Here is a 571,357-nt window from a genome sequence, read left to right as displayed (position 1 = left end):
TCACTGAGCCATCCCTTCTCCCCTTGCTTGCTGCTGCGTCCTCCCTCCCTCCATTCTCCACCTTTTCCACCATGCCTCCCCCTTACCCTTTTATTCAGACACCTGCCGACATTTTTCCTTAACTTGATGAAGGGCTCAAACTCAAAACTGTCTGATTCTTTGAGGATATAATGGGTGCGTTGGATAGAGGGGAACAGGTTGATGTTATATATTTGGATTTCCAAAAAGCGTTTGATAACATGCCGCACAAGAGACTTGTCAGTAAGTTACAGCAAAGTGGAGTCCGGGGAAGTATATTGGCCTGGTTTGAAAATTGGTTGTCTGACAGGAGGCAGAGAGTCAGGATAAATGGGAGTTTTTCAGGTTGGCAGAGAGTGGTAAGTGGGGTGCCGCAGGGGTCGGTGTTAGGCCCACAACTGTTCATCATTTACACTGATGACTTGGAGGAGGGGACAAAATGTGGTGTAGCCAAGTTTGCGGATGACACCAAATTGAGTGGAAGAGCAAATTGTGATGAGGATGTGGAGAGTCTGCAGAGGGATATAGTTAAGCTGGATGAGTGGGCAAAGGTCTGGCAGATGGAGTACAATGTTAGTAAGTGTGAGGTTATCCATTTTGGCAAGAAAAATAAAAGAGCTGAATATTATTTAAAGGGTGAAAAACTACAGCATGCTGTTGTGCATGTCTAGGATTGTATTCGCTCGAGTTCAGAAGAATGAGAGGAGATCTTATAGAAACATATAGGATTATGAAGGGTATGGATAGGATAGATGTAGGAAGGTTTTTTGAGCTGGCCGGGGAAACTAAAATGAGAGGACACAGTCTCAAGATTCAGGGGAGTAGATTTCGGACAGAGATGAGGAAAAATAGTTTTTCCCAGAGAGTAGTGAATGTTTGGAATTCTCTAACCAGGGAAGTGGTTGAGGCTGCCTCATTAAACATATTTAGAATTCGGTTAGATAAATTTTTACATGATAGAGGATTTAGGGGATATGGGGAGAAGGCAGGTAGGTGGAGTTAGGTCATAAATTAGATCAGCCATGATCATATTGAATGGCGGAGCAGGCTCGATGGGCCATTTTTGGCCTACTCCTGTTCCTACTTCCTATGTTCCTATATAAAGTACACAGTATGACCTGCTGAGTTTCTCCAGCATTTACTCCTTTATTCTTATACTTAATACATTGATTTATGAAGGCCAATATGCCAAAAGCTCTATCAATCTGTGACACCACTTTTAGGGAATTATGTATCTATATTCCCAGATCCCTCTGTCCTACTGCAGAGGATCCCTCTGTGTCCTCATGAAATAGGAGGTATGGTAGCTGCAAACCATCAGATCAGAGGGTGATTAAAACTGCTGAGAAGATCACTGGTGGCTCCCTTCCCTCTAATGACAATATTTACAAGGGGCAGTGCTTAAAGAGGGCTCAGAGAATCACTGAGGATCCTTACCATCCAGTCCACAGTACCTTTGAGACACTACCTTCAAGGAAGAAGTACAGAGGGTGGTAGAGGCAGATTCGCTGATCATGTTCAAAAGAGAGTTAGATAAGACTCTAGTGGGCAAAGGAGTTAAGGGATGGGGATAAGGCTGGAAAGGGGTACTGATGGTAGTGATCAGCCATGATCTGTAAAATGGCGGTGCTGGCTCGACGGGCCGAAGGGCCTACTCCAGCTCCTATTGTCTATTGTCATAAAAACCAGGACTGCTAAACCAGGAAACAGCTTCTTCTATTACAGCAATAGCGACCTATGTTCACATCTACCACTGTCTTTAAGGAGTTTGTACCTTTTCCACTCCTGTCTGGGGTTACTAGATTGATTGGTCAGATGAGAATATTTGGATGGTGTGAGCTTATGGGCTGGAAAGGCATGTTACCATGCTGCATCTCTAAACAACAAAGTCTTCAGCTGCTGGGGTCATTGGTTCCCCTTTACTTCCTATAGAAGCTATGTGACATTTGTGGAGAACGTGCTTGTTTTTAATTTCCATGCTGTAAACTGCTTTGGGACACAAATCTGTAGAAATTGGATCAGGTCACACCACGCTTTTGACAGTAATGTAAAATAAAACTTAATCAGAAACCGGTGACTCACAATCTGTAATTCTCTTTATGCTGAGAGTGAGTCCCAGACACACAGAGCATATGACGTTATTTGAGCCTCTACTTTGTGATTCTCAGCTACTTGTACATGGCGCGCATAGTTCTGAGGTTTGCTCCCACTGAATCTTGCACAATGGGAACTTCCTTTTACACAATGCAGAGGTCTGAGGCCACAGTTGGGCAACTGACTCGGATAGATAACACAGAACAGTGCAGCACAGGAACAGGCCCTTCAGACCATCATGTTTGTGCTGTACATGATCACAAATTAAACAAATCCCTTCTGTTGGCACATGATCCACGTCCCTGCATTCCCTGCATTTTCATGTGCCTGTCTAAATGTCCCTGGAAAATAATGATCCCATCTGCTTCCACCAATCCATCTTATTTTAAGCACCAATCACACTTTGTGTAAAAGTCCTGCCTTGCACATCCCTTTTCAACTTTCCCTCCTCACTTTAAACCTTAAAATCCTGTATTGGACAGTTCCGTTCCTGGAGAAAGATTCCAACTATCACTAAATGTGCCTCTCATAATTTTAGATGCTTCTCAACCTCTGACCCTCCAGAGAAAACAATCCAGGTTTTCCAGCCTCGCCTTATACTAATGCACTCTACGGGCATTGTTTTAGACATAGAGCATGGTAATAGGCTCTTTGGGTCCACAAACCCATGAAACCCCACAAACACACCAATAACCTATAAAAACCCACACATTTTTTGAAGGATGGGAGGAAAATGGAGTCCTTCAATAAACCCATGCAGACACAGAAAGAAGATACAAACTCCTTACAGGTGGCCCCAGATTCAAACCTACGTTGCTGGCACTGTAATTGCTTTGTGCTAACCATGCCACCACATGCTAACTGTGTCACCCTTGGTGAAACTCTTCTGAACCTTCTGCAAAGTCTCCACTCCAATCACTGACTTTCCCCAAACAGTCCTGGTTTTTATGACAATAGACAATAGACAATAGGCCCTTCGGCCCGTCGAGCCAGCACCGCCATTTTACAGATCATGGCTGATCACTACCATCAGTACCCCTTTCCAGCCTTATCCCCATAACCCTTAACTCCTTTGCCCACTAGAGTCTTATCTAACTCTCTTTTGAACATGATCAGCGAATCTGCCTCTACCTCCCTCTGTACTTCTTCCTTGAAGGTAGTGTCTCAAAGGTACTGTGGGCTGGATGGTAAGGATCCTCAGTGATTCTCTGAGCCCTCTTTAGCACTGCCCCTTGTAAATATTGTCATTAGAGGGAAGGGAGCCACCAGTGATCTTCTCAGCAGTTTTAATCACCCTCTGATCTGATGGTTTGCAGCTACCATACCCACACTATGATGCAGCCAGCCAGGACACACTCTATGTGTGTGGCATGATCAATGACCCCTCGCAGGCACAAAGCAAGAGTCAAAAGCTTTATTGATCATAAAACCCAGATATGCCTCTACATGCTGCTGGTTCACGTCCAGGCAGGTATGAGGGAGGAGACTAAGACTCTCAGCCTTTATTAGAGGATAATATGGGGGGGGGGGGGGCTACAGGTGCAGAAGGCAGGCCAGCCTGCCCAGCCCAGTGAGAACATGCCTGGACATGCACACAGTAAGTACTGTGTTTCACCAATAGCAGGTTGATGTGGGGCGATGTCCATCGGCACGAGTCTTGTAGTCCTTACAGTTCAAAAGTTCAGTGCTCTGATGGTTTTATTCAGTGTTGAGATCTCCGAAGTACTGCTGGCTGTATCGTTGGTTCCAGCGGAACAGTGGCTTGTTTGATCTGCTGGGTGTTGCATGGCTGAACTGTGTCTGTGTCTACTGGGTCTGTAGGGGGTGGGGAATTTGTTTGTAACAATGTGGGGGGAGGACACTCCAGTTGAGGGGAACACTCGGGGAGCTGTGATGGAGGAGGGTCATTACTTCGTTTGTCAGGGTGATCCCTGGGCATAATATGAGAAGAGCCCCAGGCACCTTTTTGAAGCTTTGGGGTTCTATGGCAGAGGTAATTCCAGAAGGGGCCACATATGCTCGGGGTCGGGGGTGATGATGCCATGCTCCACCACATCCCAGGATTGCCAGCCGCTTGGTGCTAAACATGCACTTTTTCTTATTATATGTGAGATTGAGGGCCTTTGCTGTGGCCAGGAACCTCTGCAGGTTCTCATTGTGTTCCTTTTGGTCATGGCCACAGATGGTGACATTGTCCAGATATGGATACGAAGCCTGTAGTTCGTTGTCATCCACCATGCAGACCATTTCTCTTTGGAACACCAACACCCCATTTGTGAGGTCGAATGGGACCTGTAGGAAATGGCAGAGTCAGCCATTGGCCTCAAACGCCATGTACAGTCTGTCTTTTGGATAAATCAGGATTTGGTGATTTGATTTGAGGTCTGTGGTATACCCTATACTTGGTGATCTTGTTCACCATATCAGCTATGTGGGGCAAAGAGTAGGCATCTAGTAAGATGAATTGGTTTATGGTCTGACTGTAGTCTATCACCATCCAGTACTTCTCCCATTCTTCACCACCATTACTTGCGGCCTCCAGGTACAGTTACTCGGTTCTATTATGCCCTCCCCCAGCAGCTGCTCCTCCCATTTTAATTAATTCCCTGTCTCAAGATGGCACCACCCATTCTCCCCACCTGGTGGTTGCATGGCCCACTGATTAGGCTTCTGCGTTCTTTTGAGCAGTCTCCATCATTCGGGCCATCTGCACCACTTCCTGTAGGGGCCGATCGCCTTTCTCCAGGAGCTGTTGCCGTATTTTATGGGAGCGGAAATTATGATGAGCTCCTCCTGGTAGGTCGCTGTAGTCACATCATGGCACCCGCAGTCACATCACAGTTCTTGCATGGCTCTCATGATATCGTCGACCGGCTCACCTGGACCCTGGTGTCAGGAGCCAAGCTGGAAGCGTGCATTCATCATGTTCCTCGGGGCTCCGACTGCTGTCGGAGTAGGGCCATTGCCTCTTTGCATCCAGTGCAGTCGTGCATTATTTGGTACACTTGGTGGACCACCACTGCAAAGAGCAGGTTGTACCGATCACCATCAGCTGTGATTTTGTGGTGCCTCAGGTAGGCCTTCAAACAGTGTAGCCACATATCAAACTTTTCGGAGGCCCCTGGTTCCTTTGGATCGATCTCCAGCTTCTCCAGTTGGATTGCCTTGTCAATGGCTCTTTAAAATTTCTGATAAATAAAGTGTGGAGTGATCAATGACCACTTGCAGACACGAAGCAAGAAGTCAAAGGCTTTATTGATCAGAAGACTCAGACATCATGCCTCTACATGCTGCTGGCTCACGTCCAAGGCAGGTATGAGGGAGGAGACTAGGGCTCTCAGCCTTTATTAGGGGATCTTATGGGGAGAGGCTATAGGTATAGAAGGTGGGCCAGCCTGCCCATCCCAGTAAGGACATGCCCGCTGGACCATGTTCCAGCATATTGTGCTCCTGTAGAACGTTGTTATGATGGTGGCTGGTAGCCTTGCCCTCCTCAGGAAGTATAGGCTCTACAGCACCTTTCTGACTAATTGGGAGGTATTGTGGATCCAGTATAGGTTGTCTTTTATATGGGTGTCAAATTTTGTGCTCCATTCTCTCTCTCTACGACGGAGCCATTGATGTGTAGTGAAGTGGTCCTTCGTCCTCCTGAAATACACAGTCATCTCCTTTGTCTTGTCCACATTGAGACTCAAGTTGTTGCTCTTGCACCACTACACAAGCCTATCTGTAAGTTGCTGCTGATGAGGTGTGGTTGTACACCACCGGCCTACTGCAGGGGGCACTCTCTGCACCTGCAGGAGTGTACCACCGGCCTACTGCAGGGGGCACTCTCTGCACCTGCAGGAGTGTACCACCGGCCTACTGCAGGGGGCACGCTCTGCACCTGCAGGAGTGTACCACCGGCCTACTGCAGGGGGCACTCTCTGCACCTGCAGGAGTGTACACCGGCCTACTGCAGCACTCTCTGCACCTGCAGGAGTGTACCACCGGCCTACTGCAGGGGGCACTCTCTGCACCTGCAGGAGTGTACCACCGGCCTACTGCAGGGGGCACTCTCTGCACCTGCAGGAGTGTACGACCGGCCTACTGCAGGGGGCACTCTCTGCACCTGCAGGAGTGTACCACCAGCCTACTGCAGGGGGCACTCTCTGCACCTGCAGGAGTGTACCACCGGCCTACTGCAGGGGGCACTCTCTGCACCTGCAGGAGTGTACCACCGGCCTACTGCAGGGGGCACTCTCTGCACCTGCAGGAGTGTACCACCGGCCTACTGCAGGGGGCACTCTCTGCACCTGCAGGAGTGTACCACCGGCCTACTGCAGGGGGCACTCTCTGTACCTGCAGGAGTGTACCACCGGCCTACTGCAGGGGGCAGCCTTTGTACCTGCAGGAGTGTAAGAGGATAGGACAACACCTGGCCGGCTGTCAATCAGTTGGCCTGAATGGATCAAGCCCCACCTAGTCGGGTGTCAATCACCCTCCGGGATATAAGCCTGCGCCGGCCTCCCGAGGCCTCACTCAGAGTTACTGCAGCCACAGCCAGCCTGGCTCTGTGGAAGTCTTTGTGGATTAAAGCCTGTTGTACAGTCTTTATCTTGGTGTGTGTCTGATTCTGGCTAACAGTGCACCACATGAGGACCACTACCATTGTGTCATCTGTAAACTTGATGATTTTGTTGGAGCTGAATCTGAGATAGCAGCGTGAACAATAGCAAGTTGAGCACACAGCCCTGAGGTACGCCAGTGCTCAGTGTGATTGGGGGTTGAGGTTTTGCTGCCAACCTGGACAGACTGGTCTTTCAATCAAGAAATCCAGTATCCAGTGGCAGAGAGTGGTACTGAATCACAGCGAGGACAGTTTATCCACCAGCCTCTGAGATATGATTGTGTTCAATGCATTTTTTTTTATCAACCAAGCTACTCCACATCCTCGTCTCACCTGCCTGACTTTTTAATAGATGTGCATCATTGGATGTTTACCTGCCAGCTGTGATCCTCCTTCAGCCACGTCTCCGTTAGTTGGACCTGGCAAGTTCTAACTATACTTTCAGTTCATCAACCTTGTTTCATACACACTCAGTTCACGACCCTTCTCAAAATTTGTCTCCTTGTTGCCTGAGTTTAAACTTTTATCCTTTACTAAACTTTCTAACCTATCTTTTATTCTAAAGGATGAGGGACAGTTTTGGTATTGATAAGAACTCTTTGTTTCTCTATTATCAAATTCGATCTTTGGTAAAACGTATGTTTGGTAGAGATATGATTTCACCTGAAATGACTAAATTTGAGACTTTTCTTATGAAGGTACCAGAGAAGGGTTATATTTCATCTATGTATCAAATATTACAGGATGGTATGGATAAAAAGGGTTGGGATAGATCTAAAAGTAAATGGGAAGTGGATACTGGATTTATTTTTCCCGAGGATGATTGGTTAGATATCTGTTATGATAGGGTAACAGATAACATTGCACGTTATGCAATGATTAACTATAATTTTTTTACATCAATTATACTTAACACCTGAAAAATTTTAAAAGTATGGTTTTCTTGAATCAGATTTGTGCTTTTGATGTGGTAATACAGTTGGAACTTTTTTTCATGCTGTTTGGTTATGTATACATATACAATCTTTTTGGAAGAAAATTCAATTGTTTTTAGAATACCTGTATAAGATTAAAATACTTTTAGATCCGACAGTATTTTTATTGGGTAGTTTGCAACCTCTGAAAAGCTTGGGATTAGATAAGTTTCAGCTTGCTTTTGTATATTTAGCTTTATCTGTAACGAAAAAATGTATTGCTAGTATGTGGAAAGATACAAATATGATTGATATTAATAGATGGCATAATAAGATGAGATATTGTTTAATAATGGAAAAAATTATGTATGTTTTGCGTGATAATTATAAATTTTTTATTAATAAGTGGTTGTTATATTCAGAATATTTACATTTCAATTTACATTGATTAGATCTTAATATGTATATTTAATTTTTCTAATATTTTTTATTTTTTCTTTCTTTATGGCTCTCCTCAGGAGAGTTGGCTGAAGAGGGGGGGTTCTTTTCTTTTCTTTTTTTCTATATATAAAAAATAACGTTCATGTTTATGGTTAATTTGTTTTTTGAACGAATAAATAAAGTTTTATTCTAGAGGCTTTAATAATCTTTCTGCACTCTCCTTCCCTTTAATTTTATCCATATTTTTCAAATCTTTTGAACCCAGCCCCAAGCTAGCCAGAATCAACAGAATTTACACAAAGTTGTGATGTCATGCCAGTGTGGTTTTGTACTTTACCCAATTGGTTCAGCATTACCATGGGTTCTTTATTCTTCATTAACAGCAATATATGCGCTGAGTCGCAGATCTTTCTGTTTCAGATTCTCTGCAAGGGCTTTGTGGCAGGAAGAGTCAGGCTGAATTCTTTTTAGACATATGGCACAGTAACAGGCCTTTCCGGCCCGCAAGCCCGTGCTGGCCAAATGCACCAATTAACCTACAAACCCCATATGTTTTTGGAAGGTGGGAAGAAACCAGAGCACTGAGAGGAAGCCCATGCATACATACATACAAACAAACCTCTGATGGATAGGGCCAGTTTCGGACCTAGATCGCTGGTGCTGCAATAGAGTTGCGCTAACTGCTATGCTAACTGTGCCAGCATGTGCTCAAACTTGGGTCAGATTTGGATTGGCTATAGCTCTGCACTTGGTGGTTAAGTTTCAAGGAATAAACACTTTTGTCCCAATTGGGTCCTTGTCTTTCCCAATTCACAGACTTAAAACAATAACCCTGTTTCTCTTTCCACCTGCTGGATGCTGCCTGATCGGCTGAATATTTCGAGGATTTTATGTTTTCATTCCACATTTCTGGTAATTAAAACTATTTTTACATTTTCACGATATAATTAGATGTTGGTGCAGGGTTGATTGATTTCAGAATAATGCCACGATATGAAAATCTTTTTAATGAAAGCACATATTTCCCTTTTGCATAACATGCTCAGACAGTGGATGACATTGCAGCTAAGATTAGCCACTTTGATTTCACATGGATATCATCGACTTCATTAAGGAATTGTGTGATCAGAAATAATCCATATTTTCTGAGTACTTTCTTTTCATGGGGAAGATTGAATCCCACTATTTCCTGATACATGTGTACCCTCCAGATTGAAATGTTTGGGATATTAAATTTAGACACACAACATAGATGTGTGATAACCTTGACTGTTCTAAGATAATATGTTACAGTTCTTGCAGGTCAGGCTGAGAGAAAGGTAAGATTAATTTAAATTCTTTGGCTTGGCTTCGCGGATGAAGATTTATGGAGGGGTATGTCCACGTCTGCTGCAGGCTCGTTGGTGATTGACAAGTCCGATGCGGGACAGGCAGGCACGGTTGCAGCGGTTGCAAGGGAAAATTGGTTGGTTGGGGTTGGGTGTTGGGTTTTTCCTCCTTTGTCTTTTGTCAGTGAGGTGGGCTCTGCGGTCTTCTTCAAAGGAGGTTGCTGCCCGCCAAACTGTGAGGCACGCCTCCACGGTTGGAGGCGATATCAGCCCACTGGCGGTGGTCAATGGGGCAGGCACCAAGAGATTTCTTTAAGCAGTCCTTGTACCTCTTCTTTGGTGCACCTCTGTCTCATTTAAATGGTGCCTTTATAAATCTCAGGACAATCAAAGATGTGGTTTTTGAATATTGGTAAACCAGAAAATCTGGAGATGCTGGGATTGAGTGCAGCACACAAATGTGTGGGAAAAACTCGGCAAAGTCACACAGCATCAACAGGAAGTGAAGGCTGGGCCTTCTTCAAGAGTCATTTTTTTGAAAAGCTCATGATGTTGTAGGGTAAGAAATGAAGCAGCTGTGTTCTGCAAAACAACTCCCACATGTAATCTGATAGTATATTTCAGTCAAATTGGGTGTGAAATAAAGATTGGCAAGACGCTGGTGAAAACTTCCCTGCTGTTCTTTAGAATAACGGAAGGGGATAGGTCACAGTGTTCGAGCAACCGAAAGAAAATAGACACACACGCCGAGAGCACTTCAGTTTATACAAATGTTTATTACAAATTCAAAAGCTGATTTCAAACTACAATATGCTAGCCCTTCCCAACTATACTTATCAACGCCTGGACTGGTCCCAACTGCCGAAGCGAGGCAACGACTGCACACTTGTAGTAGGTTGTGGGGGCGCCGGTAGCAGCTTCTCCAGCTCCCCCGACCGGGACGTTGGCTGGACTCCAGAAGTTCTTCTTCTTGCTGAGAGATGTTGCCACCTCTTGGAGAGTCTCAAACTTCAGCAGCGGGACCATGGCTTATATTACCCAAAAACTGTTTACCCAAGCACCTATTCCCAGCACAGCAAGAAAGATAAGCGAGCAAGCTAGCACGCTAGGCTTCTAACGAATAACATAATTTTCAGCTTATCACTTTGAATACAATGGTTTATTTTGCATCAAGGCTAGGCCTCTGACAGTCTGTGACCAAAACAAGCAGGAAGACTAAATGTTCTTGGTTCACAGATGTCCTTTCATCAGATAACTGCATCTCTGGCCCCTCGGTGGAATTTAGCTTATGTCTGTTGATTCTAAAGAACAAGCAGATTCTTAGCCTTGCAGAAGAAAAGGCTGCAAAAGTAAAAAACATGGTTTAAATCTTCCATTACAGCCACTACCATACTCTCTGATGTAGAAGCAGTTAAATAACATGCAATGAGCAGAGCAACCATAAGGTGAGGCAGGATAGGAAAATAAGGTAAAATTATGAAGGTATGAATAGAGAATATGAACATCTGAAAATGCTTTAGTATCTTGGATAACTTAATGGTTTTGAATGTTCAATGTTCAAGCAATCAGTGAAAATGTTATACATCTAGAAATATATAATCCATCTGATATATAGAACAGTACAGGCCCTTTGGTTCCATGAATCCATGCCTCATGACTTTCTGAACAAGTCTCTCATGGGAGAACTTGTCAAATGCCTCACTAAAATCCATGTCGACCCCATCTACCACCCTACCCTCATCCGTTTCTGTTGTTACCTCCTCAAAAAACTCAAGTAGGCTCATGAAGCATGACCTTCTCTTCAAAAAGCAATGTTGACTATCCTTGAGTAGACTGGACTTCTCCAATGCCCATAGATCCTATCTTTAAAAATCCTCTCCAACAGTTTGCACCCCACTGGCGTAAGACTTGCCGGACTATAATTCCCAGAGTTCTCCCAGGGTATTAGCTTTTTTTAAACAAGGGGACTACATTTGCCATTCTCCAATCCTCTGGCACCTCTCCTGCAACCAAAAAGGACTCAAAGATCATCGCTACTGCCCCAGCTATCTATCTCTTCCCTCACTTCCCACAGCAACCTGGGATACATCGCATCCAGTCCTGGGAACGTATCAATCTTGATGTTTTTAAGACAATCAAACACTTCCTCTTTCTTAATCTCCATGATGTCCAACACACAAGCCTGTACTATTCCGACCTCAGCCTGATCAATGTCCTTTTCTCCTGTGAATGCTGAAGCAAACTATTCATTTAGGACCTCCCCAACCTCCTCTGCCTCCAGGCACATATTGCCTCCTTTATCCTTTAACGGCCCCACCTTCATTCTTGTCATCCTTCTGTTCTACACACACACTGGAGCCTCTTTCAGGTGGCCAGATTACCCCGATGTAAAGCCGCATGTTCTACCCGAATGTGGCTGTTGGGAGACCACCTGAAAGAGCCTGATGCGGCTCAGAGGAGTACTCACCAACCCTCCTCTGGGAGGTATAATCTCCACATCTGAGCAGCTGCCCGAGGCACCTGAATGCAGCCACCTGAAAGCGGCTGCTAGGAGACAGGCTGATGACAATCAGCCAGTGACCAAATCCCCACACCCGACAGACCCCCTCCCCGTGCCTGACAGCCCCTCCCTGCCTGATGACCCCCCACTCTCCCTGAGCCTGACAGACCCCTCCCTGCTGACCCTGCCCCGATGTCCTGCACCAGCCACCCCTGCCCCAACATCCTGCGCCGTCCACCCCTGCCCCGACTTCCCGTACTGACAGGAGCCGGAGTGCACTCTGAGGTGCCTTCAGGTGGACAGCGCAGCGCTGTCAGGGCAGCCACTTGAAAGACCATTCCACAGGGCTGTATGTGCTTCTGCAGGCACATTCTTGGCGGAGAGTGCACCTGAAAGCAGCAAAACTCCATCATTCTACTGGCCAAGGCCTTTTCATGCCCTCTTTGAGCTCTCCTAAGTCCTTTCTTAAGCACCTTCCTGGCTGCCATATACTTCTCCTCAGTCCTTCCTGTTTCCTGCTTCCTATATCTAATATATACTTCCTTCTTCCTCCTGAACAGCTGCCTTACCTTTTTTGTCAACCATGGTTCTCTTTTCCTACCATCTTTTCCCTGTCCCAGTGGGTCAAATCTATCCTGAACTCTGCACAAGTGGTCCCTAAACTTCCTCCACATTAGTTCTGTGCTTTCACCCTTGAACATCTGTTTCCAGTTTACTCTCGCTTGTTCCTGCCTCATCCCATCATAATTAGACCTTCCCCAATTAAACCATATAACCATATAACCACTTACAGCACAGAACAGGCCAGTTCGGCCCTACTAGTCCATGCCGTAACAAATCCCCACCCTCCTAGTCCCACTGACCAGCACCCGGTCCATACCCCTCCAGTCTTCTCCTATCCATGTAACTATCCAGTCTTTCCTTAAATGTAACCAATGATCCCGCCTCGATCACATCTGTCGGAAGTTCATTCCACATCCCTACCACCCTTTGCGTAAAGAAATTTCCCCTCATGTTCCCCTTATAATTTTCCCCCTTCAATCTTAAACCATGTCCTCTAGTTTGAATCTCCCCCTTTTTTAATTGAAAAAGCCTATACACATTTACTCTGTCTGTCCCTTTTAAACTCTTAAACACCTCAATCAAGTCCCCCCTCAATCTTCTACGCTCCAGAGAAAAAAGCCCCAGTCTGCACAACCTTTCCCTATAACTCAAACCTTGAAATCCTGTCAACATTCTCGTGAACCTTCTCTGCACTCTCTCTATTTTATTTATATCTTTCTTATAATTTGGTGACCAAAACTGTACACAGTACTCCAAATTTGGCCTCACCAATGCCTTGTACAATTTCATCATCACCTCCCTACACTTGAATTCAATATTCCGATTTATGAAGGCCAACATTCCAAATGCCTTCTTCACCACACCATCTACCTGAGTATCAGCCTTGAGGGTACTATTTACCATCACTCCTAAATCCCTTTGTTGCTCTGCACATCTTAATAGCCTACCATTTAATGCATATGACCTATTTAGATTTGCCTTTCCAAAATGTAGCACCTCACACTTGTTAAATTCCATCAGCCATTTCTCAGCCCACACCTCCAGCCTTCCTAAATCACCTTTTAATCTATGGTAATCTTCCTCACTGTCCACAACACCACCAATCTTTGTATCATCCGCAAACTTGCTTATCCAATTCTCCACCCCTATTTCCAGATCATTAATATATATAACAAACAATAGTGGACCCAGGACCGATCCCTGAGGAAATCCACTAGTCACCGGCCTCCAATTGGACAAACAATTTTCTACCACTACTCTCTGACACCTCCCATCCAACCATTGCTGAATCCATTTCACTACCTCCTTATTTATACCTAATGCCTCCACCTTTTTTCCTAACCTCCTGTGGGGAACTTTGTGAAAAGCTTTACTAAAGTCTAAACAGACAACATCCACAGCTTTCCCTTCATCAACCTTTTCTGTAACCCCCTCGAAAAACTCAATCAAGTTTGTCAAGCATGATCTACCCCTGACAAACCCATGCTGATTACTCCCTATTAATCCCTGTACCTCCAAATATTTGTAAATACCATCCCTCAGAACACTTTCCATCAACTTGCCCACCACAGATGTCAGACTCACGGGCCTATAATTCCCAGGTTTACATTTGGATCCTTTCTTAAACAGCGGAACCACATGAGCCACCCTCCAATCCTTTGGCACTACCCCCATGGCCAGTGACATCCTAAATATCTCTGTTAATGGCCCCACTAACTGTCCACAAGCCTCCCTGAGTGTCCTTGGGAATATTTTGTCCGGTCCCGGAGATTTATCCACCTTTATCTTTTTCAACACAGCCATCACTACCTCCTCGGTTATCCTTATATACTTCATGACCTCCCCACTATTTTTCTTTACTTCAATTGGTTCAATATCTTTTTCCCTAGTGAATACCGAGGCAAAGAAATCATTCAAAATTTCCCCCATTTCCTCAGACTTCTCACTCAGCCTACCCTCGCGATCTACAAGGGGTCCAATTTTATCCCTCACTAATCTTTTACTTTTAATGTACCTATAGAAACCCTTTGGATTTATTTTTACTCTGTCTGCCAAAGCCTCTTCGTGCCTTTTTTTGGCCTTTCTAATTTCTTTCTTAAGATTCCTTCTACACTCCTTGTAGTCCTCCTTCAAATTCTCAGCTCCCTGCTCTTTATACCTCTTGTACACCTCCCTTTTTCTCCTAACCAAATTTCCAATATCTCTCGGAAACCTAGCCTCCCTATGACTTCCAGCCTTTCCTTTGATCCTCACTGGGACATATCTACTCTGTACCCTCAAAATTTCTTTTTTGAATATCCTCCATTTTTCATTTACATCCTTACCTGAAAATATCCTGTCCCACTTAATACTCCCCAAATCCCTTCTTATTTCTTCGAAATTAGCTCTTCTCCAATCCAGAATCTCAACTTTAGGCCCCTTCTCGCTCTTCCCTAAAACCACCCTAAAACTAACAGAGTTATGATCACTAGACCCAATTTGTTCTCCAACATTAATGTCCGATACCTGACCTAGCTCGTTCCCTAACAGGAGATCCAGTATTACACCGTCCCATTTTCCCATTTTGTCTGTCTTTAACCTTTTCCACAGTTATGCTAAAGCTCAGGGAGTTATGGTCACTCTCACCAAAATGTTCCCCCACCAAGATGTCCACCACCTGACCAGGTTCATTACTCAGAATTAGATCCAGCATGGCCTCTCCTCTCATTGGCTGATCCGCATACTGTGTCAGGAATCTTTCTTGAACACACCTGACAAATTCAGCCCCTTCTGTTCCTCTTGTAGTCATTAGGTGCCAGTCAATATAAGGGAAGTTGAAATCACCCACAACTACAATCCTGTATTTCCCACGCCATTCCAAAATCTGCCTGCTTATCTGCTCTTTGGTGACCTGAGGGCTATTTGGGAGCCTTTAGACTTCTCCCAGCACAATGATTCCTCACTTCCTATTTCTGACTTCCTCCCATACTGTCTCAGTGGACACTTACTCCACAATGTCCTCCCTTTCTATAGCCGTGATACTATCCCTGACCAGTAATGCTACTTCCCCACTAATCTTATTCTTCTTTGCCGTCCTACTCAAGGGTTAAATTAAACATTTAAGTTTGAAACATTCAGATTGGGTGGCACACTTAGCTTAGCAGGTTCAAAACTGGTGCTGTCTATAAGGAGTTTGTACGTCCTCCCTGTGTCTGTGTGGGTTTCCTCTTGGTGCTCTGGTTTCCTCCCACCCTTCAAAAACATATGGGTCTTGAAAGTTAATTGGGGTATTTGGGAGTCATGGGCGCCTGAGAAGGGCTTGTTACCATGTTATACGTCTAAATTTAAATTTGGAAGGCATATGCATTGGAGAAGACTTGTGCAATGAGGAAAAGATGGAGATTAATGGAATTTTGTAGCGTTTGCGCTACAGAGCAAATAACGAGACCGTCAGTCGACAGGTTTGTTCCAAATCTCACTGCTTTATTGTTTGATCATTGAGTGTTTTAAAGGCACTCCCTGTTCCCGCTGCTTGGAACCAGAAGTTGCGTCGCTGACTGGCAGCTATTCATAATTTGCGCTTGCAGACCCTTTCCTTGAGGGAAGGGGAAGATGCCTGATGCCATCTTGATGTAGGCTGCCCCGACTGTGCGCGCACTACAATCGGAGCTGGTTCGCTTGAACACCAAACGCATTGATCACCAAACAACACCCCCCCCCCCCAGAACTGGTGATCTTGCCCCCACCCCCCCACAACCCAAAGTATGCACTTTCTTCTGTTTAGGTGGCCTGCCTTTAAGTTTGGGTGGTTGCACTTCATCTAGCTTTTCCAAGACCACATGTGCCAGCTTTAGTCGGTCAATCATGAACACCTCCTCCTTGCTCCCCCCTCCTCCCCCCCCCCCATGTCCAACATAAATGTAGACCCATTGTTTTTTACTACTCTAAACAGCCCTTGATGTGGCTGCTGCAGTGGTGACCAATGTGCACCCCTTCTCACAAAGACATACTCACAGTTCTTTAATTGTCTGGGAATGGAGGTTGGTGTTCATCCACGTTGGGGGGTTGGGTTCGGTGCCAGGTTACCTAGTCTTTCACAGAGCTTGCTCAGGGCCACCATGGTGTCTGGTTCTTGCCCCCTCGGGGCAGGTAGGAACTTGCCAGGGGGGGAATCTGTTGATTAGTTCGGCTGAAGATGCTTGCAGGGCTTCTTTGGGTGCTGTGCAGATCCCGAGTAGGACCCAGGGAAGCTTATCCACCCAATTTGGGCTTTTCAGCCTGGCAATAAGTGCCTATTTCAAGTGTCTATGGAAGCACTCCACCAGGCTGTTTGATTGCGGGCTATAGGCTGTGGTGTGATGCAGCTGGGTTCCCAACAAGCTGGCTACGGCAGCCCACAGACTTGATGTGAACTGGGCCCCTCTGTCTGATGTGATGTAGACTGGGATGCTGACTAGGGCCCTGGTGCAGGATTCGGTAGTAGTGTCTGTGAGGGGAACTGCCTCCAGCCATCTGATGAAACGGTCCACTATGGTGAAGAGGTACTGTGCTTCCCATGATACTGGCAGTGGCCCTCCAATGTCGATGTAAATATGGTCGAATCTGTGGGTTATGGGTTCAAACTGCTGCGGGGGCGGCTTTAGTATGCCTCTGGACTTTGGCTGTCTGACACTGAGTGCATGTCCTTGCCCAGGTGCTGACTTGTTTTTTGAGACCGTGCCACATGAACTGACTGGATACCATGCGCTAGGCCGTGCATGGAGTCTCCAGGCTGCCGAGATGATAGGGCAGGGATGGCCCATGGCTGTATTGCAAAGGATCGTCTGCTCACCTGAACCCAAGGATATATCCTGCAGCTGCAGGCCTGAGACTGCGGTCCTGTAGCTGTGTGTCTCCTCATTTCCTTGTTGTGCATCTGCTAGCTCCAAGTAGTTGATCCCCTGTGCCAATGCTTGATGGTTGGCCTGGATAGAGCATTGACCATGATGTTATCTTTACTGGAGACGTGCTGGATCGCTGTCGTGAACTCCGATATATACGAAAGGTGCCGCTGCTGCCAGGCTGACAAGGTGTCCGATACCTTGGTGAATGCAAAGGTTAGGGGCTTGTGGTCGATGAAAGCTGTAAACTTTCTGCCTTCCAGAAAATATCTGAAGTGCCGGATTGCCAGGTAGAGTGCCAACAGCTCTCTGACTGTATTTCAACTCTGGTGGTCTTAAATGACCACTAAAGAAGGCCAAGGGCTTCCAGTGACTATTCATGAGTTGTTCCAGTACCCTGCTGACTGCCATGTTTGATGTGTCCACTGTGAGGGCTGTCAAAACATTGGTCCTGGAGTGTACTAGCATGGCAGCATTTGCCAGGGCCTCCTTCAATTGGACGAAAGCTGCTTTGGCCTCTGGTTTCCAAGTGATGTCTTTCTTTTACCCGACCTCAGGTTGAACAGTGGTCGCATGATGCTGGCTGCTGATGGGAGAAGTTTACCATGCCCACAAATTCCTGCAGCCTTTTGACTATGGTAGGCCTGTTGAAATGTCGGATGGCTTCTACCTCGCTCAGTAGAGGAGTTGTGCCATCCTTTGAGATCCTGTGGCCCAGGAAATCAATGGTCTCGCAGCTGAACTGGAACTTGGCTGGGTTAACGGTCAGACCAAACTTGCTCAGTCAGGTATACAGCTGGTGGAATGGGATAAGTACTTCATATGATTCCTGCTGGCGATCAAGATATCATCCAGGTATATGAATAGGAAATGCAGATCCGGGCCCACTGCATTAATTAGGCACTGAAAAGTCTGTGCCACGTTTTTTAGCCTGAAAGGCATCCACAGAAACTCGAATAGGCCAAAGTAGGTGATCAAAGCAGTTTTCTGGATGTTCTTTGGCTGCACCGGGATTTGAGAAGATGCAGGCTGCAAAGTTTGGGAGGGGGTAGTGGTCTGGTGTGGTGGCTTCATTCAGCCATCTGTAGTCCCCACATAGCTGCCAACCCCTGGCTGTCTTCGGCACCATGTGTAGCAGTGAGGTCCAGGGGTTGTCGGACCTGTGGACAATCCCGAGCTCTTCCATGCACCTGAACTCCTCTTTGGCCAGGCAGAGTTTGTCCAGGGGTAGTCTTCTAGGCCTTGCGTGTATGGGTGGCCCTTGAGTGATGATGTAGTGCTGCACTCCATGCTTTGGCATGGTCGAGGTGAACTGTGGTTTGAGTACTGATAGGAATTTGGCAAGGAGCCTACTGTACTCGTCACTAAGAATGTGACTGAGTCCAGGCGCAGTGCAGGTAGTCTGGCTTCCCAAGAGGGAACGTTTAAAAGGCTTTGGCATGGACCAACATTCGATCCTTCAGGGTGAACAGCAAACCATGGGCCCTAAGGAAGTCTGACCCCAGGACAAGTTTGTCCACGATGGCCAACATGAAGTCCCATTTAAATGTGTTGGCACCAAGTTGTAGTTGGACCTTGTGTATGGAACTGTATGGAACTGTTGTTTGCTGCTCTCAAGATGGGTCCACGCTGTCTGATCCTTGTCTCTAGTGTGATGGGTGGGATGACACTGATTTCTGCCCCCGTGCCACGAGGAACTGACACTTGGACCTTTTGTCCCACACATGCAGCAGGCTGTCTGGATGGCCAGCCACCAAAACCATCAGTGGTGGCTGGTCCTGGCATTTACCTGAAACATGCAGGGTGGTTGGCAGTGGCGAGCTTCTGTACCCCATTTCTTTTTTTTTCGAAACTTCATTTATTAATTTTAACGTATGAAGAAAGTAAGTAATTCACGTACAGAAAAAATACAAAATAAAGTAATACAAGTACAAAGTAACATAGTTAATACAATACCAATCTCGGCATCTCCCCCTAACAACTAAAAACTGACTAAAAAAAACCTATTTTTAACCCCTAAAACCCCCCTCCCCACCCCCACGATAAAGAGTGAAGAATTAATACTATTAGTATAATAAAAAAAATATCTTAAAAAAAAGATCGATATATATATAAAAAAACAAAAAAATATTAATTAAGTATTAATTATTAATCCAAAATTTTTTTATGAAATAAGAATATATATGAAAAAACAAAAACAAAAAGAACTTAAATGAAAAAAAAACTAATAATAAAGAATAAAAAAAAGAAAGAAAAAAAGAAAACATATATATAGAAAAAATATATAATAAAAAAAAGTTTTTTTTAAAGAAAAAAAATGATTAATTCAAACTTATTTAAATTGTATATAATCAATAAATGGGGTCCACTTTAATTCATAAAAAGACATCTTATCTTGTGTAGAAAAAGATATTCTTTCCATAACCAAACAAAACTTCATCTCTGAATACCACCTATCTAAAGACAATACATTTTTATTCTTCCAAGTAATCGCTATACATTTCTTGGCCACTGCTGCGCTAAGTAAATAAAAGAGATCTGGTAATTATCTAATTCTAAATCAATCAACGGTTGCATATTCCTTAATAAAAATATACCAGGGTCTAATACAATATGAAGATTATATAGATTATTAAATACAGATTGAATACCTTTCCAAAATTGTTGTAACCGATCACACAACCAAACAGCATGTAAAAAAGTACCAGAGACCTGATCACAACGAAAACAAAGATCTGACTTACTAAAACCAAATTTTTAAAATTTTTCGGGTGTTAAATATAATTGATGTATAAAACTATAATTAATCATCGCCAATCTAGCATTAATCAATTTTCGAACACTATTACGGCAGATTTCAGACCAATCTTCTTCAGTTATTGTTAAACTTAAATCTTTTTCCCATTTCATTTTATCTTTATCCCAATCTATTTTACTTTCACTTTCCAACAAAATACGATACAAACCTGATATATAACCCTTTTTTGGAAATGAGAGCACATATTTCTCAAAATCAGTTTCAGACAGTAAATTCATTTGATGACCGCATACCTGTTTTACAAAAGATCTTAACTGATAATACACAAATATAGAATAACCACTTATATCAAATCTCCTTTGCAATTCTACAAAAGAACAAAAATGACCTTCTAAAAATCAGTCAGATAAATTATGTATTCCTTTCTCCTCCCATTGTTTCAAAATAGTATTAGATACCATGAAAGGAACAAGTTGATTATTATATAATGATAATCTTCCCGACCACTTATTTTTCAATTCCATTTTATGTAATTTACTTGCCCATAAATTCATTAAATGTTTCAATATTGGTACATCATAAGTTCGTAACAAATTTTTATTCCATCGAAATAAAAATTCATTCGAAAATTTTTCAGAAATAAATGCCAATTCTATCTGTGCCCAACTAGGCATATCTTGTGTGGCCATTAATGCGCTAAGAAATCTAAATTGAGCTGCTTCATAATAAAATTGAAAGTTAGGTAGCCGTAACCCTCCAAATTGAAAATCCCACATCAATTTTTTCAATGCCACCCTAGGAAATTTTCCTTTCCACAAAAAATCCCTAATTACTTTATATAAATCCTTAAAAAATCTTTTTTGTAAACAACAAGGAATTGATTGAAATAAATATTGTATACGAGGAAAAATATTCATTTTTATAGTATTAATTCTTCCTAATAAACCCAAAGGTAAATCTTTCCATTTAACTAAATCTGCCTTAATCTTCTTCATTAAAGGAAGATAATTAAGTGAATATAAATTTTGGTAGTCAGTATTAACATTAATTCCCAAATATTTAATTTGTTTCGTCCACTTCAAATTCGTAATATTTCTAAACATTGAATAATCATCTTTACTAATTGATAAAATTTAACTTTTAGTCCAATTAATCTTATAACCTGAAAATTAACCATAAATCTCTAAGGAATCTTGAAGTGCTGGCAGAGAAACATCAGGATCCACCAAATACAGCAAAACGTCATCCGCAAATAAATTTATTTTATAATCCTCATTCAAGACTCTCATACCTTTGATACTATCATTCTGACGTATTAATTGTGCTAGAGGTTCAATAACTAAAGCAAACAAAGCGGGTGATAATGGACATCCTTGTCTAGAAGATCTTGTTAAATTAAAGGATTCTGAAAGCAAACCATTAGTAACAACTCTAGCTTTCGGACCATTATACAGAGCCCTAATCATACCAATAAATGAGAGACTAAACGAAAACTTTTCAAGTACTTGAAATAAAAACTTCCATTCTACTCTATTGAATACCTTTTCTGCATCCAATGAAACCACCATTGGATAATTCTTCTGAGATTTAGATCTATTTATCAAAGTAATTAATTGTAGAATATTATCCGAAGCATACCTATTTTTTATAAAACCTGTTTGATCACGATGTATTATCTTTGGTAAATACTGAGCCAACCTATTAGCCAGAACTTTAGCCACTATTTTATAGTCTACATTTAACAAAGATATAGGATGGTCTGTACCCCATTTCTGATGTTAGAAGCACCATGGGTCCTCTGTGTCCTCTGTTTTCTGTTGGGGTTGCTGGTGCTCCTGTGTCTCACTGGGCCTGGCTAGTTGCGGGACCCTTGTACTGGATAGCTGGCTGAAGGCAGCTTCATTCTCCCTCCTGATTTTCCAGAGGATGCCTGCTCTGGTTGCTACCTTCTGGGGATCGCTGAAGTCTGCGTTTACCAGCATCAGCTGGATGCCGTCAGGCAGTTGTTCAAGAAATGCCTGTTTGAACATGAGACAGGGCTTGTGTCCCTTTGCCAGCATTTCATCCATTAAAGCTGACCGGGTCCTGTTGCCCAGACCATCTAGGTGCTCTTTTGTGTCTGGAAAGACTGAAGATGGTGAGCAATAGTCCTTCCTCTGGTGGGGCATGGATGAAGAATTCTACCCAGCCAGTGGTTTCTTTATCCTAGGAGCTCACCTTGTCGAAGTACTTCGTGGAGTCCGATGTTATTTGTTTCACCTGGAACTGTGCCTCTGCTTGACTGAACCAAGTGTGGGGTTGCAGCGTTTAGAAGGTATGAAGTTTTAACGCAATGGTGTTCACTGCTGCTGTATCCATGATGTGGGTCCAAAATACTTTTTGGACTGTTGGGGTCACCAATGTACTGTTCGTGCAACGGAGCAAATAATGAGACCGGCAGTCGACAGGTTCATTCCAAAACTCGCTGCTTTATTGCTTGCTCACTGAGTGTTTTAAAGGCGCTCCCTGTTCCTGCCGGTGGGAACTGGAAGTCGTGTCGCTGACTGGCAGCTATTCATACTTTGCACGTGCGGGCCCTTTCCTTGAGGAGAATGGGAAGATGCCCGGCGCCATCTTGGTATAGGATACACTGACCGTGGGCGTGTTACAATTGGAGCCAGTTCACCTGAACACCAAGCACGTTGGTCGCCACACTTTGACCTTTTTTTGGGTTCCATATCTGCTTGAGAGGTTGAATAATCCATATGACACTTAGCCATTTGTGCCAAAAGGAAAGAACTCATGTCCTGTGCAATAAAATTCCACATTTCTAGCAAGAATTATAGATGTTGTTTTTAGATGTTTAGTTATTTGTTGATATCCACGTTGCATGTCTTTGTCGAAATGGAATGGAAGATTCTCAAAGTATCTACCATTAATAAAGGTTCTAAAAAAAACTTTAGTGGCAGTTTGCCATAGCTACACATGAATTGTCCTCGCATAGATGTTGCACTGAGCAAACATCATAATACGTTAAGCAACCTTAAGATGATGCCTGATGTTGTGAGTTCTCTGGAGATGCTTTTCATGCCTAATGTCGGACCACAGAAGACTGCCAATGTTATAAAGAGATTCTGTAAGAACTGTTAACAGGAGAAACTGACAGTTATTACCATGATCAAATATTAAAATGTCTGTCTGCTTTTGCATTTGTTGTCTTTTGTGGGCTGCTTTGGCTTTTGAAGTTGGATTTTGATAAGGCCTTGAAATCATAAAGCATGGAGATTTTTTAAGTTGAAAATTTTAAAAAATTAACACAGCAGCAAGCCTCAGCTACACAAGATGTGCCACGTTTAACAAAAAAACATGATTATGTGCTCAAAATGGCTTTCTGTCAGTATTTCTATTTAACTTAAAATGTCTGTCACCCCAAGGTCAAGGATTTAAATGGAGCTTCTGAGTTAAATTATGCACATTTTTTTCTATAAATCACCAGCCCCTCTAAAACACTTGTCTCCAATTTATTATTCAGGGTCAATTATATTGCAATGTTAACGATTGCATACTTAAAGATTCCATCAAGTTCTGGACCTGAATATTCTTCAAAACACTCAGTCTACAGACTTTTTTATTTTAATGATCTATCAGGGTAACAGCAGGCTGTGACTTTTTAAGTAAGACAAATGTCTCACTTAAACTAAGGATCAGTAAGATTGATGTTGCAGATGTTTAAGGCATTGGTTGGACTCCAATTGGGAAGCCTTGCTGTATCAGCCATTGTTTCATAAGCAAGATATTATGTATACTTGCAGAGGTTTTGTCCCATGAAATTTCATCCAACTGAAACGACCTTGAAGTGACCATTTTGTAACATTCATTTGGTTTTGGAATGAATCTAGGATTTCCACCTTTGTCTCAGCTAAGAACATAAGACCATAAGAGATAGCAGCGGAGTAAGGCCATTTGTCCCATTGAGTTTGTTCCACCATAGAGACCATAGAACGTTACAGCACAGAAACAGGTCCCTTCGGCCAAACCATTTTTTTTTGCCTCATCCCTCTGACCTCTCCATACCACTCCCATCCATATACCCGTCCAAATTCTTCTTAAATATCCCCTTTCACCCTTAACCCATGTCCTCTGGTTTGTATCTCACTTACCCTCAGTAGAAAAAGCCTATCTACATTTACTCTGTCTGTCCTCCTCATAATTTTAAATACCTTTATCAAATCTCTCCTCATTGTTCTACGCTCCATGGAATAAAGTCCTAACCTATTTCACCTTTCCTTGTAACTCAGTTTCTGAAGTCTGTGCAACATCCTAGTAAATCTTCTTTGCACTCTTTCTATCTTATTGATATCTTTCCTGTACTTAGATGACCAAAATTGCACGCAATACTATAAATTTGTCTCACCAATGTTTAATACAACTTTAACATAACATCCAACTCCTAATCTCAATTCTTTAATTTATGAAGGCCAATATGCCAAAAGCTATTTTTACAACCCTATCCACCTGTGATGGGAATTATGTATTTGAATTCCCAAATCTTTCTATTCCACCGCATTCCTCGGTGCCCTATCATTTACCGTGTATATTCTTTCTTGGGTTGTTTTGCTAAAATGCAGCACCTCACACTTGTCTGCTTTAAATTCCATCTGCAATTTTTCAGCCCATTTTCCCAGCTGGTCCAGATCCCTCTGGAAGCTTTGAAAACCTTATTTGCTGTCCACATCTCCTCCAACCTTAGTGTCATCTGCAAACTTGCTGTTCCAATTTACCACATTATCATCCAGATCATTGATATAGATGTCAAACAACAATGGTCCCAGTACGATCCCTGAGGCACTCCACTAGTCACAGGCCTCCAGTCTGAGAAACAATCATCCATTCAATCTCTGGCTTCTTCCGTCCAGCCATTGTTGAATACAGCTCACTACTTCTCCATGAATACCTAGTGTATGAACCTTCCTAACATACCTCCCATGTGGGACTTTATCAAAGTCCTTACTAAGGTTCATGTAGACAACAAGCACAACCTTTCTTTCATCAACTTTACTGGTTACCTTCTTGACAAGCTTAGTTAAACACAACCTCCCACACACAAAGCCATGTTGACCATCCCTAATCAAACTATGGCTATCCAAATAATTGTATATCCAAACTTTTAGAACACCTTCCAATAATTTACTTACTACTGATGTCAGTCAGGATCACTGACCTATAATTTCTGTGGATACCTTTGGAATCTTTTTTAAACAATGGAACAATTTGAGCTACCTTCAATCCTCTGACACCACATCTGTGTCTAAGGACATGTTAAATATTTCTGCCACAACCCCTGCAATTTCCATACTAGCCTCCCTCAAGGTCCGAGGTAATATTTTGTCAGGCCCTAGGGATATATCCACCCTTATTTGCTTTAAGACAGCAAGCACCTCCTCCTCTTTAATCTAATACCTTAGTACCTGATAAGGAAGTTGATCCTGCTGGGTCTAAACATCCCCTTTCTGAAATTGGATTCTTGAATTCCTGTCAGGGAGACCTCAAGCAGTCCGGATTGGTATCAGCACTTCCAAGACCATCACACTGTGCACGGCCCCCCCCAGTTCCTGCTGACCCATGACTGTGCAGCTAAACACAGCTCAAACCATATCATCAAGTTTGCTGGTGACATGATTGTGGTGGGGCTCATTAGTAAAAATGAGGAGTCAGCGTATAGAGATGAGGAGCAGTTGCCAACGGACTGGGCCAGAACCAATAAGCTATATGTGAACGTTAATAAAGCAAAAGAGATGGTTGTCGACTTCAGAAGGGCCCGGGGGAACCACACTCCGCTGACCTTCAATATTTTCCTGACAGATACTAACACTCCTTGATTCCATCCTTTAAATTTAGACATTCAGCATGGTAACAGACCTTTCTGGCCCATGTGCCCATGCCCCCCAAGTTACCAATTAACCTATAATCCCCATATGTTTTTGGAAGATGTGAGGAAACAAAGCACCTGAGAGAAACCCACATAGACGTGGGGAGGTTGGACAAACTCCTCATAGACAGTGGTGCATTTGAACGTGGGATGCTGGCGCTGTAACAACATTGTGCTAACCATAATGTTGACCATGCTTCCTTGTTAATATCTGACTGCTGTTAGTCAGTCAATCTTGTTAATCTTGATTGAGAGCCTTGATTTTAATGGAACTAAATTTCACAAAGTATCACTACTGATGCTTTATGTGCTTACTCCCATTGAACAGAGGAAAAAAATATTCCCCAGTGGCTTTTGAGTTAATAGCATTATTGTAGCTCAATGAGGTGATTTTTCTGACTCCTTATGATGCTGATTCAGACTTTGTCAACACTACCCATTCCACAGAGGGTTCTTGTTGTTTTATAGCTATATTGTATGATACAGGGCCTTCTGGCCCATGAACCCATAGACACCAATTAACCTACAAACCCTTCATGTTTTTGAAGGTTGGGAGGAAATTGGAGCAGGGTTGGTGCCCAGGGGGGGAATCCACGGGCATTGCCCCCCCCCAAATGAGGTGCTGTGCTCGCCCGTATGATCACAACCATTGCTCGTCGTCAGATCCATCCCCACCCTTCCCGCGTCCCTAGTATCTCGCTTGCTGAACACGAGAGACTCTCCACCTCCCCCCAGCCACGTCACTAGCATGCTTCAAGTACCAGTGGTGTCGAGTGACGCTTGACACAATAAAACCAGCGCTCTTGTCTCCTAAATCGGACGAGCGGATGGTGTTAAAGTTTGTCGACAGGTAGGTCCCAGCATCCAATACCCCTGCTCCCCCTCCCCGTCAACAGGTAGGTCCTGGCATGGGGAAAACGTACAAAAGGAAAACCTTACAGATGGCGCCGGATTCGAACCGGCGCTAATAATAGTGTTGCACAAACTTTTATACTCACCTTTGCTCTGCTTCCATTTGATATAAGAAAGTAGCCCCGAGTTTGTGAGGAACGTATTGCCATGGCACTATCTATACAGGTCAAACTGGGCGTGGCAGGAGGCTGCAGAAACATTACATTTGTAAGAGTGGACACAATGCAGATACCCCTGGCAGTCAAGTAAAGTTTATTGTCATCTGATTGTACAAGTACAACTCGAAGAAACAGCGTTCCCTGGTCCTTGGTGCAATGCCCACAGACATACAACTGTCGCACACTGCAGCAGAGAGTGGGAGAACAGCACACACACACGATGTGGTTATAGTCAAGATTGCTTTATTGTCCCCTGCCCTTGTTTAAATAGGCCCAGTTTCCCGCTGCTGGGCCTGATTTTCCTGCCCTTCCCCGGTGGAAGTGATGTCAATGGCGTTCCGGCTGCTGATTGATCGGCGTTCCTGCCGTGTGGACTGTTAGCCAGGAAGAAAGGCCATTGGCCTCCGTGGGCTTTGCAAGATCGTTGTGTTCGTCTACCATTTTGTGTATCGGGTCACCTCCTGGGTAGCGGGTTGCTACACATCCATAATTCTGATTTGACTGGGCGTTTTTGTCCAAAGCAAATCCATGGGACTAATAAGAATGGTACAGGCTGAGTACTCGCCAGCTCAAGAGTTCACGTCCAAGCCTCCAGTGGGCCAATAACTTCCATAAATCATCAGAGAATCTGGGAAAATTCTTGGAGTTGAGAGATATTGTCATAGGAAAGCTCGGATTCGGTCAGGTCAGATCAAAGCTCTGCAGTTCCACTACACTGAACTGTGAGCAGCGGTGCACAATTGAAAAACTATCTGGAGGAGAAGCTCTGAGAATTTTTTCATCTTCAGCGACGGCAGAGCTAAATAAACAAGAATGAAGAATTCATGACAGTGATGCTTTAAGATGGACGATGGAACAATCTATGCCCATAAACCCTTGCTAATCTCCAGCTGTGATTGGATGGCAGCGATGTTTGGAGGTCCCTTTGTGGAGGGTTCAACCAAAGAGCAACATCACAGTGCAAACTTTGATACATTACAAAATAAATAAAAATAGTGCAAGAAAGAGTGGCAGAGAGGATCAATGGAGTCTCCCTTCGCCCCCCTCCCCCATCGAAGTGATCTACCGGGACCATTGCCTGAAGAGGGCACACAAAATCAATCAACCGGTGCAGACTCGAAAGGCCAACATGGCCTGTTTTCGCTCCGTAAATGGTTATATGGTTATATGAACACAAATGATGAACAGATGATCATAGAATCCTTGAAAATAAGACCAATAGAAGGCTCTCGAGCCTGCACCACAATTCAATAAGATCACTATAAAACCGTAAGTCCATAAGATATAGGAGCTGAAGTTGGCCACTTGGCCCATCAAGTCTTCTCTACCATCTCATCATAAGCTAATCCATTCTCCCACTCAGCCCCACTCCCCTGCCTTCTTCCCATAAATCTTGATACCTTGACTTGTCAGGTACCTTTCAATCTCTGAACAATCAGGAATAGGGTTACGGTTGATCATGAGAACTCAGTACCCTATTCCTGCTTTTCCTCATCCAACTCAGTTTTGAATATATCTGATGAACTGGCCTCAGCAGCTTCCTGTGGCAGGGAGTTCCACCATTTCACAACCTCTGAATGAAAACATTTCTCAATTCAGCCCTAAACTCTTTAAACTGTGCCCCTTTGTTCTGGAAGCCCCCAGCATCAGGAACATTCCTCCTGCATCTAACCTATTTCATCCTGTCAGATTGTTACATGTTTCAATGAGATCTTCTCTCATTCTAAATAACTAAGGAGAAAGGGACAACTTTCTCACTCAAAGACTGGTAGGCGTGTGGACTGAGTTGTCAGCAGGTACAAATGCAATGTTTAAAAGACAGTCAGGCCAGGTATAGAGAGATCCAGTGACGCGCAGTAAACAACTCGAGAGGTTGAGACTGAGTCACTGATCTATTCACGATGGACAAGGACCTCATCCTGTGCTGTTACCCGGGCTTTCTGGGGAAGGGTCAAGGCGTTAGAGGCTTTATACAAAGTAAAAAAAAAGGGAAGGGCCACAGGTACAATCACAAGAAGGGTAATCAGGAAAATACACCAGTTCAGAACATGCAGTTAAAACAGAACCAAATGGGATTAGATTAAGTTGCTGGTCAGCATGGATGTAGGGCTGAAAGGCCTGTTTTGCACAGTAAAGGTCGATGACTCTATGTTCACAAACAGCAGGAATCAGGCTAATTACACTGGGTGACATTTTTTTTTTCAAAAGATTTGCTTCCTGAAAAAAAATTGATGATTATGATAGACAACTTCAAACTGAGCACAAAGATAATTTCAGATTTGCTGTATCACGTAGGTAAGTGGAGAAACATTACATTAACTTTTATTGAATTTAGCATGTTTAATTGCATAATGATGCTTAGTTCAACTGATGGATTCCAGTTGCCCTAATACCACTTTTCCATAGTCTTACTCTCCTGGTGAAACCTTTTGCCATGTTCGTCACTGACTGCATCCAGTTCAGCAGGGAAGATGTTCAAGTGCAAATGCAGGAAATGAATGACAATGACATGTTGCAATTCATAGTTTTGTATGCAAGTTAAAAGTCATGACAGGAAATCACAGAAATAGGTTATATCTAAAAAAAAGGACTGTACATGTTTGGAATATTTTAAGGTGAATTTTGTGATCAGCAGCCTAAAATCCATAAAATGCAGCCAAAAGTGTTCAGGAAGGAAAATCTTTGTTGTCCAGTGTTACCAACCACTCAATCTCCTCTCAATTATCAAAGAGACAAAAGATGGGGCGGTGGTGGGGGGGGGGGGGGTACGTCACGTGATGCCACAGGATCGGCACGTGGGCTCCTGACTCCCTTGGGAAATTAACTAAAAAAGTTTTAAATTAGCACTGTTTAAAATTTTAAAATAATCTTAATAGACTATTTCCGTTAAGAGGAGGAAAGGTTAAAACAAGAGGACATGAGTTAAGAATTAAGGGGCAGAGGTTTAGAGGTAACATGAGGGGGAACTTCTTTACTCAGAGAGTGGTAGCCGTGTGGAATGATCTTCTGGGAGAAATAGTGGCGGCGGAGTCAATTGTATTATTTAAGAAAAAGTTGGACAGGTATATGGATGAGAAGAAGATGGAGGGTTATGGGCATTGTGCAGGGAGGTGGGGCTAGAAAGGGGTGTTTGGTTCGGTGCGGACTAGAAGGGCCTAATGGCCTGTTTCCGTGCTGTAATTGTTATGTTCTTCTTCTTTGGCTTGGCTTCGCGGACGAAGATTTATGGAGGGGGTAAAAGTCCACGTCAGCTGCAGGCTCGTTTGTGGCTGACAAGTCCGATGCGGGACAGGCAGACACGGTTGCAGCGGCTGCAGGGGAAAATTGGTTGGTTGGGGTTGGGTGTTGGGTTTTTCCTCCTTTGCCTTTTGTCAGTGAGGTGGGCTCTGCGGTCTTCTTCAAAGGAGGTTGCTGCCCGCCAAACTGTGAGGCGCCAAGATGCACGGTTTGAGGCGAGATCAGCCCACTGGCGGTGGTCAATGTGGCAGGCACCAAGAGATTTCTTTAGGCAGTCCTTGTACCTTTTCTTTGGTGCACCTCTGTCACGGTGGCCAGTGGAGAGCTCGCCATATAACACGATCTTGGGAAGGCGATGGTCCTCCATTCTGGAGACGTGATCCACCCAGCGCAGCTGGATCTTCAGCAGTGTGGACTCGATGCTGTCGACCTCTGCCATCTCGAGTACTTCGACGTTAGTGATGAAAGCGCTCCAATGGATGTTGAGGATGGAGCGGAGACAACGCTGGTGGAAGCGTTCTAGGAGCCGTAGGTGATGCCGGTAGAGGACCCATGATTCGGAGCCGAACAGGAGTGTGGGTATGACAACGGCTCTGTATACGCTTATCTTTGTGAGGTTTTTCAGTTGGTTGTTTTTCCAGACTCTTTTGTGTAGTCTTCCAAAGGCGCTATTTGCCTTGGCGAGTCTGTTGTCTATCTCATTGTCGATCCTTGCATCTGATGAAATGGTGCAGCCGAGATAGGTAAACTGGTTGACCGTTTTGAGTTTTGTGTGCCCGATGGAGATGTGGGGGGGCTGGTAGTCATGGTGGGGAGCTGGCTGATGGAGGACCTCAGTTTTCTTCAGGCTGACTTCCAGGCCAAACACTTTGGCAGTTTCCGCAAAGCAGGACGTCAAGCGCTGAAGAGCTGGCTCTGAATGGGCAACTAAAGCGGCATCGTCTGCAAAGAGTAGTTCACGGACAAGTTTCTCTTGTGTTATGTTAATGTGTATTTAAACCCTCCTACCTTACTGTCATAATGCCTCCAAAATAAGAAACTGTACCGACGACTTCTGGAACACGACGGGAAGACAAGAAGAAAACAGAAACGAGGCCTATCTTGATGATGAAGCAGGCCGAGGACTCTGTTCTGTCTCCCAATCTGGCGAGCTTTCAGAAGGGACATCTGTCAGCGCCAATCAGCTGTTAATATGGAGAGAAGGCATCAGTGGAGAACCTGCAAGTGAACTGCATGCGTGATACATCGAAGTTCAAAGCACCACTGGGAGTGCAACAACCTCCCACAGAAAAGTCGGGGACATTAACTTCAGCACCGAAGGAGGAAGAATCGGCCTCAGGAAGAAGCTCTTCAGCTGAAGATGAGTAAGAAGAGGAAGAAGGGATTCAAGAAGAAGAGGTAATAGAAGAAATTAAATTTAATCCTCAAAACAAGGCAGAGGAGTTAATTTGTAATGATAATGAAACAGATTAAAGGAATGAAGGGGGAAATGAGAGAAGGTTTAAAGGAGGTTAAGGCTGAAATTAAAGAGATGAAAGAAGAGACTGATCAAGTATTGGAAGTTGTAAATAAAATAAAGAAATTAGAGAAAATGGAAGAAACAATGACTAGAGTGCAGAATGATGAACAGCATGTTGAAGACAGGGTGACTAATGTGAAAAATACAGCTACTGGTTTAATTACAGTAAATGAAAAGCTTTCTAATAAAATGGATATTTTGGAGAATTTTAGTAGATGAAAAAACATTAAAATAGTGGGCTTTTCAGAAGGGGAAAAAGGTCCATTTGCTATTCGCTTCTTTCAAGATTGAATTCCTAATGTATTGGGAGAAGACAACTTTGAAAACAAGATTGAAATTGAAAGAGCCCATAGGGCCTTGAGGCCTAAGCCTCTCCCTAATCAAAAGCCACAATCTATATTAATAAAATTCCTGTGTTATCAAGACAGAGAAAATATTTGAAGTCTTGCTGTGAAAAGAGTGAAGGAACGACAAGGTCCTTTGTTATGGGAAGAGATGGGATCTTGTTTTTACCCTGATTTGAGTGAAAACCTGTTGAAAAGAAGGAAATAATTTAATTCAGCTAAAAAAATTTGATAAGAAAAAGGTAATAAATTTGTTCTTCGATATCCTGCGACTTTGAAGGTTTTTGGTACGGGACAACAGAACAGGTTCTTTACAAATTTCGTTTAAGTGGAAGAATACACTTGGAGTCTTGATGCAATGAACTATTTCTTTTTTCTTTATTTTAACTTTATAAATGAGATGGAAAAATTTGATGTGCTTTTTATTATTATGTCATTTACTTTTGATTTTTGAATTGTTATTTCAATCTTAATTAATTAGTTGATTAATGTTTATTAATTGATTAAAGCTGACACATTGAATATACCAAGGGAGTTGAGAGGAGTGGGAGGTGTGGATTTCTGCGGGATTATGCGTGTATTTGAGATTTTGGTCACAACCCGTAAAATGGAGGGAGATTTCTTTTTTCTATATCGTTGTAGGTATTAACATTTGTGCACATATTATTCTACATTATTGCTTTTTCCTTTTATCTCCTTTTGGATTGCGAGGGAGGGTGTATGCAGATACATAGGTTTTTGTTGGATCTGGAGGAGACCTGCAGGATGGGGTGAGGGAGAGAGATTGATGAATCATTGCTTTAGATGAGTAAGGTAATTAGGTTTGTAAATTTTAATATTAATGGGCTAAATGGAACAATAAAAAGAAAGAGTGTGTTAACATATAATTAAGAAATTGAGAGTGGATGTAACTTTTCTTCATTAAACACATTTGACTGAAAAAGACCATTTGAAATTAAAAGGAGATTGGGTGGGATATGTAATCCCATCTCCATGTAATTCTAAAGCAAGAGGTTCAGAATATTGTTATAGACCCTGTAGGAAGATATGTATTGATACATTATCAAATATTTTCAGAAATGTTGACTGTTTTGAATTTATATGCTCCAAATATTGATGATGATAAATTTATTCAGGATACTTTCTTAAATTTAGCAGAAGCACATGAAGATATTTTAATAGGAGGGGATTTTAATTTTTGTGTGGATCCATTGTTGGATAGGTCTACTCAGAGAACAACAAGAATGAACGCTGCTAAAGTTACATTGGGTTTGATGAGAGACTTGAATTTGATTGATGTACGGAGAAGAATTGATCCTAGAGAGAAGGATTAATTCTAGAGAGTAGGTTTGATTCTTATTCTAGAATTGATCTATTTTTGGTTTTGGCTCAAATACAAACTAGGATTTTTGAATCAGATTTTAAAATGAGGATTTTATCTGATCATTTGCCTTTGCTAATAACTATGGAAATGTCTGATAAGGAGAAGTCGATATATAGATGGAAATTAAATTCTTCATTGTTAAAAAGGAAAGATTTTTGTGATTTTGTTCAAAATCATATTAGGATATTTTGTGATACAAATTTTAAATTGATAAGTGATAAATTTATCATATGGGATACCTTAAAGGCATATTTATGAGGGAAAGGCTAGAAAAACTGGACTTGTATCCGATGGAGTTTAGAAGGATGAGGGGGGACATGATTGAGGTATACAAAATCATCAGGGGGATAGACAGGGTGAAGTCGGATTACTTGTTCCCAATGATGGGGGAGACGAGGACTAGAGGGCATAGTTTAAGAATACAGGGTAGGCCCTTTAGGACGGAGATGAGAAAACATTTTTTTACCCAGAGAAGTGTGAATCTGTGGAATGCTCTGCCACAGAGGGTGGTAGAGGCAGATTCGCTGATTATGTTCAAAAGAGAGTTAGATAAGACTCTAGTGGACAAAGGAGTTAAGGGTTATGGGGATAAGGCATGAAAGGGGTACTGATAGTAGTGATCAGCCATGATCTGTAAAATGGCGGTGCTGGCTCAATGGACCGAAGGGCCTACTCCAGCTCCTATTGTCTATTGTCTATTGTCTAAAATTAAAAAGGGTTATATGAAAGAAGTAGATCAATTAGAAAAATAAAATTACAGTTTTGGAGAGGACCTTCAAAAATCTGTTTATGAAGATACGCATAGACAATTGATTAATAATAAGTTTCAATATAATACATAACAAACTTATAGGACTGAAAAAAGCCATTATTAGGATGAGGCAAAGGTATTATGAATTAGGTGAGAGATTGTATTAAGTATTAGCCTGGCGATTGAAAGCTGAACAAACCTCAAAAATAATTAATGCAATTAAAAAAAAGATACTAATGTAATTACTTATAAACCTCAAGAAATAAATGAATCTTATAGAAATTTTTAATATGAAATTATATACTTTGGAATCTTTAGGAGATGATGTTAAAATAAATTATTATTTATCACAGATAACATAAAGTTTAGAAAAACAGTCTGAACTTGATCTTCCATTTACTGAGGCAGAAGTATGAGAAGCAATGAGCCATTTAGAAAGTTAAAAATCTCCAGCAGAAGATGGTTTCCCATCTGAATTTTATAAAGAATTTAAGGATTTATTAATTTCTATATTTATGCAAGTACTGGATCAAGCTTCTCAAACTTCTAGCCTTCCAGAATCTTTTTTGATGCCAATAATTACTGTGATTCCTAAAAAAGATAGAGAACCACCGAGACAGAGGTGCACCAAAGAAGAGGTACAAGGACTGCCTAAAGAAATCTCTTGTTGCCTGCCACATTGACCACCGCCAGTGGGCTGATATCGCCTCAAACCGTGCATCTTGGCGCCTCACAGTTCGGCGGGCAGCAACCTCCTTTGAAGAAGACCGCAGAGCCCACCTCACTGACAAAAGACAAAGGAGGAAAAACCCAACACCCAACCCCAACCCACCAATTTTCCCTTGCAACCGTTGTAACTGTGTCTGCCTGTCCCACATCGGACTTGTCAGCCACAAACGAGCCTGCAGCTGACGTGGACATTACCCCTCCATAAATCTTCGTCCACGAAGCCAAGCCAAAGAAAAGATAAAATAGTAGCAAAAGCTTTGGCAAATAGAATGAATAATTTGTTATCTAAATTAATTAACATGGATCAAACAGGATTTGTTAATAAAAGACAATCTTTGGAAAATGTAGCTAGATTACTGAGTATAATTCATCTAGTGCAAAAAAGAGGTGATTTGAGTGTTGCAGTGGCTTTAGATGCAGAGAAGGCATTTGATAGATTAGAATGAAACTTTTTATTTAAGGTAGTGGAAAAGTTTTGATTTGGATTAAATTTTTAAGTTGGATTAGAGCATTATATAATAGTCCTAAAGCTAAAGTAGTAACAAATGGGCAAGTGTTATACCATTTGAGTTAACGAGATCTAGTAGACAATATTTTCCATTGTCACCAGCTTTTTTTGTTTTAGCCATAGAACTACTTGCACAGGTGATTCACTCTGATTTACAAATTAATGGTTTTACAGTAGGTCAGGAGGAACATAAAATTAGTTTATTTGCAGATGATGTTTTAATATATTTGACTGACCCTAAGCCATCTTTATGAAGATTGTATGCTCAATTGGAAGAATATGGAAAAGTTTTGGGATATAAAATAAATTTTGATAAAAGTGTCAAAGGGACACTCTGTTTAAATGGCCAAAAAAAGATATCAAATATTTAGGAATACATACAGATAGTAACTTGAAGAATTTATATAAATTGACTTATTTATCTTTACTTAAAAAGATTGAGGAAGATTTTAAAAATGGATAGATTTACCTATAGCTGTAGTTGGAAGGGTGAATTGTATAAAGATGAACATATTTCCAAGGATGCAATACCCACATTTTTTTCAAGATTTAAATAAACAAATAAGGACAGTTCTTTGGAAACGTAAAATGGCAAAAGTCTCTATAGAAAAGTTATCATAGAAGTACAAATTAGGAGGATTACAGCTTCCCAATTTTAGCAATTATTATCGAGCAGATTTAATGAGATTCTTGGCTTCTTTTTTTAAATAGAAAACCAGCATGGATTAATATAGAATTTAATAAAATAGGAAAAAAGAAAGCAGAAGAATTTATATGTAAATGGGAAATCAAAACTGTTGGTGGCTAATAAAAATACCCCATGGCTGAAGCATTTAATCAATGTTTGGAATAAAAAAAATCAGGATATTGGTGGAGGGTTTTTATCACCTAAAATGCCATTGATTAATCCTCTTTTAGTCTTTTCAAGAGATAATCTGTTTTTAAATGTATGGTATTGTAAAGGAATTGGTAATGTGGAAGACTGTTATGAAAGAGGTCAATTAATGTCATTTGAGCAATTGAGAAACAAATATGCTATACCCATGTAATACTCTTTTTTGTTACTTTCAGTTAAGAGAATATTTGAGAGATAAGTTGGGGTCAACAATGTTCTGTTTAGCTGCACTGAGGTAGAACTTTTTATTAGGAGAGGAATTGTTAAAAAATATATTTCTTTGATATATTCATTATTACAAGCAGGAACTCCTAAATTAGGATTATATAGATCTAGGCAGAGATGGGAAACAGATTTGAATATTACAATAGATCAACAAACATGGAAAAATTTATGTAGGGATTGTCTGACTAATACTATCAATGTAAGATATAGATTTCTTACATTACAAGAATATCATTTTTTACATAAATTATATCTTACACCACAGAAACTGAATAAATTGAAGTCAGATTTATCAGATCAATGTTTTAGATGTGGTGAAGATGTAAGATCTTTTATACATTGTACGTGGTCTTGTCCCAATATGAGACCTTTTTGGTTGACTATAGGTAACTATTTGGAACAAGTTATAGGAATTGTTTTTCTGTTAAAGCCTGATCTGTTTTTATTAGAAAATAGTGAAGGTACAAATCCTAAATTGAACTTATCAATTTATCATTTGAAATTCATTAAATTAGCATTAGCAGTAGCAAGAAAATGTATTGCAATTACATGGAAATCAGATACTATGCTAACGCGGCCTGCTGAAAATCAAAATTGTATTCTTTTGGAAAAAAAATTACTTGTAATTTAAGAAATAAATATTCTATTTTTTTTTACAAATCTGGTGCCTGTACACTCAAATAATGGGATTAAATTTGTATCCTTTTTATCCCTCTAGCCCTGCAGAATTCTCTTCTGCATATTTATGTTAGAACTGATAAATTGTACTACACAACATCACTATGCAATCCAAAGATACTTTTTTAAAACTTTCTCTTTTGCCTCTTATCTCTTTATACCAATAATTTTTTTTTACTACTTTCAATTTGTATATTTTTTTCTTGGTGGGGGAGGTTGGGGTTAGGGTTAGCCCACACCTCAGCCCAACCTTAGTGTTATGCACTAGATCTGCAGCAATGGATATTTACCAAGATAATGGTATTTACAAAACAATAATTTTTATCATTAATTATTAATAATATAACACTTCTTACTTAACTCTAAACTGAACCCCACTATGCGCAAATGTGTGTGTGTGTGTCTGTGAAAACCATAATTGTGAAGAGATGATTTTAAAGTTCAGTCCGTTTTGTTTTGAAACTCAGATTCTTTAAATTGTTGCTCCACAGCAATTATAGGGTAGGTGTGAGGCATCAGACTTCTCAAAACTCATGAATTACTTGTAGAGTAGTATTCAGAGAATTTTTTCTTCATACAAATGATTTCTCTCCCTTGCATGGAGGTTTCAGGACTTGTGTACAATGATTTGACAAACTCAGGGAAGGGTTACATGAAGTGCCCATGCCCTCTCTCTTAAAGACACAGTCAGAAGTGGTCATTCTCTTTTGAAAGCCTGTGTTCTCCTTTGAATTCTGTGTTCTCCTTTGACCAGAAGTAACACGTAACAGTACCTTTCTGGTTACAGAGGATAATGGTGGAATGCTGTTATTCGGGCTGGTTGTCACATCATAAGAAGGATGTGGAGGCTTTGGAAAGAACAGAGAAGAAGTTTGCCAGGATATTTCTTAATTGAGAGGGTATATGTTATGAGGAAAGATTGAACAAACTTGGATTGTTTTCTCTGCAGTGATGGAGGCTGAGGGGAGAAGTGATAGAGATGTATAAAATCACGAGAGCATTGATAGTGTTTCGAACCCAGAGGACCCCAAAACCCAGCAGCATTAGATATTCACCAAGACAAATGGTTACTTAAACAAAAGTTGCTTTTAATGATCTTTCAACATGAAAACAGAATCAAACATTAACTTATCACTATTGACTTAACTAACCTAACTTAACCCCCTTCTAATTCTAAGTGCACGTGTATGTAATGTGTGTGTAAGTTCCAAAAAGTTCTTTGGTTCACAGTCCAATCTCACTTCTCATTCCTCCAAGTTCACTGGTTGCAGGCAATTCTGATACTGTGCACAGAATTTAACATTTATAAAATTCACCAGGCTTTGGTGCTTGAAAGGTAAATGGGTTACCACTCAGGAAGGTTCTAGTTAGTTTTCAGAGAGAGATTTGTTGTACGCTGGACACCCAGCCACTTCAGTGTCTTGCCAAAGAAACTTTCTCCCTCAGGATTCTCTAGATGATAACCTCTTTCTTTCAGGTCACTACAGAGTTCCTTCTTGTTTCTCTTATTCCAAGTTGAGCATTAGACAGCCAGTCCTCTCCTCTTTCATGACCCACAAGGGCTTTGACCAGACTGAATTAAAAACTTACAATCCATCTTCCAAATGGGGCTTTCCACAAGCTTGCCAGCTTGTCCTGTTCCAGTCCCAGCTGCTGTTGCTGGGTGTAACACTGTAGAACTGATCTCTGTGTGTGTGTCTCCCCCCCCCTCTCTCTCTCTCTCTCCCTCTCTCTCTCTCTCTCTCTCTCACTCACTCACACACACACACACACACACACACACACACACACACACACACACACACACACACACACACACAAAGCCTTTTTGACTCTCTCTGCTTGCAAAACAACGTGTCCCTCTTAGAACAGCTCCAGACAATCTGCGGCTCCGACAAGTTCTTTTATCTGTTGCCTTTTGGTAAACAACAATCCATTAGTGAAGTCTCTTTGGCACTCTACAAAGCTCTTGCAAAGGCTGTGGGGCCGATATGTCTAGTAATAGCAGAGCTCCAGTATTTCAAATAAGATCTGTTTTAAAGTGTTTGTATGTGATCTACACTAACAAACCTTTCCCATTTTATCTCCCAAAAACATATCTATATACTCTGTCACAATAGAGTGGACAGTCGGAGTCTTCTCCCCAGGGCAAAAGTGTCACATCTGTTTAAGGTGAAAGGAAGGAAGTTTAAGGGAAATGTGCAGGGCAAATATTTTACACAGAGAGTGGATGGTGATCAGACGCAATAATAGCATTTAATGTCAAATTGAAGGGGATAGAGGGATATTTATCAGGTGCAAGTATCAGAGATATAATTTGATTTGGACATCATATTCAGGACAGACACATGGGCTGAAAGGCCTGTTCCTGTGCTGTACTGTTCCATGTCCTATATTAAAAGAGAGAGAACATTCTGCCTCTGTCAGAAGACCGTGCCTCTAAATGTCACTGCCAGACATCTCAGGATAAATATGAGGCAAGCAAGCAACGAGGAGGGACTCCGCAGTTTGGCAGCATCTATGGAGAGGAGTTAATCAATGTTTTTAGTTGTAAGGACCCTTTTCAAGAATGGGTGCTGCCCTAATCTGCTAAATCCCTAGAGCTCCTCTGCGTTCAAGACTCCAATATCTGCAGTTCTTGTGTTTCCTTAAATATAGGGTGTGAATATATCCTATAATATTATTCAAAGGAGAATTTATTTTGAGATATATACCCTTAGAATGGCTGGTACAAAATCTATTCACCCATTGGTGAAAACATCTTGGTTCCAGATCCAGGTAACAATGAACTATGGACTGGAATTAATGATTAAAACATTCTCTCAGACAGGTTACAAAATAATATCTCGATAAAGGGCTTCTTCTCAAAGTGACAGGTATTCTATTTCTCCCATTGATGCTGTTCAACCCGCTGAGTTCCTCCAGTAGATTCTAAAAATACGCAGAAATGCTGGAGGAACTCAACTGGACTTGCAAAATTGGAGATATAGATATATTACCGATATTTTGGGCCTGAGCCTTTCTTCAAGGAATAAGCAAAGAACAGGAAGGCAATTCCCTTGCTGACATGTCTGTCCATGGTCTCATGCACTACCAGACTGAGACCACCCACAAATTGGGGGAACAACACCTCATCTTCCGCCTGGATGCCCTCCAATCAGATGGCATTCACATCAACTTCTCCGATTTCTGTTAAACTCCCCTTACCTCCTTCCCCCGTCGTCTTTCCATCAGTTCTGTCTGTCTGTCTCTCTCTCTCCCTTTTCCCTCTATCTCCTTTCATAGAGCCAAAATCAATTCTCACTTCTCCTCTTATCATATCCAATTAACACCTTTTGATGGTCTTGACTCCTCCCCCGGCCAGTCTTCAAGTCTTTATTCTGATGCCTTTCTGTTCTTTGCTTGTACCTTGAAGAATGGCTCAGGCCTGAAATGTCAATAATCTATGTTTACCTCCTATGGACGATGCAAGACCAGCTGAGTTCCTCCAGCATTTCTGTGTGTTTTCACAATCACAGCATCTGCAGAGTTTCGTGTTTCACTCCAGCAGACTGTGTTTAGCTTCAGATTTTAGCACCTGCAGTCTCTTGTGTGTCGGTAAAATAATTTCAATGCCATGTCACTTTTCACTGTTTTGTTGGTTGCCCGAGGACTCTGCATATCTGACAATACTGTGCTTCGACTGCTGCCCCTTTCAAACTGAAACTTTCTGCATCAAAGTTGTTGAAATTTCAAGTTTGCTCTGTTACCGTCCCAACAGCACGAAATGCTCAAGTCTCAAGCCACCTCATTTGTTCTTTCTCTGATGTGAGGGCTTGTACACTGGTGAATAATTCATGTGCAAAGAAACGTTGGGAATATACAGGATTAAGAGGGGGAATTAAGGACTTCAAACGAAACTGGGGTAGTTGGAAATATAAATGACATCCATCAAAAGTGAAACTGATGTTTTGAAATCGCCTTCAATAGAGACTGAGTAGAAACAATGATGCCTTTGAGTTAATCAGCTGAAGAAAAATCAGACTTTGCTGAACTAAAGTGGCCTCCATGGGATGAAAAAGATTTTGAAATTCACTGAATCTAACATCAATGTGGGAAAACCAATTAAAAACTCATTTACCCAGTGTTTCAATGGAATAATTCAACTGAAAAGAAGTAAAAAAGATTTTTTACGATGGCACATTATGCCTTCTCACTGAACCTCCGGCTACATTTGACCTCAGAAATAATTCTTTACATTGGGAAGTAATGGGTCTTTTCAATTTGGATCCATAAAGATGGAGACTATCAAAACCAAATGTTGTCAATCTAATCAAGATATTATTGCACTTTGATCTAATTTTATAGAATCACAGGTAGTGATAGATATTGGTGATTCTGACCTCTTGTGAAATGTTGCGTAATAGAGTTAACGTTTATCTTGGTTCCCTAATAGCATAATTGTTCAAGTTCAAGTTTATTATCATTTGATTGTACAAGTACGCCTGACGAAACAGGGTTCTCCAGTCCTCGATGCAAAACGTGCAGAAACACAAGCAGGCATTATACACATAGAGACAAACAATGCGTACACAAACAAGTATACATAAATGAAAACAAATAAAGAAATAGTGTAAATATTAGAACCTGGGACGGTTAGTGTGAGCAGTTCCAATTGTCAAAGTCTTCATTGAACTAAGCTGCAGAAGGCCACTTTCCTAACCCTTAAAGCATCAGCCAATCTCAGCCTGCAAGGATGCTGAAGCTATCAACAGTGATCAGACGAAGGAGAGGGACATTTTCTTTAATACCCTATTGCTTGGCTGCTGGTGGAAGCCTCCTGTGCACCGACAGAAGGTCAATGACGCCATAGACGAATTGCCTGCCAAGGCCTTGGCAAAAAGATAAATTACATGGATTAGTTGCAAGTCAGGCAGCTGATAGTTATAAACCCAAACTGCCAGCAGGAGGGGAGTTAAGTCAAAGAGACTTCAAAAATAAGCCTTTCCTCAAAACATATGAGAATACCATCATTATATTTCTGCAAGATTCCCCTGAACATTTATCAATGTGATTGTATAATGTACAATCATTGTGTGAAACTAGAAGAGTTGTTAAAGAAAACTGGTTAAGACATCTCAACAGAGTTAAACAAGAAAGTCTGCAATTGCTGGGGTCGAGTACTCAGTAGGTCCCACAACATCCATAGGAAGAAAAAGCTAGCCAGCATTTTGGGCCTGGGCCCTTCGTTAGGTAAGGTCAGGTTAAACACTTCAACAATGAAAATGCAACACTGTGATGAGGGAATTGCCTGAAGTATGTAATTGGTGAATCTGGCACATGATAACATACAAGGGCCATCAAGAGGTTTATTTCACTCCACCGAGCTCCCTGCTTTGCAGCAACGAGTTCAAGCAAAATTTGACTCCAATTCACCACGATGGTCAGTTAAAAGCTTGACTAAGTCAATAGAAGATGGAAGAGGTGCAGAAGGGAAAGCTTGGACAGCTTTTGGCATGTCTTGTCAATAGTGGGCTGATGTATGTAAGTCAGGTTAAGTTTTATTGTCATCTGATTGTACAAGAACAACCCGACAGAACAGTGTTCTCTGATCCTCAGTGCAACACATACAGGCACACAACCAGACACTGCAAACATGCAGACAAATGATATATATGCAGGACAAGTATTCGTATAGACAAATAAATAAATAAATATTGTTCCGTAAATACGAGAGTCTCGGATGGTTAGTGAGAGCAGTTCCCTTGGTGGTTTGGCCTTCTCACTACCCATGGGAAGAAGGTTACAATAAGATGTACGATGAGAGGCACAGATAGGGTGGACAGCCAACACCTTTCTTCCAGGGCAGCAATGGCCACTACCAGAGGACATCGGCTTAAGAAGAGTGGAAGTCAATAAATTAACATGAAAAGGGAGGCGTCATCGGAAGGTATTTTGGCACAGAGAATGGAGGGTGTCTGGAATGTGCATCAGTAGAGGCTGGAAAATAGGAACACTCAAAAGACTTAGACACATAAATGAATGTAAGAAAAATAGAGGAATGTGAGGAATCTATAAGGATTATATTGACATGTAGTATATGGGCTGGCACAACATCATGGGCTGAAAGACCTCTTCTGTGCTATGTTCGATCTCAGATAATTGCTGGACTGGAAGTACAGAAAATGGGAGGGGTGGGAAAAGGGAAGGTCATAAGGGAAACAAGGTTGAGCTATATCCTAATTGAAGTGTGCCAAAATCATGTCACTATTGACCATTTGCACAGAGAGGATGGCTGAAGGAGGCTTGTTAGAATACTAGAGCTGAGGATGAGAAGAAATTTAAAGATGCCACATGACTTGAAGTTGAACTGGAGATCATTGAAATAGTTAAATCTAAGGGGAACTCTTACAATACACAAGGGGTTAATCACTGGGGGCTCTGCATACCCCCGAGGAGTTAGCGAAAATATTTTATATGATCTGCTTAAAATACTGTTGACAAGGGTGTCAGTTATCTGATGTAAGTTGGTAGATGTGCCTCTCTCAGGAGAAAGGTTGGTTGAGAGAAGGCGCCGCTTGTGGGAGGCCGCAGATGAATGGTTGCTGTTGGGGTGCTTGGATTCCTTCATTCTTGGATGGTTGAATAGCTGTTTTGCTAATCTCCAGAAGACATCTGTTAACATTTGCTAGCCCATGCAGCCTGAGTATAAACATTTGGTTGTGATGAGGAGTTAATCAGTGTGAGAATTGAAAAGAGAGCAAAGCACAGTGCTGCCATGTCATGCATTGCACCAGAAATGGACAGATTTTTAATTCACCCATCACCCTCAAGTTAACAAAACTCACAGTGACATTTTGGAACACTCTTCAACTGAATCGACAAACTATGGGCTGAAGGATCACATTTACTATCTTCCAGTTGACTGGAGGTTGGCACATAGAGATGCTTTATTCAAGAAGGTCAGCAGGGAGCAGTCAGGTAACACCGGGCAAGTGAGTCTTACATGAGTGGTTGGGAAATTATTTTATAGACAGCATTTATTTATGTTTGGAAACGTAGGAATTAAGGATTATCGGCTTGGATTTGTTTGTGGGAGATCGTGCCTCACCAACTTTATTAATTTTTTTAAAAAAGAGTTTAGATTAAAGACGCTGCCTCGTAACAGGTCCTCTGGACCACGAGCTCAGTTACACTCACGTGACCGATTACAGTTGGACAACAAATTCTTTTGAAAAGGTTTGCTTCCTGAAAGAAATTGGGAATTATATTGGACAACTTCAAGCTGAACACAAATGTAATTTTAGATTTACTGTATCATGTAGGATGTTGGGGAAACTTTAAATGAACTTTTATTGCATTTAGCATGTTTAATCGCATAATGATGCTCACACATTATGTTAGTTCAACTGACCTAAAAATGTTTTCTGCTCATTTTCGTTTGTACTCTGCATCTGATGCCTCTCGTGTCAGTATCCAACAATAGTCAGCCAGCATTGATAGATTCCAGTGGCCCTGATGCCACTTTTCCATGGTTGCAATGTCCTGGTGAAACATTTCACCGTGTTCGTCACTGACGGCACCGAGATCAGCAGCGAAGATGTCCAATTATCGATGACATGTTGCACCTTATGGGTTTGAAAAATCCATACAATACTCTTAAAAGTGTCCAGGAAGCAAAATCTTCATTGTCCAGTGTTATCTTACTAACCCTGTATGACTTTGGATCATGGCAGGAAACTCAGAAATCCATGCGAACATAGGGAGAACAAACAGACTCCTTACAGATGTAACGGACATCGTAACACAGACATTGCCAGATTCGAACCCAGATTGCTGGAGCAATAATAGTGTTACACTAACCATGCCGCCCCACAGTAGAGTTAACTAAGTTCTGGCCTCCACACTATAGGAAGGATTTGATTATTCTTGAGAGGATGCAGAGGAAATTCCTCAGGACATTGCCTGGATTAGACCATTTCAGTTATATGGAGAGGTTAGGTAGTGATGGCTTTTCACTGGAGTGGAGGAACCTAGTTGAAGTAAATCAGTTATTTGGGACTAGGCAGTAAGAATCATTATTTCACACAGTGCATTGTCAAATGCAAGATATGAGAGAGAAAAAATTTAGAGGGGACCTGAGGGGGATTCATTTCATGGATGTTGGTCAGAATCTGGAGCATGCTTCCTGTGGTGTTGAAGGCAAAACTTTCATATCCGGGGAAGCATCTACACATGCACTTGAATCTCCAAGGCATAGAAGGATTGAACATGGTGGACCAAATGGCCTACTTTGGAGTGTGAAGTGTGAGCAATACAAATAAAGGATCATCTAGAAAGTGTGAGTCACATCACCTTGTTCAATAAAAATGATTGCTATTGAAAGTTTTATCAACTGCAAACTTGATGTGGGATATCCATATCCATGTCATTGATGCCCCAGAGGCTAATATGCAATACATGCCTGGAAACCACTTCAGTGAGCATGCATGGCCCTCCCTGTCCCCGGGCCACTCATGTAGAACCATCTTTCACAGTGACTTTGAAGCTTGCTTTTGTATGAGCTTCAGGCCTGACCTCTGATGCTGTTTGCAAGGTTTGTACATTCTGCCTGTGATTTGCATGGGTTGTCTCCAGGAGCTCCAGTTTCCTCCCACATCTCATAGACGAGCAGGTTAGTAGGTTAATTCACAGAGGCGTTTCATTCAGGACAAGCAATATTTGTTTTTTTTCGAGTGATGGTTCTAAAGCCAAAACCGTCCACAACTGCTAGCAATATAAGCTTACAGTTACATGCTGTGTTGTGGCATAGAACATTGAACATGATCAGTAGAAAATTAGCTGTATGGATAAAAAATTGGCTTGCAAGAAGAAAGCAGAGAGTAGTCATGGAAGGAAAGTATTCTGCCTGGAGGTCAGTGACTCGTGAAATGCCGTAGGGATCTGTTCTGGGACCCCTGCTCTTTGTGATTTTTATAAATGACCTGGATGAAGAGGCAGAAGGATGGGTCAGTAACTTTGTGGATGACATGAAGGTTGGAGGAGTTGTGGATGGAGCTGAAGGTTGTCGAAAGTTCAAGACAATATCGACAGGATGTAGAGTTGGGCAGAAAAATGGCAGATGGATTTCAATCTGGATAAGTGTGAGGTGATGCATTTTGGAAGGACTAACCAGAAGGCTGAGTACAGGGTTAATGGTCGGTTACTTAAGAGTGTGGATGAACAGAGGAACCTTGGGGTTCAAATCCATATATCCCTCAAAGTTGCTGCACAGGTTGTTAGGATATTTATGAAGGCCGATGGGATGCTGGGATTCATTAATGGGGGATTGAATTCAGGAGTAGAGAGGTCATGTTACAACTCTACAACCACCCTTCCCTCATCAATTTCTTTTGTTACCTCCTCAAAAAACTCAATTAGGCTTGTGAGGCATGATCTTCTCTTCACAAAGCCAGTATGGCCTTTCCTCTCATTGGCCGGTCCACATACTGTGTCAGGAATCCTTCCTGAACATACCTGACAAATCCAGCCCCATCTATCCCTCTTGCAGTCAGGAGGTGCCTATTAAGGAAGATGAGACACCCATAACTACAACCCTGTATTTCCTGCACCATTCCAAAATCTGCCTGCTTATCTGCTCCTCGAAGTCCTGATGTCTACTTGGGGGCCTATAGACTACTCCCAGCACAATGATAGCTCCCTTCCTATTTCTGACTTCCACCCACACTGACTCAGCAGACACTCCTCTGCACCATCCTCCCTTCCTATAGCCGTGATACTATCCCTGACCAGTAATGCTTTTCCACCTCCTTTTCTACCTCCCATCCTATTCTTTTTCAAACATCTAAACCCAGATACCTTCATCTGTCAGTTCTACCCTGTCTCCAGCCAAGTTTCAGTAACAGCCACAACATTGCAGTTCCACGTACTGATCCATGCTCTAAGTTTATCCCCTTTATTTCTAATACTTCTAGCATTGAAATAGACACATTTCAAACCCTCTAACTGGCTACATTTATATTTTGTCCCCTGCCTGTCCTTCCTCACCAACTCAGAGCACATAGCTTCATGCTTTTGTCCTTATACTCTAATCACTGCACTCACATTCTGCTTCCCACTCCCCTGCCAAACTAGTTTAAACCCTCCCCAACAGCTCTAGCAAACCTGGCCACCAGTATATTGGTCCTCCACCAGTTCAAGTGCAGACCGTCCTTTTGTACAAGTCAGACCTTCTCCAGAAGACATCCCCAATGATCCACAAATCTGAACCCCTGCTCCCTACACCAACTCTTTAGCCATGCATTTTTCTACCACATCTTCCTGTTCCTACCCTCTCTGACATAGGCAGCAATCCAGAGATTACCACCCTTTAGATCCTGCTTTTTAACTATTTTCCTATTTCATATTCCCTCTTCAGGATTTCATCCCTACTCCTATCTATGTCATTGGTCCCCACGTGGACCACAAAGTTTAGCTACTCACCCTCTACATCCAGAATGCTATGAACTTGATCAGAGATATCCTTGACCTTGGCACCTGGGAGGCAATCTACCAACCGGGAGCCTCAATCTCATTCACCAAACCTCCTATCTGCTCTCCTAACCAATGAGTCCCCAATTAGCATAGCTCTCCTATTCTCCCCTGTTCTCTTATGAGCCAAGGGGCCAGTCTCTGTGCCAGAGACATGACCACCATGACCTGCTCCTGGTACATCATTTCCCCCCCCCCAAAAGTATCCAAAACAATATACTTGTTGAGGGGAACGGCCACAGGGGTGTTCAACACCATCTGCCTCTTCCTCTTCCCTCTCACCTCATTACCTATCTCCTGACTTTTAGGGGTGATTGTCTCCTGGAAGCTCTGCTCTATCACTTGACTTTGACATGATCAAAACACAATTGGTGTCACACCATTCTGGTCGACACAGCAAGTGTAATTTTTTTTCCACTGTTCACGATGAAACAATCTGCAACACACCTACAAGCTTCAAAATCCCTTGCTGAGAATTTTGCAGCTATGCTGCCACGATCTGTCCTATCAAAGGTATAAGAAGAACTCACTGACATTTTACCAGATAGCTCCCTCAGAGCTAAGCTTAGTGAAGTGACAACAGAAATATTTTTCGAGTGAACGCTCTTGAGAATAAGACATTATTTCAACTCTTACAGCTCAGGATGCAGTCTTAGGAAACAAATAGTACGGTTGCTGCAGAGAAATGGATTGGAGGTCAATCCAAGGCCTATAAGAACATAAAATATGACAGCACAGGTCAGGCCCTTAGGTCCTCAATGTTGTGGCAACCCATATATTCCTTAAAAAATTTACTAAACCCTCCCTACCCCATAATCCTCTAATTTTCTTTCAACCACGTTTCTGTCTAAGAGTCTCTTAAATGCCCCCAATGTTTCAGCCTCCACCACCATCCCTGACAAGGCATTCCAGGCAACCACAATTCTCTGTGTAAAAAACCTACCCCTGATGCCTCCCTTAAACTTCCCTCCCTTCACTTTGTACTCATGTCCTCTGGTGTTTGCTATTCCTGCCCTTGGATACAGGTGCTGGCTGCCTTCCTTATCTATGCTCCTCATAATCTTGTAGACCTCTATAAAATCTCCTTTCATCCTTCTATGCTTCAAAGAAAAATGTCCCAGCTCTGCTCACCTTGCCTCATAAGACATTTCACAATCCCAGTAACCTCCTGGTAAACCTCCTCTGCACCCTCTTCTTAGCTTCCACAACCTTCCATAATGAGGTGACCAGAACTGAACACAAAACTCACCAGAGATTTGTAGATTTGCAACATGACCTCTTTGTTCTTGAACTTAATCCTCATATTAATGAAGCCCAGGATCCCAGAGAACTTTTTAACTATCCTATGAACCTGTGCGGTGACCTTGAGAGATGTATGGATTTGGGCCCCTGTTCATCCACACTTTTAAGTAACAGACCTTTAACCCTGTACTCAGGCTTCTGGTTTGTCCTTCCAAAATGCATCACCTCACACTTATCCAGCTTGAACTCCATCTGCTACTTTTCCACCCAACTCTGCACCCTGCCTATATCCTCTTGTAATCTTTGACAACTTTCAGCTCCATCCACAACTCCTCCATCCTTTGTGTCATCCACAAACTTATTGACCCATCCTTCCGCCTCTTCATCCATGTCATTTATAAAAATCACAAAGAGAAGGGGTCCCAGGACAGATCCATGAGGTTCTTCACTAATCATTGACCTCTGACTCTCTGCTTTCTATGTGCAATCCTATTTTTAAGTCTCACAGACAAGGTTCCATGGATCCCATGCCTTAAGACTTTCTGAACGAGTCTCTCATGGGGGAACCTTGTCAAATGCCTTGCTAAAATCCATGTAAACTGCATCTACCTCCTTACCCTCATCAATTTCATTTATTACCTTCTCAAAAATCTCAATTATGTTCGTGAGGCATGACTTTCCCTTCACAAAGCCATACTGATTATTCTTGTGTAGACTGTACTTCTCCAAATGTCCATAGATCCTATCTTTCAGAATCTTCTCCAATAGTTTGCACACCACTGGCGTACAAGTCACAGGTCTATAATTCCTAGGATTCTCCCTATTACCTATTTTAAACTACATTTGCCATTCTAACAATCCTCCAGCACCTTCCCTGTGGCCAAAGAGGACTCAAAGATCATAGCCACTGGTCCAGCTATCTCTTCCCTCACTTCCCACAGCCACCTGGGGTATATCGCATCTGGCCCCTGGACTTATCAATCTTGATGTTTTTAAGAAGATCCAACACTTCCTCTTCCTTAATCTCAACACAGCCCAGCACACAAGCGTGTTCTATTCTGTCCTCACCCTGGTCAAGATCCTTTTCTCTTGTGTATACTGAAGCAAAGTATTCATTTAGGACCTCCCCAACCTGCCCTGCACATGTGGCCTCCTTAATCCTTTAGCAGCTTCATTCTTGCATTGTTCTGTTCTATGCATAGAAGGCCTTGGGATTCTCCATCATCCTACAGGTCAAGTCCTTCTCATGCCCCCTTTGAGCTCTCCTAAGTCCTTTCTTAAGCACCTTCCTGGCTTCCATATACTTCTCCTGAGCCTTAATGTAATACCTAATGTATTCTTCCTTCTTCCTCTTGACCAGCTGCCTCACCTGCTTCATCAAGCATGGTTCCCTCAACCTACTGTCTTTTGCTTGTCCCAGTGGGACAAACCTATCCTGAACTCTGCACAAATGGTCCCCAAACTTCCTCCACTTTACTTCTGTGTTTTCTCCTTGAACATCTGTTTCTGATTTACTCTCACTAGTTCCTGTCTCATCCCATCATAATTATTCCTTCCCCAATTAAGCCCTTACCCATTTTGTCTGTTCCCATCAGGAAAGAGATACAGGAGGATCAGAGCCAGCACCACCAGGCTGAGGAATAGCTTCTTTCCATGGGTAGTGAGAATGCTGAACGACCAAAGGAACCGCTCGCACTAACCCTCCGAGACTCTCATATTCAAGAAACAATACTTATATATGAATACTTTCCCTGTATATGTATTATTTGTGTGTATGTATGTTATATCTGGTGGTGCGTCTGCACAATTTGCACCAAGGTCTGTTTCGTCGGATTGTACTTGTACAATCAGATGGCAATAAACTTGACTTCACTTGACTTCGAGGTGACATTAAGATCAGCCAGGGCTGAACCTTTCCTGGGCAATCTGGAGGGCAAAGCGTGTGTGATAGAACAGATTCTATCACCAATGTGTATATGTACAGATTGTTGTGTAGGATGACTGTGATTGGCTGAGAGTGTAGCCACATCTACTGGCAGGTCTTAAAGGATTGCTCCTAGCCAGGTCATTCTGGACTGGTCAACCTACTTGTGATATGCTCCAGTCTTTTAGTTAATAAAAGCCTTGGTTTGGATCAACAAGACTTTGGTTCTTTTGACGTGTTCTACAGTGTGGGTACGCACAGAAAATCTATGGTCAGCTGAATGTGCCACACCTGCAACACAAGATGCGTGTGGCAAAGTTTCAAAGCAATAACAGATCATAAAGCTACCTTGCGAGTCACCAATAATGACATCTCCTTTTCGGACAGACTGAACATCTTCTTGGCATGTTTCGATGAGAAGAATAGGCTGACGCCATAGAAAGCTCCACCTTCCCCTGAAAAAGAGGCCTCTTGCTTAGGTGCGGCAGAGTTTGAAGAGAATCTATTGAAGGTGAACTCACAGAAGGCAGCAGGACCTGACAACATACCTGGTCAGGTACTGAAGGACTATGCTGTCTGGTTGATGGAGGTTATCACGGACATCTTCAATATTTCATTGCAGCAGTCCATCGACTCCGCAGGTTTCAAGGAAGCCACCATCATCCAAGTACCAAAGAGGGCAACAATAAAAGGCCTGAATGACTACTGCTTCTTGACACTGAACTCCATCATTATTAAATATTTCGAGTGTCTGGTGATGGAACATATCAAAGCACACCTCCCAGAAACACTGGACCCTTTAAAATGAGCCTACAGATGGAACTGTTCCACTGATGAAGCCACAGCCTTGTCCCTCCACTCCTGGAGTGTGGCACTTCTTGCACCAGGCTGCTGTTCATTGACTTTCATTCCCCTGAGGCTGGTGGAGATGTGGTTCTCGCTGAGACTCAACACCCCTCTCTGTCACTGGATTCTGGACTTCCTAACGGAAAGACCACAGTCAGTCTGGGTCGGTAGCAGAATGTTGAGCACCATCACCTCTTGTCTATATGGTCAGCCCGCTCCTATTCACGCTGTTAACCGATGACTGCAACCCTAGATCCTGACCCAACAGAGTCATCAAGTTTGTTGATGACACAACAGTAATTGGCCTCATTAGCAACAATGATGAGTCGCACTACAGAGAAGAGATGGAAAATGTTGTGATTTGGTACGAGGGTAACAACCTGAGTCTCAGCCTGGACAAGACAAAGGAGATGATCATGGACTTCATGAAGACCAGGAATGACCACCATTCACTACACATCAACACTCCATAGCGAGAGAGTAGAGAACACCAAGTTCCTCAGAGTCCACTGACAAAGTGCTCTAACCTGGACACACAACATCTCCTCACTTGTCAGGAAGGTACAGCAGCGACCACACTTCCTTAGAAGGCTGAGGTGGATAAGGCTACCTGCCACCATAGAGAGGGTCCAGGCCACCTGCATCACAGTGTGATATGGTTGCTGTAGAACATTGGTCAATCTACAGGACCACAAAAGTAGCAGAGGATCACTGGAGTCTCCCTCCATCCCATCAACGTGATCTACTGGGATCATTGTTTGAAGAGGGCTTGCAAAATCAGGGAGGACCCTTCCACCCCACACACAGCACCTTCCAGTTACTCTTGTCCGGAAAGAGATACAGAAGAATTAGAACCAGAATTACAGAGACTGAAACTGCTGAATGACTGATAAACTGATAAAACAACTCTTCCACTATTTATTAATAATATTTATTTTAAATATATGTATCTGTGCACTCCTCTCGTCTGTATGTGTGTTTGCACTGTTTTGCACTGTATCTGTCCAATTTTATTCTCAAACTTTGCAATAGCAACTGCCTCAACCTCCTCCTCTGACAGCCTGTTCCATACATTCTCCACTCTCAGTGTAAAAAAGTTACTCAGGCTCCGGTTAAATGTCCCCCCACCTTAAATCTATGTCCTCTAGTTTGGGCAAAAGAAACTGCGTTCAACAGAGAGGGAGGAGAATGTTTATCGTTGGCATTTTAATTATTTTTTGCTGAAAGGTCCTGAATTTTGTAAATTTATTCGAGACCAAATGTAGGTTCAGTTGATTGTAAATTTGTTTTGTGGGATGCTTTGAAGGCTTATTTGCGAGGACAAATCATTTCTTTCTTTGGCTTGGCTTCGCGGACGAAGATTTATGGAGGGGGTAAAAAGTCCACGTCAGCTGCAGGCTCGTTTGTGGCTGACAAGTCCGATGCGGGACAGGCAGACACGATTGCAGCGGTTGCAAGGGAAAATTGGTTGGTTGGGGTTGGGTGTTGGGTTTTTCCTCCTTTGCCTTTTGTCAGTGAGGTGGGCTCTGCGGTCTTCTTCAAAGGAGATTGCTGCCCGCCAAACTGTGAGGTGCCAAGATGCACGGTTTGAGGCGTTATCAGCCCACTGGCGGTGGTCAATGTGGCAGGCAGCAAGAGATTTCTTTAGGCAGTCCTTGTACCTTTTCTTTGGTGCACCTCTGTCACGGTGGCCAGTGGAGAGCTCGCCATATAACACGATCTTGGGAAGGCGATGGTCCTCCATTCTGGAGACGTGACCCATCCAGCGCAGCTGGATCTTCAGCAGCGTGGACTCGATGCTGTCGACCTCTGCCATCTCGAGTACTTCGACGTTAGGGGTGTAAGCGCTCCAATGGATGTTGAGGATGGAGCGGAGACAACGCTGGTGGAAGCGTTCTAGGAGCCGTAGGTGGTGCCGGTAGAGGACCCATGATTCGGAGCCGAACAGGAGTGTGGGTATGACAACGGCTCTGTATATGCTTATCTTTGTGAGGTTTTTCAGTTGGTTGTTTTTCCAGACTCTTTTGTGTAGTCTTCCAAAGGCGCTATTTGCCTTGGCGAGTCTGTTGTCTATCTCATTGTCGATCCTTGCATCTGATGAAATGGTGCAGCCGAGATAGGTAAACTGGTTGACCGTTTTGAGTTTTGTGTGCCCGATGGAGATGTGGGGGGGCTGGTAGTCATGGTGGGGAGCTGGCTGATGGAGGACCTCAGTTTTCTTCAGGCTGACTTCCAGGCCAAACATTTTGGCAGTTTCCGCAAAGCAGGACGTCAAGCGCTGAAGAGCTGGCTCTGAATGGGCAACTAAAGCGGCATCATCTGCAAAGAGTAGTTCACGGACAAGTTTCTCTTGTGTCTTGGTGTGAGCTTGCAGGCGCCTCAGATTGAAGAGACTGCCATCCGTGCGGTACCGGATGTAAACAGCGTCTTCATTGTTGGGGTCTTTCATGGCTTGGTTCAGCATCATGCTGAAGAAGATTGAAAAGAGGGTTGGTGCGAGAACACACCTTGCTTCACGCCATTGTTAATGGAGAAGGGTTCAGAGAGCTCATTGCTGTTTCTGACCCGACCTTGTTGGTTTTCGTGCAGTTGGATAATCATGTTGAGGAACTTTGGGGGACATCCGATGCGCTCTAGTATTTGCCAAAGCCCTTTCCTGCTCACGGTGTCGAAGGCTTTGGTGAGGTCAACAAAGGTGATGTAGAGTCCTCTGTTTTGTTCTCTGCACTTTTCTTGGAGCTGTCTGAGGGCAAAGACCATGTCAGTGGTTCCTCTGTTTGCGCGAAAGCCGCACTGTGATTCTGGGAGAATATTCTCGGCGACACTAGGTATTATTCTATTTAGTAGAATCCTAGCGAAGATTTTGCCTGCAATGGAGCGCAACGTGATTCCCCTGTAGTTTGAGCAGTCTGATTTCTCGCCTTTGTTTTTGTACAGGGTGATGATGGTGGCATTACGAAGATCCTGAGGCAGTTTACCTTGGTCCCAACAAAGCTTGAAAAACTCATGCAGTTTGGCATGCAGAGTTTTGCCGCCAGCCTTCCAGACTTCTGGGGGGATTCCATCCATACCTGCTGCTTTGCCACTTTTCAGTTGTTCGATTGCCTTATATGTCTCATCCAGGGTGGGAACCTCATCTAGCTCTAGCCTTAGGGGCTGTTGAGGGAGCTGGAGCAGGGCGGAATCTTGGACTGAGCGGTTGGCACTGAAAAGAGATTGGAAGTGTTCTGACCATCGGTTGAGGATGGAGATCTTGTCGCTGAGGAGGACTTTGCCGTCTGAGCTGCGCAGCGGGCTTTGGACTTGGGGTGAGGGGCCGTATACAGCCTTTAGAGCCTCGTAGAAACCCCTGAAGTCGCCAATGTCCGCGCTGAGCTGTGTTCGTTTGGCGAGGCTAGTCCACCACTCATTTTGGATCTCCCGGAGTTTGCGCTGAAGATGGCTGCATGCGCGACGGAAGGCTTGTTTCTTCTCTGGACAGGACGGCTTTGTAAGGTGAGCCTGGTGGGCAGCTCGCTTCTTTGCCAGCAGCTCCTGGATTTCCTGGCTGTTTTCGTCAAACCAGTCCTTGTTTTTCCTGGAGGAGAAGCCCAGTACCTCTTCAGTGGATTGCAGTATGGTAGTCTTCAACTGATCCCAGAGGGTTTCAGGACAAATCATTAGTTATACGGTTAAAGTTAAGAAATGACAAATAGCCGAGGTGAGTAAATTGGAGAAGGAGACAGAGAGTTTGGAAAAAGATTTACAATATGTTTCTAATGAAGATTTAAAAAAAATACGATTTGTTAATTTGACATTACAATATAATTCGTTACAAATGTATAAATTTGAAAAGCTTTTGCAGAGAACTAGGTAGCAGAATTATAAGTTGGGGAAAAAGCTCATAAAGTACTGGCATGGCAGTTAAAAACTGAATAGGTGTCTTGAACAATAAATGCTATTCAGGCATCATTCAAGAATTACCTATAAACCGCAAGAGATCAACGATGAGTTTCGTACGTTTCATGTGAAATTGTATACTTCTGAGGTAGAGCAAGATGAGGTTAATATTGAAAATTTTTCAACTGATATATTCTACACCTCAATGAGATCACCCCTCATTCTCCTGCACGCCAAGGAATAAAGCCCGGCTCAATGGCCTTTAGATCCCAGGCTTTATATACAATAAATGTTGTTTACCTGGATTTTCGATAACATGCACCATAAAAGTCTTACACAAGGTAAGGATGCGTATATTGGGGGTGATGTATTAGCTTGGATAGAGGACTGGTTAATGAATAGAGAGTTGGAGTGCAGGGGTGTTTTTCTGCATGGCAATTGGTGGTGAGCGGGGTGTTGTGGGGGTCGGTGCTGGGCCTGCAACTGTTCACAGTATACATAAACGATCTGCAAGAGAGGACAGAGTGTTGTGTATCAAAAGCCGCTTTCAGGTGGCCAGAATACCCCAATGTAAAATACCCAAATGCGGCTGTTGGGAGGTCACCTGAAAGCAGAGAACCCTGACCCGAGGAGTACTTACCCAACTCCCCTCAGGTATAGGTGTATTCTTCACTTCTGAGCGCTCCCCCTAGGCACCTGAAAGCAGACAAGATTATGGCCACAGTCGACAGGAGCCGACGTTTGCTCCACAGCGCCTCTGCCCGCTGCGGACCTTCAGCGTTGCCACCTGGATGCCACTTCGCACATACCCGCAGTCGACTCCGGAGCCACATTCTCCTAGCTATTCCTCCTGAAAGCTGATGACACTAATTTGAGTGGAAAAGATAATTGTGCAGAGGATAAGGAGAGTCTGCGGAGAGACATAGATAGGTTAAGTGAGTGGGAAAGGGTGTGGCAGATGGAGGACAATGTTGGCAAATGTGAGATCATCAACCTTGGAAGGAAGAATGGAAGATCAGATAGCTGCCATGTAGAAGGACTTGGGAGTGCTTGTGCATGAATCGCAAAAGGTTAGTTTCAGGTGCAGCAGGCTATCAAGAAGGCATATGGAATGTTGGCCTTCATCGCTAGAGGGATTGAATTTAAGAGCAGGGAGATTATGCTACAACTTTATAAAGTATTGGTGAGACCCCATCTGGAGTAGTCCACGCAGTTCTGGTCTCCTTACTCGAGGAAGGATGTACTGGCTCTGGAGGTGGTGCAGAGCAGGTTCAGCAAGTTGATTCCATGGATGAAGGGGTTGGCCTATGAGGAGATATTGTGTCTTCTGGGACTATACTTGCTGCAATTTATAAAAACAAGAGGGAATCTTATAGAGACAAAAATGATGAAAGGAATAGATTAGAGAGAAGTAGGAGAACCTTAGAACTATAGAACATTACAACACAGAAACAGGCCTCTTCAGCCCTTCTAGTCAGTGCTGAATCATTTTTTTCCTACTCCCACTGACCTGCACTCAGTCCATAGCCCTCCATACCTCTCCCATCCATATACCTGTCAAAATTCTTCTTAAATGTTAAAATTGAGCACACATTTACCACTTCAGCTGGAAGCTCGTTCCACACTCCCACCACTCTCTGTGTGAAGAAGTTACCCCTCATTTTCCCCCTAAACCTTTCCCCTTTCACTCTTAACCCACGTCCTCTGGTTTGTATCTCACCTACCCTCAGTGGAAAAAGCTTATCTACATTTACTCGTCTATCCCCCTCATAATTTTAAATACTTCTATCAAATCTTCCCTCATTCTTCTACACTCCAGGGAATAAAGTCCTAACCTGTTTAACCTTTCCCTGTAGGTAAGTTGTTTCTGTTGGTAGGGGAGACCAGAACATGCCTCAATATTCAGGGTAGTTAATTTAGGACAGAGATGAGAAGGAACTGTTTTTCCCAAGGGATGGTGAATTTGTGGAATTTGCTGCCCATTGAAGCTGTGGAGGTGACCTCACTAGATATATTTAAGACAAGTTTGATAGATTTTTACATAGTAGGGGAATTAAGGAATATGAAGAAAAGGCAGGTAGGTGGAGTTGAGCCTATCAGCCATGATGATAACAGGATCAATGGGTCAAGATGACCCACTCCTGCTCCTATTTCTTATGATCTTTTCCCTACAGCCCTTCTTGAATAGTGGCACAACATTTATCACCAATCCATCTTCTGGTACCTCACCTGTACTTAATGATGACTCAAAACCTCATCCAGTGCATCTGCAGTTTCCTCTCTAACTTCCCATAGTGTCCACAGAGGGAATAGCTTGTCAGGCCCTGGGGATTGATCCATCCTTATTTGCTTTAAGACAGAAAGCCCCTCTTCATCTTTAATCTGTATTTGTTCCTGTTTTCAGTTTGGCTGCCTTATTTCCTTAGACTCTGTGCCAGTTGCCTGAGCAAAAAAACCCATTTAAGGTCTCCCCCATCTCTTCTGGCTCCATACAAAGCTGACTTTTCTGATCTTCAGGGGACCAATTTGTCCGTTACTATCCCTTTCCTCTTGATATAGCTGTAGAAGCCCTGAGGAATTTCCTTCACATTGTCAGCCAAAGCAACCTTGTGTCTTCTTTTATTCCTCCTGATTTCTTTCTTGAGGTTTCCTTGCATTTTTTATACTCCTTAAGTACCTCATTTTCTCCTTGTTGCCTATACCTGTTATACACTTCTCTCTTCATCTGAACCTGATCCCCAATATCCCTTGAAAATGAATGTTCCCTTTGCCTTTTAATTTTTCTTTTAATCCTGAAAAGAATATACATAATTTTTGCCTTTGAAGACTTTCCACTGACCGAACACACCCTTGCCAGAGAACAACATCCCAGTCCACACTTTCTAGATCATTTCTCATTTCCTCAAAATTGGCCTTTCTCCAATTGAGAATCCCAACCTGAGGACCAGACCTATCCTTTTCAATAATTAACTTGAAACTAATGGCATTATGATCACTGGACCCAAAATGTTTCCCTACACATAGTTCTGTCACCTGTCCTGTCTCATTCCCTAATAGGCGATCCAGTATTACACTCTCTCTGATTGGTACCTCAATATATTGATTTAGAAAACTTTCCTGAACATGAACTCCAAGCCATCCAGCCCTATGGGAGTCCCAGTCAACATGTGAAAGTTAAAATCATCTAATATCAGAACTTTATGTTTGCTTCAGTGGTCTGCCATCTCGCTACAGATTTGCTTCTCCAATTCTCACTGGTTTATAATTCAACCCCATAAGTGTGTTCATACCTTACTTGTTCCTCAGCTCCAGCCATTTAGCCTCATTAAATGAGCCCTCTGGCCTGTCCTGTCTGATCTCACTTGTGACATTGTGCCATTCCTCCCCCTTTCTATCCATCCCACTCAATTGCATCTGAAACAACGGAAAACCAAAACATTGAGCTGCCAGCCCTGCCCTTCCTGCAACCAAATTTCACAAATGGCTGCATTGTCATAATTCCATGTGACAATCCACGCTCTAAGTTCACTGTCTTTCCTACAATACTTCTTTTATTACAATAGATGTACCTGAGAACATACCACCACATTCAACCCTTTGATTTCTGACCTTATGTGCAGTCTTCACATCATCTTTTTCTTCCTCCACTCCTCCAACTGCTCCAGGACTCTGGTTCCCAATCACCCTGAAAATCTAGTTTAAACTTAGTGCAACGCCTTTAGAGCACCAGCCATCGGGACTGGGATTTGAATCCTGCTCTGTCTGTGAGGAGTTTGTATGTTCTCCCCATGTCAGTGTGGGCTTTCCCCAGGGGCTCCGATTTCCTCCCATCCTTCTAAACATACCAGCGGTGTGGGTTAATTGGGCGTAAATTAGGTAGCCCAGACTCATTTAAAAAAATTTAACCATATAACCACATAAATGTTTACAGTGCGGAAACAGGCCAGGTCGGCCATTCACTAGAACACCTCCACTAGCTCAGCCCACCCACTCTCTGCCAATAATCCTCCAACCCCCTCACTTCCATATACACATCCAACCTTCTCTTAAATGACGGAAGGGACCCTGCCACAACAATCTCATTTGGAAGGTCATTCCATTCTGCCACCACTTGCTGAGTGAAAAAGTATCCTCTAATATTTCTCCTAAAGTTTTGCCCCCTTACCCTTAACTCATGCCCTCTTATTCCAACCTCCCCTTCCCTCAGGGGAAAGAGTTTGTTTATGTCTAGTCTATCTATTGCTTTCTTAATTTTAAATACCTCTATCAAGTCCTGTCTCAGTTGTCTACGTTCCAATGAATAAAGTCCCAGTCTCCTTAATCTCTCCCTGTAGACCAGATGCTGTAAGCCAGGCAACATCCTTGTAAACCTTCTCTGCACCCTCTCCACCTTATCTATATACTTTCTATAATTTGGAGACCAGAACTGAGCACAGCACTCCCTCCTCTTAACTGCATATGTCCTATTCTGGTTATTTTTACCGAAATGCAACATCTCACACTTGTCTACATTGAATTCCATCTGCCATCTTTCAGCCCACTCTTCCAAACAAACCAAATCCTTCTGTAATCCAAGAAAATTTACCTCACTACTCCCCCTATTTTCATATCATTCACATATTTGCTTACCCAGTTAACCACACCCTCCTCTAAATCATCAATAGAAATGATAAAAAACAAGGGACCCAGCTCCGATCCCTGAGGTACCCCGCTTGTCACAGGCTTCCAACCTGACATATAGTTGTCCACCATGACTCTCTGCTGTCTATCTCCCAGCCACCTCTGAACCCATGTCACAATCTCTCTATTAATTCCTAGTGACTGAACCTTTCTTATTAACCTTCCATGCAGAACCTTATCAAAAGCCTTACTAAAATCCAAATAGATCACATCAACTGATCTACCTTCATCCACCTTTTTTGTCACTTCCTCAAAAAACTCAACAAGGTTCGTCAAACATGACCTTCCTTTTACAAACCCATGCTGGGTGCCCCTAATCAATCCCTGCCTATCCAGATATGCGTATATACTATCTCGAAGAATACCCTCCATAACCTTCCCCACCACCAAAGTCAAACTTACTGGCCTACACCTGTTGCCTTTTTTAAACAATGGAACTATATTTGCAACCCTCCAATCCTGTGGTACCAACCCCTCCTCCAGTGATCTTTGAAAAATCACTGTCAGTGTCCCCACTATTTGTTCCCTGACCTCCCTTAAAGTCCTGGGAAAAAATCCCATCAGGACCAGGAGACTTATCAACCTTAATTGACCCTACAAGCTCCAAAACCCTCGCTTTACTAATCCCTATCCTCTCCATAACTAAGCCCTTTGCCTCTCTTATCTCGTATAGCCCAATGTCCCTTTCCCTTGTGAATACAGATGAGAAAATTTGTTCAATATTTCTCCCATCTCATATGGTTCCTGACATAGTTCACTGGTCCCATCATCCAGTGGATCTATCCTATCTTTAACCCAGGATTCTTTGCTTATATCTGACTAAGGGGATATAAACCCTTAGGATTCATCTTCGCCTTATTAGCTATGGTTCACCTTCGCCCTATTAGCTAAAAATATAAAACCTTCCTGCAAAGATATTAGTTCGCCCCTCCAGTTAGGACCTTCCAGAATGATCTGAAGCTCTCCAAGGTCATTGCTCTTCCAACACCCATCAGGGTTTCTGACTCTACCATCACTTCAGGCAAGAGGTTTTAGTTCTTTCCCACCATCCAGGATGAAAAACATTTCTCATCTCTCCCTGATTCTTCCACAAAAATCCATGTATCTGTTTTTTGTTAAGAAAAGAAAATAGTATTGGGACAAATATGGACTCTGGGTTTGCATATGTACATGAAAAGCTTTGTTTATTAGATTTTGTAAGTCTGTGAAAACTAAAATAAAATCTAAAAGAAAATGAAATGGCACTTTTTATTTACCCAACCTGGCCTCCCCTCTTACTACAGTATTCTCAGAAAATCATCTTAAGACAAGACAAGCTCTTCACACAGCTGAAGTTTACAGTTCTCCCCCTCCCCCTTTGAAAGTCCTCTTGGCATGCTCCTCAGTGGAACCATGTGCTCAATGGAGAGTGATCTGCCTAGGGGTGGCATATTTCTGCAGGAGAGCAGACTGCTGACGTACCGTTTGTCTCTGCTCAAACAGAATGGCTAGCTGGCAATTGCAGCATCCCCATAGCCCTGCTGAGCTGCAAACTGCTCATGGCTTGTATCACCACGTTCAGTAAGCACAGCAATCTGCTCATGCAGCTTCTCTTTACTCCAGAAGGACAACAAGCTGCCCGTTATTGGCTTCAAGTGGCTGCTGTATGGAAGAGTGCTCAGAACAGGGGAATGCTGCACAGGGAATAGAGGTGCAATATACAGACGTGCTGGGGGAAACTCAACAGGCCACGCAGCATCCATAGGAAGTAAAGGATAGCCAACATGTCAGGGCTGGGCCCTTAGTCAGATATAAGCAAAGAATGCAGAATCTAAATAAAAAAATGGGGCAAGGTGCTTCAAATTTTTTTGGGGGGGGCACAGGAGGGGAACAATGTAAAAAAAAAAAGAAGTGGTATTGCACATTAATTAAGGATTCTACTTCTGCAGTAAAGAGAGAGAATATTCCAGGTTTATCAAATAAGGCAATATTAAATATTCAAGATTATTTTATTGTCATGCAATAAAATAGAAAATGTGATATTGCACAAAATTTCCTTTAGTCTACTGTAAGGCAGTCAAAGATTTGCTCTCAGGAGAAATTGCCCAACACCCCTGCAATCAGAGAAACGAAAGAGAGTTCCCCCAGCGACACCGAGTGTCCATCGATTCGCCTCCTCTGCAGCCACGCAGCCTTCATTTCAAACTATTCGCAATGAGCTCCCAGATCAAACCTCTGACATGATCAGGAAGCCTCCAGCACCCTCTCACATCTTGGTTCCAATATCTGGCACATATGGGGTGATCGCTGGCAATATGCCACTGGCCTCCTAACGGACAGAAGGAGTTGAGGAGATATGTGGGCAATTCACCAAAACATGCAAGTGTAACAGGATTATTGTCTTATTATTGACTTCCCTATTGTTAACCTGCTGGAAGATCATCAATTCAGTGAAAGATGTCCTTTAGGTTGCCCGAAACGTTGGGTGGCACAGTTGGCGTAACGGTTAGCGCACACCTTTACAGTGCCAGTGATTTCGACTGGACCAAGGTTCGAATCCCACACTGTCTGTAAGGAGTTTGTATCTTCTCTCCGTGTCTGCGTGGGTTTTTCCTAGGGGCTCTGGTTTCCTCCCACTGTTCAAAATGTACCAAGGGTGTAGGTTAATTGGGTGTAAATTGGGCAGCATGGACTTGTGGGCCAAAATGGCCTGATTCTGGGCTGTATGTCAAAATTTAAATTAAAAAAAAAGTTCCCGATCAGCGAGGTGTCTGTGAGGGAATGCTGCTGACCGGTTGTACAAGTACGTGTTAGTACACCAAGTTCAAAGCCTTGGACCTACTGTTACCGGAAACAAAAAGGTCTGAGATGGGTGGGGGGGGGGGCAGAGGGGAAAGCTTCTTAAACAAAAGGTGAGAGAGTCTAGGACAAGAGAGCACAACTTCAGGATTAAAGGGCGTCTCCTTAGAACAAAGGTGTAGAGAAATTTCTTCAGCCAGAGGGTGGCAAATCTGTGGAAAGGTTTGTTGCCACAGGCAGTTGTGGGGGCCAGGTCATTGGATTTATTTAAGAGAGTTTATGGGGAAAAGGCTGGGGAGTGGGGGTGAGTGGCATGATAGAATGGCAGGGCAGACTTGAAGGGCTGAATGGCCTATTCTGCTCTTGTGCCTTATGGTCTTCTGGTCAAATGAAGGATGTATCACCCCAAGGGTCATTGTGCAATATCGAATAATGATGGGCAAGCAGAACAATGTCCAGAATTTGAATGCAGAGACTAAATGGCAATATGAATATATAAAAGTATGACACAAAGAAATCTTTTCATTGTTTATACTTTGAATTTTTTTATTGTGAATAAAGTTGACTTTCGAAATTAAAAAAAAACTTGCTTAATGTGAAAGGCTCACAGGTGTGTAATTGTTAAAAATACAAGAGAACATTTTGATCTCGTATATAATGTGAGGAAATTTTAGGAGAGACGTCAGGTATATTTTTTTACACATTGCTGGTGGAAGCTGTGCAATAGGGTCATTCAAAAGACTTTTCAATAGGTAGATGGATGCAAGAAAAATAGAGGGAAGAATTAGATTGCTGAGGAGTGGACTTCCATTGGTTGGCAGAACATCATGGACTAAAGGGCCTATACTGTGCTGTAATGTTCTGTGGAAGGGGAAATAATGAATTTGTGGAGTGGGTAGTGGAGGCAGGCACTCTCATAATATGCAAGAAGTATCTAGATGAATGCTTGAAATGGTAGAGCATAAATGTCAATGGACCAAGTGCTGGTCAATTGGATTAGTGCAGTTGGGTAATAATGGTTAGTGCCACGTTGTTACAGAGACCGTGACCTGGGCTCGAATCCAGCACAGTCTGTAAGGATTTAATACATTCTCCCCGTGTCTTCGTGGGTTTCCCGTGAGTACTCTGGTTTCCTCCCTCTTTTGAAAAACGTACGGGGTTATAGGTTAATTGGGGTATTTGGGCGGCACAGGCTTGGGGGTTGGAAGGGACGGTTACCGTGCTGTATGCATAAATTTAATTTAAAATGGAATGGTGGGCTGAAGGGCATTCATCTGTCTTGTATTCCTCTGTGAGTATGAGAAGCAGAAAAACTTAGTTTGCCTCTGTCTGTTGTGTTATGTTTTTGGGAGATAAATTGGGAAAGGGTTGTTAGAGTAGGTCACATACAGACACTTTAAAACAGATCTTATTTAAAATACTGGAGCTCCGCTAATGCTAGACATGTCGGGGCCAACAATCTTTGCAAGAGCTTTGGAGAGTGCCCAAGAGACTTCATTAATAGATTGTTGTTTACCAAAAGGCAACAGATTAAAGAGCTTGTTGGAGCTGCCTTCTGTCTGGAGGGGAGCTTGCTGTTCTAAGAGGGTCATGTGGTTTTACAAGCTGAGAGAGTCAAACAGGCTTTCTCTGAGAGAGAGAGAGAGAGAGAGAGAGAGAGAGAGAGAAGAGAGAGAGAGAGAGAGAGAGAAAGAGAGAGAGAGAGAGAGACGCACGCACGCACACACACACACACATACACACACACGCACACACACACATACACACACACACACACACACACACACACACACACACACACACACACACACACACACACACACACACACACACACACACACACACAGATCACTTCTACAGTGTTACAGCCAGCAACAGCGGCTGGGACTGGAACAGGACAAGCTGGCAAGCTTGTGGAAAACCCCATTTGGAAGACGGGTTGTGAATGCTTAGTTCAGCCTGGTCAAAGTCCTTGTGGTTCTTGCAAGAGGAAAGAACTGGCTGTCTAATGTTTCACTTGGAATAAGGGAAATAGAAAGAAACTCTGTGGTGATCTGAAAAAAAGAGTTTATCATCTGGAGAACCCTGAAGGTGGAAAATTTTGTCAGCAAGGCACTGGATTGGCTGATTAAAAAGGAATCAGTTGTGGATGTCCTGGAACAACAAAGCCCTTTCTGAAAACCAACAAGAACCTTCCTGAGTGATATCCATTTATCTTTCAAGCACCAAAGCCTGGTGAACTTTATAAATGTTGAATTCTATGCACAGTATAAGAATTGTCTGCAACCAATGAACTTGGAGGAATGAGAAGTGAAATTGGACTGTGAAACAAAGAACTTTTCTGAACATACACACACATTACATATACGTGTCCTTAGAATTAGAAGGGGGTTAAGTTAGGTTAGTTAAGTCAATCGTGCTAAGTTAAAGTGTGATTCTATTTTTATGTTTAAAGATAATTAAAAGCAACTTTTGTTTAAGTAACCATTTGTCTTGGTGAATATCTATTGCTGCTGGGTTTATGGGTCCTCTAGGCTCATAACACTGTGTCTTTAATATCCAGACAATGCTGACTGCCAGGATTGTTAATGACCCTCAGCGAAGAAGTGAGGGTCACAGACTCATGGACAATAGCAACATGCATCCGCCTCAGTCCTGATATGAAAGCTTTCAATTTGTGATCCTCATCTGAATGGTGCAGGGCTCCAGAAATGGAAGAATACTCCACGTTGAGAAGGAGAAGTCTGGTAGACGACCCTACATGAAGGTAACCACCGCAGCGGCGCAGTGAGGGCTCAGCTGCCGAAGGATCCACGCGGGCTGCAGACTGTTGTCGACTTGCTGTTGAAGGACCCACACAGGCTGCTAGCGACTTGTGGTCAATGGACCCCCACAGGCTGTGAGCTGCTGGAGACTGACTCATGGGGACCAGATATCGGAACTGGGAGTTGAGAGGGTGCTGAGGACAAGAAGGGCTCCCGAAGGGCCTCGGGCGCTGAAAGGTTCCTGATCATATCGACAATTGGATCTGGAGCTCAGGAAGCCGATTGTTCGGGGAACCAGGTAATGTTTATGATGACTCTTTTGTTTGCCTTACGTGTATGTTACATTCTTTGTATCATTTCATGGCAATCTTGATACTTGAATCATCCGAATTTTCTGTGGTGGTGTGGACCTATGGACCTGCTCCTCCAACAAATGCCCCCACCAGATTACCTTTGCCTGCAGCCCTTGACACCTGAAGCACGTCACTGTGATCGTTGGTTCATCCCAGGAGGTGCCGGTGTCTGAGGTACGAGTCCTGTGGCACCTGCACCTCCTTTCTGATGGCAGCAGCGAGGACAGAACATGTCCTGGGTGGTGTGGATCTCTGGCATCAACATTCCACGTACCATAGATACTCTCGATGATGGGGAGAGTTTTCTCTGTGATGTATAGGATTTTTCACTCAGAAGTATTGATACCCTCCTACGAGGCTGTGGTGCAGCCGGTCAGCACACTTTCCATGACACATCTGCAGAAGTTTGCCAGGGTTTCCGATGTCATTCCAAACCTCCGCAAACTCCTAAGGAAGTAGAGGCGCTGATATATTTTCTTCATGATGAAATTAGTGTGTTGGATCCAGGGAAGATCACCTGAGATAGTAACTCCCAGGAATTTAAAAGTTGCCAACCTTCTCCACCTCTGATCCCCTGATTACTAGATTGTACACCTCTGGTTTTCCTTTTTATAAAGTCTACAATCAAATCCTTGGTCTTGGTGAAATTGAGAGTTTTCAATCTTCCTCCTGTATGCTGACACATTACCCCTTTTTATACAGCCGACTATGGTGGTATCAACAGCAAACTTGCATGGTGTTGTTGTACCTAGCCACACAGTCACAGGTGTACAGGGAGTAGAGCAGGACGCAAAGTACGCAGCCCGGTGGTGCTCTGGTATTGATGGAGATTGAGGAGGAAAGTTTTTGCCAACCTGCATGGACTGGGAGGTGAGGAAATCCAGGATCCAATTGCACAATGAGGTATTGAGGGCCAGGTCTTGGAGTTTGCTGCACCCGGAATGTGCAGTTCTCATCTCCTAACCTGAGAAAGTGTATACAGACGCTCCTCTACTTACGATGATCCGTCTTACGACTTTTCAAAGTTACGGTGGTTGTCATCACTACATTTTATGAGTAAAATTTTTTTTTCCCAGTGTGGACTAAAAGGTATTCAACATTTAATTATGGAATAGGGTTTGTTTTAGATAAATTGGACCAGCTGAAGGTTCTGAGCACGTTTCAGGTAGGCTAGGCTATGATGTTTTGTAGGTGTGGTACAGTATTATTTTTTGACATGATGTTTCCACTTACGATGGGTTTATTGGAGCGTAAACCCCATCTTAAGTCAAGGAGCATCTGCACTGGCTTTGGAGGAGGTGCAGAGGAGATTCACCAGGTCGATTCTAGAGATAAGAGATTGAGTCACCAGGGTCCATACTCACTGGAATAGAGAAAAATGAGAAAAGAATCTTAATGAAATTTATAAAATTATGAAAAGGATAGATAAGATAGTTAAGAAAATTGCTTCCAATGGTAGTTGAAACTAGATCTTGGGATCATAGGCAGAAGGATGCAGGAGGGTAATAGGAGGAACCTGAATCCACAACCACATCAGTCATGATTTTATTAAATGGCAGAGCTGGCTTGGCAGGCCAAATGGCCGACTCCTGCTCTTATTTCCTAAGCTCCTATGAATAAAAATTTAAAAAAAATTCTCCCAGTCTCTCAATAACCATAGCTGTTTGTTCAGCTTCCAACCACTTCTACAGTGTTACCCAGCACAATTGAGTGCAGTGCAAAGTTACTTAGCTGCACCCCTTGGATTTGTGGGTGTTCCCATTATTTTGGACTCAATAACCAACATTCTGAGGAGCTCCTAATCTGATTCCAGCCTTCAAGCTGTGTTGCTACTATGCATGACTCAGAGGTCTAAATTGTCTTTGCCCACAGGATGTTCCTGTCCTTGGACGGAATCATATTCTGATTGATCACAAGCAAGTCTCCTTTATCTTCCGTCACTCGCTCATCATTTCAAACAGCAGGCTTTCCAAGGGCTGCATTGAGAGGTCAGCCCAGCATTGAGATGAAAGGCAGCTTTCTTGAAGCAGTGTGTGGGCCAGAAGATCTAGTTAATGGAGAATCTGCAAAAAATTCCAGTTCAGCATTTGCATTTACCAAGCAATGTGGAAAGTTGCCCAGTTATATCCTATTCAGACAAAAAAAAGCGGGGTAAATCCAATTCTGCTAATTATTTTATTGATGGAATGTGTCCGTGGCAGTGTTGTTGAGCAGCACGCTCAGTAATAAACAGCTTACTGATGCTCAGTTAGGATGTTGTCAGGATCAGTTGGCATGAGACTGCAGAGTGATGGGCTATGAGGGTGGTGAACCCTTGGAATTCGCTGCCCATTGAAGCAGTGGAGGTGACCTCAGTGAATGGACTTAAGACAAGGTTGGATAGATTTTTACCAAGTCGGGGAATTAATGGATATGAGGTAAAGGCAGATGAGTGTATCATCAGATCATCCAGAATATGACTGAATGGTGGAGCAGGCAAGATGGGCAGAATGCCCTACTCTTGCTCCTATTTCTCATGTTCTTAAGGGAGCATTTGACTGAGCTTAGCATCAAAGTGCACTGGTGAACCTAATGTCAATGGGCATCAAAGAACCAATTCTTTAATGGTTGGAGTTAGACCTACAAAAAGAAATTCTGGAATTTATTCAGCTGGTCAGAACATCACTGTACAAATTTGATAGATCTGCATCCTGGCCTCAGCTCCCTTCAGTCGCTTTACCATCTCCTTCCATCCTAAGGTCAGAATGATTGCACAATGACCAATCCCTTGGAAAAGGCAGCACAGAACAAGACCTTGGACTTGATTAAAAGGGGCAAATAGTGCCCCAATGTCCAGGCTTGGAGCACCAAGAGACAATATCAATCCCAATCCTTGACCTTGGTTGAGCATCTCATCATCGATATCCTGATGGTTCCTATTGACCAGAAATTTAACTGGCCACATGACATAAATACTGTGGCTAACAGGAAGGTCAGAGGTTACGTATCCTGCAGTGGATGATTCCACTTCTGTCACTCCATGGCCTTTCCACATCGAAGAGGTACAGGTCAGGACCATGATGGGATGGACATATGCATGATCAGTGCAGGCTGAACACCGCTCAAGGAGTTCAAAACTGCTCAGGGAAAGTCAGCCCACTGAATAGCCACTATGCAAGATTGGAAGAAGCTGCAGAGGGCAACAAATGCATCTCAGAACATATCGCAAACTTCCCTTTCCTCTGTGGACTCCATCTGCATCTCCTACTGCCCAGGAAAGGCAGCCATCGCACTGAAGGGCTCAGCCCACCCTGGAGCCCCAGCTCTTCTTCCTCCTCTCACCAGGGGTAGGGGAAAAAGTTGTGGAATTTTCCACCAAAACTTTCTTTCCCACAGTCATCGGGCTCCTGAATGAACCTCACAACAGTTCTTTCAAGCTGCCCTTGCTTTGATGGCTACATGAATGTTGTAGTTGACCTGTAAGACTGCTCGAGGAAGAACCCTTCACACTGTTCCAGGTGTAATGTGAAAAATACTGAAACTGAAATTCAAAATACGCTTGAAACACTTGGCAGGTCAGGCAGCATCTGTTGATTTTCACCGGAGGAATGTTTCCAGCGCTGTCTGTTTATTTTTGAGTCACTACTATCCTCTTCACCAGGCCCGATGTGAAGAAATTTCTTCTCATCTTTGTCCTGAATGGCTAATTCCTTATTTTGAGACAGTGACCCAAGATCCAGATTCCTTAGTTCAAGGAAATAGCGACTGTACACTTCTCCTATTAGGCCCTTGAGAATTTTGTCTATTTTAACAGGATTATCTTTCAATCCTTTATACATGAACACAGGACAAACAATGTAATCTCTCACTCACTGTCTCTACATGAGTCAGGGAATTTAGTTGCCTCACCCACAGCTCTGCCTGTTCCATAGTACGGCAACTGAAACTCCATGTACTTGTGGTGAATGTCTGCCAAGCTGCCTGTCTCCCCTCTGGCGAGCCTTGCTGTACTAACATTGGCTGTGCATTATCTCTTCTGTTAAGGACACTCCCTTTGGATATAACTGTATATGCATCTATTGTCTTTCATTATTGTACCATGAGTTTCTGCTAATAAAAGCCATGATTATTGTTTGACCACATCGTCTTTGATTCTAGATCACTACACTTGGATTAGCATTTGCGATGAAGCCCAAATTGTTTTGCGTGGATGGCTCAATGAGGCATGGAGTCTTCGCATGGAAATAGCCCACTTAACCTGGTGCAAACATACTGACTACAGGGCACCCACCTGCATTAATCCCACTTTTCAGCACTCGGCCAATAACCTGATGCAAGTACTTGCCAAGACACAAGTTTTGGAGACCTGAGAAGAACAATCCAGCCTTACTGTAGCACCAAGAGAAATGGACTCAGTCAAATAAGAGGTAGCATCTATTGAACAAAATATTCAACCAAAACTCAGATTTCAGATTTATTGACAGATTACGTACATGACATCACATACAACCCTGAGATCCCCTTCTCCTGTGGATGTGGCAGAATTACCACTAATTGGTAGTGCAAAAATAAATTGAACACAGCGTAAGCATGTAAACAAATAAAAGAAATGTAAACAGAAAACAAATGTAAACAAACTGACTGTGCAATACAGAGAAAACAAATGAATCAGTGAATCTCAACCTTTTTCCTTCCACTCACATCCCACTTTAAGTATTCCCTATACCATAGGTGCTCTGCGATTAATAAGGGATTGCTTAAGGTGGGATGTGGGTGGAAAGAAAAAGTTTGAAAACCATTGTTTTAATTGCCCCTAATTGTCTTGTTATGTGCACAGTTTCATAACTCCAAAGGAAATGGGCTGATGACAATTTTTCTCAAGCAAAATATTTCAATAACAATTGGGTCTAGAGCAGTGATTCTCAACCTTCCCTTCCCCCTCACATCCCACCTTAAGTAAGATTGGGTGTCAGAACATTGTGGAGCAGCGCTGTGTCTCTGCTCCCTGCAGGCCCGCATCCTTGGGAGCGCTGCCATTACAGCAGCTCCGGCCACACCTGAAACATTTGTTACCCTTTACTTCCTATGGGTGCTGCGCAACCTGCTGAGCTTCTCCTGTTTACTTGTTCAAAGTTCAAATTTATATTAGAGTACAGACATAACATCACATACAAGCCTGGCAGAATTTCTACACATCGGTAACCATATAACCATATAACAGTTTACAGCATGGAAACAGGCCATATCAGCCCTTCGAGACCACACCGGTTCACTTGAACAACTCCACTAACTGTACTTAAGAAATAGATCAGTAGACAAAAGAGAGCAATGTAAACAAAGAAAGAAATGTAAACACACTGCGCAAATACAGAAAAAAATAATATTCAGTAATAATTAATGTGCAAAGTGAGAGTCCATAAGACTGTAAGGCTAGCCATTGGAGCAGAAATGGGCTCTTCAGCCCATCGAGTTTGCCCCACCATTTAATCATGAGCTGATCCATTTTCCCACAGCCCCAGTACCTGGCCTTCTCCCCATAATCTTTGATGCCCCGGCTAATCAAGAACCTATCAACCTCCATCTTAAATACACTCAATAACATGGTGTCCACAACTGCCGGTGGAAACCATTTCCAGTTTTACCATCTTTGGCTGAAGAAACTCCTATGCATTTCTGTTGTAAGCAGACACCCTTCAACCTGAAGTTGTGCCCTCTTGTCCTACTCTCCCACCATGTGAAACAACCATTTTACTACTCTGTCCATGCCTTTCAATATTTGAAATGTTTCAATGAGATCCCCCTCATTTTCCTAAATTCCAACGAGTGCAGGCCAAGAGCTGTCAAATGCTCCTCATGTGACAACTCTTTCATTCCCTGAATCATCCTTGTGAATGTCCTTTGAACTCACTCCAACCTCAGCACATTTTTTCTTAAATGAGAAGCCCCAACCATTACTCCATAGTGAGGTCTCACCAGTGTCCTTTGAAGCCTCAACATCACATCCCTGCTCTTATATTCTATTCCCCATCAAATGAATGCCAGCCTTCTTCACCGCCATCTCAGCATGTAACTTACCTTCAGGCTAACCTGCTCGAGGACTCTGTAATGGAAGATTTAAACCATGTTTTTTACTTTTGCAGCCTTTGCTTCTGCAGGGCCGAGAACCTGCTTGTTTTTTAGAATCAGCAGACATAAGCTAAATTCCACCGAGGGACCAGAGATGCAGTTATCTGACGAAAGGACATCTGTGTACCAAGAACTTTTAATCTTCCTGCTTGTTTTGGTCACAGACTGTCAGAAGCCTATAGCCTTGTTGCAAAATAAACCATTGTATTCAAAGTGATAAGTTGAAAATTATGTTATTCGTTAGAAGCCTAGTATGCTAGCTTGCTTGCTTATCTTTCTTGCTGCGCTGGGAATAGGTGCTTGGGTAAGCAGTTTTTTGGTAATATAAGCCATGGTCCCACTGCTGAAGTTTGAGACTCTCCGAGAGGTGGCAACATCTCTCAGCAAGAAGAAGAACTTCTAGAGTCCAGCCAACGTCCCGGTCAGGGGAGGTGGAGAAGCTGCTACCGGTGCCCCGACAACCTACTACAAGTGTGCGGTCGTTGCCCCGCTTTTGCAGTTGGGACCAGTCCAGGCGTTGATAAGTATAATTGGGAAGGGCTAGCATATTGTAGTTTGATATCAGTTTTAGAATTTGTATAAAGATTTGTATAAACTGAACTGCTCTCAGTGTGTGTGTCTATTTTTCTTTCGGTTGCTCAAACACTGTGACCAATCTAAAATGAACAAAGTGAGAGGTAGAAGTTTACCCAGGACAGACTCTCAAAACCCTTTGCATCTGAGTATTTTTGATTTTCTCCCTACTTAAAAAAAAAATCATTTTGCCCATTTACACCTTCCAACCTTGTATTTCACTTGACACTTCTCTGCCCCTTCTACAGCCTCCCTGTTCCCTCCACGCTACCCGCTCCTCCACCTACTTTCGTATCATCTGAAATTTGACCACAAAACCATTCATTCCATCATCCAAATCATTAATAAACAACATAAAAAGAAGTGGCCCCAACACTGACCCCTGTGGTACACCACTAGCAACTGGCAGCCAATTAGAAAATGATCCTTGTATACCAACTCTCTGCTTCCTGCCAATCAGCCAATGCTCCAGCTACACTAGTACATTTCCTGTTATACCATTGGCTCTTATCTTGTTAAGTAGCCTCATGTGTGGCACCTTGTCAAAGGCCTTCTGAAAATCCAAATACACAATATCCACTGCATCTGCTTCATCCTGCTGACCTATCACTATTGCAAGGAATTCCAATAGGTTTGTGAAGCAAAACTTTCCTTTTATCCTGTGCTGTGCCTCCAAGTACTCCGTAACCTCATCCTTTACAATCAATTCCAACATTTTCCCAACCACAGACGTCAGGCTAACTGACCTATAATTTCCTATCTGTTGCATCGCTCCCTTCTTGCGATTTTCCAGTCCTCCGGGACCATGCCAGAACCTATTGATTCCTGCAAGGTCATTACCAATGCCTCCACAATCTTACCTCTTTTCGGGCCCGACGGTACAATCCATTTGGTCTGGGAGACTTATCTGTCCTTCGGCCATTCAGCTTTCTGAGCACCTTCTCCCTTGAAATAGTGACTGTACTCACTTCCACTTCCCTGATACCCTTCCACATCTGGCGCACTGCTAATGTCTTCCACAGTGAAGACTGATGCAAAATACTCATTTTAGTTCCTCTGCCATTTTCTTGTCTCGCATTATTATTTCCCCACCGTCATTTTCTGGTGGTCCTATATCTACTCTCACCTTCTATTTTATATACCTGAAGAAGTTTTTTGTATCTTCTCTGTGAGTTTTTATGTTCTTAAATGTGAACAGCCCATTCCTGTTCACACCACTGACCCACAACTGCACCACCAGATCCAGCTCCAGATGACACAACAGTCGTTGGCCTCATCAGCAACAGTGACGAGTCGCTCTGCAGAGAAGAGGTGGTAAATCTTGTGGTATGGTGGAAGAGTATCAACTTGAGTCTCAATGTGGACAAGACGAAGGAGATGACCGTGGACTTCAGGAGGTCCAGGAACAACCTCCACAGCAACAACTCTGTAGTAGAGACAGTGGAGAGCACCAAGTTCCTTGGAGTTCACTTAACTAGTGTACCTATCGTGGACACTCAACCTCTCCTCATTTCTCAGGAAGGCGCAACAATGACTGCACTTCCTGAGAAGACTAAATGGAGTGTAGTGCTATCGATCAACCATATTAGACCGAGAGTTGTGATTAATAGGCTTTAATCACCGTAAGAAATCAGCACGTCTCACATGTTGCTGCCCTGGTTCCAAGGCAGGTACTGAGGGAGGGGTTTGGACATAACAGCCTTTATGGGGATTCTGAGGGGAGGAGTCACAGGCCAGCTCATAGAGTACATTCATACAGACTGTACTAACAGCTGTACAGTAGTTCCATTACATTCACCCTTTTTTTAAAACAGAGTCCAGCGGAGTGAAGTGGATCAATGTTCATTACAGGTTCAGCCTACCCAGTGGTCTCGTCTGTGGCTGTGACCATCACAGGGCTTGCTGTGGCTCAGCTACTGGCTCCTGGGTTTTGTGCGACAAGCTATGTCTCCGGTGGCTGAGGGAGGGTCAATAGGACTGTGGGGTTGCTCGGTATGAGGTTGTGGTTGGGGTGCAGGGTGCAATTAGTGGGACCAGCTGGCCTGTTACCATACCGACAGTCGTAGGGAAAGGGGATGCTGATTGGTTGATCGAGGGGTCCCCTGCATGTGTCAAGTCCCAGACGAAAACCATGTCCTGCCACCCACCCTGCTATTCCACATAAGCCTACTGGAGATTTGTGTGGAGGTGGTGGACCTTTTCAACCAGAGGGTCAGTCTTGTGGCTCCTGGTATACCTCCAGAACAAGACAGGTCCAGGAGTTGTCAGCCAGGACCGGTGTGGTTCCCGACGCTGACTTCCTATGGACAGAAAACAGTCTTTCATGTGGTGTCATATTAGTGGCAGTACAGAGGAGGGACCTGGTAGCATGGAGCGCTTCAGGGAGGACCTCTTGCCACTGGGAGATGGGCAGGCCTTTCGACACTAATCTACAGAAATGGCATCAGAAGTGATGCATGCAGCACTGCTGGAGGAGGGTTGGGGCCTACAAACTTGCCCGTAGTGTTCCTTCTTCCCACAGGCGGAACATGGCATTTCAAGCTGGGCAGCTCTTATAGGGATGTTTCATGTGGCCGCAGAAGTAGCACTTTGGGTGCTTGATAATGGTGGTGGTGACCTGGGACCCCGCATCTCAAGATGGCTGTTCCCATGTTCCCCACATGGCGGCTACGTTTCCAGGGGAGGAGACCTCCGCATTCTGCTGCGCTGTCTTGAGCGCTTTTGCCAGGTCGATGACTTCCTGCAGGCTTTGATCACCCTTTCCTAGGAATCTCTCTCTGATATGATCAGATTGAATCCAGCCACACGTGCATCATGTATCAGTTCCTCTAAGTGGAGAGCCACAGAGACATCTCTGCAGCTGCAGGCTCACCCCAGCTCCCACAAGACATGCATGTATTCATCAACTGACTCACTAGATGCTTGTCTCCAATTGCCCAGAAGGTATGTGGCCTAGATGACATTCATCAGGGTCCGATACTGTCTCTGCAGGAGCTCCATTGTGGCTGAGTAAGTATTACAGTCCCTTATCATCTGAAAACGTGGTGGCTGACCTGAGCGAAGAGTAGGTCCCATTTATCTTCCTCACTCTGCACATCATTATTTCTCTTGAATGTGTTGAGGCAGTGCAACCATTGATTGAATAGGGTTGGAGTCCAATTTATCTGCCCATATTGCCTTGTCCATGGCATGAAATTTATGGTGATTAAGTTGGAGCGCTATTGATCAACCACATTAGACTGAGAGTTGTGATTAATAGGCTTTAATCACCATTAATCATCAACACATCTCATGTTGCTGGCCCAGATCCAAGGCAGGTACTGAGGGAGGGGTTTGGGCATAACAGCCTTTATGGGGATTCTGAGGAGAGGAGTCGCAGGTACAGGGGTTGGGTCAATCCATATACAGAGAATGCTAACAGCTATACAGTGGTTCCACTACATGGGGCAAGGCTTCTGGCCACCATTATGTCAATCTTCTCGAGGAGCTCTATTGATAGCACCCTGGCTAGGTGCATCACATTGTAGTACGGTTGCTGCAGAGAAATGGATTGGAGGTCAATCCATAGAACCAAAGAGGATCAATGGAGTTCCCCCTGCTCCTCCCCATTGATTTGATCTACCAGGATCATTGTCTGAAGAGGATATGTAAAATCATTGAGGATCCCTTCCACCCAACACACAGCACCTTTCAGCTGCTCCTGTCGGGGAAGAGATACAGGAGTATCAGAGCCAGCACCACCAGGCTGAGGAACAGCTTCTTCCCACGGGTAGTGAGAATGGTGAACGACCAAAGGAACTGCTCACAACCATCTGAGATTCTCAAATTCACAGAACAATATTTATTTATTTATATGTAAAATGAAATTCTTGTTCTGCATATCTGTTATTTGTATGTGTGTTATGTCTGGTTGTATATCTGCATGTTTTGCACTGAGGATTGGGATATGCTATTTCATTGGGTTGTATTTGTACAATCAGATGATAATAAATTTGATGACTAAATAGTCTCTGTTATTTCGGATTCTGACAGTGGAGGGGCAGCAATTGTTCTTCAATCTAATGGTACACGTCTTGTGGGACCTATACCTCTTTCCTGATGGTAGAAGCAAGAACAGAGCATGTCCTGGGTGGTGTTGATCTTTGATAATTGTTGCTGCTCCCCAACAGTATCATTCCACATAGATTTTCTCAATGGTGTTGAGAATTTTGCCTGTGATCTACTGGGCTGCATCCATGACTTTTTGTAGGGCTTTCCATTCAGAGGAACTTGTACCCTCATAACAGGTCGCGATGTTGGGAAGTGTACTGTCATGCACTTTGGTACAAGAACTAGACGGGCAGACAATTATTTAGATGGGGAGAAAATTCAAAATTTGGAGGTCCAAAGGGACTTGGGAGTCCTCGTGCAGGATACCTTAAAGGTGAACCTTCAAGTTGTGTCGGCACTGAAGAAGGCGAATGTAATGTTGGCATTCATTTCCAGAGGAATAGCGTACAATAGCAGGGATGTAATGAGGCTCTATAGGGCACTGGTGAGACCTCACTTGGAGTAACGTGTACAGTTTTGAGTGCCTTGTTTAAGAAAAAACGTGGTAGGATTGGAGAGGGTTCAGAGAAGATTTACTAGAATGATAGCAGGAATGAAGGGTTAGCATATGAGGAACATTTGTTGGCTCTGGGACTGTTCTCGGAGTATAGACGGATGAGGGGAACCTTCTAAAGACATTGTGAATGCTGAAAGGCCTGGACACGATATGACAAAGTTGTCTCCCATGGTAGGGGAGTCTAGGACAAAAGGCCACAATTTCAAGATAAAAGGGTGCAAATTTAAAACAGGAATGTGGAGAATTTTCTTTAGCCAGAGGGTCGTGAATCTGTGGAGCTTGTTGCCACAGATGGCTGTGGAAGTGAGGCCAATGGGTGTATTTAAGAGTTGATTCGACAGGGCATCAAGGGGTTATGGGGAGAAGACCAGGAAGTGGGGCTGAGTGATAAGCATCAGCTCATGATTAAATGGCAGATCAGACCCGATGGGCTGATTGGCCTACTTCTGCGCTTATATCTTGTGGCGTTGGGTCTAGGAAAGGTCCTCTGAGATAGCGATTCCCAGGAATCTAAATTTGCTTGCCCTCCCCATTTTCTGATTTCCCATTGTACACCTCTAGTTTTCCCTTCCTAAATCATATAACGATTACAGTACGGAAACAGGCCATATCGGCCCTTTTAGTCTGCAGCGATTTGTGAAACTCCACTAGTCCCACCTACCTTCTCCCTGCCCATAACCCTCCAACCCCCTCACATCCATGTACTCATCCAATCTCCTCTTAAATGACAGAATTGACCCTGCTGCAACTACTTCTTCCGGAAGGTCATTCCACTCAGCCACCACTTTCTGAGGGCAGAAGCTTCCTCTCATGTTACTTTTAAAGTTTTGCTCCCTAACCCTTAACTTATGACCCCTCATTACAATCTCCCCTACCCTCAAGGGGAAGAGCCTATTTCTTTCCTTCCATCCATCCATCCAATAATTTTAAATACCTCTATCAAATCCCCCTTTAACCTTCCCAGTCTACTGAAGCTTTCTCCGTATTCTAGATACTGCAATCCAGGCAACATTTTAGTAAATCTTCTCTGCACCCTCTCTACCTTATTGATATCCTTCCTATAATTTGGAGACCAGAACTGCACACAATACTCCAAACTTGGCCTCACCAATGCATTGAAATGCCTAAAGTTTACAGTTTATTGGTTTTGGTGTCATTGAGTGGGAGGTTGTTGGTGGACCATGAAGCCAAGTTTTCAAACTCCCTCCTGTTTGCTGACTCATTGCCCCTTTTTATACAGCCCACTACTGTGGTATTGATAGCAAATTCGTAAATGGTATTAAGTTAATGAGGCATGTGAGCCATGCAGTCGTAGGTGTAAAGTGAGTAGAGCAGAGGGCTAAGAACACAGCCCTGCAGTGCTAATTGAGATTATGGAGGAGATGTTCTTGCCAGTCCTTGCTGATTGTGGTCTGGAGGTGAGGAAATCCAGGATCTAATTGTACAGTTGGGCATTGAACCCCATGTTTTCAGATTTCAGATTTATTGTCAGAGTACATACATGACATCACATACATCCCTGAGATTCCTTTTCCTGCAGGCGAGGCAGAATTACCACTAATTGGTAGTGCAAAAAAACTGTAGAGAGCATAAACATCAAAACAAATAAAAGAACTGTGAACTGATAACCAATGTAAACAAACTGACTGGTTTTGCAGTTTGCTGATCAGTTTTGAGTGGATACAGTGTTGATTGCCAAACTGTAGTCAATATAGATAGTCCTGAAAGAACCACAGAACATTACAGCACAGAAACAGAACTCTTCAGCCCCTCTAGTCTGTGTTGAACCATTATTTTCCTAGACCCACTGACCTGCACTCAGTCCATAGCCCTTCATACCTCTCCCATCCATGTACCTCTCCAAATTCTTCTTAAATGTTAAAATTGAGCACGTATTTACCACTTCAGCTGGAAGCTTGTTCCACACTCCCACCACTCTCAGTGTGAAGAAGTTCCCCCTCATTTTCCACCTAAACCTTTCCCCTTTCACTCTTAACCCATGTCCTTTGGTTTGTAACTCACTTACCCTCAGTGGAAAAAGCCTATTTACATTTACTCTGTCTGTCCCCCTCATAATTTTAAATACCGCTATCAAATCTCCCCTCATTCTTCTATGCTCCAGGGAATAAAATCCTAACCTGTTTAACCTTTCCCTGTAACTCAGTTCCTGAGGTCCGGGCAACATACTAGTAAATCTTCTCCACACTCTTTCTATCTTATCGATATCCTTCCTGCAGTTGGATGACCAAAACTGCACACAATACTCCAAATGTGGCCTCGCCAATGTCTTGTACAACATTAACATAACATCCCAACTCCTATATTCAATACTTTGATTTATGAAGGCCAATGTATTGCAATCCTACATTAATCCCATTTTTTTATATTCTCCACACTCTCATCAACCCACTGCTGATTTTACCACTCACTTGAGCCAATTTACAGTAGCTAATTCACCTTCCAACCTCCGTCTTTGGGAAGTGGGAGGAAACTGGAACAGCTTCAGGCAAATCACAGGGAGAATGTCCGAACTCCATGCATGCAAGGTCGGGACTGAGCCCAGCGCTGTGGGCTGTTGGTTCTACTAACTGCTCTACTGTGATGATATATGTTGAGTTTAAATGTGATTTTGATTGAAATATATATTTTTTAAAAAACTGTTTAAATTTTAAATTTAGACATACAGCAGAGTGACAGGCCTTTAGGGCCCACAGAGCCTGTGCCGCCCAATTATACCCAATTGACTTACAACCCCCAGTACGTTTTGAAGGGTGGAGGAAACTGTAGCCCCCAGGGAAAATCCGCACAGACACGGAGAGAATGTACAAGCCCCTTACAGATAGCCCGGGATTCGAAACACCAGTCCCGATCGTTGGCACTGTAACAATGTTGCGCTAATCTCTATGCTAACCATGTTGCCCTTGCATTGGTGAAATATTACCCATTTCGTTCTGAGGTTAAAAGGATAAACGTTGTGGTCTGAAATAGAGATATTTTGGATTTAGAGTATAGATATATTGCCCAAATGCAAAATAGTTGGTGAATGTGGGAATGCTGTCGAGTGTCCAAAAATGTCATTGAGGAATTCTTCCAATTGATTATGCATATGTTGGAAACCAGACCAAGTAGTCTCCTCAGAAGCTAGTCATCATGACATCTGATTTGCCAATGAGGAGATACAATAAAATTGAAAGGGTACAGAGGAGATTTACAAGGATGTTGTCGGGACTTGAGCTAAGATACAGGGAAAGGTTAAATAGGTTAGGACTTTATCCCTTGGAGAGTCAGAGAATGAAGGGAGATTTGATAGAGGGATTTAAAATTATGAGAGATATGGATAGAATAAATGCAAGCAGGCCTTTTGCATGGGTGAGACAGGGTGTGACACGGGTTAAGGGTGAAAAGTGAAATGTTTCAAAGGAACATTCAGGGAACTTCTTCACACAGACAGTGGTGAGTGTGGAATGAGTTAAAGTGGTGAATGTGGGCTCAATTTTTTATATTTAAGAAACATTTGGACAGGTACTTGGAGGGTTCTGATCCTGGTGCAGGCCAATCGGACCAGGTAGAGTAATAGTTCGGCACAGACTAAATGGGCTGAAGGACCTGTATCCATTTTACATATAACGGTTATAATGGAAGGAAAAGTTTTAATTATTTAAAATGTTTTAATCATTTAAAAAATTTGTCATCTAGTACAGTAATAGGTCCTTCCAGCCCATGAGGCTGTGCTGCCCAAATAACACCTAATTGACTTACAACCCTGAAAGGTGGGAGAAAAGTGAAGCTCCCTGATGACACAGGGAGAACGTACAACAGATAGCACCAGATTCGGACCAGCGTCACTGGCACTGTAACAGCGTTGCGCTATCTGGTACGCTAACTGTGCTGTCTGTTTTTAAAAAATTCAAGTTGGCAATGGATATCTGGTTGTTACTGAAGCCAAGAGGGCTCAGACCTCACAGGGAGACTCTAGAAGAGGTTTTGAAAGGCTTTGAGAATCGCTGTAACTCCCCAAGCAATGAAACACTCAGACAGAAATTTCTCAGGAGATGTCGGATGAATGTGGAGAAAGTTCACACAGACTTGGCTAACTGAAGTTACTGGCTGCCAAATGTAACTTTGGAGGCCTGAGGAACTCATTGAACCATGGCTAGATTGCGTGTGGAATTTGAGATACAGATCTGATGGAGTGTGTGCTCAGGGCCACAGGCTTTGACAGACTTGATAGGTTGGATGGCGGACAATGCAATTCCATCATGCAGTCAAACCAAAGGACAGAAAAGAAAGAACAGCTTTACTGACTGCTGGTAATCTGGCAAAAAAGCTTGAAAGGGAGAAGGAGAATTGACCAGCTTCTGGGAAGGAATGCTTTAATAGCAGAAAAAATCAATGGCTTTTCTTGACATTGCAAAGGAGAGAATAGCAGGAAAACAATACAAGCAGCAGGTCAAGGACAGGGATTAGAGCGAACAGGATGAAGTGAACAATGCGGAGGAGGCCATGAATCCAATATGTATCTTTGTTATTATTGAAGTTGAAGAGAGAAGGGCTCAGATCAAGATCGACAGCAGTGGAATGTCAAAGTAATTTCTAAGAATTTTTTATGGATGTTTGAAGAGACAAATCAAGGACTCACACTATGCAGCCATACGATGTAGAAACCCTGGGCCAGCGCTTGTGAAATGTCCAAAGAATAGAAAGACATGAAAACGGGGCTCGTAGCCCTCGAAGATAACTGTATGCCAATCCTTGGTCGCCCGTCGAATGGAAATGATAATACTACAGGCAGAGAGCAGTTGTTTAAGGCAAGATCATGCATTGTTGCTCTGAAGGACAAAAGCAAAGCAAAGAAACCACACAAGTGTGATGTGCGCAGAGCAACGAGCACCCTTCACCTTGCTTCGATGGAGGGAGATTTATATTCTTGTTAGATTGGAAATGTGTTGAAATTTAGAGCTGACTGCACATGTTTACATAAATTAATCACTTAAATTGCTTGAACATTAATGCACATTAATCATCGGACTATAACGGAATTTAAAAGGAAGGACACAAGGGCTGTCCCATCTAAGGGTAACACAACAATTGCAAGTTGTTACTGGGTCAGAGAGCAAAGGTGGGACAAAGAAAATAAGAGGAAGCACATCCCAGGAACAGGGAGCAAAACTCAGGGAAGGCCCGACAGGAGCATAGCAAGTGTTGAAGGTCTCTGAAAATATGAAATAATGAAGGCAAAGAGATGGCAGAAAGAGGAAGGAAAACCCCAAAGCATTTAAACTCTACAAAGAATGAGAGTGTAATCAAGGATCATTAGGGACATAAGTGTAAACATCTGCGTGGAGCTGGCAGACAGAAGTGAAGTTTTAACTGAATACTACTGATTTGATTTCACTCAGTTGGAAGACCCAGTAGGTGGAGATTTCAGGGAAGGGAACAGTGGAATTCTTGAGTGTTATCAGTAAAGGGGAGAATGTATTAGATGCCTTTGTGTGTTTAAAGCTGGATAAGTCCCCAGGGCCTGATGAGATGTAACTCAGACTGATATGTAAGGGAGGACATTCCTGGGGCACTGGCAGACATTTTTAATTTTCCCTGGCCCCCAGTGAGGTGGTAGACGGTGGAGTCAGGCTGCAGGATGAGTTGGTAAGGTGGGTTGAATTTAATCGTGATAAGTTTGAATTGATCCATTTTAGGAATGGTAGGGTCTAAGGGAGTATGGAGAACAGAGGGATCATGGTGTGCATGTCCAAGGATCACTGAAGTTGGAAATACAGGGAGACTGCATATCCTGCCTGATGACTGGTGTGTTAAATCTATTTGAACCAATTACGGTACATTTAGTTGACTGTCTAATTGGTGATGGGTGATTAGTGCTACTCCATTTCCTCTACCCATCACCCCACCCCCCTTACCCCACCCCCACTTTCTGTAACTGTAAACTAACTGTTTTCCTCTCTTTCCCAGTGTGGAGCTCGTCGAAAGAACCAAAGACTTGTTGATCCAAACCAAGGCTTTTATTAGCAAAAGACAGGAGCTCTTCACAGGTGGCTGACCAGTCCGGAATGATCCAACCTAGCTAGGGACACAACCCTTTAAGGCCCAGACAGTAGGCGTGGCTAAGCTCTCAGCCAGTCGCTGTAAGCACAGTCATTACATACTCTAGATACTGTAACTATATACATTGGTGATAGGTCTGTACTATCACATTCACCCCTTCTTGGAGAACTGACCCTGGGGTAGAAGGGCTGAAGAGGGAGAAGGGAAGGAAAAAAAATGAGGGAGAGAATGAAAGGAAGGGGTAGGTTAAGGACTGTAGCGGTCAGGGGGTCTGACCATCCGGCGTGACCGCCGTGGTGCCAGGATTGGGGTCGCTGGAGTGGTGTCTCCAGCGGGCTTGTCAGGTGAGACCACTCCTTTGCTCAATTCCCCAGCCGTGTTGTCGGCAGGGTGGCCCGGGTCGTTGGGGTGCTGTTGGTCCTTCTGTTCTGGCATGGGGCCTGGGGAATAAAGAGTTGGGGAAGGGTGGGTTGGGGGGATTGCTGGGTCTACCGCGTCCTGAGCTAGGTCCCGCACCGAAACAGTGTCCTCCCGCCCGTCTGGGAACTCAACGTAGGCGTAATGCGGATTCGCGTGGAGTAGAGTCACTCGGTCACCCAAGGGGTCGTTCTTTGAGTGCCGGATGTGGCGTCGCAAAAGGATGGGGCCAGGGATGGTGCGCCATGTCGGTACAGTGGTTCCTGATTCGGATTTCCTCGGGAAAAGGAACATCCTTTCGTGGGGAGTGGCATTTGTTGTGGTACACAGGAGGGAGCGGATGGAGTGTAAGGCACTAGTGAGAACCTCCTGCCAGTGAGAGGTGTGGAAACATTTAGACCGGAGAGCCAGTGTAACCGCTCTCCAGATGGTGACATTCTCCCTCTCGACCTGGCCGTTACCGCGTGGGTTATAGCTGGTGGTCCTGCTTGAAGCGATACCACACTCCAGAAGGTACTGTTGCAGCTCTGCGCTCATGGATGAGGACCCCCTATCACTGTGGATGGAATTGGGGTACCCGAAAATGGCGAAGATACTGTGAAGGGCCTGTATCACTGAGGTGGCGGTGGTGTCTGGGCAGGGCACAGTGAACGGGAAGCGGGAGTACTCGTCGATGGCCGTAAGGATGTAGTTATTACAGTTGGTCGACGGTAGGGACCCCTTAAAGTCTACGCTAAGACGCTCGAAAGGGCGGGTGGCTTTGATAACGTGGGAGTTCCCCGGACAGAAGAAGTGGGGCTTGCATTCAGTGCACACCGAACAGGCTCGGGTCATGGAGCGAATCTCCTCGACTGTGTAGGGTAGGTTGCGAGCCTTCACAAAGTGGGCAAACCTAGTGACCCCTGGATGACAGAGTGCCTCATGGAGTTTCTGTAGTCTGTCCATCTGTATGCTGGCACACGTCCCCCTGGAGAGCGCGTCAGGCAGGTCGTTGAGCTTACCAGGCCGGTCGTTGAGCTTACCAGGCCGGTACAGGATGTCATAGTTAAAGGTGGAGAGTTCGATTCTCCATCTGGCGATTTTGTCATTTTTTATCTTACCACGCTGGGTGTTGTTGAATATGAAGGAGACCGCGCGTTGATCAGTCAACAGTGTAAAGCGCCTCCCAGTGAGATAATGTCTCCAATGACGCACCGCTTCAACTATGGCCTGGGCCTCCTTCTCAAGTGTCTACTCTCTGGACCCTGGAGCGTTCTGGAGAAGAAGGCTACAGGCCGTCCGGCCTGGTTCAAGGTGGCTGCCAGAGCGAAGTCGGAAGCATCGCTCTCAACTTGAAACGAGATAGACACATCGATCGCGTGCAGCGTTGCAGCGGCGATGTTGGATTTGATTCGATCGAAAGCCGCTCTGGCTTCGGTCGAGAGCGGAAAGGAGGTGGAATTGATAAGAGGACGCGCCTTGTCGGCTTAGTGTGGAACCCTTTGGGCGTAATATGAGAAAAAGCCCAGGCAGCGTTTGAGCGCTTTCTGGGTATGGGGGGGGGGGGTAAGTCCATTAGGGGAGGCATGCGGTCAGGATCTGGCATCACTACCCCGTTCTCCACCACGCAACCTAGAATCGCGAGTCGTGTGGTCCGGAAGACACACTTGTCAAAATTGTAGGTCAGGTTCAGCCGACCGGCAGTTTGAAGAAATTTGTCTAGGTTGGCATTGTGATCCTGCGTGTCGTGGCCGCAGATGGTGACATTGTCCAGATACGGGAATGTAGTGGTTAGCCCGTTCTGGTCCACCATCCGGTCCATTTCCCGCTGGAAGACCGTGACACTATTCGTGACCCCGAATGGTACCCTGAGAAATTGATACAGCTGGCCATTCGCTTCGAAGGCCATGAATGGTCGGTCCTCACAGCGGATCGGGAGCTGGTGGTAGGCTGAACGTAGGTCAATGGAGGAGAATATGCAGTATTGGGCGATCTGGTTCACCACATCCGTGATGCGTGGCAGGGGGTACACATCCAGGAGCGTGAAGCGGTAATGGTCTGGCTATAGTCAACCACCATCCGTAGCTTTTCCCCGTTCTTGACAACCACCACCTGGGCTCTCCAGGGACTTGAACTGGGTTCGATGATGCCCTCATCCAGCAATCTACGCACCTCACTCCTAATGAATTGCCTGTTTTCATAACTATATTGCCGACTTTTGGTGGCCACAGGCTTCCAGCCAGGGGTGAGGTTTGCGAAGAGTGCTGGCGGGGCAATCCGGAGTGTGGAAAGGCCACAGGAATGGCCCCGGGGCACGGGGGCGGGTTGCTCGGGTGCTTCAGGGGTGGGGCAATGGCAGACCGAGAGGGGGGCGTGGGGTCCCCCAAAGTGTAGGGACACTGTTCGAAACTGACACTAAAAGTCTAATCCCAGCAACACTGGGGCGCACAATTGGGGAAGGATGAATAATTTGAAGTGGGTGACCGTTACGCCCTGTACTTCCAGCGTGGTGATGCAATACCCCTTTCTCCCGGTCGAGTGCGACCTAGTCGCTAATGAGATCCTCTGGGTAGTGGGGATAATGTCAAGTCCACAACGGAGGGCCAGATCTGGCCGGATAAAACTGTCAGTTGACCCAGTGTCAAATAAGCAATTGGTGTAGTGTCCATACACTTTAATCAGATCCATTGCTTTAGTGAGGGGATGAGAGCATTGCTGGTTTAGTGTTATAGAAGCAGCCACTGATCCTGTTGACGGGAGTTCCGCGTGTTGACGTCACGCAACGGGATGACGTCATAGACGCAGTCAGTGCTGGAGGAGCAGGTTGGAGGTACTCCCGGAGGTGCTGTTGTGGCGGTGTCGGCGGATGAACGGTAAGTAGTGGGGGTTGTTGCTCGCGGTTGGGTAGGTCGTCGGTCGCGGTGGTCGGGCCCTAGCGGTCGTCAGCGACGGACGCTAGGGCGAGTACCTGGTTGGCCGCGGCGGGTCCCCAGTCGGTCGCGGTGGCTGCAACGGCGGCGGCGTGGGCAGCGGCAGCAGGGGAGCGGGCAGTGGTAGCGGTAGCGTCGGCCCCGGGGGTGGTCGTGGCCGTGGCAATAGCAAGCACTATAGTCAGGACCGAGGCCGGGTCGAGTGTTCCGCACGGGGGCGAGACGTGGGCCAACATCATGGTTGCGAGGGTGGGCTGCCCCTTCCAGTTTCGGCATCTCTGTGGCGTCAGGCGTTGCCGTGCAGGGGAGCCCTCGTTCTCATTGGACGAGAGCTCTGGGGAAGAAGAGTTTGAAGAGTTTGAATAGGATAGTGGCGGTTGGGCTTCACACTGTGTTTGCCGGCAGCCATTTTAGACCTACAGACTGCAGCAAAGTGGCCGTTTTTAAGGCACTTCTGGCACCTGGCTTTTCTTGCTGGGCACTTGGACCTGCTGTGTTTGTCCCTCCCGCAGAAATAACATTTTGGGTTCGCAGGGGGCAGGGTAGCAGCAGCCGACAGGCCGTCAGTATATCGAGGGGTGGTAGGGTAGAAGGGCACTCTACTCACATCAGAACGTGGGGTCCAGTCCCTAGAGAACTCAGTGGACTTTAAGGCTGCATCCTCCATTGTGATTGCAATCCGGGCCACGTCCTCCAGTTTTTCTACCCCTTGTTCGAGCAAGCGCAGTCTCACTTCGTTCGATCGGAGCCCGGCCACCTAGGCATCCCAGACGAGATCATTTGTGATCTCGGCAGCAATTTTGTCCACACAGTTACAGTCCTTGCCCAACGCCTTTACTACTTGTAAATATGCCCCGCTGGACTCGCCGGGCTGTTGCTTCCTCGACGCAAGCACGAGCCGGGCATGAACTCTGTTCATTGGTTGATCGTACAGTTCTTTCAGTACCTTTATGGCTGTGGTGTAAGTGGTCTCATCCTGGATGTTCTCGTAGACTCTCAAGGACACCATAAACAGCAATGCTGTTAGACGCTGGTTATCCTCCTCCACCTCAATGAGCCTTAGGAAGTTTTCAAAGTTCAACAGCCAGAACTTAAAGGCTTTGAAGGCTGTAGCTGACTGTGGGTCGATGTCAAGTTTTTCTGGCCGAGTCAGACGCTCCATCCCTTTTTAAAAAAATTCTTTTTGCTAATAAAATTGTAGAGCTCGTCGAAAGAACCAAAGACTTGTTGATCCAAACCAAGGCTTTTATTAGCAAAAGACAGGAGCTCTTCACAGGTGGCCGACCAGTCCGGAATGATCCGACCTGGCTAGGGACACAACCCTTTAAGGCCCAGACAGTAGGCGTGGCTAAGCTCTCAGCCAATCGCTGTAAGCACAGTCATTACACTCTAGATACTGTAACTATATACATTGGTGATAGGTCTGTACTATCACACCCAGTGCTGACCAAATTAACACCATTTTACTCTATCCACCTTTCTTTTTTTTTAAAATCTTTTTATTAATTTTCCACAGAAAAACAGAATAAAATACAGAAAATGTGATAAAGTAATATACATTTTCCTTGAATATAATAATCAAATACTTTCAAATTAATTCAATGTTTTCATATAATTGACAGGTACATTGAGTAGGGACAAAAAGTTCATGCATAAAACAAAAAAACCATCTGACTCCGATGGAAAAAAACCTCCCCCTAGAAATGAAAACAACTGGCCAATCCATTCTGAGAGTCATTTCTAAATAAATAGAAAAGAGATTCTTCTTCCTGAGTAAACACAACGTACTTGCAAAAAAAAACTGGAATGGGTTCAATTTTGTTTATTAGTCTGAGTTACACGAAAATATTGAATCAATGATCGCCAGGTTCTTTTGAAGTTAAAGGTCATATCAAATGTCCGACTTCTAATTTTTTTCTAAATCTAAGCATGATATAATGGAGGGAAGCCATTGAAGTAAAGTAGGTGGGTTACAATCTTTCCATTTGAGTCATGTAGCTCTCCTTGCCATCAACGTTGAAAAGGTGACTCTCCTTTGGGTTGAAGCAGGTACAAAGCCTGATCCCAATACCGTAATCCTCAAAATAGCTGTGAGTAAGTTTGGCTGTAAATCTTGGTCCAACACTGAAGCTAAAGTTTCAAAAACACCTTGCCAAAAATGATCTAACTTTGTACAGGACCAAAATGTATGAGCCAAAGTGGCCTCTTTCGATTTACACCTATCTCTTACATAAGAAAAAATACGCGCCCATCTGTCCTTAGACGTACGTGCCCTGCGCACTACATGGAACTGAATCAAAGAGTGACGGGCACAAATTTAGAGTTGTTAAAAATCAATTTACATATCTCGGTATTAAAAATTACAAAAAACTTTAACGATTTATACAAATATAATGATCTCCCTTTGAGTGATTCTGCTAAACAAATGTTATCGAAATGGTCACCACTGAAGTTGTCATTAGTAGGTCGAATTAACGCAATTCAAATGATAATCTGACCGAAGTTCTTATATACATTTCAAGCTATCCCAACTTTCATCCCTGAAGTATTCTTTGACAAATTAGATTCTAAAATATCATCTTATATATGGAATAATAAAATTCATAGGTTGGCTAAACCATTATTACAGATATTTCAGGTTTTATTACTGGGCTATTAATGTTTTGGACTTACTTTTCTGAGATGCATGACTGCCCTTTAGGAGTGGAATTGGAGAAGAATTTGGTTAGAGGATATTCTTTAACTTCTCTATCAGGTACTTCTCTCCACTTTGTAAGTTTGGCTGTAAATCTTGGTCCAACACTGAAGCTAAAGTACATAAACAAGATTTTAATCCAATTGTCAGACATACATTAAGGATTTCGTTTCAATTTCGTAGGGTTTTCTAAAAATCTAATTTTGTTCTGTGTAGTAAAATTTATTCCAATTATTTTTAAGACAAGCTTTTGGCCTTTGGAAAGGTACAGGTATAATAACCTTTTCTTGATATGTTTGAAGGAAATTCTTTTATTGAATACTTTATTTAAAATTTAAAATGACAAAACAAACATTTTACAATATTTCAAATTCAATTCAAATATATCGGGGTATATATAAAATAGAAATAAAATAAAATGAGACAGAAGAAACCTCCCACCCTCCATCGTCGTCCCTTCAACCCCCCACAAACGCAAAAGAGAAAGAACAAGACAAGACAACTATATCAGGAGTACTTCACTTTATGGTATCTTCAGACCTATAAGAGAAAGGGAGTATTCGAGATTCTTTTAAATATGGGCACCATATTTTTCTTGAAGGAAGTTATAACCATATACAGCACAGAACAGGCCAGTTTGGCCTTACTAGTCCATGCTGGAACAAATCCCCACCCTCCTAGTCCCACTGACCAGCACCTGGTCCATACCCCTCCAATCCTCTCCTCTCCATGTAATTATCCAGTCTTTCCTTAAATGTAAATAACATCCCTGCTTCAACCACTTCCGCCGGAAGCTTGTTCCACATCCCAGCCACCCTTTGCGTGAAGAAATTTCCCCTCATGTTCCCCTTATAATTTTCCCCCTTCAATCTCAAACCATGGCCTCTGGTTTAAATATTCCCCACTCTTAATTTAAAAAGCCTATCCACGTTGAATCTCTCTGTCCCTTTTAAAATCTTGAATACCTCCATCAAATCCCCCCTCAATCTTTTATGCTCCAGAGAAAAAAGCCCCAGGGTGCTCAACTTTTCTCTGTAACTGAAACCCTGATATCCTGTCAACATTCTTGTGAACCTTCTCTACACTCTCTCTATTTTGTTTATATCCTTCCTATAATTTGGTGACCAAATTAAAGACCAATTCTTTAATGTCATTTGATCAATTAGCTGAAAAGCTTCATTTGCCTAAGATACATCTTCTTAGGTCTTTTCAAATTTTTTCTGCCAAATTTTCCATTTGCCTTTTCAACTAATTTGAATGATTCTCTTCTTCAATTAAACCCTTCCCAAAAAGGACTGAACACTAATATTTATAACAGCTTACTTAATTTATGCCCTATATCCAATGATATAAATAAAGGTGCTTGGGAACTGGAATTTGAGCAGCTACTTACTGATGATTTATGGGAAAGAATTGTTTTGTCTTGTCAATAGCTCCTCCCCCCTACCTTTCATGACCTGATGAAGAGAGAGAATTCAGGTCAGGTCACTAATTTGAGTGCTACTGGTATCATGTAACCCACATGACAGAGTATATAGATATATATATAGATATGTTTTTGGGAGATAAATTTGGAAAGGTTTGTTAGAGTAGGTCACATACAAACACTTTAAAACAGATCTTATTTGAAATAATGGAGCTCTGCCCCATGCTAGACACATCGGGGCCTCACATGTTTTCCAAGAGCTCTGAAGAGTGCTCAAGAGAGTTCACCAATGGATTGTTGTTTACAAAAGGCAACAGATGAAAGAGCTTGTCGGTGCTGCTGCTGTCTGGAAGAGAACTTGCTGCCATGAGAGGATAATGTGGTTTTGCAAGCAGAGAGAGTCGAACAGGCTTTCAAAGAGAGTCAGACAGAGAGAGAGAGACAGAGACAGAGATCACGTTCAGTGTTATATCCAGGAGAAGTAGCTGGGACTGGAACAGAACAAGCTGGCAGACTTGTGGAGAGCTCCATTTTGGAGATGGCCTGGTCAAAGTCCTTGTGGTTCATGGAAGAGGGGAGGACTGGCTGTCTAATGCTTCACTTGGAATAAGTAAAACAAAAAGGAACTCTGTGGTGAACTGAAAGAAAGAGGTTATCATCTCGAGAACTCTGATGGGGCAAGTTTCGTCAGCAAGACACTGAGGTGACTGATGGAAGTACATCAGTTGTGGATATCCTAGAATAACAAATCTCTCTCTGAAAACTGACGAACCTTCCTGAACAGTAACCATTTACTTTCCAAGCACCAAAGCCTGGTGAACTTTATAAGTGTTAAATTCTGTGCACAGTATAAGAATTTCCTGCAACCAGTGAACTTGGAGGAATGAGAGGTGAGATTAGACTGTGAACCAAATAACTTTCTGAACTTACACAAACATTACAAACACGTGCCCTTAGAATTAGAAGGGGGTTAAGTTAGGTTAAGTAAGTCAATAGAGATAAGTTAAAGTTTGATTCTATTTTCTTGTTTAAAGATAATTCAGAGCAACTTTTGTTTAAGTAACTATTTGTCTTCGTGACTATCTATTGCTGCTGGCTTTATGGGTCTTCTGGGCTCGTAACACCCAGTACTACCTACCGCATGGTTGGTTGATCGGCGACTAAATGGGCTCCCCCACCAAGTTCACCTGGTGCAGAGGGTGACTAGACACCCTGCAGGATGAAAAACAAGACCTGTTAAAGGGCGGATGAACCATCCTGCAAACACATGCTGTGAAGCACGGAAAGGGCATCCCTTGAATTAAAGCTTGGTCTGGCCAATCACTGCAACAGAACTTCCCCCAGCCAATATGGAGATCACCATGTCACTGGATCCAGGAGGGGATGTTGAGAGGGTTGGTCTGGATGTGTGCAACCCCCTACTCATCTAAATCCATTCTCTCTCTCTCTCACACACACACACACACACACACACACACACACACACACACACACACGCACACACACACACACACACACACACACACACACACACACACACACACACACACACACACACACACACACACACGCTGTTCCTTTCTGAGGAGTGGGGTATCCTCATATCAAACCCCACAAACTGATTGAAAGGAACCATCATCATCCCATGGGATGGATAGCCAGAAGAAGAAGAAGAAGAAGAAGAAGAAGAAGGAGAGAATGCAGGAATAGTGTACTGAAGTTATATGATCAGCCATGATCGTATTGACTTTAGCCTTGACCTATCCTGAACATACGACATTGACTCACTTGTCAGGAAAGGGCAACAGCGACTGTACTTCCTAAGAAGAATGAGGCATGCAAGGCTACCGGCTACCTTCCTGTTAATTTTCTACAGGTGCTCTATCGAGAGCATCCTGGCTGGCTGCATCACAGTGTAGAACATATAGGGGTCACATGGTTGACGTAGCAGTTAGTGCAACGCCTTTACAGTGCCAGTGATCAGGACCATGGTATGAATCCCACGCTGTCTGTAAGGAGTTTGTACATTTTCCCTGTATCTTCATGAGTTTCGTCCCACTGTTTGAAACACACTGGAGGTGTAGTTAATTGGGTGTAAATTGGGGCTGAAATGGGCTTTTATCATGCTGTAGGTCTAAAAAAATGTAAAAAACACATTGGATTGGAGGTCAATTCACAGGACCATAAGTGCAGCAGAGAAGATCATTGGGGTCGCCCCACCACCACTCCCCGCCCCCCCACCATTGACATGATCTACCAGGATCGTTGTCTGAAGAGGGCTCACAAAATCATTAAAGACCCCTACCACCCTGCGCACAGCATCTTCCAGCTACTCCTGTCGAGAAAGAGATACAGAGCCAGAACCATCAGGCTGAGAACAGCTTCTTCCCACAGGCAGTGAGGCGGCTGAATGACTGAATATACTGCTTATACAAACCCTCTGAAACTCTACTATTTATTTAATAATACTCACTTATTTTTATATATGTGCGGCATATGAATCATGTGTGCCATGTCTGTATGTGGGTTTGCATGTTTTTGCACTGAGGACCGGAGAACGCTGTTTCGTTCAGTTGTACTTATACAATCGGACGACAATAAATTGAACTTGAATGGTGGAGCAGGCACGAAGGGAGCCATGCCCTTCTCCCACTCCAATTGTCCATGCTTCAAACGAGTATTACTCACTACCTAACCAAAGGGTTGAGTACCTCCATCCACATGAGCTGCAGCTGTTTAAAATGGTGGCGTTCTACCGTCTTCTCAAGGGCAATTGAGATCTACTTATTTTGTCAGTTGCACTGATATCATATACTGTAAATAATTAAAAAAAAAGATGTACAGATTATCTTCTCTATCTGTACGAGATTCAGTATTAAATAGCACAGTCTAATGGTAACACAACAGCCATAAATATAAAACATTACGAGATCAGAGGAGGTTGCCAAAATGGAGGACATGCACTTTGGAGGTAGATCAAAGACATAACATGACTCACCAAGATACAAGATACCACAGAGTATGACAAGGATTAATTTATTAAAAGAAAGAGCAAGCTAGTGATGACAGTGGAACACAAAAGAGTGTCACAAAGTGGTTTTAGCATCACGCATCACTTTTTTAACTGTTTTATTTCTTGGTGAAAAATACTGTCGGGATTACTACTGCAGGATCAAAAGAGTGTTATCGTGAGGCTTGAAGGAGACAGATTTTGCATTAAAAGACTCATAGAGCTGTCAAGCATGAAAACAAGCTCTTCGGCTCCACTCTTCCCGAATGACCTGTCTGAGCCCATATCCCTGGAAATCTATTCGACCCAAATATGTCTTAATGTCTTTTAAGTGTCACAATTGTTCCCGACTCTACAGTTTCCTCCGGCAACTCATTCCATCTCTGTGTGAAAGAGCCTTTAAATCTTTCCCCTGTCACTTTAAGCCAATGCTCACTCATTTTGGACACCCATCATCTTATCTATCCCTCTAATGAATTTATGTATCTCTATAAGGACCCACTTATCCTCCTACACGCCAGAGAGAAAAAAAGCCCCAGGCTATCCAGCCTCTCAAAGGGCATTAATTTGTTAGAATGAGGGACTGACAGCCATGCAGCCAAACAAAATACATAGACCACAAGAATATAAATCAAAGGAGGAGAGCTGTGCCATTTGTGGCCCATTGAATCTGGTCAACTCAAATCACAGCTGATATATTTTTATTTTCATCCTCTTTCTCCTGCCTTCGTTCCATAACCTTTTACTCACCTAGGACTTATCAACTTCTGCTTTAAATCTACCCATGACTTTACCTCCACAGCCATCTGTGGCAATGAATTTCACAGATTCAGGATCTGCAGGTGTGACTATGGAAGCCATCTTCCAGGCTGATTGGAGTTACTGAATGGAAATAGAAACAATGAAGGGTACCTGAAAACCATGGCAGGGCCTAAATGACATAACCTGCTGCAAAACCAAATCCGGTGCAGTAGGAAACAGCAAAGCTTCACTCCCAGATGAATTCAGTGACTATTACGCCCAATGTGACCACAAGTACAAGGAAGAATCAACACTTCACAGCCTATGTCCTGTTGATGATACTCTCTTGTCCGTATCCCAGGATGACGTGTAGGCTGCCTTCAGGAGAGAGAATCTGAGGAAAGCATCCGGTCTGAATGGAGTACCCGGCTGCAGTGAACTAGGATTCACTGGTTGTGTGTTGTGCTGCTGGCCGGCTCCGCCCCATTTGCTCACATATAAGCCTGATTTCCTGCCTAAACCCAGAACCCTTCTGAAGACTACTAGTGAGACGTTTCCCATAGTTATAAGCTAATAAAAGCGTTTGTTCTCCCTTCAGTTGTGAGAGAGCTTTTATTCGTACTACACCGGCCATGTATTAAAAACCTCTGTTGACCAACTGGCTAAAGTGTTCACGGATATCGTCAACATCTCACTCTGGAAGGGGTCAGAACCCACCTGTTTCAAACAGGTCTCAATCCTCCTGGTGCCCAAGAAGAGTATAGTGACCTTCCTAAATGATTATCGACGACAAGAAGCATGTCGTGACCTTCCTAAATGACTATCGACCAGTGGCACTCACATCCACAGTGATGAAGTGTTTAGGAAGGCTGGTGTTATAGTTTATCAACTCCTATCTAAGTGGATCTGTTCCCATTTGCCCACTGTAGTAACAGATCTATGGTGGATGCCATCTCACTGGCTCTGCACAAAGCCCTTAAACATCTGGACAGCAAAGATATATACGTCAGGATGCTTTTTTATCGACTACAGTTTGGCATTTAGCACCATCATCCCCTCAAAATCAATCAGAAAACTCCAAGACCTGGGACTCAACACCCCATTGTGTAATTGGATCCTGGATTTCCTCACCTCCAGATCACAATCAAAGAGGATTGGTAAGAACATCTCCATAATCTCCATCAGTACCAAAGCTCCACTTGTAATACACCATAACTGTGTGGGTTGGTACAACAATAACACCATCTACAAATTTGCCGATGATACCATGCTAGTGAGTTTTCAAAAAAGGGGTGATGAGTCAGCATAGAGGAGAGAGATTTAAAACTTGGCTGAATAGTGCACCAACAACAACCTTGCCAAAACCAAGGAACTGATTGTTAACTTCAGGAAGAGAAAATCAATGGTGTACGATCCAGTGATCATTCGAGGATCAGAGGTGGAAAGGGTGAGCAAATTTGAGTTCTTGGGAGTCACAATCTCGAAGGATTGCTCCTGGATGCAACACACTAAAGGCATTGTGAGGAAAGCACATCTCTACTTCCTCAGGAAATAGAAACACAAGGAAATTTCTACAGATGTGTGGTGGAAAGTGGGCTGACCGGCTACATCACAATCTGGTATGCTAAAGGTAGTGGACACAGCCCAGGACATCAAGGCAAAATCCTCTCCACCATCACAAGATCAAGGAATAGAAAAAGGCCATTCGGCCCTTTGAGTCTTCTTCTCAACTCCACCTTGAGCTAAACCATTCTCACACGTAGTTCCAATTTCCAACCTTTCCCCCATATTCCTTGATACCCTAACTAATTAGATACCTATCAGTCACCCCCTTAACTTCCCTAATGATCAGGCCTCCACAGCTGTATGTGGCAACAAATTTCACAAATTTCTCCTCATCTCTGTTTTAAATGGGTACCTTTTAATTGTAAGACTGTGCCCTCTTCTCCTGGATGCACCCACCAAAGGAAGCATCTTATTCACATCTACTCTGTCAATCCTTTCAGCATTCAAAATGTTTCATGACATCCCTCTCATTCTTCAATACTCCAATGAATATAGTCTAAGAGCCGATAAATGTTCCTCATATGTTAGCTCTTCCATTCCAGGAATCATCCTGGTAAATCTCTGTACTCTCTCCATCATTAAATCTCTTCTAAGATAAGGGGCCCAAAACTGCACACAGTCCTCCAAATGAGGTCCCACCAGTGTCCTGTAAAGCCTCATCAACACCTCTTTACTCTGATACACTATTCCCTTTGAAATGAACGCCAACATAGCATTCACTTTCTTTCCTGCCGATCTAACCTTTAGGTTATCCTGCATGAGGACCCCCAAGTCCTTTTGCACTTCCAAATTTTGAATTTTTTCCCCTTCCAAATAACAATCTGCCTGTTTATTTCCTCTTCCAAAATGTACAACCATACATTTCTCAACTTTTTATCTCATCTGCCCCCTCTCCTAAGTTGTCCAAGTCTCTCTGCAACCTTTCAGTTAGGAACATAGGAAGTAGGAACAGGAGTAGGCCAAAAATGGCCCATCGAGCCTGCTCCACCATTCAATATGATCATGGCTGATCTAATTTATGACCTAACTCCACCTACCTGCCTTCTCCCATATCTCCTAATTCCTCTATCATGTAAAAATTTATCTAACCGAATTTTAAACATATTTAATGAGGCAGCCTCAACCACTTACCTGGTTAGAGAATTCCAAACATTCACTACTCACTGGGAAAAACTATTTTTCCTCATCTCTGTCCTAAATCTACTCCCCCAAATCTTGAGACTGTGTCCTCTCGTTTTAGTTTCCCCGGCCAGCTCAAAAAACCTTCCTACATCTATCCTATCCATACCCTTCATAATCCTATATGTTTCTATAAGATCTCCTCTCATTCTTCTGAACTTGAGCGAATACAATCCTAGACGATTTAATCTTTCATCATAAGTCAACCCCTTCATCCCAAGGATCAACCCAGTAAACCTCCTCTGGACCGTCTCCAAAGCCAGTATATCCTTCCTCAAATATAGAGACCAGAACTGGACACAGTACTCCAGGTGCGGTCTCATCAGTACCTTATACAGTTGCAACATTACCTCCCTACTCCTGAATTCAATTCCTCTAGCGATGAAGGCCAACATTCCATTTGCCTTCTTAATAACCTGCTGCACCTGCAACCTAACTTTTTGCGATTCATGCACAAGCACTCCCAAGTCCCTCTGCACAACAGCATGCTGTAGTTTTTCACCCTTTAAATAATATTCAGCTCTTTTATTTTTCTTGCCAAAGTGGATAACCTCACATTTACTAACATTGTACTCCATCTGCCAGACCTTTGCCCACTCATCCAGCTTAACTATATCCCTCTGCAGACTCTCCACATCCTCATTACAATTTGCTCTTCCACTCAATTTGGTGTCATCCGCAAACTTGGCTACACCACATTTTGTCCCCTCCTCCAAGTCATCAATGTAAATGATGAACAGTTATGGGCCTAACACTGACCCCTGCGGCACCCCACTTATCACTCTCTGCCAACCTGAAAAACTCCCATTTATCCCGACTCTCTGCCTCCTGTCAGTCAACCAATTTTCAATCCAGGCCAATATACTTCCCCGGACTCCACTTTCCTGTAACTTACTGAGAAGTCTCTTGTGCGGCACCTTATCAAACGCTTTCTGGAAATCCAAATATACTACATCAACCTGTTCCCCTCTATCCACCGCACCCATTATTTCCTCAAAGAATCCTAACAAGTTTGTCAAACAAGATCTTCCCTTTCTAAAACCATGCTGCGTCTGCCTGATTGAACCCGTACGTTTCTTCAACATTTCCTACTCGACCATGTATCTTGGTGTCATCTGTAAACTTAGCCACAAAACTATTCACTCCATAATCTAAATCATCAATGTACATTGTAAAAAGAAGTGACTCCAACACCAACCCCTGCGGACCACCACTAGTAACCAGCAACTAACCAGCACAGGATCCCTTTATCCTCACCCTTTGCTTCCTGCCTATCAGCCAATGCTCCATCCAATCTAATATCTTTCCTGTGATTCCAAGGGCTCTCGTCTTATTAAGCAGCCTCTTATGTGGCACCTTATCCGAAGGTCTTTTGAAAATCCAAACACACAAACATTCACAGCCTCTCATTTGACCATCCTACTTGAGATTTCCTCAAAAAATTCCAATAGTTGGTCACCCCAATCCAATAACTGCTCTTTTTGGGGCTATTGACCCAGACCTAGAATTTTTCCATACCGGTGAAGTGGGTTGTAGCCCTCTCTACATTGTTGACTAGAAGAGCCATCTTATTCAAATGGAAAGACTCTCGACCTCCAACAGTGTTTCAATGGTTCTCTCATATTATGTCCTGTTTAAGTTTAGAAAAAAGATTAGATATCATGTATTTGATTCATTGGTGAAATTTGAAGAGATGTGGCAACCTTTTAGGTCTTATTTTCATTTGATGTAAATGTTTTTAATGTGATTAGATGTACTCACTGTTCCAGATGAGATATCGTTTTACCTTTGTTTTTCTGATTCACCGTATGAATCAAAAGCTACAAAATATATGTAACCCCCAGGATAAGCTGTTCAGATGGTTTCTTTTTTTAAAAAAAATAGAGTAGGTTAGGTGGGTTTTAATATTTTTGATGTCTTTTCTGTCTTCATCCAGTGCAGTGGAAGGGGGACCAAGTTTATACTGTTTGAAATTTTATCATGATACATATGTGATATTGTATTTTCAGTCACTCCCTTTTCTTCATTGTACTGAATTTATTATATAAACCAATAAAAAAGATTGAAAAAGAAAGGTTGGTCTGTCAGCCAGGATCTTTCCTTTATGAATCCTATCTTTCATGCATCCCGAGGTATTTCATAACCTCATCCTTGAGGATCGACTCCAATAATTTTCCAACTATCAACATCAGACTAATAGGCCTATAATTTCCTTTTATTCTGCCTCCCTCCTTTCTTAAACAGTGGAACTACATTTGTGACCTTCCAGTCCTCCGGAACCTTGCCAGAGTCTATTATTTCTGGAAAATTATTTCCAATTCTTCCACAATCTCTAAAGCCACCTCTTTCAGAACTCATTCATCCATTCAGTTTACCAAACACTAATTCTCTAGTAATCTTGACTGTATTTAATTCTATTCCCTGAGATCTCTGACTATCAGGGATATTGCTATGGTCTTCCTCAGTGAAGACTCAGGCAAAATTTTCATTTAGTTCTTCTGCCATCTCTTTGTGACCCATTATAATTTCTCCAGCATCATTTTCAATTGGTTGTACATCTACCCGTGTCCCTTTTACTCTTTATATATTTAAAAACTCTTAATATCCTTTTGTATGTTATTTGCCATTTTTCTTTCATAATTCATCTTTTCTTTCGTAATGACTTTTTTTGTCACTTTCGGTAAGTTTTTGAAAGTTTCCCAGTCCTGTTTTCCTACTAATTTTTGCTTCCTTGTTATGCCCTCCCTTTTGCTTTTATTTTAGCCTTAACCTCTCTTGTTAGCTACATTTGTGCCATTTTTCCATTCATAATTTTCTTTTTTCTTAGAATGTATTTATCCTGCACTTTCTTTATTTCTTTATGAAATATTATCCAATTCTGTTCTGCCATCCCCACCTATCTAGCTTACTTTCCCAGTCAACTTGGGCCAGTTCCTTTCTCATACCACTGTAATTTCCTTCGTTCCACTGAAATATTGACACACTTGATATTAGCTTTTCCTTTTCAAATTTGAAACTGAACTCAATCATATTTTTACCGCTCACCTCCTTCTCCGGAGGGCTTGTTCAGGGGTTTGACTCCATTTTGGTGGATCGCTCTCCTGCGATCTCCCTCAGGGCTCTGCTCCTGCAGGACTTACTATATTAGTGATTTTTGGGATTGCTCTTCTGCGATTCCCCACTGATTGAATGCTTTTTTGCTCCCGTGCTAAAAACGTGTGCTGCTCCATGCGAGTCAACGGACTCCAACAACAATTCCCTTCACCAACAACCTGGTATAGTGGTTAGCACAGTGACTGGGTTCGAATCTGGTGTTGTCTCCAAGGAGTTTGTACATTCTCCCTGTGCCTGTGTGGGTTTCCTCCAGGTGCTCTGGTTTCCTCCCACCTTTTAAAAACTTACCAGGATGTAGGTCATTTGGGTGTAACTGGGTGGCCCTGGGTGGTCTGTTACCATGCTGTATGTCTAAATTTAAAAAATTTAAAATGTTTCGCTTTCACCCTTAACTCATGTCCTCTCTTTCTTGTGTCACCCGAATTCAGTGGAAAAACCCTGTTTGTATTGACTTGATCAATATTCCTCATAATTTAGTATATCTCTATCAATTCTCCAGAGAATAAAGTCCCCTCGTATTCCAGCTTTCCCTGTAACTTAGCCCCTCAGATTCTGGCAACATCCTTTGTAAATTTACTCTGCAGTCTTTTAATCTTAATATCTTCCCTGTAGGTAGGTGACTAAAACTGCATTCAATACTTCAAGTTAAGCAAGAAAGTCGACAGATGCTGGAGTTGAGTACAATGCACAAACGTGCTCGCGAAACTTAGCAGCATCTAATACCTAAGAGGAGATGAGGAAACTTTTTTTTAAAAACACAACAGTCATGGAAATCTGAAATTGGCTCTGAAAAGGTGAGGGTGCTGGAGTGACAGAACTTTTCAAGATCGAGTCCTTTTATTTTTGAAAATCTATAGAAGTTCTGCCTGCGGGAAATGTTAGATAAAATAAAACTCGAAAATTCACCAGATCAAGGGCATCTGGGGAGAAAGAAAAGAGTTAATGTTTTTGGACAAGCCCATTAAATCCTGAGAAATTGTGGAATTTTTAAAAAATCCATAGTAATGTTGACCATGAAATTACCAAATTGTTGCAAAGACCCATCTGCCACATTATTATCTTTCAAAATTGGCAATTTGCTGTCTTACACTGAACTGGCCTCGATGCAACTTCAGATCTAGTTCAAAGGTAATCAGTTGCCGGCTATAAATGCACACATCAGTAGCAATAATCATAGCTTTAATGAATTAAAAAAAAAGCCATTTCATTATCTTAAAATTAATCATGAATAACAATAAATTATAGCGCACTCTTCCAAAGAGCACCAATGCCCTTTTGTTTGTGGATAACCAGAGTAATTTAAAAGATAATATATATCCTCATGGCAGATGCAGGTGAAATAATGTCAGGAGCAAAACCACTGAAATAATTAGTGTCTCCATCACTCATTTATTGTGCCAAATCGCTTTTCGTGGATTCATGCTAAGCCAGTGCCAGATCTTGTGCAGTGCTTTCCTTGCTTGGGTAGTTCCCATGGTTCCTGAAGCAACCAGTTTTATTTGGCAATGAAAATTGATGGCTAATGTTTATCATTATTGCATCTCGATAACACTTACAGTAAAATGTGTCAAGATGACTCACAGTCATTATCAAACATAGTGCGGCCCCAAACTTAGCTTCTAGCTGATAGTTTGGATGGGTTCTGACCCGCTGGCCTTACCAGCATGTCACCTGCCCTGCCTAATCAAAACACGCCAGCGTGATCAGTTCAGACAAGAGTGGAATGAAAATCTTTACAATCCCACTCTTGTGCTTGCGGTGGGTGCCTTGTGCAAATGAATCAATCTCTTTGGGGAGCCACAGAATTGCTGGAGAAACTCAGCAGGCCCTAAAGTGTCCACAGGAGGCAAAGCCATTTAACCAACGTTTTGGGAGGTACGAGCAACAAGGGCGTGGGGAGGAAGGAAGAAGAGGCAGGGTGAGGAGAGTACAGGCCAACAGGCAAGAGGCCAAATGGATAGGAGGACTGGAGGGAAATGCTGAGAAGTGATCGGGGTGGGGTGGGGGGTATCTCTATGAAGAAAGGAGACAGAGGGGGCTAGGGAAAGAGAGGGAGAAGTAAGGAGAGGGGAGCTGAATGATTGGAGACATAAGGATCAGGGTGGGGCTGCTGCCTAATGGAAACTGGAAAAGTCGATGTTCAAGGCAACTTGAAGAAAGGCTCAGGCCCGAAACAATGGTGATCTATCTTTATCTCCTACGGATGCTTTGCTGTGAGACCTAAGCAAGGTTTTTATCTAGGGATCCAGTGATCAATTAAAATGAACTTGACACTATAATCTTAATGCTGTTAATGCTTTGGAATTGAAATAGGATCATGGTTTTTCTTCCCAGATGTAAATGAAATATACCAGGAACTTCAAGGGAGCATTGCATGTCGCCGTGCCTAAACTTCAAAGTAAGTAGTCAGCTATTCAGGTCTAAGATTAATTAAAAAAAAACTTTTAACCCAGAGGCAAGCATATATCTAGAATTCTCTACTCAGGAGGACTGCAGAGACTCACGAGCTGAGAGGTGAAATAACGTGAAATAAATAAGGATAAGGAAATGATACTTTTTTAGACAATGAGAGAATGCAGGAATATGGAGTTAGTCAAGAAAGTGATGCCAAGATAACATGGAACCAGAGGAAGAGGCACCGTTGAAATAGGCCCTTTGGATCACCAAGTCAGCACTGACCATGATCCAATGACCTGTAACGGAACTACGGAACAGAACTACTTATTAAGTGGAAAAGGTGCGAGGGGATGAAGTGCCAGGTTTTTTTGCTATTTGTTATCTTTCAAGTCACGTTTGTTGTCATTTAATTGCACAAGTACACCCGACGAAGCAGTGTTCTCCAGTACTTAGTGCAAAACACGCAGATGCACAATCAGATATAACACGCATGAAGACAAACAATACATATGCAGGACAAGAATGCATATGTACAAATAAATAAATAATGTTTCAGGACTATGAGAGTCTCAGATGGGGAGTGTGAACAGTTCTTTTGGTCGTTCAGGATTCTCACTGCCTATGGAGATTTCCCTCCTTAAAGTCATTGAGTCTGAATCTGGCAGTAGTATTCAAAGGGTCTAAGGACTGTGATGGGAGCAGCAATAGGCTTCACCCTGCTTGAGGCCACACTTCTTTTCCCTTGAAATGCTCTCTGTTCGGTTAATGCCCAATCTTGGTTGACTGGCAGAACCTGTAGTGTTACAGGCCCAGAGGACCCCAAAACCCAGCAGCAATAGAAATTCATGAAGACAAATGGTTACTTAAACAAAAGTTGCTTTTAATTATCTTTAAACATGAAAACAGGATCAAACTCTAACTTATTACTATTAACTTAACTTAACCCCTTTCTAATTTTAAGTGCATGTGTAGGTAATGTGTGTGTGTGTGTGTAAGTTCAGAAAAGTTATTTGATTCACAGTCCAATCTCACTTCTCATTCCTCCAAGTTCACTGGTATCAGGCAATTCTTATATTGTTCACAGAATTTAACACTTATGAATTTCACCAGGATTTGGTGCTTGAAATGTAAATGGTTACCGCTCAGGAAAGTTCTTGTCGGTTTTCAGAGAGAGCGATTTGTTGCTTGTTGGACACAAACTGATTCTTTCCAGTCAGCCACGTCAGTGTCTTGCCGAAGAAACTTGCCTCATCAGTATTTTCCAGATGATAACCTCTTTCTTTCAGGTCACCATAGAATTCCTTTTCTGTTTCCCTATCTCAGGTGAAACATTATACAGCCAGCCATCTCCTCTTGTATGGACTACAAGGGCTTTGACCAAGCTGAAATAAGAACTCACAACCTGTCTTCAAAATGGGGTTTTTCCACAAGCTTGTCAGCTTGTCCTGTTCCAGTCCCAGCTGCTGCTGCTGAACTGTAGAACTGAATTCTCTCTCTCTCTCTCTCTCTCTCTCTCTCTCTTTCTCTCTCTCACTTAGAGAAAAACCACATTACTTTCTTAGATCAGCAAACTGTATCCAGACAGACTGTGGCACCAGACCCAACCTTCTGAGTTTGTTCAACTGTTGCTTTCCAAAACAATAATCCATTACTCCACAGCTTGTCCAATTAACACCTACTTATGAAGTCCTTGTAGGCCCTCTTCAAAGTTTTTCAAAGGCACCTGAAGCCTGGACTGTCTGGCTTGAGCACAGCTCTGGGATTTTAAATGAGATCTGTATCTTTTTGTGACCTAACTAAAGAAAAACCCAAAATTTATCTCCTTTAAAACATATCTATACACAATATAAAATATAACATAATCTATCACAGCAGGGACATGCTGACTCCCAACAGAAAAAAATTCAGACACAGAACAGTTGGCTTGAACCAAAAGAAAGCAGAGTTGGGATAAATGGGGTATATTTGGTTGGCAATTGGTGGAGAGCAAGGTGCCACAGGGGTTGACGCTGGGCTGCAACTATTTCCAATATCCATTAATGATTTAGAAGAGAGGAATGAGGGTAGTGTATTTAAGTTTTCTGATGACACTAAATTGAGTGGAAAAGCAAATTGTCCAGTGGAGGCAGAGTCTGCAGAGACAATAAATAGATAAATGAAGTGGGTAAAGGTCTAGTAGATGGAGTACAATGTTGGTAATTGCGAGGTCATCCACTTTGGAAGGATAAGTAGTAGATCAGATTATTATTTGTTTGGTGAAAGATTGCAACATGCAGCCCACCAGCCTGTGCCAACCAAATACCCCAATTAGCCTAACTGAAGGGTGAGAGGAAACTGAAGCACCAAGAGAAAACCCACGCAGACACGGGGAGAACATACAAACTCCTTACAGACAGTTCGGGATTTGAATCCCTGTCCCGATTACTGGTGCTGCAACAGGATTGCACTAACTGCCACGCAACCGTGCCATCCCCATTTCTTTACCAGTTTCAAAGTCCTCACTTCTGTCTCCTGATTCTTTTTACATTAGATCATCCTTAAGCAGTAGTTCTCAACCTTTTTCTTTCCACTCACATACCATTTTAAGTATTCCATACGCCATTGGTGCTCGGTGATTAGTAAGGGATTACTTAAGGTGGTGTGTGGGTGGAAAGAAAAAATTTGAAAACCGCAAATTTAGTCGTACCTAATTCACTCATTATGTACACGGTTTCATAACTCAAAAGGAAATGGGCCAATGACCATTTTTCTCAAGCAAAATATTTCAGTAACAATTGGGTAATTGGGTCTAGAGCAGTGGTTCTCAACCTTCCCTTCCCACTCACATCCCACCTTAAGCAATCCCTTACTAATCACAGAACACTGATGGGATAGGGATTACTTAAAGTGGTGTGTGAGTGGAAAAAAAAGGTTGGGAACCACTGTCCCAAAGGTATCTCAGTCGTCATTTTACAGGATAAAAAATTCACAGGTCTGGACTAAGAATGTGGAAATTAGACAAAAAAATCCCCAGGGCAACAGTTAAATAAACAAATGTGAAATTAAAGAGGTAGTACCAGTCATGAAACTATTGGGTTAAGTTTAAAAAAAAATCCCGATCATTAGGGAAACTAACCTCATTTTCCTTATGTAACTCCAGGCCTAGACACCCGAGGAGCTGGCCACGCTCCAGGTCAGTTGGGAATAAGAATAAATGTTGCTCTTGTGGTGCTAATGTGAAAGATTAAATAAAATACCAGATAGTGGCAAATATTGAGATTGCAACAAGTTGGTAGAAAGGGGAAAATTCCATCAGAGATCTGTTTTAAAGTATGACTCCAAATCAAAATTTCAGGGCCTTGTTTCATCTTGTATTCATATGCGTGAGCTTTTAAGACACCACGTGGATGCACTGTTGTGGTGCTCTGTTAGACAGCATCAGACACACACAGGCTTTAATCCACAAAAACCTCCACAGAGCCAGGCTGGCTGTGGCTGCATCAACTCAGTGTGAGGCCTTGGGAGGCCGGTGCAGGCTTATATCACCCGACCGGGTGGGGCTTGATCCATTTATGCCGACTGATTGGCAGTCGGCCGGGTGTAGTCCTGTCCCCTTTACTCTCCTGCAGGTACAGAGGTTGTCCCCTGCAATAGGCTGGTGGTGTACCACCACAGTTCTTTACTTTAAAGTTGTTATGAACAGCACATGAAGCTACAATCTCCATTACAGATCCAGCATACTGTGTGTCTCCTGCTCTGTGTCAGCCCCTGGTGGCAACCAAGTATAATTCATCAGTAAGGCATTGCTAGTTGCACTGCAAACATGATCACTATCATTTTTTTTTTAAATTTTTTATTTTTCACACCATAAATCACAATAGCCATGATATACACTTTTTCTTTTCCACACATTTACAGTGACTTTTTCTCCCTCCCCCCTCCCTCCTCCCAAGCCACCCCCCCACCCCCCCCCCCCTCTCATCCATTTTAGGTATACAATCTAGGTTGCATTAATTCAGTCAGACAATGTTGTCATTCAACAAAAATACACCAGAAATTCTACTGAGTCCATTCTTTTCTTTTCTTCTCCTGCCATCAACTTAGGTAATGTTTGTTCCCGGTAGGTTTTCGCTATTGTATTTAATGTAAGGCTCCCATACTTGTTCGAATATTTCAATATTATTTCTTAAACTATATGTTATTTTTTCTAATGGAATACATTTATTCATTTCTATATACCATTGTTGTATTTTCAAATTATCTTCCAATTTCCAGGTTGACATAATACATTTTTTTGCTACGGCTAGGGCTATCTTGACAAATCTTTTTTGTGCATCTTCCAAGTCAATTCCAAATTCTTTATTTTTTATGTTACTTAGGAGAAAGATCTCTGGATTCTTTGGTATATTGTTTTCTGTTATTTTATTTAATATCTGATTGAGATCATCCCAAAATTTTTCTACTCTCTCACATGTCCAGATTGCATGAATTGTTGTTCCCCTTTCTTTTTTACATCGAAAACATCTATCAGATACTGTTGGGTCCCATTTATTTAACTTTTGCGGTGTAATGTATAGTCTGTGTAACCAATTATATTGTATCATACGCAGCCTCGTATTTATTGTATTTCTCATTGTTCCAGAACATAATTTCTCCCATGTTTCCTTTTTTATCTTTATATTTAAATCTTGTTCCCATTTTTGTTTAGTTTTACCATTTGTTTCCTCATTCTCCTTTTCTTGCAGTTTGATATACATATTTGTTATAAATCTTTTGATTAACATTGTATCTGTAATCACATATTCAAGGTTACTTCCCTCTGGTAAACTCAAATTGCTTCCTAATTTATCTTTCAAGTAGGATTTCAGTTGGTAATATGCCAGCGCTGTATCTCCAGTTATATTGTACTTATCTCTCATTTGTTCAAAGGATAAGAATCTACTTCCTGAAAAACAATTTTCTATTCTTTTAATCCCTTTTTTTTCCCATTTTCTAAAGGAAAGGTTGTCTATTGTAAAAGGGAGTAGCTTATTTTGCGTCAATATTAGTTTTGGTAATTGATAATTTGTTTTATTTCTTTCTACATGAATCTTCTTCCATATATTGAGGAGATGGTGTAATACTGGAGAAGTTCTATGTTGTACCAATTTTTCGTCCCATTTATATAATATGTGTTCAGGTATCTTTTCCCCTATTTTATCTAATTCTAGTCTCGTCCAGTCTGGTTTTTCCCTTGTTTGATAAAAATCTGATAGGTACCTTAATTGTGCGGCTCTATAATAATTTTTGAAGTTTGGCAATTGTAAGCCTCCTTGTTTATACCATTCTGTTAATTTATCTAGTGCTATCCTCGGTTTCCCCCCTCTCCATAAAAATCTCCTTATTATTTTCTTTAACTCTTTGAAGAATTTTTCTGTCAGTTGTATTGGCAATGCCTGAAATAAGTAAAGTATCCTTGGAAAAATGTTCATTTTAATACAGTTTATCCTTCCTATCAGTGTTAGTGGTAGCTCTTTCCAATGCTCTAAATCGTCCTGTAATTTTTTCATTAGTGGATTGTAATTGAGTTTATATAATTGGCCTAGATTTTTGTTTATTTGCACACCAAGGTATCTTATTGCCTGCATTTGCCATCTGAATGGGGATTCCTCCTTAAATTTTGAGAAATCCGCGTTATTCATAGGCATTGCTTCACTTTTATTTACGTTTATCTTGTATCCCGACACTTCTCCATATTCCTTCAATTTCTCATATAGTTCTTTTATTGATAGTTCTGGTTCTGTTAAGTACACTATCACATCATCCGCAAATAGACTGATTTTATATTCCCTGTCTTTTATTTTTATTCCTTTTATATTATTATCTATTCTTATCGATTCTGCTAGTGGTTCTATAGCTAGCGCAAACAATAATGGTGATAGTGGGCATCCCTGCCGCGTTGACCTGCTTAAGTTAAATTGCTTTGATACATGTCCATTTACTGTCACTTTCGCTAACGGTCCCTCATATAATGCTTTAATCCAATTAATATACTTCTCCGGTAAACTGAATTTTTGCAATACTTTGAACAAGTAATTCCATTCTACTCTGTCGAAGGCCTTCTCTGCGTCTAAAGCAACTGCTACTGCCGGTGCTTTATTTCCTTCTACTGCATGAATTAAGTTAATAAATTTACAAATATTGTCTGTTGTGCGTCTTTTTTTGATAAATCCAGTTTGGTCTAAATTTACCATTTTCGGTACCTGTTCTGCTAATCTGTTTGCTAATAGTTTAGCTATTATCTTATAATCTGTGCTTAGCAGAGATATTGGTCTATATGACGCTGGTGAGAGTGGATCTTTCCCTTGTTTTAGTATCACTGTAATTATTGCTGTTTTACATGAATCTGGTAAGTTTTGTGTCTCATCAATCTGGTTGATTACATCCAGGAGGGGCGGTATTATTAGATCTTTAAATGTTTTGTAGAATTCTATTGGGAGTCCATCCTCTCCTGGTGTCTTATTATTTGGTAAATTTTTTATTATCTCTTGTATTTCTACTGTTCCAAATGGTTCTGTTAATTTATTTTGTTCCTCTATTTGTAGTTTTGGTAGTTCAATTTTAGTCAAAAATTCATCTATTTTCCCTTCTTTCCCTTCGTTTTCAGTTCGGTATAATTGTTCATAGAATTCTCTGAAGTTTTCCTTAATTTCTTTTGGATTATATGTAATTTGTTTGTCTTTTTTCCTTGTTGCCAATACCGTTTTCTTAGTTTGCTCTGTCTTAAGCTGCCATGCTAAGATTTTGTGTGTTTTTTCACCTAGTTCATAATATTTCTGTTTTGTCTTCATTATATTCTTCTCCACCTTATATGTTTGTAATGTTTCATATTTTATTTTTTTATCCGCCAATTCTCTTCTTTTGGTTGTATCTTCCTTTATTGCTAATTTTTTTTCTATGTTTATTATTTCCCTTTCCAACTGCTCTGTTTCCTGATTATAGTCCTTCTTCATCTTGGTTGCATAACTTATTATTTGTCCTCTAATGAATGCTTTCATTGCGTCCCATAGTATAAACTTATCTTCCACTGATTCCGTATTTACTTCAAAGTACATTTTTAATTGTTTTTCAATAAATTCTCTAAAATCCTGTCTTTTAAGTAGCATGGGGTTTAATCTCCATCTATACATTCTTGGAGGGATGTCCTCTAGCTCTATTGCCAATAACAGGGGTGAGTGGTCCGATAATAGTCTAGCTTTATATTCTGTTTTCCTAACTCTCCCTTGAATGTGGGCTGATAACAGGAATAGGTCTATTCTTGAGTATGTTTTATGTCTAGTCGAGTAGTATGAGTATTCCTTTTCTTTTGGGTTTTGTTTCCTCCATATGTCCACAAGTTTCATTTCTTGCATTGATTTAATTATAAATTTGGTTACTTTGTTCTTCCTGTTAATTTTTTTCCCCGTTTTATCCATATTTGGATCCAAATTCAGATTGAAATCCCCTCCTATTAGTATGTTCCCTTGCGTATTAGCTACCTTCAAAAAGATATCTTGCATAAACTTTTGATCTTCTTCGTTAGGTGAATATATATTAAGTAGATTCCAAAGCTCCGAATATATCTGACATTTTATCATAACATATCTCCCTGCTGGATCTATTATTTCCTCTTCTATTTTAAATGGCACATTTTTGCTAATTAATATAGCCACTCCTCTTGCTTTTGAATTATACGATGCTGCTGTTACATGTCCTACCCAATCTCTCTTTAATTTCTTGTGCTCCAATTCAGTTAAGTGTGTTTCTTGGACAAATGCTATATCTATTTTTTCCTTTTTCAGTAAATTTAGTAGTTTCTTCCTTTTAATTTGGTTATGTATTCCATTAATATTTAGAGTCATATAGTTCAGCGTAGCCATTTTATATTTTGTTTATTTTCTCTTTCCGTTTTTCCATCATTACCTTTCCTCCTTTTCCATTTCTGTTTTCTTATTTTCAACTCTTTACCAGACAACATTCCTACAACATCCAACATTTTCCTTATTCTCCTATTTCTATCTTCTTTATCCCCAACCTCCCCTTCCCCTCCTGAGTTGTCCTTTATCCCTTGTCGGACAACCACATCTCCCCTCTCCATTTGGATTTGCGAATCCACTCGCAAGCGTCAACTGATTTTGCAGTGACCGCTCTTTTCCCCCACCCAGCCCCCCCCAGAAAAGATTTCACTTTTTATATGACACAAAGGTCACTCTTTTAATTCCCTCCTTATTCTCTCTATTCCATTACCTTCCCTATTAATTCTTGTCTATACTATCTATGTTTTCCTCTAATTACAGATACTTTCACGTATGCCCATTGTCTCTATTCACTCTTATACGTCTTTACGCGCATACATATCAATCGTGGTCATTTTTACCCTCATTACCCGTCTTCATCCCTCAGTCTATTTTTGTCTTTACCCACATACATATCAATCGTGATCATTTTTGCTCTCATTACCCGTCTTCATCCCTCAGTCTATTTTTGTAATTGTTCTGCAAATTTTCGTGCTTCTTCTGGATCCGAGAACAGTCTGTTTTGTTGTCCTGGAATAAATATTTTCAATACCGCAGGATGCTTCAGTGTAAATTTATATCCTTTCTTCCATAGAATCGCTTTTGCTGTGTTGAACTCTTTTCTCTTCTTTAGGAGTTCAAAGCTTATATCTGGATAAATGAAGATTTTTTGCCCTTTATACTCCAGTGGTTTGTTGCCCTCTCTTACTTTTTCCATTGTCTTCTCCAGTACCTTTTCTCTTGTAGTATATCTTAGGAATTTTACTACAATAGATCTTGGTTTTTGTTGTGGTTGTGGTTTTGGGGCCAATGCTCTATGTGCCCTTTCTATTTCCATTTCTTGCTGTAGTTCTGGACATCCTAGGGCCTTAGGGATCCATTCTTTTATAAACTCCCTCATATTCTTGCCTTCTTCATCTTCCCTAAGGCCCACTATCTTTATGTTATTTCTTCTGTTATAATTTTCCATTATATCTATTTTTTGGGCTAGTAATTCTTGTGTCTCTTTAGTTTTTTTATTAGATTCCTCCAATTTCTTTTTTAAGTCTTCTACCTCCATTTCTGCTGCTACTGCCCGTTCTTCCATCTTGTCCATTTTTTTCCCCATTTCTGTTAAGGTCATATCCATTTTATTTATTTTCTTTTCTGTGTTGTTTATTCTTTTTCTTAAATCATTGAATTCCTGTGTTTGCCATTCTTTAAATGACTCCATGTATCCTCTAACAAGAGCAAGTATATCCTTTACCTTGCCTTTCCCTTTATCTATTTCACTGTATTCTTCCTCTTCTTCTTCCTCTGGGTTGGCCATCTGTTGTTTCTTTGATGCCCTTTCCTCCTCTTCTTTCTTGTTTCCATTGTCTTCTGTGGTCTCTTCTTGCTGCAGGTGTTCTGCAGCTGTCGTTGCCGGCTGTGGAGATCGACTCCCCAGCTGGTCCCCCCTCCCGTCGGTGTGTTTTTTTTCATTCGCGTCGCGCATGTGCGAAGTATCGCGCATGCGCGGTTGCGCACTTTTACTCGGCTCTGTGAGCCATTGTTGTAGTTCTTTTTCTACCGACCTGAGGTAGTGGGGCCCTCTCTCCACAGCGGGCCTCTTCGGACAGGTAAGGCCTTCACCTTTTTCCTCCGTTGTCTTCTCTTCCTCTCTTCTTTCCGTTGATTTTGATTTTTTTCCTTTTGTCTCCATCTTCTTTCCACCTTTATACTCACTTTTCTTTAACTTGTATTTCTGTGCCTTTGTATTTTCTCTTGTTTTTCCCGACTTTTCTGGAGAGGGCTGGAGTTCACCGTCCGGCCACTACTCCATCACGTGACTCCTCCTCAACATGATCACTATCATTACATCTCCCTTCCTTAAAACAAAAGTAGTTTACTTTTAACTAACATGCTTTCTTGGTCTATCTCTGCAATTTTAACTTTAACACCAGGAACTTTAACACCATCTTGTCCATGATATACTTAAGTGTATATCATGGCTATTGTGATTTATGGTGTGAAAAATAAAAAATTTAAAAAAAAAGAGGGAATTAGATCTATTTCTTCAGTATAAGGGTATTAAAGGTTACAGAGAGAAGGCGGGGACGGGGTACTGAACTTTAAGATCAGCCATGATCTCGTTGAACAAGCCTCCTTGTTTATACCATTCTGTTAATTTATCTAGTGCTATCCTCGGTTTCCTCCCTCTCCATAAAAATTTCCTTATTATTTTCTTTAACTCTTTGAAGAATTTTTCTGTCAGTTGTATTGGCAATGCCTGAAATAAGTATAATATCCTTGGAAAAATGTTCATTTTAATACAGTTTATCCTTCCTATCAGTGTTAGTGGTAGATCTTTCCAATGCTCTAAATCGTCCTGTAATTTTTTCATTAGTGGATTGTAATTGAGTTTATATAATTGGCCTAGATTTTTGTTTATTTGTACACCTAGGTATCTTATTGCCTGCATTTGCCATCTGAATGGAGATTCCTTCTTAAATTTTGAGAAATCCGCATTATTCATAGGCATTGCTTCAATTTTATTTATGTTTATCTTGTAACCCGACACTTCTCCATATTCCTTCAATTTCTTATATAATTCTTTCATTGATAGTTCTGGTTCTGTTAAGTACACTATAACATCATCCGCAAATAGACTGATTTTATATTCCCTGTCTTTTATTTTTATTCCTTTTATATTATTATCTATTCTTATCAATTCTGCTAGTGGTTCTATAGCTCGCGTAAACAATAAAGGTGATAGTGGGCATCCCTGCCGCATTGACCTGCTTAAGTTAAATTGCTTTGATACATGTCCATTTACTGTCACTTTCGCTAACGGTCCCTTATATAATGCTTTAATCCAATTAATATACTTCTCCGGTAAACTGAATTTTTGCAATACTTTGAACAAGTAATTCCATTCTACTCTGTCGAAAGCCTTCTCTGCGTCTAAAGCAACTGCTACTGTAGGTGCTTTATTTCCTTCTACTGCATGAATTAAGTTAATAAATTTACAAATATTGTCTGTTGTGCGTCTTTTTTTGATAAATCCAGTTTGGTTTAAATTTACCATTTTCGGTACCTGTTCTGCTAATCTGTTTGCTAATAGTTTAGCTATTATCTTATAATCTGTGTTTAGCAAAGATATTGGTCTATATGACGCTGGTGAGAGTGGATCTTTCCCTTGTTTTAGTATTACTGTAATTATTGCTGTTTTACATGAATCTGGTAAGTTTTGTGTCTCATCAATCTGGTTGATTACATCCAGGAGGGGCGGTATTAATAAGTCTTTAAATGTTTTGTAGAATTCTATTGGAAATCCATCCTCTCCTGGTGTCTTATTATTTGGTAATTTTTTTATTATCTCTTGTATTTCTACTGTTCCAAATGGTTCTGTTAATTTATTTTGTTCCTCTATTTGTAGTTTTGGTAGTTCAATTTTAGTCAAAAATTCATCTATTTTCCCTTCTTTCCCTTCGTTTTCAGTTCGGTATAATTGTTCATAGAATTCTCTAAAGTTTTCCTTAATTTCTTTTGGATTATATGTAATTTGTTTGTCTTTTTTCCTTGATGCCAATACCATTTTCTTAGCTTGTTCTGTCTTAAGCTGCCATGCTAGGATTTTGTGCGTTTTTTCACCTAGTTCATAATATTTCTGTTTTGTCTTCATTATATTCTTCTCTACCTTATATGTTTGTAATGTTTCATATTTTATTTTTTTATCCGCCAATTCTCTTCTTTTGGTTGTATCTTCCTTTATTGCTAATTTTTTTTCTATGTTTATTATTTCCCTTTCCAACTGCTCTGTTTCCTGATTATAGTCCTTCTTCATCTTGGTTGCATAACTTATTATTTGTCCTCTAATGAATGCTTTCATTGCGTCCCATAGTATAAACTTATCTTCCACTGATTCCGTATTTACTTCAAAGTACATTTTTAATTGTTTTTCAATAAATTCTCTAAAATCCTGTCTTTTAAGTAGCATGGGGTTTAATCTCCATCTATACATTCTTGGAGGGATGTCCTCTAGCTTTACTGTCAGTATTAAGGGTGAATGGTCCGATAGCATTCTCGCTTTATATTCTGTTTTTCTTACTCTATCCTGCATACTGGCTGATAACAAAAATAGGTCTATTCTTGAGTATGTTTTATGTCTAGCCGAGTAGTATGAGTATTCCTTTTCTTTTGGGTTTTGTTTCCTCCATATATCCAAAAGCTTCATTTCTTGCATAGATTTAATTATAAATTTGGTTACTTTGTTCTTCCTGCTAATTTTTTTCCCCGTTTTATCCATATTTGGATCCAAATTCAGGTTGAAATCCCCTCCTATTAGTATGTTCCCTTGCGTATTAGCTACCTTCAAAAAGATATCTTGCATAAACTTTTGATCTTCTTCGTTATGTGAATATATATTAAGTAGATTCCAAAACTCCGAATATATCTGACATTTTATCATAACATATCTCCCTGCTGGATCTATTATTTCCTCTTCTATTTTAAATGGCACATTTTTACTAATTAATATAGCCACTCCTCTTGCTTTTGAATTATACGATGCTGCTGTTACGTGTCCTACCCAATCTCTCTTTAATTTCTTGTGCTCCAATTCAGTTAAGTGTGTTTCTTGGACAAATGCTATATCAATTTTTTCCTTTTTCAGTAAATTTAGTAGTTTCTTCCTTTTAATTTGGTTATGTATTCCATTAATATTTAAAGTCATATAGTTCAGCGTAGCCATTTTATATTTTGTTTATCTTCTCTTTCCGTTTTTCCATCATTACCTTTCCTCCTTTTCCATTTCTGTTTTCTTATTTTCAACTCTTTATAAGACAACATTCCTACAACATCCAACATTTTCCTTATTCTCCTATTTATATCTTCTTTATCCCCAATCTCCCCTTCCCCTCCTGAGTTGTCCTTTATCCCTTGTCGGACAACCACATCTCCCCTCTCCATTTGGATTTGCGAATCCACTCGCAAGCGTCAACTGATTTTGCAGTGACCGCTATTTCCCCCCACCCAGCAACCCCCAGAAAAGATTTCACTTTTCATATGTCACAAAGGACACTCTTTTAATTCCCTCCTTATTCTCTCTAATCCATTACCTTCCTTATTAATTCTTGTCTATACTATCTATATTTTCCTCTAAGTACAGATACATTCACATATGCACATTGTCTCTATTCACTCTTATACCTCTTTACCCGCATACATATCAATCGTGATAATTTTTACCCTCATTACCCGTCTTCATCCCTCAGTCTATTTTTGTCTTTACCCACATACATATCAATCGTGATCATTTTTACTCTCATTACCCGTCTTCATCCCTCAGTCTATTTTTGTAATTGTTCTGCAAATTTTCGTGCTTCTTCTGGATCCGAGAATAGTCTGTTTTGTTGTCCTGGAATAAATATTTTCAATACCGCTGGATGCTTTAGTATAAATTTATACCCTTTCTTCCATAAAATCGCCTTTGCTGTATTGAACTCTTTTCTCTTCTTTAGGAGTTCAAAACTTATATCTGGATATTGAAGATTTTTTGCCCTTTATACTCCAGTGGTTTGTTGCCCTCTCTTACTTTTTCCATTGTCTTCTCCAGTACCTTTTCTCTTGTAGTATATCTTAGGAATATTACTAAAATAGATCTTGGTTTTTGTTGTGGTTGTGGTTTAGAGGCCAATGCTCTATGTGCCCTTTCTATTTCCATTTCTTGCTGTAGTTCTGGACATCCTAGGGTCTTAGGGATCCAATCTTTTATAAACTCCCTCATATTCTTGCCTTCTTCATCTTCCTTAAGGCCCACTATCTTTATGTTATTTCTTCTGTTATAATTTTCCATTATATCTATTTTTTGAGCTAGTAGTTCTTGTGTCTCTTTAGTTTTTTTATTAGATTCCTCCAATTTCTTTTTTAAGTCTTCTACCTCCATTTCTGCTGCTACTGCCCGCTCTTCCATCTTGTCCATTTTCTTTCCCATTTCTGTTAAGGTCATATCTATTTTATTCACTTTCTCTTCTGTGTTGTTTATTCTTCTTCTTAAATCATTAAATTCCTGTGTTTGCCATTCTTTAAATGACTCCATGTATCCTCTAACAAGAGAAAGTATATCCTTTACCTTGCCTTTCCCTTCTTCTATTTCACTGTACTCTTCCTCTTCTTCTTCCTCTGGGTTGGCCATCTGTTGTTTCTTTGTTGCCCTTTTCTTCTCTTCTTTCTTGTTTTCATTGTCTTCTGTGGTCTCTTCTTGCTGCAGGTGTTCTGCAGCTGTCGTTGCCGGCTGTGGAGATCGACTCCCCAGCTGGTCCCCCCTCCCGTCGGTGTGTTTTTTTTCATGCGCGGTTGCGCACTTTTACTCGGCTCTGTGAGCCATTTTTGTAGTCCTATTTCTACCGACCTGAGGAAGCGGGCTTCTCTCTCCACAGCAGGCCTCTTCGGACAGGTAAGGCCTTCTCCTTCTTCCTCCGTTGTCTTCTCTTCCTCTCTTCTTACCGTTGATTTTGATTTTTCTTTTTTTGTCGCCATCTTCTTTCCACCTTTATACTCACTTTTCTTTAACTTTTATTTCTGTGCCTTTGTATTTTCTCTTGTTTTTCCCGACTTTTCTGGAGAGGGCTGGAGTTCACCGTCCGGCCACTACTCCATCATGTGACTCCTCCGGTGCATATTTAATGAACCTGCCTCTACTGCCCTCTGTGGCAATGAATTCCACAGATTCACCACCCTCTGGGTAAAGAAATTCCTCCTCATCTCGGTCCTAAATGGTTTGCCTATTATCCTCAAACCATGGCCCCGGGTTCTGGACTCCCCCACCATTGGAAACATTCCTTCCGCATCCACTCTGTCCAGTCCTGCCAGAATTTTATAGGTCTCTATGAGATCCCCTCTCAATCTTCTAAACTCCAGCGAGTACAATCCCAATTTGCGCAATCTTTCCTCATAAGTCATTCCTGGCATTCCAGGTATCAGCCTGGTGAATCGCCTCTGCACTCCCTCCATTGCAAGAACATCCTTCCTTAGATAAGGTGACCAAAACTGCACACAATACTCCAGGTGAGGTCTCACCAAGGCCCTGTACAGCTGCAGTAAGGTATCCTTGTTCCTATACTCAAACCCTCTTGATATGAAGGCCAACATACCATTTGCCTTTTTGAGCTTCCTGACCCCCCTCTTCCGTGCACACAACCCCTCCTAGCTTAGCGTCATCTGCAAATTTGGAGATATTACATCCAATCCCCTCATCCAAATCATTAATGTAAATTGTGAACAGCTAGGGTCCCAGTACAGATCCCTGTGGCACCCCACTGGTCACCGCCTGCCACTCAGAAAATGAGCCATTTATCCCAACTCTCTGTCTTCTACCTGCCAGCCAGTTCTCAATCCACATCAATACTTTGCCCCCAATCCCATGAGCCTTGATTTTGGAAGCCAGTCGTTTATGCGGGACCTTATCAAAGGCCTTTTGGAAGTCCCCACATCCACTGGCTCTCCCCCATCTATTTTACCTGTCACCATCTCAAAGAATTCCAATAGATTTGTCAAGCACGATTTACCTTTTGTAAATCCATGTTGACTCCATCTGATCCCTTCTCTGCTAATCATATGCTCTGCTATTACATCCTTAATAATGGATTCCATCATTTTGCCCACTACTGATGTAAGGCTCACCGGCCTATAATTCCCCACTTTTTCTCTACCCCCCTTTTTAAATAGTGGGGTAACATTAGCTACCCTCCAATCCATGGGTACTGATCCTGAGTCTATCGAGTTCTGGAAAATAATTCTTAAAGCATCTGCTATCTGAATGGCCACTTCCTTAAGTACCCTAGGATGTAGATTATCAGGCCCTTGGGATTTATCTGCCTTCAATCCCATCAATTTCCCCAAGACCATGTCCTTAGAGATACTGATTTCTTTCAGTTCCTCCCTTGCATTAGTCTCTATGTTTCCCAACATCCTTGGGAAGTTATTTGTATCCTCTCTTGTAAAAACAGAACTAAAGTAAGAATTTAATTGGTCTGCCATTTCCTTATTCCCCATTATATATTCCCCTGATTCCGAATGCAAGGGACCTACTCTGGATTTCACCAATCTTTTCCTCTTAACATATTTATAAAAGCTTTTGCCATCGGTTTTTATATTTGCCGCAAGCTTACTTTCGTAATTTATTTTTGCTCTCTTGGTTAATCCCTTTGTCCTCCTTTGGTGCATCTTGAACTGCTCCCAGTCTTCGGTTGTGGTACTTTTTTTGGCCAATTGATATGCTCTCTCTTTGGACCTAATGCTGTCTCTAATTTCCCTTGTTATCCACGGTTGAGTCACCTTTTTTGGTTTATTTTTATGCCAAACCGGTGTAAATGATTTTTGCAATTTCTCCATTAGATCTGTGAATGCTTTCCATTGTCTATCCACCGTTAACTCCCCCATAAACACCACCCAATCAATCTTACTCAACTCCCGTCTCATACCATCATAATTCCCTTTATTTAAATTCAGGACCTTAGTCTCGGTTTTAATTTCATCACTCTCCATGTCAAGTGAGAATTCGATCATATTGTGATCGCTGCTACCCAAAGGGCCTTGTACAACAAGATTGTTGATTAGCCCCTTATCATTGCATAATACCCAATCTAAAATGCCCTGCTCCCGAGTTGGTTCCTCGACATATTGGTCTATGTAACCGTCCCGTAAACATTCAAGGAATTCCTCCTCCTCACTATTTTTACTAATTTGGCTAGTCCAATCCATATGCAAATTAAAGCCTCCCATGATGACAGCTGTTCCCTTATTGCACGCTTTTCTAATTTCTCTTTTAATGCCTTCCCTCACCTCTACACTACTATTTGGAGGTCTATATACCACCCCCACTAACATTTTCTGCCCCTTGCTATTCCTCAGTTCTACCCATATAGATTCCGCATCTTCCGAGTTGATATCCTTTCTGTCAATGGTGTCGGTCCCTTCTCTCACCATCAATACTACCCCACCCCCTTTTCTTTCTTGCCGATCCCTCCTAAATATCGTATACCCCGGGATGTTAAGTTCCCAGGCTTGCCCACCCTGCAGCCATGTTTCTGTTTAGAAAAATAAGTTAAACAACCCTGCCAGTTTAAACGGCATCTAAACCCAGCAATAAGCGAACAGGCAACAGTCAACACGGTTGCTCTCAAGCTGCCAACCTTCTGTATGAATCAACTACACGTGTGGATATGTTTATCAAGACATCAAAAAATTTCAACCTGAACAACACGTGGCGGTGAGCAGGAGGTTTGAGATAGTGGAGTTGTTCTAGTGAACCGGTGCGGACTTGAAAGGCCGACATGGCCTGTTTCCGCTCCGTATATGGTTATATGGTTAATCCCAATCAAATCATATTTGTTTATCTCAATTTCCACAGCTAATTCATCTACCTTGTTCCAAATGCTTCTTGCATTAAGATATAAAGCCTTCAGATTTGCTTTTTTCACCCTCCTTGCTCTTTCTGATTTTTTACTTTCGCTGCCTAACCTAACTTTTCCTGTTTTATCTTTTCTGTCCTTTGCCCTATCATACAGGTTCCCACCCCCCTGCCAAATTAGTTTAAACCGCACCCAACGGCTGTACCAAACCTAGCTGCCAATATATTGACCCCTTTTGGGTTTAGGTGTAACCCATCCTTCTTGTAGAGGTCATACCTTCCCCAAAAGAGATCCCAATGATCCAAGAAGCCAAAACCCTGTCCTTTACACCAGCCCCTCAGCCACACATTCATTTTTCTTAACCTTCCATTTTTGTCCTCAGTTGCACTTGGCACAGGTAGCAAACCAGAGATCACCACCCTGGCTGTCCTATTTCTTAGTTTCTGTCCTAGTTCTCTGTAATCCCTTTTCAATACTTTCTCCTTCTTTTTATCTATGTCATTGGTACCCACATGTCCGCCTTCCCCTTTTAGAATACCCTGGACCCGATTTGAGATATCCCGCACCCTTGCACCAGGGAGGCAGCACACCATGCGGGCATACCTATCTGGCTCACAGAATCTCCTGTCTGTATTTCTGACAATGGAGTCCCCAATGACCACTGCATTCCTCTTTACCTTTTGGTCCACCATGCCAGGCTCAGTGCCAGCGACCTGGTCACTGCTGCCAGGTCTATAATACACCCCTATAAGTGTGACTACCCATTTCCCATCCCTCATTTCCATCCATACAGCCTCCCTGGACGAGCCCTCTTATCTATCCTACCTAACCCCCGCTGTAATATTTTCTCTGACAAGCAATGCTACACCACCCCCTCTTGTCCCTCCAATTGTATCACAACTAAAGCAACGAAATCCAGGAATATTTAGCTGCCCATCACATCCCTCCTGCAACTATGTTTCACTAATCGCTACCACATCATACTGCCGAGTGTCTATCCACGCCCTCAGCTAGTCCACCATCCTTACTATGCTCCTAGCATTAAAGTATATGCATTTCAGAGATTTCCCACTACTTATTCTCTGTTTGCCCTTATATTTACAAACAATGCTATATGTTCTTTTTCTATCATCTCCCCTCCATCTTCATACAGAACATCTTCCTTCTCTAACACCAGCCTATACACTGCCAAACTTTGTCTACAAGCTTTCTCAGTTTGCACTCTAACCTTCTCCTTCCACTTGGTTCCCTCCCCCCAACCATTCTAGTTTAAAGTAATTGTCCCTGCCAGGTTCCTGGTCCCCTGGGATTCAAATGCAAACCATCTGTTCTGTATAGGTCCCACCTCCCCCAAAAAAAGGTCCCAATGATCCAGAAACTTGAATCCCTGCCCCTTGCTCCACCCCTTCAGCCACACATTCATCCTCCACCTCATTCTGTTCCTGCTCTCACTGTCATGTGGCCCAAGCAGTAATCCCGAGATTACCCCCTTCTTTTCAGCTCTCTACCTTACTCCCTTTACTCACTTATCAGGACCTCTTCACTCCAAGATAGTGACTCCCACCTTCTCCATCTCTCATTCCCCAATTTTCACTGCATCGCACACTGTGGTGCGCTGTTAGCCAGAATCAGACACACACAATGGTAAAGACTGCACAACAGGCTTTAATCCACAAAGACTTCCACAGAGCCAGGCTGGTTGTAGCAGCAGCAACTCTGAGTGAGGCCTTGGGAGGCCAGCACAAGCTTATAGCCCGGAGGGTGATTTGACACCCAACCGGATGGGGCTTGATCCATTCAGGTCAACTGATTGACAGCCGGCCAGGTGTTGTCCTGTCCCCTTACACTCCTGCAGGTACAGAGGTTACGCCCTGCAGAAGGCCGGTGGTGTACCACCACATTCACCCCCTTCTTTAAAATTGTCCTGGGGAGGGGGTCAGTAACAAGGAATCGTACCCACTATACAAAATACAATATTAACAGATTGAGACTATCCGGTGGCCGCTGGGGTCTCTGTGACTGTCGTAGGACTGGCTCCTGGTCACTGGTTGGAGGGGAAGTGGGGGGGCTAGTGGCAGGGGTCTGTGTGACTGGTGTGGTGCCACGCGGAGGGGTGGCCGAGGGGGCCAGGGTCGACATGTGAGAATCGTATTGGATGGGTGGGGGGGCAGGTTCGTTTCCCCAGGGCTGAAGCGGGCCCCTGTTGGTCAAGGAGGTCCTGCGCACCCCATAGCTGCCTGGGGACGTGGATGTATTCCCGGTTGGCGGCGTCCAGGGCTGAAGGATGCCATAGAGTGGTGGATGCTCCTGGTGGCGCCAGGTCCCTGGTTGAGACGGTGTCCTCCCTGCCACTGCCGAACCTAACGTAGGTGTAGTTGTGGTCGCATGTAGGAGGAAGACCTGCTCGACCAGGGGTACGGCCTTGTGTGTCCATACGTGCTTACACAGGAGCACCAGTCCCAGGGACATGAGCCATGCTGGGAGGGACATTCCAGTCGCCGACTTCCTGGGGAATGAGAACAGATGTTCATGAGGGGTCTCATTGGTAGCCGTACATAGCAGCGACCAAATGGCATAGAGCACCTTGGGCAGGGCATCCTGCCGGTACTCAATGGCCCACCCTTTCGATTTGAGAGCCAGGAAGACTGCCTTCCAGACCACCCCGTTGTCACGTTCCACTTGCCCATTGCCTCTCGGGTTATAACTCATCGTGCGGCTAGTCGCGATGCCCCTCACCGTCAGGTACTGGCGCAGCTCGTCACTTATGAAACTAGACCCCTGGTCGCTGTGGAAGAAAGCAGGGTAGCCAAACATGGTGAAGATCTGCTCCAGGGCCCTGATGACCGTGGCCTTGGAGGTGTCCGGGCAAGGGATAGCGAAAGGGAAGTGTGAGTACTCGTCCACTACAGTGAGAAAGTAGACGTTTTGGTTCATGGAAGGCAGGGCCCCTTTGAAATCCATGTCAAGACGCTCGAAAGGCCGAGTGGCCTTTACAACATGGGCCTGGGGCGGGTCTAGGTCATGTTCCTGATGTCCCTGATTGTATACGGCAGGTTCCGGGACTTAATGAAGTGGAACAATCTGGTGACACTCGGATGGCAGAGGGGCTCGTGGAGTGCCTGCAGCCTGTCGTCGTGCATAGACGCGCAGGTCCAAGAGAGGGCCTCGGGGGAGTCGTTAAACTTTCCAGGGCGGTACTGGATGTTGTAGCTGTAGGTTGCCAGCTCGACTATCGAGCGCAGGATCTTGTCGTTCTTGATCTTGCTCTTGTGGATAGTGTTAAACATGAACTCCACGGGCCGCTGGTCAGTGAGGAGAGTGAATCTCCTGCCAGCCAGGTAGTGTCACCAGTGACGGACCGCTTCCACAATCACATGGGCCCCCTTTTCAATGGCAGAATGCCCTAGCTCAGAGCCATGGAGGGTTCTAGAGAAGAAGGCGACGGGGCTCCCCCCTTGGTTGAGGGTAGCAGTGAGGGCTACCTCAGAGGCATCACTTTCCACCTGGAAGAGGGAGTCCTCATCCACGGCCTGCATCGTGGCATTTGCGATGTTCTGCCTGATGCTGATGAAGGCTGCTTGCGCCTCAGGTGGGAAGGGAAAAGTTGTAGCTTGGACCAGTGGGTGGACTTTGTCCGAGAAGCGAGGGACCCACTGCGAGTAATAGGAAAATAGGCCAAGGCACCAGCGGAGGGCCTTTAGCATGGGGGGGAAGAGGTAGCTCCATTAATGGGCGCATCCTTTCTGGATCTGGGACGATGACCCCATGGGCCACAATGTACCCCACGATGGTGAGGCAGGTGATGCTAAACACACACTTCTCCTTATCGTAAGTGAGGTTCAGCTCCCCGGCCATCTGGAGGAATTTCTCTAGGTTGAAATCATGGTCCTGCTGGTCATGGCCACAGATAGTGACATTATCCAGAAGCAGGAACATCACCTTTAGCTTGTGCCGGTCTACCATGTGATCCATCTCCCGGTGGAAGATGGAGACCCTGTTCATGACCCCAAAGGGAACTCGGCAGAGCTGGTACAGGCTCCCTTCTGCCTTGAAGTTGGTGTAGGGCTTGTCCTTCGGGTGGATGGTAATTTGGTGATACGCTGACTTCAGGTCAATCGTGAAGAAAACCCGGTAGCGGGCTATCTCTTTGACCATGTCAGCTATCCTCGGCAGGGGGTAGGCGTCCAGTTGGGTGTACCAATTTATGATCTGGCTGTAATCCATGACCCACTGCAGTAGGCCGGTGGTGTACCACCACACACACCTCCGGTTTTCCTTTCTTGAAGTCAATGATCAGCTCCTTGGTTTTGGTGACATTGAGTGCAAGGTTTTTGTTGGTGCACCATTTAGCCAAGTTTTCTATCTCCCTCCTGTATGCTCACTCATCGCCCCTTTTTATACTACCTGCAACCGTGACAGTGTCAGTGAATTCATGAATGGTGTTGTTGTTCCAAGCCACATAGGAATAGGTGTGAGTAGAGCGGGGGACTAAGAACGCAGCCCTGTGGTGCTATGGTACTGATGGAGATTGTTCTTGCCAATCCTCACTGATTGAGGTCTGGAGGTGAGGAAATCCAGGATCCAATTACACAGTGGGGTGTTGGGTCCCAGGTCTGGGAGTTTGCAAATCAATTTTGTGGGGATGATCTAGCCATGAAGAAGGAATTCTAGGGAGGGAAATTGAAAGCAGGAACCCACAGACCAGTTAGCATAATATCTATAATAAGGAACTATTGTTAAAGATGTGATGGCAGAGGATATTTTAAAATCAAGGTTAGCAAGCAAAGTCAAAATCGTTTTGTGAAAATGTGACATATGCTAAGAATAAAGAAGAATACTGTATGAAGACTTCCAGAGGCATTTGATTAATTATCACACCAAAGGTTATTGTGAAAAATAAAAACATGCGTGGGAGGTAACATTTTGTCATGGGTGGAAGATTGGCAGGATGTAGAGCAGGCATTAAATTGTCTTCTGGAAGACAAGATGGAACAATTAGTGTGCCTTCACGCTCAATGCGAGGCCCTCAACATTTTACAATGTATGTTAATGATTTGGCTGATGGGCCACTTGCTAAAATTGCCACCGCATGGATGTTTGGCTAAAAAGAGATGCATAGATAGACGAAATGAGTAGACGGAGATCTGGCAAATGAGGGAAAATCTGAAATCACCCACTTGGGCAGGAGAAGTAATAGAAAGCCTATCTAAATGTGAGAGGTTGCAAAACTCTGTGATCTGGATATCCAAAAAATGTCCTTTTATCCTGAGGAGATGCATATAAAAGTAAAGAGATTATGATTCAGTTATATAAGACATTAATGAGACATCCTCTCAACTGCAAGGTAAAATATTGGTCTCCTTATATGGATGGGTTTAAATATATTGGAAGTAGTTAAGAGATTTTCCAAATTCCCATTATATTCCTCCAAGAAATATTTCTTAATTTCATCCTTGAATTGCTTAATTCTAATTATGCCTTTTTCTCTTATTTTGGGCACTGCCACCAGAAAGAATAGGTACTCTCGAACCAATCCTTTAAATGTCTTAATCACCTCAATTAGATCAGCATTTTTTTCTCCTTTTCAAGATATATGAATTCACCTCAATCTTTGCAAAATTATTAGTGTGACCAGAATAAAACTTGAGGAAGTGAACCAAGAAAACGTGCTGACCCATCTCACTGGTAAATGTTAATATTTAATATATTGCTGCACCATGTTGACCATCAGATGCTATGCAATTTCAGTAGTGGTGTGTCCTCCTAAAAATCTATGAGATTGACTCAGCTGCAAGCCTGTGTTTTGCTGGTTAAGTACTTGCTAAAATTATTAATGCTTTACTTGTGGACTGCTCTGTAGCTGTGAACAAAGTGCATCATGACAGTCAGGTCTGAAATGATAGTGATCATGTTTGCAGTGCAACTAGCAATGCCTTACTGTTTGATTATACTTGGCTGTCACCAGGGGCTGACACAGAGCAAGAGACACACAGTATGCTGGATCTGTAATGGAGGCTTGCAGCTTCATGTGCTGTTCATAACAATTTTAAAGTGAAGAACCTTTTCTTTCATCCATGTGTTGTCTTAAGAACTCACACATATGAATACAAAATGAAACATGGTGTTAGAAGTGAGATGAAGGTAAAATCTAAAGTCAGCAACTGATTAGTGAAGAGAAGCTAACACAGTGAAAATTGGAAGGATGACATCCACCAGCGAAACTTCAGCTGACAGGTAATGTGGCTGAAAATTGGAACAGATTTAAACAGCATTTTGGATTGTATTTAATGGCAGTTGGAGCTGACAAGAAAAGTGATAAAATGAAAGTGTCCGTTTTCTTACGTTGTGGGTGATGAAACCCTGGAGGTGTATAATAACTTCACATTTGCTGCTGAAGGAGACAAAATGAAACTGGAAAAAAATAATGGAACAGTTTGAGGCATACTGCATACCTAAGCATAATGTGACATTTGAGAGACACAGATTTTTCACATGTGCACAGAAAATGGAAGAAAGTATTGAACAGTATGTGACTGAATTGAGAAACAGAAGCAAAACATGTGAATTTAGTAGAATAACCAACTCGCTGATAAAAGACAGATTTGTGTGTCGTATTCCAGATGATAGTCTTCAAGAAAGACTGCTAAGAGAGCAAAATCTAGATCTGGAAAAAGCCATAGCACTTTGTAGGGCCACAGAAACTGTAAAAATGCAGGCAAAAGAGCTGTTCAGTGAAACTAGCTGCACCGTGGATTCAGTGAGCAAGTGCAGACGTAAACCATTTAACAAAAAGCACACCGAAGTGGAAAGAGAGGCGTGGCCATTGAACAAAACTGAAAGGGACAATCGAAAGCCATGTTGTCGATGAGGTACACAACACTTAGCAAAAAAGTGTCCAGCAGATGGTAAAACATGCTGTATGTGCAACAAAAGCAACCATTATGCCTGTTGCTGTAGGAACCAAGTGTAACAAAGCAAAGTTCATACAGTAGATGAAAGGGAGATAGAGGAATTCTATGTAGATGTTGTGACTGAAAACAAGAAAGAAAACAGAGACTGGGTGTTGAGATTAAAATTGAATGACATATACATTTCAGTTAAATTGGCTACTGGGGGACAAATTAATGTAATATCAGAGAGTGATTTTAAGAAGATTAGACCCAGACAAAAAAAGTATGGAACAAAAGTGAAGGTGACGGAATATTCAAGTACTGATATACCAGTGCAAGGAGACTGCATGGTCAGAGTGAAACACAAGGACAAAGAGCACATGCTAGCATTCCTCGTGGTACCTTTAACAGCCTGTGAGAAACTGAACCTGGTAAAAAGAGTCCTCATTGTGGAAAGTGAAGGAGAGACAGTCTATGATGAACTCATGAAAGAGTACAATGACCTATTTCTTTTTTTTTTTTTTTTTTTTTTTTTTTTTTTTTTTTTTTTTTTAAATTTTTTATTTTTCACACCATAAATCACAATAGCCATGATATACACTTTTTCTTTTCCACACATTTACAGTGACTTTTTCTCCCTCCCCCCTCCCTCCTCCCAAGCCACCCCCCCATCCCTCCCCCCTCTCATCCATTTTAGTTATACAATCTAGGTTGCATTAATTCAGTTAGACAATGTTGTCATTCAACAAAAATACACCAGAAATTCTACTGAGTCCATTTTTTTCTTCTCTTCTCCTTCCATCAACTTAGGTAATGTTTGTTCCCGGTAGGTTTTCGCTATTGTATTTAATGTAAGGCTCCCATACTTGTTCGAATATTTCGATATTATTTCTTAAACTATATGTTATTTTTTCTAATGGAATACATTTATTCATTTCTATATACCATTGTTGTATTTTCAAATTATCTTCCAATTTCCAGGTTGACATAATACATTTTTTTGCTACAGCTAGGGCTATCTTAACAAATCTTTTTTGTGCATCCTCCAAGTCAATTCCAAATTCTTTATTTTTTATGTTACTTAGGAGAAAGATCTCTGGATTCTTTGGTATATTGTTTTCTGTTATTTTATTTAATATCTGATTGAGATCATCCCAAAATTTTTCTACTCTCTCACATGTCCAGATTGCATGAATTGTTGTTCCCCTTTCTTTTTTACATCGAAAACATCTATCAGATACTGTTGGGTCCCATTTATTTAACTTTTGCGGTGTAATGTATAGTCTGTGTAACCAATTATATTGTATCATACGCAGCCTCGTATTTATTGTATTTCTCATCGTTCCAGAGCATAACTTCTCCCATGTTTCCTTTTTTATCTTTATATTTAAATCTTGTTCCCATTTTTGTTTAGTTTTACCATTTGTTTCCTCATTTTCCTTTTCTTGCAGTTTAATATACATATTTTTTATAAATCTTTTGATTAACATTGTATCTGTAATCACATATTCAAGGTTACTTCCCTCTGGTAAACTCAAGTTGCTTCCTAATTTATCTTTCAAGTAGGATCTCAGTTGGTAATATGCCAGCGCTGTATCTCCCGTTATATTGTACTTATCTCTCATTTGTTCAAAGGATAAGAATCTACTTCCTGAAAAACAATTTTCTATTCTTTTAATCCCTTTTTTTTCCCATTTTCTAAAGGCAAGGTTGTCTATTGTAAAAGGGAGTAGCTTATTTTGCGTCAATATTAGTTTTGGTATTTGGTAATTTATTTTATTTCTTTCTACATGTATCTTCTTCCATATATTGAGGAGATGGTGTAATACTGGAGAAGTTCTATGTTGTACCAATTTTTCGTCCCATTTATATAATATGTGTTCAGGTATCTTTTCCCCTATTTTATCTAATTCTAGTCTCGTCCAGTCTGGTTTTTCCCTTGTTTGATAAAAATCTGATAGGTACCTTAATTGTGCGGCTCTATAATAATTTTTGAAGTTTGGCAATTGTAAGCCTCCTTGTTTATACCATTCTGTTAATTTGTCTAGTGCTATCCTCGGTTTCCCCCCTCTCCATAAAAATCTCCTTATTATTTTCTTTAACTCTTTGAAGAATTTTTCTGTCAGTTGTATTGGCAATGCCTGAAATAAGTATAGTATCCTTGGAAAAATGTTCATTTTAATACAGTTTATCCTTCCTATCAGTGTTAGTGGTAGCTCTTTCCAATGCTCTAAATCATCCTGTAGTTTTTTCATTAGTGGATTGTAATTGAGTTTATATAATTGGCCTAGATTTTTGTTTATTTGCACACCTAGGTATCTTATTGCCTGCGTTTGCCATCTGAATGGGGATTCCTCCTTAAATTTTGAGAAATCCGCGTTATTCATAGGCATTGCTTCACTTTTATTTACGTTTATCTTGTATCCCGACACTTCTCCATATTCCTTCAATTTCTTATATAGTTCTTTTATTGATAGTTCTGGTTCTGTTAAGTACACTATCACATCATCCGCAAACAGACTGATTTTATATTCCCTGTCTTTTATTTTTATTCCTTTTATATTATTATCTCTTCTTATCGATTCTGCTAGTGGTTCTATAGCTAGCGCAAACAATAATGGTGATAGTGGGCATCCCTGCCGCGTTGACCTGCTTAAGTTAAATTGCTTTGATACATGTCCATTTACTGTCACTTTCGCTAACGGTCCCTTATATAATGCTTTAATCCAATTAATATACTTCTCCGGTAAACTGAATTTTTGCAATACTTTGAACAAGTAATTCCATTCTACTCTGTCGAAGGCCTTCTCTGCGTCTAAAGCAACTGCTACTGCCGGTGCTTTATTTCCTTCTACTGCATGAATTAAGTTAATAAATTTACAAATATTGTCTGTTGTGCGTCTTTTTTTGATAAATCCAGTTTGGTCTAAATTTACCATTTTCGGTACCTGTTCTGCTAATCTGTTCGCTAATAGTTTAGCTATTATCTTATAATCTGTGTTTAGCAAAGATATTGGTCTATATGACGCTGGTGAGAGTGGATCTTTCCCTTGTTTTAGTATCACTGTAATTATTGCTGTTTTACATGAATCTGGTAAGTTTTGTGTCTCATCAATCTGGTTGATTACATCCAGGAGGGGCGGTATTATTAGGTCTTTAAATGTTTTGTAGAATTCTATTGGGAGTCCATCCTCTCCTGGTGTCTTATTATTTGGTAAATTTTTTATTATCTCTTGTATTTCTACTGTTCCAAATGGTTCTGTTAATTTATTTTGTTCCTCTATTTGTAGTTTTGGTAGTTCAATTTTAGTCAAAAATTCATCTATTTTCCCTTCTTTCCCTTCGTTTTCGGTTCGGTATAATTGTTCATAGAATTCTCTGAAGTTTTCCTTAATTTCTTTTGGATTATATGTAATTTGTTTGTCTTTTTTCCTTGTTGCCAATACCGTTTTCTTAGTTTGCTCTGTCTTAAGCTGCCATGCTAGGATTTTGTGTGTTTTTTCCCCTAGTTCATAATATTTCTGTTTTGTCTTCATTATATTCTTCTCCACCTTATATGTTTGTAATGTTTCATATTTTATTTTTTTATCCGCCAATTCTCTTCTTTTGGTTGTATCTTCCTTTATTGCTAATTTTTTTTCTATGTTTATTATTTCCCTTTCCAACTGCTCTGTTTCCTGATTATAGTCCTTCTTCATCTTGGTTGCATAACTTATTATTTGCCCTCTAATGAATGCTTTCATTGCGTCCCATAGTATAAACTTATCTTCCACTGATTCCGTATTTACTTCAAAGTACATTTTTAATTGTTTTTCAATAAATTCTCTAAAATCCTGTCTTTTAAGTAGCATGGGGTTTAATCTCCATCTATACATTCTTGGAGGGATGTCTTCTAGCTCTATTGCCAATAACAGGGGTGAGTGGTCCGATAATAGTCTAGCTTTATATTCCGTTTTCCTAACTCTCCCTTGTATGTGGGCTGATAACAGGAATAGGTCTATCCTTGAGTATGTTTTATGTCTAGTCGAGTAGTATGAGTATTCCTTTTCTTTTGGGTTTTGTTTCCTCCATATGTCCACAAGTTTCATTTCTTGCATTGATTTAATTATAAATTTGGTTACTTTGTTCTTCCTGTTAATTTTTTTCCCCGTTTTATCCATATTTGGATCCAAATTCAGATTGAAATCCCCTCCTATTAGTATGTTCCCTTGCGTATTAGCTACCTTCAAAAAGATATCTTGCATAAACTTTTGATCTTCTTCGTTAGGTGAATATATATTAAGTAGATTCCAAAGCTCTGAATATATCTGACATTTTATCATAACATATCTCCCTGCTGGATCTATTATTTCCTCTTCTATTTTAAATGGCACATTTTTGCTAATTAATATAGCCACTCCTCTTGCTTTTGAATTATACGATGCTGCTGTTACATGTCCTACCCAATCTCTCTTTAATTTCTTGTGCTCCAATTCAGTTAAATGTGTTTCTTGGACAAATGCTATATCTATTTTTTCCTTTTTCAGTAAATTTAGTAGTTTCTTCCTTTTAATTTGGTTATGTATTCCATTAATATTTAGAGTCATATAGTTCAGCGTAGCCATTTTATATTTTGTTTATCTTCTCTTTCCGTTTTTCCATCATTACCTTTCCTCCTTTTCCATTTCTGTTTTCTTATTTTCAACTCTTTACCAGACAACATTCCTACAACATCCAACATTTTCCTTATTCTCCTATTTCTATCTTCTTTATCCCCAATCTCCCCTTCCCCTCCTGAGTTGCCCTTTATCCCTTGTCGGACAACCACATCTCCCCTCTCCATTTGGATTTGCGAATCCACTCGCAAGCGTCAACTGATTTTGCAGTGACCGCTCTTTTCCCCCCACCCAGCCCCCCCCAGAAAAGATTTCGTTTTTTATATGTCACAAAGGTCACTCTTTTAGTTCCCTCCTTATTCTCTCTATTCCATTACCTTCCCTTATTAATTCTTGTCTATACTTTCTATGTTTTCCTCTAATTACAGATACTTTCACATATGCCCGTTGTCTCTATTCACTCTTATACCTCTTTACCCGCATACATATCAATCGTGGTCATTTTTACCCTCCTTACCCGTCTTCATCCCTCAGTCTATTTTTGTCTTTACCCACATACATATCAATCGTGATAATTTTTGCTCTCATTACCCGTCTTCATCCCTCAGTCTATTTTTGTAATTGTTCTGCAAATTTTCGTGCTTCTTCTGGATCCGAGAATAGTCTGTTTTGTTGTCCTGGAATAAATATTTTCAATACCGCAGGATGCTTCAGTGTAAATTTATATCCTTTCTTCCATAAAATCGCTTTTGCTGCATTGAACTCTTTTCTCTTCTTTAGGAGTTCAAAGCTTATATCTGGATAAATGAAGATTTTTTGCCCTTTATACTCCAGTGGTTTGTTGCCCTCTCTTACTTTTTCCATTGTCTTCTCCAGCACCTTTTCTCTTGTAGTATATCTTAGGAATTTTACTACAATAGATCTTGGTTTTTGTTGTGGTTGTGGTTTAGGGGCCAATGCTCTATGTGCCCTTTCTATTTCCATTTCTTGCTGTAGTTCTGGACATCCTAGGGCCTTAGGGATCCATTCTTTTATAAACTCCCTCATATTCTTGCCTTCTACATCTTCCTTAAGGCCCACTATCTTTATGTTATTTCTTCTGTTATAATTTTCCATTATATCTATTTTTTGGGCTAGTAATTCTTGTGTCTCTTTAGTTTTTTTATTAGATTCCTCCAATTTCTTTTTTAAGTCTTCTACCTCCATTTCTGCTGCTATTGCCCGTTCTTCCATCTTGTCCATTTTTTTCCCCATTTCTGTTAAGGTCATATCCATTTTATTTATTTTCTTTTCTGTGTTGTTTATTCTTCTTCTTAAATCATTGAATTCCTGTGTTTGCCATTCTTTAAATGACTCCATGTATCCTCTAACAAGAGCAAGTACCTCCTTTACCTTGCCTATCTTTTCTTCTTCTATTTCCCTGTACTCTTCCTCTTCCTCTTCTTCTTCCTCTAGGTTGACCATCTGTTGTTTCTTTGCTGCCCTTTCCTCCTCTTCTTTCTTGTTTCCATTGTCTTCTGTGGTGTCTTCTTGCTGCAGGTGTTCTGCAGCTGTCGTTGCCGGCTGTGGAGATCGACTCCCCAGCTGGTCCCCCCTCCCGTCGGTGTGTTTTTTTGTATGCGCATCGCGCATGCGCGAGGAGTCGCGCATGCGCGGTTGCGCACTTTTACTCGGCTCTGTGAGCCATTGTTGTAGTTCTCTTTCTACCGACCTGAGGTAGTGGGGTCTTCTCTCCGCAGCGGGCCTCTTCGGACAGGTAAGGCCTTCACCTTTTTCCTCCGTTGTCTTCTCTTCCTCTCTTCTTTCCGTTGATTTTGATTTTTCTCCTTTTGTCTCCATCTTCTTTCCACCTTTATATTCACTTTTCTTTAACTTGTATTTCTGTGCCTTTGTATTTTCTCTCGTTTTTCCCGACTTTTCTGGAGAGGGCTGGAGTTCACCGTCCGGCCACTACTCCATCACGTGACTCCCTACAATGACCTATTTCAATGTCTAGGCTGCCTTCCAGGAGAACACTCGATCAGAGTGGATAAACATGTCCTATCAATAATACGTCCATGCAGAAAAGTTCCATTCGCGCTTCAAAAGCAACTAAAGGCAGAGTTGGACAGGATGGAAAGCCTGAACATGATTCAAAAGATAGATGAGCCAATGGACTGGGTGAGTTCACTCATTGTTGTGGACAAAAAGAATGGAAAGCTTAGAATTTGTTTGGATCCAAGAGATCTAAACGGAGCAATAAAAAGAGAACGCTTTAAACTTCCAAAGTGTAAAGAAATCATGTCACAGTTTGCAAATGCAAAGTTTTTCAGCAAGTTAGATGCATCATCAGGATTTTGGCAGTTGAAATTAGATGAAGCAAGTTTAAGACTGTGCATGTTCAATAGTCCATTTTGCAGATACAGATTCCGAAGGTGACCATTCAGCATTACCTCAGCTCCTGAAGTGTATCACAAAGCTATCCATATGGTCTATGAGAACTTGGACAGAGTTGATACCTCAATGGATGACATCATAGTTTGGGGAACCACGAGAATGGAGCTTGATGAGAGACTAAGGAAAGTGATGGAAACAACAAGGAAAGCAAAGCTGAAGCTGAATAGAGAGAAATGCCAGCTTGGAGTGATAGAACTAACATTGTAGGAGATATTACTGGCAGTGAGGGCATCAGACCAGATCGCAGAAAGGTGTCCACCATTGGGAACATGCCAAGGCCACAATGCAAAAAGGACATACACAGGTTTCATAGAATGGTCAACTATATGGGTAAATTCATATCCAACCTCTCAGAAAAGATGGCTCCATTGAGAAGACTAACAGAAAAGAACATTGAATGGGAGTGGAACCAAGTGTATACTCAGTTCAGTATAATTGTTCATAGAATTCTCTGAAATTTTCCTTAATTTCTTTTGGATTATATGTAATTTGTTTGTCTTTTTTACTTGTTGCCAATACCATTTTCTTAGTTTGCTCTGTCTTAAGCTGCCATGCTAAGATTTTGTGTGTTTTTTCACCTAGTTAATAATATTTCTGTTTTGTCTTCATTATATTCTTCTCCACCTTATATGTTTGTAATGTTTCATATTTTATTTTTTTATCCGCCAATTCTCTTCTTTTGGTTGTATCTTCCTTTATTGCTAATTTTTTTTCTATGTTTACTATTTCCCTTTCCAACTGCTCTGTTTCCTGATTATAGTCCTTCTTCATCTTGGTTGCATAACTTATTATTTGTCCTCTAATGAATGCTTTCATTGCGTCCCATAGTATAAACTTATCTTCCACTGATTCCGTATTTACTTCAAAGTACATTTTTAATTGTTTTTCAATAAATTCTCTAAAATCCTGTCTTTTAAGTAGCATGGGGTTTAATCTCCATCTATACATTCTTGGAGGGATGTCCTCTAGCTCTATTGCCAATAACAGGGGTGAGTGGTCCGATAATAGTCTAGCTTTATATTCTGTTTTCCTAACTCTCCCTTGAATGTGGGCTGATAACAGGAATAGGTCTATTCTTGAGTATGTTTTATGTCTAGTCGAGTAGTATGAGTATTCCTTTTCTTTTGGGTTTTGTTTCCTCCATATATCCAAAAGCTTCATTTCTTGCATTGATTTAATTATAAATTTGGTTACTTTGTTCTTCCTGTTAATTTTTTTCCCCGTTTTATCCATATTTGGATCCAAATTCAGATTGAAATCCCCTCCTATTAGTATGTTCCCTTGCGTATTAGCTACCTTCAAAAAGATATCTTGCATAAACTTTTGATCTTCTTCGTTAGGTGAATATATATTAAGTAGATTCCAAAGCTCCGAATATATCTGACATTTTATCATAACATATCTCCCTGCTGGATCTATTATTTCCTCTTCTATTTTAAATGGCACATTTTTGCTAATTAATATAGCCACTCCTCTTGCTTTTGAATTATACGATGCTGCTGTTACATGTCCTACCCAATCTCTCTTTAATTTCTTGTGCTCCAATTCAGTTAAGTGTGTTTCTTGGACAAATGCTATATGTATTTTTTCCTTTTTCAGTAAATTTAGTAGTTTCTTCCTTTTAATTTGGTTATGTATTCCATTAATATTTAAAGTCATATAGTTCAGCGTAGCCATTTTATATTTTGTTTATCTTCTCTTTCCGTTTTTCCATCATTACCTTTCCTCCTTTTCCATTTCTGTTTTCTTATTTTCAACTCTTTACCAGACAACATTCCTACAACATCCAACATTTTCCTTATTCTCCTATTTCTATCTTCTTTATCCCCAATCTCCCCTTCCCCTCCTGAGTTGTCCTTTATCCCTTGTCGGACAACCACATCTCCCCTCTCCATTTGGATTTGCGAATCCACTCGCAAGCGTCAACTGATTTTGCAGTGACCGCTCTTTTCCCCCACCCAGCCCCCCCCAGAAAAGATTTCACTTTTCATATGTCACAAAGGTCACTCTTTTAATTCCCTCCTTATTCTCTCTATTCCATTACCTTCCCTTATTAATTCTTGTCTATACTATCTATGTTTTCCTCTAATTACAGATACTTTCACATATGCCCATTGTCTCTATTCACTCTTATACCTCTTTACCCGCATACATATCAATCGTGGTCATTTTTACCCTCATTACCCGTCTTCATCCCTCAGTCTATTTTTGTCTTTACCCACATACATATCAATCGTGATCATTTTTACTCTCATTACCCGTCTTCATCCCTCAGTCTATTTTTGTAATTGTTCTGCAAATTTTCGTGCTTCTTCTGGATCCGAGAACAGTCTGTTTTGTTGTCCTGGAATAAATATTCCAGGACACTGAAGCAGGATGCTTCAGTGTAAATTTGTACCCTTTCTTCCATAAAATCGCCTTTGCTGTATTGAACTCTTTTCTCTTCTTTAGGAGTTCAAAACTTATATCTGGATAAATGAAGATTTTTTGCCCTTTATACTCCAGTGGTTTGTTGCCCTCTCTTACTTTTTCCATTGTCTTCTCCAGTACCTTTTCTCTTGTAGTATATCTTAGGAATTTTACTACAATAGATCTTGGTTTTTGTTGTGGTTGTGGTTTAGAGGCCAATGCTCTATGTGCCCTTTCTATTTCCATTTCTTGCTGTAGTTCTGGACATCCTAGGGTCTTAGGGATCCACTCTTTAATAAACTCCCTCATATTCTTGCCTTCTTCATCTTCCTTAAGGCCCACTATCTTTATGTTATTTCTTCTGTTATAATTTTCCATTATATCTATTTTTTGAGCTAGTAGTTCTTGTGTCTCTTTAGTTTTTTTATTAGATTCCTCCAATTTCTTTTTTAAGTCTTCTACCTCCATTTCTGCTGCTATTGCCCCTTCTTCCATCTTGTCCATTTTTTTCCCCATTTCTGTTAAGGTCATATCTATTTTATTCACTTTCTCTTCTGTGTTGTTTATTCTTCTTCTTAAATCATTGAATTCCTGTGTTTGCCATTCTTTAAATGACTCCATGTATCCTCTAACAAGAGCAAGTATATCCTTTACCTTGCCTTTCCCTTTATCTATTTCACTGTATTCTTCCTCTTCTTCTTCCTCTGGGTTGGCCATCTGTTGTTTCTTTGATGCCCTTTCCTCCTCTTCTTTCTTGTTTCCATTGTCTTCTGTGGTCTCTTCTTGCTGCAGGTGTTCTGCAGCTGTCGTTGCCGGCTGTGGAGATCGACTCCCCAGCTGGTCCCCCCTCCCGTCGGTGTGTTTTTTTTCATTCGCGTCGCGCATGTGCGAAGTATCGCGCATGCGCGGTTGCGCACTTTTACTCGGCTCTGTGAGCCATTGTTGTAGTTCTTTTTCTACCGACCTGAGGTAGTGGGGCCCTCTCTCCACAGCGGGCCTCTTCGGACAGGTAAGGCCTTCACCTTTTTCCTCCGTTGTCTTCTCTTCCTCTCTTCTTTCCGTTGATTTTGATTTTTTTCCTTTTGTCTCCATCTTCTTTCCACCTTTATACTCACTTTTCTTTAACTTGTATTTCTGTGCCTTTGTATTTTCTCTTGTTTTCCCGACTTTTCTGGAGAGGGCTGGAGTTCACCGTCCGGCCACTACTCCATCACGTGACTCCTCCGGTGCATTGTTTCCTAAAGGTAGAATCTCATGTGGATGGGGTGGTGAAGGAGGCTTTTAGTATGCTGGCCTTTATAAATCAAAGCATAGAATACAGGAGCTGGGAGGTGATGTTGAGACTGTTCAAGGTGTTGGTGAGGCCAAATTTGGAATACTGTGTACAGTTCAGGTCACTGAATTATAGGAAGGATATTAACAAGGAAGAGAGAATGCAGAGAAGATTTACTAAAATGTTACCTGGGTTTCAGAATCTAGATTACAAAGAAAAATTGAGCAGATTAGGTCTTTATTCCTTGGAGCATAGAAGGTTGAGGGGGGATTTGATAAAGATTATGAGGGGGATAGATAGAGTTGATATGGATAAGCTTTTTCCCTTGAGATTTGGAGAGATTGAAACAAGAGATCATGTGTTAAGAGTTAAGGGGCAAAAGTTTAGAAGTAACTTTTTCACTCAGAGTGTGGTGGCTGAGTGGAATGAGCTTCCAGGAGAAGTAGTGGAAGCAGGGTCCATTTTGTTATTTAAGGAAAAATTGGATAGTTATATAGATGGGAGGGGAATGGAGGGTTATGGGCAGGGCGCAGGAAGGTGGGACTAGAGGAGAGGACTTGGTGCAGTGCAGACTAGAAGGGCCGAGATGGCCTGTTTCAGTGCTGTCATTGTTATATGGTTACATGGTTTTATATGGAATGCTGCTGTCTGAGTGCAGCAGCAATTATCAAGGATCCACACACCCCAGCACCCACTCTGTTCTCACTACTTTCATCAAGAAAAGAGGTGCCACAAGACTCACACCACCAGGTTCAGGAACAGCTGCTATCCCTCCACCATCAGTCTCCCCAACAACAAACTCAATCAGGACTCAGTTGTTTCCATTTGTTTATTTGTTTACATGTGTACATTGTGCCCATTTTTTTTACACTACTAATTCTGCCTGGCCTGCAGAGAAAAAAATCTCAGTGTTTCATTCTGAATTATGAAATTTAAGGATTCTTACTTTTTCACTTCATTGAATTTTTTCTCTCTGTATTGCACAGTCAGTTTGTTTACATTTCTTTATTCATGTACATTGAGTACAGTTTTTTTTGCACTACCAATAAGTGGTAATTCTGTCCTGCCTGCAATAAAAAGAATCTCAGGGCATGTACAATACGTACTCTGACTTAAATCTGAAATCAACAGGCTAAAGGCAGTTTTTTTCCCCCTACAGTCATCAGGCTCTAGAATGAAGTCCATCATAGACCTATCATGCTTGATGCTAGTTGATCTTTCTTTTCATTGAGATCCTACACTCTGTAAATTATGCTCTTTACATGGCTGTCTGAAGGTTAGAACTAACCTGTTAATCTGCTCACAGAAGAATCCTTCTGTATTGCTCTAATGTGACAAACAAACTTAAAGAGAGGAATTGACAGAGTGGCCAGTCAGCACGTTTTCTCCAGGGCAGCAATGGCTGATACCAGAGGACGTCTGTTCAAGGTGAGTGGAGGAAAGTTGAGGGGAAACGACAGAGATCATTTTTTTTTTTACACACACACATAGTGGTGGGTGCCTGGAATGCATTGCTGGGGTTAGTGATGGAGGCTGGGACAATAGGGACACTTAAAGACTCCTTGATGGGCATATACATGTAAGAAAAATGGTTATGGGCTGTGAGGAAGGGAAGATTGATGTGGAATAGGTCAGCACAATATTATTGGCTGAAGGGCTGTAATTTTCAAAGTAACACTTAAAAACCTTAATTGCTACTGCACCTACACATTGACACTCCATAACTGAGGTACAATCGCACCAAGTTCGCTTTAAAGATCAACACACAGAAAGAAATGTTTAGCTTTTATGAATGATTATGCATCTCAGCTTTATCCACATTATATCCCATCTGGAATTTTCTTGACAACAACTTCTTATCCATTCTCCTTTGCAGCCTCTTTATATGCTCCTCTCTACTTACAACCCCACCTAGTGATGTTGGAAAATGACATTTAATCCTCTCAGACAGATGGTCGCCGTTCATTGAATAACTGGGTCCCTCACACTCATGCCTGTGGTATCTCACTTGACACAGCCTGCCAACCTGCGAAGCAACCAAACACTGGAACAGTCTGCACCCAGCATGGTGCCCAAATTAAACCAAATCTTGAAAATTTTTATTAAATTTACTGTCAACGTCTACCCTCCTTGTCGTCTTTGAAGAATTCTGATTCTCCACCCCTTATCGCTTTAACACCAAGTTCAAGTTGACTGTCATCTGATGTACATATTCAACCCAATGAAGCAGCATCACTCTGGACCATGGTGCCTACACCAAAACACACAATACCCAGTACACAACAATCACTTAAACAATCAAAACAGAGACATTGGCAAATCTGGAGTGGAATCCTGGTGCAGCAGGATTCCCTTCATTTCCCTTTGCTTCAGATGCAGCAGCAGGTAATTTAGTTTATTTTCCAAGAAAAATTGTTGGGAGCGCAGGCCTGGATGGATTCATTTTGAGTTTTACACAAATGCCGACAGGTTTAGCACGCTTCTGTATCCTTGCACTCCGTTTCTGACAACCTCTTCCCCGAAGCCATTTTTCCTCCGGCATCTTGTCCCTGGAATTAACTGGGGAAAAAAAACTGTCTGGCCTCTACTTCCTCAGGAGTTTGCGGAGGTTTCATATGACACCAGAAGCCCTGGCAAATTTCTACCAATGTGTGGTGAAAAGTGTGCTGACTGATGGCATCATGGACTGGTATGGGGGATACAAATATCCTGAGTGAAAAGCCCTCCAAAAGGTAATGGATACAGTCCAGGACATCACAGGAAAAACCCTGCCTACTATCGAGAACAACTATGGGGAACACTGCTGTCGGAGAGCAGCAGCAATCATCAAGGATCCACATCACCCAGCATGCGCTCTGTTCTTGCTGCTGCCATCAGGAAAGAGGTCTTGGTGCCACAAGACCCACACCACCAGGTACAAAAGCAGCTGCTGCCTCACCACCAACTCCCCAACAACAAAATCAGTCAGGGATTCATTTAAGGACTTCTGGTTTTGCACTTTATTGATTATTTTTATTCTCTCTTTATTGCAGAGTATGTTTGTTTAATTTTGTTATCTGTTTATATGTATGCATTGTGGAAAGTCTTCTTGAATACAGTTTGTTTTTGCACTACCAATATGTAGTGATTCTGCCTCGCCTGCAGGAAAAAGAATCTCAGTGTTGTATGTGACGTCCTGTATGTACTCTGACAATAAATCTGTAATCTGAATGCTTTGCTAGATGTGGTGGTGGAGGCTGGAACAGTAGAGACATTCAAAAGTTCCTTGGACAGGCACATTGATGTAAGAACAAAGAGCATTATGGGTGTGAGGGAGGCAAAGGTTAGATTGCAATGGAGAAGGTTTACATAGGTGGATTGGGTCAAATGTCCTTGGGCACAAGTGAGGTGCTGGAGGATTGGAAGGTAGCACATGTTATTCCACTGTTTAAAAAAGGCTCCAAAGTAATCCAGGAAATTAGCAGCCCATGAATCTGATGCCATTAGTAGGTAAATTATTGAAAGGTCTCCTAAGAGATAAGATATACAATTATTCGGATAGCCAGACTGATTACGGATAATCAACATGGCTTTGTGCGAGGTATGTCATGTTTAACCAATCGTATAGCTTTTTGAAGAGGTTACCAGGAACATTGATGAAGGAAAGGCTGTGGATGTTGTCAATATGGACTTTGACAAGGTCCCACATGGGAGGTTAGTCAGAAACTAGATTCAACATTGGCAATGTGGGAGAAGCCAGAGGATAGTGGTGGATGATTTCTTCTCAGACCATTGTTGTTTGTCATCTATATCAAATAACCTGGATGGTAATGTGATAAATTAGATCAGCAAGTGATGCATCATCAATTACTCAAAAGACTGTTGTTGAGAAAGAAATAGGCTTTTAATCACTTAAGAACAAAGGCACATCCATACTGTTTGACTGACCTGCACTGAGGAGGGGGCAGTGGAACAGTCACCTTTATACAAGAGCCTGTGGGGAGTGGACACAGGTACAATCAGCCAATAGGTGTCCCTAAGCAGACAATTATATGCAACAGTGGCTTACCACAGCAAATTGGCAGATGATACCAAGATTGGAGGTGTAGTGGACAGCGATGAAGGCTTTCAAAACTCACAGAGGGATCTGGACTAGATGGAAAAATGGCAGATGGAATACAGACAATGAGGTGTTGCATTTAGGAAGGACAAACCACGGTAAATGGTAGGACACTGCGGAGTGCGGTAGTACAGAGGGATCTGGGAATACAAATACATAATTTTCTTAAATTGGAATCACAGGTAGATAGGGTTGGGTTGTAAAGAGGGTTTTTGGCATATTGACCTTCGTAAATCAAAGTATTGAATATTGGAGTTGGGATGCATAAGACATTGGTGAGGCCAAATTTGGAGTATTGTGTTCAGTTTTGGTCACCTAACTACAGGGAAGATATCAATAAGGTTGAAAGAGTGCAGAGATTGACAAGGATGTTTGTTGCATTACAGGAACTGAGTTACAGGGAAAGGTTAAACAGGTTAGGACTTTATTCCCTGGAACGTAGAATTGATAAGAGGTGAACAAAATTATGAGGGGGATAGACAGAGTAGATGTAGAAAGGCTTTTTCCACTGAGATACAAACCAGAGGACATGGGTTAAGGGTGCCAGGGGAAAAGCTGTGGAAGGTGGGAGTGGAGAATGCGGGCTCAATTTCAACATTGGACAGGTCCATGGATGGGAGCGGTGTGGAGGGCGATGGACTGGATGTCGGTCAGTGGGACCAGGGAGAGTAGACTGGAGGGGCCTGTTTCCTGTGGTGGAATGTTCCATGAGGGGCCTTTCACACATCTCTGCCGTGATTGGGGCCAGGCCTGGGACCAGAGGGGAATGAAGGGGACCAGAGGGGGATGAAGGGGACCAGAGGGGGATGAAGGGGACCAGGTGCACGCCATCTTGGCATCGCGGCAAGATCCGGGGAGGCAGCGCCCCACAGCGGCAGTGACACCGGAAGTGCTCGGCGCCTGGTTACTGCAGAGACGCGGTTGGCGTTTGCGAGCGGGGCTGCCAATGGTTTAAAGGTCGTTTACCCACCCCCCCCTCCCCCCCAGGCCGCTTGTCGCCCCCGGATAGAGAGGGAAATAAAGTTCCGCGTCGATTTAAGCAGAGGGGATCAGCATGGCTGGCGACTTACCCCCGTGTGTCATTGACTGTGGGACAGGGTAAGTCGTTGAGGCTGGCGGACGTTTCGAGCGCGCGCTGCTCTTGGAAGCCCCGCCCGGTTGGGGGAGCTGCCCGTCACAGTGGCTGCCATGGCAACGGCCGGGTCCAGGTGATTGACAGCGCGTTGCTGGACAGCCGGGAAGGGTTGCAAGCCCTGTCGTTGATGTGTACTGTTTTATATATAAATGTGAGCGGGTTAATGGGACGAGAGGAATGCCTTCCGAGTTGCATTTGTTCTTGCGGGCTATTTAAAAAAAAGTTGGTTGCCCTGCGAATCATTCAGCATCAGTAGAGACCGAATCAAGCCACTTTTCCAAAAGTACATTTGGCTCAGTCTTGCAAAATGTTGGATCCCACTGACTTGGATTATTATCCAGCGAGAAGGGTGCATGAAAAATGCATTAGCCATGATTCGAATGGCAGAGCAGCTTTAATGGGCTGAATTCTGTTTGTACATTTTATAGTTATGGTCACAAGCCACAAATGAGATGATTGTGAATGGAGCTTCCTTTTTGATCCAGGCCCCAGCCACTTCATAAATCTAAAATCACTTTGATGATCCATGGGTCTTCATCCTCAATACGCAATGCTTAAAACAAATCATTTGGTCATTTCACATTTCAGTTTGTTCTGTGTAAATGATAATTAATTTATCATTTTACAACTGGGAGTACGTTTTAGAACGATTTCACTGGATGGAAAGTATATTGGGGTGCTTGTAAAAGTGAAAGGTGCAGTGCGAATTTAAATCTCTGCTCTAAAGCAAGTTAAAAAAGATTAAAAACAAATAAGATGCAGTGCTGGAGAAACTCAGCAGATTTTAATTTAAAAAAAAATTAATTTAGACATTCAGCATGTATTTGTTTGCTTCTCTGTCCCTTAACAAGGGACTGTCAACAAGGCATGAGGCAGGGCTGCTGAACCCCTTTCCACCTAAGTGGGTGGATGCATCTACAACATTATCCAAAGCTTGATATTGCAGAGTTAACGAGTCAGAGCTTTGTCATCTCATCACCTCCCTTCTTCACTGCCAGATCTGTGCTCTCGTTCAACTGCAATGAAGCAAGCTGCTAATGCTTCAGTAGCCCTTTAGAAGCACAAGACCTTTGTTGAGCAGGGTTTAGGCTCGGTCTGATAATTGCCTGCTGAGGAAGCAGGGGATCTGCAGAGGGAGTTGATTAGGCAAGGAAGTGGCAGATGGACCACAGAGTGAGGAAGCACTTTGGTAGAAAGAATAAAAGCATAGACTGCTTTCAAAATGGGAGGACAATTTTGGAAAGGGGAGGTCCAAAGGGACTCTGGATTCTTAAAGGTTAACCTGAATGTTGAGTCAATAGTGAGGAACATTAATTTCAAGAGGTCAAGAATATAAAGGCAAATGTGTGATGCTGAGGGTTTATAAGGGCCTTGGTCAGACCATATTTGAGTATTTTGAACAGTTTTAGGCTCCATTTCTCAGAAAGGAGGGGCCCAGAGGAAGTTTATGAGAATGATCCCAGGGGTGAGAGGGTAATGTATGAGGAGCGTTTGATTGTTTTGATCCTGCATGTGCTGGAGTTGAAAGGGCTGGATAGAGTGAACATGAAAAGATGTGGTGGGAGAGTCCAGGACCAGAGGTCACAGGTTCAAAATAAAAGTATGTCCCTTTAGAATAGAGATGAGGAGAAATTTCTTCAACCATCGGGTGATGAGTCTTTCAAATTTCATACCAGAGCTGGCTGTGAAGGTCAAGTCATTGGATATATTTAAAGCAGGTTAATAAGTCCTTGAGTCGTAAGGACATCAAAGGTTATGAGGAGTAGGCAGGAGAATGAAAAATGCATTAGCCATGATTCGAATGGCAGAGCAGCTTTAATGGGCTGAATTCTGTTTGTACATTTTATAGTTATGGTCACAAGCCACAAATGAGATGAGCAGTGACCACTTACAATAACAGTGAGGTAGTCTATCCACCCTGACATTCAATGTTATTACCCTGGACCAGTGGTTCTCAACCTTTTTCTTTCTACTTACATACAACTTTAAATATTCCCTATGCTATAGGTGCTCTGTGATTAGTAAGAGATGGCTTAAGGGGGTATGTGGGTGGAAAGAAAAAGCTTGAAAACCACTGTACCTAATTGTACCAAATTGACTCATTATGTTCACAGTTTCATAATGCCAAAGGAAATGGGCCAATGACAATTTTTCCAAGGAAAGTATTTTAGTAACATTTGGGTCCAGAGAAGTGATTCTCAACCTTCTCTTCCTATTCACATACCACCTTAAGCCATCCCTTACTAATCACAGAGCACCGATGGCATAGGGATTACTTAAAGTGGGATGCGAGTGGAAAGAAAAAGGTTGAGAACCACTGTCCTGGACAAATCCCCCACCATCAACCTCCTGGGGTGTCAACATTAACCAGAAACTCCACTGTACTAGGCTGACAAATGGTGTAACTAAAAGACCAGGTTAGAGGTTGGATATTCAATGGTGAGAGACTTGTTTCTTGGCAGCACGAGGCCCTCTTACCATCTACAAGGCCAAATCGGAATAGTCTCCACTTGCCTGGATGAGTACGTCCAGCCATTCTCAGCTCAATATCACCCTGAACAGAGCAGCTTGTTTGTTTGATGCCTTATACATCATCTTAAATATTAATTCCCACTCTCGCCACCAGCATGCAGCAACTGTAGTATCTTTTCATCCACAAAATGCTTTGTAGCTACTTGTCTTGTCTGCTCTGAAGATTCCTTTAAAAACCCACATCCTGCACCACCAGAAAGGACGTAGGCAATCAGGATGGGTGAATACCAAAATTTGACACTTGTCTGCCACCCTGATTGGGAAATATGTGGTTGGTTCAAAACCCACCAACTCCCTCTCAGCTACAGTGAGGGGGGAATTTTTATTAGTAGACTTGTTATTGCTTAAGTTGGCAGCCCTCCTCATCCTCCTTCTCAAGGTCGATTAGGAATGAAATAATACTGGCCTTGCCAGTGATACCTGATCCCAAAACTTGGACAAATAAATAGTGAATTCAAAGTTGGCTAAATGTGCAATGCAATAATTGCTATTCACATCAAGAAATGAACAATATTAATAGGCCCTTCAATTTAATGCCCTGATTGCTTTTTTTTTTAAACTGTGTATTTCACTGGTTTTCAAACTGCATCCTGAAAATTGTATTCCACCTTAAGTAATTCCTATGCCATAGGTGCTCTGTGATTAGTAAGGGATTGCTCAAGGTGGTACGTGAGTGGAAAGAAAAAGTTTGAAAACCACTGTTTTAATCGTACCTCATTGACTATGTGCACGGTTTCATCACTCCAAAAGAAATGGACCAATGACAATTTTTCTCATGCAAAATATTTCAGTAACGATTGAGTCTACAGCAATGGTTCTCAACCTTTTTTTTCCCACTCGCATCCACTTTAAGCAGTCCCTTACCAATCTCAGAGCACTTATGGCATAGGGATTGCTTAAGGTGGAATGTAAGTTAAGGGGGGGTAGTTTGAAAACTTCTGGGTTATTAGTTCAATTATGATTTCAGAAATCAAATTACAGGTATGCATCACAAAGGAACATAGGAAGTAGGAACAGGAGTAGGCCCATCGAGCCTGCTCCTCCATTCAATACGATCATGGCTGATCTAATTTATGACCTAACTCCACCTACCTGCCTTCTCCCCATATCCCCTAATTCCTCTATCACATATCGTCCATGGTACGTTCTGTGAAATTGGGCGTTGTGCAATATTGAAATTGTGCGAAAACCATATTTTATTACTTAGCAAAGCTATATGAGATATGGTAGTGTACCTGTAAAATGTTTATTTGTAAATAGAGATCAGTATGGGGATCGACATGGGGCTGTGGGGAGAGAGTGGGGGCAGTGGGATCAGTGTGGGGACCAACATAGGGCAGTGGGATCAGTGTGTAGACCGACATGGGGCTGAGGGGAGAGAGCGGGGCAGTGGAATCAGTGCAGTGACCAACATGGGGCTGTGGGGAGAAAGTGGGGCGGTGGGATCAGAGTGGGTATACAATTTCCTCTAGGTAGCGATCGGTTTTTCTAAATTGCTGTGGACTTGCTCGCAGTAATTGAATAATTATGGGACCACGGGCCTATATGAATGGAATGGATGTTAAGCAGGGCATACCTGTACCCATGATGCTCTTCAGGGTCAGTGCAGTTATAATTAGTGTGGTGAAATTGCACTAATACAAATTGGAGTTTTGAAGATCTCAGCCAATTAGCATCACTGGGATAGAAAGAATAGTTGACATTCGAGCTAAAGTCCTTTATTGAGACTAAAGAAATGTAGGCGACGTCACTGTACAGAAGACTGGGTGAGAGGGGTGGGACAAGTCCCCATGTAGGATTGGTAAACCAGGTGGAGGTGACACATGATGGAGAGAGGCAGTAGATTGGCAGATAGCAGGCAAAGGGAGAGGGGAAGAATAACCAAGGTGGAGGAAGATTGGTCATACTGGGTGGATTGGGTGTTTAAAAGGCAAGGACTGCCAGTTCTGAATCTGATTGGTAAAAGGTGAAAATGGTATAAAGAAAGACCAGATAGAACCGAGGTGGTGGGGGTGGGGGGGAGAAGTAAATGAAAGAATGCAGTGGGTAGTGGGGGATGAGAATGGGGGTAAGAGGATGGGTAAGAGCAGCAGAGGTACAGAAGAAGAGAGGAGATCCCATCTACCTAATGGATGCTTTTGCTCTCATTTCACCAATGTTCCTCTCAAATCCATCTGGTCTTTCTTTATAACCCCATTCTCACCTTTATTTTCTTATCGGAGATCAGCACTGGCATCTTTGTCACATACTCTATGAATCGTCTTTCTTTACCTGGTCCCTTGGTATTCCTTGTCTCTCTCTGCCTTTAGGAATTCTGGTACATAATTCACTGAAAATTGAGTCACATGTAGATAGGGTGGTGAAGAAAGCATTTGGTATTGTTACGTGCCCAGAGGACCCCAAAATCAAGACAATTAACCAAGACAAATGGTTTCTTAAACAAAAGTTGCTTTTAATTTTCTTTAAACATAAAAACAGGATCAAACTTTAACATTACTATTAAGTTAATCTAACTTAACCCCCTTCTAATTCTAAGCACATGTGTATGAAATGTTCAGGAAAGTTCTTTGATTCACAGTCCAACCTCACTCCTCCAAGTTCACTGGTATCAGGCAATTCTTATACTGAGCTCAGAATTTAACATTTATGAATTTTCACCAGGCTCTGGTGCTAAAATGTAGATGGTTACCACTCAGGAAGGTTCTTGTTGGTTTCAGAGAGATATTTGTTGCTTGTTGGACACACACAAACTGATTTCCTCCAATTAGTCACTTCAGTGTCTTGCTCCATCATGGGTTTTCCAAATGATAACCTCTTCTTCCAGGTCACCAGAGTTCCTTTTGTTTCCCTTATTTCAGGAGAAACACTCTAGCCAGCTATTTCCTCTTGTAAGGACTACAAGGGTTTTGAACAGGCTTAACTCAGAACTCACAACCTGTCTTTAAAATGGGGTTTTCAACAAGCCTGCCAGATTCCTATGTTGCAGCCTCAAAAGCTATTGTAGAACTGATTTCTCTCTCTCTCTCTCTCTCTCTCTCTCTCTCTCTCTCTCTCTCTCTCCCTCTGAAGAATCCTGTTTGTTTTTTCCTCTCTACTTGTAAAAAGCAAATGACTTCTTACAGGGCTCCATACCCAATCTTTGAAAGATCTTATCATCCTCTGAGCATGAACATTATCCAATTGCACCTTCTTTTGAAGTTCTTTCCAAAGCAGTTCCATTGTCTCTGTAAAATTCAAACAAGAGGAGATGGATTGAGATTGAAGGGGGAAAAGTTTAAGGGAAGGATGAGGGCAAATCTTTTCACTCAGAGGGTGGTGGGAGTGTGGAATGAACTACCGGCTGAAGTGGTAGATGCGGGATCGATTTTATTATTTAAGTAAAAGTTGGATAGGTATATGGACGAGAGCAATGTGGAGGGTTATGGGCCGTGTGTCAATGGGAGAAGGTGTTTGGCATGGACTAGAAGGGCAAAACAGGCCTGTTTCTGTGCCATAATTGTTATATGGTTATATCTGCCAATCTGCTGGCTGTGACTGTCATGGTTCCCATCCAACTGGTTTCCAATCCCATGTCCCACCTCTCCCCTCCCACCTGCTCCTTCTACTGACTTCTCCTACATTTCTCCAGTCTCGATAAAGGACTACGGCTCAAAACGATGACAATTTTTCTCCCATGGATGCTGCTTGACTGCTGAGTTCCTCCATTTGTTCTTTTCTCAATGTAATCCCATAATTATTACTGAGTTTCATAGAGTAGGCATAAAGTAAATTCTAATAGGTCTGTCCTGATGATAAAGATCTGTTTAACCTTAACACTTCAATTTTCCTTATTTGGTTATCTAACTTTACCTTAACCAAATCCATGATATTAAATACATGGTAAGTGTTACTTGCAGGGTAATGTATTTTATTTCATTCTTAGACTCATAAACTATTTCATATTCATGACATCACAAGTGGGAACTTTTCAACATTCAACCTATCTAATACCCTTGTCATCTTAAAGCCCACATCAGTACCATCTCTTTTCTGATATATTCACCATAAATTTTTATTTATTGCACTTTCCCCAGTGTTTCCACATTCTTGTAAAATAAAGCACCAAGAACTCTGCACATGTTTAATGTGATCTCACCATGGTTCTTCTAAAGTTTAACTTTGCTTTTGAACTGTCCATCAGAAGTGGCCATTGTACTCCAGGTAGCAGAGAATAGAGATGAGCACTTTTTTTTTCTCTGTGTCAATGCTGTTTGAATACAGATAGCCCCCGACTTATGACCGTAATTGGGACTGAAGGATTGGGCGTATCTTGGAATGGACACAAGTCAGAATTTTGCTTGCATGCGTGAAGTACAGAAGTCTTAAAACAAACTTTTTAATCAAATGTTGTATTTCATAAGCAGGAACAGGGATACAGGGCATGTAAGAGCCAAAGTGTGTGTACTTACTTTGTTAGTCAGCGTCCCGGGGGCCGTAGGCTGGGCGCGGCTATCTTGATTCCTGTGCACATGCATGAGTCTTCAGTTGGCGCATGCACGGTGTGTTCATGCATTGGAGTTTGGTTGGCGCATACATGAGAGTTAAGCGCCCTGACAATATCGAAATTGTGGCCTTAACTCTTGTGCATGTGCTATCCGAACTCAGTACACGAGCCCACTGTGCATGCGTCAACTGAATACACGCGCATGCGCATAGGAATCAGGTTGTTTCTTCATACTTGCAAAACCTTTTACAGCCGCACATATTTTCTCTTTGTCTCATTCCATCTTTTCAACAATTTTAAATGACAATCTATTGGCAAGGGACAGGTTTTCCTCCTGCTTGCCATCTATCTAGCACCCCTACAGTGCAGTAACTGGGCACTGAATTGCATATATGCGGTTTAAAAAAAAATTGGTTGTGTGCGTGGATGGACGCAAGTCGAGTAAGTCGTAAGTCAGGGAGAACCTGTACAGCAGAACAGTAAAAGTCCCAAAATCCTGATGGCTCGGGGATTGGGTTGGTCTTGATTTTAAGATTTTTTGGATTCTCAGGCAGTACATCTGGGGCACTTAAACAATGTATGTGAGCATTGCGTGCATGCAAGCATACAAAAGTCAAGCATTTATGAGAAGTCTGGATTCTTGGGTGGATCATATTTCAGGTGAGCATTTTTGAAAAGTCTGTATTGTGACATATTATGTAGTGTTTGTATATAGATATGTTTTTGGGAGATAAATTGCAGCAGGTTTTTTAGTGTAGGTCACATACAAACACTTTAAATGGATGTTATTTAAAATATTGGAGCCCTTCTAATGCTAGACACATCAGGGCCAGGAGCCTTTGCAAGAACTTCGGAGAGTGCCCAAGAGACTTCACTAATGGATTGTTGTTTACAAAAAGGCAACAGATGAAAGAACTTGTTGGAGCCGCAGACTGTCAGGAGTGCAACTTGCTGTTCTACGAGAGTCATATGGTTTTGCAAGCAGAGAGAGTAAAACAGGCTTTCTTTCTCAGAGAGAGAGAGAAGTTTAGTTCTGCAGGACAACTCATTTTGGAAGACGGGTTGTGAGAGCTTAGTTCAGCCTGATCAAAGTCCTTGTGGTTCATGCAAGAGAAGAGGACTGGCTGTCTAATGTTTCACTTGAAATAATAGAAACAAAAAGGAACTCTGTGGTGACCTGAAAGAAAGAGGTTATCATCTGGAGAACCCTGAGGTGGCAAATTTCTTAGGCAAGATACTGAAGTGGCTGATTAAAAAGGAATCAGTTGTGGGTGTCCAGTGAACAACAAATCTCTCTCTGAAAACCGACAAGAACCTTCCTGAGTGGTAATCATTTACCTTTCAAGCACCAAAGCATGGTGAACTTCGTACATGTTAAATTTTGTGCACAGAATAAGAATTAACTGCAACCAGTGAACTCGGAGGAATGAGAAGTGAGATTGGACTGTGAATCAAAGAACTTTTCTGAACTTACACACACATTACCTACATGTGCACTTAGAATTAGAAGGGGGTTAAGTTAGGTTAGTTAAGTCAATAGTGATAAGTTAAAGTGTAATTCTGTTTTCATGTTTAAAGGTAATTAAAAGCAACTTTTGTTTAAGTAACCGTTTGTCTTGGTGATTATCTATTGCTGCTGGGTTTTGGGGTCCCCTGGGCTTGTAACAGTATTCTCAGGTGATCGGATTTCTGGTATCTGTATTTTTGGATTTTTGCTGTAGTTTGTATATGTGAACTAAATGTAATGACTTAAAGTTTGCAGACAGCATGAACTTGGCAGGGGGTGGGGAGGAATGCGAGTTGTAAGTCATTGGGGGGAACTTCAACGTGGCTTTGGCAAGCTGAGGCTTTGGGCAAAGTATGGTCGATGTAGTCTAATGTGGGCAAATGTGAGGTTATCCACTTTGATTCTCAAAGCACAAAGATGGATTATCTGAATAGTAACACATTGTTGTGGGGTGGGGGGAAGGAAGAGAAACAAGCACTGGATGCATTTGTACATCAGTTGCTGAAAGCAAGCATTCAGGTGCAGCGAGTAATTTCACTGCAAGAAGATTGACTACACAAGCAAAGATCTCTTACTGCAGCTGTACAGAGGATGGTGAGACCTGTTAAGAATTTCTAGCCACAGACTGTAATGCGTGTCGAAAGAACCAAAGACTTGTTGATCCAAACCAAGGCTGTTATTAACTAAAAGACTGGAGCATATCACAAGTAGGTCAACCAGTCTAGAATGACCTGGTCTGGCTAGGGGCAATCCTTTAAGACCTGGCAGTAGGTGTGGCTACACTCTCAGCCAATCACAGTCATCTACACTACCATCTGTACATATGTACATATACACATTGGTGATAGAATCTGTACTATCACACAGACCTATTTTTAGGGCTATCTAGACTCTATGCAGGATGTCTTTATCTTCAAGGGAATGCATTGAAGTTTATTTGGAATATTCCTGAAGTATAAGGAATGTTGGGTAGGTTAAGGCATATATTGACAGGAGCATAGAAAAATGCAAGGGGCTCCCACAGAATCCTACAAAATATCAACAGTGCTGGATTGATTAGATGCATGGAGAATGTTCCTAATGACTGAAGGGCCAAGAGCCAGTTTACTGCCTTAGGATGTGGGTTAATGTTTGTAGAAATGAGATCAAGGAAAAATTCTGCATCGGGAGGATGGTAAACCTGTGGAGTTCTCTTGCAATGAAGGTGAAGAGACCAATAATGAGTTAAACAAGGATGTCTGCAGATACTGTGGTTGAGTGCAATACACCAATGTGCAGGAGAAACTCAGCAGGTCACTCAGCATCCAAAGGAAGTAAAGTCAACCAATGTTTCAGGTAAAGGCCCTTCCGAGAGATGCTACATCATCTGCTGAGTTTCTCCAGCATCTTGGTGTATTGTACATGACCCCAGCATCTCCAGACTTTGTTGTTTAAAGCCAAGTTTTGGGAGATATCCCCCACCTTCAATCCAATAATTGATTTACTCTTTGCCATATCTGAAATATATGCTTTAGTATGGGGTTGGGGGTATCTGTGTTCTTTGAAGTTAATTTAATGTCCCATTTATACATAAACTCTCCTGCTATCTTTTCACCTACCACATGTTGTCCAATTTGTGCTCAGGAAGTGGCGGGGGTGGAGGGGGGGGGGGCTCCTTCAAAGAGTGAGGCAATAAATCTTGCCTGGGGTGCCCATTAATTAAAAAAAAAATCAGGTAATTAACTTGATGGAATTATTTGAAGAGATAACCAAAATTGTTGATGCTATTTATATAGATTTTAGTATAGAATTCTTCTCCGTGGATTGTTACCTTGTCATGGTGGAGAAGCTTGTGTGGTCCTGAGAGCGATGTCATCCGGAGCTATGCTCCTTGGAAGGTCACCCATGGCGGTAAGGTCGAGGGTGAGGTCGCTGACAAAGAACAATCCAACCAAAACCTCAACGATGGAACAGGCAGACGAGGTTACTTCGAACTCAACAGCTATGAAGACAGACGAAGGCTGCAACAAATCCATCAGCTTCAATCGTCGTGGTTTTCATGCCACTGGGACTAGTTGGTTGATTTGTGAAGTATTGGGTGATGCTACTTGGGGTGCAACATTAAGTACATGCTAAACAAATACACGCATAGGCACTTTTGCTCGGTGGGCCACATTCCAAGATTGGACTCATAAGCCACTTGAAAGCCCATAGGAACAAAGACCATCATCCTCGACCTTAAGGGATAGCCATGACAATGAGGAAAGCATTTCATAAGGTCCCAGTTGGCAGGTTGGTATGGAAGGTTAGGGCACACAGGATAGGAGGCCAACAAACCAAAATGATTAAAAAAAAATTGGCTCAGTGAAAAGTGTCAGAAAGTAATTGTAGAATGCAGTGTTTCAGACTGGATGACCATGACCAGTGGAATGCTTCAGGGTTCAGTATTACACCATTGCTTTTTGTAAATTCAAGTTTATTTGTAATCTGATTGCACAGGTACGATCTCAGGGTTATACATGATGCCATGTATGTACTCTGCTAAGAAATCTGACAAAACAGCGTTCTCCAGTCCTCGATTCAAAACATGCAAACACAACAACTAGTCTACCCAAGATCCGCAGACATAAAGGGTTTGTGTGCATGTCCTGGTGCTCCTGCCCCACTGAACAGGTATCTGTTTATCTTGACTCAGTTTTGTTCCCCGGTTCAGTCCCTTCCTCTCCACCTACATCTGCAAAACTTTACATGCCTCCCACCCCCCCCCCCCAGTCATTTAAACAACTTCCAATTCCCTGAACTCAACTGCCTCATCTTTACCATGGACATCCAATCACTCTTCACCTCCATTCCCAATACTGAAGGCCTCAAAGCCCTTCATTACTTTCTCGACAACAGACCCATCCACTCCCCCTCTACTACCACCACCACCCTCCTCTGGTTGGCAGAATTGTCCTTGCCCTAAATAATTTCTCCTTTAACTCATCCCATGTTCTTCAAATCTAAGGGGTAGCCATGGATACCCACATGGGCCCCAGCTATGCCTGCTTTTTGTTGGCTATGTTGAGCAGTCAATGCTACAAGTCTGTACAGGCAAGGGTCCTCAACTCTTCCACCACTGTATTGATGACTTCTTTGGTGCTGCCTCATGTATGCCTGATGAGCTCATCAACTTTATCGACTTAGCTGCCAACAAATTCACTTGGTCCATCTGTAGTATCACTCTCCCTTTTCTTGATCTCTCAATCCCCATCTCGGGAGACAAACCCACCAACTCCTACAGCTACCTCGACTACTCTTCTTCACACCCTGTCCCTGTAAGGATTCCATTCCTTTCAATTCCTCTGTCTCAGCTGCTCCCAGAATTTGGTCTTCGTTCAAGATCATCAAAGGTCCTCATATCTCAACAACACTTCCCCTCTACCACCCACATATCCTCCATTAACTGCACCTGCTCTTTCTACACCCACATATCCTCCATTAACTGCACCTTCCCTGGTCCCATCTGCCCCCACCCTCAAGGAGAGCCTTCCCCTTGTCCTCGCCTACCATCCCACCAGTCTCCGCATCCAATATATCATCCTCTGCCATTTCTGCCTCATACTACATAATCCCACTGCCAGACACATCTTCCCTTCTCTTCCTCTCTCAATCTTCCAAAGGGATTGTTCTCTCTGTGACTCCCTTGTGCAACCCCCCCCATGACCACAGGAGGAGCTCCACTTGCGCCTACTCCTCCTCACTCACTACCATTTGGGGCCTCAAACAGTCCTTCCAAGTGAAGCAGCACTTTATTTGTGAATCTGCAGGGGTCATCTACTGCATCTGTTGCTCCCGTTGTGATCTCTTCTCCATTGGAGACTCTCCATGCAGACTGAGAGATCACTCAGTTGTGTCTGCTGCAATAGCATGGAATTCCCAATGGCCACCCATTTCAATTCTCTGCCCCATTCCCTTGCTGAAATGTCTGTTCATGATCTTGTGCACGGCCAGACTGAGTCTACTTGCAAATTAGAGGAACATGTCTCTTATTCCTTCTGGGCACCCTCCAACTGGATGACATAATATTGACTTCTCTGGCTTCCCTTAGCCTACCCCCACATCTTTTCCTTGTCTCTTTTACTCCAGTTCTGCCTCTCTTTATCTTCTTTATACCTGTCTCCTTTCACAGAACCAAAACTACCCCTTCTTCCCTTATCAATTCTACTGTCCTCTTATATTTAATTAACCTTTTTTCTCTTAGTCTCCACTCCCCTCCCCTCCATTCTTGTGTTTTCACCATTTTTTTAATACAGGCCTCTTGCCTGTTTTTCATTCCAGTGTTTTTCAAGCTGCCCCCCTAAACTCACATTCCACCTTAAGCAATCCCTATTCCATAGCTGCTCTGTGATTAGTAAGGGATTGCTTAAGGTGGGATATGAGTGGAAAGCTTGAAAACCACTGTTTTAATCATCTCTAATTGGCTTGTTATGTGGACGGTTTCATAACTCTGAAGGAAATGGGCCAATAACAAGTTTTCTCAAGCAAAATATTTCAGTAACAATTGGGTCGAGAGCAGTGGTTCTCAACCTTCCCTTCCCACTCACATACCACCTTAAGCAATTCCTTACCAATCACAGAGCACTTATGGCATAGGGATTGCTTGTGGAATGTGAGTTTGGAGGGTAGTTTGAAAGCCTGATATACACCTTGAGGAGGGGCTTAGGCCCAACACGTTGGTAATATATCTTTAACTCTTAAGGATGCTGCGAGATCTGCTAAATTCTTCCAGCATTTCTGTGTTTTTGCTACATTGAATCATCTGCAGACTGTTTTACTTTATAACACACATACAGATAATTAATACCTACATATATGAAAATAAATAAATCTTGTTTAATAAATCGTCGTGTTTTGGAGGATTAGTGTGAGCAGTTCATTTTGTTGTTCAGCAGTCTTGCTTCCTGTGGAAAGAAGCTATTCCTCAGCCTGGTGGTACAGGCTCTGATATTCTTGTATCTCTTTCCCGCTGGGAGTAGCTGTGTGCTGGTTGGCAGGTGCCCTCAGTGATTTTGTGGGCCCTCTTCAGACAACAATCCCAATAGATCCTGTTGATGTTGACCTCTGATTCAGATCTTTACAGCAACTGTAGCACACTGTGATGTAGCCGGCCAGGATGCTCTCAATGGAGCTCCTGTAAAAAGTTGACATTGTGGTGGTGTCGTGTTGAGAAGAGTATTGGGTTCGATGGGTTCACAGAGAGGTGAGTACGGACACAACTTTTACCATCACGCACAACTTCAATTAAAACTCAGGAGACCAGCAGGGGAGAACATCAAATGGTACTCGATTACACTATTACTTAAACAATGATTATAGACATTCACATTGGATCCAGCTTGGACTCCAATACCAGTAGCTGCCTTTACTTTACACACTCACACACTTGACTACATACTCTACAGGCAGGGACTTTCACCCACACACACCTGGTTCCCTGTACCAATGGGGATGCAGCTCTCTGCAAGTACTGATCTATCGCGTTACTGTAGCTCAGCTTCACTGTAGTGCACACCTTACTCACAACACTTCCAGCAATGTCCGGGCCTTGGACCATGAGACAGAGAGAGAGAATGTGCTGTGCATTGATGTTTTGTACAGTTCTGGTTTGGGCATCTACCCAATGATAACCCTTGGTGATTTAAATTAGCCACAGCAAGTTGTGCACTAATGGGTGGCCAATGTCTAATCTTGATTGACAGGTGATAGGACTTCTGAACAAGTCCGGACAGGGAAGGACACATGACCACCCGCAATCCGCAATATTCTAGACAGACAGGGAGGTCACATATTTCTCTCAAATCCACATATAACAGGTAGCCTTGCCACTTCAGTCTTCTCAGGAAGTGCACCTTCCTGACGAGTGAGGAGATGTGTGTCCAGGATCGGGTACTTGTTAAGAGGACTCCGAGGAACTTGATGTTCTATACTCTCTCCACTACCAAGATATTAATGTGTAGTGGAGGGTGGCTGTTCCTGGTCCTCTTGAAGTCCACTATGATCTCCTTCATCTTGTCCCCGTTGAGACTCCGATTGTTATTATCACAAGATTTTCTACCTCTTCTCTGTAGTGCGACTCATTTTGTTGCTGATGAAGCCAACGACCGACGTGTCATCTGCAAACTTGATTACTCTTTTGGAGCTGGATCTGGCTTTACAGACGTGGGTCAGTAGCATGAACAGAAGTAGGCTGAGTACGTCACCCTGAGGTGCACCAATGCTTAGCAGCTTCTCCACCAGCCTCTGGGGAATTGTATAAAATGTCGAGCTGAAGTCAATGGATAGCAGCCTGGTGTTCAAGGCTTTTTTCTCCAGGTGGGTTAAGACAGAATGGAGGGACAAGACTATAGCATCATCAGTGGAAAAATTCCTTCTACAGTGAATTGAATGGGTCCAGTATCTTTGACAGATGTGTTTTGATGTGTACCGACATCAGATGCTCAATTGATTTCATAATGGAGGAGGTTGGTTATTGGGGCATTAGTTACTGTCACCCTCTAAATGATTTGGATAAGGATGTGTGTGACAAGGTGAGTATGTTTGCTGTTGACACAAAAGTATGTTTGAAGGTGGACAATGAAGGAGGTTACCTGGGTTTGCAATGGGATCTAGATCAGATGGGAAATTGAGCTGAGGAATAGCAGATGCAGTTCAACTCTGAGAAACTTAAGGTGGTACATTTGGGTAAATCGAACCAGGGCAGGGCTTTCTCTGTTAACAACAGTGCCCTAAAAAATGCTAAGGAGCAGAGGAATCTCAGTATGCAGGTAGCTCTTTAAAGATGGCAGAACAGGTAGACAGTAGTGAAGAGAGCATTTGGGACACACCTTCATTGGATGGGACATTGAATACAAGTGTTTGGATTTCAAGTTGAAATTATAGAAGATGTTGGCGAGGCCACACTTGGTTGCCTAGCTATATGAATATTATAAATTTGGAAAGTGTACAGAAAAGGTTTACAAAGTTGTTGCCAGGAGTTGAGTAATGGTGAGACTGGAAAAACTGGATCTAATTTCCTCAGAATGTAGGTTGTTGAGAGGGTATACTATTGAGGTCTGTAAAGTCATATGGGGCACTGATAAGATGAACAGCACCAGTCTGTTTCCTCGAATGGGAGAATTTAAGATGAGAGGACATAACTATAAAGTGAGTGACAAGGATTTAGAAGGGACATGAGGGACAGTTTTCATATGGCCACCATATGAAATAAGCTGACAGACAAAAGTGGTGGAGGCAGTTACATTAGCTTCTACTGAGAAACATTTGGATGACTTCTGGATGGGAGGGGATTGAAGGAACGAAAGATATGGTGCCAGGTTAATGGATAGGTTAGTGGCAAGTTCTCGTGGAGTGTTTTGATGTGGTATGTTCCAAATTTCCTTTCAGTGCTCTGTTTTCTTTGTAATTGGATAATTCTATTAAGGTGTAATTTTCTTGATGTGCTGTTGGGCCTTTGAAACAAAGGGACTTCAGAGATTCTTCAAACAAGCCTCCTCTTTCCTGTCTCACGATGGAGATGCTTTTTGTGAAATCCTCGAGGAAATCCTGTGGTGGGGCTCAGTGTGCCAAGAGGAGACCAAGACAAAATGCTGTAAAATAATAATAAAATTCAGATGGAGATCTGAAGCCTTGACCTAGTTCCATGATTTATGGCTGCATAAAATTCACTTGGAGCAGGGGGTTCAGTGTGATGGCTTAACGAAAATGTGGAAAACATCTCTCCTGGCAGAATTAATTAAAGCCCAACTTTAAAAAAAATTAAAAAAAAAACAGTGGATAACTTTAGAGTTCTTCTAAAGGGCTCAAGAAATGGCTACAATAAAAGCTAAAGCCCAACCTGTTAGGAAAACAGCTGCAACAGAAGTAACTGTAATAGAAGAAACTGGGCCTACCTTGAAAGTTCAGCCTCCGATCTTGATTCCGCTCCAGTCACGTTCAGTACGACCTCCTCGGGTAAGGATCCAATCTCCAGTGCCACCTTCTTGGGGAGCTGAAGAAGATGGCGTGGGAGCACGAAAAAAGAGGGTAGAGGTGACCACTGAGCAATTGCGCATGTGCGGATCTTTGCCCATGCGCACAATGGAAGTGACTTGTATGGAGTCTGCGGGCTTGGCAGCAAGTAGTGTTGCAAGTCAAACGAGGGCTAGACAAAGAGCCACATGCAATTTCAACCACTGGCAACATCAACAGAAGAAGAGGAGGAGGTCAGAATGAAAGAAGAAAGTTATGTGGCACAGTTACAGAGAGGAATCAGAAGAAGAAGTGGGAGCATATTATGTTACTCCTGAACCTTTGGACCAACACATTTTTCACAAAATTTCTGAACAAATTGACTTAAGTGAAAAAATGGATACAAAATTTGCAGAAGAAAGAATAGATTTTACTGCACAATTTGGGGCTATTAAGGAAGAAATGACTGTAATAAGACATATGACAAAATGTATTAAAATGGTTGATAAAATTAGAAGAAGATTTTCAAGATTGTCATATGGAAGTAGAAGTATGTAAAGATACAGTTAATAAGATAGACACTTTTACAGCGTGGGAGATTCAGAAAAAAAGATTTGTTGCAAAAAGTTGATATGTTTGAAAAATCAGAGTTGAAGAAATAATGTTAAAATTGTTGGTCTTCCTGAAGATTTTGAGGGTACTAATCCAGTATAGTTTTTTTCAAAGTTGGCTGCCTGAAATTTTGGGACCTGAAAATTTTCAGAATGGATTGGAACTTGATAGCACAGAGTTCTTAGGAAAAAAAAAACATATCCAGGACAACAGCCACTCTCTATTCTGATTAAATGTTTACATTATCAAGATAGAGAAATTATAACGAAAATGGCAGTTCAAAAAGCCAGGGAACAGCAGAATTCTTTAATGATTCGGAATAGAGTATTTTTTTTTTAGCAGATTTAAGTAATGCTGTTGTTAAGAGAAGAAAAGAATTTAATCCAGCAAAGTCAGTTCTATGGAAGAAAGAATATAAATTTGCTTTTCGAATCCAGCAATCCTTAAAGTTTTCTATGGAGAACATCAAGCACAATGTTTCGCTAATGAATCTGAAACTTTGGAATTTGCTAATTCATTTCCTAACAATAAGCAAAATGGAAAGTAACATTATTCATCTCAGTAAATGTAAATTAATCAAGATAAATTGAGAAAAGAGTTCTTAAAGTCAAAAGCCAACTGAAACTGAAGTTGAAATTGATGACGATCAAATTAACAGAGACCTTGAAGAAGCTTGCCACACTTGACTGACTGCTATTATTTTTGACACACTGTCTGGGGAGGCGGACTTTTTTTCCCCAGTTTCTCCTTCTGAGGCTGTCGATCCGAGATGAGCCAGGGTGGAAATGGGAATCAAGTATTTTTGAAATTGTATTATGGGGGGTACATAGTTTGAATTATGTAACATTTAATGTGAATGGGCTCAATAATACAATTAAAAGAAAGAGTTTTAGCTCATTTAAAAAAAGTTGAAAGCAGATATTACTTTTTTGCAGGAAAATAATTTAACTGAGAAAGAGCATCAAAAGTTAAAGAGAGAATGGATTGGTCAAGTTATACCTTCATCTGTTATGAGCCCAAAGGACCCCAAAATCCAGCAGCAATAGATATTCACCACAACAAATGGTTATTTAAACAAAAGTTATTTTTAATTAACTTTAAACATGAAAATAGAATCAAACTTAACTTATCTCTATACTTAACTAAACCAAATTAACCCCTTTCTAATTTTAAGTGTATGTGTATAATATGTGTGTAAATTTAAGAAAAGTTCTTTGGTTCACAGTTCAATCTCACTTCTCCTTCTTCCAAGTTCTCTGGTTGCAAGAAATTCTTATACTATGCATAGAATTTTACATGTATAAAGTTCATCAGGCTTTGGTGCTCGAAAGGTAAATGTTTACCACTCAGGAAGGTTCTTGTAGGGTTTGCAGAGAGAAATTTGTTGTTCCAGGATGTCCACAACTGAGGTACCACCATTAGTCACCTCAGTGTCTTGCTGATTAAACTTGCCCCATCAGGGTTTTCAAGATGGTAATTTCTTTCTTTCAGGCTATCACAGAGTTCCTTTCTGTACCTTTTATTCTAAGAGAAACATCAGACAGATAGCACTTGCAGCCATCCACTGCTCTGGAACTTTGTTTCCAACCAGCTTTTCCTGGCTTGCATTGTTCAGCTCCTTTCAGTGTCACTGACTGAGAGAGCTTGTTGAGATTGCTTCTCTCTCTCTCTCTCTCTCTCTCTCTCTCTCTCTCTCTCTCTCTCTCTCTCTCTCTCTCTCTCTCTCTCTCTCTCTCTCTCTCTCTCTCTCTCTCTCTCTCTCTCTCTCAGAAAGCCAATGTGACTCTCTCACTTGCAACATTCCTATCTTCAGCAAACGACAGGAGTTTCTCCTTTGGTCAAGCTGTTGTCTTAGATAAACAAAACCCAGGAGTGACCTTTCTGTGAGCACACTGTAGGTACATTTGAACAGCCAGTTTGTCGTCTCCAAACAATGATCTGTTCATTTCATGACATCATTTCAATTAACACCTACTTGTGAAATGTGCATAAAATTCTCCATAGATTTTGCAATGTTCCTGAATATGAATTATTTAGTATTTCAAATATGATCGGTTTTAAAATGTGTGTATGTATGTAACCCTCTAATCTTACCAAATTCCTCCCAATATTTATCCATTACACATCTTTTAATTCTAAAGCAAGAGGAGTAACTATTTTAATTAATAAAAAGTTACCATTTAAATTAGAATCATTTACTGACCCCATGGGATGATTTGTTTTGGTGAATTGTCAAATTTATTCAGAGTCTAGGACTTTTATGAATATCTATGCGCCTAATACGGATGATGAGAAATTTATTCAAGATACTTTAAAAAAAATTTGGTAGAAGCAAATGAAAATACAATAATTGGTGGAGATTTTAATTGCTGTTTAGATCCAATTTTAGAAACAAAAACAAAAACTGCTAAAAGAATTTTGATGTTAATGAAAGACTCGAATTTGATGGACATTAGAAAAAATTGAATCCAAGGGAAAGAAATTATTCATTTTATTCGTATTTATTTGACTCTTATTCTAGGATAGATTTCTTTTTAATTTCTGCTTGTTTGCAAGGAAAAATTGAATATGTACAATGTAAACCTAGAATTGTATCGGATCATTCAGTTATTGATGTCATACTTAAGTTCTGACAAAATTGGTTCAATTTATAGATGGAGATTTAATTCTTCATTATTAAAAAATATAGTTTTGTAATTTTATGAGAAACCAAATATAAAAATATTTAGATATAAATACTAATTTAGTTGATAATAAATTTGTTTTATGAGATGCATTAAAAGCTTATTTAAGAGGTCAAATAACAAGTTATTCAACTAAGAATAAGAAAAATTATCTTGGAGGTAAATAAATTAGAGAAAGAAATAGCAATTTTGGAAAAAAATTTACGAAAAGTTCCATCTGAGAAAAATAAGTTGGAATTAATAATAAAGAAAATGCATTATAATTCAATTCAGACATATAGAATGGAGAAATTAATTGAAAGAACTAAACAGAATTATTATGATCTAGGAGAAAGAACACATAAGGTATTAGCTTGGCGATTGAAAATGGAACAAGTATCAAGACCTATTAATGCTGTGTGACAGAGTATATAGATATGTTTTTGGGAGATAAATTGGGAAAGGTTTGTTAGTGAGGGTCACATACAAACACTTTAAAACAGATCTTATTTGAAATACTGGAGTTCTGCTAATGCTAGACATCGGGCCTCAGAGCCTTTGCCAAAGCTTTGGAGAGTGTCCAAGAGACTTCGCTAATGGATTGTTGTTAACAAAAGGGCAAGAGATGAAAGAGCTTGTTGGAGCCGCATATTGTCTGGAAGGGAATTTGCTGTTCTAAGAGGGTCACGTGGTTTTGCAAGCAGAGAGAGTAAAACAGGCTTTCTCTCTGGGTGAGAGAGACACAGATCAGTTCTACAGTGATACAGTCAGCAACAGCAGCAGTGACTGGAACAGGACAAGCTGGCAAGCTTGTGGAAACCCCATTTGGAAGACGGGTTGTGAGTTCTTAGTTCAGCCTGGTGGCTCATGCAAGAGGAGAGGACTGGCTGTCTAATGTTTCACTAGGAATAAGAGAAACAAGAATGAACTTGTGGTGACCTGAAAAAAAGAGGTCATCATCTGGAGAACCCTGAGGGGGCAAGTTTCTTCGCCAAGACACTGAAGTGGCTGGGGGGGGGGGGCAGTGAACAACAAATCACTCTCTGAAAACCAATGAGAACCTTCCTGAGTGGTAACCATTTATCTTTCAAGCACCAAAGCCTTGTAAACTTTATAAATGTTAAATTCTGTGCACAGTGTAAGAATTGCCTGTAACTAGTGAACTGTAGGAATGAGAAGTGAGATTGGACTGTGAATCAAAGAAGTTTTCTGAACTTGCACGCACATTACATACACGTACGCTTAGAACACTGCTTGTTACAGGCAGCCATCCTCAACGGGATCCTTTAATTTCAACCCTTTGCTTTCTGCTTATCAGCCAATTTTCTATCCAGTCCAATAGCATCCCTGTATTTCCATGGACCTTAATTTTACTTAACAGCCTAACATGTGGCACCTTATCGAAAGCCTTTTCACAATCCAAATATGCAACATCCACAGCCTACCCTTTGTCTATCCTACCTGAGATTTCTTCCCAAAAAAAAACTAATAGGTTGGTCAGACGTGATCTAATGTTTAAAAAAATAACTATGGGGAGCGTGGCAAGATGGCGTAGAGTCTAGACGTTGTAAGGTAAAAACATCATGAGATGGGACCGGAGAAGGAGTCACCCAGTACTAAGGAGTAACAGAATGCAGATGTGACCTTGTCCACTCAAGATAAGCTTTGCACTAACAAGAATGATGTGCAGCAGGCTAACAGAGAAGGGTAGCAACAGTTTATTCATTGGACAATGTCATGGTATGATAATTTACTAAGTACGTATCCTGAGGTATAAAAAAAACACCACTTGCTGATAACGGCAGAATGCGCCTTCTCCAACTAACACTGTTAGTTGCAAGTGTTACAATCCGGCAATAAAGAACAAAGAACTTTGATTTCGACTCAGTCTGGTGTTTGACTCACTCATTCATGAACAAAGCAGACCTAACAACGTGTAATCTTGACCTCTCTGGCCAGACTTTTAAGAACCCGTTTTTAACTCTGTTTTCAGGTTTAAATTTTTTAAAACTTAGTTTAAAGTATCAAGGAATTGTTATGGCTATTAATGGTAAAAAAGATTAAACCTCAAGTACAGAAGAAACTACATTTTTGGAGTTTTGAAGATTTAGAGCCTAAACAGTCTGCCACAACTTCAAGTTTGCTTTCTTTCAAGCCTAAACCACAGAGATTGCCTGTGGGAGCTGAAAAAATGACTACTACTCACCAGGAGAAGGACATTGCTCGAATTACCTGTTCTCAGGAGGAAGGTGCGTGTGCCCCTGATGTGGATCCTGATTCTGGCAGCCTGCCGACTTTAATGGGAACGCAAGAAGACGACTCCATTGCTTGAAATGCCCCAGGAAATACTCCAATCTGAATATTTTGGTCCTTTTTGTGAGGTTTTGAAACAAAAATGGGTTGCAGGGGGAGAACAGCGTCGGCCCCCTGAGGAAGTCGGGGTGCCGTTGCTGGGAGTCCAGACCTGCAGTGAAACTGTTAAATTGCCTGTTGTTGAGATGCAGCAGGAGCTGCAGTTACCTGGTTCTGCCACTACACAAGAGAAAGCAGGGCTGAGCTTTTCTGAATTACTATGTAAACAGCTAAGCCTTATCATTCAGCCGATGCTGAATGAAATGTCTCAGAGGCTCAGTTTGGAACTGGATACAATTAAAATACGTGTGGAAGCATCTTGTAAGGATTTTAAACAATTTCAGGCTGCTTTTTTGAAATGTCAACAACAAGTGGCTTCTAATACAGAAAAAGTGTTGGAGGTGGAAAAATCCGTTAAAGAATTGCGAAAACGTGAGAGGGAGTTAGAGAGGAAAGTAGATTATTTGGAGAATCAAAGTGGAAGGAATAATGTGAAGATTGTTGGTTTGCCAGAAGGTATGGAAGAACAAGATTCTCTTCGTTTTTTTACCGAATGGATTCCACAAATACTGGGGCAGGAATTTTTCTCTGGAGGTCTGGTATTGGAAAAGGCTCATAGAGCCTTAAGAAGAAGACCTTTGCCTGGTCAACCACCGAGACCCATGATAATTCGATGTTTGAATTATTTGGACAGAGAAATGATACTTTGTTTAGCAGTGCAAAATGCGAGACAACGACAGCCCCGTTAATGATTCAGAATAGTAGAGTTTTTTTCTATCCTGATTTGAGTCAAGAGGTTATTCAGCATCGGCGTCGATTTAATCCAGTTAAAGAAGTTTTGTGGCGTAAAGGTTATAAGTCTACTTTTCACTATCCGGCAGCGTTGAAGGTGTTTTGTGGAGACTTACAATCTCGGTTTTTTGAGAATGAACGTGAAGCAATGAGTTTTGCTGACTCGTTGCCAGATGTAAGAGGACAAAGTCGTAGCCCACCATTGTCTCCTAAAGAAAAATCTGGTTGTTCTGGAAATGGAAGAAACGGCAGAAATGGGAGAAATGGGAATGGAATGAGTCTGTTTCCTTGAAATGGGGTCGCCGAGTCTGTAATCTCTTGGATGAATAGAAGAGGTTTTTTATTTTTACTTTCTTTTTATGTGATTATGATATCTTGTTGTTATTCTTTGTTTGGCTGGGGAGGGAGTAACTTGCTCTATGTTCTACTAGTCATCAGCCACTGGTGGGTGATCCACACCCAACTTTTGTTTAGGGATTACTACCTTTTGGTAGTTTTTTTTGGGTTTTTTTTTTCTATTTTCATTTTGTTTAGACTTTAAATTGTGGTTTCTTTTTCTCCTATTGGAGGGGCTATTTATGTTTATCTGAGTCTTCATATATTGATGTTATTAGTTTTTAGTAATATTAGTGGATATGTCAAAGTTGAAGTTTGCTACTTTCAATGTTCGGGGTTTAAACAATCCGATTAAGCGTAAGTGTATTTTTATCAAGTTTGATCTTTGGTAAAATATGTGTTCGGTAGAGATATGATTTTATTTAACACCTGAAAAATTGAAAAAATATGATCTTTAGGAATCAGATTTGTGTTTTAGATGTGGTAACGTTGTTGGAATTTTTTTTCATGCGGTTTGGGACTAGATAAACTTCAATTTGTCTTTGTGTATTTAGCGCTATCTATAGTGAAAAAATGTATTGCTAGTATGTGGAAAGATACAAATATGATTGATATTAATAGATGGCATAATGAGAAAAATATTGTTTAATAATGGAAAAATTTACATATGTTTCACGAATAACTATAGTTTTTTTATTAATAGGTGGTTGTTATATTTAGAATATTTACATTTTGATTTATATTGACTAGATTTTAATATGTATGCTTTACTTTATTTTTTCTTTTTTCTTTATGGCTCTCCTTAGGAGAGTTGGCTGAAACAGAGTGGGGGGGGGTGTTTCTTTCCTTTTTTTCTTTTTTTATATATATAAAATATAATGTTCATGCTTTGTTTATTGTTATATATGTTACTTATTATCTGTAGTTTGAACAAATAAATAAAGTTTAAGAAAAACCTATGCTGACTAAGACCAATTCTGTCATGTATTTCATAACTTCATCCTTGAGGATGGACTCTAATATCTTCCCATCTACCGATGTCAGACTTATAGGTCTATAGTTTCCTTTTTTCAGTTTTACACCTTTTTTTTACAACGGAACCACATTCGCAACCTTCCAATCCCCTGGAACCACACCAGAAGCTATTAATTTCTGGAAGATTATCACCAATGGATCTACAATCTCCATAGTTACCTCTTTCAAAACCCACAGGTGTACCTCGTCCAGTCCGGGAGATTTATCAATCTTTAATCTATTCCGTTTGCCTTGTACAATTTCTCTAGTAATCTTAACTGTATCCAACTCTACTCCCTGAAGCCTTTGTCTATCAGGGATATTACTAATGTCCTCCACAGTGAATACAGATGTAAAATATCGATTTAATTCTTCTGCCATATCTTTGTAACCCATTATAATTTCCCTAGCATAGTTTTTTTTAAATAATTGGTCCTATGCCAACATGTGTCTCTCTTTTATTTTTTATATATTTAAAATAACTCTTAGTATCTTTTTCTATATTGTTTGCCAGTCTCCTTTCATAACTCATCTTTTCTTTCCTTATGACTTTCTTTATTTCTTTCTGTAAGTTTCTAAATGAATCCCAGTCCTCTGATTTCCCACTAGTTTTAGTTTCCTTGTATACCCTCCCCTTTGCTTTTATCTTGGGCTTAAATTCTTTTGTTAGCCCATTGACACTATCTTTTCTTTGAATAATTTCCTTTTCCTAGGAATATATCTATCCTGCATGCATTTTATTATTTGTAAAAATATCTTCCAATTCTGCTTTATTCCTCCGACTAGTTTGCTTTTCCAGTCGATTTGAGCCAGTTCCTTTCTCATACCCATCATAGTTTCCTTTATTCCACTGAAAAATTGATACATTTGTGACAGAATATATAGATATGTTTTTGGGAGATAAATTGGGAAAGGTTTGTTAGAGTAGGTCACATACAAACACTTTAAAACAGATCTTACTTAAAATACTGGAGGCTCTGCCCCATTGCTAGACATGTTGAGGGGGGGGGGGTCAATAGTCTTTGCAAGAGCTTTGGAGAGTGCTTAAGAGAGTTCACTATAGATTGTTGTTTACAAAAGGCAACAGATGAAATATCTTGTTGGAGACACAGATTGTCTGGAAGAGAACCTGTTGTTCTAAGAGGATCATGTGGTTTTGCAAGCAGAGAGAGTCAAACAGGCTTTCTCTCGGTGTGTGTGTGTGTGTGTGTGTGTGTGTGTGTGTGTGTGAGAGAGACACACACACACAGATCACTTCTACAGTCTTACATCCAGCAGAAGCAGCTGGGACTGGAACAGGACAAGCTGGCAAGTTTGTGGAAAGCATTTTGGAAGACTGTCTGGTCAAAGCCCTTGTGTCTCATGCAAGAGGAGAGGACTGGCTGTCTAATGTTTCACTTGGAATAAGAGAAACAAGAAGGAACTCTGTATTGACCTGAAAGAAAGAGGTTATCATCTAGAGACCCCTGAAGGGGGAAAATTTCATCAGCAAGACACTGGATTGGCTGATTAAAAAGGAATCAGTTGTGAATGTCCTGGAACAACAAATCTCTCTCTGAAAACCAATAAGAACCTTCCTGAGTGATGACCATTTACCTTTCAAGCACCAAAACCTGATGAACTTTATAAATGTTAAATTTTGTGCACAGTATAAGAGTTGCCTGCAACCAGTGAACTTGGAGGAATGAGAAGTGAGATTGGACTGTGAACCAAAAAACTTTTTGGAACTTACACACACATTACATACACGTGCACTTAGAATTAGAAAGGGGTTAAGCTACGTTAAGCAAGTCAATAGTGATGAGTTAAAGTTTGATTCTATTTTCTTATTTAAAGATAATTAAAAGCAACTTTTGTTTAAGTTACCATTTGTCTTGGTGAATATCTATTGTTGCTGGGTTTATGGGTCATCTGGGCTCGTAAATTTATGGGGGCTTATCCTCTCAGATTGAAAATTGGAGTTTTTGGGATTTATTAGTTAATTGTTTTTTTTTTACCCCTAAGCTCATTTATAGCTTGTGTGGAAAAATAACAGCATTGTATGTTGATACATTTTTGTGACAACCATCTCCTGCAGATCAAGAGAAAAGAGGAAGTGATGGTTATTTCTAAGGCATTAAAGCTGACTGAAGTCAAGCATTGGATGAGAAAAATGCAAATACAGAGGATTATAGTGAAATATTATATAGGTGAGGAAAAATTTGTCGAGAAAGACTGATAATTTTCCAATTGGAGTTGAGTTGCAATTGGAATCGGAGAAATTGAGGGTGTTGGAGGTAGAGAAACAGAAACAATAGGAGCCAGTCCAAGCTGAAAAGCAAAGAGAACAAGCTGAAAAATGGAGGGATTAGGAGTTAAAAGTAGCTGGAAAACAGAGGGAGGAGGATGAAAGACAAAGAAAATATATCTTGGAAAAGATTGAAAGGGACAGACAGTTTCAATTAGAGAAGTTAAAAATTGAGATGGAGGGAAGCAAGAGAATTGAGGCTGTAACTCCTGGGGAGAGGATTTTGGTTAGGAGAGAGGTAAATCTAGTTCCTCCTTTTGATGAGAGAGATATAGATGCATACTTTCAGCTTTTTGAAAAGTTCGCTAAGAGCTCAAGATGGCCAATAGAAAAATGGCCTCTTATGCTCCAAAGTGCATTGAAAGGAAAGGCACAAATTGCATCCTCTAATTTGACTGCAGAGCAAGTGGCAAATTATGATATGGTTAAACAAGCAGTATTGAAAGCTTATGAGTTGGTTCCAAAAGCATATAGACAGAAATTTAGGAGTCTGGTAAAAACATGGAATCAATCTTACATGGATTTTGCTCTGAATGTTTTGACCATTGGTTCACCTCAAAAGGAATAAATAATGATTTTGACAGATTGAGAGAATTGATATTAATTTAGGAAATTAAAAGGTGTGTTCCAAATGAGATTAAATTATAGCTGGATGAGAGAGACACGGGGATGTGGCGGCAAACAGCTAGATTAGCGGATGAATTTGCCCTAATTCACAAAATTAAATTTCAGAATAGTGAGCCTTTTCAGAGAGTTAATGTGGACCAGACTAATAAGCCTGAAATTAAGTCTGGAGAGAATATTAAAAGAAAAAATGAAGATAAGATGGGAAAGGACAACTTCTGGATTTGTATGTCATTTTTGTAAGAATCCTGGTTATGTTATTGTTAATTGCCTAGTATTGAAAAAGAGATGAGAAAAGGAGGATTTACCAGAAGCATGTATTCAAACAGTTGAATTTTAGGAGAGCAGATGTTCCAAATCTGGTAAGGGTGTCATGGATTTTTTCAAACCTTTTGTGTCAGAGGGCTTGGTTTCAGTAAAGGAGGGAGAATCACAGGTTCCAGTTAAAATTCTTAAAGATACTGGGACTGCTCAGTCACTGTTGTTGGAAAGTGTTTTAACTCTTGACCAAAGGACTGACATGGGGAGACAACTTTGATTAAAGGTGTTGGAGGTGAGGTAGAATCAATATCGCTTCACAACATAGTGCTGAATTCAGAATTAGTTAAAGAACCTGTTGTAGTTGGAGTAATTTTAAAGTTACCCATGCAGGGTGTCTTGTTTTTATTCGGGAATGATTTGGCAGAGGATAAAGTTAGGTCAGGTTTGAGATTAACAAATCAGCCTAATAAGGATGATTTTTAAGGAAAATTGTGAGATAAATCCTGCATGTGCTGTAATAGCGTCTTTGTCGAAAAAAATGATGAGAGCTGAGGAATATCCAGTTGATAGAGACTTGCCCAGTGCTTCTGAAATGTTTTAAAAGAGCAGGGTAATTGTGAGAGAAGGATTTAGCTTTGTCAAGGAAAGAGTTAATTCAACAACAGAAAAATGATGCAGATCTTGTTGACTTCAGGGACAAAGCAGTAAGTGAGCAGGATATTAAAGAAATGGCTTGTGGATATTACTTGAAGGGTGAATTGTTGATGAGAATATGGAGACCTCTTGATATTCCTGCTAATGAAAAGTGGGGGGTGATCCATCAGGTGGTTGTTCCCAGAAATTACTGGAATGAAATTTAAAATCTAGCCCACAGTACACTTTTGGGTGGTCATCTTGATGTAAAGAAAACCATGAATAAGATTGTGAGACAATTTTTCTGGTCTGGTTTGAGGAAGGATGTTGTAAATTGGTGCCAGACATGTCATGTTTGTCAGGTTGTGAGAAACCTAACCAGGGCCTTCTAGTAGCTCCATTACAACCTATTCCTGTTGTTAGGGAACCTTTCACTAGGGTTATTGTGGATTGTGTAGGTCCCTTACTGAAAACTAAGTCTGGGAATCAGTACTTATTAACAATTATGTGTACAGCATCGAGATTTCCAGAGGCTATACCATTAACGAATATTAAAGCCAAAATGGTGATAAAAGCTCTGGAAAGATTTTTCAGTTTTTGGATTACCTAAGGAGATACAGAGTGATCAAGGATCTAACTTTATGTCTGGGTTGTTTCAGCAGTTGATTTATGAGTTGGGAATAAAACAGCTCACTTCATCTGCGTACCACCCTGAAACTGACGAAGCTTTGGAAAGATTTTATTCTACTCTTTAAAAATATGATGAGGATTTATCATCTGGAGAATGGAAAAGATTGGGATGAAGGTATTCATTTATTGTTATTTGCAGCAAGGGAGGCTGGGCAGGATTCATTAGGTTCCAGCCCTTTTGAAATTGTGTTTGGACATCAGGTTAGAGGATCTTTAATGTTGATAAAAGAACAATGGGTTAGTGAGGATGTGCAGTTAAACTTGCTGGATTATGTTTCTGAATTTAAAGATAGGTTACAATAAGTGTGGACTTTGGCTCAAGAGAAAATGAAGCATTAATTTGACAGGAAAGCTCAAGTGAGGAATTTTAAGATAGGAAGTAAAATTTTAATTTTGTTTCCAACACATGACAATGCTTTGAGAGCTATATTTTCTGGACCGTACATAGTTAAGTCAAAACTGAATGATGTTAACCATGTTGTTAACACTCGAGATCAAAGGAATAAAACTCAGGTTTGTCACATAAATATGTTGAAACCTAATCATGAGGATAAAGGTAGTGGACAACAATCTGTATCTGGGGTGTTAGTTTTTGGCAGAGTTGAGGAAGTAATGGATCATAAGATTATGGAAACAATCTTGAGAGTAACCTTAAATAAACCATGGTTCCTGTTTGCCTGTCTAACTCAGCAATTTTGGAAAATTTCGAGGAAAAGTTAGGCCATCTTAAGACAAGAACAGATGCAGTTGAAATAATTAATTTTGAAATATACAAATTTGTTTCCAGATGTGCCAAAAGGGATATCAGTGATTTATCATGAAGTGGATGTGGGAGAGGCAAGTCCTCTAAAACAACACCCATATAGAATGAACATTCAAAAGAGTAAAATCATGCATCAGGAGGTGGAATATATGTTGAGGAATGACATTATTAGATCTACAAACTCAGATTGGAGTTCTCCTTGTATTCTGGTACCAAAACCAAATGGAACTGTTAGGTTCTGTACAGATTACAGGAAAGTTAATTCAGTAACTAAAATAGATGCTTAGATTACTGTATTGATAAAATTGGGAAAGTTAAATGTCTTACTAAGTTGGATTTATTGAAGGGTTACTGGTGTGTGCCTTTAACTGAGAGAGGAAAGAATATTTAAGCTTTTGTAACTCCATACGGTTTATATGAGTATAATGTGTTACCTTTTGGCATGAAAAATGCCCCTGCAACATTCCGAAGGATGATTAATTTGGTAATCCAAGGGTTAACACATATAGATGCTTATATTGATGACTTGGTCACAAAACGTGACACATGTGAAGAACATCTTGGGGAATTGGACAAATTGTTTGCAAGATTATCCAAAGCAAACTTAACTATTAATTTAGCAAAATGTCAATTTGCAAATGCCACTGTAACATACTTGGGTCATGTAGTTGGTCATGGCAAAGTTGCACCTATTCAAGCTAAGGTGAATGCAATTTCTGAGTTTCCTATTCCCAATGGCAAGAAAGCAGTGAGAAGGTTTTTAGGAATGGCAGGATATTATAGGAAATGTTGCAGAGGTTGCTCTTCCTTTAACCAATATTTTGAAGAAAAGGGAGAAATTTGTGTGGACTAAAGTTTGTCAGACAGCTTTGGAAAATTTAAAGGAGCTATTGCCCGATGTTAAAATCTCCTGATTTTGACAGACCATTTTCTTTAGCAGTGGATGCCAGTGAGGGAGCAGCAGGTGCAGTTTTATTACAAAAACATTGACCATCCAGTTGCCTACTTTTCAAAAAAATTCAATGTTCATCAAAGGAACTATTCCACTTTTGAGAAAGAATTGTTATCTATAATATTTGCTCTGCAGAATTTTGATGTACATCTCGGTACCTCTCATGAGCCAATTGTGGTATTTACTGACCACAATTGTCTGGTGTTTTTGAATAAAATGAATAGAAACAGAAGATTGTTAAACTGGAGTTTAATAATACAAGAATGTAATTTGCAATTTAATCATATCAGTGGTACAAATACTATGATAGCTGATTGTTTGTTAAGATGTTAAAATTGATCGTGTATAGAAAAATATATACTCCACATTGGGTTGCTTTATTGTAACGTTATATATTGGGTTAAGTTAGGTTAGTTAAGTCAATAGTGATAAGTTAAAGTGTGATTCTGTTTTCATGTTTAAAGATAATTAAAAACAACTTTTGTTTAAGTAACTATTTGTCTTGGTAAATATTTATTGGTGCTGGGTTTTGGGGTCTTCTGGGCTAGTAACAAATCTGATAAAATTTGTCCTTTGCAAATTTGAAATTGAATTCAATCATGTTATTGTCACTGCTTCCTAGAGGTTCTAAGACTTTTAACTCCCCTACGACCTCTAGTTCATTGCACATGACCCATTCGAAAACTGCGGATCCCCTGGTTGACTTCTCAAAAAGCTGTTTAAAAAAAAAAATCCATCTTTTAGGTTCTCTGCAAAGTCACTCTCCTGTGATCCAGTAAATTCCTGTCCTTCCCAATCGCCTGCCGTGTTAAAATCTCCCAGAATTACTTTGATAGTATTTTTGCGACATGCCCTTTGTATTTCTGTCTGTATCTCATAGTCCACCTCTTGGCTGGTGTTTGGGGGCCTGTATATAACTGCAATGTAATCTTTTTGCCCTTGGCATTTATTAATTCAACCCATACTGATTCTACTGACAGACCCTATGTCCCTTCTTTCTAATGATTTAATGTCATTACTCATCAGAGCCACCCCTCCACCTCTACCCTCCTGCCTTTCTTTCTTATAGACTGTGTATCCTCAGATATTGAGCTCCCAATCGCACGTCTCATTGAGCCATAGCCACAATGTCATACCTTTTTAGTTGAATCTGAGCGACCAGGTAATCTACTTTGTTTCTGATGTTACGCACATTAAACAATAGAGCCCATAAGCCCGTTATTGTTGTCGTTTGTGCTGTTCCTGTTGAACATCTTCCTTCCGTCTGCTCACCTGCCTTTCCTTTACATTGTTATTGACCATCTCTATACTATTAATTTCTAACTCTGTTGTAGCTTCCTGACTCGCTGCTATCCTATTCTCTTTGCTCCTCAATTTGATTTCCCTCCCCCTGCAAAGCTAATTTAAACACTCCCCAACCAGTCTAGCAAATCCTCCTGAGGATATTGGTCCCTTTCCAGTTCAGGTGCAGTCCATCCCTTTTATTAGAGGTCTGATCTTCCACAGAAACAATCCCAATTATCCAGGAATTAAATCCCTTCCCCCTACACCAACTTTTTAGCCATGCATTTATCTGCCATAACTTTCTATTTGTACCCTGTCTAGTGCATGGCACAGGCAGCAATCCAGAGATTACCACCCTCAAGATCCTGTCTATAACTTTCTCCGTAACCAACAAATCCCCTATTGCTAATGCTCTCCTCTTCTCAGCCCTTCCCTTCTGATATGAGGAGTCAATCTCTGTGCCAGAGACTTGACCACCTCAATTTGTCCCTGGAAGATCGAACCTACCAGCAGTATCCAAACCAGCATACATATTGGTGGTAGAAACATCCACTGGGGTATTCTGCATTACTGGTCCCATCTTTTACCTCCCCTGACAGTCACCTATCTATCTGTATCCTGCCTATTTGGGGTGACTACCTCTCTGTAATTCCTCTCTGTGACTGCCTCAGCCTCCTGAATAACCCGCAGTTTATCCATTTCCAGCTCCAGTTGCCGAACTTGGTCAGTAAGGAGCCGGAGCTGAATGCACTTCCTGCAGGTATGGTTGTCTGGGACAAGTATACCTTCCCAGATTCCCACATCCCACAGCTGGAATAATCCATAGCCATAGCTGACTCCATTAGCTTGTAGCATAATACCCTTGACTAGACTTACCCTCTCCCCTTACCTTGGTTGAAGCAGTTGCTCTTCTCACTGAAACCTTTCAAGCCAAAGCCTCAAAGCCCCACTCCTTCACTGGGCCACTCACTCACTGGGCCATTCCTTGGCCCAATCCTCCTTTTATTGGCCCTCGACTAATTAACCCTTATTAGCCAATTAACTCCCTTTTACAGGCTCTTCATCAATTAAGTGATATTTATGTACTTACCTTGCCATCAGTCACTCCACCCCCCTCCTCCACTTGATGTCTCCGACTGCTCCGACTCCTCGCCTGAAGCATCTGTGGTGAAGAGATAGGAACATTCTTTCATTCGACTTGGATCTGTTCTAAAGTTGAGACTTTTTGGATACAAGTTAAATTATTCTTGGAAAAAGTATTAAAAATTAAACTTCCATTTGATCCAATGTTGTTTTTATTAGGCGATACTAAGACGATTGCTTTAAGATTAAGATTGACTATGTATCAAATTGAATTTTTATGTTTAGATTTGGCTGTATCTAAGAAATGTTTGGCTATTACTTGGAAATCTGATTTAACTCTAGGAATGCAAAGATGGCATTCTGAAATGAAATCTTGTATCCCTCTTGAAAAGATAACATAATTTGAGGGATAAATATCATTTTTTTGGTAAAAATATATAGGCCATATTTAAAAATTATTGGTTTGAAGTTTTGAGCTCTCAATCCATTCTGGTGAGGCGTCTTGGTTTCACTGCCGAGTAGTTGAATTATATATCTAATTGATGATCTCTTTCTTTCTTTCTTAGTGGGTAGATATAGGGGAAGGAAAGTTGGGAGGGAGAAGGAGGTTGGGGGGTGTTTGTTATTATCCATTTATATATTTTCTGTTTATGAATTTTAGTTGTTATGGTTTTAAAATTTTTAAAAATAGAATATTTTAAAAATAATTCACTTGATTGGCACTGTAAGTTTAAGGTGGTAAACACTCCATGTTGTAGAGACAGTAATCCTTTTAAGTCCAGAGACCCAGAAAACTACTCAAGGAGCAGGTACGAACTATGGAAAGCCATCTCCTGCGCGAAGAGAAGATTTCAGATGAGAATAGAAACAATGAAGGATACCCAACTGCTGTGGCAGGATCCAAATGGCAACATCTGCTACAAGACCAAATCTAGTGCAGTAGGGGACTGCAAAGCTTCACTCCCAGATTAACTGATGCCTTTTACACCCTATTTGACCAGCAGAACAAGGACAAACTACAGTGCACTCCCATGTCCCCTTATAATCCTTCACAGTCAGAGTGTCTGAGTATGACATGCAGGAGAGTGAATCCAAGGAAAGCATCTGGTCTGGACAGAGTACCCGGTCAAGTTTTGCAAATCTGTGCTGACCAACTGGCAATTTTTTCATGGATATCTTCAGCATCTTACTGTGACAGGTCATTGGATCTACTTGTTTCAAATAGGCCTCAAATGCACTGATGCCCAAGAAGTGTGTGGTAAACCTGCCTAAACGACTATCAACCAGTGGTACTCACACCCACAGTGTTTTGAGAGTCTGGTGCTGAAGAATTTCAGCACCTATCTGAGTCGCTCGAGTTTGCCTGCTGTATTAATAGGTCTACAATAGATGCCATCTCACTGCCTCTACTCAAAATCCTGCAACACCTGTCAACAAAGGATTCCTTGTTTCTGATCACAGTATGACATTCAACACCATCATCCCCTTAAAACTAATTGGCAAACTCCAAGATCTGGGCCCCAATTCCCCACTGTGTAATTGGATTTCCTTACCTCCAGACTCCAATCAGTGCAGATTAGCGAGAATATCACCTCCACAATCTCCATTGGCACTGGAAAACAACAGGGCTGCGAATATAGCTCCCTGCTCTATTCGCTTTACACCAATATCTGTGTGGTTTGGTACAATAACAACACCATTTACACATTTGTTGATAATACCATGATAGTGGCTGTATAAAAAGGGGTGATTAGTCACCATACTGAAGGGAAATTGAAAACTTGGCTGAATGGTTTTCAAACTTTTTTCCCCTCTCACATACCACCTTAAATAATCCCTATGCCATAGGTTCTCTGTGATTAGTAAGGGATTACTTAAGGTGGCATGTGAGTGGAAAGAAAAAAGTTTGAGTGCAAGGTTGTATTTCAGTGGTTTTCAATGTCACCCAAACCAAGGAGCTGATTATAGACTTAAGGAAGCGAAAACTTGAGGTAATCATTAGGGGTTAGAGATGGAGAGGGTGAGCGAATTTAAGTTTCTGGGAGTCACCATCTCAGAGGGCCTTTCCTGGACCCAACAAACTAATGTCAGCACCTCCTATTTCCTCAAGAGTTTGCAGAGGTTCGGTTTGACATTAGAAACGCTAGCAAACTTCTACAAATGTGTAGAGGAGAGAGTGCTGACTAGCTGCAACATGGCCTGGTATGGAGGGACCAATACCTCTGAGCAGAAAGCCCTGCAAAATGTACATTACAGGCAAAACTTTCCCCACCATTGAAAAAATCTACAGAGAAAGCTGCCACTGGAGAGCAGCAGCAATTATCAAGAACCCTCACCACCCAGGATGTTCTCTGTTCTTGCTGCTGCCATCAGGAAAGAGGTCTAGGTGTCTCAAGTCTTGCACCACCTGGTTCAGGAACACTTGCTACTCCTCTACCAACAGATTTGATCAGACACTCATGTAAGGGCTCTTACTTTGCACATTATTTATTACCGAGTAATTATTTTTTCTGTATTTGCACAGTCAGCTTTTTTTAAAAACATTTCTTTCTTTGTTTACATTTCTCTCTTTCGTATAGATATTTTTTCTTGAGTATAGTTACACTACCGATAAGTGGAAATTCTGACCCACAGGAAACAAAGAATCTTGGTAGTATGTGTTGTATTTACTCTGGCAATAAATTTGATCTGTGGTAACTTTGAAATCTTTTGCATCAATCGTGTTTCATATTATAATATAGAACAATATAGTACAGGCCTATATGAACCTACTTGACAATCTAAACGTTCCCTATCTCACACCCATAACTCTATTTTTCTTGCATCTATTTGTTATGACCCCAGAGGACCCCAAAACCCAGCAGCAATAGATATTTACCAAGACAAATAGTTACCTAAACAAAAGTTGCTTTTAATTATCTTTAATCATGAAAACAGAATCAAACTTTAACTTATCAGTATTAACTTACTTAATCTAACTTAACCCCCTTCTAATTCTAAGTGCACATGTAGGTAATGAGTGTGTAAGTTCAGAAAAGTTCTTTGGTTCGTAGTCCAATCTCATTTCTCATTCCTCCAAGTTCACTGGTTGCAGGCAGTTTTTATGCAGAATTTAACATGTATAAAGTTCACCAGGGTTTGGTGCTTGAAAGGTAAATGGTTACCACTCAGGAAGGTTCTTGATGGTTTTCAGAGAGAAATTTGTTGTTCCTTTTTAATCAGCCATTTCAGTGTCTTGCTGACAAAACTTTCCCCTTCAGGGTTCTCCAGATGATAACCTCTTTCTTTCAGGTCACCACAGAGTTCCTTTATGTTTCGCTTATTCCAAGTGAAACATTAGACAGCCAGACCTTTCCTCTTGCATGAACCACAAGGGCTTTGACCAGGTGGTCTTCCATAAGGTTTTAGACAAGCATGCCAGGTTGTCCTGTTCCAGTCTCAGCTACTTCTATTGGGTGTAACACTGTACAAGTGATCTCTGTCTGTCTGTCTTTCTCTCTCTGTGAGAGAAAACCTATTTAACTCTCTCTGCTTGCAAAGCCACCTGACCCTCTTAGAACAGCAATATCTCTTCCAGACAGCAGTGTCTCTGACATGCTCTTTCACCTGTTGCCTTTTGTAAACAACAATCCATTAGTGAAATCTCTTGAGCACTATTCAGTGCTCTTGCAATAGCTCTGAGGCGCCAGTATTGTCTAGCATTAGGCAGAGCTCGAGTATTTCAAATAAGATCTGTTTTAAAGTGTTTGTATGTAACCTACTCTAACAAACCTTTCCCAAAAACATATCTTTACACTCTGTCACAGTATTTGGAATGTCTCTATTGTACTGGCCTTCAGTGCCACCCCCGTCAATGCATTCCAGGCACCCACTACTCTCTCTATGTATATACAAAAAAAATCTTGCCTCGACATCATCCCTGAATTAAACAGATGTCTTCTGGTACTTGCTATTGTCATCTGGGGGAAAAGGGTGGAGCTGTCCACCATGCCTATGCTCCTCAATCTTGTTGACCTCCATTAAGTCACCTCTAATCCTTTGCTCCAAAGATAAAACCCCTAGCCCTGTTAACTTTGCCTGAGAAGACATGTTTTCCAATCCAGGTAACATCTTGGTAAATCTCCTCTGCAGCTTCTCCAAAGTTTCCATATCCTTCCAGTAATAAGGCGACCAGAACTGAACATAATATTCCAAGTGTGACTTAACCAGACAGAATACTAAATTAAACTGGTGTGTGGGTGGGTGTGTTTATATATTAAAAAAAAGTCAGAGGAAGGATTTTATCTCTGAACAATCTAGTTGACTATGATTGTGAAATTAATCTTGTTCCTCTTGTTTAATGACATTAAACTTATTGATTTTTTTTCCCATCTAAATCAAAATATCCACTTGTATCTTGAGATATTGCTGTAATGGAAGTGCCACAGTACAATACCCAGTATCACCATTAGTGTCTGCACATACAATAGATGTAATCATTCAAAGTAGGAGAAGGATTAGGTTAGTTTGCACTTTTGCACTTTTGAGAATTCAATCATGGGTGAACTCTGCATGCCTGCCTAACTCTGAAAATCTTTCACCTTCTGTATCAAACTCTGCAGAAATGTTGGGGGAACTTAGCAGGTCTTGCAGTGTCCATAGGAGGTAAAGGTATCTGACTAACGTTTTGGGGCTGAGCCTTTCTTTACAGTACCTTGAGGAAGGGCTCAGGCCTGACACATTGGTAGTATATTTTTACCTCCGATGGAGACCTGCCCAGTTCCTCCAGCATTTCTGCGTTTCTACTCCAATCACAGTGCCTGCAGACTTTTGTGTTTCTGTCGTATCTGATTATGTACCCACCGTCATTTGGGGAAGAGAGTTCTAAAGATATGAACTCATAAGAACATAAGAAATAAGAGCAGGATTCGGCCATCTGGCCCATTGACCCTGCTCCACCATTTAATAAGATCAAGGCTATTCCGAATCAGAATTTATTGTCATGAACATGTATTGTAGCTCAACATCACATGTCAGTGCCAATCCTGATGTCAGTCTAACTAATCTCATCTGCTTGCATGTGTCTATTCTCTACTTGTTCATGTGTCTATCTAACACATGCATATTCTCAGTATCTAGCTATCCAATGGCACAGCACCCACTTTCCCAGTACTATTACATGTGCCCATTGAACTAGAACTCAAATTTACCATTGGTCTTTCAAACCACACATTCATCTTTATATTGAGCCAAAGATCTATTGCAAGTTCTGTAATGGAAAGAGAATAAGCTTCAAGGATGTCTTTAAAATCTCCTTGTAAAAGATGCAACATTTCCACTGGCTCCTAGGAGTTCTTGCCCATGAGCGCTCAAAGTGGAGAAGGAACATTTGAGATGGCATTGAGTATCAAGCCTTTGAATTTGGAGCACATAGCAGTGGAGCTTAAATTGGGTAAAGAGGAACAACCATCCACTTATTCTGCCATGCATCTCCTGTATGTCATAATGTGTGTTGGTGTCCCATTGATCACCAAGGAGAGTTTGGAGTGGGAGCAGGTCAATGGGACTAACGAAACAGTGGCCAACACAGACTAGAAAGGCCGAATAACCTGTTTTCTATGTCATTCTTGATCCTGCGTGAGAAGTAGACATCTTGACACCTTCCTGTCAGGTTTCAATACAGGTGGTTTCAAAGCCTCAACCTCACCCTCTTTCCTCTTTTTACCATTTTTTGGTTACTGCAATGTGCAACCATGTGAAATGTGCAAGGAACATTGTGGAAAGGTAATTTAGGACGGTTTGCTGCTTTGCAATGTTCTAGACACAGTCTTTTCCTGTCTTTTTTAAAGAGATTATTTTTGCTGTAACAAAAGGGGGACAAAATTTTCCTGTCTAGGCATAAAATTAGCTGAAGGATTGACAAAAAGGTAATGTTTTAAAATAATTAGTAATAGTTCTCTGCTCTGGTCACAAGGAGATTGAACTCCAGAAATTTTAGCTAAATTTATTGTACTTTCTATTAGAAGGAAATCGTTATAACACTCGACAAAATACCAAAGGATTAAGGATCAGGTAAAGATTTTCAATGATATTTTGTTGAGGCCAATTTTCTGATGAGCTTGAACTTTTTTTAAAATCTACTTTTTGAAAGTTTCAAAGCCACTTATGCGGGCACACTGTTTTCATTGAACACTCAGTGAAAGGAGACATTCCCTCCTTACAAATATGATCATGTAAAAGATAAAGTCTAAAGAGCTCTCTCTCTCTCTCTCTCTCTCTCTCTCTCTCTCTCTCTCTCTCTCTCTCTCTCTCTCTCTCTCTCTCACTTCTTCCTTTAGATATACAAAGCTTGGTTATGCAGGTAACACAGAACCACAGTTCATCATTCCTTCATGTAAGTACAATTAATTACTTTTTAAAAATATTTGGATCTGTTTTGCAGTTGTATTCTAGTTTAATGACATAACAATGTAGGTTTTAATCTGGAGGGCAAATATATATATAAGTTTTACCTAAAATGTTTGTGGTATTTGGGTATCCTTCATCCTGTAGAAGCCTGTGCATTGTATAGAACATAGAACATGGAATAATATAGCACTGTACAGGCCCATCGGCCCACGATATTGTTCCGACTTATATATACCTACCAAAATAAAATCTAAACTCTCCCTACCTCGTAAACCTTTTTTTTCTTTCATCCATGTTCCTGTCTAAGAGTCTCTTAAACGCCTCTATTGTTCCAGCCTCCACCACCAGCCCTAGCAATGTATTCCAGGCACCCACAACTCTGCTTTTTAAAAAAAAAAACAACTAACCCCTGATGTCTCTCCTAAACTTTTCTCCCTCCATTTTGTACAGATGCCCTCTGGTGTTTGCTACTCCTGCCTGTCTACTTTATCTATGCCTCTCATAATTTTGTAGACCTCTAATAAGTCACCTCTCATCTTTCTTTGCTCCAGAGAGAAAATCCCTAACTCTGCTAACGTTGCCTTATAAGGCATATTTTAAAATCCACGCAGTAGCCGAGTAAATCTTCTCTGTATTGTCTCCATAGTTTCCACATCCTTCCTGCAATGAGGTGACCAGAATGGAACACAATATTGCACCAGTGATTTATGGAGCTGAAACATTATTTCATAACTCCTGAACTCAATCCCTTGACTAATGATCCCCAGAATACCATTAGCCTTCTTAAATATCCTTTCAATCTGTGCAGCAGCCTTGAGAGATGTATGGGTTTGGACCCCAAAGTCCCTCTGTTTCTCCACATTGTTAAGTCTCCTACCATTAATCATGTACTCTGCCTTCAAGTTTAACCTTCCAAAATGCATCACCTCACACTTATTCAGATTGAACTCCATCTGTCACTTTTCTGCATCGTGTTTATATTCAATCTTCAATGACATCTCCAACCTTCGTATGATCCATACTTGGGCATTTGATTTCACTTTCATAATCTGTTTCCTGATCACTGTGGTTCTCTATTTTTTTTATCTACCTCTTGCCCTAGGACCTGGCCTCTTTAACTTGAAATATAACTTTGCATCAGTAAAATGTTTCAGAAACCATGCTGTGTTGGTACAGGACTGTACCAGAAAATTGCCATAAAATAGGACGTATTGTTCCAAGTAGTTTAAAATTTGTTTATCCCAACTTTTGATTCAGTCTCTTCTCCACTGAAATGGGAATGTTGATTAAGTTAGTGCATGAGACAAGGTTAAAGAACAGTTTCTTCACTCTATCCATCACAATAGCCAGGATCTTCCAGCAACTTTAATTCCACTACCCATTCCCATGCTAAATGTCTGTCTATGGCCTACTTTACTGCTACATTGATGCCATACACAAATTGGAGGAACACCACCTTGCATTCCATCTTCTTAGTATCCATTCAGAGGGCATCCACATCAAATTCTCCAATTTCTGATGACTTCTTTCCCCAATCTCTCTAGCCCCCCTTTCTCTTGCATTCCCTCCCCCACCCTCTCTATCTGCCTCTCACCTACTCCTTTCTTCCTCCAGCCCACCTCCTTCCCTTCCATCCTCCTATAAGGATACACTTCACCTGTACCTCCAAAGAACTCATTTACTGCATCCGGTGCACTATTTCTGGCCATCTCTACATCGGAGAGATCGGACACAGATTAGGAGAGCACTTCGCCCAGCACTTCCTCTCCGTCATCCATAGCCAACCATTTCAATTCTGAGTCACTCTCTCAAGCTCCCATGTCTGTCCATGGCCTTTCACACTACCCCACCCTGACCACCACAGTCAGGAGAAATAAGACCTAATTTTTCATCTGGGCACTCTCCAACCCCAGGGCACGAACATTGAGTTCACTGCATTCCACTAATCAGCTTGCCTTTAACTAGTTATTCCAGTTCCTAATTCCTTTCTCTCTCCACCTAGCCTAGATTCCTCCCCCACTCCTGTGGAGTTTCCCCCCCCACCATCTATCATCTCCCACCCTCACCAACCCTCTTTTTGTTCGGACATCTCTCATGCTCCCCCACACCTTGATGAAGGGCTCCAGCCTGAAAGGTTGGTGATGTATCTTTGCTACATAAAGACACCGTCTGACCAACTGAGCTTCTCCAGCATTTGTGTGTGTGTTTTATTTTACTTTCTGGAGGAGGTGTGACTTTGAGCCCTTCAAAATGTTTGGAGTCTTGATAGACACATAGTTAGGATGCCAGTAATGTTGAAATTCTATGTTTAAATTAATAAAACACTGACCAAACTTTCACAAAGGGGGATGAATATCATGGGCAATAGAATGACAAAGAACAGTAAAATTATCAAATGGGTATTTGTTTATTTCCAGCACTTTTTAAAAATAGAACATAGAACAATACAATACAGGAACAGGCCCTTCAAGCCCACATGACTGTGCCAAACATGATGGGAAAATCAAGTTAAAAATTTGCTGCTTGCATATATGCATCTGTCTATTCCTTGCATGATCTGTCTGTCAAGAAACCTCTTAAATGCTACGATTGTATTTGCTTCCGTCAATACTTCTGGCAGCCCTTCTTCCAGGTACCTACCACTCTGTAAAAAGAAAACTTGCCCTGCACATCTCTTTTAGACTTTTTTCCCCCTTCGCTGTAAATGCTCGTCCTCTAGTTTGTAACGTTTTTACCCTGGGTTGGTGGGGGGGGGGGGGGGGGCGGTTTCTGACTGTCTGGCCTATCAATGCCTTTCATAATTTTATAAACTTTTTCTCAACCTTGACACTCCACATCCTTTCAGTAACGGGGCATCCAGAATTGCACCTAATATTTCAAGTGCAACCTAACCAAAATTTTATATAGTTGCAATGAATGGAAAAGTCAGGAAGTTCTGTTTCCTCACCCAATGAAGACAAGCATGATGTATGTCTTCTTTATCATCCTGTCTACTTGTGCGCCCACTTTCAATGAGCTATGGACCTGAACCCCCAGAACCCTCTGCACGTCGATGCTTTGAAGAATTCTTCCATTACATTTGACTTCCCCAAGTGCAACACTTCACACTTGTCCAGATTAAACTCCATCTGCCATTTTTCTGCCTAGATCTGTAACTGATCTATGTACTTTTGTATTTTTTTGATAACTCTCTATACTGTCCACAGCTCCACCAATCTTATTGTCATCTGTAAGCTTACTAATCCACCAACCTATTTTTTTTCTTCTAGGTCATGTTTAATCATAAACATTGGAGATCCCCACTGCAATCCCTGTACAATACCAGTGGGCATGAGCCTCCAGCCTGAATAACGGTCTTCCAGCACTGCTCTCTGTCTAATATGGACCAGTTAACTTCCAATCCAAACTATCCATTCACCATGGATCCCATGTATCCATACCTTCTGGATCAGCTTTCCATAAGACACTTTGTCAAATGCCTTATTAAAATTTTGGGGGCACGGTTAGTATAGCGGTTAGTGCAATGCTGTTCCAGCACCTCTGACCAGATATGAATCTGGCATTGTCTGTAAGGAGTTTGTACGTTCTCCCTGTATCTGCCTTGGTTTCCTCCGGGTGATCCGATTTCCTCCCACCCTGCAAAATGTACTGGGGTTGAGTCCATTGTGGGTATTTGTGTGGCATGGGATCATGAGCTGGATGTTTAAATTTAAAATTAAAAATCTTTGTATACAGCATCTACCTCCATCAATCACCTCTGTCATCTCCTCAAGAAAAGCCCCTCAGTATGTTATTATCTGCAATTACATTCCACAGTTTCTGAACAGCATTGGTTGAGGAAGGAGACAAATTTGCTTCTTGCCTTTTCTTGTAAATAAATGTACAACTCGTGACTTTACATAAATTATATCTCTTATTTTCCGAGACTCATGAAGTCATACAACGTGATCAGGCTGTTGAGCCTAACTTATTTATGCTGGTCAAGAAAGTGGCAATGGAAATATTGGAAAAGTATAATGGAGGCTGCAGTTTTGATTAAAAATCATTCAAAAATACATTCACCCCCAAAGATTTGTTCTTAACAAAGCTTCTCACTTTGCTTAATTTTCCATATGTTCATCTATATTTTGTTGTACAAGCCCCTGACTCTTCCCTTCCTGTTCCATTAAAATATACCTGTACTGGTATAACTATCTCAATTTCTCAATGACCAATGAAATTTGACTGAATCAAACATCTTTTGCCCTTTCTTCCCCTGCTTTCTAAGTAGAAGTTTCTGCAATAGTTGGCTATTAATAATGTCTCACAAATACTGCACTGCAAAATGGTATACACCAATTAGTGATTTGTCAATAATTTAAATTGTACACCTTCATAAGAACCACAACATGGACAGAAAGTTTTCTTCCACTTAACAGGATTTATTTTATTTGGTTTGGCTGTGAACGTTTTCTGAACTTAATCCATACTGTGTCTGTTTTTTTTAAGATGACGTGGGCCATTCTCGTAAACCACTCTTTATCAGAAGATGAAATATCTGCATACCAGAATAGAGTTATCACTGTTATTATATTTCAATCATTTTTTTTGAAGTTTTTAAGAACATGGTATCAATTAACTTTGCTTCTGATGATGTCAGGGTGGAACAATTTTTTTAGCAGCAGGTTGCCACAGCATTTGACATCAATACCTGAAGTGAAGTGTGTAAACTTCTGTTGGAGGAGTTCAGAACATAGGCTGTCAGAGTAAACACACATGAAGTCACTGTATTGCAGGTTGGGAAAAGCTATTTGACTGAAGGCTCCCAAGATAGTAAAAGAGAATAAATATAATCTCTGTCAGCTTGGACATGTGAGGATATACAGAATGCGTCACCCATTGAATATATTTAGTTTTTAATAACGTGTTCTATAGCGAGCTCTCCACTGGCCACCGAGACAGAGGTGCACCCAAGAAGAGGTACAAGGACTGCTTAAAGAAATCTCTTGGTGCCTGCCCCATTGACCACCGCTGGTGGGCTGATCTCACCTCCAACCGTGCATCTTGGCTCCTCACAGTTCGGCGGGCAGCAACCTCCTTTGAAGAAGACCGCAGAGCCCACCTCACAGACAAAAGACAAAGGAGGAAAAACCCAACACTCAACCCCAACCCACCAATTTTCCCTTGCAACCGCTGCAACCTTGCCTGCCTGTCCTGCATCGGACTTGTCAGTCACCAACGAGCCTGCAGTAGACGTGGACATACCCCTCCATAAATCTTCGTCCGCAAAGCCAAGCCAAAGAAGAAAGAATAACAGGAGTAATTTGAAGGTGGTCCATTGGAAACCAAACATGTAAACAATGGTAAATCATCCTTGACTGCACTATGCTCACTCAATGTAGGAAGAGGGATGTAGGGAAAGTTCCAAGAGAGAGCTGCAGAAATTTCTTGGAAACGAGTTTGGAGTTTTTGGAAAGTTGGAATTGCTGGAGGATAGAGGTTTGGAAGAGGCATTGCAGAAAGGTGATTGTTTCATTCATCTCTATTGGCCTTAAATTGAATGGTGGCAACTCTGATCTCTCCTCTTGTCTTATCTTGAACCTATCCAAGAATCTGAATGTGTTTGAATGCTAATAAATTGTACTCATGGCTTTTCAGCTCCCATTTTACCATTCGCTGGAGAATCATGGAAAATATTGATGTTCCCTGACTGAATTCTCTGTGATTTCCAGCTTCATCTCAACCCTTGTGGCTTACTCACTGAGTTTATTGCCTCCTATTTTCCCCCTGGCTTTCCTTAAGTTTAAATTTTCACAGCCATTTTCTCAGTTTTGTCATTTTGTGCCACAGTTCTACTCCAATTGATTATTTTCTTGAAAAAAAATGTAGATACTGAGGATATGAACTAAAAACATAAGATGCTAGAAACACTCAGCAGGTTAGGCAACATCTGTGGAAAGAGGAATAGGGTTCACCTTTCATTTCCGAGATGAAGGGTCATGAACTTGATTATTTTTCTTGTCTGTTCTTCACCTGCATTCTCTTTCCTACTCTATGACCCTTTCTTTTGCAATGTTTAGTGACTGGATAAAATATACTTGGACAACATTTCCAAATCCCCCACTATTTTCCCAATCCATATGACATTGCTGTAGTTACCTTCGGTGCTCTTGTTCCATTAAACAAGAGTCTCTCATCTTTGCCTCCTAAGTCCAGGCAATGTCATACCTCTGTAAACAACTCATTAGAATTTTCTTGCGTTAGGACCCTAATATCTGGAACCCTATCTTTGTACCCCTCTCTCTTTCCCCTTTTAAAATGCATTTTCAAAATCCTTCTTTCTAGAGCAAGTTTTTCAACATTGGTGTTAATGTCTCTTTCTGTGGCCTCGTATTGAATTTTGTCTGAAACCTGTGGGATTGTTTGAGAGCTTTAGGTGCATTAAAGATGCTTTAATATAAATCAGTTGTCTTCAGTAGAAAGCTAACAGAGAACCAGCAATATATTTATCTCATCACATTCAACATTTTGTGGTTTTGCTGTATGTTACTAAAATGGATTAAGGTCATCCAGAAATGATGTGGAATAATAGATATCTTCACTGAATAAATAATCTTTGCACACAACCCACCCCTCCTCCTCTACTTTCAGCTTGATCAAGAAGTGTAAAGAAATTATAGGGTTTCATTTGTCACAAAGGCCATGCCCATCTTTGCCTTTCCCATTAGACGATGTTCCCTGCTGCCTAGAGCTGAAATTGGATATTTCTGTAGATCTTCCAGCATTTTTAACACTTTCTGACCAAGCAGTTGACTTCCTAGTTTCCCCTCATGAGCATTGTGCCAACTGATGATGCTTTAGATTACCCTGATGTTATATCTGCTTTGTTTAGGGGAAAAAAATCCCCAACCCTGAGTCCACTATCCTTGTGGGGAAAAATATGCTCCCGATCTCCAACCTCTCTCTTACAAAATCATAGAACTTTGTGGCCAATGCACAAAAATCTTTGAGGGTAGGAGGACAAATTGTGAAGGCTTTTATTTACTGATAATGCATAAGGTTTTACAAAAGGGCCCCAATGAAAACACAAACAAGGAAATTACACCGAACCTTGATAAAGCATGGACTAGACTCCAGTTGAGTAATGTGTTCAATTGTGTCCTGCACACTATCAAAATGTTAGCTGGGCTTTGAGAAGGATGTAGACATCTAATGGACTGAGGGAATTTAGTGTGTGGATTGACTAGAGAAGCTGTGGTTGCTCTCCTTGAAGACTCATTTAAGGACTCTTACGTTTGCACTTTATTGATGTTATTTTAATTTTCTTTGTATTGCACAGTTTGTTTACATTTGTTATCTGCTTTTTCTTTACGTGTACAAATTTTTACTTTTACATTACCAGTAAGTGGTAATTTTGCCTCGCCCGCAGGAAAAAGCATCTCACCATTGTGTGTGATGTCACTTATTTAATCTGACAGTAAATCTGAAATCTGAAAATTTAATTTTTTTAGGCATATAGCACGGTAACGGGCTATTTTGGCCCTTGAGTACGTGCCGCCCAATTTACACCTAATTAACCTACATTCCCGGTTAATGGTGGGAAGAAACGGGATCCCCTGGGAAAAACCCAGGGTAAACGTACAAACTCCTTACAGATAGCGCAGGACTCGAACCCCTGTCCCGATTGCTGATGTTGTGGTAACCTCTGTACCAACCGTGCCTCCCATTTGAATTACATGGAATATTACAGCCCAGTCCAGACTCTTCGGCTCACAACAATAAGAACATAAGAAATAGGAGCAGGAGGAGGCCATCTGTCCTGTCAAGCCTGCTCCGTCATTCAATGGCTCATCTGGTGATAGACTCCTCTCCACCTACCTGTCTTATCCCCGTATCCATTAATTCTTCTTTTTCTGTTTAAAATATCTTTATTGAGTTTAATTAAAAAAATACACACATATAGATCTAATACATGTGGTGGAATATAAGAAAAGACAAAAAATTTGAACGTTTTAAATAAAACCTTGATTATAAATTGTGTTCAACCTTTCAGATCAAACCCATTTTATCAAAAATATTGGAAAAGAAAACAAAAAAAAGGTAAAAGAGACCCCCCCCCCAATAATCAAACCCCTCCCTTTAAACAAGGCCAACTTGCATATCGAATAAAAGTAGGAAACAAAGGATGACGTTTGGAGACCTGACTGTTCAGGAGGCATCCAAGCACCTTAATTTGTCAAATTATGGTAATGCTCCATGAATGGGCCCCTTGTTCACCTATACATCTTTGATGTTATGTCTGATTTTTTTTTTCTAAACTTAGGAAGGACATAACCTCCTGTAACCAATGAGTATGGGTTTTCTTTCCATTTCATCAGAATTGTCCACCTAATTATCAATGAGGTAAAAACTAAAATTTGCTTCTGAGATGAAGACGGTAAAACCTTTGGTCTCTTCTTGAGAAAATTAATTCTTACTTGTAAAAATTATCCAACCTTGTCTCAAATATATTGACTGAGTTTGTCTGTACTGCTTCAATGGGCAGTGAGTTCCACAGATTCACCACCCTCTGGGCAAAAGCAGTTTCTCCTCCTCTCCATCCTAAATCTACTACCATTAATCTTGAAGCTATGTCATCTAGTTTTTGGTCTCCCTTACCAATGGAAACAACTTGCCTACCTCTATCTAATCCTTGCCTACTTCACATTCATAACCCTCTATTTTTCTTGCATCCAAGTGCCTATCGGAGTCCTTTAAATGTTCTTGTTGTAACAACCTCCACCACCACCCCTGGCTTTGCATTTCAGGCACAACCAAACTCCAAGTTAAAGAACTTGTCTCTAACATCTTCCGTAAACTTTTCTCCACTCACCTGAAATCGATTTCCTACGATATTTAGTATTGATGCTCTGAGAAAAAGATACTGGTGTCCACCTTATCTATGCTCCTCATTATCTTGTATACTTTTCTTAAACTACTTCTTATCCTTCATTCCTCAAAAGAAAAAGGCCTTGCTTCATAAAGGTATGTTTCTCCAATCCAGACAACAGCCTGGTAAATCTCCCCTGCACTCTCTCTAAAGCATCTTCATGCTTCTTGTAATGAGGCAACCAGAACTGAACACAGTGCTCCAACCAGAGTTTTCTAGAGCTTCAGCATTACCTTATGAACTCAATCTCCGAAATAATGAAGGCCAGCACACCATGCACTTAGCCAACCGATCAACTTCTGTGGCAACCTATGGACCTGGATCTCAAGATCTCCCTGTTCCTCCACACTGTTAAGAAACCTGGCATTATAGGTATTAGTCAACTTAATAGTTTATTTTATGTAGCAAGAAATTGTGATCTGAAATACTCTTCTTCCAAGGATACTGGAAGTGGTTTCAATAATATCAAAAGCGAATTCGAAGGTTGTAGGGATGGGGTTGTGAGAGATGGGAAAACTGATCTAAAATTATGAACATGAAGGAAACTAAAATTCATACATCAGTTAATGGCTGTAACCAGTACAAACAGGATGAGCTTGGGGATTAGGATGCAGGAAAGCAGAGTCAGCACGATTAACATAAGAATCTTCTACTCTTTGTGACAAGAGCCACCATAAGACTAAGATAAGGAGTGGTAAGGAACAATAGAATGTAGGAAGTTGAGGTAGTCTGAACGAGATAAGGGTCTCCAAGCCCCAGATAGAATTAGCAAGGCTTCCATAAATAATTAGAAAACCTTAGACAGTATTAGCCAGTTCTACATATATAATTAGTAAGCCATACACAGATTTATCAAGTTATACATATTAAATTAGTTAACCCTAGACAGGATTAGCGAACTCTGCATATCAAGAGACTGTAGTTCCGAGAATCAGGAAGGTGTGAATAAGGACAATAACATGAAGGGACACCGACAGGATACCCCCTGGTCCTCCAAGTATACTGAAATTGCTCGTAGGCAGGCAGGATTGCCTAATGCCAAACCTCTCCAGCAGGAGGCAGAAGAATGTAAGGGGGAGGGTATTCCTATACTGAAATCAACTGTATAAAAGTTGGGTGAGCCCCAGTGTATGTGTGTATTCCCAGGGTAAGGGGAAGCACCCAACTTTGCATTGTTGTAAAATAAATGTTCTTTGTTCTCAATTTTTGTCTCGAGCAATTTCTTTAAAGGTACTTCTATTTCTAACAGGGTCAAAGTATGAGGCAAATTGATTAGGTCCTGGCACAAATGGCATCTGTCTGCTTATATAATTGCCATTATTTTCATTTGATTTTTTTAAAGTTTGTGAGTGTTTAATTACAATTTAAATTTATTTACAGATTTTACAGCTGGACTTTCCATTAATCTTGAACATGCAATTTTGACATAGAATATATTGTCAACAATGGGCTTTTAATGCCCCAAGATCTTTTTGGTGAAAGCCTATCTTTGCATTTTATTCCCCTGAACTAAACATGTAATTATTGGCTTCCAGCAGTTGAGTGCATGAGTTGCCTTAAACAATTAGATTTTATAAGAGATTGTCAAATTACCACTATCGTAATACTGTTTAAGTGGAGGTAATTGATTGCTTTCAGGTTCTTATTAACCTGCTGCATGTTGGATCTCACCAGGTATAGGTATCAAAGAGTCAGCCAAGATAGGTGACCACGCACAGCGAAGATTGGTGCGGGGAGTGGATGACCTCGACTTTTATATAGGTGATGAAGCTGTAGATAAACCTACCTATGCAACGAAGGTAATTAAAACATGTTGTTTTCCTTGCTGCCGTAACAATCAGGAGACAAATTAAATCTCCTGCTTTTTTAAAAAAGTTGTAAACCAGAATGTTGTTATAGCATCAGAAAATCCTTTTTGTTTGAGTGAAAATTTGTTTTGTTACTTATCAATCTGGTTTGGGAGGGAAGTATTGCAAAACCTGGCCTGTTTTTATTTCCCAATTAGGAAAGAAAGTGGTTTGCTGTGTCTCTGATCTCTTAATAAGTGAAGGTAGCACGCTGAAAACCATTTGGGAGGATTGAGTGTGTGTCCGTATTATAATGTGGTTCATAGGCTGCTAGCCTTATGATTTCTGCTTGTCCCGATATTTTTTTTACAATAACCACATTTTATTCAGTAGATTGCAAGTTCATTTGACTGAATAAACACTTCTTGTACTCTGATCGCTTTAAGAGTGAGATAAGTAACAATCGCAATCATCCTGGGCACTGGAGCAAAAGTCAACTATTGGCATACTAATAGTATTGGGATAAAGACATATGTGGGAGAAACTCAGCTGGTCAAACAGTGTACGTGATGCAGCAAAGATGAAGATATATTACCAATGTTTCAGGCTTGAGCCCTTCAAGGTTTTTAAAAAAAAATGCCAGCAGGCGCCTGAGCAAAATGGTAAGGGGGAAGAGCACGGTCCCAAAGGCACGAGGTAAGAGGTGGATAAGGTAGGAAACTCCAACGCATTGTTTGTCCGTAATTTCTGCCACCTACAACAGGATCCCATCACCAAGCACATCCATCTCTGCCTTCTGTAGGGACAGCTCCCTCCATGACTCCCTCATTCAATCAACCCTTCCCACCAATTTCTCCCCCCCCCTCAATCTACAACTCCTCCCTCACCAATGTTCAAGGCCTCAAGTAGTCCTTTAGAGTGAAGCAACACTTCACTTTTGTATCCATGGGAGTTATCGACTGCATCTGATGCTCCCTTTGTGGCCTTCTCTATGTCGGAGAGACTGGCACAGACTGGGAGATCGCTTCACTGAGCACCTCCACTCTGGAGGTGACAGGGATCTCCCAAACTTCAACCATTTCAATTTTACACTCCACTCTGATGCTCACATCTGTCCATGGCCTTGTATACTATCCCACCAAAACTACCTGTAAGTTGGAGGACCAATATTTTGATTTTCCATCTGTGCACTCCAACCGGATGCCATTAACATTAACTTCTCTGGTTTCTGTGAGCCTACTCTCTGTTCTTCCTCCCTTCCTTTTCCCTTTGTCTTCTTTCCTCCAGCTCTCCACCCTTTCCTTCTTCATTCACAGAGCATCTATCCTCCCCCTTCTTGCTGGTGTATCCTCCCTCCTTTATCCACCATATTACCTCCTTCCTTTGGGAGTGTGCTTCTCCCCTTTGCCCCTCCACCCACTATTTTGTTTGGGTGTCTGCCGACATTTTTTAATATTGAAGGGCTCAAGCCCCAAACATTATGTATCTTATTCTTTGCTACATAAAGTACACTGTTTGATCAGCTGAGTTTCTCCAGTATTGTGTCTTTACTTCAACAATGGTCTACAAGTTTTTATGTTTTACTTCAAGGTGGTGAAGAAGGTGTTTATTGGGATATATGACTTCCCTACCATGGGGGTCACAGAAATCCATGGTTTTGTCTTTATTTGTTTTGGGCTTAATTTTTCTTGCTCCACGATCCTTTGAAATTATTTCTCAAGGACTATGGGCATCCACAAAATATACTGCCTTGCACGTATTATTGGAGAGGTTTATTTGTTGTTTACTGTAAGTTTATGTGGACATCCTTGTATTTTGCTGCAGTTTTTCTCTCTCACAGATTGCCAGATGCACTTTTACAAATCACTTTTTTTGCACAAGGATGACTGTGAATATTTATCATCTATCTTGTCTGCAGACACTCTGATTGTAGTTAATACCTGGAAAAACTCAGCAAGTCCCACAGGAGGCATCCATAGGAGGCAAAGATATATTTCAGGCCTGTACAAAGGGCTTGACGAAGGGACCAGGCCCGAAATGCTGGTTATATATCTTTGCCTCCTATTGGATACTGTGGGACCTGTTGAGTTTCTCTGGCACTTTTATGTATTATGCATTTATTTTCTCTTCTAATTTAATTCATTTAGTTTATTATAGCTTTTTTTTGAGTACCTGTTTGGCTGTATTTCGTTGAAAAAGTATATGACAATAAACTTATTATCTTTATCTATCTGATGTAAGGTACTTTTTTCAATTTCCTTTGTTTGGAAGGGTAACTTGCACAGTCCTGAGATCTGTTCTCCTGTCTTTGTGCAGAACTGACTCTATATACTCCTTTATGTAAACTGTATGTCAGGTCTCACCAGAGAATTCTTAATTGTATTCTAAATATTGCAGAAACAATCTGAATTTTATCCTGCTGCTTTTAATTTCATCCAAGCCATTATTTGAGATCCTGAAATCAATGCATAGCTAAAACACAGTACAAATTCTGGCAATTCTAAAGCCTGTTATTTTAAAACTCTTAAGTCTTGGTAATTGAAAGGTGCAAGTTTTGGAACATGGTCCAAAAGCAGGTCAAAATCTGATTAGATAATGAGTTTAAAAATCTTCGTGATTGAAGGAAGAATCTTCCAAACTCTTTCAAATGAATAACTGATGTGAATAAGTTATCTTTGGCTCTGTAGCTGCATTGACTCAGTTTCCTCTGTGTATATTCATATCAAGATGGAGGATTTGTCAAGTTTTTCCTTGAGACCCTTCCTTATCTATTTGGAAACACTATGGGTAATAAGTTGAAGACAAAGAAGCAGAAGGAAAGGCCCCTTGGAACTTCCTGAGTGATGTTACGATTTTCCCCCTTGTTATATGAAGAATGTCTTTCATGGAAGTGAAGGGGAATTATATGTACAACATTGGATAATCTATCTTCTTTTGTGGTGTTTTACTCTCTGGAATGAACATTTAACAATTTCATTACCAAAATTCCCATTCCAATGTCATGTTGCCCATTTGTAAGAAATCTACAGAACATTACAGATGTGCATTATAATTATTTTATTTGGCTGGTATAGCATGGTACATAGTGGGTTGAAGAGAATCAATTTTGCTTCTGTTCAATGTTTTGTACACTTCAAGAAATGAGACAGAAAAGTTGCTGAAGAAAAACTCCCCCTAATAATGATAATAATCCACCTATTACCTCCTGACATAGAGCAAGTGACAAAACTGTACCTGACCTTGGATTTCTTTTCAAATTTCTAGTGGCCCATTCGACATGGCATAGTTGAAGACTGGGATCTCATGGAGAAATTTATGGAACATGTGATATTCAAATATCTGAGGGCAGAACCGGAAGATCATCATTTTTTAATGGTAGTGATACAGTTGAAATATTAGCAGGCAATTATAATTTTTCCTTTCCAATTGCTAGTGTCCTGTGCACATGCTGCATAATATTTAGCCAAGGAATAGTTCAAGAAATGATCTAAGTGGACAAATCAATACTAGAACAAATTACACCATCTAAAGCAAGTTGGCCATTGTCATCACTCTTATAACCATATAGGAACATAGGAACATAGGAAGTAGGAACAGGAGTAGGCCAAAAATGGCCCATCGAGCCTGCTCCGCCATTCAATACGATCATGGCTGATCTAATTTATGATCTAACTCCATCTACCTGCCTTCTCCCCATATCCCCTAATTCCTCTATCATGTAAAAATTTATCTAACCGAATTTTAAATATGTTTCATGAGGCAGCCTCAACCACTTCCCTGGTTAGAGAATTCCAAACATTCACTACTCTCTGGGAAAAACTATTTTTCCTCATCTCTGTCCTAAATCTACTCCCCCGAATCTTGAGACTGTGTCCTCTCGTTTTAGTTTCCCCGGCCAGCTCAAAAAACCTTCCTACATCTATCCTATCCACACCCTTCATAATCCTATATGTTTCGATAAGATCTCCTCTCATTCTTCTGAACTCGAGCGAATACAATAATATAACCATTTACGGAGTGGAAACAGGCCATGTTGGCCTTTCGAGTCCGCACCGGTTCACTAGAACAACTCCACTAGCTCAAACCTCCCGCTCTCTGCCAATAACCCTCCAACCCCCTCACCTCCATGTACACATCCAACCTTCTCTTAAATGAGAGAAGGGACCCTGCCGCAACTATCTCATTCAGAAGATCGTTCCGTTCTGCCACCACTGAGTGAAAAAGCCACCTTTGATATTTCTCATAAAGTGTTGCCCCCTTACCCTTAAGTACTCATCGAATGTTGATGTCAATGTCAGAGCTGGCCTATTATTGCTCATTGTATTTGTCTGCTGAACTGAATGGCCTGCTTGACCATTTCAGAGCCAACTGTATTGATGGATCTGGAAACAAGTGAATTTCAGACTGTATAAAGGTGACAGGTTTATTTTCCTTTGGGCATTAATGACCCAGATAGATTTTTAAAAATCAACTTGCTTCATGGTTAGGATTGCTAATACCATGTTTTCTGTTCCAGATTTATTTAACTATTTGAATTTAAATTTCCTAGTTGCTGTGTCATTGTATTTGAACATCTCCAGATCACTGGTTCAGTTTGAATACCAGTCTTGCAACTTGACTACAAAATTTATATACTGTTGTTGTAATTTGATGCAATTATGTGTATTCCCTTCTCCTCTACACATTCAGCATCAATATTTATGTTGCAATCTGTCCGTATAAAATGATCAAAGGGTGAAAGGGGAGAAATTTAGGGGGAACTTCTTAATGCAGAGAGTGGTGAGAGTGTGCAATGTGCTGCCAGCTGAAGTGGTGAATGCAGGCTTAATCTTGAAATGCAAGACCAATTTGGAAAGGTACATGGACAGGAGGGGTATTGGGGGCTATCATCTGGGTGCAGCTCAGTGGATGAGGTAGAATAATAGTTTGGTAAGGACTCGGTGGACAGGTTGGCACATTTCAATGCTGCAATGTTCTATGGATACAGATGGTTTAGTCCTGGGATCCCCACATTTTTAGAAAAATGTTATATTTTTTTCCTTCAGTTGTAGGTAATTTTCTCCAGGGTAACACATCTTTGGATTTCCGCATTCCAGTGTGCATTGCCCAAGTGAGATTCAGATTTCCAGGTATCCACTATGCACTTCCTGGCCACTGCCAATTAGAAATTGGATTTGGAATTTGGACAGTTTCATCTTACTTAAGTCTTATGTCCATCCTATTTCCCAATAGGAACAGCTCTGGGTCCTGTGGGAATTCTTTATCTATAACATTTTTTTTTTCTAGGGCAAGGCCTACTTCCATCCATAAGGATCTCACTTGGTACATGTCCAGGTTGTGTGCACAAAGATTCTTGCCGCAATGCCACATCTGAAGCATTATTCAATATTTGCAGTGTCAAATAGAGCTGGTGGGGAAAGTTATACGACACCAGCCATACCGTGCATAATCATGGTCATGCTGTTCTGTTATAGGTCTGACCAGCACCGCTCATCAATTGTTGTTCCTAAGCCTGACTCACACCTTTGCCTTGATTTGTGAAGGCCCAGTTTAGGTCCTTCCACTTGGAGTAAGAAATACATCACCGAGATGAACTTCCCTGTGTTTTCTCTTTGAATCAGGGTCTCTAGGTCACTGCACATCAGTAAGGTAATTGATGGACCTAATTTGTCCCTCAAAAAGATCTTATCTGAAGGTAGCAGAGGAATATTTTATTTGACAACCCATATTTATTTCTGAGTTGCTCAAATGACATTAGTTGCCGCCACTCATAACAATCCTTGATACACCTGACCTCCTTTGGCACCAGATGTCCAGGATCTTGTTCACTGTCAATGTGACTAATCTATTTGGAGTCCAGGGTGTTTTTGGAGCCAGCCACACTTTAGACTCTAGACCCTACATGTTGATTAATTTTGTTCCATATAGAAATTGCATGCTTTAATATGGGGCTTTCTTTTTTTTAACCAGATAATACTTTAGTGTCCCACTTGTAAATAAAGTCTCCTGCTACCTTTTCACCCACTGTGTGCAGACTAATTTGTGCCCAGGATGTACACCTCCCCCTTCAAATAGCATATACTTCGACTGGGCTGCCCAATAATATTTCTTAAAGTCTGGTCACCTTAAGCTGTGCAGACTAAAGTCCCAGGTTAGTTTTTCCATAGAGACCCTGGCTGCCTTGCCATTCCACAAAAACCTTCTAACATGTGAATGTAAGTTCTGAAAGAGTTCCCGAGGCCATGGGCAAAGTCTCGAAGAGGTTTTGAAACCTTGGTAACACATTCATTTTAATACAGTTGACCCTGCCCACCAGTGTGATAGGCAGGGCCATCCACCTATTTAAGTCCTCCTCGATTCTCCCGAGCAAGGGGGTATAGTCAGCTTATATAAATTATTTAGGCTAACGTCCACCCTAACTCCTAGATATTTGATCCTGTTTTGTGGCCACTTCAAATGAATATTTTCTTGATATTGATGATAATCCCCCTTAGTAAATGGTATGACTTAGCTCTTATCCCAATTGGTCATATCCATAGTCTTCCAAGGTTGAATGTAGCTTGGCCAGCAAGTTTACTGGGTCTGTCAGATGTATCACCACATCATCAGCAAATAGAACATTTTTGTGTTCCTCCTGGCCTACCCTAAATCTCTTGATGTCTGTATTCTGGTGAATAGCCTCGGCAATGGCTCCACAGTTAGTAAGAATAGAGCTGGAGATATTGGACACCCTTGTCTACTGACTCTTGATAGAGGGAAGACTTAAGAAATTTTCCCATTGGTCACAACTTTACCCTTGGGCACGTGGTACAATGCCCTTATCCAATTTATAAAAGTTGGCCCTAGCCCCAGTTTTTCCAGTACCTTGAATAAGAAGCCCCACTCCAATCTGTCAAATGCCTTTTCTGCATCCAGGGCTACAGCTACGCTTCTTTCATCCCTTGACTGTGCCAGATGCAATATACTCAGCATCCTGCTTATATTGTCTGCCACCTGCCTATTTTTTTTTGCATAAAGCCCACCTGATCCTTATTTATTAATTTCAGCAAATGTTTTTGCCAATCTATTTGCCAGGGCTTGGGCAAATATTTTATAATCTGTATTTAATAGTGAGATTGGTCTGTAAGATGACGGTTTCAATGGATCCCGGTCTTTTTTGAGAATTACTGTAATAATTGTGAGGGTATGGGTCTCAATCACCTAGTCTACCACCTCTAAAAAGAGTATCAATAAATCTTTAAATTCTTCAGGCAGGAACCCATCCTCCCCCAGAGATTTGTTAGTCTGAAGTGAACTCAATGCCTCTGTGAAGTGGAGATCTAACCCTTCCTGTTCTTCCAGGTTTAAAGTTGGTAGTTCCAATTTGACAGGGACTCATTAATTTTTACCTAATCCCTGCCTTGCCAATTTTGTCTTATATAGATTTTTTGTAAAATTGGTTAAAAGTCTCATAATTTGTATGAGATTCTGTCATTCCCGGTTTGTATTGCATTGATCATAATTGAGGCTTCTTCTGGGCTCAAATGCCAAGAGAGGACTTTATTGGCTCTTTCACCCAATCGTAATATTTTTGTTTTGACAGTTTGAATCATATTGTATTTCAGTTTTTGTTTGTTATAGCCCTATATTGTTCTTCAGAGCTGGATTTTTGAAAGTCCCTCTCTAAACAGGTAATTTCCTCTTCCAATTTTTCCACCTCCCTCATGTATTCCTTTTTGACTGCTTTAGTGTATCCAATTATTTGACCTCTCAAATATGCCTTGAGAGTGTCCCAGATGAGAAATTTATCCAGAGTAGAGGTGCACTTGGTCTCACAAAACGTGTCTATCTGCATTCTTAAAAAGCTACAAAACTTCAGCATCTTTAACAGCAATATATTAAGTTGCCATCTATACACCATCTCTTGCTTATCTGGTATTTCTATAGTTAATGTCAAAGGTGAATGGTCAGACTAAAGCCTCGCTGCATACTTGGTCTCCATCATCCTACTTTCTATATATGCTGAAGCCAGAAATAAATCTATCCTAGAGTATGAATCATGTTGCCTCGAGTAGAAGGAATAATCCCCCTCCCTTGGATGTTTTTGTCTCCATACATTTATCAAATTCAGCTCCTTCATAAAGTCACTGGTAGCCCTTGCTGCCTTTGTCTTTGCTATTTTTTTATTTTTTTGTTGACTTGTCCAGTTCAGGATCCTGACAAAAGTTGAAACTTTCCCAACCCTCCCCCCCCCCCCCCCCGTCCACCCCAGCCAAAATATTTTCTCTTCCCTCTGCCAGTTTCAAGAAGGTATCTTGTATGAACTTTTCATCATCAAGATTGGGGCATATACATTCACTAAGATCCAGGACTCTGAATATATCTGACAGTGCACCATTACAAATCTCCTTGCTTTGTCTGTGACCACACTGTCCACTCTTACTGGAACACTTTTTCAAATCAAGATTACCAAACGAGGAGGCTATTACCTGACCCACCTTTTTAACTTTTGAGGTTCCCACTCTGTTAAATGTGTTTCTTGGAGGAAGGTCGTATCCACCACCATTTACTTTGTATGCCAAGACTCTTTTCCTCTTCACTCACCCGTTCAGAACATTTACATTGAAACTTATATATTTGAAATTTTTAGCCATTGCCCCAGAGACTCTTCCCAAGTCCATATTTCCACTGTACCCCGACCACGCCATGTTCAGTGTCCATCCAATTCTTTTCTTTCAGCCAGGCACTCCAGTCCACTAAGTCTGCAACAAATCCCATTAAGGAAAATAATAAAAGAGAAAAGGAACAACATAACATGACAATAAACTATTGAATTTTCAAATATTCCCCATCTATATCTCACTCCCTTTAATCCTCCCTCCCCCCCCCCCCATGACTTCAATCTCCATGTCATCACCACAGGCTGTGCATTTTGCACCCATCTATCTCCCACACCTCTCCCCCCTCAATAACCCCCTGAATCATTTTCCTTTTTTATGAATTCTCCCATCAATGTATTTATGCAACAAACAGTTAACCCACAATTATTATTATCATGTAGCTATTACTTGCAGTATATTCTTATCTACAGCAAAACATTGACATTAACCATTTGGCACATTTCTTACAAACTGGCAACTGTTTTTAAAAACTGTCGGGCCTCTTTGACCTCAGACAGGAACTTTCTTTCGCCCCCTGGCAGTATAATCTTTCGAGTTGCCAGGTATCTGAGTACACTTTTGTATCCTTTCTGTTTGGCCATTCTTTGTATTGGCTCAAATTATTTTCTTTGTTTTAGGAGGGCCACACTTGAGTCTGGATAGAATAACATCTTATTCCCCTCCAGCTCCATTGGCTCCCCCCTCGCTTTTGCCCTGACTGCCACCGCACTTAAAATTTTCTCTTGGTCCTGTTGATGCAGAAACTTTATCAGCACCGAGTGTGGCCTTTGACTGGGGCCTGGGCGTGGGAAGGAGGACCAATGGGCCCTCTCTCTACCTTCACTTAATAAAACATTACGAGATCCCTCCCTTCTTTACTTTCTGGAAACCCCACAATTTTTATAGTGTTCTTCAGAGTGTCTATTCTCTGTCAGGCATGTCCCCTTTCTGCCTCCCACATGGTAACTTCCCTCTCCAATTTATTTATTCTGTCCTCATTATCCCCAGTTCTTTCTTCCACTTCAGTCACCCTTCCTGTCAGTCCGTTCAGGGCATTTTCCCATTTGTCCATTTTATTGTACGCTTCCCTGTTTTTCTCCCTTAAATCTCTGGCCAGTCTCTTCTCTATTCTTCCCATGGTCTTTAAATTGTCTTGTAGTGAAGGCTCCGTGCTCTCTCCCCCACTTGCTGAAGCCATCTTGCTTCCCTCGTGCCTCAAGGTTCTTTCTTGCTCTCTCCTCCTGCCACTGGCTGAAACCTCATTGCTTCCCGCCTCGCTGGATTTCCTGCTGGGACTGTCTGTGACACAGGGTTGAGTTCTCCCGCATCCTCACTCAAGCCTCTTGTTCCGCCTGTTGCGTTCCACTCCTGGGCACTATTTTCTCACTGTCCTTGAGTGGGAGAGGGGAACGACACACCCTCCCCAAGGTTCGGACCTCTCTGCGGGCTACTTTTGGTACTTGTACTTTCTTTTTAAACTGTTTTTGGCTTTCCTGGTCTGGGAGCTCTAGGGGTTGATGTCCTGCTACTCCCTCCTCATCACGTGACCTCTCCGAAGATTGAACTTTGGGAAGGGGGATTGTGGCGTGATTGTGTAGGTTGGAGACATGAAAATACACCTCTCCTGGCAGAATTAATTAAAAAACTGACTTAAAATACTTTTCATATTTTATTAAACTTAAAATCTTTAGGAATTTATTCACAAATTGATATACTATTGCTTCAAGGAAAAGGGAAATTCAAATGACTAAGAAAGCAGTTGCTAAAGAGGTTAGTATAGCTGAAGAAGTTGGGCCTGCCTTAATGAGAGGCTTGGGCTCTCGTTCCTCCTCCCCAAGAGTGACTAGTGCTGGAGCCGGTGAAGATGGTGCTGTGACAGCATCAGCATCGAGTTCACGCTGCTGAAGATCCAGCTGCGCTGGGTGGGTCACGTCTCCAGAATGGAGGACCATCGCCTTCCCAAGATCGTGTTCTATGGCGAGCTCTCCACTGGCCACCGTGACAGAGGTGCACCAAAGAAGAGGTACAAGGACTGCCTAAAGAAATCTCTTGGTGCCTGCCCCATTGACCACCGCCAGTGGGCTGATATCGCCTCAAACCGTGCATCTTGGCGCCTCACAGTTCGGCGGGCAGCAACCTCCTTTGAAGAAGACCGCAGAGCCTACCTCACTGACAAAAGGCAAAGGAGGAAAAACCCAACACCCAACCCCAACCCACCAATTATCCCCTGCAATCGCTGCAACCGTGTCTGCCTGTCCCGCATCGGACTCGTCAGCCACAAACGAGCATGCAGCTGACGTGGACTTTTACCCCCTCCATAAATCTTTGTCCGCGAAGCCAAGCCAAACACAAAGAAAGACTATTGAACTTCAGATGTCACAGGAACGACTGCGCATCCGCATAATGGAAAAAGCTGATTCCCTGTGGGGAACAGCTGAATTGATTAAAGCTGCTGTCAGTAGCGTGGCGAGCCGGAAACCGATATTGAATCAGGAGCATCTAGAATTTACTCCCAATGGACCAAAAGGATGAAGATCAAGTCAAAGAGAAGGAAGGGAAAGGATATGAAGAATTGAAGGGAGCAGGTCCAGTATATAAAAAAGATGAAGCCCAACTGATTCAAGGGATTGAAGCTGTACAATTCAGATATCCTGAAGCCAGAACCCAAGGTATGGAAGCTCAAGAACAAACTTCTATAATTATCAACCAAGTGGAGTTAATGTGTAAACATATTGATCTGTAATTTGTAACTGTCAGAAGTGGTGTTAAAGCACAATATGAATCTATCAAGGGTTAAATGGAAAAAATATTAAAGAAGAAATGGCAAAATATACTAAAGCTGTTGATAAAGTTGAAATTCAAGTTCAGAAAATTGAAGATGATATCCAAGACTATTGTTATGAAGTGGAATACAGTTAATAAAATGAAAGGTTGGGCTATGGCTTGGGATGTGCCAAGGCAAGAACTTTTACAAAAGATTGATGTACTGGAAAATCAGTTGCAGGAATAATGTGAAGATTGTTGGATTGGTTGAAGATTTTGAAGGCTCTAATTTTTTCAAAAATGGATTCCAGAAGTTCTGGGTCCTGAGAAATTTCCAAATGGACTTGAATTGGATAGAGTTCATAGGGCTAATAGAAAAAAAGCCATTCCCAAGACAAGTGCCATGCTTGGTTTTGATTATGTTATCAAGGGCAGATAAATCCCTGGGGCTGGATAGATTGCATCCAAGAGTGCTTAAGGAAGTAGCCCAGGAAATAGTGGATGCATTCGTGATAATTTTTCAAAACTCTTTAGATACTGGATTAGTTCCTGAGGATTGGAGGGTACGCAATGTAACCCCACTTTTTAAGAAGGGAGGGAAAGAGAAATTCGGAAACTACAGACCGGTTAGCCTGATGTCGGTAGTGGGGAAAATGTTATTAATTATTATTATTAATCAGTTATTAAAGATGTGATTGCAGCACATTTGGAGAGTAGTGATATCATCGGACAGAGTCAGCATGGTTTTGTGAAGGGAAAATCACGTCTGACAAATCTACTAAAATTTTTTTGAGGATGTAACCAGTAGAGTGAATAAGGGAGAACCAGTGGATGTGGTATATCTGACTTTAAAAAGGCATTTGATAAGGTTCCGCACAGGAGACTAGTGTACAAACTTAAAACACGGAGTAGGAGGGATGGTATTGAGGTGGATAGGGAATTGGTTGACAGACAGGAAGGAAAGAGTAGGAATAAATGGGTTCTTTTCAGAATGGCAGCCAGTGACTAGTGGGGTACTGCAAGGCTCAGTACTGGGGGCCACAGTTATTTACAATATATATATATATCACTGACTTAGATGTGGGAATAGAAAACAGCATCTTGAAATTTGCAGACAACATGAAATTAGGTAGCAGGGTTAGCTGTGTAGAGAATTCAAGGACAGTGCAGGGTGACTTGGACACGTTAGGCGAGTGGGCCAATAAGTGGCAGATGCAATATAATGTGGATACATGTGAGGTTATCCACTTTGGAGATAAGAACAGGAAAGAGGATTATGATCTAAATGATATCTGTTTAGGAAAAGGGGAAATGCAGCAAAACTTGGGTGTCTCTGTGCATCAGTCATTGAAAGTGGGCATGCAGGTATGACAGGCAGTGAGGAAGGTGAATGGTGTGCTGGCATTCATAGCAAGAGGATTATAGTACAGTAGGGAGGTCCTACTGCAGCTGTACTGGGCCTTGGTGAGACTACACTTGGAATGCTGTGTTCAGTTTTGGTCTCCTTATCTGAAGAAGGACATCCTCACCATGGAGGGGGCGCAGAGAAGGTTCACTAGATCAGTACCAGGAATGGAAGGACTTGCATATGAAGGTTGAATTGACTAGGTGGCTTGTATTTGCTGGAATTTAGAAGATTGAAGGGGGATCTTATAGAAGCATATAAAATTCTTAAAGGATTAGACAAACTAGATGCAGGAAGGTTGTTTTTGATGCTGGTAAAAACCAAGACCAGGGGTCACGGTTTAAGGATAAGGGGGAAGTCTTTTGGGACTGAGATAAGAAAAACAATTTTCTCTCAGAGAGTGGTGAATCTGTGGAATTTTTTGCCACAGGAAATAGTTGAGGTCAGTTCCTTATCAATATTTAAGTGGACGTTAGATTCTGACCTTGAGGGTATAGGGAGAAGGCAGGAACCGGGTACTGATCAACCATGATCATAATGAATAGCGGTGTAGGCTTGAAGGGCCAAATGGCCTACTCTTATACCTATTTTTCTATGTTTCTATATTAAGAGTGGCTGTATAAAATGCCCAAAAATATCAAGGTCCATTAACAGTGGCAAATAATAAGGTATTTTTCTATGCGGATTTAAGCATGTCTATAGTGAAAAGAAGAAAGGAGTTTAATCCTGTGAAATCAGTTCTCTGGGGGAAAAAAGAATATGAATTTTCTTCTCAGTATCCAGCTACACTTAAAGCATTTTCTGGTGAAAACCTATCATGGTTTTTTACAAATGAAGAAGCAGCTTTGGAATTTGCGAATTCTCTTCCATATATTAAACAGGATCAACAAATGGATGTGCAGGGTTCAGTTACCCAGCAAGCTTTGGCAGACCGATCTGAGACCTTGCAAGTAGCAGAACAAGTGTCGAAGCAGCAAGAATTGGTCGATATTGATGATGAGCAAGGAAATAAAGACTTTGAAGAAGCTATTTATAGTTCTAAGTGAACTGTTTAATTAGAGTAATGCATATTCTGTCCAGGAGGGTGGATGTTTTTATTTTCTCCTTCTGTAACCATGTGCCACTTCCCATATAATAGAGGGAAGTAGTGCTGGTCTTTTTTTCATCAGTACTTTTATTTTCAGGGTTGTTTCCAGTTTTTTTTTCTTTTTAATCATTCCTGATTGGAAATGTCCAATGTAATTGAAGATTTTTATGGAGCTGGGGTTCCAATGGGGGGGGGGGGTCGGGGGGGGATGAGAGTTCTTTTGATTTTTGGATTTAAGGTATTAAATTTTGTTATTTTTAATGTAAATGAGCTTAATAATAAAATTAAGAGAAAAAGTTTTAGCTTGTATTAAAAAAAAGAAAATTGATATTGCTTTTTTATAAACAAGGGACATTTAATAGAGAAAGAGCATCAAAAATTAAAAAGAGATTGGGTAGGCCAAGAGGCAGCTTCATTGTTTAAGAGGGACTCTGAAAGCCCATCCTGTTGGTGACCCCGAGCTCCATTATTATTGTTAGTATTGAGATTTTGTTTTTTTCTTGGACATTCTCCAATTTTCTTTTTTTTTGATATATTTTGAGGGGGAGGATGGGTGGAGGGGGGAAGGTAGGGAGGATGGGTTGGGATTATTTATTTACCACATGTATACATTTTACTATTGTATTGAATATGTGTGCATTGATATGGTTTTAAAATTCTTAAATAAAATCCTAAAAAAAGATTGAACTTTAGGAATGTCTTTCCAGAATTGTGCCAAAGGTGTAATCGTTCGGGTAATCCACACTCACAAAACACAAAGATATATCTGTGCATAGTTGGGGTAAAGTTTAGATTCGAGTAAGATGTTATATTATTAGTAATTATTCATAAATATATTGCTTTTTTTAAAAAAAACAACATTGTCGGTAAATTTCTACTGCTGCTGGTTTCCTAAACAATTGGGAACTCGTCAGGGATCTAATCAAAATTGGATCTTATTGGTTGATTTTAGATTTGATTGGTTAAATTCCTTTTTGAAAGCCAATTAAAAGGCTTGCATGAGTGGAAAAACAGCAGCAATGGATATTGATGAGTGTTTGGGATTATCAATCTCTGCAGATTTTCAGAGGGCAAAAAATAATGAGTTGGTGACTATTGCCCAAAAGTTGGAGTTCCGGAGAGTTTTAGATGAACACTATATAAAAGAGGGGAAGTTTGGAGAGGAGGAGTTAAAATAATTTCCTGAGAGTAAATCCCTTGAGCAGCAGCTACAGTTGGAACAGATTGAGCTATAAAATTGTAGATTTGAGTTTGAGAGAGAACAAAAGCAGCTTGAGCTACGTGCACTGGAGATAGGGTTAGAAAAAAGTAGATTTGAGGGAAGTCATGTGATGGAGTAGTGGCCGGTCAGGTTGAACCAGCCCTCTCCAGAAAAAAAGGTTATAAAAGGTAGAGCTCAACGAAGATAAAACTAAGGAAACAGAAGATAAAGTTACAGAGAAGAATAAGAAGATAGCACCCAAGAAAGAGATAGAAAAAACACCAGAGAAGAAAGAAGGCCTTAGCTGTACACAGGAGCAGGGAACTAAGGTGATGAAGAGCAGTCGATCTCCGAGGCTGGTGAGTGCCCTGCAAAGTCACGACCCCCTGACCGGTGGCCTGCAAAAATGGCTCTCGGAGCCAAACAAAAGTGCGCAGTGTGCAATCAAAAAATAAAGCGAACACTGACGGGAGGGGGGCTCAGCTGAGGAGCGGGCAGCTGCAACACGACCAGCTGAGGGACGCCCGACATCAGGGTGCTCAGCTGGAAGGTCATAACAGCGGCGAAGAGAGGATTGAGGGTGAATGGCAACAGGACGAGCAACAGAAGGAGGCCCAACAGAGAGATGACACATGACTGGAGGCCCAACAGCAAGCATCAGGAAAAGCAGAAGAGACAAAGATACAAAGAAGAGAAGAAGAAGACAAAAACACAGACACAGATACAGAAGGAGAGGAAGAAGAAGATCAAGACCTTCACAGAGAAATAGAAGGTAAAACAGATGGACAAAATATAGATAAAGCTTTTTTTGAAGAGCAAATGAGATCATTAAAAGAATGGTTATCGTTAGAATTTAATGCAATTAAAATAAAAATGAAAAGAGCAGAAGATAAAATGCAAAGTCTCGAACGAGTCATGACAGAAATAGGGAAAAGAGTAGACAATGTGGAGGAACGGGAAACTGCTGTAGAAATGGAAGTAAATGGTTTAAGAGAAAAATTGGAAGTGACAAAAAAAATTAAAGAGACACAAGAGTTGTTATCTCAGAAAATTGATATGTTGGAAAACTACAGTAGGAGAAACAAAATAAAAATAATGGGCCTGAAGGAGGATGAAGAAGGCCCAGACATGAAGGAATTTATAAAAGAGTGGATCCCGAAGGTGTTGAGAATGACAGAATTGCATGAAGAAATGGAAATAGAAAGGGCACACAGAGCATTAGTATCGAAGCCGCTGACAGATCAAAGACCGAGATCCATCTTAGTAACATTTTTAAGATGTTTTCTTTCTTTGGCTTGGCTTCGCGGACGAAGATTTATGGAGGGGGGTAAAAGTCCACGTCAGCTGCAGGCTCGTTTGTGGCTGACAAGTCTGATGCAAGACAGGCAGACACGGTTGCAGCGGCTGCAGGGGAAAATTGGTTGGTTGGGGTTGGGGTTGGGTGTTGGGTTTTTCCTCCTTTGCCTTTTGTCAGTGAGGTGGGCTCTGCGGTCTTCTTCAAAGGAGGTTGCTGCCCGCCAAACTGTGAGGCGCCAAGATGCACGGTTTGAGGCGATATCAGCCCACTGCCGGTGGTCAATGTGGCAGGCACCAAGAGATTTCTTTAGGCAGTCCTTGTACCTCTTCTTTGGTGCACCTCTGTCTCGGTGGCCAGTGGAGAGCTCGCCATATAACACGATCTTGGGAAGGCGATGGTCCTCCATTCCGGAGACATGACCCACCCAACAAGAGAAAATATACTGGAGGGGGCAAGAAATAAAGTTAGAGAAGATAATAAGCCATTGGAATATAAGGGACAAAAAATATTTTTTTACCAAACATAAGCTTTGAACTCTTAAAGAAGAGGAAGGAATTTAATACGGCAAAAATTATTTTATGGGAAAAAGATTACAAATTCATATTAAGACATCCAGCCGTACTGACAGTATTTATACCTGGGGAACAAAACAGGCTATTCTCGGATCCGGAGAAAGCACAAGAATTTGCAGAATGTTTGCAGGACAGAACAAGAGATGAAGAGATGTTACAAGAAAGAAGACTGGCAATAAAGTGTATATAAAACTGTAATATTATAAAGTAAAAATAATGTATATGTAAAGAACTATAGATGGAAAAGAGAAGGGAAGGAAGGAAGAAGGGGAGGAAAAGAAGAAAAGAGAGAGCTTTGCTTTATGTATATTAAAAAATATGTTTTCTGGAGGGGGCTGGGTGGAGAGAATAACCGTCACTGCGAAATCAGTTGACGCTTGCGAGCAAGATCGCAAACCAAATGGAAAGGGGAATTGTGGTTGCCCAGCAAGGGAAAAGGGACAACTCAGAAAGGGGGGGGGGGTTCATTTTGGGTTAAGGTATTATTGGGTGTGGGGATTGTCAGAGTATGTAATGTTTTAAATGTGTTGTCATACATTGAGTTTAAAAAGGGAAACGTAAAAGACGAAAATGGGGAAAAAGGGGGATAGAGGTAGCAAGGAGGCTGTAAAGAGGTGTAAACAAGATATAAGATGGCCACATTGAACTATATGACCATAAACATTAATGGAATACATAACCAAATTAAAAGTAAGAGGGTACTAAATTTACTGAAAAAAAGAAAAAATAGATATATCAATTGTGCAGGAAACACATCTAACTGAAGTGGAACATAACAAATTGAAGAGAGATTAGGTAGGACACATAGCGGCAGCATCCTATAATTCAAAAGCTAGAGGTGTAGCCATATTAGTTAACAAAAATGTACCAATCAAGATAGAGGAGGAAATAACAGATCCAGTAGGGAGGTATGTAATGATAAAGTGTCAGATATACTCAGAATTTTGGAATTTGCTCAATATATGTGCGCCTAACGAGGAGGATCAAAAGTTTATGCAGGATTTTTTTTGAACATTGCAGACACATAAGGAAATATATTGATAGGAGGGGTTTTTAACCTCAATTTGGATCCAATGTTGGATAAAACTGCTCAAAAGATGAGGAAAAAGAATAATGTAGCCAAATTTATGGTTAAAACAATGCAGGAAATGAAACTTATGGATATATGGAGGAGGCAGCACCCAAAAGAAAAGAAATATTCATACTACTTGAGTAGGCATAGAACATACTCAAGGAGAGATATGTTTTTGTTGTCGGCACATATTCAAGGGAGAGTCAGGAAAATGAGTATAAAGCTAGACTACTTTCAGATCATTCACCATTACTATTGGCAATAGAACTGGAGGACATCCCACCAATAACATATAGATGGAGGTTAAATCCCATGCTACTTAAAAGACAGGAATTTAGAGATTTTATTGAATTTCAAATTAAAACATATTTTGAAATAAACAGAATCGGTTAAAAATAAATTTAAACTATGGGATGCAATGAAAGGTTTCATTAGAGGGCAGGTAATAAGTTATGTAACTAAGATAAAAAAGGACTACAATCGGGAAATAGAGCAGCTGGAAAGGAAGATAGTAAGTACAGAAAAGGAACTTGTGAAAAGGGACGATATAAAGAAAAAGAAAGAATTGGCAGACAAAAAAAATAAAATACGAAACATTACAAAAGTATAAGGTGGAGAAGAACATAATGAAAACAAAGCAAAAGTATTATGAATTGGGAGAAAAAACACAAAATATTGGCCTGGCAACTTAAAACAGAACAAGCTAAAAAAAAAAAACCATATTGGCATCAAGGAGAAAGGACAAATAAATCACATATAACCCAACAGAGATTAATGGAAACTTTAAGGAATTTTATGAACAATTATACCAAACTGAGAATGAGGGGAAAGATGATAAAATAGAAGAGTTTTTAGCTAAAATTGAATTGATGAAATTGCAAGAAGAAGAACAAAACAAACTGATAAAACCATTTGAAATAGAGGAAGTACAGGATATTAAAAAAAAAGCTGCTGAACAATAAAACACCAGGAGAGGATGGATTTCCAATAGAATTCTGAAACATTTAAAGAGTTATTAATTCCTCCTCTCCTGGAAGAGATGAACCAGATAGAAGAAACACAAAACTTGCCAGATTCATGCAAAACAGCAATAATTACAGTAATACCAAAGATGGGGAAGGATCCACTAACACCAGCATCATATACACCAATATCTCTACTTAACTCAGATTATAAGATAATAGCGAAATTATTAGCAAACAGATTGGCCAAATGTGTACCGAAAATAGTAAAACAAGATCAAACTGGATTTATTAAGAAAAGACGAACAGCGGACAACGTCTGTAAACTTATTAATTTAATTCATGTAGCTCAAGGAAGTAAAAAAACCAATGGTGGCTGTAGCCTTGGATGCAGATAAAGCTTTGACAGGGTAGAGTGGAACTACTTATTTAAAGTATTATGGAAGTTCAATCTGCCAAAATATATCTTCTTTCTTTGGCTTGGCTTCGCGGACGAAGATTTATGGAGGGGTAAATGTCCACATCAGCTGCAGGCTCGTTTGTGGCTGACAAGTCCGATGCGGGACAGGCAGACACGGTTGCTGCGGTTGCAAGGGAAAATTGGTTAGTTGGGGTTGGGTGTTAGGTTTTTCCTCCTTTGTCTTTTGTCAGTGAGGTGGGCTCTGCGGTCTTCTTCAAAGGAGGTTGCTGCCCGCCGAACTGTGAGGCGCCAAGATGCACGGTTTGAGGCGATATCAGCCCACTGGCGGTGGTCAATGTGGCAGGCACCAAGAGATTTCTTTAGGCAGTCCTTGTACCTTTTCTTTGGTGCACCTCTGTCACGGTGGCCAGTGGAGAGCTCACCATATAACACGATCTTGGGAAGGCGATGGTCCTCCATTCTGGAGACGTGACCCACCCAGCGCAGGACTCGATGCTGTCGGCCTCTGCCATCTCGAGTACTTCGATGTTAGGGATGAAGTCACTCCAATGAATGTTGAGGATGGAGCGGAGACAACACTGGTGGAAGCGTTCTAGGAGCCGTAGGTGATGCCGGTAGAGGACCCATGATTCGGAGCTGAACAGGAGTGTGGGTAAGACAACGGCTCTGTATATGCTAATCTTTGTGAGGCTTTTCAGTTGGTTGTTTTTCCAGACTCTTTTGTGTAGTCTTCCAAAGGTGCTATTTGCCTTGGCGAGTCTGTTGTCTATCTCTTTGTTGATCCTTGCATCCGATGAAATGGTGCAGCCGAGATAGGTAAACTGGTTGACCGTTTTGAGTTTTGTGTGCCCGATGGAGATGTGGGGGGGCTGGTAGTCATGGTGGGGAGCTGGCTGATGGAGGACCTCAGTTTTCTTGAAAAAGAGCTGGCTCTGAATGGGCAACTAAAGCGGCATCGTCTGCAAAGAGTAGTTCACGGACAAGTTGCTCTTGTGTCTTGGTGTGAGCTTGCAGGCGCCTCAGATTGAAGAGACTGCCATCCGTGCGGTATCGGATGTGAACAGCGTCTTCATTGTTGAGGTCTTTCATGGCTTGTTTCAGCATCATGCTGAAGAAGATTGAAAAGAGGGTTGGTGCGAGAACGCAGCCTGGCTTCACACCATTATTAATGGAGAAGGGTTCAGAGAGCTCATTGCTGGATCTGACCCGGCCTTGTTGGTTTTCGTGCAGTTGGATAACCATCTTGAGGAACTTTGGGGGGCATCTGAGGTGCTCTAGTATTTGCCAAAGCTCTTTCCTACTCACGGTGTCGAAGGCTTTGGTGAGGTCAACAAAGGTGATGTAGAGTCCTTTGTTTTGTTCTCTGCCCTTTTCTTGGAGCTGTCTGAGGGCAAAGATCATGTCAGTAGTTCCTCTGTTTGCGTGAAACCCGCACTGTGATTATGGGAGAACATTTTCGGCGACACTAGGAATTATTCTATTTAGGAGAATCCTAGCGAAGATTTTGCTTGCAATGGAGAGCAACGTGATTCCCCTGTAGTTTGAGCAGTCTGATTTCTCGCCTTTGTTTTTGTACAGGGTGATGATGATGGCATCACGAAGGACCTGAGGCAGCTTTCCTTGGTCCCAGCAGAGCTTGAAAAACTCATGCAGTTTGGCATGCAGAGTTTTCCCGCCAGCCTTCCAGACCTCTGGGGGGATTCCATCCATACCTGCTGCTTTGCCACTTTTCAGTTGTTCAATTGCCTTGTATGTCTCTTCCCGGGTGAGGACCTCATCCAGCTCTAGCCTTAAGGGCTGTTGAGGGAGCTGGAGCAGGGCGGATTCTTGGACTGAGCGGTTGGCACTGAAAAGAGATTGGAAGTGCTCTGACCATCAGTTCAGGATGGAGATCTTGTCGCTGAGGAGGACTTTGCCGTCTGAGCTGCGCAGAGGGCTTTGGACTTGGGGTGAGGGGCCGTACACAGCCTTTAGAGCCTCGTAAAAACCCCTGAAGTCGCCAATGTCTGCGCTGAGCTGGGTTCGTTTGGTGAGGCTAGTCCACCACTCATGTCAAAATATATATTAATTGGATTAAAGCATTATATAATGGACCGTTGGTAAAGGTAGTAGTAAATGGATATGTATCGAACCAATTCACCTAGATCAACTAGGCAGAGATGTCCATCACTGTTCGCCTTAGCAATAGAACCATTGGCAGAGCTGATAAGAATAGAAAATAAAAGGGATAAAAATAAAGGAGAAGGAGTATAAAATCATTTTATTTGCAGATGACATCATAGTAAACCTAACAGAACCAGAGATATCAATAAAAGAACTACATAAGAAATTGAAGGATTATGGAGAAATTTTGGGGTATAAGGTCAACGCAAATAAAAGGGAAGTGATGTCAATGAGTAATGCAGATTATACAGAATTTAAAAAAGAATCATCATTTGAATGGCAAAAACAAGCAATCCGATACCTAGGTATCAGGTTAGACAATAACTTAAGCCACTTGTACAAACTAAATTATCAGCCATTAATAAAGAAATTACAGCTAGACAAGGTTGACAGCCACCGACCTGAACCTCGGTCTGCCCTCATCGCACATGAACTCCTCAGACTCGACATCAACATAGCCGCTCTCAGCGAAGTCTGCCTTGCAGATGTAGGCAGCCTCCAAGAACACGGCACGGGCTACACACTCTACTGGTCTAGCAAGCCTCAGACTGAACGATGCCTATCTGGTGTTGGCTTCATAGTCAAGAACTCCATTGCCTCCAAACTCGAAAACCTCCCGACAGGCCACTCTGACCGGATCATGTTCATGTGACTCCCCCTTCAAAACAAGCGATGCATCACTCTCATCAATGTCTACTCCAACCCTTCAGTCGGAACCAGCAGAAAAGGACAAGTTCTACACTGATCTGCGCAACCTCATCCAACGTACCCCTACAGCCGACAAGGTTGTCATCCTTGGCGACTTCAACGCTCGCGTCGGCAAAGACTCAGAAACCTGGCCAGGAATCCTTGGCAAGCATGGTGTTGGAAAGTGCAATGACAATGGGCGCCTTCTGTTGGAGCTCTGCGCAGAACAGCGGCTTGTTATTACTATCACCCTATTCCAGCAGAGAGACAGCCTGAAGACTACCTGGATGCATCCCCGATCCAAACACTGGCACCTCTTGGACTACGTTCTGGTGCGAGGAAGAGAAAAACGAGATGTGCTCCACACCAGGGTCATGCCCAGCGTGGAATGCCACACTGACCACCGGCTTGTTCGCTGCAAGCTCAACCTTCACTTCAAGCCAAAATTCAAGAACAATGGAGCCCCCAGAAAGAGGTTCAATGTTGGAAACTTGCAGTCAGACGAAGTGAGAGGAAACTTCCAGGCAAACCTCCAAGCAAAGCTCGAGGATGCAAACTGCCTCATGGACACATCTCCTGAAACCCTCTAGGATCAGCTGAAAACAGCCATACTGCAATCCACTGAAGAGGTACTGGGATTCTCCGCAAGGAAAAACAAGGACTGGTTTGATGAAAACAACCAGGAAATCCAGGAGCTGCTGGCAAAGAAGCAATCTGCCCACCAGGCTCACCTTGCAAAGCCTTCCTGGCCAGAGAAAAAAATGAGCCTTCCGTCTCGCATGCAGCCATCTTCAGCGCAAATTCCGGGAGATCCAAAATGAGTGGTGGACTAGCCTCTCCAAACGAACCCAGCTTAGCGCGGACATTGGGGACTTCAGGGGTTTTTAATGAGACACTAAAGGCTGTGTACGGCCCCTCACCCCAAGTCCAAAGCCCTCTGCGCAGCTCAGACAGCGAAGTCCTCCTCAGCAACAAGATCTCCATCCTCAATCAATGGTCAGAACACTTCCAATCTCTCTTCAGTGCCAACCACTCAGACCAAGAATCTGCCCAGCTCCAGCTCCATCAACAGCCCTTGAGTCTAGAGCTGGATGAGGTCCTTACCCGGGAAGAGACATATAAGGCAATTGAACAACTGAAAAGTGGCAAAGCAGCAGGTATGGATGGAATTCCCCCCAGAGGTCTGGAAGGCTGGAGGTAGTTTACTACTTCCCAGTAGTAAACTCTGCATACCAAACTGCATGAGTTTTTCATGCTCTGCTGGGACCAAGGAAAGCTGCCTCAGGACCTTCGTGATGCCAACGTCTTCACCCTGTAGAAAAACAAAGGCGAGAAATCAGACTGCTCAAACTACAGGGGAAACACGCTGCTCTCCATTGCAGGCAAAATCTTCGCTAGGATTCTCCTTAATAGACTAATACCTAGTGTCGCCGAAAATGTCCTCCCAGAATCACAGTGTAGCTTTCGCGCAAACAGAGGAATTACTCACATGGTCTTTACCCTCAGACAGCTCCACGAAAAGTGCAGAGAACAAAACAAAGGACTCTACATCTCCTTTGTTGACCTCACCAAAGCCTTCGACACCATGAGCTGGAAAGGGCTTTGGCAAATACTAGAGCACCTCGGATGCCCCCCAAAGTTCCTCAAGATGGTTATCCAACTGCACGAAAACCAACAAGATCGGGTCAGATACAGCAATGAGCTCACCGAACCCTTCTCCATTGAAAACGGCATGAAGCAAGGCTGCGTCCTCGCACCAACCCTCTTTACTATCTTCTTCAGCACGATGCTGAAACAAGCCATGAAGGACCTCAACAATGAAGACGCTGTTTACATCCGGTACCGCACGGATGGCAGTCTGTTCAATCTGAGGCACCTGAAAGCTCATACCAAGACACAAGAGCAACTTGTCCATGAACTACTCTTTGCAGACGATGCCGCTTTAGTTGCCCATTCAGAGCCAGCTATCCGGTGCATGACGTCCTGTTTTGCAGAAACTGCCAAAATGTTTGGCCTGGAAGTCAGCCTGAAGAAAACGGAGGTCCTCCATCAGCCAGCTCCCCACCATGACTACCAGCCTCCCCACATCTCCATTGGGCACACAGAACTCAAAACGGTCAACCAGTTTACCTACCTCAGCTGCACCATTTCATCGGATGCAAGGATTGACAAAGAGATAGACAACAGACTCGCCAAAGCAAATAGCGCCTTTGGAAGACTACACAAAAGAGTCTGGAAAAATAAACCGCCTGAAGAAATACACAAAGATCAGCATGTACAGAGCCGTTGTCATACCCACGCTCCTGTTCGGCTCTGAATCATGGGTCCTCTACCGACATCACCTACGGCTTCTAGAACGCTTCCATCAGCGCTGTCTCCACTCCATTCTCAACATTGATTGGAGTGACTTCATCACCAACATCGAAGTTCTCGAACTGGCAGAGTCTGCAGGCATCGAATCCACGCTGCTGAAGCCCCAACTGCGCTGGGTGGATCACGTCTCCAGAATGGAGGACCATCGCCTTCCCAAGATCGTGTTATATGGCGAGCTCTCCACTGGCCACCGAGACAGAGGTGCAGCAAAGAAGATGTACAAGGACTGCTTAAAGAAATCTCTTGGTGCCTGGCACATTGACCACCGCCAGTGGGCTGATATCGCCTCCACCCGTGCATCTTGGTGCCTCACAGTTCAGCAGGCAGCAACCTTCTTTGAAGAAGACTGCAGAGCCCACCTCACTGACAAAATACAAAGGAGGAAAATCCCAACACACAACCCCAACCAACCAATTTTCCCTTGCAACCGCTGCAACCGTGCCTTTCTGTCCCACATCGGACTTGTCAGTGACCAACGAGCCTACAGCAGACGTGGACATACCCCTCCTTAAATCTTCGTCCGCGAAGCCAAGCCAAAGAAAAGAACAGGAAGACTTAGAACATTGGAAAGAATTACCACTAACATTGATAGGGAGGGTGAACTGCATTAAAATGAATGTGTTCCCAAGGATACAATACTTATTTCAAATGTTACCAATTCCCTCAACAGAGAAATTCTTTGTTGAACTAAAGAGAATAATAAGGAAATTCTTGTGGAAAGGGAGGAAAACGAGGGTAGCGTTAGATAAATTAGCAGAGAGGTATAACCAATGTGGTTTGTAGTTACAAAACTTCAGAAACTATTATAGAGCCGCACAATTAAGGTATTTATCAGATTTTTTACCAGACGAAATAAAAACCAGACTGAACTAAGATAGAACTAGATAAAATAGGAGAGAAGGTACCAGAACATATACTGCATAAGTGGGATGAAAAGCTGGTGAAATATAATAGCTCACCAGTATTGCATCATTTACTTAATATGTGGAACGCTTCCACCAGCGTTGTCTCCGCTCCATCCTCAACATCCATTGGAGCGCTCACACCCCTAACGTCGAGGTACTCGAGATGGCAGAGGTCGACAGCATCGAGTCCACGCTGCTGAAGATCCAGCTGCGCTGGATGGGTCACGTCTCCAGAATGGAGGACCATCGCCTTCCCAAGATCGTATTATATGGCGAGCTCTCCACTGGCCACCGTGACAGAGGTGCACCAAAGAAAAGGTACAAGGACTGCCTAAAGAAATCTCTTGGTGCCTGCCACATTGACCACCGCCAGTGGGCTGATAACGCCTCAAACCGTGCATCTTGGCGCCTCACAGTTTGGCGGGCAGCAGCCTCCTTTGAAGAAGACCGCAGAGCCCACCTCACTGACAAAAGGCAAAGGAGGAAAAACCCAACACCCAACCCCAACCAACCAATTTTCCCTTGCAACCGCTGCAATCGTGTCTGCCTGTCCCGCATCGGACTGGTCAGCCACAAACGAGCCTGCAGCTGACGTGGACTTTTTTACCCCCTCCATAAATCTTCGTCCGCGAAGCCAAGCCAAAGAAAGAAAGAAAAAAGAAAAAGAAAAAAAAAAAGGAAGAAGAATCATGTAGAAAGCAAAAAAAAATGAATGACCAAATACCAAAATTGTTATTGATGCAAAATCCACTAATCCCTTTTACAATAGATAACCTTTCCTTTAGAGCAGGGGTGTCAAACTCAAATTTACGGAGGGCCAAAATTAAAAACTTGGACTAAGTCGAGGGCCGAACTAAATATTTATTGATAATTTTCAACAACATTTGCATGCTTTCTCTTCTTTCAACATATGTAATGTTAAACTTTAGGATATAACTTTAGGAGGATAATGTTACAGGTCAGGAGTAGGTAGCTCAAGTTCACCCTTTGCTTGACCTGAGGGAAACATATTTGGTCCCTGTGGAGATGTAGTCAGCATTCACAGGCTGTGTCCATTTTGGCCTGCATCAGGACTCAGCATTTCCTGCTCACTCCTCAGGCTCTAGGCCTCTATTCACCCTCGACCCACCATCCCTCTACCTGACCAGTCCTTTACCCAACCTCTACTCACCCCTCACTCCTCTTGCTCTGCCTCTACCCACCCCATCCTATACACGCCCCTCTACTGCCTCTCCCCTCAACCTGTTCCTCCCTCTACCCGTCTCTCACCCTCTAATCACCCCTCCCCTACTTGCCCTGCCCCTCCCCTTTTACCTCTTCCCTATCCACCCCTCCTTCTACTCATCCCTCCCTCTAATTGCCCCTCGCACCACCATAACTTCCCCTGCCCATTACTCCTCACTTACACCCTCTGCCCACCCCTGCTTACCCACCCACTCAGGCCCAGCACGCTGCCGATCAGCCTTTGTGGACAGCCACCATCTCTCTCTTCACATGCAGGGCCGAACCAGCTGTCCCTTGTGTCCGTCGCGCCGACAGGCAATCGCAGGTGCTCGCCCATCCGCCGCACCGCTCGACAGGTGGGAGAAGTGACTGGTTGTGCGGGGAGCCTTCCAACTGGCTTGCCGGCTGACGACATCGACAGACTTCTCGTGTTACAATTTCTCGTGTTACAATGGGGAAGGATGTGCAATGAAGGGGGAGGATGGTGGGGGTGAAATTACCAAAAAACAGCATCGGCTCTCGCTGCAGGGCGGGCCACCTCTAATACATTTTTGAAATGATCTTGCGGGCCAAATATAATTATATCTGGGGCCAAATTTGGCCCATGGGCCAGAGTTTGACATGTGTGCTTTAGAGTATGGGAGAGAAAAGGAATCAAGAGTATATAGAATTTTTTGGGGGAAATAATTTATTAACATTTGAACAGTTGAAGTTCAAATATGGAATAACTCACGGTACAATGTTTGCATATTATCAACTGAAAGCTTATTTAAAGGAAAAATTGGGCAACAGATTGAGATTACCAGAAGGAAGCAGCTTTGAATATGTAATTACATATACCATAATAATTAAAAGATTTATAAAAAATATGTACATAAAGCAGTAAGGTAAGGAAAATGATGAAACAAGCTATAAACCCAAACAAAAGTGGGAAAAAGGACTTAAATATAAAAATAGAGAATGAAACATGGGAAAAGTTATGTTCTGGAACTATGTAGAATACAATAAACACAAGGTTATGCATGATGCAGTATAATTGGTTACACAGGTTATATATCACTCCTCAAAAATTAAAAGAATGGGATCCAACAATATCAGATAGATGTTTCCGCTGTAAAAATGAAATGGGAACATTTAAGGATAAATTGGTTACATTTAAGGAAAGACTGGATAGTTACATGGAGAGGAGAGGACTGGAGGGGTATGGACCGGGTGCTGGTCAGTGGGACTAGGAGGGTGGGAATTTGTTACGGCATGGACTAGTAGGGCCGAACTGGCCTGTTCTGTGCTGTAAGTGGTTATATGGTTATAATACATGCAATTTGGGCATGTACAAAAGTGAATATGTTTTGGAAATAAATAAGTCAGATACTAAATAAAATCACAAATAATAACATACCAAAAAACCTAGAGATCTTTCTTTTAAGTAACATAAGAAGTAAAGAATTACGCCTCAAATTGGATAAAGTGCAAAAAAGACTCATTATGATAGCCTTAGCAGCAGCAAAAAAATGTATAATGTCAACTTGGAAAATGGAAGAGAATCTGAGAATACAGCAATGGTACATGGAAATGAATAAATATTCCACTGAAATAATAACATATAATTAAAAAAATAAAGTTACATTGTTCAAACAAATTTGGGAACCATACATGAGAGAACTTGCCTCAGAACTTCAGCCCCTAAAATGATAAGAAGATAAAACAATTTGATTTAGTGTGTAAAAGTAGATGACACATATTACTTGTTTGTTTTTCCCTTGTGGGAACACATTGTTTTATTGTTTTGTATATGTTGAATATTTATAGGTTTTGGAGGGGGATGGGAAGGGGTGAGGGAGGGAGGGGGAAAAAGGGGATGAAATGACACTATATTTAACGCAAAACGTTTGTACATATTTTGGTTGATATGGTTCATAGTGTAAGAAATATAAAAAAAAGTAGATTTGAGATGAAGGAAGCAGAGGGGAAAAGGTGATTTGAGGCCGAGGAAGCAGAGAAAGAAAGGCAGTTTGAGTTGGAAAAATGCATACTTGAAAAGGAAGAAGCAGAAAGACAACGATTGTTTGAGAAAGAGAAGAGAAAAGAAGGAGAGATCCACCTTCTGGTCCTAGTGAGAGATTTATGACCAGAAGGGAGGTTAGCTTAGTTCCTCCATTTGATGAGGCTGAGATTGATAAATATGTCCAGCATTTTGAGAAAGTTTCTAAGAGTTTAAAGTGGCCAAAAGACAATGTTATGAAGTGTAATTAAAGGGAAAGCCCAGAAGGGTTACTCTGCCATTCCAACCTAACAAGCTGAGTTTGTAAAGCAAGCTGTGCTTACAGCTTATGAGTTAGTCCAGAATCTTATGGACAAGATATCAGCAATTTGAGATAATCGGTGGACCAGTCGTATATAGATTTTGCATATGATATAACGGTGTTCTTTGACTGATGGTGCACATCGAAACGTAAATGCTGATTATAACAGACTGAGAGAGCGCGATCTGCATGCTGTGCACTGCTGGCTGGTGCATGTGTATGAGGGGGAAGCCTAGCAGCAGCAGCTGTGCTGGACCGGGATTAGTGGTGACTGTGCTGGATCGGGCAGGTGGGGTGTGGGTGAGGTGCTATTTTAAATCAACCCCCTTTTGACCCCCCGGCATTTATCGACTCTGTGGACGGTCCCATCAACCCCTTTGGAGACCTCTAGTTTAGAGCATATAGATGCTTTGGTTAAGGGGAATGACACCTTGGAAGCACATATCATTGAGTTAAAGAAATTGTTTGACAAACTTTCAAAAGCCAGCCTTATTGTTAATTTATATAAAAGTGAATTTGGCCATGTGACTTATCTTGGTTATTTTGTTGGTCAAGGCAAGTTGGTGCCTGTCCAGGTGAAAGTTCAGTTTATGTTCCCACAGGTAAGAAAGTTATTCAAAGGTGTTTTGGAATTGTAGGGTATTATAGAAAGTTCTATAAAAAATTTTTCCTCTATCGCCCTTCCTTTGACTAATCTGAAGAAGGGTGAAATATGTTTGGACAGAACTTTGTCAGGAAGCATTTGATAAACTGAAAGCCATTTTATGTCACCAACTTGTGCTTAAGCCATTTTCTTTAGCAGTAGATGCTGGTGATTAAGCTGCAGGAGCAGTGCTATTACAAAAGAACAATTGTGATGACATTAATCATCCAATGGCTTACTTATCCAAGAAATTATATGAACACCAAAAGAATTATTCTACCAGAGAAAGAATTAATGTCCCTTCTACTGGCTTTGCAGCATTTCAATGAGCCTTCTTGCCTGCGACCCATAAGGATGGTGCCGGGGAAAAACTCAAACTGTATCGCGCATGCACGAGGAGTTGAACACGTGCAGTGCAGAAGAAAAAAAAGTTGGAAAAAAATGCAAAGTCTCTTAAAGGGGCAGTCCGGCATTTCAACATCTGAATAAGAAGGGGCTACATCTCCAGTGGAAGAGGCTTCAGAAGAATACGAGAGTGAAGAAGAAATTGTCAAGTTCAGAAGAGGAGCAGGCTAGAGGCAAGAAAAGATTTTTAAGAAGGAAATTGAGACAAAAATAGGTGAATTTCAAATAAAAATTAATTTGCCTTTGGAAAATATTTTTAAATCATCTGAAGAATTGAAGCAAGTTGAAACAGTCTTGATAATTAATTAAAGGTGATAAATAATGTTTCATAGAGACTCAATAAGTTGGAAAGTAATCAAGATGTTTGAGAGGAGGTGCAAGATATTGAGGAGAGATCGAATATATCTGAAGATACGACAACTCGTTTGATTTCGATGAATGAAGAGCTGATGGAGAAAGTTGATATTCTGGAAAATAATAGTAGAAGAAATAATGTTAAAATAGTGGGATTGTCTGAAGGTAAAGAAGGAGAAGATGTGATTTGTTTTTTTTTCAAGAATGGATACCCAAGATGTTTGGAAAGGAACATTTTGAAGATAAGATTTTAATTGAAAGAGCTGAGACCAAAGCCTGGTGCAAGTCAAAGACCTTGATCTATCCTGGTTAGATTTTTGAACTAACAGGATAGAGAGAGGCTTCTAGGTTTGACGATGAAAGTAAATCCGAAGGGTTTTACAAATATGTGTATAGCAAAAGGAGAGTGAAGGATAGAATTGGTCCACCAGAGAATCAGAGTGCAGAGCCAAATGAGATGGGGGAGATATTGAATGAGTTCTTCTCATTGGTATTCACTAGGGAGAAGGATATGGAATTGTGTAGGATGTGAGGCAAAAGAGATAATTATGGAAAACATAGGGATTAGGAAAGAGGGGGTGTTGGAACTTTTGAGGCATGTAAAAGTGGATGTCTCCGAATCCCGACGGGATTTTCCCCAGGATATTGAGGGAGGAAATAGCGGAGGCTCTGACAGTGATTTTTCAACAGTCACTGGAGGGGGCATGGTGTCACTGGATTACCATATCGCAAATGTGATTCCTCTGTTTAAAAAGGCCTCCAGTGTGGGCCCAGCAATTATCAGCCAGTAAGTTTGATGTTGGTGGTTGGTAAACTAATGGAAAGTATTCTTATAGATAATATGTATAAGTATCTTGAGGGGCAGGGACTGATCAAGGACACCCAACATGGGTTTGTGAGGGAAAGGCTATGTTTGACCAATCTTGTTAATTTTTTGAGGAAGTGACTAGGAAGGTTGATGAGGTTAGAGCACTAGATGTAGTCTATATGGATTTCAGTAAGGCCTTTGATAAGGTTCCTCATGCAAGGTTGGTGAGGAAGGTTCAGGCACTAGGGATTAATATTGAGATAGTCAGATGGGTCCAACGGTGGCTAGAAGATAGGGACCAGAGAGTCATGATGGATAACTGTCTGTCAGGATGGAGGCCAGTGACGAATGGTCTGCCTCAGGGATTGGTATTGGGTCCCTTGTTGTTCATCATTTACATTAATGATTTGGATGATGGAGTGGTAAATTGGCTGAGTAAATATGCGGACGATACAAAAATTGGGGGAGTTGTGGATAGTGAAGATGGTTTTCGTGGACTGCAGAAGGATTTGGACTGCTTAGAAGAGTGAGGTGAAAGGTGGCAGATGGAGTTTAATGTGGATAAGTGTGGAGTGCTTCATTTTGGGAAGAATAATTACAACAGGACATATGCAGTTTAGGGGAGGGCATTGAGGAATGCAGAGGAACAGAGAGATCTTGGAATAATGGTTCATTGTTCTTTGAAAGTGGATTCTCATGTAGATAGGGTGGTGAAGAAAGCTTTTGGTATGCTGGCCTTTATAAATCAAAGCATAGAGTATAGGAGCTGGGAGGTGATTTTGAGACTGTTCAAGGCATTGGTGAGGCCAAATTTGGAATATTGTGTGCGGTTCTGGTCCACAAATTATAGGAAGGATATCAATAAGGTAGAGAGGGTGCAGAGAAGATTTACTAAAATGTTGCCTGAATTGAAGTATCTAGAATAGAAAGAAAGATTGTGTAGACTGGGTCTTTATTCATTGGAGTGTAGAAGGTTGAGGGGGGATTTGATAGAGGTATTTAAAATTATGAGGGGGATAGACAGAGTAAATGTGAATAGGTTCTTCCCCTTGAGGGTAGGTGAGATTGGAATGAGGGGTTATGTTAAAAGTTAGGAGGCAAAAGTTTAAAAGTAACATGAGAGGAAGCTTCTTCATTTAGAGAGTAGTGGCTGAGTGGAATGACCTTCCGGAAGAGGTGGTTGCAGCAGGGGCAATTTTGTCATTGAAGAGAAGGTTTGATGAGTGCATCGATGTGAGGGAATTGGAGGGTTATGGACAAGGAGCAGGTAGATGGGTCTAGTGGAGTTCACTTAAATCGGTGCAGACTAGAGGGGCTGAGATGGCCTGTTTCCGAACTGCAATCGTTATATGGTTATATGACGAGAATAGCAAAAGAATATGGACCTTTGACCTATGAAGGGGATAAGATTTTTTTTAATCCAGATGAGTAAAATTTTATTAAAGAAAATGAGAGAATTTAAACCAGTTAAGAAAGTCTTATATGATAAAGGTTATAGATTTAAGTTGCATTATCCTGGTACTTTGAAAATATTTGTACCAGGTCAACAGAATATGTTTTTTACAAATTATGTTCAAGCTGAAGAATATGTTCAGAGTTTGTCTAAAATTCAAGTAACAGAAGATACGGATCTGTTGCAATGAATTTAATGTATAGGGAGAGGGGGTTTAACCCTCCCCTTTCTTCTCTTTTATGGATGAAGAATTCTTATATTAAATGGAATTGTTAGTTAAATTAAGTTTTATTTCCCTGCAGGGGTCGGGGGATGTGCTAGCTTGATTTCTGGTGGCTGCATGTGTTTTCGTGGCTTGATAATGACCTACAAAATGGAGGGAGGTATTGTTGGTTGTTTGAGTACTAGGGGAGGGATTTTTGTTTTTTTTTCTTTTTATTTCTTTTTTTAGTAATTAAGTATATTATATTTAGCTTGAATAATTTCAGTGTTTTAGACTGCAGATGATGATGTTCAGAAGGACCAAATTATTTTATGGGAATTCTTCCTGGAGTGATGAAAAGGAATTTATAAATAAGGAAAATGAATAAAGCAATTAAGGTTATGAGTTTTAATGTTAATGGATTTAATGAAACAATAAAAAGAAATAAAATTCTTCTTATATTAAGAAATTGGGAGTTGATTTTTTTTTAAACAAGAGACTCATTTAACTGAAAAGAACATAAAATTATAAAGGGATTGGGTAGATCAAGTAGTTTTTTTCTTCATTTAATTCTAAGGCTAGAGGAATAGTGATTTTATTTAAGAAATATTTACCAGTTAAGGTTCAAAATGTGATTATGGACTCAGCAGGTAGATATATAATAGTAAATTGTCAAATATTTTCAGAGGAATGGACTTTATGCAAGATACTTTATTGAATTTGACAGACGTTCACGAAAATATTTTAGTAGGAGGTGATTTCAACTTTTGTTTGGATCCCTTGTTAATTAGATCATCAAATACAACAGACAAATCTAAGGCAGCTAAAGCTATGTTACATTTAATGAAGAATTTAAATTTAATCGATATATGGAGAAGGAAACATCCTCGAGATAGAGATTATTCTTTTTATTCTAATAGATTTGACATATTCTAGAATTGATTTTTTTTCTACTCTCAGCTCAAAATCAATCAACAGTTTTGAATATTGAGTATAAGGCAAGAATAATATCTGATCAATGTCCATTGTTGATTGAATTAGAATTTACTGAATAACAGCAGTCAGTATATAGGTGGAGATTAAATTCTTTATTATTAAAAAGGAAGATTTTTGTGCCTTTGTAAGACAACATATGGAATTGTTTAGTGATACAAATTTGCATTCAGTAGAAGATAAGTTTATTATTTGGGATGCGTTAAAAGCTGATTTACGAGGACAGATTATGTTTTACTTCAAAAATGAAAAAGCATTATATGAAAGATATAGATAAAATAGAAAATGAAATAACAGTATTGGAAAAAGAAATTCAAAAATTATCATCAGAAAATGAATATAGATGATTAATTAATAAGAAATTACAATATAATACAATGTTGACTTATAGAATAGAGAAAATGATGACATGGTTTTAAAAGATCCTTCAAACTTAGAACAGTTAATTGTTGATGGAATGGTTAAAATATTTATTTCAATAGCATATTTGAGTGTTAAGGCTGTGTGTTGTCGGGAGTGCCAGATGTGGGAGGTCCTGGAGTCTTCCAGACTCCCGGATGTCCATATCTGCACTAGGTGTGTCGAGTTGCAGATTGTCAGGGACCGTGTTAGGGAACTAGAGCTGCAGCTCGATGACCTCAGGCTGGTTAGGGAAACAGAGGTAGTCATAGACAGGAGTTACAGCCAGGTGGTCACGCCAGGGCCACGGGAGGATGAAAGGTGGGTAACTGTTAGGAGAGGGACAAAAGAACGTAAGGTGCCAGAGACGAGCCCTGTGAATGTAACCCTCAGCAATAAGTACGCCTCTTTGAGCACTGTTGAGGGGGACATCAAGGTTGGGGGGAGTGACAGTGGCTGTGCCTCCGGCACGAGGTCGGCCCCTGTAGCTCAGAAAGGGAGGGAAAGGAAGAGGAGGGCAATTGTGGTAGGAGACTCCATAGTTAAGAGGACGGATAGGGGATTCTGCGGACGCAGCAAGGAGAATCGGATGGTGGTTTGCCTCCCTGGTGCCAGGGTCCGAGATGTTGCTGCTCGTGTCCCAGATATCCTAAAGTGGGAGGGACAGGAGCCAGAGGTCGTGGTACATGTAGGTACCAATGACATAGGGAGAATTAGAGAAGAGGTCCTAAAAAGTGAGTACAGGCAGTTAGGTAGGGAGTTAAAAAGAAGGACCGCAAAGGGGGTAATCTCTGGATTACTCCCTGTGCCACGTGACAGTGTGAATAGAAATAGAATGAGGTGGAGGATTAACACGTGGCTGAAGGGGTGGAGTAAGGGGCAGGGTTTTAAGTTTCTGGATAACTGGGACCTTTTTTGGGGGAGATGTGACCTGTATAGTAAGGACGGGTTACACTTAAATCCCAGGGGGACCAGAATCCTGGCAGAGGTATTTGCTAGGGCTACTCAGGATCCTTTAAACTAGAATGGTTGGGGGAGGGAACAAAATAGTACAGAGCAGTAAGGAGAAGGTTAGAATGAAAACAATGAAAGTTTGTAGTAAGTATTTGAATATGGATGGGCAGGTGATAGAGAAGGGAAATGCTCTGGAAGAAGATGAAGGGCAATTGTCAGGAAAAGTAAATAATGTTGTTCTTAAAGATGAGGGAAAACAGGGATTAAAAAATGGGAAATCCCTGAAATTCATATATTTTAATGCCAGGAGTATTGTAAAAAAGGTGGATGAGCTGAAGGTGTGGATTGATACTTGGAAGTATGATGTGGTAGCGATTAGTGAGACATGGTTGCAGGAGGGATGTGATTGGCAACTGAATATCCCTGGGTTTCGTTGTTTTAGGTGTGATAGAGTCGGAGGGGCAAGAGGAGGTGGGGTTGCATTGCTTGTCAGGGAAAATATTACAGCGGTGCCTAGGAAGGATAGATTAGAGGGCACATCCACGGAGGCTATTTGGGTGGAACTGAGGAGTAGGAAAGGAGAGGTTACACTTGTAGGGGTGTATTATAGACCACCCGGAGGGGACCGAGGCCTAGAGGAGCAAATCTGTAGGGAGATAGTAGATATTTGTGATAAGCACAGGGTTGTAATTATGGGAGATTTTAATTTTCCACATATAGATTGGGAAACACATTCTGTGAAAGGAATGGATGGGTTAGAGTTTGTGAAATGTGTGCAAGATAGTTTTTTACAACAATATGTAGAAGTGCCGACCAGAGAAGGAGCAGTGTTAGATCTACTGTTGGCAAATGGGATGGGTCAAGTGACGGAGGTTAGTGTTGGCGAGCACTTCGGGTCCAGTGATCATAATGCCATCAGCTTCAATGTCATTATGGAAAGAGAGAAATCAGGGCCAAGGATTGAGGTTTTTGATTGGGGAAAAGCTAGATTTGAGGAGATGCGAAAGGACTTGCAGGGTGTGCATTGGGACAATTTGTTTTATGGGCAGGATGTAGTAGAGAGATGGAAGTCTTTTAAAGATCAGATTTTGAGAGTGCAAAAGCTTTATGTTCCTGTTAGGTTAAAAGGAGGGGCAAAAGGTTTGAGAGAGCCGTGGTTTTCAAGGAATATTGGAAACTTGGTTCGAAGAAAAAGGGAGGCGTACATTAGATATAAGAAGCATGGAGTTAAGGAGATGTTTGAAAGATACATTGAATGTAAGAGGAATCTTAAGAGAGGAATTAGGAAAGCTAAAAGAAGGTACGAGAAAACTATGGCAAGCAGGGTGAAAACAAATCCAAAAGAGTTCTACAAATATGTTAATGGTAAGAGGAAAGCTAGAGACAAAATTGGTCCCTTAGAAAATCAGAGTGGAAAACTGTGTGTGGAACCTAGAGAAATGGGGGAGATATTGAACAGTTTCTTTTCTTCGGTATTCACTAAGGAGAAGGATATTGGGAGATGTGGGATAAAAAAAGCAAATTGGGTAAATATGGGGAATATAGAGATTACAAAAGGTGTAGTTTTAAGGCTTTTGAAGAATATAAAGGTGGATAAGTCTCCAGGACCAGACGGGATCTTCCCCAGGACATTGAGAGAAGTGAAGGAGGAAATAGCAGAGGCTCTGGCGGTAATTTTTCGAATGTCATTAGATATGGGGATAGTGCCGGAGGATTGGCGCATTGCGCATGTGGTTCCGTTATTTAAAAAGGGTTCAAGGAGGAAGCCTGGCAACTATCGGCCTGTAAGTTTGACGTCTGTGGTAGGTAAATTAATGGAGAAAATTCTTAGAGATAGTACTTATAAACATCTGGATAGACAGGGTCTGATCAGGAGTACTCAACATGGATTTGTGGGAGGAAGGTCATGTTTGACCAATCTGATTGAATTTTTTGAAGAGGTGACTAGGAATGTGGATGAGGGTAGCGCAGTGGATGTTGTCTATATGGACTTCAGTAAGGCCTTCGATAAGGTACCACATGGAAGGTTAGTTAGGAAGGTGCAGTCTTTAGGTATAAATTTTGAGATAGTCAAATGGATTGAACATTGGCTGAAAGGGAGAGGCCAGAGAGTGGTAGTGGATAATTGTCTGTCAGGTTGGAGGCCGGTGACCAGTGGTGTGCCTCAAGGATCTGTATTGGGCCCATTGTTGTTCGTTATATACATGAATGATCTAGATGATGGGGTGGTGAATTGGATTAGTAAATATGCAGACGATACTAAGATAGGTGGAATAGTGGATAATGAAGAAGGTTTTCTAGGATTGCAGAGGGATTTGGGCTGCTTAGAAAAGTGGGCTGAAAAATGGCAGATGGAATTTAATGCTGATAAGTGTGAGGTGCTTCATTTTGGTAAGAAGAATCAGAATAGGACATATGTGGTAAATGGGAGAGCATTGAGGAATACAGAAGAGCAGAAAGATTTAGGAGTGACGGTACATCGTTCCCTGAAGGTAGAAACTCACGTGAATAGGGTGGTGAAGAAGGCTTTTAGTATGCTGGCCTTTATCAATCATTGCATGGAATATAGGAGTTGGGAGGTGATGTTGAGATTGTATAAGACGTTGGTGCGGCCTAATTTGGAGTTCTGTGTGCAGTTCTGGTCGCCTAATTATAGGAAGGATATAAACAGAGTGGAGAGAGTGCAGAGAAGGTTTACCAGAATGTTGCCTGGGTTTAAGCATCTGGAGTATGGGGAGAGATTGGACAGATTGGGTCTTTATTCTTTGGAGCGTAGAAGGTTGAGAGGGGATTTGATAGAAGTATTTAAGATTATGAAAGGGATAGACAGAGTGGATGTGGATAGACTATTTCCGTTAAGAGGAGGAAAGATTAAAACAAGAGGACATGAGTTAAGAATTAAGGGGCAGAGGTTTAGAGGTAACATGAGGGGGAACTTCTTTACTCAGAGAGTGGTAGCTGTGTGGAATGATCTTCCGGGAGAAATAGTGGCGGCGGAGTCAATTGTATTATTTAAGAAAAGGTTGGACAGGTATATGGATGAGAGGAAGATGGAGGGTTATGGGCATTGTGCAGGGAGGTGGGATTAGAAAGGGGTGTTTGGTTCGGTGCGGACTAGAAGGGCCTAATGGCCTGTTTCCGTGCTGTAATTGTTATTATTATTATTATTATTATTATATTTGATGTTACAAGAAAAGGCACCTAAATTAGGTTTGTTTAAGTCATAAGAAAGATGGGAGCAAGATTTAAATATAACAATAGATCAATAAATATGTCAAGATTTATGTAAAGCAGATTTATGTAATATAGTTAATGTAAGATATCGATGACTTCATTATTTTTTACATCAGTTATAATATTACACCTCAGAAATAGAATAGATGGAAATCAAATGTATCAGATCAATGTTTTAGATGTGGAGAAGATAATGGAACTTTTATTCATTCCACATGGTCTTGTTTAAAAGTTAAATCTTTTTGGATTTTCATTAGTAAGTTTTTACAACAGGTTACAGGTATTGTTCTTCTGTTAAATCCTGAATTACTATTGATGGAAAATTTTGAGAATATAACTCTTAAATTATCTTTATCAGATTTTCAATTGAAATTTGTTAAATTATCTTTGGTGATAGCAAGGAAATGTTTTGCTGTTACTTGGAAATCAGATGCTTCGTTGACATTAGGAAGATGACATACAGAGATTCAAAGTTGTATTCCATTAGAAAAAAAATAGATATAATTTGATGGGTAAATATTCTGTATTTTTACAGATTTGAAGCTCTTATGTTTGAACAATGGGATTAAAATTATAAATAATTCCTTCGAGTCCTCCAGACCGGTGAAGTCTTCCCTTAAAATAAAATAAATAACGTGTTTTTTTTAGAAGAATTTTTTTTGGATCTTTGAGCGTCTTCTGAAGCAATCCAATTTAAAATATAATTATGTTTACTATATATTTTAGCAATTAGTTTTTTAGTAGGGGTAGTAGGGAGGGATTAGTTGGTCTTTTTCTTTTGTAGTTTTTTCTTTCATTTTTTCCTTTATATAAATCAACATGTATTTATAAGTTTTGTAACAATGAGATATATGATTTTACTAATTGTTATATATGTGTTGAAACTTAATAAAATATTCAAAAAAAAAGGAAGAGATGAGAGCTGAGGCAGTTCAGCTAGGATCATATTGAGTGTGGAGGGGGTTGGGTTGGAGTCAGTTGTCTTCTCCTCCTTCTACATTCTTGTGTTCTGTCTTACTGAAACTAATGTATTCCCCTCTCTCCCATATCTGATAAAGACTCCCAGACTGTCTAATGTTTGCTGGTTCTCCTTCCTCACATGCTGCCTAACTTCCCATGTGTTTCTTATTTTCTTTTCTGTTTTGGTTTGAAATACTGTACATTTTGGCGTACAAGTCAACTGGCAAATAAGTCGACCCCCTTTCAACCTCATTTTAATGGCTTTATCGTATATTGGGTTTATAAGCCGACCCCCCTCCCAAAAAATTCACATTGACTGAACTGTTGGGCGTTGGTTGAAATTTGTTGATATCATGAAGGATCCAGCAAAATGACGAAAGTATGAAGCAAGTTTTAAGTTAAAAGAAAGAAATGGCCAATAAAACCACAACTGCGCTGCTGCAAAAAAAAACTGATGTATATGAGAAGTTGATAAGAGATTGGAAAGAGAAAGAAGAGACTCTTAAGAAAAATACCAAAAAGCCAATGTTCGATGAGAAGGGGAATCACTCATTGGCCAGAGTTGGAAAATCACTTTGCAGAATGGGTATGTGAACAGAAGCAAAATTGCTACATCGTCACCTGAAATAAAATAAGAGCATTTGCAATGAGGTGGGCAAAGTCACACCAAGAACTCAGTAAAGATTTTGAAGCTACCATTCCATGAATCGGAAAAATTTGTTATTACGACAAAAAACAAAAATTACTCAGAAACTATCAAAAGATCTTGACCATAAAGTTGTAAGTTTTCACCAGTTCATTGTACGTAACCAGTAGAAACTGCAGCTTGCATTGGAAAATATCGGAAACATGGACGAAGACCTCATGAATTTAGACATGAATAGAACCAAGGAATGTAAAGGTGTGAAAACTCCAAAACAGAAGTATGAGCCATAAAAGGACCAGGTTTATGGTGTTCTGGTGGTGCATGGCCGATGGGATGAATCTTCAAGCTCAAACTTAAACCTAAAATAAAATTCCCAGCAGGTATTTTTGTACATTTTCATGAAAAAGGATGGATGGATAAAAATGGTGTAAAACTATGGATAGAGAATGTGTGGAACAGGCAGCTAGGCTGGTTATGCAAAGAACAGAGTTTGCTGCTCTGGGATATATTTTAACATAACATAACAATTACAGCACGGAAACAGGCCATTAGGCCCTTCTAGTCCGCACCGAACCAAACACCCCTTTCTAGTCCCACCTCCCTGCACAATGCCCATAACCCTCCATCTTCTTCTCATCCATATACCTGTCCAACCTTTTCTTAAATAATACAATTGACTCCGCCGCCACTATTTCTCCCGGAAGATCATTCCACACAGCTACCACTCTCTGAGTAAAGAAGTTCCCCCTCATGTTACCTCTAAACCTCTGCCCCTTAATTCTTAACTCATGCCCTCTTGTTTTAATCTTTCCTCCTCTTAACGGAAATAGTCTATCCACATCCATTCTGTCTATCCCTTTCATAATCTTAAATACTTCTATCAAATCCCCTCTCAACCTTCTACGCTCCAAAGAATAAAGACCCAATCTGTCCAATCTCTCCCCATACTCCAGATGCTTAAACCCAGGCAACATTCTGGTAAACCTTCTCTGCACTCTCTCCACTCTGTTTATATCCTTCCTATAATTAGGCGACCAGAACTGCACACAGAACTCCAAATTAGGCCGCACCAACGTCTTATACAATCTCAACATCACCTCCCAACTCCTATATTCCATGCAATGATTGATAAAGGCCAGCATACTAAAAGCCTTCTTCACCACCCTATTCACGTGAGTTTCTACCTTCAGGCCACCCTATTCACGTGAGTTTCTACCTTCAGCCACTTAATTGAGAACACTAAAAGTAGATTAGCACTACATAATACTTACATGGCGGTTATCCCGGGTGGTTTGATGTCTCTATTGCAACCTCTCGATGTCTGCTTGAACAAGCCATATAAAGACCATGTGCATGAAGAATGCAATACATGGATGACAAATGAAGAAAAATCATTTACAAAAGGTGGGGCAATGCATGCTGCATCACTGGATATGCTGTGTAACTTTGTGCTCAAGAGACTGTGATAAAATCCTTGATAAAAATAAATGCGATATCTCTTGCACAATTGATGGTACAGAAGGTGATTTATTGTGGGACACTGAGAGCAAAGCTGAAGCCACCACATCAGATACAGACTGGGACCTGAACAGTGAGAGTATGGACGTACTTGCTGCGATCTTAGCCTCAGACAATTAGAGTAGAGGATTCTAAATGGTTTTTTTATGATAAAATTTACAATGAAAATTTGTCGTAGTTGGGTTTTTCAAGGGTTGGCTTGTATGTCAAATTGGTATACAGCGATGTTTTGAGTTAAATTTAAGGTCTGTAAAGCATATCTGGTGTATGTTGACCCCCATTTTTTGGGACATTTTTGAGGGTTTCAATACCAAAATATACAGTAAATCATTTGCTTTGACTTCAGATATATCAATCTCTCTGACTTCAGTTTGCATAAATATATTTGATAAGCACTGACTAATTTGGCACTAAAAAAAAAAATTATTTCATGCATAAAATACAATTGGCCTGAATTATTATGCCTGTTTTGAGCTCGTTTGAGGTGCAAATGCATAGTGGATGAAGATGAGGCAAATTGATATTATGCTCAATTAATGTTTTTCTCGCTCTTCCTCCTAATCTGGGAATTGAATGCGTGGGTTGATGAATGTAGCTGGGTCAGAGATCAAGGAACTGATTTATGGTGCGTTAAAGAGAAAGACAATAAAGAAATATTGTGAGAAAAAGAGCAAAACTTGCAGGAAAAAAAATCTAAAGCAATACAAAAAATTGCTGATGGTGTAAATGACTAAGTTTTTCCAGCAGTAAATCATATGATAGATGGTTCTGTGGTGTTTGGACATGTACAAGTTGTTCCAGTTATCAATATGGACTAAATTGTTATAATTTTTCTCTATATCTAGTGAAGAAAGTTTTTTTCCCCAAAAGCAAATTGCCCATTTTTTTTTTAACCAGTTACTTAGTGACATCAAAGTGCACTGATACGCCTTTTTTATATATCAGATTCCATGGCAGTAAGTCTATTTAAACTTTAAAAGATAAAACAATCTTTTTCAGGATCTTGTCGTTGAAATTTAATTATTTCCAAGGAACATCTGTTCCTGATGCACCGGAAAAAGCATTAAACGGGAAATCGATCATCAGAATCAGTGGAAAGTTTAATTTTTTTTTAAATATAATTTTTTTCTTGTTAAGCAGTAGAACGATTAACTTAATATACTTTTTAACCCTCATGCCAAATTGATTAATTGGATGAATCGTTGAAATTCAGAAGTTGAATCTATACATCAATGCTCTTTATATTCCTGTCATTTACTCTTAATGTCCCAAAATTACCTTGCATTTCTGGATTAACTTGCATCTGCCATTGATCTGCCCAGCTTTCCAGATGACCCATGTCCTGCTATATCTTTAAACAACCTTCCTATGGCCACCAATTTTCATGTCATCTGCAAACTAGTTAATCATATCTTCTGTCGTTTCATCCATATCACTTGTGTACTGGAAGCAGGAAGGATCTCTGCATTGACCTCTGTGGTACATCACTTATTCAAACTTTCCAGTAAGGAAAAACCCAAGCTCCCACTGCCTTCCACCTCCTATCAACAAGCCAAATCTGGATCCAGTTTGCCAACATGCCTTGGATCCCTAGTGCCTTAACCCTCTGGACCAGTATACAATATTGCATCTCCACAAAAGCATTGCCAAAGTTTGTATTGACAACATCCAATGCTCTGTCTTCTTGATGTCCAAGTCTGCCTCCTCGGGCTTGGAAAGCACAAAAGAAATTGAATAATTAAATTTTGGAGTTACTGTTTTCTTTTGTGTTGGAAAGATCCTGCAAGATTCTTTAGAAACATGGGGACCATATCTGAATTCAGAAGGAACTTCAGATTGGTAGAGACTGGTGGTGGTGGTAGGTCACTGTTGAGATTGATGGGATCACCAAATAATTGGGATCAACGAGTGGTTAGTATTCATGGCTACTGCTGGTGGTGGATTAGATTCCAGCATCAAGCAGACCTGGGAGAGCAGAGTGGAGACACTTCATTGCTCCAAAGGGTTCAACCTGCGGTCTTAATGCTGGTGACTCTTTAAAGTAATGGGGGGACACTCTCTGTTGAGAAGGAAAAGCATGGGAGATGACCCTAAAGGACCGAGACCACAGTAGCGGACCAGCAAGGGACTCAGCGGCTGAGGTGCGCATTTTGAGGTTGGGGAACCCATACAGGCTGTGAGAGACTAGCTCATGGGAGCCAGGTAACAGAGCGAGGATATAAAGGGTGCTGAAGGCAAGAAAGGCTCCCGAAGAGCCTAGAGCACTCTGTTGGAGTTTTGAGTCTGCAGCTCGGGTTGGTGATGAGTCTGTGTGGCTGCAGGAATCCACAGACAACCAGTGACTGAAGGAACTCGCTTTTGCTTTTCTTCTATTGTTAGGGGTACTGGGCAATGCTCATGGTGCCCTTTGCTTGATGGCTGGCAGAAGTTCCTCTATGTGACACTTAATGATACTGAGGATAAAGAACTATGTGGAGTCATCATAGAACTATAGAACATTTCAATACAGACGACAGGCCATTCGGCCTTTATAGTCTGTCCCGTGCTATTATTCTGCCTAATTCCACTGTCCTGCACCCAGTCCATATCCCTCCATACCCCTCCCATCCATGTATTTGTCCAAATTTATTTTAGATGTTAAAATGGAGCCTGCATTCACAACTTTAACTGGCAGCTAGTTCCATACTCTCACTGCTCTCTGTGAAGTTCCCCTGAAACTTCTCTTTCACCTTTAAACTATGCCATCTGGTTTGTATCTCACCCGACCTTTGGAAATGCCTATTTGCATTTACTCTGTGTATAATAACCATCATAATTTTGTACACCTATTTTTGTCGCGGTTCATGCAACGCTGTTACAGCGCCAGTGACCGGGGGTTGAAACCAGCACTGTCTATTAAAAATTTGTACCTTATCCCCGTGTTCAGACGCTCCAAGTTTCCTTCCACCATTCAAAAAAATACCAGATGTGTAGGTCAATTGGATCTAATTAGGTGGCATGAACACGTGGTCCGAAAGGACCTGTTACCGTGCTGTAGTCTTTTAAAAAAAAAATTTTCAGAGATGAAGGCAATCATTTCTTCATTTGAAGATATTAGCTTTGGATATAAAGTTATTTTTTGTTTTGCAGACAGAACCACCTCTCAACACACCAGAGAACCGAGAATACCTCGCAGAAATCATGTTTGAATCCTTTAACGTCCCAGGACTTTACATTGCGGTCCAGGTAAAAAGCTTGCAACTAGTATAGATTCTTCGTAAATGGCAGTCGCTATCCGAGACCAAATTTTTGGCGTTATTGTCACTGGGAGAGCAGGAAGTTGATTGTGATCCATGTTCCAATTTATCACCTTTTGATGGTTAGAAACCGCAGTATTGGCAGAAGCTTGGAAGCAGCTTGCTTGCCAGATCTCTTGGCGGGGTATAGTGCTTGCATTTTATGGTGATTGAGGGGGAGCCACAATGAAAAATAAGTTTTGGGAAGAAACTAAAATAGCCAGAATCAGAATTTATTGTCGTGAACAAGTCATGAAATTCAGTGTTTTCGGCAGCGTCGTAGTGCAAACCTTCATATTATAACCATCTTACAACATTACTATAAAAAAATAGTAGTGCCTGAAAATTAAGGCAGTGTCTTTGGTTCATTGTTCATTCAGGAATCTGATGGCAGCGGGGAAGAAGCTGTCCTTGTGCCGCTGGGTGCTCGTCTTTAGGCTCCTGTACCTTTTTTCCCCAATGGTAGCAAAGTGAAGAGGGCATGGCCTGGGTGGTGGGAGTCCTTGAGGATAGAGGCTATTTTTTTTAAGGCACTGCCTCATGAAGATGTCCCTGATGGAGTGAAGTCTGGTACCTGTGACATTGCAGGCTGAGTTAATAACCCTCCGGAGTTTATTCTTGTCCTGAGAGTTGGTGCCTCCATACCAGGCAGTGATGTAACCAGCCAAAATGCTTTCCACAGTAGGCCTGCAGATATTTACAAGAGTCTTCAGTGTCATCCTGAATCTCCAGGGCAGATTCTCAGAGATGTTGACGCCCAGGAATTTGAGATTCTTGACTTTCTCCACTACTGAGCCCTCGATGAGGACTGGGTCGTGTTCCCCTGACTTCCTCCTGAAGTCTACAATCATTCTGCTTGGTTTTGCTGACGCTGAGCACAAGGTTGTTGTCGTTACACCATTCAACGAGCTGATCTATCTCCTTCCTGGACCCTTCCTCCTTGCTGTTTGTTATTCTGTAGTCAACTGTGGTGACATCGGCAAACTTGTTGGTGGCATTGGAATTGTGCCTGGCCACACAGTTAGGATAGGTGTATGAGTAGAGCAGTGGGATAAGCACACATCCTTGGGGTGTGTCTGTATTGATAATCAGCGAAGAGGAGACGTTGTTTCCAATTCGTACTGACTATGGTCTTTCAATGAGATAAAGTCGAGGATCCAGTTACGGAGGGGGTGGGGGGTACAGAGGCCTAGAATTTGTAGCTTCTTGACCAGCTCTGAGGGAATGATGGTATTGAAGGCCAAGCTATAGTTGATGAAGAGCAGCTGTATGTATGAATTGCTGTTTTCGAGGTGATCTAGAGCTGAAAGGGAAACCAGCAGTATAGTTGACATAAATAGTATTTTACTTTCTGGACAAGTGTTCTCTTCTTTTTTAACCAAGGTAAATGAGAGATGGCGATGGGGAAGGGAGGAAGGAACACACAATCAGAGCTGGTAACAATGGAGAGATACATTTTAAGTAGAATTTTCCCTTGCACTGCTTCGTCAAGCCTGGCTCGTGCAGATGGGATGTCAGGCTTCCATCTCTGCCAATTAAAATGGGTCAGAAGTTGAGGTTAATAAATCTCGGCAGGCTAAATTGGATTTTTGAAGCAGGCAAATTCACAACATCAACCTGTCCTGAATTTAACGTGTGACACACATTCATCAGTGTCAGTGAAACACATCCATGAAACCCATTGAATTAGATGATCCAATAAAATATTCCTGCTCTTCAATCAGGCAAGATTATTTTTTTTTAAAAATAATCGTGGACCTGGCTTGGCTCAGAGAATCAGAAAGAGCAATTTTCATGCATCTTATGAGCATACATTTGAAATTGGAATTGGACTGACGAGGGAAAGGACCAATTTATAAGTGTGATTTGGCCTTGCTCCTGTAATATGAAATGGGTCTGCTCCCCATTTCAACAAGAACTTGGCAGATCTAATCATTTGTGTGAATTTGACCTGATGCCCAAAACTCTCATGGAAACATAAAAAAATGGAACAGGGGGAGGAGATTTTGCTCTTCGGACCTACTCCACCATTCAATATGATAGAACAGATCATCAATTTTACTAACCGCTGCCTGCCATGATCCCTCCTATTATAAAATATACATATCCCTTTCTTAATATGATGAATCATTTGGCTTCCATTGCTTTCTTTGGAATTCTACAAGTTCACCACTCGGGGCTGTCATGATAATGAATATGTATGAGATGTACCGGAAGTCACGTGGTATGAGAGAGAGATACGAACACAAGCAGGAGAACAAAGGAAACGGGAGAATAAAGCCACTAAGAAGTTTACCTGATTAAACTTGTGTTTAATGTTTTATTAACTTCACATTTCGGGCCACAAATGTGACATTGGCGACGAGGATGAAAGAAGCTTGAAGAAAATTAAAGACTAAACAAGATTACAGAGGTTTACAGACAACTTCAAGGTGATAAGAATTTTCTCTTTGGCTTAGTACTTTTGGGGCTGGAATATTTCCTCATGCCTGGTGCAAACGGTGACTTTCTAACACATAGTGGAATTGCTCATTTTGACCCAACAGGTGATGCAAACACTGTAAGTGTGAAGTGGAATGCATGGCTGGAAGAATTTGAATCCTACGCCGACAGTCGTGGCCTATTTCTAGATACCGGTACGGTTAAACAAAAAGCGCAGAGAAGGGCGTTACTTCTTTTCACTGCAGGACCCTCAGTTCGGGAAACATTTAAGACACTTTTGAATACTGGAAGAAAGGATGAGTACCGGACAGCGGTAGATGCATTAAATGCACACTATGTAGTGACACCGAATGCTAGATTTCAACGTCATTTGTTTCAGAGAACGAGACAAGAAGATGGCCAGACAATTGCTCAGTACGTGACGAGACTACGCCAGCTAGCTGTTGGATGCAATTACATGCCAGCTGATTTGGACAACCAATTATTGGATCAAGTCGTACAGCACTGCAGATCAGATAAACTCAGAAGACGTCTACTGGAAAGAGGGAGTGAGTTGGAACTCACCGATGCTTTAACCATTGCTGCTGCATTAGAGGCTGTTGAAGGGCAATTTCATACCATGACCCTGAAAGACAACTCAAGCCAGCAAATTAAGAGGCTCTCACATCGCCATAATCAGCCAAAATATACGTCGACACAGGACGTGGAGTGTTATTGATGTGGAAACCGAGGTCACTTTGGAAAAGAACCATATTGCCCGGCCAAAGGCAAAGTTTGCAGAAAGTGTGGAGGTAAGGACCACTTTGCAAAGAAGTGCAAAAGCAAGTCCAATGCAGACCAGAAGAGGAAGAGTACAACTTCCAAAGGCAAAGCCTGGGGGAAAGGAAAGTATCCTGGAAAGAAAGATACCATTCGCCAGATAGACGGTGACGATGATGATACCCAGGAGGAACAGAGTTGTTACCAATTTACGTTGAGTGAAGTACGTCATGAGAAAGTCCCAGTGATCATTGGTGGAGTGACAGTTCAGGTCATTGTAGACTCAGGCAGTGACAGTAATGTGATTGATCGACATTTATGGGAAAAGTTGAAAAAGAAAAAGATCATCTGTACCTCAAAGAAGTGTTCCAAGAAACTGTATCCATACACAGCAACCAAACCATTGCAGACCATTGGATGTTTTACTGCAACTGTTGAAGCTGGAGATAAGTACACCGAAGCAGAGTTTATGGTCATAGAAGTGAGGGGAGAACCATTGTTGAGTAGAAGCACAGCGCAAGACCTGGCAATACTTCATATTGGAGCTTGTATCAATTCAATTCAGACATACGAGGATATGAAGCAAGAATTCCCCGCAGTCTTCAAAAGAGTAGGAAAGCTGAAAGGTCGACAATTGAAGCTAGCGGTAGATGATACGGTCAAACCCAAGGCACAACCAATGCGCCGAACTCCGTTTGGACTTCGTGGGAAAGTCAAAGCCAAAATTAAAGAATTGATCGAACAAGACATTATTGAACCGGTGGAACATTCGACACAATGGGTCAGTCCCGTAGTGATTGTGCCCAAACCAAAGGGTGACATAAGACTATGTGTTGACATGAGAATGGCCAATGAAGCTATAATTAGAGAACGACACCCTATACCAACAGTGGAAGAAACACTTCAAGAACTAAATACCAGCAAGGTATTCTCAAAAATTGATCTGAAGTGGGTCTATCATCAATTAGAGCTGGATCCAGGTTCCTGAGATGTAACTACATTTGTGACTCACTGTGGATTGTATCGTTACAAGAGACTATCATTTGGAATTAATGCAGCTTCGGAGATCTACCAGTATGAAATCCATCGAGTGATTCAAGGCATTCCTGGAGTTGCCAACATTTCTGACGACATCATAGTCCATGCACCAACGAAGGAAGAGCATGACAAACGGTTGAGGTGTGTACTATCTAGACTACAGGAAGCAGGCCTTATCGTGAATGGAAACAAGTGCCAGTTCGGTGTGTCAGAAATGGACTTCATGGGACACAGACTTACACGGAAAGGACTAAACCCTGCAGAGGCCAATGTGAAAGCTATTGAAGAGGCACGTGCACCTCAGAACGCAACAGAGGTGAGGAGTTTCCTAGGATTGGTCAATTTTTGTGCAAAGTTCATTCCTAATTTCGCTACAGTGGCAGAACCACTAAGGAAACTAACCAGGAAAGGTGTACCATTTCATTTTGGATCTGAGGAGAAGAAAGCGTTCACAGCGCTGAAGCAAAGCCTGACAGATGCAAAAACTCTTGGATATTACGATCCGGCGGCATCAACCAAAGTCATAGCGGATGCCAGCCTGGTTGGTTTAGGAGCCGTGTTGGTCCAGATGCATGATGGAGGACCACGAATCATTGCCTATGCCAGAAGATCATTATCTGATGTGGAAAGAAGATACTCTCAGACAGAGAAAGAAGCACTTGGACTTGTATGGGCCTGTGAGAGGTTCCATGCATATTTATACGGCATTGAATTTGAACTCATCACAGATCATAAGCCATTAGAGGTGATCTATGCACCTAGATCAAAACCATGTGCCAGAATAGAGAGATGGGTACTCAGACTACAACCCTACAAATATAAAGTAATCCACATAGCAGGGAAAGCAAACATTGCAGATCCGCTGTCCAGATTGGTGAAGGATGGTGGTCCACAATCCAAGTCAGAATTGGGAACAGAAACAGAGAGCTTTGTACGCTTCGTAGCTATTCAGGCGACACCGAAAGCTGTGACTACGAAGGAAGTCGAGAGAGAATCCGAACATGATCCAGAACTCATGGAAGTAAGAGAATGCATACAGAGTGGACAATGGGACAAGTGTACTCACAAGGCTTACATTCCCATTAGAGACGAACTTTGTTGCATCGGACAGTGTGTATTAAGAGGTTGCAGATTGGTGATACCACAAAGATTGAGACCGAAGATCGTATCCTTAGCGCATGAAGGACACCTAGGTATTGTTGGTACCAAGCAAAACCTCAGAACGAAGGTATGGTGGCCAGGTTGTGATAAAGACGCAGAGAAATTTGTTAAAACTTGTCACGGATGTCAAATCACAAGTAGGAGTAATCCGCCAGAACCGATCCGGAGTACGCAACTTCTGACAGGACCACGGATCGACGTAGCTGTTGATTTTCTTGGACCTTTACCGACGGGTGAATCAATTATGGTAGTGATAGATTACTACAGCAGATACTATGAGTACGTGGTGTTGAAGTCCACAACCACTGAAAAAACAATACAAGCGTTAGCAGAGATATTCGCAAGATATGGATTACCTGTTACATTATACTCTGACAATGGTCCACAATTCATTTCAGAGACATTTGCGGAATACATGAGGACCACAGGTATCCACCATCATAAAGTAACTCTGAAATGGCCGCAAGCCAATGGAGAAATAGAGAGACAAAATGAGTCCATTGAAAAACGATTGAGAATTGCACACGCAGAAGGACAAAATTGGCGAGAAGCATTGCTATCTTATGTGGCTGTCTATCGAGCAACGCCTCATGCAACCACTGGAAAAAGTCCTGCAGAAGCATTTTTTGGGAGAAAAATCCGCACAAAAATGCCAGAAATAAAGGAAATCCGAGACGACCAGGAGATGAGGGACCACGATGCTGAAAAGAAAGGTGCAGCAAAGCTGTACACAGATTCGAAACGTGGAGCCAAGTACTCAGACATCATGCCAGGAGATAATGTTCTAGTGAGGCATGAAACTGGTGGTAAGCTAGACACACCTTATTACCATCAACCCTATACTGACATATCCAGAAGTGGCAGTATGGTGACAGTCAAGTCTCCGACTGGAGTCTTGAATAAGAGGAATGTATCAAGTGTAAAAAGGTACCAGTCCAGAGATACATCGAGCGAAGAGGTTGAAAGGCCAATACGAGATGCTGAAACTTAGAGACCTGATGATGTTCCAGAGGCAGTTACCAGCACTCCTGATGAAGTGACTAGAGCGCCAGAAACACCCGAAGCCGTGGCAAGCAGTATTTCCGACGCTGAGAGTGAACAACCGAGAAGCGACAACAATATCGCAGACAGGCCGAAACGAAACCGGAAAGTGCCCAAACGATACGAAGTCTTTGTGCCATAGTTTTAATAAGAACTTTGGGACAGTATTTTAATCTTATATCATACAGTGCATGTATGAGTGCTGTAGGAAGTAAATTTTATGTAGTTGAGTTATAGTATTACCATTAGTTTCGATGTTTGTATGTTTCCGAGGGATATTAGTAAATGAAGGTAAAGTTTATTTCTGATTAAAGGAGGGATGTCATGATAATGAATATGTATGAGATGTACCGGAAATCACGTGGTATGAGGGAGAGATAAGAGCACGAGCAAGAGAACAAAGGAAACAGGAGAATAAAGCCACTAAGAAGTTTACCTGATTAAACTTGTGTTTAATGTTTTATTAACTTCACATTTCGGGCCACAAATGTGACAGGGGCGTAACAATTTTTTTTCCGATCTTGGTTCCTATCCACAGCCCTCAGGCACTTGCCTCTGCTTGGCTGGATTTGCCATTACCCTTAACCTCCTTTGACTTCCCCCATTTCTTCCATATCCAGGGTGTAGCCATAGATACATGTATGGGCCCCAGCAGTGCTTGCTTTTTTTGTTGGATACATGCAACAGTCCCTATTCAGGTACCACACCCAACTCTTTCTCTGTTACACTGATAATTGCATTGGTGCTAGCTCCTGTGTAGAATTTGGTAATTTCATTAACTTCACTGACAACTTGCACCCTCGAGTAATAGTTGAGATTTTTGGACCAATTTTTTCGGGTCAAATTTGGTGGGGTGGAGGGGGGGGAGGGGAGGGTCAACATTTACATGGTTTATACTTTTAACTGCAGTAAGTACCTGTGTTGTTCAAGGCGTCGGGAACCTGGATGGCTGGGGCCGGGTGGTAAGTCCGTGTTCAGGGTGTCGGGAGCTCTGGGGGTGAGGGTCTGCAGGTGGGTGTCAGGAGCTTTGGTAGGCGGGTGGCCGGGATGAGGATCCGCATTCGGGGTGCCGGGAGCTCTGGTGAGCAAGTGACCGGGGCAAGGATCCGCGGTCTTGGCATCGGGAGCTCGGGCAGGCGGTTGGGATGTTAGGAGATTGGATGGGGGTGGGCAGCCGAGATGAGAGGTCATGGTCAGGGCGTCGGGAGCTCAGATGGGTGGGTGGTTGGGGCTAAAACAGGGGAGTTGACTTTTACATGGATCATATGGAAAACAAGCAATTATTTTTGGCCCAGAAAATTTGGTGGGGTGGGGAGGGGGGTGGTTACACAACTATAAATAGTATTTATGACTCTTCTCACCATTTCCTTGATCTCCTTGTCTCTATCACAGAAGACATCACAGACACAATACAAACCCACTGACTTTTGCAGCTACCTGGATTATATATTTTTCCCATCCTGTCACTTATAAGGACGCCATTTCTTTTCTCCTAATTCTTCTGCCTCTGCAACATGTTCCCAGGGTGAGGTCTTCCACTCCAGGGCATCCAAAATGTCTTCTTTCTTTAATAAATGTAGATTTCCCCCTTGTTGTCATTGATGAAGCCTGTATCCATGTCTCTTCTCTTTCATGTACTTCTGGCCTATTTTTACCTCCCTTCAGGCTGAACAAGAGAGCCTACCTGATCCTCTTCTGGATCTGATGCATTATCCTCTGCCAACTTCAGCGTGATCCCACTACTAGCCATCTTTCCCTCTCTACCCCATCCATTTTTCACAGGCATAAGTCTCTCTGAGATGCCCTGGTCAGCTGTAATTGCAGAAAGTGCAAAACTTCTCTACATCTCCCCCTCACCTCCACCCTAGGGTTACAAATGGACATTCAAGGTAAGCAGAACTTTACATACACTTCTTCCAACCTAACCTACTGCATTCGGTTTACTCAGTGCGGCCAAATACTGATCAGGTGGCTGCTTCGGTGAACACCTTTGTGGTTCTAAACTTGTGCATCCTGTAGCCAATCGTTTTAACTCCCCCAACCATTCCCTCACAGATATATCTATTCTGGCCATGTCTCATTTTCCTATATTTGGTTTGTATCTTTCTCACCCTTTCCTAACCATGAACCTACCCAAATGTCTTCTTTTATGCCACTTCTACAATCTCATCTGGCAGCTCGCTCCAGATGAGTGAAAATATTACCCATCCTCTTAAGAGTCTCCCCTCTCACCTTAACCTTGTGCATCTAGTTCTAGAATCCTCTATTCTGGCAGAAAAAGACTGTGAGCATTCACTTTATCCATGGCTTTTATGATTATATAAACCTCTATCAGATTAGTCCTTGGCCTCTGATGCTCTCCTAGGGAATCTAACCTCTCCTAGAACTCAGGCCCTCTTGTCCCAGCAACATCCTGGTGAATTTCCTTTGCACCTTTTCCAATTTATGGATGTTTTTTGTACAGCTAAGAACTAGAACTGCACACAGTGCACATTGCATTAGGACAGCATTGATCTTACCAAGGCATTGCACAGCTGAACCATGAGTTCCCAACTTTTGTATTCAATACCCCACCCAATGAAGGCATACGTGACAAATTCCTTTGTCACCATTTATCCACCTTAGTTGCCATTTTCAGGGAACTTTGCATCTATACCTCCAGATCTTTCTGTTCCACAACAATGTTTTATTTTCCAAGGGTCAGAGTTATCATTGAACTACTTTTTTCAAGATTGTTATACAATTTTGTGCAGCACAGTGGAATTAGAAAATATATTTTGTCATGAACTAACAACCCTTTTAATTATTTTTGGGACTAAAGGGACTTTGTTAGCACTAACACAGGAACAGCAATGGAAAATTCATCAGACAATGGTTAATTCAAAATAAGTGTTTTTTATTAAACTATTAATAATATAACATTTTTTACTTATCTCTAAGCTTACTTAACTCTGAACTTAACCCACTAGTGCAAATGTAAGTAAGTGTGTGTGTAATTAAAGTCCCACTCTGAAAAGTCAGTTTTTAAAAGTTCAGCATCATTTTAGTTTTGCTTGAAGGTCTTAAATTCTCAGTTCAGAAATAATTATAAAGCACTTTTAAACATTACATCTTCAAGCCTCGTTACTCACAATGTGCTATTTTCTTCCACAATGAATTCACAAACCCAGGCAAGGGTTAAACGAATGTTGTTATCTTCCTCCAGGATGAAGTCACAAACCAGACAAGGGTTAAATGAAGTGGCCACACAAATATAGACCTATAGAAATCTGTTCTTTTTTTCCAAAGTCTCAGCAAAATAGTCTTCCTTATTTCAAAAGCCACTGATTCTCTGTTCCCCTTTACCCAGGAGTAGCACACAACAGCACCAATTCTGGTTACTGTCACTCAACCCTGTTTTTTATTACAAGGTTTCAACCTCTGTCTCTTAGAGGGCTTGACTTCTGTATTCTCTAAACTGTACTCTTCCTGAATTCAGTAATATAATTCTCCAAATCATGTGACCGTTGCACCATCACTGAGATAATTTCCAATTCTTGGAAACCACATGACCATCAGTTTTATTTCTATCAAAATCCTGTTCCTTTTTCAAAGCCATTCTATATCCATAACAAACTCTGACTTCATCTCTGTTCAAGAGGCTTAAGTGGCTTTGATTAAAAACAGATGGCTTCCTTCAGCAGTTCTTGAATAATTAAGACCCACTTGAAATCCATTAGGTCTGTCTGTCCAAGGCACTGCGACTCCGAGAATGAGCACTCTTCTCTGAGTACAATGGTGTATCTGTAAATGTTATGTGACCTGTGTGTGACCCTGTACCAGCCCTCACCAACTTATTAAACCATATCTAGATAAAATATAGTTTTAACATTTTACTAAGGATTAACATCAATCCATTACAATTTCTACTAAAGTGCTATTTGAAGAGATGGAGTGTGTTGTAAATATTGAGATTAAGTGCACATTTAATTGGATGAACATTGGCATAAACATTTTGGGATTCATTTTAAATTGCAGGCTGTGCTGGCCTTAGCTGCATCCTGGACCTCACGTCAGGTGGGAGAACGCACACTAACTGGCATAGTGATAGACAGTGGCGATGGAGTGACCCATTGTATTCCCGTGGTGAGTACGTTGGTTGAACGCACCTAAATATTTATCACGCATGCGGTAAAAGAATGAAGATTTTGTTCAGTTAGGCATTTATACTGATTCTGGACTTTAGGTCATACTTACAATAGATAATTAAATAACTGTTGAGCCAAATTATGCTGGCATATATCACTTTGGAATGTGAATGTAATTATTGGCATTCAATTCAGCTACTGAAGCTGAAGTTGGTTCTACATTTGCATGCACAGACTGTTAACTGGGATTAACTGACAGATATTTAGTGCTGGATGGGTGTGATACATTGTTGTGGGACACCAAATGAAGTCCAACAGTAAGGCCTAGAACTCCTTTGATGTCATTAGGGATTCTAGCCTTGCAGATCAGCAAATTTGTTTTAAATCATTTTGCTTTCATTTTTATGGACAGCTTTTACCAGAGGCATCTTGAAAATGGGAAATAACTACAATCATACCAACCTATAAAGTACTTTATGGATGGTTACTGTTTCATCCCAAAAGATTGACTGTCCATAAAGTGATTTATGCATTGCCAGGGCTATAGTAATGGTCCTTTTCTCAGATGCCTGGGGAAAGCACTGACTTCCTATTTCGACTGCTGAAGTCCTTATGATGCTAATAATTGCACAGTGGTACCGAGTGGAAAATTCCAGAATACTGGAGGAAATAGATATCCAACTTAGTTTCTGGAGTGGGGTGGGAACCTTGGAGTTGATTGATTGGTTTACCATGATTTTTTGGGTGGAGGACAGGAATGTATTGTAAACTTGCCAAGTTGTGGCATTGCAATACCTAATAGCCTGAAACTTGCTATTAAATATAACTTCAAAGTTATGGACACAATTATTATTAAATAGATAAATGAGCAGCCATTTCCAATGACCCAGTATGGTGGTGTTATTAGTGGAAATTGGTGAGTAGCTGTTAAAATGGGCTTCATGCTGAAATATGATAATCTCAGTGAAAGATGACAGAAAATATGCAGTTTTGTCCATTAATTTCACTGGTACTTTTTTCTATCAAATTTTAGGTTATTGTTGGAGAATTAAATAAAATTATAACACTGTTTTCCCATTCTGCCCCTCATTTTTCTTTCAATTTAGTCTGTCTTTTTCCTTTTTTTTGTTTTCTGTGCATGACTTGGCACTGCATTTCTAAGTTTGGAATCTGTAACCCCTTTCTCACTGCCAACCCTTCTAGGAAACGGAAAAATTTGCAGAGGCTGATCCCAGGAACCTTTCACACCTGGCCACTATTTCCAGATAATTCTGCAACTTGGGATTTTAAGGTGTGTCCCGACTCCAGCAGAGACAATTTGAGAGCAGGTTGTGCTTTCACACCACCAGAAGGCGATTGATGAGTTAACTTGGCTGGGCTCTGACACTTGCTCTCTCCATGTATCAGAGCCCAATTGAAATCTATTTGCCCTGCTCGGTTATGTCATTTTACATCATGCAATTCGTGCGTTTTGCCTCTCAATATTGGTGGGTTAACTCAGCTGTAATTGGCAGAGTGCACCAAAGAAGAGGTACAAGGACTGCCTAAAGAAATCTCTTGGTGCCTGCCACATTGACCACTGACAGTGGGCAGATATCGCCTCAAACCGTGCATCTTGGCGCCTCACAGTTCGGCGGGCAGCAACCTCCTTTGAAGAAGACTGCAGAGTCCACCTCTCTGACAAAAGACAAAGGAGGAAAAACCCAACACCCAAACCCAACCCACCAATTTTCCCCTGCAACCGCTGCAACCGTGTCTGCCTGTCCCGCATCAGACTTGTCAGCCACAAACGAGGCTGCAGCTGACGTGGACATTTACCCCCTCCATAAATCTTCGTCCGCGAAGCCAAGCCAAAGAAAAATTGGCAGTGTGAAAGAGACTTGTGTGTTCATCAATCTGTTTGGTTAAGGAAGCAGTGTCACTTGCTCATGTTTACAGATCACGTTTCCCGTGCAAAAATCCATGGAAGTCGCAAATCTTTAAGGGAACGATTAGCTGGTAATTTCAAGCTCCGGGCTCCATTGTTCACTGGCATTTGAGATAATAAAAGGAAGTTGAACTGATGCGCTGTTCTGAAATGAAACCAAAAATATAAGAAACACTCAGCAGGTTAGATGGCAACAGTGGAAAATAAAACAGAGAGAAACAAGAAAAATCATTTGATGTTTAAGTCAAGTCATCTTTATTTATTGTTCATGCCATGTTCGAACGGTAAAGATGAGTTAGCGTTTCTTCAGAACCACGGAGCATATTTACATAAACATAAGTTAGAATAAAAGTTAAACATATTGAAATATTAAGATGTATACATGGTACCCAATCCACATACAGTACAACTCCGATTATCCAAAATGGTTGGGGCTGGGCCTATGTTGGATAAACATTTTTTCGGAGAACTGGTGATTTGTAAAAACAGCCCAGTAGCAGCAGTAAACCACTTGTTTAAATAACAACAAACAACAAGGGAAGACTTTTTAATCATTAAAATAATGTTTAATTCTCACCAAAAACTGCTGGCTGCTGCTGACCACCGACACCTCTCCACCAAGGCCCTGCCCTGGTGCCCAAGGCCCCTGCTCTTCTATGAGAGGCTGCTCCCCTTGATGGTGCCTGGACAAGGGATTCTTCTGACTGCTTGTGGCTGGGAGACAGTGGCACACAGTTTGAGAGGGAGAGTCGGAGATGGGGGAAGGTAAAGATGAAATGGAAAGAGAGAGGGGAGGGAGTTACCTGAAACGAGGACAATTGTTCTAATTTCATTCAACCTGTGAGGTAATTTCAGCTCTGAAAAAATTTTGGATAAATGACAATTTCTGATTTGTTTCAGATATCCTCATATATCCAAAATTTTAATTTTTTTCAGATAAATTATGATTTCAGAGAATCTGATTTTTGGATAATTGGAATTATAGTATAATATGTTCTGGAGTTTAGGAATCTGATGGCTTGGGAGAAAAAACTGTTGCCCAATCTGGACGTAAGGATCCGAATGCTGCGGTACCTCCTCCCAGATGGCAGAAGGGAGAACAATTTACATGAGGGGTGTGTGGAGTCCTTCACAATGTTTCTTGTCTTTTGCCTGCATTGAGTATTGTAAGTTGCCTGCATGAGCCCCAAATTATCTTTTCCGCTGATTTCACTATCTTCTGCAGGGTCTTGCAGTCTGAGGTGCTTCCAAACCAGGCAGTGATGCAGTTGCACAGGATGGTTTCTATATTATCCGCTGTAGAATGTAGTGAGGGTGGAGGGTGGGAGACGAACTTTCCTCAGCCTTTGCAGGAAGTAGAAGCGCTGCTGGGCTTTCTTGGCTATGGAGCTGGTGTTAAGGGACAAGGTAAGATTCTCCGCCAAGTGCATCCAAAGAACTCTATGCTCTTGATGACCTCAACAGTGGAGCTGTCAATGGTCAGCGGCATGTGATCCCCCTGGGCCCTTATGAAGTCGACAGCTATTTCTTTTGTTTTATTAACGTTCAGATATAGGTTGGTGGCTCTGCACCAGTCCTTTAAGCAACTGCACCTCATCTCTGACTCATCATTCTTACTGATCAGGCCCACCATGGCCATGTCGTCAGCAAACTTGATGATGTGGTTCGAGCTGTGTTTAGCCAATATTGAAGATCATTCGTTCGTGTACTAATTAACCATTTCTCTTTCCATAGATACTGCCCAGCCAGCAGTTTCTGTTTTTGTTTCATATTTCTAGCTTCTGCCTTTAAAAAAGTATTTAAACCCTATCTTATCATGGAATATGCGGTGTTTTTCCCACATTCAACCCTTCCTTTACATTTCCTTCTCAGAACCTGCCAGTTGATCATGTTATCTAACCTGATAACCATTTCAGCATTCGGTTTCCTTAACATCCCTGTCAAACCCCTTGCACCACCCTTGTTATTGTCAGAAACACATTGTAAATTAAAGTTGCTACGTGCCAATGCTCCTGCCCATATACACGTTGAACAATGCACTACCACCACTGAAGCTTTTGAAGTCAATGTAATGCTGTAAAATTCTGGGAATAAATATTTACTGAGCAAGCGAAACATTTTGTTTTGATTGAAGGAAGATTTGCTAATTTGTAAATGTGTACCCTTCCGGCCCAAGAGGAGGAAACCCACACAGGCGTGGGGAGGATGTGCAAACTCCTTATAGACAGCAGAGGATTTGAACCCCGGTCACTGGCCCCGTAACAATTTTGTGCTAACTTTGGCACCCATGCTTCACTGACCATGCCATCTATTTTAAGATTGCGAAGAAAGCATCACGTGCCCAATTGGGCCATTGTCCATTTCGAGAAGTAGGCCTGACGGACTGCTGTTGGACCAATAGTTCTCAAGTACATTCCTGCCAATTATGCAATTAGTTTACATCTTGTGCAGCTTATTTATTGGATATACATTTGCTTGTGAGTTCTTGAATATTTCATAACACAAGAGATAGATAGCAAAAGGAGTTGGCCATCTGGCCTGCAGTTCAACAAAATCATAGTGAAACTTGGGCAGAGATTTCTACAGATTCACTCTTCTCTGGGAAAATCAGATCATGGCAAATGTTGAGGCCAAGGTCCCTAATTCTAATTTCACCTTTCAATGGAAACCACTTTCCTGTCTCTATCTTGATTTTTCCTATCATAATTTGTATTTTTCTATATCTCCTCTTGTTCTTCGGAATTCCAGTGAATATAGTCCAAAGCGACTCAATCTCACCTCATATCTCTGGTGAACCTCTTCTGCACCACTTCCAAAGCCAGTTTATTCTTTATCAAAAGAAAACCAGAAACAGAGTAAATGTAGAAAGGTGTTTCCCATGGTGGGAGAGGCTAGGACAAGAGGGCACATGTTCAGGATTGAAGGGCATCACTTATAACAGAGATGTGGATGTATTTCTTTAGCTAGAGGGTGGTGAATCTGTAGAATTTATAGCCAAAGGCTGTAGTAGAGGCCAAGTCATTGGGTGTATTTAAGGCAGAAATTGCTAGGTTCTTGATTAGCCAGGGCATCAAATATTGAGGAGAAGACAGCGGGGTTGAGTGGGAAAATGGATCTGCTCATGATTAAGTGGCAGGGCAGACTTGAACTGAATAACCAATTTCTGGTCCTAAGTCTTATGGTCCTATTATGGCCTTATAGAACTGCACGCACTACTCCAGGGGTGCCTCATCGGTACCCTGTATAGTTGCAGCAGAATCTCCCTGCCCTTAAATTCAATCTCAACTCCTAGGCTAATACCCTAATCTCCAGAATTAATCTGGTAAAGGTAAAAAGATTACATTATCATCACATAATACTACGTTTAGAAAGTAACATACATGAAATTCTACTGTAAGGCAGACAGACAGTCGCCACTTTGTCCAGTGCCCAGTTCCACCACTTCCAAAGCCAGTACTGTATGTTTCTGATTATCTGTAAGTTAGCAGCTAAAATGCTTGGCAGCAACTTAACATCACAATCTGAAAAAAAAAGTTGAATTTTTTTCACCTGCCATGCTCAAGTGGGACTCTGATGTGCTGTTAGCGCAATTTTGAATTCAATGGAGCTCTCGTATATTCAAGTGTACTCATGCTTGAAAAGCCTTCCCTTGTTCTTTGTTGTTGTTTTATGCTGATGCTACTGGGCTAGGATCCAAGCGGTGACCTCGGACAAGATTGACGACGGTGGTGGGGAGGTGTTGGAGATCCGAGCGGGGACCTCAGAATCTTGGCCTCATCAGTTTCTTGTACAATTGCAACAGAACCCCCATGCCCTTAAATTTAATCCCTCTAGCACTGAAGATCAGTATTTCATGTGCCTTAATGATTTACCTGTTGCACCTGCAAGCCAACCTTTTACATTTTGTGCACAAGTGCTCCCAAGTCCATCTGCATATTGCAATTATTCACTATTTAAATAATAATCAAATCTTCTAGATTTTCTTCCAAAATGGATGACCTTGCATTTATCAACAGTATATCCCCTGCCAAACCTTTGTCAACTCACCTTATGCATCTATATATATCTGCAGACTCTCCACATCCTCTGCAAAATTTGCCTTTCCACTTAATTTAGAGTCATCAGAAAAGTTGGATCCACTTGATTAATTCTTTTTCATTGCACTCAACCAAGATGTTTATAATTCTATGCCACTTTTGAAGATGTTGAGAAAATAAAGTTTTAGCTAGAGAGAGTCCCTTGGACAAAGTAATGTTCCTTACTTTAATATCCTGGTTTATAGTGCAAGTGAATAGCATTTGCTCTTCAATAACAAATAGCCAATGTGGATTGTTTTCAGGGCTACATAGCTGTAGACATCAACATATCACTTTGGTCACCTCACTCTAGGAAGGATAGAAGGTACAGACTCAGGAGAGTGGAGACACAGTGCACCTCTGAGGTGATGCTGGTTCCATACAGGCTTTAAATGGCCTGTTATAAGAATTGACAGTGTTTGTAAGTAAAATTCTGCAACTATGGAGGTCTGTGCCGAAGATGGCAGCGCCTGTGCTCGGCAGCAACCATGACAGACATCTACAACACTCGATGCAGGTGAAAGGCAATAAACATTATGAAGGACTTCACACACCCCTTTCCTTTCTGCCATCTGGTAGGAGGTGCCATAGCACTTGGGACATTGCGTCCAGATTGGGCAACAGTTTTTTTTCCCCCTAAGACATCAGGTTCCTGAATTTCCAGAACATATATGGATAGTGTACCGTGGACCTTTACTGTATACATCTTAATATTTTAAAATATGTTTAACTTCTAACTTGTATTTATGTAAATATACTCCATGGTCCTGGAGAAATGCTATCTCGTCTTTACTGTGCGAGCATGGTATGAATGATAAATCAAGGCGACTTGACATCTATTTAAAGTGAGTGGAAGAAAGTTTAGGGGAGAAGTCAGAGATAGGTATTTTACACAGGGGGCCTGGAATGTATAGTGGTGGTGGTGGTGGAGGCTGGTACAATAGGGACCTTTAAAAGACTCGGATAGGCACATGGATGTTAGAAAAATATAGATTAATTGGCTGTAAGGTTGGTATCTTAGATTTATGGTGGAATGGGTTTATATAGGTTCACACAACATTATAGGCCAAAGGGCCTGAACTGTACTATTCTATGAATTGAATTCCAGAGTTAAATCAATAAGGTGAAAAAAATCACTACTCCTATTGTAAGACATCAAGTTACTGAATGTTGTATCAAGGAGCAGTGGCAAAACTGCAAACCAAAGCTGTCAAAGGGAAAGCACAATGGTGGGGATTATACCTTGCACCAAATGGCATTTGTAGTTGCTGGAGATTAATTCTGGGATGTTACTCCAGGAGTTCATCATTCTTCATCTATGTTATCTGTGACTTTCCTTCCATTACAAAAAGTGTAGATGTAGTAATGAGACTGGATGTGGCAATACCGAATTGATGTTCAGGCATGGGTTGATAAATCACAAGTTCTTCATGGGCATCCCCATGAAGATGGTCTGTTCATCTTCCTTTGAATAATCAATGACATTGCCATAACTAAGTACTCCACTTCAACGTTGTCGGGATCACCATTGACTAGAAATTCAACAGAATCAACTCTATCAATATTGTGGCTACAAGAACAAGTCAGAGGCTGGGTATCCTGTATCAAGCGATGTTCCTGCAACTGAGTTACAGGGAAAAACTAGGACTTTATTTCCTAGAGTGTAAAAGAATGAGGGGAGATTTGATAGAGGTATTTAAAATTATGAGGGGGTTAAAAAGAGTAAATGGAGATAGACTTTTTCCACTGAGGGAAGGTGAGATACAAACCAGAGGACATGGGTTAAGGGTGAAAGAGAAAAAGTGTAGAGGGAACTTCGTGCAGAGAGTGGTGGGAGTGTGAAACAAGCTGCCAGATGAAGTGGTGACTGCGGGCTCATTTTTTAACATTTAAGAGGAACTTGGACAGATATATGGATGGGAGAAGTATCGAGCGTTATGGATTGGGTACAGGTCAGTGGGACTAGGCAAAAAAAAATGGTTTGGCACCAATTAGAAAGGCCGAGAGATCTATATCTGTGCTATAATTTTCTATGGTTCTACACCATCTGCAAGGCACAAGTTAGAACCCATGACCTGTACTAGTATTGAGAAGGGCTCGAGTATTAAGTGCCAGGGGACACTCCTAGAGAAATAGGGCGCGAGTACAGATCCTTTGGCCCACTGAGTCCACATCTACCATCATGCACTTATTCTCCCCACAGTGCCTTCAGCTCGCACTCTCCCCCAGATTCTAGCACTCATCTACATATGAAGGGCAATTTACAGATGCTATTTACTCTCCCAATGCACACACGTTTGAGATATGTGAGGAAACCAGAGCACCCATGCATCTGGTTGGAGAACAAGTAAATGCCACCCATATGGTCGTGGAGGTCAGGATTGGTTTGCTGGAGTTCTGAGGCAGAAGTTTTACTAAGCTGGTGCTCCAAATAGTACCCTTCTGTATCATTCAGTCCTGGAACTCCCCACCCTATGGCATTGAGTGAAAAATCTCACGAGGACTGCACATAAAGTCAACAGTTTGTGACCAGCATCTCGAGGACAAATTGGGGATTCTGATCAATCTTAGCCTGGTTAGTTCATACCCTGCAAAATAAGTCAATAAAATTGCATCTTATCGGGTATTGTTAATATTCCTCCTGCTTGCAGCAAACAAAAGTGGATTTTCCCTCCAGGGGGCAAATTAAAATATCAATTTATTCCTTTGCAATGCAAAATGATGGTGTAGAAATGCAGATCCTTAGTGAATGTTTGCACCTTGGGAAATCAACTTGTAAATATATGGTTTTGATTTGTTTTTAAGTGAGGCTTGTCTGTTGTATCCCATTGTTTGGTTAAGATGATTTATTTGGGGTTTTGTAAGAGAATAAAAAAATTAGGATGCTAATCAGAACATTTTATGACAGAGAATGAACATTTTGAGTGGGTTTTCAAACAGTGCAAAAGTAAAAATGTTGGAATGGTTTCTAATTTATTGAATTGTGGGATAAATTATCTCTGGCCAACGCAGGATTTATTCACTGCTCAAATTGGCCTCAAAGATGGTGGTAAATGGTGTTCTGCAGACCTTGTGACACAATACACCCCCCACTCCCCATATTGCTAGGTCAAGATTCCAGGATTTTGTTCAAGTGACAATAAAGGATTTTTCCAAGTTATGATCTTGTGTATGCCTTGCAGGGTCATTTGTAAATGGTGGATTATCTGTGTCTGCTATCCTCATTCACAGTTATTTGGATGTAGGAGGAGTTGTTGAGGGAAGACTTAGGAAAAGATGGATGAAGTGTCAGTTGAAGTTAGTGTCCACTTCTCTTAGTCCATGCACATTTATCATGTGTCCATGGATATCTTCTTGCCAAAGAAAAAAAGAACAGACAGAATTGTAACCTGACCAAGGGCCCAGGCCTAAAATGTGGATTTATTCACTGCACAAATTGGCCTCAAAGATGGTGGTAAATGGTGTTCTGCAGACCTTGTGACACAATACACCCCCCACTCCCCATATTGCTAGGTCAAGATTCCAGGATTTTGTTCAAGCGACAATAAAGGATGTGTCCATGGATATCTTCTTGCCAAAGAAAAAAAGAACAGACAGAATTGTAACCTGACCTAGGGCCCAAGCCCAAAATGTGGGTCACCCTTTACTTCTGATGGATGCTGCGTGACCTGCTGGGTTTCTCCAGCATATTTATGTATTGCAGATGGAAGTATAAAACGCTGAAGAATAAAAGTTAAGTGTGTTAAAAATTGCCAACTTTGTAGAAATACTTCATGACTGGTCAGCAAGTATCAGTGATGTGTAGCAGTATTGGGTGAGAATTAATGGAAACTGAACGTAGAAAGTCAGTGTATCTAAAGCATTCATTCACAGGATAGAGTGTGCTGTAAAGCTGTTTTAAAGTATTTACCAATGAGTAGAACACTTCTGCAGCCTTAAATTCATCTTCACTTAGTTCAATTGCAGGAAATAAAATGCCAAAAATAATTAAGTGACTCTTTTAGGAAAATTAGTTGTTGGGTAGGTGGAACAGTGAACAAATATAGCAAAGAAAGAACAAATCACTGAAATTCTAATCAATGTGTAAATTGGGAGGGGGAAGGGAATCTTATCATGAAAAGTAAAGGAGAACTTCTACCTCTGCAATCAAACAAAGAGGGGAGAAGAAATATCAGACGGTTGTGTTATTACAAACATTCAGCTTTATGGAAAGGAAATGCTATGAGGCCTTGGTTTGTTGCACAGTATTTGCTGCAATGCAGTTTGAGTTCTAGTTTATTATTGCATGTATTAATATGCAGTCATTGAGGTTGCTTGCAAGCTCTCCAGCTGACATCTACAAGACAGGCAAAACCACAGAGGGAGAGAGATCAGTTGTTATGGAGTAAAGGCAACGTAATTTTATTATTTTGTCTTGTTTTGTCTTGTAACAGTAGGAAAGAGATTGGTTGAATCTGGTGGTACGTGATTTCATACTCTTGAATCTTCCTCCTGATGGGAGTGGCCAGGGTGAGATGAGTCTGTTAATATATTGGCTGATTTTCTGAGGCAGTGGGAATTTTGGGTGGAATCGATCGAGGGTTGCGCATTTGTGATGACCTGAGCCACGTTCACAACAAGCCACCATCACGTCAACCTTCTACAGGAGTTCTATCGAGATCATCCTGGCCAGCTGCGTCACAGTCTGATCACTGCAGAGCAATGGATCAGAGGTCAATCCACAGGACCACAGGAGTGTCAGAGAGGATCACTAGGATCTTCCCCCCCCCCCCACCCTTCTCCCCACTGATGTGATCTACAGGGATCGTTGACTGAAGGGGGCCAGCAAAATCATTGAGAATCAACCCCCTTTCACCCAGTACACTGCATCTGTCAGTTGCTCCCATCGGGAAAGAGATACAGGACCAACAGACTGAGAAACAACTTCTTCCCACGGGCAGTGAGAATGCTTACGACCAAGGGAACTACTCAAATTATCCACCTGAGACTCTCATATTGATGAAACAATATTTATTTATATAGTTGAATACTTGTCCTGCATGTGTATTGTCTGTCTGTATGTGTGTTATGTTTGGTTGTGTATCTGCGTCTTTTGCACCGAGGACTGTTTTGTCAGGTTGTACTTGTGCAATCAGATGATACTAAACTTGTCTCTAAGTTTCTTATGGTCTTGGGTGAAGCAATTCTCATATCACACAGTAATGCACCCTGATAGGATCCTTTCAGTGGTGCATTGTCAAAATTGTTAAGTGATGCTGACGACGGGCCAACTGAGAAAACAGAGGCGCTGGTGCACTTTCTCGACCATTGTATTGATGTGGGTGTATGAGGACAAGTCACTGGAGATGTTTAACCAATGGACTACAAGAGCTGACTACTATCTCCACATTAGCACCATTAATGCAGATGGGGAGTGAGCTCTGCTCCTTTTTTGGAAGTTAACAACAATTTCTTGGTTCTCGCTGTCATTGAGGAGAATGTATTTCTTAAGACTTGATAGAACAGCTTAACTCTGAAATGAGAAGGGATAGATAGGAGCAAAAGTGGATCATTTAATTCATTGATCCTGGTTCATCATTCAACAATTTCATGGGTAATCTGTCTCACACGCCAATCTCCTATACTATTGTTGTATCCCTATATTCCTTTGGTAATCTTATTAATTTCTGTTTTGAATTCAATCAGCGACTAAGCCTCCATGCCGTCGGTAGTACAGAATTCCAAATATTCACCACTGTTTGAAGAGAGGAATTTCTCCTTGTCTAAGGAAGAGACTGTTAAGAGATTCTACCTTGAGATCGAAAGGATAACCTAGGATACTGAAAGTTCTAATTCTAGTCTCTTGCTGCTAAGCAATTTGTATGTTTCATGGGCCATCCCTCATTTGAATGAACTCCAGGTCTTAGACCTTGCCAAGTTGATTTCTCCTCCTAACAGACCTGCCATCTCAGGAGCCAGACTGGTAATTTTTTTGTTTTTGTTGCTCCACTGACCTTCCTGTATCATCAAAAGTAATTGTTTTTATTGAGATAAAAAGGACCTAAATTGCATACAATTGCCCAGATAATTGTAACAATTTAAGAAATTCTCAGCCTGCGCATGAGGCAATTTGTCTTGTCAAAGTAGTTACTTAGATATGCTTTGTGTTAGGACACACTTTAGACTTTCATTGAATAAAATTTATTTTTTATGTGGAGTCTAATAGCACATAGCACCGAGAAAGTTCATGAGGAATAAAGTTTGCATTTTGCATTTTTTATTGCTTGATTCAATACTCTCTCTCAGAATAGTAATATTAGATTATTCATAAATAGGCAGACTATTTTCTAAATTGGGAGAAAATTGAAAACACCCAAATACAAAGGGGCCTGGGAATCCTTGTGCAGGATACCCTGAAGATATATCTGCAGGTTGAGTCTGGTGAAGAACACAAAAGCAATGCTGGCATTCATTGCAAGAGGAATAGAATACAAGAGCAGGGTGAGGCTTTACAAGGCACTGGAGAGACCTCATTTGAATACAAGAGCAGGGTGAGGCTTTACAAGGCACTGGAGAGACCTCATTTGAATACAAGAGCAGGGTGAGGCTTTACAAGGCACTGGAGAGACCTCATTTGAATACAAGAGCAGGGTGAGGCTTTACAAGGCACTGGAGAGACCTCATTTGAATACAAGAGCAGGGTGAGGCTTTACAAGGCACTGGAGAGACCTCATTTGGAGTATTATGAGCAATTTTGGGCTCCTTATTTAAGAAAGGATGTGCTGACAATGGAGAGGTTTCAGAGGAAGTTCACAAGGATGATTCTGGGAATGAAAGGATTATGATATGAGGCGTGCTTGACAGCTCTTGGCTTGCGCTCGTTGGAATTTAGGAGAATGAGAGGGGGGATCTCATTGTAATATTTTGAATGTTGAAAGACATGGTAGGGTACATGTAGAGAGGCTGTTTCCCATGGTGGGAGAGTCTAGGATTGAAGGGTGTCCACTTAGAATAGAGATACAGAGGAATTTCTTTCACCAGAGAGTGGTAAATCTGTGGAATTTGTTGTAGAGGCCAAGTCATTGGGTGTATTAAAGGCAGAGATTGATAGGTTCTTCGTTAACAAGGGCGTTGAAGGTTATGGGGAGATGGCTGGGCAGTGGGGAGAGGGAAAATGTATCAGTTCATGATTGAATGACAGGGCAGACTCGATGGGCTGAATAGCCTATTTCTGCACCTGTGTCTTGTGGTCTTAGTGAAATATTTGGCTAGCATTCTGAGAAAAAAAAAGGAAAATTTGAAATTTTGCAGGCACCTGAGAGAGAAGTCTGTTTTGACACTTCTAATAATGAAGGCTTGATTTACCAAATACTTTCAAGATGAAACTTGGTAACCCAGCTCAGTCACTTTTGCATTTGAAGGAATGTTTAATACAATATGGATGTCTTTCTGGATATAAAGTTAATTGTGAAAAAAGTGAAATATTACCGGTAAGTGAAGGAGATTATTCAGTTTATAAGAATATTATTAATTTGAAGTGGACTGATCGAATTAAATATCTGGGTATAATTTTGAATGTTAATTATCAATCTTTATATAAATTAAATTTTGCTCCATTAATAAAAAAATTAAAACTGATTTGATTAAATGGAAAGATTTACCTATTAATTTAATTAAGATGAATATCTTTCCACGTATACAATATTTGTTTCAATCTATTCCGTATTTACTTGATAAAATTTTTTTTCGAGATTGAAATAAAATGGTTAGGCAGTTTTTAAGGAGGGGTAAATTTTCGAGAGTAGCTTTGAATAAATTAACTTGGAAATATGAGTTAGGGGGACTACGTTTACCACATTTTCAAAATTATTATGAGGCAGCCCAACTTAAATTTATTAGTTCATTGATGGATTTGATACGGCCTCCTAGTTGGGCTAAAATTGAGATGGCAAGTATTTCTGAATTTGAAATACATCAATTTTTGTTTAGGTAGAATATAAATTTGTTACAACAATATAATGTGCCTATACTAAAATATTTAATGAAGTTATGGATAAAGAAAAATAAAATGATAGGTTTTAGGGGTAAATTATTGGTTTTGACTCCGTTGTTTAATGATCAACTTATTTCTTTTTCAATACATAATCAAAGTTTATTGCATTGGAGATTTAAAGGTGTGAAAAATTTGAGAGATTGTTTTAAAGAAGACAAGTTTTTGTCTTTCAATCAGATGAGTGAAGATTTTGGTATTGATAAGAATTCTTTATTTCTTTATTATCAAATTCGATCTTTGGTAAAATGTATGTTTGGTAGAGATTTTACCTAAAATGACTAAATTTGAGACTTTTCTTATGAAGGTATCAGAGAAGGGTTATATTTCATCTATGTATCAAATATTACAGGATGGTATGGATAAAAAGGGTTGGGATAGATCTAAAAGTAAATGGGAAGCGGATATTAGTTTTATTTTTTCTGAAGAGGATTGGCTAGATATCTGTTATGATAATATAACTAGATTGATAAATGCACATTATGCAATGATTAATTACAATTTTTTACATCAATTATATTTGACACCTGAAAAATTAAAAAAATATGGTTTTAATGAATCAGATTTGTGTTTTAAATGTGGTGATAGGGTTGGAACTTTTTTTCATGCTGTTTGGTTATGTATACATATACAATCTTTTTGGAAGAAAATTCAATCGTTTTTAGAATATCTGTATAAGATTAAAATAGTTTTAGATCCAACAGTATTTTTATTGGGTAGTTTGCAACCTCTGAAAGGCTGGGGATTAGATAAATTTCAACTTGCTTTTGTATATTTAGCTTTATCCGTAGTGAAAAAATGTATTGCTAGTATGTGGAAAGATACAAATATGATTGATATTAATAGATGGCATAATGAGATGAAATATTGTTTAATAATGGAAAAAATTACGTATGTTTTGCATGATAATTATAATTTTTTAATTAATAAGTGGCTGTTATACTCGGAATATTTACATTTCAATTTATATTGATTAGATTTTAATATGTATATTTAATTCTTTTTTTAATGTTCTTTTTTTTATGGCTCTCCTTAAGAGAGTTGGCTGAAGGGGGGGGTTCTTTTCTTTTTTTTCTATATATATAAAAAAAACATTCTTGTTCATGTTTAATTGCTGTATATGTCATATATTATTTGTTTTTTGAACGAATAAATAAAGTTTTTTAAAAAAAGGTGAAACTTGGTCTTAGTTTCAGTAGAGTTCCTGAACATGAAGTGTGCATTGCTCAAATGTATTCCCTGATAATTCAGATTTGAACTCATTTTGTTGTTGGCTTTCAGAGCTCTGTAGCTCTGCTCTTTTAAAAAAAAACCCATTGCGGCTGAGGTAGATAGGTTCTTGGTTAGGAAGGGAATCAAGGGTCACGGGGAGAAGGTAGAAGAATGGGATTGAAAAGAACAATACATCAGCCAAGATAGAATGGCTGGGTGGACTCGATGGGCTAAATGGCCCAAGTCCAATTTTAAATTTAAATTTAGACCTACAGGACGATAACAGGCCCTTCGGCCCACTAGCCTGTGCCCGTACATCTTGAAAGGAAACCAAAGCACCCAGAGGTAACCCACATAGACACGGGTAGAATATACAAATTCCTCACAGAGAGCGCCAGATTCAAAGCAGCATCACACTAATTGCTGCTCTAACCCTGCCACCCACTAACTGTGCCGTCTTGTGGTCTAAAACCCACGGTAGGCATTCCTTTAATTCCATGTTTGCATTGTTAATACTGAAAAATCAACTGAGTTACAGTTTGTTTGTACACCTCTAATGGATTCTATTTAAAGTTAATTATATGGCTTAAAAAGAAAAATCTAATTCAGCATCTCAAACAAGAACAGTGTGAGTTGATTTGGAAATGTGCATGAACACCTGTCCATGTGCAGTTTAACAATTGCTTCTGAGTCCAACCATTGGGACCTTTACTGAAAACTCCTTGCAAGCTGGCTAATTTCCAGCAGTACCCTTGTGCACATTTGAGATCTTTATCATGCACCTTGAATAAAACAGATAGAAAAGCGGTAGCGGCCTTTTTGCTCAGTTATTTTAATTTCCCTTGGCATAATTTGCCGAAAACTGATGTAACTTGCCAAAATATTGGAAGATTTTTGATGGAAGTAACAGGCATGTGAATTGGGTTTCTACGGAGTTAGAAATAGTGTGTTAGAACCTAGCCGTGCTCACAAGATGTGTCACACCATTGGAGTGAACTGATCTCAACAAGAGTAATTATGTGTTGACATATGCAAATAACAGGCCACAAAAGTACCAAGCAGTGATCACCTCTACAAGGGCAATGGTCTTGAGAAACCTGCAAAATGCTGGAGGAACTCTGTGGGTCAAGGCAGCATTCATGGGAAGTAAAAGATAGTTGATGTTTCAGGCTGAAACCCTCATTAGGAATAACAAGAAGCAGGCAGGTGCCTGAATGAAAGGGGAGAGGAGGAGGAGGAACACAGGATGGCAGGTGAAAGATGAATACAGGTGGGAGGGAGAAGTGGGGGGAAAAATTTCTAAGAAGCTAGGTGATGATTGAAAGAAGATGGAGCAAGATGCACTCTGATAGGAGGAAGGGAGGGAAGGGACAGTGATTTCCCCCTTGTTTTCTCATCCCAACACCCCCCTTCCTCCAGTTTTTCCCCATCTCCCTACTGATAAGATAAGGGGTAGTTTCAAACAAAAAAAGGGGAATCTCAAGCGGAGCGGCCAGTGTGTGAGTTGGCTCGATGTAGGAGTGGGACAGAGGCTTTGGCAAGCAGAGGCTTTGACGAGCAGAGGCTGAGGATGAGCTTGTTTCCGGCCAGCTAAGACCTTTGTATTTAAACTAGGAATACATAATGGAGACTGCAGCTAGGGAAGTGGAATCCTCTGCCTCCTGAATAATCCGGAGTTCATCCAGCTGCAGCTCCTGGGAGACTGAGTTAGGGAACTGGAGCTGGATGAACTCCAGATCATTTGGGAGACAGAGGCAGTGATAGAAAGGAGCTTCAGGGAGACAGTCAGCCCAAAAAGTCAAGAGGCAGGTGACTGTCAGGAGAGGGAAGGAGAATAGGCAGACAGAGCAGAGGACCCCTCAACAATAAGTATACTGTTGTGGGGGGGGGGGGAGAGAACAATCTACCAGGGACAAGTTGTAGTGATTACATCTCTGGCACAAAGACTGGCCCCTCGGCTCAGAAGGTAAGAGGGGAGAAGAGGAGAGCTATGGTGATGTGGACTCGTTGGTTAGGCAAATAGATAGGAAGTTCTTCTAAAGAGATCGAGACTCCCGGATGGTATGTCGCCTCTCAGGTACCAGGGTCAGGGATGACTTGGATTGAGTTTACAGCATTCTGGAGGGGGAGGGGGAGCAACCTGATGTCGTGTTCCACGTGGGGACCAACAACCTAGACAGGAGTAGTGAAGAGGGAATAAAGGGAGTTAGGAAAGAGGGTGAAAAGCAGGACCTCCCAGGATTGTTGCCTGTGCCATGCGCCAGAAAGGGTAGGAATAGGAAGTTGTGGCAGATGAATGGATGGCTGAAGAGTTGGTGCAGGGTACAGATTTGTGGATCACTAGGATCACTTCTGGGGAAGGTCTGACCTGTACAAAAAGGATGGGCTGGACTAGAACTAGAAAGGACCAATATCCTGGCGGGTAGGTTTGTTCAGGGTGGGGGGGTTAAACTAGATTGGCAGGGCAGTGGGAACCAGAATAAGTGTGCAGAGAACAGGATAGGAGGTCAAAAGCATGATGCTATGTGTTCTAATTTTATGAGGAAGGTCGGGCAGGGGACAAAGTAGTCAATTAGAGAGTTTGAAATGTGTCTATTTCAATGCTAGGAGGATTAGGAAAAAAGGGGATGAACTTAGAGTATGGATCAGTACGTGAACTATGATGTTGTGGCCATTACAGAGATTTGGCTCGAGGATGTGCAGGATTGGCTGATGCCTGTACTGGGGTTTAGGTGTTTTAAAAGGAATAGGATGGGAGGTAAGAGAGGGGAGAGTAGCATTACTGGTCAGGGATAGTATCATGGGTATTAAAAAGTAAGGACGAGGCTGAGGGAATGTCTACTGAGACGGTATGGGTGGAAGTTAGAAATTAGAAGGGAGCAATCACTTTACTGGGAGTAGTCAATAGGCCCCTAAATAGCCCTTGGGAGACCAAGGAGCAGATATTCAGGCAGATCTTGGAATGGTGCAGGAAATACAGGATTGTAGTTATGGGTGATTTCAACTTCTCTAATATTGACTGGCACCCACTGACTGCAAGAGGGATAGATGGGGCTGAATTTGTCTGTTGTGTTCAAGAAAGATTCCTGCCTGATACAGTATGTGGACCAGCCAACGAGAGGAGAGGCCATGCTGGATCTAATGCTGGGTAATGAACCTGGTCAGGTGGTGGACCTCTCGGTGGGTGAGCACTTTGGTGAGAATGACCACAACTCCCTGAGCTTTAGCATAGCTATCGATAAGGATAAAAGCAGACAAAATGGGAAAGTGTTTAATTGGAGAAGGGCTAATTACGATGGGATGAGGCAGGAACTAGCGACAGTAAATTAGAAACAGAGGTTCAAAGGTGAAACCACAGAACTAATGTGGAAGAAGTTTAAGAACCACTTGTTCTGGGTTCAAAACTAATTTGTCCCAATGAGACAAGGAAGAGATGGTTGGAAAAGGGTTACTGTGGTTGAAAAAGCAGCTGAGGCAGTTGGTCAAGAGGAAGAAGGAAGCATATATTAGATATAGGAAGCAGGAAAAAGGAAAGGTTCATGAGAAATGTATGGTAGCCAGGAAGGAGCTAAGAAACAATTTAGGAGAGCTCGAAGGGGGCATAAGAAGGCCTTGGCACGTAGGATTAAAGAGAACACCAAAGTTTTCTATGCATACGTGAAGAACAGAAAGATGGTGAGAATGAAGGTGGGGCTGCTAAAGGATAAAGAAGGCAGCATATGCCTGGAGGCGGAGGGGGTTTGGGAGGTCATAAATGAATACTTTGCTTCAGTTTTCACAAGAGAAAAGGACCTGGATCAGGGGGAGGTCAGAATAGAACAGACTTGTGTGCTGGACAGTGTTGAGATTAAGGAAGAGGAAGTGTTGGATTCTCTTAAAATATTAAGATTAATAACTCCCCGATGCCAGATGCAATTTACCATAGGTTGCTGTGGGAAGTGAGTGAGGAGATGGCTATGGTCTTTGAGACCTCTTTGGCTGCAGGGGTGCTGCCAGAAGATTGGAGAATGGGAAATGTAGTCCCCTTGTTTATAAAATGTAATAGGGAGAATCCTGGGAATGATAGACCTGTGAGTCTTGCGTCAGTGGTGTGCAAACTATTGGAGAGGATTCTTTAAAATGGGATCTATGAACATTTGGAGAAGTATAGTCCACTCAGGGACATTCAGCATGGCTTTGTGAAGGGAAGGTCATGTCTCATGAGACTATAATTGAGTTTTTGAGGAGGTAACAAAGGAAATTGATGAGGGCAGGGCGATAGATATGGTCTATATGGATTTTAGTAAGGCATTTGACAAGATCCCCATGAGAGATCTTGAAGAAAGCAGAGGGTAGTAATGGAAGGAAAGTATTCTGGCTGGAGGTCAGTGACTAGTTGAGTTCTGGAAGGATCTGTTCTGGGACTCATGCTCTTGGTGATCTTTATAAGTGATCTAGACGAAGAAGCAGAAGGATGGGTCAGTACGTTGCGGATGATACAAAGGTTAGAGGAGCTGTGGGTGGAGGTGAAGGTTGTTGTAGGCTACAAAAGGATATAGTGAGGAAGCAGAGTGATCTTTATAAGTGATCTAGACGAAGAAGCAGAAGGATGGGTCAGTACGTTGCGGATGATACAAAGGTTAGAGGAGCTGTGGGTGGAGGTGAAGGTTGTTGTAGGCTACAAAAGGATATAGTGAGGAAGCAGAGTTGATCAGAAAAGTGTTATTTGTGTTATTTATAAATTGCACGTGATAATGCTACCAATTTTCTCACACTATATAAATTGTGTGCTATAGCTTTACCACCCTGTTTAAAAATTGTCTGCTATTGCCATTTATTGCTGGCACTTTCCCACGGTCCCTAATAAAGGTTTATATAGGTCTACACAACAACAACAGGGGCTGAAGGGCTCATACTGTGCTGTACATAAAGCTTAATTATGTTATATTAGGCAAGATTAATTTTGTTCAAATATAAGATCATAATACATTGATCAGGATTTAGGGCAGGTCCATGCGTCATGAGGTCACCGGTAGAAGGTAGAACAGTCCTAATCCCAGGGATGGCTCCTTGCAAGTGTGAAAGCGTGGAGTGTTCCAGGTAGGAGTGGTCTAGTGTGAAAAGCCAAACCCCCATTTCTATCCCAAGGCACTGATTTAAGTGTAATAGGGGCTATTGATAGGGTGGACCGACAGCACCTTTTTTCCAGGGCCGGAATAGTAATCAACAGAGGATATATGTTCAAAGTTAAGGGAGCGAAGGTTTGGGGAAACATCAGGGGTAAGTTTTTTTTTATACAGAGAGTGGTGAGTGCCTGGAATGTCTTGCCAGGGATGATGGTGGAGGTCGAAACATTGGGGGCATTTAAGACATTCTTTGGCTGGAACCTGGATGAAAGAAAAACAGAGGGTTTCGAGGTAGGGAGGGTTTAGTATTTTTTTTTAAGGAATATTTGGGTTGGCACAACATCGAGGGTTGAGGGGCCTGTACAAACCAGAAGGCTGAGTACAGGGTTAATGGTCTATAGTGTTCTATGTTCTCTGGCTTTATTCGTTCTTTCCTTCTCTTTCCACTCCCCTACCTCCTCTACCTCCTTGTCACCCACACCTTCCTTCAGCTCCCCACCCCTTCCCTTCCCTTCCTCCTATCAGCCTCTTCCTCCTATCACCTAGCTTCTTCACCCCAACCCACCTGTAGGTTTTTGCCTTCCATGGATGGTGCCTGATCACCTGAGTTCCTCCAGCATTTTGTGTGTTTCTCCCATTTTCCAGCATTTGCAGTCTCTCTTGTTGACTTACCTTGATCCTCACTGTCAACCGGATGGTGGTTTGCCTCCCTGGTGCCAGGGTCCGAGATGTTGCTGCTCATGTCCCAGATATCCTAAAGTGGGAGGGACAGGAGCCAGAGGTCGTGGTACATGTAGGTACCAATGACATAGGGAGAATTAGAGAAGAGGTCCTAAAAAGTGAGTACAGGCAGATAGGTAGGGAGTTAAAAAGAAGGACCGCAAAGGGGGTAATCTCTGGATTACTCCCTGTGCCACGTGACAGTGTGAATAGAAATAGAATGAGGTGGAGGATTAACACGTGGCTGAAGGGGTGGAGTAAGGGGCAGGGTTTTAAGTTTCTGGATAACTGGGACCTTTTTTGGGGGAGATGTGACCTGTACAGTAAGGACGGGTTACACTTAAATCCCAGGGGGACCAGAATCCTGGCAGAGGTATTTGCTAGGGCTACTCAGGATCCTTTAAACTAGAATGGTTGGGGGGAGGGAACAAAATAGTACAGAGCAGTAAGGAGAAGGTTAGAATGCAAACAATGAAAGTTTGTAGTAAGTATTTGAATATGGATGGGCAGGTGATAGAGAAGGGAAATGCTCTGGAAGAAGATGAAGGGCAATTGGCAGGAAAAGTAAATAATGTTGTTCTTAAAGATGAGGGAAAACAGGGATTAAAAAATGGGAAATCCCTGAAATTCATATATTTTAATGCCAGGAGTATTGTAAAAAAGGTGGATGAGCTGAAGGTGTGGATTGATACTTGGAAGTATGATGTGGTAGCGATTAGTGAGACATGGTTGCAGGAGGGATGTGATTGGCAACTGAATATCCCTGGGTTTCGTTGTTTTAGGTGTGATAGAGTCGGAGGGGCAAGAGGAGGTGGGGTTGCATTGCTTGTCAGGGAAAATATTACAGCGGTGCCTAGGAAGGATAGATTAGAGGGCACATCCACGGAGGCTATTTGGGTGGAACTGAGGAGTAGGAAAGGAGAGGTTACACTTGTAGGGGTGTATTATAGACCACCCGGAGGGGACCGAGACCTAGAGGAGCAAATCTGTAGGGAGATAGTAGATATTTGTGATAAGCACAGGGTTGTAATTATGGGAGATTTTAATTTTCCACATATAGATTGGGAAACACATTCTGTGAAAGGAATGGATGGGTTAGAGTTTGTGAAATGTGTGCAAGATAGTTTTTTACAACAATATGTAGAGGTGCCGACCAGAGAAGGAGCAGTGTTAGATCTACTGTTGGCAAATGGGATGGGTCAAGTGACGGAGGTTAGTGTTGGCGAGCACTTCGGGTCCAGTGATCATAATGCCATCAGCTTCAATGTCATTATGGAAAGAGAGAAATCAGGGCCAAGGATTGAGGTTTTTGATTGGGGAAAAGCTAGATTTGAGGAGATGCGAAAGGACTTGCAGGGTGTGCATTGGGACAATTTGTTTTATGGGCAGGATGTAGTAGAGAGATGGAAGTCTTTTAAAGATCAGATTTTGAGAGTGCAAAAGCTTTATGTTCCTGTTAGGTTAAAAGGAGGGGCAAAAGGTTTGAGAGAGCCGTGGTTTTCAAGGAATATTGGAAACTTGGTTCGAAGTAAAAGGGAGGCGTACATTAGATATAAGAAGCATGGAGTTAAGGAGATGTTTGAAAGATACATTGAATGTAAGAGGAATCTTAAGAGAGGAATTAGGAAAGCTAAAAGAAGGTACGAGAAAACTATGGCAAGCAGGGTGAAAACTAATCCAAAAGAGTTCTACAAATATGTTAATGGTAAGAGGAAAGCTAGAGACAAAATTGGTCCCTTAGAAAATCAGAGTGGAAAACTGTGTGTGGAACCTAGAGAAATGGGGGAGATATTGAACAGTTTCTTTTCTTCGGTATTCACTAAGGAGAAGGATATTGGGAGATGTGGGATAAAAAAAGCAAATTGGGTAAATATGGGGAATATAGAGATTACAAAAGGTGTAGTTTTAAGGCTTTTGAAGAATATAAAGGTGGATAAGTCTCCGGGACCAGACGGGATCTTCCCCAGGACATTGAGAGAAGTGAAGGAGGAAATAGCAGAGGCTCTGGCGGTAATTTTTCAAATGTCATTAGATATGGGGATAGTGCCGGAGGATTGGCGCATTGCGCATGTGGTTCTGTTATTTAAAAAGGGTTCAAGGAGGAAGCCTGGCAACTATCGGCCTGTAAGTTTGACGTCTGTGGTAGGTAAATTAATGGAGAAAATTCTTAGAGATAGTACTTATAAACATCTGGATAGACAGGGTCTGATCAGGAGCACTCAACATGGATTTGTGGGAGGAAGGTCATGTTTGACCAATCTGATTGAATTTTTTGAAGAGGTGACTAGGAATGTGGATGAGGGTAGCACAGTGGATGTTGTCTATATGGACTTCAGTAAGGCCTTCGATAAGGTACCACATGGAAGGTTAGTTAGGAAGGTGCAGTCTTTAGGTATAAATTTTGAGATAGTTAAATGGATTGAACATTGGCTGAAAGGGAGAGGCCAGAAGTGGTAGTGGATAATTGTCTGTCAGGTTGGAGGCCGGTGACCAGTGGTGTGCCTCAAGGATCTGTATTGGGCCCATTGTTGTTCGTTATATACATTAATGATCTAGATGATGGGGTGGTGAATTGGATTAGTAAATATGCAGACGATACTAAGATAGGTGGAATAGTGGATAATGAAGAAGGTTTTCAAGGATTGCAGAGGGATTTGGGCTGCTTAGAAAAGTGGGCTGAAAAATGGCAGATGGAATTTAATGCTGATAAGTGTGAGGTGCTTCATTTTGGTAAGAAGAATCAGAATAGGACATATGTGGTAAATGGGAGAGCATTGAGGAATACAGAAGAGCAGAAAGATTTAGGAGTGACGGTACATCGTTCCCTGAAGGTAGAAACTCACGTGAATAGGGTGGTGAAGAAGGCTTTTAGTATGCTGGCCTTTATCAATCATTGCATGGAATATAGGAGTTGGGAGGTGATGTTGAGATTGTATAAGACGTTGGTGCGGCCTCATTTGGAGGTCTGTGTGCAGTTCTGGTCGCCTAATTATAGGAAGGATATAAACAGAGTGGAGAGAGTGCAGAGAAGGTTTACCAGAATGTTGCCTGGGTTTAAGCATCTGGAGTATGGGGAGAGATTGGACAGATTGGGTCTTTATTTTTTGGAGCGTAGAAGGTTGAGAGGGGATTTGATAGAAGTATTTAAGATTATGAAAGGGATAGACAGAATGGATGTGGATAGACTATTTCCGTTAAGAGGAGGAAAGTTTAAAACAAGAGGACATGAGTTAAGAATTAAGGGGCAGAGGTTTAGCGGTAACATGAGGGGGAACTTCTTTACTCAGAGAGTGGTAGCTGTGTGGAATGATCTTCCGGGAGAAATAGTGGCGGCGGAGTCAATTGTATTATTTAAGAAAAGGTTGGACAGGTATATGGATGAGAAGAAGATGGAGGGTTATGGGCATTGTGCAGGGAGGTGGGATTAGAAAGGGGTGTTTGGTTCGGTGCGGACTAGAAGGGCCTAATGGCCTGTTTCCGTGCTGTAATATGTTATGTTATCTTGGTGTTACCATTGATCAGTAACTTGACTGGACCAGTCACATTAATACTGCAGCTACAAGTGTAGCTCAGAGGGTGGATATTCTATGGTGTGACTCTGATCCCCTGCAGCCTTTTCACCCTCTGCAAGGCATGGGAGACTTTCCATTTACCTGAGTGAAAGCAGATCTAATAGCACTTAAGAAGTTTGACACCATTCATTGAAGTCTGTAATGGGTTTACTGACCTTGACTGGCAAGATGAGCGGTTTCATTTATTTTGCTTCATGTTTTTAGTTTATTGCACTTAAAAGTTTTTAAATTAAATTAATATTGGTCTTTGTTATTGCACATGCACACAATTTATTAACAATTTAATTAAAAATATATTTTCTTTTCTACAAATATTAACAATGGAGGAGCTCTTTCGGCCCTTCAGTTCCATGCCAGCATCAAATGAGCAATATTATTATTTCCATTCTCCCCCTCTTTATTTCCCGGTACTGCAACATTTTCTTTCACATGCACCCTTCAATTATCCTTTGACTCTTTTGCCGTCAACATTAAGGTACAAGTTACAGTAGCTAATTAACATACCAGCGTATCTATAACATGTTGAGAAAGGAGGGAGCACTTGAGAATCTCAAGTAGTCACAGAGAGTACATACAAATTCCACACAGCTTTAAATTCTTTTTGAGATTTTTAAAATGTCTATGCAAAAAGGTCAGTGCACATGTATTTGGTGGTAGCAAACTATGGCACATAACTTTTAGCCATATAACAATTACAAGCCAACTTGGCCCATCTAGTCCATGCCGAACACTCTCCCACCTAACCCCACTGACCTACACTCAACCCGTAACCCTCCATTCCTTTCCCGTCCTTGTTCATATCCAACTTCTCCTTAAATGCTAATATTGAGCCCGCCTCTGCCTCTTCGCCTGGAAGCTTCTTCCACACACCCATCACCCTCTGAGTAAAGAAGTCCCCACCTTCATGTTTCCTCTAAACTTTTGCCCCCTAACTCAATTCATGTCCACTCATTTGTATCTCCCGCATTCTTAAAGGAAAAAGCCTCTCTACGTCAACTCTGTTTATACCCCTAATAATTTTAAATACCTCAATCAAATCCCCTCTCAACCTTCTACACTTCAAAGAATAAAGACCTAAGTTATTTAACCTTTCCCTATAACTTAGACCCTGTTACCCCGGCAACATTCCAATAAATCTCTGCACTCTCTCCAATTTGTTGATATCTTTCCTATACTTCGGTGACCGTAACTGTAAACAATACTCCAAGTTTGACCTCACCAATGCCTTGTACAATTTTAACATAAAATCCCAGCTCCTTTACTCAATGCTCTGATTTACAAAGGCCAACATACCATAAGTATTCTCAACCACCCTATCCACATGTGACTTCACCTTCAGGGAACTATGTACCATTATTCCTAGATCCCTCTGTTCCATTGCATTCTTTAATGCCTGACAATTCACCATGTATGTTCTATTTTGATTAGCTCTACCAAAATGTAACACCTCACACTTATCTGCATTAAACTCCATCTGTCATCTTTCAGCCCACTCTTCTAACTGGCCTAAATCCCTCTGCAAGCTTTGGAGCTCTTCATTATCCTCAGCTCTTCCTATCTTAGTATCATCCACTTACTTGCTTATCCAATTTACCACCCCATCATCTAGATCATTAATATATTTGACAAGTAGTAATGGACCCAATACTGAACCCTGAAGTACACCACAAGTCACCACCTTTCAATCTGACAAACATTTATCTACCACTACTCTCTGGCATCTCCCATTCAACCATTTTACTACTTCAATATTAATACCTAATGATTTAACCTTCCTAACTAACCTTTCCTGAGGAACCTTATCAAAGGCCTTACTAAAGTCCATATGTACAACATCTACTGCCGTACCCTCATCAACTTTCCTAGTAACCTCCTCAAAATATTTGATAAGGTTTGTCAAACATGATCTTCCCTTCACAAATCAGAATCAGAATTTATTGACACATATAAGTCATGAAATTCGATGTTTTGTGGCAGCCTCACAGTGCAAGCATTATAACCATCTTACAACAATAATATATATTAAAAAAATAAATATAGTAGAACATAAAAAGTAAGGTGGTGTCTTTGTTCAATGATCATTCAGGAATCTGATGGCAGCGAGGAAGAAGCTGTCTATGTGCCACTGAGTGCTTGTCTTTTGACTCCTGTATCTCCTTCCCGAAGGTAGCAGAGTGAACAGGTGTGGTCTGGGGGTGTTGGGGGTCTTTGAGGATAGAGGCTGCTTTTTTAAGACACTGCCTCTTGTAGATGTCTTCGATGGAGTGAAGTCTGGAGCCCGTGATGTCGCAGGCCGAGTTAACAACCCTCTGGAGTTTTTTCTTGCCCTGAGATACCAATCAGTCATGACGAGATCTAGCTCGAGAGCTGAGTAGCTTGCCTTTGTGTTCCTTTAACATTTTTGACTCTCAAGATATTGATGCTACATATAAATTGCAACATGTAATTTGCATAAGATTATGTCAAAATCGCAGTGGATAATGCAGTATGTCCTTAGGAATCCATTTTCAAGCTGGTCAGAAGTATCCTAAACGTTGCATTGCAGGGGTTTGCACCAGGGAACACTGATCATTTTTTAAAAAAAATTATATTTTTGTTTTTTTTTTCCATAAATATACATTGTAAACTCTCCAATATCAAAGTGTGTGTTTATATATATAAAACTTTTTCTTATAATGAACAAACAAACAAAACAATCCTTCCCCCTTCCCTCCCCCCCCTCCCACAATATAGATCCACACAAACCGTCAGGGCTCACGTTTATGTTGACCATAAAAAATTCGATAGCGGAAGTCACTTGCATTTATGCTACAGCAGTATCTATTATTGTAATTTTTATTATAGTCGTTATAATTATAATTGGGCCCCTATGTGATCCAAATATGGCTGCCTTATCTTGATAAATATGTCATATTTATTCTTTAAGTTGTATGTAATTTTTTTCCATATGTACGCAACTATTCATCTCAGTAGTCCATCGTCCTATATGTAGAGGGGAGTCGGATTTCCAAGTAATTGCAATACATTACTTAGCTACTGTTAAGGCTATTTTAACAAATGAATTTGGAATTTAGTTAGTTTATTTCTTATTTCAATGAAGTTGCCCAAAAGATAAACCTCTGGGTTGCCCATGATGGCCACCCCTGTTAACCTTGATAACATTTCAGTAATAGCTTTCCAGAAAGGTCTCATCTTCACACACGATCACGTAGCATGTAAGAACGTTTCAATTTATGTCCCACACCTAAAACACATTTCTGATATTTCAGATTTTGATTTATGCAACTTCTGTGGTGTGAGATATAATTGGCGTAGGAAATAATATTGCACTAATCATATCTTGCATTTATAATTGATGTCATGCTGTCCAAACACCAATCAGGCCAGCATCTTGCCATTATTACAAAGGCTAGATCCGACTCCCATCTCTCTCTCTTTCTCTCGATCTCTATAAACCTGGTTTTGCACTTTCATTTTGGAGAGCATAATATATCTTAGTTATAAATTTAGGTGTGTCCCCCAGCCAAATCGCTCATTCTATTTCACTACTTGGCACATCATGTATAGGTAAGTGCCGCTTAATGTTCACGATACGTTCTGTGAAATTGGGTGTTATGCAATGTGGACGTTGTGCGAACACTGCATTACTATATATACTTAGCAAAGCTTTATGGGATACTGAACTTACACTAAATTAAACTCTTTAATTTTATTTTCACTTTTAAAAATTTTTATGTAATCTCTTTCTTAGCCGATATCACACACAATTCAACAAAGAGAATCAGGATCATCCACGTCACTGTCCTCAACTTCCTCATAGTCTTCCACTGGAAGAGTTTCAGGTGGAATAACCTCCATTGATGAACTGTCACTCTGGCTGAGACACTTCTTGGGGAGGTGTCTGCTTCTTCAGGATTATGTCCAGTGCTGTTTACTTTGTGACAGATTATGTTATATTTTATATTGTATGTTTTAAAGGAGATGAATTGTGGCAGGTTTTTTTTAGTTTAGATTACACACTTCCAAACCGATCTCATTTAAAATGCCAGAGCTCTGCTCAAGCCAGATAATTCAGGCTCCAAGTGCCTTTGAAATAACTTTGAAGAATGCCTACAAGTAGGTGCTAATTGAACATGCTGTGGAGTAATGGATTATTGTTTTGGAAAGCAACAGATGAACAAACTCAGAAGATGAGGCCCGGAGCCACAGTCTGTCTGAGGGCAGTTGGCTGTTCTAAAAGGGTCATGTGGTTTTCTCAGAGAGAAGAGAGAGAATTCAGTTCTACAGTTCAGCAGCAGCAACTAGGACTGGAACAGGACAAGCTGGCAAGCTTGTGGAAAAACCCCATTTTGAAGATGGGTTGTGAGTTCTTAGTTCAGCCTATTTAAAGCCCTTGTGGTCCATACAAGAGGAGATGGCTGGTTGTATAATGTCTCACTCAAAATGAGGGAAACAGAAAAGGACCTGAAAGAAAGAGGTTATCATCTGGAAAACCCTCATGGGGCAAGTTTTTTCAGCAAGACATTGAAGTGGTTGATCTGAAGGAATCAGTTGTGGGTGTCCAATGAGCAACAAATCTCTCTGAAAACCAACAAGAATCTTCCTGAGCGGTAACCATTTACCTTTCAAACATTCCTTCATAAATGTTAAATTCTGTGCACAGTGTAAGAATTGCCTGATACCAGTGAACTTGGAGGAGTGAGAAGTGAGATTGGACTGTAAATCAAAGAACTTTTCTGAACTTACACACACATTACTTACATGTGCACTTAGAATTAGAAGGAATTTAAGTTAATAGTAATAAGTTAAAGTTTGATCCTGTTTACATGTTTAAAGATAATTAATAGTAAATTTTGTTTAAGTAACCATTTGTCTTGGTGAATTTCTATTGCTACTGGGATTTGGGGTCCTCTGGGCCCATAACAGCTTTTTCTTTTCTTCATACATTTCTTTATATGCAGCAAGTAATGCATAAGCATTCCTATCTATCAGTGAAAAGCATTCAATGTTTGGGTCCATCTCTTAGCACTCTTCAGCAAGCTATTAAGGTCTGCAAAGAATTTGGCTAACCCCTTAATGGTGAACCTCTTCAGCACCTGTTCTTCTTTTCCTTCTGCAGTTTCCTTTTCCCTTGCCTCTTTTTCAACTATTCGTTCTTACTCTAGCTCCAGCGACTCTTCATTTGTTAGTTCCTCAGGAACTATCTCTAGGAGTTCTTCAATGTCCTCATCATCTCTGTCTAGGTTCAGGTGGTTATTTACCATGTCAACCACAGCTCTATTAATCATTGCAATCTCATCATCTTTTTCAAATTCCTTAAGGTCATGCACAAACTGCTTTGGTATTTTTTTCCATATGCCATTCATGTAGTCTTTGGTCACATCATCCTGGGCCTAAGCAAGGTTCTTTATGTAGTGGAAAATGTGGTACTCCATCCAGAATTGCATCAGTGTCTTGCCAGTGTCATCAGCTGCAGCAAAAGCCTGAGCAAAGGACCTCCTCAGGTAGTAGGCCTTGAATGCTGCAATAACCCTTTGGTCCATTGGGTGGATTAAAGAGGTGGTGTTTGGTGGGAGGAACAGTACTTTGATGTTGCACTAAACTTGATATCATCACTTGGACTTGCCTTTTCTTTAAGCATCTGGAACAAACTTCGTGCCTTAGTCGTGATCGTCAAAGAGCTGAGAGGGACTCGCTTTTTGTGTTTGGTCCTCAAACCACGACATTAGTTATTTCTCCATATCTGATATAAGTCCCTCTGGCATTTTCGTTAGCTTTGTAGCTTTCAGTGGAGCTGACCCTTTAACTGCTTGAAGAATTTTTTTCTTTGTTTTTGAGGATTGTCGTGATTGTCAGTGTGACATGGCTAAATTGTGACCAATAGCATTCACTATTTTTCTGCCTTTGTTGTTTAATAACCTTTTGTTTCACTTCCCAATCGATACTTCTCCTTTGCCTCTTGCTGCTGCTCTCATTAGCACTGGTTTTGCTGCGTTTGGGAACCATGATAGAAAGTACAGTACAGTACCTACTGTTTCGAGCCCTGTAATGATTATAATATTTTGGGAAATTTGGTAAGATTTAGAGTAGGTTACATACATATACACATTTTTAAGCAGATCTTATTTGAAAGACGGAAGAATTCACATTGCAGGATCTCTGTTATTTTACATGGCTCATAAAATGCTTGACCATTGTCTTGCTGGAGACAGGCTGTCTATAAGTATCCTTCTGCAAAGTGCTCACAGAAAGGTCACACCTGGGTTTTGTTTATACTTAAGATAACAACTAGCAGAAGGAAGAACTCCTGTTGTTTGCTGGAGAAGGTGGCATTCTCCATAATTTCTGTAAAGTCACTGAATATGAATTCTTCAGTATTTCAAATAAGATCTGTTTTAAAGTGTATGTGTATGTATGTAACCTAATTTTACCAATTTATCTCCCAAAAACATTGCCAAATATTTCATCACACTACATATTTTGGTGTAACCGCGATCTGTGCGGGAAGCTATTGCATACATCAGGTTATGTCTGCTACGTCCCATTCTCCGATCAGGATTTCTGAACTCTGTTATAACCTAATGGGACCATGGACATATATGCAGTCAGATGTTGCCTGAACAGACATTAAGCAGCACATACTTGTATTACAAAGCTAACCATGTTCATCATGTTTTAAAGATCACGAGGTGTTGAAATTTAAACCTTACTTGTTTCATTTACAGGAAATGTATTGAAAATAATGTTTCATTGGGATGTAATGATATTCTTGGCCTATAGGAGGAGTTAGTGCCTCAAGGCAATATTGTCAATGGGTAAAACAAAAAGAGAAAATGCTGGGGACACCCGTCAAATCATGTAGGCATCTGTGGAAGATCCTTCATCAGGACTGGGCAAAGAAGTAACAAGTTCATTTCAAGCTTCAGAGAGAGAAAATAAATATCTCTGATAGCGTAGCAGCCAGAAATAGTTTGTGATAGTACAGATCTATCACCAATGTATATAGTGTATATAGTTACAGTATCTAGACTGTGCTTACAGCGATTGGCTGAGAGCTTAGCCACGCCTACTGTCTGGGCCTTAAAGGGTTGTGTCCCTAGCCAGGTCGGATCATTCCAGACTGGTCGGCCACCTGTGAAGAACTCCTGTCTTTTGCTAATAAAAGCCTTGGTTTGGATCAACAAGTCTTTGATTCTTTCGACGAGCTCTACACAGGTGACATGTGATTAGTAAAGTTTTCAGGTTGTAGATCGAAGCACCCCTGTGTGCTGTGTTGATTTAATACTCTAAATTAGTAATCCTCAAGATACAAAAGTGTAGGAATCTACTGCATTTCCTAGAACCCTACCTCTCTTTGCAGGCATTGATTTTAAAACTTTTTCAAATAATCTCGCTTTAAAAAAAATCATGGATTTTAAAATATTTTTAGGAGCTACATGAGTTCACTTTAGTTTTTAAGTGGAATAAAAGGCAAATGACTGATGCCAAATTTTGAGCTTGTATATTTATTGTTCAATGGAAAATGTATAAATCACCTAGAGAAAAAAACCCAAGAAGTTTAAAATATTGTTTTAATAATTATTTTAGAGTATTTCATTAATCACCAAAAGAATGTTGGTGATTCCAATTTTATCTTTAACTTTGAAGATTTCAATATGGGAGATATAACCATAACTGGTAGAACCATGGGGAACATTGAGGAAGAAAGGGGCCATGGTGCTCAGGTTGATAGAACCCTGAAAGTGGTGGCACCAGTGGAGAGGATGGTGAAGAAGTCATATGGAATGCTTGAATGTAGAATGCCAGGGTATAGAATGTAAAATTATTGCCATGTAATAAAAGAGAAATGTAATATTGCATGGAATTGTCTTTAGTCTGCCACAAGAAAGTTTCAGTAGTAGCACTGACTGACACCACTTGCTGAAGAGAAAGAGAAGCAAAATAGAGTCCCCCGAGTCACCGAGTGTCTGTGGATTCTTCTCCAACACTCCTGCAGCCTGAGGCTCCAGTTCAGTTCAAACTATCGGTATCCCGAGGCCAGATCCAAACCTCCGGCACGGTGAGGAGCCCTTAACTCCCACGAGCTAGCCTCCAGCCTGATGTGAGATCCTCAATTTCAAATCACCAGAAGGGCACCACTAATAGGGAAAACACTCCCGTTGAGAAGGAGAAACATAGAAAAATAGGTATAGGAGCCGGCCATTTGGCCCTTCAAGCCTACACCACCATTCATTATGATCATGTCTAATCAGTACCTGGTTCCTGCCTTCTCCTTATACTCTCTGATCCCCAAATCTAACCTCCTCTTAAATATTGATAAGGAACCAGCCTCAGCTACTTCCTGTGGCAAAGAATTCCACAGATTTACCACTCTCTGAGAGAAGAATTTTTTTTCTCATCTCAGTTCTAAAAGACTTGCCCCTTATCCTTAAACCGTGACCCCCCTGGTCTTGGTTTTTCCCAGCACTGGAAACATCCTTCCTGCATCTAATCTGTCTAATCCTTTAATTTTATATGTTTCTATAAGATCCCCCCTCAATCTTCTTAATTCCAGCAAATACAAGCTTAGTTGATCCAACATTTCTTCATATGCAAATCCTTCCATTCCTGGTATTAATTTAATGAACCTTCTCTGCACCCCCCTCCATGGCGAGGATGTCCTTCAGATAAGGAGACCAAAACTGAACACAGTATTCTAAGTGTGGTCTCACCAAGGCCCTGTACAGCTGCAGTAGGACCTCTCTGCTCCTGTACTCAAATCCTCTTGGTACGAATGCCCTCATACCATTCGCCTTCCTCACTGCCTGTCATACCTGAATGCCCTCAGGATGGTGTCTATGGTGGAGAGCCAGCTAAGGGCTCTATGGATGTAAGCGGGGAGCCGTTGGTGATTTGCAGACAAGGAACCCACACTGGCTATGGGCTGGTGGTGACTTGAGGTCAAAGAACTCACCCCAGGCTATGGGATGCTGGAGACTGGCTCATGAGGATCAGGCAATGCAATCAGTATTCAAGAGGATGATGAAGGCAAGGAGGGCTCCGGAAGGGCACCGGGTGCTGCTGAAGACTTCCTCATCATGTTGGAGATTCAGGTATGCTGTTGCTTTGAACTGAACTCGAGACTTGTGCGGCTGCAGAGTATACGGGAGCGCTGGATGTGAATCCATGGTCTTGAGGGGACTTGCTTTTGTTTCTGTTTCTCTAACTGCAGAGACTACTGGGCAATGCTTATGATGAATATTTGTCTGCTTACGGCAGACTAAAAGCAATTTTGTGTAATGTTACAATTCTGTTTTATTACATAACAATAAATGGTATCTATCTATAAAGGCCAATCTATCCTGGACTCACAATAGTTCCTTATTAGTCAAGAAGGTGCAGCAGCGCCTAAGCTTCCTAAGGAAGTTAAGGATGGTAAGGTTTCTGGCCCCCATCTTGACAACCTTTTGTCAAGCTCAATTGTAAGTATCCTGTCTGGCTTCAAAGCATCTGACCAGAAGTCAATACGGAGATATCATCAAAATGGCTAAGAAGATCAAACGCTGGGGTCTCCCTTTGACGATATTTATTGGGAATGTTGCTTAAATAGAACTCAAAGAATTATAGAAGATCCATTCCATCCAGCACCCAGCATTGTTGGCCCAAAACTATCCAGCACCCAGCACTGTTGGCCCACAACCATCAAGGAGCATCAAAATCAGGGCTGTCAGGCTGGGGAGTGGCTTCTTCCTGCCGACTGTGAGATAGATGAACAGTATCCTGTAGCCAAGTTAATTATCCTAAAATATTTATGAATATTTATTTTAAATTATACCTTGATAGGCTGGGTTCATTTCCTTGAAATGGAGGAGTGTGAGGGGAGGCCCTGACAGAGGTAAATAAAATGATGAGGGCTATTCACAGTGTACAACAGTGGTTCTCGACCTTTGTTTTCCATTTGCGTGCCACCTTAATTAATCCCTTACTGACCCCAGAGTCCCAATGGCAATGATTGCCATAGAAGCTCTGCAGTTAATAAGGGATTACGTAAGGTGGTATGCAAGTGTGGAGAAAAAAAAAGGTTGAGAATCGCTGGTGTAGATTGTAAGAAATGTCTCCTCATGGCATTATGCTTATCTGAGGAAGATTTTTATTTCACTCAGAAGGCGATTGTCATCTTAAACTTCACCCAGATGCTGGTGGAGCCTGATACTCTCATGGTATTTAAGAAATATCTGTGCAAGCACTTCAATTACCCATTGTTAGTAAAAAGGGTTTGAAATTGAAGGTAGAGGTATGATGGGCTGAAGGGTCTGTTTCTGTGTTTTATGACAATGGCTGCTGATTTGGCATAATGTTATGTACCAAATTTAGCTACAATATTGACGTTTTTATTTCAAAACGAATTTCTCTGATGTTCTTTATATTTTCTTCCCCCCCCACCCAACCCACCCTCCCAAATCACAACAGGCTGAAGGTTATGTCATTGGAAGTTGCATTAAACACATCCCTGTTGCAGGTAGAGATATTACCTTCTTCATTCAACAGCTCTTGAGGGAAAGGGAAATAGGAATACCACCCGAACAATCCCTGGAGACTGCCAAGGCCATTAAGGTAGGAATCCAGAACAAATGCTCTGTTTCATTTTTGTTGCTCTTGGGACCATTGCCTGCACCACACTGCCAATGCCTTACACAAACCTCCACTATCTTCCCACATGAGCATGGGATATTTTTAATTTTAATGATACGGAATGGTAGGAGGCCATTCTGCTCACGAAGCCCATGCTGCCAATTCAACCCAGTTAATCTATGTTTTTGAAGGGTGGAAGGAAATCAGAGAAAAATAAAATCATTGCACACAGTGCTGGATTTGAACCAGGGTTGTTGGCCCTGTAATAGTGCTGCCATGTTTACAGATGCAAACCTACCTTTACATTGCATCCCATTCAGGCCCCGAACACTCCATCCATGATGTGGTCTTCTCTAAATCAGAGGGACTAGGCAACAAATTGATTGCTTTATTAACTATATCTAGTCAATTAACGTACAAATAAATAATGGTAAAGTTGCAGGAAAGGGATTCCATGAAACAGACGGCACGTTCAAGCAGAGAAAACACCAGTCTGTAAAGGTGGAGGTTCTTCGCCCTTACATCCAAAGACGTACCTTCCTGAATGCAGCATGGCCATCTCTGAGGCGCCGATTCCAAGGATAATCGACAGAGCGCAATGTACAGCCGCTTGCAGCTTGATGCCATCAGCCTGCGACCCATCTCCCCATCACCCCTCTCCCTCCAAGGCAGGGGCGATGGGCGGGAGCAGGAGCCATCAGTGGGGATCGTTGAGAAAGCGGGAGCTGGCGGGACAGCGGAAGCCATCAGAGCCGGTGGGAGCCATTGGGGGTAGCTGGTGCAGGCTGAGACAGCCACACCGGGCTGCTTTGGCCTTCGGGGCCGCTTCTGCTGCTCAAAATGCAGCAGAGCAATGGCCGTCTACCCTACCCATAATCCCCCACTCAGCTGAAACTGTTCTGCGAACCACAGAGTGGTTCCAGCTGCATGAGGGACTTTGGGTAGGGGAAGTGGCCATTGCTCTGCTGTGTTTTTATGACAAGTGGCACTACGAGGTGCCTCTGGATATGAGTGTGATGCTGGAGCTGCCTTTTAGGGCTACTGTGTGAAAGGTAAGTTTTATGTTTTAAATCTGCTCTTAAATCCTCCAGGTGGAGGCCTGACTTGAAATGGCCTATTATCTATCTACCTTAGGAGGGGAAATACTGATTAGGATTGCAGCATAATTAATGTGCAGCACAATTTATACATGTGAAATTGTGCCTCATGAGGTGACAAAATCATTTATGAGGGCAGTGTCTCCATAGATTTTAGGAAGGCCTTTGACAAAATATTTTATGGTATGCTGGTCTGGAAGGAGAAATCATACGAGGGGTTTTTATATGCAAAACCCACGTTGTCACCTGCTCATGTTTCAAAAAAAGGCGGATTTACCATTTATGCTGAAGTCTGCAAAGGCAGATCACAGATTCCTTTTATGTAGCATGATGGCTTCCCAGGGCAAAAGGGAGCAGGATGTATTACACAGCACCAACCGTTGTGCCACAGCCCCACTGCCTGATAGCTCCGCCGCCATGCTCCCTTCTTCCTCCATTTCCCTCCTTCTCCATTCCCCTCCTTCCCTACCCCCTCCCTCTCTCATTCCCCCTTCCTCTTATTCCATCTCTCCACCCCCCTATCAGCCCCACACTGATCCCGCCATCCCGCTGCCTGATATCCCAGTCAGGAGCAGGGTGGCGTGAGGGAGCGAGCGCAACCTGACAGCTCCACCGGCCACTCTGTGACAGCACAGTGGGCCGACGGGGCTGTCAGCGCGATGTCAATCATCTTCCTGTTTGGAGCTGCTTTTAGTAGCAGTCCTTTTATGCAGGAGGTGGATTGACTTCACTCCACCTCTGACACTACCACCCTTGGTGAAGACAACCTGGATCACGTTGGACCTGCCACTCCTCCTTTGGACCTTTTATGCAGGTAAGTGGAGCAGTTTAAAGGCAGAGGAAACCTGTCTTTACAATTAGCTAGATTTCACTCCAATGGCCACCAAGACAGAGGTGCACCAAAGAAGAGGTACAAGGACTGCTTAAAGAAATCTCTTGGTGCCTGCCACATTGACCATCGCCAGTGGGCTGATATCGCCTCCAACCGTGCAACTTGGCGCCTCACAGTTCGGCGGGCAGCAATCTCCTTTGAAGAAGACCTCAGAGCCCACCTCACTGACAAAAGGAGGAAAAACCCAACACCTAACCCCAACCAACCAATTTTTCCTTGCAACCGCTGCAACTGTGCCTGCCTGTCCCGCATCAGACTTGTCAGTCACCAACGAGCCTGCAGCAGACGTGGACATGCCCCTCCATAAATCTTCATCCGCGAAGCCAAGCCAAAGAAAGAAAGAAGAAAAAGAACTATAAAAGGGTCTATCGTAAAAACACAATGCTGGAGAAACTCAGCAGATCAAACAGTATCCTTTATCTAGCAAAGATGATACATAACCAATGTTTTGGGCTTGAGCCCTTCATCATATCTTGAGGTGGTAGTGGAAGGATTTTCTTTCTGATTGGAAGCTTATGACTCCAGGGATTGGTACTGGCTCCACTGTTGTTGGATGATTACATAGACCAATGATTTGGCTTCATTGGTGACCTTGTAGAGGTTTATAAAACTATGGGAGGCATAGGTAAGGTGGAACGTCACAATCATTTTTCCTCAGAGTAGGGGAGCCTAAAATTAGAAGACTGTAGCTATGCGCTACTCGAAGGAAAACACACACACACGTAGTGCAGTCAGGTTAAGCTCTGCACTTTATTAGGGGCTCAGGCCCGACTTTTATACTCACTGCGTTCCCACTGTTTCCCCCTTTTACTTAGGTCATGACCCGCATAACAAAAGTGGGTTTCCCACACACGGGTGCCTTCTTGCATAACAATGCCCTTCTTCGCTGCGCGCTGTCCCTGACTGTTGGGTGTGCAGCAAGACCAGTGCCATTTTGGGGTCACTTGCCTTTAAGATGACCTTGCCATTCACCTTGTTGGGTCCACTGCTGCTGCGTGGGCTGCTGGCCTTTGGTTGCACTCGCCACCCGGAGCGCCAGCTTGATCGACCACATGACCCACCCCCCCAGAACCAGCGGTGTTGTCCTTGGTGCCCCAAGGCAGAGTCGGTGGCCTGCCTCTCTGGTGTGGTGCTGGTGTCTCGACTGGGCACACAGGGTCCAGGTGTGCCGGCTGTAGCCTGTCCATTGTGAAGATCTCCGTCTTGCCTCTGACCTCCATTTTGAACTTGGCTCTGTTGTTATGGACCTGGAACGGCCTCTTCAGCAGTGGACAATGTGGACCCTTGCGAATAAAAAGATACTCAGTCTTTGGGTATGTTTGTCCTTACATGTCCATGCCTGGAAGATGGAGTAGGAGCCAGATTGCCGACTCTTTCCCTCAGCCTATGGAGGAAAGCTGCTGAGTCGTCCTGCTGTCGGCCTGGGGATGGTATGAATTCCTTCCAGACCAGCAGTGGAGCTCCGTAGATGAGTTCGGCCGAAGAGATGTTGAGGTCCTCCTTGGGTGCCGTGTGGATCCCCAACAGTGCTCATGGTAGCTTGTCTACCCAGTTAGGTCCTTGGGGTCTGGACATGAGCACAGCCATGAGGTGCCTGTGGAAGTGCTCCACCAACCCATTTGACTGTGGGTTGTAGTCTGTGGTGCAGCTAGGCACCCGACAGGCTGGCAAGGTTGGACCACAGGCTGGAGGTGTACTGGGACCCTCTGTCTGATGTGATGTGGGGCGGTAACCTGAACCGTGCCACCCAGGATGAGGGCTCTGGCACATGTGGTGTGGACGTGTCTGCCAGCGGGACTGTTCTGGCCACCTGGTGAAGCAGTCGACCATTGTGAACAGATAGCAGAAATCCTGGGATACTGATAAGGGTCCTACTTTGTCCACATGGATGTGGTCGAATCTTCGTTCCACGGGCTTGAAGTGCTGAGGTGGCGTCTTGGTACCCTTCTGCACCTTGGTTGTTTGGTACTGGATGCACGCCTTTGACAACCCCCTGACCTGTTTCCGCAATTCATGCCACACGTATTTGCTGGCCATCAGCTGGACCGTGATCCTGATGGATGGGTGAGCCAGTCCATGGATGGAATCGAAAACCTGCTGTCTCCAAGCCGCTGGGACAATAGATCTGACCTATGCAATAGCCATGTCATACAGGAGGGTGGTGTTATATGTGCTAACTGGAATGACCTGAAGCTGCAATCTGATATGGCAATTCTGTATTGCGGCACCTCCTTGTCTTTCTGTTGTGCCTTTGCCAGTGCCAGAAAGTTCACTCCCCTTGATAGTGCGTGGATACTTTGTCTGGACAGTGTGTCAGCCACCATGTTGTCCTTGCTGGAGATGTGCCTTACATTTGTGGTGTTCTCCGAGATGTAAGACAGGTGTCGTTGCTGGTGGGCTGATCAGGGGTCTGAGATCTTAGTCAGTGTGAAAGTCGGGGGCTTGTGGTCTGTGAAAGCCGTGAAAGACTTGCCCTCCAATAATTACCTGAAGTAGCGGATGGCTAAGTACAGCGCCAGTAGCTCTTTGTCAAAAGCACTGTACTTCAGTTCTGGAGGTTGCAGATGTTTGCTGAAGAAAGCCAGCGGCCGCCAACTTCCTTTGATCTGCTGCTCCAGAACTCCGCTGATCTCCGTTCCTGAGGCATCCACTGTCAGGGCCATTGGAGCATCTGCCCTGGGGTGTGCCAGAAGAGCGGTGCCTGCCAGGGCTTTCTTGGCCCTCGCGAAGGCGTCCGCTGACTCCTTGTCCCATGTGATGTCCTTCGCCTTGCCTGCCATCTGGGCAAACAAGGGCCACATGACCCAAGCAGCTGAGGGGATGAACCTATGGGAGAAGTTGATTATCCCCACAAACTCCTGTAGTCCCTTGGTCGTGATGGGCCTAGGAAACTTCTGGATGACCTCCACTTTGCTGGGTAGTGGTGTGTCTCCTTCCCTGGTTATCCTGTGGCCCAGGAAGTCGATGGCCTCCAACCCGAACTGGCATTTGGCTGGATTGATCTTCAGACCGAATTTTCTCAGTCGGGTGTGCATGGGTCTGGCTGTGGGGTTTAATGGCGAGTCTCACGGCCACCGAGCTCTTTTTTCTGTTTCCATAGAACATCTGCTCGTGCTACGACTTTCCAGCAGTTGCTGAAGTCAGCGTCTGCCAGGAGCAGTTGGACGTCTTTAGGCAATTGCTCCAAGAATGCCTACTTGAACATGATGCAGGGCTTGTGTTTGCTCAGGAGGGCCAACATCTTGTTCATGAGAGCTGACAGGGGCCTGTCCCCAAGCCCATCCAGGTGGAACAGACATGCCCCTCTCACTCTGTGAGATCACAAAGGTCTGGATAAGCAAGTCCTTGAAGGCAGTGTTTCCGCCTTCCCATGGGGGTTCCTGAATGAAGTTTTCCTCCTTGCTTGTTGTGTCCTGATCCAGGGTGCTCACCACGTGGTAGTACCGGGTGAACTCTGTTGTGATTTGCCGGATCTGGAACTGTGCCTCAGCCTGGTCAAACCACATGCATGGCTGTGTCCAGAGGTTGGCAGCTTCAGAACGACTGCATGGACTGCTGCCGGTTCACTCATTGCTGGGTTTGGAAGCTGTCTAAACCTTCGAGGTCACCAATTGTAGCTGCGTGCTACTTGAAAGAAAACATACACCTAGTGTTGTCAGGTTAAGGTCTGTGTTTTATTAGGGGCTCAGCCCTGATTTTTATACTTGCTATGTTCCCGCCATTTCCCTCTTTTACTCACCTTGAAACCTGCATAACAAATGGTTACATCAGGCTATGGACGGGTACCTTGTTGCATCACAATCCCTTCTTCCCTGCATGCTATCCTTGGCTGTTGGCTGCGCAGCAAGGCCAGTGCCATTTTGGGGTCGCTGGCTTTAAACGTCCCTTTTCATCCGCCCGCCTGTTTGCTTGTTGGGGCCAGTGCCGCTGTGCGGGCTGCTGGCCTTTAGTTGCACTTGTCGCCTGGAGCGCCGGCTTAAGGTTTAAGGTGAGAGGGGACCCAAGGGTGAGGTTTTCCACAAAGAGGGTGGTGCATACATGGAATGAGGTGCCTGAGGTAGTATATATGGGTACAATTGTAAAATATTAGAGAGACATTTGCAAGGTTCATGGATAGAATAGGTTTCAAGGAATTTGGATTAAATGCAGGCAAATGGGATTAGCTCAGTGTGGTGAATGTCTGCCAAGCTGCCTGTCTCCTCTCTGGCGAGCCTTGCTGTACTAACATTGACTGTGCATTATCTCTACTGTTAAGGACACTCCCCTTGGGTATAACTGTATATGCACCTATTGTCTTTCATTATTGTACCATGAGTTTCTGCTAATAAAAGCCATGATTATTGTTTGACCACATCGTCTTTGTCTACTTCATCAACTGGCGCCTCAATTTTATTAGCAGAAACTCATGGTACAATAATGAAAGACAATGGGTACATACACAGTTATATCCAAGGGGAGTGTCCTTAACAGTAGACATAATGCACAGCCAATGTTAGTACAGCAAGCCTCCCAGAGGGGAGACAGGCAGCTTGACAGAAATTCACCATAGTCTCCCCCACCCCACCACCCCCGACAGAGGTTGCTGGAGACGGAGCCCTTAACTTACGACAGGGCAGTCACTCTAGCCAAAACACTGAGAAGTGTCATGCAGTCCAGTGAAATGCTGGAAACATCCAGGAGTGCTGGAACCCCGAAGGAAAGAAAATGGCAAACTCCTGAAAAAATGCTACTTCTGTGATAAGAGCTGGCACCCCAAACAGAAGTGCCCAGCTCGATTTGCTACCTGCAGCTATTGTGGGAAACTCGGCCACTTCGCTAAAGCATGTAAGGCGAAAAGTACCACTGATAAGAAGAAAAAGAGCTGCAGGAATGGAAGACAACTGTGAAAAGGGGGAAATCTTCAGACGAGCAGGCTGAATCAACTTCAAATGACGGCGAGGTGAGATCCCCTGTGATAGCTCAATTGACTCCAAAGCTTGGGGGATGTTACGGACTGAAACGGTCGACTAGGAAGGGGGAGGTGAACGGTGAGACTCTTGATTGTCTAATAGATTCGAGGAGTACTGACAGCTACATCCACGAGAGAGTTGCCAGAGCCTTAAATTTGTGGAGATATCCAGCAAACCAAAAGATATCAATGGCTTTTAGTGAACTTACAAAAACTGTACAGGACAAGTGTAAAGTTGCTTTAAATTTGCAGGAACATTGCCTTGCTGATGTGTGGCTCTTTATTATGCCGGAGCTCTGCACCCCTGTGTTACTGGGGTTAGATATTCAATCTCAGATGAACACTACCCACACTTACCATCCCCTGTGCTAGTTACTGCGGTCTGTCCACATTAAAGATCAAAGCTCCTTCCCTTTTCAGTGATTTATCCCCTGAGTGTCGGCCGATTGCCACTAAGAGCTGTTCTTACTGCAAAGAGGATCATGAGTTTATCAAAGCTGAGACCCAGAGACTGCTTAAAGAGGGAGTAATTGAACCCATTAAGAGTCCATGGCGGGCCCAAGTGGTAGTCGCGAAAAATCACACTAAGAAATGACTGGCTATTGACTACGGCCAGACAATCAACTGTTACACAAACCTGGATGCCTACTCCCTGCCACGCATCAATGAAATGATTAATCAGATGGCGCAATACAAAATGTACTCCACTATTGATCTCAAAGCAGCTTATCAACAAATCCCCATTAAGAAAAGGGAACGACCCTAAATGGCTTTTGAGGCTGATGGGAGGTTATACCAGTTTAAAAGGGTACCTTTTGGGGTCACTAATGGTGTGTAAGTGTTTCAGAGGGAAATGGATAAGATTGTTAGGACGTATGAGTTACAGGGTATGTTTCCCTATCTGGATAATGTCACTATATGTGGGAAAACACAGGCTGAGCATGACAACAACTTAAAGAAATTTTTAGCAACAGCTAAAGAACTCAACCTTACATTTAACGAGGGCAAATGTGTGTTCAACGCAAAAGAGCTACCCATTCTGGGCTCATTGTCCGCAAGGGCAAAATCCACCCCGACCCGGAAAGAATGGCCCCCCCCTTAAGAAGTTACCACCCCCAAACTCAGCAAAAGCCCTTAAAAGGTGTATGCAATTCTTTTTCTACTACTGCAAATGGGTTCGGGACTACGCCACGAAGGCATGCCCTCTGTTTGACACTAAATCTTTTCCTCTCTCTCCAATGGCCTTGAAGGCTTTCAATAGAATTAAAGCTGATATTGCCAATGCTGCACTCTCGTCCATTGACAAGGATGTCCCATTCCAAGTGGAAACTGATGCCTCAGATTGTGCCTTGGCAGGAACCCTTAATCAAAAGGGCAGACCTGTGGCATTCTTCTCCCGCACGTTACGTGGTCTTGAACTTAAACATCCTGCCATTGAAAAAGAAGCCCAGGCTATTATTGAAGCTGTTCGCTACTGGAGACACTTTCTAGCCGGCAGAATATTTACTCTTGTCACTGATTAGAAATCTGTAGCCTACGTTCAGTACTAAACACAAAAGTAAAATCAAGAATGATAAGATGGCACGCTGGTGAATAGAACTCTCAACTTATAATTATGAGATCCTGTACAGACCGGGCAGGTTAAATGATCCCTCTGACGCGTTGTCACGATCTGTTGCTGGTGCTCAGCTGAAGGGGCTAAAAGAGATCCATAGCACAGCAGACTGTGCCACCCAGGAGTCACGAGATTCTTCCACTATATAAGGGCTAACAACCTTCCTTACTCTCTGGAAGTCAGGAAACTGACTAAAAGCTGTCCTGTTTGGGCAGAATGAAAACCGCAATTCTTCAAAGCTCCGAAGGCCACTCTCATCAAGGCAACCTGACCTTTTGAGAGGATTAGCTTAAATTTTAAAGGGCCGTTACCTTCCAGCCACAAAAATGTATATTTCCTTACTATAATTGACAAATATTCCAGGTTTCCCTTTGCGATGCCCTGCCCTGACGTCTTGTCAGCGTCTGTAATTAAGTCACTTGACAGAATTTTCAGCATTTTTGGTTTTCCCAATTACATTCATACCGATAGAGGCTCAGCATTCATGAGCGCTGAACTGCGGCGAGCCCTGCTACGAAAGGGGATTGCCACCAGCCATACGATGAGCTAAAACCCGCAGGGAAATGGGCAGGTTGAAAGGGCTAATGCTACAGTCTGGAAGACTGTTAATCTTGCTTTAAAAATACATGGTTACCCTGTTATCCGGTGACAGGAGGTGGCTGCCTGAGTGAGGCACTACATTCTATTCGGTCTTTATTGTGTACTGCAATAAATCAAACACCTCATGAATGTATGTTTGCCTTTCCTAAGAACTGTGATGGACTGGCCAGCCTGTTTATCTGAACCTGGAACCATGCTGCTGAAGAGCCACGCTCGGGCATGTAGAACAGACCCCCTAGTCCAACCAGTTCAGCTACTGCCTACTAACCCCAACTATGCTCATATTAAATTCCCAGACGGGAGTACTGACACTGTACACCTAAGAGATCTGGCCTTGCCTGGTTCACCCCTTCCTCGCACCCCTACTCAGAGTGAGCCTGAGAGGTTGGACTCACCCCCCCCAGCTTGTGACCCCAAGTAAGCTTTCAGATGGCCATGCTGAGGCTCCACTGCCTCACGCTGGTGATTCTGGAACGGGTCCAGAAACACTACAGACCCAGGACCTGTACCAGTTCCCAAGGTTGCAAAGAAGCCACCTGTTTTGAGACGAAGCACCAGAATTCGTAAACAACCTGATAGGCCAACATATTCATAAAACATCTCATTATATTTCGATTGCTTGGTAGATACTCGCTTATTTTGGCTGTTAGAGTATTCTCAAGGCCAAACATAGTATCCATGTATCACCTGCTTCAGTCTTTCCTAGCAGCTGTCCTTTTGATTTTAACCCTTCTTCTGCCGGGGGGAGATGGTAGTGAATGTTTGCCAAGCTGCCTGTCTCCCCTCTGGTGAGCCTTGCTGTACTAACATTGGCTGTGCATTATCTCTACTGTTAAGGATACTCCCCTTGGTTATAACTGTATATGCACCTATTGTCTTTCATTATTGTACCATGAGTTACTGCTAATAAAAGCCATGATTATTGTTTGACCACATCGTCTTTGTCTGCACCATCAACTGGCACTTCACTCAGGAAGGCATCTTGGTCAGCAGTGACCAATTGGTCCAAAGAGCCTGTATAACTTTGTGTGGATTCCAGACATGTCAGGGAGATATTAAATGAATAAGCCTCACCTGTATTTGCCAAGGAGAAAATATTTGGAATATAGTGAGGTTGGAAGAGGTATATGGATAATCTTAAGTAAGACAGTATTATGAAAGAGGGGCTATTGGATATTATGTGATGTGTAAAGGTGGATAAATCCCAGGGGCAGCTGAGATCTATTCCAGGCTCATCTGGGAAGGAAAGGAGGAAATAACTGGCAGTGATTTTTTAAATCTTTATCAACCACAGGTCTGGTACCAGGAGACTGAAGGACTCCTCATGTTGTTCCTTAATTTAAGAAAGCCAGCTAGGATTAGCCAGATAATTATAGGCCAGTAAACCTTGCATCAGAGAGAAATTCCAAGGGGAGTGGATTTGTGTACATTTGGAAAAGTGGGGGATAGTTAGGAATAGCCAATAATAAATCCTGGCCCATAATTTGGTTGAGTTTTTGGAAGAGCTAACTGAGAAGGTTGATAAAGGCAGGGCAGAACATAATGTCTACATAGACTTCAGTAATATATTTGACGTGGTTCCATGTGGTTGGCTGGTCAAGAAGGTTAAGCTACATGGAATCCAGTAGGCTTTCTAATTGGATCCAAATTTGTCTTGGGGATGAGAGTCAGAGAGTGAGCTTTTCTAATTTGAAGTCTGACCAGTGGTATTCTGAGGGAATTGTTGCTAGTACCGTAGAAACCGATCCGCTCCAATCTCGTTCTTCCTCTCACACTTGCATCGACACCTCTGTTGCCCACCAACAATGACCATTTAAATTGTTAGCCTGCACACCTTTGGGATGTGAAAGGAAAGCTGAACACCTGGGAAACCTCACATTGTCACAAGGAGAAGAGGCAAACTCCAGAAGTCATGATTGATGCGGGCTGCGTCAGCTATGAAATCAGTAACTCAAATCGTTGTTACAATGTGCTACCCATATGGTCAAAAGGTCTTGATCAGATTTTTGTGTTGTTAAGTTACACTTTCTGATGTCATCTTGTTTTTTTTTAGGAGGGATATTGTTATATTTGCCCAGATATAGTTAAGGAATTTACCAAGTACGATATGGATCCTGGGAAATGGATTAAGCCATACATAGGCATCAACGCTATTAGCAAGCGGAAGTTTGCTGTGGATGTGGGCTACGAGAGGTTTCTGGGCCCGGAAATTTTCTTCCATCCTGAGGTGAAAGTATCTACCATATCCTGATTCTTTCTCTTGTGCTCTACATTTTATTTTTTGCAGTTATTTAGTGGGTCTAACCTGTAAACAATTGGAGGTGAAATAGCAGATCAAATTCAATTGTGTAGTATGTTGTTTTACTTTCAATGACCATTTTTATTTTAATGATTTGGAGAATGGCTTTAAACCTATTGGTGTTTAATTTCACACCCTTTACCTTCTTCCTTATGGGAAGAGGAAGAAGGGAAGGTGTCCGGGGTGGAATGGGGGAAACACAATAGCCTGCAGACGTTATGATTGTAGTAAAAACACTGGTCTATTCAGCATCTGTAGGAGACAAAGATATATTGCTGATGTTTTGGGCTGAGCCCTTCTTCAAGGAAAAATTAGAAAAGGTAGAAGCAGGATAGATCAGAAAGTCTCAGAATTCAAACAATGGGGGAAGAATCCAGACCAACAAAAGGTGTTAATTGGATGTGATAAGGGACTAAATGGGTTCTTCAATATATTAGCTTCATGGAGGAGAACTGGCTGATAATGATGGAGGTCAAGGGATGCCTATCAGGGTCAACAGAAGACAATTGTGTGGGTGAATAACTGCATCCAAGTTTTCTGCAGCAGAGCTTTGGAGTTAATTGAATCCTTTTGTTGCAAACTTCAGCTTGATCCTGTTTTTGCCCCATAATATGCTGAAACTAAACTGATAATACAGTTTACTAGGGCATTGGACCATAGCAAAGCCAGTAGTTCATCTACTTAACCATTCATAGTTGAGCATGGCCTATTCACATTTTATTATTATTTCACATTTAATTCGTAGCATCCCACAGTGATGCTCTTAATAATCTTTCTGTATTAATGACAGATGCTATTACTTGATTGGGAAGCTTATCTTGTCTAAGGGCATTTGAACAAGATGAGAATTCAAATTTTCTTTTCTTTCTACAGTTTGCAAATCCAGATTTTATGCAACCAATTTCAGATGTTGTTGATGAAGTAATACAAAATTGTCCGATTGATGTAAGGCGGCCATTATACAAGGTAATAAAATTCCTGGAACAAAGCATGCCATAGACCAAACAAAACATTTGCTTCTTCGTTGCTTCTCAGTCTACTCTAAGCTATGAGACAGCTTTAAGGACCAGAAGTTTGTTCATTGTGCAGCTCTCATTAAATTCATCCTTTGTAAATGGGTCCTTGTGTAGGTGGGTGGTAGGTGCTTTGGGGTTGGTGGGAGGGGAGAAGGGAGTTGACTGAATGTGAGAAGAATAAAAATGGGATTGGTGAGGGTGCATCTTTGATGTTTGATGTGGAGACAGTGGTCTGTAAGGGCCTGTTTCAATGGTGTATAATTTCATGACATAAGAACATAAGAAATAGAAGCAGGAGTCGGCCATCCAGCTCGTCGAGCCTGCACCGCCATTCAATGAGTCCATGGCTGATCTGATAATAGGCTCATGTCCACCTACCTGCCTTTTCTGCATATCCCTTAATATCCTTACCATGTAAAAATCTATCCAACCTTGTCTTAAATATATTTACTGAGGTAAATATATTTACTTTACCTCTTCCATCTACAGCTCATGGCATTGACAGGGCCAGGTGCCGTTGTTTTGTTCTAATTGGTCTTCATCTACGTTCCTGGTCTGTGCAAGTCTCCACCCCAAATTTAGCTCTGATCCTAAACCCTTTATGCTTTCACCTAGAGCAGTGGTTTTCAAACTTTTTCTTTCCACTCACATACCATTTTAAGTAATCTCTATGCCATGGGTGCTATAATTAGTAAGGGATTGCTTAAGTTGGTATGTGAGTGGGAAGGGAAGGTTGAGAACCACTGCTCCAGACCCAATTGTTACTGAAATATTTTGCTTGAGAAAAATAGTCATTTGCCCATTTCCTTTGGAGTTATGAAACTGTGCACATAACAGGTCATTGAGGTACGATTAAAACAGTGATTTTCAAACTTTTTCTTCCCACTCACAAACCACCTTAAAGGGATTACTTTGTGAGTGGAAAGAAAAAGTTTGAAAACCACTAATTTAGTGCATCTCTGATTTGTTCAACCTTGCATTAAGAAGTTACATAAATTAAAGGGTAGTCTATCAGAGTTTTTTTCACAGGGTAAAAATGTCAAATTATAGATGAGGTGCATTTAAGGTGAGAATGGGAAAGTATAAAGGAGATGTGCGTAACAAGTTGTTTACACAGAGGTTGGTTGTGCTTGAAACGGGCTGCCAAAGGTAATGGTGGAAGTAGATATGATAATAGCATTTAAAAGTGTTCTAGATAGATACATAAATATTGCAGGGATGCAAAGGCATATGGATCATATGCAAGCAGCAGTAATTTTGGCACAGAGGCTTGATTGGGCCTGCTCTGTAATTTTTATGTTCTAATCCTTCTCAAGGTAAAGCCTTTAATCCTGTTCTGTATTTATTATCGTTTATCTTGTACAGATAGTCCTCAACTTACGATGGTCCGACTTACGATTTTTCAAAGTTATGATGGTAGAATCTGTCCTGTACTTAGAATTTTGGCCAGGCTAGACTATGATGTTCAGTGTTTCCACACAGCCATGTATCAGTCCCCACACTGATCCCACTGCCCTGCTCTTTCCCCACAGCCCAGTGTCAGTCTTCACACTGATCCCACTGCCCTGTTCTCTCCCCATAGCCCCATCTCAGTCCCCACACTGATCCCACTAACCCGCTCTCTCCCCATAGCCCCGTCAGTCCCCACACTGATCCCACTGCCCTGCTCTTTCCCCATAGCTCCGTGTCAGTCCCTACACTGATCCCACTGCCCTGCTCTTTCCCCATAGCCCCATGTCAGTCCCTACACTAATCCCACTACCCTGCTCTTTCCCCATAGCCCCGTGTCAGTCCCTACACTAATCCCACTTCCCTGCTCTCTCCCCAGAGCCCCGTGTCAGTCCCCACAATAATCCCACTACCCTTTTATGACATACAATTTATCGACACGATGGGAGTGCCAGAACATAATCCCATCATAAGTTGAGGACTGCCTGTATTTATGTACCCAGTTTTAAGCTTCACTCAGGGGAAACATCTTATGTTAATCGAGTTAACCAGGACTCCCTGGTTTATATCAAAAGCTCTACTATATTAAGCTGATGCTTCCCAGCGATAAGAACTTGGCTGCATTCTTTAAATAACATAATTGCTGATGCTATGCAATTTTCTCAATTCCATTTTCTCTGATTCCCTTAATATTTTGCTTTGTTTTCCTCTATTTACTTTTTCAGGTTTGTGGTGTAAGAGCTAGGTGGCACTGTTGCACTTTTAATCACACCCTTAACTGATGCTTTTTTTAAATTGTTTATAGTTTGACTTTTCTTTTCAGCAATGCTGTTTTAAAAAAAACCAGATACAATAGGAGTTGCAGGGACCATCAGGAATATAGTGGATAACATATTTAGAAAATAAATGCAGTGGACTCGTGCATTAGAACCATAGAACATTACATCTCAGAATGGATCCTTTGGCCCAGCTAGTACCGAACTAATTCTTCTGCTTAGTCCCACTGACCTGCACCCAATACATATCCCTCTGTACCCCTCCCATCCATGTACCTGTTCAAATATTTCTTAAATGTTAAAATTGAGCCTGCATTTACCACTTCAGCTGGCAACTCATTCCACTGATATCTGTGTGAAGAAGTTTCCAAACTTTTCCCCCTTTCACCCTTAACTCATGGTCTCTGGTTTGTATCTCTCTTACCAGTAGTGGAAAAAACAATTTACTATGTCTATATCCCTCATAATTATGTATACCTCTATCAAATCTTCCCTCATTCTTCTATGCTGCAGGGAATGGAGTCCAGTGAAAAATGGGGTGGATTGATTAACATAGCGGTTAGTGCAACATTATGTCTGTCAGGAGTACGTATGTTCTTCCCATGTCTGCTTGGGTTTCCTCCCACTCTTCAAAAAATATGTACAGGGGTTATAGGTTATTTGGGGAATTTAGGTGGCAAGGGCTCGTGGGCCTGATACTGCGCTGCATGTCTAACTTAAAAAAAAGTCTGAACCTGTTTAACTTTTACTTGTAACTTAGTTGCTTAAGTCCCAGCAATATCCTAGTAAATCTTCAATTTTATTGATATCTGTCCTGTGGTGATCCACATGTCTAACTTAAAAAAAAGTCTGAACCTGTTTAACTTTTACTTGTAACTTAGTTGCTCAAGTCCAGCAATATCCTAGTAAATCTTCAATTTTATTGATATCTGTCCTGTGGTGATCTGCATGTCTAACTTAAAAAAAAGTCTGAACCTGTTTAACTTTTACTTGTAACTTAGTTGCTTAAGTCCCAGCAATATCCTAGTAAATCTTCAATTTTATTGATATCTGTCCTGTGGTGATCCGCATGTCTAACTTAAAAAAAAGTCTGAACCTGTTTAACTTTTACTTGTAACTTAGTTGCTTAAGTCCCAGCAATATCCTAGTAAATCTTCAATTTTATTGATATCTGTCCTGTGGTGATCCGCATGTCTAACTTAAAAAAAAGTCTGAACCTGTTTAACTTTTACTTGTAACTTAGTTGCTTAAGTCCCAGCAATATCCTAGTAAATCTTCAATTTTATTGATATCTGTCCTGTGGTGAGGTGTTCAAAACTACACACAATACTCCAAATTTGGCTTTACCAATGTCTTGTAGAACTTTACCATAACATCCCAACTCCTATACTCAATGGTTAGAAATAATATAAATGGTAGCACAAAAAAAAAGACTATAATTGTGTCTGCCAGTTGAGGAAGAGCTTTGCAACCTACTGGGATCCTTCTACACAAAACCCATTGGTCTGCAAGCCTGGGCTCTTCAACTGTGTTTCCAAGTAGTATGTAAGTGTGAAGAGGGGTTCCTTCTCTCACTGTTTCAAGTACAGGAAGTGTCATCAGCTGGACGATCTTAAGCAACAGATTTTAGAGGCTGAGGAACAGCTAATGGCACTTGGTCAATTAGGGAAGCTGAGTGTTTCATGGTTAACTTGTTTCGGGAGGCAAGTGATCTAAAGATGGACTGTGTGGTTGACAGTGAGGAGAAAATCATTAGTTTGCAGGATATTAGTGGATCACCAGAAATGGAACAGATTCCAGTGGGTTGTAGAGGTAATGAATTTGGGTAGGAGCATTCTGGCATGGGAATGCAAAATGGGGGATATTTAGTCACATGGAGGGATTATAGAATCTTTGAGGGGTTTACAGCTCTTGAAAGATAGCCAGATAGGTTTAAAAGGTGATGAAGAAGGCAGACTGGATGCTCTACTTATTGGTGTAGAATAGGGTATTTTGTTGTTTTCCAATTATATTTAAGTCTGATTCCATCTTTGTCTTGACCTGTGTGGACCCTATGCCCTTTCAAGTTGCCATGTAAAATGGTGTTAACCGGACAATTTGCTCAGTTAGCACCCAGTTACATAGCAATTTGGAAGGGTCCAACCGGGTCAATCCAGTCAGAACCCAACTGGGTCCTTGACCTACCTCAGAGGTGATCAGGGAACCCAGTAAAACTGATCTAGGTGTCCTGGTCTGGCAGTTTGAAATGGGGAAATGGCCGACCTGGTTACTCTGGTGACCTTGCATCACAGGGAAAGTGGGGAAAGAGGGGCGAGAGAAACTGCTGCCACATGGGAGAGAGTGGTCACTGCGCAGTGGGAGGGGAGAATGGGGGGCTGCGATCGGGAGGATAGTGGGGGGGGGGCATGATGTGCCGGTGCTGTGATGCTGCTCTGCCAGTGCCAGAGCGGTTCCAACGACAAGGGGGAATTATGGGTAAGGAAGATGGCCATTGCACCCATACTCCCGCATTGAGCCGTCACCGTGAACTGGAGCTGTATGTCATGGCAGCAACCAACGCCCCCCTCCCCATTCATGGCAGTAGCATGTCACTGGGGGCGGAGTGTGGCGACTGATGGGAGTGCGGGGACTGACGGCCGATAGTTCCCGTGAGTGCATGACGTGTTACTCACTGTGACATTGTGGGGGTGGGATCCTCCTTAAATCGCTAGGTTGGCGATTTAAAGGTAGGTCTGCCTGCAATTTCAAAGGTACATCCTGAACCCATGACTCAGTAATCACACCTGGGTCCCAGGTGGGCTACCTGGGTGCTGCAATTTGAAAGCACTTCCTGTTTTGGGGCTTTCGTTTGATGCAGAAGATAGATAGTTGATATAAATTTTTTTTTTGTGTTCCCCTTTCAAACAACTGTTTCCAAGTCGCTGCATCTTGGTAAGTTCATTGTGGCCCCCGAATGGGGAATTCTTCAACCAGAAATAGGTGACTATATGGAATTTGCTACCACGAGATGGTTGGAATTAATTGTATGGATGTAGTTAAAGTAAATTGAATGTACAGGATGGAGAAGAATAAAATTTCATGCTTATGACAGGGTCTAAGATGGGTAGATGTTTACTGGAGCACTAAGTGCTCTGTCTTGATTGATATCATTCCAATTGTACACTATTTGCATTATGTTAATGTGAATGGGCATGTCATGTAGCTTGTGTTGAACTTAGTCACATGAAATCTTTAAATATTTCTTAACAGAATATAGTTCTTTCCGGGGGGTCGACAATGTTTAGAGATTTTGGACGTCGTTTGCAAAGAGATCTAAGGAGAGTAGTGGACGCAAGGTTAAAAATGAGTGAGCAGATTAGTGCGGGTCGAATAAAGGTATGATATTTTCTCATTCTGTACCTTCTAAACTTAGTTAATTTACAAAATACAGTCATAAAAATAATTCCCTAAATAAATGCACATCAATTTATTTAAAGAAGGGACTCTATGTTATGAATCTGTAACTTAAAGCAATATATTTTCTCATTTTTAAATCCTTACTGTTGGTTAGTAAAGGTGAATTTGGATTGTCCTCATGTTTGTGGGTTATTTAGAAAAGTATGGCCCTTGGTTTAATTTTTCATTTTAAGGCATTCAGATATGTCGAGCATCCAAGGTTGTGATTAAAAATAAAAAGTGACCAATTTGCGTTGCACTCTCAGTATTTTCACTTGCCTCCACTTCACTCATCGTACTTAGTACTTTAGCATTTATCCACAAATTAATCACCGTTGTTTTTATATGCTTGGATAAGTGGTTGTTGAAAAAGGAACAATTTAATCTGTTTGTGGATTCATCTTCAATGTTTCCCTCTGCAAGTGAAAGAGGCACCTCATAAAAGTTTATCTTCGTTATGTATATTCTCTTTAGCTGTGGCATCAGCTGCTGGATACAGTCTTCTGAACTGAAATGATCATAATTTTACATTTTCTTGTGCTGTTCAGAAACATGCCTTGTTAAATTGGGGGTTATGGAAAGCAGTTCCAATGGAACTTCAGTTTAAAAAAAAATGTTCAAAATGTCATCATGCTAATTAAATTAATGCATTGCATAAAACATTATTAAACTGCAGCAAGTTCTGAAGTGCAACCAAATATATTTCTGTGTCTACACTTCGCAAGACTGATTGTCAATTTTTAATTTATTCAATAAGCCCAAGCCAATTGAGGTTCAGGCGATTACACATCACATGCAGCGATATGCAGTTTGGTTTGGTGGATCCATGCTGGCATCAACGGTGAGTCGACAGTGCAGTTTTGAATGAAGCTTCTCAGAGAATCTCACAGTTTGAATGGGAATGTGCATGCTTAGTACTTCAGTTTTCTGGATATGGGTGCCACAGACAAGGTCAGCATTTATTGCCCATCCAAAGGAGTTGGAACATATAAATTTATTTTTTAAAAAACATTTTAGACATACAGCATGGTAACAGACTTACCCAGCCCACAAGCCCATGACATCCAAACACCCCACTTAACCCATACGTTTTTGAAAGGTGGGAGAAAACCAGAGCATCTGGAGGAAACCCAAGCAGACATGGGAAGAAGTCCTTCCAGCCAGATTTGAACCCGGGTCGCTGGCACTGCAATAGAGTTGCACTAACCACTACACTAACTGTGCCGCTCATAGAGCTTTAGAGCACAGAACAGGACCTTCAGCCCATGATGTTGTGCCGACCTATAAAAGCCTACACTACATCAGTCAAATTTTTCACAACCTCTCACCCATAACCCTCTATTTTTCTTACATCCCTGTGCCTGTCGAGCACAGACTCGATAGGTTGAATGTCTTAAGAATGATGGAGTTAATGAGAATTGCTGTACTAGGAGCCAGCACAGACTCGATAGGTTGAATGTCTTAAGAGTGATGGAGATAATGAGAATTGCTGTACTAGGAGCCAGCACAGACTCGATAGGTTGAATGTCTTAAGAGTGATGGAGTTAATGCGAATTGCTGTACTAGGAGCCAGCACAGACTCGATAGGTTGAATGTTTTAAGAATGATGGAGTTAATGAGAATTGCTGTACTAGGAGCCAGCACAGACTCGATAGGTTGAATGTCTTAAGAATGATGGAGTTAATGAGAATTGCTGTACTAGGAGCCAGCACAGACTCGATAGGTTGAATGTCTTAAGAATGATGGAGTTAATGAGAATTGATGTACTAGGAGCCAGCACAGACTCGATAGGTTGAATGTCTTAAGAATGATGGAGTTAATGAGAATTGCTGTACTAGGAGCCAGCACAGACTCGATAGGTTGAATGTCTTAAGAATGATGGAGTTAATGCGAATTGCTGTACTAGGAGCCAGCACAGACTCGATAGGTTGAATGTCTTAAGAGTGATGGAGTTAATGAGAATTGCTGTACTAGGAGCCAGCACAGACTCGATAGGTTGAATGTCTTAAGAATGATGGAGTTAATGCGAATTGCTGTACTAGGAGCCAGCACAGACTCGATAGGTTGAATGTCTTAAGAATGATGGAGTTAATGAGAATTGCTGTACTAGGAGCCAGCACAGACTCGATAGGTTGAATGTCTTAAGAATGATGGAGTTAATGCGAATTGCTGTACTAGGAGCCAGCACAGACTCGATAGGTTGAATGTCTTAAGAGTGATGGAGTTAATGAGAATTGCTGTACTAGGAGCCAGCACAGACTCGATAGGTTGAATGTCTTAAGAATGATGGAGTTAATGCGAATTGCTGTACTAGGAGCCAGCACAGACTCGATAGGTTGAATGTTTTAAGAATGATGGAGTTAATGAGAATTGCTGTACTAGGAGCCAGCACAGACTCGATAGGTTGAATGTCTTAAGAGTGATGAGGTTAATGAGAATTGCTGTACTAGGAGCCAGCACAGACTCGATAGGTTGAATGTCTTAAGAGTGATGGAGTTAATGAGAATTGCTGTACTAGGAGCCAGCACAGACTCGATAGGTTGAATGTCTTAAGAATGATGGAGTTAATGAGAATTGCTGTACTAGGAGCCAGCACAGACTCGATAGGTTGAATGTCTTAAGAATGATGGAGTTAAAGAGAATTGCTGTACTAGGAGCCAGCACAGACTTGATAGGTTGAATGTCTTAGGAATGATGGAGTTAATGAGAATTGCTGTACTAGGAGCCAGCACAGACTTGATAGGTTGAATGTCTTAAGAGTGTTGGAGTTAATGAGAATTGCTGTACTAGGAGCCAGCACAGACTCGATAGGTTGAATGTCTTAAGAATTCTTTGATTTTATGTTTGTGAAATTTGAGTGTGATGACACTGGGAATAACCAGTTTTAAAAAAAATTTGTATTCTTTTAAAACTTAATGATAATTCACAATACTTTCTCCCCCTTTCTTTTCCTCTCAACAGCCGGAATTTTACCAAGTATGCCATACAAAAAAAGATTATGAAGAATTTGGGCCCAGTATCTGTCGCCACAATCCAGTTTTTGGTGTCATGTCATAATAGCAGCCACGACTATTTCCAGCATCGGAATTAAAGGGGCTGCCACAAAACTGGATAGACATTAAAATGTTATTTTTGTTCTGCTGAATTGAAATCATATAACCATATAACCATTTAATTTACGGAGCGGAAACCTTAGGCATTTGTTTCTGGAATGCTTATGCTATAGAGATGGGCACTGTCTAGACTCATTTCCATTAAGCTCACTGTGTGCCAGCTATTTATGTTCCGGTAACTATTCCACTTACTTAATCTTATTAGGCAAAGTGCTATGGATCCAAGGTATAGTTTTTGTAAAGCAATGCTGGCGGCATAAATCCTCCTTCTCCACTGATATGCTTCAATAAAAGGGATTTGTTTCCTTTTATAAATATCAAAGAATATAATGCAGATCATGTGACAGAGCTGGGTTTATATTTCATAAATTTTTGTATTCTAAGACTGAAGCTGTTTCCTAGCACAATACTGATTAGTCTATTGATGCAGACATGTACAAGTTGAGCATTTTGGACTTGGAGATGTGAAGCTTCTCAGCATCGATGGTTTATTTAAAACAAAATTCTCTTGGGACTTGATTTTGTTGTTGGAATAAACTTACCCTTAAATTATCAGTTTCCAGTTAGTTATACCATAAATGTTTGTGGTGCTTGTAGTCATTCATTACCAATATTTCACAGTTGTTTGAGCTGGGGTATTGAAAGAATTGTTAATTATTTTGACAGGTGAAAGGATATTGAAAAAAATATTAATTATTTTGATAGTTGGATGAAATGCTACCTTGCACCAGTCTAATAAAAATACTTCATATCTCAATTCTCCAGTAGTTTGTTATTTTGTCTTTCATCAGATCATGTTTTAATAGATATTTACGATCCTCCACTGTTTATCTAAAAAAAAGATTTGTATTAAAGTATCCAAATGCGCAGCATGAGAATCTGTTAATAACCATGAAATTAAATCCAGTAATTTAAATGATTAGTTCAGTATCCAACTTTTTTCCCAAAATCTAAAGTTTTTCACTTTTTATTAGTTTTGAGATTACTGTAAGTTTAAAATATTGTGCTGTTCTACTCCCAAGGTGAAGTTTGGATCTGTGAAAAATGGATATCTTGATTCTTTTTACTGGCTTGACTTCACGGACTTCTGTGGTCAGAATCACGCATCTGGATTTTACAGTGCAAGAAAGTTCATTAAACTGCATCATACTTTAATAATTAGCAAATGGCTTCCGACTAGGTAAGAGGTTATCTAACCAAGTTCAACTTCAAGTTTTAATGATACTCTGCATAGACTTCTGGTTTGCAAATTGCTGCTACCATTCCATGATGCAGCCAGGTAGGACACTTAACTGTTCTTCTGTAAAAGGTTATTCAGATGGGGATTGGTAGCCTTACCCTCCTCAGCCTCCTTAGGAAGGGTAGGTACTGCTGTGCCTTCCTGACGAACAAAGGAGTGTTGTGAGTCCAGGATAAGTTGTCCCTTGCGCGCGCACCAAGGAACTTTGTGCTTTCAGCTCTTTGCACGATGGAACCGTTGATGTGCAGATGGACCTTCACCCTTCTGAAATCCATAATCATCTTCTTTGCCTTGTCCACATTGTGACTCGGGTTCTTGCACCATTTTCCAAGCCTTTCATCCTCCATTAATACAACTCATTACAACTTGAGCCCAATGTCAACTAAAATCCAACTTCACAATCAATTTCATTTCTTCCGGTATATCCAAGGATGTGAATTGGTTTTGGCTGGACCACCTTCTTCCCTAAAGCACTACAATATGTTTTGAAAGGGTTTAGATTGCATTGAGATACAAAGAAACTGAGAGTGGAAGGAATCAATTTACAAAAATCAACTTGTTGAAACGCAATTAGTTTCCAGATTTCAATTTTCTTTTCCAGTACGGAGATTGCAATGTAATTTAGTGAAAATATGCATCCTTGAGTGTGTTGACTTCCAGTGTCCCTATCAATTAAGCGTCAAAGATTCACAGATGTCCACTGAGAATGTATCTTGAAAAATAATCTTTTTGAATGATGACTATCAGAATAATTTGGGGAATAAACTTGCAAATTGTTTAGCAGTCCTTTTCTTTCTCCACTTTCCTTTGCCTGAAGTATTTTCCTATTGATGTTGTTGGATTATCTTGCCATGCAGATCGACCACTTTCGGTGCACATCATTCCATAGGGACTGCTGACATGTGGTCTCCCCTGATATGAAGTATGGAGAGCATACTGAATAATTTAGGCTTCCCTCCTTATCCCCTTCACTTTCAATTCTAAATTTATATGAAGCCTTTGCAATATTCAGGTGATTGATTTCACCCCTATCAAAAATACAGTCGAGGAGTTGGATCTTTTGCTGTTTGTGCCAATTTCTTTCTGAACGTGTTGTAGCAGCAGATGATCCACAGGAGATTTTAATGAACTGGGACCCTAAAGGCTTCCAAGATTGATAACCTGCCCTTTCATAAAGCTATTAATGAAGAACACTGTCCAACAATTCATAACAGCTTTAACATTCATCCTGGTAAATCTATTACAATCATCTGCACCTTGTTAACACTTTCTGGTACACATTAAGTAAAAATGGCATTAATTCCAGAAGTGTGCTATGCACAATTTTGTACTCCAATTTCCATGCAAAGGTTTGACACCTCAACTTTGGTCTTCTCATCTCATGTTAAGGCACAGACCAGCCTTCCAATAATTTTTGCTCTGGGCTGTGAATTAAACCATGAACCTCCATACAAACATCTTAGAGGATGCATGAATATTCTGGTAGCCATTCTCTCACCTTGGAGCAATGCTGCTCTCCATTTGGTTCCCCTCATTTATTTTGTATATTTCCATCTGCTCACAAAACCAGGGAATATTTGATTAGATTTGCTGCTCAGCTTTGATTTTTTTATTTGTTGGCAATGACCACTTTAAGTTTGTGCTTGATTTGAGGCTGTTTATTCCTCGCCCCACACTTCCCCCAGTAACAGTTTACAGTGGCTCTCAACCTTTTTCTTTCCACTCACATAACACTTTAAGTATTCCCTATGCCATAGGTGCTCTGTGATTAGTAAGGGATTGCTTAAGGTGGGATGAAGGGGGGGAAAGAAAAGGTTTGAAAACCACTGTTTTAATCATCCCTCATTGACTCATTATGTGCACCGTTTCAGAACTCCAAAGGAAATGGGGCAATGACAATTTTTCTCAAGCAAAATATTTCTGTAACAACTGGCTCTAGAGCAATGATGCTCAACCTTCCCTTCCCACCCTCATATCACCTTAAGCAATCCCTTACTATTCCCAGAGCACTGATGGCATAGGGATTACTTAAAGTGGGATGTGAGTGGAAAGAAAAAGGTTGAGAACTACTGTTCTATTACTTCTAAGAAGAAAAACAGTTATGAGTCCTAATCAATCCTCTCTGCCAGGTTACCAAGGTCTGGCTGACAGTTTTCTTTATCTTACATGATCTTCTCTGCAGGAAAGTTTTATTTTTAAATAATTATTTATTTTAACCTTTTGTTTTTCCTCTCCCTTTAAATCTATTATTTAATACTTTATAAAAAGAAGCACCCCTTCTGCCGAACATGGCCATGCGTGTTCCTCAGAACCTGGCTCGGCCGTTTGGTTGTGATTTGTCCTTTTCTCTTTCTGTTCACTGTTCAAGTTCATTGTCACATGCAGCCAGATTTTAAGTTTAAATTTGGAGATCTAGCACAGTAACAGTCCCTTCTAGACCAAAGCCCGTGACACCCAAATGCACCAATCAACCTACAAACCCCATGTTTTTGGAGAGGAAGCTGTGATAGAGTTTGTTTGGTGAGCAGACTATTGGATATTTCACACATAGTACAAGTACGATCAATTAGTATGGAGCAAAGACCACCACATTTTACTATTTTAGAGTTCATTTAGAAGCCTGATAACAGTGGGAAAAATTGTCCTTAGAACTGGTGATGTGTTACCTCACACGTGAATCATCAGTCAGAAATTTTTAGACCAACAGCACGGTAACAGGCCCTTCAGCCCATGAGCCTGTGCCCCCTAAATACTGTATTTTGCAAATTCTTCTTTTTTTTTCTTTGGTTTGGCTTCGTGGATGAAGATTTATGGAGGGGGTAAATGTCCACGTCAGCTGCAGGCTCGTTTGTGGCTGACAAGACCGATGCGGGACAGGCAGACACGGTTGCAGCGGTTGCAGGGGAAAATTGGTTGGTTGGGGTTGGGTGTTGGGTTTTTCCTCCTTTGTCTTTTGTCAGTGAGGTGTGCTCTGCGGTCTTCTTCAAAGGAGGTTGCTGCCCGCCGAACTGTGAGGCACCAAGATGTACAGTTTGAGGCGATATCATCCCACTGGCGGTGGTCAATGTGGCAGGCACCAAGAGATTTCTTTAGGCAGTCCTTGTACCTCTTCTTTGGTGCACCTCTGTCACGGTGGCCAGTGGAGAGCTCGCCATATAACACGATCTTGGGAAGGCGATGGTCCTCCATTCTGGAGACGTGACCCACCCAGCGCAGCTGGATCTTCAGCAGCGTGGACTCGATGCTGTCGGCCTCTGCCATCTCGAGTACTTCGATGTTAGGGATGAAGGCGCTCCAATGAATGTTGAGGATGGAGTGGAGACAATGCTGGTGGAAGCGTTCTAGGAGCCATAGGTGATGCCGGTAGAGGACCCATGATTCGGAGCCGAACAGGAGTGTGGGTATGACAACGGCTCTGTATACGCTTATCTTTGTGAGGTTTTTCAGTTGGTTGTTTTTCCAGATTCTTTTGTGTAGTCTTCCAAAGGCGCTATTTGCCTTGGCGAGTCTGTTGTCTATCTCGTTGTCGATCCTTGCATCTGATGAAATGGTGCAGCTGAGATAGGTAAACTGGTTGACCGTTTTGAGTTTTGTGTGCCCGATGGAGATGTGGGGGGGCTGGTAGTCATGGTGGGGAGCTGGCTGATGGAGGACCTCAGTTTTCTTCAGGCTGACTTCCAGGCCAAACATTTTGGCAGTTTCCGCAAAACAGGACGTCAAGCACTGAAGAGCTGGCTCTGAATGGGCAACTAAAGCGGCATCGTCTGCAAAGAGTAGTTCACGGACAAGTTTCTCTTGTGTCTTGGTGTGAGCTTGCAGGCGCCTCAGATTGAAGAGACTGCCATCCATGCGGTACCGGATGTACACAGCGTCTTCATTGTTGAGGTCTTTCATGGCTTGGTTCAACATCATGCTGAAGAAGATTGTAAAGAGGGTTGGTGCGAGAACACAGCCTTGCTTCACGCCATTGTTAATGGAGAAGGGTTCAGAGAGCTCATTGCTGTATCTGACCCGACCTTGTTGGTTTGATGCATATCAACTTTGTTTATTATCTGACTGAACATGTACAACCAGACGAAACAATGTTTCTCTGGACTGTGGTGCACACACATACACGATACACAGTACATAATAATTATATAACTATATTTATTTTTAATTATACCTTTATGTGTATAAGTATTTTGGAATTATTCAGTTACCGGATATTGTTTATCAATATCTCAGCCTGCGGGATGAAACTATTTCCCAGCCCGGTAGTCCTGATTTTGATGCTGCTTCCCTCCTTCCAGATGGTAGTGGGTCAAAGCTACGGTGCGCTGGATGGAAAGGGTCTTTTATAATTCTTAGAGTCCTATTTAAGCCACACTCCTGATGAATGTCATCAATGGAGGAAAGGGAGACTCTAGTGATCTCCACAGCTATTTTAATGATCCTATGTATTGACTTCTGGTGTGATGCTTTGCAGCTACCATATCACTCAATGATGCAGTCACTTCAATTGAGCTCCTGTAAAATGTTATCCAGGTGGGGGCTGGTAGCCAAACCCTTCTCAACCTTCTTAGGAGGTGTAGGCACTTCTGCACCTTCCTGACTAATGAGGAGCTGTAAAACAAGGAAGACTGCAGATGCTGTGATTGTAGTTAATACTCAGTGGTGCTGGCAAAACTCAGCAGTGTCTATAGGAGTGAGAAATATTCTCACAGAATTCGCTTGGAAGAGAGGAGAAATACTTTTTCAGGATAAACATCCTTCAAAGAGATTTTGCAGTGGAGCAGCTGAGTTCTCTAGCACTTTTATATCTGAATATCTTTGCTTCCTATTGTTACGAGTCCAGAGGACCCCAAAACCCTGAAGCAATAGATATTCACCAAGACAAATGGTTACTTAAACAAAAGTTGCTTTTAATTATCTTTAAACATGAAAACAGAATCACACTTTAACTTATCACTATTGACTTAACTAATCTAACTTAATCCCCTTCTAATTCTAAGCGCACATGTATGTAATGTGTGTGTAAGTTCAGAAAAATTCTTCGATTCACAGTCCAATCTCACTTCTCATTCCTTCAAGTTCACTAGTTGCAGGCAATTCTTATACTGTGCACAGAATTTAACATTTATAAAGTTCACCAGGCTTTGGTGCTTGAAAGGTAAATGGTTACCTCTCAGGAAGGTTCTTTGAAAGTTCTTTCATCTATTGCATTTTGTAAACAACAGACCATTAATGAAGTCTCTTGGGCACTCTCCAAAGCTTTTGTAAAGGCTCTTGGAGCTGGTGTATCTAGCATGAGCAGAGCTCCAGTATTTTAAATAAGATCTGTTTTAAAGTGTTTGTATGAGACCTGTACTAAAAAAACCTGCTCCAATTTATCTCCCCAAAACATCTATATATAATACAAACACAACATAATCTGTCACACTAAGGACGCTACGGGACCTGCTGGGTTCTTCCAGCACTTTTGTGCTTCAACGAGGAGGTGTTGTTGGTCCAGGATATGTTGTCCTTTATATGCACACCAAGAAACTATGCACTCCACTCTCTCCACGACGGAACCATTGAAGTCCACAATCAACACCTTTGTCTTTTTCACATTGAGACTCTGGTTTATTGTTCTCACTCTGTTTTGCAAGCCTTCCAGGCTTCTCTGTGTAAGTGAACTCATCACTGATGCCAATGAACAACTGTTATATCATCTGCAAACTTGATGATTCTTTTAGAACGGAATCGGGCAGTGCAGTTGTGAATCAGCGTCATGAACAGAGGAGGGCTGAGCACACAGGCCTGAGGTGCACCAGTGTTCAGTGTGACTGGGCTTGAGCTCACTGCCAACCTAGATAGATTGTGGTCTTTGGGTCAAGAAGTCCAGAATCCAGTTGCAGAGAGGGTATTTTTAAAAATTAATTTTATACACAGAGCACAGAAAATGTCCCATCCAGCTCACGAGCCCGTGCAGCCCAAATACCCCAATTAACCTACAACCCCTGTACTTGTTTTTTCAAACTTTATTTAAAAATAAAAAAAAACCATAACATACAATCCAATAATCATCAAAAATTGATTTTACCAAGATAAATCACAAACCCACCCTCCCATCCCTTTAGGGGAGCCAAAAATATAAATTATATATAAAAAAATTATAAATGTTGAGAACAATTCAAAGTATATCTAAATTTATATATTTCAAACACGGAGAACATATGGTAACAAAAAGGGAATAATTATCATGTAAATTATAAGTAATTTTTTCCATAACAATATAAGCTTTCAATTCATTGTGCCAACGTAGAATATTAATCTCTGTATTGTCATTCCAAGTACTCGCAACGCATTTACGCGCTACTGATAACACCAAACGTACAAAAGCAATTTGAATTTTATCCAAACCTAATCCCCTCAACGAAATCAAATTACCCAACAAAAAAATCATTGGGTCTAATGGTCATGTAAAGTTATACCATTTTTCCAAAACTACCTTAATTCCTTGCCAAAATGGTTGAACTTTAACACAAGTCCAAAAGTTTCAAATACATGAATCACATCTAAAACATAAATCTGAATGACTAAACCCATATTTTTTCAGTTTCTCTGAAGTCAAATATAATTGATGTAAAAAATTATAATTAACCATTCCATATCTTACATTTGTCAATTTGATTACATTGTCCTGACACATATCCGCCCAATCATCTTCAGGAAATCACTCTCCCATTTAAGTTTAGATTTTTCCCAATCCGGTTTATCCATATTATCTTGTAACAAATTATACATAACCAAAATATAACCCTTCTTTGGTACAGAGGAAATCAAAGACTCAAATCTCGACAAAGTAGGTAAATTCATCTCTCTACCATAATTATCCTTTACCAAGGCTCTAAGTTGGTAATACACAAACAAAGAATTTACAGATATATCAAATCTCTCTCTTAATTGATTAAAAGAAAGAAATTGTCCCTCTTCAAAACAATCCTGATTTGTCTTTATACCCTTAAAATCCCAACTCTTTAAGTAATTATTAAACATTGAAAAAGGAATAAGCTGATTATTATACAATGGAGTTAAAATTGATAATTTATCTTTTGATCCCAAAACCCTATTTTTTAAAATCCAGATCTTTAACAAATGTTTCAATATCGACATATTATATTCCTGTAACAAATTCCAACAAAATATAAATTCATGTACCTTAACCTCAGAAATACACGCCATTTCCACCTTAAACCAGCTAGGAGGATAATCTAAATCCATCAACCTGCTAATAAACTTCAACTGGGCCGCTTCATAATAATCTTGAAAATGTGGTAACTGAAGTCCACCTAACGCATATTTCCATGTAAGCTTATACAATGCCACTTGAGCTAATTTACCTTTCCATAAAAACTCCTGCACTACCTTATTTAAATCCTGAAAAAAACCTTTTCAAAGTAAACAAGGTATTAACTGAAACAAATATTGAATTCAGGGAAAAATATTCATTTTAATACAATTGACCCTACCAATCAAAGTTAACGGAAGATCTTTCCACTTAATCAAATCTGCTTTAATCCATTTTAATATAGGCACATAATTTAACTGATACAATGACTGATAATTAATGTCTACAAGCATACCTAAATATTTAATTTTATTTGTTCACCTTAATTTTGTAATATTTTTAAATTCTGAATAATCTATTCCAACTGGTAAAATTTCACTTTTATTCCAATTAACTTTATATCCTGACAATTGTCCAAATTTCGACAAACACTCTTTTAACTGCTTCAACGACTGTTCTGGTTCCATCAAATATATCAATACATCATCTGGAAATAAATTAATCTTATATTATTCATTCATAACCTTCATCCCTCTAATTTCATAATTTTGCCTAATAGTCTGAGCTAATGGTTCAATAGCCAATGCAAATAAGGCTGGGGACAATGGGCAGCCCTGCCAAGTTGAACGAGTCAACCTAAATGGTAAAGAAATCTGACCATTTGTCACCATCCTAGCAATCGGGTTCATATATAAAGCTTTAACCCAACCAATAAAAAAGGGCCAAATTTAAACTTTTCTAACACCTTAAATAAAAAAATACCACACAACCCTATCAAAAGCCTTTTCTGCATCTAGTGCAACCACCATAGGATGGTTAGGCTGCTCTCGGTATGCGTTGACCAAAGTAATTAATTGAAGAATATTATCAGATGCATTTCTATTCTTAATAAAACCTGTTTGATCAGTATGTATCAGCTTAGGTAAGTACATAGCAAGTCTATTAGCTAGTACCTTGGCTATAATTTTCTTTGGCTTGGCTTCGCGGACGAAGATTCATGGAGGGGGTAAAAAGTCCACGTCAGCTGCAGGCTCGTTTGTGGCTGACAAGTCCGATGCGGGACAGGCAGACACGATTGCAGCGGTTGCAAGGGAAAATTGGTTGGTTGGGGTTGGGTGTTGGGTTTTTCCTCCTTTGCCTTTTGTCAGTGAGGTGGGCTCTGCGGTCTTCTTCGAAGGAGGTTGCTGCCCGCCAAACTGTGAGGCGCCAGGATGCACAGTTTGAGGCGTTATCAGCCCACTGGCGGTGGTCAATGTGGCAGGCACCAAGAGATTTCTTTAGGCAGTCCTTGTACCTTTTCTTTGGTGTACCTCTGTCACGGTGGCCAGTGGAGAGCTCGCCATATAACACGATCTTGGGAAGGCGATGGTCCTCCATTCTGGAGACGTGACCCATCCAGCGCAGCTGGATCTTCAGCAGCGTGGACTCGATGCTGTCGACCTCTGCCATCTCGAGTACTTCGACGTTAGGGGTGTAAGCGCTCCAATGGATTTTGAGGATGGAGCGGAGACAACGCTGGTGGAAGCGTTCTAGGAGCCGTAGGTGGTGCCGGTAGAGGACCCATGATTCGGAGCCGAACAGGAGTGTGGGTATGACAACGGCTCTGTATACGCTTATCTTTGTGAGGCTTTTCAGTTGGTTGTTTTTCCAGACTCTTTTGTGTAGTCTTCCAAAGGCGCTATTTGCCTTGGCGAGTCTGTTGTCTATCTCATTGTCGATCCTTGCATCTGATGAAATGGTGCAGCCGAGATAGGTAAACTGGTTGACCGTTTTGAGTTTTGTGTGCCCGATGGAGATGTGGGGGGGCTGGTAGTCATGGTGGGGAGCTGGCTGATGGAGGACCTCAGTTTTCTTCAGGCTGACTTCCAGGCCAAACATTTTGGCAGTTTCCGCAAAGCAGGACGTCAAGCGCTGAAGAGCTGGCAAGAAAAGTGCAGAGAACAAAACAAAGGACTCTACATCACCTTTGTTGACCTCACCAAAGCCTTCGACACCGTGAGCAGGAAAGGGCTTTGGCAAATACTAGAGCGCATCGGATGTCCCCCAAAGTTCCTCAACATGATTATCCAACTGCACGAAAACCAACAAGGTCGGGTCAGATACAGAAATGAGCTCTCTGAACCCTTCTCCATTAACAATGGCGTGAAGCAAGGCTGTGTTCTGGCACCAACCCTCTTTTCAATCTTCTTCAGCATGATGCTGAACCAAGCCATGAAAGACCCCAACAATGAAGACGCTGTTTACATCCGGTACCGCACGGATGGCAGTCTCTTCAATCTGAGGCGCCTGCAAGCTCAAACCAAGACACAAGAGAAACTTGTCCGTGAACTACTCTTTGCAGATGATGCCGCTTTAGTTGCCCATTCAGAGCCAGCTCTTCAGCTATAATTTTATAATCTACATTTAATAAAGAAATAGGTCTACATGAAGACACTTTTAATGGATCTCTATTTTTTTTTGGAATAACAGTTATTAAAGTACTTGAACAAGATTCTGGCAGCTTCTGTTCTTCAGTAACTTGTTTTAACACATGTCCAAATACACTAGATAAATCATCATAAAAAAATTTATAAAATTCCACAGGAAATCCATTGTCCCCTGGGAACTTTTCATTTGGCATTTCCTGTATAGCTTCCTTAATTTCAAAATCTGTAAATGAAGATTCAAATTCCTGAATATCTTTCTCATCTAACCTCAATTTAGATAAATAAGATCCAATAGAACTATTATCCTGCTTCCCCTCAGAAGTATATAATTTTTGATAGAATGAATAAAACTGGTCATTAATTTCCTGAGGCTTATAGGTAATTATTGAATTCTTTTTAATGGCATTATTAGTCCGAGATGCCTGTTCAGCTTTCAATTGCTGAGCAAGTACCTTATGAGTTCTTTCTCCCAACTCATAATAACGTTGTTTAGTTCAATTAATTAAACGCTCAAACTGATAAGTTTGTAAAGTATTATAGTGTAATTTCCATTTTGCTAATGCAGCTTTTTTGTCTTCAGTCACTCAGCAATTTGATTTTCCAACATTAAACTTTCTGCCATAAATTGTTTCTTAATTTTTGTAGAATAACTAATAACCTGTCCCCTCAAATAAGCTTTTAATGCATCCCATATTACAAAATGACTATCCACAGAATTCTCAGTCAAGAATAAAGAGATATGCTCTTCAACAAAAGTAACAAACTCTGCTTTTTTTCAGTAACATTGCACTAAACCTCCATCTATATGACAAATGTACCACTTCTGAACTTTCACAAGAAAAAAAATAATAATGAATGGTCTGATAAACTCTACTTTTATATTCAGCTTGCAATACTCTACCTGTCATGATAATGAATATGTATGAGATGTACCGGAAGTCACGTGGTATGAGAGAGAGATAAGAGCACAAGCAGGAGAACAAAGGAAACTGGAAAATAAAGCCACTGAGAAGTTTACCTGATAAAAGTTGTGTTTAATGTTTTATTAACTTCACATTTCGGGCCACAAATGTGACATTGGCGACGAGGATGAAAGAAGCTTGAAGAAAATTAAAGACTAAACAAGATTACAGAGGATTACAGACAACTTCAAGGTGATAAGAATTTTCTCTTTGACTCAGTACTTTTGGGGCTGGAATATTTCCTCATGGCTGGTGCAAACGGTGACTTTCTAACACATAGTGGAATTGCTCATTTTGACCCGACTGGTGATGCAAGCACTGTAAGTGTGAAGTGGAAGGCATGGCTGGAAGAATTTGAATCCTACGCCGACAGTCGTGGCCTATTTCTAGATACCGGTAGAGTTGAACAAAAAGCGCAGAGAAGGGCGTTACTTCTTTTCACTGCTGGACCCGCAGTTCGGGAAACATTTAAGACACTTTTGAATACTGGAAGAAAGGATGAGTACCGGAAAGCGGTAGATGCATTAAATGCACACTATGTGGTGACACCGAATGCTACATTTCAACGCCATTTGTTTTGGAGAACGAGACAAGAAGATGGCCAGACAATTGCGCAGTACGTGACGAGACTACGCCAGCTAGCTGTTGGATGAAATTACATGCCAGCTGATTTGGACAACCAATTATTGGATCAAGTCGTACAGCACTGCAGATCAGATAAACTCAGAAGACGTCTACTGGAAAGAGGGAGTGAGTTGGAACTCACCGATGCTTTAACCATTGCTGCTGCATTAGAGGCTGTTGAAGGGCAATTTCATACCATGACCCTGAAAGACAACTCAAGCCAGCACATTAAGAGGCTCTCACATCGCCATAACCAGCCAAGATATACACCGACACATGACGTGGAGTGTTATAGATGTGGAAACTGAGGTCACTTTGGAAAAGACCCATATTGCCCGGCCAAAGGCAAAGTTTGCAGAAAGTGTGGAGGTAAGGACCACTTTGCAAAGAGGTGCAAAAGCAAGTCCAATGCAGACCAGAAGAGGAAGAGTACAACTTCCAAAGGCAAAGCCTGGGGGAAAGGAAAGTATCCTGGAAAGAAAGATACCATTCGCCAGATAGACGGTGATGATGATGATACCCAGGAGGGACAGAGTTGTTACCAATTTACGTTGAATGAAGTACATCATGAGAAGGTCCCAGTGATCATTGGTGGAGTGACAGTGCAGGTCATTGTAGACTCAGGCAGTGACAGTAATGTGATTGATCGACATTTATGGGAGAAGTTGAAAAGGAAAAAGATAATCTGTACCTCAAAGAAGTGTTCCAAGAAACTGTATCCATACACAGCAACCAAGCCATTGCAGACCATTGGATGTTTTACTGCAACTGTTGAAGCTGGAGATAAGTACACCGAAGCAGAGTTTATGGTCATAGAAGAGAGGGGAGAACCATTGCTGAGTAGAAGCACAGTGCAAGACCTGGCAATACTTCATATTGGAGCTTGTGTCAATTCAATTCAGTCATATGAGGATATGAAGCATGAATTCCCCGCAGTCTTCAAAGGAGTAAACTTCTTCAGCGCAAACTCCGGGAGACCCAAAATGAGTGGTGGACTAGCCTCGCCAAACGAACCCAGCTCAGCGCGGACATTGGCGACTTCAGGGGTTTCTACGAGGCTCTAAAGGCTGTGTATGGCCCCTCACCCCAAGTCCAAAGCCCGCTGCGCAGCTCAGACGGCAAAGTCCTCCTCAGCGACAAGATCTACATCCTCAACCAATGGTCAGAACACTTCCAATCTCTTTTCAGTGCCAACCGCTCAGTCCAAGATTCCGCCCTGCTCCAGCTCCCTCAACAGCCCCTAAGGCTAGAGCTGGATGAGGTTCCCACCCTGGATGAGACATATAAGGCAATCGAACAACTGAAAAGTGGCAAAGCAGCAGGTATGGATGGAATCCCCCCAGAAGTCTGGAAGGCTGGCGGCAAAACTCTACATGCCAAACTGCATGAGTTTTTCAAGCTTTGTTGGGACCAAGGTAAACTGCCACAGGATCTTCGTGATGCCACCATCATCACCCTGTACAAAAACAAAGGCGAGAAATCAGACTGCTCAAACTACAGGGGAATCACGTTGCTCTCCATTGCAGGCAAAATCTTCGCTAGGATTCTACTAAATAGAATAATACCTAGTGTCGCCGAGAATATTCTCCCAGAATCGCAGTGCGGCTTTCGCGCAAACAGAGGAACTACTGACATGGTCTTTGCCCTCAGACAGCTCCAAGAAAAGTGCAGAGAACAAAACAAAGGACTCTACATCACCTTTGTTGACCTCACCAAAGCCTTCGACACCGTGAGCAGGAAAGGGCTTTGGCAAATACTAGAGCGCATCGGATGTCCCCCAAAGTTCCTCAACATGATTATCCAACTGCACGAAAACCAACAAGGTCGGGTCAGATACAGCAATGAGCTCTCTGAACCCTTCTCCATTAACAATGGCGTGAAGCAAGGCTGTGTTCTGGCACCAACCCTCTTTTCAATCTTCTTCAGCATGATGCTGAACCAAGCCATGAAAGACCCCAACAATGAAGACGCTGTTTACATCCGGTACCGCACGGATGGCAGTCTCTTCAATCTGAGGCGCCTGCAAGCTCACACCAAGACACAAGAGAAACTTGTCCGTGAACTACTCTTTGCAGACGGTGCCGCTTTAGTTGCCCATTCAGAGCCAGCTCTTCAGCGCTTGACGTCCTGCTTTGCGGAAACTGCCAAAATGTTTGGCCTGGAAGTCAGCCTGAAGAAAACTGAGGTCCTCCATCAGCCAGCTCCCCACCATGATTACCAGCCCCCCCACATCTCCATCGGGCACACAAAACTCAAAACGGTCAACCAGTTTACCTATCTCGGCTGCACCATTTCATCAGATGCAAGGATCGACAATGAGATAGACAACAGACTCGCCAAGGCAAATAGCGCCTTTGGAAGACTACACAAAAGAGTCTGGAAAAACAACCAACTGAAAAACCTCACAAAGATAAGCGTATACAGAGCCGTTGTCATACCCACACTCCTGTTCGGCTCCGAATCATGGGTCCTCTACCGGCACCACCTACGGCTCCTAGAACGCTTCCACCAGCGTTGTCTCCGCTCCATCCTCAACATCCATTGGAGCGACTTCATCTCTAACATTGAAGTACTTGAGATGGCAGAGGCCGACAGCATCGAGTCCACGCTGCTGAAGATCCAGCTGCGCTGGATGGGTCACGTCTCCAGAATGGAGGACCATCGCCTTCCCAAGATCGTGTTATATGGCGAGCTCTCCACTGGCCACCGTGACAGAGGTGCACCAAAGAAAAGGTACAAGGACTGCCTCAAGAAATCTCTTGGTGCCTGCCACATTGACCACCGCCACTGGGCTGATAACGCCTCAAACCGTGCATCTTGGCGCCTCACAGTTTGGCGGGCAGCAACCTCCTTTGAAGAAGACCGCAGAGCCCACCTCACTGACAAAAGGCAAAGGAGGAAAAACCCAACACCCAACCCCAACCAACCAATTTTCCCCTGCAACCGCTGCAATCGTGTCTGCCTGTCCCGCATCAGACTTGTCAGCCACAAACGAGCCTGCAGCTGACGTGGACTTTTTACCCCCTCCATAAATCTTCGTCCGCGAAGCCAAGCCAAAGAAAGAAAAGGAAAGCTGAAAGGTCGACAATTGAAGCTAGCGGTAGATGATACGGTCAAACCTAAGGCACAACCAATGCGCCGAACTCCGTTTGGACTTCGTGGGAAAGTCGAAGCCAAAATTAAAGAATTGATCGAACAAGACATTATTGAACCGGTGGAACATTCGACACAATGGGTCAGTCCCGTAGTGATTGTGCCCAAACCAAAGGGTGACATAAGACTATGTGTTGACATGAGAATGGCCAATGAAGCTATAATTAGAGAACGACACCCTATACCAACAGTGGAGGAAATACTTCAAGAACTAACTACCAGCAAGGTATTCTCAAAAATTGATCTGAAATGGGGCTATCATCAATTAGAGCTGGATCCAGGTTCCCGAGATGTAACAACCTTTGTGACTCACTGTGGATTGTATTGTTACAAGAGACTATCATTTGGAATTAATGCAGCTTCGGAGATCTACCAGTATGAAATCCATCGAGTGATTCAAGGCATTCCTGGAGTTGCCAACATTTCTGACGACATCATAGTCCATGCACCAACGAAGGAAGAGCATGACAAACGGTTGAGGCGTGTACTATCTAGACTACAGGAGGCAGGCCTTACCGTGAATGGAAACAAGTGCCAGTTCGGTGTGTCAGAAATGGACTTCATGGGACACAGACTTACACGGGAAGGACTAAACCTTGCAGAGGCCAAGGTGAAAGCTATTGCAGATGCACGTGCACCTCAGAACGCAACAGAGCTGAGGAGTTTCCTGGGATTAGTCAATTTTTGTGCAAAGTTCATTCCTAATTTCACTACAGTGGCAGAACCACTAAGGAAACTAACCAGGAAAGGTGTACCATTTCATTTTGGATCTGAGCAGAAGAAAGCATTCACAACGCTGAAGCAAAGCCTGACAGATGCAAAAACTCTTGGATATTACGATCTGGCGGCATCAACCAAAGTCATAGCGGATGCCAGCCCGGTTGGTTTAGGAGCCGTGTTGGTCCAGATGCATGATGGAGGACCAAGAATCATTGCCTATGCCAGCAGATCGTTATCAAATGTGGAAAGAAGATACTCTCAGACAGAGAAAGAAGCACTCGGACTTGTATGGGCCTGTGAGAGGTTCCATGCATATTTATACGGCATTGAATTTGAACTCATCACAGATCATAAGCCATTAGAGGTGATCTATGCACCTAGATCCAAACCATGTGCCAGAATAGAGAGATGGGTACTCAGACTACAACCCTACAAATATAAAGTAATCCACATTGCAGGGAAAGCAAACATTGCTGATCCGCTGTCCAGATTGGTGAAGGATGGTGGTCCACAATCCAAGTCAGAATTGGGAACTGAAACAGAGAGCTTTGTACGCTTCGTAGCTATTCAGGCGACACCGAAAGCTGTGACTACGAAGGAAGTCGAGAGAGAATCTGAACGTGATCCAGAACTCAAGGAAGTAAGAGAATGCATACAGAGTGGACAATGGGACAAGTGTACTCACAAGGCTTACATTCCCATTAGAGACGAACTTTGTTGCATCGGACAGTGTGTATTAAGAGGTTGCAGATTGGTGATACCACAAAGGTTGAGACCGAAGATCGTATCCTTAGCGCATGAAGGACACCTAGGTATTGTTGGTATCAAGCAAAACCTCAGAACGAAGGTATGGTGGCCAGGTTGTGATAAAGACGCAGAGAAATTTGTTAAAACTTGTCACGGATGTCAAATCACAAGTAGGAGTAATCCGCCAGAACCGATCCGGAGTACGCAACTTCCGACAGGACCACGGATCGACGTAGCTGTTGATTTTCTTGGACCTTTACCGACGGGTGAATCAATTATGGTAGTGATAGATTACTACAGCAGATACTATGAGTACGTGGTGTTGAAGTCCACAACCACTGAAAAAACAATACAAGCGTTAGCAGAGATATTTGCAAGATATGGATTACCTGTTACATTATACTCTGACAATGGTCCACAATTCATTTCAGAGACATTTGCGGAATACATGAGGACCACAGGTATCCACCATCATAAAGTAACTCCGAAATGGCCGCAAGCCAACGGAGAAGTAGAGAGACAAAATCAGTCCATTGAAAAACGATTGAGGATTGCACACGCAGAAGGACAAAATTGGCGAGAAGCATTGCTATCTTATGTGGCTGTCTATCGAGCAACACCTCATGCAACCACTGGAAAAAGTCCTGCAGAAGCATTTTTTGGGAGAAAAATCCGCACAAAAATGCCAGAAATAAAGGAAATCCGAGACGACCAGAAGATGAGGGACCACGATGCTGAAAAGAAAGGTGCAGCAAAGCTGTACACAGATTCGAAACGTGGAGCCAAGTACTCAGACATCATGCCAGGAGATAATGTTCTAGTGAGGCATGAAACTGGTGGTAAGCTAGACACACCTTATTACCATCAACCCTATACTGTCGTATCCAGAAGTGGCAGTATGGTGACAGTCAAGTCTCCGACTGGAGTCCTGTATAAGAGAAATGTATCAGGTGTAAAAAGGTACCAGTCCAGAGATATATCGAGCGAAGAGGTTGAAAGGCCAATACGAGATGCTGAAACTGAGAGACCTGATGATGTTCCAGAGGCAGTTACCAGCACTCCTGATGAAGTGACTAGAGCGCCAGAAACACCCGAAGCCGTGGCGAGCAGTATTTCCGACGCTGAGAGTGAACAACCGAGAAGTGACGACAATATCGCAGGCAGGCCAAAACGAAACCGGAAAGCGCCCAAACGATACGAAGACTTTGTGCCATTGTTTTAATAAGAACTTTGGGACAGTATTTTAATCTTATATCATAAAGTGCATGTATGAGTGCTGTAGGAAATAAATCTTATGTAGTTGAGTTATAGTATTACCATTAGTTACGATATTTGTATGTTTCCGAGGGATATTGGTATGTGAAGGTAAAGTTTATTTCTGATTAAAGGAGGGATGTCATGATAATGAATATGTATGAGATGTACCGGAAATCACGTGGTATGAGAGAGAGATAAGAGCACAAGCAGGAGAACAAAGGAAACTGGAAAATGAAGCCACAGAAGTTTACCTGATAAAACTTGTGTTTAATGTTTTATTAACTTCACATTTCGGGCCACAAATGTGACACTACCCTATAGATGTTCTGATACCAAACAAAATCAATCCTAGAAAACAAATCATGTCATGAAGAATAAAAAGAAAAATCTTTCTCTGTAGGATTAACCTTTCTGCAAATACAAAGTGAAAGAGGGTATTGGCTTATATAAAAAAAATGAAAATTGATATTGCCTTTTTACAAGAAACACATTTGACCGAAAAGGTACATTTGAAATTGAAAAGAGATTGGGTTGGACATGTGTTTTTTTTCTTCTTTTAATTCTAAGGCAAGAAGGGTGGTGATTTTGATTCATAAAAACTTTTCATTTGAATTGGAATCTTCAGAGGGAAATGTAGGTAGAGTTTTACGGGTGAATATTAAGATCTTTACTGAATCTTGGACTTTGCTTAATCTTTATGCACCTAATATAGACAATGAACGGTTTATTTCAGAAGCTTTTTTTATTGTTAACTCAAGCTAATGGAAATATTTTAGTTGGGGGAGATTTCAATTATGTTTTGGAACCTTTATTGGACAGACACCTGAAGAGAATAAGGAAATCAAAGACAGCAATACAGATCAAAGAGTTGATGAAAGATTTAAATCTGGTAGAACCCCTGCACTTTTTGAAGGGGTGTTGAATCCCAATGAGGGCAGTTTATCCACCAGCATCTAAGGTTTGATCATGTTGAATGACAAACTGAATGAACAACAGTCTGGCATATGGGAGATTGTTCTCAAGGTGGATCAGAATGGAATGGAAGGTCAAGGCCATGGACTGGTTCACATGGCAAGCAAACTAGAACGGGTTCAGTGTCACCAGAGTATGCGATATGATGTGTTCTATTACCAGTTGCTCAAAAGACTTCATGACTGTAGAGGTCAGTGCCCCGGGGCGGTGGTCATTTAGTCTAGTTATCATTGCTCTTTTGAGAGAGATGATGGTGGGCTGCTGCAGTGAGATGTTGAAGATGTCTTTTAGGAGCTCTGCCTGCTGGGCCACATAGTCCTTCAGAACCTGACCAGGTATGTTGTATAGTCCTGCTGCTTTGTGTAGGTTCACCCTGGATGAGGTCCTCCTCACAGCGCAGCCATGCAGGGAAGATGAGGCTATCTTTGATGTCACATTGTGTAGAAGGTATTCAACCCATTGGGAAGCAAGGCATCTTCGTCACTCACTCGCAGGGTTGACTTCTAGTCAGCTATAGTTTGAATACCCTGCCACGTGCGCCTTGTGTTGCCGGCATCACACAGATGTCTGTGTATTCTCTGTGTACCTTTGCTTTCCTGATTGCAGGGGGAGTTCAGCCCTTGCTGATCTTAAATGCCATCTTGTCATCTGACCTGAAGGCACCATCATTAGCTCTGAGCAATGCAAGCACCTCCATGTCTAGTCATATATGGTGGTAAACACAAAAGTCTGAAGACACCATGATTGAAGCAAAAATATAGTGCTGGAAAAACTCAGCAGATCAAACCGTGCCCTTTAAGTAACAACATAAAGTACACTGCCACACTGACATGTTTGTCCAAGACCTCATGTACCGACGAACCTAGACGACCTGTAAATTGGAGGAGCAACACCTAATTTTCCATCTGGGCACTCTCCAACCGAATGGCATTAACATCGACATCTCCAATTTCTGCTAGACCACTCCCCACTCTCTCTCTCTCTCTTCCCCATCTCTCTGACTCCTTTCCTCCGGCTCTCCACCTGCTTCCCTCTCTTCCCCCTCCTAGCTGGGGTGCCCTCCCTCCCTTCTCCACTATTACCTCCTGTCTGTGGGCCTGTGCTCCACCCTCTGCCCCACCCCCCCACCATTTTGTATGGGTGTCTGCCTACATTTTGCTCATACCTTGATAAGGGACTCAAGCCCAAAACATTGGTTCTGTATCTTTATCTTTGTACATAAAGTGCACTGTTTGGCCTGCTGAGTTTCTGCAGCATTGTGTTTTTCCATACTTATGTGGCATTAGATATGTAAAGTTCAGTGGTCTTTTTTTATTCTGGAAGATTCTCATTAAAGTAAGTGACTACAAGATGGGCAAATTGAAATTTAATGTACACTTCAGCAATAGAACAGATACAGTATGAATTCTAGTCCTTATAGTTGGAGAGGGATTAGGTTGGGTTCATTTCAGTATAAGATTATGGTGCTCTGACAGTGAATGACCAATGGGAGCAGAAGCAATACAGAAGTGCAGAATTCAGAATCATTACACCAAAAGAAAGGTGCAGCTCTCCTCATTTACAAGAGATGAAAATTAAATCAGATCAAGTAAGTCACATCTCAAAACACTGCAATGACGAGAAGATTTAGATGAAGAGTGTGCAATTCATGGAAGATAAATACGTTGCATTCCCTGGATGATTTGAATTTGCTACAGTTGGATGTGTTTTGATTTAAATCTAATGTTAACCCATCTCCTTTCAATAGTCATTAAACAAGAAGGTCTGCAGATGCTTTGGAGAAACTCAGCAGGTCTCGCAGCATCCACAGGAAGTAAAGAGTAACAAATGTTTTGGACCTGTGTCAGGATTAAGAAAAAACAGGCAGGTGCCTGAATAAAAGAGTGGGGGTGGGGGAGAGGAGAGGAGGGAGGAAGGGACAAGGTGGAGGAGCAGAGGAGGGAGGAAGGAACAGGGGGAGGAGAGAGGAGGGAGGAAGGGATGGGGATGAGCAGAGGAGGGAGGAAGGGATAGGAGGAAAGAGCAGAGGAGGGAGGGTCAAGGGGAGGAGTAGAGGAGGGAGGAAGGGTCAAGGGGGAGGAGCAGAGGAGGGAGGAAGGGTCAAGGGGAGGAGCATAGGAGGGAGGAAGAGACAGGGGAGGAAGGAAGGGACAGTGGAGGAAGGGTCAAGGGAAAGAGCAGAGGAGGGAGAAAGGCAGGGGAGGAAGGGTCAAGGGGAGGAGTAGAGGAGGGAGGAAGGGTCAAGGGGAGGAGCAGAGAAGGGAGGAAGGGTCAAGGGGAGCAGCAGAGTAGGGAGGAAGGGACAGGGGAGCAGAGGAGGGAGGAAGGGGAGGAGGGAGTAAGGGGAGGAGGGAGTAAGGGACAGGGGAGGAGCAGAGGAGGGAGGTACAGGGAGGAGCAGAGGAGGGAGGAAGGGACAGGGGAGGAGCAGAGGCTAACAGGTAAAGGACATAGGAACTTCAGAGGATCTGAGGGATTTTTTTAACACAGAAAATTGTTGTTATTTAGATGGTATGTCTAGAGAAGGTGGTAGAATCAGATACAATCACAACATTTAAGAGGCATTTATTTAGCACTAATGCCACAGTGAAGAGCACATCAATGACTCTACTTCCTCAGGAGTTTATGGCAGTTTGGCATGACATTGAAAACCTTGGCAAACTTCTACAGATGTGTACGGGAAAGTGTGCTGACTGGCTGCATCACAGCCTGGGATGGGGGCACCAATAACTGAGTGGAAACCCCTGCAAAAGGTAATGGATGCAGCCCAGTACATCATGGGTAAAACTCTCCACACCGTCAAGAAAATTGACGGGGAACATGGAGAGCAGCAACAATCATTGAGGATCCACACCACCCAGGACACGGTATGTTGTTGCTGCTACGATTAGGAAAGAGGTATAGGTGCCACAAGACTCACTCCACCAGGTTCGGGAACAGCTGCTACTCTCCACCATTAGACTCCTCAACAACAAAGTCAATCAGGGACTCATTTAAGGACTCTTTCTTTTCACATTATTTACTACTGAATATTATTTTTTCTGAATTGCTTGTTTGTTTACATTTTCTTTGTTTGCATTTCTCTCTTTTATATTTGTATTTTTTTTAATGAGTACAGTGTACAGTTACCATTAAGTAGAAATTCTGCCTTTCCCACAGGAAAATGAATCTCAGGGTTGTATGTGATGTACTCTGACAATAAACTTTGAATTCTTTTAATATTGCTGGATGTCGTAGATTAAAATTATATCCTTTCTTCAATAGTATCTGCTTTGTCCAGTTAAATTCTTTCCATTTCTTTAAGAGCTCAAAGCTGATGTCTGGAGAGAAAAATATTTTTTGTCCTTTATATTCCAGAGGCTGCTTATTTTCTTTTACTTTATCTTTTGCCCACTCTAATATTTTTTTCTCTTGTTGTGTGTCTTAGTAGTTTTATTATTATGGAACGTGGTTTTTGGTTTGAATAAGGCTTTGGTGCCGATGTTTTATGAGCTCTTTCAATTTCTATTTTATCTCGTAGTTCTTCTGCTTCCAAGACTTGTGGGATCCATCTTTTTATGAACCCCTTTATATCCGATCCTTCTACGCCTTCTTGTACGCCTACTATTTTTATATTGTTTCGTTTGTTATAATTCTCTAACACATCAATTTTTTTAATTAACTGATCTTGTATCTCTTTAATTTTGTTGTCTCTATCTTTCAGCTTTTCTTTTAGTTCATTCATTTCTAATTCTACAGCTGTCTGACTTTCTTCCACTTCATCTGTTCTTTTTCTTATATCTGCAATGGCCAGCTCTAGTTTTTGCATTCTATCTTCAGCTTTTTCCATTTTTATTTTTATTGTATTAAATTCTGTTGTTAAAATCTCCTTTAATATCTTCATTTGCTCATTAAAATATTCTCTATCTATTAACTGTTTATCTTTTTTACTTTCCACTTTTCCATGTAAGTCTTCTTTTTCTTCTCACTCTATTTCCTTCTCGTCTTCTGTTCACCTCTTCTTGCCGCAATGTCATCTGCCCGGTTTTTTCTGCCAATTCAATTTTGTCCTGTTAATTCAGTGTCCTTTTTGTTATGCGCGGTTGTCCATCTTTTTGTGAGCCATTTTTGTAGTTCGTTCCAAGGAGGGACATTGTCCAGCTGGGCTTCCAAAGGCTTCGGAGATCGAGCGTGCTTTTTTTAAGGTAAGGCCTATCTCTTTTCTTTCTGCTGTTTTCCTGTCTTCTTCTTTATCTGTCTCTCTGGTCTTTTCCTTTTTTGGTGCCATCTCTTGGGTTTTCTTGGTTTCTTTATCTTTCAGGCATTTTATGTTTTTATGTCCAGCTTTGTTTTTTCTTTTCTCTGCAGAGGGCTATTCTTCTCTGGGCACTACTCCATCGGTAAATATGGAATAACACAAAATACAATATTTACATATTGCCAATTAAAAACTTATCTAAAAGATATATTGGGAAATAGCTTGAGATTACCAGAAAGTAGCAATTATGAATATTTAATCACAGACACAATGAGAATTAAAACATTTATTACAAACATGTACACCAAATTACAATATAAAGAAGATGAAATAAAGTATAAACCAAAACAAAGTTGGGAAAAAGATTTAAACACAGAAATAAAGAACGAAACATGGGAACAATGAGGAACACGATAAATTGTAGATTTTGTATGAATCAATATAACTGGCTACACACATTATCCATTACTCCTCAGAAATTAAAAGAGTAGGGGGCGTGGCAAGATGGCATAGGGAGCGGACGTGCATTCCCGGTCTCCCCCAGGCAGTTATATAAATACCCGTTTTAAGAATATTTCTTTTCTGTTAAAGTCTTTGTTTTGTTTATCAATTGTTTTTAGTTTAAAATGGCAACAAAGATTAAGGAAAATAGAGTTCAAATACAGAACAAAACTACACTCTCCGACTTTGGAAGAAACTCGGCCTACTTGCCCAGACAGAACCACGGAGTCAAGGCTGGAATTTTCTTAAGAACGGAGCTCATTAATTGGACTGTCGGATAAGCTGGCCTTGGACACCCCTCTGAAAGATGGTGATGAATATTGATTTGAAATGTTTTATGAAGATAAATTGCAGTAATTGGCATTGGTTGGCCGTGAGTTATAAAAATCCAGATAACATTAAAGTTTATTAGTGATTTTTTTTGGATGGAATATCGGAAGGATGAATTTATTATCTATAAATACAGAACAAAATTACATTCTTTGACTTTGGAAGAAATTTGACCTATTTGCCCAGACAGAGCCGGAGTTGGTGCTGGAATTTTCTCAAGAACAGAACTTATTAAAGTTGATTTCGGACTCCTTTTTGAAAGATGGCGACGAATGTTGATTTGAAATATTTGAAATATTTTCTGAAGATAAACATATATATGGAACTCCTTGACCTACAATAAGGTTTATCAGTGATTTTTTTTTGGATGGAATATTGGAAGAGTGAATTTATTATCTGTGAGTATGCATACATTGCAAACAGATTTTAATAGTTTTGGAAAGGTTTTTTTTAAACTAAACAACAAGATCAGTTTAATATTGAGAAAATTGGAAAAAACGGTAACTTTATTATTAAATTTGGACATTCAGTAGAAAGAAACTATGAACAAGATTGATGATTTATAAAATTAAAGTCGAAGGAGCAATGTCCAAGAAGAGTTAAACATTTTGAATAAGTTTTTCTTGAAAATAAACAATAATTTCAACTTAACATTGAGAAGATTGACAAAGTGGAAAATTTGGTATTAAATTGGGAAACACAGAAGAAAGAACTTATGAAAAACATTGATGCTTTAGAAGATCAAGACCGAAGGAATTATGTTCAAGAAAATTTTAAAAGATTTGAAAAAAACTTTTTTTGAAAGTAAGCTACAAATTCAACTTGAGACTGAGAAGAATGGAAGATTTGGTGTTGAACTGGGATGTTCAGAGGTGTTTTAATTCAGTGGATGAAATTCAGGAAGACTTGAAAAAAAATTAAAAAATAACTTTTATTGATTGTAAACAATGTTTAACTCAGTGTTGGGAGGGTGGAAAGGGTGCAAAATTTAATATCAAGTTTGGATTTTCAAAAAAAAGAGTTTATGATGGAGTTTATGAATTGATGGACCGGGGTTTTATGGATATAAGATATGATGATTTTTCGGTTTATACGTGTATTTTGTCTGCCTGGGGGGGGGGGGGAGGGGGTGGTACTTCTCTCCCAAAAGTCATATGCCACTTGTGGTTTATACCACACCCATTTGGGTTTTTGGGAATTAACCACCACAAGGTGGTTTCCTAAGGGGTTAGGGGAGGTGGTGGGGGGGGGGGGGGGGTGAAAATTTGAAAATTATTTAGTATCTGTTATGTAATATTATACTAAGTCAATTTGAAATGAATGTATGGAGATACTATAAATAAATTTCGAACAAAAAAAAAAGAAATTAAAAGAGTAGAACCCAACAGCCTCAGATAGATGTTTTCATTGCAAAAAAAGAGATTGGAACAACATTACATGCAATTTGGACATGCTCAAAAATAAAAACTTTCTGGGAAGATCTAAACCTAATATTAAACAAAATCACAAAAAATAATATACCAAAAGATCAAAAAATTTTTCTGTTAAATAATATAAAAGACAAAAAGTTAGAACTAAAATTAGAGAAAGCCCAAATAAAAGTTATTATGATAGCAATAGCAGTAGCCAAAAAATGTATTATGACAACCTGGAAATTGGAAAAAATACAACAATGGTACAGAAATAAACAAGTGTATTCCATTAGAAAAAAATTACATACCATCTGAAAGAGAAGTGTACATTATTTGAACAAATTTGGGAACCGTACATAAAATATGTCGGAGAATGCTGACCACAAACCTCCATCTCTTAAAACAACATAATTATGAGCAGAATAAGATTTAAATATGTGAAGGTAGACGATACAAATTTTGTTTTCCTTTTTTTGGTTATTTCTTTGTTTTAAGTGTTTTATCATTTTTTGATTTTTGATGAGGGTGGGGAAGGGGAGAGAGGAAGTGGGGGAAAAGAAAAAATATCACTATGTATATTTTGTGGATCACTTGGGGATGTTGTTATTGATATGTCTCAGTGCAAAAATAAAAAAAACCTTTGAATTCTGTTGAAACAAGTGTTACGAGCCCAAAGGACCCCAAAACCCAGCAGCAATAGACAATCACCAAGACAAGTAGTTACTTAAACAAAAGTTGTTTTTAATTATCTTTAAACATGGAAACAGAATCAAACTTTAACATCTCTAACTAACCCAACTAACCCAACTTAACTAACCCAACTTAACCCCCCTTCGAAGCACATATGTATGTGATGTGTGTGCAAATTTAAGAAAAGTTCTTTGGTTCACAGTTCAATCTCACTTCTCCTTCCAATTTCACTGGTTGCAGGCAATTCTTATTCTGTGCACAGAATTTAACATGTATAAAGTTCACCAGGCTTTGGTGCTTGAAATGTAAATGTTTACTGCTCAGGAAGGTTCTTGTAGGTTTGCAGAGAGAGTTGTTCTAGGATTTCCACAACTGAGGTACCACCATTAGTCACCTCAATGTCTTGCTGATGAAACTTGCCCCATCAGGGTTCTCCAGATGATAACCTCTTTGTTTCAGGCTACCACAGAGTTCATTTCTGTCCCTTTTATTCCAAGAGAAATATCAGGCAGATAGCACTTCCAGCCATCCACCACTCTGGAACTTCTGTTTCAGTTCCAACAATCTTCTCCTGGCTGACACTGTTTCAGCCGTCTCTCTCTCTCTCTTCATCTCAGATTCCAACTGCCAGCCACATGTCCTTCTCTCTCTCACTTGCAAAACTCCTAACCTTCTCCAGCAAACAACAGGAGTTCGTCTTTTGCTCCCATCTGTTGTTTTAGGTAAACAAACCTCTCATTGATCTTTGAGTGAGCACTTTGCAGAGAGGTCAGAAATGTCCAACACAGATGACCCGTCTTCAGTCCATTCATTTCATGACACCATTTCAATTAACATCTACTTGTGAAATGTGCATAGCATTCTCCATAGTTTCCGTAAAGACACTGAATATGAATTCTTCAGTATTTTAAATAAGATCTGTTTTAAAGTGTATGTATGTAACCTACTCCAATTTTAACAATTTATCTCCCAAAAACATTCCATCACACAAGGTTTACTCTGCATTCTCTGTGTATCCCTTATCTGATAAAGTTCTGATAAAAAAGACATTTAATTTCAGACATAATCTGCTTGAAATAAATAGGTAAACTAAGCTTTCGGAACAGACAGATGTAAATCTCAGCTCCATACACTTAATGCTCCTAATGATGGAGCAAAAAATGGAGAAAGCCCAGTAAAGGTTGAGGGGATCAGGTGCTGAGAAGTGGAACCTGAATGTTTGCACTATCCAATCAAGGGACAGTGCAGAAATGTAGCTAGTGCATGTGATATTGTAATAAACCTTTGAACTTGCATGCACATTATTGTTCATTGTTGGTCCAATAAAATTATTTGTAATGTAATGAGATATTTCTAAATAAAATATAATGAGTCTGTAAATCTACACCTCTAATATGACATGTACAATAATTCTGTCAAAGTCTAGCCATTATTGAAATTGATTTTCCTTCTCCTGTGCAGTAATCCCACATATTTTTACTATCTTGGCATAATACTCACCTTTGCTCAACAAATGATCATTGGGTAGAGTTTCTGACAGGTTCCCCTGGAGCAGTGCGGATTGCCATAAATTCTACCAATCAATGTTAAGGAATGAGAATTTCATTTACAGATTTCTTACAGATTTGGGTCCATTCCAGCTCGCCACCTGTGCTAAATTACTCCCTCACTATATCCCTGCAACTTATTCTCCCTTGTGGTCTTTTATTTCTCTCTTTTGATTCTTCTGTCAGTGACCTATTGAAGCAATAACGAGACAACTAACCCAGGGTTCTCAAAGAAAACTGGAGCATTGGAAAGAAACGCATACATTAAAAAGTCCATAAAACATTAATACTCCCTGTTCTCCCTTTCTTCATCATTTCTGTCTTCTTTCCTCCAGCTCCCTACCCTCTTCTCTCTCCAATTGCAGAACTCCCTCACCCCCCTCCCCCCTCCATTCACAGAACACCCCTTCCCCCAACCATTTTCTTCAGCCCATGATGGTGTCCAGACCTACATAAACCTACTCCACAACAATCAGTCTCTGTCCATCAATGTAGTTAGTAAATGATGCACCATCAATGACTCAAAAGACTGAAATTGAGCAAAACTAATAGGCTTTTATTTACAATAGAATGAAGGCCACGACCCTGCTGGTCGACAGTCCCAAACTGAGGAGGGGGGTGTGGAACAGTCACCTTTATTCAGGAGCCAGTGGGAGGGCCACAGGTACAGAAGGCTAATGGGTGTGCCCAGACAGGTAAATATATACATACATTGGTTTACCACATTATATCCTGTCTCTTCAGATACCTTCCAATAACTTGCTCACTACGGATGTCAGGTTCAACAGTGTATAATTACCCAGATTATTCTTGGAATCTGTTTTAAATCATGGATTGACATAAACTTTCCTCCAATCCTCTGGCACATCACCCATTTTACGTACTTTGCTTCCATACTCACCTTCCTCAAGGTTTGGACCCTGCCTTTTATCTGCCTTTATTTGCTTCCAGACACCACCTCTTCAGTAATCTTTTTACAGTCCATGACCTCTCTGCTGTTTTGCTTCACTTTGATAGGCTCTGATTGACCAGGTTGATTCCAGAGATGAGGGGGTTAACCTATGAGGAGCAATTGAGTTGTCTGGGTCTGTATTCACTGGAATTTAGAAGAATGAGAGGGGATTTTTCGAAATGTGTAAAATTACAAATGCCATGGATAAGATAGAGGTAGGTAAGTTGTTTCCATTGGTTGTGGGGAGGGGGGGGGGAGGGTGGAGACTAGAACTAGTGGACATTGTCTCAAGGTCCAGGGTAGTAGATTTAGGATGGAGATGAGGAGGACCTTCTTTTCCCAGAGGGGGTGAAACTGTAGAATTCATTGCCCAATGGAGCAGAGGAAGTTACTTCAGTGAATATATTTAAGACTAGGTTGAAAAGATTTTTACATAGTAAGGGATATGGGGAAAATGCAGGTAGGTGGAAATGAGCCTATCATCAGATCAGCCACGTTCTCATTGAATGGAATAGCAGGCTCGACAGGCCGGATGGCCGACTCCTGCTCCTATTTCTTATATTCTAATGACAGCTCCTTTGTTTTGCCAACTTGAGGGAGAGGGTGTTATTCCTGTAACCACGCCACTTGATTTTTCAATCTCCTTCGCCTTGCTGTTTGAGATCTGGCCCACCATGGTGGTGTCATCTACAAACCTGTAGATGGAGTTCGAGCACTGATTGTTCACACAGTCATAAGTGTATAGGGAATATATTAAGGGGCTGAGTACACCACATTGGGGGAGTGATCAGTGTTCAGGATTATCATGGAGGAGGTATCCACTATTACTCTTTGGGCCAATGTTCTATGGTTCTCAAGATCTGAGTAAGTCTTAAAAGAGCATGGTGGGGGGTGGGGGTGAGACAGGGGCATCATGTGGGATTGGTGAAACACGATGGACAGAGGCAGATTGGCAGGTGCCAGACAGAGAGATAGGCAAAAAAAAAAATCAAGGGGGTTGGTGGTGGGGGGGTGGGGGGGTGTCAGGTGAAGGAAGCTCCAGTACAGGTGTAGCCATGTTTGGAGGATGGTGTTCATATCGTAAAGTTTATGAAGATTTGTTTCAAATTCTGTAGGTAGCTTACTGAGTTTTCATTGAAAAAAATTTATTCACTATGTCGAATACAAAAGAATTGCGAAAGAACTGCAAGTTTGTGTAAAGTTGAATGGCTTAACAAAATAGTAAAAATTGCTACAACGAGGTCATGAACGTTCGGCTGTAAGAAATATTTTTGTGTGATTGGAGACTGGAGTTATCTGTTTGTATTGTTGCGATTGGAAAGTTGCTGGAGAGTTTGCTAGAGGAAAGAAGAGGGATGATATTTGGAAACGTTTTGAAGCGTCATTTGGCAAGTAAATCGCATTTGGATGGTGTACAAAAGCTCAGGCAACAAAACCCGTCATTACCCATCACACACTTTGAAAAAGATAACTCATCTGACCCTGTGGCTACACCTGTCACAAGAAATTGATAAACATCACATACAAGGTAGCTTTACAAGTCTTAAGTGATGACTTTGTAGAACCGGCTACTCTGTGCAAGATTTTGCAAAAGAGTGGCCTGACCGCAATTGATTCACTTCATTTTGCACGAGGCAAAATTAACAAGATAAAGCAAAATCTGGGAGATAATGTTTTGTGGACTGACAAAGTTAAAGTTTGGCTAAGCCATCAACATGAAGAAAATGTCACAGTAGATACAAGTTCGCTGTTGACATTTATAAATTGTCTATGTGTTCATTTAGAAGAAAGGTTTCCTGAAGGTGAGGTACAAGAATGGTCAACTTTTGATTTCTCTGCAAATGCAGATTGTGACTTCACATTTGGGGATAAACAAGTGTGACAGAATATTTAGAGGTGGTTTGGGAGGATTTGTTAGAGCAGCTTGCAACACACATTTTAAAACACAGAATATTTGCAGGACTTTTGCAGAATGCTTTTTGCAGGAGGCAACAAAGTATTGACAACAGTTTGCCTGAGAGAGCATGTGATCTTTGCAGGCAGAGGAGAACTATTTTGCTCTCAGAGAGGGAGGGTTTGAAACAGAGAGAGGAGTGACAGAAATTATTTCCAGAAGGACAAAGCTGGCAAACCTTGGAAGGCTGTCTGGTCAAAGGAGAAGATTGGTGATCTGAAAGGTGACCTGAAAGAAAGAGGATTATCTGGAGAAATCTGAAGGGGGCAAGTTTCGACAGCAACACTGATTGAGAAGGAATCAGTTGCGGATGTCCTGGAAAAGGAATCTCTCTCTGAAAACCAGCAAGAACCCTCCTGAGTGGCAACCATTTGCCTATTAAGCAGCAAAGACTGGTGAACTTCATTAATGCTAACTTCTGTGCAAAGTACAAGAATTGCCTGCAACCAGTGAAATTGGACTATGATCCAAATGTGGAACTGATTAATAAAGGTTAGTACGGAGCAGGATAATAGGCCTGAAATAAAGTCTGGAGAAAAAGTTAAAAGAAAACATGAAGGAAAGGTAGGAAAGAACAGAACTTCTGCATTTGTATGTCATTTTTGTAAGAAACCTGATCATGTGATTGCGAATTGTCTAGTCTTGAAAAAGAAAAGAGAAAAACAGGTTTTTACCAGAAGCATGTATTCAAACAGTGGAATTTAAGGAGAGCAGAGGTGCCAAACCCGGTAAGGAGGTCATGGATGTTTTCAAGCCCTTTGTGTCAGAGGGCTTTATCTCAATAAAGGAGGGAGAACCACAGGTTCCAGTTAAAATTCTTAGAGATACTGGGGCTGCTCAGTCATTGTTGTTGGGAAGTGTTTTAACTGTGGATCAAAGGACTGACACAGGGGAGACAACTTTGATTAAAGGTGTTGGAGGTGAGGTAGAGACAATATCACTTCACAAGGTTGTGCTGAATTCAGAATTAGTCAATGGACCTGTTGTAGTAGGAGTAATTCCAAAGTTACCCATGCAGAGTGTCTCATTTTTGTTGGGGAATGATTTGGGAGAGGATAATGTTGGGTCAGTTTGAGGATCAACAAATCAGCCTAGTAAGGATGTGGTTAGAGAGGATGGTGAGATATATCCTGCATATGCGGGTAAGTAGATCTGTGACTAAGAAAATGATGACAGCTGAAGAAAATCCATTTAATTAAGATTTTCCCAGTACTTGTGACGTTCTTTTGAAAGAACGAGGTCATTGTGAGAGTGAGGATTTCTCTTTGTCAAGGAAAGAGTTAATTCGGCAACGGACTTAAGGGAGAAAGTAGTAACTGAACAGGAGACTAAAGAAATGGCTTGTGGATATGACTTGGAGGGTGAATTGTTAATGAAGCCTTATTTAGAGAATAAGGGTAGTGGAGAACAATCTGTATCAGAGGTGTCGGCTGTTGACAGAGTTGAGGAGATGGTGGATCATCAGATTATGGAAACAGAATTTTGTGCAGGTCACCTTAAAGAAACCAGGGTTCCTGTGCGCCTGTCTAACGCAGCAATTTTGGAAAATTTGGAGGAAAAGTTAGGCCATCTTAAGTCACAAGAGCAGATGCAGTTGAAAGAATTACTTTTAACATACACAAATTTGTTCCCTGATGTTCCAAAAAGGACATCAGTGATTTACCATGATGTAGATGTTGGAGAAGCAAATCCCATAAAACAACACCCATATAGAATAAACATTCAAAAGAGTAAAATCATGCATCAGGAGGTGGAATATATGTTGAGGAATGACATTATTAGATCTACAAACTCAGATTGGAGTTCTCCTTGTATTCTGGTACCAAAACCAAATGGAACTCTTAGGTTCTGTATGGATTATAGGAAGGTTAATTCAGTAACTAAAATAGTTGCTTATCCTATTCCAAGAATAGATGACTGTATTGATAAAATTGGCAAAGCTAAATGTCTTACTAAGTTGGATTTGTTGAAGGGTTACTGGTGTGTGCCTTTAACTGAGTGAGGAAAGAATATTTCAGCTTTTGTAACTCCATGTGGTTTATACTAATATAATGTTACCTTTTTGCATGAAAAATCCCCTAACAACTTTCCAGAGGATGATTAATTTGGTAATCCAAGGGTTAACTCATACAGATGCTTATATTGATGACTTGGTCACAAAGAGTGACACATGGGAAGAACATCTAAGGCAATTGGACAAATTGTTTGCAAGATTATCTAAAGCAAACTTAATTTTTAATTTAGCAAAGAGTCAATTTGCAAATGCCACGGTAACATACTTGGGTTATGCAGTTGGCCATGGCAAATTTGCACCTATTCAAGCTAAGGTGAATGCAATTTCTGAATTTCCTATTCCCAATGGCAAGAAAGCAGTGAGAAGGTTTTTAGGAATGGCAGGATATTATAGGAAATTTTGCTGAGCTTGCTCTTCCTTTAACCAATCTTTTGAAGAAAGGGGAGAAATTTGTGTGGACTAAAGATTGTCAGACAGCTTTAGAAAATTTAAAGGAGATGCTATGCTATTGCCCTGTGTTTAAAATCTCCTGATTTTGACAGACCATTTTCTTTAGCAGTGGACACCAGTGAGGGAGCAGCAGGTGCAGCTTTATTGCAAAAACATAATGAAATTGACCATACAGTTGCCTACTTTTCAAAAAGATTAAATGTTCATCAAAGGAACTATTCCACTATTGAAAAAGAACTGTTAGCTGTCATATTTGCTCTGCAGAATTTTGACGTGTATCTTGGTACCTCTCATAAACCTATTGTTAAATTCACTGACCACAATCTTCTGGTGTTTTTCAATAAAATGAAGAATAAAAACAGAAGATTGTTAATCTGGAGTTTGATATTACAAGAATATGATCTGCAAATTAACCATATCAGGGGTGTAAATAACGTGATTGCCAATTGTCAAGGTGTTAAAATTGATCATTTATAAAAATACTCTTGAAATTGAATTACTGTATTATAACATGTTATATATTGTGTATTGTTATCTCTTTATTAATTTTAAGACAGTTTAGTTAAAACTAATTTTAACTTGAGTTAAAATTCCCTTTAAAGGGGGAAGGTGTGATAGAGTATTTAGAGGTGGTTTGGGAGGAATTGTTAGAGCAGCTTGCACACACACATTTTAAAACACAGAATATTTGCAGGACTTTTGCAGGATGTTTTTTGCAGGAGGCAACAAAGTATGGACAGCAGCTTGCCTGGGAGAGCATGTGATCTTTGCAGGCAGAGAAGAACTATTTTGCTCTCAGAGAGGGACGGTGTGAAACAGAGAGAGGAGTGACAGAAATTATTTCCAGAAGGACAAAGCTGGCAAACTTTGGAAGGCTGTCTGGTCAAAGGAGAAGATTGGTGATCTGAAAGGTGACCTGAAAGAAAGGATTATCTGGAGAACCCTGAAGGGGGAAAGTTTTGACAGCAAGATTGATTGAGAAGGATTCAGTTGCGGATGTACTGGAAAAAGAATCTCTCTCTGAAAACCAGCAAGAACCCTCCTGAGTGGCAACCATTTGCCTGTTAAGCACCAAAGACTGGTGAACTTCGTTAATGCTAACTTCTGTGGAAAGTACAAGAATTGCCTGCAACCAGTGAGATTGGACTGTGATCCAAAGAACTTTTCTAATCTTAAATATACATTACACACACCTGCGCTTAGTATTAGAGGGGGGAGTTAAGTAGTTAAGTAATAACACAACATAACATAACAATTTACAGCTCGGAAACAGGCCATTAGGCCCTTCTAGTCCGCACCGAACCAAACACCCCTCTCTAGTCCCACCTCCCTGCACAATGCCCATAACCCTCCATCTTCTTCTCATCCATATACCTGTCCAACCTTTTCTTAAATAATACAATTGATTCCGCCGCCACTATTTCTCCCGGAAGCTCATTCCACACGTCTACCACTCTCTGAGTAAAGAAGTTCCCCCTCATGTTACATCTAAACCTCTGCCCCTTAATTCTTAACTCATGTCCTCTTGTTTTAATCTTTCCTCCTCTTAACGGAAATAGTCTATCCACATCTACTCTGTCTATCCCTTTCATAATCTTAAATACTTCTATCAAATCCCCTCTCAACCTTCTACGCTCCAAAGAATAAAGACCTAATCTATCCAATCTCTCCCTATACTCTAGATGCTTAAACCCAGGTAACATTCTGGTAAACCTTCTCTGCACTCTCTCCACTCTGTTTATATCCTTCCTATAATTAGGCAACCAGAACTGCACACAGAACTCCAAATTAGGCCGCACCAACGTCTTATACAGTCTCAACATCACCTCCCAACTCCTATATTCCATGCAATGATTGATAAAGGCCAGCATACTAAAAGCCTTCTTCACCACCCTATTCACGTGAGTTTCTACCTTCAGGGAACGATGTACCGTTACTCCTAAATCTTTCTGCTCTTCTGTATTCATCAATGCTCTCCCATTTACCACGTATTTCCTGTTCTGATTCTTCTTACCAAAATGAAGCACCTCACACTTATCAGCATTAAATTCCATCTGCCATTTTTCAGCCCACTTTTCTAAAGTTTAATTCTGTTTTCTTGTTCAATTATAATTAAAAACTACTTTTGTTTAAGTAACCCTGTGTTTTGGTGCATATGTATTCCTGCTGCTTTTTGGGGTTATCTGGACTCCGTAACACAATTTAATGCCTTATGTCTAAAATATCATAATTTTCTAGATGAAAATGCTGTATTAGTTAAACAGTTTAATGATTTAAAATTCTCTGTACAAAAAAAAAAGAAATCCTAACTGATTTCAAACTTAGCTCAAATGGTGGCATTTGTACTTTAAAATTAACAGTTTTGCAACCTGGCAAAGTTGATGGACTTTGGGGGAAATTTTCCTTCATCTAGTGAGGACTGTGAACCTACTGAATCAACGTAAAAACAAGATGAGAAACAGTTGGATATGCAAATAAGAATCAAAAGCTATCAATTGGATGGAAGTTCTATTAATCTAGATAAGTGGGTCTCAACCCTTTTTCTTTCCACTCACATATCACTTCAAGTATTCCCTATGCCATAGGTGCTCTGTGATTAGTAACGTTGTATGTGGGTAGAAAGAAAAAGTTTGAAAACCACTGTTTTAATCGTATTATGTGCACCATTTCAGAACTCTAAAGGAAATGGGCCAATGACAATTGTTTGCAAGGAAAATATTTCAGTAACAGTTGGGTCTAGAGCAGTGATTCTCAACCTTCCCTTCCCACCCACATCCCACCTTAAGCAATCCCTTACTAATCACAGAGCACCGATGGCGTCGGGATTACTTAGAGTGGAATGTGAGTGGAAAGAAAAAGGTTGAGAACCAATGGGTCGAGTTAGTTTCAAAAGAATGGGTAAGTACCAAAGACAGAAGAGAGAAAAAAAATAACGGAGTGACTTAAATATGTATGTTATTCTGTTGTTGTTTTGGGCAGTTTTATGTCAAATATTTTGTAAACCTACATAAATGTGTGAAGATTTTCACATTAAGCATTGGATATTTTGTCACTAGCTTTGTAATTGAATGAATTTTGATTTAATAATTTCCAGCAACTTTAATGATAAGAATTTGTGTGTGTGTGGTGTGATTGATATTTAATTTATTTACTCATTCCTTCACATACAAATAAGAAACACTGATTGATGTTTTATTTAATGGAACAACAAACTGAACAAAGTAGTTCAAAGTATATAATAAAATCTTAACTAAATTCATTACTTCGTAGAATGCAATCATACTTGTATTAAAACATGCCAATACAGTTTTATTCGCTGTGAGAGATAGGCTGTGCCAAAATGATCTTGAAACAATATCAAGTTTACATTTGCACAAACATTCAGGGTGCACACACTTGCGTCAAAAGGAAAACATTGACACAACTTTTAAGATTTGACGACTAAAAATTAGAGGGAACATTGCCCTGGAGGTCTTTATTTGGTCCAATTCAGAAAACTGCTTCTAAAAATAAATACTGTGAAATGTCATGTTGAAGCTTTCATTATTTCCTAAAAATTAACCCTCACAACAAGTTCTAATCTGATCTGTCATTTGATTAGATTGCAATTAGGATGTGGTGAGTTTTTAAGGTATTTCATGTCGAGAAGGTTGCCAAAGAAAGGGTGTAGAGAAAACAAACAAGCCTGATGTTGTAAGTGCGGAACTCAGATACTGAGAGAGTCCAGAAAAATAGAACAGCTCATTCAAGAAAGGTGTAAAGGGGAGATCAGACGATATTAAATGTCTGAATGGAGTAAGTTGGAAGAAATGATAAGAGTTGTGAAACACGAAGGTCTGCAGATGCTGTGATGGAGGTAAAAACGCAAAATGGCTGGAGGATCCCAGCAGGCCTTGCAACTGCATTAAGTTCCTCCACCACTTTTGTGATTTTACTACAATCACAGTGCCTGGAGACTTTCGTATTTCACTCCAGATTGTTGGTGGATGTCAGCATAACAGGATCACTATCCGGCACTATGGCTGTTATGTCTATGCCCCATTTTTCCAGGCCACACTGGAGGGACGAGTTCTGCTGCCATTTTTCCAGCAATATCAATCTGCTGCAAAGCCTCACTGGCTGCCTTGTTGAAAAGTCCGAGCACCTCTTGGTGAAGCTTACTGCCACACAGAGGATGTCGTGTTCAAGAATAGGTTCGACGGATTTAAAGAGAATCAAGGCTGGACACGGTCTTCATTTACACACAGGAGAATTCACAAAAAGGCACATACTCACTGAGACTAACCCAGTATAATGCACAAATAACTAACCATTGGGTGCAAATAAATCACTGCTAAACATTCTCAACTCCAGATTGGGAATGCAAGGGTTAAAAACACAATGCTCATCCACCCATAGGCACAGCACTCTAATGAACAGTAAATTAATTACAACAATCAAGGAGAGTATATCAAATGAACCTGGTGTGACATTACAGGCACAAAACCTCACTCCATAGAGGACATCTACATGGGGAAGTGTCTTAAAAAAGCAGCCTCTATTCTCAAGGACCTCCACCACCCATCTACACCCTCTTCACTCTGCTACCATCGGGAAAAAAGTACAGGAGGCTAAAGATGAGCACTCATCAGCTCAAGGACAGCTACTTCCCCGGCTGCCATCAGATTCCTGAATAATCAATGAACCAAAGACCCTGCCTTACTTTTTGTGTACTACTATTTTAATTTTATTTATAGTAATGTCGTAAGAAGGCTATACTATGAATGTTTGCACTTTGATGCTGCCGCCAAACACTGAATTTCATGACTTGCTCATGACAGTAAATTCTGATTCTGAATCTGAATCCTGCATCAACCACTGCTCAGAATCTGGGACGGAACCATTGCAATTGGCCCTCTGTTGCTCCCCCATGGCTGGCAGTCTTAAGGCAGTCCTAAAAGAGAATGAGAAGGCTCCACCTGTAGCTTTTCAATGCAGGGCCTGTTCATGTGAACTGCTTAGACCAATCGCTTGTCAATTTCACATTTGGGCATATCTAACAATTGATAAACACCCAGAGGACCAATCACACATCTGTCTCACAGGTGGGTAGAACTAACCCATAATTGGCCAGTGAGATCACTTCCAATCTCAGGCTCTCTGGAGAGGTCACATGACCCTCCACAATCAACACTACAGAGAGTGACCCGACAGGTTGGACAAGAAGCTGACCAGAAGTAAGGATAGTTTCCATGTGCCTGCAGCTGGGAGGGTCACCTGACTAGCCGGGCAAGAGGCAGGTCCAAAATCATTTCTCCATGTCAATCAAAGTCAGACATACTCACAGGCTGAATTTTTGTAGTACTTTGAATAAATAATTCCATTCTACTCTGTTAAAGGCTTTCTCTGCGTCTAAAGCAACAGCCACTGTTGGCGTCTTATTTCCTTGTACTGCATGGATTAAGTTAATGAACTTACAAACATTGTCCGTTGTTTGTCTTTTCTTAATAAATCCAGTTTGATCTAGTTTTACTGTTTTTGGTACACAGTCGGCCAATCTGTTTGCTAATAGTTTTGCTATTATCTTATAATCTGAGTTAAGTAGAGATATTGGTCTATATGATGCTGGTGTTAGTGGATCTTTCCCCGCCTTTGGTATTACTGTAATTATTGCAGTTTTACATGAATCTGGCAAGTTTTGTGTTTCTTCTATCTGGTTCATTACTTCCAGGAGAGTAAGAATTAGTAACTCTTTAAATGTTTTATAGAATTCTATTAGGAGTCCATCCTCCCCAGGCGTTTTATTGTTCGGTAGCTTTTTTAATATATCTTGTATTTCCTCTATTTCAAATGGTTTCATCAATTTGTTTTGCTCCTCTTCTTGCAATTTCGGTAGTTCAATTTTAGCTAGAAACTCATCTTTTTTGTCTTCTTTCGGTATAATTGGTCGTAGAATTCCTTAATGTTTTCATTGATCTCTGTTGGGTTATATGTAATTTGTTTGTCCTTTTTCCTTGATGCCAATAACGTTCTTTTAGCTTGTTCTGTTTTAAGTTGCCAAGCTAGTATTTTGTGCGTTTTTTTCTCCTAGCTCGTAATACTTCTGCTTTATTTTCATTATGTTCTTCTCCACCTTATACGTTTGTAGTGTTTTGTATTTTTTTTGTCCGCCAATTCTCTTCTTTTTGTTGTATCTTCCCTTGTTGCTAGTTCTTTTTCTGTATTTCCCTTTCCAGCTGTTCAATTTCCCGATTGTAGTCCTTTTTCATCTTAGTTACATAACTTATTATCTGCCCTCTGATGAAGGCTTTCATTGCATCCCATAATTTAAATTAAATTATCAGCCATTAATGAAGAAATTACAAGATGACTTAGAACATTGGAAAGATTTACCACTAACACTGATAGGAAGGGTAAATTGCATTAAAATGAATATCTTCTCAAGGATACAATACCTATTTCAATCGTTACCAATTCCCTTAACAGAGAAATTCTTTGAGCTAAAGAAAATAATAAGGAAATTCTTATGGAAAGGGGGAAACCGAGGATAGCGCTAGATAAATTAACAGAATGGTACAAACAATGTGGTTTGCAGCTACCAAACTTTAAGAATTATTATAAAGCAGCACAATTAAGATATCTATCAGATTTTTATCAAACAAGGGAAAAACCAGATTGGACCAGGATAGAGCTAGATAAAATAGGGGAGAAGGTACCAGAACATATACTTTATAAATGGGATGAAAAACTGGTGCAATATAAAAGTTCACCAGTATTGCATCATCTGCTCAACATTTGGAAGAAGATTCATGTAGAAAGGAAAAAAAAACAAATTACCAACTACCAAAATTATTATTGACACAAAATCAACTAATCCCTTTCACAATAGATAACCTTTCCTTTAGAGAATGGGAGAGAAAAGGGATTAAAAGAATAGAAAATTGTTTTTTTTGGGAAATAATTTATTATCATTTGAACAAATGAAGTACAAATATGGAATAACTCATGGTACAATGTTTGCATACCACCAACTGAAAACCTACTTGAAGGAGAAATTGGGAAGCAGGCTGAAGTTACCAGAAGGAAGCAGTTTTGAATATGTGCCACATAAAAGATTTATAACAAACATGTACATCAAGCTGCAAGAGAAAGAAAATGATGAAATAAGCTATAAACCCAAACAAAAGTGGGAACAAGATCTAAACATAAAGATAAAAAATGAAAAAATGAAAAATGGGAAAAGCTATACTCCGGAACTATGAGAAATGTAATAAACATGAGGTTACGCATGATACAATATAATTGGTTACACAGGCTATATATCAAGCCCCAAAAGTTAAATAAATGGGACCCAACAGTATCAGACAGAGGTTTTCGCTGTAAGAAGGAAACAGGAACAACAGTACATGCAATTTGGGCATGTGAGAAAGTGGAAAAGTTTTGGGAAGATCTAAATCAGGTATTAAATAAAATCACAAAAAGCAACATACCAAAAAATCCAGAGATCTTTCTTCTAAGTCATATAAGAAGTAAAGAATTTGGACGCGATTTGGATGAAGCACAAAAAAGATTTATTATGATAGCCTTAGTTGTAGCAAAAAAATGTATAATGTCAACTTGGAAATCAGAAGAGAGCCTGAGAATACAGCAATGGTACATAGAAATGAATAAATGTATTCCATTGGAAAAAATAACATATAATTTAAAAAATAAAGTCACATTATTTGAACAAATTTAGGAACCGTACATGGAGAATGAGAAGAAGACGAAATGAACTGACCCAGTGTATAAAAGTAGATGACACAATTTTCTTGTTTATTTTCATTGTGTAATGACATTGTTTAATAGGTTTATTGTATTGTATATGTTGAACGTTTAATGGGTTTGAAGGGGGGTGGGAAGGGATGGGGCAAAGAGGAGAAAATGACACTGTGTATATTCAAGAGGGAAATGTTTGTGTGTATTTAGGTTAATATGGTTCAAAGTGTGAAAAATAAAAATTAAAAAAAACTTAATTCTGTCATGGACAGACTGGAGAGTACAAAGTTCAATGACGTTCATGTAAAGGACTACCTATCCTGGACTCACAATGCCTCCACATTAGTCAGAATTGCACAGCAGCTCCTACACTTACTAAGGAAGCTGAGGAGGGCAAGGCTACCAGCCCCCATCTTGACAACCTTTTGCAGGAACACAATTGATAGTGTCCTGTCTGGATGCATAATTGTGTGGTACGGTAGCTGCAAAGCGTCAGACTAGAAACCTATAAAGAGAATCATTAAAACAGCTGAGAGGATCACTGGGGTGTCCCTTTCCTCTATAGACATTTACTGGTGTCTATAGAGGAAAAGGACATTATGTTAACCCACTGTCAAAAATAAGGTACGGCAGCTGCAGACTTCCTTGTTTAACTCCGAGAAGCCACTTGGCCCAGAAGGTTTGGAAAGAGAAACTAGCAGATATGGGGTACTTGTGGCTGATGTCAATGACGGTTGAAGTCAGATAATTGAAAAAATTAAGTTTAGAAACATTTTCTACTTCATTAGTGTTCGGTAATATGTTTTATAATGTCGACATGTCTGTCCATGGTCTCATGCACTGCTAGACTGAGACAATCTGCGAATTGGAAGGGCATCTCATATTCCCTCTGGGCACCCTCCAACTGGATAGCATTAACATCGACCTCCAGTTTCCATTAGCACCCCCGCCATCTATTTCTCCTTCCCTTCACCTCTCTCTCTCTTTCTCTCTCTCTCTCATTTCTCTTTTTTCCTTTTTCCTCTGACTCCTTTTCTCCAACACTGCATCCACAGAGTCACCCCGCTCCCAAACCAATTTGTGCCTGTCATCCGACCTACATCCGATTATCACCTTTTGTCTGTTAGACTGTACTCCTCCCCTTTCTTTCCTGCTCCCAGCCTTTTAATTCAGCCGCCTCCTTGCTCTTTACTCATACCTTGAAGAAGGGCTCAGGCCCGAAACATCAGTAATATAGCTTTACTTCTATGGATGCTGAGAGTCCTGCAGAGTTTCTCCAGAATTTCTTTATTTTTAAAATAATTTTAAGTTACCTTTGATGAAATTTGAACAAATGTGACAGTAGAGATATAAACAAGTAATGTCTTGAAACTTCAGTACTTAATTGTGGAGTTTTGCAGGGATCTCTTCTGGGACCATGGCTTTGTGATTTTCCTAAATGACCTAGAAGTGGCCAACCTTTTAATTTTGAATTTAGACATACAGCACGGTTACAGGCCATTTTGGCACACAAGTCCATTCTGGGGGATGTAAATTAATTGGGCGGCACGGACTCATGGGCCAAAATGGCCTGTTACCATGCTGTATGAGTAAATTAAAAATTAAAAGGTTGGCCACCCCTCGACCTAGATGTAGAAGTGGAAGGATGGGTCAGTAAGTTTGAGGATGATACAAAGGTTGGAGGTGTTGTGGATGGAGCTGAAGGTTGTCGTAGGTTACAAGAGGATATAGACAGGATGCAGAGTTGGGTGGAAAGGTGGCAGATAGAGTTCAATCTGGATAAGTGTGAGGTGATGCATTTTGAAAGGTCTAACCTGAAGGCAGAGTACAGGGTTAATGGTCAGACACTTGACAGTGTGGAAGAACTGAGGGACCTTGGGGTCCAAATTCATACAGTGCATCTCTCAATGTTGCTACACAGGTTGATAGGATAGTTAGGAATGCCTATGGGACGGTGGTCTTCATTAGTCAAGGGATTGAGTTCGAGTTGTGAGGTCATGTTGCAACTCTACAAATCTCTGGTGAGACCATACTTCGAATATTGTGTTCAGTTCTGGTCATCTCATTATAGGAAGGATGTGGAAGCTATGGAGAGGATGTTGCCTGGATTTGAAAATAAGTCTTATGAGGCAAGATTAGCAGAGCTGGGACTCTTTCCTTTGGAGTATAGAAGGATGAGAGGTGACTAAATCGAGGTCTACAAGATTCTGAGGAGGATAGATAAGGTGGGCAGCCAGCACCTTTTTCCCAGGGCAGGAATTGCAAACACCAGAGGACATCTGTACAAAGTGAAAGGAGGGAAGTTTAGGGGAGACATCAGGGTTAAGTTTTTTACACTGAGAGTTGTGGGTGCCTGGAATGTCTTGCCAGGGATAGTGGTGGAGGCTGGAACATTAGGGGAATTTAAGAGACTCTTAGACAGGCGCATGGATGAAAGAAAAATAGAGGATTATGAGGTAGGGAGGGTTTAGTTTTTTTTGGTAGGTTGCCACAATATAGAGGGCCAAAGGGCCTGTATTGTGCTGTGATGTTCTACGTTCTACGAATTCTACTGTCTAATTGTTATCAGATATTCATACTGGTGTATAAGTTGCATCAGTTTGTAATTTGCTGTTGTTTTATTGCACAAGTAAGAATTGCCAATTGTTTGCAGGTGAAAATAATGGACAAGGTTCTGGGATCAGTCACTGGGGCAAGGTGCGTCTGCTTTATACACGGAAATTACGAGGTATTACTTGGAACCTAAAACACAGGTGGGGAACAGGTGGGAATCCTTCCTGATTCTGCTGATGGCGACTTGTTTTTCCAAGATTATGTATTTCAAATTGGTTCAAAGTTTCCGTTTATCCTCATGTAATCTACATTAAAATGTAATACACATGAAATATGTAATACACATGAAATATTTGCTGTACTGCTTCAGTTTTGAATTGTGCTGCAGTGATTGCTATAATCATCTTTGCCACCAGGTGATGCTTTCACACAGTTTGAATGAAGAGAAGGTGCCAATTGAATAACGAAAAATATAACATTTCAAACTAATTTCAACTGATTTCTCTGATACTTAATTTATTTTTGTTCTACTTAAAATCCATGCAAATTTATTTTTTCATGCCTTACATTTAGAACCACGGAACAGTATGCACAGAGACAGGCCCTTCAGCCCATCTAGTTTATTGTGCCTAGTCCCACTGATCTATATCTGGACCATTCCCTCACCCCAACCCATCCTTCTATCTATCCAATTTTTTTTTTCAAACTTTATTTAAAATTTTCAAGAAAAAAAAGTCCATAATATAAAAATGAAAAACTACAACTAATCCATCCCCCCTTCACCCACCTTCAGCAAACTCCGCAAGGGAAGCAAACAAAAAACATCATAAAAGAAACACATACAACAATTTAAGATATTACTAAACTCATACATTTCAAATATGGCGACCACATCTTAATAAAAAAGTCATAATTATCATGCAAATTATGTGATTTTCTCCATATAAATACTCATTATGCCAACGAGTTACATTTACCTCAGCCTCATCTTTGCATGAAGTCGCGACACATTTATGTGCTACAGCCAATGCTAGACGAAGAAAAGCTGTCTGTAACTTGTCCAACCCCAAATCAGTAAATGGGACAGTACAACCCAACAAATTTTTTTTTGTATCTAATAAAAATTGGATCTTAAATAATTTTTGAAGAAATCCCCTAATTTTTTGCCAAAATGGTTGAACCTTATTACAAAGCCAAACTGAGTGTAAAAATGTTCCTACACATAATCTACATCTAAAACACAGTTCTGAATTACTAAATCCATATTTTTTCAATTTCTCAGGGGTCAGATACAACTGATGCAAAAAATTATAATTATCCATACTATATCTTACATTAAGTAATTTAGTCACATCCTCAAAACACATCATCTCCCAATCGGCCTGATTAATATCACAAATTAAGTAATTTTCCCATTTAATCCTAGATTTATATAAATTTATTTTATCCATAGTATCTTGCAACAACGCATACATCTCAGAAATAAAACCCTATTTGATGGATGATAAATCAAAAACTCAAATTTCGTTAACTTAGGAATTTTCATTTCTCTTCCAAAATTATCTTTCACTAATGCTCTAATTTGGTAGTACACAAATAAAGAATTCACTGAAATTCCAAATTTCTCTCTAAGTTGATTAAACGATAAAAATTTACCCTCTTCAAAACAATCCTGCAACAACTTTATTCCTTTAATCTGCCATTCAGCTAAATAGGAATCAATTTATTTTGATATATTGGAGCCTGAAGTGATATTTTACCTTTTGTACCTATCAATGTTCCTTTTAGTCCAAATCTCTAAGAAATGTTTTAAAATTGGTACATTATATCTCTGTAATAAAACGGAATTCCACTTAAATATGAAATGGTGTGAGTAAGATTCTGAAATACCAGCCAATTCTACCCAAGCCCAAATAGAAGGATGCAAAACATCCAACATGCGATTAATAAATCTTAATTGAGCTGCTTCATAATAATTTTGAAAATAAGGCAATTGTAAACTTCCCAAGGCATATTTCCAATTCAATTTATGTATCGCTACTCTAGCTAACTTGCCCTTCCATAAAAATTCTTGTACTACTTTATTTAAGTCCTGAAAAAAAGATTTCGCAAGTAGACAAGGAATTGACTGAAAAAGATTCTGAATATGCAGAAAAATGTTCATCTTAATATAATTTACTCAACCTACTAACGACAAAGGTAAATCCTTCCACTTAATCAAATCAGCCTTAATCTTTCTCATTAACAGTACATAATTTAAATTATACAGTGATTGAATATTTACATCAGAGAGAGAGAGAAGTAAAAGGACAAAAAAAGAGAGAGAAAAAAAGAAAAAAAGTTTGCTAGATGTTTAGCCGCACTAGTGACTTCCTCCTTCTGTGGGACCACCAGAGGGCAGGCATGTCTGAGCTCTGCGAGCTCTCCTGTTTTTGAGGGGAAGCAGTCCTGGGGTGTTGGGGGGCATGAGAGGGAGCAGTCTGAGTCAGGAGGAAGTGGGGTTCGAAGCCTCCCAGAGGACAAACTCCTGGAAAGGAGAGCCGGGTGGCTTGGCGTCCAGTATTGTGCTCCCATGTGGGGTGGTCTGGTTCGTGGGATGGGCTGTGGCAGGCAGGGCCGACTCAGGATCCCCAGCCCTCACCAGGTCTGGGATAGGCACAAGGGGTACCTCACAATCACACATTGCGGGTTGGCATGTATGAGGTGTACCGCTTCCACCAGTGGATCCATCTTATGGCCCCTCATGTGTCTCTGTAGCAGGATCAGCCCTGGGGTTGCCAACCAAGGAGGAATGGAGGCATCATTCATGTGGGGTGGTGTTAGTCACAGTGCACAGGAACAATTGGATGGCATGAAGCGCTTCGGGCAAAACGTCCTGCCAGTGGGACACTGGCATGTTTTTGGACCTAAGGGCCAGTAGCACCGCCTTCCAGATGCTGGCATTCTCCATTTCCACCTGGTCATTAACCCTGGGGTTATAGCTGGTGATCCTGCTTCTGGCCAGAGAGTACCGTCACAGTTCCTCACTCATGAATGAGGTCCCCCGATTGCTGTGGATGTACTTGGGGTACCCGAACTGGGTGAAGATACTGCACAGTGCCTTGATGACCTTCGCCGAGGTCATAACCGGGCAGGGAATAGCAAAGGGGAACCAGAAGAACAGTAGGCATTCCTATTTGTAGTGGGTAGGGGGCTCTTGAAATCGATGCTGAGCTGTTCAACAGGGCGTGTGGCCTAGATAAGGTGTTCTTTCTTGGGCCGGTAGAACTGCGGCATACATTCAGCACAGATGTGGCAGTGTCTGGACATGGACCATATGTCCTCAATGGAGTACGGAAGGTTCCGAGTCTTGGCGAAATGGTATAACCTTGTGACTCCGGGGTGGCACAAACTGTTGTGGAGGGTCTGGAGATGGTCAAGATGTGTGCTGGCGCACGTCTCCAGGGATAGGGCGTCTAGGGGATCATTGCGTTTACCTGGTCGGTATAAGATGTCGTAATTATAGGTGAAGAGCTCGATCCTCCACCTAAGAATCCTGACATTCTTGATTTTACCCCGCTGTTTAGCACTGAACATGAAGGCCATGACCCTCTGGTCTGTCAGCAAGGTGAAACATTTACCCGCCAGGTAATGTCGCCAGTGGCGCACCGCCTCAATGATCACTTGGGCCTCCATCTCGACTGAGGAGTGACGTACCTCAGGACCGTGCAGGATGTGGGAGAAAAAAAACTACTGGCCTGCCTGCCTGGTCAAGAGTGGTGGCCAGTGCGAAATCAGAGGCATCGCTCTCCACCTGAAATGGGATGGGCTCGTCCAGGGCATCGTGGCCTTTGCGATGTCTCCTCAGATCTGGTAGAATGCAACTTGGGCTTCCGCTGATAACGAGAAAGTTGTGGACTTAATCAAGGGGTGGGCTTTATCGGCGTAATTGGGCACTCATTGTTCATAATAGGAAGACAGCCCAAGGCACTTTTTCAGTGCCTTTAGGGTGTTTGGGACTGGGAGCTCCATAAGAGGTCACATGCAGTCGGGGTCCGGGGCTATGACACTATGTGCCACGACACAACCGAGAAGGGCCAGACAATCTGTGTTGAATACACACTTGTCCTTACTATACGTCAAGTTGAGGGACCTGGCCGTACGTAAGAACTTAACAAGGTTCGTGTCATAGTCCCGTTGGTCGTGGCCACAGATGGTGACATTGTTGAGATATGGGAACGTCGCCGTCAGCTTGTGATCCTCCACCATCCGATCCGTGAGCCTCTGAAAAGCAGACACCAAATTGCACCCGCAGGAAGTGAAAAAGTCTGCCATCGGCCTCAAAACCTGTATAGAGCCAGTCACTCGGGCGAAGGGGGAGTTGATGATAGGCCGACATTGAGGTCATTGGTCGAGAAGACTCTGTATTGTGAGACCTTATTGACCAAGTCGGCGATCCAGGGTAGGGGGTATGTGTCCAACTGGGTGAAGTGGTTGATGGTTTAACTACAATCAATCACCATCCGGGGCTTGCCTGCCCCTCTGACTATGAGGACCTGCGCCCTTCAGGGGCTTGAACGAGGGGCTATGATCCCCTCCACCAAGAGTCGCTGAACCTCGGCCTGGATGAACACCATATCCTCAGTGCTGTAGCGTCTGCTCTTGGTGGCAATTGGTTTACAGTCTGGGGTGAGGTTTGTTAATAGTGACAGAGGGGCCACCCGCAAGGGGTTGAGGCTGCAGAATGTTGCTGAAGGCTGGGTGCTCGATTGGGGGGGGGGTCGGGTTATAAGCTATGGGTTATAAATGGTGAGCGGGGGTTGGAGGCCCCCCAAACGTCATCATCACACTCCTGAATTGACTCTGGAAGTTGAGGCCCATGAGGATCGGTGCATAGAGATGGGGCATGACCAACAATAAAAAGTCATTATAAGACTCCCTCCCCCACCGTCAGCGACGCCACACAGTACTCCTGGATACAAGTCTGCTGGTCTTTCGCTGCCATCAATACAGACCCGGTCATCGGCCAAATGGGGATCGAGAGTCTACAGGCCACCCCAGGGTGGATAAAACTTTCAGTACTGCCACTGTTGAAGAGGCAGCTCGATTTGTGCCCATTCACCTTGATCTGCATCATGGAGTTCGTGATCAGGTGAGGGCTGGCTTGGTCCAAGGTGATCGATGCCAGGATAGGTGCGTCATCTTCGTTGTCGGTGTGGAGGCCTGATGCCCAAGATGGTGGCTTCCATGTTGACCACGCTGCCAATGCCAATGAAGAAGGTGGAAGTGGTGTCGTTGGAGACAGAAATGATGTCACTGGTGAGGGTTGTTGCTGCACAGAGGATGGCGACGAGAGTGTGTAAAATGGCGCTCGCCTTACCATGCACGTGGCTGGCACCAGAAGCTCCTTGGCCATACATGCCACGCTGCTCAGAGATGGGGCTCTGGACCTGCAGACACATCGGTAATGGCCTTTTTTCCCACGGCCCGAGCAGGTAGCTCCTTTCGCGGGGCAGAGACGTCGCGGATGTCTTGCCTGCCAACAGAAGTTGCACCTCAACAATCCCGGTGCTACTGCAGTCGCAGTTGGGTCGGCCATCCCCGATGCTGACTCCCAGGAGGCGGGCCTCGTGGTGGCGCGTACTGGGTAGGCCAGCTTCTGCTCACGATCAACTCCGCATGGCGCTGGGCCGAGTCTAAGGTTCTGGCCAGTTGGATCGTCCATTTCAGCGGGAGTTGATCCTCCTCTAGGAGACATTGTCGGATATAATCCAACTTCAACCCTGACACGCAAACGACCCAGACCAGGTCTTCCACGCACTGGGCCCCTGGCACCAAAACTGTGGGATTCCCCAAACAGTCTTTTCCCAGTGTGATCAGGGCTCAAACAAACTCTTCCATTGACTCACCAGGCTGCTGTTTTCTGGACACCAGGAGGTAACGGGAGTAGACCTCATTGATCTTGGGCCCATAGTTCAGCCATCGCTCTGTGTAGGTCATGTACCTTTTGATGACCTGGAAAGGCCTCTGGCCGACTCTTGCCTGTAGGACCTTTAGCCTCTTTTTGTCCGAATCAACCAGTCCAGCAGCGGACTCCAGGAAGTTGTTAAAGTAGTTGACCCACTGCTCGAAGAGTTCTAATGCACTTGGGACTTGGGGATCCACTTCTAGCCGATCGGGGCGCAGCAACTTCTCCATTACCGGAGACGTTAAAATTTCTGTGCAATAAATTGTTGGGCACTATCAGCAGCCCCAATAATTGCAATGACCAAGACTTGAGGGGAACGATAGGCTTATTGCACAGAAGACTTGAGCTATCCCGGATCCAAACTAGGGAAGTGCAGGGAAGGGAAAGGTGGCCCGACCTTTATGGCCTGGGTCTCAGGGGGAGGAGTCCAGCTAAGAGTCCAGGGGGTGGGCCAGCCCAAGCCAATTAGTATATACAATCCATACCATTACAGTATCTGTATTCCCAGATCACTCTCTTTTAGCATATTCCATAATACCCTACCATTCTCTGTGTATGTCCTTTCTTGGTTTGTCCTTCCAAAATGCAACACCTCACACTTACTTGCATTAAATTCCATCTGCCATTTTTCAGCCCATTTTTCCAGCTGGTCCAAATCCCCCTGCAAGCTTTAAAAATCTTCTTCCAATCTTACAATACCTCCAATCTTAGTATCATCTGCAAACCTGCTGATTCAATTTACCACATTATCATCCAGATCATTGATATAGATGACAAACAACAATGGTCCCAGCACTGATCCCTGAGGCACACCAGACAGGCCTCCAGTCTGAGAAGCAAGCATCCACCACTACTCTCTGGCTTCTTTCATCCAGCCATTGTCGAATCTAGTTCACTACTTCACCTTGAATACCTAGTGTATGATCCATGTGGGAAAAATGTCCTCTAGTTTTAGAATACCCTAGTCTGCAAGAAAAGCATGATAACCCACCCTTCCTGATTTTACAAATCTCTATAATGTCAGCCCTTGCCCTCGGCAGGGAATAGCAACCTATCGAGTCTCTCCTCATAACTTGAATCCTTCAGTTCCAGCAACACCCTTGTGAATAATTTCTGTTCCTTCTTTAGTATAACCATATCCCCCTGTGGTATGTCAATGAGAACTCCTCACATTAATTCTTGTGTGGTTTCACCAAGAATTTGAGCAGTTTTAAGATTCATTTCCTCTGTAATATAGAGAGACATGGTGATTAAGAAGGCACATGGCAATGCCCTGTCCTGTCTATGTGTTCTCTTTCAGGGAATTATTTATTGCACTCCTAGGTTTACAACACTTCCCAGGTCTTTGTCATTGTCTCCTGCCCTGGTTTAACATTCCTGTAACTCCAGTCCTTCTGCCAGCAATATAGTTAAACTTTTACCATCCTCTGAAATAGCACAGCAAATTGTTTAGAGGAATTAGACACGGCTGATAAATGCCAGCCTTGCCAACAATGCTCACATCCCAAGAAAGCATCTACAAAGAGGCAAAAGATTTTCAGAAAATTAATCAAGGACTAGAAATGCCTTATGTAATTAAATTAACCATCTTTAAGCAATTACTGATTTCAAGAGCAGAAAGTTACTTTCTAAGTAAGTTAGGAAGAATGTCTTGGTGCCTCAGTGATTAATGCTGATTCGTTCTAACCTTTTAGCATGTTATTCATAATTTGCAAAGACTAATCATCTCAATAATTGTCACGTTCAAATATGATTATAGATCATTAACTAAAGCTCTTCTGAATGATTTAATAATGAGAAATCTTCAACTGTGCATAAAATTATATATTTTTGTCTTTCTACCTGGTTTTAAGTAAATTTCAGTCAAGTGATGCTTATAAGAACATAAGAAATAGGAGCAGGAGTTGGCCATCCGTCCCGTTGAGTCTGCTCCGCCATTCAATGAGATCAATGCTAATCTGATAATGGGCTTGTCTCCACCAACCTGCCTTTTCCCCAGATTCCTTAATTCCCCTACTATGTTAAAATCTATCCATCCTTGTCTTAAATGTCTTTACTGAAGCCGCCTTTACTGTTTCAATGGACAGTGAATTCCATAGATTCACCACCCTCTGGGAAAAGCAGTTCCTCCTCATCTCCATCTTAAATACGAATCATGAGGCTATATCCCCTAGTTCTAGACTCCCCCAGTGATGGAAACAACTTGCCGACCTATGTTCCCTTCATTCTATGATCTCTTGGTTTTCCATTGTCTATCCGATCTACAAAATAAAATAAATTTTTAAAGTCTGTTCAAGATTTTCAGTCAAGATGCTTTATCTATACTGGAGTCCAAGAGGCAGCAGGACCAGCAACAGATTTGGGATTGGCTGAGGGTGAGGGAGGGGAGTAGTGAGGGAGCCATTTCCAGTGGGGACGGCTGTCTCGTGAGAGAAAGGTGATTAGGTCAAAGTGTGGACTTCAGTCAATGCTGGGCTTTCAGTGAGGAAGGGGAGTAGTGATCACATGAGGGTTTTCTTTTTTCTTTTGCCCTGAGTAGAAGGGACTAGGGATAAAAGATCTCAAAGTTCAAGCAGTGATATGATTATTCTGCAGTATGTGAGAGACATCTGCAGTGGAGAGGAGATAGTCGCCCAACTCTTTGTGGAATGCGTATTTGCTAAGAGTGCGTGGAGAAAGATACAAGGGGTTCTTGTCACGTTTCGTCCCCAGAGGCAGCATGAAAGAGGACTCTCTGATTTATAGGCTGTTCCTGGGGATGCACACAAAATCAGACATTCAGAATGCTGGAAAACCATCAACTCGGTTAAAGACTCCCTTTGGTCTGCCCGCAACCTAGTGGTCTTCCAGCGCACTGAGATGTCAGGGAGGGAATGTTGCTGACTGGCACTTTCCAGGCTGTGACATATGTGCTGAAGGACACCCTGAGGCTTGTCTCAGACTGAGGGGAAGCCCCTCAAACAACAAAAGGGGGAGTAACAACAAGGGGGCACTGAGAACAAATGTAACAAAGTCCATTTATGGAAATGAATGGATCTGACAGTAAGGATATGAAAAGACTGAATGGTTTTCTTTCTTGTAAATAACACTGAACAACAACGATTATGATTCTTGAACACTTTTGGGTGCATTTTATGGATTTTGTGCTGATGAAAATCACCTTAAAAATCTCGATCATGTACAGTTTTTAAAGATACAACCTGTTTCATCTTGTATTCATAAGTATGAGTTCTTAAACAACACATGGATGAAGGAAAAGGTTCTTTACTTTAAAGTTGTAGGAAACAGCACATGAGGCATGCCTTGAGGTTGCAAGCTTCCATTACAGCTCTAACTTAGTGTGTCAGCCCCTGCTGGCAGCCAAGTATAGTCAAATGGGAGCTAAAATCCTTAAGGCATTGCTAGTTGCACTGCAAACATGATCACTATCATTACATCTCCCTTCCTCAAAACAAAAGTAGCTTACTTTTAACCAACATGCTTTCTTTGTATATCTCTGCAATTTTAACTTTAACACTAGGAAGTTACATTTTCATGATTATCAACATTGTTAACATTTTTAAAATTTGTTTTGTGTGTTCACATTTACATACACCAAAACTTGAAGAGTGAATAAGATAGCACTACTTCATTCTAGAACAGGAGTCTTTAAATTTGCTTAATGAGTCTCTTAGGAGGATTCACGTGTCTTGATGACCTCCTGATTGATTGTCCTTGTATCTGAGTTGTTGCCTCAGATGTTGTCTTCTGAGCTGTGTATTCAGGTTGTTCAACAGTATCCATCTACTGTGGCCAGTCCTATTTGAAGATCTTGACGATTTCTTTACAGAACAGCACCTTCATCTGTCTGAATGGTGCATGATCTTGGTTGGACTTCACTAAGGACAATTCCCTTCTGAGTCCATAAGTTTGTTTTGTCTTTTAGACTTACTTGGTCACCAGTGTAGAGTTCAGGTAGGTTTTTTGTTCCTCAATCAAAGTAATATTTTTGCTTTTCTTTCTGTTGTTCTCCCCCTCTTTTGTTTTTAGGAGGTTCTCCTGAATGGGTAAGTTTGATCTTAGCCTACATCCCATAAGGAGTTGTGTTGGTGACATACCACACTCATGCGGCATTGTGCGGTTTACTAGCATGCTCTGGTAGAAGTCCATTCACTCTCTTTTGCCTTTTTCATCAGTCTTTTCACTGTACTGATTTTTCCACTAGAATATTGGACTGTGGAAAATGAGGACTTGATGTGGTGTGTTCAAAGTCCCACTCTTTGGCAAACTGTCAGAACTTTAAATTGCAAAACTGGGGTCCATTGTCTGTGAAAACCTCACTTGCCATGCCATGTCTGGAGATTATGGCTTTCATACCTGTTATTACAGCATCTGCAGTGGTGATGTTCAGTCTACACATCTCTGGATACAGGGAGTAATAGTCTGTGACTACAAGATAGTCCTTCCCTTCACATTCAAATAGGTCAGCGCCTACCTTCTGGTAAGGTCTGAATGGTGCTGGGTGTGGCTTTAGTGGTTCTGCAGGATTGCTTGCTTGATATTGCCGGCATATTGTACAGTTTGATACTTCATTTGTTATATCATTGATGATTCTTGGCCAGTACATCAGGTCTGATGCTCTTTTCTTACACTTTTTGATTCCAAGATCCATGGATCATTTTTAGCATCTCTTTTCTCAGACTCTTTGGGATAACGGCTTTGCTTCCTTTATAGATGATGTCTTCAACCACTGATAGTTCCGCCCTGCACCTCCAGTACTCTGCAATGTCAGGTGAGTAGTCCTGCCTCATGTTGGGCCATTCATCCAAGATGTTTTTTCTCAGTTGTCTCGGTGTTTCATCTTTATTTGTCTCTGACTTTATGAGCTCCAATTTTGCATCTTCATCCATTTTGGTGTTTGTGAGCTCTCTCATGTCAACAGCTCTGGACAATGTGTCTGTTGTGTACGTTAGCTTACCCGGAGTGGATGCTACATTTAGTGTATATCATTGCAGTCTTATCATTCTTTGTATTCTAAGTGGAGATTCATTTAATAGCTTTTGGAACAATGCAATCGAGGGCTTATGTTCAGTCTCTACACTGATTGCTTGTCCTGACACAAACTGATGAAATCTTTCACAGGCGTATGTGATGCTGAGCAGCTCTTTTTCAATTTGAGTGTATCGTGTCTCCACGTCTGTCATTGAGCGTGATGCATACTCAATGGGTTGCCAACATCATTTTTTTACAGAAGAACTACACAGAGTCCACTATGTGATGTGCCTGATGATATCTTGATGGGTCTTGTTGGGTCATAAAACCTCAGAACTGATTCCTCTGTGAACAGTTTCTTCAGTTCATTCCATGACTTTTCATGTCCATAATTCCACCCCCATTCAATGTTCTTTTCTGTTCGTCTTGTCAATGGAGCCATCTTTTCTGAGAGGTGTATATGAATCTACCCAGATAGTTGACCATTCCATTAAACCTCTGCACTTCCTTTTTGCATTGTGGCCTTGGCAAGTTCCCAATGGCGGACACCTTTCTGGGATCTGGTCTGATGCCCTCACTGCCAGTAATATCTCCTACAATGTTAGTTCTGACACCCCGAGCTGGCATTTCTCTCTATTCAGCTTCAGGTTTGCTTTCCTTGTTGCTTCCAGCACTTTCCTTAGTCTCTCATCAAGCTCCATTCTCGTGGTTCCCCAAACTATGATATCATCCACTGAGGTATCAACTCTGTCCAGGTGCTCATAGAGCATATGGATATTTTTGTGATACACTTCAGAAGCTGAGGCAATTCTGAATGGCCACCTTAGGAATCTGTATTTACCAAATGGAATATTGAATGTCCACAGTCTTGAACTTGTTTCATCCAATTTCAACTGCCAAAATCCTGATGATGCATCTAACTTACTGAAAAACTGCATTTGCAAACTGTGACATGATTTCTTCATGCATCGGAAATTTAAAGTGTTCTCTTTTTATTGCTCTGTTTAGATCTCTTGGATCCAGGCAAATTCTAAGCTTTCCATTCTTTTTGTCCACAACAACGAGTGAACTCACCTACTCCGTTGGCTCATCTATCTTCTGAATCATGTTCAGGCTTTCCATCCTGTCCAATTCTGCCTTTAGTTGCTTTTGAAGTGCGAATGGAACTTTTCTGCATGGACATATTATTGGTGGGACATGTTTATCCACTTTGATCATGTGTTCTCCTGGAAGGCAGCCTAGATGCTGAAATAGGTCATTGTACTCTTTCATGAGTTCATCATAGACTGTCTCTCCTTCGCTTTCCACCATGAGGACTCTTTTTACCAGGTTCAGTTTCTCACAGGCTGTTAAACCTTGTACATCCTTTGGTACCACGATGAATGCTAGCATGTGCTCTTTGTCCTTGTGTTTCACTTTGACCATGCACTGGTATATCAGTACCTGAATATCCTGTCACCTTCAAATTTGTTCCATACATCTTTGGTCTGGGTCTAATCTTCTTAAAATCAGTCTCTGATATTACATTAATTTGTGCTCCAGTATCCAATTTAACTGAAATGTATGTGTCATTCAATTTTAATCTCAACATCTAGTCTCTGTTTTCTTTCTTGTTTTCAGTTACAATGTCTACATAGAATTCCTCTCTCTCCCTTTCATCTACTGCATGAACTTTGCTTTGTTACACTTGGTTCCTACAGCAATGGGCAAAATGATTGCTTTTGTTGCACATACAGCATGTTTTACCATCTGCTGGACACTTTTTTGGTAGGTGTTGTGCACCACATCGACAACATGGTTTTCGATTGTCCCTTTCAGTTTTGTTCATTGGCCATGCCTCTCTTTCCACTTTGGCGCTCTTTTTGTTAAACGGTTTATTTTCGTTCTTGCTCACTGCATCCACGTTGCAGCTAGTTTCACTGAACAGTTCTTTTGCCTGTGTTTTTACAGTTTCTGTAGCCTTACAGAGTGCTATGGCTTCTTCCAGGTCTAGATTTTGCTCTTTCCCTTGGATAATTATTTGGAATACCACATACAATTCTGTCTTTTATCAGCGAGTTGGTCAATACACCAAATTCACACGTTTTGCTTCTGTTTCTCAATTCAGTCACATACTGATCAATACTTTCTTCTATTTTTTGTGCAAATCAAAAATCTGTGCCGCTCAAACATCATGTTACGTTTAGGTATGCTGTATGCCTCAAACGGTTTCATTATTTTTTTCCAGTTTCATTTTGTCTCCTTCAGCAGTAAATGTGAAGTTATTATACACCTCCAGGGCTTCATCACCCATGACATGTAAGAAAACTGATGCTTTCACTTTATCACTTTTCTCGTCAGCTCCTACAGCCTCTGAATACAATCCAAAATGCTGTTTAAATCTGTTCCAATTTTCAGCCACATTACCTGTTGTAAAGCTCGTCGAAAGAATCAAAGACTTGTTGATCCAAACCAAGGCTTTTATTAGCAAAAGACAGGAGCTCTTCACAGTTGGCCGACCAGTCTGGAATGATCCGACCTGGCTAGGGACACAACCCTTTAAGGCCCAGACAGTTGGCGTGGCTAAGCTCTCAGCCAATCGCTGTAAGCACAGTCTAGATACTGTAACTATATACACTATATACATTGGTGATAGATCTGTACTATCACATCTGTCAACTGAAGTTTCATTGGTGGATGTAATCCTTCCATTGTTCACTTTGTTAGCTTCTCTTCACTGATCAGTTGCTGACTTTAGATTTTCCTTTTAAAGTATTTCCTTTTAATTTCCTTCATCTCACTTCTGACACCATGTTTCATTTTGTATTGATAGATGTGTGTTATTAGACAACACATTGATGAAGGAAAAGGTTTTTTACTTTAAAGTTGTTGTAAACAGCATGTCATGAGGCTGCAAGCCTCCATTACAGATCTTGCATACTGTGTCTCCTGCTCTCTGTTCTATAATCCTTAAGGGATTGCTAGTTGCATTGCAACCATGATCACTATCATTACACAACCTATTGTTTTGATTTCCTGTCATATTTTAAGTCTACTTCAAGCATTCAAAACCATGAGGTGCAACATGTCATTAAAAATTCATTTTCTGCATTTGCACTTGGACTTCTTCCCTCCTGATCTTGGTGCAGTCAGTGATGAAGATGGTGAAAGGTTTCACCAGGACATTGCAACCACGGAAAAGCAATATCGGGACGATTGGAATCCATTAACACTGGCCGACTATTGTTGGACACTGACACGAGAGGCATCAAAGATGCTGAGTATAAATAAAAAATAGTGGCAATACATTTTTAAGTCAGTTGAATTAATGCAATGTCAAGTAAAGTCAAGTCATGTTTATTGTCATCTAATTGTATAAGTATAACCCGACAAAACTTCGTTCTCTGGTCCTCGGTACAAAACACACAGACACACAACCAGACATATCACCCCTAAAGACAAACAATGCATATGTAGGATAAGTATTCATCTATAAAAATAAATAAATATTGTTTCATGAATATGAGTCTTGGATGGTTAGTGTGAGCAGATCCTTTGGATTTTCAGCCCTGCTCATAAGAAGAAGGTGTGTCCTCAGCCTGGTGGCGCTGGCTCTGATTCTCCTGCATCTCTTCCCTGATGGGAGCAGCTGAAAGATGCTGTGTGCAGGGTGGAAGGGGTCCTCAATCATTTTGCACACCCTCTTCAGTCAACAATCCCAGTAGATCGTGTCAATGGGGGTGAAGGAAACTCCATTAATCCCTTCCTTTGCTCTTATGGTCCTGTGGATTGACATCTGATCCATTTCTCCGCAGCAACTGTACCCACTCTGATACAACTGGCCAGGACACCCCCAATAGAGCTCCTGCAGAAAGCTTGCAGGACAGTGGCCACCAGCCTTGTCTTCTTAGTAAAAACAGTCACTGTTGCACTCCCTGATAAGGGAGGAGATGTTGTAGGACCATGATTGGTCACTAGTTAAGTGAAGTCCAAGGAACTTTGTGCTCTCCACTCTCTCTATTACAGAGCTGTTGATGTGGTTATTCCTTGTCCTCCTGAAGTCCACGATCATCTCCTTCACCTTGTCCATGTTGAGACTCAGGTTGTTACTCTTGCACCATTTCACGAGATTGTCCACCTCCTCTCTTCAGTGCGACTCATCATTGTTGCTGATGAGGCAGACTATTGTTGTGTCATTGGAGCTGGATCTGGTGATGCAGTTATGGGTCAGTAGCATGAACAGGAGTGGGCTGAGCATATAACCCAGAGGTGCACCTGTGCTCAGCGTGATGGTGCCTGACGTTTTGCTACCGATCTAGATAGATTGTGGTCTTTCCGTTAGGAAGTCCAGAATCCAGTATCAGAAAGGGGTGTTGAGTCCCAGCAAGGACAGCTTCTTCACCAGCCTCTGGGGAATGATCCTATTAAACACTGAGCTGAAGACAGTGAACAGCAGCCTGGCATATAAGGCATTGTTCTCCAGGTGGGTCAGGACATAGTGAAAGGTATCATTTGTGGAACAGTTTCTTCTATAGGCGAATTGAAATGGGTTCAGTGTCTTTTGTGACAGAATTGGTGGGGTATGAAGGGGAGGTGTGGCGATGCTTGTCAGGGAAGATATTACAGTGGTTGCTGAGGCAAGATAGACTGGAGGACTCATCGCGGGAGGCTCTGTGGGTTGAACTAAAAATAAGAAAGGTGAGGCTACAAATATAGGGTTATATTATAGGATGCCAAAAGAGGATAGGGAATTGGAAGAGCGAATGTCCAGGGAAATAGCTGAGATGTGTAGTAGAAATAGGGTTGTGATAGTTGGAGATTTCAATTTTCTTAACATTGATTGGGAAACACAATCAGTGAGAGGGCAGGATGGCTTAGACTTTGTACAGTGTGTTCAGGATTACTTTTTACAGCAGTCTGTTGAGGTCCTACTAGAGGGGAGGCAGTGTTAGATTTATTGTTAGGGAACGGAATAGGGCAGGTAATGGAAGTGTGCGTTGGTGAGAACTTTGGATGCAGCGATCATGGGTCCATTAGCTTCAACTTAAGTATGGAAAAGGATAGGTCAGGTCTGAGGTTGAAGGTGTTCGAGTGGGGGAAGGCCAGATTTGAAGAAATGAGAAGGGATTTGCAGAAAATTGTATGGGCTGATCTGTTTTCAGGAAAGGATGTAGTGGAGATTTGAAGGGTATTTAAAGAAGAGATATTGAGAATACAGGATCTTTACGTGGCAGTCAGATCGAAAGGTAAGGTCAAAAGTTCAAGAGAATCGTGGTTTTCTGGAAAAATTAGCAAGTTGGTTTGGGATAAAGGGGGGGGCATATACTAAATTTAAGAAGCAAAAAATGGATAAGATGTATGATTATTACATAGATTGCAGAAAATACCTTAAGAAGGAAATTAGAAAGGCAAAAAGAAGGTATGAGATGTCAGTAGCTGATCAGTTAAAAGTGAATCTTAAGGGTTTTTACAGATATGTGAATAGTAAAACGAAGGTTAAGGACCGCTGGAAAATGAGAGTGGTGAACTGTGCGAGGAACCGTATCAGATTGGAGAGATATTAAATGATTTTTTTCTCATCTGTGTTCACGAAGGAAAAGGACATTGGACTATGTGAGATAAGTGAGGCAAATGGCTTGGCTATGGAAAGGAGAGGGTTTTGGAGCTTCTAGGGTAAGTAAAAGGGGATAAGTCTCCTGGTCCTGATGGGATTTTCCCCAGGACATTAAGGGAGGTCAGGGAGCAAATAGTGGAGGCACTATCAGTGATTTTTCAATGATCACTGGAGGAGGATGTGGTGCCGTGGGATTGGAGGGTTGCTAATGTAGTTCCGTTGTTTAAAAAAGGCACGAGGTGTCGGCCCAGTAATTATAAGCCTGTAAGCTTGACTTCGGTGGAAGGGAAAGTTATGAAGGGTATTCTTAGAGATGGTGTGTATAAATATCTGGATAGGCAGGGATTGATCAGGAGCACCCAGCATGGGTTTGTGAAGGGGAAGTCATGTTTGACGAACCTTGTTGAGTTTTTCGAAGAAGTGACAAGAAAGGTGATGTCGTCTATCTTGATTTTAGCAAAGTTTTTGATAAGGTTCCACATGAAAGGTTAATAAGGAAGGTTCAGTCACTAGGGATTAATAGAGAAATAGTAAGATGGGTTCAGAGGTGGCTGGAGGAGAGACAGCAGAGGGGGTCATGGTGGACAACTGTCTGTCAGGGTGGAAGCCTGTGACAAGTGGCGTGCCTCAAGGATCGGCGCTAGGTCCCCTGTTGTTCATAATTTATATTAATGATTTGGATGATGGGGTGGTTAACTGGGTAAGTAAATATGCAGATGATATGAAAATAGGGGGAGTGGTGGATAGCGAGGAAGGTTTTCAGGGATTATAAAGGGATTTGGATTGTCTGGAAAATTGGGCTGAAAGATGGCAGATGGAATTTAATGTGGAGAAGTGTGAGGTGTTTCATTTCGGAAAAGATAATCAAAATAGGACATTTGTAGTAAATGGGAAGACATTGGGGAATGCACAAGAAATAAGAGATCTTGGATTAATGGTGCAGCATTCCTTGAAGGTGGATTCCCATATAGACAGGGTGGTTAAGAAGGTATTTGGTATGTTAGCCTTCATAAATCATAGCATAGAGTATAGGAGCTGGGAAGTGATGCTGCGACTGTTTAAGGCATTGGTGAGGCCAGGTTTGGAGTATTGTGTTCAGTTCTGGTCTCCAAATTATAGGAAGGATATAGATAAGGTGGAGAGGGTGCAGAGAAGATTTACAAGGATGTTGCCTGGCTTAAAATACCTAGAGTACAGAGAAAGATTGAAGAGGTTAGGACTTTATTCATTGGAACGCAGACAGTTGAGAGAGGATTTGATAGAGGTGTTTAAAATTATGAAGGGAATAGATAGATTAGATGCAAGTAGACTCTTCCCCCTGAGAGCAGGGGAGGTTGAAACAAGAGGACACAAGTTGAGGGTAAGGGAGCAAAATTTTAGGAGAAATATTAGAGGATGCTTCTTCACTCAGAGAATGGTGGCTGAATGGAATAATCTTCCGGAGGAAATAGTTGAGGCAGAGTCAATTCTTTCATTTAAGAGGAGGCTGGATATATACATAGATAAGAGGGGGTTGGAGGATTATGGGCGGAGAATAGGTGGGGGATCTAGTGGAGTTGCTTGAGTGAACCGGCATGGACCTGAAGTGCCGAGATGGCCATAAACTGTTATATGGTTATATGTATTTCATAATGGTGTCGGTCAGTGTCACAGGGCAATACTCATTGAGGCCTGTTATTTGTCACCCTCTTGGGTACCGGGATGATGGTGGCTGTCTTGAACCCTGCAGGAATGGTGGACTGCTACAGTGAGGTATTGATGACCTTCGCCTGTGAAGTCCTTCAGTACATATTTAAAGAGATATTCCACTGACATAGCGTTAATTCAAGACATTCGCCTCTCTGACACAGAACATATAGAGTTAAAAAGAAGTTGGGTTGGACATGTTTACTATTCTTCATTTACCACAAAAGCAAGGGGAGTAGCTATATTCGTTAAAAAATGTGAGGTTTAAACTAATAACAACCAAAAAAGACAATAATGACAGAATTCTTTTAGTTAATTATGAATTGAATATGACAGGGTCACATTGATTAATGTATATGGCCCCAACCATGACACTCCTGCTTTTATTTTAATGATTTGATATTAAAACTTATGACAACTTTGGATCACTGTCTGGTTGATGGTGACTTCCATTTAGTTCCAGACCCAGCAATGGATCGATCTACACCAAGATCTTTTAATTGATCAAGGGCAGCCTTGGTCCTGGATCAGGGCATGAGGCATTTGGGATTATATGATATTTGCCAACAAGTTAATCCAAAGGTAAAGGATCTATGCTTCTTTTCAAACATCCATGGCTCCTATTCTAGAATAGAATGTTTTTAATATCCCAAAGTATGCTATCCAGGGTTATTGAATGCTCCTATCTATACTGTAATGGAGATAAATATTGGGATAATTTGCTAAAATTAGAGTAGGTTACATACATACACACATTTTAAAACAGATCTTATTTGAAATACTGAAGAATTCATATTCAGTAACATTACAGAAACTATGGAGAATGCTATGCACATTCCACAAGTAGGTGCTAATTGAAATGATGTCATCAAATGAATCGACTGAAGACAGATCGTCTGTATTGAACATTTTTACAAGGCTTCTGACCTTTCTGGAAAATGCTCACTCAAAGGTCAATAAGAAGTTTTGTTCATCTAAGACAACAGATGGGAGTAAAAGACTAACTCCTATTGTTTGCTGGAGAAGGTTGGGGGGGGGGGTTTGCAAATGAGGGAGTTACATTGGCTTTCTAGCAGTTGGAAGATGAAGAGAGAGAGAGAGAGAGAGAGAGAGAGAGAGAGAGAGAGAGAGAGAGAGACTGGACAGTTACAGATGAAGTAAGCAGGAGAAGCTTGTTGGAACTGAAACAGAAAGCTCCAGTGCAGTAGATAGCTGGAAGTGCTATCTGTCTGATGTTTCTCTTGGAATAAGTGAAATAGAAAGGAAGTCTGTGGTAACCTGAAAGAAAGAGGTTATCATCTGGAGAACCCTGATGGGGCAAGTTTCATCAGCGAGACATTGAAGTGACTAATGGTGGTACCTCAGTTGTGGAAATCTTGGAACAACAAATCTCTCTCTGCAAACCTCCAAAGGACCTTACTGAACAGTAAACATTTACTTTTCAAGCACCAAAGCTTGGTGAACTTTATACATGTTAAATTCTGTGCACAGAATAAGAATTGCCTGCAACCAGTGAACTTGGAAGAATGAGAAGTGAAATTGAACTGTAAACCAAATAACTTTTCTTAAATTTACACACGCACCATACACATGCACTTAGAATTAGAAAGGGGTTAAGGTTAGTTAATAGTTATCTCTATTAAAGTTTGATTCTGTTTTCATGTTTAAATATAATTAAAAACAACTTTTGTTTAAGTTACCATTTGTCTTGGTGAATGTCTATTGCTTCTGGGTTTTGGGGTCCTTTGGACTCATAACAATACTTTCTGATCATAATCCAATAAAGATGACTTGGAGGATGGATATTGCACAATCATCATCTTATAGTGGGAGATTTAAAACATATAGAAACGTTGAAACATAGAAGATAGGAGCAGGAGTAGGTCATTCGACCCTTCGAGCCTGCTCCGCCATTCAACGAGATCATGGCTGATCTTAAAGTTCAGTACCCCGTCCTCGCCTTCTCTTCGTAACCTTTAATACCCTTATACTGAAGAAATAGATCTAATTCCCTCTTAAATATATTTAATGAACCTGCCTCTACTGCCCTCTGTGGCAATGAATTCCACAGATTCACTACCCTCTGGATAAAGAAATTCCTCCTCATCTCGGTCCTAAATGGTTTGCCTATTATCCTTGAACCATGGCCCCGGGTTCTGGGCTCCCCCACCATTGGAAACATCCCTTTCGCATCCATTCTGTCCAGTCCTGCCAGAATTTTATATGTCTCTATGAGATCCCCTCTCAATCTTCTAAACTCCAGCGAGTACAATCCCAATTTGCGCAATCTTTCCTCATAAGTCATTCCTGCCATTCCAGGTATCAGCCTGGTGAATCGCCTCTGCATTCCCTCCATTGCAAGAACATCCTTCCTTAGATCAGGTGACCAAAACTGCACACAATACTCCAGGTGGGGTCTCACCAAGGCCCTGTACTGGTGCAGTAAGGTATCCTTGTTCCTAGACTCAAACCCTCTTGATATGAAGGCCAACATACCATTTGTCTTTTTAACCGCCTGCTGTACCTGCATGGTCGCCTTCAGAGACTGGTGTACAAGTACCCCTAGGTCTCTCTGCACTTCCCCATCTCTTAATCTATTGCCATTCAAATAGTAATCTGCCCTCCAGTTTGTATTACCAAAGTGGATAACCTCATATTTATCCACATTGTAGTGCATTTGCCATTGATACCAAATTTCTCAGATTTATAAACAACCACATTGATTTATTTATGGAAACCAATGCAAATTCTTCTTCCCATGCTAACATATGGAAGGCTTTAAAAGCATACATGAGAGGACAAATCCTTTCATATAACATGCATAAGATAAGAGAAAAAAAGGAAAACTCTTGTGTCTGTAGAGGAAGAGATTAGAAGTCTTGAACGTGAACATGATTTAACTAAAAGTGAAGAAGTACTTAATACATTGGCTTTAAAATGGATTCAATATAATAATTTATGTACAAGTAAAGATGAGGCAGGCCAGGACCAACGATCACTATTACAAATTTGGAAACAAAACTAGTAAATTATTAGCCTGTCAAATTGAAAAGCAAGAAACCAATAGATTTATACAATCTATTGTTATGGATGAAGGAAGATCCTTCATTAATTCTCAGGACACAAATCAAGAATTTAGAAAGTTTTATGAAATACTATACAAGACAGATCATAATATAGAAAACATGAAAGCAACACATTTCTTGAACTCATTAAAACTGCCTAGGTTAGATCCCAAAAATTGACTTGTCGCCGAGATATCTGAAGAAGAGGTTCTTGGCACTATGAAGTCACTACAGAGCAATAAAGCTCCAGGGCCAGGTGGTTTTCCAATTGAATACTTTAAAGCCTTTTCAGAGAAGCTTTTAACCCATTTAATAAATATGTTTTAGGAAGCACTGACTAATAAAACTCTGCCTAGTTCTCTGGGTCTGGTTTCAATAACATTACTGACAATACCTGAGGACAGTCAAAGATGTATTTCTTATCATTGTCTGGTAATGAATTCAGATTACAAAATTTTATCAAAATTAATTACATTAAGAATAGATGACATTATCATTTGCAAAATGATCCCATGTTGATAATGTCAATGGATGTGGAGAAGATGTTTGACAGGATTGCAATCTCTTAAAACAATGTATTTTGGAGAGAGAGTTATTCAATATATTGAATTTTTTTTGCTAGTCCTTAAGTTCAAATTCAAACTAGTGGAATCCTATTGGGTGCCTTCCCGCTATCCAGAAGTGTCTGCCAAGGTTACCCAAGTGCTCCGCTGCTGTTCCCAATAGCTATTGAGCCTTTGGCTATAGCTATTCATTCTAATCCCACCATTATTGGCATTAAATTTGGCTGAAATGAACACAAACAAGCCCTTTACACCGACGATCTTTTAGTCTTCCTGTCTGATCCAACAGAATCATTACCCTTGTTTCTACAATATTTCCAACAATCAATTGCTTCTTATGGATATAAATTAAACATTTTAAATAGTGAAGACATGCCTTTTAATATACAGGATAATAACATCAAAAACCTAGTCAAACCCTTGCAATGGAGTCCGAATGGATTTAAATATTTAGGCACAGTGAATAGGAAATCTGCAGATAAAACCCTTCAAGGTAATTACATCAAATTATTGAATAGGGTTAAATTAGATCTACAGAAATGGAGAGAACTGCCATTATCTTTAATTGGAAGAGTGAACAATTAAAATGGATATACTCCCTAAATTTCTAATTTATTCCAATGTGCCCCAATTAAAATTCCCCAAAGTCTATGTAAGGAATTAAACAAATCAATGTCCAGCTTCTTATGGAAAGGTAAAGTCTCCAGAATCCAACTCTCAACCCTTCAGGCCCCTGACACCAAGGGAGGATTAAATTTTCCTAATTTTAAATGTTATTACCTTGCAGATCAATTCCATCCAATATGGGGTTGGTTGCACTCTGAGGACAATTAGGCCTTATTACCATCATTCAAGCGACTAAATTATGTATATACCTCTCCTCCCGTGCTCCTTCTATCTATATACCTTAATAATATACATTAGGGCCTCATACTTTACTTGATTGAATTTTATCTTTGCTATTTTTCACTTGTGAGAGAAATTTCTACCAGGTTGTTGGGGGGGGGGGGGGTGGGGGTGGGGGGGGGGTGGGGGGGGGGTGGGGGGGGTGGGTGGGTGGTGGGAAGGAGTTTTTTTTTTGTGTGTTTGTTTCCTTGCCTTATGTGTATCTGTTTATAAAAACCTGGCTATTTTTCTTCCAACTCCATGCTCCCATGTCAACAGGCATCCGTTGAAACAAAGTATAGTAAAACGCTGGTATCCAGCACCTATGGGGATTGGTAGATGCTGGATATGCAAATTTTCTGGTTACTTGAGACTCACTCTTACAATGCCTCACCAAGACCCCAGCATTAATTTTAATTTAAATTTGAACCAGTCACTGGTGCACTAATCACTACACTAACCCTACTGTCATCACAATGAACCCCTTCTCCCCTCCCCCCAGTTTACAGATAAAGCCTTGCTAATATGCACTAAGTAATATACCAATAAAGATAAAGGCAGGGATAGGAAGACACTTTGGGAGAGTCACCCCAGCGGCGAGCGGCATCAGCCGGCTCTTCATCCTGGGTGCCGCCATTTTACTCAAACACACCTTTATGCAAAGAGCTGCTACGGGCAGGGCATGACTGGGGCACTCCACTGACTGACTGTTTGCTCCCAAGGGGTTGGGTGTTGTTTTGGAGAACATTTACTTTTACAGTTTTAAACTTTTATTCACATTTTTAATTTATTTCCTCATTTTTTTTGCCGGTTGCTTGGGGTTACCGATCACTTGAATTCTGGGTAATGGAGATTTTACTGTAATTATGAAAATACAATATGTATGATGCTTTGTGGTAGTTTTTTGAGAAAGTCGGGTCATTTGATCATCAGTGGAACCCTGGATTAGTTCAAGTTCAAATTAATATTTTCATATGATTGTGTACTGTAAGTACAACTGGACAGAACAGCATTGTTCATTCCTCGGAGTAAACATAAGCAAAAGGCACAAATAGACATAGTATACACATTTACAAGTGATTTATATCCAGTACACACACACACACACACACACACACACACACACACACACACACACACACACATACACACACACACACACACACACACACACACACATAAATAAATACATTTTGTTAAATACTGTAAATAGTAGGGTCTCGGAGGGTTTGTATGAACAGTTCATCATTCAACATTCTTATTGCCCGTGGGAAGAATCTGTTCCTCAACCTGACGGTGCTGGCTCTAATCCTCCTGTAGCTCTTTCCCGACAGGAAAGATGCTGCGTGTGGGGTGGTAGGTATCCTTAATGGTGTTGCCCACCCTCTTCAGATAGCGATCCTGCTGGATCACGTTGATGGGCAGGAGGGAGACCCCAGTGATCTTCCTTCAGCTCCGTTTAATGGTTTACTAACTGGTCACCTGCAACATTACTCAGAAGCAAACTCAGTTTGGAGCTCACTGTTACATTTTATAGTTTAGATGGAGCGGTGCTTAACATCCATTTGCAGTACCATTCAGGCATTCCCTCTGGGAATGTGATCTACATAAATCATGATCAATTGTATGACTAACTGATAAGGAAAGTTTCTGTAGGTTGTCAGCTACTTGGAAATCTTAACCAGCTAGACTGGATATTAAGGTTGGAAATGCTAGTTTAGCAATTAAGGTTACAAATTATTTGCTTTTCAATTTTCTTTATAGTATTTTTAAAGTCTGAAGTCCAAATGATGCATTTTTATAGGTGCTTTAAAATAAAATATGACTCCCCGAGTAAAATGGATGATCACCTTTTCATTGTTTGTGATTAACTTCATGAAGCTTCGTAGGTTTTGTCCTCTTTCTGCACAACTGGTATGGACAGCACCAGAAAAACTACAGAGTTGTGAACTCAGTCCGCGCCATCATGGGCATCAGTCTCCACTCCATCAAGGACAGCCTCTATCCTCAAGGTCCCCCTCCACCCAGGCCATTTCCTCTTTATCAGGAACACCCAGCAGCCCAAGGACAACTCCTTCTCCTCTGCCATGAGGTTTCTGAAAGGAAAATGAACCACAGTCACAACCTCACTTTCTCTTCTCTTTTTTTGCACTAATTTGTTTATTTTTAAATGTAATTTTATGGCAATATGTTGCTCCATGACGACGCTGCTGCAAAACAAGAAATTTTGTGACATGTTCATGACAATAAATTCTGATTCAAATGATTGGTCCATATGGATGATCAGTACACATGATTGGTCTGTATGGATGATTGGTCCGTAAATGATTGGTCCATGTGGATGATCAGCACACATGATTGGTCTGTATGGATGATTGGTCCGTAAATGATTGGTCCGTGTGGATGATCAACACAAATGATTAGTCTGTGTGGATGATTGGTCCCTGTGGATGATCAGCATACATGATTGGACCGTGTGGATGATCAGTGCACATCATGCAGTTGGATTAAATGATGACTCTTCAACTAATTCTTCAGGCTGAGAGCTGAATGTCCTGGGATATTCATTATCGAGGAAAGACAGGCAAAAATGAAAAGGAGGTAAACTGTGCACATATTGAGAACAATGAGATGTAGAATTAGGCTGGGTACAGGCAAAAATGGCCAAAGCACCAAAAACCTTCTGTAGGCATCCAAGCAAAATAGGTGATGCTATCAAACAGGTTATTGAAGATGGATGTTTAAAGGGTATGACAGTAATCACAGGTGGCTTTAATTTACATATAGAGTGATGAACCAAATTAAAATCTAAATAGTGGAGGATTGACTTGTGTACAGAATGTATTTTTAGGCCAGTGCATTGAGAAACCATGCAAGCTATCTTAGATTGGTTCCTGTGCAATAAGAATGGGTTAGTTAACAATAATGTTAATTAGATTCCTTTGGGTAAGAGTTAATTGATAGAAATCAGGATTGAGTAAATAGCCAGAAGACAAAAACCCAACAGTAAAAAACAGATTCCTCCCCTGTAGTGACTACTTTCCATTATAGTCAGTTGGATGCTAAAAGATTCTTGTTGTCTATGACTCATTCAAACAAATTCATACTAGAGTTAAGTTAAGTTTTCAAAAGTTTATTAAATAATGTAAATGTTATTATATGTTGTTAAGCAATCAATAGAAAATGTTGGATGAAGCTTTTACCATTCAAAAAAGAAACTAAACACCTTATCTCCTAATCAAGCAGAGGAAACTAGTTATGACCCTTAAGCAAAAATGTTGCTAGGAGATAGCATAAAATATGTTAAACAAAAAAACAAGTGGTGAGCATGAAATACATTTTAACCCCTACAGTATCGGCCCCTAATTATATTGTTTAAAAATTATAATTAGCATCATCAAGAAAAAAATTAAACATAGTACATAGGACTATATCTTGGGTAATATCCAAAAGAAAATAAAATTCAATTATCAAAATTTCCTGTCACTTGTAAAAGGCAGATTTTGGTAATTAGTCTGTTCGTAAAGCCAGTTTTAGTCTTGATCTAAACTTGACGTACAAGTCCTATTTTATCGTGAATGGTATCAACAATCTTCCCCATCACAGGAATTTTGAGGCGCTGAATTGTCTATGATGATCACAACATCCCCAGGTGTTAAATTGCGCCTGATCTTAGACCATTTCTGTCGATCCTCCAATAGTGGAAGATATTCTGTAATCCATCTTTTCCAGAACAGATCCAATAAAAATTGGACTTGCCTCCACCTGCAATGCTCGTATATATCTTCCTTCTGAAACTGCCCCAGTGGCATCGAAGGCTTAGTCTTAAAAAGCAAAAGGTGGTTCGAGGTAAGTGCCTCAAGATCATTTGGATCTGTAGAAGCCTTAGTGATTGGACAACTGTTGAGGATAGCTTTAACTTCACATAAAACTATGTGAAGACCCTCCTCATCGAGACTTTGCACCTTTCTTCTTTGGCTTGGCTTCACGGACGAAGATTTATGGAGGAGGTAAATGTCCACGTCAGCTGCAGACTCGATTGTGGCTGACAAGTCCGATGCGGGACAGGCAGACACGGTTGCAGCGGTTGCAGGGGAAATTTGGTTGGTTGGGGTTGGGTGTTGGGTTTTTCCTCCTTTGTCTTTTGTCAGTGAGGTGGGCTCTGCGGTCTTCTTCAAAGGAGGTTGCTGCCCGCCGAACTGTGAGGTGCCAAGATGCACGGTTTGAGGCAATATCAGCCCACTGGCGGTGGTCAATGCGGCAGGCACCAAGAGATTTCTTTAGGCAGTCCTTGTACCTCTTCTTTGGTGCACCTCTGTCACAGTGGCCAGTGGAGAGCTTGCCATATAGCACGATCTTGGGAAGGCGATGGTCCTCCATTCTGGAGACGTGACCCACCCAGCGCAGCTGGATCTTCAGCAGCGTGGACTCGATGCTGTCGGCCTCTGCCATCTCGAGTACTTCGATGTTAGGGATGAAGGCATTCCAATGAATGTTGAGGATGGAGCGGAGACAACGCTGGTGGAAGCGTTCTAGGAGCCGTAGGTGATGCCAGTAGAGGACCCATGATTCGGAGCCGAACAGGAGTGTGGGTATGACAACGGCTCTGAATACGCTTATCTTTGTGAGGATTTTCAGTTGGTTGTTTTTTCAGACTCTTTTGTGTAGTCTTCCAAAGGCGCTATTTGCCTGGGCGAGTCTGTTGTCTATCTCGTTGTCGATCCTTGCATCTGATGAAATGGTGCAGCCGAGATAGGTAAACTGGTTGACCGTTTTGAGTTTTGTGTGCCCGATGGAGATGTGGGGGGGCTGGTAGTCATGGTGGGGAGCTGGCTGATGGAGGACCTCCCTTTTCTTCAGGCTGACTTCCAGGCTAAACATTTTGGCAGTTTCCGCAAAACAGGACGTCAAGCGCTGAAGAGCTGGCTCTGAATGGGCAACTAAAGCGGCATCGTCTGCAAAGAGTAGTTCACGGACAAGTTTCTCTTGTGTCTTGGTGTGAGCTTGCCTCAGCTTGAAGAGACTGCCATCCGTGCGGTACCGGATGTAAATAGCATCTTCATTGTTGAGATCTTTCATGGCTTGTTTCAGCATTATGCTGAAGAAGATAGCAAAGAAGGTTGGTGCGAAAACACAGCCTTGCTTCACGCCGTTGTCAATGGAGAAGGGTTCAGAGAGCTCATTGCTGTATCTGACCTAACCTTGTTGGTTATCGTGCAGTTGGATAACCATGTTGAGGAACTTTGGGGGGCATCCGAGGCGCTCTAGTATTTGCTAAAGCCCTTTCCTGCTCACGGTGTCGAAGGCTTTGGTGAGGTCAACAAAGGTGATGTAGAGTCCTTTGTTTTGTTCTCTGCCCTTTTCATGGAGCTGTCTGAGGGCAAAGACCATGTCAGTAGTTCCTCTGTTTGCGCGAAAGCCGCATTGTGATTCTGGGAGAATATTCTCGGCGACACTAGGTATTATTCTATTTAGGAGAATCCTAGCGAAGATTTTGCCTGCAATGGAGAGCAGCGTGATTCCCCTGTAGTTTGAGCAGTCTGATTTCTCGCCTTTGTTTTTGTACAGGGTGATGATGATGGCATCACGGAGGTCCTGAGGCAGTTTTCCTTGGTCCCAACAAAGCTTGAAAAACTCATGCAGTTTGACATGCAGAGTTTTGCCGCCAGCCTTCCAGACCTCTGGGGGGAATTCCATCCATACCTGCTGCTCTGCCACTTTTCAGTTGTTCATTTGCCTTATATGTCTCATCCTGGATGAGGACCTCATCCAGCTCTAGCCTTAGGGGCTGTTGAGGGAGCTGGAGCAGGGTGGAATCTTGGACTGAGCGGTTGGCACTGAAAAGAGATTGGAAGTGTTCTGACCATCGGTTGAGGATGGAGATCTTGTCGCTGAGGAGGACTTTGCCGTCTGAGCTGCGCAGCGGGCTTTAGGGTGGAATTAAAAACCTTTCATACTGATCTAATTAATCTTTCTCATACATCTTCAGCAAGGGGAGGGGTGCGGGGGTTGTACATCCAATTTATTCCTTTCTGGACTAGTGTATTATGGATTTTGACCTGATTCCAGCTTTCAATTGCCTATCTCAACTCGTGCTGAGCTCCCACAAAATTAGTGCCTTTGTCAGAACGTAGTTCCTTCACTTGGACTATGTCTGACTACAAAATGCTGAAGGGCCTTGATGAGTCTGTGTCAAGTGATGAGGCCACCTCAGTATGAATTTCTCTTACAGCAAAACACATGAAAATAACACCATAATGCTTCACAACAGGCCTTGCGCACTTCACTTCAAAAGGTCCAAAATAATCAACCTGGAGTTGAAGTCACTCTAAATAGATGCCCTGTCATTCTTTATTCTACCATGTTCTCTCTGTGGTCTCCATTGTCCCTCCAAAGGAATTATAACAAGTCGCACTCTTCTTCGGTACTTTCACCTGGTGGAATCTTGCTTCAATGTCTACAGTGATTGTGACAAAGTACTTAGAGGTGTTTTGGGAAGGATTGTTAGAGCAGGTTGCACACAAACATTTTAAAACACAGAATATTTGCAGAACTTTTACTGAATGCTTTTTGCAAAAAGAGCAACAAAGTTGCAGCATACAACTTGTCTGGGAGAGCATGTGTTTTTGCAGGGAGACAGAATAGTTTTGCTCTTAGAGAGGGAAGGTGTGAATCAGAGAGAAAGGAGACAGAAATCAGTTCCAGAAGGACAAAGCTGGCCAACTTTTGGAAGACTGCCTGGTCAAAGGAAAAGACTGGCTGTCTGAAAGAAGGCCCCTGAAGGGGGAAAGTTTCATCAGCAAGACTGATTAAACAGGAATCTGGTGTGGGAGTCCTGGAACAAAAGGAATCTCTCTCTGAAAACCAGCAAGAACCCTCCTGAGTGGTAACCATTTTCCTGTGAAGCACCAAAGACTGGTGAACTTTGTTAATGTTAACTTTTGTGCCTGCAACCAGTGAGATTGGACTGTGATCCAAAGAACTTTTCTAAGCTTATATACACATTACATACTCCTGTGCTTAATATTAGAGGGGGGATTAAGTAAGTAAATAGGTTAAGTAATAAGTTAAAGTTTAATTCTGTTTACTTGTTCAAATATAATTAAAACTACTTTGTTTAAGTATCCCTTTGTGTTGTGGTGCATATCTATTCCTGCTGGTTTTTGGGGTCCTCTGGACTCCGTAACATGATGACAACAGGTTCTTTATGGAATCTAGTTAAGACTCGATCAACGTTCTGGTTAAATCTGGACCCTGCAAGAGCTGAGAATTTAATGAAACTCCCTGAAAAGTTGCTCCACAGTGAAACACCACTTGAAGCTTTTTCTTTGGTGGATACATAATCCCATCATGGTGTGATAAGTACCATTTTTTGCAATCACTATGTTCTCAGATATCATCTGGTACTTACTCTTCATAACCTTTAAATATCATGTCAGACACACAGTTGATGTAGTCTGAATGAAAGGAAGAATCTTTCTTGAATCTTCTCAAGTCAAGTCAGGCCATCTTTATTTATCGGTCATACCATGCCCGCACGATAAAAACGAGATAGCATTTCACCAGGACCACGGAGCATATTTACATACTTGTAAGTTAAAATAGAAGTTAAACACATTGAAATATTAAAATTTTGAGACATATTCAGTAAATGACAATGGTACACTATCCACATGTGTTCTGGGAATTCAGGAGCCTGATGGCTTGGGGGAAAATTCTGTTGCATAATCTGGATGTAAGGATCCGGGTGCTGCAGTACCTCCTCCCAGATGGCAGAAGGGAGAACAACTTACATGAGGGGTATGTGGAGTCCTTCACAATGTTTATTGCCTTTCACCTGCATTGAGTGTTGTAGATGTCCTTCATGGTAGGAAGAGAGCCCCCAGTGATCTTTTCCGCTGACTTCACTACCCTCTGCAGAGTCTTGCGATCCAAGGTGCTACAGCTTCCAAATCAGGAGATGATGTAGTTGCACAGGATGCTCTCAATACATCCTCTGTAGAATGTAGTGAGGATGGAGGGTGGGAGATGAACTTTCCTCAGACTTTGCAGTAAGTAAAGGTGCTGCTAGGCTTTCTGGTCGATGGAGCTGGTGTTAAAGGACCAGGTGAGATTCTCCACCAAGTGCTCTCCAAGGAAGTTGATACTCTTGATGACCTCAATGGTGGAGCCGCCAATGGTCAGTGGAGCGTGGCCCCCCCGGGCCCTCCTTAAGTCGACAATCATCTCTTTTGTTTTATTAACATTCAGATACAGGTTGTTGGTTCTGCCCCAGTCCATTAGTGACTGCTCCTCATCGCTGTACACTGACTTGTCATTCTTACTGATCAGGCCCACCACAGTCGTGATGTCAGCAAACTTGATATGTTTCGAGCTGTGTTTAGCTGCAGTCGTGGGTCAGCAGGGTGAACAGCAGTGGACTCAGCGCGCAGCCCTGGGGGGCCCCTGTGCTCAGTGTGATGGTCTTGGAAGTGGTGTTACTGATCTGGACTGCTTGAGGTCTTCCCAACAGGAAGTCAAGAATCCAATTGCAGAGGGAGGTGTTTAGACCCAGCAAGATCAACTTCTTTATCAGGCACTGTGGTATGAGTGTTGAATGTCGATCTGAAATTAATAAACAGCTTTTTAACATACGAGTCCTTATTTTCCAGGTGGGTGAAGTCTAGAAGGAGGGCAGTGGCGATGGCATCGCCCATAGAGCAGTTGGGTCTGTATGTGAACTGCAGGGGGTCCAGTGACGGGGGCAGCAGGAGCTTGATGTGACCCATGATGAGCCTCTTGAAGGCCTTCATGATGATGGATGCGAGTATGACAGGGCAGTAATCAATGAGGCAGGACACAGATGGCTTCTTCTGCCTCGGGATAATGGTGGCAGCTTTGAAGCATGTTGGGAGCATGGCACTTCTCAGGAGATGCTAATCATGTCAGTGAGAACATCCGCTACCTGAGCTGGACATCCCATTCTCTGCCGAGAATGTTATCCAGTCCAGCAGGTTTCTGTGGGTTGATCTTGCCTAACTCTCTATTCACATCACCCTCTTTAAATTCAGGGTACATTGTTCGATGACACTCAGGCATGTAAAATTAGATTAAAGCTAATCCAATGCAATTATGATCATTAACCAGCTTGGCAGTTTTTGACACCAAATCCAAGAACTGCCTTTGAAGGTTCTTGGTTGTCCCTGAGTCACTCAGGAAAGCCAGCCTTGAACAACTCATCAAGTTTAACAATCGATATCTTGTTGACATTTATAGCTGACTGGTCCTGAACCTCATTTCTCCCTCCTAATGGTCCATTAATCATCCAACCAAGTAGAGTTTTGACAGCATAAGGTCTGTCTCCCATACTCCTTATATCTAGTGGTTCCAGAGCTTTTGGTTCATCTGAACCGATCAGCAATTCAATCTCAGAGTTGATTTTGCGTAAACGAACATTTTTCAAATGCGCCCTCAGTGCAATGTCATTTGAATGTGGGATGGTTCCTTTAGTTACTGACATAGTTTACTGAGTGTTCACAAAAATCAATACTATCCAGCTTAACAACCTTATAATAACGCTGGTTTCAATTATTTTAATGACCTATAGTTTTCAATTGAATTTTTCACATTCTTCCTTGAAGATTAAGCTTATTCATAAGCTCCACAGTGCAAAGTGACACAGTGGTTCTTGGGTCAAGAAATGCAAAAGGATGCACTATTGCACTCCTTTTCTTGGCCTTGACTTGCACAGGTACTATTAAAAGTTTGCAGTTCCCCTCACCGCCCCCAGTAAGCCATGTGTCTGTACCAAGGCTATAGCACTGGTTTCGTCTGCTTCTTTTGTTACTGTTTGTTCCTTTTCCGTATTGTTCTTTTCCTGGAAGATATGTAGCATTTTGGGATGCTTTGGTCTGCATCTGTCACAGCTGAGTCACTTTTTGCAGTTTTTGCCAATGTATCCTTTCCACAGACAGCCAAAACGTACTCCATTTTCCCTCAGAAAAGCGATTTTCTTACTATGTGTCTTCTTTTCCAACTGTGCACATACTTCCAAAGCACGCATATCTTTACAGGAAAAGGAGAATATGGAAAAGGAACTTGATCAAGAAGAACTTCCTTTGCTTCTCCTCCTTCCAGCATTTGATGCATTATCTTCTGGTTGTACTTCATGCTATATGTCAGATGTTGCTTTAATATTTGACTTTGTTTCCAGTTTGTATTGTCCACATCACCATTTTGTGACACACCTTCAGACATTTCCAAGTGGCTGATCTAAGATTCTATTGAAGTTTTTTGCAGTAATTCTGTGGGGTTTGTATTCACAGCCAAACAGCTTTGTATCTAAATGCAATTATTGCCATTCTTCTCTAAATTCCGTGATCTTCATCTCCTTGATAAGTCACCCCTCAAAGGCAACAGCTTCAGCGGTGGCTGCCATTTTATCCTTATCCATTCAGCTGACCACCATTCTCAGGCACCAAGCTTGCACAATAACTCAAAAAACAAAAACAGTCCTCAAAGGACAAAGCAGCAGTAACTCCAAACTGTGTTCAAACCTGCAATAAAAACACAGAAGGAATCCCTAAGTTAGGCTTCTGATGGCCTTGCTGCTGTTGATAATCATGCTTCCATGAGTTCGAAATGCTCTGAACAGAGCCCAATCGATCCAATCCAAATTCCAAATCCAATTTCCAACTTTCTATTGACTTAACTGTAGTGACTACTTTCCATTATAGTTACTTGGGTGCTAAAGGAATCTTGTTGTCATTCAAACAAATTTGTACTAGAGTTAAGTTCAGTTTTCCAAAGTTTATTAAACAATATTAAACATTGTTAATGTTATTATACATTGTTAAACAGTCAATAGAAAATGGTGGCAGAAACTTTTACCCCTCGTTCCGCAGAACAAAAAAAAAGAAACTTAAAAACCTTATCTCCCAAGCAAGCAGAGAAAACTAGTTATGGCCCTGAAGCAAAGATGTTGCTAGGAGATAGCATAAAATATGTTAAACAAAAAAAGACACAAACAGACAAGTGGCAAGCATGAAACACATTCTAACTCCTATATCCCCTCTGCCATCAAATTTCTGAATGGACAATGAACTGCATTACCTCACCTTTTATCTTTTGTTAATTTATTTATTGTTAAAAATGTAATTTATAGGAATTTTTGGACATTAATACTGCCACAAAACAACAAATTTCGTGACACATGTTCATAACAATCTGATTCTGAAATCTTTATTACAACGGAAAGTGAAATAGTGCAATCCAGGATTAGAATCCTAAATCAAAACAAAGGAAGCTAAGAAACGATGTGGAGTGAGTAGGCTGTGATAAATTAGGAAGCTTCATTGAGAGACAATATGCAACAATTGAGTCCAGGCACTATTGTAGATAGTCATCCCATTCTGATGCAAGGAAAACCAAATAAAAATCCACTCACAGTTAACAAAATAAATTAAGGTTGGTATAAGACCAAAAGAGGAACCATATATATTTGTCAGACAAAATCAGAAGTTTGAGGATTTGGAGCAGTTTAGAATTTGAAAAGTGTAAACCAAGTAGTTGATCTAGAGAGCAAAAACAGAGCCACATAAAATGATGCTGTGAAAACTTCTCCACTTACATAAGAAGGAAAAAGGTTAGTGAGGCCAAATGTGAATCTCTTCAGTCAGAAATATGAGAATTTCTGTTCATGAAGACTAAACGAATACATTGGTTCTATTATTCCCCTTGGTACCTACCCTATGACCTCACGAGATGCTCCACTTGTGCTCACACCTTCATCCCCAGCATCATTCGGGGCCCCAAACACTCCTTCCAAGTGAAGCAATGTTTCACTTGTGAATCTGCAGGGGTCATCTACTGTTGCAATCTCCTCTACATCAGAGACACTGGGCACCTTCTGGGAGGTCGCTTTGTTGAGTACCTTGGGTCTGTTCACCATAATAGCATGGATCTCCCAGTGGCTGCTCAGTTCAATTCCCCATCCCATTCCTTTGCTAGCATGTTTGTCCATGCACTGCCAGATGGAGACCACCTGTAAATTGGAGGATCAGCACCTCATCTTTCATTTGGCCACCCTTCAACTGGATGGTAATAATATTAATTTGTCCAGTTTGCATTAAACATCCCTCCCCTTCTTCCCTCAGCTCAGAAAGCCAAAAATCAATTTTCACCTCTCCTCTTATCATTACCCAATTGACACCTTTTGTTGGTCTGGTCCCCCTCCCTTTCTTTAGTCCCGATGCCTGCTGTTTGCTTACACCTTGAAGATGGGCTCTGGCCTGAAACGTTGGTAATATATCTTTACCTCCTATGGATGCTGAGAGACCGGCTGAGTTCCTCCAGCATCTCTGTGTGTATTCTCTATGATTCTGATAATTAACTTGATGGAAATGCTAGTGAACCAAGAGCCAAAAGATAGGTTAGAATCTAACCCAGTTTGCTGGAACACCATTACACCTGCTACACCACTGCCCAAGAAAATAATCCTGTGAGGAAGTAGATAAAGGAAATCACTATTATTAATAAAGTATTCGAACAAAACAGTACCAAAAGCCAAATAATATCTGGAGTTTGATAACCTGCATCGCTGGGGGATAATAATCTATTGTTTACTGTCACATGGACAGAGATACAGTGAAAAGCTTAGTTTTACAGGCAGCTCACAAAATCATAAACAAAATAGAGAGGGTCCAGAGAAGGTTCACAAGAATGTTGACAAGATTTCAAGGTTTGAGTTACAGGGAAAGGTTGTGCAGACTGGGGCTTTTTTCTCTGGAGCGTAGAAGATTGAGAGGGGACTTGATAGAGGTGTTTAAGATTTTAAAAGGGACAGACAGAGTAAATGTGGATAGGCTTTTTCAATTAAGAGTGGGGGAGATTCAAACTAGAGGGCATGGTTTAAGATTGAAGGGGAACATGAGGGGAAATTTCTTTACGCAAAGGGTGGTGGGGATATGGAATGAGGTTCCAACAGACGTGGTCGAGGCGGGATCATTGGTTACATTTAAGGAAAGACTGGATTGTTACATGGATAGGAGAGGACTGGAGGGGTATGGACCGGGTGCTGGTCAGTGGGACTAGGAGGGTGGGGATTTGTTACGGCATGGACTAGTAGGGCCGAACTGGCCTGTTCTGTGCTGTAAGTGGTTATATGGTTATATGTTATATGGTTATTGTTACATTCCGATGCTGTTTTGGATCCACTAAAATATCTCTGGACAACATTTTTTTCCCAAAGATTTGCTTCCTGGAAAAAAAAGGATTATGATAGTCAACTTCAATTTGAACACAAAGATAATTTGCTCTTATCACATCGGAAGTTGGAGAAACATGAACTTTTATTGAATTTAGCTTATTTAATCGCATAATGATACTGACACGTTGTATTAGTTCAATAGACCTAACAACGTTTTGCTGCTGATTTTTGTTCGTACTCAGCATCTGATGCCTCTCATGTCAGTGACAACAATAGTCAGCCAGTATTGACGGGTTCCAGTTGCCCTGATACTGCTTTTCCATAGTCTCAACCTTTCACCAGGTTCGTCACCAGCTGCACCAAGATCAGCAGGGAAGAAGTGTGAATGCAGAAAATGGATTTCTTTGTTTCTTTATGGGTTTCTTTTCCTAATTACTTTCAAAATTTGTAAGATTAACTAGGTTTTGGTTTTTGAACCCAATGTTTACTTTCCTTTTTTAATACTGTTTGTGTTAGTCAGTTGCCACTGGAGGGAGGGGATTGATTTAGATAATTAGTATATTGTTTTTCTTTTTATCTTTCTTCATAATGTAACATAGGTCTCAGTACTATTTGTATTGGTATATGAGATTTGTTAATACTTTATTTTATTATTATATATCTATGGAACATTTATTTGATAAAACTAATCAAAATATTGAAAACGAAAAGAAAAACTTTTTGAAGCAAAATCTTTATTGTCCAGTGTATTCTGAGAAAACATTCTCAAGTTGGATATGGTAATGGTGTCATTAAACTTTAACTTAATAGACAGATTAAGTTTAATAGACAGATAAAATTTAAGCCAAAATTAGCAGAGGCTTCCTGATGGGAATCTGGGACCCCCCATCAACCCTGTCATAACTCTGTGTCTGGTCTCTCTCTCGCTGGTGTCGGGCCCTCCCTGGTCACACTGGCCTCTGCCACCCTCTACACAATCACCTCCCAGCACCAATCTCAGCTTAAATAGCAAACTCATCCATTGTCTTTCAAATTTCAATAAATTGTGGAACACTTTCTGCAGATTAGAGGGGTGGCCAATACACCCTATTATTTTAAAAAAGCAAGGGAGAAAACATGGAACGACAAAATGTTTGACTTGAGGAAAAGATTGAAGTCTGTAATGAACCATGGCAGATCTAGTGGTGGAGTTCATTCACTGAAAACAAAAAAATGTGTAAGTGTAGCAAAGAGCTCAGGAGACAAATGTTATGTTGGCCTGCATTACAAAAGCTTTGAGTATAAGAGCAAGTAGGTCATACGCAATTATGTAGCGCTTTGGTGCGACCACAACCTGTCGTATTGTGTGCAGATTGGGACTCTTTACCAGAGAAAAGACGTGCAAACTACAGAGGAAACATAGTCATGATTTCCCCCAGACTAATTCCTGGATTGGAGAGCTGAGTCCACGACATCTTGATCAACAGAGCTTTGAGGAATGAGAAGTGATTGAAATGTACAAAATTATGACGGGTTTAACAGGCCAATACAGGGAGGATGTTCTCCTTGACCAACATTATCTAGTACTAGGGATCACAGTCTCAGGATACAGGGTAAAACAGTTTGAAGAAATTACTTCAGGTGGATATAGGAAGGAACTGGATCTGCCAGAGAGCAGTAAATTCTCTGCCTTAGGAAGCAGTAGAAGATAAAAGCACACAATGCTGGAGAAAATCAGCTGATCAAACTGTGTCCTTTAAGCAGTAGAACGTATTTAAGATATTAAAATGGCAGGTGAATTAATTCTCATGAGGAATGAGCAGATAAGTGGAGCAGATCAGCCATCATCTTACTGAATGGCAGAACAGGCTTTTTAAAAAAAAATTTTTAATTTTTCACACTATGAACCATACTGACCAAAATACATACAGACATTTTTCTCTTGAATATATACAGTGCCATTTTCTCCCCTTTTTCCCCCTCCCTTCCCTCCCTCCCTCACCCCCCCTCCCCATTCATTCAACGTTCAATCTATATGATACATTAAACCGTTAAACAACGTCGTCACATAATAAAAATAAACAAGAAATTTGTGTCTTCTACTTTTACATACTGGGTCAGTTCATTTTGTTGTCTTCTCCTTCTGTCATTTTAGGTGGTGGAAGTCCATGGTAGGATTTCTCTATTGTGTTTCATGTATGGTTCCCAAATTTGTTCGAATACTGTGATGTTATTTCTTAAATTGTATGTTATTTTTTCCAATGGAATACATTTATTCATTTCTATGTACCACTGTTGTATTCTCAAGTTGTCTTCTAATTTCCAGGTTGACGTAATACATTTTTTTGCTACAGCTAAGGCTATCATAATAAATCTGTTTTGTGCTCCATCCAAATCGAGTCCAAGTTCTTTATTTCTTATGTTACTTAGAAGAAAGATCTCTGGATTTTTTGGTATATTGCTTTTTGTGATTTTATTTAATACCTGGTTTAGATCTTCCCAAAATTTTTCCACTTTCTCACATGCCCAAATTACATGTATTGTTGTTCCCGTTTTCTTCTTACAGCAAAAACATCTCTCTGATACTATTGGGTCCCATTTATTTAACTTTTGGGGCATGGTGTATAGCCTGTGTAACCAATTATATTGTATCATGCGTAACCTCGTGTTTATTGTATTTCTCATAGTTCCGGAGCATAGCTTTTCCCATGTTTCATTTTTTATCTTTATGTTTAGATCTTGTTCCCATTTTTGTTTAGGTTTACAGGTTGTTTCCTCGTTCTTCTTTTCTTGCAATTCGATGTACATGTTTGTAATAATTTTTTTAATTATCATTGTGTGTGTAATCACATATTCAAAATTGCTTCCTTCTGGTAACCTCAGATTGTTTCCCAATTTGTCCTTCAAGTAGGTTTTCAGTTGGTGGTATGCAAACATTGTACCGTGAGTTAAACCATATTTGTCCTTCATTTGTTCAAAAGGTAATAATTTATTTCCCAAAAAACAATTTTCTATTCTTTAGATCCCTTTTCTCTCCCATTCTCTAAAGGAAAGGTTATCTATTGTGAAAGGGATTAGTTGATTTTTGTGTCAATATTAATTTTGGTAGTTGATAATTTATTTTATTCCTTTCTACGTGAATCTTCTTCCAAATGTTGAGCAGATGGTGCAATACTGGTGAATTCCTATGTTGCACCAACTTTTCATCCCACTTATATAATATATGTTCAGGTACCTTCTCCCCTATTTTATCTAGCTCTAATCTGGTCCAATCTGGTTTTTCCCTTGTTTGATAAAAATCTGATAGGTATCTTAATTGTACTGCTCTATAATAATTCTTAAAGTTTGGTAGCTGTTAGCCCCCTTGTTTGTACCATTCTGTTAATTTATCTAGCGCTATCCTCTGTTTCCCCTCTTTCCATAAGAATTTCCTCATTATTTTCTTTAGCTCCTTGAAGAATTTCTCTGTTAGGTGAATTGGTAATGATTGAAATAGGTATTGTATCCTTGGGAAGATATTCATTTTAATACAGTGTTAGTGGTAAGTCTTTCCAGTGCTCTAAGTCTCTTGTAATTTTTTCATTAATGGCTGATAATTTAGTTTGTATAGATTGCCGAGATTATTATCTAGTTGTATACCTAGGTATCGAATAGCTTGTGTTTGCCATCTAAATAGTGATTCTTTCTTAAACTTTGTGAAATCTGCATTATTCATTGGCATTTCTTCACTTTTATTTGCATTGATCTTATACCCCGATATTCCTTCAATTTCTTATGTAATTCTTTTATTGATATTTATGGTTCTGTTAAGTATACTGTGATGTCATCTGCAAATAGACTGATTTTATATTCCTTCTCTTTTATTTTTATCTCTCTTATTTTATTTTCTGTTCTTATCAGTTCTGCTAGTAGTTCTATAGCTAACACGAACAGTGAGGGAGATAGTGGACATCCCTGCCTTGTTGATCTGCTTAATTTAAATTGGTTTGATATATATCCATTTATTGTCACCTTCGCCAATGGTCCCTTATATAATGTTTTAATCCAATTAATATATTTCTCTGGAAGGTTGAATTTCTGTAGTACTTTGAATAAATAATTCCATTCTACTCTGTCAAAGACTTTCTCTGTGTCTAAAGCAACTGCCACTGTTGGTGTCTTGCTTCCTTGTACTGCATGGATTAGGTTAATGAACTTACAGATATTGTCCTTTGTTCGTCTTTTTTTAATAAATCCAGTTTGATCTAGTTTTACTATTTTTGGTACACAGTCGGCCAATCTGTTTGCTAATAGTTTAGCTATTATCTTATAATCTGTGTTAAGTAGAGATATTGGTCTATATGATCCTGGTGTTAGTGGATCTTCCTCGTCTTTGGTATTACTGTAATTATTGCTGTTTTGCATGAATCTGGCATGTTTTGTGTTTTTTCAATCTGGTTCATTACTTCCGGGAGAGGAATAATTAATAAGTCTTTAAATGTTTTATAGAATTCTATTGGGAATCCATCTTCTCCCGGTGTTTTATTGTTCGGTAGTTTTTTTTAATATCTCCTGTATTTCTTCTATTTCAAATGGTTTTATTAATTTATTTTGCTCCTCTGTTTGCAATTTCGGTAGTTCAATTTTAGTTAGAAATTCATCTATTTTGTCTTCTTTCCCTTCGTTTTCAGTTTGATATAGTTGCTCGTAGAATTTCCTGAAGTTTTCGTTGATCTCCGTTGGGTTATATGTAATTTGTTTGTCCTTTTTCCTTGATGCCAATACCATTCTTTTAGTTTGTTCTGTCTTAAGCTGCCATGCTAGTATTTTGTGCGTTTTTCTCCTAGTTCATAATATTTCTGTTTTGTCTTCATTAAGTTCTTCTCCACCTTACATGTTTGTACTGTTTCATATTTTATTTTTTTCTCTGCCAATTCTCTTCTTTTAGTTGTATCTTCCTTTATTGCTAATTCTTTTTCTGTACTTGCTATTTCCATTTCCAACTGTTCTATTTCCCAATTTTAGTCCTTCTTCATCTTAGTTACATAACTTATTATCTGCCCTCTGATGAACGCTTTCATTGCGTCCCATAGTATAAATTTATCTTTCACTGATTCCGTATTTATTTCAAAGTACATTTTAATTTGTTGCTCAATTAATTCTCTAAAATCCGGTCTTTTAAGTAGCGTGGAGTTTAATCTCCATCTATACATTCTCGGTGGGATGTCCTCCAGCTCTATTGACAATAACAAGGGTGAGTGACCCGATAACAATCTAGCTTTATATTCCGTTTTTCTAACTCTCCCTTGAATGTGGGCTGATAACAGGAACAGGTCTATCCTTGAGTATCTTTTATGTCTACCCGAATAATATGAATATTCCTTTTCCTTTGGGTGTTGTTTCCTCCATATATCCAAAAGTTGCATTTCCTGCATCGATTTAATTATACATTTGGTTACTTTGTTCTTTCTGTTAGTCTCTTTTCCAGTTTTATCCATGTTTGAGTCCAAATTAAGGTTAAAAACCCTCCTATTAGTATATTCCCTTGCGTATCTGCGATCTTCAAAAAGATATCTTGCATAAATTTTTGATCTTCTTCATTAGGTGCATATACATTGAGTAAATTCCAAAATTCTGAATATATCTGACATTTTATCATTACATACCTCCCTGCTGGATCTATTATTTCCTCTTCTATTCTGATTGGTACATTTTTATGATTAATATAGCTACTCCTCTGGCTTTTGAATTATATGATGCTGCTGTTACATGTCCTATCCAATCTCTCTTTAATTTCTTGTGTTCCACTTCAGTTAGATGTGTTTCTTGCACGAATGCTATATCAATTTTTTCTTTCTTCAATAAATTTAACATTTTCTTCCTTTTGATTTGGTTATGTATTTCATTAATATTTAAAGTCATATAGTTCAACATGGCAATTTCATACTTTGTTTACCTTTCCTTTCCGTTTCTTCATCACCACCTTCCCTTCTTATCCATTTCTGCTTTCTTTTTTTGAATACACTGTAAGACAACACTTCTTAAACATAAAATATTTCCAGTATTACCACATTTAAAATTCCCTTAACCCCAGTAGTCCCTCCCCTCTCTGAGTTGCCCTTTATCCCTTATCGGGCAACCACATCTCCCCTCTCCATTTGGATTGCGAACCTGCTCGCAAGCGTCAACTGATTTTGCAGTGACTGTTATTCTTCCCCATCCAGCCCCCCCAGAAAAGATTTTAATCTTCACATATAACAAAGCTCACTCTCTTAATTCCCCTCTTACTTCCTTTCTTCCCTTTCTTTCCCTTCTTAGTTCTTATTTATACTTTATTCTTCTTCTTTACATCTCTTCATCTCTCTGTCTGTTTTGTAGATGTTCTGCAAATTTTCGTGCTTTCTCCGGATCCGAGATGAGTTTGCTTTGCTGCCCCGGGATAACTATTTTAAGCACCGCTGGATATTTTAACATACATTTATAACCTTTTTTCCATAGGGTCGATTTTGTTGCGTTAAACTCATTTCTCTTCTTCAGGAGTTCAAAATTTATGTCTGGGTAGAAAAAAATTTTTTGATCTTTGCATTCCAGTGGTTTTTTGTCGTCTCTTATTTTTTTCATTGCCTTCTCCAATATATTTTCCCTTGTTGTATATCTTAGGAATTTTACTAGAATGGATCTTGGTTTTTGTTGTGGCTGTGGTTTAGGGGCTAATGTTCTATGTGCCCTTTCTCTTTCCATTCCTTCCTGTAATTCTGTATTCCTAGGACCCTGGGGATCCATTCTTTTATAAATTCTTTCATATCTTTGCCTTCTTCATCTTCCTTAAGGCCCACTATCTTTATATTGTTTCTCCTATTATAATTTTCCATTATATCTATCTTCTGAGCGCTCCTGTGTTTCTTTAACTTTTTTATCAGATTCTTCTAATTTCTTTTTTAAGTCATCTACCTCCATTTCTATGGCTGTTTCTCGTTCTTGCACCTTCTCTACTCTTTTCCCTATTTCTGTCATGACCATCTCTAACCTATTCACTTTTTCTTCTGTACCTTTTATTCTTCTTTTTATTTCACTGAATTCTTGTGTCAGCCATTCTTTTTCTGTTTCCATATATTCCTGAAAATTTTTTCTTATCCATGTACTGTCCCTTCCCTTCATCTTCCATTTCTCTGTGTAGAGTTTGATGTTCTCCCTCCTCTTCTTCTGAGTCCACTCCAGGATCTGTGTCCTTTACCTCTGTCTCTTCTGGTTTTCTTGTTGGGTTGTTTATTTTATTTTGTTGGGTATTTTTGTTTTTATTATTTTTATTAAAGGTGTCTTGGTGTTGGTCGTCTTCCTCTGGGTTGGTCACCTGCTGTTTCTCTGATTTCCTTTTTTCACTCTCTTCCTTCTTGTTTCCGTTATTTTCTGTGTTTTCCTGTTGGGAGCCTTGCTGTCGGATCATTCTTGTCTGTTCAAGCTGTGGAGATCCACTCCTCAACTGGTCCCCCCTCCCGTCGATGTTGTTTTTGTCGTGTGTATCGTACATGTGCGAGGATTTGCGCATGCGTGATTGCGCACTTCTGTTTGGCTCCGTGAGCCATCTTTGTAGTCCTGCGCTCGGGGTTTCCACTGACCTCAGGGAGTTGGTTTCTCTCTCCATGGCGGGCCTCTTCGTACAGGTAAGGCCTTCACCTTTCTCTTCTGACGTCTTTCCTTCTTTTTTTCTTCCTGTTGTTTTTGGTTTTTCTTTCTTTGGTGCCATTTTCTCCACACCTTTATTTTTAATTTGTTGTGGTTTGTGTGTCTGTGGCTTTGCTTTTTCTTTACTATTTTTTTCTTTTCTGGAGAGGGCTGGTATTTTCTTACCGGTCACTACTCTATCACGTGACTCCCTCAATGGCAGAACAGGCTTGACGGGCCAGATGGCTGATTCCCCTCTTTCATTCTCTGCCTGTTGCCTTACATTTTATTTTTGTGTCATCTGCCTATACTTAGTGGTAATTTACGGCAACCAATTAATCTACTGGATTGTCTTTGGGAAGAAATGGGTCCAGTCAGCATAAAGTATGTTGGCCACATAATAAGAGGAGGTTGACCTGGATGAGGTTCATTGATTCTGCCAATGGATGATGAGGGCTTTGAGGAGAAAACAAATCAACATTTTGCAAGTTTTTCCTGGCAGAACTCCTATCATTCATTTTAATCATTCAATCCTCATATATCTCTACTTTAAGATGACCACAATTATTTAACATTCTTCCTTTAAATCTAAGGATGTTCTCCTCTTTCCCTGCTCTTTCTCGTTTGTAAGACTCTACCCTGCACCTTTTGACTTACTGTAACACTGCACCCTGCATCTTTGTTTTATTATTGCACTTCCTGTTGTAGTTAAGTATGGGTGGTCTTGCTTGGATAGCACACAAAACAGAGCTTTTCACTCTTTCTTGGTTCACCTGACCATAAACAATTCAATTCAAAAATCCTCAAAGAACCATCAAAGAAGAAAGAAAGAGATTTAAGGACAGCTTCTTTCCTGGTGTTATCGGACACTTGAATGGGCCCCTCATTGTATAGGATCATGCTTTTTACTGTTTAACTATACCTTTAACGAGTTAAATAAACAGCCAATCTGGGCTGGAACCATGTTCCTGAAGCCTAGATGTTCTTGTGCTTTGCGTGTCCAATGTTGTCAACTGCTGAGCCATCAGGGAGACCACTCAATGTTCAGACCAGCCAAGGGAATGACAGTACAGAGGAACACTAGTAGCAGGAATGGTTACTTTTGCTGACTGGTCCCATTTCTTCCTAAAGACAATCCAGTAGATTAATTGGTTGCCGTAAATTACCACTAAGCATAGACAGGTGACACAAAAATAAGATGTAAGGCAACAGGCAGAGAATGAAAGAGGGGAATGAGACTGGTTTACATAAGAACATAAGAAATAGGAGCAGGATTCGGCCACCCAGCCATCAAGCCTTCTCTGCCATTTAATGAGATCATGGCTGATCTAATGATAGGCTGATCTCCACCGACCTGCCCTTTCTCCATATCCCTTAATTCCCCTACTTTAAAATTCTATCCAAGCTTGTATTAATTACATTTACTGAGGTAGCCTCCATTGCTTCAATGGACAATGAATTCCAAAGAGAAAAACCAAAGCTCTGTCAACCTTGCTTTATGCTCACATTCAGATTTCAGATTTATTATCAGAGTACATACATGACATCACCTACAACCCTGAGATTCTTTCTCCTGCAGGCGAGATAGAATTACCACTTATTGGCAGTGGAAAAAAGAAAGAAAGAAATGTAAACAAACTGATAGTGCAATACAGGAAAAACAATGAAGTGCAAAAGTAAGAATCCTGAAATAAGTTCTTGGTTGAGTTTGTCACTGAGGAATCTGATGGTGGAGGAAGAACAAGAAACAGGAGCAGGAGGTGGCCATCCGGCCCTTCGAGCCTGCTCCGCCATTCAATGAGATCATGGCTGATCTGATGATCGGCTCATCTCCACCTACCTGCCTTTTCCCCATATCCCTTATTTCCCTTACTATGTAAAAATTTATCCAACCTTGTTTAAAATATATTTACTGAAGTCATCTGCTCTGCTACAATGGGCAGTGAATTCCATAGATTCTCTGGGAAAAGCAGTTCCTCCTCATTTCTATCCTAAATCAACTACTCTGAATTCTGAAGCTATATCCCCTAGTTCTAGTCTCCCCCACCAATGTAAACAACTTACCTACCTCTATCTTATCTATGGGTTTCATTATTTTATATGTTTCTATAAAATTCCCCTCTCATTCTTCTAAATTCCAGCTAGTCCCAGACGACTCAATCTCTCCTCATAGGCTGATACCCTCGCCTCTGGAATCAACCTGGTGAACCTCCTCTGGACTCCCTCCAAAGCCAGTACATCCTTCCTCAAGTAAGGAGACCAAAACTGCACGTCGTACTCTAGTTACAACATTCATTCCTTGTCTAGTCCATCATTCATTGCAGAAACCTATGTTGGGAACTTCCATACTCATTCAACGAATTGGAAGTTTTAAGGGTTAAGACTTGGCTAAACACGATGAGTTTGGTATTATCAAAGGAAATGTTACACAGAATAACCAGTAGTGACCCTGGAAGACTGTCTGGATTTAAAACATAAATCAATTTAATATCAAGGCAGTTAGGCGATAAAATCATTTGAAGCTCTCGAAAACTTGAAGGAACCTGTTAAAGCATTGGATGATGGCAGAATATTTTTAAACCATGAGAAAACAAGAATGTGTGGAAATGCATAATAATTGGGATTTAAGTTCAAAAATTGCCTTTAAGAAAGGTCTAGTTTTTATGAAATGCACTTTACAGTAATTGGAGATGATCAACCAAGGTTCTGAACTTTAACTAGTTTTGATACATTAAAATTTATCGGAGAGTTTGATACAGCCTTAATTTCTTAGAATCTGTCGGTCATGAACGACCATGGGTATTGTGCCTCTGGTAGTCGCTTATTTGTGTAGCAGCGTCGACTGTTGGCTATGGAGGCCGATCCCTGAAATGGCAGGGTCTGCCACGGATACTGCAAATATAGGGCATAATTGAATTGATATCTGCTGTCCGCTGTGTTCTTCGCTTAGCTCTCCACTCCTCAAAATGACTCTCGCTTTGCTTTAGGTGTTGATGGCACCTCGCCATTTATTGTGGTCATCTGCTGTATCCTCCCAGCACACTGTGTTGATTTTTAAGGCTTATATGTCGCGTTTGCAGAGGTCCTTGAAGTGAATCTGGGATCTACCAACATTACTCTTGCCTATTGCTAGTTCTCCTTAGATGATGTGTCCTTTGGCAGTCTACCATCCTTTATGTGACGGACGTGGCCCAACCAACACAGTCTGTGTTGTCTTAAAAGCGTGAACATTTTGGGAAGTCCAGTGCGGGACAAGACCTCAGAATTTGGGACTTTATCTCTCCAGGTGATGCCGAAGATGTGGCGAAGGGTGTACAGGTGAAAACTGTTGAGTTTCCTTTTTGTCTTGGAGTTGGTGGTCCAGGTCTCCCTACCGTAAAGGAGGGTGCTGATAGCGTGTGCATTGTACACAGCAGTCTTGGTCTTTGCAGCAAGTTTCTGAATCTCCCAGACCCCCGAGGAAAGTCGAACAAGGATCGATGCTGCTCTGCAGATACACCTATTGATTTCAGGATCAAGGGAGAGAGTGTCACTAATGGTTGACCCCAAGTATGTGAATTCATGGACCATTTCTAGATCATGGTTGTCGATCATAATGACTGGTGTCTCCACTACATTCTGGGGAAGGTCATTTGTTTTCTTTAGGCTGATGGTAAGTCCGAAGTCATTGCATGATTTAGAGAGTTTGCAGTTACTGCTGGGTGTGCAAGGTTAAAGCAGCATCATCGACAAAGAGCATATTGCGTATTAAGATCTTTCGCACCTTTATTCTTGGTCTCAGGCATGTGGGATTGAACAGCCACTCATTAGACCTGGTGCTCATGTAGAGCCTTAATTAATTAATTGATTATATGCAGGATATCGATAAACTTACTAAATGCAACTGGCTATTACTGTTATAAGATGTTCAATTAAGTGCATCATTTTTACTGTAATGTGGATCATATTTTAACGTAACTAAATTAATTAAAGCCTAAATCTGCAGAGACCTTAGCTCCACAGAAAAGAGTAAAGACAGTGAAGGCAAATTTATGGAAACATAATGCTTGTAACCATTTTCTATTTGACCTACTCTTTCAGTTTGCATGCTTTGTTTTTTGCAGAAGGTGGGGCCAGCAATTTAGATTCAGTCAACAGCTAATTAAGTGTCTTGGCTCCGATGTACCATGGTTAACATAGCTGTTAGTTCAATGCTATTAGAGTGCAAGCCAACCAGGTTCAAATCTGCCGCTGTCTGTGAGGAGTCTGTATGTTCTCCCCGTGTCTGCGTGGGTTTTCCTCGGGGTGCTCCAGTTTCTTCCTCCCACCTTTAAAAAGCATATGGGGTTTGCAGGTTCATTGGATGTAATTGGGCAGCATGGTCTCGTGGGCCGAAAGGGCCTGTTATTCTGTTGTACATCTAATGTAGTTTAAATTTAATCCTTCAAATATTTTTCAGTTACAAGAGCTACTAGTGAACCGGAAAATAGTTATGTTCTTTCAATGCACCTCCAAACAGTGATTCTATGTTTCCAGTGCTGTGGGTGTGCCGGCGTATCCCACAACAGCGTTAAGAGTGCTGCATCCCGGACAATGTTACCCCTGCCCATGAAACAGGGCAGGGCCAAAGTGAGAAGTGAGAAGTAGCCAAAGGAAGTCACCTTACTGAGGGTGGGGAGGCGATACTGGGCCTTGTGAGGCCTTACAGCATAAGAAACAGGAGCAGGGGTCGGCCATTTGGCATTCAGTAATGTCATGATAATGAATATGCATGAGATGTATTCACTTGACCGGAAGTCACATGGTATGACAGAGAGAGGAGCGCGAAATGGAGGAACAATGAAAGCAGGAGAATAAAGACACAGAGATGTTTAACTGGTAAAACCTGTGTTATTAGTGTTATTAACTTCACATTTCGGGCCACAAATGTGACATTGGCGACGAGGATTAAAACAAGAACATTTTGGAACTTTAATGTGATAAAAATTTTGATATTTGATTCGGTGGCTTTGGGCTGAAAAAAGTTTCCTCATGGCAGGCGCAGAAGCTGACTTTCTAACACTTCGAGGTGTTCCTCATTTTGACCCGACGGGTGACGCAAGCACTGTAAGTGTGAAGTGGAAGGCATGGCTGGAAGAATTTGAAGCCTACGCCGACAGTCGTGGCCTATTTCTCGATAGCGGTACGGTGGAACAAAAAGCACAGAGGAGGGCGTTACTTCTTTTCACCGCAGGACCCGCAGTTCGGGAAACTTTTAAGACACTTTTGAATACTGGAAGGAAAATGAATACCAGAAAGCGGTCGATGCATTGAATGCACACTATGTAGTGACACCGAATGCTATATTTCAACGCCATTTGTTTCGGAGAACGAAACAAGAAGATGGACAAACAATTGCTCAGTACGTGACGAGATTGCGCCAGCTGGCTGTTGGATGCAATTACATGGCAGCTGATTTGGACAACCAATTATTGGATCAAGTCGTACAGCACTGCAGATCAGACAAGCTCAGGAGATGTCTGCTGGAAAAAGGGAGTGAGTTGAAGCTCACCGATGCTTTAACCATTGCTGCTGCATTAGAGGCTGTTGAGGGGCAATTTCATACAACTCAAGCCAGCAAGTTAAGAGGCTCTCGCATCGCCATAACCAGCCAAAATATACGTCGACACATGACGTGGAGTGTTATCTATGTGGAAACAGAGGTCATTTTGGAAAAGACCCATGCTGCCCAGCAAAAGGCAAAGTTTGCAGAAAGTGTGGAGGTAAGGACCACTTTGCAAAGAAGTGCAAAAGCAAGTCCAATGCAGACCAGAAGGGGAAGAGCACAGCTTCCAAAGGCAAAGCTTGGGGGAAAGGAAAGTATCCTGGAAAGAAAGATACTGTTCACCATATAGACGGTGACCCAGAAAGTGATGATGATGATGATAACCAGGATGGACAGAGATATTATCAATTTACATTGAATGATGTTCATCATGAGAAGGTCCCAGTGATCATTGGTGGAGTGACAGCGCAGGTCATTGTAGACTCAGGCAGTGACAGTAATGTGATTGATCGACATTTATGGGAGAAATTGAAAAGGAAAAAGATCATCTGTACCTCAAAGAAGTGTTCCAAGAAACTGTATCCATACACAGCAACCAAGCCATTGCAGACCATTGGATGTTTTACTGCAACTGTTGAAGCTGGAGATAAGTACACCGAAGCAGAGTTTGTTGTCATCGACAAGAGGGGAGAACCACTGCTGAGTAGACGCACAGCGCAAGACCTGGCAATACTTCATATTGGAGCTCATGTCAATTCAGTTCAGTCGTACGAGGATATGAAGCAAGAATTCCCTGCAGTCTTCCAAGGAGTAAGAAAGCTGAAAGGTCGACAACTAAAGCTAGCGGTGGACAAAACGGTCAAACCCAAGGCGCAACCAGTGCGCAGAACTCCGTTTGGACTTCGTGGGAAAATCGAAGCCAAAATTAAAGAGTTGATCGAGCAAGACATTATTGAACCTGTGGAACATTCGACACAATGGGTCAGCCCAGTAGTGATTGTGCCAAACCAAATGGTGACATAAGACTGTGTGTTGATATGAGGATGGCCAATGAAGCTATAATTCGAGAACGACATCCTATACCAATAGTGGAGGAAATACTTCAAGAGTTAACTACCAGTAAGATATTCTCAAAAATTGATTTAAAATGGGGCTATCGTCAATTAGAGCTTGACCCAGAATCCCGAGATGTAACAACATTTGTGACTCACTGTGGATTGTACCAATACAAGAGACTATCGTTCGGCATTAACACAGCTTCTGAGATCTACCAGTATGAAATCCATCGAGTGATTCAAGGCATTCCTGGAGTTGCCAACATTTCTGACGACATCATAGTCCATGCACCTACAAAGGAAGAGCATGACAGACGGTTGAGGTGTGTACTATCTAGACTACAGGAGGCAGGCCTTACCGTGAATGGAAACAAGTGTCAGTTCGGTGTGTCAGAAATGGACTTCATGGGACACAGACTTACACGGGAAGGACTAAACCCAGCAGAGGCCAAAGTGACGGCTATTGCAGATGCACGTGCACCCCAGAACGTAACGGAGGTGAGGAGTTTCTTGGGATTGGTCAATTTTTGTGTAAAGTTCATCCCTAATTTTGCTACAGTGGCAGAACCACTAAGGAAACTAACCAGGAAAGGTGTACCATTTCATTTTGGGTCAGAGCAGAAGAAAGCGTTCACAACGCTGAAGCAAAGTCTGACAGATGCTGATACTCTTGGATATTATGATCCGGATGCACCAACTAAAGTCATAGCGGATGCTAGTCCCGTTGGTTTAGGAGCCGTGTTGGTCCAGATACATGATGTAGGACCAAGAATCATTGCCTACGCCAGCAGATCGTTGTCAGATGTGGAAAGAAAATATTCTCAGACTGAGAAAGAAGCACTCAGACTTGTATGGGCCTGTGAGAGGTTCCATGCATATTTATATGGCATTGAATTTGAACTCATCACAGATCATAAGCCATTAGAGGTGATCTATGCCGCTAGATCCAAACCACGTGCCAGAATAGAGAGATGGGTACTCAGACTACAACCCTACAAATATAAAGTAATCCACATTGCAGGGAAAGCAAACATTGCTGATCCGCTGTCCAGATTGGTGAAGGATGGATGCCCACAATCCAAGTCAGAATTGGGGACAGAAGCAGAGAGCTTTGTACGCTTCGTAACTATTCAGTCGACACCGAAAGCTGTGACCACGAAGGAAGTCGAGAGAGAGTCCGAACATGACCCAGAACTCATGGAAGTGAGAGAATATATCCAAAGAGGACAATGGGACAAGTGTACTCACAAGGCTTACATTCCCATTAGAGATGAACTTTGTTGCATCGGACAGTGTGTATTGAGAGGTTGTAGATTGGTGATACCACAGAGGTTGAAACTGAAGATCGTATCCTTAGCTCATGAAGGACATTGTTGGTACCAAGCAAAACCTCAGGAGTAAAGTATGGTGGCCAGGTTGTGATAAAGACGCAGAGAAATTAGTCAAAACTTGCCATGGATGTCAAATCACAAGTAGGAGTAATCCTCCAGAGCCGATCCAGAGTACGCAACTCCCGACAGGACCGTGGATCGACGTAGCCGTTGATTTTCTTGGACCTTTACCGACTGGTGAATCAATCATGGTAGTGATAGGTTACTACAGCAGATACTATGAGTACGTTGTGATGAGGTCCACGACCACTGAAAAAACAATACAAGCATTAGCCGAGATCTTCGTAAGATATGGATTGCCTGTTACGCTATACTCTGACAATGGTCCACAATTCATTTCAGAGACATTTGCTGAATACATGAGGACCACAGGTATCCACCATCATAAAGTAACTCCGAAATGGCCACAAGCCAACGGGGAAGTAGAGAGACAAAATCAGTCCATTGAAAAACGATTACGGATTGCTCACGCAGAAGGACAAAATTGGCGAGAAGCATTGCTATCTTATGTGGCTGTCTATCGGGCCACGCCCCATGCAACCACAGGAAAAAGTCCAGCAGAAGCATTTTTTGGGAGAAAAATCCGCACAAAAATACCCGAAATAAAGGAAATCCGAGACGACCAGGAGATGAGGAACCATGATGCTGAAAAGAAAGGAGCAGCAAAGCTGTACACAGACTCGAGACGTGGAGCCAGGTACTCAGACATCATGCCTGGAGATAATGTTCTGGTGAGGCATGAGAATGGTGGTAAGCTAGACACACCTTATTACCATCAACCCTACACTGTCGTATCCAGAAGTGGCAGTATGGTAACAGTCAAGTCTCTGGCTGGAGTCCTGTACAAAAGAAATGTGTCAGGTGTAAAAAGGTACCAGTCCAGAGAGACATCAAGCGAGGAGGTTGAAAGTCCAATACGAGATGCTCAACCTGAGAGACCAGATGATGTTCCCGAGGCGGTTACCAGCATTCCTGATGAAATGACTAGAGGGCCAGAAGCACCCGAGGCCATGGCGAGCAGTGTTTCCGATGCTGAGAGTGAACCACCGAGTAGCCACGATAGTGTCGCAGGAAAGCCGAAACGAGACAGGAAAGCGCCTAAACGATACGAAGACTTTGTGCCGTATTTCTAATTGTGCCCGCATTATCCCAAAAGTGAAAGTTTGTGACGGTTGGAATGATAAAAGAACATTGGGACAGTGATTTGATCATATATCATAAACTGCGTGTATGAGTGCTGTATGAAGTACATTTTGTTTAGTTGAGTTATTGTATTACAGTTAGTTATGACATGTTCATGTTACATTGTGTGTAGAAGTAGTTTGAACTTGTTTGTTTGTTAGACATTGTTTGTTGGTTCCGAGGGATATTGATAAGGTGACGGTATTTACATCTCAACATTAAGGTGTAAAGTTTATTTCTGGTAAAAGGAGGGATGTCATGATAATGAATATGCATGAGATGTATTCACCTGACTGGAAGTCACATGGTATGAGAGAGAGAGGAGCGCGAAATGGAGGAACAATGAAAGCAGGAGAATAAAGACACGGAGATGTTTAACTGGTAAAACCTGCATTATTAGTGTTATTAACTTCACATTTCGGGCCACAAATGTGACAAGTAAGGTCTTACCATTCAGTGAGGTCTTGGCTGATCTGGCCATGGGCTCAGCTCCACCTATCTGCCTTTTCCCCATAACCCTTAATTGGTCTTGAACACTTCTTCTGAACCCACAAGAGTACATGAAGAGGAGGGCCATCTCATGATTAGATTCAGTACAGTGCTGCTTTGCTCCATTAATACAGAAGGAAGAATTTTAAATTTAAATTTTAAAGATATAATATGGTTGAAGCTGAAACCTGTGCTGCCCAATTACACATTAAACTACTAACCATGTATGTTTTGGAGGGTGAGAGGGAACCAGAGTAAGTAGAGAATGTGCAAATTCCTTACAGGCAGTGCCGGATTCAAAACACTAACTGCACTCCCCAAAGAACTGGATAATACTCTGTGGTGGTACACCACCAGCCTACTGCAGGGGGCACTCTCTGTACCTGCAGGAGTGTACCACCAGCCTACTGCAGGGGGCACTCTCTGTACCTGCAGGAGTGTACCACCAGCCTACTGCAGGGGGCACTCTCTGTACCTGCAGGAGTGTACCACCAGCCTAATGCAGGGGGCACTCTCTGTACCTGCAGGAGTGTACCACCGGCCTACTGCAGGGGGCACTCTCTGTACCTGCAGGAGTGTACCACCAGCCTAATGCAGGGGGCACTCTCTGTACCTGCAGGAGTGTACCACCAGCCTACTGCAGGGGGCACTCTCTGTACCTGCAGGAGTGTACCACCAGCCTAATGCAGGGGGCACTCTCTGTACCTGCAGGAGTGTACCACCAGCCTAATGCAGGGGGCACTCTCTGTACCTGCAGGAGTGTACCACCAGCCTACTGCAGGGGGCACTCTCTGTACCTGCAGGAGTGTACCACCAGCCTACTGCAGGGGGCACTCTCTGTACCTGCAGGAGTGTACCACCAGCCTACTGCAGGGGGCACTCTCTGTACCTGCAGGAGTGTACCACCAGCCTAATGCAGGGGGCACTCTCTGTACCTGCAGGAGTGTACCACCAGCCTACTGCAGGGGGCACTCTCTGTACCTGCAGGAGTGTACCACCAGCCTAATGCAGGGGGCACTCTCTGTACCTGCAGGAGTGTACCACCAGCCTAATGCAGGGGGCACTCTCTGTACCTGCAGGAGTGTACCACCAGCCTACTGCAGGGGGCACTCTCTGTACCTGCAGGAGTGTACCACCAGCCTACTGCAGGGGGCACTCTCTGTACCTGCAGGAGTGTACCACCAGCATGCTGCAGAGGACAACCTCTATACCTGCAGGAGTGTAAGGGGACAGGACAACACTTGGCCGGCTGCCAATCAGTTCTCCTGAATGGATCAAGCTCCACCTGGTTGGGTGTCAATCACCCTCAGGGCTATAAGCCTGCACCGGCCTCCCAAGGCCTCACACTGAGTTGCTGCAGCCACAGCCAGCCTGGCTCTGTGGAGGATTTTGTGGATTAAAGCCTGTTGTTCAGTCTTTACCGTGTGTGTGTCTGATTCTGTCTAACAGTGCACCACATACTCAATCCCCACCTTTTAGTCACCTTGCAGTTTGAGGGATGCCTGCTGCCTGTGTGTTATATCCTCTGTGCTGTTTCAGGGAATTAGCAGGGAATTCCAAATTTAGATGATCGTAGAATAGTTTGTGTATTTAGAGTTGCTAAGGCATGTGACTTTGGAACTTACCGAGTGGAAGAGGCTGGAGGTCATTTCAAAAAAACCTTGGAAACTTGCTGAGATCTTGGCTCTCGAACCTGAGTCCAAGGCGAAATAACGTGCGGAAGTATTGAACTTAACCATCCCCTTGCAATTAAAACACATCATTTGCAGAGATGAAGCTACCACAAACAAATGTGTACGAGTTACCTCATGGCTTGCTATCAGCCAGATGTAGAAACAGGGTTTAATTACATGCTGTATCTTTCTGTAGCAAATGTCTGGCAGTGAAATTAAGACTCTAATCTTTGTGTTTCGGCAGCTGTTATAAACTGCTGGAGTTTCGGTGCTGTGGTTTATGATGACATTACATTTGCCCAATGAATTTCTTATCTTCTAACTCAATTTCCGTCATTGACTGTCCTCCAAATACATCAGATGGAGCAGTAAGGGGATGTTCAGACACTATACTTCTGATGACAGAGGAAATTGAGGGTGCTGGAGGTGCCTACTAAACAGTAGATTAATTTTCAAGGACATAATTAATATCTTGGAGCACAATGTGAAACATTATAGAAGAAATTAATGCAAATGCTTCCAGAATAATATAGCGCAATGGAGGTTTGGTGAGTATTGGAGATGATAATCTTATAAAATTGGGCAAAGAAGAGTTCCAGCAAAATCAATAGATGAACCTAAGGAGTTAGACCAAAACATCAGCAGATTCTGGGGTCGAGTGCAGGTCAGGCAGCATCTACTCCCTAATGGTGGTGCTGGCCCTGTCAATAGGTTCATTATACAAATGTGCTGGAAAAACTCAGCATCCACAGTAATAAAGGGTGTCCAATATTTCAGGGCTGACCCTTTACTTCCTTGGATGCTGCATGGCCTGCTGGGTTTCTCCAGCACATTTGTGTAATGAACCTATTGACAGGGTCAGTACCACCATTAGGCGGACTAGGCAGCTGCCTGAGGTGCAGACCTCAAGGGGCTGCCGTTGCAGAGAGATTTCAATAGCTTCGGCACCTTGGCGTCAGTGGCTTAGCCAGGGGGGTGCAGTGGGAGTAAAATATTTGTTTTATTTAAATACTGAATTGATTTGCAAATTGTGTCCCACTGATGTCCAACTCCGAACACTCCCCTTGGCTTACACCAGAGCTCCCGATGCCTGACTCCTGGCTCTGAACCCTCCCCTGTCCCCTTGGCCTATCGCACATGCACAGCGGAGTACAATGTACATGTGCAGTAGTAGACCAAGGGAAGTTGGCGATGGGAGCACCTGTGTGTACCTGACTGCCGAGGAAGGATTTGGCCTTCGGAGTTGGGCGTCGGGACAAGCCAGATGGTCTAATCTCACTCCGATTTCTTATGTAAGCCTAAATGCGTATTTGGCTGTTTGAATAAGTGAGATATTTACATTTATTGTTGCAATATTTCTAATATTAGTTTGAGAAATTAACACTTCCCCAAGAAAAGTCGGTCGGTCCATGACTAGCCCCTTTTTAGAGGATTATAATTCATGAGAAGAGGAACCAAGCAGGTTTGAGACCAAAATGGTCCAGGGTAACTCATTAAGGACACCTCAGGTGCTTTCTAATAGTATAATAATTATCAGTGCTCGTAAATGAGAAATAAAAATATATAAATTATTAAAATAAATCAACCCAGCAATTACTCCCAGCTATTTTTGTCATTATATGAATGATTTTGTTTATCCTAGTTGTCAAAGTTTCATAAAACATGAGAGCTTCAAAATGCAGACAAACAGAAAAGCATTCTTGAATTTCCGTGAGTGAGGCCGTGCTGAAATTCTAGTTACATTTTGCTTAGGGTTCTCTGTCAATGTATTGCAAGTTCTCCCAGTTGTTGTGTAATATGGAGATACTCTCCTTCCAGGCAGTTCATTATTTATTGCTAGAGTCGATGCTGACTCACAGTGGTGCAACGAATAGAGCTACTACTTCACAGCTCCAGTCATCTGGCTTCGGCCCTGATCTCTGGCCCTGTCTGTGTGCAGTTTGCGCACTCTCCCTGTGACCATGAGAGCTTCCTCTGGACGCTTCAATTTCCTCTCGAATCTCAAAGATGTGGGCAGGTAGATAATTGGCCATTGCTGTAGTGTGAAAGTGACTTGTAGAATCTGGGGGGAAATGGTAAAAATGTGGGAAAATAAAGAAAGGGAATAGCAGAGATTTGTAAAAATGGTTACGGGAAAGTCAGAGCAAACTTGATGGGACAAAGGGGCATTTTCATACTGCATCATTCTTGTGGGAAAAAATATAGACTTACTTGTGAAGTAAAAGTGTTTAAATGTTGTGTTGCCCTTGACGGAGGTATGCATTTTACCGAGTGCCCTTGAGTTCAAAATGATTTGTGTGCCAAAATATTTTATTTGTACTTGAGGATAATCAAAGATCAATGCATTAGTTATTCTTTTTTTTCCCTTTTTTAAAAACTTTATTTAAAATTTTCAAGAAAAAACTTATACAAAGTCCATAATATTAAAATGAAAAACTACAACTAACCCATCCCCCTCCACCCACCCTCAGCAAACTCCGCAAGGGAAGCAAGCAAAAAACATCATAAAAGAAACACATACAACAATTTAAGATATTACTAAACTCATACATTTCAAATATGGTGACCACATCTTAATAAAAAAGTCATAATTATCATGCAAATTATATGTGATTTTCTCCATATAAATAATCATTATGCCAACGAGTTACATTTACCTCAGCCTCATCTTTGCATGAAGTCGCGACACATTTACGTGCTACAGCCAATGCTAGATGAAGAAAAGCTGTCTGAAACTTGTCCAACACCAAATCAGTAAATGGGCCAATGCAACCCAACAAAATTTTTTTTGGATTTAGCAAAAATTGGATCTTAAACAATTTTTGAAGAAATTCCCTTTATTCACACCATCAAAACACATAATCTCCCAATCAGCCTGATTAATATCACAAATTAAGTCATTTTCCCATTTAATCCTAGATTTATCTAAATTTATTTTATCCATAGTATCTTGCAACAACGCATACATCTCAGAAAAAAAACCCTTATTTAATGAATGAGAAATCAAAAACTCAAATTTCATTAACTTTGGAATTTTCATTTCTCTTCCAAAATTATCTTTCACTAATGCTCTAATTTGGTAGTACACAAATAAAGAATTCACTGAAATTCCAAATTTCTCTCTAAGTTGATTAAATGATAAAAATTTACCCTCTTCAAAACAATCCTGCAACAACTTTATTCCTTTAATCTGCCATTCTCTTAAAAATCTATTATTCAATGAAAAAAGAATCAATTTTTTTTGATATATTGGAGCCTGAAGTGATATTTTACCTTTCATACCTATCAATAAATTCCTTTTAGTCCAAATCTCTAACAATTGTTTTAAAATCGGTACATTATATCTCTGGAATAAAACAGAATTCCACTTAAATATAAAATGGTGTGAGTAAGGTTCTGAAATACCAGCCAATTCTACCCTAACCCAAATAGGAGGATATGAAACATCCAACATAAATCTTAATTGAGCTGCTTCATAATAATTTTGAAAATGAGGCAATTGTATACCTTCCAAGGCATATTTCCAAGTCAATTTATTTATCGCTACTCTATCTAGTTTCCCCTTTCTTAAAAATTCTCGTACTACTTTATTTAAGTCCTGGAAAAGAGATTTCGAAAGTAGATAAGGAATTGACTGAAAAAGATATTGAATTTGCGGAAAAATGTTCATCTTAATACAATTTACTCGACCTACTAATGACAAGGGTAAATCCTTCCACTTAATCAAATCAGCCTTAATCTTTCTTATTAACAGTACATAATTTAAATTATACAGTAATTGAACATTTACATCAATCATTATACCAAAATAGTTGACTTTATCAGTCCAACAAAATTTAGTAATTTGTCTACACTGATCATAATTTGTATCAGAAATTGGTAAAATTTCATTTTCATCCCAATTCACCTTATATCCTCACAATACACCATATTGTTCTAAACATTCTTGCAAATAAATTAAAGAGCATTCCGGATTAGTTAAATATATCAAAACATCATCAGCAAATAAATTAATCTTATATTCATTATCTGCTATCCTGATATCTCTAATATTCTCATTCTGCCTTATTGCTTGAGCTAATGGTTCAATGATCAATGCAAATAGAGCTGGTGACAAAGGACAACCTTGATGAGTTGAATGCGATAATTTAAATAAGGAATAGGTTTGACCATTTGTTGCCATCCTAACAACTGGATTATTATATAGTGCCTTTACCAGACCAATAAAAAAGGGTCCAAATTTAAATTTCTCCAAGACTTTAAATAAAAAATTCCATTCAACCCAATCAAAAGCTTTTTCAGCATCAAGAGCAACTACCATTGCTGACGTGATGCATTGATTAATGAAATCACTCTAAGAATATTATCAGAGGGATGCCTATTTTTAATAAAACCAGCCTGATCTACATGTACCAATTGAGGTAAATACTTAACAAGTCTATTTGCCAATAATTTTGCTATTATTTTATAATCTACATTCGATAAAGAAATTGGCCGATATGAAGCCAAGGGTCTCTGTATTTTTTTGGTATAACCATTATTATTGAACTCAAACACAAATCTGGTAAAGTTTGTTCCTGCATCACCTGCTGAAAAATGTCCATAAATAGAGGAAACAAATCATCATAAAAAGCTTTATAAAATTCAACAGTAAATCCATCATCTCCTGGAGACTTCCCATTAGGCATCTGTTGAATAACATCCTTTATCTATAAATCAGTTAAAGGAGAATCCAATTTCCTCACATCATCTTCCCCTAATTCTGGCAAATTTAAATCCGACAAAAAAGATTCAATAGAACTCTCTCAGAAGTATATAATTTCGGGTAAAATGATAAAAATTGGTCTTTAATTTCCTGAGGTTCATAGTAACTGAATTATCTTTTCTCACAGCATTAATAGTTCTCGATGCTTGTTCTGTTTTCAATTGCCATACTAAGACTTTATGCGCTCTATCCCCTAACTCGTAATAACATTGCTTAGATCTTTGAATCAAACATTCATACTGCTATGTTTGTAATGTATTGTATCATAAATTCAGTTTAGTTAAAGCTGCTTTATTATCCTCTGTACAATTCCTCTGAAATTCTTTTTCCAAGTCAGCTATCTGTTTTTCCAACATTTAACTCTCCGCCAAAAATTTATTCTTTTCTTTTGATGCATAACTAATAATTTGACCATGTAAAAATGCCTTCATAGCATCCCAGAAAATAAAATTACTCTGAACTGTGTTCCTATTCAAATTAAGAAAATAAACAATTTGATTCTTAATAAATTTTACAAATTCCATTTTTTTCAGTAACATTGCATTAAACCTCCAACAAAAAGTTGATTGAGTAACTTCTGGTCCAACACAAGAAATAAGTAACAATGAATGGTCAGAAGCTATTCTACTCTTATATTCAGCTTGAGTAAAACAATGTGTTTTCATACATTGAGTTCAAAAAGGAAAAAGTAAAAGATAAAAAGGGGAAAAAGGGGGATGGAGGTAGCGAGGAGGCGGAAAAGTGGTGTAAACAAGATATTAGAGGGCCATTTTGAACTATATGACTATAAATAAACATTAGTGGAATACATAACTAAATTAAAAGGAAGAGGCTACTAAATTTACTGAAATAAAGAAAAAATAGATATAGCATTCCTGCATTTGTGCAGGAAACGCATCTAACCGGAGTGGTACATAACAAATTAAAGAGAGACTGGGTAGGACACGCAGCGGCAGCATCATATAATTCAAAAGCTAGAGGTGTAGCCATATTAGTTAACAAAAATGTACCAATCGAGATAGTGGAGGAAATAACAGATCCAGCAGGGAGGTATGTAATGATAAAGTGTCAGATATACTCAGAATTTTGGAATTTGCTCAATATATATGCACCTACATTCCTTCTTCCTATATAAATCAATGCATAGAATATAGGAGTTGGGAAGTAATGATGAAACTGTACAAGGCATTGGTGAGGCCAAATTTAGAGTACTGTGTGCAGTTCTGGTCACTCCTTTATAGGAAGGATATTAACAAAATAGAGAGAGTGCAGAGAAGATTTACAAAAATGTTGCTTGGGTTTCAGTATCTGGAATACAAGGAAAGATTGAGCAAATTAGGTCTTTATTCCTTGGAATGTAGAAGGCTGAGAGGGGATTTGATAGAGGTATTTAAGGTAATGAGAGGGATGGATAGAGTTGATGTGGAAAGACTTTTCCCATTGAGAGTAGGAGAGATGGATACAAGAGGTCATGGGTTGAGAGTTGACGGGAAAAGGTTTAGGAGTAACGTGAGGTGGAACTTCTTTACTCAGAGAGTGGTTACTGTGTGGAATGGGCTTTCAGGAAAGGTGGTGGAGGCAGGGTCAATTTTGTCATTTAAGAAAGAGTTGGATAAGTATGTGGATGGGTGGGGGATGGAGGGATATGGACAGAGTGCTGGTAAGTGGGATTAGAGGAGGGTACTTGGATCAGTGCGGACTAGAAGGGCCAAATTGGCCTGTTTCCATGCTGTAATTGTTATATGGTTATATGGTTAACGAGGAGGATCAAAAGTTTATGCAGGATACTTTTTTGAAGATTGGAGATACACACAGAAATATATTGATAGGAGGAGATTTTAACCTTAATTTGGATCCATTGTTGGATAAAACTGGACAAGAGACAAGCAAAAAGAATAAAGGAGCCAAATTTATGGTTAAATAAATGCAGGAAATGAAACTTATGGATATATAGAGAAGGAATATTACTTGAATAGGCATAAAACATACTCAAGGATTGATATGTTTTTGTTGTCAGCCCATATTCAAGGGAGGAAAGCTAAGTATAAAGCTAGACTATTATCAGATCATTCACCCCTGCTATTACCAATAGAACTGGAGGACATCACACCAAGAACATATAGATGGAGATTAAACTCTATGCTACTTAAAAGACAGGAATTGAGAGAGTTTATTGAATGCCAAATGAAAACATATTTTGAAATAAACACAGAATTGGTTAAAGATAATTTTATACTATGAGACGCAATAAAAGTTTTCATTAGAGGGCAGGTAATAAGTTATGTAACTAAGATGAAAAAGGAATACAATCGGGAAATAGAACAGTTGGAAAGGAAGGTAGTAAGTACAGAAAAGGAACTTGTGAAAAGGGACGATATAAAGAAAAAGTGAGAATTGGCGACAAAAAATTAAAATATGAAACAATACAAACGTAGAAGGTGGAGAAGAACATAATGAAAACAAAGCAAAAGTATTATGAATTGGGATAAAAAATACATAAAATATTTCCCTGGCAACTTAAAACAGAACAAGCTAAAAGAACTGTATTAGTATCAAGGAAAAAGGATGAACAAATCACATATAATCCTATAGAGATTCATGAGAACTTTAAGGAATTTTATGAACAATTGTATCAAACTGAGAACAAGGGGAAAGATGATAAAATAGAAGAGTTTTTAGCTAAAATTGAACTGCCAAAATTGCAAGAAGAGGAACAAAACAAACTGATAAAACCATTTGAAATAGAAGAAGTACAGGATATATTTAAAAAAGCTGCCGAACAATAAAACACCAGGAGAGGATGGATTTCCAGTAGAATTTTATAAAACATTTAAAGAGTTATTAATTCCTCCTCTCCTGGAAGTAATAATTCAGGTAGAAGAAACACAAATCTTGCCAGACTCATGTAAGACCGCAATAATTACAGTAATACCAAAGACGGGGAAGCATCCATTAACACCAGCATCATTGAGCGCTTTCATCCCTAACGTTGAAGTACTCGAGATGGCAGAGGTCGACAGCATTGAGTCCACGCTGCTGAAGATCCAGCTGCACTGGGTGGGTCACGTCTCCAGAATGGAGGACCATCGCCTTCCCAAGATCGTGTTCTTGGCGAGCTCTCCACTGGCCACCGAGACAGAGGTGCACCAAAGAAGAGGTACAAGGACTGCCTAAAGAAATCTTTTGGTGCCTGCCACATTGACCACCGCCAGTGGGCTGATATTGCCTCAAACCGTGCATCTTGGAGCCTCACAGTTTGGCGGGCAGCAACCTCCTTTGAAGAAGACTGCAGAGCCCACCTCACTGACAAAAGGCAAAGGAGGAAAAACCCAACACCCAACCCCAACCCACCAATTTTCCCCTGCAACCGCTGCAACCGTGTCTGCCTGTCCTGCATCGGACTTGTCAGCCACAAACGTGCCTGCAGCTGATGTGGACATTTACCCCCTCCATAAATCTTCGTCCGCGAAGCCAAGCCAAAGAAGAATATAGACTAATATCCCTAAACTCAGATTATAAGATAATAGTGAAATTATTAGCAAACAGATTGGCTGACTGTGTACTAAAAATAGTAAAACAAGATCAAACTAGAATTATCAAGAAAAAATGAACAGCGGACAATGTCTGTAAACTTATTAATTTAATTCATGTAGCTCAAGGAAGTAACAAAACCAATAGTGGCTGTTGCCTTGGATGCAGAAAAAGCTTTTGACAGGGTAGAGTGGAACTACTTATTTAAAGTATTACCGAAGTTCAATCTGCAAAAAAAATATATTAATTGGATTAAAGCATTAGTAAAGGTAACAGTAAATGGATATGTATCGAACCAATTCAAATTAAGTAGATCAACTAGGCAGGGATGTCCATTATCCCCCTCATTGTTCGACTTAGCAATAGAGCCATTGGCAGAACTGATAAGAATAGAAAATAAAATAAAAGAGATAAAAATAAAGGAGAAGGAATATAAAATCAGGTTATTTTCAGATTACATCATAGTAAACCTAACAGAACCAGAGATATTGATAAAAGAACTACACAAGAAATTGAAGGAATATGGAGAAATATTGGGGTACAAGATCAATGCAATAAAAGTGAAGTGATGCCAATGAGTAATGCGGATTATATAGTATTTTTAAAAAAAATCACCTTTTAAATGGAAAGCACAAGCAATCCGATACCTAGGTATCAGGTTAGACAATAACTTAAGCCACTTGTACAAAGTAAGTTATCAGCCATTAATAAATAAATTACAAGAAGACTTAGAACATTGGAAAGAATTATCACTAATGTTGATAGAGAGGGTGAACTGCATTAAAATGAATGTGTTCCCAAGGATACAATACTTATTTCAAACGTTACCAATTCCCTTAACAGAGAAATTCTTTGTTGAACTAAAGCGAATAATAAGTAAATTCTTGTGGAAAGGGGGGAAACCGAGGGTAGCACTAGATAAATTAACAGAGAGGTATAACCAAGGTGGTTTGCAGTTACCAAACTTCAGAAACTATTATAGAGCCACACAATTAAGCTATTTATCAGATTTTTACCAGACAAGGGAAAAACCACACTGGACTAAGAGAGAACTAGATAAAATAGAAGAGAAGGTACCGGAACATATACTGTATAAGTGGGATGAAAAGCTGGTGAAATATAATAGCTCAGCAGTATTGCATCATTTACTTAATATATGGAAGAAGATTAACGTAGAAAGGAAAAAAATGAATTAGCAAATACCAAAATTGTTATTGATGCAAAATCCACTAATTCCTTTTACAATAGATAACATTTCCTTTAGAGCAGTGGTTCCCAACCTTTTTCTTTCCACTCACATACCACTTTAAGTAATCTCAATGCTATTGGTGCTCTGTGATTAGTAAGGGATTGCTTAAGGTGGTATGTGAGTAGGAAGGGAAGGTTGAGAATCACTGCTCTAGACCCAATTGTTACTGAAATATTTTGCTCAAGACAAATTGTCATTGGCCATTTCCTTTGGAGTTGTGAAACTGTGCACATAACAAGTCAATTAGGTACAATTAAAACGATGGTTTTCAACCATTTTCTTTCCACTCACAAACCACCTTAAGCAATCCCTTACTAATCACAGAGCACCTATGGCATAGGGAATACTTAAAGTGGTATGTGAGTGGAAAGAAAAAGGTTGGGATCCACTGCTTTAGAGAATGGGAGAGAAAAGGAATCAAGAGAATAGAGAATTGTTTTGGGGAAATAATTTATTAACATTTGAACAGTTGAAAGACAAATATGGAATAACTCATGGTACAATGTTTGCATATCATCAACTGAAAGCTTATTTAAAGGATAAATTGGGAAACAGATTGAGGTTACCAGAAGGAAGCAGCTTTGAATATGTGATTACAGACACAATGATAATTAAAATATTTATAACAAATATGTACATTAAGCTGCAAGGTAAGGAAAATGATGAAATAAACTATAAACACAAACAAAATTAGGAAAAGGACTTAAATATAAAGATAAAGAATGAAGCATGGGAAAAGTTATGTTCTGGAACTATGAAGAATACAATAAACACAAAGTTACGCGTGATACAGTATAATTAGTTACACAAGTTATATATCACTCCTCAAACATTAAAAGAATGGGATTCAACATTATCAGATAGGTGTTTTAAATTGGAAACTTGGCACCATCTTGTGAGGACGCCGGGGTAATACTCAAGTGGGCTGGAGTGCGTTGGTGCTTAGATGACTGGCCAGTCAATTCCATGGATTCCACTTGGTAAGTAGGCCTCAGTTCTTCAGTACTCTTGAAGGGAAGTTTCTTCTGAATCTGAGATTTCGACTTCTTTGTATTGGCAGCCATTGTAGTCTTGTAACATTCAGACAACCTCAGAATAGATTTTTTTTGGGGGATCAGAAAAGTTCTTTAATTCACAGTTCAATCTCACTTCTCATTTTTCCAAGTTTACTGGTTGCAGGCAATTCTTATACTGGGTACAGAATTTAACATTTATGAAGGTCACCAGGCTTTGGTGTTTGAAAGGTAAATGGTTACTGCTCAGGAAGGTTATTGTCAGTTTTCAGAGAGAGATTTTTGTTTGCTGGACACAAACTGATCCCTTCTAATCAGCCACATCGGTGTTTTCCAGATGATAACTGTCATGATAATGAGATGTACCAGAAGTCACGTGGTATGAGAGAGAGATAAGAGCACAAGCAGGAGAACAAAGGAAACTGGAAAATAAAGACACTGAGAAGTTTACCTGATAAAACTTGTGTTTGATGTTTTATTAACTTCACATTTCGGGCACAAATGTGACAATAACCTCTTTCTTTCAGGTAACCTCAGAGTTCCTTTTTGTTTCTCTTATTTCAAGTGAAACATTAGACAGCCAGTCCTCTCCTCTTGTATGGACCACAAAGGCTTTGACCAGGCTAAACTAAGTACTCATAACCTGTCTTCAAAATGGGGTTTTCCCACAAGCTTTCCAGCTTGTCCTGTTCCAGTCCCAGTTCCTGCTGCTGACTGTAAAACTGCAGAACTGATCTCTCTCTCTCTCTCTCTCTCTCTCTCTCTCTCTCTCTCTCTCTCTCTCAGAGATAAACCTGTTTTACTCCCTCTGCTTGCAAAACCACATGACCCCCTTAGAACAGCAAGCAGCACTCAGACAGTCTGCGGCTCCAGACCTAATCCTCTGATGTCTTTCATCTGTTGCTTTTCAAAACAACAGTCCATTAGTGAAGTCCCTTGGGAACTCTTCAAAGATTTTGCAAAGGCCCTAGGAGCCAAACTGTCTGGCTTGAATGAGATCTGGCTTGAAGTGTTTGTATGCGACCTACACTAAAAACCTGCCCCAATTTATCTCCTAAAAACATATCTATATACAATATAAAACACAACATATTCTGTCACACTGGGCAATATTACACAGAATTTGCTTTCGTCTGCCCTAAGGCAGGCAGACTCGCCATCTGCAGAAATTGCCTGAAGAACCTCTTACAGTCACCACAGCAGGAGGCTAGAAAGAAAGCGAATACCATTGTAACATTTTCCATCTTCATCGTAAAGCACTTCAAACAAATGGATTACTTCTGAAGTATTCTTATATTTATAATCTAAACAATCTGCACCCAGTTCTGAGATCACGGATAACAAACGTTATTGAATCTGGTGCTGTTGGTAAGGAGTTTGTACATTCTTCCTGTGACTGTGTGGATTTCCTCTGGCTGCTCCAGTTTCCTCCTAGCACCGGCTCATGGGCCGAAAGTGCCTGCAACTGTGCTGTATGTCTTAAACAAAACTCTGATGAGGGATTTAAACTGTTCACGGCACTCAGTTGCACCTCCTTGACTATCTGACCACACCTTGTCTCTGGAAGAGGTGCAGTGCTAATGCCACAGCTAGTGGACATCTTGTCTTAAAGTTCCAGCAACCCAGATTCCTTCCTGAACCCTTTCCCTCCAGTGTTCCAGTTTTTCAATGTTGTCATACACAGGAGTACAAAGTACAGATGCACCAAAATTCTTACTTGCTGCACAGGGACGTTAAGTGGCAGTGATCCCATCCATCAGAAATCAGTGGAAACTTAGTACAGTAAAACTCCTAGTATATCAAATTCAAGCAACTGCCAGCCATAAGCAACTGGAAAATAAATTGACGAAAAAGAAATTATAGGTAAAAATACATATATTTAAAATTGTAAAATTAAATGTTCTCTGAAGTAACATCTTTGGTGAAAATGGGAGCAAATATTCAGCCAGCGGGGTGACTTGGTCATGCTTTGCTTGTAGCAACTGTTTGAATAAAATTGTGTGAAAAAGCAATGGTCTCGCCCAGGTTGATGCTGCACACCGACTCCGGTCAGAAGCTTTATCTGTAAACTTGGGAGGGGGGTGTTAATTATCTATAATGTTGTCGTTAGTCTTCCGGGCAGCTCTTTGGAGGGGCAGGAGATGCAGTGACGGTTAAATATTTTCAATGAATGTGACTGAAATGCTTTAAAATAGATATATTCATGCAAGTGATGTGTAGGCACAGTACAGTATTTTTGTCTTTTAATCTGCTTATTCTTAATGCAGGTGTATTGTAAGAGTAAGTCTCAAGCAACCAGAAAACACACTTATCCAGCATCTACCAATTCCAATAGGTGCCGGATGCCAGGGGTATTTTACATAAATGACCACTGTGTTTGAACCATTGGCTGCAGGAGATGTACCACGTTGGCTTGCACTCCCAAGGGTAAAGTTAGATTTCTTGCCTACTTACCTTCTCCTGACTGTCTGCTGTTCACCAGTTATCCTCCAGTCAATGTGAGAATCATACTGGGACCAGGCCCTTCAGCCTACTGAGTAGATGATGACCACCGACCAACCATTTACACACATCCAAAAAGAATCTCGTTTTAATTTTTCCTCACTTTATCATTAACGACGAGGCAGCACGATTAGCGTAGCAATGAGCACAACACGATCACTGCACCAGCTTCCCACTTTTAAATCCAGTGCTGCTTTTAGGGAGTTTGCACAATATTCTCTGTGACCTAATGGGTTTTCTCAGGTGCTCCGGTTTCCTTCAAAAGTGTTTGGGCTGGATGGGGTGCTAATGGGCGGCATGAGTTTCAATGGCTAGAATTGGCTTCTACTGTGTGGTGAATAAATTTAAATGAACTTAAGCCTCCAGATTTACTACTTGCCTACGCATCAGGAGCAATTGACAGTGGCTAATTAAACGGAACAATTTGCATGTTTTTTTTTAGATATACAGCATGCTAACAGGTCCTTTCGGCTCACAAGGCCGTGCCGCCCAAATTGACCTACAACCTCTGGTGCAGGAGCACTTGGAGGGAACCCACGTGGTCACAGGGAGATTGAGCAAGCCCCACAGAGGCAGCGCTCAAGGTCAGGATTAAAGCTGGATCTCTGGTGCTATGAGGCAAGCCAACCAATTGCAGCACTGCGCCACCACCATTCCTGTGTGTGATTCAGTCCTGGAAAGTACAAAACACAATTGCGAACTTTCAATTCATTAAAGACAAGTAGTTGCCTAAAAATAGCCGTGGAAGTCAAACTGATTCACACATGTCCTTTAGGGAAGGAAATCTCTGAATCTCACTTGTTCGCACCTACCAACAACTGGCTTCCGAAATGATTGATGAACCTGCTCAGTGCACTAGAAATTAGAGATGGGCATTAGATTGTGGCGTGTCTTGAGGTTATAGCTTGGTAAACAAGACACAAACCAAGGAGTGCAGTTAACACTAATTTAATGAACTGGCTGCTCTCTTTTATATAGTCAGGCTGACCCTGGCTGACACGTCACCAATGGATGTGGCCAGTGATCCTTCAGGCTCTGATTGGTGTCTTCATGACCCACCGTTAGTGATTGGCTGGATCATCCTATTTTGCTGCAGTGTCATCGATGGGTGTGGTTTACGCTGATTGGCCCTTTCACGATCCATCACCAGTGTTTGGCGAGCAGAGCCCATTTTGCAACAGCCTATGGGAACAGGTCGCTGATGCCTCATGCTGCCCACTCAATTGCTGTTTTCGAAGGGTGTCTTCTGTGTTGGCCTGTGGCGATAGCTGTAGGTCGCTACATGACCACCCCTCCTCCCAGAACTGGTGATCGGAGAGGCCTGCCTCTGCGGGCGAAGGATTTGGAGTGTTATTGGTTGACTGCTGTCCAAATGTGCCAGTTTGAGCTGGTTAGTCATGAAAGTCTCTTCCCTGCCACCGATGTCCAGGATACAGGTGGACCCATTGTATTGGAGGACATGATATGGCCCCTCGTATGGTCTTTGGAGAGTTGGTTGGTGAGCACCGTGCCTCATGAAAACATATTTACAGTTCTTGAAATCTTTGGGGAAGTGTTGGGGCAAGTGTTCCCAAGTGTTCAAGCAGTCTGGCTAGGGTGGTGTTTGATGGGTCTTCTGGGGTACTAGCCAAGAATTTGCCCAGGATGACTAAAGGCGCGATGTACACCATCTTGGCCATGAAAGCTGATTTGAGGTGCCTATGGAACCACTCCACCAAACCATTGGCTTCTGGGTGATATGTCGTTGTCTGGCAGAACTGGGTTCCAAGGGCATTGCCAAGGCTACTCATAAGCTGGAGGTAAATTGGGCCCCTCTTTCTGAGGTGAGATGTTCTGGGACCCCAAAGTATGCCACCAATTGTTTAGCAGGTCTTGATAGATACCTCAGGTAATGGAACTGCTTTGGACAACCTGGTTGAAGAGTCTACAATAGTGAGCAGTTATCAAGCACACTGTGACACCTATAGTGGGCCAACAATATCCACATGTGTGTGGTTGAACCACTGTGGTGGTTCAAAAGTTTGGAGAGGGGCCTTAACGTATGTCTGGATCTCAGCAGACTGGCATTGTGTGCAAGTCTTTGGCCACTGGCTGACTTCTTATAGGAGGCTATGCCAGATGAATTTGTCAGCTACTGCTCTGACAAGGATCCTAATGAAGGGGTGTGCCAGATTGTGAACCATGTTGAAAATTTATCTTTTCCAATTGGCTGGAATGATTGGGTATGGCTTACTAGTAGGTGTGGCTTACTGGTAGCTGTGTCGCACAAAAGAGTCATTTCACCTGGGCTAATTGAGACGTCCTCCAGCTGCAGGCCGGTTACTGCAGTCCGATAAGCGGGGATGTCGGGATCCGCTTGTTGTGCTTTTGCCAGCGCCATATAGTAGATCCCTGGGGCGGGGGCATGTATGTCAGAAATGGCAAGTTGGAACAATGCGTCAGCCACCACATTGGATTTTCCTACAATGTGATTAATGTCGGTGGAGAATTTGAAATATAAGAAAGGTGTCTCTGTTGCCGGGCTGAAAGCAAAGATAAGTGGTTTATGGTCAGTAAAGATCTAGAATTTCCTGCTGTTACAAGATCACACCAACAACCACAAAGAAGACATATCACACAGGGGTAAAGATGAACAATTATTTTATTAACAAAAAAATTCACCGTCAAACTTTAATTCAAAATCCCCCCTTTTATTACAATGCCCACTGGTTATTATGCAAATTTCTATAACAGTTTGAAACTAATAAATTCCCCAGCCTAAATATAACATATGTAATCAAAGTCTAAGTTATATTTCCAACCAGCTCACAGAAAAACTTAGACACAAAACAAACACAAAACACACAAGACTCACAAAACTTTGATCTCAACTGAAGCAAAGATCATAAACAAAATTCAGTTTGTTTGGTAAACTGAAGCCAAAAGATCTTTGAGAGAGAGAGAGAGAGCACAAAATTTGAAGATGTCTGTGTTGCTTGGACAGAGAGGAACAACTGGCTTGGTCCGGATCCTTCTGGCTGCCTTCGGAATGTTCATCCCTTTTTGAAATTCCAACATTCTAAACTGTCCTCCAGACCGTGACATATGCTCTGGGCCTTCTTCAACTCCACAGCACCCCCAGTGGTGGTTTTTCATCCAAGTCCAGAAATATTTTTTATTTTCTACACATGTTCAGTCTGTCTCCCACTCTCTGAGCAGTCCACCTTCACCTTGGCTCTCTAAGGCAAACTGTCACTTTTTAACATAAAACCAGACAACACATAGGCCAATACACAATACAGAACTCTGTAACACCTCTGCTGCTAAAAAAAATAGGTTCACAAGAACAAAATTTTAACCATTAATGGAAGTATTACATAAATAAAATAAACACTCCATTTTTTTTACAATAGGTATGTGATTAAATTCATATCTACCCTGATTAACATCTTGACAAACCATCTATTACATTATCCATCCCCTTTATGTGTGTAATAATTAAATCATACTCTTGTAATAGTAAGCTCCAATTCAATAACCGTCTGTTCTTATTTTAAATTTTAGACAGAAAAACTAATGGATTATGATCAGTATATATTATCAATGGCTTTTGAGCAGTACAAATATACACATCAAAATGTTGCAATGTTAAAACAAGTACTAATAACTCCTTCTCAATGGTTGAATAATTTCATTGATGGTCATTAAACTTTTTTGAGAAGTACGAAATAGGATGTTCTACTCCATCACCATCCTTCCTCTGTAACAGTACAGCACCAATCACTTTGTCACTGGCATCCATGGCTAAAGAGAATGGCTTTTCAAAGTTAGGAGTCACAAGTACAGGCTGATGGCATAAAATGGCCTTTAACTTCAGAAATGCTTCCTGGCATGCATCTGACCAGATAAATTTTTCTTTCTTTCCATGTAGTTTTGTTAATGGGAGTGCAATTTCGGCAAAGTTTTTACAAAATCTACGATAGTAGCCAATCATACGTAGAAATCTCTGAAGAGCTTTCTTATTAACGGGGATAGGGAATGCAGTGATAGCCAATATTTTCACTCCAACTGGTTCCACATAACCCAGATAAATTACAGTGGCATGCCCAAACTCACTCTTGTGCAAATTCACCGTGAGGTGTGCATCCACCAGTCTTTCAAATAACTGCTCTAATTCAAGCATGTGTTCTTCCCATCTATCCGTACTAATGACTAAATCATCGATATAGGCTCCTGTGTGATGTAAACCCTGAATTACTGCATTAATTATTCTCTGAAATGTGACAGGTGCATTTTTCACCCTGAAAGACATAACATTATACTCATACAATCCCGAAGGTGTAACAAATGCAGAATTATCCCTGCCTTTCTCTGTCAAAGGAACACACCAGTATCCTTTTAAGAGATCAATCTTTGTAAGAAATTTAGCCTTCCCCACCTTATCAATGCAATCATCTATTCTAGGAATAGGGAATACATCAGTCTTTGTCACCATGTTGACCTTTCGATAATCTGTACAAAACCTAATTGAGCCATCTGGCTTTGGCACCAAAACACAGGGTGAACTCCAATTTGAACTTGATTTTCGGATGATGTAATTTTTGACCGTATAATCCACCTCTTGATCCAACAATCTGCTCTTTTCCTGATTAACTCGGTAAGGATGCTGCTTAATAGGCTTAGCACCACTGACCTCCACATCATGACAAGCCACAGTAGTTCTTCTTGGAACATCTGGGAATATATCCTTAAATTTCATAAGTAATGTCTTCATTTCTTCCCTTTCTAATTTATTCAAATGCATTAACTTGGTGTCTAAGTTTTGCAAAATTATAGAATTTTCCAGCCTGGGGCTTATCACTTTCTGTGCTCCAGACCTTCCACAAAACTTATCTCCTCCTTACTTTCTTCTATAAGTAGCACCTTGGTTGGAATCCTAGTTTTTTCCTCAGTCATTTTCTCAAAGTAAGGTTTAAGCATGTTCACGTGACAGACCTGTGTCTCTCTTTGATGATCAGGCATCTCAATAACATAGGTGACCTGGTCAATTTTTGATTTCACCTTATATGGTCCTGAAAACTGAGCTCTCAAAGGATTTGACTGCATTGGAAACAAAACCAGTACTTTGTCGCCAGGTTTAATGTCCCTAATTTTTGCTTTTTGATCATACTGAATTTTCATTTTTCCCTGAGCAGTTTACAAATGTTTCCTTGCCATCTCGCAAGCCTGATGTAATCTGTTTTTAAATTTGAAAACATAATCCAACAGATTTGATTGTATATCATTATGTATCCACTGTTCCTTCAACAATAGTAATGGACACCTGACTTCATGACCAAACACCAACTCAAATGGACTAAAGCCAAGAGACTCCTGAGTTGTCTCTCTGATAGAAAACAATAACAAATGGATTCCTTCATCCCAATCATTATTTTTCATGCAATAAGCCCTCATCATATTTTTCACAGATAAATGGAACCTTTCCAATGTCCCTTGACTTTCAGGATGATAGGCAGATGACACAATTTGATGGGCTCCCAATTCATACACCACCTGTTGAAATATTCCAGAAATAAAATTACTCCCTTGGTTCGATTGAATTTACCTTGGTAGGCCAAAGAGTGTGAAAATCTTTAGCATAGCCTTCACAATCATTTTTGCTTTAATGTTTCTCAGGGGAATAGCCTCTGGAAACCTTGAAGATGTGCACGAGTATTCATTTCCCACTTTGATTTTTGGCAATGGGCCAACACAATCCACTATCACTTTTGAGAAGGGCTCCTTGAAAGCAGGGATGGGTTGTAAAGGTGCCACTGGATTAGGCTTGCCCACCAGTTGACACATGCGACAGGTTCTTCAAATGTTCACAACATCCTTTCTTAATTTTGGCCAAAAAACTCTTTCCTTATCTTTTCTACCATCTTCTTCACTCCAAGATGACCTCCTAAAGGTGTACTATGAGCCTACTTTAATATTTCATTCCAGTAAGTTTTGGGAATTAAAACTTGCCTTATTACCACCCAGTTTTCACTGGCATGTATCACTTGTGGTCTCCACTTTCTCATCAATATTACATCTTGAACAAAGTAATCTACTGGCACAGTTTCAATTTCCTGGTTAGACAGTCTCTTATCCCAGCAAGATCAGGATCATGCTTTTGTCTTGCTATTAATTCTTCTCTTGACAACAGCAAAGCTGGATCCTTAGGTTTGTCCTCAATGTTTTCCTCCACTACAGGATCGTCACAGACTTTCTAGACCTCTACCTTTTTTCTAGACATGGCTCTAGTATTGGCACACACAGGGTAGATTTTCAAATCCTTTTCGGACTCATAAACCAATGGCTTACTTGTGAGTTTCACCGCAGGTATGACTTTACCCTCTGCTAAATCATTCCCTAACAAAAGAGAAACTCCATCCACCGGCAGACTTGATCTTATCCCTATCGTAACCAGGCCATTAACTAAGTCTGATTTCATCACTATTCTATGCAAAGGTACAGGCTCTGCTTCACCACTAATGCCTTTAATTAAATTCACATCTCCAGTATCGGTCTCCTCACCAACATTCAAAACGTTGCTTAATACAAGCGATTGGGCTGCTCCAGTATCGTGCGGGATTTTAACTGGCACTTAATTGGATCCTTCTTTAGCCAAAATGAAGCCTTCAGTCATGAATGGTTTAAAAATATTCCTAACGTTCTCACTCTGAACACAGGCAGTTGGTACCACCCCTTTCTCTTTTTTCTTTTTCAGTACAAGACAATTTGCTATTATGTACCCTGGCTTCTTACAATAATGGCAAATAACTCTCGAAAATCATTCCTTCACCCATTTCTCTTCTTCTCTTCCTTTAACCTCACTTATAGATTTTCTTTCTACTCTACTTGGATTGTCAGTAGTATTCCTTTGAAAGGTTTTCCCTGGTGTCCACTTAGACTTATGGGTTAAAGCATATTCCTCTGCGAATTTAGCCAATTCTTGCCAAGTTTTTATATTTTTCTCTGCCAAGTACACTTGAATATCATCAGGAATACAATTTTTAATCCCCTCAATCAGAATGATTTCCCTCAATCAATCAAAGTTATTTTCTACTTTCATTGCGGCACACCACTGATCAAAACACACAACCTTCCTATAAGCAAAATCCAGGTAAGATTGGGTTGCTGCTCTTTTTAAACTCCTGAACTTTTGTCTATAAGCCTCTGGGACTAGTTCATAAGATCAGAGTATACCCTGCTTTACGAATTCATAATCAGCTGCTTGTTGTACCATGAGACACAAATACACCTGTTGGACTTTCCCTTTAAGAACACTTTGTAGCAGGTCTGTTGACCATTTTAAATTTAGAGCTAATTTCTCAAAATGCTGAAAATACTGGTCTATTTCAGTTTCCTCAAATGGAGGAACTAACCTCACTTCTTTACTGACCAGAAACCTCTCCTCCTGACCAGCACATGGGATTTGGGCTTCTCCCTCTCTTTGCATTAGGGTCAGCTATAATTTAACTAGTTCTAGCTCATGCTTCCGTTCTTTCTCTCTTTCTTCCATTTCTTCCTGCCTTACTGCTTCCCGTTCAGCTTTCCTTTCTGTCTCTCTTTTTTCCTCTAACTCTAGTTTTCTCAAAGCCAACTTTACTTCCTCTGAAGTTTTCTCCTTTGGAAACTGTTCTAATGCAGCTTCTTCAAATACCCCCTTTCCTACATAGTGCTTAACAATCTTTTGGGCAATTTTCTTTTTTTTCATCCCAGTTTTTATTGTAAGAAGTTTTAACTTGCCAACTATAACCTCAGTTCTGACTTTTTAGCTATTTTTAAATTAACCACTGAAGGGTTCGCTATGAACAATATTCATTGTTGCTGGTTTTTCTGCTGGTGATTTATACACTCACTGTTTATTTTTAATTTCAAGCTGGAGGTTGAGTCAAACTCAGACGACTGATAACTAAGCACAAGTCAATCGCCCCTAAAGCTTCTAAATTGGTTTGATCCTGGACGATGCCTCCAAATTATGTAACAAGATCAAACCAGCAACCACAAAGAAGGCAGATCACACAGGGGTAAAGATGAACAATTACTTTATTAACAAAAATTCACCTTCAAACTTTAATTCAAAACCCTCCGTTTTATAACAATGCCCACTGTTACTATGCAAATTTTTTTAACTGTGTAAAACTAATAAATTCCCCAGCTTAAATATAACATATGTAATCAAAGTCTAAGTTATATTTCCAACCAGCTCACAGAAATAATTAGACACAAAACAAACACAAAACACACAAGACTCACAAAACTTTGATCTCAACTGAAGCAAAGATCATAAACAAAATTCAGTTTGTTTGGTAAACTGAAGCCAAAAGATCTTTGAGAGAGAGAGAGAGCACAAAATTCAAAGTTGTCTTCTTGTGTTGCTTGCAGAGAAAGGAACAACTGGCTTGGTCCGGATCCTTCTGGCTGCCTTCGGAATGTTCATCCCTTTTTGAAATCCCAACATTCTAAACTGTTCTCCAGACCATGACTCATGCTCTGGGGCTCCTTCCACTCCACAGCACCCCCAGTGGTGGTTTTTCATCCAAGTCCAGAAATATTTTTCATTTTCTGCACATGCTCATTCCGTCTCCCACTCTCTGAGCAGTCCACCTTTACCTTGGCTCTCTAAGGCAAACTGTCACTTTTTAACATAAAACCACGCAATACATAGGCCAATACACAACACAGAACTCTGTAACACTGCCTTCCAGAAAATATCGAAAATGCCTCACTGCCAGGTACGGAGCCAACAGTTCGCGGTTAAATGCACTGTATTTTAGTTCCGGCTGAAGTGAGTAGCGTGCTCGACGTGCCACAGCTAGCTATCAGAAAGTCATATTGAGATAGATTAAACCAAATTTGATATCCCGTCCCACTATGTCCATTAACTTCTAGAAGGTTTGAGCTGCATTTTGTAATCTGAAAGGCATCCAGAGGAACTCAAAAAGTTCAAAGTGGGTGATATTGGCGGTCTTTGGGATATCTTCCAGGTGGACTAGGATTTGATGATAGCCTCAGATTAAGTCAACCTTTTAGATTATGGGGGGGCCCCTGAAGGTTGGCAGTGAAGTCTTGTATGTGGGGGGCCGGATATCTGGTGGTGGCATCGTTGAGGCGTCAGTTGTCCACCCTCCTGATGCTTTGAGCACCATGTGGAGTGGTGAGGCCCACGGGCTGTCAGACCGTTGAACAATGCCAAGCTCCTCCATTTTATGGAATTCCTCCCTGGCCAGGTTAAGTTTCTCAGGAGGCAAGCGGTGCCTGGAGGGGAGGTTCCTGAGTGAGGGTCTGGTGCCGCACCCCACGTTTGGGTGAAAAGCAATGCGCACAAACACATTGCCAGCAACAGTAATAGAATGTAGGTGCGGGGCCATGAGTCCTCATGCCACAGAGTGAAAGGGACAGGAAAGTCTTTGAGTGGATCAGCCTCCATCCCTTAATGTCCATCAGTAGAGAGCAGGGCCAGAGAAAGTTGGCCCCCCAGGAGTGGTTGTGGAATGAATGCCAAAGTGAACCTCCAGGTAAAATGGCAGTTGCTGAAACGAAGGGGGTTGGTGTGGGTGCCAAAGGTGTGCATGCTTGACGTATTGGCAGCCTTTAGTTCTCGGCCCATCCTTCAGCTGCAGGCATCGGAGGCAGAGGGGGGAAGGACACTGACTTCAGTCCCAGTGTCAACCAGGAACTAGCAGCCCGATAAAGAGTCTCGTACATAAAGCAAGCTTTGACATGGGCTGGCTGTGGCAGCCATCAACGACGGCCTATTCTGGTATTTCCCAGGAACGCGGAGGGGGAGCGGCATCAATGGATTCCAGCGTTGGTGCTAAAAACGGCATGGCTCCACTGGTGGGGCTCGCCGCTCGGGTGGTCGGTCGGTCGGTCGGTTGTCGGGCTTCCTGTCTGGTCACTGTTGCCAAAGCATCATCACCATTTCCAACGCAGTGCAGGCATCTATCTTCACTGCCCATAGCATGTCCGCTCGGGCAGCTTCCTTTCTGGGGTCGTCGAAATCCTCTTCTGCGATGTGCACCCGAATGTTTTCAGGCAGCTGCTCCAGAAAGATCTGCTGAAACGTCGGGAAAGCATGTTGCTCATGAGGGCGAAAGGGGCCCTGTCACCCAAACTGTCTATATGCAGCAGTCGGGCTGCGCGCTCACACTTCAAGTCCGAAAGTGCAGATTGGTAGTTCCTTGATGGCCACATAGTTCCGTTGCTCTGGGGGCTGCTGAAGGAAACCACTGATCCAAGCCACAGTGTTCTGGTTGGGGGTGTAGATCCAGTGAATGGCAAACTGTGCCTCAGCATGCTGGAACCACACCCGTGCCTGCAATGTCCAGAAGCTCGGCAGCTTCAGGGAGACCATGTTGATTGAAGGTTGATCTTCCATTTCGATATCCAGCGTTGGATCCATAAACGCTGTTTGGACTAGTCAGGGTCACTTCTGTCTCGAGGTTATACCTCGGGAAATAAGACACACACCCCAAGGAGTGCAGTTGACACTGATTTAATGAACAAGCTGTTCTCTTTTATATAGTCAGGCTGACCCTAGCTGCCACATTACCGATGGGCGTGGCCAGTGTTCCCTCGGGCTATCATTGGTGTCTTCATGACCCGTAGCTGGATTGGCCTGTTTTGCTGCAGCATCATTGATGGGTGTGGTTTGTGCTGCCCTGGGCGCTGATTGGCCCTTTCATGATCTGTGCTGGCGATTGGCTGGCTAAACCCATTTTTCAGTGGCCTGTGGAAACAGGCTGTTGATGCCTCGTGCTGCCCGCTCGATTGCCATGTTCGAACAGCATCTCCTACGTCAGCCTGTGGCGATATGCTACACGATAATGTTTTTTGCCCCTAATGCCCACATCCTCTAGGCAATGCACCCACTCTCCTACATACACTTTATGTACATGTATGTTTAAATTATTTTCCAGTGAGTACAAGTAGCATCTATGGTGCAAGAAGTCCTGCAGAAACTCAGCAGGAGGTAACCAACCTGGAGTAAAACACACCGTGATTGAAGTTAAAGCACAATGCTTTTAGTTACAGTGCACTGTTTGACCTGCTGGGTTTTTCAGCATTGCATTTTTACGGTAGCCAACAAGGATTGCCCACCACAAGGATCTCAGATGTTGGTCACCCTTTGCCTCCTGTAGATGCTGCGTGACATACTGAGTTTCTCCACCACTTTTGTCAATGGCACTACCATCTGCAGACTTTCCTGTTTAACTCGCATCTATTGTATCCTGGTCATTTCAGCCACTATTGATATGCATTGTTGAAGCGTGTTCCTATTTTTTAATATTATGAATGAAAGCCCATTTCCCCACCTAAACAACATCGCTGAAAGTTGATTGAACTTGTGAATGTAGCTAATGTTCATTTGTTGAAATTCTTGCCAGGTCAACACTTTTTATGCTCTGAGTCAGAGATACATTTAACATTTGCTGGCAAAACAATACATAAATGTCATCCGAGAAGATTGCATTGCACTTCTATACAGCTGTAGCAATTACCATGAAAAATGCTTCCTCCCTATAACTGAGCATGACCTTTTAACCAGAGTTATTATAATTTGCTGCATTTTGCCATCTATTAGCATGGAGGCTCTTAAATAAAATCACAATCTTCATAAAGCAATCAAGCTCCCAATTTTTTTCACTGCAAATTTGCGCTTATTATGTGCAGCGTAAAATCTGCCTCCTAGGGATTTGTACAAATACCTTTTTTAATACAGTAAAATCCCCACTATTCGGAACTCAAGCAACCGGCAGCCTTAAGCAACCAGCAAAAAACATTTGTGGAAAATAAATAGGTTAAAAATATGAAAGTTTAAAATTGGCGCCCTCTAGTGGTCAGTTCAGCAATCATGTGACATGCAATCTCAAGCAACCATAAAATACACTTATCCGGTATCTACCAATCCCCATCGGTGCCGGATATCAGGGGTTTTACTGCACACACTCCTTTGTCTTTATTGACTACTCTCCTATGCATCACCTTGGAGCTTGATTGCAATCTTCAGGGTGTTGTTTTATTTCGGCTATTTGTGGTCTTGTCTTTATGAATGAAATGTTGTTTCCATAAAATTGAAGTTGTGGATAGATGTGAAAACCAAATCCTTAAGATTCATAAAGCATATTTCTATCAAAATATGAAAGTTCAGCACTAATATCATTAACCACAGGAGATAATGAGCTAATTTAATATCCATTACAGAACAATTTGTATTGAAAATTTTACGTGCAGTTTAAAAACAAACTGCCTAGAAACAGTGGGATTTAACGATGCCTTTCAGTAATTAAGCATCTAATTTTATGCAGGGCTAAACTAGTTATAATAATTGACCAACCTAATAGATTTCCTCATGACTATGAAGGAGGCTCAAAATGAAATACAGCAAAATCCTCTGGTATCCAGAACCTATGGGAATTGGTAGATGCCGGATAAGTGTGTTTTCTGGTTGCTTGAGACTTACTCTTACAATGCCTAACTAATACACCTGTATTAAGAATAAACAGTTTAAAAGACAAAAATACTATACTGTACTGAACTAACTTCACTTGCATGAATATATAAACCTTAAAGCATTTTACTTTATTTTCAGTCATATTCTTTGAAAACATTTAACTGCCACTGCATCTGCAGATTCCTCCCCCTCCACAGAGCTGCCTGAAAGATGAACAATAACACTATAGATAATTAATTACCCTGCATCCCCCCAACTCCCCCTCACCCATTTACAGATACTGTAAAGCATCTGACCGGGACAACTCTTACTATGCAGGGATAAGGAAACACTTTAAGAGAACATCTACTTTTACAATTTTAAACATATACAGGATGTATATTCTATTCTTTTATTTATTTATTTCAATTGTTAAACTATATTGTCCTCAATTTTTTTGGCTGGATGCTTGAGGCTGCTGGTTGCTTGAATTCCAGATATGAGGGGCTTTATTGGATTATTGCTATGGGAAGGTGTCAGAATTGAGGATAGTTAATATAAAATTGCCATAAAAATTAAATAACTAAGGAAAGATTACAGTGAAATAATGCTCAGGATTTTGGTTGTGCTGCAACAGTAATTTTTTTGGACAATTGCTATCCCAACACAGTCTAAATGACCCTTTTAATATATTAATTCTCCTGTGGATGGTGAATTTCAGGAGTGTAGGGACTGGCACCCGTGTGAGTCTTGGTGGAGCCTGTTAGTCTCAGTGGAATGGGAGGGGGCGGGGGATTTAGGAGGGAGAAACCAAGGTCTCGATTAGTCTTGATGGAACAGGGAACAGGGAACTGGAGGCTTTGCTGGAATTGTGGTCCCGGTGAGTCTCAGTGGAGTGTGTTGAGATTCTGATGGGCCATACAGATGTACAGCACAGATCTGCACTAATCCCATCTGCCTTGTATTGTCTGCATCCCTCTATGTCTTGCCAATTCAAAGGTCTGTCTAAATGCCCCCCAATTGTAGTGATTGTATCTGATTCCACCACATTCTGTGGCATTACATTCCAGATATCAACCCTATGTAATAAAAACTTACCCAGGGAGATACACTTTTAGACTCCTATTGCTCAGCCTGACATAGGCTGCCTCTTCCTTTTAACACCCCCCCTCCCCACAATAGCATGGGAACAATACTGACTCCTTATCTATGCCTCTCATAACATTTATCCGAGTGTGTTGATATTCCAGATGTACTTTGTGGACAAGGAAATGATAGAAGAGAATAGATCCAGCAGATGAAATATGGAAGTAGGATTGAATGCAACAGAAACATGGGCATAAACTCTTTGGGTCAAGTGCTCCGTTACTGGGCTGTATATTCTTAATGATGAAAGTACGATAAAAATCCAAGAATCTTTTATCCAACTATTAAGAAATACCAAGAGTTTGGCATCTGGATCATTGTTTCCCCTACTCCTCCAGATTCCCCATTCCTTGTGCTTATCCACTGGTGGGACTCATCAGTCTCCAAGTTCCTGGTCACTAGTCCACACACTGATGAACACTAATATCTAAGGCCACCTTTCCCTGGAATATGGCTTGCTTTCCTTCATGGGTGGTGGTGGGGGGTGGTAGAATATTCCACTGGTGGGGATCATACCTACAATAAAGGAGATAGTTGTGGTATTTGAGGTCAACCATCTCAGGTGCAGGGCGTCTCTGCAGGAGTTCCTCAGGAACATGTCCTGGACCCAACCATCTTCAAATGTTTCATCAATACCTTCTTTTAAAGAAGAACCGTACATGATGTTGGGTATATCCACTCCACAAGGCCGCAAGCAGTTCATGAAGGCAGCTCACCCTCACTTTCTTAAGACAGGGATGAGCCAGAGGGCAGTGAATCTGTGGAATTTGTTGCCACAGGCGGGTTTGTAGAATCCAGGTCATTGTTTGTTTTTAAGGGAGAGATTGATAGGTTCTTGATTAGCCAGGTTATGGGGAGAAGGCCAGCAGTGGGACTGAGTGGGATAATGGATCAGCTCATTATTAAATAGTGGGGCATACTCGATGAGCTGAATAGCCATTTCTGCTCCCATGTCTTATGGCCTTATAACACTGTCTCAATCTGCAATGCGCACAATGAAGGAAAAAATCTCAGCATCTACCCTGTCAAGCTATCTAATTTAATGTTTCACACTGTAGGAAAGATGTCAAACTGAGTAATGCAAAATGACATCGACTTGTAGCTTACTACATTGACCTTTCCCTTGAGGCATTCAATGCATGAAAGGGAGGGTGGACATTATTGTAAGGCGCAGCTACTATTATAAAGTTGGAGACCACCTACTGAACTAAGCGCAATTCAGTCTTTATTCTGATGTCTTCCTGTTCTTTGCTTATTCCTTGAAGAGGGGCTCAGGTCTGAAATGTCAGTAATATGTCTTTAATTCCTATGGACACTACGAGACCAGCTGAGTTCCTCCAGCATTTACTGATTCTGTGTTTTTATCACAATCACAGCGTCTGGAGACTTTTGTTTTTCATTCCATTCAGTTGAACTTCTTCAAGGGATGCCTACCCTGAAGAATTTCTCCTCCTTGCCTTGAAGAGAGTTCTGTTAGAGTCTCTCTCACTGGTCCCCATCTGCACTCCCTGTTGCTCTCAAGCTCTATGACCATGTTCCACCCTGATTTACCTCCTCAGCTATGTGTCTTTCCTGGCCACTAGCCGCTGTTGCCACATGGATTCCAGCTCCCGTTCCAGGCCTCTTGTTATATCCAATGATCGCCTTTTGTTGAACTGCACTCCTCTAGCCTTTATTCTGATGCCTTCTTGTCCTTTGCTTATTTATTGAAGAAGAGCTCAGGCCCAAAATGTCAGTAATATATCTTTACCTGCAAGACCTGCTGAGCTCCTCCAGCATTTCTGTGTGCTTTTACTTCAGTTACAGCATCTGCAGACATTTGGAATTTATTGCACTTTTATCACCCTTATATTGTAGCAAGAATGTGATTTTTTTCTTGGCATTTAAGTCTCGTCATGGTTTATGTGAGGGCTCCTGCAGCCAAAGATAATCAATCTCCATCATTCCAGCTGATTCTGGTCTCCATGGAGCCCTCCCTCTTCACAGCTCCACAGGCAGCAGAGCCACGAGCTGTTCACGTCCCCTCTGCCCCCACTTCCCCACTCAGCAGAATTCTATCCCTAAACATTTACTTTGCTTCAGCATCCTCTCCTGCTTTTATAATCTGACCTTAATGTCCAACTCTTTGACAAAACTTTTAGTACAGCTCCATTTTTGTATTTGGTTGTGGTCTTATTACCCAAAATGCTTTGCAGTATTTTTCTATGCCGTGCACTTGGATAATCACTACAGAAAGTGCACAGTTCTGCAGGTGTGTTATTTTTGATTTTCAAAGATTCAGACAATACATTTTCTTTCAACACCTATGTATAAGATACAGAGTCTGTTTTCCCCTCCCTACACCCCCCCACCCCCGCCATGCCTCAATACAACCGAGGAAGTTATATGATACAAACACAAAAAAACCCTACAAATACCATTGAGGTCAACGACCCTTGTGAAAAACTGAAAAAAATAAACCCACAGGTACTTAAATAAAAAGAATTATGGGGCAGGAAAACAAGAACCTGTCGTCTGCGCCACGTTCCCCTTCTTTGATCCCAATCGTTTCCCTGCTGGGACAGATTCATCCTGAAGGGGTGAAATTATATCTGTGCACCTATGTGTTTTAGATAAGGTTGACACACTCTAACAAATGTGTCATATTTCCTCCTTAAATTGTATGCAATTTTCTCCAGAGGATTACAATTCCACATTTCCATATTCCATCGTGTAATGTTTAGTTTGGAGTTGGACTTCCAAGAAACTGCTATACACTTCCTGGTTACTGACAACAAAATTTGGTGTTTGGACAGTTTAAAACTCATAACCATAATGTTTCTCAAAAGGTACAATTCTGGATCCTGTGGAAAATCCACCTTTGTAATTTTTTTGAGACTTGGTTGAAAGATGGGCAGGACTGGCAGCTCAAAGCTCCGAGGTTCTAATATTTCAGACGTGATAGATGGGGAGGGATGAAAGGGGGAGGAGCGGCATTGCTAGTCAGGGAAAATATCACAGCTCTGCTTAGACACGACAGCCCAGAGGGCTCGTCTACAGGGCCCATATGGGTGGAGCTAAGAAACAGGAAAGGTGTGAGCACACTAATAGGCTTGTATTATAGACTGCCCAATAGTCTGAGAGAATTGGAGGCGCAAAACTGTCGGGAGATAGCAGACCATAGTAAGAAACAGAAAGTTGTGATAGTAGATTTTAATTTTCCACATATTGAATAGGACTCCCATACCGTAAAAGCGCTGGAGGGCTTGGAGTTTGTCAAATGTGTACAGGGAAGTTTTCTAAATCAATATGTAGAGGTACCAATGAGAGAGGATGCAATGCTTGATCTCCTATAAGGGAATCAGATGGATCAGGTAACAGAAGTCTGTGCAGGTGAACATTTGGGGTCCAGTGACCATGAGGTCATTAGTTTCAAGTTTCTTATGGATAAGGATAGGTCTGGTCCTCGAGTTGAGGTTCTAAATTGGTGAAAGGCCAAGTTTGTGGAAATGAGAAATGATCTTGGAAGAATCAATTGGAATAAACTGTTTTCTGGCAAAGATGTGTCCGGCAAGTGGAAGGCATTCAAAGGTGAGAATTTGAGGGTGTAGAGTTTGTATGTTGCTACCAGGATTAAAGGCAAAATCAACAGGCATAGGGAACCTTGGTTTTCAAGGGGCATTGGTAATATGATTAAGAGGAAGAGAGAGGTGTATAACTGGTATAGGCAACAAGGAGCAAATGAGGTACGTGCAGAGTATGGAAAATGTAAAAGAATAATAAAGAAGAAAATCAGGAAGGTAATAAGAAAGCATGAGAGTGTTTTGGGAGAAAATATGAAGGTAAATGTGAAGGGTTTCTACAAGTATATTAAGAGGATAACAAGGGACAAAATTGGTCTCCTAGAGGATCAGAGTGGGTCAACTATGTGTGGAGCCTCACGAAATGGGAGAGATCTTATTTTTTTGCATCAATATTTATTCAAGAAACTTGCATAGTTGCACAAAGATGGAAGGGAAACAAATATAAGTATCAAGAAACCTATGGAGATTAATGAAGAGGAGGTGATTGCATCCATGTAGGATGTTGCCAGGTCTTCAGGAGCTGAATTGCAAGGAAAGGGTTAAACAGGTTAGGACTTTATTTCTTGGAATGAAAAAGAATAAGTGGAGATTTGATAGAGGTTTTCAAAATTATGAGGGGTATAGACAGAGTAAATGCAAGCAGGCTTTTTCCACTGAGATTAGGAGAGATAAATACGAGAGGACATGGCTTTAAGGTGAAAGGAGAAAGGTTTAGGGCACACATGTCAAACTCTGGCCCGCGGTATAATTATATTTGGCCCGCAAGATCATATCAAAAATGTATTAGAGGTGGCCCGCTGGCCGCCGCGCCAGTATAGTGCATGCACAGTAACCGCTGCGTTCCAGGGTGAGAGAGAGAGAGAAAAATCCTGGTCCTTGAAAAGTAGTAGTGGGTGGTTTTATAAACACGCTGTCGTGTCCCCCCCGCCCACCCCCCTCACCGCAGTGTGACCTGGCCGGTGTAAGGGGAAGCCAAGTCCGCTACCCAGCGCCTGGAGCCCCAGTGGCACAGCATTTCTTGGAGCTGCAGATGGAGTCGGGACGTCGGAGGGAAGATTGGGGCTCCCCGCCGGGCGATGGGGGCGCCGGCCGCCGGCCGCCCTGCGCCTTCCCACCGGACCAGCGGCGGGTCCCCGGAGTACACATGGAGAGCGAGGCTGGTTGGGCAGGTAGGGTGGAACCCCCCCGCCAATCTCGGGAGTGGTGTGGGCTGGATCGGGATTAGCCGCGCTCACCTGCTCCTCCACCGCTGACCGGGATCCCAGCACGGCCCTGAGTGCAGAGACTGCCCTGGAAAGGTCCTGGGACATCGGCACGGAAAGAAAAGGGGGTCCTGGAGAAACTCAGCAGGTCAAGGGGGGTCCGGGAGAAACTCAGCAGATCAAGGGGGGTCCGGGAGAAACTCAGCAGGTCAAGGGGGGTCCGGGAGAAACTCAGCAGGTCAAGGGGGGTCCGGCAGAAACTCAGGGGGGGCCTGACCTCGCCAGGACCGTTGCCCACTCCCCCTCCCTGCCTCAGGCCGACCCGCGACTCATGGTGACGGGGCCGCTGATCCGCCGAGATGCCGCCCTGCAGTGAGAGCCGATGCCCCCGCACTGTCATTGTCCAACCCGATCGCCCGCAAACCCCGCCCTCCCGCACACAGGCCTGAGTAAGTATTATGAACTTTAATCTCAGGATAAAACGATCTTCCAATAGTTTCATGTCACAGTGATAAATATATTCCTGGTTAAAAATGGTCCTGCACCTGGATACAAGCTCATTAGGCAAGTGTGTAAATCAAAGGATATCTGTACCAATGGAAAAAGGGCATGGCAAATAACCCTGCTAGAGTTCATGCCCTCAATCAGTCACCCATTTGATTGTTTCAGGAATCATGTTTTTCTCCCACATTCTCAATAGCCCTCAGATTTTACTATTCGACAGCACACTAGCAACATTTGACAAATAAATATTATTTATTGAATTTTAATTTCTCATTTGTTAATGCTTCTGGAAAGAGTTTATCCAAAACTATTATTAAACATTTATTTTAATAAGAAAAGTTTAACATTACATATGTTGAAAGAAGAAAAAACATGGAGATGTTGTTGAAAATTTTCAATAAATATTTAGTTCGGCCCTCGATTTAGTCCAAGTTTTTAATTCTGGCCCTCTGTGAATTTGAGTTTGACACCTCTGGTTTAGGAGGAACTTCTTAACTCAGAGAGTGGTGGGAGTGCGGAATGAGTTGCCATCTGATATGGTGGGTGCGGACTCATTCTTGAGTTTTAAGAAAAAATTGGAATCCCCCAGAGGTCTGGAAGGCTGGCGGCAAAACTCTGCATGTCAAACTGCATGAGTTTTTCAAGCTTTGTTGGGACCAAGGAAAACTGCCTCAGGACCTTCGTGATGCCATCATCATCACCCTGTACAAAAACAAAGGCGAGAAATCAGACTGCTCAAACTACAGGGGAATCACGCTGCTCTCCATTGCAGGCAAAATCTTCGCTAGGATTCTCCTAAATAGAATAATACCTAGTATCGCCGAGAATATTCTCCCAGAATCACAGTGCGGCTTTCGCGCAAACAGAGGAACTACTGACATGCTCTTTGCCCTCAGACAGCTCCAAGAAAAGTGCAGAGAACAAAACAAAGGACTCTACATCACCTTTGTTGACCTCACCAAAGCCTTCGACACCGTGAGCAGGAAAGGGCTTTGGCAAATACTAGAGCGCATCAGATGCCCCCCAAAGTTCCTCAACATGGTTATCCAACTGCAAGCAAACCAACAAGGTCGGGTCAGATACAGCAATGAGCTCTCTGAACCCTTCTCCATTAACAATGGCATGAAGCAAGGCTGTGTTCTCGCACCAACCCTCTTTTCAATCTTCTTCAGCATGATGCTGAACCAAGCCATGAAAGACCTCAACAATGAAGACGCTGTTTACATCCGGTACCGCACGGATGGCAGTCTCTTCAATCTGAGGCGCATGCAAGCTCTCACCAAGACACAAGAGAAACTTGTCCATGAACTACTCTTTGCAGACGACGCCGCTTTAGTTGCCCATTCAGAGCCAGCTCTTCAGCGCTTGATGTCCTGGTTTGCGGAAACTGCCAAAATGTTTGGCCTGGAAGTCAGCCTGAAGAAAAGGGAGGTCCTCCATCAGCCAGCTCCCCACCATGACTACCAGCCCCCCCACATCTCCATCGGGCACACAAAACTCAAAACGGTCAACCAGTTTACCTATCTCAGCTGCACCATTTCATCAGATGCAAGGATCGACAACGAGATAGACAACAGACTCGCCAAGGCAAAGAGCGCCTTTGCAAGACTACACAAAAGAGTCTGGAAAAACAACCAACTGAAAAACCTCACAAAGATAAGCGTATACAGAGCCGTTGTCATACCCACACTCCTGTTCGGCTCCAAATCATGGGTCCTCTACCGGCATCACCTACGGCTCCTAGAATGCTTCCACCAGCATTGTCTCCGCTCCATCCTCAACATTCATTGGAGCGCCTTCATCCCTAACATCGAAGTACTCGAGATGGCAGAGGCCGACAGCATCGAGTCCACGCTGCTGAAGATCCAGCTGCGCTGGGTGGGTCACGTCTCCAGAATGGAGGACCATCGCCTTCCCAAGATCGTGTTATATGGTGAGCTCTCCACTGGCCACCGTGACAGAGGTGGACCAAAGAAGAGGTACAAGGACTGCCTAAAGAAATCTCTTGGTGCCTGCCACATTGACCACCGCCAGTGGGCTGATATCGCCTCAAACCGTGCATCTTGGCGCCTCACAGTTTGGCGGGCAGCAACCTCCTTTGAAGAAGACCGCAGAGTCCACCTCACTGACAAAAGGCAAAGGAGGAAAAACCCAACACCCAACCCCAACCAACCAATTTTCCCCTGCAACCGCTGCAACCGGGTCTGCCTGTCCCGCATCGGACTTGTCAGCCACAATCAAGCCTGCAGCTGACGTGGACATTTACCCCCTCCATAAATCTTCGTCCGCGAAGCCAAGTCAAAGATAGATACATGGATGGGATAAGTCTGGAGGGTTATGGAATGGGAGCAGATTATTAGGATTAGCTGAACAATGGTCAACACAGATTAGATGGGTTGAATAGCCTGTTTTCTAGGCTATAGTGTTCTATAGTTTCCCCAGGTCTTCCCAGAAGGATCTCACTTTTGTACACAGCCAAGTTGAATGGGTAAAGTTTCTAATCTCCACACCACACCTAAAGCACATTTCTGTGATTGCTGTTTTTTGTGGTACAGTTGATGCAGGAAATTATATTGTACCAACCTGTACCTGGTATTAATAACTGCTGTCATACTGTCCAGACGCAGATCTGACCAGCACTGCTCCTGGATTGTTGTGCCCAAGTCTGACTCCCACCTTTCCCTCAACCTGCGTAAGCCGGCTTCGGGCCCTCACTTAGTCCACGGTGACTTCATTTGAATAAATAACCCGCACCTCCTCATTAGTCAGGAAGGTGCAGCAGTGCCTTCACTTCCTGAGGAGGTTGAAGAGGCAAGGCTACTGGGCCCCATCTGATAATATTTTACAGGAACATTGTTTAAATAGGGCTCAAAGTATTATAGAGGACCCTTTCCATTCACCACACTGTATCTTGGAGTCACTAACATCAAGGAAGTTGAAGGAGTGACAAAATCAGGACTGCCTGGCTGGGAAATAACTTCTTCCCACAGGCTTTGAGATTGATAAATGGTATCTGGTAACTGGGTAAATTATTCCAAAATATTTTAGTATATTTATTTTATATCTTTAAATATATATATGTATTATTAGGGGCACCACGATCCAGATAAACTCTTGTTTCGTCTGGTTGCATGTGTTCGGTCAGATGATAATAAACTTGAACTTGAAACAGTTGATTTATAATGAGTGGCTGGTGCTGAGAAACTCTTTTAATGCTGAATAAAATTAATATTTGTAAGCACAAGGTCAAATCACAGTGCCCTCCAGAAAACTCAAGCCACTTTTAAACAGATGCAAAATCCTGCCACAGTGAAGAGGTGCAATTAAATGCTATTTAGAAGTCTTTCATGATGCAAATACTTAACGAGGAGATCAATCAAATGGTATTATTTAAATAGCAGATGGAAAACAAGAAAAGCCGTGATCCTGAGTATACATTCATGCAGAGATGTCCCAAAGGAAAAACATTGCTTCCATATTTCTTATCAAGGTTGCAACAACACTGGACAACAAATTTTTTCAAAAGATTTGCTTCCTGAAACAAATTGGGCATTATGATATTTAACCTCAAGCTGAACACAAAGATAATTTCAGATTTGCTGTATCATGTAGGAGGTTTGTGGAGAAACATCAAATGAACATTTATTGAATTTAGCATGTTTAATCGCATAATGATGTTGACATTACATTTGTTCAATTGATCTAAAAATGTTTTGCTGCCAATTTTTGTTTGTACTCAGCATCTGATGCCTCTCATGTCAGTGTCCAACAATAAAATTAATACAGGTACACAATCCTTTATCTGGACATCTAAAATCTGGAAAGCTCCAAAATCCGGCAAGTGGGGAGAGAGACTGCAGCGCAAGTCGGGTGGGCGAGGGGGAGAGACTGGCAGCATGAGTCGGGCGGGCGAGAGACCGGCAGTGTGAGTCGGGCGGGTGAGGAGGGGAGACCAGCAGTGCGAGTTAGATGGGCAATGGGGGGGATCTGGCAGCACGAGTCGGGTGGGTGAGGGGGGAGATGGCAGCGTGAGTGGAAGGGGGTGGGGATGGATACGGCAGCACAATTCGGGTAGGCTTAAATTTGGCTTTCCAAAATCTGGAAAAATCCGAAGTTCAGAACATACTGTCCCCCAAGGGGTCCGAATAAAGGATTTTGTACCTGTATTTGCAAGCATAAGGTCAAATCACAGTTGCTAGTTGCCCTGATACTACTTTTCCGTGGTCGCAATGTCCTGGTGAAACCTTTCACCATGTTCGGCACCAACATCAGCAGGGAAGAAGTCCAAGTGCAAATGCAGAAAATGAATTTTCAATGACATGTTGCACTTTGTGGTTTTGGATGCTTGAAGCAAGCTACCAATCAGCTGGATAATTCACAAAAATAGGTTATATCTTAAAAATGGTACACAATAGGAAAATCTGAAGCTGATTTTTGTGATCACCAGCCCTAAATCCATGAAATACACCCAAAAGTGTTCCGAAAGCAAAATCTCATTGCCCAGTGTAATTGATATCATAAATATGAAAGTAGATTACTAAAGGATGTTTTGACCTTGAAGGAGAATTTCTTGCATTATCAATCCATTGCTTTAGCAAGCCTTCTGCTTTTTAAGGAAATAAAAGGAATATTCTTAAGTATATCATACATATCGTTCTTTCAGAACCATGCAGATAATTGTAAAACACAAAAATCTGCAAACATTGGTGTTGAAGTAGAAACACAACGCTGGAGAAACTCAGCAGGTCAAACTGTCCTTTATATAGCAAAGGTAAAAATACAGAACTGACATTTCGGGCTTCAGCCCTTCATCAAGGTATGGGAAAATGTCAGTAGATAGCTGAACAAAAGAGTAGGATGGGGAAATGGTGGTTGCAAGGCAGGAGGTGATAAGTGGAGAAGGGAGGGAGGGGACATCAGTGATCAAGGGGAGGAGGCATGACTTGGTGAAGGGAGGGAGGAGAACTGGGAAGGGGGGAGGAAAACTGGGGCGAGGGAAGGGAAGGGGGAGGGGGAAGAGTGGAACAGGTTAGCAGAAACCAGAGAACAAGGTATTGTTCCTCCAATTTGTGGTGTTCTTGATGGGGCAGTGGATAAAACCATGGACAGATATGTGAGTGTGGGAGTGTGACACAGAACTGAAATAGTTGGCTACTGAGAAATCTCGGTTACTGTTGAGCAGCGGCTGAGGAAGAGCTTATTCCCCAGAGAGGTAAGACCAGTAAGTTCCTTTAATAAATATAATTAATTTAGGAGTAGATAATGGAAGCATTAGTTAGGGCAGACCAGTGCTCTGGTTATAGGATGCGGGAATTCAGGGACATCACGATTGTTCCTGATGATTGCACCTGCTAAAGGTACATCAAGGTGCAGCTCCTGACAAAGTGAGTTAGGGAACTGGAGCTGGAATTGGATGAACTGCAGATCTTAAGGGAGGCAGAGGTAGTGATAGACAGGAGCTTCAGGGAGGCAGTCACCCCAAAACGTCAGGAGACAGGGTGACTGTCAGGAGAGGGAATTGGAAGAGGCAGAAAGAGCAGAGACCTGTGGCCATTCCCCTCAGCAAGTAGACTGTTTTAGATATTGTTGGGAGGGACGATCTACCAGGGACAAGTTGTGGTGGTCACAAGTACAGAGGCTGCCTCCCCCCACCCCCCCCCAGCTCAGAAGGGAAGGAGGAGAAAATGAGAGTGATGGTTATTGGAGACTCATTGATTAGACAAGTGGATAGGAGGTTCTGTAAACAAGATTGACGCTCCCGGATGGTAGATTGCCTCCCAGTTGCCAGGATCTGGGAAGTCTCTGATTAAGTTCATAGCATTCTGGAGAAGGAGGGTGAGCAACCAGATGTTGTGGTCCACTTGGAGTCCAATTACATAGATAGCAGTAGGGATGAGGTCCCAAAGAGGAAATATGAGTTGGGAAAGAAGTTAAAAAACAAGACCTCAAGTGTGGTAATCTCAGGATTGCTGCCTGTTCCATCCACCAGAGAGAGAAGGTAAGAACAGGAAGACGTGGCAGATGAATGCATGGCTGAAGAGTTGGTGCAGGGGGCAGTGGTTCAGATTTTTGGATCATTGGGATGCCTTCTGGGGAAAGTCTGACCTGTACAAAAGGATGGCTACAACTGAACTGGAGGGGGAACCAATATCCTGGTGCACAGGTCTGCTAGAGCAGTTGTGGAGGTTTTAAACTAGTTTGGAGGGGGTGGGGTGGGGGGGGGGGGTTAGGAATCAAAATGTGAATGCAGAGATAAGGGTAGAAGGACAAAAGCATGATGCTATGTGCTCTGAGTTGGTGAGGAAGGACAGGTACGAGTCAAAACATAAATTTAGCCAGTTAGAGGAAGTAGTAAAAAGATATAGTGAAAATTGTGAAAATGGAAGAGAGGAGGATATGCAGAAGGTTGAATGTAGGAGATCCCTGAGTTGTATTTATTTTAATGCAAGGAAGCTGGATTAGATTGGATTGACATGTGGCATTATGATGTTGTGGCCATTAGTGAGACATGGTTGAAGGAAGGTTGTGACTGACAGTTGAATGTTCCAGGATTTCGCTGCTTTAGATGTGACAGAGTTGGTGAATTAAGAGGGGGAGGTGTGGCATTACTTGTCAGGGAAATATTACAGCAGTGCTGAGGCAAGGTAGACTGGAGGGCTCGTCAAGGGAGGCAGTGTGGGTAGAGCTGAAAAATAAGAAGGTTGAGGTTACTATTACGGGGGTATATTATAGGCCTCCAAATGGGGAAAGGGAGCTAGAAGAGCAAATGTGCAAGAAAATAGGTGAGATGTGCAGGAGAAATAGGGTGGTGTTGGTTGGGGATTTCAATTTTCCAAACATAGATTGGGAAACGCAGTCAGTAAAAGGGCAGGATGGATTAGTATTTATGCATTGTGTTCAGAATTGCTTTTTGCAGCAATATGTTGAGACGCCAACTAGAGGGGGAGCAGTGTTAGATCTGTTGTTTGGGAATGCCATGGGGTAGGTGACAGAGGTAAGCGTTGGAGAGAACTTCAGATCCAGTGATCATGGGTTCATTATTTTTAGCTTAATGATGGAAAGGGATAGGTTGGGTCTGAGGTTAAAGGTCTTCGAGTGGGGGAAGGCTAGATTTGGAGAAATGAGGAGGGATTTTCAGAGGGTTGTGTGGGCTAATCTTTTTGCTGGAAAGGATGTAAAGGAAATTTGGGGGGCATTTAGGGGTGAGATTTTGAGAGTGCAGGATCTTTATGTTCCAGTCAGGCCGAAGGAGAATAAAGGTTCGAGGGAGCCGTGGTTTTCTGGTGAAATTAAGAAGTTGGTTCGGGACAAGAGGGAGGCCTATACCAAATATAAAAAACAAGGGATTGAGGAGATGTATGGTCATTTCTTAGATTGCAGAAAGAACCTTAAGAGGGAAATTAGAAAGGCAAAAAGAAGGTATGAGAAGTCTATAGCTAATAAGGCGAAGGTGAATCCTAAGGGTTTTTACAGATATGTGAACAGTAAAAGGAGGGTTAAGGATAGAATAGGTCCACTGGATAATGGGACCGGTGAACTATGTCAGGAACCGTATGAGATAGGAGAAATATTGAACAATTTTTTCTCGTCTGTACTCATGAGGGAAAGAGACATTGGGCTATACGAGATAAGAGAAGCAAAGAGCTTAGTTATAGAAAGGATAGGGATTAGTAAAGCAAGAGTTTTGGAGCTTCTAGGGTCAATTAAGGTGGATAAGTCTCCTGGTCCTGATGGGATTTTCCCAGGACTTTAAGGGAGGTCAAGGAACAAATAGCGGGGACACTGACAGTGATTTTTCAAAGATCACTGGAGGAGGGGGTGGTACCACAGGATTGGAGGGTTGCAAATGTTGTTCCATTGTTCAAAAAAAGCAGTAGGTGTAGGCCAAGTAATTATCGGCCAGTAAGTTTGACTTCAGTGGTGGGGAAGGTTATGGAGAGTATTCTTCGAGATAGTATATACGCATATCTGGATAGGCAGGGATTGATTAGGGGCACCCAGCATGGGTTTGTAAAAGGAAAGTCATGTTTGACGAACCTTGTTGAGTTTTTTGAGGAAGTAACAAAAAAGGTGGATGAAGGTAGAGTGGTTGTGATCTATTTGAATTTTAGTAAGGCTTTTGATAAGGTTCTGCATGAAAGGTTAATAAGGAAAGTTCAGTCACTAGAAATTAGTAGTGAGATTATGACATGGGTTCAGAGGTGGCTGGGAGATAGACAGCAGAGAGTCATGATGGACAACTATATGTCAGGTTGTGACAAGCAGGGTGCCTCAGGGATCGGTGCTGGGACCCTTGTGTATCATTTATATTAATGGTTTAGAGGAGAGTGTGGTTAACTGGGTAAGCAAATATGCGGATTATATGAAAGTAGGGGAAGTGGTGGATAGTGAGGTAGATTTTCTTGGATTACAGAAGGATTTGGTTTGTTTGGAAGAGTGGGCTGAAAGATGGCAGATGGAATTCAATGTAGACAAGTGTGAGGTGTTGCATTTCCATAAAAATAACCAGAATAGGATATATACAGTTAAGGGGAGGGCATTGAGGCACGCAGAGGAGCAAAGGAGCTGGAGATTATGGTACAGAATTTACTGAAGGTGGATTCCCATGTAGACAGGGTGGTTAAGAAGGCATATGGTATGCTGGCCTTCATAAATCATAGTTTAGAGTATAGGAGCTGGGAAGTGATGCTGCAGCTGTTTAAGACATTGGTGAGGCCAGATTTGGAGTACTGTGCTCAGTTCTGGTCTCCAAATTATAGAAAGGATAGAGATAAGGTGGAGAGGGTGCAGAGAAGATTTACATGGATGTTGCCTGGCTTACAGCATCTGGATTACAGGGAGAGATTAAGGAGACTGGGACTTTATTTATTTGAACATAGACGACTGAGAGGGGACTTGATAGAGGTATTTAAAATTATGAAAGGAATAGATAGACTAGACATAAACAGACTCTTTCCCCTCAGGGCAGGGGAGGTTGGAACAAGAGACCATGAGTTAAGGGTAAGGGAGCAACACTTTAGGAGAAGTATTAGAGGTGGCTTTTTCACTCAGCGAGTGATGGCAGAATGAAATGATCTTCCAAATGAGATAGTTGCGTCAGGGTCCCTTCTGTCATTTAAGAGAAGGTTGGATGTACATGGAGGTGAGTGCATTCGAGGGTTATTGGTGATGAGTGGGAGGTTTGAGCTAGTGGAGTTGTTCTAGTGAACCGGTGTGGACTCGAAAGGCCGACATGACCTGTTTCCGCTCCGTAAATGGTGGACTTGGGAATGCTTGTGCATGAATCGCAAAAAGTTAAGTTGCAGGTGCAGCAGGTTATTAAGAAGGCAAATGGAGTTTTGGCCTTCATCACTAGAGGAATTGAATTCAGGAGTAGGGAGGTAATGTTGCAACTGTAGAAGGTATTGGTGAGACCGCACCTGGAGTACTGTGTCCAGTTCTGGTCTCCATATTTGAGGAAGGATATACTGGCTTTGGAGATGGTCCAGAGGAGGTTTACTCAGTTGATCCCTGGGATGAAGGGGTTGACTTATGATGAAAGATTAAATCGTATAGGATTGTATTCGCTCAAGTTCAGAAGATTGAGAGGAGATCTTAGAGAAACATATAGGATTATGAAGGGTATGGATAGGATAGATGTAGGAAGGTCTTTTGAGCTGGCCAGGGAAACTAAAACGAGAGGACACAGTCTCAAGATTCGGGGAGTAGATTTAGGACAGAGATGAGGAAAAATAGTTTTTCCCAGAGAGTAGTGAATATTTGGAATTCTCTAACCAGGGAAGTGGTTGAGGCTGCCTCATGAAACATATTTAAAATTCGGTTAGATAAATTTTTACATGATAGAGGAATTAGGGGATGTGGGGAGAAGGCAGGTAGGTGGAGTTAGATCATAAATTAGATCAGCCTTGATCATATTGAATGGCAGAGCAGGCTTGATGGGCCATTTTTGGCCTACTCCTGTTCCTACTTCCTCTGTTCCTATGTTCGTATATGGTTATATGGTTAAATGTGTCTATTTCAATGCTAGGAGTATTAGGAATAAAAGGGATGGGCTTAGAGCATGGATCAGAATGTAGATCTGAAATGTTGTGGCCATTACTAAAATGGTTGGAGAAAGGGAAGGATTGGCTGATGCAGGTACAGCACGTTTTAAAAAGAATAGGAAGGACTTAGGAGAGCTTGAAGAGGATATGAGAAGGCCTTGGCATGTAGAGTTAAGTAGAACCCCAAGTCCTTCTATGTGTGTGAAGAACAGAAGAATGAAGGTGGAACCACTGAAGAATAAAGGAGGCAACATGTGCCTGGAGACAGAGGAGGTTGGGGAGGCCCTAAATGAATATTTTGTATCTGTATTCACAAGATAAAAGGAATTTGATCACGATGAGTTTGAAATTGTGAGGCCTGCGTGCTGGACAATGTGGAGATTAAGGAAGTTGAAGTGTTGGATCTTGTTAAAAACATCAACATTGATGTCCCCAGGGTCGGACATGATATACCCTGGGCTGCTGTGGGAAGTGAAAGAAGAGATAGCTGGGACAATAGTTATGATCTTTGAATCCTTTTTGGCCACAGGGGAGGTGTCAGAGGATTGGAGAATTTTAGCAAGGCATTTAACCAGGTCCCCCATGAGAGACTCATCTAGAAAATCATAAGGCACTGGGTCAGTGGAACCTTGGCTGTGTGGATAAAAAATTGGCTTGTAGGAAGAAAACAGAGAGAAGTAGTGAACGGAAAGTATTCTGCCTGGAAGTCAGTGACTGGTGGAATGCCACAGGGATCTATTCTTGGTGATTTTTTTATAAATGACCTGGATGAGGAGGTTGAAGGATGGGTCAGTAAGTTTGCAGATGACACAAAGGTTAAAGAAGTTGTGGATGGAGCTGAAGGTTGTTGAAGGTTACAAGAGGATATAGACAGGATGTAGATTTGGGCAGAAAAGTTGCAGATGGATTTCAGTCTGGATAAATGTGAGGTGATACAATTTGGAAGGACATATGAGAAGGCTGAGTACAGGGTTAATGGTCAGTTTCTTAAGAGTGTGGATGAACAGAGGGACCTTGGGATTCAATTCCATATATCCCTCAAGATTGTTGCACAGATTGATAGGATGTCAAGAAGGCCTATGGGATTCTGGGATTCATTTATAGGGGGGATTGAATTTAGGAGTAAAGAGGTCATGTTACAACTCTACAAATCTCTGATGAGATTTCTGGTCACATAGTTATAGGAAGGACGTGCAAGCTCTGGAGAGGGTGCAGAGGAGATTTAACGGAATGTTACCTGGATTGGGAAACAAGTCTTATAAGGCAAGGTTAGCAGAGCTGAACTTTTCTCTTTGAAGCTTAGAAGGATAAGAGGAGATTTGATAGAGGTCTACAAGATTATAAGAGGCATAGATAAAGTGGACAGGCAGCACCTGTTTCCCAGGGCAGGATCAGCAAACACCAGAGAACATAAGTAAAATATGAAGGGAGGGAAGTTTAGGGAAGAAATCAAGGGTAAGTTTTTACACCCAGAATTGTGGGAGCCTGGAATGCCTTGCTGGGGGTGGTGGTGGAGGCTGAAATATTGGGGGGCATTTAAGAGACTCTTTGACGCATGGGTAAAATTAAAATAGAGGGTTATGGGGTAGGGATGGTTTAGTACTTTTTTTTAGGAAGGAATATATAGATTGGCACAACATCGAGGGATGAAAGGCCTGTACTGTGCTGTACTGTTCTATATTGTGGACGGAGTGAAGGTGCTTAGCAAAGCGATTTCCCAATTTGTGCTACAAATGGACCACCAGATGCAGTAAATCAGTCCTGTGGATACACAAGTGAAGTGTTGCTACACTTGAAAGGCCTGTTTGGGGCCCTAAACTGAGGTGAAGGAGGAGGTGTGGGCGCAAGTGTTGCATCTCCTGTGACCATAGGAAAAGGCGTCGGGGTAGGGGGTATTGGTGGGCAGGGATGAGGGCACAAGGGAGTCACAGAGGGAGTAGTCCCTATGGAAGGCACAGAGGGAAGGAGAGGGGCAGATGTGTCTGGTGGTGGGATCCTGTTGTAAGTGAGGAGATATGTTGGATGTGGAGGCTGGAGGGATGGTAGGTGAGGTGAAGATGAGTAAGGCTTTATGTTTGTTATGTCTGGGGGTAGAGGGGGCCAGGGCAGATGAAATGGAGGAGATGTACACACATACACATACAATAGACAGCACATTATAATCACATCTATGCATAAATATAGAATACAGAAAAAACACTGATATCTGGAATTCGAGCAACAGTCAGCCTCAAGCAACCAGCAAAAAAATATCGAGGAAAATTTGATTGGTAAAAAATAAATTTAAATTTAGACATACAGCATGGTAATAGGCCTTTTTGGCTCACGGGTCCGTGCCGTCCAATTTACACCCCATTAACCTACACCCCCAGTACGTTTCGAATGGTGGGGGGGGGGGAGAGGGGAAACCGGAGCCCCCCGGGAAAACCCACGCAGACATGGGGAGAACGTACAAACACCTTATAGAGAGTGCAGGATTCGAATTGCAGTCTCGATCGCTGGTGCTGTAAAGGTGTTGCACTAATCACTACACCAACTGTGTCATGTTGAAAATTGGCAGGCTTCACTTTTAGTTCGCCAATCCACGCAACACGCAATCTTAAGCAACTGGAAAATACACTTATCTGGCATACCAATCCTGATAGGTGCCAGATAACAGGGGCTTTACTGTATAAATATTTTGGAATAATTTACTACAGTACCCTCCATGATGTTTGGGACAAAGACAATTTTTCTTTATTTACCCCCACAGTTTTAAATTTGCAATCAAGCAATTCTCGTGATTAAAATGCATGTTTCAGATTGTATTAAAAGTTATTTGAATGTATTTTGGTTTGACCATGTAGAAATGTCTTAGATTTTCCTTGTTCTTAGATGTTGATTTTGAACTCTATGCATAAATCCAAGCATAGTATAAGGGAAAATTAGTTTTCCCAGCAGAATTTGAGGCTTGAGGATATTTTTACGATGACTATCTCCCGTAGAGCTTGTGATATTTGTCGGGCTGCTGTGATAAACAGCTAACGAGAGAATCAGGCTGCAGAGTGGTGCGGCTAGTAGAGCCAGGGCTCCCTCCTGGATTTAATCCTGACCTCAGCTAGTGTCAATGTGGAGTTTGCATGCCCTTCCTGTGACCACGTAGGTTTCTCTCCTGCGTCCCAAAGACACTTGTGTGGGTGGGTTAATTTGCCTCGCATGCTCAGGGAAGGGGGAAGTTGCTGATAAAAAAGTGGGGCTTATTGCAATGAAAGAGATTGACGTAGGATCAGGGTAAATGGTAGTGATGCTCCGAGCAGACTCAGTGGTTGATTCTGCTCTGCACCTTTACGTAATTTTGACTAATTTCAGCTGAACATTAATAGAGAATATTTGACAAAACCACAGAGCCTCTGGAGAAAGTCTATAAGCACAGAACAAATATTTGAGCAAGTACACACAGAGTTCTGCAAACAGTGAGTTCAGCCATCTAGCAGGACAGGGAATCAGTGTTTGACATACCCTTACTCTGATCTGAACAGAATACTTATTGAAACATTAATATCATACTGGGAATGCAGCTCGCATTGAGATGAGTGAGCTGATTTGGCCTCTGGCTCTTCAGTGCAGAGTTTTGTTGTAGGACATAAAATACTTTAAAACTACATGAAATGGCCTATAGAGGTGAGTTTCAGCACCCAGCCTTGTGGTGTGCAGAGAACAATTTCTTACTCAATACCCAGAAGACAAGAGATCATTGTGGATGTTAGACAGACGGGAAGCCACACGCACATCCCGATTTACATCGGTGGAGCGGTTACCGAGCTTCAAATTTCTGGGGGTCCATATCGCTGATGATCTCAGGTGGACTTTGAGTTCGTCAATGTTGATCAAAAAGGCATTCTGCCAGATGATATTGACAGTCTACTTTAGAACCACCCCACTGTGTCCATCGAATTCTTGTCTCTCTGTGTCTGCAAGATGGTCTGTGCCTGAAGGGCATGTGGTCAAAGCTGTTTGCCTAGAAAAACATTTCCATGAAGGATAGGTCGTGTGGGAATGTCCAACTGACTGGGATATGAGGCCAGGCCCATCCTTCGCAACACTTAGGACAGATAGAACCTCAGCACATGGCAGTACCCTCATGCCTCAGTTCTGTGCACAGCCTTGCTGTCTGTGTCCTTACTGACATATCTGCTCTTTCTCTCTTTGGCTTGGCTTTGCGGATGAAGATTTATGGAGGGGTATGTCCACGTCAGCTGCAGGCTCGTTGGTGACTGACAAGTCCGATGTGGGACAGGCAGGCACGGTTGTAGCGGTTGCAAGGGAAAATTGGTTGGTTGGGGTTGGGTGTTGGGTTTTTCCTCCTTTGTCTTTTGTCAGTGAGGTGGGCTCTGCGGTCTTCTTCAAAGGAGTTTGCTGCCCGTTGAACTGTGAGGCGCCAAGATGCATGGTTGGAGGCGAGATCAACCCACTGGCGGTGGTCACTGTGGCAGGCACCAAGAGATTTCTTTAAGCAGTCCTTGTACCTCTTCTTTGGTGCACCTCTGTCTCGGTGGCCAGTGGAGAGCTTGCCATATAACACGAGGAAGGCGATGGTCCTCCATTCTGGAGACGTGACCCACCCAGTGCAGTTGGGTCTTCAGCAGCATGGATTCGATGCTTGTGGACTCTGCCAGCTCGAGTACTTCAATGTTGGTGATGAAGTCATTCCAACGAATGTTGAGGATGGAGAGGAGACAGCGCTGATGGAAGCATTCTAGGAGCCGTAGGTGATGTCGGTAGAGGACCCATGATTCAGAGCCGAACAGGAGCGTGGGTATGACAACGTCTCTGAACACACTGATCTTTGTGTATTTCTTCAGGTGGTTGTTTTTCCAGATTCTTTTGTGTAGTCTTCCAAAGGCGTTATTTGCCTTGGCGAGTCTGTTGTCTATCTCTTTGTCGATCCTTGCATCAGATGAAATGGTGCAGTTGAGATAGGTAAACTGATTGACCGTTTTGAGTTCTGTGTGCCCGATGGAGATGTGGGGGGGGGGGGGGCTGATGGTCATGGTGGGGAGCTGGCTGATGGAGGACCTCAGTTTTCTTCAGGCTGACTTCCAGGCCAAACATTTTGGCAGTTTCCGCAAAACAGGACGTCATGCGCTGGAGAGCTGGCTCTAAATGGACAACTAAAGCGGCATCATCTGCAAAGAGTAGATCACGGACAAATTGCTCTTGTGTCTTGCTGTGAGCTTGCAGGTGCCTCAGATTGAAGAGACTGCCATCCGTGCGGTACTGGATGTAAACAGCGTCTTCATTGTTGAGGTCTTTCATGGCTTGTTTCAGCATTATGCTGAAGAAGATAGCAAAGAAGGTTGGTGCGAAAACACAGCCTTGCTTCACGCCGTTGTCAATGGAGAAGGGTTCAGAGAGCTCATTGCTGTATCTGACCTAACCTTGTTGGTTATCGTGCAGTTGGATAACCATGTTGAGGAACTTTGGGGGGCATCCGAGGCGCTCTAGTATTTGCTAAAGCCCTTTCTTGCTCACGGTGTCAAAGGCTTTGGTGAGGTCATCAAAGGTGATGTAGAGTCCTTTGTTTTGTTCTCTGCAGTTTTCTTGGAGCTGTCTGAGGGCAAAGAGCATGTCAGTAGTTCCTCTGTTTGGGCGAAAGCCACACTGTGATTCTTGGAGGACATTTTCGGCGACACTAGGTATTAGTCTATTAAGGAGAATTCTAGCGAAGATTTTGCCTGCAATGGAGAGCAGCGTGATTCCCCTGTAGTTTGAGCAGACTGATTTCTCGCCTTTGTTTTTGTACAGGGTGATGATGATGGCATCACGAAGGTCCTGGGGAAGCTTTCCTTGATCCCAGCAGAGCTTGAAAAACTCATGCAGTTTGGCATGCAGGGTTTTTCCGCCAGCCTTCAAGACCTCTGGGGGGATTCCGTCCATACCTGCTCCTTTGCCATTTTTCAGTTGTCAATTGTCTTACATGTCTCTTCCCGGGTTAGGACCTCATCCAGCTCTGGACTCAAGGGTTGTTGAGGGAGCTGGAGCAGGGCGGATTCTTGGACTGAGCAGTGGGCACTGAAAAGGGATTGGAAGTGTTCTGACCATCGATTGAGGATGGAGATCTTGTTGCTATATAGACATATTCTTTTTTTTTTCTTCACCCGGGAAGAGACATATAAGGCAATTGAACAACTGAAAAGTGGCAAAGCAGCAGGTATGGATGGAATCCCCCCAGAGGTCTGGAAGGCTGGCGGGAAAACTCTGCATGTCAAACTGCATGAGTTTTTCAAGCTCTGCTGGGACCAAGGAAAGCTGCCTCAGGACCTTCGTGATTCCATCATCATCACCCTGTACAAAAACAAAGGCGAGAAATCAGACTGCTCAAACTACAGGCGAATCACGCTGCTCTCCATTGCAAACAAAATCTTCGCTAGGATTCTTCTAAATAGAATAATACCTAGTGTCACCGAAAATGTTCTCCCAGAATCACAGTGCAGTTTTTGTGCAAACAGAGGAACTACTGACATGGTTTTTGCCCTCAGACAGCTCCAAGAAAAGTGCAGAGAACAAAACAAAGGACTCTACATCACCTTTTTTGACCTCACCAAAGCCTTCGACACCGTGAGTAGGAAAGGGCTTTGGCCTCGGATGCCCCCTCAAAGTTCCTCAACATGGTTATCCAACTGGAGGAGTCACATGATGGAGTAGTGGCCGGACGGTGAACTCCAGCCCCCTCCAGAAAAGTCGGGAAAAACAAAGGAAAACACAAAGGCACAGAAATAAAAGTTAAAGAAAAGTGAGTATAAAGGTGGAAAGAAGATGGCGACAAAAAAAGAAAAAATCGAAAGCAACGGTAAGAAGAGAGGAAGAGAAGACAACGGAGGAAGAAGGAGAAGGCCTTACCTGTTCGAAGAGGCCCGCGGTGGAGTGAGAAACCCGCTCCCTCAGGTCGGTAGATAGTGGACTACAAAAATGGCTCGCTGAGCCGAGTAAAAGTGCGCAACCGCGCATGAAAAAAAACACACCGACGGGAGGGGGGACCAGCTGGGGAGTCGATCTCCACAGCCGGCAACGACAGCTGCAGAACACCTGCAGCAAGAAGAGAACACAGAAGACAATGGAAACAAGAAAGAAGAGAAGAAAAGGGCAACAAAGAAACAACAGATGGCCAACCCAGAGGAAGAAGAAGAGGAAGAGTACAGTGAAATAGAAGAAGAAGAGAAAGGCAAGATAAAGGTTGTACTTTCTCTTATTAAAGGATACATGGAGTCATTTAAAGAATGGCAAACACAGGAATTTAATGATTTAAGAAAAAGAATGAACAACACAGAAGAGAAAATGAATAAAATAGATGTGACCTTAACAGAAATGGGAAAGAAAATGGACAAGATGGAAGAGCGGGCAGTAGCAGCAGAAATGGAGGTAGAAGACTTAAAAAAGAAATTGGAGGAATCTAATAAAAAAGCGATAGAGACACAAGAACTGTTAGCTCAAAAATAGATATAATGGAAAATTATAACAGAAGAAATAACATAAAGATAGTGGGCCTTAAGGAAGATGAAGAAGGCAAGAATATGAGGGAGTTTATAAAAGATTGGATCCCTAAGACCCTAGGATGTCCAGAACTACAGCAAGAAATGGAAATAGAAAGGGCACATAGAGCATTGGTCTCTAAACCACAACCACAACAAAAACCAAGATCTATTTTAGTAAAATTCCTAAAATATACTACAAGAGAAAAGGTACTGGAGAAGACAATGGAAAAAGTAAGAGAGGGCAACAAACCACTGGAGTATAAAGGGCAAAAAATTTTCATTTATCCAGATATAAGTTTTGAACTCCTAAAGAAGAGAAAGGAGTTCAATACAGTAAAGGCGATTTTATGGAAGAAAGGGTATAAATTTATACTAAAGCATCCAGCGGTATTGAAAATATTTATTCCAGGACAACAAAACAGACTATTCTCGGACCCAGAAGAAGCACGAAAATTTGCAGAACAATTACAAAAATAGACTGAGGAATGAAGACGGGTAATGAGAGTAAAAATTATCACGATTGATATGTATGTGGGTAAAGGTGTATAAGAGTGAATAGATACAATGTGCATACGTGAATGTATCTGTACTTAGAGGAAAATATAGATAGTATAGACAAGAATTAATAAGGGAAGGTAATGGAATAGTGAGAATAAGGAGGGAATTAAAAGAGTGACCTTTGTTACATATGAAAAGTGAAATCTTTTCTTGGGGGGGCTGGGTGGGGGGAAATAGCGGTCACTGCAAAATCAGTTGACGCTTGCGAGTGGATTCGCAAACCCAAATGGAGAGGGGAGATGTGGTTGTCCGACAAGGGATAAAGGACAACTCAGGAGGGGAAGGGGAGATTGGGGATAAAGAAGATATAAATAGGAGAATAAGGAAAATGTTGGATGTTGTAGGAATGTTGTCTTATAAAGAGTTGAAAATAAGAAAACAGAAATGGAAAAGGAGGAAAGGTAATGATGGAAAAACGGAAAGAGAAGATAAACAAAGTATAAAATGGCTACGCTGAACTATATGACTTTAAATATTAATGGAATACATAACCAAATTAAAAGGAAGAAACTACTAAATTTACTGAAAAAGGAAAAAAATTGATATAGCATTTGTCCAAGAAACACACTTAACTGAATTGGAGCACAAGAAATTAAATAGAGATTGGGTAGGACATGTAACAGCAGCATCGTATAATTCAAAAGCAAGAGGAGTGGCTATATTAATTAGTAAAAATGTGCCATTTAAAATAGAGGAGGAAATAATAGATCCAGCAGGGAGATATGTTATGATAAAATGTCAGATATATTCGGAGTTTTGGAATCTACTTAATGTATATTCACCTAACGAAGAAGATCAAAAGTTTATGCAAGATATCTTTTTGAAGGTAGCTAATACGCAAGGGAACATACTAATAGGAGGGGATTTCAACATGAATTTGGATCCAAATATGGATAAAACGGGGAAAAAAATTAACAGAAAGAACAAAGTAACCAAATTTATAATTAAATCAATGCAAGAAATGAAACTTTTGGATATATGGAGGAAACAAAACCCAAAAGAAAAGGAATACTCATACTACTCGGCTAGACATAAAACATACTCAAGAATAGACCTATTTTTGTTATCAGCTAGTATGCAGGATAGAGTAAGAAAAACAGAATATAAAGTGAGAATGCTATCGGACCATTCACCCTTAATATTGACAGTAAAGCTAGAGGACATCCCTCCAAGAATGTATAGATGGAGATTAAACCCCATGCTACTTAAAAGACAGGATTTTAGAGAATTTATTGAAAAACAATTAAAAATGTATTTTGAAGTAAATATGGAATCAGTGGAAGATAAGTTTATACTATGGGATGCAATGAAAGCATTCATTAGAGGGCAAATAATAAGTTATGTAACCAAGATGAAGAAGGACTATAATCAGGAAACAGAGCAGTTGGAAAGGGAAATAGTAAACATAGAAAAAAAATTAGCAATGAAGGAAGATACAACTAAAAGAAGAGAATTGGCGGATAAAAAAATAAAATATGAAACATTACAAACATATAAGGTAGAGAAGAATATAATGAAGACAAAACAGAAATATTATGAACTAGGTGAAAAAACGCACAAAATCCTAGCATGGCAGCTTAAGACAGAACAAGCTAAGAAAATGGTATTGGCATCAAGGAAAAAAGACAAACAAATTACATATAATCCAAAAGAAATTAAGGAAAACTTCAGAGAATTCTATGAACAATTATACCGAACTGAAAACGAAGGGAAAGAAGGGAAAATAGATGAATTTTTGATTAAAATTGAACTACCAAAACTACAAATAGAGGAACAAAATAAATTAACAGAACCATTTGGAACAGTAGAAATACAAGAGATAATAAAAAAATTACCAAATAATAAGACACCAGGAGAGGATGGACTCCCAATAGAATTCTACAAAACATTTAAAGATCTAATAATACCGCCCCTCCTGGATGTAATCAACCAGATTGATGAGACACAAAACTTACCAGATTCATGTAAAACAGCAATAATTACAGTGATACTAAAACAAGGGAAAGATCCACTCTCACCAGCGTCATATAGACCAATATCTCTGCTAAACACAGATTATAAGATAATAGCTAAACTATTAGCAAACAGATTAGCAGAACAGGTACCGAAAATGGTAAATTTAGACCAAACTGGATTTATCAAAAAAAGACGCACAACAGACAATATTTGTAAATTTATTAACTTAATTCATGCAGTAGAAGGAAATAAAGCACCGGCAGTAGCAGTTGCTTTAGACGGAGAGAAGGCCTTCGACAGAGTAGAATGGAATTACTTGTTCAAAGTATTGCAAAAATTCAGTTTACCGGAGAAGTATATTAATTGGATTAAAGCATTATATAAGGGACCGTTAGCGAAAGTGACAGTAAATGGACATGTATCAAAGCAATTTAACTTAAGCAGGTCAACGCGGCAGGGATGCCCACTATCACCATTATTGTTTGCGCTAGCTATAGAACCACTAGCAGAATCGATAAGAATAGATAATAATATAAAAGGAATAAAAATAAAAGACAGGGAATATAAAATCAGTCTATTTGCGGATGATGTGATAGTGTACTTAACAGAACCAGAACTATCAATAAAAGAACTATATAAGAAATTGAAGGAATATGGAGAAGTGTCGGGATACAAGATAAACGTAAATAAAAGTGAAGCAATGCCTATGAATAACGCGGATTTATCAAAATTTAAGGAGGAATCCCCATTCAGATGGCAAATGCAGGCAATAAGATACCTAGGTGTGCAAATAAACAAAAATCTAGGCCAATTATATAAACTCAATTACAATCCACTAATGAAAAAATTACAGGACGATTTAGAGCATTGGAAAGAGCTACCACTAACACTGATAGGAAGGATAAACTGTATTAAAATGAACATTTTTCCAAAGATACTATACTTATTTCAGGCATTGCCAGTACAACTGACAGAAAAATTCTTCAAAGAGTTAAAGAAAATAATAAGGAAATTTTTATGGAGAGGGGGGAAACCGAGGATAGCACTAGATAAATTAACAGAATGGTATAAACAAGGAGGCTTACAATTGCCAAACTTTAAAAATTATTATAGAGCCGCACAATTAAGGTACCTATCAGATTTTTATCAAACAAGGGAAAAACCAGACTGGACGAGATTAGAATTAGATAAAATAGGGGAAAAGATACCTGAACACATATTATATAAATGGGATGAAAAATTGGTACAACATAGAACTTCTCCAGTATTACATCATCTCCTCAATATTTGGAAGAAGATTCATGTAGAAAGAAATAAAACAAATTATCAATTACCAAAACTAATATTGACGCAAAATAAGCTACTCCCTTTTACAATAGATAACCTTTCCTTTAGAGAATGGGAAAAAAAAGGGATTAAAAGAATAGAAAATTGTTTTTCAGGAAGTAGATTCTTATCCTTTGAACAAATGAGAGATAAGTACAATATAACTGGAGATACAGCGCTGGCATATTACCAACTGAGATCCTACTTGAAGGATAAATTAGGAAGCAATTTGAGTTTACCAGAGGGAAGTAACCTTGAATATGTGATTACAGATACAATGTTAATCAAAAGATTTATAACAAATATGTATATTAAACTGCAAGAAAAGGAGAATGAGGAAACAAATGGTAAAAGTAAACAAAAATGGGAACAAGATTTAAATATAAAGATAAATAAGGAAACATGGGAGAAATTATGTTCTGGAATGAAGAGAAATACAATAAATACGAGGCTACGTATGATACAATATAATTGGTTACACAGACTATACATTACACCGCAAAAGTTAAATAAATGGGACCCAACAGTATCTGATAGATGTTTTCGATGTAAAAAAGAAATGGGAACAACAATTCATGCAATCTGGACATGTGAGAGAGTAAAAAAATTTTGGGATGATCTCAATAAAATAACAGAAAACAATATACCAAAGAATCCAGAGATCTTTCTCCTAAGTAACATAAAAAACAAAGAATTTGGAATTGATTTGGAGGATGCACAAAAAAGATTTGTTAAGATAGCCCTAGCCGTAGCAAAAAAATGTATTATGTCAACCTGGAAATTGGAAGATAATTTGAAAATACAACAATGGTATATAGAAATGAATAAATGTATTCCATTAGAAAAAATAACATATAATTTAAGAAATAATATTGAAATATTCGAACAAATATGGGAGCCTTACATTAAATACAATAGCGAAAACCTACCGGGGACAAACATTACCTAAGTTGATGGAAGGAGAATGAAAGAAAAGAATGGACTCAGTAGAATTTCTGGTGTATTTTTGTTGAATGACAACATTGTCTGACTGGTTTAATGCAACCTAGATTGTATACCTAAAATGGATGAGAGGGGGGGGGGTGGGGGGGGGGTGGCTTGGGAGGAGGGAGGGGGAGGGGAGAAAAAGTCACTGTATATGTGTGAAAAATAAAAAGTGTATATCATGGCTAATGTGATTTATGGTGTGAAAAAAAAATTAAAAAAAAAACATGGTTATCCAACTGCACGATAACCAACAAGGTCAGGTCAGATACAGCAATGAGCTCTCTGAACCCTTCTCCATTAACAATGGCGTGAAGCAAGGCTGCGTTCTCGCACCAACCCTCTTTTCAATCTTCTTCACCATGATGCTGAAACAAGCCATGAAAGACCTCAACAATGAAGACGCTGTTTACATCCGGTACCGCACGGATGACAGTCTCTTCAATCTGAGGCGCCTGCAAGCTCACACCAAGACACAAGAGCAACTTGTCCGTGAACTACTCTTTGCAGACGATGCCGCTTTAGTTGCCCATTCAGAGCCAGCTCTTCAGCGCTTGACGTCCTGTTTTGCGGAAACTGCCAAAATGTTTAGCCTGGAAGTCAGCCTGAAGAAAACGGAGGTCCTCCATCAGCCAGCTCCACACCATGACTATCAGCCCCCCCACATCTCCATCGGGCACACAAAACTCAAAACGGTCAACCAGTTTACCTATCTCAGCTGCACCATTTCATCGGATGCAAGGATCGACAACGAGATAAACAACAGACTCGCCAAGGCAAAGAGCGCCTTTGGAAGACTGCACAAAAGAGTATGGAAAAACAACCAACTGAAAAACCTCACAAAGATTAGCGTATACAGAGCCGTTGTCATACCCACACTCCTGTTCGGCTCCGAATCATGGGTCCATCACCTACGGCTCCTAGAACTCTTCCACCAGCGTTGTCTCCGCTCCATCCTCAACATTCATTGGAGCGACTTCTTCTCCAACATCGAAGTACTCGAGATGGCAGAGGCCGACAGCATCGAATCCACGCTGCTGAAGATCAAACTACGCTGGGTAGGTCACGTCACCAGAATGGAGGACCATTGCCTTCCCAAGATCGTGTTATATGGTGAGCTCTCCACTGGCCACTGAGACAGAGGTGGACCAAAGAAGAGGTACAAGGACTGCCTAAAGAAAGCTCTTGGTGCCTGCCACATTGACCACCGCCAGTGAGCTGATATCACCTCAAACCGCACATCTTGGCGCCTCACAGTTCTGCGGGCAGCAACCTCCTTTGAAGAAGACCGCAGAGCCCACCTCACTGTCAAAAGACAAAGGAGAAAAAACCCAACACCCAACCCCAACCAACCAATTTTCCCTTGCAACCGCTGCAACCGTGTCTGCCTGTCCCGCATCGGATTTGTCAGCCACAAATGAGCCTGCAGCTGACGTGGACATTACCCCTGCATAAATCTTCGTCCGCGAAGCCAAGCCAATGAAGATATAGACCGGCACAAAAATACCTTCTGATCCTTAGTATGTCTGTTCGCAAGGACGTTACTGAATGTTTGGGAAGCAACAGTGCAAGCATGTCTCCTCCTGCTCCCCTGAGCAGACTATAGATCAGAAAGTGATCTTGGAGGGTTCCAAGGTGAAGAGTGAGTTTTTCTGGCTCGCCTCAGGTTATACCCTCCCACCTCTATATCCACCTGTCACCTCTTACTTGTTGGCCTGCGCTCCTCCCTCTTCCTCTTCCTCCCTCCTCTCCTCCTCCCTCCACTTTATTATGCAGGCGTCTGCCTGCCACTTTCTTATACCTGATAACGGGCCCAGGCCTGAAACGTTGGTGCTTCCCATGGACGCTGCATGACCTGCTGAGTTTTTCCAACACATTTGTGTATTGCCCTCTTCAATGATGAAGTGTTCATTGCAGCCAGGATGAGCTTTGTGAAAACAACACACATGATGACCTTCCTGTACAAGCTTTAATAACCAGCTTTGATACAATTGCACCTGTTCCTTGTCTTACTCCAGTCCTTTGTAGTTGTGATTAAAACCAATATTTATATCCGCTAATGGTTCACTGTCTCCAACTGATGTGATCTGTCAGCTCTAGGCACATTCTGAATTAATTATTTCCTCTGGACATGATCTGACAGCCTGCCTCACATAAGAAACATCTAAAAGAAGCTATAGTTTAAGCCACGAGGAAATTGCAACTCAAGATAATTGGCCTGATCTGCTTGCCTAACATGTTGGATGCACCAGCCATCCCCAGCAGACCCAAGAGACTGCTGTGGTTCAATAAGTCAGCTCACTACCACCTTCTCAAGGGCAATTAATGATGGACAATTAAATGTAGGCTCAGCCTTAACCAAAGTAAAATGCATTGATTTCTATCTTAATCTTGTTTGAACATGGGAACTAGTGATATGGTTGGCGTAGCGGTCTTTACAGTGCCAGCAGTTGGGACCAGACCGGGGTTTGAGTCCCGTGGTTTGTAAGGAGTTTGTTCATTCTCCTCATGTCTGCATGGGTTTTTTTTTTTCCGGGGGCTCTGGTTCCCTCCCACTGTTCAAAAACATACAGGGGGTGTAGGTTCGTGGGGTGTAAATTGTGCGGCATGGACTCGTGGGATGAAATGGCTGTTACCGTGCTGTATGTCTAAATTTAAAAAAATGTAAACAGGACCTTTATCCCATGTGTCAAACTAAAAATCTTCTAATTGCACTCAATAGTTCTCCCTTTGACTCCTTTATATTCTTATGTCCATCTGCTTCCACCACTATTTTTTTTGAATATTTTATTTAGGATTTTCCAAATTTAAACTCAAACTGTTGTCAACATTATCATTGATGAACATTTACAATTATTAATTCTATACAATGTCTTCTGCAGAGGTCAAGCTCTTTCCACTCCCCTCTCCCAACACCCTCAGCATTTAAAATTTCACTAACCAGTTACACACGACATTGGAGACATTCACAACAAAGGTGTGAAACCTATATCAGGGGTTTGTGGGTTTGTCACAGCACAGTGCCCTGAGCTCAGGCTGCTTTCTTTTCTTGACTTTACCTGGTTGGGATGGGATGGACACCCCCTCCCCCCAACACCGATTGAGGAATAAATGGGGAAGGTAGGGCGGCAAGGCATGATGGTGCACACTGTAGTCATGCTCCTATGGTATGGCTGCCAATTTTTATTTAAAGTGACATACCTTTTTCCTAAGTTGTAAGTAATTTTCTCTTGAGGAACACCGCTTTGCATTTCCGTGTTCTAGCGAGCAATGCTCAGGCAGGAGTCGGATTTCCAGGTAATTGCTCTGCACTTCCTGGCCATCACCAATGCGATCATTATAAATTGGATTTGAAATTTGGACAGATTCATTTTAAGTCTTATGTCCATTATGTTTTCCAACCGAATCAACTCTGGATCCTGTGGGAATTCTTTGCCTATAATTTTTCTTAGGACTTGACCTAGAAAAGGGCCTCACCTTGGTACGTGTCCAGGTTGCGTGAACAAAGGTTCCTGTCTCAATGCCACATCTGAAGCACCGGTCTGACAATTCTGGTTTGGATCTGTTCAGTTTTTCCGGTGTCAGGTACAGCTGGTGTAGAAAGTGATATTGTACCAGCCTATACTGCGCATTAATGATTGCCCTGCTTATCAGTCGCTAGTCCTAAGCCCGACTCCCATCTCTCCCTTGATTTATGAAGTCCTGGTTTAGGTCCTTCCACTTGGAGCAAGAAATACATTACTGAGATGAGCTTCTGTGTGTTCCCTCTTTGAATCGTGGCCTCTATATCACTGCACCCTGGTAGGGCCATAGTTGAACCTAATTTGCCCTGCAGAAAAGGTAGCAGTGGAATGTCTTATTTGATAAATCATACTTACGTCTGAGTTGTTGAATGCCATTAGCTGCCCCCATTCATAACAGTCCTCTACTCACCTGACGCCATTATGGTGCCAGGTGTCAGGATCTTGTTATCTACCATCAATGGTATTAATCTATTTGGAGTTAGGGGTGTTTTGGGGTCAGCTCCACTTTGATTCCTAGATATTGGTTAATTTTATTCCAAATGAGGATAATTTGTTTTAGTACAGGGCTGCCTGTTTTCCCAGATAACAATTTAGCATCCCATTTATAAATAAAGTCCTCTGCTACCTTCTCGCCTACCATGTGCAGGTAAATTTGTGCCCAGGATGGAGTGAGGTGATGTATCTCAACTGGGCTACCCAATAGTATTTCTTGAAGTCTGGCATTTGTAATCCTCCCAGACTGTAATCCCAGGCCAATTTTTCAAAGAGACATTGACCACCTTTCCATTCCATAAAAATGTTCTTACTTGTGAGAGCAAATTTTGGAAGAATCCTCGGGGCAACACCACGGGTAGTGTCTGGAAGAGATACTGAAGACTTAGCAACACATTCATTTTAATACAGTTGACCCTCCCCACTAAGGTCATGGGCATGGACATCCACCTATTTAAGTCCTCCTCAATTCTCTAAGGAAAGGGGGTATAATTTAGCTTATATAAATTATTCAAGTTATTGTCTATTCTGATTCCTATATATTTGATCATGTTTTGTGGCCACTTTAAATAACCGTTTTCTTGACATTGACTGTAATCCCCATTAGTAATTGACATGATTTCACTCTTGTTCCAATTAATCTTGTAGCTGGAGATCTCCCCATAGTCCTCCAGAGTAGAGTGCAGTTTGGACAAAGAGTTTGCTGGGTCTGTCAGATATATCAGTATGTCATCGGGAAATAAATTGATTTTATGTTCTTCCTGGCCTTCTCTGAAATCCTTAATGTCTGGATCCTGATGAATGGCTTCAACTAGTGGCTCCATGGATAGTACGAACAGGCCTGGAGATAGCAGGCTTGTCTACTTGATCTTGTCAGTGGAAAGCTGGAGAAACTTGTCTGTTGGTCACAACTTTAGCCTTGGGCGCATGGTACAGCACCCTTATCCAAGTTATAAAAGTTGCCCCTAACCCTAACTTTTCCAGCACTTTGAATAGAAAATCACACTTCAATCTATCAAATGCCTTTTCTGCACCCAGGGCCACAGCCAAACCTCTCTCATTTCTGGTATGTGCCAGGTGCATTATATTCAACAGTCTACCAATGTTATCCGCTGCCTGTCTTTTTTGCACAAAGCCCACTTGATCTTTATTTATTAGTTTTCGCCAATCTATTTGTCAGAGTTTCGGCAAGTATCTTATAATCTGTGTTTAGCAATGAAATGGGTCTATAAGAATCGACATTAGCGAATCTTTATCTTTTTTAAGTATCATCGTAATGATTGCTGTCAAAAAAGTTTCCAGGCGGGTATGGGTCTCCATTGCCTAGTCTACTACCTTCATATAAAGAGGAATCTTTAAATTCCTTATAAAACTCAGGTGGAAACCCATCCTGGAGACTTCAATGCTTTCCCTATCTCTTTCTCCATAAAGGGAAGATCTAGGCCTTCCTGTTCATCTGGGTCTAAATTTGTTAAATGATTTAGACAGGAACCTGTTGGCTTCATCAGAACCACCTATCAATTCTGATTTACATAAACCCTCATAGAATTTCCTAACCGTTTCATTAATCTCTTTTGGTTTATACGTGATCCTGCAATTCTAAGTTTGTATTCCATTGATCATCCTTGAGGCCTATTCTGTCTTCAACTGCCAAGACAAGATTTTATAGGCTCTTTCCCCAGTTCATAGCATTTTTGATTTGACCACTAAATGTTTGAAATATATTGTATTTCTGTTTTTTATTTGTGCATGGTTTATGGTGTACCTGGTCACTAACAGGAGAGGAGCAGGTGACCCACAAATAGGAAAGGGACCCTGAGGTTGGAGTATAAAATCCCCAGATGGACTGATGACCATCAAAGTTCCAGCATTGGGTGGCATGGCGGTAAGCCATGCCACGCCAGTTGATTGGATCGACAGGTTGGAGCCCCACGGGCAGAAGATAGATCACCAGGACACCCACACATACACAGTAATCAATATAATCACCCACACAGTCAAACCATTCTCCTACTCTAACATGGTTAAAGCTCTACATGTCCAGTTGTAACTCCTTGAACCTTGCTCGCAGCGCCAATTGTTCTGTTAAGAAAGTGCCAGGTTCAGTGGGTTCAAAGAGAGACAAGACTGGACACGAGGGTTTGCCATCAATCATAACTTTATTGACACAACAATTAATGAGAGACAATTTATAAGGGAGTGTGGGAACTGATCATAATGGAAAACCAACAGGGAAGAATGTTAGGCAGTACACAAGTGTTATGTCTCTGGAGTTGCTTGGGAGGCTTCTTAAATAACTTAGAGATGCACAATTTAAGTAACAGATTTACTTACTGATGTTTTCCCACCATCTTAGGAAACAGTTCACACACTCACACAGATACATACACCCCACAGTGGTGCACTGCAGTTATCCTGACTATATAACATCCCTCCTTTTCAAGATAAAGAAAAATTTAATGTTTTTTCCCAGTGCAACTTAAATAACTGAACTTGAACACTAGTTTATTTACACAACTATTTTAAATATTCCTTAACTGGGAACAGTATGTTCCTTCACCATCTTGTGGATTTGGCTGCGACTGTTGGGCTCTGTGTTGCTGGTACACATGTAGGTGTTATAGTTTGTGGTGCTTCACCTGACAACTGCTGTGTTGATGTTTCAGTGTTAGTGGTTGTGGTCTCTTCACTTTATACCTCACTTGATATTGGTGCTACAGGCTTTGCTGGTATTAAAGTTTTCTGCCTCATCACATCTCGTGTCAGCCGGATGTGAATTCTGTTCCTCCTCAGCTGGTTGCCAGAGTCTGTCTTGGTGTCTCAGCTTCTCTGATGACCTTTGCTGGGGTTCATGTTTACAACATCTGCTCTTGAATATGCACATGCTGCCCTCTAAAGAGTTCTGGCAATGTTTGAGCATATTTGTTATAATGCTGACGTCCTTTATCTTGCGTATCTCCTTCTGGTTTCCTCCTGGTCTTCTGGAGGATGTATTTTGCTTGGCAGAGTTGTTTATATCTCCTGCCATTTTGAAGTTCATGTCAGCCCTTAAAGGTGTTGCTCATAATGAGAGAAGAGCTAGGGATGGCTTTCTTTGGTTTTGTGAATCTTGACTATTGTGCATTTCACAATTTGCACTTGTTTTTGAATGAACCCGTGACCTTTGGGGTAGTATGGGGATGATGTAGTGATACCAAATCCATACTCTGCAGCCAGCTTTCTGAATTCTTGTGATGTGAATGGGGTTCCATTGTCACATATTACTTGCTCAGGTATTCCCTGTTCAGCAAGGAGTGCTCTCATTTCTGAGGTGATAGTTGATGCTCTCAGGTCTTTCACCCTTTTGACAAATGGAAACTTAAGTAGTAACAGGCTACTTGGTGAACAAGTCTGCTCCCACAGTGTTCCATGGCCTGGCAAGTACTTCTGTTGAAATCACGTACTCTTTTTGTTGTGCATCTCTGTTGATCCTTTGGCTATCTTCTTCGTCCGGATCTTATAACTAACAGCGATCAATTGCAACTTCCAGCACCTATCCAGACCTAGAATTGCTGGTACAGCTGCTTCTACCACATAGAATGTACAGAGATGTTCTTTCCCTTAGAGAATTGATCTTAGCGCTCCCTAGCTGCTTGATCATGGGCCATTCATGTGACATTTGCTGTTTCCAATGCATGGTCTTTTGGATACCCTGTTATTATGTTCTCTGGGAACATCTAGCGGTAGAGTATGAGTGGAAGGACATTGCTTTGTGATCCAGTATCCAGCTTTATCTTTAGGTTAAATATCTTAAGCTTGTTCTGGATTGTCCTCCATATTTCGATCCTTGTGTGCAACTCGCCCGACATCTCATGAAGGTGTATAGAGTCTATGTCCAGTATCTGGGTGTCATTGTTCTTTCCTTTTATGTGGCAGATCTTCTTGTCTTTTTTCTTCACTGGTGTTACTGTTTCCTTCATACCAAACTTGCATATCTTTGCACAGTGGTTTGCTTTACCACAGGCTCTACATTCAGAACTGTATGTGGGGCATTTGTTTCGGTCATCGAAGGGATGTTGTCTGCCACACTTCCTGTAGGTCTTGGGGTTTGCACTTTTCTGATTGTGTTCTTTATAGCATTAACCCTTCCTTCTCTTTGCTGTAGGTGGGTCTGCATAGATAAGGATTTCATTTGTGTCCTCATGTCTTTGAAGGCTCTGGCTGTGTCTATAGCTTCAGCCAGTTTCAAGCTAACCTTCCCTATAAGAGACTTTTGCACTTCGGGATGGGCACTCCCCCATATTAGTTGATCATTAAATCTTTCTTCTATATCCTTAAATCTGCATTTTGCAGCAACTATTTTGAGTCTAGAGAGGAAGTTATCAACAGTTTCATCAGTCTCTTGCATTAAGCCTTGAAATTCATAGCGTTTAATTCTATGATTAGACCTGGATTCAAAGTGAGAAGCAAACTTTGAAAATATCTGCTTTGGGTAATTTTTCTCCACCTCTGCAAGCTCCAGGCTATTAAATAAGTCAAAGCCCCGCTCCCTTGTCAAGAAAAGTATATAACTGACCTTCTCTGCTGTGGCCTTTGAATGCTAAATTGCATTTCTGCTGAAACATTTTAAACGATTCAACAATGTCTTCAGCCTCCCCGTCCATCACTGGGTGAATTGCTGTTGCTCCAGCCATTTTTTTTTCAGCAATATTTTTCTCTTCTTCCCCTTTGTCTTTCAGTGGCTTAAAATCAATTGTATGGCTTTATTTTTGTTCTATTATACCGCTGCCACCTTGTTATGTCTCTGGAGTTGCTTGGGAGCCTTCTTAAATAACTTAGAGATGCAAGATGAAAATAACAGAAGAGATTTTACCTGCTGATGTCTTCCACCATCTCAGGAAACTCTACACACACACACACGCACACACACGCACACACACGCACACACACACACACACACACACACACACACACACACACACACACACACACACACACACACACACACACACACACACACACACACACACACACACACACACGCCCCACAATGGTGTACTACAGTTACTACAGTGAGAAGGGTGTATTCTTACATGGTTACAAAATAGTTCACATTATCCTGACTATACCCCGAATATATAACTATATATTAATTTACACACACCATGCAGTCATTCGCACCCTATAAGCAGGGGTTATACACAACCTCCCAGACCCCTGTATAAGGGGAGGTGGATCTGTTACTACTGTTCCCACAGTGGTATATGCACGCTCTTGGACCCCTGATCAGTTGAGAGGTGGATCTAATACCACTATACACACAGACGTATGCGGACACCGTCGGACCCATGATATATTGAGAACAGCGGCTCTACTGCCTTTATCGATCTATAACAATTTGAACTATCGCAATACCATGGCTCATCTTCAGTGCAGACCTAAGGATGCTGAGTGATTTCAACCAGTCAATGGGACTGACCAATGTATTGATGTGGATTGAGAACTGGCTGGCAGATAGAAGACAGAGAGTTGGGATAAACGGCTCATTTTCTGAGTGGCAGGCGGTGACCAGTGGGGTGCCACAGGGATCTGTACTGGGACCCCAGCTGTTCACAAATTAATGATCTAGATGAGGGGATTGGGTGTAATATCTCCAAATTTGCAGACAACACTAAGCTAGGAGGGGTTGTGTGCACTGAAGAGGGGGTCAGGAAGCTCCAGTGTGATTTGAATAAATTGGGGGACTGGACAGATACATGGCAAATCCACTACAATGTGGATAAATGTGAGGTTATCCACTTTGGTAATACAAACTGGAGCGCAGATTACTATTTGAATGGCAATAGATTGGGAGATGGGGTAGTGCAGAGAGACCTAGGGGTTCTTGTGCACCAGTCACTGAAGGCGAGCATGCAGGTACAGCAGGCAGTTAAAAAGGCAAATGGTATGTTGGCCTTCATATCAAGAGGGTTTGTGTATAGGAATAAGGATACCTTACTACAGCTGTACAGGGCCTTGGTGAGACCACACCTGGTGTATTGTGTGCAGTTTTAGTCGCCTTATCTAAGGAAGGATGTTCTTGCAATGGAGGGAGCGCAGAGGCGATTCACCAGGCTGATACCTGGAATGGCAGGAATGACTTATGAGGAAAGATTGCGCAAATTGGGATTGTACTCGCTGGAGTTTAGAAGATTGCGAGGGGATCTCATAGAGACCTATAAAATTCTGGCAGGATTGGACAGAGTGGATGCGAAAGGGATGTTTCCAATGGTGGGGTGTCCATAACCCGAGACCATGGTTCGAGTATAATAGGGAAACCATTTAGAACTGAGATGAGGAGGAATTTCTTTACCCAGAGGGTGGTGAATCTGTGGAATTCATTGCCACAGAGAACAGTAGAGGCAGGTTCATTGAATATATTTAAGAGGGAATTAGATATATTTCTTCAGTATAAGGGAATTAGGGGTTACGGAGAGAAGGTGGGGACGGGGTACTGAACTTTAAGATCAGCCATGATCTCATTGAATGGCGGAGCGGGCTCGAAGGGCTGAATGACCTACTCCTGCTCCTATCTTCTATGTTTCTATATTTCAATGAACCCAATCTTAGCTGGTATACCACCTACAGTCTTTGACATTATCTATAACTTTGCAACTTTGAGTGGAACAAAGAGTACCCAATGTACTGACAGGTGGTATGACTTCTGAATGAGTTTCAGGTGGGGAGGCTACGTGACCAGCATCAATAGGCTCTTATTCAACATCACTGAACAAAATAATCTAGTCCTTATTATAGAATTGCTTCATGGAACCTTGCTGATCGCAATTAGTTGCCACATTTTTCTTATTAAAAGCCTACAATTCAGAAACTATTCTCATTAATTGTAAAGTGCCCTGGCATTCTTGAAATGGAAAAATGCGTCACCAAAATTCATGTATTTCCTCCTTCATTTCTGGATACTTTTCATACTATAAAAATATTCTGTGCAGAGGCTAAATCCGTTGAACGTTCATAAGACTATTTCACAAAGGTTCTTGCTGGAGAAAGATTAATAACAAATAAAGAGGGGATTTTTATTTTAGAAATGTCAAATGATGAGCAAAAATTTCAGATGAAATTTATTGTAAATAATCACATTCCAATTCATATTTAAAAAAAAACTAATCCTAAAAATAATTAACGTTATGCTTTATTCCAGGCCCCATGTCCCTTTCTATATCTGTGGCTATGGTAACTGCTGCAAGATTGACTCAAATAAGAGGCTGTATTTTTAAAAAGGTTACCAGCAATGATGCACGATTGGCAAAGGTTGTAGATTAATTGAAAGACACTTTTATTTTGAAGCTGGGTAAATGATGGAGTGATTGCTACATCATTTCTAAGTTTGCAATTATGCCTGCAAAGAGGCAGGAGAGAATGCTTTCCTTGCTGAACTTAGGCTGTGTGCATTTAAATACGTGTACAAGTCAGAGATCAGTATTTGACAGACTAACCATTCTATTGAATCTTAGCAGTGTAGCTTTCACATAGGCAAATTACATTTCGCAATGCTTCACATAAGAGCTGAAACCATTCACCTCTAATAAAATTGCATATTTTCATTAAACTACTTTTTTTCATATTTCCTCTATCCTGAAATAGTGGTTATTCGTGATTTTTGCAATATTAATTTGTATAAAGAAGTCTGGTTTCCAATAGTCTATTATCACATTTGGGAAGACAAGAAAATAAATTAATTCAATCTCCAATGCAGCTATTAAAGAAAGCACAACCTGCCCTATTTTTGTTCAATTCAGCCCAGAAAAATTTGTTTTTTCTAATCATTACGGACACCATGTTAAAATATTGATCAACAGAGTCCAAGGTAGAATATACCCTCCTGCAGAAAAAAACACCAGAAAGTGTACACGCCCTCCATCTTCTGCCTAGGACTGCCGGCATTTACCTCCACAACCGTGGAAAAGTTTGCGAGTTGTGCAAACTTCTACAAACTGGTTGTTGGGGATTTTCCTTTGCTGGCAATTTTTGGAGGATTTCTGATACTGGCATTGGGAATTCTACCCATCTGTGCTAGGTTAAACCTGCTTTCATGGAGTCATATGCAGCACAGCCCAAGCTATCCATACAAACCAAGCCAAGGTGCCAATTGTGCAGGCAGATCCTTTTGCTGCTCTCATTGACCTACATCTTGTCCAGTTCCCTCTAAACCTATCCTATTCATATCCCTATCCAAATGCCTTTTAAATGCTGCACCGTATATATGCGGTGAATTTTGTGAACCAATTTTTAGGGTAAAATTTAAGGGGTCAACTATTACACATGACCATGGTAAGGGCCTACATCATTTAGAGCATCGGGAGTTTCGCTGGGCAGCCAGCTGGCCATGACCTGGTTCTAGGTTCGTGGTCGAAACATCGGTGCCTCAGATCGACAGGCGGTCAGAATGTCAGGAGCTCAGATGGGCTGACGGGTAGCCGGGACCTAGGTAAGAATCCACGGTCAGGATGTCGGTTGTTCAGATGTGAGGGTTGTCAGGCCATTGGGAGCTCAGATGGAGGGGTGGCCAGGACCAAAATAAAGGGGGGGGGGAGTCAACTTGTACACAGTATCAACTATTACACACCTATACAGGTACTCCCTGACATATGTCCATGTTCTGCACTGGATGACAAGTCGATTCTCAGAATGGACATATGTCAGAATTGCCCTACCTGTGGTACTGAGGAGTAGAACGATCGACTTCCTTCCATTCTCTATCTCTGAATTCTTCTCATTCTCTCTGTTGCTGTGGACCCTAAACCCCCTATCAACTCTACTGGCCTCTAAAATCTGTCTGTCCATCAGAATATTGAGCAACAAAGTCAGAAAAAACATGACACAAGGAGTTAAAATATGGTGAAATATCTCAACATGGTGGCCACCGAGGCCAGGTCTCACGAGAGGTTGGCCACTGCTGCCAATCTCTTGAAAGAGGCGCTATTTTCCATAGATAGGCCCCATTTTCACCGTAATCACATAAGTTTTATATTTAAAAAAATAATAATTTCAGTTATATGTGCAGATGGACACAAGTTTCATAGGTCACAAGTCAGGGAAGTACTTGTATACAGTAATTGGATCCGCCTCCAACACTTTCCATGCCAGCTTGCTCCATGCAGATTGAAAGCTCAGGCCCTGTTTAAATCTCACCCCTCACACTGTAAACCTATGCCCTCAAGTTTAGCCACCCCTATCCTGGCGAAAAGACTGTGATAATCCACTTGATCATAATTTTATAAACATCTGCTTGGCTCGAGGGAAACCAATCCCAGTCTATCCAGCTTCTGGAACTCAAACCTAATGATTTGAATGAAGAGGAATGGCTGAGAGAGAAAAAGGTAAAGCCTTACCACAATTGCAAATTATCGTGAACTACACTTCATACATCATGTCTCTAAGCCACAAGGTTGTGAAAGCCCCTAAATAAATGCATGCCTTTCATTGTTCTGAAATAAAATTAACTGCTGGAAGAGCCCTGATCCACTCCTCTCTGGTTTTCCACTCTTTCCAGCTGTCCTTTACCTGCTCCCATCCTCATTTTTGATAATGGGTGCATTGCCACACATTGTACAATGTACAGACGCACCAAAAATCATACTTCCTGTAGTCAAACAGGTACTTATGTAAAAAAAAACCTGTAATTAAATTACCACAGCAGGGAAAGAGATAATAAATAAATGTATATAAATATTCACAATTACAGTTAGTCCAAGAGAACTTGAGGTGAGAAACCCACGTAGGCTGCGAGCTGCTGGAAACTTGAGTCAAGGGACTCACAGCAGGCTGTGGACTATTGGAGACTGGGTCAAGACTGAAGAGGACCAAGTATCAGAACTGAGATGTGAGATGGTTTTGAGGGAGGCTTCCTGATCATTTCAGAGGTGTTTATCTAGAGCTCAGGTTGTTGATGGTTTGGACTGAAGGCTACGTGATTGCGGGTATCGTGGGACTGCTGAAGGTGAAGCCATGGACACTCAGTGACTCTGGGGGTGGGGGGGTCTCCCTTTGCTTCTCTCCCTCTAGCTGGGCAATATCTGCTGATAGAAAATCTTTGTCTGCCTTACGGTAGACTAAAAGCAATTTTGTTTAATATCACATTTAATAAATAAAATAATCTTGAATCTTGAAAAAAAATAATTCAGTAAATAAAATAGTGCAATATTGCAGGCAGGTCTTTTTATGGTGACAAATTAGTTTATGATGAGGGTGGTAAGGGGAGGTTGAAGAGCCTTATAGCTGTTGGAAAAAAAACTGTTCTTGAAACTGGAGGTGTGGTCTTGAGTCTTCCATACCTTCTTCCCGAAAATAGAGTTGGGTGGCGAAGTGGCAGATGGAGGTCAATCCAGATAAGTGTGAAGTGATGCACATTGGAAGGTTGAAGTTGATGGTAGACTATACGGTTAATGGCATGATGATGAACAGTGTGGAGGAACAGAGCGATCTTAGGGTTCAGCCATCAAGGTTTCCACGTAAGTTGAGAGGTGGATAAGAAGGCAAATTAGTTGGGGAATTGAGTTCAAGAATCCTCGACTAATCAGGGATGTGTTCATGCAAAAGATCTAGACAGCTGTGTTTTGGTTGAGCTCTCTGTAAAGAGTATTAAATAGATATTCAAAACTTAAAAATCAAGATTTATTTAATCAAAAATGGATAAAACTAGCACAAAGAAACCAAGGCAGCCAAGAACAAAGATTGAAGAAGCTGCTATGCAACTGGGAACATGGGGTGAAAGTCCGAAAGGGAGCGGTGCAAAAATGGTGATGGGACTGGCAGAACCAGGTAAAACTGGAGAGTCGGGTCAAGAATTAAGCACCAGCCTGGAAAAAATGGAGAATTTGAGTAGCTGATTCATTTGTTGAAATGGCGATGAGAGAAATGACAGAGAAAATAACCGAAATAAAAGAGATTGTTGAAAATCTGTTGGAGAAGATGCTTTGAGCAGAATCTGAATCGAAGAAAACACATGAGAAATTCGAAGCTTTGGAAAAAAAGCCAAAGAATTGAAGTCAGCTAAACAAGGACTGGAGAACTTTAGTCAATGAAAGAATGTTCAAATTATTGGACTAAAGGAAAGAATTGAGGGAAAAGACCTAGTGAACTTTTGTCAAAAATGGATCCCACAAGTTTTGGGAGAAGACAAATTTAGAGAAAAACTGCATAGCGAGAGAGCTCACTGAACAGTCAGACCCAGAGGAGCCAGTGATCAGAGACCAAAACCAGTTCTGGTGAGACTTTTAAGCCACCGAGAATAAGAGATAATTCTGGGCGCAGCATAATTACTCTAACCAGAATAATGCCCGACCACGGTTGATCATGAAAAGGTTCTATTTTTTAAAGATTTTAGCCTGACTTTGATTAAACAAAGAAAATAATTTGGATATGTGAAAAGACAACGACGTGCTAAAAACTTGAAATACACAATGATATATCCTGTGACTTTGAGGGTCAGCGTAGCAGAAGGGAACAGATGATTTTTCAAGACCAAGAACGAAGTGGAAGATTTCCTATGAAGAAAAAAAATTCAGGTTGCCGAGTGTTCAGACCAACACCACAGATCACAGTGTACAACCAACACACCCCAGATCACAGTGTACAACCAACACCACAGATCACAGTGTACAACCAACACACCCCAGATCACAGTGTACAACCAACACCACAGATCACAGTGTACAACTAACACACCCCAGATCAAAATGTACAACCAACACACCCCAGATCACAGTGTACAGACCAACACACACCAGATCACAGTGTACAACCAACACCACAGATCACAGTGTACAACCAACACACCCCAGATCACAATGTACAACCAACACCACAGATCACAGTGTACAAACAACACACCCCAGATCACAGTGTACAACCAACACCACAGATCACAGTGTACAACCAACACACCCCAGATCACAATGTACAACCAACACACCCCAGATCACAGTGTGCAGACCAACACAACCCAGATCACAGTGTACAACCAACACCAGAGATCACAGTGTACAACCAACACACTCCAGATCACAATGTACAACCAACACACCCAGATCAGAGTGTACAGACCAACACACCCCAGATCACAATGTACAACCAACACACCCCAGATCACAGTGTACAGACCAACACACGCCCGATCACAGTGTACAACCAACACCACAGATCACAATGTACCGACCAACACACCCCAGATCACAGTGTACAGACCAACACACCACAGATCACAGTGTACAGACCAACACACCCCAGATCACAGTGTACAACCAACACCACAGATCACAATGTACAACCAACACACCCCAGATAACAGTGTACAACCAACACACCCCAGATCTCAATGTACAACCAACACACCCCAGATCACAGTGTACCGACCAACACACCCCAGATCACAGTGTACCGACCAACACACCCCAGATCACAGTGTACAGACCAACACACCACAGATCACAGTGTACAGACCAACACACCCGAGATCACAGTGTACAGACCAACATACCCCAGATCACAATGTACAGACCAACACACCCCAGATCACAGTGTACAGACCAACACACCCCAGATCAGAGTGTACAACCAACACACCACAGATCACAGTGTACAGACCAACACACCCCAGATCACAATGTACAACCAACACCACAGATCACAGTGTACAACCAACACACCCCAGATCACAGTGTACAACCAACACCACAGATCACAGTGTACAACCAACACACCCCAGATCACAGTGTACAACCAACACCACAGATCACAGTGTACAACTAACACACCCCAGATCAAAATGTACAACCAACACACCCCAGATCACAGTGTACAGACCAACACACACCAGATCACAGTGTACAACCAACACCACAGATCACAGTGTACAACCAACACACCCAGATCACAATGTACAACCAACACCACAGATCACAGTGTACAAACAACACACCCCAGATCACAGTGTACAACCAACACCACAGATCACAGTGTACAACCAACACACCCCAGATCACAATGTACAACCAACACACCCCAGATCACAGTGTGCAGACCAACACAACCCAGATCACAGTGTACAACCAACACCAGAGATCACAGTGTACAACCAACACACTCCAGATCACAATGTACAACCAACGCACCCAGATCAGAGTGTACAGACCAACACACCCCAGATCACAATGTACAACCAACACACCCCAGATCACAGTGTACAGACCAACACACGCCCGATCACAGTGTACAACCAACACCACAGATCACAATGTACCGACCAACACACCCCAGATCACAGTGTACAGACCAACACACCACAGATCACAGTGTACAGACCAACACACCCCAGATCACAGTGTACAACCAACACCACAGATCACAATGTACAACCAACACACCCCAGATAACAGTGTACAACCAACACACCCCAGATCTCAATGTACAACCAACACACCCCAGATCACAGTGTACCGACCAACACACCCCAGATCACAGTGTACCGACCAACACACCCCAGATCACAGTGTACAGACCAACACACCACAGATCACAGTGTACAGACCAACACACCCCAGATCACAGTGTACAGACCAACATACCCCAGATCACAATGTACAGACCAACACACCCCAGATCACAGTGTACAGACCAACACACCCCAGATCAGAGTGTACAACCAACACACCACAGATCACAGTGTACAGACCAACACACCCCAGATCACAATGTACAACCAACACCACAGATCACAGTGTACTGACCAACACACCGCAGATCACAATGTACAACCAACACCACAGATCACAGTGTACAGACCAACACACCCCAGATAACAGTGTACAGACCAACACACCACAGATCACAGTGTACAGACCAACACACCACAGATCACAGTGTACAGACCAGCACACCCCAGATCACAGTGTACAGACCAACGCACCCCAGATCACAATGTACAACCAACACTACAGATCACAGTATACAGACCAACACACCCCAGATCACAATGTACAACCAACACCACAGATCACAGTGTACAGACCAACACACCCCAGATCACAATGTACAACCAACACCACAGATCACAGTGTACAGACCAACACACCACAGATCACAGTGTACAGACCAACACACCCCAGATCACAGTGTGCAGACCAACACACCCCAGATCACAATGTACAACCAACACCACAGATCACAGTGTACAGACCAACACACCCCAGATCACAATGTACAACCAACACCACAGATCACAGTGTACAACCAACACACCACAGATCACAATGTACAACCAACACACCCCAGATCACAGTGTACAGACCAACACACCCCAGATCACAGTGTACAACCAACACCACAGATCACAATGTACAACCAACACACCCCAGATCACAGTGTACAGACCAACACACCCCAGATCACAGTGTACAGAACAACACAACCCAGATCACAGTGTACAGACCAACACACCACAGATCACAGTGTACAGACCAACACACCCCAGATCACAGTGTACAGACCAACATTCCCCAGATCACAGTGTACAGACCAACACACCCCAGATCACAATGTACAACCAACACCACAGATCACAGTGTACAGACCAACACACCACAGATCACAATGTACAACCAACACCACAGATCACAGTGTACAGACCAACACACGCCCGATCACAGTGTACAGACCAACACACGCCCGATCACAGTGTACAACCAACACCACAGATCACAATGTACAACCAACACACCCCAGATAACAGTGTACAACCAACACACCCCAGATCTCAATGTACAACGAACACACCACGGATCACAGTGTACCGACCAACACACCCCAGATCCCAGTGTACCGACCAACACACCCCAGATCACAGTGTACAGACCAACACACCACAGATCACAGTGTACAGACCAACACACCCCAGATCACAGTGTACAGACCAACATACCCCAGATCACAATGTACAGACCAACACACCCCAGATCACAGTGTACAGACCAACACACCCCAGATCAGAGTGTACAACCAACACACCACAGATCACAGTGTACAGACCAACACACCCCAGATCACAATGTACAACCAACACCACAGATCACAGTGTACTGACCAACACACCGCAGATCACAATGTACAACCAACACCACAGATCACAGTGTACAGACCAACACACCCCAGATAACAGTGTACAGACCAACACACCACAGATCACAGTGTACAGACCAACACACCACAGATCACAGTGTACAGACCAGCACACCCCAGATCACAGTGTACAGACCAACGCACCCCAGATCACAATGTACAACCAACACTACAGATCACAGTATACAGACCAACACACCCCAGATCACAATGTACAACCAACACCACAGATCACAGTGTACAGACCAACACACCCCAGATCACAATGTACAACCAACACCACAGATCACAGTGTACAGACCAACACACCACAGATCACAGTGTACAGACCAACACACCCCAGATCACAGTGTGCAGACCAACACACCCCAGATCACAATGTACAACCAACACCACAGATCACAGTGTACAGACCAACACACCCCAGATCACAATGTACAACCAACACCACAGATCACAGTGTACAACCAACACACCACAGATCACAATGTACAACCAACACACCCCAGATCACAGTGTACAGACCAACACACCCCAGATCACAGTGTACAACCAACACCACAGATCACAATGTACAACCAACACACCCCAGATCACAGTGTACAGACCAACACACCCCAGATCACAGTGTACAGAACAACACAACCCAGATCACAGTGTACAGACCAACACACCACAGATCACAGTGTACAGACCAACACACCCCAGATCACAGTGTACAGACCAACATTCCCCAGATCACAGTGTACAGACCAACACACCCCAGATCACAATGTACAACCAACACCACAGATCACAGTGTACAGACCAACAGACCACAGATCACAATGTACAACCAACACCACAGATCACAGTGTACAGACCAACACACCCCAGATAACAGTGTACAGACCAACACACCCCAGATCACAGTGTACAGACCAACACACCCCAGATCACAGTGTACAGACCAACACACCCCAGATCACAATGTACAACCAACACTACATATCACAGTATACAGACCAACACACCCCAGATCACAATGTACAACCAACACCACAGATCACAGTGTACAGACCAACACACCCCAGATCACAATGTACAACCAACACCACAGATCACAGTGTACAGACCAACACACCACAGATCACAGTGTACAGACCAACACACCCCAGATCACAGTGTACAACCAACACCCCAGATCACAATGTACAACCAACACCACAGATCACAGTGTACAACCAACACACCCCAGATCACAATGTACAACCAACACACCCCAGATCACAATGTACAACCAACACACCCCAGATCACAGTGTACAGACCAACACACCCCAGATCACAGTGTACAGACCAACACACCCCAGATTACAATGTACAACCAACACACCCCAGATCACAATGTACAACCAACACACCCCAGATCACAGTGTACAACCAACACCACAGATCACAATGTATAACCAACACACCACAGATCACAGTGTATAGACCAACACACCCCAGATCACAATGTACAACCAACACACCCCAGATAACAGTGTACAGACCAACACATCCCAGATCACAATGTACAACCAACACCACAGATCACAATATACAACCAACACACCCCAGATCACAGTGTACAGACCAACACACCCCAGATCACAATGTACAACCAACACCACAGATCACAGTGTACAGACCAACACACCCCAGATCACAATGTACAACCAACACACCCCAGATCACAGTGTACAGACTAACACACCCCAGATCACAGTGTACAGACCAACACACCCCAGATCACAGTGTACAGACCAACACACCCCAGATCACAATGTACAACCAACACACCCCAGATCACAGTGTACAGACCAACACACCCCAGATCACAGTGTACAGACCAACACACCCCAGATCACAGTGTACAGACCAACACACCCCAGATCACAGTGTACAGACCAACACACCCCAGATCACAATGTACAACCAACACACCCCAGATCACAGTGTACAGACCAACACACCCCAGATCTCAGTGTACAGACCAACACACCCCAGATCACAATGTACAACCAACACACCCCAGATCACAATGTACAACCAACACAATCCAGATCACAGTGTACAGACCAACACACCCCAGATCACAATGTACAACCAACACACCCCAGATCACAGTGTACAGACCAACACACCCCAGATCACAGTGTACAGACCAACACACCCCAGATCACAATGTACAACCAACACCACAGATCACAGTGTACAGACCAACACACCCCAGATCACAATGTAAAACCAACACACCCCAGATCACAATGTACAACCAACACACCCCAGATCACAGTGTACAGACCAACACACCCCAGATAACAGTGTACAGACCAACACACCCCAGATCACAGTGTACAGACCAACACACCACAGATCACAGTGTACAGACCAACACACCCCAGATCACAGTGTACAGACCAACACACCCCAGATCGCAATGTACAACCAACACTACATATCACAGTATACAGACCAACACACCCCAGATCACAATGTACAACCAACACCACAGATCACAGTGTACAGACCAACACACCCCAGATCACAATGTACAACCAACACCACAGATCACAGTGTACAGACCAACACACCACAGATCACAGTGTACAGACCAACACACCCCAGATCACAGTGTACAGACCAACACACCCCAGATCACAATGTACAACCAACACCACAAATCACAGTGTACAACCAACACACCCCAGATCACAATGTACAACCAACACACCACAGATCACAGTGTACAGACCAACACACCCCAGATCACGGTGTACAACAAACACCACAGATCACAATGTACAACCAACACACCCCAGATCACAGTGTACAGACCAACACACCCCAGATTACAGTGTACAGACCAACACACCCCAGATCACAGTGTACAGACCAACACACCACAGATCACAGTGTACAGAACAACACACCCCAGATCACAGTGTACAGACCAAAATACCCCAGATCACAGTGTACAGACCAACACACCCCAGATCACAGTGTACAGACCAACACACCCCAGATCACAATGTACAGACCAACACACCCCAGATCACAATGTATAACCAACACACCCCAGATCACAGTGTATAGACCAACACACCCCTGATCACAATGTACAACCAACGCACCCCAGATAACAGTGTACAGACCAACACACCCCAGATCACAGTGTACAGACCAACACACCCCAGATCACAGTGTACAGACCAACACACCCCAGATCACAATGTACAACCAACACCACAGATCACAATATACAACCAACACACCCCAGATCACAGTGTACAGACCAACACACCCCAGATCACAATGTACAACCAACACCACAGATCACAGTGTACAGACCAACACACCCCAGATCACAATGTACAACCAACACACCCCAGATCACAGTGTACAGACCAACACACCCCAGATCACAGTGTACAGACCAACACACCCCAGATCACAGTGTACAGACCAACACACCCCAGATCACAATGTACAACCAACACACCCCAGATCACAGTGTACAGACCAATACACCCCAGATCACAGTGTACAGACCAACACACCTCAGATCACAATGTACAACCAACACCACAGATCACAGTGTACAGACCAACACACCCCAGATCACAATGTACAACCAACACACCCCAGATCACAGTGTACAGACCAACACACCCCAGATCTCAGTGTACAGACCAACACACCCCAGATCACAATGTACAACCAACACACCCCAGATCACAATGTACAACCAAAAAAACCCCAGATCACAGTGTACAGACCAACACACCCCAGATCACAATGTACAACCAACACACCAAGATCACAGTGTACAGACCAACACACCCCAGATCACAATGTACAACCAACACCACAGATCACAGTTTACAGACCAACACACCCCAGATCACAATGTACAACCAACACACCCCAGATCACAATGTACAACCAACACACCCCAGATCACAGTGTACAGACCAACACACCCCAGATCACAGTGTACAGAGCAACACACCCCAGATCACAATGTACAACCAACACACCCCAGATCACAGTGTACAGACCAACACACCCCAGATCACAGTGTACTGACCAACACACCCCAGATCACAATGTACAACCAACACCCCAGATCACAGTGTACAGACCAACACACCCCAGATCACAGTGTACAGACCAACACACCCCAGATCACAGTGTACAGACCAACACACCCCAGATCACAATGTACAACCAACACCACAGATCACAGTGTACAACCAACACACCCCAGATCACAATGTACAACCAATACACCCCAGATCACAGTGTACAGACCAACACACCCCAGATTACAGTGTACAGACAACACACCCCAGATCACAGTGTACAGACCAAAACACCCCAGATCACAATGTACAACCAACACACCCCAATCACAGTGTACAGACCAACACACCCCAGATCACAATGTACAACCAAAACCACAGATCACAATATACAACCAACACACCCCAGATCACAATGTACAACCAACACACCCCAGATCACAATGTACAACCAACACACCCCAGATCACAGTGTACAGACGAACACACCCCAGATCACAGTGTACAGACCAACACACCCCAGATCACAATGTACAACCAACACCACAGATCACAGTGTACAGACCAACACACCCCAGATCACAATGTACAACCAACACACCCCAGATCACAATGTACAACCAACACACCCCAGATCACAGTGTACAGACCAACACACCCCAGATCACAGTGTACAGACCAACACACCCCAGATTACAATGTACAACCAACACACCCCAGATCACAATGTACAACCAACACACCCCAGATCACAGTGTACAACCAACACCACAGATCACAATGTATAACCAACACACCACAGATCACAGTGTATAGACCAACACACCCCAGATCACAATGTACAACCAACACACCCCAGATAACAGTGTACAGACCAACACACCCCAGATCACAATGTACAACCAACACCACAGATCACAATATACAACCAACACACCCCAGATCACAGTGTACAGACCAAAACACCCCAGATCACAATGTACAACCAACACCACAGATCACAGTGTACAGACCAACACACCCCAGATCACAATGTACAACCAACACACCCCAGATCACAGTGTACAGACCAACACACCCCAGATCACAGTGTACAGACCAACACACCCCAGATCACAGTGTACAGACCAACACACCCCAGATCACAATGTACAACCAACACACCCCAGATCACAGTGTACAGACCAACACACCCCAGATCACAGTGTACAGACCAACACACCCCAGATCACAGTGTACAGACCAACACACCCCAGATCACAGTGTACAGACCAACACACCACAGATCACAATGTACAACCAACACACCCCAGATCACAGTGTACAGACCAACACACCCCAGATCTCAGTGTACAGACCAACACACCCCAGATCACAATGTACAACCAAGACACCCCAGATCACAGTGTACAGACTAACACTCCCCAGATCACAGTGTACAGACCAACACACCCCAGATCACAATGTACAACCAACACCACAGATCACAGTGTACAGACCAACACACCCCAGATCACAATGTACAACCAACACACCCCAGATCACAATGTACAACCAACACACCCCAGATAACAGTGTACAGACCAACACACCCCAGATCACAGTGTACAGACCAACACACCACAGATCACAGTGTACAGACCAACACACCCCAGATCACAGTGTACAGACCAACACACCCCAGATCACAATGTACAACCAACACTACATATCACAGTATACAGACCAACACACCCCAGATCACAATGTACAACCAACACCACAGATCACAGTGTACAGACCAACACACCCCAGATCACAATGTACAACCAACACCACAGATCACAGTGTACAGACCAACACACCACAGATCACAGTGTACAGACCAACACACCCCAGATCACAGTGTACAGACCAACACACCCCAGATCACAATGTACAACCAACACCACAGATCACAGTGTACAACCAACACACCCCAGATCACAATGTACAACCAACACACCCCAGATCACAGTGTACAGACCAACACACCCCAGATCACAGTGTACAACCAACACCACAGATCACAATGTACAACCAACACACCCCAGATCACAGTGTACAGACCAACACACCCCAGATTACAGTGTACAGACCAACACACCCCAGATCACAGTGTACAGACCAACACACCACAGATCACAGTGTACAGACCAACACACCCCAGATCACAGTGTACAGACCAACATACCCCAGATCACAGTGTACAGACCAACACACCCCAGATTACAGTGTACAGACCAACACACCCCAGATCACAATGTACAGACCAACACACCCCAGATCACAATGTATAACCAACACACCCCAGATCACAGTGTATAGACCAACACACCCCAGATCACAATGTACAACCAACACACCCCAGATAACAGTGTACAGACCAACACACCCCAGTTCACAATGTACAACCAACACCACAGATCACAATATACAACCAACACACCCCAGATCACAGTGTACAGACCAACACACCCCAGATCACAGTGTACAGACCAACACACCCCAGATCACAGTGTACAGACCAACACACCCCAGATCACAGTGTACAGACCAACATACCCCAGATCACAGTGTACAGACCAACACACCCCAGATCACAATGTACAACCAACACACCCCAGATCACAGTGTACAGACCAACACACCCCAGATCACAATGTACAACCAACACACCCCAGATCACAGTGTACAGACCAACACACCCCAGATCACAGTGTACAGACCAACACACCCCAGATCACAATGTACAACCAACACCACAGATCACAGTGTACAGACCAACACACCCCAGATCACAATGTACAACCAACACACCCCAGATCACAGTGTACAGACCAACACACCCCAGATCTCAGTGTACAGACCAACACACCCCAGATCACAATGTACAACCAACACACCCCAGATCACAATGTACAACCAACACACCCCAGATCACAGTGTACAGACCAACACACCCCAGATCACAATGTACAACCAACACACCCCAGATCACAGTGTACAGACCAGCACACCCCAGATCACAATGTACAACCAACACCACAGATCACAGTGTACAGACCAACACACCCCAGATCACAATGTACAACCAACACACCCCAGATCACAATGTACAACCAACACACCCCAGATCACTGTGTACAGACCAAAACACCCCAGATCACAGTGTACAGAGCAACACACCCCAGATCACAATGTACAACCAACACACCCCAGATCACAGTGAACAGACCAACACACCCCAGATCACAGTGTACTGACCAACACACCCCAGATCACAATGTACAACCAACACCCCAGATCACAGTGTACAGACCAACACACCCCAGATCACAGTGTACAGACCAACACACCCCAGATCACAGTGTACAGACCAACACACCCCAGATCACAATGTACAACCAACACCATAGATCACAGTGTACAACCAACACACCCCAGATCACAATGTACAACCAATACACCCCAGATCACAGTGTACAGACCAACACACCCCAGATTACAGTGTACAGACAACACACCCCAGATCACAGTGTACAGACCAACACACCCCAGATCACAATGTACAACCAACACACCCCAGATCACAGTGTACAGACCAACACACCCCAGATTACAATGTACAACCAACACCACAGATCACAATATACAACCAACACACCCCAGATCACAATGTACAACCAACACACCACAGATCACAGTGTACAGACCAACACACCCCAGATCACAATGTACAACCAACACACCCCAGATCACAGTGTACAGACCAACACACCCCAGATCACAGTGTACAGACCAACACACCCCAGATCACAGTGTACAGACTAACACACCCCAGATCACAATGTACAACCAACACACCCCAGATAACAGTGTACAGACCAACACACCCCAGATCACAGTGTACAGACCAACACACCCCAGATCACAGTGTACAGACCAACACACCCCAGATCACAGTGTACAGACCAACACACCACAGATCACAATGTACAACCAACACACCCCAGATCACAGTGTACAGACCAACACACCCCAGATCACAGTGTACAGACCAACACACCCCAGATCACAGTGTACAAACCAACACACCCCAGATCACAATGTACAACCAACACCACTATCACAGTGTACAGACCAACACACCCCAGATCACAATGTACAACCAACACACCCCAGATCACAATGTACAACCAACACACCCCAGATAACAGTGTACAGACCAACACACCCCAGATCACAGTGTATAGACCAACACACCACAGATCACAGTGTACAGACCAACACACCCCAGATCACAGTGTACAGACCAACACACCCCAGATCACAATGTACAACCAACACTACATATCACAGTATACAGACCAACACACCCCAGATCACAATGTACAACCAACACCACAGATCACAGTGTACAGACCAACACACCCCAGATCACAATGTACAACCAACACCACAGATCACAGTGTACAGACCAACACACCACAGATCACAGTGTACAGACCAACACACCCCAGATCATAGTGTACAGACCAACACACCCCAGATCACAATGTACAACCAACACCACAGATCACAGTGTACAACCAACACACCCCAGATCACAATGTACAACCAACACAACCCAGATCACAGTGTACAGACCAACACACCGCAGATCACAGTGTACAACCAACACCACAGATCACAATGTACAACCAACACACCCCAGATCACAGTGTACAGACCAACACACCCCAGATTACAGTGTACAGACCAACACACCCCAGATCACAGTGTACAGACCAACACACCACAGATCACAGTGTACAGACCAACACACCCCAGATCACAGTGTACAGACCAACATACCCCAGATCACAGTGTACAGACCAACACACCCCAGATCACAGTGTACAGACCAACACACCCCAGATCACAATGTACAGACCAACACACCCCAGATCACAATGTATAACCAACACACCCCAGATCACAGTGTATAGACCAACACACCCCAGATCACAATGTACAACCAACACACCCCAGATAACAGTGTACAGACCAACACACCCCAGTTCACAATGTACAACCAACACCACAGATCACAATATACAACCAACACACCCCAGATCACAGTGTACAGACCAACACACCCCAGATCACAGTGTACAGACCAACACACCACAGATCACAGTGTACAGACCAACACACCCCAGAACACAGTGTACAGACCAACATACCCCAGATCGCAGTGTACAGACCAACACACCCCAGATCACAATGTACAACCAACACACCCCAGATCACAGTGTACAGACCAACACACCCCAGATCACAATGTACAACCAACACACCCCAGATCACAGTGTACAGACCAACACACCCCAGATCACAGTGTACAGACCAACACACCCCAGATCACAATGTACAACCAACACCACAGATCACAGTGTACAGACCAACACACCCCAGATCACAATGTACAACCAACACACCCCAGATCACAGTGTACAGACCAACACACCCCAGATCTCAGTGTACAGACCAACACACCCCAGATCACAATGTACAACCAACACACCCCAGATCACAATGTACAACCAACACACCCCAGATCACAGTGTACAGACCAACACACCCCAGATCACAATGTACAACCAACACACCCCAGATCACAGTGTACAGACCAACACACCCCAGATCACAATGTACAACCAACACCACAGATCACAGTGTACAGACCAACACACCCCAGATCACAATGTACAACCAACACACCCCAGATCACAATGTACAACCAACACACCCCAGATCACAGTGTACAGACCAACACACCCCAGATCACAGTGTACAGAGCAACACACCCCAGATCACAATGTACAACCAACACACCCCAGATCACAGTGTACAGACCAACACACCCCAGATCACAGTGTACTGACCAACACACCCCAGATCACAATGTACAACCAACACCCCAGATCACAGTGTACAGACCAACACACCCCAGATCACAGTGTACAGACCAACACACCCCAGATCACAGTGTACAGACCAACACACCCCAGATCACAATGTACAACCAACACCACAGATCACAGTGTACAACCAACACACCCCAGATCACAATGTACAACCAATACACCCCAGATCACAGTGTACAGACCAACACACCCCAGATTACAGTGTACAGACAACACACCCCAGATCACAGTGTACAGACCAACACACCCCAGATCACAATGTACAACCAACACACCCCAGATCACAGTGTACAGACCAACACACCCCAGATCACAATGTACAACCAACACCACAGATCACAATATACAACCAACACACCCCAGATCACAATGTACAACCAACACACCCCAGATCACAGTGTACAGACGAACACACCCCAGATCACAGTGTACAGACCAACACACCCCAGATCACAATGTACAACCAACACCACAGATCACAGTGTACAGACCAACACACCCCAGATCACAATGTACAACCAACACACCCCAGATCACAATGTACAACCAACACACCCCAGATCACAGTGTACAGACCAACACACCCCAGATCACAGTGTACAGACCAACACACCCCAGATCACAATGTATAACCAACACACCCCAGTTCACAATGTACAACCAACACCACAGATCACAATATACAACCAACACACCCCAGATCACAGTGTACAGACCAACACACCCCAGATCACAGTGTACAGACCAACACACCACAGATCACAGTGTACAGACCAACACACCACAGATCACAGTGTACAGACCAACATACCCCAGATCGCAGTGTACAGACCAACACACCCCAGATCACAATGTACAACCAACACACCCCAGATCACAGTGTACAGACCAACACACCCCAGATCACAATGTACAACCAACACACCCCAGATCACAGTGTACAGACCAACACACCCCAGATCACAGTGTACAGACCAACACACCCCAGATCACAATGTACAACCAACACCACAGATCACAGTGTACAGACCAACACACCCCAGATCACAATGTACAACCAACACACCCCAGATCACAGTGTACAGACCAACACACCCCAGATCTCAGTGTACAGACCAACACACCCCAGATCACAATGTACAACCAACACACCCCAGATCACAATGTACAACCAACACACCCCAGATCACAGTGTACAGACCAACACACCCCAGATCACAAGGTACAACCAACACACCCCAGATCACAGTGTACAGACCAACACACCCCAGATCACAATGTACAACCAACACCACAGATCACAGTGTACAGACCAACACACCCCAGATCACAATGTACAACCAACACACCCCAGATCACAATGTACAACCAACACACCCCAGATCACAGTGTACAGACCAACACACCCCAGATCACAGTGTACAGAGCAACACACCCCAGATCGCAGTGTACAGACCAACACACCCCAGATCACAATGTACAACCAACACACCCCAGATCACAGTGTACAGACCAACACACCCCAGATCACAATGTACAACCAACACCACAGATCACAGTGTACAGACCAACACACCCCAGATCACAATGTACAACCAACACACCCCAGATCACAATGTACAACCAACACACCCCAGATCACAGTGTACAGACCAAAACACCCCAGATCACAGTGTACAGAGCAACACACCCCAGATCACAATGTACAACCAACACACCCCAGATCACAGTGAACAGACCAACACACCCCAGATCACAGTGTACTGACCAACACACCCCAGATCACAATGTACAACCAACACCCCAGATCACAGTGTACAGACCAACACACCCCAGATCACAGTGTACAGACCAACACACCCCAGATCACAATGTACAACCAACACACCCCAGATCACAATGTACAACCAACACACCCCAGATCACAGTGTACAGACCAACACACCCCAGATCACAATGTACAACCAACACACCCCAGATCACAGTGTACAGACCAACACACCCCAGATCTCAGTGTACAGACCAACACACCCCAGATCACAATGTACAACCAACACACCCCAGATCACAATGTACAACCAACACACCCCAGATCACAGTGTACAGACCAACACACCCCAGATCACAATGTACAACCAACACACCCCAGATCACAGTGTACAGACCAGCACACCCCAGATCACAATGTACAACCAACACCACAGATCACAGTGTACAGACCAACACACCCCAGATCACAATGTACAACCAACACACCCCAGATCACAATGTACAAACAACACACCCCAGATCACAGTGTACAGACCAAAACACCCCAGATCACAGTGTACAGAGCAACACACCCCAGATCACAATGTACAACCAACACACCCCAGATCACAGTGAACAGACCAACACACCCCAGATCACAGTGTACTGACCAACACACCCCAGATCACAATGTACAACCAACACCCCAGATCACAGTGTACAGACCAACACACCCCAGATCACAGTGTACAGACCAACACACCCCAGATCACAGTGTACAGACCAACACACCCCAGATCACAATGTACAACCAACACCATAGATCACAGTGTACAACCAACACACCCCAGATCACAATGTACAACCAATACACCCCAGATCACAGTGTACAGACCAACACACCCCAGATTACAGTGTACAGACAACACACCCCAGATCACAGTGTACAGACCAACACACCCCAGATCACAATGTACAACCAACACACCCCAGATCACAGTGTACAGACCAACACACCCCAGATTACAATGTACAACCAACACCACAGATCACAATATACAACCAACACACCCCAGATCACAATGTACAACCAACACACCACAGATCACAGTGTACAGACCAACACACCCCAGATCACAATGTACAACCAACACACCCCAGATCACAGTGTACAGACCAACACACCCCAGATCACAGTGTACAGACCAACACACCCCAGATCACAGTGTACAGACTAACACACCCCAGATCACAATGTACAACCAACACACCCCAGATCACAGTGTACAGACCAACACACCCCAGATCACAGTGTACAGACCAACACACCCCAGATCACAGTGTACAGACCAACACACCCCAGATCACAGTGTACAGACCAACACACCACAGATCACAATGTACAACCAACACACCCCAGATCACAGTGTACAGACCAACACACCCCAGATCTCAGTGTACAGACCAACACACCCCAGATCACAATGTACAACCAACACACCCCAGATCACAGTGTACAGACCAACACACCCCAGATCACAGTGTACAGACCAACACACCCCATATCACAATGTACAACCAACACCACAGATCACAGTGTACAGACCAACACACCCCAGATCACAATGTACAACCAACACACCCCAGATCACAATGTACAACCAACACACCCCAGATAACAGTGTACAGACCAACACACCCCAGATCACAGTGTACAGACCAACACACCACAGATCACAGTGTACAGACCAACACACCCCAGATCACAGTGTACAGACCAACACACCCCAGATCACAATGTACAACCAACACTACATATCACAGTATACAGACCAACACACCCCAGATCACAATGTACAACCAACACCACAGATCACAGTGTACAGACCAACACACCCCAGATCACAATGTACAACCAACACCACAGATCACAGTGTACAGACCAACACACCACAGATCACAGTGTACAGACCAACACACCCCAGATCATAGTGTACAGACCAACACTCCCCAGATCACAATGTACAACCAACACCACAGATCACAGTGTACAACCAACACACCCCAGATCACAATGTACAACCAACACAACCCAGATCACAGTGTACAGACCAACACACCGCAGATCACAGTGTACAACCAACACCACAGATCACAATGTACAACCAACACACCCCAGATCACAGTGTACAGACCAACACACCCCAGATTACAGTGTACAGACCAACACACCCCAGATCACAGTGTACAGACCAACACACCACAGATCACAGTGTACAGACCAACACACCCCAGATCACAGTGTACAGACCAACATACCCCAGATCACAGTGTACAGACCAACACACCCCAGATCACAGTGTACAGACCAACACACCCCAGATCACAATGTACAGACCAACACACCCCAGATCACAATGTATAACCAACACACCCCAGATCACAGTGTATAGACCAACACACCCCAGATCACAATGTACAACCAACACACCCCAGATAACAGTGTACAGACCAACACACCCCAGTTCACAATGTACAACCAACACCACAGATCACAATATACTACCAACACACCCCAGATCACAGTGTACAGACCAACACACCCCAGATCACAGTGTACAGACCAACACACCACAGATCACAGTGTACAGACCAACACACCCCAGAACACAGTGTACAGACCAACATACCCCAGATCGCAGTGTACAGACCAACACACCCCAGATCACAATGTACAACCAACACACCCCAGATCACAGTGTACAGACCAACACACCCCAGATCACAATGTACAACCAACACACCCCAGATCACAGTGTACAGACCAACACACCCCAGATCACAGTGTACAGACCAACACACCCCAGATCACAATGTACAACCAACACCACAGATCACAGTGTACAGACCAACACACCCCAGATCACAATGTACAACCAACACACCCCAGATCACAGTGTACAGACCAACACACCCCAGATCTCAGTGTACAGACCAACACACCCCAGATCACAATGTACAACCAACACACCCCAGATCACAATGTACAACCAACACACCCCAGATCACAGTGTACAGACCAACACACCCCAGATCACAATGTACAACCAACACACCCCAGATCACAGTGTACAGACCAACACACCCCAGATCACAATGTACAACCAACACCACAGATCACAGTGTACAGACCAACACACCCCAGATCACAATGTACAACCAACACACCCCAGATCACAATGTACAACCAACACACCCCAGATCACAGTGTACAGACCAACACACCCCAGATCACAGTGTACAGAGCAACACACCCCAGATCACAATGTACAACCAACACACCCCAGATCACAGTGTACAGACCAACACACCCCAGATCACAGTGTACTGACCAACACACCCCAGATCACAATGTACAACCAACACCACAGATCACAGTGTACAGACCAACACACCCCAGATCACAGTGTACAGACCAACACACCCCAGATCACAGTGTACAGACCAACACACCCCAGATCACAATGTACAACCAACACCACAGATCACAGTGTACAACCAACACACCCCAGATCACAATGTACAACCAATACACCCCAGATCACAGTGTACAGACCAACACACCCCAGATTACAGTGTACAGACAACACACCCCAGATCACAGTGTACAGACCAACACACCCCAGATCACAATGTACAACCAACACACCCCAGATCACAGTGTACAGACCAACACACCCCAGATCACAATGTACAACCAACACCACAGATCACAATATACAACCAACACACCCCAGATCACAATGTACAACCAACACACCCCAGATCACAGTGTACAGACGAACACACCCCAGATCACAGTGTACAGACCAACACACCCCAGATCACAATGTACAACCAACACCACAGATCACAGTGTACAGACCAACACACCCCAGATCACAATGTACAACCAACACACCCCAGATCACAATGTACAACCAACACACCCCAGATCACAGTGTACAGACCAACACACCCCAGATCACAGTGTACAGACCAACACACCCCAGATCACAATGTATAACCAACTCACCCCAGTTCACAATGTACAACCAACACCACAGATCACAATATACAACCAACACACCCCAGATCACAGTGTACAGACCAACACACCCCAGATCACAGTGTACAGACCAACACACCACAGATCACAGTGTACAGACCAACACACCACAGATCACAGTGTACAGACCAACATTCCCCAGATCGCAGTGTAGAGACCAACACACCCCAGATCACAATGTACAACCAACACACCCCAGATCACAGTGTACAGACCAACACACCCCAGATCACAATGTACAACCAACACACCCCAGATCACAGTGTACAGACCAACACACCCCAGATCACAGTGTACAGACCAACACACCCCAGATCACAATGTACAACCAACACCACAGATCACAGTGTACAGACCAACACACCCCAGATCACAATGTACAACCAACACACCCCAGATCACAGTGTACAGACCAACACACCCCAGATCTCAGTGTACAGACCAACACACCCCAGATCACAATGTACAACCAACACACCCCAGATCACAATGTACAACCAACACACCCCAGATCACAGTGTACAGACCAACACACCCCAGATCACAAGGTACAACCAACACACCCCAGATCACAGTGTACAGACCAACACACCCCAGATCACAATGTACAACCAACACCACAGATCACAGTGTACAGACCAACACACCCCAGATCACAATGTACAACCAACACACCCCAGATCACAATGTACAACCAACACACCCCAGATCACAGTGTACAGACCAACACACCCCAGATCACAGTGTACAGAGCAACACACCCCAGATCACAATGTACAACCAACACACCCCAGATCACAGTGTACAGACCAACACACCCCAGATCACAGTGTACTGACCAACACACCCCAGATCACAATGTACAACCAACACCCCAGATCACAGTGTACAGACCAACACACCCCAGATCACAGTGTACAGACCAACACACCCCAGATCACAGTGTACAGACCAACACACCCCAGATCACAATGTACAACCAACACCACAGATCACAGTGTACAACCAACACACCCCAGATCACAATGTACAACCAATACACCCCAGATCACAGTGTACAGACCAACACACCCCAGATTACAGTGTACAGACAACACACCCCAGATCACAGTGTACAGACCAACACACCCCAGATCACAATGTACAACCAACACACCCCAGATCACAGTGTACAGACCAACACACCCCAGATCACAATGTACAACCAACACCACAGATCACAATATACAACCAACACACCCCAGATCACAAAGTACAACCAACACACCCCAGATCACAGTGTACAGACGAACACACCCCAGATCACAGTGTACAGACCAACACACCCCAGATCACAATGTACAACCAACACCACAGATCACAGTGTACAGACCAACACACCCCAGATCACAATGTACAACCAACACACCCCAGATCACAATGTACAACCAACACACCCCAGATCACAGTGTACAGACCAACACACCCCAGATCACAGTGTACAGACCAACACACCCCAGATCACAATGTATAACCAACACACCCCAGATCACAATGTACAACCAACACACCCCAGTTCACAGTGTACAGACCAACACACCCCAGATCACAGTGTACAGACCAACACACCCCAGATCACAATGTACAACCAACACACCCCAGATCACAGTGTACAGACCAACACACCCCAGATCACAGTGTACAGAGCAACACACCCCAGATCACAGTGTACAGACCAACACACCCCAGATCACAGTGTACAGACCAACACACCCCAGATCACAGTGTATAGACCAACACACCCCAGATCACAGTGTACAGACCAACACACCCCAGATCACAGTGTACAGACCAACACACCCCAGATCACAATGTACAGACTAACACACCCCAGATCACAGTGTACAGACCAACACACCCCAGATCACAGTGTAAAGACTAACAGTCCTGATTGAACAAAGCACAAGACAGTTAATGCCTCCTGATCTGATTATGATTGTCACTGGTGTCGTTAAAGTGATGGCATCACAACTAACCATATTGTGAGAACCCTGTGGGAGCTGAGTCACGCTATGAAAGTGTTGTTGTTCCAGTAGTCTGTCAGTCTGGGCTGGCCTCTTTGAACACTAAGAGCAATGGCAGGAAGGCAAGACAAATAAGGAGTTGACTTTGCCAGCAAGTCCCTGCAAATTACACCCTGCATGCCATTTAATGGGCTTAAATATGGGAATTGAGATATGTCGGGAAGATCGCACAAGGTGCCATGTTCTGTGGAAAGGTCACCTCCAGCAAGCTTTGAGGTGGACAAAGGAAGTGAGTCAGATCAGGCTCTAAAATAAAAAGAACCGAGCAACAGTGGCATGAGTAATTTCAAAGCAAATGGGGATCGGAGATTGAGTACATTTGGCTCCAGAGTGAGTGAGATCTTGACAAGAAGCTCCTGTAAACAGGATGCTGATTGGTTCGATTTTAGTTACTAATTGTGCAAGCCAGTGTCAGCTTCAGAACACGTCTAATAGAGGGGCATTAGGGTTACTGTGGGGGAGGTGAAGGAGGATGGTTCAAACTGACAGTCTAAAACTCACTCAGTGGAGGTGGGGGGTTGTGGTGCCTAACTGCAATGAACCTACTCCAGAGCTGGTGCCAAGGGGGAATCCATGGGCATTGCCCTCCCAAATGAGTCATTGTCAGGCCCCCCCTCACCTGGGCTAGTGGTACTAGTCTCCACGTGATATAACCAGCATGTTCATCTGTTAAATTGGAGGAAGGGGGAAGTGTGACGATGGCGTACGGAGGAGGTTCATGGCAGGTAGGCACCACCACCAACCCCTCCCCATGCTGAGTGAGTTTTCAAACATCAGCTTGTGGCCCCCCCAACCACAGATACTCTAATGCCCCCCTATTGGACTTGTTCTGATGCAGACCCTGACCTCCTACGTACGTCACTATCACTTCCCCCTCCCTTTGACATAACAGACGAATGCGCTGCTTATATCACGTGGAGTCTAGAGACGTTAGTGATACTAGTGCTGTGGGTGGGGGGGCACCATGACTCATTTTGGGGGGGTGAAGCCTGTAAAATCACTCCCCCCCCTTGGTGCTGGCCCTGGTGCACGCCCTTGTCATTTGGGGTGGGGAATGTTGGCAAAGCCACCATTTATAATTCCATCCGCAATCGACATTGCAAAGCTGGGAGAGAAACACATCATTGAGTTAAACAAGAAACTCTGCAGATGGTGGGATCAGGTGACTCAGCAGGTCTGGAGGAAGTGAAGAATAATCCGCGAACCACCTGCCTGCTTCTTCCTGGTAAATGTCTCAGGACCAAAACGTTGGTTACCCTTTACCTTTTATGGATACTATGTGATCTACCGAGTTTCTCCAGCACCTTTTTGTACTGCAAATGAATTACTGAATTGCTGCAGCCTTATTTAGAATTCTTGTAGACTTTGACAACACGGGGAACTCGTATCCCTGGCTGGAGTGTTTAGAGCTAGTGGATACAGTCTCAAATGAAGGAATAGGACATTCAGGAAGAAACCTCTTCACTGAAACTTTCTAAGACCAAAGAATCACGGAGAGAAATGACGCAGAAACTGGTCCTTAGTCACACAGAATCGGCGGAGTGAAGCACGGAGGTCTGCAGATGCTGTGTTTGTAGTAAAAATTCAGTAAACTGAGACACCTGTCTGCTTTTTTCTTAAACCTCGAAGAAGGTCTTAGGCCCGAAATGTCGGTAATATATCTTGACCTTCTGTGGATGCTGCGAGATTGGATGAATTTCTCCACCATTTGCTGTGTGGTTTTTTTTTGAACCACAGAGTCCGCACCAGCCATCAACCACTCATTTACACTAACCCCACATTAATGTCATGTTTGTGTCCCTCCAGATTGCCACTAGGTCCTCTGCGATTCCACCACTCATCCAACACCTGAAGCAATTTACTGTAGCCAATTCACCTATCAACACACATTCCTTTGGGTGGTGGAAGGGAACCGGAGAACATGGAGGGGCACAATTAAAAAATAAAGTCTGGAGATGCTGGGTTGTGAAATACGCAAATGTGTTGGAGAAACTCAGCAGCTCACACAGTATCCAAGGGAAGCAACCCAACGTTTCTGATAAAGGCTCCTGATTCTCCTTGGATCAGACTTCCTCCTGACATCCAAGAACCCAGTTTTAAGCTGCACTGAGTAACTCCATGTGAAATTAAGGAATAGCTGAGATCCCTGGGTATAGTAAAGGCAATAGGATCAGAGGATGGTCGCAGCTGGAGACTGTAGATGCTGGAATGTACAGCAAACAATCTACTTTAGTGACCCAGTGGGTCAGGCAGCCTCTGTGGAGGCAAAGGTGAGTGGACGTTTCATCTCAACCCTCTTCTGACACAGGGCCTTGACCCAATACATCAGCTATCCCTGTGCCTCCACAGATCCTGCTTGACCCACTGACTTCTTCCTGAGTAATTTTACTGAACTGTATATGTGGATTGCATTGATGTTTTTTCTCTCAGTTTGCCACACTTACTTTGAACTGCAAGCAACCACTGGCAAGTGTTTGAACATTACAAACCAAACAATTCTACAATTGCTAGTTCGTTGTTAACGTCAAAAGCGTTTGCAATAACATGTTGTCTCTTTAGTGAGGTGGAGAAGATTTACAAGTGGGCAATATGAAGAATGGAGGGACAAGAGGCTGCAGAGCAGGAATCTGGAGGAGAAAGAAAACTGCTGGAGGAACTCAACACGTTGAGCAATACCTGTGACCTGTTGAGATAGGGTTTCAACCCAAAACATCATCCGTTGTTTTTACTTTTTGGCATTAATGAAAAATAATTGCCTTTGGCGGAGAGGAGAGGAAAGCTCTAAAATATTAAAGCAGCAAATACTTTCATTTCTGAACACTCAAGACTAATTGTTATTGATTTAACACAGGAGAGTTAATTCAACAATACATCATCTTGAACTAATTGTTCCTATTGTGTACAATCTTGCTTGATAGTAGACATTTCTGTTTGTTTTTGCTTAAGGGATACTTGAATTTCACTAAACAGCATACTTAATAATCTCATCAAGTTGAATGCCAACACTTACTTTAAGGACAGAACTGACATTAATCAATGTTGGAACACACAAGTCTAAATTTAACTCACTGGACTCACTAAGGAAAAGGCCGACTCTGACAGGAACTCCCACCCTGTACCTGCGAGTTCCCAGGCCAGAGTCTCTGATGTTGCCACCGGATCTACCATCACTCTCCACCCATCACTACTCCCTCACACCTCTCCCTACCCCTCATTTCCCCTCCATTTCTTCGAGCCCTCCTTTCTTCCCACTATCTGACTCCCTCAACTCTCCCAACTCACACTGATCCCACCAATCCCTCCCACCATTTGACCTCCTCAACTGAGGAATTTTGTAATAGGACAGGAGGGATTTGATATGCTTAAATTTGTTCACAGCCTGAAGTAGTTCTTATCAGCTTAAAACTTTGTGATGTGATTAATGTTCCCAGAGGAACTGATGGCATTATCCTGATTACTACCTACTGAGCTGATCAAGGCTGAGGTGTTCAGGATTGATACAGTTCATACCTGCAACATGCGGATGCTGTGAACCCCTAACCAAAGGACTCTGGCCACAATATGGAAGTGTATCTGAAAACTGATGTAGAAGAAGCAGCCTTGGACCTTGTTCGGGGCTCATTTGGTTATAGACATCTAAGCTTTATGACTGAGACTCTATATATTTACTTGAGCAATGCAAGCTTATGACTAGAGGGTATATGGTTTGAAATTTGTCAGGTCTGAAGTAATTCCCTAGGTCTGAACCAAGAAGAGGACGGAACTCCACTTTTTGACACTCTGAGCAGGGTCTCAAGACAGGAGTCATGGAGCAGAATTGGGCTGAATAAGTGGCCAATGCTGGAATGAGGAGACAGAGACTGATGGGCCCACGAGGTAAGATTGGTTGCTCTCTGTTATCCTTGGCACAGTGTAGCCCCTCACCCCTGTCTGACCCAGATGATTTGACAAGGTCCATGAAGGACCTGGCAATAAAAGGTAGAAAAAAATGGGTTCGAGCCCTACCTGATGTTGATTATGGGAAAAAAATCTTTAAGGTTTGAGTCGCACCAGGCATAGAGACAAAGTAATTAATGTTACTATAGCAGATTCATCCTATTGTGTGATAAGGGAGATTGGAGGCCCCCTTTGTTTTAATTTTTTGAGGTTATAGGCCCCAGGCAGTTGTTATAATGGAGGTGAGTTCGAGACTCACTGAGTTGTAATTAATATGATTTCTTCTTCTTCTTTGGCTTGGCTTCACGGACGAAGATTTATGGAGGGGGTAAAAGTCCACGTCAGCTGCAGGCTTGATTGTGGCTGACAAGTCCGATGCGGGACAGGCAGACACGGTTGCAGCGGTTGCAGGGGAAAATTGGTTGGTTGGGGTTGGGTGTTAGGTTTTTTCTCCTTTGTCTTTTGTCAGTGAGGTAGGCACTGCGGTCTTCTTCAAAGGAGGTTGCTGCCCGCCGAACTGTGAGGCGCCAAGATGCACGGTTTGAGGCTGAACCAAGCCATGAAAGACCTCAACATTGAAGACGCTGTTTACATCCGGTACCGCACGGATGGCAGTCTCTTCAATCTGAGGCGCCTGCAAGCTCACACCAAGACACAAGAGAAACTTGTCCGTGAACTACTCTTTGCAGACGATACCGCTTTAGTTGCCCATTCAGAGCCAGCTCTTCAGCGCTTGACGTCCTGTTTTGCAGAAACTGCCAAAATGTTTGGCCTGGAAGTCAGCCTGAAGAAAACGGAGGTCCTCCATCAGCCAGCTCCCCACCATGACTACCAGCCCCCCCACATCTCCATCGGGCACACAAAACTCAAAACGGTCAACCAGTTTACCTATCTCGCACGAAAACCAACAAGGTCGGGTCAGATACAGCAATGAGCTCTCTGAACCCTTCTCCATTAACAATGGCATGAAGCAAGGCTGTGGTCTCGCACCAACCCTCTTTTCAATATGATTTAGACAGGAGTTAAATAGACTACTTGGAATAAAGGGAATTGGCCAAAGGAAAGTCTGAGTCTTTCATTTCTCAGGAGGATAATTTGCTGAATGGGACCTTATCCATGGAGAAGTCTGTTGGACTGTGGGATTCCTCCAGTAGATAATTGACCACATTAGGATAAGGTAAGCAGACCCTTTCTCCTGCCTCAAGCCTTCTTCCTCCTCTTACAAACTTCATTCTGGAACTTTTTATTTCCAACTGCCGCCAAGTTATCAATCCTCTTGACTTCACCACTTCACTTACCTATTCTATTCTCACCCCCTCAGAACGCACTGCTCTCCACTCTCTCAACCACACTAATCTCAACCTCTTTATCAAACCCACAGACAAGGGTAAGGCTGTTGTGGTCTAGCTCACTGTTCTCCACCTTGCTGACTCCTTGAACAGGCTATCACCAAGAAACTTCAAGCCGCTGTCTTACGTATCATCGCTGACCTCTGGAGATCTGCCTTCTTCGAACATTGTTTCCCAACACTGCATTGCCCAGTTATACCTCCTACTCAAGATCTACAAACCCTGCTGACCTGCAGACCATTGTCTCCACATGCTCCTGTGTCACTGAACTGGTATCATCATACCTCGAATCGCTTAATCCTGTCCTTTCCCACCTACATTCGTGACCCCTCGCATGCTCTCCACCACTTTAACAACTTCCTGTTCCTTAACCCTGGCTACGTGATTTTCACCACAAATGTCCAGTCCCTATATATTTCCATCCTCCAGAAGCTTTCCGTTTCTTCCTGGATAACAGACCTAAGCAGTTACTCTCCACCACCACCTCATTCCATCTGGCAGAACTTGTACTCAACTCAGTAACTTCTCCTTTGGTTCATCCCACCTTCTCCAAATCAAAGGGATAGCTATGAATATTTTCATGGGCCTCAGCTCCACCGGTCCCTTTGCTGGACAACCCATGCTGCAAACCTATGCAGTCAAGCCTCCACAACTCTTCCTCTGCTAGATTGACAACTACACTTATGCTCCCTCCTGCACGAATTCACCAACTTTCACTCCAACCTCAAATTCACTTGGTCTATATCTGATAACTCTCTCCTCTTTCTTGCTCTCTGTCTCCATTTCAGGAGAAAAATGATCTACAGACATCTTGTATAAACTCACTAACTTCTACAGTTCCCTTGTCCACACCTCCCCACCCAGTCCCCTGTAAGGATTCTGTTTCTTTCTCTCACTTCATCCATCTCCACCACGTCTGGTCCCAGGATGAGGTCTTCCATTCCAGGCCATCTGAGATGTCCTCCTTCTTCAATAAACTTGGCTTCACCTCTAGTGCTATCAACTCAGCCCTTAACTGTATTTCCCCCATTTCCTTCACATCTGCCCTGGTCCCCTCTGCCCCCAGGCGCACCAGCCTCCACATCCAACATATCATCCTCTGCAATTTTCCACCTCCTGCATCATGATCCCACCACCAGACACATCTTACCTCCCCCTATCCCTCCATGACCCCATCATTCACTCAACCTTTCCCACCATATATCCCTCTGGTACCCCTGCAACTGGCAAGGTGATGTTACACTTAAAGCCACACCTCCTCCCTCACCACCATTCGGGAGTCCAAAAAGTATTTTCAAGTGAAGCAGCACTTCATTTCTGAATCTGTAGGGGTTAATCTGCTGAGGCGCTCCTATTGTGGCCTCCTCTAAAGTGGAGAGACTGGACTCAGACTGGAAGATTGTTTCACTGAGCACCTTTGCTCTGTCTGCTGCAATAACAGGGACCTCCCAGTGGCCACCCATTTTAATTCCAAACCCCATTTCCACTCTAACATGTCTCTCCTTTGCCACATTCACTGCCAAACTGAGGCCACCTGCAAATTGGGGGAGCAATACCTTATATTCTGTCTTGGCAATCTTCAAACAAACGGCATCCAATTTCTGGTGACATCCTGCCACGATCTTTCTTTCCCCCCCACCGCTGTCCCTCATACCTCCCACTCCTTTCCTCTTCTTTCCCTGTCTGTTCCCGCACCTTCCGTCCTCGAACTCCCCACTGTGGAAGTAAGAGTCTGCCTTGCTACATTGTAAAAGAATTCAGAGCGTTGTAAATATTCAGCAAAGTGAGGAGCCCCATGTCCTGAGTTGCTGGGAAACCCCTGGTGAACCAATGTGGTGGTACACCACTGGTCTACTGCAGGGGGAAACCTCTGTACCTGCAGGAATGTAAGGGGACAGGACAACACCTGGCCGGCATGGATCAAGCCCCACCCGGTCGGGTGTCAATCACCCTTCAAGCTATAAGCCTGTGCCGGCCTCCCGAGGCCTCACTCAGAGTTGCTGCAGCTACAGCTAGCCTGGATCTGTGGAAATCTTTGTGGATTAAAGCCTGTTGTACAGTCTTTATCTTTGTGTGTCTGATTCTGGCTAAAAGTGCACCACAATTTAATCCACAAAATTTTCCCACGGCGGCTATGGAAAAACCCATGTGCGCAGGGAGCCTCGAGGTGGACCCACGCCACCCAGACACGCTTCGAGATCTTGCAGCACGTGGTCGAGGCAATCATTGAGGCACATGAGGGCGATATCCTGGACTCCGATTTGAAGAGGTTGGTCCTACTCCGGTCAAAGCTGGGTCCCCACGCCTTCTAGGCAACCAAAGGCTGCTCCATGTACAAGAGTGCAATGGACACTCTCGAGAACTTGTACAAGCCCCTGTGAATGTGGTCTGTGCAAGGTACCTCCTCAACACCCGAGCCCAGCAACCCGGGGAGATGGCTGAGTCTTACCTGGGACACTTGCGAGAGTTGGCCTGACCGTCTCTGGCTGAACCTGGGGTAGGAGCAGAGGAGGTCGAGAAGGCTGATCCGGGATGTCTTCGTCCAAGGGGTATGCTCGAGGGCCATCCGGCAGAAGCTCCTGGAAGACAACATCTATGCCCTAGCCAGGACTGTGGGAGTGGTCCAAACTCTGGAAGCAGCAGCCCTGCATGTCGAAGCCTTTGATTCCATGTTCCCCCAGGCTCCCTCATGGCCCTCTCACACTGCAGCTGCAGCCCCAAGCCAAGCTGGGGAGGAGAACGTTGATGTGGCAGGTGTCCGGCGCCCCTGTAAGTACTGTAGATCCTGGTGTGGGTCAGATCGACGATTGAGCCAAAACTGCCCAGCTAGGAACTAATATTGTTCCCGATGTGGCAAGAAAGGCCACTTTGCAAAAGTGTGCCTCTCTAAACTAACCGGCAGCTCAGTGGCCCTCTATGACCTCCACAACTGTCCTGTGTACCCCTTCACGTGCACTTGCCAGGCGGCATCATTGTCCCTGCGACGAATTCTGCCTTCCCTGACTTTGACTGCGCAACATCCGGCCCGTCAGCGACCATCGCAGTGTGTGCCCCGAGCATCTGATCAGCCCCTGCTCTCACTGGCACCACTCGCTGAGAACTACAGTGACATTACTTCTGGCTCATGGCATGACATCACTTCTGGCTGACGTAACGACTTCACTGCTGCCGGCTGTGATGATGTCACTTCCCCCGGCACAGTGGACACAACTGAGGAAGGAGGCCTGCCACGCAGCGGCCCCCAATGTGCCACCGCCATTTGGACCAGGCAACGCCCAATACGGAGCGCCTCTGACGATGCTGAGAATGACGTGGTCAACCTGGGCGATGACCAAGCCATCCTACTGATGCTCCCCACTCCTCCAGGTGCTATCAGCTGCTGCACGCCGCACCCAGTGACCAATGTCAACGTGGTCAACATGGGCGATGACCAGGCCACTCTACCGACACTCCCCACACCTCTGGAGGCCATCGGCTACTGCACGCTGCAACTCATGACCGATGTCGACGTGGTCAACATGGGCGCTCGATGATGGGCAGGTAACAAAATGTTTGTTCAACAGTAACAACACCGAGAGCTTCATTCACCCGAGCGTGGCCCACTCCCTAAGATTAACGGTCCACCCCACCACCTGCTCAATTGACCTCGCCGCCAAGGATAAGACTGTTGGTACCCTTGGGTGCTGCTCGGACGATATAACAGTGGGAGGGGAGACTTACACAGGATTCAGGCTCCTGGTCATGCCCAAAGTCTGCGCACCACTCCTCCTGGGACTGGATTTCCAGTGCCACCTGCAGAGTGTCACCCTTGCCTTTGGGGGGCCCCAACCTCCACTCACATTGCACAGCACGCCAACCTACCAGCCCTGGCCAACCTGCGGCCTCTCCACACTGCGCATTACCCCACCGGCGCACTTCCCACATCTTGCGCTAGGCTGCAAGCCAATCGCCGCCAGAAGTAGGCGCTATTGTGTTGCAGACAGGGACTTCATCAAGGTGGACGTGCGGTGACTCCTGGCGGAAGGTGTCATAGAACCCAGTAACAGCCTTTGGAGAGCCCAAGTCCTGGAGGTCAAAGGGTGAAGTAAGCCGAGGATGGTCATGGTTTACAGCCAGATCATTAATCGGTACACCCAGCTGGATGCCTACCCCCTGCCAAGGATCGCCGACATGGTCAATGAGATCACCCGCTATCGGGTTTTCTCCATGATTGACCTGAAGTTGGTGTATCACCAAATCCCTATCCACCTGAAGGATGTCCTACACCGCCTTTGAGGTGGACAGGCACCTGTACCAGTTCGGCCGGGTTCTTGGAGTCACGAACGGGGTCTCTGTCTTCTAGCGGGAGATGGATCACATGATAGACCAGCACAAGCTGAAGGTGATGTTCCCATATCTGGATAACGTCACTATCTCCGGCTGTGACCAGTAGGAACACGATGCTAACCTGGAGAAATTCCTCCAAATGGCTGCGGAGCTGAATCTCACTTACAACAAAGAGAAGTGTGTGTTCAGCACCACCCGCCTCGCCACCCTGGGGTACATCGTAGCCCATGGAGTCGTCGGCCCAGATCCAGAAAGGATGCGCCCATTAATGGAGTTACCCCTCCCCCCCACTCTAAAGGCCCTCTGCAGGTGCCTGGGCCTGTTCTCTTATTACTTGCAATGGGTCCCTCGCTTTTTGGACAAGATCCACCCACTGGCCCAAGCCACAACTTTTCCCCTTACACCTGAAGCACAGGCAGCCTTCACCTGCATCAGGCAAGACATCGTGGACACCACGATGCAGGCTGTGGATGAGGACTCCCCCTTCCAGGTGGAGAGCGATTCCTCCAAAGTGGCCTTCACTGCTATCCTCAACCAAAGGGGGGGCACCCCGTCGCCTTCTTCTCCAGGACCCTCCATGGCTCCGAGCTAGGGCACTCCGCCATTGAAAAGGAGGCCCAGGCAGTTGTGGAAGTGGTCTGTCACTGGCGTCACTACCTGGCCAGCAGGAAATTCATGTTCCTCACAGACCATCAGGCCATGGCGCTCATGTTTAACACTACTCACAAGAGCAAGATCAAGAGCGACAAGATCCTGCACTGGAGAGTTTACCTGGCAACCTACAGCTACGACATCCAGTACCACCCCGGGAAGTTTAACGACTCCCCCAATACCCTCTCTCGCATCTGCACGTCTATGCCTGATGACAGGTTACAGGCATTGCATGAGTCCCTCTGCCATCCAGGTGTCACCTGGTTGTACCACTTCATTAAGTCCCGAAATCTGCCATACACCATTAGGGACGTCAAGGACATGACCGAGGCCTGTTGGGTCTGAGCGGAATGTAAACCCTGCTTCTTCCACGCCCCCCCCACCCAGGCCCACGTTGTAAAGGCTACTCGGTCTTTCAAGCATCTCATCATGGACTTCAAATGGCCCCTGCCTTCTACGAACTGAAACATCTACTTCCTCACGATAGTGGATGAGTACTCATGCTTCCCTTTCGCCATCCCTTGTCCAGACACCTCCACGGCCACCATCATCAGGGCCTTGGGACAGATTTTCACCATATTTGTCTACCCTGCCTTCATCCACAGTGACCAGGGGTCTAGTTTCATGAGCAACGAGCTGCGCCAGTACCTGATGGTGAGGGGCATCACGACCATTTACACGACAAGCTATAACCCGAGAGGCAACTGGCAAGTGGAACGCGAGAATAGGGTGGTCTGGAAGGCAGTCCTCCTGGCTCTCAGGTCAAAAAGTGGGCCGTTGATGCCATGCCCGAGGTGCTCCATGCCATTTGGTCACTGCTGTGCACGGCTACCAACGAGACCCCTCACAAATGTCTGTTCTTATTCCCCAGAAGGTTGGTGTCTGGAATGTCACTCCCAGTATGGCTCACATCCCCGGGACAAGTGCTTCTCCGTAAGCACATACAGACACACAAGGCCGAAGCCCTGGTAGAGCAGGTTTTCCTCCTTCAAGCAAACCATAACTACGCTTATGTTAGGTTCGGCAGTGGCAGGGAGGACACTGTCTCAACCAAGGACCTGGCACCAACAGGAGGACCCACCACATCACGCCACCCTCCAACCCAGGTCGACGCTGACCGGGCATACATCCCCATCCCCAGGCAGCTATGGGGTGCACAGGAACCCCTTGACCACCAGGGGCCCACTTCAGCCTTAAGAAACAAACCCGCCCCCCCACCCATCCAATATGACCCGCATACGTCGATCCCGGCCCCCCTGGCCACCCCTCCTTGCAGCACCACACCAGCCACCCACAACCCTGCTGCCAGCCTCCCCACTTCCCCTCCAACCAGTGACCAGGAACCAGTCCTATGATGATCACAGAGACTCCGGCAGCCGCCGGATCGTCTCAACCCGTAAATATTGTATGTACATAGTGGGTGCAATTCCTTGTTATTGCCCCCCCAGGACAATTTTAAAGAAGGGAGTGAATGTGGTAGTACACCACCGGCCTACTGCAGGGGGCACTCTCTGTACCTGCAGGAGTGTACCACCGGCCTACTGCAGGGGGCACTCTCTGTACCTGCAGGAGTGTACCACCGGCCTACTGCAGGGGGCAGCCTTTGTACCTGCAGGAGTGTAAGTGGATAGGACAACACCTGGCCGGCTGTCAATCAGTTGGCCTGAAGGGATCAAGCCCCATCCGGTCGGGTGTCAATCACCCTCCGGGATATAAGCCTGTGCCGGCCTCCCAAGGCCACACTCAGAGTTGCTGCAGCCATAGCCAGCCTGGCTCTGTGGAAATCTTTGTGTATTAAAGCCTGTTGTACAGGCTTTATCTTTGTGTGTGTCTGATTTTGGCAAACGGCACACCACAACCAGTAAATTTCCATCAGGCTGGAGTTCCCTTGGTCTGGTGACATGCAAGAACAATGCCTGAGGAAAGGAGAAATGGTTATGTGATTGGTTCACATAATGATGCAACTTGCAGATGAGTAGCCTTCCAGGTTCATCTTGCAGAGAGACAAGACCTCTTAGTGTACATATTAGTTTATTAAAGCTGTCTTATGCTCACACTGCTGGTGTGGTTATTACCAGTACAATTTAATAAACTAATATGTACACTAAGAGGTCTTGTCTCTGAACGAACCTGGAAGGCTAGACTGTAGCTCTGGACTGCTTTATATACAAGGACACCAGGATGCCCCCTGATGACCTAGTGGTGTAATTACATATCACCACATAGTGTGCAGCTTAATGTGGATAGGGTAATGCTTGTCACGTGGGAGAAGACTTTTTTTAATGGTTAAGTCTGATTGGCGTGGAGTATACAAAATCATGTATTTGTATTTTCAGGGAGATTCTTGATCCTCCACGGAGGCCTGTGCAATGAATAAAGGGAACTGGCTAAAGAAAAGAGCGAGTCCTTCATTCCTTTGGGGAATGAATTGCAGATTCAGATCTCACTCCAGAACCTGGATGGAGGATCAACACCCATCCTTCACTGTACCCCACCCCCTCCTTCCACCTATCATACTTCTCAGCCCCCTGTTCCTGGCCACCCCTATTCCCCACTCCTTGCTGATCACCTCGCAGTTACTTTCTTTTCTTCCCCACCTACTGGCATTCACCCATCACCCGCTAGCCTGTTCTCCTTCTCCCTTCCCTCGACCCCCCTCCCCCACCACCACACCTTCCTAACGGGATTACCTAATGAAGGGCTCAGGCCCGAAACGTCGAATGCCTTTCACTTCCCATGAATGCCGCGCCAGACCTGCTGAGTCCCCCCAGCATCTCTTGCTACAATCACAGCATCTGCACTTTTGTGTTTCATTGTGTTTCATGTTAATAGGGGCCCAGAACAAGTAAAATTGTTTCTGGGATAACACAATGGTTCAAATGTCCTCCACATGTGCTGTAAACTTCATTGATTTTGTTATCTCTCATGCCAGAGATTCCAAGTTCAAACATCTTCCTATTGCTTCACATCTGCCCTGTGGATACACTGAGATCATCACACAAACCAACCTCTCCTCCATGGAGAGGAAAGGAGCCAAAAGAGTAAACAACACAAGCTCCCATAGTCACACTATCTTCTCCCCCTCCTGTTGAGTAGAAGATACCAGGAGTTTGGAAAGTATGAACCTCCAGATTCAAGGACAGATTTTTCCTTCTGCAATGCACAAACATGCTGGAATTGCATGGTCGAATTGCATCCACTGGAGGCAAAGATATACAACCAATGTTTCGACCTTCTTCAAGGTATAACTGGATGCCTGGACTTAGAACCACTCTTGGAATATTTCTTAAGTTAAAAATAAATGAATTGTCTCTTCAACATGAAGACATTTTATAGGTGATGAAAATCAGCCATGCCAAATTATTAAAACCTTTCAGATAAGAAGTCCAGTTCTCACTCAATGCACTTGATATTTGATAAAGAAAATGAGAATAAGAGCAGGATTGGCATGTCAAGATTTTTATCTTTATTTGACTTCACTGACTGCAATAACTATTCATTCTGTGAAACAGAAATGACTCACTTGATGCCTGATTTATGACGTTCTTTTGCACGACACCAATGCACCAGAATTGGGCCCTTACCAAAAATGATTCGGTTCCCTTTTGCCAGGTAATGCTGGGAGAGCCCAGCATCGACAAGAAGTTGTATCTGGTTTTGTAATAAAGTAAATAAAATTCCCTCGGTTCCTAATAATGGGTTGATGTTATTTGTTGAATCCTTGGCAGGAAATAAACATTCATTCATTTTGTTTCCTTAAAACCAATATATAATTTACAACTTGCCAACGGTTTAACAAATTACCTGAGTTTAATGAGCATTATTTTAGGCTTGGAGCAACAGCATACAAACATCAATTAATACTGTTGCCAGTGTTTAATTCCATAAAAGAATGTGAATGGTTTCTTTTTGAGATGGCTAATTGTGTGAACCTCTTGAGTGAAGATACTTTCTACCTAGTCAGTCAACCATTTTGAATTCAACTTTGGCAACTGAGAATCTAAGAATTTATGCAATCTGAATGTAATTTCCACTGTAAGCTCGAAGTTACAACACTAATAAAATATCCAGCAATTTAAAAAAATGAAGTTCACAAGAAACTTGAAATTGGGTTCAAATAGTTTTAATTGGTACTCGTGTTGAAGAAATTTCTCTTCCCTTTTTATCAAATTATATTACTATATCCATTGACTTCCTTTCTCACTCTTGTGTGTTTACATGATTCCTTAAACAAAATGATGTGAATTGATACATGATTATGAGAGTCATAGATAAGCCAACACCTTACTCCCCAGGGAGTAGCAAACACCAGCTGACATCTGTACAAAGTAATGGGAAAAAAAGTTTTTTGAGCCAGAGAGCTGTGGGTGCCTGGAATGCATTGCCAATGGGTGGTGGTGGAAGCTGGAACAATGGGGGCGATTAAGAGACTTTCAGACAGGCACATGGATGCAAAAGAAAATAGTGGGTCATGAGTTAGGGAGGGTTTCTTTGGGGGGGCTGTGTTTATAGATCGGCACAACATCATGGGCTGATGGCCTTGAACTATGCTGCAATGTTTGATGTTCTAGGTTCTAATTTCAACCTCTGTTCATTGCTACCATTGACTGGGACTGCCATAGTGCTAAGGGATTAAATGGCGCAGAATCACAGTCATCACAGTCATAAACATTTATAGCACAAAAAAAATCTCCTCAGCCTGACGTCCTCATTGACCAAGTGGTCGACTAAAGCTAATCCCTCTGATCCATGACCCTCTGAATCTCTCTCATCTTTTAAATGTTGCAAATTTCACCATCTCTACCACTTCCCCTGGCAGCTCATTCCATATACCCACCACCTTTTGTAAAAAATATACTCCGGTGGACTCCTTTTCATCTTCGTCTCTCACCTTACATCGATGCCCACTAGTGTTTGGTTTCCCTACTCTGAAATAAAGACTATGACAACTTATCTATGCTCCTCATAACTTTGTAGACCTCTCTGAGGACCCCCTTATGTTCCAGGTGTAACAGAGTTCTGTGTTGTGTATTGACCTATGTGTTGTGTGGTTTTATGTTAAAAAGTGACAGTTTACATTTAAGAGCCAAGGTGAAGGTGGATTGCTGAGAGAGTGGGAGACGGACTGGGCATGTGCAGAAAATGATCTAAAAATCTGGATGATAAACCACCACTTGGTGGTGCTGTGGAATGGAAGAAGGCCCAGAGCATAAATCATGGTCTGGAGAACAATTTAGAATGTTGGGATTTCATATAACCATATAACCATATAACCACTTACAGCACAGAACAGGCCAGTTCGACCCTACTAGTCCATGCCGTAACAAATCCCCACCCTCCTAGTCCCACTGACCAGCACCCGGTCCATACCCCTCCAGCCCTCTCTTCTCCATGTAACTATCCAGTCTTTCCTTAAATGTAACCAATGATCCCGCCTCGACCACGTATGCCGGAAGCTCATTCCACATCCCTACCACCCTTTGCGTAAAGAAATTTCCCCTCATGTTCCCCTTATAATTTTCCCCCTTCAATCTTAAACCATGTCCTCTAGTTTGAATCTCCCCCACTCTTAATTGAAAAAGCCTATCCACATTTACTCTGTCTGTCCCTTTTAAAAGCTTGAACACCTCTATCAAGTCCCCTCTCAATCTTCTACGCTCCAGAGAAAAAAGCCCCAGTCTGCACAACCTTTCTCTGTAACTCAAACCTTGAAATCCTGTCAACATTCTCCTGAACCTTCTCTGCACTCTCTCTATTTTGTTTATATCTTTCCTATAATTTGGTGACCAAAACTGTACACAGTACTCTAAATTTGGCCTCACCAATGCCTTGTACAATTTCATCATAACCTCCCTACTCTTGAATTCAATACTCCGATTTATGAAGGCCAACATTCCAAATGCCTTCTTCACCACACCATCTACCTGAGTATCAGCCTTGAGGGTACTATTTACCTTCACTCCTAAATCCCTTTGTTGCTCTGCACATCTCAGTAGCCTACCATTTAATGCATATGACCTATTTAGATTTGCCTTTCCAAAATGTAACACAACACATATCTGTATTAAATTCCATCAGCCATTTCTCAGCCCACTCCTCCAGCCTTCCTAAATCACCTTTTAATCTATGGTAATCTTCCTCACTGTCCACAACACCACCAATCTTTGTATCATCTGTAAACTTGCTTATCCATTTCTCCACCCCTACTTCCAGATCGTTAATATATATAACAAACAATAGTGGACCCAGGACCGATCCCTGAGGAACTCCACTAGTCACCGGCCTCCAATTGGACAAACAATTTTCTACCACTACTCTCTGACACCTCCCATCCAACCATTGCTGAATCCATTTCACTACCTCCTTATTTATACCTAATGCCTCCACCTTTTTTCCTAACCTCCTGTGGGGAACTTTGTCAAAAGCCTTACTAAAGTCTAAATAGACAACATCCACAGCTTTCCCTTCATCAACCTTTTTTGTAACCCCCTCGAAAAACTCAATCAGGTTTGTCAAGCATGATCTACCCCTGACAAAACCATGCTGATTACTCCCTTTCAATCCCTGTACCTCCAAATATTGTAAATACCATCCCTCAGAACACTTTCCATCAACATGCCAACCACAGATGTCAGACTCACGGGCCTATAATTCCCAGGTTTACATTTGGACCCTTTCTTAAAGAGCGGAACCACATGCGCCACCCTCCAATCCTTTGACACTACCCCCGTGGCCAGTGACATCCTAAATATCTCTGTTAATGGCCCCACTATCTGTCCACAAGCCTCCCTGAGTGTCCTTGGGAATATTTTGTCCAGTCCTGGAGATTTATCCACCTTTATCTTTTTCAACACAGCCATCACTAGCTCCTCGGTTATCCTTATATGCTTCATGACCTCCCCACTATTTTTCTTTACTTCAACTGGTTCAATATCTTTTTCCCTAGTGAATACTGAGGCAAAGAAATCATTCAAAATTTCCCCCATTTCCTCTGACTTCTCACTCAGCCTACCTTCGCTATCTACAAGGGGTCCAATTTTATCCCTCACTAATCTTTTACTTTTAATGTACCTATAGAAACCCTTTGGATTTATTTTTACTCTGTCTACCAAAGCCTCTTCGTGCCTTTTTTTGGCCTTTCTAATTTCTTTCTTAAAATTCCTTCTACACACCTTGTAGTCCTCCTTCAAATTCTCAGCTCCTTGCTCTTTATACCTCTTGTACACCTCCCTTTTTCTCCTAAACAAATTTCCAATATTCCTTGAAAACCAAGCATATTCCTCGAAAACATAAAGGATGAACATTCCGAAGGCAGCCAGAAGGATGCGGAGCAAGCCATTCTGCCTCTCTCTGCAAGCAACACAAGAAGACAACTTTGAATTTTGTGCTCTCTCTCCCTCAAAGATCTTTTGGCTTCAGCTAACCAAACAAATTGAATTTTGTTTATGATCTTTGCTTTGGTTGAGATCGAAGTTTTGTGAGTCTTGTGTGTTTTGTGTTTGTTTTGTGTCTAAGTTTTTCTGTGAGCTGGTTGGAAATATAACTTAAACTTTAATTACATATGTTATATTTAGGTTGGGGAATTTATTAGTTTTACACTGTTATAGAAATTTGCATAGTCACCAGTGGGCATTGTAATAAAACTTGAATTAAAGTTTGAAGGTGAATTTTTTGTTAATAAAGTCATTGTCCATCTTTACCCCTGTGTGATCTGCCTTCTTTGTGGTTGCTGGTTTGATCTTGTAATATAATTTGGAGACATCGTCCGGGATCAAACCAATTTGTGAGCTTTAGGGGCGATTGACTTGTGCTTAGTTATCAGTCGTCTGAGTTTGACTCAACCTCCATCTTGAAAATAAAAATAAACGGTGAATTCATGAGCAGAAAAACCAGCAACTATGAATATTGTTCATAGCGAACCCTTCAGTTGTTAATTTAAAAATGGCTAAAAATTCAGAACTGATGGTTATAGTTGGCAAGTTAAAACTTCTTACAGTAAGAACTGGGATGAAAAAAAAGGAAATTGCTTGAAAGATTGATAAGCATTATGTAGGAAAGGGGGCAGTTGAAGAAGCTGCATTAGAACAGTTTCCAAAGGAGAAAACTTCAAAGGAAGTTAAGTTTGGTTTGAGAAAACTAGAGTTAGAGGGGAAAAAAAGGCCGGCAGAAATGGAGGAGAGAGAGAAAGAACAGAAGCATGAGCCAGAACTAGCTACATTAAAGCTAATTATAATGCAAGGAGAGGGAGAAGCCCAAAACCCACATGCTGGTCAGGAGGAGAGGTTTCTGGTCAGTAGAGAAGTGAGGTTAGTTTCTCCATTTGAGAAAGCTGAAATAGACCAGTATTTTCAGCATTTTGAGAAAGTAGCTCTAAATTTAAAATGGCCACCAGACCAGTGGTCACTCCTGCTGCAAAGTGTTCTTAAAGGGAAAGTCCAACAGGTGTATTTGTGTCTCATGGTACAACAAGCAGCTGATTATGAATTCGTAAAGCAGGGTATACTCTGATCTTATGAACTAGTCCCAGAGGCTTATAGACAAAAGTTCAGGAGTTTAAAAAGAGCAGCAAACCAATCTTACCTGGATTTTGCTTATAGGAAGGTTGTGTGTTTTGATCGGTGGTGTGCCGCAATGAAAGTAGAAAATAACTTTGATTGATTGAGGGAAATCATTCTGATTCAGGGGATTAAAAATTGTATTCCTGATGATATTCAAGTGTACTTGGCAGAGAAAAATATAAAAACTTGGCAAGAATTGGCTAAATTCGCAGAGGAATATGCTTTAACCCACAAGCCATTGCATATGGCACCAGGGAAAACCTTTCAAAGGAATACTACTGATGATTCAAGTAGATTAGAGAGAAAATCTAGAAGTGAGGTTAAAGGAAGAGAAGAAGAGAAATGGGTGAAGGAATGATTTTCGAGAGTTATTTGCCATTATTGTAAGAAGCCAGGGTACATAATAGCAAATTGTCCTGAACTGAAAAAGAAGAAAAAGAAAGGGGTGGTATCAACTACCTGTGTTCAGAGTGAGAAAGTTAGGGATATTTTTAAACCATTCATGTCTGAAGGTTTCATTTCGGTAAAAGAAGAATCGAATCAAGTGCCAATTAAAATCCTGTGGGATACTGGAGCAGCTCAATTGCTTGTATTAAGCAACATTTGAATTTTGGTGAGGAGACTGATACTGGAGATGTGAATTGAGTTAAAGGCATTAGTGGTGAAGCAAAGCTTATACCTTTGCATAGAATAGTGATGAAATCAGACATAGTTAATGGCCCGGTTCCGATAGGGATAAGATCAAGTCTGCCAGAGGATGGAGTTTCTCTTTTGTTAGGGAATGATTTAGCAGAGGGTAAAGTCATACCTGTGGGGAAACTCACAAGTAAGCCATTGGTTTATGAGTCCGAAAAGGATTTGGAAATCTACCCTGTGTGTCCCATTACTAGAGCTATGTCTAGAAAAAAGGTAGAGGTAGAAAAAGTCTGTGATGTTCCTGTAGTGGAGGCAAGCATTGAGGACAAACCTAAGGATCCAGCTTTGCTGTTGGCAAGAGAAGAATTAATAGCAAGACAAAAGCATGATCCTGATCTTGCTGGGATAAGAGATAAGATTCTGTCTAACCAGGAAATTGAAACTGTGCCAGTAGGTTACTTTGTTCAAGATGGAATATTGATGAGAAAGTGGAGACCACAAGTGATACCTGCCAGTGAAAACTGGGCAGTAATAAGGCAAGTTTTAATTCTCAAAACTTACAGGAATGAAATATTAAAGTAGGCTCATAGAACACTTTTAGGAGGTCATCTTGGAGTGAAGAAGACGGTAGAAAAGATAAGGAAAGAGTTTTTTGGCCAAAATTAAGAAAGGATGTTGTGAACATTTGAAGAACCTGTCGCATGTGTCAACTGGTGGGCAAGCCTAATCAAGGACCACCAGTGGCACCTTTACAACCCATCCCTGCTTTCAGGGAGCCCTTCTCAAAAGTGATAGTGGATTGTGTTGGCCCATTGCCAAAAACCAAAGCAGGAAATTTGTTAACATTCATGTGCACATCTTCAAGGTTTCCGGAGGATATTCCCCTGAGAAACATTAAAGCAAAGACGATTGTGAAGTTTTTCACACTGTTTGGCCTACCAAGGGAAATTCAATCAGACCAAGGGAATAATTTTGTGTCTGGAATATTTCAACAGGTGGAGTATGAATTGGGAGCCCATCAAATTGTGTCATCTGCCTATCATCCTGAAAGTCAAGGGGCCTTGGAAAGGTTCCATTCAACTGTGAAAAATATGATGAGGGCTTATTGTGTGGAAAATAATAAGGATTGGGATGAAATAATCCATTTGCTATCAGAGAGGCAACTATTGTAAACATTTGAGTTGGTGTTTGGTCATGAAGTCAGGGGTCCATTACTTTTTTTTTAAAGACTTTATTTAAAATTTTATAAAATGAATACAATAAAGAATTACATTTAAATAAAAATAGAAAAAAAGAATTTAAAAAAGTATGATTACAATATTACATCAGAAAACTACACAAAATAACCCCCACCGTTAATTGTAACACAATATTAATAGTCTAACTTAAAATTAGTCCAACCCTCCCCCCAAGATAAAGAGTGAAGAGTTAATAAAATTGACAATATTATATATGAAAAGAAAACCCACTTACAAAAAAAGAGATAAAACTTAACCTAAAACAATTCTAACAATAACAACAAAAAATTGTCAATACTAAAATATCACACTTAAACATATATTTAAATCAAACTTAAATGCATATAATTAGCAAACAGAGTCCACTTTAACTTATAAAAAGACATCTTATCCTGAATTGAAAAAGATATCCTTTCTATAGTCAAACAAAATTTCATTTCCAAATACCACTTATATAAAGTTAGTATATTTCTATCTTTCCAAGTAAGTGCTATACATTTCTTAGCCACAACTAAAGCTAAATAAATAAATGAAATCTGATAATCCTCTAAACCTAAATCGATTAATGATTGCATGTTCCCTAATAAAAATATATCGGGATCTAATACAAGATGGATATTATATAAACTGTTAAAAACAGATTGAATACCTTTCCAAAACTGTTGCAATCGATCACAAAGCCAAACAGTATGCAAAAAAGTATTGGCCATCTGATCACATCGAAAACAAGAATCCATCTTACTAAAACCAAATTTTTAAAATTTCTCCGGCATTAAATATAGCTGATGAATAAAATTATAATTAATCATCTCTAGTCTAGCATTAATTAATTTCCGAATACTATTCTGACAAATTTCCATCCAAGCTTCTTCAGCTATTTTATGTCCTAAATCTTTTTCCCATTTCAACTTATCTTTATCCCAGTCTTTTTTACTATCAATTTCTTGTAAAATACAATACAAATCAGATATATATCCCTTTTTTGGTATTGAAAGTACATATTCTTCAAAACTAGATTCAGGCAATAAAATCATATGTCGACCACATAACTGTTTTACAAAAGATCTTAATTGATAATATACAAATATAGAATTTGCACTAATATCATATTTCCTTTGTAATTTGTCAAAGGAACAAAAACAACCCTCAGAAAAACAATCAGATAAATTTTTTATTCCCTTCTTTTCCCATTGTTTCAAAGTGGCATTAGAGACCGTAAAAGGAACAAGCTGATTATTATATAATGGCAATCTTCCAGAATATATATTTTTAAGTCCCAAGTTTTTAAGTTTACTTGTCCATAAATTCAATAAATGTTTCAATATTGGCACATTATAAGTTTGTAATAAATTTTTATTCCATCAAACAAAATCTCATGAGGAAATTTTTCTAAAATAACCGCCATTTCTATCTTTACCCAACTAGGTGGGTCGTCCATATTCATTAATGCACTAAGAAATTTGAATTGAGCTGCTTCATAATAATGCTGAAAATTCAGTAATCTTAAACCTCCAAATTGAAAATCCCACATCAATTTTCTCATTGCTACTCTCGGAAATTTTCCCTTCCATAAGAATTCTCTAATCGCTTTATATAAATTCTTAAAAAAAACTTAAAAAAAAAAATAAGGAATTGATTGAAACAAATATTGTATTCTAGGAAAAATATTCATTTTTATGGTATTAATCCTCTCTAGTAAACCCAAAGGCAGATCCCTCCACCTAATCAAATCTAATTTAATCCTTTTTATTAAAGGAAAATAATTAATTGAATATAATTCTTGAAATTCCGTATTAACATTAATTCCTAAATATTTAATTTGTGTAGTCCACTTCAAATTTGTAATATTTTTATATACTGAATAATCACCTTTACAAATTGGCAAAATTTCACTTTTAGCCCAATTTACTTTGTAACCAGATAATTGGCTATAAATTTCTAAACATTCTTGAAGTGCAGGTAAAGAAATATTCGGATCCACCAAATATAATAAAACATCATCATCAAATAAATTAATCTTATATTCCTCATTCAGAACTCTCATACCTTTAACATTTTCATTTTGACGTATTAATTGTGCTAAAGGTTCAATAACTATAGCAAATAAAGCAGGTGACAATGGACATCCTTGTCTAGTAGATCTTGTCAAACTAAAAGATTCTGAAATTTGGCCATTAACAGCAATTCTAGCCTTCGGGTTATTATATAAAGCCTTTATCAATCCAATAAATGAAGAACCAAAACAAAATTTCTCAAGTACTTTGAACAGAAACTTCCATTCCACTCTATCAAAAGCCTTTTCTGCATCCAATGAAACCACTATTGGATAATTCAACTGAAATTTAGATTTATTTATCAAGGTTATTAACCATAAAATATTATCTGACACATACCTGCTTTTTATAAATCCCGTTTGATCACCATGTATAATTTTAGGCAGATATTGAGCTAATCTATTAGCCATAATTTTAGCATCAATTTTATAATCTACATTTAACAACAGGGGTCCATTACTATTGTTGAAGGAACAGTGGATACATAATGATATACAATAAAATCTGTTGGATTATGTTTTCAAATTTAAAAACAGATTACATCAAGCTTGCAAGATGGCAAGGAAAAATTTAAAAATTGCTCAGGGAAAAATGAAAATTCAGTATGATCAAAAAGCAAAAATTAGGGACATTAAACCTGATGACAAAGTATTGGTTTTGTTTCCAATGCAGTCAAACCCTTTGAGAGTTCAGTTTACAGGACCATATAAGGTGAAATCAAAAATTAACGAGGTCACCTATGTCATTGAGACGCCTGATCGTTGAAGAGAGACACAGGTCTGTCATGTGAACATGCTTAAACCTTACTTTGAGAAAATGACTGAGGAGGAGACTGGGATTCCAACCAAGCTGCTAGTTATAGAGGAAAGTAAGGAGGAGATAAGATTTGTGGAAGGTCATGGAGCACAGAAAGTGTTAAGCCCCAGGCTGGAAAATTTGCTAGTTTTGCAAAACCTAGACACCAAGTTAATGCATTTGACTAAATCAGATTTATGAAATTTAAGGATATATTCCCAGATGTTCCAAGAAGAACTACTGTGGCTTGTCATGATGTGGAGGTCAGTGATGCTAAGCCTATTAAGCAGCATCTTTATTGAGTTAATCAGGAAAAGAGCAGATTGTTGGATCAAGAGGTGGATTATATGCTCAAAATTGATATCATCTGAAAATCAAGTTCAAACTGGAGTTCACTCTTTGTTCTGGTGCCTAAGCCAGATGGCTCAATTATGTTTTGTTCAGATTATCGAAAGGTAAACACGGTGACAAAGACTGATGCGTTCCCTATTCCTAGAATAGATGATTGTATTGATAAGGTGGGGAAGGCTAAATTTCTTACAAAGATTGTTCTCTTAAAAGGATACTGGTGTGTTCCTTTGACAGAGAAAGGCAGGGAAATTTCTGCATTTGTTACACCTTTGGAATTGTATGTGTAAAATGTTATGCCTTTTGGGATGAAAAATACACCTGGCACATTTCAGAGAATGATTAATGCAGTAATTCAAGGTTTAGAGCACACAGGAGCCTATATTGATCATTTAGTAATTAGTATGGATAGATGGGAAGAACACATGCTTGAATTAGAGCAGTTATTTCAGAGACTGGTGGAAGCACACCTTACGGTGAATTTGCACAAGAGTGTTTGGACATGCCACTGTAATTTATCTGGGTTATGTGGTAGGACAGGGACAGGTGGCACCAGTTGGAGCGAAATTATTGGCTATCACTGCATTCCCTATCCCCAGTAATAAGAAAGCTCTTTGGAGATTTCTAGGTATGATTGGCTACTTTCATTGATTTTGTAAAAACTTTGCAGAAATTGCACTCCCATTAACAAAACTACTTGAAGAGAAAGAAAAATTTATCTGGTCAGATGCATGCCAGGAAGCATTTCTGAAGTTAAAGGTCATTTTATGCCATCAACCTGAATTGTGACCCTAACTTTGAAAAGCCATTCTCTTTAGCCATGGACGCCAGTGCTGAAGTGTTTGGCACTCTACTGTTACAGATGAAGAATGGTGATGGAGTAGAACATCCTATTTCGTACTTCTCAAAAAAGTTTAACAACCATCAACAAAATTACTTGACCTTTGAGAAGGAGTTTATTAGCGCTTGTTTTAGTGTTGCAACATTTTGATGTGTATATTTGTACTGCTCAAAAACCGTTAATAATATATACTGAGCATAATCCATTAGTTTTTCTGTCTAAAATTAAAAATAAGAACAGACGGTTATTGAATTGGAGCTTACTATTACAAGAGTATGATTTAATTATTACACACATAAAGGGTAATGTAAGATAATGTAATAGCAGATTATTTGTCAAGATGATTTGGATAAATATGAATCTAATCACATACTGTAAAAAAAATGGAGTGTTTATTTTTTAATTTATGTAATATTTCCATTAATTGTTAAAAATTTGTTCTTGTGGACCAAATTTTTTATTTAGTAGTGGTGGTGTTACAGAGTTTGGTGTTGTGTATTGACCTATGTGTTTTGTGTTTTTTGTTAAAAAGTGATAGTTTCCCTCATAGAGCCAAGGTGATGGTGGACTGCTGAGAGAGTGGGAGATGGACTGGGCATGTGCAGAAAATGATCTAAGAATTTCTGGACGAATGATAAACCACCACTTGGTGGTGCTGTGGAGTGGAAGAAGGCCCAGAGCATGAGTCATGGTCTGGAGGACAGTTTAGAATGTTGGGATTTCAAAATGGGATGAACATTCCAAAGGCAGCCAGAAGGATCCGGACCAAGCCAGTTGTTCCTGTCTCTGCAAGCAACACAAGACAACTTCAAATTTTGTGCTCTCTCTCTCTCTCTCTCTCTCTCTCTCTCTCTCTCTCTCTCTCTCTCTCTCTCTCTCTCTCTCTCTCTCTCTCTCTCTCTCTCTCTCTCACTCTCAAAGATCTTTTGGCTTCAGTTTACCAAACAAACTGAATTTTGTTTATGATCTTTGCTTCAGTTGAGATCAAAGTTTTGTGAATCTTGTGTTTGTTTTGTGTCTAAGTTTTACTGTGGGCTGGTTGGAAATATAACTTAGACTTTAATTACATATGTTATATTTAGGCTGGGGAATTTATTAGTTTTACACTGTTATAGAAATTTGCATAGTAACCAGTGGGCATTGTTATAAAAGGGGAGATTTTGAATTAAAGTTTGAAGGTGAATTTTTGTTAATAAAGTAATTGTTCTTCTTTACCCCTGTGTGATGTGCCTTCTTTGTGATTGCTGGTTTAATCTTGTAACACAGGGAGAAAATTCACAACCTATCCAGCCTCCTCGTATAATTCAAACCATCAGTCCCGGTAACCCATAAGTATTTTCTGCATCCTTTCCAGCTTAATCGTACCAGAGATAAGATTTCTCAAGGAATTTTAAGTTGACTTGACTAGAGAAGAGGCAACATTTATCCTTCTCTTGGGAAATAAGGCTAGGAAAGTAGCTGAAATGTCAGTGGAAGGGGCAGTTTGTGACCAGTGATAATAAAATATTTATGGAAAAAGATAGGACTGGTTCACAAATTGAAGTCAGACAAGGTTTGGTGGCATTAGACAGAAACTTGTAAAGGTTGAAAGGAAGAGACTGATTGCAGGTCTTAGAACATCTGGCAAGTGGGGGGTTTCTAATAATAGATAAGGAGAGGTCATGGTTAGTATATCCATGTGAGGATGAAGGGCAAGGCTGGCAGGGTGAGGAAACCCTGGGCGACAAGGGATATCGAGGTAGTGGTAAGGAAAAATGAAGCATGTGCCAGGGATAGGCAGCTGGGATCAAGCAAATCCCTTGAAGAGTCTAAAGGATGCAGGAGTACACTTAAGAAGGAAGTATGTGGGAAAAATAGAGAGATGAGAAGTTCTAGGTAGATAAATGAGAATCCTGAGATTCTAAAAGGACATGATGAGCAAAAAGGTAACCAAAGTTAGTTTGAGAATCAATGTTGTTATCTGTGCATGGAACCACAGGAAAAGGGAAGGTCTTAAATGAATTTACCATAAAGAAGGTTGTGGAAACTTGGGAATTCATTGTGCCATGAAACATATCGATTTATGAAAGAGGGGGAGATGGCGGTATTGAGGTGTAAAGAAATGACTGACCCCTCGAGAATGACCAAGTGCATCCCAAGTCCTGATGGGGAGCAAAGGAAGAAATTGCAGAGGCCTTGGCATTGTCTTTTGTTTCTTATTTGTGTGAGAAATCATGTCTCATGAATTTAATTGAGTTTCTTAGAGAGGTGACCAAGAGGATTGATGATGGCAAGGTGGTAGATGTTGCCGACGTGGGTTTTAACAAAATGTTTGGCAAGGCCCTGAATGGTGAGATCACATGTGATCCAGTGTGGGCCATTCAATTGGATGCAATAATTGGAAGGAATGTTAATGGAGCAATGTTTTTTCAGAGTGGAGGCCTTCAACCAGTGATGTACTGTAGGGATTGGGGCTGTATCCATTGTAGTTTGCCACATATATCTATTTGGATGATATTAAAGGTGGCATAATGGTAAGTTTGGGGATGACAGCAAAATTGATGTATAATGGACAGTGAAGGTTACCTAAGTTTACAATACAATTCGGATCAACTGGGAAAAAGGACAAAGGAATGGCACATGTCATAAGAGTGGAAAATGATACATTCTGAAAAGTTAACCCAGGGAAAAATTTACACAGCGAATTCCTAAAAATGTTGTAGGATAGAGACCTAGAGATACAAGTGCACAAGTATGTTGCCAAGACTGGAGAGCGTAAGACTAGTGCACTCTCCTTATGGTTAGATAGGATGTAAACTATTATTCCTGGAGTTAAGGAGGCTAAAAGATGACCTTGTAGAGGTTTATAAAACTATGTGGGGTCTTTGCTCCAGAGTTGGGGAGTCTAAAGCACAGGCTTACGTGGAGAGGGAAAAGTTTTGAGGGGACCTGAGAGAGAGTGGTGGGTATATGGGATGAGCTATCAGAGAAAGTGGTGGAAGTGGGTAGAGTTACAACATTTAAGTGAAAATTAGACATACAGCATGGTAACAGAGCATGAATCCATGCTGCGTAATTTACCTCCAATTAATCTACACCCCCGGTACATTTTTGAATGGTGGGAGGAAACCGGAGGCCCTGGGGACAACCCACAGAGACATGGGGAGAATGTATAAACTCCTTACAGATAGCTTGGGATTTGAGCCCCAGTCTGGTCCCAATTCCTAGTGCTGTAAAGATGTTGTGACAACCGCAATGCCAACTGTGCTGCCTTTTTTAAAAAGACATTTTGACAGTTTTATGGATTGGAATGGTTTATAGGCATATGGGCTGAATGAGACGAGCTCAGGAAGTCAGCTTGGTCAACGTGGACAAATTGGGTCAAAGGGCCTGTGTATACTACAGGTATATAAATGCTGTCCGGGTCTCCGCGTCTCCCTTCTTTCTCAGCAGCTCCAAGCTGCTGCCCACCATCTTCGCGCACACCTCCTCGGAGTCCCTCTCTCCCCTGATGGGGCCCTCCTTTGGGCTGAGGGACCAAGGACCATCTGTCATCACTGTCGGTCTCCCCCTTACCATGCGCATCCCAGGTGCGAGGCCAGTTGGCAGCGCTGTACATTGGAGATGAGAGCATGGGGTCTCGTGCTGCCTTGCCACTCAGCTCGTGGGCCTGCAGCCAAACTGCCTTCAGCTCATCCTGAGGCAAGCTGGCGCCGGCTTCCTTTGCTGGGCCCTCCTTTTAGCATGATCAGCTGCCGGTTATGGTCTTTGATCTTGCCGATGGAGCGCCGGAGCCGGTGATGATGCAGTTCGGCTGGGTGGGAAAAAGGTGAGATGGGTCCGGTGGGGTGATGTTCCCAGGCCAGGCTCTCCCTTGCCTGCTCATTTTCTTTCCCTTTCTCTCTCACTTTCAGGGTGAATACAGAGAATCAGAGGCACTGAACTCTGATTGTTCCCGTTGGCATTTATAAAGCAAGGATTCCCTAAGGTTCCACTAATTGCCGATGGACCAACGGGATATTGGCATGTGAATTGAGGGTGGGTTGTGTTGGGTCATGCTTGGTGCCAAACACAATCTTTAGTGAGTAGATGACGTCTGTTATGTCTCTGGGTTACTTGGGAGGCTTCTTAAATAACTTAGAGATGCAAGATTCAAATAACAGAAGAGATTTACTTACTGATGCCTTCCACCATCTCAGGAAACTGTTCACACACTGCCATGTACATAGACATACGCTCCACAGTGGTGCACTACGGTTACTACAGTGAGAAGGGTGTATTCTTAGGCGGTTATAAAATAGTTCACATTATCCTGACTATGTAACAACATCTATTAAAAAGATGTTTGGTTTCTGGAATTTTGTATGAAAGATTAAGCACCTGTGCTTTAATCTTTGTCTGCCATAAGGCAAAGAGTTACTATGACCATCGCCCGGCACCCCAAACAATAGGAGAAAGAGAAGTAAAATAGAGTCCCTTCAGAGTCACCTCCAGTGCTCGTGCAGCTTCTGCAGCCACACAGACCCATGTTCACGCCATCAGTGAGCTGAGCTCCAGATCCAAACCTCCGGCATGATCAGGAAGCCTTCAGTGCTGAAGCCCTTCAGGAGGCCTTCTTTCCCTCAGCATCCTCTAAACAGGCCAATGAAAGAAAGACTGTTTGGATCTGTTGGCATTAGAGCCAGGACCCTGCAGAGCATTGCTGTGTCACCCCACTTCCCGCTCTTCTGTGTCCATACTAGTGGCTGTTACAGCAAATTGTGCCAAGGACACTGAGACTACAGAGAAGCAGAGATACGTTAAGTGAGTGGGCAAGGACCTGGAGTGCACTATTGGTAAACGTGAGATTATCCATTGGAAGAAAAGAATAGTAAATTTCATTATGATCTAAATAGTGAAAGATTGCACCATGCGGTTGTGCAGAGGAACTTTGGAGCGCTTGTGCACAAATTGCAAAAAGGTTTGTTTGCAGGTGCAACGGTGATAAAGAAGGCAAATAGGATGTTGTCCGTCATTGTGAAAGGGATTGAATTTAAGAGCAGGGTGGTTATGCTGCAACTTTACAGGCTAATGGTGAGGTTGCATCTGGAGTACTTTGTGGATTCCTTGTCTCCTTAACTTGAAACAGGGTATACTGACCTTAGAGTCAGTGCAGAGGAGGTTCATTATGTTGATTCCAGAGAAGAGAAGGTAGATTAAGTCATCTGGCACTAGTTGGATTTTAGAAGGAAGAGAGGGGATTTTATGGAAACATAAAATCAAGAAAATATTAGATAAGATAGAAGCAATTTGACTACTTGTCCAGATGCTTCTTGCATGTCGTGAGATAATCTGCTTCCATCACCTCCAGCCATCTTGTTCCAGACTATGGTTACCATCTGTATGGAAATAATCCCTCTCAGATCCTCTATAAATCTTTGACTCCTCACCTTAAACCTATGGCCTCTAATGTTTGACACCCATACCATGGGAATTTTTTTTTAACCATCAACCCTACTTATCTCTCTCAACATTTTGTTGGATCATGTCAGCCATCAGCTTCTGGAAGCACAGAAATAGCAAATGCTAGGACCTTGGGTGAATAAAGTGAAGTCGGAAGGACTCAACAGATCGGACAGTGTCCACGCAGAGAAATGGACAATCATTCTACCCAATACATTTCTATCACTGAGTCCTCCAGCTTCACGTTGTTCTCCTCCACTCTTGAACATCGGGCTAAAGACCATATAACCATCTAATACAAGCAATCTTTTCTCTTTCCTCTCAGCCCTCGGGCTGAAACACTGACCTCCATTTCTTCCTTCATGCTGAGTTCTTCCTGTGTTCTGGTTTTGTTCCAGATTCCAGCAGACCACAGTCTCCTTTGACCCTCTACACTTTTCATGTTGTGAAGTCCATCTTCCCTCCTGCTTTCCATCTCTGATTCTTATAGATTGGCTCTGGGTTAGTAGTTTCCAGAAGCTTCTAAAAAGAAATTGCTGGTATCTGCTTGCTGTGACATAAGGGAGAAGACTAAATCAGAATCAGAATTTATTGTCATGAGCAAGTCATGAAATTCGTTGTTTAGCGGCAGCGAAATTGCTATAAGTTATCTATTTAGAAATAAATAAATTCGTGCAAATAAAGAGAAAGTGAGGGAGTGTCTGTGATTCATTGTCCATTTAGAAATGTGATGGCAAAGGGGAAGAAACAGTTTTTGTATCATTGGGGTGTTTGTCTTCAGGCTCCTGTACCTCCTTCACAATTGTAGCAGTAAGAAGAGGGCATAGGGCCCTTGAAGATAGAGGTTGCTTTGTTGAGACATCGCCTCTTGTAGATGGCCTTGATGGAATGAAGATAATGCCCATGATAATGCTGGCTGAATTTACAACTCTCTGCAGTCTTTTACGTCCTGCGCATCGGCACCTCCATTCCAGAGAGTGTGGCAACCTGTCAGAATGCACTCCACAGTGCACCTGCCGAGATTTGCAACAGTCCTTGGTGATATTCCAAATCTCCTCACGAAGTATAGCCGCTGGTGAGCCGACTTGATGATTGCATCAACATGGAGGCCCCAGCATAGATTTTCAGAGATACTGAGACTGAGAAATTTGAAGTTTTTAACTCTTTCCACTGCTGACCCCTCAAGGACTGTGTTCTCCTGATTTCCCCGTTCTGAAGTCTACAATCAGCTCCTTAATTTTGCTAAGGAACAAAAGTTCCACGTTACCATTTGTTCATGCAGCCTGGACATTAAGAAGCTCAGGTACCGAGGGAAAAGAAAATGCAGCATTAAAAAATCTTTTAGACAGCATCCCTTCCTCAGTGCTGACAGTCATGTGTTCTATTACACAGTGTTAGCTGACAGCCCTGGCAGTTACCTTTTCTGATGTTCATTCACAACTGACCTATTTATTGAATTTAGCAGGCACATGCCTGAAGAAGAAGTACCTAATGTTAATTTTTATGTAGCCCTTGCCTCACAGTGCGACTGCTCTATTTTCGGCACCTTCAACTTGGGAATGTTAAGGAGAGGGGAGGGAGGCCAATTACATCTGAATCAAAGCGTCAGGGGTGTTCAGAAGAATACGCGGCAGATTGTAACTTCAATCTCTCTGTAATTACATGCAGATCGCAGCACGCACAAGGGGAGGGGAGAGAGAAAAGCATCTGTTAGCAGTGTTAAACATAATGTCGTGCTTGCTCCCCTGAATCTTCCTTGTGCATGCAAAAATGATTCGAGTAATTTGTCACCAGCCTGAGGTGAAACCAGCAAAGAGCACCCTGGCAACTTATAATAATCAACATCTGTGAAGCCTTGGACCGGCATTACAAATTTACTCTGTGACTGTTGATAATTCTTTTGCCCCATCAGTAATGTTTGGGGGAAGAAAATGTCTCTGAATGTCACTGAAATATTGACCGATCCTCTACATTGGAGAGACTGGGACACCGTTTTGTTGAGAACCTTTGCTCTATCCATTGCAATTACAGGCACCTCCCAGTAGGCAACCATTTTAATTCCACATACCATTCCTACATGGTCATGTCTATCCATGGCCTCGTGCAGGACCAAACTGAGGCTGTCCATAAATTGGAGGGATGACACTTAATGCTCTATCTCAGCACTTTCCAACCAGATGACCTCCAGTTTCCAATAAACTCCTCTGCTGTCTCATTTTCTCCATCCTTCTATCTCCTTTCCAGCTCCCCACCCCTTTCTCCATTCAGAGCTGCTCCCTCTACCTGTTACTTCTCTGCCCTCCTACCCATATCCACTTCTGATGTCCACCTGTTAGCCTCTGTTCCTCCTCCTGCCCCTTCTTCCCTCCTCTCTTTCTCCCCATTCCCCAACCTTTTTATTCAGGCATCTGCCTGCCTTTTGTTCTTGATGAAGGGCTCAGGCCTTTACTTCCTATAGATGCTGTGTGACCTGCTGAGTGTCTGCACCACTTTTGTGTCTTGCACTTCAACCCCAGCATCTCAGATTATCCTGTTTCACTTGACAGATCCTTGCTCATGTTTGGCCTGAGAATTTAGGGAGTGGAGGAGCTACGAGGAGGAATAGGCCATTCAGCCGGTTGAGTCCATCTCCTCATTATGTCAACAAGATCAACCTCAGTTCTCGGATTCAACACAACTCTCAGTGCCAGTTCCGTGTAGCTGGTGCTGCTGTAACCTTTCAAATCTGTTGTGTTGATCTATGTTCCAAGGACTTGACTACCACAAGGCCCTTTGACCCAACTGTACTCAAGTACAGTTGCTTTCCTCCTGTTATCAGACTCCTCAATGACCCACAAAACAGTGCCATCTGACCTGCCTCTGCAGATCTCCACTTCTGCACTACATCTTACTTGTCCTATGTATGAGCTGTCAAATTGGTCTGACTGCAAAAAAAACCCTATCATTTCATCTTGATATTTCAGAATCAGAATTTATTGCCATGAACAAGTCATGAAATTTAGTGTTTTGAGGGAGCAAATATACATAACCATCTTACAGCATTAATAGTGTTCGAAAAGTAAGGTAGTATCTTTGGATGGGCCAGGTGATATCCTCCTTGTTCAGCTCAAATGCAAGGGGGTGGCAATTCTGAAAGGGAAATGTGTTCCAGTGAGTGTGTAGAATGTGATCACAGACAGAACAGGAAGATTTATAATGGTGCACTGTTAGATATATTCAGAATCCTGGACCTCAGTAAATGTGCAAACCCCCAACTTCAATGATGATAAATTCATGCAGAACATTTTCCTGGAATTGGCAGAGGGAAAAGAGAACATTCTAGTTGGGGGAGATTTTAATTTTTGTCTAGATCTGGTGATGGATTATGTTATATTGTATATAGATATATTTTAAAGGAGATAAATTGTGTCAGCTTTTTTTAGTGGAGGTCACAAAAAACACTTTACAACATAGTTCTCATTGAAAATGCCAGAGCTCTGCTCAAGCCAGGCTCTGAATGCCTTTGCAAAATCTTTGAAGAATGCCTATGGAGGCTTCACAAGTAGGTGCTAATCGGACAAGCTGTGGAGTAAATGGATTATTGTTTTGGAAAGCAATAGATGAACGGATTCAGAAGATTGGGTCCAGTGGCGCAGTCTTGTCTGAATGCAGTTTACTGTTCTAAGAAAGGTTGTGTGGTTTTCACTGAGAGTGAAAGGGGGGAGAGAAAGAGAGAGAGAGAGAGAGAGAGAGAGAGAGAGAGGGAGAGGGAGAGGGAGAGGAGAGAGAGAGAGAGAGAGAGAGAGAGAGAGAGAGAGAGAGAGAGAGAGAGAGAGAGGATTCAGTTCTACAGTTCAGCAGCAGCTGGGACTGGAACAGGACAAGCTGGCAAACTTGTGGAAAAACCCCATTTTGAAGATGGGTTGCGAGTTCTTAGTTCAGCCTGGTCAAAGCCCTTGTGGTCCAGACAAGACAAGAGGAGAGGACTGGCTTTATAATATTTCACTTGAAGGAAGGGAAACAGAAAAGGAACTCTGTGGTGACCTGAAAGAAAAAGGTTATAATCTAGAAAACCCTAATGGGGCAAGTGTCTTCAGCAAGGCACTGAAGTGGCTGTTCAGAAGCAATCAGTTGTGGGTGTCCAACGAGCAACAAATCTCTCTCTGAAAACTGACAAGAGCCTTCCTGAGCAGTAACCATTTACCTTTCAAGCACCAAAGCCTGGTGAAGATTCATAAATGTTAAATTCTGTGAACAGTATAAGCATTGTCTGGTACCGGTAAACTTGGAAGAGTGAGAAGTGAGATTGAACTGTGAATTAAAGAACCTTTCTGAACTTATACAGACATTACATACACGTGCACTTAGAATTAGAAGGGGGTTAATTTAGGTTAAGTTAAGTTAATAGTAATAAGTTAAAATTTGATCCTGTTTTCATGTTTAAAGATAATTAAAAGCAACTTTTGTTTAAGTAACCATTTGTCTTGGTGAATTTCTATTGCTGCAGGGTTTTGGGGTCCTCTGGGCCTGTAACAATCTTGTCTTGGATAAGTCAAGAAAGTAAATAATCAAAACAAAAGATGCAAGGGCAACCACTGACGGCATGAAGGAGCTGAACTTAATAAATGTGTGGAGGTAGAAGCATCCAAGAGAGAGGGATTATTCCTTCTACTCAAAATAACATGATTTCAAGTATTCAATAAACATATAAGGAAATTACTTTGGAAAGATAAAATGTCAAGAGTTTCTATAGAAAAATAACATGGAAATATGAATTGGGATGTTTACAGCTTCCTAACTTTAAAAATTATTATCAAGTGGCTCAAATGTGGTGTCTTACTTATTTTTGAGAGATCTGGAAAACCAGCATAGGTCAAAACAGAGTTGGATAAGAAAAAAGAGAAAATAGCAGAGGAATTTATAGGTAAACGGGATTCAAAGATAATAACTGGTATGAAAGTAGCACCATTGTTGAAACATTTGATTATTATTTGGAATAACATAAATAATGAAATTGGAAGGTAAAAGGTAATAGATTTTTAAATTTTTGATTTCATAATGACATTAAAATATAGGAGATTGTTATTTCAACAATTAATGAATAAATATGGAATAACTCAGAATACAGGCACACCTTTTTTGTTACCTTCAACTGAGAGGATATCTGCTGGAAAGGATAAGTTCAAAAATGCTTTTTACCAGCTTATAGTGAGTTTGAAATTCTTATTAGGAGAGGTAATACCAAGAAATTTATCTGTGCAATGTACCTTTTATTACAAGCAGACACTATTAAACAGGGAGTCCATAAATCTAGACAGAAATGGGAGGCAGATCCAAATATTACAATTGATAAGAAAAGGTGGTCAGATCTTTGTCGAGATTGTATTGTCAAATACTATAAATGTAAGGTATAGATTAGTTCAATATAATTATCTGCATCAATTATATTTAATGCCACAAAAATTGAATAAAATGAAATTAGATTTATGTGGTAAAGAGTTAAGAACCTTTTTACACTCTACTGGGTTATGTTCTAAAGTAAGGGTGGACTTCGGAATTTTTTTTAGAACAAATTACTGGTACTGTATCTCTACAAAATTCAGACCTATTTTATTGTAAAATACAGAAGGAACAAGATCTAAGTAAAAATAATAATTTTTTTCAAGTAAAATTTATTAAAATAGCATTAGCAGTGGCAAGAACTTGAAAATCTGACACTTATTTAGGTATGGAGAGATGGAATGCAGAAATTCAAAGTTGCATGCCTTTAGAGAACATTACATATAATTTAAGAAATAAATATTTTGCCTTTTTACAAATTTGGAGCCTGAATATGCAAAGTTTAGGGGTAAATATGTAAAAATTTACTTCTGACCTCTGAAGACCTGTGTTAATGTTCTGTAAAGTGGTTGTACAAATACTGTAGGATGCCAGTGTGCAAACTGACCCTTCGTGCAATCCAGGAAACAATATTTCTTTTTTTTCTACATTTTATGTAACTATATATTACACTTATATTTTTTCACTTTGTATAATTTCTGAGTGGGAGGGGGTATTGTTATGAGCTCAAAGGACCCCAAAACCCAGCAGCAATGGGCATTCACCAAGAAAAGTGGTTTTTAAAACAAAAGTTATTTTTAATCAACTTTAAACATGAAAACAAAATCAAACTTTAACTTATCTTTATACTTAACTAACCCAATTTAACCCCATTGTAATTCTAAGTGCATATGATGTGTGTGTAAATTTAAGAAAATTTCTTTGGTTCACAGTTCAATCTCACTTCTTCTTCCAAATTCTCTGGATGCAGGCAATTCTTATACTGTGCACAGAATTTAACATGTATAAAGTTCACCAGGCTTTGGTGCTCAGAAGGTAAATGTTTACCACTCAGGAAGGTTCTTGTAGGGTTTTCAGAGAGAGATTTGTTGTTCCAGGATTTCCACAACTGAGGTACCACCATTAGTCACCTCAAGGTCTCGCTGATGAAACTTGTCCCATCAGGGTTCTCCAGATGATAACCTCTTTCTTTCAGGCTACCACAGTATTCCTTTCTGTGCCTCTTATTCCAAGAGAAACATCAGACAGATAGCACTTCCAGCCATCCGCCGCTCTGGAGCTTTTCAACAGTTTCAACAAGCTTCCTGGCTTGCCCTGTTCAGCTGCTTTTCAGTGTCACCCACGCACTAGCTGGGAGAGCTTGTTAACTTGTCTCTCTCGCTCTCCAAATGAGACTGCCAGAAAGCCCATGTGATTCTCTCACTTGCAAAACCCCCACCTTCTTCAGCAAACAACAGGAGTTCTCCTCTTTGGTCAAGATGTTGTCTTAGATAAACAAAACCCAGGAGTGACCTTTCTGTGCACTCTGTCAAAACCTTGAAAAGAGCTTCCAGAGTGTCTTCATTTCATGACATCATTTCAATTAGCACCTACTTGTGAAATGTGCTTAGCATTCTCCATTCTTTCTGCAATGTTACTGAATATGAATTCTTCAGTCCTTCAAATAAGTTCTGTTTTAAAAGTTGTGCATGTATGTAACCCACTATCTTTTCTCCTTTTGGCTTGGCTTCGCGGACGAAGATTTATGGAGGGGGTAAATGTCCATGTCAGCTGCAGGCTCGTTTGTGGCTGACAAGTCCGATGCGGGACAGGCAGACACGGTTGCAGCGGTTGCAGGGGAAAATTGGTGGGTTGGGGTTGGGTGTAATAATCTTACCAAAATTCCCCCCAGTATTTTTCCATTACAGTATATGAAGGAAGGGAGGGGAGGGCAAGGGTGGGGTAAATCAATCAATATTTGTTTATTTGAATGTTTATTAATTATATATGGAAAAGTTTTAAATAAAATATTCAAAACAAAAATCTGTCCAGGCCAGTTTTTTTCCCCCTTTTTTCTATTTCTCTTCTTCCCTAGCCTTTAACCAACACCAGCCTAACAAAGTTCTCCCAATATTCCAGCATGCTGTCCCTCATTTCACCTTCACTGCTGTTCTTGTCTCAACCACTCCATCCTGCAGACCCTTAGCCCCACCCCTTGCCACCACCTCTTGCAGGTGAGGACCAGTTGGCTGAAACATTAAGAAGAGGAATACTAAATATGTACACAGGTTAAAGTGCTTGTTGCTATGGCTATCAGGAAAGAACAAGGGAGTAGCTGTAGCTGAGTATCTCTTACGGACCTTCCACTGGATAGTCCCCAGCAGGCAAAATGGACTCATTTGGAGTTCTTTAACTCCTTTAGTTTACTGAAAATAATTGCATTGTAAACAATAGCAGGTCCTTTAAAGCCGAAGGTTTATTACCACCCACGTGTCTTAGACGCCTCTTAAGAGTTACTATTATATTTCCTATAATAGCATGGTGGTTAGCGGGATGTTATTACAGCCCTAGTGACTCAGGTTCGAATCCAGAGCTGTAACGAGCTTGTATGTTCTTTCTGTTAGCTTCATGGGTTTTCCCCGGGCGTTCCAATTTCCTCTCACCCTCCAAAACATAGAAAAATTGGGCAGCACAGATTTCAAAGAATTGACTTCTACTGTGTTGTAAATAAAATTTAAAAAGTAAAATATCCACTTCCACTTTATCCACTTTGTCACCAATGCCGCCCACCCCCGCCCCCATCTCAAATTCACTTGGTCCATCCCTAGCAACACTCTCCCCTTTCTTGATCTCTCTTTTACCATCTCTGGATACAAACTCTCAACAGTCATTTTCTACAACTCACTAACTCCCACAATAACTAACTACACCTCTTCACACCCTGTCCCCTATAATAATTCTGTTCCTTTCTTGTAATCTCTCTGTCTCCATCGCATTTGCTCCCAGGACAAATCTTCCATGTGATATCATCCAAGATGTCCTCCTTCTTCAAAAAAAACATGGCTTCTCCGCCAGTGTTATCAACTTGGTCCTTACCTGCGTCTCCTTGATTTCCCACACATTGGCCCTGGCCCCCTCCACCCAGAGGCGCAGCAAGGACAGGATTCTCCTTGTCCTTACCTATTGCTGCACAAGACTCCTCATCCAACATATAATCCTCTGCAATTTTCGCCATCTACAATGTAATCTGGTATTGGAGAGATTGCAGAGGAGGTTCACTAGAATGATCCCTGCAATGAAATCGTTATCATATGAAGAGTGTTTGATGGTTCTGGAACTATACTTACTGGAGTTTAGAAGAATGAGGAGAGATCTCATTGAAAGGACTGGATATAGTGGATGTGGAGAGGATGTTTCCTGTGGTGAAGGAATTGGGAACAGAGGGCAAAGCCTCAGAATGAAACATGTCCCTTTAGAACAGAAATGAGGAGGAATTTATTTTCCTGGAGGATAGTGAATTTGTGGAATTTATTGCCATGGATGGCTGCGGATGCCAAATCAATGGGGATATTTAAGGTGGATGCAGGTACATTCTTGATCAGGAAGGGAATCAGCATTCAGATTTCATATTTATTGTCAGTGTACATGCATAATATCACATACATCCCTGAGATTCATTTTCCGGTGGGCAAGGCAGAATGACCACTTATTAGTAGTGCAAGAAAAGAAAGGTACACCCTGTAACTATGTAAACAAGCTGTCTGTGCAATACAGAGGAAAAAAAATCAATATAGTGCAAAAGTAAGAGTCCATAAATTAGTTCCTGATTGAGTATGTCGTTGAGGAGCCTGATGGTGGAGAGGTAGCAGGTGTTCCTGAACCTGGTGGTGTGAGTCTTGTGGCACCTACATCTTTTTCCTGATAGTAGCAATGAGAACAGGTTGGGTGATGTGGGTCCTTGATGATCACTGCTGCTCTCCAATGGCAGCGTTCCCTGCAGATGCTCTCAATTATGGGGAGGGTTTTGCTTGTGATGTCCTAGGCTGTGTCCATTTCCTTTTGCAGGGCCTACCACTTAGGGATATTGGTATCCCTGTACAAGACCATAATGCAGCTGGTCAGTGCACTTTCTGTATCTGTAGAAATTTTTCAGTGTTTCTGGTGTCATACTAAACCTCCGCAAACTTCTGAGGTGCTCATGTGCTTTTTTCATGTTGCCATGTGGATTCAATCCTCTGAGATAGTGACTCATGCTCTTCACCTCTGTTCCCTCAATGATCACTGGATCGTACCCCTCTGGTTTTCCCTTTTTGAAGTCAAAAATCAGCTCCTTGGTTTTGGTGACATTGAGTGTGAGGTTGTTGTTGGTGCAAAGTTATCAATGTCTATCATATATGCTGACTCATGGCCCCTTTTTATACAACCCACTACCGTGGTATCGTCAACCAATCTATAGATGGTGTTTTGTCATTCCAAGCCATAGTCATAGCTGTAAAGTGAGTAGAGCAGGGGGCTAAGAACACAGACTCATGGCCCCTTTTTATACAACCCACTACCGTGGTATCGTCAACCAATCTATAGATGGTGTTTTGTCATTCCAAGCCATAGTCATAGCTGTAAAGTGAGTAGAGCAGGGGGCTAAGAACACAGACCTGTGGTGCTCCAGTATTGTTGGGGATTATGGAGAAAATTTTCTTACCAATCCTCGCTGACTGTGGTCTGGAGATGAAGAAATTAAGGATCTCATTGCACAGTGGGGTATTGATGACAAGATCTTAGAGTTTGCTGATCAGTTTTGAGGGGAGATTTCAGGAGAATGGGATTGAAATTGTGAATCACCTCTTCACCCTCTCCATAGCTTCTACATCATTCCTGTAATGAGGTGATGCAGCATCCATGGGAAATAAATGGCAACCAATGGTCCAGGCCTGAAACATTGGTGACCTCCCCTTCACTTCCCAAGGTTGCTGCATGACCTGCCGTATTTCCCCAGCACATTTGTGTCTTATACCTGCTGTATCACCAGTTTCTTAAAATCGGCTGTTCCTAGCTGACCTCGCTCATTGGCAATGGCTCAAATGATTTCATTCAAAAATTGGCCATGAGCTCTCTGTGCTCTTATCTGTAATCAAATTGATGGAAGAAGATGAAAGCAATTTAAATATGTTAATATGCTAACTGAGCACTGAAAGGTTACTTGCCAGTTTGCGGAATGAAAGGAGAGATCTTAGCTCCAGACAACTTGCTGACAGTTGATATTTCAGCTTGTCACAGCCTTTAAATCTTCACATTTCCACTGCTCCTCCCTTTTCCAGAGTTCTGCTGACTTCTTTCCCTTTTCAGGCAATTAACTTTGTGTTTAAATTTCCATAAAGCAGCTGAGACACAATGTGCATCACCAACACCTATACACCCAACCTCCACTTGAATGCGTGGACATTGGGTCAGGCACACAGCTACTGCTAACAAGAGCTGAACACCTTTGAGAAGGAGAACTCCGCAATACCTATGAGAACTGCAGAAGCCGAAGACCTTGTGATATCGGTCTCTGAGGCCAACGTCAGAACTCCCTTAAAGAGGGTGAGCCCTCATCAAGCCCTGACAGGGTGATGAAAATCTGTGCCAACCAACTAGCCAGGTTGTTCACGGACAGTTTCAGTCTCTCATTGTTGCAGTCAGAGGTTCCCATCTGCTTCAAAAGGGTATTAACCATCATGGTGCCCAAGAAGAACAAGGTGAGCTGCCTCACCTTGGTGAGGTCTCACATCTACAGTAATGAAATGCTTGGAGAGATTGGTCATGGTCAGGATTAACTCACACCTAAAGTAAAGATGTAGACCCACTGCAATTTGCCTATTGTAGCAATTGCTCGACAGCAGATACAATCTCCAAAGAACCATGGAACATTGCAGCACAGATACATGCCCTTCTAGTCCATGCCAAACCAATCTCTTTCAAGACCCACTGACCTGCACCCAGTCCATTGTCCTCCCTATTTCTCCCATCCATGTACCTGTCCAAATTCCTCTTAAATGTAAAAAATGAGCCCACTTTCACCACTTCAGCTGGAAGCTTGTTCCACACCCCTACCACTCTCTGTGTGAAGAATGGTCCCCGTCATGTTCCCTCCAAACTTTTCCGCTTTCACTCTTAGCCCATGTCCTCAGGTTTACATCTCACCTACCCTGAGTAGAAAACACCTATCTACATTTACTCTGTCTATCTCCTTCAGAATTATAAATACCTCTATCAAATCTTCCCTCATTCTTTTACACTCTAGGGAATGAAGTCCTAACCTCTTTAACCTTTCTCTGTAACTCAGTTCCTGACGTCCAGCCAACATCCAAGTAAATCTTCTCTGCACTCTATCAATCTTATTAATATTCCTGTAGTTAGGTGACCAAACCTGCACACAATACTCCAAATTTGGCCTCACCAATGTCTTATACAACATTAACATAACATCCCAACTCCTGTACTCAAGACTTTGTTTTATGAAGGCCAATATGCCAAAAGCTCTCTTTACAACCCTATCTACCTGTGACGCCGCTCTCAGTGAACTACGTATCTGTATTCCCAGATCCCTCTGTTCTACCACAGTCCTCAGTGCCCTACCATTTACTGTGTATGTCCTTTCTTGGTTTGTCCATCCAAAATGCAACACCTCAAGCTTGTCTACATTAAATTCCATCTTCCATTTTTCAGACCATTTTTCCAGCTGGTGCAGCTCCCTCTGCAAGCTTTGAAAACCTTCTTTCCTTTCCACAACACCTCCAATCTTAGTGTCATCTGCAAACTTACTGATCCAATTTATCACAATATCACCCAGATCACTGATAGAGGTGACAAATAACAATGGTCCCAGCACTGATCCCTGAGACACACCAATAGTTACAGGCCTCCATTTTTCACTGGCTCCCCACTCAACTCTGGATCATGTACATCAGGTTACTTTTCATTGACCACAGCTCAGCTTTCAGCACCATTATACCCTTAGGGCTGGTCAACAAGCTCCAAAGCCTGGGCCTATGAACCTCCACCTGCAACTGGATCCTTGACCTCCTCATCAGAAGACCACAGTTAGTATGAATCAGAAACAATGACTCCTCCTCGCTGATGATCAACACAGGTACACCTCAAGGATGCATGCTTAGCTCATTGCTTTACTCACCATACACCCATGCACAATTTAAATGCTGTCTACAGGTTTGTCAATGAACAGGAGTGAGATAGATCAGCTAGTTGAAAGATGCCACAGCACCAACCTTGCAAAATCAAGGATCTCATTGCTGTCATCAGGAAAGGGAAATCAGGAGAACGTGAACCAGTCCTCATCGAGGGATCAGTAGTGGAAAGGGTTAAGAACTTCAAGTTAATTGGTGTCAATATCTATGAGGATCTGTCCCAGAGCCTCCATGCTTATGCAATCACCAGGAAGGCTTGCCAGCGGCTATACTTCATGAGGAGTTTGCAGAGATTTGGGACGTCAGCAAAGACTTGCAAACTTCTACAAATGTACGGTGAGAGCCTTCTGACTAGTCGTATCACAGTCTGGTACAGAGGTGCCAATGCACAGGGCAAGTAACAGCTACAGAGAGTTGTGAGCTCGGCCAGCACCATTACGGACACCAGTCTTCTCTCAATCGAGAACATCTACAAGAGGTGGTGTCTTAAGAAAGCAACCTCTATCCTTAAGGACTCCCATCTCCTGTCCACTTCACTCAGCTACCATCAGGAAGGAGGTACAGGAGTTTGAAGATGAATACCCAATGACACAAGGACAGCTTCTTCCCCTCTGTGATCAGATTTCTGATTGGACACAGATAGTACCTCACTTTCTTTTTTTTACAAATTTATTTACCTTTTAATTGTAATTTTGAAATAGTATTCGCACTTAATTCTGCAGCAAAACAAAATCTCGTGACATGTTCCTGACAAAAATTTCTGATTCTAATTGAGATTAAGGACTTGAATGCACATTCATATATGTTTGAGCATTTTACACACCTATCCATCAATGGTTACATTTGAGTCAGTATATACCACACAGGTAAACTAACATAAGTCTCTCTCTCACACACACACACACACACACACACCACACACACACACACACACACACACACACACACACACACACACACACACACACACACACACACACACACACACACACACACACACACACACACACACACACACACACACACACACACACAACGCCCAGAAAAGCTCAAAGCAGTATACTAGTACCTTCTCAATCTTGTAATCCCTCATTCTTGCTGTCTTTCGCTGATTTCTTTCATTTTACAGGTAATTAAACCTATGTGGAAATTGTAATAAAGGAGAAAAGCCCTTGTGCAATATTCATTATTGGATCGTAGTCAGAGTTGTGGACCAATGATCCAGAGCCACAGGTTCAAAGCTCGCCTGACTCCTTAGCGAGGTGTTAAATTCAAGTGATTAAGTATATGTGGAATTAAGGAAAGTTTATCTCAGTAATGGTGACCATTACTACAAAAGGCCACTGATGTTCTTCAAGGAAGAAAATTTGTGATCTCTACCCACCATGTGATGTCAAACTCAACGAGTGATTGACTCTTGAGATGCACTGGTGACTGCAGATGGTGCAATCGAATGCTGAAAGGCCTGAATAGAGCAGATGTGGCAAGGATGCTTCCCATGGTAGGGGATTCTAGGACAAGAGGGCATAAATTCAGGATAAAAAGCTGTCAATTTAAAACAGAGACATGGAAAATTTTCTTTAGTTCAGGGGCTTGCGAGTCTGTGGAACTTGTTGGCACAGGAGGCTGTGGAAGCATTCCTTGGATGCATTTAAGGCCGAGATTGACAGGTATTTGATTAGCAAGGGCATCAAGGGGCTATGGGGAGACAGACAGGGCATGAATGGGAGGATGGATTAACTCATGGTGGGGCTGGCTATCTGGACCAATTGACCTACTTCTGCTCTTATTTCTTTCTTTGGCTTGGCTTCGCGGACGAAGATTTATGGAGGGGGTAAAATGTCCACGTCAGCTGCAGGCTCGTTTGTGGCTGACAAGTCCGATGCGGGACAGGCAGACACGATTGCAGCGGTTGCAGGGGAAAATTGGTGGGTTGGGGTTGGGTGTTGGGTTTTTCCTCCTTTGCCTTTTGTCAGTGAGGTAGGCTCTGCTCTTATACCATGTGATAAAATGGCATAATTTTTTTAACTGTATATGAGTCAGTACCCTGATCAGTTGGCTTCAAACGATGGAGAGGATCTCACGCCATGTCGGGGCGTGGGTTTTCCACTACCCTCCTCTCTTTTCTGACCTTCAAAATGGAGTTGGGGGCAATGGCCTTAATGGGTCTGGACAGGAGATTTTAGCTTTGGGATATCTCGAGCAAATTGCGTGAACCCTCATTGGAATTTAGATGAGTGAGAGGAAAATATATTTATCAGAAAAAGATGCAGATGCTGTACATCTGAAATAAAAGCAGAAAGTGTCACAAACACTCAGGAGGTCAGACAGCCTTCTGGGATGGCATGGTTGGTATAGCAATTTGCGCAATGCCTTTATAGAGCCAGCGATCAGGAACAGGGTTTGAATTCTGCGCTGCCTGTAAGGAGTTTGTACGTTCTCCCCCTTTCTGCGTGGGTTTTCTCCGGGGGGGGGGGGCAGGACACCTGTTTCCTCCCATCGTTTGAAGCGTACTGGGAGTGTAAGTTAATTGGGTGTAAATTATGTGGCATGGACTTGTGAGCAAAGTGGCCTGTTACCACGCTATATGCTCAATAAAATACAATATAACTAATAAATGGAAGACTGAGCATTTCAGATCCGGGTTGTAGATATGGTGTACAGTATATAGATTATAATAAGGCATTTGGCAAGGTTACCCATAGCAGGCTTGTTCAGAAAGTCATGAAGTGTTTGTATTGTATCGAATAACCCGACAACACAAGCGGCAACCTCTGACAAATACTTCACTTGTGGTGGCTCGCCACCACAGAGATCGAGCCAGCACATCGCGCGGCGCGCGCAGTAGTTAAACAGCAGCATAGCCACGTCCCTTAACACAGCGAACTGGCGAGGTTGAAAGCTGGAGCAGTACAAGACCAGCAGCCCAAAAATGGTGCCGGCCAAGCTGCCCAGCTAACAGATCAACAGCAGGCTGGGGAAGAAGGGTATTCATATGCAAGAATGTTCCTGCCTGATGTCAGGGTCATCCGTATCTGCTTGGACGTGAGTCTTTGTGCTGGAGAACCCAACGTGGCATCGCGAGGGATGTTCCTTAGGTTCAGCAGGTTGAGGAACATGTCCATTTTCTCCCTGTGAGACTTCTCCATGAGCCATTTCGTGCTCCTCATGGCTCTTTCAGCCACCCTGTTTGACTGTGGGTACTGTGGGCTGTTAGTGAAGTGGTTGAAATCCCATGTTGTTGCAAAGTGTCTGAATTTCTCACTTCCCATTCCGGGACGAATTACTCATTGATGATGGAATTAAATTTAAACATACATAGAGCACGGTAACAGGCCCTTCCGACTCACGAACCTGTGCCGTGCAATTACACCCAATTAATTGAAACCCTCTCCCACATATATTTTTGAAGGATGGGAGGAAACCAGAGTGTCTGGAAGAAACCCACATAGATGTGGGATGAACGTAGCACTCATTACAGATAGTGCCAGATTTGAACCTGGGTTGCTGGTGCCGTGACATCATTGCACTAACCACTACATTAACTCATGTGAAGTGATGCATTTTGGAATGTCAAACTTGAAGGCAGAGAACATGGTTAATGGCAGAATTCTTAACAATGTCCAAGAACAGAGGGACCTTGGGCCCAAATCCATAGATCTCTCAAGGTTGCCATATAGGTTGATAGGATAGTTAAGAAGGCTTATGGTATTCTGGCCTTCATTAACAGTGGATGAGCTCAAGAATTGAAAGGTAATGTTGCAGCTCTATCAAATTCTTGTTCGATCTCATTACAGGGAGGATGTGGAAATTTTGGAGAGGGTTCAGAGGAGACTTGTTAGAATGTTGCCTGGATTGGAGAACGTTTCATGAGGCAAGATTAACAGAGCTAGGACATTTCTCTTTGGAGCAAAGGAAAATGAGAGGTGACTTAATAGGGGTCCACAAGATTATGAGGTATAGCTAGGGCGGAGAACCTGCATCTTTTTCCTAGGGTGACAGTAGCAAATACTAAAGGACATCTGTATAAGGTGAGGGGAAGAAAGTTTCAGGGAGAAGTCAAGGGTACTTTTTTTTACACAGAGAGTAGTGGGTTCCTGGAATGCATTGCCAGGGGTGGTGGTGGAGGCTGGTACAATAGGGACATTTAAAATTGCTTTGACATGCTCATGGATGCAAGAAAAACAGAGGGTTATGGTTGTGAGATAGAGAAGGTTTAGATTACTGAGTAGGTTTACGTAGGTTGGCATGACATTGTGGCCCGAAGGCCCTGTACTGTGCTGTGAAGTTCTATGTTCTATGATAATAAATTTATACACACGCGAGAGCTGTCTGATCTGGGTGGCTTTGATAATCATTGATGATTAAAAGGCAGACATGTCCTTCAGAGATAGGAAAGTTAACCAAGCTTTCTTTTTATTTGCAAAGAACCTGGGGATAACCTTTCCAACAGAAGGAGATCAATCCGCAGCAATTGTTTACTGTTTAATTAAATTGAATTACTGTTTCTCCAGAAATAGAAATGGCAATTATGGTTGGTTGTTGAGGGAAATCTGTGAGGAGTTCTTTCATCCGACGTATATTGAGGGTCAGAACGCTTATGTATTTACCACAAATTTTGTTGGCAAAACTTGCAGATCTGATCATTAACTCTGAATAGTCTGATGTGGGTGATCAGCTGATACATGGCATAATTGGAGCGCCAAAAAAATCTGGGAACTTCTTATCTGATCACACCAACGTACAGGGTGTTTCACAGAATGGGCAAGAGAGCAGCCTGTGGAACTATAGGTTGGGAATGAGCGCTGGCCATCTCCTATGATGAACATGGCCAGTTTAGAGTGGATGTCATAGAGGCCCCGTGGCTCAAGAGGAAGCTCCCTCTGCTAGGACTGGAGGATTTGTATTACCGGGAGAAGTTTGTTGGGCTGGATCAACGCTGGAGTGTAGGAGGCTGACACATGACACTACAGGAGGAGTGTGGATGAAGGGAATGTGCACTGGGAAGGAGGATTCTCAAGCTAAAGGGCATGGGTTTAAGGTGAAATGGGAGAGGTTTATGAGGGACCTCGAGGGGTAACATTTTCACTCTGAGGCTAGTCCATATTTAGAAAGAGCTGTCAGAGTAAGCTGTAAAATTCAGTACAATTATGGTGATCAAAAGGCATTTGGTCAGATGTATGGAAAGCCTTAGGAAGATATGGGCCAAACGTAGCAAATGCGACTGGCCCAGAATGCCAACGAGGTCAGCATGGGCAGGTCAGGCTGAAGGAATCAATGACTCTTTGGTTCTTGGTTGTGCTATATGGATAAAGGCTGGAACAGCAGTGCTGCTGTTGGTGTGGACCTTGGAGAGTGGGAAGCGAAGACACAGCACTACTCTGCAGGGTCTTACCAGCTGGTCCAAATGCTGGTGGCTCCTTACAGGCTTTAAATGGCCTGTTAAATGAAGCAATGGTGTTTTCTTTTTAAATTCAGCAATCACAGGGTCTGCATGGGGATGACAGCTCCTGTTCTGGGTAGGGAACTATGTGGGGCTGCAGACCCTGGGGAGCAGCATACCGGTGCAGAAATGGGGAGAACCCCTCCCTGAGAAAGAGAAGCATAAAAGACGACCTTACAGGACGGTGATGCTGGCAGCAAACCAGCGAGGACCTCAGTGGTGGAAGGACCAACACAGGCTTGTGGGCGTTTGGCAGATGAAGGCCTCAGGCTGCTGGAGACTGGCTCATGGGAACCAAGTAGTAGAAATGCGATTCGAGAGGGTGCTGAGGGCAAGAAGGGCTCCCGAAGGGCACTGAAGGCTTCCTGATGGTATGGGAGGTTTGGAACTGTAGCTCGGGTTGCCAAAGGTTTGAACTGGGGTCTGTGTGGCTGCAGAGGCTGTGGGAGCACTGGAGGTGAATCCACGGACACTCGGTTCCTCTGAAGGACTGTCGTTGTTTCACTTTCTCCTTTTTTAAGTCCCCAGACAAGGCTTACAGTGACTCTTTGTTTGCCTTTCGGCAGACAAAAGTTGACGTATATCACCTAGTAACATTTTTAATGTATTGTTACTTGACAATAAAGGGAACATTTGAACCTCTGATAATTGGAGCCGGGCACTGCTTTCTCCCCACTTGTGACAGTATCTCCCTAATTCCATCCAACACCTTTGCCATCTGGTTTCCCTTATTTGACAGTAATTTTACTGGTTGTGGGAGTGAGATCAATGATACAGAATACAAGCAAATGGGACTTGCTCAGATCGGACTCTTGGATGACATTGCCGAATTGGGCTCAAGCCTCTTTCTGCACTTTAAAACTCTATTAATGTGCCTATTCCCTTTCATTTTCAGTTATTACCCCCATCTAAATCATTCCATACTGATATAAATGTTATTAAATTAAAATAAATTGTTGATCTTTGTGAAAGAATAGATGTAGGAGAAGTCAGAATATTTTGAATCAGGTAGTTAAACCACTTGAGGCTTGAACTGCATGCAGGATGGTGTGATTACCCACTGCTCGACTCATTCTACACCCATGACTGCGAGGTTAGGCACAATTCAAATGCTGTCTCCAAATCACAGAGGGCAATGAGGACGCGTACGTGAGGGAGAGAGAACAGCCAGTTCAATGTTGCCACAACAATCATCTTGCATTCAACATCAGCAAAACCAAGGAGCTGATTTTGGACTTCTGGGGAAATCGGGAGAACACAAACCAGTCCTCATCAAGAGGTCAGTAGTGAAGACGGTCAAGAACATCACATCTTTGGGTGTCGACATCTCTGAGGATCTGTCCCGGGTCCTCCATGTCGAAACAATCATGAAGAAGGCTTGCCAGCAGCTATACTTACTGAGAAGTTTGAGGAGATTTGGACTGTCACCAAAGACAAGGCAGGAAAGAAACTTTAGAGAGTTAGTAACTCGGCCAGTGACATCACAGGCACCAGTCTTCACTCCATCGAGGACATCTACAAGAGGAGGTGTCTTAAGAAAGCAACTTCTATCCTCAAAGACCCTCACCATTCAGGCCATGCCCTCTTCACACTGCTACTATTGGGGAAAAAGGAAGATGAGGACTCAATGGCACAAGGGCAGCGTCTTCCCCTCTGCCATCTGAATGGACAATGAAACGCAGACTCTACCTCATTTTATCCCATTTTTTGTGTGCCATTTATTTATTTTTTAAAAGTAATTCATAACAATATTTGCACTGCAATGCTGCCTCAAAACAACAAATTTTGTGACATGTTCATTTCAATGAATTCTGATCCTGATCATTTTTCTTAAACTAAACTCTTTTCAACTATTCTCCATCCATTAAAACATTTGCATTTCAAGACTGAAGTTTCAAGATCCCTTTGTTGTCATATAATAGTACAGAACATGTAACATCACACAAAATTACCATAAGGCAGATAAAGGGTCACCACTAGGGTGCCCGGCATCACTTACAGTAAGAGAGAAAGAGCAGCAAAAGAAAGATTCTTCAGAGTCACTGAACGCCCTTGGATTTGACTCCAGCCCTCTTGCACCCCCTGCAGCTGCACCTACTCCTGTTCGATCCATCAGCAAACTGAGCTTCAGATCCAAAACTCCAACATGATTAGGAGGCTTCCAGTGTCTGAGACCTTTTGGGAACCCTTCTTGCCCTCAGCATGCTCTCAAATTCCTGTACCGATACCTGATTCCCATGAGCCAGTCTCCAGCAGTCTGCAGTTTGGATCTCCTGACTGGAAGTTGCCCACAGCCGGTGTGGGTCCTTCGACCACAAGTTAATGCCCAGGTGGGATTGGTTGTAAAGAAGGCGAATGCTATGCTAGCATTCATTTCAAGAGGTGTAGTGTATAAGAGTAGAGAGGTGTTAATGGGACTCTATGGGGCACTGGTGAGACCCCATTTGGAGTACTGTGTACAATTTTGGGCCACCTGTCTTAGAAAAGATGTGATGTGGTTGGAGAGGGTGCAGAGGACATTTACTAGGACAATTCCTGGAATGCAAGGGCTGGTGTATGGGGAACATTTGGCAGCTCTTGGGTTGTATTTGTTGGTGTATAGGAGAATGAGGGGGGGGGAATATTGAAAGGTTTTGACAGAGTGAATGCGGATAAGATGTTTCCCTTGTTGAGTGAATCAAGGACAAGGGGTCATTTTCTTAAAATTAGAAGTTATCCAATTAAAACAGAGAGGAGGAAGAACTTCTTTAGTCAGGTGGTCGTGGATCTGTGGAACTCCCTGCCGCACAAAGCAGCGGAGGCCAGATCACTGGGAGTACTTAAACAGGAAATGGATAAGCATCTCATTAGTAAGGGTATCAAAGGCTGGAAATGGGAACTAGGTATGAGCATAGTTCAGCTGAGTGTAGAGTCGTGGAACAGACTCGATGGGCCTAGTGGCCTGCTTCTGCTCCTTTAACTTGTGTGATCTTGTGAAGTCGCCAATTGCCCACAGCTTGTGTGGGTCCCACAGCTGCTGAGCCGCTTGCTGGTTCGCTGCTATAGTCACCTTCCCTATAGGGTCGTCGCCTCTCTTTCTCCTTCTCATTCGAGGATGTTCTACCTGTTTCTGGTGCACCGCACCAGTCCACTGCTCCCTCGAGTCTTCAAACTGTTGTGGCTGTTGCTGAGTACAAGTGCTGCCATCTTGAGTACAGATTCTTCAGTTTCCAGATTTTACTTACAAATACCATTGGCACCTTTATCAGGCTGTTTAAAGCCTGTACAGAGCAGCCGGGCTGTTGAACCCTTTAGAGTTGTGCTGTGTCTCTACTCTCCACTTTCTGCTCACCCGGGTCTGCACCAGAGGCAGTGCCGCCATTTTTTTCCAACGGATTCTCCTGTCTGATTTGATGTATTGTCCTTGCAGTATCAGCACTGACTTTTAAAATGAGAGGATCAAATTAAAAGGCCTGGGAGCCATGTAGTCCTTTATTATACATGCTTATTAATACACAAACACAACATTCTGTCTACATAACAAGGGTATCTACATTCCATGACCAGTCTCTTTCCACTCAGCAGTTTTCCTTATTTTTTCAATATCTTTATAAGAATACATACAAAAAAAATAATGATGCGTAACAATGAAACAACTGTAACAAAGTAAGCAAACTCACTACAGACAAATATGTTCATTATGCAACACTATTTAATTCAAGGAGAAAGTGGAGACCTGGCTGGCTATTGCATGGCATAACAGCAGTAATGAGGTGTTCCTGTTCGTTTTGGAACTTTTCCCATTCATGAACCTTTAATTTTTAACCAAAACGTTTCATACTTTGCTCCTTCATTAATTAATATTGCTTTTTTTCAAAATGGCTGCTACTAGATTCAAGTGATTAGCGAAAGACAATTCTGCAAAAAATGGTAAAAATAGCAAAAAGGAGGAAGTGACACCATCCTGAAACGTTGAACAAAAATCCACGGGATATATAACCACATGATTAAAAGATACTCAATGGAAAATTAAATCTGCTCTTGAAAAGGTACAGTCGTTATCAGCAACTGACAATCGCTTGGGAGTTGTGGAGGCTGGGTTGGAGTCAGTTAATGAACGTTTTAATAAGCTTGAAACTCTTTGCTCTTAATTGTCTGCTAACAACTTCAAATTAGCTTCGAAAGTGGTTGATTTGGAGACTAGAAGCAGGCTTCAAAACATATGGATCTTGGGCTTAAAAGAGGATGTGGAAAGTGGCCAGCTGACCGACTTAATTTAAAATTTACTCATGGAGGTTTTTGGAAGGGATTTTTTTTCTCTAAGAAACCTGAACTTGACAGAGCTCATCGATTCTTAGCTCCCAAGCCAACGTTGATACACCACTCACATTTGGTAATCCTCCGGTTTCATTATTGCGAAGTAAAGGATCGTGTTATCCGTGAGGCTTGTCAGAGAAAAAAATCTGAATTACCAGGGGCAACAAATTAGAATTGTTGAAGACTACTGTTGTGAAGTTATGGATATGTGAAAAGAATAGAAAGAAGTCATGTCTGAGCTGTACAAGAAAGGATTCAAACTCACCTTGTTAATTCAGCTCATCTATGGATCACTTTTGAAGATGGTTACAAGGATTGTTTGAAATCGGTGGAAGATGCACAAAACGTTTTGAATGAATCTCCTTCACCTTCGTGTAATATGAGCTATTAGTTGGACTCTGAAGTTTTATCTACTCTGAAGCTTTTTTTAAGTTTTATTTTGAGTGGAGGAAGCTTGGCTGTCCCTTCTTTTTGTTAATTGAAGGGGTAATATTTTGTTTGCTATTAGGCCTAATGATTTTGTACTTTCTTTAGCTTTTTTTATTGTAGCTTATTTTGCTTTTCTTTTGACAGGAAAAATTTAAATGGAATACATTAATTTTACTTTTTAATGTCGAGAGTAATTTCCTATTTTGGTTATTCCTTTATCAATAGTGCAAGTAATTCTGTGTGTGTAGTTTATTATCCAAACGATAGAAAATAGAGTTGTGTGCTTAGTTTATTAAGCGATCATAGGAAAATAGGGCCAACATTAGAATAATGTACATGCACATATTCTATTTTGAATTTATGAATTTTCACTAGGCTCTGGTGCTTAAAGATGCTTAAAGATAAATGGTTACCGCTCAGGGAGGTTCTTGTTGGTTTCAGAGAGGTATTTGTTGCTCGTTGAACACACACAAACTGATTTCCTCTGATCAGTCACTTCAGTGTTTTGTCGAGGAAAACCCACCATAGGTTTTCCAAATGATAACCTCTTCTTCCAGGACACCATTAAGTTCCTCTTGTTTTCCTTATTTCAGGAGAAACACTCAAGCCAGACGTTTCCTCTTGTAAGGACCACAAGGGATTCCAACAGGCTAAACACACAAACCGTTTTCAAAATGGTTTTTTTCAACAAGCCTGCCAGCTTGCCATGCTGCAACCTCAAAAAGCTACCCCCGGACTTTTCATTTACACCTGCTTTTGAAATTCTTTCCAAAGCAGTTCCATTGTCGTTGCAAAAATCACTGATCCTGAATATCTAGCTCCAGCAAATCTGTTACATTTTAAATGAGATGTGTTTTGTTTCTCTTTGTGAAGTGACCTACATTGAACCCCCACAATCTATCTCTTTTAAAGACATATTTATATATAATGTAAAATATAATATGACCCGTAACATATTTATATCCTATTGGTTCAATTCTTACAAATCTACAACAATCAAAACCTTTTAATCTTCATCTGTGTGCTTGACAAGGTTGTCCTTTAAGTTCATTATGTTTTGATTTGGTATTAGAACCATTAGCAATTGCCCTTCGTGAATGTAGAGACTTTACAGGGATTTACAGGAAGGGCATTGAACACATGTTTTCCTATTATGAATATGATCTTTTGCTTTTTGTTCTAATCCAGACATTTCTTTACCAAGCATATTACCTTTGTTATCTCAATTCAGCCAATTTTCAGGATGTATGTTAAATCTGCACAAGATTCAAGATTCAATTTATTATCATAGTATTACATGAAATTTCTTTTTGTCTGCTGCGAGGCAGACAGATTTGCAACCAGCAGGAATTGCCTAATTGCCTAAGAATCAAAGAGAGAGAAGTGTGACAGAGTATTTAGAGGTGGGTTTGGAGGAATTGTTAGAGCAGCTTACACACACACATTTAAAAACACAGAATATTTGCAAGACTTTTGCAGAATGCTTTTTGCAGGAGGCAACAAAGTATGGACAGCAGCTTGCCTGGGAGAGATCTTTGCAGGCAGAAGAGAACAGTTTTGCTCTCAGAGATGGAGGGTGTGAAACAGAGGGAGAGGGGACAGAAATCAGTTCCTGAAGGAAAAGTTGGCAAACTTTGGAAGGCTGCCTGGTCAATGGAGAAGACTGGCAGTCTGAAAGGTGACCTGAAAGAAAGAGGATCATCTGGAGAACCCTGAAGTGGGAAAGTTTCATCAGCAAGACTGATTGAGAAGGAATCAGTTGCGGATGTCCTGGAAAAGGAATCTCTCTCTGAAAACCAGCAAGAATCCTCCTGCGTGGTAACCATTTGTCTGTTAAGCACCAAAGACTGGTGAACTTTGTTAATGCTAACTTCTGTGCACAGTACAAGAATTGCCTGCAACCAGTGAGATTGGACTGTGATCCAAAGAACTTTTCTAATCTTAACTATACATTATACACACCTGCACTTAGTATTAGAGGGGAGATTAGGTAGGTTAAGTAATAAGTTAAAGTTCAATTCTGTTTTCTTGCTCAAATATAATTAAAAACTACTTTTGTTTAAGTAACCCTGTGTTGTGGTGCATATGTATTGCTGGTTTTTGAGGTCCTCTGGTATCTGAAACACAAGCAAAAGAGAGTCCCCTCAGAATCACTGGGTGTCTGTAGATTTGCCTCCAATGCTTTTGCAGTCCCCATAGCCACACTGGCAACCCGAGCTCCAGATCTGAACCTCCAACACACTCAGTAACCCTTCAGCTCCCTCAGCACTTTCTTGCATCCCGGATCCAAAACCTGGTACCCCTCCAACCAGTTCGAGCCAGTCTCCAGCAGCCTACAGCTTCCGCGGGTTCCTTGCAAGTCTCCAGCAATCACCCCATGCACCGGTCCCTCAGTCATAGAGCCCCCTCACTGGTCCACTGCCATGGTTACCATCCGCACAGGTTGTCTCCTCCTCTTCTTACTGATCCTCTGGTACCCTGCTCCAGTCCTCCACTTCCCTGGAATCTGCAGCACATTGAGCTGCTGCAGATTAATAGGCACCACCATCTTTGGCACAGACCCGTGGTCGTGGGATTTCAAATAAAGACTCCCGTCGGCTCCCTCAAAGGCCCATTCAAAGCCCATTCGGAGCCAACAGCAGTGGACTGGGTGGCTGTTCCCCACAGGAGCACTGCATCTTGGCTCTCTTGCTCCCCGCGGGTTCACACCAGTGGCAGCGCTACTGCTACAGCGTCTCTGCCGGTGCCGCCATCTTACAAGAGTGAATTTTCACCTCTTAGTGGTCTTTTACCAAGATATTTTAATTTTCATTTTAAGATGGTGAAGGATGAATTTACTTACCTTGGTATTACAATTACTAGGAATTATAAATATCTTTTTAAGGAATTTTTTCTGTTTTATTAAATCATGTTAAAATTATTCCTATCGAGGTGGTCATCTTTATCTATTTCCATGAGTGGCCATATCAATTCTATTAAAATGAAGATTTTACCTAAATTTGTTTATCTTTTCCAATCTGCACCAATTTTTCTTACTAAATCTTTTTTTCAATTCACTTGATTCGCTTATATCTTATATATGGCGCGGAAAATACCCCCGCTTAAATAAATTTCATCTTCAAAAAGGTAAAAGGAGCAGAGGTTTGGTGTTTTCTAATTTTAGATTTTATTATTAGGCAGTTAATATCCATAACTTGATCCTTTTGCTACAATTTGATATTCGTGTTGACCTCCCCACATGAGTAGAAATGGAACTTAATTTTGTTAAGAATACTTCCCTGTTGGCAATTCTGGGGTCTTCTTTATCTTCTTCTTTATATAAACTAACTGATAATTCAACATAATTTGAAAATATTGGCACAATTTTGAAGGTTTTTTGGATTTCAGAGTTTTTCTCTGCCACCCCTATTATATCCAATCACCTTTTTCTACCTTCTTTACAAGACACTGTCTCTATAAGTTAGACATTTTGTTCAATCTCACATTCCTGATTTTCCTAGAATCCCTGAGGTGACAGTTCTTGACCCCTTTTTTAAATCTAAAATCTTCCCATAAAGGGTTAATATCTCTTATTTATGATAATTTGGCTGATCTAAAACTAGCGTCCCTAGTTAAAATCAAGAACGCCCGGGAGCAGGGGTTGAATCTTCCATTGTATGATGGTGCTTGGGATTCTTTTTTTAATTTGATTGACACTACTTCCTTTTGCGTAAGGCATTGTTTACTGCGATTTAAAGTGGTCCATAGAGCACTTGTGTCTAAAGTTAAATTGTCTCATTTCTTTTCAGACATAAATCCTCAATGTGACAAATGTAAAATAGGTGATATTTCTTTACTTCACATCTTCTTAGACTTAGAAGAATGTTGGAAAGATGTTTTACAAACATTATTAGTAATTCTTGAGTTATAATTGGAACGTTGCCCTTTAATTGCTCTTTTTGGATTACTTCAGGATGTTGATGTATTATTGACTTCAAAGTGAATTTTATCTTTTACATCTTTGTTAGCCAGATGTGCAAATTTGATTAAATGGGAAGATAATACTCTACCTACACATGAACTATGGGGAAGGGATATTATGGCTTGTTTAACTCTAGACAAAATTAGATATACTATCAAGGATTCAAATGTTGAGTTCCAAAAGGTATGGGGCTCATTTATGGACTATTATCAAAATCTTAAGATTTAAGTTCATTCTGGAATTTTGGCACTGTGTTGTCCCTCTCCAAGTTGATGTTTCTTGATTCATACATGACAACATTCAACCTTGCTTAGAGGAAGGGCTTTTGATTTTTTTCTCTTTCATTTTTGTTGTTGTTAAATCTTATTTTATTGTTACGATTGTGCTCTGGATTTCCTTATTATGAGAATATTGTTCAATGTTTTAATTTTTTTCTTTTTTTCCAAATCTTGTAGCACATTGTATAATTGTACTGTTCAATAGTTTATATTGTAAAACATTAATCAATTTTTTTTAGAAAGATAACAGAAAGGTAAAGTAGAAAAGAGAAAAAGAAAAAATACAAAAACAACAAAAATAATTTTTAATCCAAACCCCACACCATTCTAAAGTTGCATGGCTAATATAAAGTAAAAAAAAAGAAATGGAAATCCTTGAGAACCACAGATTACTGAATTATCATTACCATTAAAGGTTATGAAAATAATTCACGTAGGGGCCCCAAAGATTTGAAAAATTTAAATTTGGAACACTTGTTGAACATCCGAAGTTAAATATGACATATATCCTGTAACTATTAATGATGAATGGGCAGGACAGTATCGTTCCAACTGATCAAAATAACAAAATTTGCAATAAATTGTAGACAATTTTACTACCTTCTGATCAACCATCCCAAACAAAGGATCTGGTGTTAGGTTTATATTAATAATTATTGATAAAGTACAGAAGACATTTTCACAGTATTTAACCAAGGCTCAAACAAGACCAGACATATGAATTAGAACCATCCTCATTCTTGGATCTGACACAATCAGAGCTAATATTAGGATAAATAAGAGCTAATTTAACTATTGACATATAAGGTCTATGCACAACTTTAAATTGTAGGAATGAGTGATGGGCACATAGAGATGATGTGCTAAACAATTTAAAAATAGAGTCCCAAGAATCTTCAGAAATTGAAATATGGAGATCTTGCTCCCATGTCTTTTTAATTTTATTGAATGACGCTTGCCTTGATTTCAGCAAAGTGTCACATGCAAAAGGTATTAACCCTTTCTTAGATGGTTGTAAATTGTAAATTGTCTTTATCAAATTCCTAACAGGAGCTTGGAAAAGGTTTAATAGTTGAGAATGGAGAAAGTCCCTAATCTGAAAATACCTAAAATGAAAATTTAGTAAAGTAAATTTAGTAGACAGTTGCTTATATGTAGCAAGATTATGATCAATAAATAAATCATAAAAACATTTAATACTTAATCTGGACCATTCCCGAAAAGCAGAGTCTATACTCAGCAGCTTTAAATCAGGCTCTGAGATGGTTTAATGGACCTATTAAATCTGCTATGTGTTTCCACTGGTGTTTTGCATACATATGCTGCGTTAGTATTGGGGCCTTTCTGTGAACTCTAAACCACATGTCCCTTTTCTACATGTGCTGACCCTTTTTGTGTACTGACAGGTGATGGCTCATGACCATGGGTTGGAGTTTGTGGTCATAGATCCATGCAGTTCCTTCTGGATCTATTTCCTGTGGCATATATCCTGGCAAGGTCCATATTCCTGGATTGTGATCCCGGATTCGCACTGGAACTCCAGGCTTTTCATGTATTGTAAGGTTGGTACGTATGCATCGACCCATCAGCACTTGGGCAGGAGAAAAGTCATTCTGTGCGGTGCACTTCTGTAAATCCTTAGATCTGTAGAAATCCTCTCGTTCAACATGCACTTTCTTCATGAGGCTCTGCACCACCTTCACAGAAGTCTCTGCTAGACCATTAGATTTTGGATGATGTGGGCTTGAAGTTATATGTTGAAATCCTCAAGTATTGGCAAAGGACTCAAATTCACTGCTCAAATTGTGGACCAGCATCTGATACTATTTCATATGCCTCGCAAACACATGTTTCCTGAAGGTGATAACTGCTTTGCTGGTTGATGACTGCAGTGTTGATACCTCTGGGTAAATGGAAATATAGTCTGTTACCTACTACTGTATTGTTTCTGATTATCTGAAATGCTCGGTACCGGATGTGTATTGGTTAACTGCAATTTTCGGATAACTGTGAAATGGCTTTATGCAGCCCAATAGCATCGGCAGAATACTTACATCAGCCGTCACTGATCCCTGACACCTCCCCACCACTGTCACCAATCCCCGATATTTCCCCACTGCCAGTGCCGATCCTGCCTGGGAGCCCAGGTTCCCCGCTCCTAGTGCTGTTGCCGATCCCAGACACATCCCCAGCACCATCGCTGAATCTGCCCGTGAGCCCAGGGTCCCTGCTCCTGCCTCTGCCACACTCCCTCCGGTCCGATGCCACCACACACCCACTCTCCCCCGGTCCGATGTTGCCGCCGTGACCTTTCCCCACTGGTCCGACACTGCCACTGCCACACCCAACCTGGTCCGATCCTGCAGCCCCCCCCCATTCGCTGCTGCCGCTGAAAAATTGGTGCCCCCTCCTCTGTGGTTACCCTAATTCCCCCCAATTGGATTTGTTCTGATGCTTAACTCTGGGCACAGTGGAGAACCAAGTATAGTGGAAAGAGAGAGGGGAGGGACAATCTCCTGACCTGTCGACTTCCTCCAGTCACTTACTGATGTTACCAAACTGGTGGTGTCGGAGCCCCACATGAGCACGTCGGGTGAAATTTTTTTTCCAACTTGTAATGTCATTGTGGCTGCCACATTTATTTTTCAGATAACTGATATTTTCGATTAAGTAGTTTTCGGATGATCAGAAACATACTGTATAAGACTCTTCCCTTTACAACCAAACAAATTGATGCTCACTTTGAAGAAAGGCTTGTCTAGTGCACAGAATGGAATGTAAGAGGTCCTGCTTGCTGATTTTGTCTATAGATAAGGTCTGAAGAAAGGCTTGTCTATGACACAGTATGGAATGTAAGAGGTCCTGCTTGCTGCTTTGGTCTATAGATAAGGTCTGAAGAAAGGCTTGTCTATGACACAGTATGGAATGTAAGAGGTCCTGCTTGCTGATTTTGTCTATAGATAAGGTCTGAAGAAAGGCTTGTCTACGACACAGTATGGAATGTAAGAGGTCCTGCTTGCTGATTTTGTCTATAGATAAGGTCTGAAGAAAGGCTTGTCTATGACACAGTATGGAATGTAAGAGGTCCTGCTTGCTGCTTTGGTCTATAGATAAGGTCTGAAGAAAGGCTTGTCTAGTACACAGTATGGAATGTAAGAGGTCCTGCTTGCTGCTTAGGTCTATAGATAAGGTCTGAAGAAAGGCTTGTCTACGACACAGTATGGAATGTAAGAGGTCCTGCTTGCTGCTTTGGTCTATAGATAAGGTCTGAAGAAAGGCTTGTCTAGTACACAGTATGGAATGTAAGAGGTCCTGCTTGCTGCTTAGGTCTATAGATAAGGTCTGAAGAAAGGCTTGTCTGGTACACAGTATGGAATGTAAGAGGTCCTGCTTGCTGCTTTGGTCTATAGCTAAGGTCTGAAGAAAGGCTTGTCTACGACACAGTATGGAATGTAAGAGGTCCTGCTTGCTGATTTTGTCTATAGATAAGGTCTGAAGAAAGGCTTGTCTACGACACAGTATGGAATGTAAGAGGTCCTGCTTGCTGCTTTGGTCTATAGATAAGGTCTGAAGAAAGGCTTGTCTAGTACACAGTATGGAATGTAAGAGGTCCTGCTTGCTGCTTTGGTCTATAGATAAGGTCTGAAGAAAGGCTTGTCTAGTACACAGTATGGAATGTAAGAGGTCCTGCTTGCTGCTTTGGTCTATAGATAAGGTCTGAAGAAATGCTTGTCTAGTACACAGTATGGAATGTAAGAGATCCTGCTTGCTGCTTTGGTCTATAGATAAGGCATATTTCGCATGAAGCAGTGGGTCTGGCTTATGTCTTGATTCATTCCTGGCCAGTACATCACCTCTTGAGGTCTATATTTGCATTTTTCCTTCATGTATCTTCTGGAGCATTTGCTTGCAACACTGGAATCACAAACCTGTCCCCTTTGAAGTCCTTATCTTACACAACTGACAATTCATCTCTGCCTGCCCAGTAATCCTGAATATTTATAGAACAGTCATTCTGAGCAGCAGGTCATCCTTTCTGTATTGTATCTTTGACCTCTTTCATTAGGGGTTTACAAATTGGATTGTAACATGAGTTTAACTTGCCAATTTGGCAGATTACCTACCCATGTACAGGCCAATTGCAGAATTAAAGAAAAACTGCACGAGTAGGCAAACCACCTCAGAGGTGGATTGTCTACCCGTGTACACGCACCATGTAGCTGCTGGTGGTCAATTTGTAAGTGATCAATGGCTGCCCGGGTAGAAAATGATGTCAGTGCTTGTGTGCAATGGCTGCCTTCTTTATCCAAAATCCCCAAAGCTGCTGGAACACCAGAGTGGTTCCAGCATTGTGGGGGATTATGGGTAAGAAGAGCGGCCATTGCTCCCTCTCCAACTCCGCTCCCCGCCGGCCCACTCTGCTCCCCTCTTGCCCACTCCGTTCCTGTGACAGCCCGCTCCACTCCACACTGGCCTGACAGCGTTCGACCATCGGCCCGACAGCATTCCCCACCCCCGACTCTGACAGCGTTCTCCCCCAGCCTCGACTCTTCACTCACCCTGGCACCAACAGAGACCCCCACCTCTGCCCCACCACTCCACCCAGATTCAGAGCCCACCCTGGCCACTTACCTTTTGGAGGCCAACACAGGGAACAGGGGATTCCCTGTGGGGCCTCTGGCAATGCGGTGAGTACGTGACATTTTACCCACCGTGTCATCGAAGGGCGAGAGTGCCCTTAAATTGCGAGGTTGCCATTCATCTGGTCAATTTAGGTTCCAGTAGGTGCTTTTAAGCTGCAGTACCTCGGTAGCCCTCCTGGGACCCAACAGCGATTAATGGGGCAAAGGTGCTTCCAACACCTTTTAAGCTGCAGGGGGATGGACCCATTAAATCGTCAACCTTGCGATTTAAGGTGGATACCACCCCCGGAATGACACGGTAAGTGATGCGGCACACACTCAGGGGAACTATCGATAAGTCTCCCTGCCCCCCCACACTGGCCGTCGGTCTCCCCCCCCCCAACCCCTCTCCTCTACCCTCCCCATAACAGCGACCCCTCTCCTTCCCCCTGTGGCAGTAACCCCCTTCTCTCCCCCCCACAGCAGCCGACCCCTCTGCCCCGATCACGGCAGACACTTCAGTCGGGGTTTTCCTGTGACACTGGCATGCAAGCGCTGACGTCACAGGAGTAACTAAGTCGGCCATTTTTGGTTTCAAGCTGCCGGTGGATATGACCTAGGTATGTTTAACTGGGTTCCCTGACTACCTCTGAGGAAGGACAAGGACCCGGTTGATTTTGGAGCCCGCTGACCAGGTCAGATCCTTTCAAGCTGCCTTGTGAGTGGGGCGCTAACAGGGAAAATTGCCCGGTTAACCCCATTTTACAAGGCAGCTTAAATCACCTAATGTGTAAAGGGCTGCAGGGGCCCACTACATGGGTAGGATACACGGGTCCTGAAGTGTCCTAGTTTGTAAACGCCTATTGTTTCATCTGTCTCTGTTGCTTTCTTGATCTGCTCTATTCTATCCCAGGATACTGGAAATGAGGTGATAATCATATCAACATAGGCCTTTATCTCTGCATTAACCTCTTGTTCACTCTTTTCTTTCTTGTTAACTGCTTGGGACAGTTGATCAGCTGCAAACATGTATTTTCCTGGCGTGTAGATCATTTGCACATCGTATTTCTGCAGCCTTATCAACATACGCTGTACTCTCCTGGGACAGTCATTCAGTGGATTGGACATAATTGAGACCAGTGGTTTATAGTCTGTCTCCACTTCAAATGCTTATCCAAAAATATATTGATGGAAACTTACACATGCATAAGAACTGGCAAGAAACATTTTCTCTATCTGTGTTTCTGCACTTGTTAAAGGCCTTGATGCATAGGCCGGTCATCGGGCTCAAGCTGCTGCAGTTGTTCTGCTCCAAGGCCATGTCAGGATGCATCAGCCGAGATCCTGGTGCCCCTATCTGGGTCATAAAATTTAGTACAGGCTCTTCTGTTAGGACTTTTTTGAGAACCTGGAAGCACCCTTTTGCTCGAGCAAAAATTTCTGCTCAAGGTGTGACCTCAGTGGTGCTGATACAGTCGACAGATGTGGGTTGAATTTAGCCAGGTAAGTCACCATCCCCAAGAAACATCTCACCTCCTCTTTGTTTTGGGTTGCCACAAACTCCTCAATAGCTGAAGTCTTTCTTAGATCAGGCTTCACTCCATATTCAGATGACATCTTCTATGAAGGTCAGTGCCTTTACGCCAAACTCACATTTCTCTTTACTTAATTTCAAATTGACATTCCGTGTCACGTCAAGCACTTGGCTTAGTCGCATATCCTGTTCATTTTCGGTGGACGCCCATCCATCAAGGTCTCAACTCCAGGTATACTTTCAAAGATCATGTGGATGGTTTCATGTTAGACTTTTGGTTCAGACATGATCCCATTGGGTAGCTGAAGAACGTGGTATCTTTTTTGTGGAGTATTGAAAGTGCATAGTCTCGAACTTGCCTCATCGAGCTTCATCTGCCAAAACCCCTATGATGCGTCAAGCGTGCTTAACCACTTGCCACCTGAAAAACTGGGACATGATTCCTCCTCCGTCGACAATTTAAAATGCCCTCTCTTGATGGCTTTATTGAGATCTCTTGCATCCTGACATCTGCAATGCTCCATTTTCCTTTTGTCTGATGACCAGTGAGCTGACCCAATCTGTAGGTTCATCAATTTTCTGTATGACTTTCATCCATTCCATACATGGTAGTTCTTGTTTAAGTTTGTCTCTAAGTGGAAATGGAACTTTCCTGCATGCATGAACAACAGGAGCCACTGTCTCATCTATGTGGATCTTGTTTAACCAGGTAAACATCCAAGCCCCTCCAAGTCATCTGCGTACTCATCATGTGTGTTGTGTGCTCATCATCAGTCTGTGAAGTCACTACGAAAACTCTTTTCACCAGGTGTGGTGCGCTGTTAGCCAGAATCAGGCACACACAAAGGTAAAGACTCTACAACAGTCTTTCATCCACAAAGACTTCCACAGAGCCAGGCTGGTTGTAGCTGTAACAACTCTGAGTGAGGCCTCGGGAGGCCAGCACAGGCTTATAGCCTGGAGGGTGATTGACACCCGACCGGGTGGGGCTTGATCCTTTCAGGCCGACTGTTTGACAGCCGGCCAGATGTTGTCCTGTCCCCTTACACTCCTGCAGTAGGCCGGTGGTATACCACCACATTCTCCCCCTTCTTTAAAATTCTCCCGGGGTGGGGGACAGTAACAAGGAATCACACCCACTTTATACATACAATATTTACAGGTTGAGATGATCCAGTGTCCGCCGGGGTCTCTGTGACCGTCGTAGAACTGGGTCCTGGTCACTGGTCGAGGGGAAGTGGGGGGGGGGGGGCTGGTGGCAGGGTTCTGTGTGGCTGGTGTGGTGCCGCGTGGAAGGGTGACTGGGGGGGCCAGGGTCAACATATGAGGGTCATATTGGATGGGTTGGGGGGGTGGGTTCGTCTCCCAAGGCTGAAGCGGGCCCCTGCTGGTCAAGGAGGTCCTGCGTGCCCTAAAGCTGCCAGGGGATGGGGATGTATGCCCGGTCAGTGTCATCCTGGTGCCAGGTGCCTGGTTGAGACGGTGTCCTCCCTGCCACTGCCGAACCTAACGTAAGCGTAGTTATGGTTTGCGTGAAGGAGGAAAATCTGCTCTACCAGGGCTTTGGCCTTGTGTGTCCGTATATGCTTACGCAGAAGCACCGGTCCTGGGGATGTGAGCCATGCTGGGAGGGACATTCCAGTCGTCGACCTCCTGGGGAGTGAGAACAGACATTTATGAGGGGTCTCGTTAGTAGCCGTGCACAACAGCGACCGAATGGCATGGAGCGCCCCGGGCAGGTCGTCCTGTCAGTACTCAACAACCCACCCTTTTGACCTGAGAGCCAGGAGGACTGCCTTCCAGACCATCCCGTTCTCACATTCCACTTGCCCATTACCTCTCAGGTTATAGCTCGTCATGCGACTGGTTGCAGGGCCCCTCAGCGTCAGGTACTGTTGCAACTCGTCGCTCATGAAACTAGAATCTCGGTCACTGTGGATGAAGGCGGGTAGCCAAACATGGTGAATATCTGCCCCAGGGCCCTGATGATGGTGGCGTGCAGGTATCCGGGCAAGGGATAGTGAAAGGGAAGCGTGAGTACTCGTCCACTACCGTGAGGAAGTAGACATTTCGGTCTGCAGGTGGCACTCGAAATCTAGGCCCAGGAGGAGTGAGACGCAGAGTTTGGGCATGACTGGGAGCCTGAACCCTGTGTAAGTCTCCCCTCCCACAGTTATATCGGCTGAGCAGTGCCCGAGGGTACCAACTGTCTTATCCTTGGCAGTGAGGGTGATTGAGCTGGTGGTGGGTGGACTGTTAATCTCAGGGAGTGGGCCACGCTCGGGTGAATAAAGCTCTTGGTGCTGCCACTGTCGAGCAGGCACTTTGTTACCTGCCCGTTGACTTGCACTTCCATCATCGAGCACCCGAGGTCGTGGGGGATGTCCCTGGTCAGTGAGGTGGTGGCCAGGACAGTCTTGGAACTGGAGTCATTGGTCTCCAGCTGTGCACAGCAATTTATGGCTTCCAGAGACATGGGGAGCATCAGTCAGGTGGCCTGGTCATCACCTGTACTGACCACGTTGACATTGGTCGTGGGGCGTGGCGAGCGGTAGCCGATGGCATCCGGAGGTGTGGGGAGCATCGGTAAGGCAGCCTGGTCATCACCCGTGTTGACCACGTCGTTCTCAACATCGTTGGTGGCCCTCTGTGTTGGCCGCTGCCTGGCCCAAGAAGGCGGTGGCATGTGGGGGCCTGCTGCGTGGCTGGCCTCCTTCCCCAGCCGTGTCTGTTGCACCGGGGAAAGTGACGTCAATACGGCCGGCGGCAGTGACGTCATTACATCAGCCGGAAGTGACATCACACTGTGAGCCGGAAATGACGTTGCTGTAGTTCTTGGCGAGTGGCGTTGGCGAGGGTGGGGTCTGGTGCAGGAGCTCGGCGCACACACTGCGACCGTCGTTAGTGGGGGCAGATGTTGCACGGTTGAAGTCGGGGAAGGATAAAGTCGTCGTGGGGACAATGGTGCCACCCGGCACGCGCAGGTGGGGAGGTCTGCGAGGGAGGTGAGGAGGTCATAGAAGGCCATTGAGCTGCTGGCAGGTTTTGAGAGGCACATTTTTGCAAAATGGCCTTTCTTGCCGCATCGGGAACAATACTGGTTCCTAGCTGGGCAGTTTTGGCATGATCGTCAATCTGACCCACACCAGGACCCACAGTACTTACAGGGGTGCCGGGTGCCTGTTGCAGCAATATTTTCCTCCCCAGCTCGGTCTGAGGCTGCAGCTGCAGTGTTAGAGGGAACCTAGAATTGAAGGCTTCAATGTGCAGGGCTGCAGCTTCCAGGGTTTGGACCACTTCCACAGTCTTGGTTAGGGCGTAGATGTTGTCTTCCAGCAGGTTCTGCCAGATGGCCCTTGAGCGTAGCCCTCTGACTAAGGCGTCCCGGATCAGCCTCTCGACCTCCTCTGCACCTACCCATGGTTCAGCCAGTCACAGTCGGGCCAACTCTCACAAGTGTCCCAGTTAAGACTTAGCCGCTTCCCCGGGTGTTGAGGAGGTACCTTTCACAGACCACATTCATGGGGGAGCTTGTACAAGTTCTCGAGAGGGTCCATTGTGCTCTTGTACGTGGAGCAGCCTTTGGTTGCCTGGAAGGCGTGGGGACCCAGCTTAGACTGGAGTAGGACCAACCTCTTCCAATCTGAGTCCAGGATGCCACCCTCGTGGGCCTCAATGATTGCCTTGACCATGAGCTGCCAGATCTTGAAGCGTGTCTGGGCTTCCGGGTGGTGTGGGTCAACGTCGAGGCTCCCTGCACACAGGAGTTTTTCCATGGCAGCCGTGGAAAAATTTTGTGGATTAAATTGTGGTGCGCTGTTAGCCAGAATCAGACACACACAACAGTAAAGACTGTACAACAGGCTTTAATCCACAAAGACTTCCACAGAGCTAGACTGGTTGTCACTGCAGCAAATCTGAGTGAGGCCTCGGGGGGCTGGCGCACCCGACCGGGTGGGGCTTGATCCATTCATGCCGACTGATTGACAGCTGGCCAGGTGTTGTCCTGTCCCTTTACACTCCTGCAGGTACAGAGGTTGGCCCCTGCAGTAGGCCGGTGGTACACTCCTGCAGGTACAGGTGTTGCCCCCTGCAGTAGGCCAGTGGTATACCACCACATCAGGTTGAGCTCTTTACATGCACTCATACCTAATATTGCTGTGTTCTCTTTTCTACAATCAGTAACTGTGAATTTAGATACTGTCTTTTGTGTTTGAAGATCACTCCTTCTACTGGAATGTTCTCTCCAGTGGAGCCTGTCAATTTTTAAATTTCATTCGATAAATCTTGCTCTTTACAATGAGAGTCTTGTAATCATCTACAGATAACAGATTCTACCTGATTGAATGCTCCAGTGTCGAGCCAAAATGAAATTACAGTCTCATTCACAGTCACTGGAACGATCCATTCTGTTTTACCAGCTGTAGAGAATACACAAAGAATTCCTTCATTTCTCTTGGTATCTTCTGCTTTGCCACACTTTGGAAAATAATTCTCCCCACATTTATTGCAGGACTTTGCATAGGCAGGACACATTCTTTGGAATATGTCTATCTCCGCACCTGCTATATTTGCTGATTGAGCCGACCTCTTTACTTTGCTGTAGCTTTGGGAAACCCCTGGTGCTCTGCTTCTCTGTTTTCACTGTATGCACTGTTGTGTCTTATCTAGTGCTGCTCCTTAGCTTGTGCTCATGTGGAGTCTGCTGCTCTACACATACTCACATCATTTTCCAGTCTCAAATCTTCTTCACGCAACAGTTGTTTCTCTAAGTCCATTATCTGGGATCCAGCAAACTATTCTGTCTCTAATGAGTGAGCTTTTCAAATCTCCAAATTCAATATGTGAAACTTGGCTAAGTATTGGTCAAAGCTTATACCTTGTTTCTGGTCACAGGAGTAAAACTTGAATCTTCAAGTGAACGACATTTTTACTTGTAACAAATTCTTCACAAATTTTGTCATCAGTGCCCAACGTGAAAATGTCTCATCAATTTGAAAACTCTTATAGATGTCCAAGCATCATGTTTAGAAATATAGATGCAATGGTCTCTCCCACTCCACCACCCTCTAAATAAATGTTGAATCATTGTTTGAAGCATTTCCAATTATTGGTTAGATTGCTGGTAAACTGCATCGGTGTGGGAGGACTTAACTTACCCGTGACAGGAATTATTGTCTTTTCTTATTACTCATGTTATGTTTGTTCCTTGAAGAAAAACAACTTTGGGTGTTAGCGCTTAAACAAGTTTGTTTTTCAAGATGCTTGAACCAACAATGCACTCGACTTCTGTCATAGCCTAATTTTGTTCCCGTGCCAACCGTGTATATTCCCTGCTGGGAAATGTAGTTCTTTATTATACATGGATAATAACACAAGCCACAAGTGTAGGTCGGGTGATCCTGTTCCAGTCCAGATGATGGGTAAAGAGATCTTGTGTTGTCCACCCAAAATGGCAAAAAGCTAAATTCCTATCAGGATTTGGAATGGATGAACGGGTTAAGTTGCTATATCATTCAATGATTCTCACAGACATGTCAAAAACATTTAACGTGTGACTTCTTTACGATTTTATCCAAAATGAGTTCATCTTGGCATTTCAGATTTCCATGCCCGTTGGTTGCACGAGGACAGTGAGAGTGGTGTGAGGGCACAGATCCTCATTCCTCCATGCCTCAAATGCAGTTTAATTTTCCCCTTCCTAAAACAGTCAACTTTAAATGCTGGTGCACAATGTGTTTCAAAATTGGACGAGATCATATCACACCCAACCTCCTGCCGAGATGTGCCACAATTCCCATCAACTTTATCTTTCCCAAACACATCTCAACAAGCTGACTTCCACACACAAGAGCCATCAGCTGTCAATGGTTTTAGAATTGTTTTTTGAAAAAGATGTTCCTGTTGGTCAGTAACCAACATTATTTCAGTAAATTTAAATAATTAAACATAACAAAAATATATAAAAAGAATAGTTTCGGATACTAATAATGAAGTGCAATGACTCTTACACATACCTGGAATGTCCCTCACAGGGACACCAGCCAGCCCTGTGCCAAAAGTGAGAGCCCAGATGTGAAGCACATTTGTGCCCCCTCCCTCACTCCCTTTAGCATGTTGCTGCTTGGACATTGGAATTGATGGTGCGTGAGAGGTCAAAAACCACAGATGTCAGTCAGGTGGGTTCAGAAGCAATTTATGGCATCTTCTCTCTTGCCAATTGCATTTAATTGGATCTGATTCTATCCAAGTGAATCCTCATTAACAAAAGCGCTCTATTGTCAGCTGTTGAAAAGGTGATTTTTATAAACTCTTTTCTCAAATGCTTGTACCATATAGAAACTTGGTGTTTGAAGATTCAGTTAAAGAAGGAATGCTCCCATCATCTTTTAATGAGGTGAGCATCTCTCTTATTTTGAAAAAAGGGAAAGAAGCAACAGATTTTGCTTCCTATAGACCTATGTCATTACTTAATGTTAATCGGAAGATTTTATCTAAAGTGTTAGTACATAGGTTTAAAGACATTTTTACCAACAATTATTAATTCAGATCAAACAAGTTTTATTAAAAATCATTATTCTTATTATAATATAATTCATGTACTGAATACAATATATCTACTTTCTACCCATTAGACGGAATTTGTATTTTCAATAGAGGTTGAAAAAGCATTCAATCAGGTAGAATGGAACTATTTATTCACTACTTTAGAGAAATTTAATTTTGGCACATATTTTATCAATTGGATCAAATTATTATATTTATGTTCTTTGGCTTCAATTTGTACTAATTTACAACAATAAAAAATGTTTAGACTATTTAGGGGAAAACGTCAAGGATGCCCTCTCTTTTTGACATGGTGTTAGAACCTCTAGCAGCTGCTCCACGACAGTGTAGAGAATTTAAAGGACTAACTAGCCATGGAATTGAAAATAAAGTATCTCTTTATCCAGTTGATTTATTGCTGTTTATTCCAAAGTGAAGACTTACCTTTAAAGGACCTATTTCTATGCATTCTAACTTCCATTCAAGATAGCTAAGGACAAATTCCAATATTTAGAAATTATAATTATAAAAAGGCATAAAAAGCTTATGAAATAAAAATATGTAACATTATTAAAGTGTCTCTACCTGGATGGACTCCACTTTTGATTACAATAATTGGACACAGTAATTTGATTAAAATGAATCATCTTTCAACTAATTAGATTTGGTTATTTCTTCTTATATATGGCAGGGAAAACAACCACAAATAAATAAAATGCATCTTTAGAAAACAGTAAGGAATGGAGGACTTTCACTGCCAAACTTTTGATTTTATTATTGGACGATTAATATATGCAGTTTTCTTTTACTATTAAAGTTTGATCAACTAATTAGTTGCCCTACTTAGATAGAAATGGAATTAAATTTTTCCAGGAAGACATAATTGTTGACACTTTTAGGTTCCACTTTACCATTATCTTTTTCTAAACTTATTCATAATCAGGTAATGATTAAGATTAAGAATATGGAATCAATTTAGGAAATGTTTTGGTTGAAATAGTTTTACCCTGGTGAGTTACATTGTAGATAACCACTTTTTTTCCACTTACTGTTATAGATGCAGGTTTTAAGGAATGGTGTAGATCAGGTATTAAAAGTTATAAATATTTATTCATTTAAAAGAATTTTGCTTCTTTTGAACAATTGTCAATTAAATTTAAGCTTTTCAATTGATATTTTTTTAGATATTTGCAAGTTAGACATTTTGTCCATTCTAAGCTACAAGATTTTCCTTGAAATGCAGACTCAAATATTCTTGATATAGTTTTTTATTTGCACTTTGTTCACAGTGGGGTAATATCACCCATTTATAATAATTTATTGGATTTAAGATTAACCTCAATGGTTAAGATTAAAAATGATTGGGGACAGGACATTTACATAACTTTTTCAGATGAGGACTGGGATTCCACTCTCAGTTTGATTAATGATTCAACATTTTGGGCTATGAATTATTTATTACAATTTAAAGTGGTACACAGAATACATATGTACAAACTGAATTATCTCATTTTTATGCAGATGTTGATCCATTGTGTGAAAGGTGTAAAATTTTAGAAGCCTCACTAATCCACGTTTTGGGAATATCACAAATTAGGAAGATTTTGTGGAAACATTTTTCAATCTTTAACAATGATTTTTAAGACTAAAATAGATCCATGTCCTTTAATTGCCTCGTTTGGCTTTACTCACGAGCTGACTATATCTTTGTCTGTATCTTAAGAGCAGGCTTTAGCTTTTAGTACGCTGATAGCTAGTTGAGGGGTTTTAATGAAGAGGGAAGATGAATTTCCATTGACTCATGTGCAGTGGCTGCATGATGTAATGGCATAGTTACGTTTGGGAAAAAAATTAGCTGTAATATCAAAGGTAAAAAGTTCCAGTTCGAAAATATAGGTAAAAAGTTCCAGTTTGAAAATATATGGGGTCCATTCATAGAATATTATCAAGGTTGGCAGTTTTAGGCTGTTGGGCTGCTCCAGCAATGCTCTTTCTGGCTTCTGGAAGTAGCGATTTGATCCAGTTTTGTTGTTCTTTCTCTTCTCTTTGTTTGTTTTTAATGAGTATTTTACCAAGTTATGAACTGATTGTTTATAAAGTAACTCATGTGATTTAAATTTTAAATTTTAATAATATTAATTAATAACAAAATTGGAAACTTAATTAGAGCATTTTTACCAGTTATTTATTATGCATACATTTTGATATATCCTTCTGTTATGTTAATGTAACATGTATATGAGATTATTTTATTGAAAAATATTTTAAAAAGAAAAGGTAATTTTAAGATCATGATAACCTTTATTGAAACCACAATAGCAAAATCTCACTTGTGTTAATAATAACTGTATGTGAACATCGGCTCACTGCCAATGTGTATAACTCAATAAGAAATTACTGCGTCTATGTGTATAACTCAATAAGAAATTTCTGCGTCTATGTGTATAACTCAATAAGAAATTACTGCGTCTATGTGTATAACTCAATAATAAATTACTGCGTCTATGTGTATTAGCTTGGCTGCCAGTCATTGCGAGCACTTATAAAATTCATTCCACTGACACTCAAAATTCCCTGGTTCTTTATACAATGACTATAGAACAGTACAGTACGGGCCCTTTGGCCCACAATGTTGTGCCAACCTATACAAACCTACTCTGAAAATTAAGCCTTCCCTCTATTTTTTTTTCTTGTGCCGGCCTAAGAGTTTTTTAAAAATGTCCTGATTGGACCAGCCTGCACCACCACTCCTGGCAATGCATTATGGTAGTGGCTACTCTCATCCTGGGACAAAGGTGCTGGCTGTCCACCCTAACGGTGCCTCTCATAATCTTGTAGACTTCCATTAAGTCTCCCCTCATCTTTCTTCACTCTAAAGAGAAAAGCCCTAGCTCTGCTCACCTCATAAGACACATTCTCTAATCCAGGCAACATCCTGGTAAATCTCCTCTGCACCCTCTCCATAGCTCCCACATCCTTCCTGTAATGAAGCAAACAGAAATGAACACAATATTCCAAGTGTGGTCTCACCAGCATTTTATAGAACTGCAACCTTACTTTAATCCTCCAACAAATGAAGACCAGCAAACCATAACTATCTTGATTACCCTGTCAACCCATGCATCAAATGCAGACATTCTGTATAACTCAAGGAGGTTCTGTCCCCTAGATAAGGTGCTAAATGTGGTATTCTTAAAAATAATAGATGACTTTCGACCTCTGGCTATCAAAATGCTCCCACATTGGGATTTGTTTTGTTATCTTGCAGAGTATTTGGTATTGCTTGATATAAGATTATGAGAGGCACAGAAAAGGTGGACAGCCAGCACCTTTATCCCAGGGTGGCAATGGGCATCTGTTTAAGGTAAGTGGAGGAAAGTTTAGGGGAGACATCAGAGATAAGTATTTTTACACAGAGAGTAGTGGGTGGCTGGAATGCATTGTCATCCATTGGGATGGTGATGGAATCTAGTACAATAAAGACATTTAAAAGACTCTTAGATAGGCACACAGATCTAAGAAAAATGGAGGGTTATGGACTGTCATGGAGGGAATGGAGGGACTGATGTAGAACTGGTTTATCTCGGTCAGCCAAAAGCCCTACAAAACTCATCTTCAGCCTGAGACAGTGGTCTGAGGTCAAGACTATAGTGAGCAACATTTTGTCTTCTACTTTGTTTTAATTTTTAATGTTTATTTAGGTATTTAAGGCAGAGATTGATAGGTATCTGAATAGTCAGGGTATCAAAGGTTACGGGGAGAAGGAGTGGGACTGAGTGGGAGAATGGGAGAATGGATCAACTAATAATGGTATGGAAGAGTGGATTGTAAAGGCCAAATGGTCTATTTCTTCTCCTATATCTTATGGCCATAATATATTTTGTGTAGCGAAATATATTATGTGTAGGTTATCTCTAACATTCATATGCCTGTGTAAAGAGCACAATTTAAGGAGTATAGAATAACAATGAAAAGGAAAATCAATTAGCGCCAAACAAGGACAGCATAATAGCCCTGATATGAGGTTCATCCAGGAGCCTGATAGTTGTGGGGAAGAAACTGTTTTTAAGCTTGTTGAGCTTTAACAATCTTAAGCCTTCTCCACAATGGGAGGAGGGAGAAGAGAGTGTGTCTGGGCTGAGGTGGGTCCTTCAGTATGTTGGATGAATTTCCTGGGCAGTGGGAGATGGAAACCATAGAGGGGAGGGCCATTTGCCTTATGTCCTGAGCTGCAAATATTTCTCAGTATTAGATGTACATGTCTGGGTTTGAATCTGCCGCTGCCCTGTAAGGACTTTTTACGCTCTCCCTGCGACCTGCATGGGTTTTCTCTGGGTGTTTAGGATTTTCTCCCATGGGCAGTGAAACTGCTGAATAACTTACAGGTGGATTGGGTGTAATTGGGTGGCATCAATTTCATGGGCTGAAATCGACTTCTATATATTGTATCGTTAAAATTTAAAATCATGAGTAGAAAAGATCTGGTGAACACCAGAAGATTTTGTAACCAAAGAACGTAGTTTTAAGATGATTGGGGAGGGGGGATGGTGGTGGGAGGGGGAAGGGAGATGGAAGAGTGTGCAGAGTGTGGTGAGAATATGGAATGAGCTACCAGAGGAGGTGGTTGAGGTAGGCTTACTGCAATGTTTGAAAAACATTTAGATGGACATATGGAGACAAAGGATTTGAAGGATATGGGGCAAACACAGGCATCTAGGTTCAAGTTTATTATTATCATACAATTCTACAAAGAATGTTCTTCGATCCTTGGTGTAAAAATATGCATACACATATGCAGGATAGACATAGCGCAGATAATGTATTTACAAGCAATTTATATGCAGTACATGTAGAGCCCTCCATAACGTTCGGGACAAAGACACTTTTTTCCTTTATTTGCACCTGTGCTCTACAGTTTTAAATTTGTAATCAAACAATTCATGTGTAATTAAAGTGCACATTCCAGATTTTATTCAAGATTATTTGTATACATTTTGATTAGACCATGTAGAAATGACAGCACTTTTTATTCATAGTCCCCTCATTTCTGGGCATCATAATGTTTGGGACTTTTGGCTTCACTGGTGTTTATGGGTACTCAGGTATGTTTAATTGCTTCATTGGAGCAGGTATAAGAGAGCTAGGCCTGCTTTTAAACTTATGATCACCTTTGGAGTCTGTAGTTGCTATTTTTCAACAGCAGGATTAGAGTTGCGTCAATGAAAGTCAAAGAAGCCATGATGAGGCTGATAAACAAGAATAAAACAGTAAGAGACATTGCCCAAACTTTAGGATTATTCAAATCAACAGTTCGGAACATCATTAAGAAGAAAGACCATACTGGTGAGCTCTGTGATTGTAAAAGGGCTGATGACAGAAGAATTCTCATCTTAATAAAGAAAAATCCCCAGAAGTATGTCCAGAAGTACACTTCAGGAGGCAGGTGTGGATGTGTTAATGACTAATGACTGCAGAAGACTTCATGAATGGAAATACAGAGACTGCACTGCAAGATGAAAACCATGGCAACAGAACATAGATGGAACATAGAACAATGAAACACAGTACAGGCAAAGAGGGTAGGCTTTGGGTCTTTGGCACTTCCTTTACGTTTGCACACTTTGCTCTTGCCATCACTCTGATGTTGCAGGTTAATCTTGTTCTCATCTGTCCACAATACCTTTTTTTCAGAATTCTGCAGTCATTCATAAATACTCTTTGGCAAACTGTAATCTGACCATCCTTTCTGTGGCTAACTAATTGCTTGCATCTTGCAGTGTAGCCTCTGTATTTCTGTTCATGAAGTTTTCTGTGGACAGTAGTGTTATGTACTAAATAAGTAGCAATGGGAATATACCAAGACCGTGATATTTTCAAAAGCAATAGTTGTTATTATTAATAACATAACACTTCTTACTTAACTCTAAATTTAACTTATCTTAACCCCATTATGCACAAATGTATATATGTGTGTTTGTGTGTTAAAACACAAACTATTACATTTTAAGCTTGATTCTGAAGAGATCATTTTAAAGTTCAGTCTCAGAAAACTTTTGTGTTTAAACTCAAAGTCTTTACTGCTGTTTAAAAGCAATTATTGAGTAAGTGTGAGGTATCAGACTTCTTTAAATTGTTGCTCAATTGAAACATCAAGTCATCAAAGCTCTAAAACTTTTGTGTAGATTTGTTTTCAGAGCAATGTTTCTTCATTCGAATGATTTTCTCTCTCTTGCATGGAGATTTTGGAATCTGTGTTCCACGTGATGAATCTCCTCCTTTCCA

General features: G+C 41.9%; 1 protein-coding gene and 1 long non-coding RNA gene across 5 annotated transcripts; one reads left to right on the top strand and one right to left on the bottom strand.

Annotated features, from left to right (window-relative positions):
- Nucleotides 1-143,093: 143,093 nt before the first annotated feature.
- actr3b (actin related protein 3B) lies at nt 143,094-498,124 on the top strand. Of its 4 annotated transcripts, none has more exons than XM_069914795.1 (13): nt 143,095-143,293; nt 182,484-182,539; nt 193,136-193,260; nt 196,513-196,623; nt 238,021-238,116; nt 248,625-248,732; nt 283,825-283,968; nt 295,192-295,365; nt 296,311-296,403; nt 301,928-302,053; nt 302,871-302,954; nt 306,249-306,406; nt 497,891-498,124. In XM_069914795.1, exons 1-13 carry the CDS (start codon nt 143,250-143,252, stop codon nt 497,922-497,924), a joined length of 1,353 nt encoding a protein of 450 aa, XP_069770896.1. In that variant the 5' UTR covers nt 143,095-143,249; the 3' UTR covers nt 497,925-498,124. The 4 variants fall into 4 exon arrangements, with proteins under 4 accessions (XP_069770899.1, XP_069770896.1, XP_069770897.1 ...); XM_069914796.1 differs by lacking the exon at nt 497,891-498,124 and adding an exon at nt 349,120-349,255; XM_069914798.1 differs by lacking the exon at nt 196,513-196,623 and having other exon boundaries at nt 143,094-143,293.
- Nucleotides 154,630-176,237, bottom strand: LOC138751893 (uncharacterized). The gene is made up of 3 exons (XR_011350248.1): nt 176,174-176,237; nt 159,763-159,860; nt 154,630-159,459 (listed from the first exon to the last, which is right to left on the bottom strand). It is a non-coding gene; the product is annotated as an uncharacterized lncRNA (long non-coding RNA).
- Nucleotides 498,125-571,357: the final 73,233 nt, after the last annotated feature.

Source organism: Narcine bancroftii, chromosome 1, assembly GCF_036971445.1.
Source record: "Narcine bancroftii isolate sNarBan1 chromosome 1, sNarBan1.hap1, whole genome shotgun sequence".
Taxonomy (NCBI): Eukaryota; Metazoa; Chordata; class Chondrichthyes; order Torpediniformes; family Narcinidae; genus Narcine; species Narcine bancroftii.
This window is presented reverse-complemented; position numbering and strand designations above follow the sequence as displayed.

What these genes read in the sequence shown, in the direction of transcription:
- actr3b (XM_069914795.1), top strand. Translation starts at nt 143,250, where the DNA reads ATGGCTGGCGACTTACCCCCGTGTGTCATTGACTGTGGGACAGG. An exon ending in ACAGTTCATCATTCCTTCAT is followed by an intron (nt 182,540 to 193,135) that starts GTAAGTACAATT and finishes GGATCTCACCAG; the next exon opens with GTATAGGTATCAAAGAGTCA. An exon ending in AAGATCATCATTTTTTAATG is followed by an intron (nt 196,624 to 238,020) that starts GTAGTGATACAG and finishes TTTGTTTTGCAG; the next exon opens with ACAGAACCACCTCTCAACAC.